The sequence below is a fragment of the Chlorocebus sabaeus genome, chromosome 8, assembly GCF_047675955.1.
Source record: "Chlorocebus sabaeus isolate Y175 chromosome 8, mChlSab1.0.hap1, whole genome shotgun sequence".
In the NCBI taxonomy this organism is placed as follows: Eukaryota; Metazoa; Chordata; class Mammalia; order Primates; family Cercopithecidae; genus Chlorocebus; species Chlorocebus sabaeus.
This window is the reverse complement of record NC_132911.1, coordinates 112,878,736-113,410,292: the sequence shown is the minus strand read 5'-3', so window position 1 is coordinate 113,410,292 and position 531,557 is coordinate 112,878,736. Positions and strand designations below refer to the sequence as shown.

General features: G+C 37.1%; 5 protein-coding genes and 1 pseudogene across 21 annotated transcripts; 2 read left to right on the top strand and 4 right to left on the bottom strand.

Moving 5' to 3' along the window:
- Positions 1 to 51,760: 51,760 nt before the first annotated feature.
- Positions 51,761 to 167,271, top strand: SYBU (syntabulin). 11 transcript variants are annotated; one of them, XM_008001381.3, is made up of 9 exons: positions 91,595 to 93,160; positions 95,818 to 95,937; positions 97,145 to 97,225; positions 98,941 to 99,142; positions 122,539 to 122,736; positions 155,324 to 155,426; positions 161,483 to 161,686; positions 163,457 to 163,606; positions 165,439 to 167,271. In XM_008001381.3, the coding sequence occupies exons 3-9, from the start codon at positions 97,202 to 97,204 to the stop codon at positions 166,544 to 166,546; spliced, it is 1,989 nt and encodes a 662-aa protein (XP_007999572.3). In that variant the 5' UTR covers positions 91,595 to 93,160; positions 95,818 to 95,937; positions 97,145 to 97,201; the 3' UTR covers positions 166,547 to 167,271. The 11 variants fall into 11 exon arrangements, with proteins under 11 accessions (XP_007999567.3, XP_007999566.3, XP_007999573.3 ...); XM_008001379.3 differs by having other exon boundaries at positions 98,938 to 99,142; XM_008001376.3 differs by lacking the exons at positions 91,595 to 93,160; positions 95,818 to 95,937 and adding an exon at positions 51,761 to 52,216.
- Positions 167,272 to 176,696: 9,425 nt separating this feature from the next.
- Positions 176,697 to 201,925, bottom strand: EBAG9 (estrogen receptor binding site associated antigen 9). 6 transcript variants are annotated; one of them, XM_008001362.3, is made up of 8 exons: positions 201,706 to 201,919; positions 191,823 to 191,870; positions 190,591 to 190,688; positions 187,266 to 187,344; positions 186,343 to 186,501; positions 184,629 to 184,736; positions 180,732 to 180,823; positions 176,697 to 177,209 (listed from the first exon to the last, which is right to left on the bottom strand). In XM_008001362.3, exons 1-8 carry the CDS (start codon positions 201,844 to 201,846, stop codon positions 177,089 to 177,091), a joined length of 846 nt encoding a protein of 281 aa, XP_007999553.3. In that variant the 5' UTR covers positions 201,847 to 201,919; the 3' UTR covers positions 176,697 to 177,088. The 6 variants fall into 6 exon arrangements, with proteins under 6 accessions (XP_007999553.3, XP_007999556.2, XP_037856131.2 ...); XM_008001365.3 differs by lacking the exon at positions 201,706 to 201,919 and adding an exon at positions 201,154 to 201,511; XM_038000203.2 differs by lacking the exon at positions 201,706 to 201,919 and adding an exon at positions 200,882 to 201,107.
- A 7,448-nt stretch (positions 201,926 to 209,373) lies between these two features.
- Positions 209,374 to 369,734, bottom strand: PKHD1L1 (PKHD1 like 1). The gene is made up of 78 exons (XM_008001368.3): positions 369,199 to 369,734; positions 367,204 to 367,293; positions 356,533 to 356,677; positions 355,470 to 355,578; positions 354,389 to 354,446; positions 352,893 to 352,986; positions 349,985 to 350,038; positions 349,387 to 349,460; positions 348,086 to 348,128; positions 344,178 to 344,248; positions 342,558 to 342,668; positions 340,156 to 340,245; positions 338,403 to 338,671; positions 337,156 to 337,247; positions 333,718 to 333,877; positions 333,301 to 333,436; positions 331,641 to 331,784; positions 329,891 to 330,048; positions 328,277 to 328,390; positions 325,838 to 325,987; positions 324,713 to 324,837; positions 318,998 to 319,161; positions 317,572 to 317,744; positions 312,834 to 312,981; positions 310,616 to 310,770; positions 307,273 to 307,395; positions 306,697 to 306,802; positions 303,494 to 303,604; positions 302,426 to 302,590; positions 301,332 to 301,453; positions 299,543 to 299,675; positions 298,825 to 299,020; positions 297,063 to 297,205; positions 296,536 to 296,640; positions 295,722 to 295,910; positions 294,801 to 294,971; positions 294,013 to 294,239; positions 292,258 to 293,242; positions 289,544 to 289,792; positions 288,432 to 288,581; positions 286,769 to 286,943; positions 285,617 to 285,773; positions 285,017 to 285,173; positions 283,650 to 283,729; positions 283,051 to 283,180; positions 281,558 to 281,687; positions 278,070 to 278,311; positions 275,673 to 275,809; positions 272,325 to 273,354; positions 270,843 to 271,034; positions 264,497 to 264,648; positions 263,096 to 263,255; positions 262,361 to 262,532; positions 259,885 to 259,973; positions 259,371 to 259,519; positions 257,942 to 258,071; positions 256,395 to 256,513; positions 254,361 to 254,490; positions 252,380 to 252,553; positions 249,201 to 249,304; positions 248,157 to 248,286; positions 247,260 to 247,381; positions 245,502 to 245,592; positions 242,206 to 242,354; positions 242,002 to 242,124; positions 241,329 to 241,440; positions 241,134 to 241,250; positions 235,483 to 235,648; positions 232,096 to 232,328; positions 231,730 to 231,897; positions 229,022 to 229,179; positions 226,428 to 226,563; positions 223,223 to 223,567; positions 219,404 to 219,555; positions 218,851 to 218,997; positions 218,356 to 218,509; positions 214,643 to 214,894; positions 209,374 to 211,559 (listed from the first exon to the last, which is right to left on the bottom strand). The coding sequence occupies exons 1-78, from the start codon at positions 369,269 to 369,271 to the stop codon at positions 211,549 to 211,551; spliced, it is 12,750 nt and encodes a 4,249-aa protein (XP_007999559.3). The 5' UTR covers positions 369,272 to 369,734; the 3' UTR covers positions 209,374 to 211,548.
- On the bottom strand, positions 307,375 to 310,488 carry LOC103237301 (synaptojanin-2-binding protein pseudogene; annotated as a pseudogene).
- Positions 369,735 to 388,579: 18,845 nt separating the features above from the next.
- On the bottom strand, positions 388,580 to 398,170 carry ENY2 (ENY2 transcription and export complex 2 subunit). Of its 2 annotated transcripts, none has more exons than XM_008001361.3 (5): positions 398,077 to 398,170; positions 396,278 to 396,354; positions 393,142 to 393,212; positions 391,938 to 392,012; positions 388,580 to 388,846 (listed from the first exon to the last, which is right to left on the bottom strand). In XM_008001361.3, exons 2-5 carry the CDS (start codon positions 396,343 to 396,345, stop codon positions 388,770 to 388,772), a joined length of 291 nt encoding a protein of 96 aa, XP_007999552.1. In that variant the 5' UTR covers positions 396,346 to 396,354; positions 398,077 to 398,170; the 3' UTR covers positions 388,580 to 388,769. The 2 variants fall into 2 exon arrangements, with proteins under 2 accessions (XP_007999552.1, XP_007999551.1); XM_008001360.3 differs by having other exon boundaries at positions 398,005 to 398,168.
- A 187-nt stretch (positions 398,171 to 398,357) lies between these two features.
- On the top strand, positions 398,358 to 488,205 carry NUDCD1 (NudC domain containing 1). The gene is made up of 10 exons (XM_008001359.3): positions 398,358 to 398,586; positions 410,486 to 410,640; positions 433,961 to 434,146; positions 437,317 to 437,497; positions 440,923 to 441,105; positions 449,695 to 449,899; positions 455,359 to 455,503; positions 459,623 to 459,748; positions 485,098 to 485,257; positions 487,583 to 488,205. The coding sequence occupies exons 1-10, from the start codon at positions 398,469 to 398,471 to the stop codon at positions 487,873 to 487,875; spliced, it is 1,752 nt and encodes a 583-aa protein (XP_007999550.2). The 5' UTR covers positions 398,358 to 398,468; the 3' UTR covers positions 487,876 to 488,205.
- Positions 488,206 to 531,557: the final 43,352 nt, after the last annotated feature.

Below are 531,557 nucleotides of genomic sequence, written 5' to 3'. Positions count from 1 at the left end.
AAGAACATATTGAAGTCATTAGGTAGCTCTACCTCTTTTCAAAATTGATGTATCCCAAATGGAACTGGGGGTACATCAAACAAAATAAACCTCTGCTTAAAGACAAAGAACAAAAATATATTGGGGATAGGAGGTCTCTGAGCTAAGTAACAAAAACAAGAAACCAAAAACTCCCAGGTGTGTGAATCCTCAAAAATTAAGAGAAGGGAGGAATATCCATGTGTCCAGCATCATTACTTACAGATGTTTCAACCAGATGTCCACCATCTGCGAAAAAAAGTCAGACTTAAGCTGGACTTCTGGCTGTGTTAGGTGAGCTCACACAAATCATCTCGTATCTTTGGGCATTGTTTTCCAATTTCAGACTAACTGCAACTGCATCATCCTAGAATGCTTATTTAAAAACGAAGATTAATGGGCTCCATCCCACTTTTACAGAATTAAAATAACAGCATAAGAGCCCCCATAAATCTGAATTTATTACAAACTTTCTTTGATAATTCTTATGAACGCCAAATTTGAGAGCCAACATGTTTGGAATTTTATCACATTTTCCTAAAGATAAAAGAGTTCAAATTAAATAATACTGGTTATTGAGCATCTACCACACAACTTATTTCATGCTAAGTGATAACAGAGATAAGATGTCAAGACCCAACTCTTGCTGTCAGGAGGCTTACAACAGTGGAGGGTGAAGACCTGGGTGACAGACAGGAGATATCACACGTAGAGTCTGCTATGGACTAGGTATTATGTTAAGTACATTGCAAAGAGAACTTCATGTAACATCACAATCATCCTGAAAAATTTTAAGTTGACCCTAGCTCATGCATGTCCTTTCCACTAGAGGAGATGAGGTAATTCAATAACACAGAATAAGATACAAGAGATAGGGGCAATGTAGACAGTTTTGTAAGAGTTCACTCACATACTCTCATCATCCGCAACGATTGTCATGTGTGAGAAATGTGCATTCCCAGAACTCCACCTCCCCAAGAAGCACAAAGACAGAGGGAATCACAGCAGGATTCATCACAGAAAATTTATAGGATGAAACTGGGGACGTCTTTCAAGAGTAAAGAACTTGCAGACAACTCGTATGAAAACATGATGCTGGAGAAATATAGGAAGCTGGTCTCATCAAAGCTTTCTGGTATATTATTTGAACCCCAAAATAAGAGTATCCACAAAAACTAAAAATTAAAAAAAAATTTTAATAAAAGAGGAAAAAGAGTTCTACGGACCCAATTCTCCCCTGCTTTGGGAAGTTTGATTCTTTCAACCTTTACCCAGGCCAGGTCAGGGGCCTTCCAATGTACTCCCATAGTTGCACAGGTTTATCTGATTAAAAACATATACCTATCAGTATCATAGCACTTACCTGTACCATAGCATATCCATGTTTATTTAAACCATCTCCCACTGAACCATAATCTTCTGGAAAGAAATAGCTATGCCTTTAGCTATATTTCCAACATCATTAACCTCATATACTACCAAACACACACATAGTAGATACATGTTTGCTGAGTTTATACATAAACATTACAATTGTATGATTCATTTACATAGTAAATAATTGTATGTAAGTATTTTTATTTGATTTAGAGAACAGAAAAGTCAACCTTTAGAGGAAAACTTTTGAAATGATCTTAGAAGTAGGGGCAGAATTTTAAAAGGTAGAGATGGTAAGGGAGATTGTTTCATACATTCAGAAAAATATAGGAAATGGCATAATGGCAAGAAAGCACGAGACACTCAGTTTGGCAGGAGCAGAAGGACATCAGGGGAAACAAGGTTTTGTTGGGTGCCATATATTGCCAGAGTTCACATTCATGTCACACAGGAAGTGGGTAGCAGTTGAGTAGAGCTGTAATATAATAGGAGGGACACTTACAAAAATACATGTGGTGGCTAAGTGTAGGACAGACTCGAGAGGCAACACACAGCCATAACATGTGGCTACTGCGACAGTGAGCAAAGAAGTAACATATGACAGCAATAGCAATAGGAATGGAGCAAGAGCAAATGGGTGAGAGAGATACTGCAGAGGTCGATTCTAAGAGATTTGGTAGTTGCTTGGGTATAGAAAACAGGGAAGAGTCACGGATAACCAAAGTTTCAAACTGGTACACTAGAAGAACGGGGGCCATCATGGTGAGGGCCCAGATATTCCAGGAAGACACCATTTGAAACTTAATCGAGGGCTTTCAAAGAAAAGTCAGGGTTAAAATTTAAAGCTCTGGATGATGTAGGGTTAAAGCTAAAGATTTGGAAGACATGCTAGTAGAGGCAATAAAGTTGTGAGAATGGATGAGATCTCAAAAGGAGACAGAACACAAAGGTTAAAGGACAATTATTGTAAATACTTACATTTAAAGAGACCAAGGAAAAAGGATACTTACTATCAACTCAACTGTGAAGACTTTTCTAAGATGCAGATCGTGTTAAACACCTCCTTCTTTGTGCCCCGTCGTGTCTTTAGTCTACCTAACACAGGTCCTTTCAAACTGTTTTATTTTTGCTGTTACATGCCGTTCTCTATTATTAAGACTATGAGCTTTTTAATAATTGAGTCATGAACTATGTTCATCTCTATCACCAGCACTAGTCCCTAAACTTAGAGCGACATTGGGATTCCAGTGAATGGAGGGATTGGACGAATGGATGAGGGAGGGAGGGATGGAGGATGGATATATAGTGAAAGAGACAAAGTGGAGGGTGAAAGAGGCGACTCAAAAAGTGCTACAGAGTTAAAGAGAGGATTTTAAAATACACAATGTTCCTCTGCATCTGTAAAATGTAGTAAATCTAAAGCAAAGAGTTCAAAGGTTAAGAGTTTCAAATGCACCTCATGGGATCATTATTTTTGTATGATTCATCCTGCTAGTTCAAAATATATTTAGGATTCCAGAATCCAACCACTTCTCACCATCTGAACTTCTGACATTTTAGTCCAATACATGATCAGCTCTTACCTGTATTATTACAATTTTCTCTTAAATGATTTCCCTGCTTCTACCCTTGGCTTCCTACAGCCTATTTCTCAAAACAGCAGCCATATTTACCTTTTGTAAATAGAAATCAGATCTGGTTGTTCCTCTGCTCAGTTTTTTTCAATGGGTTTCCCATTTTACTCAAAGTGAAGCCAAAGTCCTTAAAATGGCACACATGGCCCTGCATGAGCTGCCTGTTCCCTTCAACTCTCAATCCCATAATCATCTGTCTCCAACCTCATCTTTTCCAGCTTTCCCCACTGTTGTCTCAATGGCAGCCACTCTGGCCTCCTTGCTATTTCTCCAACATTACGAATATGCTTCTGCCTGAGAGCCTTTGCATCTGCAGTTCCCTGAGGCTTGAATGTTATTTCTCAGGATATCCGTGTGAGTCACTCCCTCACCTACTTTGCTCAGCTAACAACTCCCCATGAGGGCTTCTCAGTGAGGTATTCCCTGTCCACCCTATTTAAAATTGTAATCTGCCTCAGGTCTGCCTTTTCTCCACCCTTGTTATTTTCCTCTATAGGAAGTCACTAACTCCATCCGAGTTACTATCTCCACACAAGTTCCCACATCTGCAAATCTTACTCATCCTTCAAAACCCTCCAGGACTTTACCATTCCTCCAGGCCCATCCCAAAAATGGTGGCCCCCAACATTCTCTCACTTTTCTGAAATCGACCAGACTTGATTATGTAGGATGTCATTTATTACTGACACTTAGTTATTTTACATGGTTACTTTAGACAACCATGTTTTCACCTGTCTTTTTTTTCTCCTCAACAAAGCTATAAACTTCTTGAAAGCAAGTGCTATCACATGACTTTTGTGTATACTCTTTGTTAGCACTCAACGTAGTGCTAAACAGATAACATGGTTTGGTTTCAATAAATACTTTAAGGAATGAACAGGCAATGTCAATAATACTAGTTGACATCTGCAGAATTATTACCAAGTGCCAGAAACAGTAACCCAGTAAACAATGTGACATTATCATCATTTTACAGCTGAGAGTTGATAGCTCACCCAAAATCTTGCAGCCTATAAGAGAGGAAGTGTAGGATTTAAACCAAGTCCTGTTGAACTCCACTGTCATCATTCTACTATTTCTCTATCATTGTTTCCAAATTAATACCTTCTATTTATTAAGCACTTACTATGAGCCAGGCACAATGCCAAACACTTTACATATGGTATCTCAGTTTATTCCAGAACAACACTGTGGGGTGGATGTTACCAAACTTACTTTACAAATGAGAAATCTGTCGCTCAGAATGGTTAAGTATCTTGGATAAAAACCTACATCTAGTAAGTGACCATATCAGAGTATTAACTAGTCAACTCAGCTAAAACAATCATACTTATTTGCATATGTCACTTCACAATTCCGACCTACATAGAACTATTGGAATAAACTACTATACCCTGAATTCTCTGAGTTTTATTAGGGCAAATATACCTCTTACCAGTGAGTTTGTGGTCCCAGAAATTGCGTCAGTCGGTAGTCTGTTCTTTGCTTTTAGTCTCCCATCAAGGACTGGTATTTAACTTCTATTAAATACATCGGGGTAAAAGTGAGTCAGCACATCAGCGATAGCCACAGAGGGGATTTTCATAATCTCATTTAGTATGGACAGGTTTAATTTTAAGCTAGAATAAGTGTGTTTCTTCTTTTATTTGTAGGTTTATGGGAATAGCGTGTGTGTGTGTGTGTGTGTGTGTGTGACAGAGAGGGCGAGGGAGGGAGGGAAACACCTCTTCCTTGATGCCTTAATTCTCCAGAGTTTGAAAAAATATGACAACTGGACCTCTCAAAACCCATGGCTTACCAGCAGTGCCCAAGAAGCACCCCCTAAATGATACCGCTAACCTCTGAGAAACTCTATGAAGCCTGCCTCTGAATGATTGAAGGATTTGGGCACAAAATTCTACTTCTGTGCTTAAGAAACCAGAACCTGGTCTTCAAAAGGAGAAGCCTTTGAGAATGGAAACATTTTTTTAAAAGAAAGGAAGATTTACTTGGCAGAGAACAATGACTCCAAGAAGGAGAGGACCAGGAAGCCTAAATCACACTCTCACGCATGAGGCTCAATTACACGGCTGTTATTCAAACTGATGGCGACTCCTCCAGGGAATGGATTAGTAAAATGGTAGCTCATTTTTCAATGCTGTCCACAGCCAAGTTATGTTGTTGATTTTGTTTATTTCTTTAAGAATGACTTCAGCACAGCACCTTAATCATTATCAAATCACCCCTGTGATAATGTCACAGAAACGTGAGGATGGCTGATGGATTTAGACAGGGCTGCAAAGATCATTGAGCCTCTTTTTCTGTCCTGCTCTTCCTCACGCCCACCCTCCCCTGCCACCTGCCCGAGCATGAGAGTGCAGGGCTGAAAGCATAAGGCTTTCTGAGCCTTGAGATCCTCTGAAGATTTATCCCAGCTCAAGAATAAAGCAGTTATGAAAGACCTCTTGAGAGAAAATACTTTGTGCATTTTTAGTATTCAAATTACAAGTATGTATGACGGGTTTTCAGATCCAATTCTGAAGAATCAGATAGAGTTATTTAAAATTATAACTAAAAACACAAATACAGTGTGGAACTGAGAGAAGAGACGGTAGAATAAGAGAAGATAAGCACTTCTAAGAAGTGGGAAGACTGGGGAAAGGAAAGGAGAAACACAAAAACTAGTTATTTTTACTGCTAGAGGCCGCATTTTGTATTTTATGTTGTTCACTCCTGCCATCTAGTGGTTATTATGTAGTAATGCTAAAGCCAGCTCTGAAGTCATCAAACTTAAAGATACATCAGTCACCTGAGTGTTTACCTCCGCGACAAGTCCCCTGAGTTCCTCTCTGGTATGAACATAATTGTGGATGTTCAACATCTGTTAATGTCCATAGCATTTCAGTAAGAAGCCACAGCTACTAACCTGGAAAGAATGTGAAAAGTTCCAAGATATCCCCCCTCACTCACTCAGTATCCCACTTTGGGCAAGTCGTCTCCACGCAAAAACAAAAAAACAAAAAAAAAAACACTGTTCCATTCTGAAATTCCAGCATTGTAACAAGTTTCTTTTTTTTCTAAATACTGGATGACCCAATCTAACTGTTTCTTGCAAGATACTCTTAAAGAGTTAAATATACTAATGAAATAGAACTGTAGTCTCTAAATAGTGATCCAATCATCAAAAATATCCCCTGCCTTTTTAAAAAGCTTGATATAAAGAGAAAATTCAAATGTGTATTATGTAGTCTCTAGTTTTAATGTTGTAAGTTGCTTTTAGACGAATATGGTTCAAAACTTTTTTCCCAAACGCAAGCCTTTTCCATTTCTCTGATTATCGGTATGGGGTAGGAGGTTCCATTGCAAACTCAGCAGCTCAGGCTTGGATGCTGTGCTGGGGGTTCCCAGTAGCACTGTAAAAAAAGGTAGTGCACTGCCAAGTGGCTAAAGAGGTCAAGAACAAAGCCGGCTGTGAGATAAGAAAGTTTTTTAAGAGTTGGAAACCTGCAGTGAGAGGTCTGATCTTGGCAATCATAAAATCAAAGGCAGTGGTTCTACATTTTTTAAGGTGGAAAAAAACACAAGGGAAGATCTGTCTGAGAAGTAATGAGCTGCAAGCATGACTGACTTTCTGGAAGAGAGTTTTGCAATAGCATAAAACATTCCCAGGTCTAGATGTGTGGATGACAAGCACAGAGATGGAAAGTGGCAGGCTGAAACAGAGACGCTCAAGGCATATTTTAAAAAAGATAATTTGGAGGTGAGGGGATGTTTGACCCACACTTTCAAAAAACACAAAGAAATGTTTTTAAATATAGCTCTTTTTTTCCAGTAAGGAGGAAATTATTACTGATTCATTGTCTTTCTGGAGTCTCTGTGAAGGTAGGGAGAAAAATCTGGTATATATAACGAAGCAATCTTGGCGCATGTACGTGACCATCCAGATCTCCACCAGGGCTGTCTTCACTAGTGCTAGGCTGGGCGTTGTGACACTTGGTCCCTTTCATGTGCTCCTTACTTCCTGCTCCTCCGCCTGGAACTCACTGTGTCCAGCCATCTTGGCCTTCTCCATCTCTGTTCTTTCTCATTCCTACCTCAGGACCTTTGTGCTAGTGATTATCTTCCACCCGCACATTATTCTCCCTCCTCACCCTGGCAGTCAGGTCTCAAATATCACCTCCTTTAAAACGTTTTCTCTGCTATCCTCTCTAATGTTGCACCCCACCCAACACCCTAGTTTCTTTCTATCAAATAAACTTTAATTTTTTTCACAAAGATAATTTTTCTGTTCTTATCTTGATTGTTTTTGTTTAATGGTTGATCTTCTGTCTTTCTCCTCTAGAATCTAAGCTCCCTATGAGCAAAGTCTTTCATATCTTGTTTATTGCTTACATCAATCAGGGCCCCAACAGGAAACAGATGAATGATTAGGAGATGCTTAGTAAGGGATTGTTTAGGAGGCCACTGTTGCATGGCTCCTGTCGGCAGTGCAATATTTCGGTGCCACTAGTAGGCCTGAAGACCATGGTAGGTGCATTACCGGGACACCTAACAAGAAAAGAGACCTGCAGTGGAGAGACACAATCAGTCTGTGGTCCCCCTCCAAAGAAAGCTGGGAAAATCAGTGTCTCAACTTCCTTCCCCTTCATCTCTCAGATTGCCCGCTGAGGCTTATACTTCTGTGTTCTTATGCTTAATAGTTATGTGTATAATCCATGAATAGCATACGGACTAGAAATTCAAAACTGAATGACCTTTGGCTTTAGAAAAAACAAGTGATTTTCCCTGAAGATTGCTTTCAGCCACCAGCAAACTAAAGAGACCCACTTCTGCTTCTCAGCAAGGCAGGAAGGAGACAGACTAACCGGTATGCCAAGGACAAATGTTTAGTTGTGAAGTGCATTACAGAGATAATGGAAAGCTTTTAGAGATATCAGATTGTGGGACTTCAAAATTGGAAGAAGTACATACATTAGAGAGCTGTATAGGCAGTTCATTAATACTTTATAAGCCTTTACAGAAGGCTCCACAATTCACAGAGAGCTCCACATATCCTATCTCATTCAAGTCTCAAAGTCTTCAGACAGATAGCAAGTAATGTCTTCATTTTAGAAACAAGGAAAATTTGCCTTAGCAAATGAAGTGTATTGCCCAAGGTCATACAGCTATCAGGGGCAGAACACAAATTCAGAGAAAGGGAAAAGAATCTTTTGGGGAAAAAAATCCTCTAAAAGGTGTGGGAGATGAGTCTGAGGGAATTTGATGAACTAATCTGATAAAGAATTTTGATAAATTGTTACTCTATTGCAACAATTGCCTGTTTCTGTGGGAGCCTTTGCCCCAAGTGTATTAGTAGGTGAAATAAAAATGAAATAACAAGACAACATAACAGAAGAAAAAGTCAAGGATCTGCATAATCCATCTGAATAATACACAGCCTAGGGAGATGACACGTAAATGATCAAAGCACCTCTAAAACTATTGCTCTTCTTCCTACCACCTAAATCTTAGCCTGGGAAGAGAAAGTAAGGTATAAAAAAGGCAATTCCAAATGACAGCAATTCCCATGAAATACAAAGAAAACAGAGCTTTCACTTCTCAAATATTAAATCTCTCCGGATAGTGGAATTCTGAACTAGCAGGAATTGAGTGATGAAATGGACCGCTAATTTTTAACTTCTTGTATTCATTCACCTTCTGTTAACATATTTAATCTCTTTACTCATTATTTTACCCTAAAATCAGAATGTTAGTTTTCATATGCTACTTGTAGAAGAAATGCAAGATATTCTTACTAGGAATAAAAGTGGTTAGCCTTTATAGAAGAGTTTCACCTCTCCTGCCTCCCTCTTGGCAGACATAATAAAGCCAAGGTAAAGTCAGTGCCAGAAAACCTTAACGAGATAGGAGACAAGAATGAAATGTTATCAGAGGTACGGTATTCCTGGAGATTTTTAAAGCAATGGTAATGAGCCATGTTCTTAGTTACAATTAAAGATGGTCTTTAGAGGTACCTCAGTCAGTTTCAGACGTCTTGCGGCAGACCTCCAGGGCCAGATTTAGATTTTAGTGCACCAGGCTTGTGGGTAAACACTTAAATGTTTTTTTGTTTGTTTGTTTTTCGTTGTTTTTTGTTGTTATTTGTTTGTTTTTTTTGAGACTTAGTCTCGCTCCATCACCTAGGCTGGAGTGCAATGGTGCGATATCAGCTCACTGCAACCTCGAACTCCTGGGTTCAAGCGATTCTCCTGCCTCAGCCTCCTTTGTAGCTGGGATTACAGGGTGCCCGCTACGATGCTCGGCTAATTTTTGTATTTTCAGTAGAAATGAGGTTTTGCCATGTTGGCTAGGCTGGTCTCAAATTCCTGACCTCAGGTGATCCACTCACCTCGGCCTCCCAAAGTGCTGGGATTACAGGCGTGAGCCACTGCACCCGGCCAAGACACTTAAATGTTCAGCCATCAGTGAAAACCATTTATGTGGCTAATACTGAATAATGAAAAAATGATGGTACAATTGCAGTTTTGTTACATGGATGTATTGCATGGTGGTGAAGTCCCGGCTTTTAGTGTGCCCATCACCCGAACAGTGAACATTGTACCCAATAGATACTTCTTCAACCCTCAACTTCCTCCTACCCTTCCCCTTTCTGGAATCTCCAGTGTCTAACATTCCCCTCTGTTTTTCAATGTGTTCTCATTGTTTAGCTCCCATTTATAAGTGAGAATGCACCATATTTGACTTTCCAAAACAGTATTATTAAAATGTAGTTTTTAAAGTTGGGGGTTGAATCCTTAAGGACATCGTTTAAAATCTACTTTTCAAAGGATCCAATGAAAGTATTTCCCCATGAGTAATGCAGCCACTAATCTGCATTATTCAATATGCTCTATCGCAATTAATCCGAAATTCTTCAGCAATGGAATAGAACAACCGGAAGAAGAATCCTCTCACTTTATTATTCACAAGCTGTGTTCTGTAGTTGTTATTCATAAACAACTTTCTTCTGAGACCAAAAACAATTAAGTGGACAGAAACTTAATTCTGTAGCATATGCAAGAGAATTAAATAGTCTACCTCATAAGTAAGCAAAACCCTATACTGGCTTGGTTGCTCTAAAAATGGGATTTGGAGTTGAGCGAAGTTTGGTGTTAAAAACCTTCTCTACCAGTTACCAGCCATGTGGTTTTGAAAACTTACTTATTAGTCACCCCCTCAGCCTCAGTTTCTGCACCTGTAAAAAGAGGATAATCATAGCACTTGATTCACTGGGTGACTGAGAGAAGAGAATGAGAGAACATATGTAAAGTGTGTAGTTCAGCGTCTGGCATATCATAGGCCCTCAGAGCACATAAGCTGGGTACTGCTGTCTGCACACTTGGAATAGGAAGCCATGCTTGCACCTTGTGGCTTCTCTAGGACTACAACAAGCAGCCTCATCGTTCCACTCGCAATGCTTTGTTCCCTCTTCTCTCTCACCATTTGCTCTTCCATATCATTGTTTATATCCTACTTTCTCCAAGAGTCTTAAGGTGGAGGGCTACAGGTACCTGGAAAACTCATCTTCTGCTAACCCTGTGTAACCTTTGGAGCTTTGCAAATAGGAGCATAAGAGCAATAGTTATAAACACGTAGAGCCCTAGAGCAGGAATGTGGAAGAAAGACTGAAGCTTCAATAAAACATGAAACCACCAAATTGAGCAGAACACCATGCCCTTACTTCCTAAGGAAGTCCTTCATCACACCTATAGCTTTTGTTATTCAAGTTGTTCCAGCAACTCAACACTATGATTGTTTGTGTGCCTATTTGATGTTCATTCTTATATTTTCTTTGGTTTTTGCCATTCCTCTCTCATTCAACTATAATGCTTTTAAGCCAGTGTATATTATTTTAACAACAACAACAACAAAAAAAAATTAGTGGCCTGAAATAATTGATATGCTTCTGCTATGTTCTGCCAAATTCTCACTTCCCCTACTCGAATAATTATCACCTTGTATTGTTATTGAGTAAGTTATCCATCTGTCTGCCTCCCCATCTTTCAAAGGCCCCCTTCATCTAGTGTATGTGATCCATATCCACTCCTGAGTCACTGTGCCTTATAGCTCTCCTTTACCTACTGCCAGAGCCATATTCACCACTTCAGGGGCTGATTCCTCAGACTAGCTTTTTCCCTCCTCCCCCTCTTCCTCCTCCTCTTTCTTCCTTTCTTCCCCCAAGCATTATCAATTCAAGGCAGTAGAATGGGGCAAAAGAGTTCTAAAAGTTTAGGAAAAGATACCCAGAGTACACTCTGGGGAGTGGAAGGCACATCAGCAGACCTGGAAGAAAGTCACGTGTCACTGCTGTGCTTAGGACACAATCTGAATCCTCAGATTGCTTGGTCCCGGAGAGGCTGTTTGGTAGTGCACAGAGCATGCTTCCTGTGGACAGACTGCTGGACATCTCTCTCCTTACCAGCCTGACTAGTCACTGGTGCAACTTTAGAAAAGTTGCTTAACCTCAGTGCACTTTCTCAACTACCTGGTCTCTACAGTGATAGAGACATTAGACAGCTTTTATAAATGCATTATTGTGCATAAACCCTGGCTCCAATAATCACTAGAGAAGTATTTGCTATTATTATTGCCTGGACCTTCCCAAGCTATCTGCTGCTTACTTCTTCAGCTCCCCCACGCCTTGCTACTTCTCTTTTGTACTCTATGCTATAGCCATGAAGAGCAATTTGAGGTCACCCTAAATGTACCCAAGATTTATCTCTCCCTTGACTCATTGCTTAGATTGTTCCCTCTGTAAAAAAGATATTTGCTCTCCCTGTTCCCTTCACCTAGGTCGTAGTCATTCTCAGGTCTCAACTTCTAAATTACATCTTACATCTTAAAAAAAAAAAAAAAAAAAGCCTTTCTAGATCCTCCAAGCCAGAGTCCCTTCTATGTGCTCACATATCATGATGCACTTAACATGCATAATGTGTAGTTACTTACAAGTGACTTCTTTTCTTTTCTGTATTTGTCTTGGTCATACCAGACTGCAAAGTCTTTGAAAGCAGGAAGCATCTATCATGGTTCTCTTCCTAGTACCAGCACAATGATAGCACTTACTAGATGCTCCATAAATACGTTTTCAATACAAGTTGAAAGCAAAGAAATTAAACAACATGAGAGCAAATTTTACCACTTATACATACTTTTCATATTGGACACAAAGGTTTATAAAACTCTAGTAGTTCAAGCCTTCATATTTTAAACTGTAACATCTTCAAAATGGAGTTATATGATCATTATTTCTGAACATGGTATCAGCTTGGTAAATAGAATAAAAACAAATTTTCCCAGATAAGCAAAAAGCTCTGCACTTCTTTCAGCTATGTACAAGGTATATAGGGCAGACTGCCTCAGGCCTCCCTTCCAGGTGGGATTTGAGATAGCAGAAAGGGACAAAAATGATATATTTTTTAGAGCACCTCGTGCCATTTGGAGATTTATAAATGTTTCTCGATGATGCTAATGATAGTAATGATGAAAATTCTGAAACAGTGAAAATAATGTTTAGTAGAATAAAGGTCCTAGATGTTCCCATTGGTTATAAATTGAGATTTGATAGAAAGATGAAGAAGGAAAATAAAAAACCGAATCCTCTCCTACCTTCTGAAGACTTTATATTACATTAATTATTGCTTTAATGTTTGATCGTCTTTAAAATGTTTATAATTCTCTGCAATTGAGAGAAAGAGAAATATAAATCCCTCAAACACACATCTCTCTACTTTTTTTATTTTTATAGATTTAGGGAGTACAAGTACAGTTTTATTACATAAACATTACGTAGTGGTAAACGCTGGGTTTTTAGTGTAACCATCACCAAAATAGTATACATTGTACCCAATAGATAGTTTCTTATTCCTCACACCCCTCCCACCTTCCTAGCTTCTGGAGTCTCCATGTGTATTATTTCACTCTTTAAGTCCATATGAAGCCATTGTTTATCTCCCACTTGTGAGAATAGGTGATATTTTACTTTCTGTTTCTGAGTTATTTCACTTAAAATAATGGTCTCCAGTTCCATCCAAGTTTCTGCAAAATACATGATTTCATACTTTTTCTGCCTAAGTCGTATTTCATAGGATATATATATATATACACACACACACACACACACACACATATATACACATACACATGGTGGTATATGTGATTATATATATACCACAGCTTCTTTATCCATCAATTATCCATTGATGAACACTTAGGTTGATTCCATGACTGCCATTGTGCATAGCGTTGCTATAAACCTGCAAGTTCAGGTGTCATTTTATGTAATAATTTATTTTCTTTTGGGTAGATACCCAGTAGTGAGGTTGCTGGATCAAATGGTTTCTTTGAGACATCTCCATACTGTTTTCCATTTACATACTACTAACAGCATATAAGCATTCCCTATTCTCTGCATGATTGCCAATATCTGTTGGTTCTTGACTTTTTAGTAATAGTCATTCTGACTGGTGTGAAATGGTATCTCATTGTGGTTTTGATTTGCATTTATCTGATGATTAGTGATGTTGAGCATTTTTTCATGTTTGTTGGCCACTTGTATGTCTTCTTTTGAAAAATGTCTGTTCATGCCCTTTGTTCACTTTTTAATGGGATTATTTGACTTTTTTCTTGTTGAATTTCTTGAATTCTTGGTAGATTCTGGATGTTAGTCTTTTCTCAGATGCATAGTTTGCAAATATTTTCTCCTATTCTGTAGGTTGTCTGTTTACTCTCTTGATTGTTTCTTATGCTGTGTAGAAGTGTTTTAGTTTAATTAAATCTCATTTGTCTATTTTTGGTTTTGCTGCATTTGCTTTTGATGTCTTAGTCATAAATTCTTTGCCTATGCTACTCTCCAGAAGAGTTTTTCTTAGGTTTTCTCGTAGAATTTTTATAGATTAAGGTCTCATGTTTAAGTCTTTAATCCATCTTGGATTAATTTTTGTATATGGTGAGAGATAGGGATCCAGTTTCATTCTTCTGCATACAGTTACACAGTTTTCCCAGCACCCTTTATTGAATAGGGTATCCTTTCTCAGTGTATATTTTTTGTCAACTTTGTTGGCAACAAGTTGGTTACAGGTATATAGCCTTTCTGGATTCTCTATCCTGTTCCATTTGTTTATGTTTCTATTTTTATACCAGTGCCAGGCTGATTTGGTTACTATAGCCTTGTAGTATAATTTGAAGTCAAGTAATGCGATGCCTCCAGCTTTGTCTTTTTGCTTAGGATTGCTTTGACTATTTGGGCTTTTTTTTTTTTTTTTTTTTTATTCCATATGAATTGTTAGATTGTTTTTTCTAATTCTGTGATAAATGATGTTGGTATTTTGATAGGGATTGCAATGAATCTATAGATTACTTTGGGCAGTATGGTCTTTTCAATGACATTGATTCTTCCAATATACGAGCATGGGATATTTCTTCATTTGTTTGTGTCAGCTGTGATTTATTTCATCAGCATTCTGTAGTTCTCCTTGTAGAGATCTTTCACCTCCTTGGCTAAATGTATTCCTAGGTACTTTATTTTTATTTTTAGTAGCTATTGTAAATAGGATTCAGTTTTTGATTTTGTTCTCAGCTTGATTGCTATTGGTGTATAGAAATGTTACTAACTTTTGTACATTGATTTTTGTATCCTAAGACTATACTGAAGTCATTTATCAAATCTAGGAGTCTGTTGCTGGAGTTTTTAACATTTTCTTGGCATAAGATTATATAATCAGCAAACAGAGATAATTTGACATCCTCTTTTCCAATCTGGATGCTCTTTATCTCCTTCTCTTGCCTGATTGCTCTAGCTAGGACTTCCAGCATTATCTGGAATGGAACGGTAGTGGTAAAAGTGGGCATCGTTGTTTTGTTCTAGTTCCTAGGGGAGATGATTTCAACTTTTCCTCATTCAGTATGATGTCAGCTGTGGGTTTGTCTCAAATGACTTTTATTGTTTTGAGGTATGTTAGGTTTATGCTTAGTTTGTTGAGGGTTTTTATCATGAAGTGATGCTTAACTATATCAAATTCATTTTCTACATATATGGATATGATCATATGGTTTTTGCTTTTATTTCTGTTTATGTGGTAAATAACATTTATTGATTTGCATATATTGAACCATTCTTAATATTCTTAAAATAAAACCCACCAGATTGTGGTGTATTATCTTTTTTATATGCTGGTTGATTCAGTTTGCTAGTATTTTGTTGATTTTTGCATCTGCATTCATAAAAGATATCAACCTCTGATTTTCTTGTGTACATCTGTGTGTGTGTGTGTGTGTGTGTGTGTGTGTGCGCGGGTGTGTCCTTGACTGACTTTGGAATTAGGGTGATACTGACTTTGTAGAATGATTCCCTCTGTCTCAGTTTTTTGCCTTGATTTTTCAGTATGATTGGTACAATTTCTTCCTTACACATCTGGTAGTATTCAGCTGTGAACCTATCTGGTCGTGGGCTTTCTTTTGTTGGGGGAGATGGAGTTTTTATACAGATTCAATCTCGCTACCCATTATTGGTCTGTTCAGAATTTCAATTTCTTCCTAGTTCAATCTAGCGAGGTTGTATGTTTCCAAGAATTTATCCATTTTCTCTAGACTTTCTAGCTTGAGTGTAGAGATGTTCATAGTAGTCTCTGGGTGATTTTCTGTATTTCTGTGTTAGCAGTTGGAATATTTCCCTTTTCATTTCTGATTGTGCTTATTTGAATCTTCTCTTTTTTTCTTGGTTAATCTAGCTAGGGGGTCTATCAATTTTGTTTATGTTTTCAAGGAGTCAACTTTTTGTTTCATTGATTCTTTGTATTTTTTGTGTCAATTTCACTTAGTTCTCGTCTGGTCTTTGTTACTTCTCTTCTCCTGGAGTTTTAAGCTTGATTTGTTCTTGTTTTTCTAATTCCTTAAGGTATGACATTAGGCTATTAATTTGTGATCTTTCTATATTCTTGATACAGGCATTTAACACTATAAACTTTCTTCTTAGCACTGCTTTTGCTGCATGTCAGAAATTTTGGTATGCTCTCTCTTTATATTCATTCATTTCAAAAACCTTTCTGATTTCCATCTTAATTTCATCATTGACCCAGAGGTTATTTAGGAGCATGTTGTTTAATTTCCAGGTATTTTCACAGTTTTGAGAGTTCCCCCTTGGTATTGATTTCTAATTATATTTTACTGTTATCCAAAAAATACTTCATCTCATTTTAATTTTTTAAATTTTATTGAGACTTGATTTGTGGCCTAATATATGGTCTATTTTGCAAAATACTTCAAGCACTGATGAAAATAATGTATATTCTTCAGTTTTGGATACAATCTTCCATAAATATCTGTTATGTCCATTTGGTCTAGAATCCAATTGAAGTCTAGTGTTTCCTTGTTGACTGTCTACATCGATAATCTGTTTAGTGCTGTCCCTGAGGTGTTGACATCCCTCGCTATTATTGTGTTGCCATCTATCCCTTTTCTTAGGTCCAGAAGTATTTGCTTAATGAATCTGGGCACTCTGGTGTTGGGTACATACATATTTAGGATTGTTATATCTTCTTGTTGATTCGATCCCTTTATCTTTATATAATGACTGTTCTTTCTTACTGTTGTTAAGTTAAAGTCTGTTTTATCTGATATCAATGTAGTAACACCTGTTCATTTTTTGTTTCTGTTTGTGTAGAACATCTTTTTCCACCTCTTTACCTTGATTGACTCTGTCATAACCAGTTAGGTGTGTTCCTTCTAAGCAGCGTATGGTTGGATCTTGTTTTTAATTCATTTTACACATCTGTATCTTTTCAGTGGAGTATTTAATCCATTTACATTTAGGGTTAATATTAATATATGAGTTTTTGTTTTTGTCATAATATTTATAGTTACCTAGTTGCTTTTTCCTGTCAGTTGTATAATTGTTTTATAATACCTTTGAGTTATAAACTTTTGTACACTTTCATGATGGTGAATATTGACCTTTCATTTTCATGTTTAGAGTTCCTTTGAGCATTTTTGTAGGGCTAGTTTAGTGGTGACAAATTCCCTCAGAGTTTTCTTGTCTGGGAAATAAATTATTTCTCCTTCATTTATGAAACTTAGTTTAGTAGGATGCAAAATTCTCAGCCTAGTTTTTTTTTTTTTTTTTTTTTTTTCAAGACTAAAAGTAGGATCCCAATTTCTTCTGGCCTGTAGAGTTTTTACTGAGAAGTCCACAGTGAGTCTGACAAGATTTCATTTACAGATGATTGGATGCTTTTCTTCTGATGCTTTTAGGATGTTTTCCCTCACATTCACTTTAGATAGTCTGGTGTCTATATGTCCTGGTGATATCCATCTTGTAATGTACCTTCCTGGAGATATCTGAGAATCTTGCATCTACATGTCTAAATCTCTAGACTAGGAAAGTTTTCCTCTGTTATTGCCTCAAATAGGTTTTCCAAACTTTTTATTTTTTTCTTCTGACTTGTAGGTTTGGATGTTTTACATAATCCCATGTTTCTCAGAGGCTTTGGTTTTTTAATTATTTTTTCTTTATTTTTGTCCGGGTTAATTTGTAAAACCTGCCTTCAAGCTCTGAAATTCCTTCCTCTGCTTGGTCTAGTCTATTATTAAAGCTTTCAGCTGTATTTTATAGTTCCTTCCATAAATTTTTCATGTCAGAAGTTCTGTTTGGTTGCTTTTTAAAATCTATCTCTGTAATGAATTTTTCATTCATATCCTGAATTGTTTTTTGATTTCTTTGTTTTGGTTTTCAACTTTCTCTTGGATTTCATAACTTCTTTAAAGTAAATATTTTTAATTCTTTTTCTGGCTTTTCAAAGATTTCATTTTAATTATAATTCTTTGCTGGAGAGTTAGTGTGATCCTTTGGGGGTGTTATAACACTCTGTTTCGTCTTGTTTTGTTTTGAACAAAATTATTTCCCTGATTTCCTCTCATCTGAATAACCTCTCATTATTTTTCTAATTTACTTTCATTGGAATGAAGTTTTTCCCGCTTGAGGTGTGACTATGATATATGTTTTGTAATCATTTGGCTTCAATTCTGGGTGCTTTCAGTGGTAAAGACTCTGTATGAGTTCCTCGGTTATAGAAAGCCTTTGTGCAATGGCTTTCTCAAATGCTGGTTTTAGTAGCAATGTACTGGGCATATGAGCAGGGTCACTGCCCTCTGCAGGGCAGGGAGTGTGGAGGTCTCAAGAAGCTTATCTCATGCCCTAAAGCTGTGCACTACTGTGAGCAACTTTGCATTAGGTTGTGCATTTCAACCTCCAGGCCAGTAAATGGCACTTAGGAGTAAGAGCTGGCTGTTAAGAAGCAGATGGGTATATGCATGATTTTTGTTTACCAAGAGGAATTCTTTTTTGCTACACACAATGGGCTGGTCTGTGGAATACCCAGTGTCCTGAGTTCCTTGCTCAGTCCCAGAGTGGGGGACAAAGCCAAACAGAGCTGGACAGCCAATCTCGGTCTCAGATACTTCAATGATGAGCACAAGCGCTGGCCCTGAGGAGGATGTGGGAAGCTCCTGGTGAAATGCACTGAGGTCTTCACGGAGGGAGGGGGCTGCACCATCTCCACCTCCTAGGCAGGTAGGAACGTATCCCACTTCCCTACCCTGCCCCTTGTCCTGGGGCTCATGACTCAGTTTAAGTAGTCAGTGCCGTGTATCTCCAAGCCACAGTGTAGTTGACAGCTGCAAGAAAAAAAAGGAAAAAATGTCTGTCTTGTGACTTTCTGCCAAAATGGCTTTGAGATGAAACTTCTTCCCTCAGCCCAAAACAGAAAGCTTTGTGGCTTGCCTGTTCTGCTGCAGGAATGCTGCCACTCCATATGGAGACCTCTTGTGACTTCTAACATTATATTTTCTCTCTCTTTCGCAGAAAAATTTCTCAAATGAGCAATCTAGCTGGGATCACCTCTCACTCTTCAGACATCTCTGGCATGGCTTTTATCATCCGTCTAGCATATTAACTATTCTAATGAATATTTTTCAGGCTCCTCTTCCTTAACCTCTTAGCATTACACTTTTCACTCCAGCATCCTCGAAATGGACCTTTCCTTAGCACATGTACACTAGCAAATGGACTCCTTTCCTCAGCACATTCTAATCTGGCTTCCATCATCCCTACTCCACTGTAACTTTCTTGCTAAGATCATCTAAGACCTCCATGTAGCTAAATCCAATGGACATTTCCATTTTTCACTTTTCTTGATACTCTGCACATTTGATACAGCTGACTGCGTCCCTGTTTTTGAAATAGATCCTTTCCTTAAGGATCTATAACCCCTGTGATACCATTCCTCAGTTTTCCCTACTTTTCAATGCTTTCTATCTCTTTTTAACAAGCTCACCTTCCCTTATCTGACCATTAAATGTTAGAGTACTTCAAGACTAATCTAGACCTTCTACGTACTATGTATACTCTCCCTAGGCAATCTCATCTATGCCTATTTACATATAAGTGATTCAAGTTTTCATTCCCTGCTTTCTCTCTCTCAAACTCTGGTTGCTCAAACCCAGCTACCTCCTTGGCTTCATCACTTGAAGTCCAAAATGGAGCTCTACCACCCCATTCCCTAAGACCCTTCCAATAGTCATTATGAGAGGTGACAACGTGCTAGGAGCCTTCTCTTGCTCTCAGCACCTCCTCGGCCTCGGCATCCGCTCTGGTCGCGCTGGAGGAGCCCTTCAGCCCGCCGCTGCACTGTGACAGTCCCTCTCTGGGGGTGACCGAGGCCTGAGAGGGGCTCCCTCTGCTCGCGGGGAGGTGTGGAGGGAGAGGAGCGGGCGGGAACTGGCGCTGCGCCGCCGGCGTGGGTTCCGGGTGGGCACGGGCTCCGGGGCCCTGCACTCCCCGCGGCTGGCTGGTGCCTGCTGGGCTTGATTGGAGGCTGGGTCCCTTGCCTGGACCGCCCTTCCCTCTTCTCCCGGTCTTTGGCCACGATGGCGGGTCTCCACCTCTTTCTCGCCTCCCCGCTTTTCTTCTTGGTTGTCTGGGAGGAGCTCCCTCTGGGCTGCTGGAGTGCCCAAGCTAGGTGCCACAAAGTCCCCAGGCAAGTGCCAGTGAGAGGTGAAGCCGACTGGGCTTCTGGGACAGGTGGGGACTTGGAGAACTTTTCTGTCTTGTTAAAGGCTTTTAAACACACCAATCAGCACTCTGTGTCTAGCTAAAGGTTTGTAAATGCACCAATCAGTACTCTGTGTCTAGCTAATCTGGTGGGGACTTGGAGAACTTTTGTGTCTAGCAAAAGGATTGTAAACGCACCAATCAGCACTCTGTGTCTAGCTAAAGGTTTGTAAACTCACCAATCAGGACTCTGTCAAAATGGACCAATCAGCTCTCTGTAAAATGGACCAATCAACAGGATGTGGGTGGGGCCACATTCCAGATAAAGGAATAAAAGCAGGCCACCTGAGCCAGCAGGGGCAACCCCATGGGGTTGCCTTCCATGCTGTGGAAGATTTGTTTGTTTGCTCTTTCCAATAAATCTTGCTGCAGCTCACTCTTTGTGTCCGTGCCACCTTTATGAGCTGTAACACTCACCACAAAGGTCTGCAGCTTCACTCCTGAAGTCAGTGAGACCACAAACCCATGGGAGGAAGAAACTCCGGACACACCATCTGTAATATTTGTAACACTCACTGCGAGGGTCCACAGCTTCATTCTTGAAGTCAGCGAGACCAGTAACCCACAAATTCTGGACACAATTACTTAAATGAAGTTTGACACTCTCAATTGAATTGCATTTCAAGAAAACAAAAGTCTTCCTTGACAATCTCTTCTTTCATAACTTATCACTTACCAAGTCTTGTAGAGTTTATCACTCAAGTACCTATTAAGTTCATTTACTTTTCTGTGTCACCTCTACTATGATACGAAACATCTGCCATCCAGTACTGGCAAGGCACCTTCTAGTCACAGTCTCATCAATGCTCCTTTCCAATCTGTTCTTCAAACTGTAACAAGGTTAGTGCGCACACACGCACACACGCACACACACACACCCCAGTTTGAAACCATTCAGTCATTCTCCATGATCCACTGTCTGTACTTCATCTCAGCTTGTATTCTCCTGCTTTCTAGTGCTCCAGTCACAGTCCTTTCAGCTCCTTAATGAGGTCGTATTTCCTCATGTCATAGTTTTTGCATATGCTAGTCCCTCCTCCTGAAATGCCCTTTCTACTTCCAGCCCATTTACCCTTCACTCATTTAATTTTTACTTGCCCTTCTGCTCTTAGCTCTCACGTTATTTCCTCAGAAAACCTTATTTAATCATCCATGTGCAGATGGGCCCCACTGTTAGACTCTCTCATATCCTTTTTGTATGGCAATTATCACATTTGCCTTTGTGATTAATTAATACTCATGTTCTCCTTAAGAATGTAAGCACTATGAGTGCAGGGATCACATCTCTCTTGGACATCAAGGTAATCTCAGTCCTCAGTTATTTTACTAAAAAGACGTTCAGTAATATTAGTTGACTTTTGAATAAAAAGGGAGTGTCTTCACATTGTCCTCTCTCTGCTGTTGAGAAGAGAGAACAAATGTCTTAGCATACCTCTTTCTCCACTATTATGACGAAGTAGAATACAAATTAAATACACATCTGCTGCAATAATAACTTCATTTTGATAGTATAAGGACTCTTAATAAAGTTACATTGTAAGTCTAAAAAGAAATGAAGAGACCATCTATTTTCCTGCATAAGATAGAGGCATGCATAATAGAGAAGATATGGTGTGTTGTGTCATAGTCAGAGGATGGGCTTCAGCATGAACACTAGATGCACCCCTAAAGGTAGTTTAGTGAAGCAGGAAGGACTCAAATGACCCTGGCTGCTAAGGTCAAATTCCAGACCGCCACTTACATTTGTATGATCACAGCAGGTTAACCTCTCTAGTCCTCAACTTCCTCATCTATGCATGGAATTAAATTGGGACTGCTTCACTGGGTTGTTGTGAATGTTAAAGGAGAGATCTACGTAAAACACTTAAAACAGGTAACAGTTATTATTTAACATTTTCTGGACCATTCTTGTGTGTATTAGTTCAGATTCATTTATTCCACCAGGAAGTAGAATGGGTTTTTTAAAGATCCTTTTGAGTTTCACCATTTCAATGATTTTAGGCAAACTACGCCATGCCTAATAATAGCTCCTGTGATTTTATTGTTATCTGTTGTCATTTGGATGTTGTAGCTCCTATGATGTTATTGTAATCTGACATCGTTTAGATGTTTGTCCCCTCCAAATCTTGTGTTAAAATGTGATCCCCAGTGTTGAAGGTGGGGCCTGGTGGGAGGTGTTTGAGTCATGCAGGTGGATCCCTCAAGAATGGCTTGGTGCCCTCCCTATGGTAATGGGTGAGTTCTCCCTTGATTAGTTACCATGATAAAAGAGCCTGATAGCTTTTTTGCTCCCTCTTTTGCTTTGTAACACATCTGCTTCCCCTCTTCCTTCTGCCATGAGTAAAAGCTTCCTGAGGCCTCACCAGAGTCCAAGTAAATGTTTGCACCATGCTTGTACAGCCTATAGAACTGTGAACCCAAAAAAAGATAATTTCTTTATAAATTACTCAGCTTCAGATATTCCTTTCTAGCAAGGCAAATGGAATAATACATTATCTCTAGTCTGCAGAGGAGAAAATTGACTCTCTGAGGAACTAAGGGACTTGTTGAACACCAAACAATAAACCAAGCCCCAGAGGTTTTGTGTGCAAGTTGGTGTTCTTGACTCAACATGCACTGCCTCTCTGCTACATTGCTTAATAATTCCACTTCCTTGTGTTTGTACTGAATATCACTTAAAGCACTTCCTGTGCCTCATCTTTCTTTGGTGTTCACAACAACTCTTTAAAAAGAAATATAACAGAAAGGCCATGGAGCAGAATGGATAAAGGGCTGGCCAGACGCTCACAAGTTTTTTTATGATTTATTGGCATTTTTGCTTGGGAAAGTCACTTAATTTCTCTGATCTTGAGTCTCCACACTTGTGACATAGAATAATTGAGTTAGACAATCCTTATTGTTCTCTCTGGATCAAAAATGCAAAAACTCATCAGCCTTCAACCATATTCTCCATCCTTTAAATAATCATTTAAAGGCCATCCTCTTCTGAAGATTGCCTCTCAAGTAATACCACCATTTCTCTCATCAACTAGAACAAGAATTTACCTATACCTATATGGATCTGTTGTAAAGTGATTTCTTTGTGGATGCTGTGGTCTTCAAGCCCAAACTATTTCTATGAATCTAATAATATTAGATATAATTTTGTATATTTCATATAATAATTCCTGTGAGTCTAACAACAACTAATACTGAGTTCTGTACATTCTGTTTGAAAAGATAAGTGGATAATGAGAATAGCATTAGGCCAGGCTCACAATATCTAAAAAATCTGAAAATACCGTTATTATAATATCACATTGTTCCTCCAAAATACATACAAGTATAGTTTGTCACTTTACAACGAAATAAAACACAAAATAAGTCCTAGAAGAAAAAGCTTGCCCTGTAACTTTAAGATTTACCACAAGAGGGCGGGGTTGATTCAGTTCTGGACTTCATCCTTTTCTTTTTGTCTTTCTTAAAGGTGTTGAATACACAGATGTAGTGCAGATGGGACTATAAATCAGTAAAAATAAATAAATAAACAAACAAAATCCCCCAAAAAGAATGATTCTTTTCAAAAGAATCATAAAAATTATCATACACTTTGACTTGTTGAAATGTTTCCATAAATAATAAGCCCTAAAGTAAAAAGGTGTATATGAGAATAATCCTTGTAACACTTTCTAAATTTTCTCTTCAAAGTGGAAACAATCTAGATGTCTAACATTGTAGATTTAAATAAATAAATATTATATAAATCTGGTGGCATATACTGCAACTCTTTTAAATGAATATTTAGAAGATTGGGCAGAAAGAGATTAAAATACACATGATTTATTAAGCAAAACTGCAAAGAATATATAATGTAATCTATTCTGGATTAAAGGTATGTGGAAGTCACAATTGCATATTCAGTGGGACCAGAAAGAGACATAGAAAAACAAAAACAGTACTTTTTAAAGGAAGGTATAGTTATAGGCAATTCCTTATTTACAGTATTTTTGTACAGTGTTGTATACACCATGCATTTTAATCCCTTTGCCTATAACAGGATCAGGGATAAATCAACCACATTTTTAGGGCCTTCTTCAATACATTATCACCTGAGTTGCCAAGTATAGCAGAAACAGCTGGTTTCAACTCAGTCTCTCAGTTTCATTTTTCCCTCCATCTTTATTAACCAAACTGATAATCTAGTCTCAAAGGGCCTTGTATAGTATGCTCATCTTCTGTCTCCTTCCAACTAGGAACGAACATGGATCCTAGTTCTGGAAAATGAGATGTTAACTGGAGGTCACTGGTTGATGTTTTTGGGAAAGCTCTTTTAAAAGCTGGTCTTGAGTGGCTGATTTGGGAAAAGATCTTTTGTCCTTTGGCCAAACTCTCTCTCTTCTGGTCTAGCGTGCAGATGTCATGCCTGTAGGCAGAGCAGACATTTTCCAGGCATGAGGTTGAAAGAGACATGAAAAGAATGGCAGAACAGGAAGATAGAAGGACCCCAGGCCCCTAGTGGTGTCATGAAGCTTGTCATGCTTGCTCTGAACACATGGCCTCTGAGCTTGTTTTGTAAGAAAATTTAATTTATTTGGGTAAATTTTGTTGAGAGTGCTACATGCAGTCAAAAACTTTTTATCTGATGTACCATGAAGGGAAACAACAAAAATATGAAGTTATCCCATATTTTTATAACATGAAGAGTTCCACAATCAGCTTGAAGGGCTGCAGTGGGCATATGTAAAGGATTGGAAGGGTAATTCTAGAGACCACCTTCAAAGAATACATCATATTTATTATATGATGAAGTACATCATATGTATCATTTATATCATTATTTATACCATAGGATGAACTGAGGCTTCCAATTTTAAAACCTTTAAGATCTCAGCACGCCTCTGATTCAAATCTAGTTGTACTCTATTTTTCTTGTTTTTTGTCCAGTGAAAAGAGTATGCCAGTTTTAGAACTCCATTCCTAAGTAAATGGTTGCACAAACACACAATTATTATGTAAAATAATTTTTCATACAGCCTTGTTTTAATAACAAAAATGACAACATTTAAATTTCTAATATGGTAGTAAGAAAATAAATTATGGGTTATATACAAGCATATTATTTAAAAACATAAACATGAGCATTAAAATAACTGAAATTAAATGTGAATCAAGTAGGTGTGGGGTGAATGAGGCAAATGCAAAAACACTAAATCTCACATCTTTTGTAGTAATGTATTAGGAAATTTATTTATATTTGGTGTGTTTATATTCTGACTCTATCTCTCTATATTCATGAGCCTGCATTACTCTTTGTGTTTTTCTACCATCATTTCAGGGAGGTTTTGAGAGAGAGGAGAAGAAAATCCATGTGTTAATCGCTACCTAAAACATCAGCCAAGCTTGGACTTACCCTGTGGGCAACTGAGTCCACTGAGGGATATTAACAAGGGTAACTAGATTTGCATCGTTGGTTTAGTGTCGGTAAGAAAAAATCAGAACACAAGGCTAATTATCTTCAAAGGATTGGTGTTCATTTATTCATCAATTCAGTAAATATTAGTTAAGACCTACAAAAGGCCAGAAATGATGCTTAACATTTTCATACGGGAAATGAAAGACAGTTCTTGCTCTCAGGAAGCCACAGCTTTGTGCCCACTGCAGTCAAATAAACTTACAGTGATATTATGTAAGGTATCAAGAAAGGCTTCTAGAAGAAATGACATTTACGAGTGGCCAGCATAGCAGAGCAGGTGTTATTCTGCAAAAGGAAAGAGGAAAGACTGTGAAAGAGAATGGGGCATGTGTGAAACGTTGGTTATTTAATTGTGCCCAAGGATAAATACATGGGAGGATCAGAGAAAAGGCTAAAAGCTAGCAGAAGTCAAAACTCACCACAATGTCAAACTGAGAAGTCTAAACATAGTCTTGATGGTGATAAAATGAGACTGACATATTTCCAGTAGGGAAATAATATGATCAAATTTCCATTTGATAGTGATTACCACAATCATATTCTTGAGAATAAATTGAAGGTGCTGGTAGGGTGAGATATGATGCTGTTAACAATAACTGGAGGCATATGTAATACTTACTTCACATTTCCATTGCACCAACTAGAGACAATATGTATGTAAAGCATTTTCTATTGTGGTAAGAACAAAGAAGCCATTCAATAATGATCACGGTATACAAACTTTATTCTATTTTGTTCTTATAAAAATTATGTGAAGTATTATTAAGCTTGGATTATTGATGAGGACACCGAGGCTCAGGAAGTTAAGTGACTTATCTAAGGACTCAGAGCTAGCAAGTGGCAGAGTCAGAGCTAGCAAGTGGCAGAGTCTGAAATCAGATACAAATTGGTCTGATCCCCAAATCAGAGCTCTCTGAGCCATCATACCATATTTTTCACTGTCTCTGAACAATTCATTTGAGATTCAGAAGTCCACTTAGCAGAGATACAGATGAAATTCAGACAGATGAGTACAAACTCCATCAAACCTTTCAATTTTATGATTCCATTGTTCTTCAAAACAGAGGCAAACCTACAGAACCGAAGCTAATCCAGACCAAACCTGACAGCAGGGAGTGCAAGCAATGTTGTGGGCACTGCAGGTTCCTGACATGACTTTATTTCCATTCCCATTAACTGGCAGCATGTACCACATTATTTAGGATAATTAACTAAGAGTCTCAAAGGAATATGCCCATTCCCTCTCTCCTGTCTCCCTGATGGACATAAAAATGACTTTAGGAGAAATGACAAAATATCTCTATGAAAATGAACCCTTAAGTCTGAGCTCCCACTGTAAACCCATCTTATTTTTTTTCTCTCCCATTTTCCAACACCTTGATAATGTCATCGTTTTATTATGATTTCTGAGGATAAAGAGCTCTTAGGAACTTGTATTAAGCAATTACCCCAGGGATCGGCAAACACAAGCTCATGATATTTACTTAAAATTCTCAATTCTGTGAATATGTCAAGGTCTTTATAAACAAAACTGACTTTTCGAGGGTTGGCAAATTAGCACCGTGTCCAGAATAATCATTTCTACAAGGAGAACGACATGTCCTTATTTTCCATCCCTGTTCACTGGTGACAAGTGCCATTTCAAGCAATTTGCCAAATAAATTCTGAAGATTGCATGGGAATAATGCCTAGAATGTATTTTTCATGAAGTAAAACATTCTTTATGTGGCATGAATGTTGAAAAAGAAGAGAGCAGGATCTATACTCAAGATCAGTTGTAAATAACTATATTATTCTTGGATGGATTTTGTTTCCAAGTGCTTTGCAAGGCAATAATACGAGAAAAGTTCTTACAATATGGAAACAGGGTAATTGCAGAGACCACCTATGTGAATTCGTATCAGAGGAATTACATACATCAAACTGACTAGGGAACAACTTGAATAGTTCTATGGCAAAAACTTTTCTTGATGGTGAAAAGAAAAACCTGATTTAAAATGTTTAATCTAATAAAGATAGATCTTGCCAGCAATTTCACTCCTGGATATATATCCAAAATAATTGAAAGCAGGGATTCAAACAGATATTTGTCTGCCCATGTTTATAGCAGCATTATTCGCAGTAGCCAAAAGGTGGAAAGGTGGAAACAATCAAGTGTCTATCCACAAATGAATAAATGAGTGCAGGAACCCAATGTGGAATATACATGCAATAGATTATCATTTAGCCATAAAATGGAATAAAAATTTTATGTGTCCACAACATGAGTGGTCCTTGTAACTCTTATTCTTAGTGAAATAAGCCAGACACAGGACAAATATGCATTCCATGTAAGTGGAATCGTATACACTTAGGCAAATTCAGAGTCAGATAATGAAATCGCTGTTATCAGGGCTGAGAGAATGGGGGTGGAGGAGGGAAAGGGGATTATGATTTAATGGCTACAGAGTCTTTGTTGGGGATGATGAAAAGTTGTAGATATACATACTGGTAATGGTTACACAATGTTGTAAATGTATTTAATACCACAGAATTGTACACTGACAAATGGTTGGAATGATAAATATGATGTATAGTCTACCACAATATTTTTTAAAAGAAGTCTTTCAGGTTTCACCCTAAAAATATTTGGAGTTTACATAAGGTGCTCTGAGTTGCTCTAGGACTATAAATTACAACAAAATGAAGTACCGCAAAACCGTTTTTTAAAAAATTAATGGATCCTTAAAGAATTTTCTGGAAGCTATGGAATCTCTCTCGAAGTGAAGGGAGATAACCCATAATCATGTGCAATGTTGTTACAAACAGGGGGACAGGGGACTGTGGCACTCAGAAGCCTCCACATTGACCTCTGATTCAGAGAGCAGCAGTATTGTGAAATTCAAGTCTATGGCCAGTTGCTGAGGATGTCAGAGGGCTCTCACCAAAGGAAGGAGAATCTCACTTGCATATGATCTCCATCTTCAGCTGAAGGCCCAGAGAAACACAAAAATCACAAATTGAATAACAGAGCAAATAAGACAATCATTATCAAGCCAAACACTTATGAACTCATGGATGCAATTTCAGCTTTGTTTAAGCTGAATGCCTTTCTCGCAGCCTGAGATCACAAATGGTGAATGGTAATAAAGCTAACACGAAGGATAAAGAATTAAATAATACGACTTCATCTCATTAAAATACTGAACCTTGTTAATAAGCCATTGCATTCATCTTTGGGACTATTTTTGAGACCAGCCTGCACACAGTTGTATTTTTTTTTTTCTTTTTTAAAGGAAAGCTTAATAACATCCTTTCTGGGTGAAAAGAGGTTTCTGTATTCGGTTGCAATTTGAAAAGGAACAACTAAAATTATACATTTCAGAGTAATGTAAGAAATAAACACCTCTTCATTACTGGGTACAACATTCTATTTTTATACTACTATTTAATGTTTACTGTTCTCTCGGAAATGTTAAAGATTGGCAGCATTTTTGTGCATTTAGTAGAAACTGGTACTTTATAATCCTGGGATGAGAGGTGTAACAAATTTGTAAAGTTTAAAATAATACCTTTTTTTGGCTTTCACCTTATTAAATGTTGAGCTTCCTTGCTGACCCATTCTTAGAAAATAAAATAATAGGAAACATTTGGAAGCAGACTTTCTATTGCACCTCTATCAAATGTACAAATCAGCACCTAGAGATTAGAAAAGAGAGAGAGAGAATAATAGAAAGTAATGTGAATTGCGTATTTAAACTTTTAGGAAAAACAACGGATCCTTTTGAGATTTTTATGAATATAGAATACCACAAAGTCAAATGACACATGTAATTAAATCTAGCCTGGCAATAGTCCTTAACCACTCCCACATCTAAATATAATATTGTGTTTTCTTCTAAGTCACATTCATTCTACCATAGAATCTAGCGAATTAAGCCTGACAGACAGAGTTTTCTGTAACAACATCTGCCCCAGGAGACCCAACATCCCATTTTCATTGCCCTGCTGATTTCATTTTCCTTTATCTCTATTTAATACTTTCTCTCCTGAATTAAGACAAATGCCACTAAATAGATGGACTAAGAAACCCTTTTAAAACTTTTCATCACAGTCTGTTTGTTTGTAATTCAGTCAGTATGTGGTGAACCAAGACTTGCTCCATACGCACATGGTAAAGATTAACACCTTTAAGGTTGATAAATAACTAGAAAGAAATGCGAGTATCCAAAGATCTGTTCAAACTCTTACCAATTTACGTATTTTTATAAGCTATGACTGTGCAATGATCTATAAAAATACAACAGAAACTATCTCTCCTAAAAGTCTGCCTTTTGATAATTTAATAAATGATAAAATTGAGCAGTGCTTTACAAAAGGTAGCATGTGTATAAATGTTGATGTGCAAGATGATTTTGGGTGGAGCACAGGTAGATTTTTGTAGTAGTTATGCTTTTGTGAGGGCTTTTGGTATAAATTTTGGAGTCCAGGTGTTATTTTGTTACATGCATATATTACTGTATAGGGGCGAAGACAGGATTTTTGTACATCTATCACCTGAATAATGTACATTGTACCCACTAAGTGATTTCTCATGTCCTTCTCCCTTCCCACCCCTGCAACCTTCCAAATCTCCATTGTCTATCATTCCACATTCTGTTTTCATTTTAATGGTTTTCTCCTATCTATTGCAAGTAATATGGTATCTCCATTTACAGTAGAGATATGCAATTTTTAGTAGTTACATTTAAATTAAGAATGGTATGTATTAAAAGGAGCATTTATGTAAATAAGACTACAGGAACATTGGTACAGCAAAAATTGGTAACACAGTGCAAAAGAGGAATATTTACTGTGTCATCACATTTTTAAAAAGGAATAATCAATGCACCCAAGCCTGGAAAAATAAATAGAAATTCCTAACAGGTCAAGGAAAGGGGAAAGTCATTCCAGACAAAGGGGGACCACATACAAAAACTCTAACATGAATTGCACCCATGGTGTATATGAGCCCTGTTGGGCTAATGTGGCTGGATAATTACATGGTGGGGGCAAATGATAGACTGTGTGTTGAATTGGCATAAAGGTACTAGATCTCTAAAAACCTTTGCCATGCTGAAATCAATGTAGACAATGTAAAGGACTACGTGCTCACAAACAGGGTGTTCCCAATAAGTCCTGCTCTTGCAAACGAAGCAGGGCGTTGGGGGCCTGTTTATATGTAAACATCTTGAAAATCCAGAAAGTCAGGGAAAGGTCAGAAAAACAACAATGTGTCTTGTGACTTGGCAACATTCCACAAACGACTGTAGAAAATAAAGCGGAACCCGCCATTCGAGGCGGCCGCCATGTTTGTCTTGTCTTGTGTTGTCTTGTGTGTTCATTCCTTTGTTTAGGAAACACGCGGACCCCAACAAGACAATGGAAAGTCATGGAAAGGTTGGAAGCAGGAAGTAACAGGGCTGATTTATGTTGTGAAAAGATAACTCTGTGACAAATTGGAGTGCACAGGAAGGATGAGGAGACCATGGGAGAGAGACTAGTTAGAACTATGTTGCAGAGACATACAGGAAAAGACCAGGAGTTAAGACTACATTAAAAATATTTCTGAATCACAAAAGGGAACATAAACATTATCAAAAGGCAAGTAGCCAAGTGAAAGAGAAAAAGTACTACACATGCACCAATACCCCAGAAAAGGTTAATATGCTTATTACATAAAGAGGTCCTTTGAGTCAATAGAAATGTTATTTAAAGTTTATGATGATGATGATGAAAATTCTGAGTATAATAGGTAATTCACGTTTAAAAATGATAAAGATACAAAAATGTTCAAACATGTTAATAGTCATAAAAATACAACTTAAAAGAGAATAAAATACAGCTTTTGCCCATCAGATTGTTAGAAACAGATGATATTTAGAGTTGGCAAGAATGTGCATGAAAGGACTTTCATATAATGTTCGTGGAAGTATAAATTAATGGCATTACAAATTGATGCAAAGGACATGTCATCATCAGATAAACCATCATCATGATTTGTCTTTAAACTTGAACTAATTTACAACCTTTTAAAATTATATTCACAAAGCAATGTAAGAAGGAAAAAATTGGGGATGTTAATACATTCAGTTTCCATCCTATCCTGACAGAGTGTGCACCACGTCAATGAAAACACTTATCTCCCTGTCCACTCACTTCCCTCCTCTACGAAACATTAAAGAAATCCCCTACCTTAACTGATGTTGTGGAAGTAGTCATGGAAAAGAGGGGAGAAATCTGAGATGTATTTAGAAGATGAAATTTGCAGAATTTAGTGACCTGGAATGTGAGAGATGACAAGAGGGAAGAAGTCATTATGACTTCATTTTTGGCAATTGGATGTGTCATTCTCATAGATCGGAAACACAAAAGAAGACATATTTGGGAATAAATACAATAGTTCATTTTGGGACCTGATGGGTTTGAGGAACCAAAGACATATTCAAATTAAGATATAGAGCAAAGTGCTGAATAAGATGAATATTTGGATCTGGATCTCAGGAGAGGGTCTGGTGTGATGATATATTTTTGGAGCCATTAGGAGATGATGAGAATCATGGATTTGGTAAAAATTACCGGGGAGTATGTAGCATAAAAAGAGAGAATAATAAAGGAGGAACTTTGGCAACACCAGCGTATAAAGGGAGAGCAGAGGAAGGAAGCATACCAAGAAGGAGTTTGAGGGGCAGCCTCGTGGACACACACCCAGGCTCAGACAGAGGGCCTGTCTCCCCCTCCGCCAGCTGGTCTGGATACCCAGGCCTCAGCCCTGCCACAGTAGTGGCCAGATGGTAATCTGAGTCTGTGACTACAAGCCCCTCATCACTACTGGAAAAAGAGGCGTGAGTGAAAGTGAACTGTTGTGTCCTCTTTGTGTTGGAGAATGCATCCTTGATTCCAGAGAAAGCAGCAGCACTGTTTGTAAGGAAGTCTTAGCAGCCACATGGATTTTTAGCCCAGAGACACTTTCTCCTCCAAATGCATATGTAAAGAAGCTGGAAGGAGAATAGTCACCTCTCTTTTCTCATATATTATTGAACAATCTATGCACTTCTGCATACACACAAAAAATAATCGTATTAGTCCAATTGGATTAGTTCAATGCATATCATTTGTAAACCTCCTGGGAAAGGATGGGGAGTATTTTTCTTTGTTTTCAGAAAATCTGATTGAAGCAGATCATACATATGTTTACAAAGGATAAAGAGCCAGATTAATTTAAATAGGTGAAGCTACAGGGAGCATTAGTCACAGACATCATTCATTAACAAAAGCCATCTGAAAAATTAGAATAAACCATTGTCGAGGGGTAGTTGAAATTCATTAAAATATACCCTCATCTACAGTCCTTACATAATAAATCCCAAGGTAAATTTATTTATGAAATCAAATCCTGTGCTACTATCCTTTTATACTAAATCCCAGGGTAGATTTAGTTATAAAATCAAACTCTAGTAGGAGAAAAAATATTAAACATATTTAAAATTAAGGTTAAATTTAGTAAAAATGAAGTATAAAGTAGAATAGGTAACAGAAATAAAATCAAATATTCTATTTTTTTTTCTATTTCTAAAAGTAAAATCTACACTTTTATGTATCTCAATTTTAGTATTTGCTGTTAAATTAAGTAATACCTAAATATAAAAATGTCAATGTTAGAACTGTGTTTATTCATAAATAATCTGGCCTCTTTTAATAGAGTCTAGTAACATCAGAACTATGGAATCTTGTAGTTTCTGGGTCATTGGAAAGGACCCTGAAATCTTTTATTAATAGGGATGTTTGTTGTATTGCTCCTTATTATAACTGCACTTAATTCATGTTTCAAATCTTCATGAAAAGAAAGATTTTTTTTAATCCAGGAACATATTGAATTCCATGTCCAATTATATATTTTTTCTGAGAACACAGATACAGAATATTTTTAACCCAACTTAACCAAAAAGTGCAGTATTGCAAAATCTCAGGAAGGGAAGACAATGGATTTTCATCTGCATTAGATGATATTTAAAATCTCTATGCCCTCTGTGCCTTCCAAATAAACGTGGTTCACAGCATGAAAAAAGGAATCAGAAATGAAATAAAGACTATGGGAAAAAATTGAGGCAGGATGACAGGCTCATTAAAATGTGCAGAAAGCATCCCCGACTCCCTCGAGAAAGCTGTTATCGTGAAATAATCACATTGACGAATACGGAAAGAGTGGACTCCGGCAGGGCCTTATATTGCACCCAAGAAGTTGGTGATTATATCCTGGAAATGTGACCCTGTGAAAGCCTTGCTTCTTTGTTGCTTAATAGAGTTCACAGAAAACGCTTGTGTCCAAAATGAGATTTCTCCTCTATTCACTGTGCAGCCCAGGAGTCTTGACAGGATGAGCAGGGGGCCATTTCTCCTAATCAAGGGGGGATGCAAACCCCTGTGTGTGGAAGATTTTAAGCAATCAAGCTCAACTGTTGCAGGGAAGAGCCACTGCCCTCTGCTCCTTGTCAAGTGGTCATAAAGGAAAGGGTAAGAAAGCTGCTAGAATTTGGTAGAAATAAGGGATAATAGGTCAGAGGGACCTATTTTTCTCAGCAATTATCCCATTTCCATCTCTGAAGCTATGAGAAATACTTCCTTGCTGTCTATGCAGCCAGTCTATATAGAGTATTTAGCTTTTAATTAAAATCTTTGTTAGCATTTCCATTTTCTCACCCTGTTGGTTCAAAAATTGCATAATCTGAAGACACAAGCAAGGCTTTCTAAATTGTTGCACTGATTTGAATGTCTTTTCTCTTGATGCAGCTGAACTGTGAGACAATGGGAATGGCAGTAGGAGTGAAATCAAATAGTACAGAAAGGAGGAAGTCTGAGGGAGGCCTTTAGGAAACTTCTTCAAATCTGGGTTTGCAGACAGGGATGCATTCCCAAGCCCTGATAATTTCTGACTTAAATGTACTTAATTTATATTTTTAAGTAAAAGTGCAAATAGCAAAAAAATGCATACTGTATGATTTATTTAATATTTACTAAACTATGTATTTGTATACATTCATATACATATGAATATAAATGCATTAAAAATATCAGAAAAAAGATATTTTGCTACAAATAACGGCTACTTTTACAGTTGAATCATCTGGAATGGGATTACAGGCAGGAATGAAGAATGACTAACTCTTTAATCCCAAATATTGTTTTCCAACAATATTTTGTTGTTGGAAAAGTTTCCACAAGCATGTATTCATGTGTTGCCTGTATAAGCTAATGAGTACTTTTTAAAAGATGAAAAACTGTGGTTAGTTCATGACTGTACTGGGATTGGCTGTGGAATAAAATTGCAACCTAGACTCAGGGACTTCCAGATACAGATATAATCAAGGGAAATCTAAAATGAATACTCACCAGTGAGGGATGTGTCTCCTCCACAGGGTCTTTAAGGTAAGGCCTATAGTGCTTAAAGACCACTTGTTTTATCAAAATAATCATTTTTCCCCTGGCATCTCCCAAAATGTTCTGGAGGCCATTCTAAAAGAGATCTTCAAGTGTTTTCTAATTCTATATATAATATGCCAACCCTAGCAAGCTGTGAAAATTGTGGCCCAACCTTGACATGCTGATTAAGTCACTAGTAGAATTGCTGTAATTTCCCTGTTGTGTATATACATTCTCTGCATTAGAGATTTAGAAAAAAGGAACTCAGAAATGTCATGTTTCTTATACTAAAACTTTTACAATCCTGTACTAACACAATATGCTGAACAGTTGAGGCCATGTGGGAATTCAGGCACAGCTCACTTCCTAACATAAGACTAAAAACTGCCTAACAAATCTTACTTGGAAATGACAACGGTTGGAAATGGGAACTAAGAAACCAAATGAAAATACTCTTGATTGTGGATTTTCAGCCTGACAAGCTCTGGATTTAGCACTCCCTGGAATCAGTAACTTCCCACGGATCATTTTGTTTGTTAGAGGTAGACCTGCCCTAAGTCCTGCACACAAAAGCTAGCAATGTCCAGGGTGGCACATGTGTCAGGAAATGTTAGTATCTAAAGGCAGGCATGTGGTTATTCACATCATCCTCTCTCCAATTTCAAGGGGTAAGTTCATTCCATGCCACGTGCAGCTTCTAGAACAGAGGGCCAAATTAGCCCAAATGTCTAAAATCCTTTTAGCTGAATCCATTATATTAGTATCTGACAATTATGAACTAAGTCTCATTTAATATGGTTGGATGCTGTCCTTTAAAGGCAATAATTACCAAAAAGAGTTAGCTGTATAAACCCGTTTCCCAGCACATTGGTTGACAAGACACCCCACTGGTTATAATTCGACCATCAGGCAGAGCTTTTTATATTTAATGTTGCAGAGATTATCTTTTGTAAATGGAAAACTGAAAACTCTCACTGTCAATCTTGCCTTGTATTCAGCTACATTTCCATTTCACAGAACATCTTGAATTTAGCTGAGGGAGGTAGTGGTCCCTAAAAATACAGAGCAAGAATAAATCCGAAAGGAAGAGGGAAGACTAGTAAGAACCTTTCTGCTAAATCCATGACACGAAAGTATCCTTTTGGCAATACTCCTTCAAAGAGTGACTTCTAAAACCCTAAGGTGAATTTTTGCTCTGCATCCATGGCAAGAATATTAAGAGGAGTAGGGTTAGGAGGATTTCATCTCCAGGGGAAGAATTGTGTCTGCACTATAGGAAGCGCCTTACATTGCAAAAAAAAGGTGTAGAATTTAAAGCTGTAAGACACTGTTAGAAGTCAGAAAATCTGACCCACTGTGGAAATTTCCATCCAGATGGAAATTCAAACTCCATGTGATTACCCTTAATAATGGCTCACTTGCAGCCTCAAGGAGCAGGTCTTTGCATTGTTGGATAGTTCTTTCCCCATATTCTTCTTAGTCGTGAGGCACAATGTGCAGCCTTTTAATTTCATCCCCACTCTCCTCCCAGAGCAATATATTCCAGCTGATTTTGAACAACAAACCTCTCCCACTAAAATACAAAATCTCAAAAATCTCCCTTAAAAATGTTTGAAATCATGTCATCATTTTGTGAGGATTAATATTTAAAAATTTTTAAATGACTTTTTTCATTTTATATGAAGATACTATTGAGCATTCTATTAGAACATTTATTTTGTTATAATTGTGAATACAGAGCAAACATCCGAAGATAAATTTTTGTTTTCCTCTATTTATCAAGTTCTATTAAATTTGTTTAATCATGTAAGAGAATATATTCAAATTATAGTATATATAGTTTGGTGAAAGAATGGATTGTGAGCTAAAGATTAAATTTTAAATACCTGTTTTAATGTCAAGAATATTACTTACTGGGCACTAGGGATCTGATAATGAACAATATGTAGTGCTAGTCCCAACCCCCAGATTTGGATTCAATTGTTCAGGAACGATGCACTGACATTGGTGTTTTTGAAAATCACCTCAGCGTTCTATAGTACACTAGCTTGACACAACCAGTAGTTGACCCACGTGGAGTATCTGTACTCTGAATGGACTGCAGGTTAAAATTGTTCACACAGAAAATATTTGTAATACCTATACTTGACAAAGAAGCCATATCCAGAATATATAAAGAACTCTCACACACACAAAAAAAGGGGGGAATAAATCTACCCAGCCCCTAAAAGTGCAAAATCTTAGGCACTTCATACAAGCAACAACCAGTAAAAACAAAATAAGACAAAAATGCTCTTTTTCAGTAGTCACCATAGGAATGCAAACTAAAATACTATACTATAATACCACCATACCCCCCCCAGAATGGCTAAAATGAAACCAAGTATTGTCTAGAATGAAGAGCAACTGAACTCTCTCATATGTTGCCGATGATAATATAACTAAGTATAAATTTTTGGGAAGATTGGCAGTATACTAATTAAATCTAAATATATCTATACTCATCATCTATCTCCCTTCTAGGTATGTCTGTAATGGAAATATGTGCATATGTTCACCAAAAGACATGTAGAAGAATATTCATTGTACTTTCATCATAACCCGAAACTGGAAGCAACCCAAATGTCCCTCAGTAGGAGAAAGGATAAATATACTTCGGTATATTCATACAGAGAGGTATGTGATACAGCAATGAGAATGAACAAGTGATAGCTACATCCTAAAACATGAATGGATTGCACAAACTGGATATTGAGCAGAAATAGTGAGACACAGAAAGTATTCTGTATGATTCCATTTTATGAAATTCAAAAACAGGCAAAATGAATCCATTGTGTTGGAAGTCAGAATAGTGGTTAACTTTGGGAGAAGCAGTGACTGAAAGGGACATAAGTGGGACTTCTAGGATGTGGTAATGTTTTGTCTTTGATTTGGGGGCTGGTTGCATGAGTTTCTTCACACTTATGATATTGTATTTTTCTGAATGTAGTCAAACTTCAAAAACATTTTTTAAATTATTCATAACTAAATATAATATTAATCTCTTATTATTAGGGCAGCATTTTATATTTACAAGCTGTTTTTGTACATGCTATCCCATCCAATTATCTCTTTAATTTATTAATTCACTCATTCATATCCAGAAATTTAGTATCTCATATACGCAGGGAATTGTGCTAGGTGACGCAAGCAACTCAAAGGTTAATAAGACATGGTTATTAGTCTCTAAGAGCTTATAGAACTAAAAATTTGCAGACATGTCTGTAGTACAGCTACAATAATTCATTGTTTAAAACAACAATAATTTATTGTGTGTACCAGGCATTGTACCTTACTGTGTACATTACTGGTAGTCTCTCATATTTAATAACTTCAAGTAAAATATATTTTTAATGTCATGTTTACTTCCCCCTTAAAATATTTAATAATATATGAAGGAAAATATAATAAAATTTACTGGAGAAAAGAAAATAAATTTGCCTCCTGAGGGGCAATATAAAATGCAGCATGACAGCCTTCTATCTTCAGTGATTCCATTAACTAGTTCAGGGGATCAGATGATGAAATAAATTGACTTACAGATGCAGGAATATTATATAACTGTAAATTCCATTCCAATATTTGTTTTAATTTGATTATTTCACATCACAGCACCTAAAAAGAACCGTGTACTAGCTAAAGGTTATTTCCCGAAATTCAACGAATTTCAACTTTTCAAATAAAATACCATGCTGAAATAAATATGAGGAAATAAGTGAATTAATGCAGGAATGAAGAAGCAAATACAGCATATTCTCACTTATAAGTGGGAGCTAAACCTTGGGTATTCATAGACATAAAAATGGAAAAATAGACACGGGGGACTACTAGATGGGGGAGGAATGGAAGGGAGCAAGGGTTGAAAACCTAACTCTTGGGTACCATGCTCAGTACCTTGGTGACAATCAATCACACCACAAATCTCAGCATCACGCAATATACTCAGGTAATAAACTTGCACATGCACCCCCAAATCTAAAATAAAAGTTGAAAAAAAATTGGCAGAAGGAGAAATATGAGGAAAGCTATAAAACTTGACTATGAAGATGATAATATAGCGTAAGTATTTCCAAGAAAAGTTTAAGTCTTTCATTTAATAAAATGTGGGTTTTACAAATGCATAAATCTCCCCTGAGTGGATTTCAAAAAATGTGACAATTTGCAAGTTTTATAGCATTTTAAATGACACTTTCAAAAGTATATGAATATATTTTACAAGATAAATCCTGTAAAGTCCATGGAATTTCAGATTCCCAACTCTGTACCTTTTGCTGGATATTTGAGTGGTTCTATTTGCTCTATTGGTAACATTTCATTGATTTTACCCATGTTTGGTCCATTCTTAAAGTAAATATTTTCTACTGTGAGTTTAGTCCAATACCTTGAAACAAAATGGTAGTCTATAAACGTCATATGAAGTCATCTGCTGTAACTACATCATTTACTCGGATTTTATTATGTGATGTTTCAGGCACTGTGCTAGTCACAGATAAAGCCACTGAATCATTGCAGGTACCTTTTATAGGGACAGGGCTACTTGGAGCCATCATGCTTTGGAGGGGCACTCTTAAGGCCTGAGAGGAGAGAACACAAAGTTCCATGCACTGTGCTTAGCACTGGAAGATACAAAACTGAGGGTTTCTGCTTCAGAGAAGCTCACAGTAACTGGAAGTGAGTGGCATAGAAATGCATAAATATGTGTGGGATAAGTATATTATTTTAAAATATTATTAAGAAGATATAATAGAAATCAGAAAGATTTCCAAGAAGCAACACTGGAACTGTTGGTGAAGGCAGACAAGGTCATTCACGGCAGAGAAAACTGCATATGAAAAGTGTAGAGGAAGTTATCCACTCTCTCTTTGGAAGTTCCTGTTTCAGATCATCAACGGGGACCTCAGAAACTGAAACGTGACTGAAAAATATGTCAGATAATATGATTTTAAAAGAATAATGAAACTTGGAGAGCGATTTCATCCACTCATTGATTCACTCAACCAAATAATAATGTTTGAATGTCTTTGATTGTCAAGCCTTGTGCTAGACACTGGGTATACCAGGATAAAAACAAAGTCTGCAACAATCTTATTGTCTAGTACAGGTGACAAAGATAGAATTATTACAATATAATGCACTAAGTCCTATGATACAGTTAACATCAGGGTGCCAAGGAGGGCTTCCTAAAGAAGATGAAATCTTGAAGAATTCATATGAGTTCTCTCACCATTTTGTGAAAGAAGATGTGGCGTGGTTGAAGATTTGGAAGTAATTCAATATGGCTGGAGCATATGTTGTGAGGTGAGGAAGAATGGAAATTTGAGCCTGGTGAGACAGACAAGAAAACTAATGAAAAACCATGTTAAAATGTCTGGATTTTATTCAAAATATAAATTTCTCTGACTTCAAATAATTTCAAGTGCTACATCCAAGAATCTGCAGCAGAAAAAACAAGGTGACGTAGAATGCCAAATAACCCATATGAATTCAGTCTCATGTTTCTCCATGTATGATCAAAGATTCTGGTTAAAAATAAACTGGTTTAGACCCAATCCTGAAAATATAGGAGACCTCTTATTGAAGGAGCAGATATAGCTCCAAATGTTTACATCAAATTTATTTTGTCCGTTGCAGGTATTGTTGTTAATGAATCATCTCAAGAAAGTCTACAAAGATCACATTAAGGGATCTAGACAAATCTAGCTCTATATCATATTAATTTAAAACAATAAATGTAAAACCTACAAATATTTTAAAATCATGGATGAGTAAAATAAAGAATTAACACACTAAACAAGAACAGTATTTTGTTCTCACTACAAATTAGTTAGGGGTGACTATCCCTTAATAACGATGCCCTCTAACTATTTGATTATATGATTCCTGGTTAAAGGAATAGTCATAGTGAAGACTATAAGGAAAAACATTTAAATATTCTGTCCTTTTTTCTAGCCACATTTCCACATATTGAATTTTTTTCATATTCTTAGGATGCTGGACAAAAAAATCTACGACTGAGTGGTTCAAGACACCACACATTTACCATCTGCAGTCTCAACTGGGCTAGGCTCCATGCCCTGACCAGAATATCTTAGCTCCCTTTCTTACTTCCCTCAGCAGCTTTGCCAAACTTTCACTTCTTTACCCCAATTTTTTTATTCATCTGCATCAAATTGCCCTGCTCTTATTCACTGGATGTAGGAATTGAGTATGAGAGGTTACATTTGCTGTCACCTAAAGGTTGTGAGAACAGCAGACAGCCATGGAAAACCACATTTAAGGGGTGACTGGATTGTGGTTTGCCCTTAGAAAAGACTGAAAAAGGAGAGGATAGAAAATTAGAAGGTAACCAGAAGTTTTATTATTACGAAACCAAAGGAATATGAATATTTTAAGAAGGAAGTAGAAAACAGAACCAAAGGCTGCAATGAGATCAAGTGAGTTAAGGGCCAACAGTGTTCACTGAATGTGGCAATGTTGTGATCATGGAAAGTAGTGAATTTATTTTAAATAATTTCAATTGAGTGATGAGAATAGAAAGCAGTGTTTAGTTGGCTAAGCAACAAATAAGAGTAACAAAAGAGGAAAGGCAACATGATACTACTCTTTCAAGAAGGTTGTTGTGAAACAAGGTGATGTAATGACTGATGAGAGGAATGGAGACCTAAAGGAAGGTTATGGATATGGCAATGGTGGTGATTTTGATAAAGCTGGCAAAGGAGATAGCAGAGTTGATGTTGGAGGTAATGGTGGAGGTGGTATAGGTGGAGATGGTAGCAGCAGGGTTGGCTTTGGAGGTGATAAAAGTAGTGGTAACGAGCATGGTGGAGGTGGTGGAGGTACAGTGGTCATGGGGAGGTGATAGTTTAAGTGATGATGAAGGTGGTCAAAGCAATGACAGTTAACGCAAAGGTAAAGGAAACAGTCAAGGTGGAGGTGATAGTGGTAGTGATGGTAGTAATGAAAGTATAAATGAAAATAGTAGTTTAAAATACAGGAAACTCTTGAGTATGTTTATCCACTAAGGTAAAAGAGCCAGTAAGAGAGACAGAACAAAGAGAAAAAGAATAATTGAGTAGGCCCCAGAGGAAAATAGACAAAGAAGTTATAACACAGATAGAAGAACTAAACTGCAAAACTATCTTCCATAGTTAAAATTCCCATACCAAACTACTTGCAGCTCTCCAAATGTATCATGGGGTCCCATGCCTGCCTCTCTGCCTTTGTACATGGTGCTATATCCTCTGCCTACAATACCTTTCTCCCTGTCATGTCACCATATAACTCTTACTCTTTCTTCAAAGTAGAACTCAGAATCCACCTCTTCCAGGAAGTCTTTCTAATTCTCTCTCCCAGTTTAATTAGGATGCCTGTTCTCTGGGCTTTCAGAATACATTGCACATGGTCCATCACAGGACTTTTCATACTATATTGTAATTGTTTCCATCTCCACTGGAATCTAAGATTCATGAAAGTGAATACCGTGCCATGTTTCATTATGTTTTCATTTATTCACTTAACAAAGCTGATGCATCACTATTCCTAATGATAAAAACCTATTGAGCATTTATCGTATGCCAAGCAATGGAGGGAAAATTTCAACCCATGGCCTGTTTTTATAAATAAAGTTTTGCTGGAACACAGTCACACCTACTCATTTTCATATTGTCTATGGCTACTTTCACCCTGCAATGATGAGGTGAGTATTTGTTACAGAAACTGTGTGCTCAGATCCTAAAATGTTTACCATCTGACCCTTTACAGAAAATGTTTGATAATTCACAGTTTAACCAATAAAGGTATAATAATGACTCAAAAAAACCCATGAGCAATTATAACATAATGTGATATATATTTTGGTAGTAGAAAATAAAGTGCTATGGTAGCACATAGGAGAAGAACTTAATCTACACTTTGAAATATCAGATGTGTTTCTTGCATCTAGCACTGTCTAGCATATTACTAGATGCTCTATAAGTGGACCAATTTTTTTCAAATGGAAAAGTGCACTTAGGACATTATCAGGGGAGCCCCCACCCCTGATATTCAACATGGGTTCTTTTTTATTTCCCTAAGCATCAGCTGGTCTGAGAAATAAAGGGAAAGAGTACAAAAGAGAGAAATGTTAAAGCTGGGTGTTCAGGGAAGACATCACATGTCGGCAGGTTCCATGATGCTCCCTGAGCCATAAAACCAGTAAGTTTTTATTAGCGATTTTCAAAAGGGGAGGGAGTGTACAAATAGGGTGTGGGTCACAGAGATCACATGCTTCACAGGGTAATAAAATATCACAAAGCAAATGGAGGCAGGGTGAGATCACAGGACCACAGGACGGGGTGAAATTAAAATTGCTAATGAAGTTTTGGGCACGCATTGTCATTGATGACATCTTATCAGGAGACAGGGTTTGAGAGCAGACAACCTGTCTGACCAAAATTTATTAGGTGGGAATTTCCTCATCCTAATAAGCTGGGGAGCGCTATAGGAGACAGGGGCTTATTTCATCCCTTCGGCTTCTACTGTAAAAGACAGGGCCATTTCAGAGGCCTACCCTCAGGGTCCATTCTCTTTCTCAGGGATGTTCCTTGCTGAGAAAAAGAATCAGTGATATTTCTCCTATTTGCTTTTGAAAGAAGAGAAATATGACTATTCTGCCCGGCTCACTGGCAGTCAGAGTTTAAGGTTGTCTCCCTTGTTCCCTGAACATTGCTGTTATCCTGTTCCTTTTTCAAGGTGCCCAGATTTCATATTGTTCAAACACACATGCTCTACAAACAATTCGTGCAGTTAACACAATCATCACAGGGTCCTGAGGCAACATACATCCTCCTCAGCTTATGAAGATGACAGGATTAAGAGATTAAAGTAAAGACAGGCATAGGAAATCACGAGGGTATTGATTGGGGAAGTGGTAAGTGTCCATGAAATCTTCACAATTTATGTTCAGAGATTACAGTAAAGACAGGCATTAGAAATTATAAAAGTATTAATTTGGGGAACTAATAAATGTCCATGAAATTTTCACAATTATGTTCTTCTGCCATGGCTTCAGCTGGTCCCTCCATTCGGGGTCTCTGAGTTCCCACAACAGGGCATGAAATACTTGACTGAGATGCTAAGGGAGATGACTGAGACACCATTCCAAAAAAACTGTTGGTATTTCTACCACAAAGGAACTAAATTAGGATCTCATTTAGTTATAGCATATAGTTCATTGTAAAGCTAAGTCATCCAGGTATTTTAGGCTTGTGTGCTGTTCCAAATAAATAAGACTCCATCTTGGGTCTCCCAGTGGGAACTCTGGTTCTGGTGCCTGGATCAGAGAGGGCAACTGTAACACTTGTTGACAGCTGGAAGACCTACAAAGTCTTCATATTTTTCTTTAAAATCCTTTGAGAAGCTTTTATTGTGAATTTTTATGTTAAAGTCTATCTTAAAAATATGACCTTGAAACCCCCTTGGTTCGTCTTTATTTTACACATACATCTACCCACTCACCTCCACACACATTTTATGGCCTATATCATCTAAAATATAACATGTGCATCCATATATATACACATCCCATATATCCTTCACACATATAATATACAGTTGATCCTTCAACAACTAGGAAGTTAGGGGTGCCGCCTCCCATGCAGTCGAAAATGTATGCATAAGCTTTGGCTCCCCTAGCCCTAACTACTAATAGCCTACTGTTGGTTAGGAGCCTTATAAATAACATAAACAGTTGATTAACACATATTTTATATGTAGTATGTATTATATACTGTATTTTTACAATGAAGTAAGCTAGAGAAAAGAAAATGTTATTAGTAAAATCATAAAGAAGAGAAAACACATTTCCTATTCATTATGTGGAATATATATCATTACAAAGGTCTTCATCTTCATCATCTTCACACTTAGTTGGCTAAGAAGGAGGAAGAGGAGGGATTGGTCTTGTTGTCTGAGGGGTGGCAGAGGCAGAAGAAAAACACGTATAAGTGGACCTGTACAGTTCAAACCCATGTCATTTGAGGGTCAACTGTAATCTCATATTTTTAAGAATATATATGTGTATATATATGAATATAAATAACTCAAATATAATGCATGCAAACCTCTAGATTTATTCATCAGAGATGGCAGATAGGGTTTCATAGAAGGGTCAATGCCAATTCATTTCAGGGGTTGCCTGTCGTGCTGTGTTGAGAAAGCTTGTGAGGCCGCCTTTGATTGCATAAGAACTAGAACTATCATTCACTATTGATGTTTGCCTCGGATAACAGAGGTGAAATGGTGGACATGAGTCAACATATTTGCCATCTCATTCCTTAAGGATATCACACATTGACAGATTTCTTAAATGTAATGTACTCTTGCCCCAAGCTTACCCCAAGACAGTGATTAGCTCTCTTAAGAACTGAGGCAGGTGAAAAAGTTTGTGATGGTTACCACCTTGATGAAGAGGATAAGAGTAATAATAACTTAGATTTGCAAAGCACTTCATTATTTTCAAAGTATCCTCGTGGGTTTTATCTCATTGAACCTCTGCAACTTTTTCTATTTTGCAGATTACAAAGCTGAAGTCGGTAGGGCTTAATGAAGTCAGTGGGGCTTAGTAACTCATCTGTGATTATGTGAAATTCTTGACAGAGATAAAACACAGAGGTTCTGACACCTAAATGTGACTCCTGTCCTTCAGGGACAGAAGACAGTCTCCCAGGAATTGGAGGTAGCTCACTGCTCTGAGGTAAGAGTGATTAAGTTTCATCACATATTTTTTAACACATTCGTGTAGTTAATATTCATTAATTGTCTACTACATTCATTAAGTGCCTACTGTATGCAAGGAATAATCACAGAAATTACGAGATTGTTTCAAAGTTTTTACAAGATATTTTGGAGAAAAATGTTATAATACAGCAAGAACTTATTAAAACATTAGAAATATTGAAACAAACAGTCAATAACAAATATAACCATTACTTTCCATGGGCCAGGCAATGACAGAGACATAAATAAGAAAAAAACAAAATGCCTAATGCTAAGGAGCTCAAAGAAATATTTTTCTTAATTCTCTGAATTGATTCCCTTAATTCTCAGTCTTTTCAATAATTTGGTGTCCATACAATCACCTGGGAAGTGTGTTGAAATTGAGGATTTGATTTGATGAAGGGTAGGCTCCAAAATTTATCTAATGCACATGGTATTGATCTATGACCCTCACTGTAAAATACATTATGAACCCATTTAAAGAGCCACACTGATTGGATAAAATGTAGGAACTGGTTTACTGGTTCCTGATTTGCTGGTCTCCAGTCTAGTCCTCAATATTCAGTGCCAGTGTGTAAACTGAAAGTATTAGTCTCATAAAACTCAATCATTTGTGATGATGTTCTACAGTGGTAACTTTTATAATTATAAAAATTAAATCATGAAGCACATTTTGGAACCAGGTAGTTAGGAGAGCCACCAAGTTTAACATGATTATACCAAGTTAAAGAAAAACCACAGGTCGGGTGTGGTGGCTCACTACTGTAATCCCAACACTTTGTGAGGCCAAGGCGGGTGGATCACGAGGTCAGGAGATCAAGACCATCCTGGTGAACATGGTGAAACCCCATCTCTACTAAAAATACAAAAGAATTAGCCGGACCTGGTGGTGGGCGCCTGTAGTCCCAGCTACTCGGGAGACTGGGGCAGGAGAATGTTGTCAACCCAAGAGGCAGAGCTTGTAGTGAGCCAAGATCATGCCACTGCACTCCAGCCTGGGTGACAGAGCGAGACTCCACCTCAAATAATAATAATAATAATAATAATAATAATAATAATTTTAGTAAACGTCCTTGAAATATATCTAAGTTAGTTCAAGCTGCTACATCTTTTCCAGCCTAGGCCACAGCGTGAGACTCTAACCCCCACCAAAAAAAAAAAAAAAAGAAAGAAAAGCCACAGCTGGCCTTCCTTTTAGGGTTGCCATTCATCTCTCTGTATCTTTACGTATAATATTTATATCTTCTATATCTATCTTTATGTATATGTGTATAATCACACTGTGAAAAAAAATACATTGTTCCTTTAACATTGTTCAAAACTTTTACCATAACCTTTATAACCATAGATGACCTACCATATAATGCCCTGATGACAGCCCTACACACATATATGCATCATCGAAACACTGGGGGTGGAGGACTGACTTAAGCCTTTCATATCCATAACTTTAAAACTCACTAATTTGCTACTGAGTTTTCCCTTAACAATTGCCTTAATAGCCTTGATTTATGGTGCATTATTATCTTGATTTGTTGTGCAAAAACTTGTTAAAGACATTCATTTCAATTTGATATGAACTTACTCCTTTGCATGAAGACACGACACTGTCTAAATGTATCTACATTGTGACAGAAGCTGTATAGTATGGCCTCATTATTATGAAGCTGTTAAAATAATGTAGCAGAATATCCACTAATAGATAAAATTACATGTAATGTTTGATGGGAAAATCAAGCTGCAAAACAGGGAATAACATTTAAAAATATATGTATGTCATTAGAATGTACACATATGTCATATCTATAAAATTTATATTCATAGAATAATATAGAAAAAAATATAATTATGATTACTGCAGAGAATGTGATAAGTAATTTTTATTTTCTATTTTTTATCTTACATTTTCTATGCTTTCTATATGTATAATCTTGTGACAAAAAATATTCTTTAACATAGTATATTCATTAACTTTCTATTTTACTTAAAAGTTATATGAAAAAGACTGGGCACAGTGGCTCACGCCTGTAACCCCAGCCCTTTGGGAGGTGAAAGTGGGCAGATCACTCGAGGTTAGGAGTGCAAGACTAGCCTGGCCACCATGGCAAAACCCCATCTCTACTAAAAATACAAAAATTAGCCAGGCATAGTGGCGGGCACCTGTAATCCCAGCTACTCAGGAGGCTGAAGCAGGAGAATCGCTTGAGCCCAGGAGGAAGATGTTGCAGTGAGCTGAGACTGGCCACCGCCCTCCAGCCTGGGTGACAGAGTGAGACTTTGCTCCCCGCCCCCAGAAAAAAAGTTATATGGAAAAGATACATATTATTAGTATTTATCTTTGAGTGAGAGATTACAAAGGATTTTTTCTTCTTTATGCTTTTCTGCATTTTAAAACTTTCCACAATGTACTTGTTTTTCTTTACTTTAGAAAATCAAATAGAACTATAAGGCAAACCCAGTGCCAACTGATAGAAATTATTCTCTAAAGGTAGAACATAAAGTCATCTTGAAACCTAGGTGTTCCGGGGCATTACAGGGCCTTTTTGATCATAGACTATACCTTGAGGAAGACAATACCGAAAATCTATAATCTTTGGCTTCATTATTTCTTCTCTAAATTCAAAGATTTTTTTTAACCTGAGAAGAACTTACAGTAATTGCTACCACAGCACTAAATAAAGATTATGGGAGTTATATTTTCCAACACACCATAAAAAATTGCATGATAAGCAAAAATAGACACTCTAGATAATTTTGATGAGAAAATCTAAATTGAGTGATGGTTTGCACACATATCTTAAACACAGACATATGAAGAAGCCATTATCAAGTTCAGCTCAGAAGTTGGGGATATTTGGACACACAACACACTAATAAAAGCATGTTCCTCCAGAGAAGCCATGAGTCCCGTCTCATCAGCGATCACTGAAATGGATTTGAGGCACATTTGTTGGCCTTAACACAAAGAATAGAATTGTGGCCATAAACACCTTCATTTTATGATGGCAGACATATGATCAAAGCCTCAAAACAGGAAAAGATTCACTCTCCTCTGACAAGATCCGTTGCTATGGTGATGGTCTGCTTGGCCATGGCTGAGCGGCTTCAGGTGGCTTCAGTTTTGGAAAACAAACTAGGCCATGTTTGAACCACCTTGCTTACACAGCAACCGGACAAAAGAAAATCGCTTACATTAATTTAAGTGAATTATTTACCTAAAAATTCCATTGCTGTAAAATTTTCTATGTGATGAAGACTGAAATGTTTACCTCCAGCGTGGAAACTTCTGAGCTCCAGGCTTCCACTAACAACTCCATCTCTCATTTTAACTTCTTTAAAACAGTGTTAGTGCCTGAAATGACCTTGTTTTCTCCCACTCCTTTTATCTAACTCTCTCTGTCAGAATATCACTTATTTGAGGGCAAAGATGCTATTTTGTTCATCACTATAGTCCTAGCATCTAAAACTGTGCCTGACATATAATAGTCACTCAATAAATTTTAATTGACTGACACTGCCTGTTCTCATGATACCACTTTTTTATTTTATTTTATTTTGAGACAGGGTCCAGCTCTGTCACCCATGCTGGAGTGCAGTGACACAACCGTAGCTCACTGAAGCCTCACCTTCCTGGGCTCCACTGATCCTCCCGCTTTGGCTTCTGGAGTAGCTGAGACGAAAGGCATGTGCCAAATGCCAGGCTTTTTTTTTTTTTTTTTTTCTTGAGATGGAGTTTTACTCTTGTTGACCAAGCTGGAGTGCAGTGGTGCGATCTTGGCTCACTGCAACCTCCACCTCCCAGGTTCAACCGATTCTCCTGCCTCAGCCTCCCAAGTAGCTGGGAGGGACTACAAGCATGTGCCACCTTGCCCAGCTAATTTTTTGTATTTTTGGTAGAGACGGGGTTTCTCCACGTTGGTCAGGCTGGTCTCGAACTCCCAACCTTAGGTGATCCAACCGCCTCAACCTCCCGAAGGGCTGGAATTACAGACATGAGCCAACATCCCCAGCCCCACTTTCTTATTTTAGAATTTTCAACAATATTCTTAAGAATGTAAGGTGACTGTAGATAATCTACTTTCTGTGGGCATTTGTTTCCTCATTTATAAAACAGGGGAAATTAACTAATCTATACGTTTCTTATCTATACTAAAATTTAATGACTATGTGTTCAAACCTTACTTGAATTATAAAATATTCCTTTTCCACTTCATTCACTGTGTTTCTAATGAGCTCTTTTCTTATTTTCATGTACAATAATGTATGCATAGTTACAGCTCACAAAGCACTTTTGTTTCCATTATTTCCTTTGACACTTACTTCAAACTCCCGACCCATGATGGTACTTGCTATTTCTGTTTTCTGGATAAGGATTATAAGCTCAGAGAGGGCATATGACTTGCTTCAATTCACCGTGCATCTCATTTCACTAAATGTGTCTGTTACAAATAAAAGTTGTTCATGTCAGTCGCAGTGGCTCACACGTGTAATCCCAGCGCTTTGACAGGCTGAGGCAAGTGTATATCAAGGTCAGGAGATCGAGACCATCCTGGTCAACATGGTGAAACCTTGTCTCTATCAAGAATACAAAAATTAGCTGGGTGAGAACAGAAAAAGAAAAAGAAATTGTTGGGATGTGTGGCATTGTGTTATGAATATGTATTTTCAATGCGGGAAGGATTTCCAGGGCTTAGAAAACACTAGAGAGAAGAAATCTTCACGTCTAAGCCTTACAGTGAGAAGTAGAAGAGATGACCAGAAAACGAAAATGAACTGGAACAAAAAATAAAATGCTTAATGCATTTGACATGTGCCAAGTTAAGTAGGCACATGAGACTGTCGTTTCCATTGCATAAACTTGCGCTGCCAAGTTTCCTCACACATGAATGTAAGTAGGTTGGACTTTAAACTAACTGTGTGCTAAGGCTAGTGAATACAGTAAGGAAGGGAGGCAGGGAAAGGAGAAGGGGTAGGATGAGGACAGGGATGCTACTCTCCAGAAGCATCCCTTCCTTCTGTACAGAAAGTTCCCTTCAAGGGTAAAAATTAAGAGTAATCTCAGAGTAAGCAAACAACATCGCAAGAATCTCACCTAGAAGAGTCTTTAGCCAAACTGTGGTAGCGACTCGTTCACCCTTAGCTATGATAGGACGATGCAACTGGTTTCATCACGAAGAGCCTTAGGAAAGTTAGGAGTTCTTGATGAGGCTACCTAGCTGCGACTCTGGCAATTCTGAGGGAAGAAAGCCCCTTTGCAACAGTCTCTTCAGAACCCTTCAGAAAAGCAGGCAGTGGCGTTGATGATTAAGTTTGCATTTGGACTAAGAAATTAGCACACAGTACCCTTTCCAGTCTTGGATTCCCGTCAGCCCTACCTAAAGTCACAACAAATTATATCTCTATTGCACTTGCTATTAAAGAAGTCTGGAGTATTTTTGTTAAACCCAATTGCTGTTATCTCCTGAGAACTAGAAAGTGAACAGCCACGTTTATCCCCAGATCAAAGATCAGGAAACTCAGACAGAGACACACTGTTCAGATGAGGCGCCCAAGGTCACTGGTGAAGTTAGAAAGAGCTTGAAGCTGCAGGTAAGTCTTCGCCCCCCAGTTTTGAGCAGTGCCTCCTTAGCTGTCGCCAGACAGGCAGGCTATGGTAGCGAGAGAAATTTTCCCAGGGAGACTGTCCTAAAGGGCACCTTAGGTTCACGCTGCAGTCAGTGTTCAGGGCTCTTCCTCTCCAGTTTGAGGATAAGGGTACTCCTTAGCAGGGGGGTGAGTAAAGACCTCGAGGGAGACTGGGGTCCGAGGCCCGCAGCCGCCCCCCGGGGATCCGCTCCGGATTGTGCAACGCAAGCCCTCCCAGTCTCCGCTGGGGCTCCCTCATCTGTCAGGAGCCCAGAGCCTCTGCAGCGCGCCACCCACGCTGAGAGCCGCTTCAAGAAACAGATCCTGCAGCATAATCTGCCAGGGCCCTGGCAACAGGAACCAGTCCTTCAGGCAGCGAGCCCCGGGAGCAGAATCCTGGCGCCCCCGGCGCGCGGCCCTCACCGTGCCCACGCCGCTGCGCCCCACCCAGCGGTGCTGGCCTTTTGGTCCCCCGCCTTTCTCTCTATTTCCTCCTCAGCCCCAGCCGCCGCCGGGCTGGCTGCAGAGGCCAAGCGGCCGCCGGCACCAGAGCGCAAGGGATTCCGCGGCACCACGTGTCCGAGCCGGGCTAAGGCGGGCGGAGCGGGCCGGGCCCGGCTCCCCGGGCCTGAGCGCAAACCAGCAGCGACGCGGGGTCCCGTCCGCACCGGCACCCGGCCCAGCCGGGGCCCGGTCTCCCGGGCGCACGTAGGTGCCTCCTCTTGGACAGCGCGATGGGGCCCTTCTGGGCGAGAAAGGGTAAGACTGGGGCGCCTATGCGGGCTCTGCTGTCAGTGCCCGCGGACATGGGAGGGTGACTGATGGGCTTGGGTCCAATGAGGGCAGTGATGGGGCACTCCGGACCCCGGGACCACCCTTTCTAGCGCGGGAGGTATCCAGGGTGCTCGGCGATGCACAGAAGAAGGTCGTGGAAAATGGGGAATCAAGGGCACTCTCAGCTCATAGAGGCCAAGGGAAGGGCATTCCTGTTTGATTGGTTGTTGAGATGGCCAGGCTAGACTCCTCGTTGCAACAAGCAAGATTGGCCAGGCCAATGTATAGGCCGTCGGTTTTGAATCTCCCTTTACTGGTTGTTCTCTGGAGTGGTTTTGGAAATGGTGGCTTTTGATAAGGAAAGTTCATTAAGAATAGGTGTTCTCCAGGAAGCCTTCACTGAGCTCTCCAAAGAGGGAGACAGTCCCAAGTCCCCAGAGGACACTTTTCAAGTTTCTGCTTCCTGGAGAAACTTTCGTAAAGACTATTCCAGGTGAGAAAGGATGATCTATTTTCCATTAATGTGTTCTCGAAGGGCTGCATTGATGAGCTCAAAACCTCCTCATGGTGGGTGGTATCAACAGGTTTGGATTTAAAATAGAGGTAAATTCTACAGTAAAAGAGACCTGTAAGCTTAATTTAGTATGTGGAAAAAGATTCTGAAAGAATCTTTTTAAATGAAAGAAGCTACTGCAGAAAATTGTTGCTTTTATCTTCCCCCGTGTCCGGCAGGTAGTGCTATCAAGGAAAACGAGACTCCACTGCTAGGTTCCTCTTAGGTCCTCTGGCCTTGATCCCAGAGCCTGTGCAGCAGACGCAAAGGGCAGCTGTGACATCTGGATATCTCTTCTCGGGAAAGGGCCACATTTCAACCCTACAGATCAGAATATTCAACTTAAAGTTTCTGCCAGATCAGATTCTTCAATAGGCACATTTTAGGAATGTTTGCCTTTTCTTCCCCACAGGGTGCCCTTGGGGCAAAAGGAGTCAGGTATTCTTTACACCAAGTTTTCTCCACTTGTACATTTGGGAGAGCAGTAGCACCTGTCTCTTAGAGATGAGCCCAAGTGAAATCATTTTTTTTTTATATGCTTCAGATTTTAGAGCAGCAATGTATTATCATAGAGCAGATTTTGGTCACTTACTTTATTTTACAATAGCACTATTTTAATGCAGAATATATTTAAAGTACACTGTTCAATTCATAATGATCTGTACGTATTTAAATAATACTTTATTCACTTGGTTTGTATTTAATAGTCTTTACAGTGATCTCATAATTGAAACTAAATAATTGTATGCATTCTTAAATGTTGATGCACTGAACAAAAAACAAAAAATGAGTCCAAAACTTTATTTTTACAAATGATCTACTGAGCCTTGCAGAGAGTAAATGAGCAATTTAGCCAGTGGCGCACTTAGAACCAGCTGTCTCCTAATAGTCTTTTTTTTTTTTTTTTTTTTTTTGTCATATTGTAGTAAGAGTAGGTAGAAGATAAGTTCAAAAGAGTAATACTGCAAACTAGTGGTTGACAAGGTTTGGAGACGGGATGAGGGTGAGAAGAGTGTGACACTAAAAGGGTAGCATGAAGGAGATCTTTGTGAGGATGGCATAGCTATGTATCTTGATTATTGTGGTTACACAAGTCTACATATAAGATAAAATATCAGGCCTGGCGTGGTGGCTCGCGCCTGTAATCCCAGAACTTTGGGAGGCTGAGAAGGATGGGTTACTTGAGTCCAGTAGTTTGAGACCAGCCTGGGCAACATGGTGGGACCCCATCTCCACTAAAAATACAAAATATAAAAAAAGTAGGTGGATATGGCAGTAGGTGCCTGTAGTTCCAGCTACCCAGGAGGATGCAGCAGGAGGATTGCTGGAGCCCAGGGTGCAGGGAGCTGTGATAGCACCACTGCACTCCAGCCTAGGTAACAGAGCAAGACCTTGTATCAAAAATAAATTAATTAATTAAAGAAAAGAAAAAAATCATAGAGCTGTAAACAGACATTACACCAATGTCAATTTCCTGACTTTGATATGATACTGTAGGTATATGATATAACCATTGGGGAAAACTGGGTGAGGGGTGCATAGGATCTCTCTCTACTATCTTTACAAACTTCCTGTGAGTCTATACAAACTTAAAATGCTTGTGCTACAAACTAACACCTGCACATAACTTTATTGATATTTAAAAGACCATACATACCATGAAGATGTAACTAATCATGTTAGAGTATCAAATAGCATCTTGGCAATAGATATTAATTTCAGTTTAGTTAATTTCTGTTTATTTAAAATTTTGGAAAACAAAGAGAAAGTGTTTTATTTAAATAGTACTTGTGCGAAAATAACAGCTGGTGTTTTTCTTTTCTTCTCTCTCTTTTTTTTAAAAAAATACTGAGGTTTTGAGTCTACAGTTGGTCTTTTCTCTTCTTCTTAGCAGGATGTTTTCTGCGGTTCAGGTGACAGAACCCAGCGATATGACCAAGCAGACATGATAAAGCGGATAGGATAGAAAAAAAAGAACAAAACTGATGTTCATAAAGATCTCTCATTGAGAGAAATTATGAAAGTAAATTAAGTTATTTTAAATATCTGAACAGTCTTTTGTGGATGTTCAGAGCCACTGTCACCAACATTAGGGTGTTTTTTCTTTGGAGTTGGCCACCAATGGCAGAAGTCCCAGAATATCTAAATGTATCCCCAAAGGAAGCAGGGAACTAAAGCTTCCGTGGTCTTGTAGACTGACAGCAGATGCTGGCAAAGGAAAGAAAGGTTCCTGTGTACATACTTCTGACAAAAGAAATATTCTTTTGCATGGGAGAAGGCAGTATTTCCAGAACTTCAGTTTTTCTAGTATACTTCACAATTTTTATCATCTCTGAATATGAATCATACCACTATTTACTTATTCTTACTTAAATTAACATATTATTTTTTACTTGGACTTTATCAAAGGAATAATGCCTACCTATGAAATACCATGTTTCATATGTTAGTTACATTTCTCCTAATGTGTACAAATAAATACATATTACAGCTTTACAAAAGACATCCATGAACCACCTAAAATTATCTGTGTACCACCTAACGTATCAGGAAACACTGTACAATGACACAACCTTGGGAGGTGCTCCAGGGCCTGATGATGAGGGAAAGCCTAGCTATATAGGGTAAGCAGAGAAAATATTAAATTAAAAATTTACCTCTAGATTATTTTTCCTATATGGTCTTGTGAATTGTCAAAATATAGTTAGAATTAGTACTTCTAGTGTTAGAACAATCCATTTAATTATTGGGAAGATCCATTTATCTTTACATTGAAAGTAGATATGAACTCACCAAATTACCTCTACTGTATCTCTACTGTCACCCAACCAAACATTCTGTATAATAATTCCATGTGACACTTTGCCAGAAGCCTCATCAGAGTCCATATGCTCTGCCAATTCCAATCCTATCTATAATAAGAAAAAAAAAATCTAGACTTGGTCCAAGTAATTCTTAGAAGCTGAGGATGATCTCTGTCACTTTTTTCTTTTCTAAGCACCCAGAAACCAACATTTTATTAACTTGTGCCAAAATATTGTCCAATGTTTCATTTCAGTCTCATCAATCAGGTTTTACTGGCTTTCCCTTCTCTCTGGTTTTTGAAAATCAGAACTATATGCTTGGCTTCTATATTTCCAATAACTTAGAATCTAATGTTCAGGGTTCTTCATAGACATTAACAGTGGTACCATAATTCCATTTGTATGAGATGGAATTGTAAAGCCCAGTTCATAACTTGTTAAATGTCTTAAGAGAAGCTAGTGACATGACTTGACCTGAGCTTTATTCTCTTTTGCCAAGTTTTATTTTTTCCTTTTTAGTTTGGAAATAATTTTTACTTGACTGAGAAGCAAAAGAGTCACTAGACAGTTATGTGTTCTCTTATTCATCAGTATTAAATGAACTGTAACAAGTAGTGAGTTTATACTTTTCTTTTGCTTCTTACATAAAACATAAAGTGAATATTTTTCTATTTCTTATTATTTTTGTAAGTCATAGTTCAAAATTAGAGTTCAGTCTTCTTTAAACTGTGAACTGAAGATTTACCGTATCAAATGTTCTTGGGATCAGAACCTTAGATTATTCAGTTTTTTGCATTAATAGTAATGGTATTTATTATCATAATATTTAATTCAGCTTTTAAATTAACCAAACATCTTTATTTTATTTGAAAATGGTGGGATGTGAGAGATTACAAAATAAGAATATTCTGAATGACCTTCTAAGTAAAGATATGCAAGTAGAATACAGAAAGAGAAAGAATTAAGAAATTATATATTTCTCTGAAAAGAAGGAATTAAATATGAATTTAATCTCAGAAGAGTACTTATTTTCTTATTCCCTAAAGAAAACTGTGAACTTTTGATGACCCAACTAAAGACAGTTTCCTGACTTAAAACCTTAAAAATCAATTTAGGTTCAACTTACTAACTGTGAGAGTTTTCTTCCCAAGGACAGAGCTGACATCTTTTGTAGCATAAATGAAGAATGGGTGGAAGGTAATATTAACCGGTTCTCTTCCTTCTTTCTTGATTTAACCTGTACCTGGAGAAACTCAATTCATAATTTCATCAATTTTGTACCATTAATACACACCAAATTAACTTTAAATGGTATGGAATGATAGTCTAAGTGAGTAGGAGCCATTAAACCTGATGACACTTAAATGCATTCATCACATTGATGTATGTGATGTATGTCTTTTAAAGGGCCATTATGTTTTTCTGTGAGAGAAGGGGTTTGAAAGTGTAAACTTTATATTACCTATATGAACATTCTTTAGTATCCATTTGGTTCTTAAAACATATTAAAATGGAAGGTGGCTGTAATAAAGTTATTTTTAAATTTTAATCAAAGGTGAACATTTCCTGTAACTCCCAAGAGTAAGGTTGTCGGGGGTGCTTTGTCCATGGTGCTGAAACGGGCTCTTCCTCAGTGACCTCACTACAGAATTAGGTACAGAAAGAAAAAAAATGGCATTTCTTCCAGTTAATGACTTACAGGAATACAAATACTGTCTTTAAAAATTATCTATTCTTCAGTTTTATAATCAGCATGCAAAGAGAATTTGCAGACATTACTAGTTTGTATATTTGAGTGATGTGCTTGTAGGACGAATTGACAAATATTTGTTCTTACCCTATTTGAAGTACAGCTTGGAAATTTTTATCACTTAACTCCTACAATTTCTTTATTCATTAAATTAATAATATTTAATAGTTGTCAATTTCTATTTGTTTTCTAAAAACTCCTCAGTTTGTAATTTTTAGTCCCATAGTATTGCTTTCTCTCTGACTTTTATTACAGTAGATAGTTTGGGCATTTTTCATATAATTTTAAATAAGAAAAATTATGTCTCTTCAAATAATGAGCCATTGTTTCCATTACCATTTATATGTTTGCAGAATACTTATTATCCACAACAAATTGTCAAGAAATACTTAATGCATATAATTTGGAGGATTATGAAGAATTTTTATACATGGCCTTTGCCCCTGAGAAACCTTAAATATAATAATTACTGCATTTGCATAAAAAATAAAATAATAACAACACAAAGCAGTGTATATTACTAGAATTTAAGATCATTGAGGGACTGGACCTGTTTGATTTTTTATAGATTTATCTCAAGTATGTAACACAGTTCCTAACTCATAGTGAGTGCACAAAAAGTATTTGTTAAATGCTTTAGAACATTAGTGAATGAATACGTGCAAAAAGAGCTACAATTGGTGGCACCAATCAGATGGTGTTGATTTACAGCTACCCACTTAAGAAGGAGTATGCATTGTCTAATTATAATGTTATGGAAATTGATATACATTTATCTGTTTTCCTCCATGCATTAAATTATGAAAAGCAAAAATAAGTCTAACATGTTTTAGGTGTATTAAATGTTAGGTATTTTTTCAGTGTTTTACACATGCCCTTCACTTATTGGTCACTACAATTATTACAATTTCCTTATTACAAATGAGGAAAATTAAGAGACTGTCTTAAGTAACCCAGTCAGTAATTGGCAATTCAGAATAAAACTCAGCCTGTCTAATTCTGAGTTTTTAACTATTACTATGCCAAAACTCCAACCTATCCTTGAGCATTTAAGAGCTTTTATAATTTTCATGCCATCATGTAAATTCTAGCCCTTTAGGAATCTTTCCCTTGATCTTTTTAAGGAAGATCTGTTACCTAAGCAACCTTGCTTTTCTAATTAACAGTAAAGAAGTCACTTTCGTCCCTCTTTATAATAGCAAAAGGAAACTTTATTCATGGGAAAAAGCATAAAATCCCAGAACCAGAGCCATCCTTTGGGTTTATGTAGAAAGCAGAGGAAGAAAAGACAGAGTGGGAAAAGAATAGATAGTCCTCTCTACCCTGTGCCCTAAGTTGGAAAGGTTTTGTAGGGACTCCACAAGTAGAGTGTTCTCCTCTACTTCTTTTTGAAGTGAAATAGCTGTGGCATGAGGTTTAGCCAAAGACTTTTGAAACAATGTTCCAGACAGAGGCTTATTTTTTAGTTTCCAACAAGACCAATATCAAACACCCTGAGCGAGATTGATAATGTTTTATACAATAATATTAAACTTATGTACAGATGTTTAATAAGCCCAGTATATAATTTCCTCACAGTATTTCCCAGTCTGATATTTCCTATCTTTATGTCACATTTTTGAAATCAAAACTTTTAAATCCAGCATCTATTATTTAGCTGTCACCACTAATCATTACTGAAGTTTGTCCAGAAAACTTATCAATCATCTTGAATTTAACTCACTTATGATCACTTTTCATAAAGAAGTACAAAAAGAATAGATTTAGTAGCTTTGCTGTGTTAATCACATAAAATTCTTACCATTCTTAAATTTGCATCTGGACATCCAGCTTGAAACTTAAAAATGAAAGTTAACTAAGCCCAATAGTTCTGAAAACATTCCACATACTGACAATACCTAAACACTTATTTTCCTTGTTGGAAAACACCAAAGACAACCTGATTTTCCTTGCTGAATTAATAATAAAGTTATGCATTAGGTGAAGTGTATTGGTTTATTCTCCCAGTAGTAATGAAGACATGTCTGAAACTGGGTAATTTATAAAGGAAAGAGGTTTAACTGACTCACAATTCTGCATGGCTGGGGAAGCATCAGGAAACTTATAATCATAGTGGAAGAGGAGACAAACATATCCTTCTTCACATGGTGGCAGTAAGGAGAAGGGCAAAGCAAAAGGGGGGAAAGTTCCTTATAAAACCATCAGATCTTGTGAGAACACACTCACTATCATGAGAACGGTATGGAGGTAACTGCCCCCACGATTAAATTATCTCCTACTCGATAACTCCCATGATATGTTGAGATTATGGGAACTACAATTTAAGATAGGATATGAGCAGTTGACACAGACCCAAACCCTATCATTCTTCCCCTGACCCCTCCCGAATCTCATGTCCTCACATTTCAAATCACAATCATGACTTTCCAATAGTCCCCCAAAGTCTTAACTCATTCCAGCATTAACCCAAAAGTCCAAGTCCAAAGTCTCATCTGAAACAAAGCAAGTCCCTTCTGCCTATGAGTCTGCAAAATTAAAAGCAAGATAGTTATTTCCCAGATACAATGGGGGTACAGACATTGGACAAATAGACTCATTCCAAACGTGAGAAATTGGCAAAAACAAAGGGGTTACAGGTCCCATCCAAGTTCAAAATCCAATATGGCAGTCATTAAACCTTAAAGTTCCAAAATGCTCTCCTTTGACTTCATGTCTCACATCCAGGTCATGTTGATGCAAGAGGTGAGCTCCCATGACCTTGGGCAGCTCTGCCCCTGTGGCTTTGCATGAGACAGCCCAGCTCCTGGCTGCTTTCACAGCCTGGTGTTGTCTTTGGCTTTTCCAGGCACACAGTACAAGCTGTCAGTGGATCTACCATTCTGTGATCTGGAGGACAGTGGCCCTCTTCTCACAGTCCTACTAGGCAGTGTCCCCAACCCCACATTTTCCTTCCACACTGCCCTAACAGAGGTTTTCCATGAATGTTCCACCCCAGCAGCAAACCTCCATACATCCTCTGAAATCTATGTGGAGGTTCCCAAACTTCAGTTCTTGACTTCTGTGCACCCACGGGCTCAACACCATATGGAAACTACCAAGGCTTGGGGCTTGCACCTTCTGAAGTCATGCCCAGAGCTGTGCCTTGACCCCTTTTAGCCATGGGTAGAACAGCTGGGATGCAGGACACCATGTCCTGAGGCTGAACACAGCAGGGGGGCCCTGGGCCTGGCCCACGAAACCATTTTTTCCTACTAGGTCTCTGGTTCTGTGATGGGAGGGACTGCTGCAAAGATCTCTGACATGCCCTGGAGACATTTTCCCCATTGTCTTGGTGATTAACATTGGACTCCTTGTTACTTGTGCAAATTTCTGCAGCTGGCTTGAATATCTCCCCAGAAAATGAGTTTTTCTTTTCTATTGCATCATCAGGCTGCAAATTTTCCAAACTTTTATGCTCTGCTTCCTCTTGAATGCTTTGCCACTTAGAAATTTCTTCCACCAGATACCCTAAATCATCACTCTCAAGTACAAAGTTTCACAGATCTCTAGGGCAGGGACAAAAATCCCACCAGTCTCTTCGCTAAAACATAGGAAGAGTGACCTTTATTCTAGGCCCCAACAAGTTTCTCATCTCCATCTGAAACCACCTCAGCCTGTACTTAATTGTCTATATCATTATCAGTATTTTGGCCAAAGCCATTCAACAAGTCTCTAGGAAGCTGCAAACTTTCCCACATCTTCCTGTCTTCTGAATCCTCCAAGTCTCTAGGAAGTTTAAAACTTTCCCACATTTTCTTGTCTTCTTTTAAGTCCTCCAAACTGTTTTAACCTCTGCCTGCTACCAATTTCCAAAGTTACTTTCACATTTTCAGGTATCCTCATAGCAGCACCCCACTCCTGGTACCAATTTACTGTATTAGTCCATTCTCATGCTGCTAATAAAGACATACCTGACACTAGGTAATTTATAAAGGAAAAAGGTTTAATTGACTCACAGTTTCAGATGACTTGGGAAACCTCAGGAAACTTACAATCATGGTGGAAGGGGAAGTAAGCATGTCCTTCTTCACATAGCAGCAGTAAGAAGAAGTGCCAAGCAAAAAGAGGAAAAGCCCCTTATAAAACCATCAGATTTCATGAGAACTCACTCAGTATCACAGGAACAGCATGGAGGTAACAGACACCATGATTCAATTACCTCCCACCAGGCCCCTCCCATGACATGTGTGGTTTATGGGAACTACAATTCAAGATGAGATTTGGGTGGGGACACAGCCAAACCATATGATGAAGTGACTGACATATTATTGATATGCTTTCCAGTCCTGTATATATCAGTAAATATCTGGAGGCTTGTAAATTAAATGATTGCTTGCTCCAAAATAGTTTTTTCCCAGTTATTGAATTATGTGTATTGTTATCCAACTATTGTATATAAAAAGAAGAAAATAAACTTCATAATTTATAAAGGCCCTAGGAGAAGGGATGAGATATCACATAAAACACCTTAAATTTCTTCTTAAAAATTTGAGATTACATAGCAATCCCTGCTTTTCATTCCCTCTGTACAATGAAAAACAATATTAAACATAATTTGAAATTAAATTTTCCCTATACTTTAAAATATATCATGTTAACACATGAATAAACTGCACTGCTAAGTTTTCTTTTACTCTGTATGTCCTTAACTTTTTCACATTATTTATCATCCTATTATACTAAGCTTAATCTATATTTCACTGCCCTAAGTAATTTCTTTCTCCTTTTATACTAACTGCTTTTATGTATTTTAATTAAAATTTTGCACGCCAAGAAGTAAGAGGTGAAAACATTCAGACACACACTCTTGACTTCCTTAATGGACATTCACAAGAAGTGAAACATTTCTTTTCCTAGTGTCTCTAATATATGTTACAAATGAGATCAGGTAACATTAATGTGACCACGAACTTGTAGCTGCTCAAATTTACGCATTCTTCGTGTTGTTTGTTTTACTAGCGCACAAGGGAAATACTATCTTCTGGGACTTTTTTCCCTCCATCAGGATATTTAAGCTGGAAGCTTTGTCAGACTGCATCAGTGTTCCCTGAGTAAGCAGGAATGCAAACTGCAATTTTAGCATTAGCATTCTACTTAGAACAAAGGGAGGTGGCCGGAAGCAGTACACACTAGTGCAGAGCTTTCTGGCTTCCCTTTAAAGAGTAGGCAGAGCCCTTTGACTCTTGGGCTTATTTAAACAAGTCTCCAGTCCTTGACTGCAGAACTGAAGCCTTATATAGTTCTTTCTATTTGGCCGAGCCAGTAATTTTTGATCACTTCTTCTTCCCAAGACGTAAGTTTGCTTGTTGTGGTAAGGGAGGTATATTTGTTTTGCTTAGGGGTTATATTCTTGTCAAAGATTTGTCATAAAAATATTAAGGAAGATGTGGTTAGCTAAATCACATTTTGTAAAATGTTGCTGATATTCCAAATAAGCCTAGTTTTGGAGTTACAAATGATCGGGAGAAAATTTAAGTTTTCAAGACAGCATTTAAATAGCAAAGAATTTGTATTGTCTGACTTATGATTCCTGCAAAGAAATTATAAATCATGTATTATAAAATTATTCCTAATTTGTCATTAGTGTAGAAAGCTGTTTTCCTTTTATCAAACTGTACGATTTCTGTGTACTAATTTCTGTGGGTTCTTCACTCTGAGTCTCTCTGATCTGATTGACCAGGAGAGAGCTGCTAACTAGAGTAGCACGCCGCCATTCCTACACTTGGCAGGTTGAGACAGTAGTTGAGCAAAGGAGTTTAAATTAGTTTCTATTTAGAGTTTATTCCAGATTATATAATAATTTTGTACTGCAGGCTTTGCTCTAGAATGTAAGTGAAAATTAATGCTCTTGATCTAGAATCATTTTAAATTGAATTAATTTGAATGTGATATGCTAGTTGTTTTGTGGTTGTACAAATTGAATACATCTGTAGTATATAAGAGTTTATACATGTTCTCCTGGTTGGGAGTTTTCACAGGTTAGGGTTGAAGTGCCATATCTGCTCTTAAGTAAATGTGTTGTATTATTTATTGCTAAACTATCAAGTGTGTACATTTTCAAAAATAGCTACCATGAAGGTAATGGTTTAGTTTACAACTTGGAGACTCTTGCAGGTGAAACTGGATTTAAATACAGCTATTTTTCTTATTGGCTCCAATACTCTTTGGCATTAAGTGGGTACCAGTTAAACTCCCACCTCAGCAAAAGAGGAAAGATTGTTGTCCAGTGCTCTAAAGGCAGTTTTATCTCTAGCAAGACTTACATTTTTTCAGTTCAGAAATCTATCCTGAAATGGTGGTAGTTACTGTTACTGTCAGAGTCATCTCATTCCTAATAATACAGAGAGCTGTCTTACTTGTGCTGTCCTTAATTCCTCACACCTAGCTGATGTCCCAAACCTCACCTTGTTTGAGGTCACTTAGGTGTAATAGCAAAGCAATTACATAAGAAGAGTGCCATTACTGTACGGACAAACTAAGAGCAATGTTTTCCAGCCTAACCTTAACTGCACATTGGAAGATGTTACAGGAAAGGGGTCCTGATCCAGACTCCATGGGAGAGTTTTTGGATCTTGCACAGGAAAGAATTCAAGACGAATTCATAGAGTAAAATGAAAGTCAATTTATTAGAGAAGTAAAGAAACAAAGGAATGGCTACTCCATAGGCAGAGCAGCAGCATGAGCTACTCATTGGCTATTTTTATGGCTATTTCTTGATTACATGCTAAACAAGGGGTAGATTATTCATGAGTTTTCTGGGAAAGGGGTGTGCAATTCCCAGAACTTAGGGTTCCTACCCGTTTTTAGACCATATAGGATGACTTCCTTATATTGCCATGGCATTCGTAAACTGTTATGGCCCTGATAGGAGTGTGTTTTAGCATGCTAATGAATTATAATTAGCACATAATGAACAGTAAGGATGACCAGAGGTCACTTTCATGGCCATCTTGGTTTTGGTGGGTTTAGACCAGTTTCTTTACCGCATCCTGTTTAATCAGCAAGGTCTTTGTGACCTGTACCTTGTGCCAGCCTCCATCTTGTGACTTAAAATGTCTAACCTCCTGGGAATACAGCCCAATAGGTCTCAGTCCTATTTTACCTGTTCAAGATGGAGTTGCTCTAGTTCAAACACCTCTGACAGAATCACGTGGTGGGCTCCCTGCATCAGTATTTTTTAAAGGTCTTCTGGTAATTCTAAGATTTATCAAGGTTGAGAATCTCTGCCTTAGAAAGAATTGTCTTTCTTCATGATTTTAAACGTTATTTGAAACTGCTCTTGCACCCCATCCCCAGACAGCAATATCAGGTAGTACATTATTTATCTACTTATAAGACAAAGTGAGAAGTGGGGTCTCAAGGTTAACCTAACAATCTTGAGTTATGGGATATAACATAAAATTCATAGGGGTGCAAATGTGATGCTTTATCTAAATGCTAATATACTTGAGGTAAACGCTGGAAAAGTAAACTTTAAAAGGATGTGACTTTTAAAGTTTACTTTTACTTTTTTTTTTACTTTAAATGTTACTTTTCCTTTTTTTTTTTTTTTTTTTTTTTTTTTTTTGAGGTGGAGTTTCACTCTTGTTGCCTAGGCTGGAGTGCAATGTCGTGATCTCGGCTCACCACAACCTCGGCCTCCTGGGTTCAAGAGATTCTCCTGCCTCAGCCTCCCAAATACCTGGGATTACAGGCATGCACCACCATGCCCAGCTAATTTTGTATTTTTAGTAAAGATGGGGTTTTTCCATGTTGTTCAGGCTGGTCTCGAACTCCTGACCTCAGATAATCCACCCACCTTGGCCTGCCAAAGTGCTCAGATTACAGGCGTGAGCCACTGCTCCTGTACTTACTTTCCCATATCTAAATGTAATAAAGTTGTGCTTGAGTTATTCAGCAATGTTTATCACACTTCTGTCTCTGAGACCCATCTTAGTCTGAAGTTTGGAAAACACCTACTCCAGCCAGTTTGCTCAGGTAGAAAAAGTGGCTAGAATACTGCATTTATAGGGTTGCTGAAAGAATTGAAGATATAATGCATGATAAAATCTAGCATAGTGCCTGACATACAGAAGGTATTTAATATGTTAGTTTTCAGCTTCCTCCCTCGGCTTATTAATTTTAACATTAAAGTGTCTCAGGATAACCTTAAGGCAATGAGTAGAGAAAAACTATTACTTCCCATATATTATGATGGTTCATCTGTTGTTTTTTAAAAAGGATTAATTCAAAGCTTTGCCTGGAACATGAGGTATATTTTTTGCAATTTACTTCAAATAATTAAAGAAATTCAAAGTCATTTAAAAATCATGCAGAAAATGTAAAGTTTATTAATTTGTCTAAATGTTAAAGAAAAAAATAACTAAAATATGTCCTTATTTTGGTCATTGGTAAATATACTGCAGAATGCATTTCAAATTATTTGAGTGTGTTCATATTTTTTAATTGAAAAAGTACCACGGGTTGACTTGTATGTATTACTTTTAAAGTACCTTAATTTTTTTTTAGTTTTGTAAAGACTATTGTCACTTATTGGCACAAGTTCTTTAAAGGCCTCTCACAAATCTTAACACACGTGCATAACCCTCGCTTCTATACAATAAACCAACTACAGATTTCTAACTCTTTTTTTCCTGTATCTTCCTTAACACACACACATACACATACACACACACACACACACACACACACACCCTGAAAGCCAGAGAGAGAGAAAAGAGAAATGGAGACTCAGAGACAGAGAGACAAAGAGCGAGCGAGAGATTTTTCCCACAACATGTATTCCAAGATCTTAGCCAACGTAAGTGATCACAACTGACTACTGTGAAAGTAATCAAATAAATACCAAAGTATTTTAACAAATAATAACAAATAACAAAATGACATGTTCTTCATTATGCAGAAAATCCCATTCCCTTTTGGGTGCCATGTCCATAGCTCAATTTATGAAGAAAATATTTAAGTCATTTTTAATCATACAACTTCTGGACATTAGACTATGAATCCAATCCAGAAATTTCTAATACTTTTTCTATTCCAGTTGAATTCTCAATAATTTATATTTGTATACAAAAATCCTGATGCTATACTGTGAAATTGGAGTTAAGCAACTGCTATTTATAATGAAAACCCGGATTCCAAGTTGCTAGACTACAGTTAATTAAATGCACAGCAGCCTTAAAATGACTTACATTTGCTATATTCTTTCCAATAATGATAACCAACTACACGATAACTTAATTTAATAATGACAGTAAGTATTTTCCTTAGATAAGAATGCTTTTGATTTTTGCACATTGATTTTGTATCCTGAGACTTTGCTGAAGTTGCTTATCAGCTTAAGGAGATTTTGGGCTGAGATGATGGGGTTTTCTAAATATACAATCATGTCAACTGCAAACAGAGACAATCTGACTTCCTCTCTTCCTAGTTGAATACACTTTATTTCTTTCTCTTGCCTGATTTCCCTGGCCAAAACGTCCAACACTATGCTGAATAGGAGTGATGAGAGAGGGCATCTTTGTCTTGTGCTGGTTTTCAAATGGAATGCTTCCAGCTTTTCCACATTCAGTATGATATTGGCTGTGGGTTTGTCATAAATAGCTCTTATTATTTTGAGATATGTTCCATCAATACCTAGTTTGTTGTGAGATTTTAGCATGAAGGGGTGTTGAATTTTATCGAAGGTCTTTTCTGCGTCTGTTGAGATAATCATGTGGTTTTTGTTGTGGGCTCTGTTTATGTGGTAGATTACGTTTATTGATTTGCATATGTTAAACCAGCCTTGCATCCCAGGGATGAAACTGACTTGATCATGGTGGATAAGCTTTTCGATGTGCTGCTGGATTCGGTTTGACAGTATTTTATTAAGGATTTTTGCATTGATGTTCATCAGGGCTTTTGGCCCGAAATTTTCTTTTTCGGTTGTGTCTCTGCCAGGTTTTGGTATCAGGATGATGCTGGCCTCATAAAATGAGGTTGGGAGGAGTCCCTCTTTTTCTGTTGTTTGGAATGATTTCAGAAGGAATGGTACCAGCTCCTCTTTGTACCTCTGGTAGAATTCAGCTGTGAATCCTTCTAGTCCTGGGCTTTTTTGTTGTTAGTTTTAGGCTATTAATTACTGCTTCAATTTCAGAACTTGCTATTGGTCTATTCAGGGATTCGAATTCTTCCTGGTTTAGTCTTGGGAGGGTGTATGTGTCCAGGAATTTATCCATTTCTTCTAGATTTTCTAGTTTATTTGTGTAGAGGTGTTTATAGTATTCTCAGATGACGGTCTGTAGTTCTGTGGGATCAGTGGTGATCCCCCTTTATCATTTTTATTGTGTCTATTTGATTTCTCTCTTTTCTTCTTTATTAGACTGGCTAGAGGTCTACCTATTTTGTTAACCTTTTCAAAACACCAGCTCCTGAATTCATTGATTTTTTTGAAGGGTTTTTCTTGTCTCTATCTACTTCAGTTCTGCTCTGATCCTAGTTATTTCTTGCCTTCTCCTAGCTTTTGAATGTGTTTGGTCTTGCTTCTCTGGTTCTTTTCATTGTGATGTTAGGGTGTCAATTTTAGATCTGTCCTGCTTTCTCCTGTGGGCATTTAGTGCTATAAATTTCCCTCTACACACTGTTTTAGCTATGTCCCAGAGATTCTGATACATTGTGTCTTTGTTCTCATTGGTTTCAAAGAACTTATTTATTTCTGCCTTAATTTCCTTACCCAGTAGTCATCCAGGAGCAGGTTGTTCAGTTTTCATGTAGTTGTGCAGTTTTTAGTGAGTTTCCTAATCCTGAGATCTAATTCGATTGCACTGTGGTCTGAGAGACTGTTATGATTTTCATTATTTTGCATTTGCTGAGGAGTGTTTTACTTCCAATTACATGGTCAATTTTAGAATAAGTGTGATGTGGTGCTGAGAAGAATGTATATTCTGTTGATTTGGGGTGGAGAGTTCTGTAGATGTCTATTATGTCTGCTTGGTCCAGAGCTGAGTTCAAGTCCTGAATATCCTTATTAATTTTCTGCCTCGTTGATCTGTATAATATTGAGAGTGGAGTGTTAAAAGTCTCCCACTATTATTGTGTGGGAGTCTAAGTCTCTTTGTAGTTCTCTAAGAACTCGCATTATTTTGCTCATTAGTTGATGCAGTTTCTTCATAGTGTTGATGGTCTTTACAATTTGGTATGTTTTTGTAGTGACTGGTACCGGTTTTTCCTTTCCATATTTAGTGCTTCCTTCAGGAGTTCTTGTAAGGCAGGCCTGGTGGTGACAAGAATGTCAGCATTTGCTTGTCTGTAAATGGTTTTATTTATCCTTTGCTTATGAAGCTTAGTTTGGCTGGATATGAAATTCTGGGTTGAAAAATCTTTTCTTTAAGAATGTTGAATATTGACCCCCACTCTCTTCTGGCTTGTAGGGTTTCTGCAGGGAGATCTGCTGTTAGTCTGATGGGTTTCCCTTTGTAAGTAACCTGACATTTCTCTCTGGCTGCCCTTAACATTTTTTTTTTTTCATTTCAACCTTGGTGAATCTGATGATTATGTGTCTTGGGGTTGCCCTTCTTGAGGAGTATCTTTGTGGTGTTCTCTGTATTTCTTGAATTTGAATGTTGGCCTGTCTTGCTAGGTTGGGGAAGTTCTCCTGGATAATATCCTGAAGAGTGCTTTACAACTTGGTTCCATTCTCTCCATCACTTTCAGATGCACCAATCAAAAGTAGGTTTGATCTTTTCACATAGTACCATATTTCTTGGAGTCGTTGTTCATTCCTTTTCATTCTTTTTTCTCTAATCTTGTCTTCATGCTTTATTTCATTAAGTTGATCTTCAATCTCTGATATCTCTTCTTCTGCTATATCAGTTTGGCTATTTATACTTGTTTATGCTTCACAGAGTTCTTGTACTGTGTTTTTCAGCTCCGTTGGGTCATTCATGTTCTTCTCTAAACTGGTTATTCAAGTTAGCAATTCCTCTAACCCTTTTTCAAGGTTCTTAGCTTCCTTCAGTGGGTTAGAACATACTCCTTTAGCTCGGAGGAGTTTCTCATTACCAACCTTCTGAAGGCTATTTCTGTCAATTCATCAAACATATTCTCCATCCAGTTTTGTTCTCTTGCTGGTGAGGAGTTGTGATCCTTTGGAGAAGAAAAGACGATCTGGTTTTTGGAATTTTCAGCCTTTTTGCACTATTTTTTCTTCATCTTGGTGGATTTATCTACCTTTGGTCTTTGATGTTGGTGACCCTTGGATGGTGTTTTTGTGTGGATGTTCTTTAAGTTGATGTTGATGCTATTTCTTTCTGTTAGTTTTTCTTCTAACAGTCAGGCCTCTCTGTTGCAGGTCTGCTGGAGTTTGCTGGAGGTCCACTCCAGAGTCTGTTTGCCTGGGTATCACCAGCAGAGGCTGCAGAACAGCAAAGATTGCTACCTGTTTCTTCCCCTGGAAGTTTCATCCTAGAGGGGCACCCGCCAAATGCCAGCCAGAGCTCTCCTTTATGAGGTGTCTGTCGGCCCCTGCTGGGACGTGTCTCCCAGTCAGGAGGTATGGGGGTCAGGAACCCACTTGAGGAGGCAGTCTGTCCCTTAGCAGAGCTCGAGTGCTGTGCTGGGAGATCCACTGCTCTCTTCAGAGCCAGCAGGCAGGAATGTTTAAGTCTGCTGAAGCTGTGCCCACAGCCACCCCTTCCCCCAGGTGCTTTGTCCCAGGGAGTTGGGAGTTTCATTTATAAGCCCCTGACTGGGGCTGCTGCCTTTCTTTCAGAGATACTCTTTCCAGAGAGGAGGAATCTAGAGAGGCAGTCTGGCTACAGCAGCTCTGTGGTGCTGTGGTGAGTCCCACCCAGTCCAAACTTCCCAGTGGCTTTGTTTACACTGTGTGGAGAAAACCACCTACTCAAGCCTCAGTAAGGGCAGACGCCCCTCCCCTCACCAAGCTGGAGCATCCTACCTTGACTTCAGACTGCTGTGCTGGCAGCGAGAATTTAAAGCCAGTGGATCTCAGCTTGCTGGGCTCCATGGCGGTGGGATCTGCTGAGCTAGACCACTTGGGTCCCTGGCTTCAGCCCACTTTCCAGGGGAGGTGTTTCTGTCTGGCAGGCATTCCAGGAGCCACTGGGTTTGAAAAAATGACTCCTCCAGTTAGCTTGCTGTCTCCCCCAAACAGCCACCCAGTTTTGTGCTTGAAACCTAGGGCCCTGGTAATGTAGGCATCCAAGGGAATCTCCTAGGCTGTGGGTTGTGAAGACCATGGGAAAAGTGTAGTATCTGCGCCACAATGCACCGGTCCTCACCGCACAGTCCCTCACAGCTTCCATTAGCTAATGGAGGGAGTTCCCCAACCCCTTGTGCTTCCCAGGTGAGGCAATGCCCCACCCTGCTTTAGATTGCCCTCTGTGGGCTGCATCGCTGTCTAACCAGTCCCAGTGAGATGAGCAGGGTACCTCAGTTGGAAATGCAGAAATCACCCACCTTCTGCGTTGATTTCACTGGGAGCTGCAGACCGGAGCTGTTCCTATTCGGCCATTTTGCCAGCCGCCCCCAACTTTTAAATTACATAATGTATTTTGGCTGGGCTTAGTGGCTCACACCTGTAATCCCAGCACTTTGGGAGGCCAAGGCAGGCGGATCACCTGAGGTCGGGATTTCAAAACCAGTCTGAGAAACGTGGAGAAACTCCACCTCTACTAAAAATACAAAATTAGCTGGGCGTGGTGGTACATGGATATAATCCCAGCTACTCAGGAGGCTGAGGCAGGAGAATCGCTTGAAACTGGGAGGCAGAGATTGCGATGAGCTGAGATCCTGCCATTGCACTCCAGCCTGGGCAACAAGAGCGAAACTCTGTCTCAAAAACAAAACAAAAAAATTCATTTTGACTTCATAAATGAGTTTTTCAAAAAGGTTTACACTAATAACTCATTTTTAATTCAAGTAGGGAGAAACACGCCATCCTCATTTTTATAATTAAATATTTATAAAGTACACATAGGCCTAAATCAGTTGCACTTTCTTGCAAGAAGCCTAAATCCAATTTAAATAAATGATGTTAGCCCTACCAAAATTGAATTAGAGATTGATTTATTTTCATATTTCAGAAAATAATATTTCTGAAACACATTGAACAAAACTAGTTTGAAACATTTCAAATGCTTTAATCACTCAAAGTATTTTAGGGTAAGGTGATGTTGGCCTAATTCATATGGCCAAAAACTAAATTGCAGTGGAACGTAGAACCCACAAGAACATTACTATAGGAATATATCTGAGGAGGGCCATCTGCCATCCTCAGTGAGCTTTCCTCCAGCCCCCACCGAAAAAGACTCTTTGAGGTTTAGGCTGAGTGTACTTCTCAGAGGACACATCTGAGAAAATGCCCCATGTGTATATACTCCTTCTATCTCTAATGGCATGAATAATGAATAAGAAGCTTATGAAACATGCACTCAAATAGCCTTCCTCTCTTTTTAAGAAAACACTATGCCACACCTATAGTAAGGGGAAAAAAACTGGAAATGATGAAATAAGATTTGTCTTGAATTTAACGATTTTGACATAAATAATTTTTTTTTTGCATGGAAATTTGAGTTCATTTTTTCTGAAAGAATTATTATGGGGATAGGAAACCAACATTACACATTTGAAATCAGCATTTTCATACCCAATTACTATGCTATAAATTAGAAAGAGCAAGTAACTTCATCTAGAAAATCATAATTTGAGAGATGTTGACTCTGTCTTTTAAAAAGAACCAATTTTTTATCCCTTTAGCACAGAGGAACAATTCTATATTAGGGTTCCCTTTCATGCCCACATAAAGCAAAGTCAGTCTCTCTCTCTCTCCCTCTCTCTCTCTCTCTCTCTCTCTCTCTCCCATTCTAACTCTATTTCTACCTCTCCCTCCCTCCTTCCCTCTTATTTCTTTAGAGAAAACGTTAAATTATACTCCTAGAATTCTATTATAAATGGAAGAAATAAAGGGAGATGGAGAGGGAAGAAAAGAAAGAAAGGTATCAGGATTGTTTGGCAAAAGCTGATATTCTGGCAGAAATAAAGCAAATCCTGTTTAATTTAAAATTTAATTAAAGATCTTATGTAGAAACAATAATGAAAGATAAATTATAGACGTGAATGACCATTTATATCTTCCTTCAGTAGTATTCACAAAAACATAAATTATTACACAATAGCCTTATCAAAATAGTCTCATAGGGAAAACATCACAGTAAAGGTCAGGAGGTATTTAGAAATTCAGAGAGCTAGTATACATGAAAATTATTTGTAAAACTAAAATATATAAGGTAATAGTATTAAAAATTTATTTTTCTAAACTTTTTTTGTAAATATGAAAAGTCTAATTGTTAAAGTTTTAAAGTAGAATTTAAACTGCTTAGTACTCAGTGTGGTATGTGGATACATACACATATACGTTGGAAACAGCTAATAACAGAATAATAAAACAGAAGCTAATTTCTACATCATGAAAATGAATTTATTAGAGTTCTACTCATAATTCTGTTACCATCACTGACCTTTTTTTGTTTGACCTAAGCCTGCTAAAACCTCTGTATTTATACTGAAAATAAATGTGACTCTGACGAGCATTCATGGGTTTTTGAAAGATTAAAGTGCCTCGATTGCTCACACATGTATGGATTTTTTATTTTACATAGGTAGCTAGGATCCAGGTTATGTCAATGTCACTTGAACAAAGACAATTGTAATCAAGGAATAAACATTTATTTAAACTCACAAATAAACGTTCATCGTATGGGAACCATAAAATCAATGAACACATTCTTCTCTATTATGAAATAGTAGCCTCTGGCTGCATCAAATTTTCCTTGGACAGGCTGGGGAAGAGAAGTGGGGAAAGAAAACAATCAACCCAAAGAAGCATTTCATTGGTATAAGTGAATTCACATTTTTCTTACTTGCACTCCAGATATTAAAACATACAGTGTTTGAACCAAACCTGACATAGGATTAAATCAGAAATGACAATAAGATACTTTAGCAGCTAAACTTCAACACGTTGATATGTTTTCTATTATAATACCTCATACATGTAATCTATTAAATCAGATTTTACAAGTATTTGTGGCAGAGACGATAAATATCTTCAAACTCATAGATTAGTTGCTTTTTTTTTTTTTTCTTTTTGAGATGGAGTCTCACTCTGCCGCCCAGTCTGGAGTGCAGTTGCAGGATCTTGGCTCACTGCAAGCTCCACCTCCCGGGTTCTTGCCGTTCTCCTGCCTCAGCCTCCCGAGTAGCTGGGACTACAGGCCCCCGCCACCACGCCCGCGTAATTGTTTGTATTTTTAGTAGAGACGGGTTTTCACTGTGTTAGCCAGGATGGTGTCGATCTCCTGACCTTGTGATCCACCCGCCTCAGCCTCCCAAAGTGCTGGGATTACGAGCTGCCGCGCCTAGCCGATCAGTTGCTTTTTAAAGTAATTCAGTGTCAGAGAAATAAACCTAAATTTTCAGTCTAGTAAAATTTTTGCTGTTTTCCATGTCTCCCCTTTCATAGACACTTAAAAATTTGGCATGTGGATGAATTTCAACCTATTTGTATGTACAATTTAACATGATTGAGTTAAATACTTGTGTTTACTAATTTTCATAAAATATTCATCATACAAATTAAGAGGAATTTTAAGTTATAAGGTATTGAGCTTGAGTTACTAGCCCGATCTTTTTCACTGAGACTCCTTTGAAGGACTGTCAAGTTTGAAAATAAAACATTTGCCATCCATTGTTCACCCTGAGATGCTCTGAAATATGTTTATCTTTGCCAGCAATTATCTGAAATAGCAGGATACTATTTTGCTATTTTTAGTGATACCGTGAATAATATGCTTTCAGGTTTCATTTTTCCTGTTGGAAAATTGTGTGGCAACATCCCCTCAAAATCATTCCTTACCCGCTACTCTCCAAAGCACACATACATACAGACAGACAAAGGTGGAAGAATCATATTACATGTTGGTTTAGGTTTTAAGGAAAGCAATTCATAGTAATATAGTTAAAATATATTTGAAATATTTTAAATTGCCTGTTAAGTTACCTAGCCAGTCCTCCCTCTGGCATCAGAACAGGTCAATTTTTTTTAAATGCCAGATGAAGTTGTTAATGTATAATTAGAATCTTAATGTACAAATAATTGGATCTGAAAACACTAGCAACAAATGGTTCAGCAAGATGTGAGCCGAGGAGACGGCAGATCCACACCTCGCGTTTCACTTTAAATCTCAGGCCTTAACTGGAAATGCCTACACTATTAAAAGTCTCTCTCTTTCTCTCTCTCTTTCCTTTCTCTCTCTCACTCTCTCCCCCCTCCCTCTCTGCCTCTTCTTCCTTACCCGCCTCCCTCCCTTATTCTAAACTTGAATACGTGTGACTTGTGTTTGCTTAATTTCAAGGGAAATATGACAAGACTCTACTTTTTTGCCAAAAAGTCCATTAGCCTCCTCTAATTACAAACCTTGTGGTATCACGCCAGCTCTCACTAAGTGCTGCCCAGGAAGCAGTAAAACATACAGAATGAACTTGACTTCTGTCATTTTAAAATAAGCTAATAAGCTTTAAAATATGGAATATGCTTCTACTTAAACTGTTCAAATTTTTCATATGACAATGAATAGGTTGGGCTAAGGTGTTTTTTTTTTTTTTATCTAGTCTGGTTTTAAAAAACAAAACAAATAATCAACAACAACAACAAAAGCCTGTAATCCCAACACTTTGGGATGCCGAGGTGGAAGGATTGCTTGAGACCAGGAGGTCAAGGCTAAAATGAACTGTGATAGTGTCACTGCACTCTGGGCAACAGAGCAAGACTCTGTCTCAAACAACCACCAACAACAGAACAATAAAAAATAAACAAAAAATGTAAAATTTGCTTTGAAGTATTTTATTTATGCACAGTATTTTATGTGGTAGGAGAGGTTTTAGATACTATTTAAAACACAAATTACTGGGTTTTTTGTTTTGTTTTGGCACTACTGAAAAATACCAAATTGATGGCAGTGGTGTTTTATTGTTCTTGTTTATTTTTAGGGAGTACAGGTTATTATAAAAATAACTTTAGTAGGGGCCAGGTGCAGTGGCACACGTCGGTAATCCCAGCACTTTGGGAGGCCGAGGTGGGCAGATCACGAGGTCAGGAGATCAAGACCATCCTGGCTAACATGGTGAAACTCCGTCTCTACTAAAAATACAAAAGATTAGCCGGGCGTGGTGGCGGGCACCTGTAGTCCCAGCTACTCGGGAGGCTGAGGCAGGAAAATGGCGTGCACCCGGGAGCTGGAGGTTTCAGTAAGCCAAGATGGTGCCACTGCACTCCAGCCTGGGTGACGGAGACTCTGTCTCAAAAATATAAATAATAACAATAATTAATAATTTTAGTAAACATCCTTGAAATATATCTAAGTTAGTTCAAGCTGCTACATCTTTTCACTCTGTTGTATGCAATAATTAATTTTGTACGAAAGTTGGCATTTTATTATGGTATGCCAATTCCATGTAAAAATGAGATGGGATATTTAAATTAGAGGATAAGCTAAAACAAGATCGTTGAGATTGAGAAGGTGGGGTACAAGAGAATCTCATACGAATCTAATACATTTTCCTAAGGCTATACGTTCTTTTAAAAAGTAAATGTAGTATAGTTTATTATTAATACATTAGTAGTCTGAGATTAAAGCTTATACTGTAATTTTAAATATATATTTTCCAGACTTCTTTTTTTTTTTCCTGAAATGGAGTCTCACTCTGTTGCCTAGGCTGGGGTGCAATGGTGTGATCTCCATTCACTGCAACCTCTGCCAACCCCCACCACTGGCATGCAAGTGATCAAGCCTTGGCCTCCCAAATAGCAAGGATTGCAGGCATGCATCACCATGCCTGGCTCATTTTTGTGTTATTAGTAGAGACAGGGTTTCACCATGTTGGCCAGGTTGGTCTCAAACTCCTGACCTCAAGTGATCCCCCCGCTCAGCCTTCCAAATTTCTGGGATTACAGGCATGAGCAGTGGTTCTCAATCGATGATCTTGTCTCCTAGGAGATGTCTGGCAATGTGGAGACATTTTTTATTTGTAATGACCTGGGTCAGGGGTAGGGGGAGCCGCTACTGGCATCTAGTGAGTGAGTGGAGGCTGGAGAAGCTGCTAAACATCCTACAAAGCAAAGGACAGCCCCTACTACAAGAATTATCCAGCCCAATAAGTTAATAGTGTCCAGGTTCAGAAACGCAGGAATAAAGCCATGAACTTTCAAAGAATATGTTGTGTCGTTGGATATTTTCCATTCGTAATCCACATCCACGTTGGTCAAGTAGAGCTCCCTATTCAGAAGCACAGCAGTTGCCATGGTATTCTTCTCCATCTGAAAGCAGCAATTTTCCAGAGCGTCCATATACAGAATGTGCCATATTTACTCAGATTCTAATGTGTATTAAATATGCTTTGGAAACTTAACAAGAAACGTGCAAGCTCTCAGTAAAGAAAAGTTGTAGAAAACAAAAACTGAACAGCAGGCTTCTAGTTTCTCCTCTCCCAAAATGGCCTTAGTGGATTCAAAAATGGGAAGTGTGAATAAAACTGCTTTGTATTTTAAATAGAAGCATTTGGTAAGTATTGGTATAATGCCTTCAGGACATGAAATCTTCACTTGTTACATGATTGCTTATTTAGAAATGTGATGAAGTGTGAAGAGACTGCACCAGCAGGAGGAATCATTTAAATTTTTAAAAATCTAAAAAATAGTTTCTTAGAACGTGTACATGGTTACCAGTCAACTGGAATCTGCAATAGAGCCTTCTTGTTTCAGTGTCACAAATGCAGTGACCATTAACTCATTAATAGACTAAAGAGAGTTTCATGGTCATTCACTTACATTAATTAGCTTATTTGAAGTCGAAAGTGAAGCTTTTCACTTTTACCCTATAATTTGCCTATTTTTAATCCAACCAAAAAAATCGAAACATAAATTTCAGAAACTGGCCAAGCAGGTATGCCTTACCCATTTAATTTTAAATAATTTAAAACTTTTGATCATGGTGAAAGCTATCAGAAAACTACCCAGATCGATTCTGCTTTACCCAGTTGATATATGCTAACTGGTAGACCTTTGCTGTCCAATATGGTAGTACAAGGCACACGGTCATCAAGCACTTGAAATATGGCTAGCCTAAACTGAGATGTGTTGTAAGTGTAACATACAAACGAGGTTGAAGGCTTGGCCGAAAAAAGTCAACTAATTTTAATTTTTATATTGATTACATACTGAAATAATATTTTGAATATGTTAAATAAAATACATTGTTAAATTAATTTTACTTGTTGTTTTTTACTTTTTTGATGTTACTGGTAGGAAGTTTAAAAGTGCATTGTATATTATATTATAGACTTATAATTGGCTCGTTATATTTCTGTTGGACAGCATTGGCCTAGACCATTCAAGTGTTAATTAACCAATAACTTTCCTCATCAAATAAGCATTTTAAAAAGGATATTGATGAAGGGAAATTAGAACATATCATTTGCTAATCACTTCACTGGTGGCATGGATTTCACAGTGTTAAAGCGCCATTTCCCCGTTTATGCCCTATAGGAACCTTCTGCTTCCTCAGAAGGAGGGTTTTATTATCAGAAATGGTTCTTCTGCCCTCCAGGTACCTTCTACTTCCCTAACAGGTTCTTCCAAACCATTCCTCCCCACACCCAGTAGTCTCTTTTCTGTGTTTTCGATCGCAGTGTTCCCTGTTTGGGATGCCTCACCTGCTCATCTTCCTTCAGGCTTCAAGGTCTCACTCAAATTTGTCCTTCTTCAGAATGGTTTTTCCCAGTTGCAGGTGGACTCTCCCTCTTCTAATCTCTTTGGTACTTAATCAATACCTGCTTTTCTCAAAGTGTGTTTCTTCTAACACTGGGACTGCCAGGTGTTACATTTTCTGAGGAAAAAAAAATAGATTTGTGGTTAAATGAGTTAGATAAATACTGAGTTAAATGTAGTCAAATTGGTGTCTTTACTGGAGGATTTCTTAAGGCCGTTAATAGCTTCATCTGGATTGAGCCATGTGGTATAGAGCATTTCCTAGTCTTTCCTTGTTGTTGTTTTTGTTCCATTTATTTATTTGTGTGTTTATTCATTTAAAAACACTCTCATTCTTCTATATATCCCAGGCTCGTTCTTCCCCACCTCATAAAACGACCTACACCCTCCCCCACATAATGGAGCATTTTTGTTTCTCCAAGCATGTTACAGGACTGAGTTTCTGGCAATGCACTTTGAGAAACCACGCCATAGGTCATTAACCAGTACAGACTTCTTTTGTGACATTTTCCCCTCTCAACTGGAGCCATTATATAAATCTTATTCATTTACTTAAACTTTCTAATTTTTTTCTTCTTTCCTAAATATATTGTATGTGATTTATTGAAACCAGAAATTATCATAATTAGCATTGTGCAAAATTAGTCATTACCTATTTATTTAGCTTAATATATCAAATGATCATACCACATTTGTATTAGTCCTGTTAATAGTAATAGCAACACTAATTGGACATACACAGTAAGTGGAACCTATGGTTCTTACTGTTGCACAATACTTTTAAATTTTAACACCGATTTAAATTTTAAATCAGAAGTATAGGACAACCTGCAACCTGTTTAGTACGAAATAGCATCCGAAACAATAAGCAAAGCCAAAAAGTACCATTGACATGTTTTTTGCTGGCAAAAGGAGTAAAATCACTGTAAAATACATGTCAGGGTTGAATAGATTATTAGAAAATGAGCAAATGAAAAAAAAGAGAACTTAACAGTTTAAAAAATGTACTAACGGTAAGGAAAGACTAAAAGAAATAATGAAGTACCACCAGAAATATTTCATTGTGAAACAAAAATTGCCCACTTCTATCAAATATTGGCATGGTTGTATGTTAACTATAATTTATTTTTTCAAAGATATGCACTTATCGACCAGTTTCCAAAGCCTAATTGATTCATTACCATTATACACACTGCACTGACAAACAAAAATTGGAATATTTATGCAAGTAATTAGATAAAAATGAAAGATATTACCTAGGAAATATGATGTGAATTCTGACCCAGAAACTATCTTGTATTGACCCATTATATCTTTTATTGTCCTGATCAAAATCAGCCCTACTGCAGCCTTTATTCTATTGGTATCTATCTATCTATCTATCTATCTATCTATCTATCTATCTATCTATCTGTATTTTTATTAAACTGACCCACACACATGAGAGATGACTGAGAGAACCTATGTTGTATGTCTCTTTGTATTTCTTGTGCTTGATATAATTCACTCAATATTTGTGGAAACTCTGACAGTGGCATTAAACTAAACATCATATTAAAGAAAGAAATAGCTATCTTCTTGATTTCCACCTCAAAAATCAAGAGTATATCTTAGGATCCAGGTTTCTCTTAATGACACATTTAAATATAATTCGTGACTTTGTGACATCATACAATGTCTTAATCAACAGTGTGCATCTACAATTTGTTTACTGTTTGGGGCCAGGTCTTAGGGAGAACAAAAAGAAAGTGAGACAAATACTTTCTTTACCTTCAGGATCTTGATCTGGTTGGGAATACAAGACAAACATGTAATTTGAAAATAAATGGAGAGTGAATGCTAAATTTTGTGGAACCTATACTCGAGTTCAGAAAAGTGGAACAGAAGGCAAGCTGGAATAACCAAGAAAATTTGTAAAAGAAAGCCAATTTTGAAAAGCTATTGAAGCCCAAGGCATGGTTTACATTATATCCTGATAGATACTAGAGAACCCAAGAAAAATTTTGAGGAGAGGGTCTACAGGATAAATCCTATACTAAAATTAGACTGATATAGTCCAATGTAGAAACAGGTTAGAGTCTGGGAGAGTCTGCAGAGAGAAGACCGTGTCAGAGATTCTTGGCTTTAGCCTACGTTGGAAAGATGAGTGGCCAGTGGCCATGGCACGAAAGCAGTGGCCGTGGGACTAGACCAAGAGTAGTTTTTGAGAGGAGCAGACAGGACCTGGTGACTTACTGGAAACAGCAGGTAAAAAAGTATGGATGAGATGGTCAAAAATGACCCCAGGGTTTTGAGAGCTGATGAAAAAGTAACAGTAGCCAATTTGCTCTGTGCAGTGTTTTGTGTGCTTTTACTGGATTTTCTCAAGTTTCAAGATGCATTTATTGATGTAAATAGCAATAGTTCCCCCATTTTATAAGAAAGCTAAAATTCATGGAGGAAATGTAAATTTTCCAAAGTCACAGCTGAGCCGAAATTTTAATTTAGGCAGCCTAGATCCAATGGTCTTAACTTCCATGTTATTCTCCGACTCACTTCCTAAAGGAATAATGGTAACATAGATACATTTGGGATGATGAGCTAATTGGGGGAGAATTTTTTTAAATGACATATAATTTGAAATTAGTTTGGGTTTGGGACAACAGCATCCAGGTGAGATTTGAAGATAAAAGACCTCAGCTTGGACAAGCTGGAGATCTAAATTCCACAGTAAGCATGAGAAAGAAGTTAAAAGCATGAAGGAAAGAGAACCTAACAGAGGTACTGAAGATGTCAATTTTAAATATTTCTTGGAGGTAATAAAGTTGGTAAACATGCATATTGATATTTCATGTTATGTGACCCTAGACCAGTGCTCTACCAACTTTTTTGATCACACATCTCTATAATAACAGAATTGTTGAGCACATACTCTTAATATTTAATATCTGTGACTTATTCTCCATTGTTTCTACTTGATAATGTTGCTAATGAAGAGTTCATACTGGGAAAAGAGGCAGCTCCATAATTTTCTGGTTTGCTTCTTTTTGCACTATTGACATTAACTTCAATCTGTATTTCCTTTGCTGAGCACTTTTTAAAGTCATTTCTCCATTTTGTTGAGTTAAAACTGTTCTGTATGGTCCAGGCACATGCAAACTGTGCTCTGCTACAATACCCTGTGAATGAAAGAGGGGCATCCCTGTCTAAGCCTGCAGAATGGATCTCTCATTCTCATTGCATTTACATAGATGACACTAGGTATCCCCAGTTAGAAGCTAAATGAGATTACAGGTATCATTCTTCATATTAAACCTCATATTTATTTTTTATTTATGAAGTGCAACTCTAGCATTTCTTTTCTATGCCCAATAGTTTCTTTAACTGCTCTCCACCCTGATAGGGAGCTTCTCTGCACTTTGGAGACCACAGACTTCATCTTAAGTTCCTCAGGAGTCAAAAGGCACTCTCTCATGCTCATATTCCAGCATTTGCTGAGTGGGCAAGTGTGATATAACTGTGTTTACACACTGTATGGTGCACACACTTCTGTCCAAAATCTATTCAGCCTTTGCCTTTCCAGATTTGAATCCTTACAATTTTAGACTTCTCAGGAAACATCCTCGCTTCTTTTTGGTCATTTTAGTTTCCCTTGCTCCTTTTAATCACTGTAACCTCAACCTTCTCCTGCTTATCTTATAATTATTGGGTATGATACTGAGAATTTCTTAGTATTTCCAGAGTAAGCCACTATGGATTTGTAGGTGGACAAATTCATGTTTCCAAAATCTTTTTGGATAATACTCAGCGATTCATGTATTTTCCAGCTCTACTCACTGTGGAATAAGGACCTCATTTTTATTTATCATAAGTAAAAAAGGTACCAGAGTCAGAATAAACACCCAATAAATGTTTGCTTAGTGAGAAATAATGTAGACAATAAAGTCAAAGAGAAATGTCAAGAATATTTATTTATCATTATAAAATGAGTAGAAAATAGTATTAATTAATAGATGTGTTTGTTTTTTATTTAGGATATCGCCTTTTACTTCTTTCAGCTCCCATATTTTCTTGTTAGCCACTTTATTCTTTTCCTTAGCCTGAATTAAAGGTTTCCCTATGTTTGGATAGACAGTAATCTGGTAAACAGTTAGGCAGGCTAGCCACACTACACTTGGAAATATATTCTCATGTGAGCTATAGAAAATAAGCCTTAGCTTTGAAAAATGGCCAGTGCGAATATTAAGATATCAGACAACAGTCATGAACTCCAATTTTTATTATTTTAGATAAGACACAATACTAACGTAGTTAAATACGCAGTTCAAAAGTTTAAACTCAACTCTCCAATATGTATAAATAATGAAATAAATGTTGAAATAACTTGTAACTTGTCAACATAGTACTGATGGAAGTTATTGATTAAAACTAGAAATGTAAACAATTTAAAGAACTTATGAGCTGCTGTGAGCCAACTTCCTTCCTAGGTTAACAAGTAAAAGGACTTTTACTTTTGATTTGTAAACAAAAACTATGGTTCTAGTTTTATTTTAAATTTGAAATCAGTGTGGAAAGATGTATTTCTAGATATTTGCTATTAAAATAAATTAAGCTAAATAGACACTGTCAGAAGATGGCTCAAAATTGGAAACATTTTACAGTCATTTCATTAGTGTTATTGGGCTAATTGGCTGCTTGACTCATAAATATTAAGGTTGATAGAAAGGCAAATATTTTTGTTCTTTTCTAGAAACATTTATATTTGCACATAATAAATTTACTTAGGATCTGGCCAGTAAATTTTAAAAACTGCCTTAAGCAACAATTTTACAAAATTATCCACCTCTATTTCTAAAACTAATTAAGAATAGTAAATATATATTTTCCCCTCCTAATGCTCAGTTCATTAAAGTGTACCTACTTACAGAAAACTGCAAAAGACCTATAAGATTTGGGGGGAAAGGCACACAAAAAGACTAAGTGGAAAAACAGTAGTAGAAGGGAACAACTGAATCGTTCTCAGTGTGGGAGAGTTTTAAATGGCAGGCAGAACTGAAGAACTCTTACGAATGTGGTGATGGAGTTGTGGTGAGTAAAATGTATTTTTACTGTGTACAAAACGTACTGTGTACAAAATGTATTTTTTGTACTCTGTGTACAAAAGAAAAACTTCAAATTTGACCAATGTGAAATATAATGCTTTTGTCAATGGCATCATGGGCTTCTCATTAAAAATGAACAATGTAAAACACTGGCTTTGTTTACATTTTTGCCACACTCATTTCTCCTTATAACTTATATTGAACATCCCCAGTTTGTCTTCGTGAATTGAGAAGTTTGTAGAAGAAACTTTAACACCACCAAAGGAAGCAGATGGAATGCATTCATTATAGCAGAAAAAATAGGACAGGCAAAACCCTCCTTTATGTATTTCCTCCTTTATATATATTAGAGCCTCAACTTAAAAGTAAGGTCAGTGAGAAAATCACAAAAGACCTAAATGTGAGAATCCAGAGCCTCCTGAGCATGCTTAATTAGCCTAAAACTTGTCCTACCCATCCTACTCTTAGTTAAGACATTAGATCTGGCATTGTCTTCCAGAAGGACAATGTGATTTGCTACAGTACCTTCAAGAGGATCAAGAAAGGGATCTTGTATGGTGCACTTAGTAGCTTACTGGTGAATGAAGAAGGAACCCACAGGTAGTGTCTTTCACTAGGATCAGACTAATTGGAGGACAGTATTGTGATAAACATTTTAGGGAAAGAGTCCATTTATGCTAATGCTATTCAAACCATGTGCATCACATTTGAGCATCTCCATAAAGAAGATGCATCCCAGTGTTTGAAACTATTGAGTATAAATATATGGCAAACAAATGAACACCCTTAGAAAAATATGGAGTCAAAGCACATGAAATGTTTATTAAACGTTTTGAAGGACTGCTGCAATTAAAACATGTGGATGCTTCCCAGTTGGCTACAGAAGGGGATTGCTCAAAGGTTTCAGATTGAAAAGCCTCACACAGCTCTCTAGGCAAGAAGTTTGGCAGTGGTTCTGAAAAACTACAAAGACAAATTCCCAAATATTTATCATATGATTTGTATTCTGCAGTCATTTCCAGTTTCAGTGGCAACAGTGGAAAGAAAAGGATGAAGTCAGGTTACAGGAATAGAATGCTTAAGAAAGGAGTTGAATATTTAATGTGCATTTCTATGGAAGGCCCAATGCCAGAAGTATATAACTACAGACCTGCTGTCAGCCTTTTTAAATTAAAGCTCTCTAGAACAAACAAATTTCCTTTGGGCAAAAGACTATCAGAAAACCTTGGTGTTAAAGGAGTGTCATATTCTTTCTGATTTAAAAGGAAAGGAAAAAAAAAACTTAGAATTTTCTGCTCAAACCACCTCTGTAAATGATCTTTTGCTATAGTTTTAAATTATGGGACTGTGACTAGTCAATAATAAAGTGCAATAATAGAATCACTGTGGCAAAATAGTGAAGAAATAAGTACATTTTCTACCACTAAGAAAATTTTGTATGTCTACTTAGTTTTCAATGTTTATAAAAACAGCGGTACTCTGTGGAAAAGATTCAAATGATTCAGCCAAGGGAGAAAAAAAGAGATGCTTAATTTTCATTTAACCATATTTCTTAATTAGAAAAAAAAAGATACACCTGTATCTTGTCCTGTATTAATAAATAGGATTCTTTTGTAATGTCTTTATGTGTTTTTATTCTTAGTTTATATTAAAATATAGTTTAAAGCTAGAAATATAACTTCTCTATATTAATATTAAATGAGTCATGGGTTTACCTTAAGTGTCAAAATAATACTTTATTATTTAAAATTAATAATAGTATTTATTATTAGCTCATTGTTCTGCCTTTATTTTCCATGTCCATATAGCAGTTCAAACACTGCTTATTCCAAAATAAGACATCACACCTATCTGTACTGCCAAAGCAAACTACTTAAATGTCTCCCAACATTCACGAGAGTTCTTGGTACACAGCAAGGGTTCAATTAATATTTGTTGTATAAATAACATCACTTATGTATAAAAAGCCTGGAATTCAAGGGGTAGGATTTACAATTAGTAAAAGTGTAAGTCTGTAAAGCAATTCTTAAATGAGCATTAGGAAACTTGCCCAATTATTGTTTGCTTCATTTCCTGGTTTTTAGCTATGAATAATCTTCACATTTTAAGATAATATTTTCAGATATATGTTACATAATCAAAAGGCAAGAATGACAAACAGAAGTTTCTTAATTCTATATCTATTCCCCATGCTCAACATTTCTATTCCTATAGAGGTATTTCTGAATTTAGAACTCTGCGGAGAGGACTGCTGACATTAGTGTAGGCAGAAAAAAATATATGCACAAATTCCAGGTGTTCACTAAGGGAGATATAAGCACATTGGTTTTAACAAACTTACAGTTCTATACTTAGTGTCTCAAGCATTAGGAAATTGGCTACTCTCAAAGTATATTTAAAGCAAGTTTGCAGTATGGAGTTTTCTAATACTCTCTTGCCAAAGTAACCATTTTCAAGTTTACAAATAGGTCTACCTAGATGGTGTATAATTTTTTTTTTTGAGATGGAGTCTCGCTCTGTTGCCCAGTCTGGAGTGCAGTGGCATGATCTCGGCTCACTGCAACCTCCGCTTCCTGGGTTCAAGCAATTCTCCTGCCTCAGGCCTCCAGAGTCGCTGAGATTACAGGCACGTGCCACCACGCCTGGCTAATTTTTTATGTTTTTAGTAGAGATGGGGTTTCCCCGTGTTGGCCAGGCTGGTCTCAAACTCCTGACCTCAAATGATCTGCCCACCTTGGCCTCCGAAAATGCTGGGATTACAGGCATGAGCCACCGCGCCCGGCCTAGATCATATATAAATTCAAAACTACACATTATCCTGAGTCTGTTATAACAAGAAAAATATAGCAATGCAACTATATGAATATGTGAAAATATAAATGACAGTGTCCTTTGTAAAATAAATTCTTAGAATTATTTTCTATTTTAATACAAAAAGTCAAATAAGTGATAGAAGAAAGCAGGAGGAAAAGCTATAACAAGGAATCATGGGGATACTTTTTCAAAGAGTATTCTTTGAATTCTCACTCAGGAGAAATGAGTCCATTAAAATAATGAAGCTAAGATTAATATTTTATAATACATAGGATGAAATGTATGTATTTTCTTTGGCAGAAGCTTTTCAAGTTATGCCAATTTGGAAGTCATTATTTCGCTTGGTCGCTTAAAAATTCTTTTGAATTGCTGTTCAACTCATGTTACAAGCCCAAAAGCAAACACAGCTTCTATGTTCATCATAGCTTTAATGTAACTTTATCTTTCCATTATACAATGCACCCATATAGTTCCCCAAAAAGTATCTTCAAAGCCAAAAATAATTTTATCCTGTTTCACACTCAAGACAGGAGCAAATTCCATGACTGACAAATCAAATTATCCAGTGAATATACTCGAAAGGCAAAAGAAACTAGATGGTGCTGGGAGATGGAGGTTGAAGATTGGTGTGTTCAAGGTAGAGGGAACATTTGTGAAGGTCAAAGGTGGAATGCAAGGATTAAATCATGAGGGATCTTGTAAGCTAAGCATTAGTGGATGAAGTTTATCTTGAGACCGGTAGTGAGTATTGAAAGATTTCATTTGGGGCTAGGGAGATGGGGTGGGGAAGGAATGATCAGACCTGCACTTTAAAGAGAACATTGTGGCCACTGTTCGAAAATGAACTGAACAGGACAAGTCTGGGGGGTAGGTTAGAAATCTAGACAGGAAGAGGTGGTAGATAAATGAACACATTTTAAAGATAATTAGGAAGCAGAACAGATAGGACTTCGGTTCCAATTAGTTGTAATGGTTAAGGGGAGACAGAAAAGTTAAAACTGTCACCCAGGTGTCAGGGTCTTCATGATGATATCATTTATCAACTCAGGGAACACAGAAGTAAAATCAGCTTTTAGAGGAAGTACAATGAATTCAATTTGGAATGTAGTGAGTTTATGGACGCTGTGAGATATAAAATTGAGATATCCAAATACACTATGGGATAATCATGGAATAGAGATATGCACTTATATAATTTCTATAAGATCTGTCTATAAATAGCAATTGAAGCAATTGGAAAGAAAGATAGTACCCCAGGAGGGAAGGATGGATGAAAGAATAAAAGGGTGAGGGCTTGAAAGTGAGCAAAAGCAACATTTAAGAAACTAGCTGAAAAGATACCAAGAAGTAGGGGAAGATCAGGAGGACAATGTTCCAGAAAAAAAGAAAATGCTTTTCAAAAATGTGGGAGTATTTCACTATGCCAAAGCCTGATAAGAAGGCAAGATTAAGATCAAAACTAGCCATCAGATTAAACCAAATGGAAGAATTTGTGACTTTGGGCAAGAGCTATTTGGTAGAGTAGTGGGTACATGAGTGGAGTGAATTGATTCAAGGAGCAGGAAGGTGTGAGACGTATACTGTAGACAAGTAACTTTTTCCGATGTTTGGTGATGAATGGGGTTAAGAAATCAGGTTGTACTAGAAATATATGAGAACTTTGGCACATCATTTATTTCATTGGGAAAGTTTTTGGCATGTTTAAATGCATATATGAAATGTCCAGTAGAAAAAATGGATTATAATTATCAAAAAATAGCTAATATTCATGGAGTGCTTAGTGTGTGCAGGGTGCTCTTCCATGTTCTTTGTGGTTATTAACTCCTCTGATACTCTCAATAATCCTATGAGGGACTAACTGATAGGATAATATGCCTTAAGAGGTGGGAAAGAATGGGATCCAGAGCTCAGGTAAATGACTTTTCCTTGTATAGGAAGAAACACAACTTCCATCCTAAAGAACTAGAAATGGGAAGGGTGGGGTGGAGGCAGGTGAATTTACAGGTTTGGAGGCAGGAGATTGAGAGAGTTCTCTTAATACCTCCTATTTTTGTCTGTCAATCAGGAGAAATGGCCATCTGTACAACACGAGGGCAGGGGTGATAGGCTGGTAGGTTTGAAGTATGGAGGAGATTTAAAATAGACATTGTGGAGAAAAGGAGAGAACACTCACAGGAAGCCCAAAATGATTGCGAGGCAGCACTGAGGCCTACTGCAGGTGAAAAGCAGGAACATGCAGCATCATTCATTCACAGGGTTGTGGGGTCTTCCCACTGTGCTCAGCTTCAGGTCATAGGAGAGGCAGTGCTGTTAAGACTTTTGGGAAACTTATAGGAGTCTTGGCATTGAATCCACCATGGGAGACAGAGAAGACTTTGGAGACAAATCCAAAGGTAGTAGGCAGGCAAAGGGTAGGGAAAGATGGGAGATATGGGTCCATTTGATGGGCACTTATTTATACCCCTTCAAAAGCCAGAGTATAATCATACCTAACTAATCAGGCAGATTGGGATAGATCTCAGTAAGGGGGTATATAGGAGCTCTCTCTAACTTTTCCTTAATTTTTTTGTAAACCTAAAACTGCTCGAAAATAAAAAGTTTATTATTTTAAAAAAAATAACATAGATGCCTAGGAATAGATAATGTAGTGACCATATGAATATCACTTATCATTATTGTTTTGGAAGATTTACCTGACTGTTCGGCTGAAATGGAATTATGTAGTTTATCTTCCTCTGGGTCATTGTGAATTGAGGAAGCACAGAAGAAAGGAGAGCAAGAAATCTATTGTTAAATCCCCACTTTGTACAAGAGACTATGCTGGGCTTATTACGAGTGTTATAGAATGTAATCCTCAAAATAGACCTATGAAGTAGAACCACGCATGTATTTTACTAATAAGAATACCAAGATACAGAGATGTTACCTAGCTTGCCTAAAGTGGTTCAGCAGGTAAACAGAAGAAAGGAGTTTGGAACTATTGTCTATCAAAGCACCTTCTCATTATTTCATACCCACTAAATAATATTCTGTTTATTGGCATCCAGTTTTGTATAGTCATATATTTTGAAAGTTTTCTGAAATAGCCTTGAGATTAACCCTTACTACGTTTCAGGCCGAGACTTTACCTGTCAAAAGAAAATTTCATGAACAAACCCGTAGGTGGCAGTATAACATGGTGTTCTTAAAATGTCAACTATTGCTAATTAACAAAACACCAGGTATTGTCTTGATGCTGTCATAGGTGATCAAGATTTGAGAAAAATCCCTTTCTTCTAGAAGGTTACATCCAGGCAGTAAAGACTCAAGGGGAAGCCCAAAAGCTGTTTTCCTCTGCATCAATCCTTGGGGCTTGGATTGTGGCAGAAGTATCTCAAAGTAGGGGGGGAATAAAGGGAGAGAGAGAAGAAAAAAAAAGAGAAGGAGGAGAAAAAAGAAGAAGAGGAGTAGGAAGAGAGGAGAGGAACAATAAAGAGAAAGGAACTCTGAAGAAACCAGATTATAATAGGATGTATTCAATGCCTCAAAATTCATCTTAAAACTCACCCCAGAACATCTCGGATCCCAGTCTAATTTAGATACTGGCAAGCCCTCTGTGTGTCCAGATCTCATGCAAACACACTGAATAGTTTACCATCTGATGGTCATGCCCATATCCCTATTAGACCTTGGGATACTTGGGGCAGAAATCATTGTTCATCTTTGAATACTCTGGAACCAGTGGCTGAGGCAGTGCATGGCTCAGAATAGGAATGAAGTAAGAAGTGATGGATGAATGAATGAATGAATGAGTGATAGGTGTTAGTGCATTCATCATGTCTTCTACTCTACCTTCTGGAAGAAAAGTCTTGGCAATATATTTTCTAATGAGAAATTCAGTGTCCTTCTTTATATGCCATAAGTCATCGAGAGAAAACTTATTGCTTCCCTTTAATAAAAATTAAGATGAAAGTTTTTAGGATGAGGCGGGTGTGAAACAAGCAAGCAGGAAGCAGCAATGGTGGCTGGAGTTGTTTGATCCTGAGGGACAGAGGATATCTATTAAGCTCTAACCATGTGCCAGATATAAATGCTAGGCTTTGCGTGTGTTCTAGTCTAACCCCTATAACTGCATTATGAACTGTTATTACTGTTATGAAGTTTATTTTCTAGGTGTGAAAATGAGGCACAGAAAAGTAAATTTGCCCAAAGACATTAACTAGTGCAACTGGTTCTTCTTTCCTTTTTAACTAATGTGCATATACTGAATGTTGAGTCCTAGAGGGGTTAAATAACTTGCATGGAGTAGCACTATCAGAGGCAAAAAAAAAAAAAAAAAAAAAAAAAAAGTCTCAACTCCAGGCCCATGAGACTCAAGAATTCATATTCTTTATTAAACTACATTTTCTCATCACAGATCTTTTTCCAGACTTGGGAAACTCATTTCACTTTCCTGTGCTTCCTGAATTAGCTTCACATTATGGCAAGCTAGTAGCTGGGCTTCTGATTAGAAAGGGACACAAGTACTTTTCTACCAGTCTCTGAGTTAAGGTCATTTCTCCAGCCTTAGCTTTGCTAATTCCCCACAAGCAACTTTTTCTGAAGCTTCAGATGGGTCTAGTCTCCATCAGGACCAGATATCTGGGATGTCATCCTGAAACGGCCAGGCTTCCTGCAGCAGCCTCAGCTGTTTGTCAGTAGTGATAAGAAGGCCTGAGATCCCTGTATCTCAGATCAGTCCCTGATAATCAGAGAAAAGGCACAGGGAAGTAGTAACTTCACTCACCATATGTCACTTAGAATTTCATTCTTATTTTAACATGCTGGTTTTGATGAACAGTAGATAAGCCTGAAAGTAAATACATGAAACTGCTAACAGAAGGAATATGGATAATTGATGTTAAGGCAATGAGATAATGAGTATTCTTTTTCTTTTCTAAAATTTTGATAACATGGTTTAGTTTTTTTTTTTTAAGAAAAAAAATAGTTATCATTTCAAAAAGGCATATTTTTTCTCTTGATTAGCAGAAGTAGCTAAAGAGGACACATGGGCGGATGAAACTACATAGGCCAGATTCCCAAATTCTAGGTTTATTTTCCTACAAATTCTTCTGCAGTGGATTAGAGCGGAGCTGGGAGTACACAGCAAAGGCTAGCTTTACTCACAAGGTCACAAGATTTCAGGTGTAAAGAAAAGTGGTTCACAGGAATAACCTAGGAAGTGGGAATAAAGCAGCAATCAAAACTATCCTCAGCTCTACAACTGCACAAGTGACCCCCACACCAACAGCCCAACCATTCCCTGCTGTAGTTGGTTGGCTTCTGGGGGCGCTCGGCTCCATTTGGCAGTAGTGTTCTTGCTCTTTGAGAAGAGACACAATCTTCCTCTTTTGCTCCTGCTCTCATTTTCTTAGCAGAAATAAAGACAAAGTTATTTTTTAAGATGTTTACTAGAAAATGGAAGCAACAAATAAAAAGTCATGGAAATAAAGTATATTACGGAGAACACACTGTTTTTAATGTAACTCAAATCTACCATTGATCTGCTTTCTGGGAACCCAGATTGCAATGTTTTTCCTAAGCCTAGACTGCTATGGATGCTGAGTGAACCTCTCAGAGCCTCCAGCCGGTGTATCTGCTCTGTGCCTGGCATGTCTGAGAAGCATCCTCTCTCTATAGCCACCCTGCTGGGTTCAGGCAACTGTCAGCTGCTTTTCCCACACCTTCTGGTTTCTTGGGGAAGGAAGGTGCTTCTTTATTAGCCCTAGAATTCAACTACTGGATTTAGGCTTTCCTTTTCATGTCTTACAGATAACTTTACCTTTTCTGTACATCTGTGAGACCAACAAATTGTCCAATCATATGAAGCATTTCACTAGGTAAATGTCAAGTCTCAGTTTCCCCTACTTAGAGGGCAACCTTTACACGCATACTTTCTAGAGCCTCTTAGTTTCAGTCATTGTGATTCATTGTCCTAATAAGTATACACCTACTTGTCCAACCATGTGTTCTCATTTTGTTTAATGCAGTCACCATGCCTGTGTTTTTGATGAGTATCCTACCCTATTTTCAAAGATGAACCAAAGGCCACAAACAAAAAGCCATTTTGGGGGAGGCTCTCTCATGTCTGCTACCCCATAAGGCAAGCAGAGGATGAGACCCTTATCATTCTTCAGCGTTCCAAGCCCCCAACCTCTGCCTCTTTCCCTAGACTTGCCCTTAATTTCTGTTCTTCACTGAGAGAACACTCTGACTGAACACTCATTTGTCAGGCAGAGATAATTGACACACTCTGAGCCCAATGAATGAATGTTCAAGCATGCCCTGCCTCAGGTTACCCACTACCCTCTCTGCCCCAAACTCCCTCTAGGCCCCCTTCTGGGGGAGTGATCTTGTGTAGTTCTAGTCATTTCCGCCCTACAACATCAAAGTACCTCAACCATATCATAACAATAACACACATACATTAAGAGGAGGATTGGACTGGGTGCGGTGGCTCACGCCTGTAATCCCAGCACTTTGGGAGGCCGAGGTGGGTGGATCACAAGGTCAGGAGTTGGAGACCACCCTGACCAACATGGTGAAACTCCTCATCTCTACTAAAAATAACAAAAATTAGCTGATGTGGTGGCACGCGCCTGTAGTCCCGGCTACTCAGGAGGCTAAGGCAGGGGAATCACTTGAACCCAGGAGGCGGAGGTTGCAGTAAGCTGAGATCACACTGCACTGCACTCCAGCCTGGGCGACAGAGTGAGACTCCGTTTCCAAAAAAAAAAAAAGGGAGGAGGGTTGATCACTCACTCACACATGCTCTTATGGGAAACAGGCAGCTCTCTCCCTGGTAAGAAAAATATGGGTCTCCACCCCACCCCACCACACACACACAAAAATCCCACGATGCCCCAGAATGCAGTTTCTTTCCTTCATGACGTGTGGTGAAGCACGTCAGCTGCTCCTCGTTGCTGTGCAGATCACCCAACATCAGGTCACCGAGAGAGACGGCAGCACTTGCTCACACAGCTGATAGGATTAGGAGATGGTGCTTTGTCAGCCCTGATTGAGTCCAAGAAAGCCCCCAGCAAACACAGGTGAGATGCGAGGAAGAGTGGATGTGAGGAACCGTGATGTGTCTGGGTTGTTTGGTGCAGGCGTTTTCTTTTCGGCAGTGCATTTTATTGTCTTCTCTGTGAAGTCTGCAGTCTGGGGGATTCCTATTAATAAAAATCTGTGCTTTTTCAGTTATCTGGTCTCAGAGATTGGCCACATGTATCTCACAGGATTTTTATGAGGCTCAGATAAAATTGAATATGTGAAAGAGTTCTGAAAATATAAAGTTGTGTGCATAAGAAAGGTAGGAATCATTTAATTACAAATTTCACTTAAACAATCAAATAACTTATCCTGGATTTGGGGGAATAATTATATAAAGACATTACCTTCCTTCCCAGTCTACAATACACTGTTTCTCCCGTGCTTTGCCAGGCCTGGACAGGTATATTATTTATAATCTTTCAAGGTTCAATCGTGAAGCAACTGATATTTTCCAAAAGCCAGAAATACATTAATTTTTAAAGAAGCCACGAGATGATAAAATAAGATCATAAAATACGTCTTTAAGTAAAAAAATGAAAATTATGCATAAGACTATTTTAAAGCAGGGGAAAGGAGACCATATTCTGTATTAGATTATATCTCTTTGATGGTATAATCCAAATGTTACACGACATTTCTCCTAATGACATGAGAAACACTTGAATGAAATTAAGGCAGCATAGATAATATCATCAGTAAAACTTGCCTTTTAGAACAGTGGGAAAACAGGCTTAGGTTCCAAAAGTACAGAGCTAAGAGGCATCTGAACACTAAATCATCAGCCTTTCCCTCTTCTAGGTTGCTATGGCGACAGCGAGGCTACTGCACAGCCTCTCAGTGCCTGCACTTCTGCAGTAAAAGCTGTCACTGAACACATGTTGGATTTTTTAGGCACACACCCAATCATCAGACACAAATACATTGCGGAGGCAGCTTTATCTGAATCATTTTCAAAACAAGTTGTATCTATGTTCTTTATCCTGCACTGATGGGCCTCTTATGGGGTTATAGAATTCACTTGTTCAGGCACTAATTCATTTGACAGTTATGTATTGAGTGCCTACCGTGTAACAGGAATTGTACTAGGCACTGCCTACAAGCTTCGGTGAAAATAAACAAGTAAATGGGGAATTCTGAGGAGATCATAACAGCTCTCTTGGGGGTAAAAATAAGCGTCCTGGAATCATCAGGGGAGGTTTCCTAGAAGAAGCCATCTAAAATGAAATGGAATGTATCTTTAAGAGTTGAAGAGGATAGGCGACGTAGTGCAAGAAATGTTCCAGACAGAGGCAGGTGCAGCAGTCTCGAGGAAAAAGAGAACACAAAACCTCCACCTCTGAGAACTGAAAGTGCTACAGTTTGAGCAGTATCCATTGTATATAGGAGAAAAGTGGCAAGGACCAAAGGGGCAGGCTAAGGAGGGGAGAGAGTATCTATAAAAGAGAGAAGTGGCAAGAAATAAGATTGGAGAGGTAAACAAGGTGGCCAGATCAGGAAAGCCTTGTGTGCCACATTAAGAAGTTTCAGTATTACCTGGAGGACAATCAGGAAATCATTAATGAGTTTTCATGGAGAAGTATGACTTGATTTAGCTTTTCATAAAGGCTTGTGGAAAAATGGAAATACTGATTGGAGAGAAAGGAATACGAGGCAAGGCTGAAAGCAAGAGACCTTGAGTTAGCAAGAGACCACTATTGCAATAATCTAGGCTGACTGTGGTTTACACTCTACATGAAGATAATAGAGACAAGTGGTGGACAGAAGTAATCAGATTCAGGACGGTTACTACCTGGGTAGCATGGAGATCACTTGGTGGTTTATGCTATGTGTCAGTCAGGTGAGTGACAGAAAAAAGTCCACAATGACAATGAGGTTCTGACTTGGCTAACTCAGTGGAGGGTGTTTCTGCGATTAGGTCCCCAGTGTCAATTCTCAATTCTAAGTAGGGAACTCAGAAGCATCCATTAACTTTAAAAGTTTGTTCTTATCTCACAGTATATGATCCCAGGCTCATAATTTTAGGAATAATAGGTTTTATGAATCATCCTGGACCATCACTTTCCTGAGGTCCATGTTTGAAACAGCTGTGGGTGTAGAAAGTATAAATTAATCACCTCTTCTTCCCAAATAAAGATTCCTAAAATTACCAACCTCACTGCTTGAGAGAACTAAGTAGATTGAAAAGGCATGAAGATTTATGGAGGAAGCTCTCTTTTGGAGTTAGAGGAAGAAGGGAAATTGATTCCACTAATCCTCTGGCTGCAGGCTCTCTCTAGACTCACAACATACATTCTTAGGCTTGAGAGTTGAGGCCTCAGAGAAATGTGGTTTGGAGGATGGACAAAAGGGGACAGTGACCCTCAGTTTTCGAGGAGCACAGTCCTCCCATGTAGGATGCTGGTGCCTAAGGATCAGAGTGTTGACCTGTCGCACTGCTGCTTGGAATATTCTCCAATTCTGAATAAAGGGTATATGCCACTATACATAGTGAATTCCATCACCAGATAAGATTTAAGGGTAGCAACTGTAATAAATCAAGGCCCTTGGCCCAGCTGATGTACCCTATTCTAAGTCCGCAGTTGGACAGATATTCAAGCTTTCTTGAACAAAGTTGTATGCATCACAAATGCTTTTTCTGCCTGTCATGTAAAAGGCATCAACAAATATTGACTGGATCACCTGGACCTGACTTAGCTGCCTTTGGAAAGTTCTGTTCAATCAGCTGGATAGAGCTGTTTATTTTCCTCACCTAATCCTCACAGCTATCCTAGAGGTAGGTATCACTATTATTATCTCTCAACTTAACAAGGGTAAATTTGAAGTTCAGAAGGGTCAAGAACCATAGGCGTAGGCCACGCATGAAAAGGCACATGCATGTAATTCGAGCACTTTGAGAGGCCTAGACGGAAGGATCCCTTGATCCCAGGAATTAGAGGTTCCAGTGAACCCTGATCGCACCAGTGTACTACAGCCTGGGCCACAGAACGAGATCCGTTTCAACAACAATGGGAAAAAAACAAAAAACAAAAAACAAAACAAAACAAAAAAAAAAAACCAACGACAAAACAACAACGAAAACTTTAGGCATAAAGGCACTCAGGCTGAAGGGACTAATTGGAGTGCTGGCTTGAGTCATTTTTCTGAGTTCAATTGCAGTGCTTTTCCCTTAGCAGTGTGCCTGAGCTCCTTCCTGGCGCCGGGCAGCTGCAGGGCAGCGCTGGGGAAAAGGCTGTTCTCCCGCTACATAGCAGCCTGGCTTCCCCAAGCCGGAGGGAGCTGCGCTGACCACTGAAGACCTTTCTGATGCAACCCCCCCAAGTAGAATCCATCGCAGCCTTTGAGATCCCGGAACCCCGAGGCTGTGTCAGTCCTGCCGCACAGGCTTGGCTGGGGTCCGGTATGAGAGGGATCTCCGCCGCTCTCGGGCGAGGCAGTTGAGCGGAGCTGTAGGCTGACTTAAGACCCGGAGGCCAAGAAGGGATTGCCAGGGGAAAACTTTCTCTATTTTGCCTCTCTGTGATGTCGCAGCTTTTCTCAGTCACTCCATCCAACGCCACCCACTTCAAACCTGAGATCAAGTGCAAAAAAAAAAAAAAAAAAAAAGAGGGTGGGGGCTGGAGACGCCACTAGCCGCAGCCTGCCCCCACCTGGCCGAGCTCCTTGGAGAGGGAGGACACGGGCTCTGGCTGGGGGGGGGGGGGGGGGGGGCGGGGAGTGCGTAGCGAAATCGGGCGGATAGGGCGCGCCCAGGCGCGGTCGAGTTGCCCCAAGGCCGCAGGTGAAGGAGCGCGTGGGAGGCGCCCCAGGAGCTGCCTCTAGCTACTGCAGCACCACGTGTCCGGCCCGGGAGGGGCCGGGCGCGCCCTCGGAGCCCAGCGCAATCGGCGGCAGTGGCGGCGGCGGCGCGTTGGAGCCTCACCAGCAGCCGCCGCCCGCAGCCCGCGCCGGCTCAGCGCAGTCTCCTCGCTCCGTGCTCGCAGGTGCCTCCTCCTGGAAGGCGGCAGCGGCGGCGCGAGGAGCCGGCGGGCAGCCGCGCGATGGGGCCCCTCCGCGAGAGCAAGGTAAGGAGCGCTGGGCAGCGCGGGCACTGGAGGGCGGGGAAGGCGGGCACTGAGGGGCGAGAAGCGGGCGGGATGAGAGCTGGAGGGGGGACGTTTAGAGTCTGGGGAAAGATGGGAGAGGTAGTGGTGGGGTCCGGAGAAGGCAGCAGGCATTGCTTAGGAGTGGAGATCCAGGAGATGGGGAGGGAGGTGGTACTGGAGGAACAGATTTTGGAGAATGACATGATTGGAGGGTTAATCCCACCTCCTGAAACTGGGACTATGGGGTGTAGCTTTCAGTTGATGTCCTGTGTGTGTGATGTGAATGAAAGGAATTTGATGCATTCGCGACTGGGAAATGAGGACTTGCGCGTGTCAGTGACCCTGCCTTGGCTCAGGGTCTGCGGTGTGCCCGGCGGAGTGGCTGGCGCGTGGTACCTGCTGGGCGGCAGATGTTCAGGGCGAATCCGAGGCTGGGTGCGGCTGGCGGCCCCGGGTAGAGTGGATGCCTGAGGGCCCTCCGAAGTTCCCCATTGCTGGGCTTTACCCTTCAATTTATGCCATGTGCCGGCCTCCCAGAAGTGTTTATTTTGGCCGTAACCCTTCCTGGTAAACCGGTGGAAGGAACAGCAGGTCATGTTTCGAAACGGTGTTTGTTCCCTAAGCCAAAGAGTCCCTTTTCAGTGGCAGAGGTTGGAGGAAGCAGTGGAATTTTTGCAAAACGCTCCTCCTAGGAATCCATTTCAATAAGGCAGGGTGGTGGTGACCCTGCAAAGCACTGGATTTGAATTTCGTTCTACTTCTGGCATGATGTGCAGAATTGCCTCAGCATCTCTTACCCCATTTAGCCTGCTTCCTCATCTGAAAATAGGGACATTCATTGGTGTCCTCTCTATGTACAGTCTGGTGTGTAAAGATCAAATGAGAAAATGGTTGGAAAAGCACTTCATAAGTTGAAAAACATTGTGAAAATATTAGTTATGCATTTTTAAAACCAAGACATGGCAGGGTACTTCATGCTGCATTTTTAAGGAGAGAGAAAAATCTCTTCTTTTGGATGTCCTGTAAGGAAAACAAAAATTAAAGATGATGTAAAAGGTGGAGCCATCTTCCCGAGTATCGGATTTTGTGTTTGCTTTTCTGTTGACAACAAGCCTTGTGTACCAGGATATTAATGAATAATTAAAATCCTGTCCAGAAGAGGAGGGATTTTAAAGATAATTGTGTGTGAGCTATCAGGAAATAACTGTTCCAGGTATAGGGTTCAACTGTGTGAGGAGACAAGAAAACACAAGTCAGACTGTCACAGCTAATTTACGGAAAGCAAAATGGAAGTCTGAAGGCTTTGAAGTGAGCCAGACTGTGGTGTGATAAAGAGCCTTTGGGAGGCAGAAGCTTGAATGTGATAGAAGAAGTCAGGGTGGGAAGATGAGTCAGGACTGGCACAGGGAAGTAGGATGGCCTTCCAGCTAGTGAGTGGAGGTGTGTATATGTGTGGTGTGTGTGTGTGTGTGTGTATGTGCCACACAGACATGTGCTATTCAGTGGATTAGAAAGGTTAGCCCCGTGGAAGAGTTTTGAAGCTCATTTCAGCAACTGAGATAAGGACTACTCTGTGAAGACTCAATACTCAGAAATGTGTATCTTAGAAACTGATCCTGGAAGGATCCGACAGGAGTTAAGAGAGGGAAACGCGTTTCCTTTTGTTTTCTTTTTTGATGTCCAATTTTGAGAAGGAGCACAGAGTCCAGCATCATGACAAGGAGATTTCTCGAAGCCGAATTCCCCGGTTGATTCTTCGGCCCCATATGCCCCAACAACAGCACAAAGTGTCCCCAGCCTCTGAGTCTCCTTTCTCTGAGGAAGAGAGCAGAGAGTTCAACCCCAGCAGCTCTGGGCGCTCAGCGAGGACGGTTAGCAGCAACAGCTTCTGCTCAGGTACAGTACCCTTGGGAGGCCACGAGAGGCATGAAGCATGTGCACTGCAGGTGCATTGTGAATGGGCCCCTACTGGGTTCCTTATAGTCTAGAACTACACTTCTTCTGCTATTAGGATGAATTGTAGAAGGCGGCACATTTCTGGCTTTTGTGACCTACAAACACAGCAGTTTCATATAGTTCAGTTTATTGGAATCTCACACCTGAATTTTCATATGTTATTCTAGCTTATAATTTCGAATGTAAAATCTAACTTCTTGTTTCTATGACTTTTTTTCTTTTGTTTTATTAACTTTAAGTTCTGGGATACATGTGCAGAACGTGCAGGTTTGTTACATAAGTATACACGCACCATGGTGGTTTGCTGCACCCATCAACCCATCAACCCATCATCTACATTAAGTATTTCTCCTAATGCTTTACCTCTCCTAGCCCCCCACCCACTGACAGGCCCTGGTATATGATGTTCCCCTCCCTGTGTCTGTGTGTTCAGCTCCTACTTATGAGTGAGAACATGTGGTATTTGTTTTTCTGTTCCTGTGTTTAGTTTGCTGAGAATGATGGTTTCCAGCTTCATCTGTGTCCCTGAAAAGGACATTAACTCACTCTGTTTTATGGCTGTATAGTATTCCATGGTGTATATGTGCCACATTTTCTTTATCCAGTCTATCATTGATGGGCATTTGGGTTAGTTCCAAGTCTTTGCTGTTGTGAACAGTGCTGCAATAAACATACACGTGCATGTGTCTTTATAGTGGAATGATTTATAATTCTTTGGGTATATACCCAGTAATGGGATTGCTGGGTCAAATGGTATTTCTGGTTCTAGATCCTTGAGGAATCGCCACACTGTCTTCCACAGTGGTTGAACTAATTTACACTCCCACCAACAGTGTAAAAACATTCCTATTTCTCCACATCCTCTCCAGCATCTGTCGTTTCCTGACCTTTTAATGATTGCCATTCTATGACTGTTTTTGAAAATGCATTCCTTTGTTAAATCTAGAAAAAATATTGGATTGAATTTTATACTAGCAACCTCTAGAAGCCTGTGTACCTCTAATTATAAAATTCCCCAAAGATAAAGCAATTCCTAATAAATGAGGTCAAGATCAAGGAGAGTTATAGACCAAGGCTGGCCTGGCCTTATGGTTTAGTGGGGAAGAGCCCAGGCTTTGTGATCTGTCAAGCCTGAAGGGCTGGAATCCCTGGCCCTTTCACCATCACATACTGTGTGACCTTCAGCAAGTTGCCTAACCTCCTTAAGCCTCAGTTGTTACATCCATAAAATGAGGTTATAATGCTTGCCTTGTAGAGTGGCTGTGAAGTTGAATGAGACCAGGTACCTAAATGTTCACCTAGCACAGTGCCTGGCTTACAGAAGTGCTTAATAAATGATGGTTCTTAATACAATGAACGATGAATGTCTATTTGGGCACATGATTAAGAAAGTTTCCTTAAAGTTGTGAGCATGTTTGGTAAGGGCACAAATCTCTTGATAATTCCTGTAGGTACCACCAGTATCACTTGACAGAGCTTGTTATTCCCATTGAAGTACATGACTTAGAAGGACTTACATTCCTTGAGAACTATTAGGAATTTGGGTAAAATTTAAAGGAGTGACTGTCTTATGACTAGTGAAGAATGTTTCACAGTGGATAATGTTTTCAGACTTATTTAGGGAACATGGAAGTTGAAGATTAACACATGTATGAGAAGAAACACATGAATCAAGATGCTATGATTAATGCTCTAATTTAGCAGGACCTAACATTCCACTGCATTTAGGGCTCGCAGCTACATTTTTCAAGGATTTTATAAATGCAGCTTTGGATTTATTACATACTTTCACAAAGTTATTCTGTCCTCTGCATAAGTTGTATTTTGGAAATTCTGCACTGCCTTTTTTTTTTTTTTTTTTTTTTTTTTTTTTTTTTTTTTTTTTTTTTGGCTAACTCAAATTGTCTGCTTGATTCTGAAAAAAAAAAACTATCAAAATATTATGTTTTAAAACTTATTTCTTTCTATTTGAATCACATGAATCTAGTTTAAGATGGAAACCCACTGCTTTGCTTACTATTCTCCCAAGAAGAAAACAAAAGGATAACTGAGAAGCTATCACAGTTAATATTCCTAGAATCTAGAGTCGTATTTGCAGAATGTAATGCTGTTTCCTTTAACTCTGTTTTGGAGCCCGGAGCTCACTCTGGTGAGTGTGGATGAACTCGGGGCACATCATTTCAAACTGACAGAGCTTTGTGTACATAACTCAGTTCCACATTGATTCCTGGTATTCTCTCCATGTAGTCAATTGCTCTGTGACTGATTGCAGGGTGAGTAGTGTTATCAGAAAAAAAGAAAGGGTTGTTCAAAACAACAACAAAAAGGAAAACCCCAAATATATTTTAGAAAACACGAAGGTAAACTAATATGATTATTGATTTTGGTTATGAATCATTCTTCCGCGGAACCACTTCCTGAATCATCCTCCTTCCTAGGAGACCTGTCTCCGGCTGAGGCTATAATGCTGTACATGAAAATCGAAAGTAGATATTGATTTTTTTGCCATTAACTAGCTGAAAATTGAGTGGCAGAAGCATATAATTGTGGGTGTCTTTGAACAACCTTTCAATCTTGAGCCTTGCACCCTGCCTGCAGATAGGATTTCCTCCATTCCTGGGCCTCTACCTCATCTCTCTTCATCTTCCTGTGTTGTCAGTTCCCCAAGGTTTGAGTCTAATGCCTTTCCCTCCCTTTCCTACAGAACTCTGATAAACCCCACAGAAGCTTTTGAATGCTTGTGCGGGCTAAAATTGACAGCAGCAAGGCCTTTGGGGGCATGTTAATGATGCTTTAGGAGGCTGGTTGGTGGCTGGAAAATAAATGGGTTTGGTACTATGGGGAGTGTTAATGCTGCAGGCAGTGAGATAGAGAATGTAAGACTTGTTCAACCAGCAGGGGTAAATCGCTTGTTTTAATCCAGCCACTCCAACACTGAGGCCAGAATGTGTGTTCATTTGCTTAATCATGGCAATTAAGTCAGAGAGCAAGGTGCATATAAATATTAAAAAATACCATCCTTTACTAGAACAAAACTAAAATAATTTAGAGGGATCTATTGTCATCATAGCTTCGCAACCTTCCGGTAATCCCCCTGTATTAGCTTATCTTCTTTATAAATCACGTTCACTCATGTAAAAGGAGCCATGCATAGTTAGGGGAATTCTTACAATCTGGTAATGAAATTATAGAGGAAGGTGTCACCTCAAACACAATTAAATTTAATTTGAAAATTGCATTTTCAGAACTGCAAACTGGAGACCCTTTCCCCAAATCTATATCAAAAGCATTAATTATGAAGAGCATTATGTGTTCTAAAATTTTTATTTTTTTTAAAAAAAGATAATGTAATGAGCTTCATAAACATTTACTTAATACAAAGAATTATCCTTTATTCTGAGAATCTGGCTTTTCTATCATTTGTAATGAAACGAAACTCATGATAGTGGATGGTAGTTCTACTTTGGCAAAATAAATGACAACTCAATGTTGATGTTTTCTCTACTCCACCCCCAAGTTTTTCTTATAATTTTACTGGCCTGTGAAATGAAAAGAATGGAAATATTTCCAAAGCGATCTGTCTGTTTTCACCCACTTTCAGTTTTCCTTCCGCACTCCACTGCCTCCCTCTTGCTTTCCCATGGGAGCTTTGGCAAGGAACACTTAATGACTTGATATTCTATATGCTAATTTGTATGTTGTCTCTGCCTTATTTCAGAGGGAAGAAGTTGTGTGTGACCTTTTGCAATTCATTTGGGGTGTGTCCCCAAAGAGCTCTTTTTCTTTTTTTTTTTTTTTAATCACTTCTTCTTAGCGGAATTTCTTTGAAGATCTGCATGTGTTTTGTGCATTTCATTAGCACATGAGCGTTTTTGTGCTTGGACATCATTCTAGTCTTCAAACAGTGTTCCTCACAGTTTGTACTCAGTCTTGGTCACTATGACCTTAGTTGGAGACAGTTAAGTTTATACTGTATTAGAGGCCAGGCCCTATTTTGTGTGCACAGCAAGTAGAACATTGTACGTTATTAATAAATATTAATTAATGCTTTATTTTAAAAATACGTAAGGAAGTACAGTTAATAGAAAGTTAATAGAAACAAAACACCTCCTTTCCTGTCCCCTTTAAAAAAAATGTTTTTTGTTTGTTTGTTTAAACCAGTGTTTTGGCATAAAGTTAACCTGTCTTTTCTCCCCCATGTTTCTTGTTTTTAACATAATAAGTGGTAAAGCCCACATCGTTGGTTTGTGTTCTGGGTCTGGCCCATTGAATACAGTCTCTATCCATTTTTCTCCCCCTTTTCTGTAAGTAGTGAATTGTGTCTGTTACTGTACCATGACCCCAGCCACTATTAGAAAAGCCGATGACCTGGGTGAGTGTGTCAGGCACATACATCAGTCACCTGACATGGTTAGCAGCATGCTGTGCATTCCTCTTTGCTTAGTTGAGGCAATAATTACCCCCTTAGAACTGAGAGGCAGATGGATTGCTGGCTTTTAAGCTAGTTCTCCTTGGGGCGCCTTGTAAACATGGCAGGTGGAACAAATTATGCAGATAGAAGACTAGTTGTTTTATGGGAGAACAGTAATTTATCTGAGTTATTTTCATGTTTGTAATGTGCACACACAGATACACAGGCAAGCGTGCAGCTTCACACATTAAAAACATGTACCAGGTCAATTTTTTTTAAGTGGTCAAAATCTGAGATTCTTTGCAGTCTAATCCCAAGTAAGGTGTTTGCAGAAAGTATTTTGTTACTTACCGTAGCTGGGAAGAAATCTTTCTTTGAGTGCCAATGACCTAGAGGTAATTATTGTTGCTGTTTGTGGCACAAGCAATTAAGGCAAATTATAACCTGACTGGTGCCCTGTTGAGGCATGACAATGCCTCCAAAAATTTGCCAGGCCTTGCCAAACAGAAATATTTCTCCTGTGCTTTTGTACAGTTGGGGAAACTTGGCATCAGGATAGAGTCAAGCTTTGAACATAATGATTAGAACTGAGATGAACTGCTTAAAATGAAGTGAGCTGCAATACCAAATTATACTACAGTTGAATGATTGCTACCCTGCTGTGAATTAAAAAAAAAAAAAAGACCCTATCAATTTAGTATCTCTTTAATGAGTATGAGACCTAGGAAATGTTGTATAATAAATATTTCAAATGCTTAGCCGCCTCACCGCAGAAGCATGTAACTAATGAAATAGATTATAAACGAAAGGCATATAGTATTTCTTTGAGAATGTAGTAACTGCAATTTGCCAAGAGCAAAATTTTTGTCATTTAATAAACAATTCTTAGCAGTAGGAATGGTGAAAGGTAACACGTGATGGAACTGGACTATGTCTGAAAGCAAATTAAGGTACTTAACCTGAAAAATCTTTCAGGTTCTAAAACACCTGTCTTTATGAAAATCTTTTCCAATTTTAGAGTATGGTGTTTGCCTACTTTTGAATCCTCAGTGAAACTTGTTTAAAACTCAGATACAATGGCCTTAGCCCAAAACTATTGTCTTGAAATGAAAGGGCTCAGGATTCTGCATTTTACAGGCTTTCCAGGCAACTCTTGTGCACTCTGAAGGCTGAGCCTCACTTCTTTGTGGTCTGTGTGTATTTGGGGATTTGATATGAGGAGTATGAGGGGTATGCCCAAAGTAGCATCGCAAGATCAATAAGGATCAAAGATGGTAGACATGGTGGCCAGCCAGGCTGTTTAAACCAATGAGCATGGGGCAAGGTGGATGTGGAAGGATGCCTCCACAGTCCCCGGAAATTATAGCTTCTGACTCTATATTCGCTGGTCCCATGTCATTAGTCTTAGCCATAATATTATTTATGTCTACATAATAGATTTAACTTGTGTTCAGATGGTAGCAAAGTAAGGGGAAGGAGAAAGAATTTCCTTTTTTATTTTCCTATTAATCTTCTCTCTGAATTCACTATATCTATACTTGTTACTATTTTGCATATTCTTTTGAGATATTGGGATGATTTAGAGGTACACAAAAAGGGGGTATACTGATACCAAGATTGTACCCTGAACACCCAGTAGATACACTGAAGGAGGCGGAAAAAAAAGAAGCCGAGGCCTGGAAGTGATAGGACATTCAGCCTTTCGCAAGTCTTCACCAAAACATGTTTATTCAGTAAGCATCTCTTAAATGCCTGCAAAGGATCAGGAATTGTGCTTAGGCTACAAAAATGAGTGATACACAGGAATTAGAAAAATCAATTGTTTTACTGCCTTAACCCGGACACTGAAATAAATGGGGTGACAAATTATCCCGTCTGGATGGGATTCCCACACTACTGCTTTTACTCACCTGTGTCCCAGTCCCTTTCATTCACACCCACCCCACATACACTCCTACCTTGTAATTTGAGTTTGCTGTTCCATTTATTATTTGCATCGTTCCATGTATTATTTGCACTTCTCACATTTCATAAGCCCAAGGAAGAAAAGAAGTAACATTAGTTAGTATGGTGTAGTAGATAAACATGAGCCTTGGCATCAGCAAACTCGAGTTAAAGGCATGAAATGAGACAGAAGGGCAGGCAGGCCAGCTCATGCAAGACTTCCTATGCCACGCACAGAGCTTCTTCCATGAGCTCAAGGGTCCATACAGGAACTATGCAAGTAATGTAAAGAGTGACGCCACCTGGATAGAAGACGACAGCGAGAACTCTAGAACTGCACATGTGTGCCATCACGAAACATATTATGAATTTTTAAAATTCAGCTTTTAAACTAACTCTGTGGGACAAATAGCATGTGTGCATAGGTGAATATGGATCATGGACTGCCATTTTGCAATTTCTAAAGATCTTGCAGAGCTAGTGGAGGGTTTTCAGCAAGGAAGTGTTAGATCAAATTTATAATTTAGAAAATCTTCCTATTTCTGTGTTGGACAGGGAGGGGGCAGGAGTCTGCCTGCTTTGAAGGACACTGCTGCAGTCTAAGTGAAGAACTGATAAATGACATGTGTGAGATTTGGGACTAGAACAGATGGGCCTTAGTCACCAATTGCAAATGGAAGGTGAAGGGGAAGGATTGTGTCTAAATCTCCACTGGATGAATAATGTGGAAAGCAGGACTGGAGAGAAGGGCAGGGAGTCGAGTTAATTAGCTCAATTTAGGCTTTGTAGAATTTTAGACAAAAGTCTGGAACTCTAAAGAAAATTCTAAGATGGTGACCAGCAGAAGTCAAGGGTTTTGATAATATGACTTTTGGGGAGTGCATGGGGAAGAAAATTAGAGGACCGGGGAAGGACTCTGAGGTATAGCAGGAGGAGGCAGGAAAAGGAAATCAAGACACCTGAGAATGAGCGTTCAGGAATAAAGCACGAGACCCAGGTGTGACGATGTCTCCACTTCCAAAGGAAAAGAGTTTCAAGAATTAAGTAGCCAAGAGGTTCAGATATCACGGCAAGATTAAGTAAAATGTGCATTAAATAGTGCTCAAGGATCAGACCATTAGGTTATCAGTGATCTTCAGCAGAAACAGCTGCAGCGGAAACAGTTGCAGCAAATTGGTGGTGAGCAGGAGATGGAATGTATCAAACTCCCATCAACTGGGACATGAGTGAGAGGTAACAAAGTATAGACAACTTTTTTAAAGGGCTTAACTGGGATGGGGAACAGATAATAGAATAAAAACAAATATTGCATTTACAGTGAAAATCAGGTGTTTATCAAGTGGCAGATATTTGATAATGTTTTTGAACTGAAAAGTAAACAGTAAAGAATAAAACAGAGAGAAAGAAATTGAGGGAGAGAAAAATAATAACGATAGTGGAGAAGTATTAACTAACAAGGCCGAGGTAGACCAAAAAAAAGATACATAAATTAGAAGAAAAGAAGTAACACTGGATGTGACCACAAATAAATATATTTATAGATCAGAGTAAGAAGCTGAGGGATCAATTTCAGTGTCCAGGTTAGGTGCTTTCCACATTATCCGGTTTTAAAATTTCTTGCTTGCATGCTTGCTTGCTTGCTTGCTTCGGCCTCCCAAAGTGCTGGGATTACAGCACCAGCCACCATGCCCAGCCTATTTTTAAAATTTCTTATTTGGTTACCTGACTCCCCAAGACTGTAAACCCTATGAAGGCAGGAACGATATAGTCCCCTGCACTCCTAGCAGTTGCTTAGTAAGCATTTGTTGGAATTTGGTAGAAATTATAATTATGAGAACAGAACAAGTGAATAATTCTCTCATTTATAAAATACATTGAGAGCACGGCACTATCTTAGTAGTTGGGGAAATAAAACAACTAGAAAAGTACTCGGCACTCTATTAAATAGCTTGGTTAGATGAAGAAAACATCCGTGTCCTGAGGAGTTTAGCGTCTCTAAATGTCAAAAAGAGTAAGCTCCACAATAGAACCATGACTCCGGTGTTGTGGGCATCTAGAAGAGAGGTCTCTTGCTAAGAAAACCACAAAATGCCCCACTCAAGAGCTGGCAAATAAGCAAGGTTTTGAAGGTTGTGTAGGAGTTTGAGAAGCAAAGCATAAAATGGTAAAAAGAGAGATCAATGTGGGTAAAAGCAGAGTCTTAAAAGTGCAGGGCATATTGAGGGAGCAGTGAGGAGTACTGTCTTCTCTAATTGTTATTTTTCAGTCACAAAAACCATCAGAAAAATGAGTAGCCCAGATTACAATCTAAAAGGTAATTACAACCAGTTGCAGTGGCTCATGCCTGTAATCCTAGCACTTTGGGAAGCTGAGGCTGGCAGGTCACATGAGGCCAGGAGTTAGAGATCAGCCTGGCCAACCTGGTGAAACTCCATCTCTACAAAAAAAAAAAAAAAAATGCAAAAATTAGCTGGGTGCGGTGGCACACACCTGTAATTCCAGCCACTTGGGACGCTGAGGCATTATAATCACTTCAGCCTGGGAGGCGGAGGCTGCAGTGAGCTAAGATTGTGCCACTGTGCTCCAGCCTGGGTGACAGAGCAAGACTTTGTCTCAAAAAAAAAAAAAAAAAAAAAAAAAACGGAAGAAAGAAAGAAAGATAATTAGTATAGGCCATATTTTCATGTTTCCCAGGAGTCTCATTTGACACTAGTCACCACCCTACCCCACCCTCCAGGTGGTTTTTATTCTGAGAAAGTCCCAGTCTCTTCCCACTGACTAGAGCAGAAAATGCCTCCTAACCTGGTGCCCTGGCCACTGCTGGATACAGTCCTCATGCTCTGAAACTTCCCTGCCAGCTGCTAGGCTTCTCTAGCTCCAGAAGGAGACCTGCTATTTCAAGTTGACTGCTCCCTCTTTTTAGGGAACCCAAACCAAGTTTTCAAATGCACACCTGTGCTATTGTTGAGCTCACACAGCATTCACTCATCACACTAGAAATCATATGCTTCAACTTTTCCCTGCTCAGTGTGGATTTTCTCTGGGCTCTGCCTCTTTACCAGCTGGCTCAGTCTTTATTCTTTTTGTGTGTGGGTGACCAGTCAGATAGGATCACTGTTAGAGACTGACCTAACTCAGAATTCTTAAGACCCTCTGGATCTTAGGCTACCCTTCTATTGATTCTGGAGTGTTTGTGAGGATTATATTTTCTTTAATGCTAATTATATTTTTATTTTTAAATTCAGAAGTAACAAAAACATATTTGTTATAAAATATACAAACACATATATGAGACTGGAGCTAGTCACATTTATATGATGTATTTTGTTTTGCTTTTTGCCAAAGTGAAATCATGCTATATTGATCTGTGATCCTTTCTGTTCATTAAGCAAATATTTATTGAATACTTATTCTGTGCAAGGCAGTTTTCTAGTTGCTGAGCTAGAGCAATGAACACTACTGGCATGGCTCTTCCTGCCCTCAAGGAATGCATATTCCAGGCAGGACCTGCACCTGTCATTGCTTGTCAGCACAAGGAAGACCCCCTCATTCATGGTAATGACAGCATGGCGTGTCACTTTACGGAGGACCATAATTTGTTCAACTATTCTTCTGTGGGTGAACATTTTGTCTATGAGACTAATTTTCATAATTTAGAATTTTGTATTATGAATGTTAGTGTAATTAGACTATATTTTTTCTTTGACTCTGCTTTCTTCCTTTGTTCTTTTTTCTAAAAAAGAAGTAAATTCCATGATATAAATGTTATCTAAAACAATTCTTTTTTTCAAAATAGAAAAAACTCAGATGTAGCAATTACATAAACTGTATGATGAACAGTGCTTTTTATTTATTTATTTTTTCATTTTTATCCCTTACCCTATCTTAACCATTACCATTTTCAGATACTTACTGTGAAGAAAAATGGAAAGGAAAGGAAAAAATACATTGCTACAAGACAGCTCACTTTAATTCAGATGCCTTTAAAGTGGTTTGTAGTTATTTTATTATAAGTTTTTCAAGAAGTTAAGAACTAGCTTCTTGGGACTGGGCACGGTGGCTCACGCCTGTAATCCCAACACTTTCGGAGGCCGAGGCGGGCAGATCATCTGAGGTCAGGAGTTCGAGACCAGCCTGGCCAACATGGCAAAACCCCGACTTTACTAAAATTAACCAGGCGTGGTGGCAGGCACCTGTAATTCCAGCTGTTCAGGAGGCTTAGGCAGGAGAATCGCTTGAACCCTGGAGGGGGAGGTTACAGTGAGCCGAGATCACGTCACTGCACTCCAGTCTGGGCAACAAGAGTGAAACTCTGTCTCAAAAAAAGAAAAGAACTTCTTGGGCTTTGTCTCTCTGTCTCTCTTTCTCTCTTCTTTCCTTCCTACCTTTCTAGTTCTCTTTCTTCTCCCTCTCCTTTATCTTCTCCTACCAAGGAAACTTAAAAAAGAAACAGCCTTTAAAAAGGCATGGCCTAGAAACTGCAAATAAACCCATAATGCTAAGAAGAGGGAAGGTCAGAAGATTTGTAACATGCCTATTTTGGAAAGATCATAACCGTATGAAAGAAAAAATAAGATAAAGTTCTTCTGAAAGACAAATTCACCACCCCCATGCCAGGGCTCAGTTTTCTTCTGTTACCCTCTGTTTCCCAGTTTCAACACCAACTCCTCCCTCACCAGAACATCTAGGTACATTCATTACTCATTCTACATTAAATATTTGGACCAAATATTTTCTCCTCCAGATTCCTTCTTCATGGGCTGCTAGTCCAAATCAAACAAATTGATGCTTGGTAGAAACCAAGTACTCGGCCCATGTTCCAGAGAGAGAGCACACAGTCGTCTGCAGAAATGGAGCTTACCTCACCTGGCCCTGCATCCTCCTTTACTGCCCAGGGCTTCACCAGAGTGACTTTTATGGGAGCACTCGAAGCTCCAAAATAGCTCAGAAATCCTGGGAATGTTTATCCGTGAAGTGATTATTTTGTCTCCAAGAAACAAGGAAGGCACTCAGTAAATAATTACTCCACTCTCCACTTTGCTTTTGTGGATGTAAGTTACATGTCTTAGTGTGAGGTGTTCATTTCAGTCACTCTGACAAGCTAATTTCCATTAGCACATATGCACGCCCCATCTATAAAGAAAAAAGAGCTCCCTTCCTTCTTTACAACTGCCCTTCATTTGCAAAAGACCCCCCATTTCTTTGCAACTGCCATCCTGTTTCTTTGCTCCTCTTCATGGCAAAACCTCTCCAAAATCCTGGCTCCACAATGTGTCCTGGCAAGCACGTGAGTGACCACGTTGGCAAATCTAATATTCCCCTTGTCTGCCCTCATTTTCCTTGACCTCTCAGCAGCACTCAGCATAATTGAACAAGCCCCCCTCCTAGGAAAAGATTTTCCTCCGTGGCTTCTGTGAACCGCTCTGCTGAGCGTTCCTCCTGCCTTTCAAGTCACCTTGTTGGCCTCTTCTCCTGTCCTCCCCAAGGGCTTGTATCCAGGCCTGTGTCTTTCAAAGTCTCACCTGTAGGGTTGTGATGCTCCAGACTTCCCCCCTGGGTCCCAGGCTCACTTATCCAAGTGCCTACTTGATATCTCCAAGGTCATGTTTAATTTGTGTCTCAAATGTAACATAGCAAAATCAGAATTTTTGATTTCACCCCCACACACTAATAAACGCATTTTTCTCCAATTCAGAAATGACTGCCAGGTACCTACTTGTTTAGGAAAAAAACCTAGAAGACATTCTTAATCCTTTCCCATTTTTCATTACTATAAATAAATGCTTTCAATTATTTTTCCAAATTTATCTCAAACATATCTACTTTTCTCAATTTTCACTACTACCACTTGAGTCAAGCCATTGTTACCTCTCATTTCTACTATGGTAGTGGCCTCCAAATGGGTTTATTTGCTTCTCTCCTTTCATTCTTAAAGGAGCCATGCAACATAGTGGTTAACAAAGAGGCTCTGATGTTAGCTTGTCTGGATTCATACTACAACTCTATCACTTACTGATTATAAGCTTGGGCAGGTGGCATAAACACTAGTGCTAGTTTTGTATGACCCCTGCCAATCAGGATGACAACAGTGCCTATCTCGGAGGGATATTAGATTAAGTTAGTTAAGACGTGTTTAAGAACAGTGTTTAGAAGTAAAGTGTTTAGAACAGTGCTTGGTAGTTAATAGGCACTTAGTAAATATTAGCTAGATATATTATCACTGATTCAGTCTGTTCTCCATTATAAGCACAGGCTAAATTTTTGTTATCTCATGCGTAGTGCACACTGCAGTTTCTGTTGCACTTCCGATAAAAGTCAAGATAACTGACCTAAAATTCTTCACTACTTGGGCTGCTGCATCCCTTTGCCCTCATCATCATTCTCTCCCCACCGCTCTTCCTCTTTTTGGTTTCCTTAATGCACCGTATTCCTGCCTATCTCAGAGCTTTTTGTACTTATTCTCTGTACCTGGAATTCTTTTCCTTGTTTTCTCTGCCTTTTGTGTGATTATTTCCTTCTCATTTTTTGGTTTAGGGTCAAATGACCTCTTTAGGAGCCTTGTATAACAATACATGTAATGAAGTAGCTTCCTACCTCCCACCTAGTCTAAATAATATCATCGGGTATACTTCATTAACAGTAAATCCCAAATATCTTTTTTTTTTTTTTTTTTTTTGAGATGGATGTCACTCTGTCTCCCAGGCTGCAGTGCAGTGGCATGACCTCAGCTCACTGCAGCCTTGACCTCCTGGGTTTGAGCAGTCCTTCCACTTCAGTCTCCTGCGCAGCTGGAACTATAGACATGACCAGCTAACTTTTTTTTTTTGTAGATATGAGAGTCTCTGGCTGGGTGCAATGGCTCATGCCTATAATCCCAGGACTTTGAAAGGCCAAGGTGGAAGGATCACTTAAGCCCAGGAGTTGGAGACCAGCCTGGGCAACATAGTGAGATCCCATTTATAAAAAAAGAAAAAGAAAAAGAAAAAATTAGCTGGCTGTTGTCCCAGTTACATGGGAGCCTGAGGTGGGAGAATCACCTGAGCCCAGAAGATGGGGGCTGCAGTGAGCCCTGATCACTACACTCCAGCGTGGGTGACAGAGTGAGACCCTGTCTCAGAAAAAAAAAAAAGAGATGTGGTTTCCCTGCATTTCTCAGGCTGATCTCAAAGTCCTGGGCTCAAGCTTTCCTCCCACCGTGGCCTCCCAAAGTGCTGCGATTACAGGCATGAGTTATCACTACCTCACCTGGCCCCAAAATATCTTTTTATGTATTTTTTTAACTTATTAACTGTTTCTCCTCATCACTAGAATGTGAACTTGTTAAGAACAAGGATCTTAGTGTCTCACTCAGCATTACCTCGCTAATATCTAGAACAATACCTGACACACGTAGGGAATTAATAATTATTTGTAGAAAAAAATAAGTGGATGGATGGATGAGATGTATACACTTCAACATCAGCCACTGGTTAGTGACATGTTGTATAATACTGAAGCAGATTTTAGAGCTCTGTAGATCTCTGAGTTCTCACTACAAAAAGATGCTAAAATTAAGTGAAGGAATAGAAATTCAAGGTTTGCTATTGAAAACCTAGAATTCAAAATTATCAAAATGGCACACATTTTATATGGCTACATGTGTTGAGGCAGGAATACTGGAAACAACTAGAAAGAGTTTCTTGCCTCCAATTTCTGTGGGCTGTTTATTATGGGATGAGTTCTTTCTAACAGCTTCCTTTGTCTGTTTTTAATTTGGGCATTCCCAGAATTGCTGATGTTTCCTCTTGGAACAAACATAAGTTGAAAACTTTAGAAAACAGCTAGCTTACGGTGGTGAGCAAACAGGCACTTTGTCAGACAAACCTGACTTTCAATCCTGAGTCAATTGCCCAGCAGCTCTGGGCCCATGAAATTTTTAACCTCTCTGAGCCTCCATTTTCCAACAGTAACATATTATTAAAATTATATGATAATAATTAATGTGTTTTCCACATGATAGGTACTTAATAAATGTTAGTCTTCTTGCCTTATAAATGCACTGAAAGGTTTGCGATAAGAATTTCACATGGTTTATATTAATCATGAGTTTAAATTGTGACATGTTATCTATCTCCATTAAACTATCTTCAAAAATGCCAGTATCTGGAGCAATAAGCGTAATAAGAGCTATGTTAGTGTCTGACACATGGTAGATATTCAATAAATATTTGTTGAATGGATGAATAAGCAGTCAGTAAATGCTTCCGTTGTTCATGAGAATCAACTAGATTTCCATATAGTTTAAAATGATGTTTCTTTAAACTAGCAATAACTTCCCCCCAAAAAATAATTATGCAACTGAACATCGAACAGAATCAAACCATAAGTGAATGTTTCAAGACATTATGGCACAAAATCATATTTTCCTCCATTGATGTTATTTTTAAGTGTCTTCTGGAATTGTTTAGTTCAACATTTTTGAAAGCCAGTGGGCTCTGAGATCTACATTCAAAAAGGAGCCCGCAGTTTTAGAGATGCTTCTTGGACTTTGAAGAAATATTTTATTAATAGTTGTAATTTTTAGAACTTGGTGTTTTATTCTTACCTGTAATTGGTGTAAGAAGATTATTTTTGAGGCAGGGTCTTACTCGGACACCCAGGCTGGAATGCAGTGGTGCAATTGTGGCTCACTGCAACCTCCTCTGGGACTACAGGTATGCACCACTATGCCCAGCTAATTTTTGTATTTTTTGTAGAGACTAGGTTTCACCATGTTTCCTAGGCTGGTCTCAAACTCCTGGATTCAAGCGATCTGCCAGCCTCAGCTAGAAGATTTTAATAGGGACTTGGTCATCATAATTGCCACCAAATGTGTTTGATGGCACTGGTTTTTAGGCATTTTTGTTTAATTATCAGGGAAGTTTATGATACATACACACTTTGGGCAATCTAATGTTTTGAAATATATAAATGAATTATGCAAAAAGTATTTGTTGCTTTCAAATTTTCATCATAAAAGCATTGCAAAGTAATGTGGTAGACTTCCTTAAAATTACAATATTAATAATAAAGTTAGCATTTAACCCTCATACTACATTCTAAAATGGATTCCAGATAGATTTAATTTAAATGAAAGTGAAACTATAAATATCTAGGAGAAAGTACAGGCAAATATTTAGTTGATCTTTAAGTAATAAAAGAACATTCTAAGCATAAAAGTATTGGAAGAAATCACAAAGAAACGTATGGAGAGATTTGACAGAATAGAGCAAGGTTTGAATGTCAAAAACATTATAAAGTCAAAAGCAAACAATATACAGTGAAATATGACAAAGGGTTGATGCTTTTAATATATAAAGAGTTCTTACAGATTGGTAAGAAAACCTGAACATCCAAACAGAAAAATTATCAAGGATTTGAACAATTCATAGAATAAATTTAAAAGGTCAATGAACATACAAAGACATTGAGCTTCACAAACAATTAAATACATGTAAATTAAGACATCAAAATTTTATTTTTAATTAACTTAAAAAATGAAAAGCAAATAATATTTAATATTGGCAGGTATTTAATAAGTGGAGTATGTTCATACAATAATAGGAATATCAGTTGTCTCAAACTTCTTGGAAGTTTTAGTAATTCCATTAGACATACATTTTGTGAGCTCATCAAAGATTTGACCAAGGATGTATCTATAAAATGTGTAGTAAAGCAATTTTAATAATAGTGAGAAAAATTAAAACAAACTAATACTTCCTACAGGAAGCATTGGTCTTTAAAACTGCTGTGTTTGGCTGGGAGCAGTGACTCACACCTGTAATCCCAGCATTTTGGGAGCCACGGTGGGAGGACCACTTAAGTTCAGGAGTTTGAGACCAGCCTGTCCAACAAAGCAAGATTCTGTTTCTTAAAAAATATATATAAATAAAAATAAGCTGAACACAGTGACCTGAGCCTGTAGTTCCAACTACTAGGGAGGCTGAGGTGGAATAATCGCATGAGCCAGGAGTTGGAGTCTGCAGCGAGATATGATTGTTCCACTGCACTCCAGCCTGGGCAACAGAGTGAGACTCTGTCTGAAAATAAACAAACACATTTTAAAAGTGATGTTTATGTCTATTTTAAATCAGTACTCCTTTAGGATAATGTTTTCCAGAAATCAAATAAAATATTTTGAAACTTTTAGAAAGCATACTCAACAACAGAGAACAGTGCAGTGAACTCTCAAGTGCTTATTACCCACTTATCTGGATCAAATGATAGCAAGATATTCCTGTATTTGTTATGTCTCTCTTTTCTTTGTGGAAGCATTTTAAAGCAAATCTCCAGACATCATGTCATTTCTTGTCTACCAATGTACCTCAGCATGCATAACTTTTTTTTTTTTTTAAAGCACATTTTCTTACATAATCACAGTGCCCTTTTACTTTCTAACATGATTAACATAATTCCTTGGTATGACAGAAAATGATGAAATATCCCAGATTTTCTCAAAAGTGCCTATTTGCTTCCCTGTAGTATCATTTAACCCAGAAGTCAACAAACTTTTTCTATAAAGGGCCAGATAGCAAATATTTTTTATTTCATTGGTTAGATAGCCTCTGTTGCAATTATTCAACTCTCTGCCATTGTAGCCTTGAAAGCCACCATAGACAATATATAAAGGATTGGGCATGGCTGTGTTCCAATAACAATTTATTTACAAAAACAGGCAGTGGACCAAATTTGCCCTGCAGGCTGCAGTTTGCCAATCTCTAATTTAACTCATTATTCTGTTTTCTATATATTTCATAAGGTGAACATTATTAGCTTTAAAGCCTTGATTGGATTTAGGGGCAATTGTGTGTTTGTGTGTGTCAAGAATTCTTCATAGGGAGTGCTGCATGCCTCATCTCACATCCCGTCAAAGGGGTTTTCCCACTGTTGGTGATGGGAAGAAGACTCAATGGGTACATTTGGGTAATGCCTGATCCCTCCACTGTAAACTCTCTATTAGACTTTGTCTAATGGTTTTATCTATTACGGTTGTTGCCTAAATCAATTATTTCATTCGAGGTTGCAGAATAGCAACTTTATATTTCTGTTATTCCATCTGCTTTCATTAGCCAGAATGCTTTTGTAAGGACAAACTTTCCAATAACAATGAACGATTTCAGTTCTACTGAGATACAGTTTATATAGGAACACTTTTTACAATAAAAATATATGCTAATTCTGTCCTTTTAATTGCCAATTTTCAATATAAAGAATTGGTCCTTGGATCATTTCCATTGATTTCCAGGGATTTAGGCATTTTGGGGGTGAAAGGGGCCTTTCTCTGTCTCTGTAATGTGTTTTTTATATGACCATGAACTCAGATTTTTTTATATATCCAGTGATTATCAGTCATTTGAATTTATTGTTCTTTTTGGTACTCAAATTATTTCATTGTTGACCAATGGGGCCTCCTTTGCACTGGTTCTCATTAGTCTTTAATAGCTTCTTTCTTTCTAGCCTAGCAAGTTCCAGGGAGGAATTTTCGATGACAGATAATGAAACTGTCTAAAATATATGTTGAAAATTGGATAAAACAAAAAGCAAACAGAAAATATTTTTCTGGGTAACACAATTATAGGAGAATAGTGTGTCTTTATTTTATTCTTTACTTCTTTATACTCTTCTGTACTTCAAATTTCACACAATGAGAATTACATGTTTTATAATTTAAAAGTTAAGCTAAAATTTTAACAACCTCAACAGATTTAATTTAATTTAGCAAGTACATTTAAAATGAGATTCAAAGTATTTTTAAAGTACTCAGGCACATATTTTTCAGAATTATAAGTAATTGCATAATTATTAACTATATCCTATATTTCAAAGACCTTGTAATGTAAAGAGAGAGGAAATACAGATTTTTAACATCATTTTTTAACAACATCTAGGCTACAAAATTGTAATAGTTGCTGGTTTTTCCCATCTATCTTTATAGAACTTAGCATGTTTTTTATTTTCTTGATGATAATTTGGAAACTATTCCATTCCATAGGCATATATTTTTAACAGTACTTTAGATAGCCCACAACCTCTGAGGTTCCTGGATCTGTATTCTTTCTACTACCCTTAATCCTGTGTGTTCACCAGTTTTAAGCAAATGAACGAGAACAACAACAAAAGAACCACTTTCTAATAAAATCAAGGAGACGTGTAAATTAGTCTCCTTTACTTAGAAGGTGATCATTTAGATGTGGCCTTGAGGAGGGTAATGTTTACCTGAGTTCCACCAGAGGCTATGCGGGACCTGTCTAAGGAGGATTTAAAATAGCAGCCCCTGGAAGGAAATTGCCCCATATTTTCAAATGGATCACACTGTATAAAGCATGTAAAGTGGTCCCATGTTTTTTAAGTAAAGTTATACTTACCTCGAATAATGGAGAAAGAAATGTAAAAACTCAACTCTGTAAGAGGGGTGTGTATGTGTGTGTGTGCGCGTGCACATGCCTGTGATGTAAATTCTTCTCTCTCTAATAGACCAACAGTCTTCTACATCTTCTTCCCTAAAACCTTGGAGCAAAGCTTCCCTATGGCAAAACCATACTAAAATGTTCATAGTTTTGTCAGTCATTCTTCTGGAAATTTGAAACATCCTGCACTTTGGGGGCAGATTATTCAGTATTTCTGCAATTTCCTGCCTACAAAGAGTTTTCTCACATTAGAAATCTTATATCATTCATATAAAGAAATCTATAATTTCTTTATCCTAACATAACTTATAAAAGCTAAAATTGCCGGGCGCGGTGGCTCAAGCCTGTAATCCCAGCACTTTGGGAGGCCGAGACGGGCGGATCACGAGGTCAGGAGTTCGAGACCATCCTGGCTAACACGGTGAAACCCCGTCTCTACTAAAAAAAAATACAAAAAACTAGCCGGGCGAGGTGGCGGGCGCCTGTAGTCCCGGCTACTCGGGAGGCTGAGGCAGGAGAATGGCGTAAAAACCCGGGAGGCGGAGCTTGCAGTGAGCTGAGATCCGGCCACTGCACTCCAGCCTGGGTGATACAGCGAGACTCCGTCTCAAAAAAAAAAAAAAAAAAAAAAAAAAAGCTAAAATTATAAATCTATCTTTATAAATCGATAGATTGTACAGGAAAATTCAGCAGTCAGGTAGCAGCAGGAAACAGAAGACACATTCACATAGTTTAACTGAAACAGGTTTAATAAATAAATCTCTTTAATATGTGCTTGGTCTACATGTAGTTTAGTATGGTAAGATTAGATCTAAACAACTAAAGAACATCAGCTTGGCTTTACTATTCTTAGAATCTCAGAGTAAATATGGCCAGGCACGCTGGCTCACACCTATAATCCCAGCACTTTGAGAGGCTGAGGCAGGCGAATCACTTGAGGCTAGGAGTTCAAGACCAGCCTGGCCAACATGGAGAAACCACATCTCTACTAAAAATACAAAAATTAGCTGAGTGTGGTGGCGCACGCTTGTAATCCCAGCTACTCGGGAGGCTGAGGCAGGAGAATCACTTGAACCCAGAAGGTGGAAGCTGCAGTGAGCCAAGATCACACCACTGCACTCCAGCCTAGTCGACAGAGTGAGACTCTGTCTTAAAAAAACCAGATAGATAGATAGATAGATAGATAGATAGATAGATAGATAGGTGGTAGATAGATACTCAAATTATTTCATTGATTAATGAAGCAGAAGTCATTTAAGTCTTGAAAAAAAATCTCAGATAAATTGGAACTAAGAATAGTTTTCATAGAATTTTGAAAAGGAGTGTTATCTTCATTTGAACTGGTGGTCAGCTTGCAACTGGCCATGAAGAGGAAGAGAGGAGGAGGGAGAGCAGAGAAGGAGCCCTAAACAAGACTTGTAAAGATAACTTCTTCCGTGTTGCACGAAGAAAAATACCTCAGATTACTCCCTAGCACATGAAGCTCTGTGCCTTTGCTGGGGTCTTACTTCACGTAGCTCAAGTGTGCCCTCTGTAGTAGGAAAATTCATGGCCCTGCCCTTTCTGAAACTAGATTCCTTTGTTAGTGTCGGGTACACAAAACAGGCAAATGCCCCAGGCTTCTCGCATAACCCACAGATTTTCTTGGATATGGATTAACTTTATCAGACTTGCCAGTTTACAAGAACTGTGCATTGTGAATGACATGTACCCAGATCCTTTTGGCTTATTTATAAACTCCACCAGGATGGGGCCTGGGTACAGTGCCTGTGGGCTGGCTCAGTGCCAGGACTTTATACATATTCATTTAACCAATGAAAGACCATATCTTATATTCCTATGATTCCCCCCCACATACACCATATGAAGTACAAGAGTAGAAAGTTAAGAGATTTTTTGTAGTAATTTAAATCCTGTAAGATGGATCCAAAGTTCAGGATTTATTTAGGGTTTTTTTCTATTATTATTATTATACTTTAAGTTCTAGGGTACATGTGCATAACGTGCAGGTTTGTTACATATGTATACTTGTGCCATGTTGGTGTGCTGCACCCATCAACTCGTCATTTACATCAGGTATAACTCCCAATGCCATCCCTCCCCCCTACCCCCTCCCCGTGATAGGCCCTGGTGTGTGATGTTCCTTCCCTGCTTCTGGAGATCCTGGCTGTAAATACTGATGACAGGTGAGGTATCACACTCCAGGGTAAAAATTGCTACTACCTCTTCCACACTGCCACCACTCTAAATAATTTCAGTCCTCAAATTTTAACCAGACCCCAGCACTTAATCCTTGAAAGGAATAGCACTGAAAACATGGTGCGCACACATTCTTTCTCATTTAACTGCAGAAAATGTAATAGAACTGAAGGTATAATTTTGACAGCATTTCTCAATGCTGAATATTGTTTAATTTTATCCCTGTGAGTCTGAGAGTTTTCAGGAAAACTGAGTTTTTTAGGGTAGACACTCTGAAGCATAGATTTTTATTTTGTGGGGACATCTCTCTTTCGAAAGAAGTGATTTATGGAACTGATTCATAAGGAAATAATGTTAAAGACAACAGGGAATGTTGAATGATTAGATTTCATTCATTTATCTGCTTTGGGATAGGAATTAAGAGAGGTTCTCCTGAGACATTGTGCAGACCTGTTGTGCCTTGTAAAATTGCTGGAATCTGTGTCTGAGTAATTAACAGCTTTGCACCTTTGAAAAGGAGCTCAAATATCTTTGGGTTGAAGCCTGGGGTGTGTGAGTGTAAGGGAAAGGCAAGGGCAGTGAATGATGAAAGAACTGAGCAACAGCCACCAAGAAGGGTTCTCATCACCCTGTCATTCAGGGCCAGAGTTTCTTCAGGAGTTCAGGAAGAACGCAGCATGTTTAAAAGAGCCCAGAGACTGCAGGCATGAGCAGCACACTAAAAACCATTCACTTCCAGAAACAGACCACAGAGGTCCTGCATCTGCTAATACACCGAAAAGTCAAAACACTATTATCAAGAGAAATAAGTCATTTTATTAGTGCCAAGTTCACTCTGTTCCAGGAATTGGGATATTTTGTAATTGAAAAATGAAATAAAGTCCAAAAAATGAAGTAATGGTAATTCTTTCTTTAGATGGATTCTAGCAATCAGCATGTTTTATTCAGGCCTAATTCTGTTTCTATCTTTATTCAAGCTGTAGAGTTTTAAGATAGCCGTTGGTAGATGGCATGTTATTTTAGCTCCCTTAATATTCACAAGATGTCTGAAAACTTATTAGTACTAAATGTCTTTATTTGTTGTTTTGTCTAATGAGTTACTAAAGTAACTCTGGCGTCAAAACATCTTCATATAATAAAGATTGTTTAGTAATGTAAATTTACCACTAATTGATCAGTTTGAGTAGATGATCTTTTAAGTAATATTGTTTTGACTTTGAGGTCCAATTCAGTTCTGCTCATTAAAATACAAATGAATTAACCAACCATCGTAAGTACTTTAATAAATGTGGAAAGCATTTCTAGGAGTCAGCAGTATGACTTTCCTGTTTCAATAATAAGCATCTACACAGGTCACTTCCTATCGTGCATATTAACTTAATATAATCACCCTGATAATAATCTGTTACTTGAAAGTTAAAGGAATGTTTCTAATCTGAATATCATTTTCATCTTACCAGTTTACTCCAGACAGCAATATATCTGATTTATGTATTTTTGGTTGTGTGTGTATGATAAAACAGGATCACTTCTCTCTGCTTCTTTGAACCCTGAAGTCAGATGACTTATCTTTCAAACTCTGTTAACCAACTGATGGGTCAAGTGATCCCAAACTGGATGTGGTCAATAATATTCAAGTAACTTTACCTTCCAGACATAAACTCTGAAGAGTTCACCCTAAAGATCCTAGTTGTTCTGGTGAACTTCTTATTGCTAAACACTTCCAAAAATCTATGGACACATATGACCCAAAAACACACTATATAAAGTGTTGAAACAGGTATAACTTTATGTTTGACAAAATGAGTGTTACAGAAATATTTGTGTCAAAAAGCTTACAAGGGGGCGGGCGTGGTGGCTCATGCTTGTAATCCCAGCACTTTGGGAGGCTGAGGCAGGTGGAACGCTTGAGGCCAGGAGTTTGAGACCTGCCTGGCCAACATGGTGAAATGCTGTCTGTACTAAAATACACACAAAAAAATACCCAGGCCTGGTGGCATACATCTGTAATCCCAGCTACTTAGGAAGCTGAGGCACAAGAATTGCTTGAACCTGGGATGCGGAGGTTGCAATGAACTGTGATTGCACCACTGCACTTCAGCCTCAGTGACACAGCGAGACTGTCTGGAAAAAAAAAAAAAAAAAAAAGGTTTTGCATGAAAATATGGAGAAATTAAGGAGCATCATGAAGGGAGAGTCCCCACAGCAGTTAACCTGGGCTTCATAAGCAGAGTGGATGTGTGCGAGAGCACGTGTGTGTGTGTGTGTGTGTGTGTGTGTGGTGCACCGCATGGCTTCTCATCGCCATCATTGATTTCCTCCTCATCAATTAACACCTATTGATTCCTGTCTTCTAGATGACACAGGCTGTCCTAGCAGCCAGTCAGTGTCTCCTGTAAAGACACCCTCAGATGCTGGAAACAGCCCCATTGGCTTTTGCCCTGGAAGTGATGAAGACTTCACCAGAAAGAAATGCACGATTGGAATGGTTGGTGAAGGAAGCATTCAGTCCTCTCGATATAAGAAGGAATCAAAGTCAGGCCTTGTGAAACCAGGTCAGTGAACTTACTCGCCATGCTTTCATTAGAACAATGTGATGGGAGAAGTTTCACGTTTGAAACTAGACACCTGTATATCGAGTTGGGGATCACTAATACTGCACCCCACATCCAAAGCATCATTTTGAAAGGAGGCAGGGTAGAAAGTGGACTATTGTCTGAAATGGTTTTTAATAACTGAGTAACTATAGTGACCTACAGTGACATGTGTATTCATTATAAAGAGTTTTTTAATAAAAAGAAACAAAAGTTGAAGAAATATAAGCTAGGTGTTTTAACAAACATTGAAACTATATGAGCAATTCTGGATTCAATTATACTAAGCAATTAGTACTATCATAAGTGACCACAAACTGTGAAGAGAACAGGTTATCTCAATGCAAATCTCTGTAGAGCTGGGCATTATCTTGATGCAAATATGTAGAGCTGGGCATACTTGCTAACTTAGTTATAGTCTTTTCTTTTAGAGATTTAAATATGAATGTGATATGTATATACACACATAAATGTTCAATAATTACAAAATATTAGATGCTATAAGATGAAATGGAGGTCATTACTGCAGTGAATGAAATGCCAGCAGCATCAGAAAAGGTCAATTCTTAGAGTCTACACTATGTAAATGAATACTTTGTGTCTCAGAAATATACATGCAGTAGATAAACAAAGATAGTTCTAGAGAAGCTGAAGTGATAACTTTAAAGTAAAAGGATGTGTTCATCGTCATTGGGAGGTATCCTCTATATTGCATTATTCTCTTCAACGGTCACAGTTATGCTATTCGTATTTACAAGCTGAAAAGACAGATTACTGGCTTGCATGAGTCCTCGTTTCTTACATTTGTCTTCTAAGTTTTTCTTTTTTTTTTTTTTTGGTGCTGATGTTATTGTGCAAGGAGCTACAGATGGTTTATTTTGATGAGGCCAAGGCCTGGCCCTGTGTCCTCTTCCGTAGGATGCTAGCATCTCTTTCTGCTTCTGTTCTTCCTGAGTCGTTGATATACGCAATACATCATAATGAATTATTCTTCATCTTGCTTTTGTCAACCAAATATTAGGTCTTTTTGTCACCAAGGAAAACTTAAAATGTGAAAAAGAAATCCTCTGTTTCCTAGTGGTGCCTGATAAACGTTAGTTGTAATGAACTCGTTAATAGTCTCCCACTTTGGAATAACATGTAAAAGAAAAGGAATGCTATACAATGAAGAAGGAAAGACAGCCTATAAATGAGAAAGATGGGGATGATACAAAGGGTGTTGAGTACCCTTGATATTTAAGAAAGAGACAGTGAGTTAAAGAATGTCATGAAATTTTAGCCAATAAATAAAACAATTACCTTGTGTACCCAAGGGCCAGAACTGTCTCCCTTAGCCCAACTGCCTTTTTGAAAAATTGAGATATGATTCATATGCCATAAAACTCACCCTATAAAGTGTACAATTCCATAGTTTTTAGTCTATTCAAACTGTTGTGCAAACATCACCATTTACTAATTCTAAAAAGTTTGTATCACTCCCAAAAAGAAACCCCAAGTCCATCAGCACCCTGTTCCCCCTTTCCCCAGTCCCTGAAAGGCACTAACCTACTCTCCGCCTCTATTTGCCAATTGTCAACATCTCAAACAAATGGAATTATACAATATGTGGGCTTTTGTACATGGCTTCTTTCCCTTAGAATAATGTTTACAGTGTTCACCCATATAGTGTGCATCAGTACTTCATACGTTTTTATTCTATTTTATTTTATTTTTTGAGACAGAGTCTCACTCTGTTGCCCAGACGAGTGCATTGGCACGATCTCGGCTCACTGCAACCTCCACCTCCCAGGTTCAACGGATTCTCCTGTCTCAGCCTCCCAAGTAGCTGGGACTACCGGCAAGCGCCACCATGCCTGACTAATTTTTTTGTTTTTGTTTTTGGTAGAGATGGGGTTTCCCCATTTTGGTCAGACTGGTCTCAAACTCCTGACCTCAAATGATCTGCCCGCCTCAGCCTCCCAAAGTGCTGGGATTACAGGCATGAGCCTCTGTGCCCAGCCCTCCCGTCATCTTTTGCATTCCCAGAACACAGGCTCTAGTGCACATTACGGACTCAGTCAACATTTGTCCACCTCAACAGCAAAGGTAGGCTATGGGATTCAAAAGATAAAATGATGTAGGAAAGAATGTCAGCTTCACAGATTGAAAAAAAAAAAAAAAGTATGTTTCATCGTGAAGCTATTGTAGGGTTTGAACATAACCTGTAATGATTTTATTTTTGTTATCCTCATCCTACCCCCACCACCTCATTCCCAAAACATTTTATGGTGATGGCAATACAAGGAAACAGTAAAACAGTAGACAAGTATGGCACAGTAAGAACAAACTACGTCTATATGAGAGTTAATATTATCATGGCCCTTCCTTGTTTCAATAATCATAATAATTATATGTTAACAAAATACTTAAAACTCTGTGTATATATACAGAACTCACACTGAACATTTCCCTAATCCTGTAGAAAATACTCATTTGCTAAAGATCAGTCACTCATCTTGATGAGAAGTATTATGACTCTCCATCTTCATGAAGAAATTATAGGGAATAGGCCGGGCGTGGTGGCTCACGCCTGTAATCCCAGTACTTTGGGAGGCCGATGCAGGTAGATCACGAGGTCAGGAGTTCAAGACCAGCTTGGCCAATGTGGTGAAACCCCATCTCTACTAAAAATACAAAAATTAGCCAGGCATGGTGGTGTGCACCTGTAATCCCAGCTACTCAGAAGGCTGAGGCAGGAGAATCGCTTGAACCCTGGAGGCGGAGGTTGCAGTGAGCCGAGATCATGTCATTGCACTCCAGCCTGGGCAACAGAGAGACTCTATCTCAAAAAAAAAAAAAAAAGGAAGGATAAAAGGATGGAAGGAAGGAAAGAAAACAAAAACAGTTTTTCTTAATGCTGTTTTGATTCATGGATCGTTGAGAATCATTAAAACTATGCACCCATACTCCAGAAGAGTGTCCATATGCACAAAATATCACATACCATATCAGGGGGTTCATGGATCTCATTTGTTAGCATTTATGAATCCTAGTTCAATGACCCTTCCCCGAAGCCAAAGCCTCAAACAACCACTTTTGTCAACTTTGTCAACTGCTTCTAATGTAATTGCTCAGCGGCATAAATATCACCCGAGCAGTTTTTAGCTGGTGATCTTTTTATTTATTCATATTTAACCAAGGTAAAGGGGTCCTTAAAGCTTATTTTTTTAGTCACTTAAAATTTCTAATGTCATCACTGAAAAGGTTGCTACAACTTTTTTGAGTGTGACCCAATTCTGCACAGTAAGTTCTTTGACAAAAATCTGCACCATGACCTATAGTTCTCTGAACTTTTAGCAGAAAAACTGTCAGTCTCATAAATATGAAGAGAGGAAATCCTGGAAGCGAGGCCCCTTGATGACTCTGAAATTTATAGAATCCAGAGACATAATCTGTTAAAACACAAGAGGATACTGCTCTCAGGTTAAAATCTCCTGCCTCCTCCATAGCCCCAAGCGACCATCTCCTCTCAGCCAAAACGGATCTTCAACTCTTGATGCATGCTCTACTTTTTAAAAAATAAGTCAACTCATTAATAACAATACCAATTTATTAAAATAGCAAGCAATTAGTGGCTCTTATACAGAGGCTCAGGGACTCTTTAACATTAAGTAACCTAAGCCCATTTAATTTTAGGTCTCTTGCTCTAGATTCTGGAACACTGCTGTTCACCTCAGGAAGGAGTTATTAAAATGCCCCTTTGGTCATTAAGATAAAGAGATAATAATGTTCCCTGACTGTATGATGCAGAAGAAGAAGGGAAATATGTCACAGGACATCGGGGAAGGGCTTGGAAAGGTGAGCCGAGCAAGCCTGTACCTTGCCAACAGGGCCCGGCAGCACGCGCAGCAGGAAAGCCCTTCCTGTTTCCAGGCAGGAACTGGTTCTGGAAACTTCTTGGAGGCGGTGAGCCTTCTGTCATTTTGGCTTCTATCACTTAATGCCTATGCAGATTTAATTAAAAATTGCCACCAAGGAGCAAAAGAAAAACAGTCCTACAGTCCAGTTGGATGGTGGCTTTGTGTTTTCATGTTTCTCTTTTATCTACAACTCTGCAAAACACGCAAGGCTGAATCTGCAGAGCCTAATATTGTGTCTGTCATAAAGTATTAACGCTGTCCAATAAATACTTAAATGAGAAGTACAGTTTATACTTTGTGCAAGAGATTATGTTTTGTGTGGGAGGAGCGTGGGGAAGTTGTGACAAAGAACATCCTCCACAGCATCCCTGCTTTTAGGGAGCTTGTAACTTAAGGCAGAATACTGTATGATAAGTTTGGACTGTGGTACAGATTAAAAGAAGAGGAATGAAGGCTTTACAACTGGTAAACTTTTTAGGAATCTGGGGTGTTCCTTCTCCTGGGTGTTCCTCCCGTATTTAGTTTGCAGTCAGTTTCCTGATGAAACTCTTTTTACCCAGAAATGAAAGACCTACCTAATTGGATTACTTCCTTAGAATATTAAATGACAGTGCTGGGCCTCATTTAAGGCTTGACTTCCTACTTGGGGAATATCTTAAAGCAAGGAAGAAAAAGATCTAATGTCATTGTTTTACAAAGGGAAGTACTAAATCTTTTTGTCCACAAGGTTAATTAGAGAGGTGGGAAAACCATTACATAATTTAAACAAATAAGTAGAAAATGTGAAAGGAGAAAAGCACTGGAGGCGATTAAGGAGACTGGCAAAGAGCAAATGGTTAGAGTCACTAAAATTGAAAACAATCCACATTTAGAAACTGAAATGTTAAAATCTGCATGTGAAAGATGTCACTGTATCTCCTTAGCATTCAAACTAAGTTAGTATCCCCTTGTCATCAGACACTACCCCTGCTATTGAAATTGGAGACCTAGCTAAGCTGAACTCTAATAGCCTTACGACAATAGCAGAGGATTGGTTACTTTAAAAAACCTTATTTCCCACATTCAGAAGCATTTGCTGGAAAACTCAAAAGGCACCAACGAGGTTAGTGATTAATCAACACTGATTCCCTTAATAGAGGCTCATGCACACACAGTGAAGCCGACACGTTTCTGTTCTTATCATGAGCATCACTTTCACTTCAAAGTTAGTTCTGTGAAATAAAACACTAGAGTAGGCCATTCTTGCAATAACTTGAAACAACCTAGAGGGGAGTTGAGAGCATAGATTTACACAGCCTCTCCCCAGATTACCCAACTTGTCCTATCTTGAGGGAAAAAAAAAAAAAAAAAAGTACATTTGTGTTATTGGGTGCAGGTGGAGGAGGACTTTCTAACCGCCAGACTCTAGAGTCCAGCATACTAGGTTCAAATCTTTATACCACTATTTTGTAGCTGTGTGATCTTTAGCTACTTGCTGTCTTCTTGAGCCTCTGTGTTCTGCGTCTGTATAATGGGTTATCGAAAATATTAAATAGATGAAATTAGTGAATATCAAGTGCTCTGTGTTGGACCTGGCAGAAAGTAATTCCTCACTAAATGTTACTGGTGGTCACTTGTAATCTTAAAATAGATGCCACACATTCTGTGCACTTTATGTACAGGAAAACTCCTAAAACTCTCATGCACAATTTGCGTGTACTTGAAACAAAAATCTAGCAGGTTATGTCATCCCAGTTCACATAAAAGGAGAGGAATACTTGCTCTAGGAGGACAGGCAGGAGTATGAATTTACAGCTGATGGCTGACAATGAACAGAGATGGGAAAATATAAGTGAGCAGACAGAGACCACTAAAAAGCTGGGTCGGTCCTTCCTTCCTTCCTTCCTTCCTTCCTTCCTTCCTTCCTTCCTTCCTTCCTTCCTTCCTTCCTTCCTTCCTTCCTTCCTTCCTTCCTTTTTTTAACAGAGTCTTGCTCTGTCATTCAGGCTGGAGTGCAGTGGTGCAGTCTCAGCTCGCTGCAACCTCTGTCTCCCACGTTCAAGCAATTCTCCCACTTCAGCCTCTTGAGTAGCTGGGGTTACAGGTGCCTGCCACCACGCCAGGCTAATTTTTGTATTTTTAGTAGAGACGGGGTTTCACCATGTCGGTCAGGCTGGTCTCAAACTCCAGACCTCAGGTGATCCGCCCGCCTTGGCCTCCGAAAGTGCTGGGATTACAGGCGTGAGCCACCACACTCGGCCTGGGTGGCCTTTTAAGTGTTTTAGGCCATCGATGGCTTTTATTACTTGTAGCACTTAGTGCAGTAATTGATGTAAAAGCAGATTGAATCAATGTGATGGTGGAGCTGGCAAAACACAATGCATATGAAGGCAGAAAAATGTGTCAAGCATTTTAACAGTGTCTCCGTAAAGTGGCAAAAAATTAAAATTTTAATGCTAAAAGGGAAGATTTGGGTTATATGAAGACATTCTGCATACTTTGGCAAGGCATTATTTTTCTAATAGCTCACAAGTTGTAAGCTAAGGTCTTCTAGCAGCAAACCCCACCCTCAAATACAGGCTGTAAGCTATTTCAAATACTATGAGCCTTATGAAAATATTTGGAAGGATATATTAGGTGTAATTGTGGGCTTGAATAACACTCTGAAATTTGATTAGTTTTTTAAAATGAATGGTTATTGAGCACTGTCTGTCCCAAGCAAAATTCCAAGCACTTAACTCATTTCATCCTAATATCGGTGCAAGAAAGGGATATCATTATCCTTCATTTTACAGATAAGAAAACTGGGGCACAAGGAGGTTAAGTAACTTATCCAAGGTCACACAGCTTGTAAATGGATTTTAAACGGGGTAGCCTTGCTCCTAACTCTTAACCGCTGCCACAGTAGTAAAGTCCACCTTCAAAGGAGTAATTTCAATTGCACTAGGAGAGTGTTAAAATTAATAAAGATGTGTTGATATAAAACACAATTTTTAAAAATGTTTGTAGAGCCCTAAAAGTTCCTACTAATTTTTATAAATTAGCTGATACAGTCCATATGTACATTATGTTGACAGTTGCCAGTAACAAAATCAGTGAGCCTCAATGTAACTGCAATGAAGTACAGAAAGGTGAACATACAAGGCCATTTGGATGCAAATCAGTAAAATAAACCATAAAGATATGAATATTAAAAAAATATTAAGGTCTTCAGTGTTTTCTACTTAATCATGAGCTAGTCCTTTCTTCACATGTCAAAATGTTTTATGTACTACCCTGCATATCATGAATATTTTCTTAAACGAAAATCACTGGAGTTTGTCAGCTTAAGCAAGAGCTTTTGTGTTTATGTTGAAATAGATCTCTAAAACTTTCTTTCACCCTGAGAGAAAGAATGTTCCCCTAGGATACAGCAGATCATGCTTTATGGCAGGCCGTTTTATAGTTTATCACATCTCCCCAGCAGGGACCAAACCAGTAAGATAAAGCTTAACTGTGATAAGTGGACTTACGTGTTTATCTTTATGGCAGGGTTACATGTTTTCTCTCATGCCTTTCTCCCATCTGTGTTTTCGATGATGCACCCAAATGATGTAATGGTGCCAAATGGCCCTTTAATGGTTTTTCCCTAAGAATTAGTGAATTATAATCCTCTTCTTTCCAAAGGTAACTGCCATCCAAATCCTGGGTCTACTGGGATTTATTGCATGCACAGTGTTCTTAGCCACTGATTTGGGGGCCTGCCAAATGCTTACTCAGTACTCTAATGTGTTGAGAAGGAAGCGTTATAGGTCTCTCAAAAGTAGTAGAAGCTCCAGCAGACCAGATACCTACCATTCAACATATTTATCAACTGTCAGCATAACAGAAATAAACCTGGAAACTTCTTTTACACACAGACTTCTAAACCAAGCATTGTGAATCATGCAGGTATATGCTTTAGGTTGGGCTTTCCCCACCTCCCTAATTGAGGAGCATTTATTGAAGAGACTGCCTGCAAAGGTATGTGCATGATTAAGGGGATCCGACAAACTATGGTGAAATACTGGGTGCTGGCAACAGCTTGGGGCCATTCCTGCATCCTGAAGGAGCAAGAGGAGGGTAGAGTTACCAACCTAGAGAGAGAACTTCAAGGCCACCTATGAAGGAACTATGGACTCTGGCAGAGGAACACAGCCACCAGCAGAAAAGGAGACAGAGGAATAAATACCTGGACCTCACTGTCTGCTGGTACAATCTGTTGCATGGCATTTTGGTGAACTGTAGGATTATTTACAGAAAGTTACTTGTTGAACAGCATAGTATGTTCACTTGGGCAATTCGATGGGTTAATTTCTTCCACCACCTAAGCCTATATCTTAGAGCAGCCAAGTAAGCTATATGAATGCCGACTGCGGTCAAGTGGGGTAATGCTTCAGCAACACAGCTGCAAAAGGCTTGTATTCCAACCTACACGGACTGGCATGTTTGTAGCACTGCAAGAATGTGATCGCTCTGAAGGAGTCTGAAGGAAAGGGAACCCTCATTTCACCACGTAATCAAGAAGAGATTTCTGTTAAACATAGATTTCACTCCTGGCTGTACATTTACTAGCTTTCATTCATTCATTTGGTGAATATTTATTAAGTGTTTACTCTATGCTGACACCATTGTTCCAGGCATTAAGGATAGAGGAGTGAAAAAAAAAGATGCCTACCTTTAATGTGGGGAGATGGCTGATACTTGCATACGAGCAAGATAAGTTCAGATGGTGACAAGTAAAACGAGGTAACTGGAGAATGGTGGGGGATGGTCAGGGGAGTGTCTGGGGTGGTGACATTTGAGCTGAGACTTTAACCTTATTGTTCCATGCTTAGGGAGGGTTGGGGATGGGGTGGCAGGCGGTGGGCAGAGCGGTGAGTTAGGAAGGGAGAAGAGTGGTAGCAGCTGAAGTCTATATCCTTAGAGTAATGTGAAGACATTGGACGGTTTTAAGAAGGGAGAAATGATTTGATTTACATGTTTGGGATCCCTCTGATGACTCTGTTGAGCTTCGATTGAGGTGAAACTGGAAGCAGGACACTAAATTTGGATGGCTTAGCCTAGGATGGAGGTGGTGGAAATACAGAAAAGTATGGGGAGACTGTGTGTGTGTGTGTGTATATATATATATATAATCCCCTAATTTTCCTAATGAGATTTTTAGGTGTTTTATTAATTTATTATTTTGGAGAGACAGTGTCTTGCTCTGTCCCCCAGGCTGGAGTTCAGTGGTGTGATCATAACTCACTGTAGCCTTGAACTCCATGGCCCATGTCATTTCCAGTTACAGCCAGGACATCATAGTCAAATGAGTACTTACTATGGAAAAGGAGAATAGAGAGGGACATTAGTGTGCAGCTAGCAAGCAGGTTGTCACTAGATAGCATGGGACAGCTGGTTTTTCTGTACATTCATATATGTCTTGTATACATATATGAATATCCTTCCTTATCCAAAGCTATTCAGTCCCTGAATTCAGAGAGCAAAAAAAGGAATATAGGTTTTTGTGATTGCTACAACTTAACCACTGACTGTATTTCTATTTAAAGTGATCATTAAAAGGCTGGAAGAGTCATACCATACAAATAATTACAAAATCTGTTTTTAAATTTCTTTGTCTCTTCCATTTTAAACAATTCTGTCAGTTGGATCTCCAAAGGGAACCAAAACTAGCACTGATTGCAGCCAATTCAGAAGGATATGTCTTTTGCAAATAGCACTTTTTGTTCAAAGAAGGTAATTATGAGAGAGCCCTGTAATAAGAGGCTTTGGAAGGACTCTAATGTAAGGGGATTTCTTAGTTTCTGAGAGGTAATTGCGGGAGGATGGGTTCTTCACCTTATATTTAGACATTAAGGTAGGGTGGACCAGGTCACCTACAGAGCAGCGTGGGTTGGGGGGAGTTTATTTGGTAACATAAGGAAATATTCTCTCTTTTTCTTTAACTGTAATATGAGGGGATAATTAATATGTAGCTTCTTTGCATGATTGTGAAAATCATGAAAGGTGTTAGATATGTAGCAGAATCTATGCATCACCTAATATGCACTACACAATATTGAGAGGTAAACATGCACATCCTCTATCTTTGCAAAAATCGGTGTTGGCATTTGACAGTTAGCTGTGTTTGTAGTGACAATATTTGCCTGGCATATAGTACGTGCTCAATAAATGATCATTTTTATTGTTATAAAATGGGAAATAAAGAAAGTCTATGAATAGCACAACTTTAAGGCATTTGAATGTCCACTCATCATCTCATCTGCATTAGTCCTATTCTGTCACAGATGCCTTCTTAGTAAGAATTATTCTGAAATAATAGAGAGCTTTGGTGGAAGCTTATTAAACATTTTTTCTGAGCAAACTTCTATTTAGAGGGAATCTGCCTTGAATTGTTCCAGAGAGCTCTGTATTCCATTTTCTCTCAGAATAATAAGGCTCCCCTGTTCCTCTCTTCTGGGCAGTGCTGTGAACTGTCGTGCATATTTAAATAGCTGGAATTCATTGGAGTACACCAAGCATTTTTCTCAAAATGTTGTGTTTGCCATAAAATTTAGGGCTCTGTGGGGTTTGATATAATGTCTTGCTTGCCCATTGGGATATTATAATCAATGTGGAAAGATTCTATATGTTTTGCTCCAATATTGTCCAAGGATTCATCTTGACTGTTGTGTAGGCATTTACTTCTATTTGACAATTTGGTATTTCTTCAAATGCTTTGTGTCCATTCATGAGGGCGATGGTTTCATTGGAACACTGCAGTCACCAGGGAGAAGGCCCTGTGCTCTTCCCTGATAGGCTGGCTTTCCCTCTGCCTCCTGTTGCTATGGTGCCAGCAGAGTAACTTCCTTGCCCTGCACATGCAGAAGGCTCAGTCTCCATGGATACCCCACTCTGAGACTGTACTCTACTGAGATATGAGCTGCACACACTGTATTTCTGCAAAAGACATACCCCAGTCTGTGCTGGGAGGTTGTTTGCAGAGGCAATGTTTGCCATGAAAGTCTACGGAGCTTACCTTCTAAGTAAGTAGTATTAGTCACAGTAAGTAAATAATTATATTGGATCACAGAGGCTAGACTGTGTGTGTGTGTGTGTGTGTGTGTGTGTGTGTGTGTGTGTGTGTGTAAGTTAGTTATGGTAGGCCAAAATGGAGCCTAAAACAAGTTTTCATCTTCACCTCTCAGATATTCTGAATGCATGGTCTTATAAAATATACACTTTTAAACTTTTAAAAATATACACGTGTTATTTTAAATACTCTTTGTCATTTATGAGTCTATTTGTGCAATTGTAAGTCAATTTGCTGCCACAATGAAAAAGACTGACCATTGGCAATTACATTTAGAATGCTCTTCTAACCATGAGCATTGCATGTTGCATTTGTAAATGAAAAGCCTGGCCTTACCAGTGGTGTGCTAAGGGAACAGATGAACACAGCCACAATTAACGCTAATTGGCACTGCACATAGTTTGAAATGGGCCTCTGTGTAGGCTGAAACACGACGTATTTATCGTCAAGAGAGAGCCTGCGCATGTGATTAGGAAAGGGAATGCCCGTGTCTGCCTGATTACCATGAAAATTACTGAGAGCGCGTCTCTCTGGCCAGTTTTAATTTACTTTTCTCACATGGCATCCAGTAGAAATTCTGAAACAGTTAATGTTCATGGAATTGGGATGTGGAACATTTTTATTTTTATTAACTGATCTGACCTAACACTTCTTCTTTACTGTACATTCCAAGAGCATAAAGGTTGGGTTTGTAGTGTTGTAAAACACATGAGTCATCTTAAAGTATTTTCATCTGCTGGGCAAATGATTAATGCCTGTGGTGGTCAAATTAATTAGTAGAAACAAAAGAAAGACTATGTTTATGGCAACTCCAACTTTAGTTAGATAACTTTAAAATTGTGTAAAATTAAGATATTTAGATTGTTCACATATATAGCTGACATCTGGCAGCTCTAAACAAAAAGCAAAACATATGCTATATTAGTATAGATAAATTCATCTTTAATCATATAAAAAAGTGAACACAGCATTATGCTAGATTGTTAACTTTGTTTACTTTTTTGTGCTCATGACTACTTAGGCAAAGGACATACTGTGTTCATGTCATCTTTTCCAATGGTTAGTCATGGTTCAAGTTTAATTGCTGAGAACGGTGAAAAGATACCACCCTTTGAGAATGTGAATGTACCAAGGACTACTCTGTCCCTGGCTTTGTCACTGGGGTCAAGCTTTAGGTGATTAACTTAATATTTCATAAATATAATTTCTAACAGTAGATGGAATAGCAGACAAACATGGGTGTGTGAGAAATTCTATAGAGATCATGATTTTGGAACCCTGGAAACCATGTGGATGACAATTTCTCCAAACTTTTACTGCACTAATAGTATAAAGCCCCATATCCCTTTCTCAGTATATCTGCAATGAAGTCCCCCACCCACCTCTAAAACCCAGCATAGTATGGGATTTCTTTTTAACCTCAAAATATCTGACTCTTCCCTCTAAAACTTTTCTTTCATCTATGTAGTGGAGATAGTAAGAGTACCACTCACATAAGGCTGCTTTGAAAATTCAATGAAATAATCAATGGCATGTGATTATAGGAATAGAGTATATATGAATAGAAGCATACAAAAAATAGCTTCTATTGTATTATGAATACTATAAACATTATCACCATTTTTACAACGCCTGGTAGTCAAGGGAGGCATTAGCTAATAGCTTGAACAATTATTTGTTTCAATTTGATTCAGCCTATCAAATTTCTTATCAAATACTAACTAAGAATATACTATGTGCTTAACACTTTGATGGGAATTGTGGGATTTTATGTACATGAGAATGTACCTAACAAAAAGTGAAATATACAGTAGTAGTTTTTTTATCTTTTCAAATGTGTGGCTTTGTTGTTTTGCTAAATATATATATATATATGTGTATGTATGTATATATATGAAATTGTGTTGCTATTAACAAAATGGATACATAAGATATCACAGTAAATGTTTAATATAAAAGAGGCTGAGCCATAGCATAAGTCTAGTTAATATTTATAACTTGAATTTAAAATGTGATGATTAAAATCTAGGTTCAAATATTAAGTTAGCTTTTTTTCCTGAAAGGATTTCCATGACATAGTTTGAAAAAAAGCAATTTCATTTTTCATTAAGTTCAAAGTTTGGGGAATGATGGGAGAGAAGGAGATGGGAAATGATTGATTAATCTGTATAAAAATAGGCCCCATGCTGGGATTTTTCCTTTTGCACTAATTCTGTGTGACATCTGAGCCAAAAAAATACATAAAACCAATGCCATATGTGCTGAGCCTGCTGGTGCTTATTTTAAAACTCATGAAGAGTTGACCCAGATTATATTTTGCAGCTTTATTTTTATTTTAATGCCACTTTAATTTCCACTTCTTCCTGGCATATTCTCTTCTTTCCTTCTGTTTTCCCTGGAAAAAACATGGCATGTGCATCAAGGACTATACCAAGTCATTTGAATGAAGAAAAGGAGCGGGCGGGGTGGGGGGGGCGGGTAGCATTTGTAGGATGTGGTTTAAAATGAGGTCTTGAGAGGCTGGGAACTTGGAATCAACGTATGTTCATACATGCTGAATATGTTTAGCTAAACATAATTTCAGATGCAATATCACTCAGATGGCCTAGCTAGAATAAGCCTTCTATTTTAAAGTTGCAATGGAACAATTAAATCCTTAATGATATCCTCACTAGCATGGTGACCTTTTACTTACATTCTGCTAGTCTGTGAACAAAATAATGCCCCACTTTCTATTCCATTGTTATTAGTCACGCATGCACATGCTTTGATGGTGCACAGTTCGTCAGTTGTTTGTTAGGTACTTGGTGCTTCTGTCATGATATTCGGGTCATATCTGGGGAGCTTTCCGAGGTCTCAGTTGACATTTCTATTTGTTGCATCCTTTTCTGTCAGGAGAGTTTGTGGCACTTTCAGAGGAAGGGATGCTTCCTTGTCTTACATGGTAGCAACATTATTCAGGGAAACTGGATCTTCCTGAGTGTTTGGCTTCTTGTACTCACCTCTGAGGTTGAGATAGGCAGGCTCTGCAAGCCTCTGCCAAAAAGATCTGATTTCTGCAGAGACTACTGGCGGGCCTGACTGTTCTTGAAAGATGAAGGCTATGCCTGTATCTGATACTGGGTTACTGCCTGACATCCAATGCCTTTTCCCTCATCGTTAGAGGAAGAAGTGAAAGATCCAAGCCACGAGCTTAGAAGCACTAGTGCATACAGGGCAATGGTTTAGAATCTGCAGATTGCGCCACAGCCTCCTATACTGCCCAGCTCAGAGAACCAGGGACAGTAAAGTGATTTTTCCCATGCAACACTGGGTCATTCTCAAGTTTTGGATAAGATTCTCCAACTCAGCATTTCCACCCCTCCTTTTCTTCTCAGTCTCAGCTACCATTTAAAACAACTGAACCTGGTAATGCTACTCATTTGTTTTTTTAAACGAATGTTTATCAATGTGCTAGGCAGTGACCCAGGCACTGGGTACAACAGTAAACCAGGGATCCCTGTACCTTGTGATATGTTCAGGAGGAAACACAGTGTCCAGTGGGAGCCCAGAGGACGACCATGTTGCCTAGACTCTGGGGTGTGGGAAGGGTCCCAGGAAATGTAATGCAATATTGACACTTATAAAGGGTAAAATTATATTTTTAAGGCAAAGACACTTAGGGATTTGAAATTTACATGCAATCGTTGTTAATTTAAATACTATGTATGCCCTTAGAGGCAGTGTTTTTTAAAAAATTCTATTGTTATGGTCACCATGTTATATTTAATAACAATTTTTTTAGATGGCTCTTTTCTCTACTAGAATGTGAACCTCTCTAGGAACAAGAACATGTTATCTTTTCTCTTTCCTTCTCTCTTTCTTTATTTCTCTCTGATAATCACTGTATTAACTTTTGCTTTACATTCAGTTTTGCTGCTTCCCTTATTTCTTTATAAATACTACATATAATGTGATGCATAAAGAGAATGTATGTGACATGCGTGAACTGGGTAGAATAATAATAAAGCAAAACTTGTGATTTCACCTTATACTTTAAGAGTTGCCGCCAGGGAAGCTGCCTGCACACTCCTCCCAGATCCTATTCTGTGACTCCCACAAGGGTAACCACTGTACTGAAATGTGCGTTTTAACATTTCCTTGCACTTTAAAAATAATGTTACAACCTTAGATATGTGCCCTTTAAAATATGTTAGGGGTATTTTCAAAACTACTGTTTCCAAAGCCTACTTCTTCCCTTCTTTTTAATGCCATGCAAACACTCTCTGATGGTCCTGAAAAGAATGGCCTTGATTTATTTTTCGTAATACTCTGCTTTGCTCTTCCATTTTATTTTGGTTTTTCACAGAACATTGTGGGCTGGAGAGGGAAGGGGTGGAGAAAGTAGAGAACACTGAGTACACTTGAATTTAAAAGTTAATTTGTGTAGGGGGGTGGGGCAGAGTAGCTGGGCAAGCGAAGGGTTGGCCTGGGAACATGTGCTTTGTGCCAGACGTCACTGACAGTGAGATCCTGGGGAAGGTTCCACTAAAGGAGTCCAAGGAAATGCAGAGCATAATTTGTGTGCAGAGCAAAATTCAATCGTGAGTATGCTTCGTGCATTTCAAGTGCTATAAACCACACCAGGATTTGTAGAAAATGTTTCTGGAAGGATGAGTGGGAATTCAAAAACATTTTGTTCAGAAGCTTGAGAGATAGAATCATTTTCAATTGATAGACAATGGTATGAGGTGAAATGTTGTTGCTTGCTGCTGGAGACAGAGCTCTTTGCCTCTCATCAGCTTCTGCCCCAGCTCGAGAAGGAAGACAAGTAGGAACGAGGCATCCCAAGTGCATTTCCCTTCCTGGGGCAGACGCTGGGCTCTGTGATCCTTGCACAGGTGTCCCAGGGCAGGCGTGCAGGAGCTGTTCCGCCTGCTTTCCACCTGCTTTCCACCTGCTTTCCTCTGACCACATCACCTGATCCAGACACTTCTCTGTTGTGCTGCCAGCACTTATCTTGAAAATATTTTCTCATGACTTCATTATTCTGTTTCTTCCTTTCTCTTTTGAGTTTCTTGAACACACGTCAAAGTTAAAAACAATCCCAACGCCACTAGGCCTTCCATTTCTCCATTTGCTTTTGTTCTCACACTCCCTGCAGATGCCAGAAATTGCCAAAATTTTCCCAACTTATTTGTTTTATTGTATTGACATTTGTGCTTGCAAACGAAGTTTACATTAAAGATTACAGACACCTGTAATCCCAGCACTTTGGGAGGCCAAAGCGGGTGGATCACTTGAGGTCAGGAGTTCAATACCAGCCTGGTGAACATGATGAAACCTGTCTCTACGAAAAATGCAAAAATTAGCCGGGTGTGGTGGCATGCTCCTCTAGTCCCAATTACTCAGGAGGCTGAGGCAGAATGATCACTTGAGCCCGGGAGGCAGAGGTTGTAGAGAGCTGAGTTTGTGCCACTACACTCCAGCCTGAGCAATGGGAGTGAAACCCTGTCTCAAAAAAAAAAAAAAAAAAAAAAAAAAAAAAAAAAAAAAAAAAAGGAAAGAAAATTATACAGAGGGTAAATCTAGCATTGACCTTGTAGTACCTCAATCCATTCTTATCAGATTATCCAATTCTTCACAAATTCTTCAGGCAATATATAAGAGACATTGTTCTTTTCATTTGATTGAGGTATTTCTCATTTTGTTTGCTTTTCCAAACATACGTATCTCCATTCAGTTGTTCATTTATGTGAGAACACTGCAATCAAGCATATGGCATAAGATAAAGGATTTTTAAATGTTTAACTTGACTTTATCCTTTTTCTATTTTTAATCATTTGGTTCACCTGGAATGTCAAACGATTTTGAACCTGTACAGTTAATTTTGTGAACCTAAGAGCTACCTGGAAAGGGTCTCCTTTTTCAGCATTCCTTCTCCCTTACCTTATGACCCATCTCCAAACTGTAACAGTCACCTGAATTCCCCGCCAGCCTCCAGTCTCTCTTTCAGATATTGCTGTCATGTTGTCTTCATAAAGCGTCACTCTTCATGTTACCACCCCAAACAAAACTCGTCATGGTTCTCTCTTGCCTTCAATATGTCATGGTTCCCTCTTGCCATAGCATAGCTTTTACATTTTTCAACTCTCTGGTTAAAACTCACCTTTTTGGCTGCATTTTCTCATTTGATCACTACATTCTAGCCATACAAGGAACTCCATATATATACTAAACATGCCCTGTATTTTTCTTCCCGTGTGTTTTAGTTCATGTGATCTTTTTCACCCAAGGTCAACTCCTGTCCATGCCCCCAACACTACATTATATTCTTCCTGGTGTATCAGGCCCATCTCAAGTGTCATCTCTCCCGTGACGTGTTCCCCTGCCCTCATCCCTTCACCCTAGCTAAGAAGATTTCTTCGTCCTCTGTGTTCTCTGGATGCCCTCCCTCTCTGTGTGCACTCATTGTATTCTGACTTATATCCTAGTTGTTTATCTGTATAGCCTAACTCCTCCTAGGAAACCCTTGAGCATTGGAACTGTGTTTCTCCATGCCTTCCCAATCCAGTGCCTTAACGTAGAAAGTGTTTAACGCATAGTTGAGATGGGCTAGATTGAACATTGTTGTCTTGGTTTCCTGTTCTTAGATCTTTGTGAATACTAATCACAAGGATCAAGCAGAATGATATCAGACAAGCCAGCTCTGTTGCTTACTAGCTCTGTGATTTGGGGTGAGTCTCAGCATCACTCAGAACTTTGGTTTCCTGGTCTTTACTTGTATGTCTTTGGGAGAAAAGATTAAAGGAAGTAGCAGCTGTAGAGTTTTTGACAAAGTAGGCTCTGAGTCCACAGTGGCTAGTGGCATTATTATCTGACGCTGTCATCCGATGCATTTGTTATCCCTTCAAGGTTGTGTGTAATCAGGAGTCTGCTGTCAACACCATACCATCCATGATTTCATTCGTGTCATTAATAAAGCATGTTAAATAGGATATGGACAACATCAGGGCCAGGTGATGTGTTACTAGAGATTTCCTTGGAGGTTGATAGACAGTCCATTTGTCAACATCCTGTGGGTACTGGACTGTGCTATCACCCAGTGCACACATGTCAACCTTGTTCATAAGAGTATCCGAAGTGTTTGCATTAAACATCTGCTGAACTCTAGATATGTGATGTATGTGGCCATGATAACTCTGTCAGAAAAAAAAGGAAGTGCGGATTGTTTTTCACATCTGACCCAGTGAACTCTTGCTGGCTCCTTCTTGCCTTATTAAAGGACTTTCTCTACAATTTTACTGGAGATCAACACCAAACAACAGTTTGTGATTTTCAGAATTTATCTTTTCTCTACATTCATGACCTGCAGACTTTTTGCCCATTTCCAATCTTCTACCTCCCATCCTTTCCAGTTTCTCAAAAGTTAATGATACCATTTCTGCAATCATATATCTAAGTTCTTTTGGTACCTTTCTTTGCTCATTCATTAAATATTCTTCTGAGTCTTCTATAAGCCAGGTTCTGTGCTCTTGGCTCTGGGGATGCAGTGATGAACAAGACAGAGGTTTTTGCAGTTAGCATGGTTTTTGCATGCTGGTAAAACTTGACTGGGTTGAAAACTTGACTTTTAAGTGGTTTGGGCATACAGGCTGGAAGTAGGAGTGGAAGGGAGTATTTTTGCCCTAATTGGAAATAACACCAGTCTGTTAATCCAACCTAAAGGGCAAAATACAAGAAAGAGGAGCTATTCCTAAATGCCAATGGTGGAGAAACTTTTAATGCTGTGAAATAACATTTCAAAACAACAGCATCTGCTCTGTGCTAAACACTGTGTGACACACTGGGGTACAAAAGAACACACCCTCAAGGAGCTGACAAGCATACTGGAAAATATGTTAAAGCAAACAGGCAATGGCAATGCAATGTGATAAATACTTGTTAAATTCTGGGTGGGGTCAGATAAAGGAAGGCCAGCTAATCCCCTTCCTGAAGGAAGTAAAGGTCAAGGCTAGACTGAGACTGAAGAACAGGTAGTAGTTAGCCAGGCCCAGAGGGACAGGAAAATAATCCAGCTAGAGGGAACAGCGTGTGTGAAAACTGGGAATCTAGAGGATATCATGCCTCCTTCAGGAAACTGTGAATGGTTCCATTGGCAGGGGTTGTGGTATGACAGTCTGAAGAGATTATGGAGGGTTTGTAAATCATGCGAAAGAGTTTGGACTTTATGGACACAGGGCGCCATTGAGGAGTTTCAACAAGGGAATTGCCTAATGAGGTTTCTTCTCTGGAGTAGTGTGGAAGACAAACTGCTCAGGGCCAGAAGGAGCAGCTGGGCACCGTGTGATGCTGTTTCAGTAATTCTGGGTGAGAAATGATGATGGCCTTAGGTGGAGCATTCAGGATGGGAAAGAGCAGACAAATGACACAGTTACTAAACAGACAGATTTGAAAACAAGAACCATTTGTTGTAGTGATTTCATAACATTACCGTGCACCTGGGCAATTTGTGAAGATGGATTATGAGACTGACTTAAAGAAAGTTCAATCAGAGGATCTGGAGTATGAGTCAAGAATCTGTATTTTTAACAAAGAGTCTAGGTGATACTGATGCAGGTGGTCCTCAGACTGTACCATAAAAAACCCTACCTATTTGATGTTTCAAGTGGAAACACTTCTTTAAAATATATTTCTATTATGTTAACTTTTTGCTTAAGAATGAGGATTCAATCCTACTATCTTTGTTGAAAGTAGATGAATGACTCAGCCCCACTGTTTACTGTGCAAGGGCAGTCTCCTTGCTAGTATAGTCTGTGTTCACTAATTGTTTGCTCTCTGGTAGGGGATACAGAATAGAGTAGTGATAATTTTGTTGCGACTTTTTATTGCAGATTGTTTGTAAATGTATTTTCAAAGGTTTCAGTGTGCCCCTTGCAAGAGCAAGCAAACACTTTGGGTGGAATTGGGGAGGGGGGTGCAAAATTGCCCCAAATCTTGAAGTTCCATGCAGGTGTACTTTCATGGTGTTTAAGGCATATTTTGAATCTTATTGTGATGTTTCAGATCCCCACATAAGGGCTATGTGACCTTCAGCAAGTTACATGTTGTCTACTTTTCTCACCTGTAAAATAGGAATAATAATTGTACCTCTTTCATATGCTTGATATGAAGATTCAATGAGAATGCCTGTAAGGCACTTTGAACAGTTTGGGAACATAACAAGCCATTTCTAACTATTCCTGAGAGAAACCAGGTCATCTATAACTTATCACTTGTATTTAGAGTTTAGCCACTTAATAAATATCTTTCCTTCTTAAATCACATTACTTAAATAGTCTACAGTGCCCATATGCAAGAATTATTGGAAAAGTTTAGTGTTTAGCAGCACACATACCAAACACATGGATAAGTAGGCTGATGATGATGATGATGAATATTTACTGTGCACTTATAGTAGTTCATATTATGACGTTTAATTCTCACAAAAATTCCCTGTGATAGGCACTCTTTTAGTCCCTTTTTACAGTGAGTAAACTGAGGTATAGAGAGGTTAAGTGATTGCCTGAGGTCACATTGTCGTTAATGAAAGAGCAGATATTTGAGCCCTGGATCTGCTGATGCTAGCACCTGCTCTTAACCACAGCTGTTAAATACATATTGTCAATTACATACAGTATGGTTAGTACCACTCAGTATTATGCTAAGTAAGTTAAGCCGTTCACTCCTTTTGGATGTGAAATATGTAAAAATGGTTCTCAAAATATATACTACAGTGTGTATCTGTATGTTAAATTACAGACAAGCCGGCTGCTCTCACTTTGTCAGAGGCAGCCATTCAGGAAGCTGCTGGGGGATCTCAGGCATAGGCCTGTCTTAGAGCAATGGTCCTCAAACTTTAGTGTCCATATTCCTAGAGGGCTTATTAAAACCTACATTACTGGGTCTCGCCTCTACCCATAAGTTATTTAATCTTACAAAATGTCATCTCTGCTCCTAAATTAGTCGTCTTTCTCATTATTCTGAAACAGTGACTCTCAAAGAGTGGTCCCAAACCAGCAGCATCAGCACCACTGGGGAATGTGTTTCTGACTCACTGAGGATGGTTTAAAATCTATCCCATAATCGCCTGACTCGCTGAACAGACATTTAACTTCACAAAGACATTTTGAAGTGACAAGTCATCAGCTCTAACACATAGATGCTTAGATAAAAATCAAAAGATAGAAATGTTTACTTTGCCTTTAACATTTATAAAGCATAACAGTTACTTCCTCATACAGACTTAAAAAATTTTTTTTGAGATAGGGCCTTACTCTGTCACCCAGGCTGGAGTGCAGTGGCATGTTCATGGCTCACTGCAGCCTCAACCTCCGGGGCTCAACTGATCTTCCCACCTCAGCCTCCTGAGTACCTGGGACTATAAGCGCATACCACCATGCCTGGCTACGTTTTTGTATTTTTTTTTTTCGGAGATGGGATTTTACCATTTTATGCAGGCTGGTCTCGAACCCCTGGGCTCAATTGGTCAGCCTGTCTCAGCCTCCCAAAGTGCTGGGATTACAGACGGGAGCCATTTCACCCAGCTCTAATATAGAGACTTACATGGTGTCTTCCCCTTCTCCAAAACAGCGGGGCTTGCCTTAAAATGAAGATCTTTTCTTCACTTGCAACTTGGAATCAGGCCTTGAAATTAGGAACAAGTTCTGGGCTGCATTAAACACCAGCGCATACTGTCAGGGAAGCTTTCCCCCATCACTCTTCCTCCCCATTTTGGGACAAGAGGTTTCTCCCTCGATGAGGCTGTATGCATAATCCAGCAACTCTGGGTCAGCTTCTCACGTTCATGGGCTTCGTCTCCTTGCCAAGGCTAAGTACAGGGTTGTGAAGTGACCTAAGCCAGACTCAACAGGGCATCAGGTAATTCCTGATCTTCTAGGGCTATTCAGGGTCAGAGCTACCATGAGACAAGGGGTCACCCTAGGCATGTTGGACCCTAAAACTGGAATAAGGTAAAACAGAGATTCTAGTTTTACTTTTCTTCTTCATAACTACTTTTAATTATTCATAACGACAGGAAGAAGGGTATAAGTACCAATCTGTAAGGACAGGTGGTCCACAGAGCATTTCTTCTTGCCTATGGAATATATTACTAAGAGTAGATTTCCTCTTGATTTTTTTTTCTTAGACTCCGGAAATGCAAATACGTGTTTATTGGAATGGAAAATCTAGCTAAACGAGTAACTGGAATAAAGTCAACTCATTTTCTCATTATCAGGAGAATGAAGTATAAATTATGGATAAAAATCACACACTCTAATATTATATAGCAGTCAAATGAATGCACTACAACTATATGGAGAATTTTAGCAACATAATATTGAATGAAAATTGTCCCAAAAGATTTTATATACATCATGATAACCTATTTATTTTAAAAAGTTAAAAACAAATAAAACCAAAATCCTCAAATTCTACCTTTTAAAAATATATAGATGTGATCATTCTTTGTAAAAGTGAACGCAAGGAAATGGTGAACTGGGGATAAGATGAAGGAAGACCACATAGGTGGATGTAAGTTAGTGTCACTGTTCTAGTTTTTGTGATGGGTTGGTGGTTTCTTTATTTATTATATTAAACATAAACAAAACATAAATACATAAACAGAGCAGTCAGTAAATAAACAAACTAATGATAGCCTTGCATGGGCCAATGATGAGAGAATGTCAAAAACTAAGAATTATGATTAATCCAGTTCTTTGCATCTGAAATTCTTTTAAAAAATACATTGAGAGAACAGCTTTCTAGGTCACAGAAAGAATAATGAAATGTCACTCATCTATAGAAAAATAGTTCCATGCTTAGTTTCATACAGCATTCTCTGACCTGCCACTTCCTCACCTCACACATGTCAGCAGGTTCAACCTCTAAATGGAGATCATGAAGGGCACGGATCAGTAGACCATTAAGGGTTGTCAGGGGAACCACTTCAGACAGAATTGTGGCTGTAGGATCCCTAGAATAGGAAAAATATGTGCTTCCTTTTCTTTCATTTTCACCTCTCTGAGTAAGGTAGTATGTTTGCATATTTTCTTAGAAAAGTGAAAGTGAGAATTTTAGAAAATAAAAGATATTTTGTGTCAAATATGTGTCAAATATGAGCAACTCTTAACTTGACCAGTGGCAACCACTGGGACCTGTGTCTAAGGAAGATTTTAAATTCACCTGCCTCCCAGTTGCCTTTATTGCCTCATTGCCTGCTGTTGTTTCTGATTCTTTCTGCATTACCATCTCTGTATGCTGTTCTCTTCACCCCGTGCTGTCTCCATAGCTCTGCATGCTACAGTCCTGAATTGTTGTAAATGGCTTCAAAACCTGGCTAGTTCAGTGTGCCTCCTCCATGAAGTCTTCATGCTTCCAGCAGGAAAGAGTCTTTCCCATTGTTGACCTCTCTTAGCACCTAACTTGTGTCCCTCCTAGGACATTTGCCTCTCTCTGAAGGCAGGACTATGTTCTCAGCCCACATGTGCTAGCAAAGAGCTGGGGAACACACAAATATGAACTAATGTGGAGATAACAGCTCTCACCATGTGTTATCTGTAAGCCACAGACTCTATAAGAAGGTCTGGATCATTAGCTCCCTGTTGCTTAGTGTGCTGCAGGCCTTCCTATGAAATTGGGATATTCAGCAAATACAGCTAAGGAAGACTTACTCATTGATTTATAATCTAAAAGAAAAATTTTTACCATCCTCTGCCAGGACCATCTTCTGTTTCTTTTTTTATTTTCATGCTTGTTTTGAATCCTTTCTTGCCACTCACACCACACAACAGCCTCGCCTCATTCCATGTCCCTGTTCTAAGTTCTTCCAGATTTTGGTCTCACATGGGTTGGGACCTAGATATGGTTCAAAGAAGGTAATCATAAGAAGAAAAATAAAAATAATAGTGAAATGTTAAAGTGTTTACTGAGTGCCAGCACTATTTTTCATGTTTTACATATATTATCTTACATTATTCTTACACAACTCTATGAAATAGATACTATTATTATTCTCCTTTCATAGAAAAAAGTGAAGCCCGGAGAGCTTGTATTTCCCAAGGTCACACAGCTAGTAACTGAAACTACTAAACCGTATTACTTTGAAAAAGGCAAAGAGAAATAACTTCATGGAGACTGAAAATGCAAGTGAGACAGAGAGAGGAGGGTGAAAGCACGTCAAGATATTGGAAGGGGAGCATGGCCGAGTCTGGTGTCGGAACTCTGCTCTGTTTAAATGCAGTGGAGTTGGAGGTCAGTGCTACTGAGAAAATCCAGGGAGTGAGCCACATGTGAAACAGATGCAACCTTCCTGACACTCTGAGTGCCACTGCCAAGGGAAGGAAGGAACCTGTGGGTCGAGAATATGATGTACCCTGGAGGTTGTCACTCAATGGGGACGAAGATGGGGGTTGAATGGTCAAGGCTGTTAGGTCTTAGAGTCAATTAAGAAAAGCCATGTTTAAGTACAGAAATGAGGTTTAAAAAAAACAACAACATTATTTTAGGGCCCCATTGGATGTCTTGGCAATGAGTTGTGAATTATGTCATCTGTTTCCCAGTAAGTGGGTGTTTTATTCCATTTGTGGTCTAGAATTGCAAGCAGACAGCACCACCTCACTGAGATGAAGAAGAGTGGAGGATGAGGTGACTCCCAAAACCTCCTCATCTTTTCCTTCTCCCTTATATTCTGTACTGAGTCATAGACTTAAATCCTATCCCCGTCCTGACCTTCTGTCTTTCCTGGTGTCTCACTCCCCATTTTTCTCTCCCAGCCCTTCATCACCTCCTTCCTCCCCTATGAACGCCTCCTGCAGTGACACCCCTGCTCCGCACCCAGCACCACCATTAGGACTGCTCTTCCTGATTTAGGTTTTCCTGCCAGACAGGAGGGCAGGCATCTCATTTTGGTAAACACTGGATGAATGCTTCTCCTTAAATAGAAGCAGCAGGCTTTCCAGCTAGTTCTTTTAAAGGGGCAGAAATTCAATTCACTTCAGTAAATTTGACAAGAAGTCAAAGATAAGTAACATATTCAAGTCTGGAAAATACTTCAGGGAGGATTTGCTCTGTTTTTACTGGGTCCCCAAGATAATGAGCTAGGATGAAGTTTATGACCACAGTGGATGTAACCTTTCCCAGCCCCGTTGGGTGAAAGGCAGTGGGGGGAGGGCTGCCTGTTGGACATGCCTGCTACTGGAGTGGTTCCTGAGCTGAGTCAGTGTGGGAGATGATGAATGCCTGTGTGTGGTTCCTTTGATGCTGTGAAGCATGTCTGCCATGGAAAATCCAGGTTGGCACTGATGGAATAACCCCAATGCAGCGTATGCTGGATTGTGAAATGTTTTTCTCTGCTGGATGGTGTTTGACATGTTCAACTGCACACTGGTTGGCCCCTCCTCTTTTACAACAGGATTATGAGGACTTTGAACCATGAACCAACTGTTAAGTATCCTAGTAGCTTTGCAAACCAACATTTGTGTACATGAGTTTGGCTGGAACTGGCCCAGTTTCAAACAACCTGTGCCTTATGTACATTCCATCTTTCCCTCCAGTCCTCTGATAATGTATTCACTCCAGGAAAGTGTTCCTGGAGAGCCGTGAGGGTACAGATCATTCTGTAAATTAAATTCTTTTCTCCTGTGCAGTTTGTCCATGAATTTCTTCCTCATCCTTTCGCTGGCCTGTCTTCGTTTCTGCTCACTCATTGTTCACATCACACTGAAGAAAGCTCTTGCAATTTGACAGGACTTGGAGAGAAAGTCCAGGCCCTTTTTTACCTTTGGAGCTCTCTTCCTCACAATATGGTTCATGGACCACCTGCTGCACAATCAGCTATCGTAATTATCAAAAATGCAGATGCCTGGCTCACCCTCCTCCCAGATCTTCTGAACTGGAATTTTTGTGAGAGTTTCCCAGAAATCTGCACTATTATTAAACTTCACAGATAATCTTCATGCACAGTTAGGTTTAGGGATCACTGCATTATTAATAATAATTTTAAAATTTGTATTTATGAGTGTGTCAGGCACTTTCTATGCATTAACTCAATTCATTTTCACAGCAACCCAATGGGATGGGAATCATTATCTTTGCACTTAAAACAGGACCTGACACATGGCAGGTGCTCAATAACTTTTTGCTAAATAAATAATAAATTAACCTTTTAAAATGTATGTGTATACATATATAAGTAAGGCTTAGATAAGTTAAAAAAACTTGGTCAAGATATACAACTAGTGACAGGTGAAGCTGGGCTTTATAGCTACTTCTGGTCAGAAACTTTCACTTCCCCTTGTTTACTGGTTTCTTTACACCCTCTTTGCTTATCGTTTCTCTCATGCGCTCTTCTTGTTCAGCAGATGGGTTGCCTGTATTTCTGCTTAGACAGGTAGCTGAGCCAGCCCAAGGTACAGGAGTGAACTGGGTGGCGTTGCCTCTGACCCTCTTGGCCTCCTTAAGGCCTCCTCCCTTTCTCAGACCTTCCAAGCTACCTAACTCAGGAGACTGGGCCCTGCAAAGATAAGAACTAGAGTAAATCTACTCATATTTCCCTGGGACTTTCTTAAGGCAGAGTTCTAAACCACAAGAGACTCTTGAACTTTTTGGAGGCATCCATGGGGAGTCTCTTTTAGAATCAGGTTTTTTGGAGACACCCTATTGTACATACACACACACACACACACACACACACACACACACCCTATTGTACACACACAGAAAGAGAATTAAAAAACAGAAACATGCTCTTTGCTGAACAATGGCAAAAGGAAAACCATCTTTTGTAAAAAGTAATTTAAAAATGTATGAGTAGAAAAAAGCATTTCCTATTATAGTTTTTTTTAAGAGATAGATGTAATCAAGACCTTTCTTGAGAAGCCTTCTTCTGGCCTTTGGGCCACTGTACCAGTAGTTTCAACTAAAATGGTACTATTGAGGGCTTGCTATATGTCCGGCATTGTTCTCATTTCTTTGCATGTGTCACCTGAATTTCCACAATCTTTTAGCAATACTTAATAACTTCATCCCTATTTTATAGATGAGGATGTTAAGGCAGAGAGAGGGTAAATTCATTCCTCAAGGCACCACAGAGAGCAAGTAGAGGAGCCAAGATTCAAACCCAGGTGTCTCAACTCCAGAACTCTCTTAATACTACATAATATGGTGTGACTACTCTTATTATAAAAAGATTTTCCTTAAAAAATTTACATTTTTAAAGGGAAAAAATGGATTGTTCATATGTCAGTGAACTCTTATATATATTTTATAATATGAATAATGTGCACATGGTTAGAGAAGCCAAATGGCTCAGAAAGATAATAAAATGAAAATAAGAGTCTCTTTATATCCACACTTTCCTGTTCCCAAGAGACACCGCTATTAACAGATCATTTTATGCCTCAAGAAAAATGTTCTGTGCCTATAGCAGGTTACATATTATCTAAAGATTTATTTACAAAAAAAAAAAAAAAAGCAGATTTGCAGTACCCACTTTTCTGCATCTTGTTTTTCTCATCTAATAACAGGTGTTTGATATCTTTTCACTTCGACACACCCAGGATCATGTCACTCCTTTTCACAATGGCGGAGTATTCTGTTAGGCTGTTGCTATACCACCTGATTTAATGGACAACTATTGATGGACAACTAGGTTGCCTTTTTGGGTCCTTATGTGCAGAATAAATTCCTAGCAGTACAGTTTTCCTTTTTATGCATGTAGCGTAGTTCACACTCTTACTCTGTTTTTACAAACCCTTAACAGGGCTGGTATTATCAGACTCTTTTGCCTATCAGATAGATGGAAAAAGTCTCCTTACTTTCATTTATATTTTTAGTGACGTTGAAAGATTATATGGCTTTTCATGTGTATCAGTCATTTCTTTTTCTTTTTCTTTCATCTACCTGTTATGTCCTTGGCCCATTTTTTTTTGTTAGGTTTTTTTAACCCTAATTTTATGAGCTTTTGGTAAATTAAGGAGATTAACTTTTTATCATGTGTTGTAAATATTTTTTCAGTGTATCTATTTGGCTTTGACCTTGCTATTTTCCCATAAGCAGTTTTATAAGTTTGAACTTCTCTTCTTTTGTGTTTAGCTGTTTGTGTGTGTGTGTGTGTGTGTGTATGATTTTAAGTATATGGCAGTTCCATCAATTGAGCATCAATCAGAATGAAGAAAACTATTTTCTGAAACTATGATATAAATGGAAATTACATTTACAATTTTTCAAGAATATTTTTATTCTCAAATTCAGAAAACTTGTATATGTATCTTATCAATGTATTGATCATTTAACTAAATATTCCCTTTCTGAGATAAATACCTATACGGGGTTTAGGAAAGTAATTTTGCAAAAACTAAAACAAAAACCCTGTTTAGGCTGTGAAGCATTTCTTGGATTCCTTGGCTGGGCCCCCCAAGCCTTAGCAGCTAAGAGTCAGTTCTACTGAATGTACTTTAGAGCAGCTTCTTTTAATAGTATCTTTTATAATTGCTTCTGCTGCTCCTTAATAGCTGTGCTTGGCTTCAGTGAAAATGGTTCCTCTCTCCTCCCTGGAGACCTGTAAATTTAAAAATCTGTGTATTTTGGGGGGATGGGTGGAGAAGGAGGATGGGAGAGAAGGGGTGGGAACTAGGTGGGTTTTTTTTATTTTTATTTTTTATTTACTGCCTCTATTTGAGGTGGTCCAACCTGAATTAATTTGATAGCTTTGCAGTGATAAAGGATAAGAGAGGGTTTGGGGTTACTTAAATCAGTGTTTTAGAATGGCTTAATACCGCTTAGTAGATCTCAGGATTGCTCTATACTGTGGTGTTCTGATGTATGAGGACTGCTCCATATCTTGAAAACAGGAAAAATTAATAATGTCCTACGAGACCAGATTACAGGCAGTGCTTTAAAAATAAGTCAGTTTAGCTATCGGTTTGGGCACGTATTCTTTTTGTTTTCATTTTTTCTTCCTTTTCTAATTCCCTGGCGTTAGCATACATGCACAGAACGCTTATTATCCTAACGTTATAAATAAAAGGAATATCTCTCAAAACAGTTCAGCAGTGCTATGAAACAAAAAACTGCCAGAACTTCTGGAGGTCACTGGGCATAGCTTCTTTAGAGTTGGAAAAATGCCTTCTGCAGCAGGATGCTTAGCCACTAAATGTTTGGCATCAGAGCATTATCTTCAAGGTCATCAAATTCATCCTGTCTGTTCAGTCCTGGAATAACAGTCCACTAACCTGGCAGCTGATCGAAAACAATATTGATGAGGAACAAAGACTGTTAATGAGGATGACATTCATTGTTTCCAAGAAACCCATGAAGCAGGCGCTATGAGTATCATCTTTGTTTAACCAATTAGGAAACTGGGACACAGAGAAGTGAAGTAACTTGGCTAAAACTTTCCACCTAATACGGGTTAGGGGCAGGCTTTGAATCCAGGCTGCCTAGCTGAGGTCCTATGTTTTTTCTTTTTGTCTGTCTGTTTGTTTGGTTTTGTTTTGTTTTTTGAGATGGAGTCTTGCTCTGTCACCCAGGCTGGAGTACAGTGGCATCATCTTGGCTCACTGTAACCTCGGACTCCCTGGTTCAAGTGATTCTCCTGCCTCAGCTTCCCAAGTAGCTAGGATTACAGGCGCTCACCACCACACCCAGCTAATTTTTGTATTTTTAGTAGAAACAAGGTTTCGCCAGCCTGGGCAACAGAGCGAGACTCCGTCTCAAAAAAAAAAAAAAAGAAACGAGGTTTCGCCATGTTGGCCAGGCTGGTTTTGATCCCCTGACCTCAGGTGATCCGCCCACCTTGGCCTCCCAAAGTGCTGGGATTGCAAGCGTAAGCCACCATGCCCAGTCGAGGTTCTATGTTTTTAGGTTAGGTACTCTGTGCATGATTTTAATAACCCAAAAGAGCACTGAAAACAATACATTAGTTGCATACACTGTTTAAAGGAAATGAATAAAGAATGCCTCTCCTTCCTTGTATCTTTGTTGCCAGCTAATAGATAAATGGTGGTGCGGTGATTAGGTCTCCAGCTTTTCTCTTAGTTATTTTGCTTAGTATTGAAGGAAGTCTATCAGATGATGTATTACATTTAGCTTTCCTGTGTATCCTTTAAAAAGCGTTCACTGATTTTTACACTGCATTAACCAGTTTGTGTTTTTTAAATTCATAAACTGAAATAGTTGTGAAGTAGTATATTCATTTTTCACTATCGTGCTATTCAAATAGTCCTGAATACAGCTGCAGGGACCCGATTGTGCCTTCTAATCTCTTTCAGATGTACAGAAAGTAAGAGAGGAAAGTGCTGAAACAAAGTGACCTTAGGCCCTGCAAATACATAAAAGTCAATATATTGAGTTCCAGTAGCAATAAAACGTAGAACAAAGTTGTCCTTTTAGTTCACAGAACGTAATTACCACAGATCAGAAGCACCATGGGGTAACAATGGATTTTCCACAATTATCTGTTCCTGTTCTAGAATTTCTGTTTTTAGGCAAGCGGTTCAATTATAATTGATGGACTTTTGTGAAAGGAATGAAAGCTGAGTGTTTCAGAGGAATAATTGCACATTAGAAAATAATATCTTAAACCTGATGGCTGTAACCACAGGATCTATTTTTGAAAATTGCCTACCTTTATCATTGGATAACAAACGTGATAATTTACTAGCAAACAAAGCTGGCTGAGTTAGGCTGTCAGGAATCTCATGTTGCTGGACTCCATTACCAATCATGAATCCTTGAGATTGAACTACTACAGTTTAACCAGTGCATTCCTTAGAGTCAACTGATGAAGTTTGGGAAGCTTCTAGGAGCTCATTACATCATTAGACAAAGTCTGTGCAATCCAGAAGGAATAGCTGGTCTCAGTTCTGATACACTGCCATGCTAATCTTCCCAGAATTCTGCTGGGAGCCAGGAGTCACTGCTGTCATCTGGCTAATGGGTCATTCTCGGTCTCTTTCCTAGAGACCTGGACTTCCTGGAGGCTGGGGTTCCTGAGAGCTCCTGGAAACCAGGGAAAGGATGTTTTTTTTTTCTCTCTACCTTGTGATTACCTACCTTCCTCTCTAGCAAAACTAATAAAGCCCATCAGAGAGCGAAATCTGTTCCCCAGTAGGCCAAAGTCTGGCCACATCTTGTACCTGTGGTTCGTGTTGGCCTGTTAGGGAGATGGTAATGTATAGTTTCTCTAAGAACTTCTCCTGTTCCGCTGCTTCTTCCTACTGCCTTTCTGAGGATAAAGCATAGTATGGGAGAAGTAGTATGAAGATTTGGTCCTGGACAGAATTTATCACCTACAAGCTTCAGGCAAATCAGCTTCAGTTTTCTCAATAGTAAAACAGTGAGATTAATGTCTATTTTACAAAGATGTCAAGAATAAATAATATATAGCATAGAAAGCATTGCGAATAGGGCCTGAGACCTAGTAAACATTCAATAAATAGTCATTATTATGATAATTATTGTTCACTGCTTGTTAGAAAATCAAGGATTTAGGCTATTCATATTTTCTTCAGCCCAGAAATGTGAGCTGGCTCTGGGTTCTAGACCAGAAGAGGCACAAATTGTGTTGTAGGAGTTGAGCAACAAGGTCAGATTAAACTGTATACCTAGACTTATTTTTCAAAAGCACATGGTACTTTACGTTTTTAAAAAATTCTTTTTCTTCTTCTCATTGTTCTAGCTTGCCTCTTCCACATCCCTTCACTTCCCCAGGCAGTGTATGAGAATGTTTCCATTATCAGTCTTTTAGAACTACATATTTTTGTTAGGATTAATTTATATAAATTATTTTACTGCACAGCATGTTTCTATTATAATTACACACCCAACTGTAGTCTGTACTCAAAGTATCATGTGATCTTTGCAAACTAATGAACATCCCTACCTGTAATCCCACTCTGAAGCTAAAATTCCAAGTTTCAGTGGAATTTACAGGTTCTATCACTGTTAAATTTCTGCTTTTCTGTTAAGGATCTATTCCTTAAAGAAAAACCAAAACTGCAGTCAGAGAAAGTCAGTTCTCAGATAGTGCCAGTGCAGGCAGTCTGGGAACCCAGGCTTTGCTCTTTCCTGACTGCCTCTCACTGGTTAACTGTCTCCAAACCTAACGTGCCAAATTGAAGTATGACTCGCTGACTACAGAAACCCAAAGAGAAACTCTCTTGGAAAAACTGCTCTTGGACTGATAAGTATTTACGTTTTCTTTTTCTTTTGCTTGAAGTAGGGTGAGCCCGTTGTTGTGGGGTGAGAGCCTCACACACGGGAGAACAGTGCATTTCTTGACTCGCTTGGGTCACTGTTGACAGTGTCTGCAGGAAGACCGGCCTCTATATGAAACCAGCCTTACTGTGCATCTTAGCTGTATTTATGAAATGATGTCCTTGTGCTGGGCCTTCTCTTGACTGCTTTGAGGAAAACTGTGAGCCTGGAAACTCTGGAATCTGGGCACTTGCCAATAGTGTGCAAATGCAGGGAGCAGGGACCTCGAAGGCAGGGAACTGGCCAGCGTGTTCTCCGGTTTCCTTTCCCTCACGCTTCTCTCTCCCCTGTTGTTTTTCAGGTAGTGAAGCTGATTTTAGCTCCTCGAGCAGCACAGGCAGCATTTCCGCTCCTGAGGTCCATATGTCGACTGCGGGGAGCAAGCGGTCTTCTTCTTCACGCAAGTAGGCACCGTCTCCTGTTCTGTAATTAATACGCTTTACACAGGTGACTCACCTGCACCTATGCGTCCGTAGAACTACCCGGATTACTGTTCGTTCATATTTTATTATTCAGTTAGGCTTTTTGGTTTTTTTTTTTTTTTACAGTGATTTTTAAATTGGTAGTTTTTCCTACCTTGCCTACTGTGGTCACATGGCTCACCTGTGTTTAGCCATCCATGGCTGTCTCCCATCCAACCCTTGACTCTATGCTCACTCCTCTTTCTGTCCCTTCTCTCTTTCCCTCACTCACCTGTGTACTCACCTGCATAGGAAGCTAGTGGTCTCCCATTTCCCTCCCAACCCCCTCTCTGTGAATCTATGAGTCTCTTAGCTGTGAAGCCTCTGACTTCACCCTTTTTTTCCTCTAGCTGGGTTTCCATTTTTAACCTCTGTGAAGGAAGCAGCTACTCCCTGACCACTCCCAACATTTGCCTGGGGAAGGAGTGAAGAAAGTGTAGTAAAGTTCATAGGCATGGTGGCCACCCCATAGAGCACACTAGCTGGGTGTGTGGGCTCTGAAGCCAGGCTGCCTTGGCTCAAATGCCAGCACCAATTCCAGGCTGTGTGGCTCTGAGCAAGTTGTTTAACCGTTCCATGCCTCGTTTGCCTCATCTGTGAAATAGCCCTACCCACCTCAGAGCGTTTATTGTTAGGATTAAACAAGTTAATAAAAGTAAAATGCTGAGTCAGAGCATGGAGCATAGCAAACATCAACCGAAGCTCTCCATTGATATTATTTGAATTGGTGGAGAGGACTATGAAAACACGGGAGCCACTATTCACATTCAATGGGAGGGACTGCAAGCCCCAGGATTCTGTGCTTGCCACCAGTGGCTTTGTTTATTCGTTTAACAATTATTTATTGAGCATCTACTATGAGGAAACAAAACTCCACAAAATTATATTCATTGTAGTAGGACAAGAAGGACAATAAATTGAAAAATAATATAATTATTTTAAAAACACTCAGGGGAAGGAGATAATGTAGTTTGCGATATATTTTAGCTTGGCAGGTCCTAGGATACCTCAGTGATGAACTGAGCTCTGAGCAGAGACTTAAAGGAAGCTATGGAGGGAACCACGGAACATGAGGGGACCTGGCTTCTGACTTTGTCACGTCACTTGATTCTCCTGGGCCATGGTGTCCAAAAGACAGTTGGACTGTGTGATTTTTAAGGTTTCTTCCTGGAGAAAATCTATTTAGTTTCCAAAAGCCTACCTTTCCAGGACTCAACAAGCAAATATTTTCTATTTCTCTTGGGTGAGCCGAAGATTTAGCTGATGTTTATAAGGTGACCTGAGACCCCCCAGGGCACAGCTTTATCATTAAAAATACAGCTGAAGCCAGACAAACCTGTAATGAAAGAGTGAAGTCCACAGTAAAAAAGCACAATTGCTCTATCCCCAGCCCCACCCACCACCCCCATTTTGGCAATAAAGTGCCTCTGGGATTATAGGACATGAATGTAAACATTCTGTGTACATCAGATGTGGCTTGCTCTGAGAACAAGCCATTTATACAACCCGTTCAAGAAATTATGACATACACCTGGAACAAAGTATCAAACAATATAGAAAGGCTAAAAGAAAAAAGGAAGGCCTGTAGATAAAGCCAATTTAAATGTTTCAAAGGAATTTGTGTTTGTGGTTAAATTCCAAGGTTGTGTCAATAATACAGAGTGATTAAGAAAAAATATTCTAGTCTAGAATTCATGCTTTCTTTAAGTGATCAAAATTTGATATGTTGAACATAAAATAGCCAAATATAATTATATGCAAATCAGATGAATGCTTATATTAGTATCTGTTATAGCCAAGCAATAATAGACTTCAAAAGTTTAACAAAAATTAATAGATGGAAAATTGAAAAATGGCAGTGTTCTATCTATTATCCTCAGTTTTTAAAAATCTCGGCCAGGTGCAGTGGCTCGCACCTATAATCCCAGTGCTTTTAGGAGGCCAAGGCGGGTGGATCAATTGAGTTCAGGAGTTCAAGACCAGCCAGGCCAATATGGTGAAACCCTGTCTCTACTAAAAGTACCAAAAAAAAAAAAAAAAAAAAAAAAATTAGCCGGGCATGTAGGTTGGTGCCTGTTATCCCAGCTACTCGGAAGGTTGAGGCAGGAGAATTGCTTGAACCTGAGAGGCAGAGGTTGTAGTGAGCCAAGATAGCACCACTGCACTCTAGTCCTGGGCAACAGAACAAGCCTCTGTTTCAAATAAATAAATAAATAAAGTAAATAAATAAAAGAATCTCACCGAGGCACAGCGTACCATCGGTAGATTTTGGTCATGGACTATTTCAGGCATTTCACGTAAATTTTGTGTTCCGGAGGGCCATGTATGGGTGGGCAGCTCCTCAAGAGTAGCCTGCTATCCCTGCCAAACTCTAGTAGTTTGTGATCCTTTCAATTGGCTGCTTCCCCATGTAGAGAATGAATTTTCTCTGTGGAGAATTAGCTCCCTGAAGGAAGGCTAACAGGAAGATTGGTCAGTCGTTGGGAAATGAGAGGAACAGGTGGAGCTGGTGAGAATATTTTTGACAAGTTATTTTTAAAACAAAATTTTAAAGGCATACAGATGATCTTGTCTCATAGAAGGGCAACTCTGCTGATATTTCTAAAGAATTGCCTTTCTTAACTAAAACACGAATCTGTTTGGAAGATAAAAATGAGATAGAAAAAGAAAACCCTTGGGATTTGGAGTCAGACAGACCTGGGATTGAGGTTAACCTCCATTATTTATCAGGTGTATGACCCCAAGCCTCAGTTTCCTGTTTTGGGATATGGGATAATAATAGCATCTTACCTCGCTGCGTTAAATGAGATGATATATGTGAGTGCTTTACACGATGCCCAGAACTCAGTGAAAGTGTTGGTAAAAGGTGGTTTTTGTCAGTAGGGGTGAAAGTAATAGTAAGAGACGTGGTACTGTTGCTGTTGCTGCTGCTACTGGTGGTGGTGGTTATGGTGGTAATCATGGTGGTAGTGATTATATTAGTCTGCTAGGGCTGCATAACCCAGCACCATAGACTAGATGGCCTAAACAACAGAAATGTATTTACTCACAGTTCTGGAAATGGGAAGTCTGACACCAAGATGTCTGTTGGCTTCTTCTGAGGCTCCTCTCCTTGGCTTGTAGTGGCCATCTTCTCCCTGTGTCTCTACATCATCTTCCTTCTGTTTATGTCTGTTCAAATTCCTTCTTTGTATAAGGACACCGGTTAAACTGGATTAGGGTCCACTCTAACTGCCTCATTTTAACTCAGTCACTTTTTAAAAGCCCCGTTATTCTGTGGTACTGGGATTTAGGGCTTCAACATACCAATTTGCAGGGGGTGACACAGTTCAACCCTAGATCATGGTGATGATCGTGGTGATGATGATGGTGATAACAATGATATTACCTGAGCTCCAGAACCATGGTCAGGGAATCGAAATTCACCTGAGTCACTCGTGAGGTTTCTTCTACACTCCTCTGTCTCTGACCTTTTAGTTACATATTCAGGTTTGTAGAAGGGTTCAAGGTCAGCAGAATTTTCTCTCCTTTTTGTGGACTGTGTTTTTCTTGTCCACCAGACCAAAGGATCTGGGATGGGCTGAAGAGGACAGCATTGGGTTTGCCGGTTCATGGCCATGACAAACATGGAATCTCAGTGTCTCCTTTGAAAATGTTTCCTATCAACGCCTATAATGAGTTTGCACCTATATATGTTAGCATTTGAACTACTAAATGAAGAGAACTGATATTTTTAAGCATGTTGCTTCTTTTTAAAAAGTTAGCTCTTACAAGGTGTCTGATAATTTATTTCCTGATCAATATTCAGAAAGCACCCGAAACAGTGCTAGGGTCACAGAAGGTCCTCAGTGGCAGTTAACTCATAATAAAATTCCCCAGGTCAAAATATGGGACAGCTCTTTACATTCCCGCCTAACATGTAATAGCTAGTCGTCCATATTTCTCATAATCAGATTAAGAAATAGTCTGGTTGATGCCAGACTTAGAATTGAAGCATAGAAAAGAAAATGCACACCAGGGTACATGTTCCTTTCAGCTACTCATGAAGTTCTTTCTACCATGGGCTGCTGAAGTTGGTTTTGTCACAAAGCCATCAGCCCATCTGTTCCATATAAAGTGTCCTCACGAAGAGAAGAGCGGCATTCATTTGGATGATTTCAAAAGGAAAGAACTTTAACTTTAGAACTGGGTTACGTTTTATTTATGTATGGTTTGCAAGTTTGACAGCCAGTTGAAATTATATTTGATTGTAAATAAGTAATCATGGTTTCGAAGCCAAGTATACCCACACGCACCTTTGCATTCACATTTACACACATTTCTCATTAAGATGTCAGTTGGATACAGCTGTAATTAAAATTGCAAAGAAAGGATTGTCAGAAAGCAGTACTACTCTATGAAAGCTCTCTTGTTTTCTCTTTTTTTTTTTTTTTTGCCATCAAGTAATATTCCTGACATAGAATTTTTATCCTGTTTAAGTAATTTCAACATTCTCAAGATGCTTCCTTACACTAGTGGATGTCAAATCTCTATAACAGGATTAACGGTGAAGTTTGAACAAGTTTATCATCTAATAATACTCTACAGTTGAGTCACCCTTAATAGCTTGTGGAATGTACTCACATGCATTCTTTGATTTGATTTTTACATCAATTCTGTGAGGAAGGTAGGAAAGGGGTGTGTGTGTGTGTGTGTGTGTGTGTGTGTGTGTGTTTTGATCCCCATGTTAAGTGGCTTACTTGCCTAAGTTCCTACTAAGTGGCAGTGCCAATGACTCACACCTGGTTTATTTATTTAGCAGTCCTTTAGGGAACACTTACCATGTATCAAAAGTAGGAGGGTAGAAAGAACAGGCTGTTCCTGCCCTCAAGGATGCCCTAGGCTAGCAGGAAGGACAAATAAGTATGCAGTTGTGATGCCATGTGATAAGTCCAATGGTAGAAGTTTGCACAGAGTTTTAGAGAGCATTAAGGAGTGCCCCTACACTGGCCTAGGAAAGGAAGAGTATAGAGAAGGCTCTTTAGAGTAGGTTCCCATCAGTCTCAAAGTAGGAAATATCCTGGTATCCAGGGGCTTAGGGAAGGGAGAAAGAGAACATTCTAAGAGAGGAGATTATGAGTTCAAAAACCTAAGGATGGTCAAGCATGGATCCTTCAGGAAACTGTAAGTCATTTGGAATGCTGTAGTGCAGAGGGAGGAGGAGGATGGGGTTGGGTGGAGTGGTGGGATTAGACCTTGTAAACCATCTTAAGGAGGCTGGCCTTTGTTCTGGGGGCAGTGGGGAACCATGGCAAGGCTTTGAGGAGGACATTGAATCAGACTCCGTTTTGAAAGGCCACTCCAGCCACAAGCCAACCTTCTACTGGAGGGAGCAAAGCAAGAGGCAGGAGAACCAAGATGGGGCTGTTACAGTATTTCAGCAGTAAAATGACAAAGGTTGTCTTAAGTCATTGGGGCTAGAAAGAAATGAAAAAAAAAATTTAAGTGATCAAAATTACCGATGATGCATTTATGCGTGCTCTTTATCTGCCCTGTTTTCTCCTCCTCCTTTATGTGCTACCACCTTCCCCCATCCTCCAAATGAGCCACATTAATTTTCTTACCCTGACGTGAACCAAACGCAAATATTTCTAAACTGAAACAGGTGGACTAGAACAAAAACCACATCTTGAAAACAGCATCCAAAATAAACCTGAGCTAAATCAATATTCTACATTGTGTATGTTCTTAGCAGGCTATTGGGTGTAATCCAAAACAAGCTTTATGGCCAGAAACTATTTGAAAGAACAACAGAGGGAGAGGTTGCTTGTGTTGATGACACAAGGCGAGAAAATACCAGGCAGGTGGGAAGAAGGCCGCTCCGAAGAAAAGTCTACACAAATAATTGTATTGCCCCTTTCAACTCCATAAATTGGATTTCCTTAGATTTAGGGAGTAAGACATTAGCCCTTGGGCATCTGTAGCCCCAAGGATTTTAACATTTTTCATGCTTTTCCCAGTCGAGGTCCTCATGGGCGGAGTAATGGAGCTTCGTCACACAAGCCTGGCAGCAGCCCATCATCCCCGCGGGAAAAGGACCTTCTGTCCATGCTGTGCAGGAATCAGCTGAGCCCTGTCAATATCCATCCCAGTTATGCACCTTCTTCCCCAAGCAGTAGCAATTCAGGCTCCTACAAAGGAAGCGACTGTAGCCCCATCATGAGGTGAGTCCTGCTTAATTCATGCACCTTAGTTTGTCCTACTTGGTAAGATTTTCTTTTAAAAAGAAAATAAGGGTTATACAACTCTTGATCCCTTGCCTGATTCTACAACAAGACACTGCACTTTTCTTTCCGACATTCGGCTGATTCTTCAAGGGCTGGTGCAGAAAGAGCACAAGCCAAAATTTCTAACAAGGTGCAGCAATCTAAGCAGTTCCTGGATAGGGAGAGAAAATACCACAGAGGCAGCAGGAGGCTGAGGCAGAAGAATTGCTTGAACCTGGGAGGCAGAGGTTCCAGTGAACCAAGATCACACCACTGAACTGCAGCCTGGGCAACAGAGCAAGACTCCATCTCAAACAAACAAAAACAACTTAAGATGATTCTGTAGGCACCTGTTGCTACAGGGGTGTGTGAAAGGTGGGGAGGGGTCTAACTCAGTCTGGAGCGATCCAGGGAGGCCTCCCTGAGAAAGTGAAGTGGAATTGAGGTCTGAAGAGCAAGCAAGAAGTTAATTCATATGAGGTTGTAGGGAGTGTGGAGCAGAAAGAAGGAACTGCATTTCCAAAGAGGCCATGACAGGAGGACTGGACGGTGGGCATGGACACAGGTCATCTTGGAGGCAGGCAGGTGCTCAGGGAGTTGGCAGCACGGTGGCTGGGACTGGGTCCAGAGTCAGGGAAGGAGCTGGCCGCCTTCCTCCTTCAGCCTTCTTCCTGCTGGGCATCCCTATTCTCGTCAGTCAGCTCTCTTACAGCAGAGATGCCCAGCTCCCAGCCAGGCCTGAGAGGGGCCAAGATTCCAGCAAGGGCTGTTTTGTAAAACATTGAGCCTCTCTTACAAAACACATTGGGGAGAGTTAAGTGGAGGAAGAAACTTCTCCCCTTCAGAAGAAGCACCTTTCCATTTCCTCCAAACTGGCATACTCACAGCAGGGATTGATTTTAGAACAACTTGCATTCAGCAAATAGCCATCAGGATCTTTAGGCAGTGGCACACTGTGCGGAAAGTTAGGTCATCTTGCTTGCTTCCTTCTCTTCTGCCCAGGCCCATCCCCTGACCCTCGCCCATTGTGCTGCTTCTTACTCTGAACTGACAGCTCAGGCATCTGGACAATGGTGCATTATTTTGTATGAGAACATTCCTAAGCCATAGAAAATTCTCCTCCTCCACTGTCCCTATTCTTTCCATAAGTACAGCAATACCGCCTTCAATATTCAAAGTAATTAACAGTCTTAAGATCTGCAGTTCTATTACAGCTCACTTTCTGAAGTGACGTCAGCCATTATTGAGGCTTAAGACCCCAGCACATAGCTGCCATTCCTTCTCAAGCTGTTAGCTGTGTCTGGGTCAATGTGGGTGGCTATAACAAAGTACCCTAGACATTGGTCCATATCTTTTGAGAACCATGGGCTACATACTGTAGGGTTAGGTCTGAGATCAGGGTGCCAGCAAGGTATGGTTCTGGGGAGGGCTGTCTTCTGGGCTGCAGACTGCTCACCTCTTAGTGTAACCTCACAGGGTGTAAAAAGAAAGCTAGAAAGCTCTCTGGGGTTCCTTTTATAAGAGCACTAATCCCATTTATGAAGGCTCCACCCTTATGAGCTAATTCCCAAAGTCCTCACCACCTAAAACCATCATATTGGGGCAAGAATTTCAACATATGAATTCTGGAGGGACACAAACATTCAGCTGATAACACTCTGTGTTACTCTTCTTTTTATAGAAAAGGAAATGGCAAAAAGTAACATTTCATTACTTGGATTGTTTCAGGCGTTCCGGAAGGTACATGTCTTGCGGTGAAAATCATGGTGTCAGACCCCCAAACCCAGAGCAGTATTTGACTCCTCTGCAGCAGAAAGAGGTTACAGTGAGACACCTCAAAACCAAGCTGAAGGAATCTGAGCGCCGACTCCATGAAAGGTGAATCTGCCTTCCTTGCACAGTGGGGTGTAGGACAGTTTCTTTCTCCATAAAATGAAACATGAACCCAAACTATAGAAAGATAGAAAAGAAAAAATGATTGTATTCAATTTTTGTCAAATTTTTAAATCAGCCTCTGAAAAGAGTCATTTCATAATTCTGTGTGATTTGGCTGTTTCAGGAGTTCAGGGAGACCTGTCGGTTAGAGGGGATCCTTTTTGTTGTTGTTGTTTTGCAGTGTATACAGCTTTGATGTGAAATAATCGGGTGTGTGCATGACTATTTTTAAATGGCAAAAACACGTGAGCAAACAATCCCATACTTCCAGCAGAATGGGTCACACACCATGGACCAATTAAGCCCTGTTTATATCCGTGCACGAATGGATATCTGTGTGCATTGTAATTCCTGCATGCTATTTTTGTGCTGAAGGAAGGGGCTCATTGTTCTTGGCCAAGTGTTAAGGTTGGAAAAAAAAAAAAAAAAAGCCCATGCTTAAGAGATCTTATCTGAGGGAGAATTTGACATCTGGGCAGCAGGCCAGTTTTTCTGCTTGATGGTTTTCCCCTGGAACATTTTGGAACAGACCAGGAAAGCTCTGACCAGGGTAGCTGTGAACTCAGGGTGAGGGTGGCATTTGCATTCTCTAAGAGTCTGGGCTACCTGATCAGCCCAAACCTGCTCTGCTGCTGCCACAAAGAAATAGAGAAAACTCGATGACCTTGGTTGCTAAAACTGTGGGTAGATAAGGGCGCAGACTGTGAGGAAGGGACATTTTTCATTTTCCGAATTAATCTGGTTCATCATCTGTCTGAAATAGACTTGAGACCCAAACTCTCCTCTGAGGTGAGTTAGACCTTAAGTCTGGAAGTGTTTGGTCTGTGATTTGCCCAGTCCGTAGGAGGATTGGAGCACTCAAGGGAGGAAGGAATGGGAATGCAGTAAAACTTGGGAAAATATTCTAGCCTAAACTTAAATGAACAATATTGATGTCTCTTCATATATATGAGGATCCTGACTACCCTATCTTCATATCAACTCATATCCACTGAGAATGTAAGGACTGACTATGAAAAAATTATATGTAAGAAAGAATTTATATGCAAAGATCTTGAAGTAGGGTTGTCCGGTGAAGGATCTAAAAAATAGGATCGCTTCTCCTTAGTGTAGGATGAATTCAATATTATCCCATCTGAGAGGAGATAGAATAAGCAGCTTGTCAACATGTAAAGTCCCTGCCACGTGTAGCATTTTATGATTTCAAAAATGTTTATCATTGGAATATCATCCGAACAATTTAGCAAGGCTAAAACTTATCAGTCTACCTTCTGTCTTTGATAGGTAATTAAAAGTGAACTGGCCTTTTCTTCCACAAACTATAGACATTTGGAAAGAGTAGGCTATGGAGATAGAAACAGGCTAACAGATGCTAAGATGTTCTAATAATAACATTTCAAATATTAAGGATTGAGTAGATGATAAGACTTGTAACAGTGCAATATCTGACTCATAATGGGTACTCAAAAAATTGTGGTAGCTATTTTGATTCTGATTCTGATTACTATTATTACTTTAGCCATTTTACAATTAAAGAGAAAGTTCATGGCTAATCTCTGCCAAAGAGAAAATGTACTGTTTCTTTAAGTTTAGGCTGGAGTGTTTTCTCAAGTTTTCTGTGTTCTCTTGAGTTCCCTGCATTCAAAACTGATTTCACATCTGTATTTCAAGTGGAAGAGTATGAGTTCTTGGCTCTGTGCCAGAACTGCCTGTTGCCCAGTTCAAAGTTATTTGATTTTATTTTTTTATTAACCATGCTTGTCTTGGCACTCTAGGGAAAGTGAAATCGTGGAGCTTAAGTCCCAGCTGGCCCGCATGCGAGAGGACTGGATTGAGGAGGAGTGCCACCGGGTAGAGGCCCAGTTGGCACTCAAAGAAGCCAGGAAAGAGATTAAACAGCTCAAACAGGTCATCGAAACCATGCGGAGCAGCTTGGCTGATAAAGATAAAGGCATTCAGAAATATTTTGTGGACATAAACATCCAAAACAAGAAGTTGGAGTCTCTCCTTCAGAGCATGGAGATGGCACACAGTGGCTCTCTGAGGGACGAACTGTGCCTAGATTTTCCATGTGATTCCCCAGAGAAGAGTTTAACCCTCAACCCCCCTCTTGACACAATGGCAGATGGGTTATCTCTGGAAGAGCAGGTTGCTGGGGAAGGGGTTGACAGGGAGCTACTGGTGGGAGATAGCATAGCCGATGGCACAGATTTGTTTGATGAGATGGTAACAGCCACCACCACAGAATCTGGTGACCTGGAGCTTGTGCATTCCACCCCTGGGGCTAATGTCCTGGAGCTGCTGCCCATGGTCATGGGTCTGGAGGAGGGCAGTGTGGTGGTGGAGCGAGCCGTACAGACCGACGTGGTGCCCTACAGCCCCGCCATCTCGGAGCTCATTCAGAATGTGCTGCAGAAGCTCCAGGACCCCTGTCCCTCGAGCTTGGCGTCCCCTGATGAGTCTGAACCAGACTCGATGGAGAGCTTCCCAGAGTCCCTCTCTGCCTTAGTGGTTGATTTAACTCCAAGAAATCCAAACTCAGCCATCCTTTTGTCTCCCGTGGAGACCCCGTCCGCCAATGTGGATGCAGAAGTCCATGCAAACCGCCTCATGAGAGAGCTGGATTTTGCAGCCTGCGTGGAAGAGAGGTTGGATGGTGTCATCCCACTGGCTCGCGGGGGCGTCGTGAGGCAGTACTGGAGCAGCAGCTTCCTGGTGGATCTCCTGGCTGTGGCTGCCCCCGTGGTCCCCACGGTTCTGTGGGCATTCAGTACTCAGAGGGGGGGAACGGATCCTGTCTATAACATCGGGGCCTTGCTCAGGGGCTGTTGCGTGGTTGCCCTGCATTCGCTCCGCCGCACCGCCTTCCATATCAAAACCTAAATAGAAGTTGTTGTTACTGTGTGCCAATGTGTCCCATGTGGGTTGTGCCAGGTAGAGAAACAGGAGGTCGATCTGTGACGGTTTCTATTCTGTCGTTTTGCTCCTCGGTATTTGATTTGCACTATATTTAGTTGAAGCCTGTTCACTGTTTAAAACCGGAGGTATCTTCAAAGGCATGGAGACCTGGTTCTAGTAAATGTCCCACCAGTGCGGTATAGAAAGCATGCTCATGACCCTGCCGTGTCGTCTGAGGTACCCGTTCTTATCCTAGTGGTTCAGGAAGAGAAAATGCAGTTTGCACTTTCAAGACAGCTTCTCTAAGGCTGGCATGTTATCTCCTTGCTTTGCTTTGTGCCGTTTTAAAATGTGTAATCGTTCCAGCATTCCAATGGTATTGTGCATAGCAGGGGACTGTAACCAAAAATAAACATGTATTTGTGTAATTGGTTTGAAGAAGTCTTGAATAGCTCTTTAGTGTCTTACTTGGGGTTGATAAGAGTTGAGTGTCCGCAATTTTTTACTAAATGTAGCTACAAAGTCTTAAATGGCTTGTTTGTTCTTAAACTGTTAATTGATGAAACTGTGCATAAGTTTACAATGTACTAACTTATTTTGCTTATTATATATAGTGTTTTGTTGGAAATTGTAACCACACACTTCAGCATGATGAAAATAAAGATTAGTGTTTCCATTTAAATAAATGTTTTATCCTCCTATAAAATAATTATCTCTGTGATTTTACTTCTATGTATAAGACAGACAATGAATAGCAGATCTAACATCTTTATCAATAGGGGTCTGTAAAAATTGAATTAAATTAGAAAGAGGGAAAAAGAGTTATTAAATAAAGGTGAAGATTTCCTACCCTTACTTAAAAAGCATCATTTCTGAGTACAAGTAGCTTTGTTTACTTTTAAATTGCCCATACACTAGTTTGTCTACATGTTTATGCAGTAAGTACATCTTGAGTGTTTTCATGAACGTTGGGTTGATTTAAGCATGCTAGGTGTTCAGGAGAGGGAGAATATGGTAGTGACATACAGCTTCCTTCCCCAGAATGATAGGATGAGGGTGGGTGGCTGGGAAGGGATGAGAAGGTATTGGATCTATGTTCATCTAGTGCTTACACCAAAATTTTGAGATTAGTATTTTATACACATAAGAGAGCTAAGCCTCAAAGAGGAAAAATATTCAGGATCTCAGAACTCATCTCTCCAGAAGCCATGATTTCAAGTGTCTGCAAAAGCAAATGCCTTTTCTAATTTGCCACACAAAGGAAAGAGGCTGGAAAATACCCTAAGTCCTCATCCAGAAACTCTTCTTCCATAGCACTTACCACCTTTAAACATACCACCCTTTTACTTGCAATGTCTTGGTTATTACCCATCTTTCCCACTAAGATATTAGCTCCATGAGGGAAAGGATCTGTGTTCTGTTTTGTTCACAGGTGTATGTCAAGAACCTAGAACAAATGAAATAATAAGACTTAGAATTTGATAGCACAACAGGGAACCTATAATCAGTAATAATTTAATTGCATATGTTAAAATAATTAAAAGAGTATAATTGGATTGTTTTTAACACAAAGGATGCTTGAGGGGATGGATACCCCATCTTTCATGAACTGACTATTACATGCACATTGCCTGTCTGTACCAAAATCTCATGAGCCCTATATAGACACCTACTGGGGATGCCCAAAATATTTTTAAAATATTTTAATTTTCTAAAAACAAAATTTAAAAATTTAAAAATAACTTGATACAGTACCTGGTACACAGTGGAAAGTCTAAAAATTGCTGTTGAATGAATTAATTAATCCAGCAAATACCAGGTACTCCGATGCTAACTGGGCACTTTCCAGGATGGGTCTTAAATAGTGAAGGAGACAGAAAAGGTTTCTGTCCTCAGGAAGCTTACATTCTGTGTCTGTGAGGGACACAACATGCCATCAAATAAACAAAAGATTGTTTCAGATAGTGGTAAATGCCTCAAAGGAAATAAGGTGTTTTGACCAAGTGTGGCAGAGGTGAAAATAAGTGACACATCTCTGAAGAAATAACGTTGGTGGGAATGGATGAAAAAGAGTCAATCATGAGAAAATATGGGACAAAATCTTGTTGCAAGAGCAACAAATTCAAAGGCCATCAGATAGAATGGGCTCACCATGTGACAGGAGCATCCTGGAGGTCAGTGTGGCTGGAGCAGAGTGAGAAGGAAGGAGAAAGTTGGAGTAGACAGGAAGCTGCTTCATATGGGGTCACATAAACCATGTTAGAGGTTTCAGTTTATTCAGGGACACAATTTAGAGGTCTATTGTAATGTCCAGATGAGAGATGATGCCAATTTCGAGGTGGAAGTAGATACAGAGATTAAGTTGAATAATTACAGATATAGCTTGAAGATAGAACTAATGTGATTTGCTGATGGATTAAATGTGGAGTAAGGAAAAGAAAAAAAATAGGGGTGACTCAGGTTTTTGGCTCGAGCAATTGGATCAGTGGTGGCCGCATTTGCTCAGAATGGGAAGAGTTCAAGAGAAACAAGTTTGGGAAAATAAAACTGAGATGTCTATTAAAATATCTATGTGGAGGCATCAAGAGTAACTATATATAAACGTGAAAATCAAGGGAGCTGTCAGGAGTAGAGTTGTAACACTGAACCTTTCTGGCATTTGTGTGGTAATTAAAACCATGGGAACAAATGAGGTCATCCAGGAAGAGTGTAGAGAAGGAAAAAAGGTCAAAAATGGATTTTTGAGGTACTTCCACATTTAGGTAGAGGTGGAGGATGAAGAACCAACAAAACAGCCAAAGAAATAACAGCCCAAAATGTAAGAGCAAAACTAGGTGACTAGTAGTATAAAAACCAAGAGAAGAGAGTAATTCAAGAAGAATGGAGCAGCCAATTGTGTTGAAGTCCCACCAAGAGACTGAGTAGTAATATGAGAATAGTTACATAGTCACTGGCTTTGACAGCAAGGTCTTAGTGATTGTGTCAAGATCAGTCCTTGGGCCGGGCGCGGTGGCTCAAGCCTGTAATCCCAGCACTTTGGGAGGCCGAGACGGGCGGGTCACGAGGTCAGGAGATCGAGACCATCCTGGCTAACACAGTGAAACCCCGTCTCTACTAAAAACACAAAAAACTAGCCGGGCGAGGTGGCGGGCGCCTAGGGAGGCTGAGGCAGGAGAATGGCGTAAACCCGGGAGGCGGAGCTTGCAGTGAGCTGAGATCCGGCCACTGCACTCCAGCCCGGGCGACAGAGCAAGACTCCGTCTCAAAAAAAAAAAAAAAAAAAAATCAGTCCTTGGAGAAATGGGGATGGAAGGCCAATTGGAGCAGGTTGAAGAGTGAATGGAAGAGAAAAAGTGGAAAGAAATATGTGCTGCTGACTTTTTTTAAGTTTTACAATGAAGGAGAATAGGAAATTGAGTGGTAGTTAAAAGGAGATATAAGGTCAAAAGTTAATTTTTCAATATTGAGAAGAGACAGAACATGTTTGTATGCTTTTGTGATTGGGTCAATGAAGAGAAACAAATTAATGACATAGGAGGGAATAAAATAATAAAAAATTATAAATTAATTGAGGAAGGAGAGCCCTTGAAAAGAAGGGATAGGATCCAGGGCATGGGAATATGTGCGTGAGGAGAGATGGTTTGTCTCTGATAGGACATTTCTACTGGAATACACACGTGTCTCAAGCACAAACATTTGTATTTACACATCTTGCAGCTCTCGTCAGCAGTAGAAGGGTTTGTTTGAAATGGAAGGGAAACTATTTCTGGAGGTGAATAATCGGAAGTGTCCCAAAATAATGAGCCATGCTGACTCAGGTCCCTTCCTGTAGTCCTGCCCAGATCAATACTTAGATACTGGTATCTTCCTTAAAGTCCCTCCTTGTGCTTATTTTAAGTCATTGCTAAGAGCATTTTTACTTAAAAAAATTATAAGCCTGTTTTGAGTATCTGCTTGTTTCCATATAAACAAATATAACTACACAAACTCAGCACTGTTCTTCATCAATTCAAGTTGGAGGGAAAGGATAGGCTCTGGTTAGAAAGAATTCTCCACAAACCACAAATATTTATTAATTGTCAGATTGGATGCAGCTGATCACCAATAGCAAACAGTTTTATTGTCTTAATGTCCTATATCCTCCTTTACGTAAATCAAAAGATTCAAACAACCCATTGGAGACACTGGACACCCCCTCACCTTCCCTCTCCTCCTTCTTCAGGGTTTCAGCTGTATAGTCTGTGGAAAATTACTGCTTTTATTCAGAACAGTCTCTCACAAATGAGTCCCTTGGAGTAACTAAAAGATGGAACATGTTTGCCTTTTGGAAGCCCAAGGCATTGGCTGGTTTTGTGGATAGGATGATCTGATTCCATAGAAAGAAGTGCCTCGAAGTTGCTTTCAGTAATTAGAGTGCCTGTGATGTACAAACAGGCAGGAAAATGGAAAAAACAAGAACAATCCCACTCTATTGAACAAATTGCTGTCCCATGAAAGCCAATGTTAAACATTTCCTACAGTTACGTGTGCAAACATTCCAATTTATAAGAAAAGATTTTTCCCAAAGGGATATGTTGACCTTTCCAAGTTGAGCTGTTCAGAAAAGAGGGAAAAAAATGCAATGCACTCAGATGCCAAGCGTTTCTGACATTTGTGGCAGAAGAAAAAGGAAGTCTGTGATTTGCATTTATCATTTGCCCTGCCTAAGTAGTGGTTGGGTCTGATATGTCTTCCTCTTGAGGGTTTTTCATTTTGAAAGATTTGGGGTAGTTTCCCATTTCCATTTTGGGTCAGTGAGCACTTGAAAAAATTTTATTTCCTTCCAATCTTGCCAGCAAAATGTGCACAATGAAGCAGTAGCCTAGGAAATTAATAGTTTATAACAAATCTTGAAAGAATGTCATCAGACTCTCAATTGTCCTGAACAAAAACAATCAGAAAGTCCAAATAGAATAAAACAGGCTTGTATCAGGTAATTATTTTAAACCCACTGGATGTACTGCTGTGCACTGATTTTCCCACAATCATAATGATTGTTATAATGGTTACAATAACTTCAAAGAATTTTAAAATTTAAAAAAGGTTTAAGTGCTACTTAGAAGAGCTTTTGTTAGAAGATTGAAATATTTTTAGTAGCATTCAAGTTTGTTAAAAGATGTACAACTTTAACGCGTATTTTAGACATTTAAAAACTCCAATATATAAAACACATACAAATGAGCATACAGGCTGGAAGCCCTGCCACTGACCTCCCCCTACCCCCTGCGCGGGTCCTGGTATTACTTCTGAGAATGACTTGCATGTCATTTCCCTATATACCAGGTTCTTTGAAAACTTTCAGTTCATGTAAGATCTCATATATGAAAACTGTTAATTGAAATACTGCTCTGGTTAATGCTGAAGATGTTTCTCTATTGCCCTAAATAAGGAATGCTTAACAGAATTGTTTTCTAAACCTTTGTTACAAAATTTGTCTGCCAGTGCTCTATTGGTTTAACTATGAAGAGGACCTCATTCTCTCTCCCTCAGATTATAGAAGCCATGTAAGTATCTGGGATTATCATGATACATATAAGATGACGATGCATTATAAAATCAAGTCTGACTCACCTTGTGAATATTAAAAGTAGGTATCATGGCTTCTCTAATTTGATGGTGCAGTTAAGAACCTCCTTCCCCTTCCTCACCATTAAATAGCTCACAGTGTTTGAAATGGTTTGCCAGCCTCACTTTCTACAGTAAACAATAGGTGCTGGCATTTTAAACTGACCTTTAATTTTTCTGAACCAGCACATTATTTCTAGCTTGTTGGTTGTATACAGAAAATGAAAAATGAAAGCAGACAATAATTTTTACATCTCCCACTGGAAGTTGTACATGGACAAGTTTTAAAAATGATCGCCTATGCACTGTCTCACTCTATAAGGGTTCCTTCTAATCAAGACAGATTAGGTAATTACAAGGTTCAGATGCACTGCAGAACCTCACAAAGCAATAAAAGCACTTCTATTTTCACATTTTAAACTTCAATGTGACAAGTTAAATATATCTGTATTCTTATGCACATCTTCACTTAGCACTGCAATAAAATGCTGAGTTAATTTCAGAGGCCACTATATCTGATGATGGTGTTTTCTCCATAAAATAGGTAAGCACTGCGTTTATTCAGGAATAGTCAACAGGTTTGGAAATGGCATTGCTGTATAAGAATTCAAATTAAGGTCTGAATATTTTAACAAATAAAACTAATTATGGGCAGTAGTTAATATCTTATAAAGAGCCAAAATTGCTCCAAGAATTAAGTCAACATACTGATCAGAGTATGTCCTTTGAATTTTCTACACAAGGAAATGTTCTCTTCTGTGCCATTCATTCTCTCAACCAAAACCTAAAGACACTCACTAATAACTGACAAGGTCAGGGACAGTTTGTAGCAGGAAGGCCTCTAGGTACGATACTGGTCTGCACATGCATAGAACCTGTGGTCTTGACCTCATTATAATTATGACCCCATCAAGTGAGCTAATTGGCTTATTTCTGCAGGTGTGTGAATATAAACCACATTTCATTTTGCCTTATCTGACCCAAATGAACTGCAAATACGTAATTATACGGCACTGATATTCAACTACAGTTGTCATTTATATGAAAATAAAAACCAAGCTAATTTTCTTCATATTTATTAAATTACTAGAAAACACAAATTGGTATTATCTTCTATAATTTGTAATGCTATCTTCATTAAGAACTAGGAGAAACTTTAAAAGGCTTTTTGGCAGCTCATAGTTCCATCAAGAGAGGCCTTAGAAATCACAGTCCACCTAGACTATTGATTAACCACTATTATAACCTCCTCTCAAAGGCTGCTATTTTCCATCCCATTAATCAAGTACACAATTTATTTTCTAAGCCTTGGTTTCCTTATATGTGAAATAAGGGTAATATCTCTCTTACAAGATTGCTAAGTCATTGATATAATTAGTCAAAGACTCAGACTTACAATAAATGTTCTCTGTCTTGCTAAATTTCAAGTTCAATTTAAAGATGTGTATAAAATACTGCAAAATTAGGCAACTTCTCCCACTCTTTGCAGGGAAGGCGTTGCCAATACCACTGAATGGTGAGATGTGGGAAGTATACAGGGCCTCATACCAACTTCCAACTATTGAGTGCTTATACTGAACACTTACGTACAGTCTCAATCCTTACAACCACTATTTCCATTTAAAAGACTTGTAAACTCCGGCAATTTGTTTAATGCTGTACTAGCTCTACAGAAGCTCTAAGAACTCTGGGAACCTCTCAGAGCTGGTGTGATCTGATCAATGTACATAAGGAAAGCATCTACCGAAAGACTCCCTGAAAGGAAGTCCCCTGAAAGGGAAGGCTGGGATAATCTTGGACTGGCTGCAGACTTTCAGTGAGCTTCTCTGCAAAAGTTTCCACTGGTGAACAAGCAGTGTCAGCAGGGGGTATGAAAGGATAGAAACAAATGTGTTGTATGAGGGTAAAAGACGGTCAAGGAGGTCCCTAGAATAGAGTGTTTCTTCAAGCTATAGAAGATCGAAGGTGTCTGGTGAAAAAGCATTTTACTAGCTCTCAAAACTTACTCTGGTTATTGAGTATGCCCAATGGTCATAACCAAGAGGGATGGAAGATAAAAAGTAGAAGGCAATGTAAAAAAATCAAAATACAGTTGAGTACAAAAGGAGTGCCTAGCTGTTGCTATAAGCTTGGGATAGTTTTGGTTGCATTAAAGTGAAAGGAATTACACAAAGAAAAGTAAGTCTCTTCATATTGTATTAGGACAGATCAGTTCAAATTTAAAAAAAACTATGTAAATGACAAAAACAAGTGTATTAGCTACTAAATATGCTCTTCATGAACCTACTATCTTCTTCAGCCCTCCAGTTCACTGAGAGGGTATAAGCTCCTTCCCTGGAACAATCTGTAGGCTCTAGTCCACTCCCAACCTCCCAGCATGGATCCATTCAGAACCCTAACTGTCATGTTTGCTTACACACCTAAAGATTTCCTTTGAGCAAGGGGCTTAAGGAGTATGAAAATCATTGTTGATTATTCCAAATCTGAACTTCATAGGATCAAACAAGTTGAGTATGTTAGCTCTGACTGGCTCAAACCATCCTTTAGGAAACATACCATTCTCAACAAAATTCAAGCTTTTTGGAACACTGACTATGGTTAGGTTTACACCATGGTGGTAGCTTGTAGTGTTGGAAGCTCGATCCAGATGCTGGTTTCTCTAGGTACCTTCTGCCCAGTCACCAATCTTCATCAAGAAACAACCTAGAAATAATCACCCAGAGGCGAGTGCATGTCAAAACTGAGAAATTTGGATGCAGAATTTAAAATTTTCAGTTCTAAAATATCAACTCAATTAAACATGCTACAGGAAATGGCTAGAAACTATGAAATTACATTTAAAAAAAAAAAAACACAAGGTAAGTTTCACATGTCTTTGATTACTTATCTCAGTACATGAAATGCACAATTTTGGTAATGGTTAAAATGTCACTAATTCTATCTAAGCCTACCAGTATTTCTTATTACTTCTAATAAGCATCTAAAACTGACAATTCTTTATTGAAATCAATAAAACAAAAAATAGAAACCGTAAATTTAGTAGCTAAAGGAGACAGTATGCTACCATGAATTGTTTATCATATGCATTTAACTCAGTGACTACTTTTGGGACCAAAATATACCCAAGTTAATACAGGAATTTAGTTTACACATCAATAGAGATAAAATAAATTCCAGAATTGTTATCTATTCTTTCAACAAGTAAAATCTATTTCTTCCTAATTAATCATACTAACTATAATTTCTAACATCTTTATTTTTAAATAACCAAAAACCAAAAAGCCAAAAAGCAACAACAACAAAAACCTCAAACATATGAAAATCATGACCAAAGCAAACTTAAATACTTTCCAGCTACTGGGGAAAAGCAATACAAGTAATTGAGCTAAAGGAAGTTATCCTTTATGAACTCCAAATTTAGACAAGCCATGTTGTATTCCCATAACTAAATATAAATACAAAGAAGGAAGAGAATACATTATTAAAACTTTGAGCCCAATTCTATTTAAGTTGGGAGTTTATTAGCAGAAATTCTAATGAATATAACTGGAAATATAATTTGGGGCTATAACAAACTCTGTATCAAAGTTAAATTTCATCTTATTCTATAATCACATTTAGTCTGGAATCTTAGGCTAAGGGCTTAAAAGGTTCTCATTGTATAACGTATGATTTTTCTATAAAATATCGCTTTAAGTAAAATAAATTAGCAAGGTTTGGCCTGTAGAGTATCTATGACATTTTAAAATCTCACAGAGTGTTGATTCTAGGCAGTAACTTAGTAAAAAACTTCAAAAATTCTAAAATGATAGGAAAATCGAGCTGGATACATTTCAGTTGTGATGAAAAGGTTAATGGGATTTTAAACTATCAAGTCTACTTTTCCCCTATAAACACAGTATTTAACTATTTCCTTAAGACTATTTTGGAGCCAATCAACAGCATAAATAAAAGATTATTATTCCTACCTTTATGATTTAATGAATCAATAATGTTATCCTAGCCAATAACACAGGTAACCTACATAATATCGGACATCTAAAGCTAATACAGAAATCATCTACAAGCTTTGAAATATTTGACCTGATGGCTTTATGCATTTGTAAATTAATGGCTTTTGGGATAGAAGAAGAACTAAGGCACTCAAAGATACCACAACATCTTAAAATCTATAGTGAAAGGAAAAAACTACTAATACTAGTTCTTAAAACTCACAAGTTATAATGTAAAACAAATGTCATTTTAGTTGATTTTCAATGTTTATACATGCAGTATAAATTACATGTATGACATTAAAACACCAATCCAAAAGAAAACAATGATGTACAAAATGTTTATGATAAATAAAGTTATTGCATTTAATGTCATTTTCATGAAATGAAAATCATCAAATTCCTTAATGTTGTAACAAACGTAAACAATACCGTTTCAAATTAGAGAGAATGTATGTCAACACCAACTTTTGACAAAAATAAGAAAGCTAAAGCCCTACAATTTATCTAATTTAGGTCAGGTAACCATGGAAACAAAAGAATATTAAAATTATTTATTTTATCATTATGCACATTGAAGGAAATCATAACAGACCTTTTCCACCATAAAATTATATACACCCATTTATTTAGCTAGAAACACTAGCTTGAGAGGTACTGATATATTCCATTTGTGATACTTTCTGTACAGCAAACAAATATCTTATATTTGGAGCACATTGAAGAAAACATTGTCTCAAGTCTTTTTTGAGTCTCAATCACTAAGAGTTCAAGGTACTTTGGGAGAATCCTGGTGTCCTGGATGGCTTGATCAATGTATTAAAATCAAGCAGTGCGTATTCTTAAAATACTCTTAAATCCATACAAATGTTGCTAGAGTTGTGGAGCTGAGATTTCTCCTACTGGCATGATAAAATGTGAAGAACATGTGTTATGAAAGTTTCACACCAATTTTATTTTGTTCCTTCTTCATTAGCCGTTGTGCTTCCTTTTCCATTTTCTTCCTTTGTTGTTCGGCTGCTCTCTTTTCTCTGTCTGCTAGTTTCTGCTGTCTGAAAAGAAATATACTTATATTTTTACTTTTAGAAAATACTACACAGGTAAAATGGCAAATAAATTCTAGAAACAAATAGCAGTGCCTTTTTATCACCACCAAATAAAATGTTGAAAGTCTTGAAATCTTCTCACTACCTTGAAAATTCCAAATATTTTCAAAAACAGGATTTCTCTTAGTTCCTAGAATATGACTTGTGAAGTAGAAGAAATATTATCTCTATTTTACAAATAAGTAAAATGAGGCATAAAGGCTACGTGCAGTCACAGGAAGTCATAGGATTAAGTACAGGGATAAGAACCCACATCTTCTGACACTTCTTATTCAGATTATCTCCATTTCGTAAAACAGTACTTCCATTGAACCACATCTTTTTCTGGGGATACCATTCAGAAAAGCTTGATATTGAGCTTGATAATCTCCTGTTAATATAGTAGTTATAAACAGCCAGTTTTTAAAGAGAATGATGAACACAGCTGAACAGAACACATGCTCCAAAAAGAAAATGGAAACTTAAGATACACCTTCCACCTAGAATCTAGAAATAAATTTCAAGATTAACATGTGATTAACTCTACCAAAGAGAAGAGTGGTGGTTATTTAATCAAATACTGCATGTTCTCACTTATAAGTGGGCGCTAAATTATGAGAACACATGAACATATAGAGAACAATGCATACTGGGACCTACCAGAAGGCAGGAGGTTAGACAGAGGGAGAGGATCAGGAAAAATAATGGATATTAGGTTTAACACCTGGCTGATGAAATAATCTGTATGACAAACCCCCTTGACACGTTTACCTATGTAACAAACCTGCACATCCTGCACATGTACCCCTGAACTTAAAAGTTTTTTTTAAAAAAAAGAGAGATAGGTATTTACTAATTACACTTTGTGAAACACATACCCCTTCCTTACTCTTTCCATAACTCCATTGACCCAGACTCACTCTCTCTATCTTTACTGATTGGTTTATGTAGGGAGTGGAGGTAGGAGTGGGATGATGAAACAGGACAGAGCAGAGTGAACATACGTTGGTCCTGGATCTGAAGGGTTAGGGTGTGAGAAAATCGTTCAAGTATGCAGTGTTGAGGAAGGAAGCTACAGGTCACAATTGGGCATGGAATAGGCAACATTAGGTTATATGCAGAAAAATCCAAAGTGGATTTTCTATGTCTGGGGGAGATCAATACTGACTACAGTGAGTGAAAAGTATGTACAGTTCTCAGTCATAAACAGGAGTAGGCAGAGTTATGGATGACCAAAATTCAAGAAAGTAAAGAAACTATTTTTGGCAACATTTTGACTTTTGCTATCAATTTCTGAAGAACAGTTTTAAAAAATCTATTTTTCATCACTCTGCTCATGTTCAAGAAAAACTAATAATCTGAACTAAAAATGTCAAACCAGAAGAAAAAAGGAAGGTAAGGAAAAAACTATAAAGGGCTGGCTAGGCTATAAACAAGTGAGATAACAAAGTTTTGACCTGGTTACTAGCTAAAATAATATAAGGGCTGAGCACCTCAAATACAAAAATCCAAAATCTGAAATGCTCCAAAATCTGAAATTTTTTGAGGGCTGACCTGATGCTCAAAGGAAATTGTCACTGGAGCATTTCAGATTTTAGATTTTCATATTTGAGATGATGAACCAGTAGTAGAACACAAATATTCTAAGGTCTCAAAAATTTCAAAATCTGAAACACTTCTGGTTCCAAGCATTTTGGAAAGGGATACCCAATCTGTATCAAAATCTAAAATGTAAAAGAGACAATGTAAGAGATAGCTGCAGACGACAATACATTTTACCTATCCAGATTCATGCTGGGAATTGTTAAAGTACCAGAATCATCATTCTTAGCAATACTGATCACAGAACTGGCAGCATTTTATAGTGGCAATAGGAAAAAAGCTCAGAGTTAGAAGATATGGAATGTGGATACACTTTTAAAATGCTCAGTGTCTATTCAGGGGCAGTAACAATGTACGGACGCCTCCATTTCTCTTTGGCTCTACCTATGTACTTGCAGCATGAAGCATGTCTATTACAGATTAACAATCTCACTCTCCCAAGCTGTCCTTAAAGGGTAAAACATTAAGTTTTTAAGTACATTTTTTTCATTTGTCTTGTTCTGCTAGGGGTTAAGAGGCTATAATGAAAAAGAAAAGGTTTTTGTACAATGTTAAGATACTTGTGAACTCATGGCATGAACTCTACAGTGAGATTACTGTATTTAAAAAGGACAGCCCCCTTCCTTTGTCTTTGCAGTTAATGGCACTAATAATTACTAGAATCCCCAAAATGTCTTAAAATACTCAGACATCTGTATTTATTATTTACTTTTAAAAATAACACTGAATTTTAAAGAGACAATTTGTCTTTTTTGATGATCCATGCAATATCCTAAGTGTTACAGTTCACAATTTAAAAAATGTTCCCTTTATAAAAGATAAGCTATACTGACTAAGAACTAAATTTTAAAAACTCTCACATTTTCCTGACTGAATTTTGAAATGTGACATCCCCTAACCAGCAAAAAAACAAACAAACAAAAAAGGACTTGATATATTTCAAAGGAAAAAAACCCAAAAACTTCAAACAAAATTCCCAGTTATTTAGCTGCACCCTCTGCTGGTTGTTCAAAGTAACTGTAATTTATTGACAAAGCCAAGAAAGGAAAATACAAAAATGAAATCCGTTTTTTTGTTGAGAGTCAGATAAAGAATAATTTGTTTGCTATTCCTATGGTAAAAACAATCTAAATTTTAAAATAAAAAAAATTATATTGCTGTATCTTACTATACAATTTTAAAAATGCATAAATTATTTAGATTTATTTAAATATCTGACTTTTAAAAATCAGTAGTCACTAGCTCTCCCTTAAGATAAATTTTCTCTTTACTCTTTGACCTAACGTAGCAGTACTAAGAAATATGTTTGCTGCTCACACACAAAAAAGAACCACCAATAAAAATGAACTTTAGAACTTCCAGAATAGTATTTTTTGTAGAATGGGTAGTTCATCTAACACATAGGGCTTTCACGGACATCATTTAAGATATATGTACAAACGTACAGTGTCACATAAGTTATTTTCATTCAAATGAGCAGTGCTGGGCACTATGCTAGATCATGAGGAAATGGAAGTAAAGTTGTAACTTCTGATCTACAGGAATATCAAGCTTGCAATATGATATGTATCATATGTATATAACCATATATATATATAAAATTTTTTTATATACATGTATACATAACATTTCATCTGCCATTAATAAAGTTATTTTGTTCCTACAGTGCTTAAAATTCTTGGTTTCCGTGAGGTTTTAATCATATAAAATAGTATCTGCAGTCTGAAATTTAAAAAAAAAACAAAAAACAAAAAAACAACTCCATATTATCTAAGGCTCAAATGAAGAAAAACATATTTGGCAGAATAGGCTCCCTTGACTTGAAACACAGGAGGGAAGAAATCTAGTTCTTCTACTCAGGTTGCAATATAAATGCCACTCAAATACCTTAGAACTTCTTCTGCTTGCCAGGCTGCATCTTCTTCTTCTTCCCATGCATTGGTATTTTCTTGCCAGGTATCTAAGTCACCTAATTCAGACTACAATGAAAAGTAAAACAAAATTAAGAGAGTAAAAGTCATCCTTTCTCCACACAGTCGTCAAAAAGAGTATCTTTTAACACGTAACTTAGAACCTGTCATTCTGCTGTGTCTTTTCAGTTTCCTTACCCTGTCCTATACAAGGCACAAATGATTTTGCTTTTGGCTTGCCTAGAACTGATGTATGACTTTCAATGCTCAACAGTCCTAGGCAAGTCCAGCTTGCTTCTTTATTTTATGTTTTATGGGATACTCTCTTAAATTTTCTTCTTTGCTGTACTTTATTTTGAAATGAACAAGAACAGAACATTTCTTTGGTTTCTTTCTCTACTCAGTAAGATGAGGGAGCTGGGGATAGAGTGACAAGAAATTGATTGATCCCAGACTGAATCAGAAATCCTTGACTGGACTAATCTGTGCTGAAAAGAACTGCAAGCTGAAATGTAAAAACTAGCACAGTAATCTTCATTTAAGCATATGTAACTTACCAGAGATTTTTTATTGGCACTTACTACGTCAATCCTAGGCAAAAATGACAAATCATGCAAAGTGTATCTTTATTGAAATACTTCTATGCCATGCTTCCTTTTCCCAGTCTTTCTTACCTGGTATCATCTACTGGTCCCTACCTCTATTTCCCAAGGCAGACCTCCAAAAGTTCACTGTTTTCTTTTAATAACTAATGAAAATGGTCATGCTGGACTGTTTAGGTAGGTCTGGAAGTGACTGTGTGTAAAATAACTGGTACCAATCTGTGAACAGATTTATTTAATATCATATTGTTTTAAATACTTACCCCTAAAAATGAAATAGAATGTTTTGAGCTTTCTTCTTCTGACAATATATGTAATACCATACTCTGTTAAAAATTATTAAAATATTTCTAATTGTTTAATATACATTTCTGAAAGGAGCATTTTTAAAGCTACTGAAAGTGCAAATGACAGCTTTGAAAAGTACCAAGCTATCCTCTTGACTGCAGCAGGTAGAAATCTTGCCTTTTCTTCTCCCCACCTCCTTGTTTTTTTTTTTTTTTTTAGGAATCAGCATTTCACTTTGCTGCCCAGGCTGGAGTGCATGGTGTGATCATGGCTCACAACAGCTTCAAACTCCCGGGCTCCAGGGATCCTCCCACCTCAGTTGCCCTAGTAGCTGGGACTGCAGGCACATGCCACCACACCTGGCTAATTGTTTTTTACTTTTTTTTAGAAATGAGGTCTAGCTATGTTGCTCAGGTTAGTCTTGAACTCCTGACCTCAAGTGATCCTCCTGCTTTAACCTCCCAAATTGCTGGGATTACAAGTATGAGCCACTGCACTCAGCTGCTTTCTTTTCTCTTTACTAATTTGACAAGATTTAAAATTGTATCTTGTTATTTTACTTTGTTTTGTTTGAGACAGGGTCTCACTCTGTCACCTCGGCTGGAGTGCAGTGGTGTGATCACGGCTCACTGCAGCCTCGATCTCTTGGGCTCAAGCAATCCTCTCACCCCAGCCCCTCCCAAGTAGCTGGGACTACAGGCGTGCACCACCACACCCAGCTAACTTTTTTAGTTTGGTAGAGGGGAGATTTCGCCATGTTGCCCAGGCTGGTCTCGAACTCCTGAGCTCCAGTGACCTGCCCACCTTGGCCTCCCAACATGCTGAGATTACAGGCATGTACCACCTCACTGGGCCTACTTTGAGCACTAATAAGATCAAGCTTTTCTTCAAATTAGGTTATGTCTATTTCTTATTTGTAAATTTCCCATTCATATTATCTATTCTTCCACTAAAGTATTTGACTGTTAGAGTAAATAAAATATTTAGATTTTTTTAAAAAGTGAAACTATAGAGACCATTAAAAAGTGTGGTACTGATCCTTTAGTAGAGATGGCCTTAGTAAAAAGAAAAAGGGAGAAAACCATTGATAGATCTGTCTACATAAAAACTAAATACACCTGCCCAACAAAAATACCCAAACCAATTGAACAAACTAAAAAAGTATAAAACGTGACATTTATCTTTAGTATAAAAGAACTCTCACAACAATACGAATGATGAATTCTAGAAAAAAATAAAATACATAGTTTAAAAGAAGAATCTAATTTGTAGAATGAATGGTAAGATATTTTTGGTACAGAAAACAAAGTCCAATAGGTTACCATCCTCTCCTATGCAATGCCCCTTTATTCTGTCTGCTTGGGAGGAAAATACGTGGAAACAGCAGTGGAGACATTCTCCATCTACCCTACTTACCCCTTCTCAACTCTGTAAGTAGTTGTATATTTACAACTTTACAATGAGCTACGATAGTATTATAGTATTATATAGGTGGCAAATATTGCTAATTTGGCGGGTAGGATTAAAGCATTTCACCAATACGGATCAAACATATATGAATAAAGTTTAATTTTGAGATGTATAAAATAAAAAATTAAACATTATAATGCTACATTATTCAGCTAAGTATCTATGGTGTATGTTCATAGCATCATGTAACTGCACAGGAATTATCAAAGTTTGTAATTACATTGATATGTGTGATCATTTATTTAATATCATGTCTCCCTTACTAGAATGCATTTTTCTGAGGCAAAGACCCTTTAATGCCACAGGGTCTGGCTTTAGTAAAAACAATGTTTTTACTCAATGAATTAAAAATATACATATACATGGGTCACCTGGGGAGAGGGGCCTCAGAAGCAACTATGCAGTTTACACAAATAAATAAAATACATAGATTGACAGACAAATGTAGTTTAAAAATACGTCCACAACTTCTTAGACATTCCTTCCTTCAAGAGGTGGAGGCTTGCGTGTGGGCTGGATTTAGTGGCTTCTAAAGAAATAACGTGGAAGTGACAGTGTATCACTTATAAAACCACATCACAAAAAGGCATTGTGGTGTCACCCTCACCCATGAGCAAGTGCTCTCACTCTCTTATCACTTACTGGGAAAATCAGCAGTTACGTCATAAAGAAATTCAAGCAGCTCCTTGGAGAGGTGCACAGCAAGGAACTGAAGCTTTGTGCAAACAAACAGCATTAATTTGTCAGGTGTAGAAGTGAGCTGTCTTTGAAATGAATCCTTCGACCACAGTCAAACCTTCAGATGACTGAAGACCCAACCCAATGACTTGTCTGCAAACTCATGAGAAATTCTGAGTTAGAACCACCCAGTTTAGTCACCTGGATTCCCAATTCACAGAAACTGTGACATTAATATTTGTTATTATTTCAAGTCCCTGAATTTGGAGTTGTTACACAACAATAGATAATATAATTAATCAATCAAAGCATGCTTAAAGCTTAGGTAGGTAGGGGTCTGGACATCTGTGCTTTTAAAAAACTTCCAAAGCTGATTTTGATATGCTCCCAAGGTTGAGAACCTCAGCTGTCTACTTCTTTCAAAAATTTTTCCTTTAAAAAGTTTCATTTAAGTCAAACCATTTAAAATTAAGTCATACTTTGAATGAAAATACACTCTGTGAAGAAAACAATTCACAACTCACTTTAAAATAATCTACCATTAGGGTTAATCTCTCATTTTAAGGGTAATCTCTCTGATGTTTATATTTTTAAATAACATTGTGTCTATCTTTCACGTGTACAGTGAGACCTTGATTTTAGTATCTAATGTAATTTACAATCTCATAAAACGTTAGGATTGGTAAAACCCAGATTAACCTCTCTCGAACTGCTAAACTTGTTTCAAAGTTACAAAAACATAAATACTATGTTAAACTCATTTAGATTTTATTCCTCTGCTTTAAAGAAAACAGAAACAAAACAAAACCTTTACCTAGAACCATTAATATACTTACAGACTGATGAATAAAAGGCAGATCTTGTGTAGCTGCTAATCTACTAGAAAAACCTGTGCTCCCATCTGGGATGCCAAAATTCAATGGTTCTCTCTTCTTAATAACAATCTGAAAGATTAATTGAAAAAGAATTATAGGGATATTTTACAAATCACTACATAAGAACAGACAACCAAAACATTTTGTAATTACTTAAAATATTTCTTTTTAAAATTTACAACGTAAAAACTAAAAAAAGTCTATAAATACCAATTTCCCAGGCAATTGTTGTACAAATCAGTTACATACTAAGAAAAATTGTATTTCACTTTTAAAAATTAATACAGTCTCATTTTCTTTCTTCCTCTCCTACTTTCCCCAGACCCCAAAATATAATCAATCACTTTTAGTTACTGTATTAAATAAGAACAGGTATTATATCCTGCCAATAGTATAAACAACTCTCCCAGCATGTGAGATACCTATGAATACATTAACTCATTCAGGCCAATAGCATCAAAATACACTTATATGATATGTTGGCAGCCTTATTCAAAGCATTTCCACTCTAATTAATTTAATAAGGCACTATAGTGTAATATACTAGCTTCCTACTGAGAGCAGCAGTATACTTCCACAATACAAGGTATTCCTCTACTAAGAAATTCACTTAAAGAATCCTTTAAAAATACACAATTTAATGTGTTTTAGCATTGAGAAATTTGGACAACTCAACAAAAAAGAATGTAAATGTTATCAACCTAGACAATGTAAATATAAATGTATAGCTGAAATCAGTTGAGGGAAAGAAGGTGAGGAACAACTGCATTATAAATTGTGAAATAATGTCCTAATTTTTATAAAGTGTGTGTAAAAATATATATACATATATATGATAACATTTTCTATGTTTGAACAGGAAAGTGAGCTTTAAGTGTGTTTTTCTGATATAGCAGATTGGGAAATAAATAAATCTTCATTTACCATAATATTAATGTTATGGACAATGTCTGTTACTGGTAAACAAGAAATGGAAATATAATCATATTATAGATAGATATGGTGACAAACACTTGAAGAAATCCAAACAGAAAATGATTGAGTGGCTGCTTCTTGGAAGTAGAACTGGCTAAGAAGAGTGATAGGTCAGAAGTCTAACTTTTCATTATAAGTTCTTCTACATTTTTTGATTTAAAAAAAGTACATGTAGTATTTTGATAAATGAAAAGGAAAATACTCAAGCATTCTGATTTTTCCAGTAATTCCCTGTATCTCTAAATGATCTTCCATATTCAATTCAAAAGAGATTAAATAATGTATAGATGACTAATACAAACTCACAATTATTCTTAAGTTCTTAGAGTCCTCCATCAGTTTTATAATGGTTACAAACAATAAAATCCACTTATCAGTTTGTAGATATTACTAAAGTATGAACTTGTTAGAACTCTCATCCAATTCACCTTAGTCTCCATGGCAGAGATTGGAGTCTAGAATCTGACATATAGTAGGATTTCGATACATGTATAAATATAATTTTAAAAGATTTGGGGTACAACTTACTAGAACTATGTCCAGGTCATTTGAACATATAAAATTCTTACTTAACACGACAGAAAACAAACAATAAATAGTTAGAAATAGGCTTTCTAAGAAATGTGAATTGTATAATCTAATTTTAACTATAGGAATCTAAAAAGTAGTTTAATCTCCAAAAGCATAAATCTTAACATACTTTCTGAGTTTTCCTAATAGTTGGTGTCATGTCCTTAAAATAGTCAGGTTCCAGTTGTTCCAAAGAATTTTGTTGTGTTGCCACACTCCCATTCCCTCCTTCGATCTTTACACTGGTGGGTGCATCTTCATCCCAGGAAGTCCACTCTTCAACATCTGTCTAAATTTAATTGATCAACAGTATTAGCCACAAAGGGGCAACTTAATGAACATTTCATTGATGATTTATTAGAAAAATGGACTTTTCAAAAACACTGGTTTTCACACATTTCTGACCCACAGGAAAATATACATTTTATATCGCAGATCAAAACTTGATCAAAAGTTGAAAAAATACAAGACATTCTGATATATTATGTTTTATTTTATTCTATTATGTCTATTAAAAACAAAAAACAAAGTAAAACAAAAGCAAATGCTCTGAAAACTGAACTGACATTAAAACTACAACCCATGGAAGGACTGGACATTTTCATCTAAGCCTAACCAGACTGATCATCTGATAAAAAATACCAAGCTTCTCCACATGATTTAAATAAGACAAAGTCTCAAAGCATAGTATTCAAAATGTTCATGAAACAACCCAGAATTATTCAGCACATAAAAATCAATAAATCTTAATTTGCAATGTAAGTTAATCAACAGATACCAACACCAAAATGATATGTTGGAATTCTCTAAGGCTTTACAATAGCTATTATAAAAATGCTCCAACAAGCAATAGCAAACACTTGAAACCAATGAAAACAACATAGAAAATGTCAACAAAGAAACAAGATAAAATGAAGAACTAAATAGAATTTTCAGACCAGATAAATTTAACAACACAACAAAATCAAAGTAATTTCTATTCATATATTGTTCTAGGACACTTACTCAATTTTTCAAAAACAAAACAAAACAAAAGAACAAAGAAAAACCTACCTGCTTAGGAACTGATGAATAATCAACTGTAGTTGGCAAAGTTATTTGGTCTCCACTTAATTTCCGTCCTCTGCCAGATCTGAAACAAAAATGAAATAATTTATTTCAAGAACTACCAAAACAAGCAAAGTAAAAGCACTATGTATCTGGTAATTTAAGGCTTATAAAACAAGATCTTTCTCAATTTTATGATTATTGATTTTAATAATTAACAGTTACTCATTAATTTATGGTAAAAAAGTCATAAACCAGACATCTTGTGAATGTTTTTTAAATCTTGGACAGAAACAGAACAACGCAACTGCTTTTTGGCTTAAGACTCCAAATTATAAACAAATTCAAGAGGAATATAAAGTCAAAAACAAAAATGCAAGATGGTTTCAGAGCATGCTCCTTGGAGTGCTATGGGTTCTGTGGGTGAAGTTCTGGGCCACCTCTGCTGTTTTAAACAGGGTGGCTTGGCTTTTATGTTTTATACATGGGGTTTCTTGATAAGATTAACTATTAAGAATTAAATCACTGGTTTGAACCAAACGGTAATTTAGTTTTAAGGATTAGTAGGAGAAGTACCACATTAAACAGGACGTACTATAACTCAGTTGTTAAGAACATGTGCTGTGGGATCTGTAAACCACAGTTTTCAATGTTACTTCTATTATGTCTAGTTAGAATTATCTACTTCTCAGCCTCAACAGCCTCATCTATAAAATGCAGGTATTCAAACCCACTTTTGCAGCATTGTTTGGATTTAATTAACTGACATATTTAAAATCCCTAGACAGTGTGTGCCTGCTACATCGCAAAACATACAAAAAATGGCAGGTAATAGAGATGATGAGTCACTTACTTTACTTCAAATAATCTATAAAGCATCGATAAGAACTAATTGATAAAGTCAGCTATTTTTATTACAGATTCAAAGCTATATTTGTTTAAAGGCTGAATAGAAAAGTAATATAAACAAGTAATATGAAATTTATGACATAAGCCTGTTTTTCCTTTCAGTAGAGATGGGGTTCTGCTGTGTTGCCCAGGCTGGTCTTGAACTCCTGGCCTCAAGCTATCCTCCCACCTCGGCCTCCCAAGGCACTGGGATTACAGACATGAGCTACCATGCCTGGCCAAGCCTGGTATTTTAAAATACATGGTCTAAGGTTCCTTCAGACACCAAAGAGAAACTTATCCTAACATATGGTCAGTTTTCTTTAAAATAGAACATACAATCAATTCTAAATATGTATATATTTACAATAGGAATGTCCTTAATATTTTTACATCAAGAAAATTTCTTATCCTAAAAGTAATCTAATGAAAATTTTAAAAAATAATAGTGCAAAAATAAAACATCTATATTTCATCAGCACTGTTAACACAATGCTTCTTATTTTAACTTCCTGTCTTCTGGCAATTAATACCCATTTTTAATGTTGCTTTACCTGGTGAATTTCTGGCCATTCTCTTCCTCATTCTCTGGTCATTTAAACACTTAGGTCACTCCTTTTTCTACTTCCCAAATCCTACCCTCTTGGGTGATTTCAAGTCAACCACCTAAATTTTCCATTTCTTTCTTGACTTCTGCTCGAGTGATTATCTCTGGATGATCATTTCACCCACTTGGTCTCTTGCAATACCCTGGACTTTTTTTTTTTTTTAAATCTCAGACCACTCTACTTGCAGCAATAAATTCAATGGCACTTAAGTCTCAGAGTTTTAGCAGCTATCAAATGGTCATTTAGCCAGAGACTGCAGTTCCTATCCTTCCTTGCAGCTAGGGGGCCATATGACTAAGCTCTGGAAAGCAGGCAGTGCAAAAATTGTTGTGTGGAACCTCTAAATAATGTCTCTCTCTCTCTCTATATATATATAAAGAGCTGATTGCTATCCATTTCCTCTTTTACTATACCCTCCTCTTAATGTGTAACTTTTTCACAGTACCCTTAGGCCACAGAAACACCTAACAATTCTACCAAATAAGATAGTTACACCCAGGCCAGGCGCGGTGGCTCAAGCCTGTAATCCCAGCACTTTGGGAGGCCGAGACGGGTGGATCACGAGGTCAGGAGATCGAGACCATCCTGGCAAACACAGTGAAACCCCATCTCTACTAAAAAAAAAAAAAAAATACAAAAAACTAGCCGGGCGAGGTGGTGGACGCCTGTAGTCCCAGCTATAGGGAGGCTGAGGCAGGAGAATGGCGTGAACCCAGGAGGCGGAGCTTGCAGTGAGCTGAGATCCGGCCATTGCACTCCAGCCTGGGCGACAGAGCGAGACTCCGTCTCAAAAAAAAAAAAAAAAAAAAGATAGTTACACCCAAAAATCTTAATACTTAAGTATGTCCTAACTGCTTAGTAGCCATTGTAAAAAATACACATTTAAAGAAAACTTCATATTTCTATTTTATTCTTAAATAACCACAATCACTGTACTTATTAATGAAATGTGTGTGCCTGTTGAACACTCCACAGCTTCTTATGCCTTAGAATAAGACTGGAGACCATCATTCTTGTTTTCAGTTCTACATTAATTTTGGTGCAGTACTTGCTTTTAATTACAACCTAAAATCCTGGCTTTGCAACGAGATGTCACCAAAAATATAAGTAAACAAAAACTATCTCAAACATTAAAGAATACCATCATAAAAAAATACTGCAGGATTTAATGTTGCAAATATGAACTACTTTGAGTTGAGGTATTCAACAGATGCTATCACTACGTTTCACTGGAAAATTTAAAATATTCTATGGCATCCCTGTGAATTTCATGTAAAGCCCTGAGGTGCCTCAGCACACATTTTAGAAATCATAGCTCTTGGGTATGATCCTGTGACAAAACAGAAGGAACTGAAGTCTACAGATGATGTCCTAAAGCAAATGACTTACCTGCCCTTGACTAGCATATTCTGGAATGTTACTTAAATAGACAAAATAATTTTTTTAAATGTAAAAACAACACTACTGTAGTATAGGCAGAAATACCTATTCCGAATTTCACCTAACGACTTTAAAACATTCCTATAATGAAACAAATCCATCAAAGTTCTGTGATGATTATAACAATGCAAGTTGGTCTGTCTATTCCTAAATAGTATTAAGCATATTATTTTAGTGGAAAGTGTAAGAATTTGAACGAACAAAACAACTGAACCTCTATTTTCTAGATCTGAAGTAGAGAAAAAGTATTTAAAAATGACTAGGAATTAATGAATAAATACTGCAATCAAGATATTCAGCTTAAATATAACCTGTCCCGTCCACAAAATTTTAAGTTTTGAAGGCATCCAAAACCAGCGAGGAGATAAACAGGTCAGTTTGAACATAAAACTTACCTGCATATTAATCTCTTTAGGAATGAGAATACTGTTGCTAGGCAGGTACAAAATTTAAATAACCGAAACTGGGTGATGGCCATGGTGGGACTCAAAACCTGTGGAAGAGGCACAAAACAAAAAATGCAGTAAATCGATTTCAAAAGTCATACTCCTGTCCTGAAGAGACCTATTATGCACTAAGAAAAATTTAAGATAGTTTTTACTTTTCTCTAGAAACTATAACACAGTAAATTTTAAAATTATAATTTAAATCATATTAACAATTCAAAAACCAGATATTTGAGTTTTCAGTGGTTGTAAGGATAAAATCCCTCATTTTGAGTTTTTGAAAATATTTTACCTAAATCTATTAATACAAAAATTTACAATTCAAAAAATCAAAAGTATAAAATAGTACATATTAAATCTCTGTGTACCTTTTGAAGTTTGAACCACATGAATACTATTTAAAATATTTTAAATATTTTTAACTTGCAGATGAATATGTTTCCTTATATCCATTTTATAGATGAGGAAACTGAATTAAGAGAGGTCACATAACTTGATCAAAGTCACATAGCTAGTAAGTTGAAAGTTACCATGGAGCTCATTTAGTCCAGTGGTTCACAAATCTGGGAATCTGTTAAAGAAATGCCAATACCTAGGACTACCTCTAGTAAGTCCATTAAATCATATATTCTGAGGCGTAAGGGCTGGTCACAACCAATAAGACAAGAAGGGAGATTAAAAACTACTCAACTGAAAAGGCAGCAGGAAACAAGGAAAAGAGAACAAATAACATATGGGACAAGTCAAAAACAAGTATGATGACAGACGTAAATCTAACCATATCAATAACCTCATTAAATGCAAATTGTGTAGCATTTCATTTGAAAGGCAGAGATTGTTAGATTGGATAAGAAAGGAAGACCGCCCCCCTCCATGCTGCCAATGAGAAACGCATTTTAAATAAAAAGACACAAATAGGTTAAAAGTAAAAGGATAGGAGAAAATATACTATGCTAGCACTAAGAAGCTGAAGCGACTCTTTCAACGCTAGACAGATTATAGCAAAAAGAACATTACCAGATATAAAAGTGCTCATTTCACAGTGATAAAGGGGTCAATTAATAAAAAGTACATAACAATCTAAAACATGTGTCCTTAATAATAGAATTTCGCCAATATAATGAACAAGACAGATGACATTAGATTCTGCAGATATTAAAAGGATACTGAAGAACTATTACCTTTGTTCCTGTATTTACTTGACAACTGAGATGAAATGGACAACTTCTCTGAAAGACACAAATTACTAAAGCATAAGAACAACCTGAAAATCTGTGTATCTATTAAAGAAATTAAATTTGTAGTTATAAAAGTTTCCCAGGCACAGATGGCTTCACTGGTAAATTCTACAAAACATTTAGGAAGGAATAATACCCATTCTATATAAACTGCCAAAAAACTGAAGAAGGAATATTTTCCCAACTCATTATTTGAGGCCAGTATTATACTGATACTAATCCAAAGATATTACCAGAAAAGAAAACTATTAATATTCTATGAATCTAGACACAAATCTCCTTAGCCAAATGTTAGTAAATTAAATCCAACAATATATAAATGGATACGACAGTGTGAAAAATTGGTGCTTAGTTTGGAAACGTTGGATTGGTTTAACATTTAAAAATCAAATGTCATTCACTGTATTAGCAAACTAAAAACGAACAACCATATAAACATCCCAAGAGACAGAAAAAGCCTTTGACAAAACTCAACATCCATTCCTGTTAAAAAAAAAAAAAATGCTGCAAAGTATAAGGGAACTTTCTCAACTTGATCAAGAACGTCTATGAAAAAACTACAGTAATATAAGACTTAACGGTAAAAAAAATTCGATAGTTTCTCCCTATGATCATGAACAACACAAGCATGTCTGCTTTTTCTACTTTCAGTCAACATCATAGTGGAAGTTCTGGCCAATGTAATCCAGCAAAAAAGAAGAAAAAAGAAAAAAATAGAAAAGAAATAAAAAGCATCCAGAATGGAAAGGAAGAAATAAAAGTGTGCTACTCTACATGGAAAATTCAATGGGATCTACAATTAATTGTATTTCTACACGTTAACAACAATCAGTAAGAAATTGAAATGTTAAAAAAACATTTACATAGGCATAAAAAATATGATACTTGAGGACAAATCTAATTAAGGACTTGATTACTGAAAACTATCAAATATTGCTGAGACATTTAAAAGGCCTATATTAATTTAAAAAGACTTTTTCAGAGATAGAAGACTTTTATTAAGATATCAACATTTCCCGAAATGAGTTCTAGATTCCATGCAATCTCAACCAAAATCTTGGCACGTTTTTTCTGTAAAACTTGACAAGCTAATTTCTAAAATCCATATGGAAATGCAAAGAACATATATAGTAGCCAAAACAACACTGAAAAAGAACAAAGTAAAACTGCTAGCACTATCTGGTTTCAAGACTTGTTATAAAGCTTCAGTAATAAAAAATGAATAGTATTAGAATCAAAATACATGAATAGATCAATGAAAAGTACAGGAATAGACCCACATACATACAAACAACTGAAATTTGATAAAGATGCAAAGGTTAATTCAGAGAGAAAAGAATAGGTATTAAGAAAAAAAAAAGTACTGGTTAAACTGGATACCCACATGGAAAAAATCAAAACAAAAACCTTCAATATATATCTGGCACCAGTTACAAGTAATTAAAAATACATCAGAGACCTAAATGTAGTCTGAAACTACAAAATTTCCAAGGAAAAAAAAAAAACACAAAACTTGGTAACCCTGGGTCAGGCAAAGATTTTTAGGTAGTGCACAAAAGCACAATCCATAAAATAAAAGATTGGCAAACTGGACTTTATCAAAATTAAAACCTACAATTCAAAAACACTATTAATGGAACAAAAAGACAAGTCACAGACTGAGAGAAAAATCCTTGCAAAGCATATGTCTGATAACGGACTTAAACTCAGAATATATAAGAACCTCTCAAAATTCAAAAATAATTTTAAAAAAACTCAATGTAAAAATGAGCAAAAGGTCTACCTTGGCGTTTCATCAAAAAATATATACCTGGCTGGGCGCCGTGCCTCACGTCCGTAATCCCGGCACTTTGGGAGGCCAAGGTGGGCAGATCACAAGGTCAGGAGAACAAGAACATCCTGGCGAACACAGTGAAACCCTGTCTCTACTAAAAATACAAAAAATTAGCCAGGTGTGGTGGTGGGCACCTGTAGTCCCAGCTACTCTGTAGACTGAGGCAGCAGAATGGCACGAGCCCAGGAGGCGGAACTTGAAGTGAGCGGAGATCGTGCTACTGCTCCAGCCTGGGCGACAGAGCGAGACTCTGTCTCAAAAAAAAAAAAAAAAAGAAAAAAAAAAGAAATGAAAAAGAACATATACAATGGTAAATAAGTACATTAAATGATGGTCAACATCTTTAATCATCAGAAAAATGAAAATTAAAGCCACAGTGAGAAATTATTACATACCTACTGGGATGATCCACACTAAAAATAATGACCATAGCAAGTACTGGCAAGGATTTGGAACAACTGGCACTCTCATACTTTAATAGTGGGAAAGTACAACGTACAACCACTTTGAAAAACAGTTTGGCGGTTTCTTACAAAGTTTGACAGACATCTACCATATGACCCAGCCATTCTACTCCTAGTAATTTACCCAAGATAAAGAAAAGCATATAGACATATAGACTTGTATTTGAAGGGTGAGGCAGGAGAATAGCTTGAATGCGGGACGCGGAAGTTGCAGTGAGCCAAGATTGAGCCACTGCACTTCAGCCTGGTGACAGAGCAGGACTCCATCTCAAAAAAACAAAAAACAAACAAACAAAAAAAACTGAAATAAATAAATAAATAAAGACTTATATTTGAATAGCAGCTTTTTTACTTAATAGCTCCAAACTGGAAACAACACAAATGTATATCAACAGGTGACTGGATAAACAAATTGTAGTATATAAATACAACAGACTACTACTACTCAACAATAAATAGAAATGAACTATTGTTACAAGTAATAGCATGACTATATCTCAAAATAATTTTACGGTATGAAGAGTCAGACCACCAAAAAAGTATACACTGTATGATTCCATACACAGCATTTTTTAAGCTCTAGAACAGGGGTGGTTCAATCTTTTGGCTTCCCTGGGCCACATTGGAAGAAGAATTGTCCTGGGCCACACACAAAATATACTAACACTAACCAGAGCTGATAAGCCTAAAAAAATTGCAAAAACAGCTCATAATGTTTTAGGAAAGTTTACTAATTCGCACTGGGCTGCATTCAAAGCCATCCCGGGCTGCATGAGGCCCACAGGCAGCAGATTGGACAAGCTTGCTCGAGAAATTATAAACAAATATAGAGTGACAGAAAATATCAGCAGTGCCTTGTAATGGGGCAGGGAGGAGTGGGAAGGAAGGATCACTGAGGGACATGAGGAAACTTTTGCAGGTAATGGATATATTTACTGCTTCATTTGTGGTGGTTTCATAGGTGAGTGTATATATATTCATCAAAACTAATCAAATTGTATACTTTAATTATATACAGATTATTGTATTTCAATTAGAGCTCATAAGAGCTGTTAAAACAATCTACACCAAGACATTTTTGAACAATATTATGTCACTTAAATTAGAACACTGTTCATATTCTGATTAGAATATTATTTTTAAAAGTCATCAACACCATAATTATCTTGTATCAATTATTTGTTACTTTCTAGAAAGCCAACTTCCATTAGGAAACTAGGACAATTAGTGAAAAGAAACATTATGTCAGAACTTCTCTAAAAACAGAAATCTGATTTCACAATAGCGTTGCAATATACTGTAATAACTTACTTTATATTTCATGAAAAGCATTCTTCTTAGTGATTAACATGTAGTAACTCATTTAATGCTCACAACCACCATGGGAAGGACTTGAAGCAAGTACTATTTTGTCCCTACTTCAGATAAGAAAACTAAGGCACAGAGGGGTTAAGCAAGCTGCCAAAGACACAGAACTGATAAGTTATAGAACTGGAATTTGAACCCAAAGAGTCTGGCTGCAATGCTTCAGTCCTTAAAGATTACACTCATACTGCCTCCCTATGATTAAATAACAAGATATATGTCTTTATGAAAGAGATGATACAGGAATTGAAAACTACAGCCACAGCAATGATAGGAATAAAGATTCTAAAAATGGCAAAACTATGCCGGGTGCAGTGGCTCACGTCTGTAGTCCCAGCGCTTTGGAAGGCTGAGGCGGGCAGATCAAGAGGTCAGGAGATCAAGACCAGCCTGGCCAATATGGTGAAATCCCGCCTCTACTAATAATACAAAAATTAGCCAGGTGTGGTGGCACATGCCTGTAGTCCCAGCTACTCAGGAGGCTGAGGCAGGAGAATCGCTTGAACCTGAGAGGTGAAGGTTGTGGTGAGCAGAGATCATACCACTGCACTCCAGCCTGGGCAACAGAATGAGACTCCATTTCAAAAAAAAAAAAAAAAAAAACGTAAAACTGGTATTATTTTGGTAGCCTTTTTTTTTGGGGGGTGTGGGGGGGAAGACACAGTCTTGATCTGCCGCCCAGGCTGGAGTGCCGTGCCATGGTGCAATCTGAGTTCACCGCAACTTCTGCTTCCCGGGTTCAAGCAATTCTCCTGTCTCAGCCTTCCGAGTAGCTGGGGCCACAGGTGCCTGCCACCACACCAGGGTAATTTTTGTATTTTTAGTAGAGACGGGGTTTCACCATGTTGGCCAGGCTAATCTCGAACTCTTGACCTCAAGTGATCCACCTCCTTGGCCTCCCAAAGTGCTGGAATTACAGGTGTGGGCCACTACGCCCGGCCTGTATCCTTTTTAAACATGGTTCTTAATTTTCAAATTTTTCTTATACATTTTAGTCACCTATACTACATATGTATTGCGTATTATGTATTTATATATACATATATCTATATATGTGTATATATGTATATGTATCTATGTGTATACACACATATGTTATATATACATATATATACTATATATCATATATATTGCGTATATATGTATTTACCCTAATAATCACTATTTAATTTTTAAAATTTCTTAAGATGAGTTTTGGCACAAGTTAAAGTTGAATACTTAAGTAACTATGACAATGTCCCGACTAAGAGCCTCAAAATATATACAAAAGAGGGAAAAAAAAATCTGTTAATCCATGAGAGACAGTCATTTTTCCAATGTTGAGAGGTAGAATAGACCACGTTAAATCAAGTCACAAGAAATACACAGGCAAACATACATATGTGCGTGCATATGTGCACACACTTACAGGAATGACGCTACTGATAATGGAATCTCATGTCTTAGCTTTTCCTTGCCTTGTCTTTGTCAAAGGAGGAGAATTACTAAGTATTCAGAATCATGATTCCTGTCATTGGAACAGCTGGAGAATGTATCATCCAGCTTCTTAAATTTTCTGAATAAGGAAACTAAGATACACTGAAGTTAACGGTTCTGCTCAAGGTGAAACAACCAGCTAATAACAAAACCACAACTAAAACAGACTGGCCTCTCAATCCAATAGTAACACCTTTAGAAACAATCACAACACTTGATTAATACAATTATTTAGAGTGCTGATTTCTTAAAACAAACAGAAAAAACATACAATAATGTGATATTTTTTTCCAAAACAAAAAAGCATAAGCAGTATATTTGGACTTCAGTTCTACACATACTTACTTAAAAGGGGATAAAACCTAACTTAAGTAATAATTATCATGTGACCACATTAAAGGGACAGCTATATACTCCTTTTAAAAACTGAAATACTGATTAGTTTTTTAATTACCTTACATGAGCGTAAGATAAGCAATAACATTTAGAAACATAAGGAGTAAAATCATCCTGGATAAATATACCATCCCGGTACTATAACACACTTTTTTTGTTTGTTTGTTTGTTTTTGAGATAGAGTCTTGCTGTGCCTCCCAGGCTGGAGTGTGGCAGTATGATCTTGGCTCACTGCAACCTCTGTCTCCCGGGTTCAAGCTATTCTCGAGCCTCAGTCACTCCCAAATCTGGGACTACTGGCACATGCCACCACACCCGCTATTTTTCTGTTTTTTAGTAGAGACAGGGTTTCGCTGTGTTGGCTAGGCTGGTCTCAAACTCCTGGCCTCAAATGATCTGCCTGCCTCAGCCTTCCGAAGTGCTGGGATTACAGGTGTAAGCTACCGTGCCTAGCCCATGCTTTTTAAAAATGCATTTCATGGGCATTCAAGACTCCTAAAGTCTTGAAAAAACCATGTAATGCAGTTTTTTACCTAATAAAACATTACATTGAATGGGTTAAAAATTATATAGTAAAAAAATAATGGTTATCTCTGATAGGGCATACTGAAGCATTAGAGAGCTAAGATCTAATATCTCAATCTGAGTAGTAATACCACATCCTTGACTGTATGTGCTCTTTGTATGCTATACCTCAATACAAAAGTTCCAAACACACACATAAAAAATAAGAGCAAAACAAAATCAGAAAGTCAGAAAAACATACTTAACTCACATAGTATCTGATTTTGATTGCTCTGTAGAGCCATCACTGCTAGTTCCTTCTAAGGAAAGGCAAAATATGCACTAGTCTTTTCTATTTCTAGGATCAGAAGGGGCTTATAGACAATTAAGGTACAAAGACAGGGCTCCAAAATGTTACCTTAGCAATGCTCATGTACTTTTGTACACATGGAGGCTGTCTCTCCATATGAGCTGAACGATTTACTGAATGCTTAACCTGGAAGTGGCCTACTAATTGACAGTATGAAAAGACAGTGACTGTAAAAAAAAAAAAAAGAACCAGAATATTAAAAAAATTTTACTCCAGTAATTTAAATACTTCTGTCAAAAACATCCCAACTAGTGGTTTACTCAGGTTCAAATCATGCAACAATGCTGACTCCTCCTTTCTCTCTCCTTATACCTAATTCCCAAAAAGACTCTATTCAATTTCCCAGTACTGCCCATATTCTTTCTTATTTCCACTGTAATCTCTCTAGCATAAGCCTTTATTACCTCTTACCGGACTACTGTAAAGTCTTCTTAATTTTGGTATTTTATTCTTTCCAAGAAACAACATTTTTTATTTTGTATTATGGTTATTTCTATACCTTACTTTGCCCTGTACAACCCTTCTCTAGAGTATTTTATTTATTTGGTACCTTCAGTTACCATTTGCAAAGTAGAGTTGAAAAAAAGTTTGATTGCTTCATTACGAGTAGAATGATCTGAAAAATTACGATGGTGAATGATCGCTTCATTTAAAGCTGATTTGTCAAGAACAAAACTCTCAACCAAAAGAAAACTTTCTCAAATGAAAATTAGCCTAAATTTTCTGAAAAATTATAAGAAAAAAAGCCAGAAAAGAGACTATAGAACATGTGGTACTTGGCAGGGAAGGAAATAGAATCAAGGAGATACTCTATCAGTAGGTTGTGAAGAAAGAAGATGATATTTACCATTTGGGACTGTCAGTTTTAGGATATATATGAATAAAAGTTGAGAATAAATTTCATATAGAGCCCTGGTAACCACAGCCATCACCTTTCCAAATATTGTTAGTGTCATTGTTTAATAAATATTCGCCAACTTGAATGACATCAATGCAAATTGGAGGTAAAATTTAAAGGCTGATTTTTTTTTCCCAACAAAAAATAGAAACTGGGTTTTTTAGTGATTACAGAATAGAATTCTCTCCCTAGCAATCAAGAATATCCTCATTCTGTGGAAAATTTTCTTTTGTGATTAATTAAAGAGAACTGATACTCACTGACTGTCTACTATGGACCAAGTACTATCGAAATGTTAACTCACTTGACTCAAAAAGCCATCTTATGAGATAGATATTACTCTCCTTGTTTCATAGAATTAAACACAGAGTTAGCACATCCACTGACTCCATTCAAACCTTGGTCTGTTTAATTCAAAAGTCAAGAACATCTCATGAACAATGAGCATTCCTAATAATTCAGTGATACTACCACTTCCAAGATAAATTTTCCAACCAGTTGCACTAAAATAGGGAAAATGCGATCAAGTCACACTTTGATTTTATCAGTTACACTGACTGGCAGGCAGGAATATCCTTTGAGACCTGTATTTACCTAATGTCCCGATTCATCTAAATGAATATATATTAGCACTTACTATGTTTCAGTCGCTACTTTGGATTTGGAGGCTGGGAAATACTACCAACTCTCCACATGGAAACTCTGCGTTCACTCCCAATTGTCATGAGCTTGCCCATAAACTTGTTCCTGAGGAACCCAAGAAACTAAAGAAGCAGGGCGTCCATCAATCAGTCTTGCTCATTCTAGTATTTATAGGTTTGTCAAAGTTGGGCACATAGTAGGTACTCAAATATTTGCTGAATGGAAGGAAATTAACATTCCTTGAGCACTTGAACGTTCAAGACAATGTTCGATCACCTCACTGGAATCCTCAGGACAACCAAAAGAGGTAGGTTTTTCACTACTCCCGTTTAATAAATGAGGCTGACAGACTTAGATTCACTCATCCAGGATTTAAAGAGACTGACCTGAAAGCCCAAGGCTCTCCCCACATCATATCCTACTTAAGAAACCTTTTAATTGTGTGCACACTGCCTCAGTGCGATTTTTGAAATGCCCTCTGGATCACCAAGTTGATAAGTATCTTAGGCTACTTTACACTTTGGCTGCTTTGAAACACTTTCTAGAACGGAACAATGTTAATATAATCTAATCTTAACATTAAATTTCCTTAAAAATTACAAAGACAAAAATTTGAGGTGTATCAGAACGAGATTCAAAACTATGAGGCAATGTATCCTCATTAAGGCTTTTTGAAGAGATGACATCTCTAGAAAATCAACAGGAATGAGAGCTCTGCCATGTTAACTGAAAAAAATTTTCCTACAATTAAAAAAAAAGAATGCTACATTAGAAACCGATAGATCAAATGTATTATATCTTTTCTTGTTGAAATTCTCGGTAAACTGCTAGACGTCCTTTCAAGGAGCCTCAATATATCACGATTCATAAAACAAGCCAAAATCTATGTCGGTACACACTAAACAAGTGCTGTATTTCTAAAACTCTATTTCCGAATCTTGTCATACCAAAATTTGAAAAACCATATGACCTAGTACAGTCCAGAATATCCTCAAACTATAACTCTCCGAAGTGGGTTAGAAAATATCACAAAGCTCACAAAATAAAATTTACCTGAACTCACTTAAATTTGATAAATAAAGGTTTGAGCAGCGGCCCGTAAGAGAAGGGGAAACAGAAGCGGAGTGTGAGGGCTAAAATCGAACATTCTTTGCCATGGCTGGCAACCCAGAGTCAGGCCCTCAAATATGTGACACCACTGGGGCGGTTCCGAAGGCGGAGTAAGGTCTCCTGAATAACTCAAAAGGAAAGAGTTTCATAACTTAAGTGGTGGTTTCATTTCAGATTACCCACGTGTAATTGGCTGATGAAAAAAAAAATCATACCCACTGCACAGATGAGAAAAAACAGGAGCGTTTTCAGGTTATACAAGCCGACGCCTGGCGCCCGGCGTGACGTGAAACGCTCTAAGTTGCTGCAGCTGGATACCAGGTGAACTGGGATTTAAATTGTGGAAAAATCGGCCTGGAGAGGTACAAGGCCTGTAGACGGAGGGCTGTAAGGTCACGGTCACGGAAATTTTCCTGAGGAAGGCGGCTTTGGAGGCTGGGTGCTTTCCGGGCCGGTACCCCGCAGGCCAGTCTCCCACGCGTGAGCCGAGCATGGCGAATGCTGCACGCCCGGGTCCCGCTCCCAGTCGCAGTTTCTTCACCCCAGAGGTCACCCTGACCCGGAAACAGTACCCCAGAAGCAGCGGTCAGGCTTCGGGGGAGGTCGGGTGGAAGGGCGAAAAGGAAGGTGGGAGGGCAGGAAGTGCGCGAAGAGGCGGAGGGCCCACGGCGAAGGCCAGACGATGCCCCAGAGGCTAGGGCTGGGGTCGGGATGGGGGTTGGGAGAGGAAAGCCCCTCCCAAGCACGCGCGAACCGCACACACTCACCTGCCCCTCCCCCTCCCCGCCCGCCCGGCGGAGGCTCCGAGCTGCCGCGGGCCGCGCGCGCGCACACAAGGCGCGCTCACGCGCGCTGCCTGTCTCTTCCTCGAGCTCGCGCTCCGCCCGTTCACTCCCAGCCCCGCTCATTCAAAGCCGGGCGCGCGCTCCCTAGCAGCCTGCGTTGCCTCCGCGCAGCCTCCATGGCCGCCCGCTCCTCGGGAAACCCGCCCCCAGCCCCTCCTCTAGCCCCACCCCCAGCCCTCCTTGAAGGCGGATCTCGGCTGTCTCCAGGCCCTGGCTTCCGCACTCCGCCTCAGGTTCTGGCTGGCCCAATAGGTGAGAGGCTACGGGTCTGACGTCAGGATTGGGAGCCAATGAGCGCCGGGAGCGGGGCAAGCGGCGACAGGCACGCCAGGTTCGGTGAGGGGTAGCTTTTTGAGACCATTGCGGGCTGCTTTGACTGTTTATTCTCGGAGCGCCTGATTGTGCCAGATGTCTCTACTTTCCTTCTATGCAGAGTGCCTCCCCTCCAGTCGAGCCCCTTTCTGCTCAACCCACAGAAGCCCTCTATCAGATGCGACCAAGGAAGATACATTTCAATAAATGCGGGATCTCCCTCTGTCTCAGGAATATTTGGGTGCGGCTAGACAGACCCCCTCCTCTCAGTCATTCCACCACCTCAAAGATGCGGAATGCTGAGTTTAATTCAGGACGTAGCCTCCTCCCAGTATTTTTTAATTGAATTTTGTTTAACTAGAAATTAAGAAGTGGCACTTCACCGCGTCCATGCATTTGTTCCTCACATGCACCCTGGACTTGCCCTTTTTTCAACCTGAGATGTTCTTTCCTTCAGTGCTTCTCTTTTTGCAGCCTGATTCTTCTTTTTATCTTGTATGCTATGAAAAGGATCGAGTCCTTGGTTATTATGTGCAGGGGACCCTCAGAATACTATGCTCCACAGTTGCAAAGTGACTGGTGAGGGAGAAGTGAATAGGGTCTAAGGCCAAAATCAGTTTATGCAAATTGTTCCTCAACAAGCCTTTATCTTTATATGCCTTTAATTTTTCTTTTTCTTTTTTACTACAACTGCCTTTGTTCTCCCACCCTGACCCAGCCACCACTTACCAACTTAACTTTGTAATAGTTTACCACAACCGTCCTCCTCCCAATTTGCACCACGTTTTTTATTAATAATTTCATTTCCAAGAAGGGAAAGATGTGTTTATGACTCATGCTCTGGAATGGTTCTGTGTAACGTTGGAAAAAATTATTTAATCTCTTCACCTCAATTTCCTCATCAGTAAAATGGCCATAATAGTGAAGCATTACTTCATGCTGTAGTAATGCTTGCAAAGCTCTCTTAGCACAGAGCCTGGCACATAGCAAACATTAATAGATAATAGTCGTTACTGCGGCTACTACTACTACTGCACTACTATTGCACTACTACAGTATCATTCCCGATAACTGCATTTCCCAAAGGCCATGCAGCCCCTGGCAGTCCGTTAAACACCTGCTTTAGCTTTAATCTCTAGCATTCTAATGCCTAAATTTCAATATAAAATTTTTTTTTTTAATTAAAAAAATCCAATTATCTAGCTGGGCACAGTAGCACATGCCTGTAATACCAGCACTTTGGGAGGCCCAGGCAGGAGAAACGCTTGAGCCCAGGAGTTTAAGACCAGCCTAGGCAACGGGCGAAACTCCCTTTCTACAAATAATTTAAAAATTCGCCAGCTTTGGTGGCACGTGCCTGTAGTCCCAGCTACTCAGAAGGCTGAGGTGGGAAGGATCACCTGAGCCCAGGAGGTCGAGACTACAGTGAGCCATGATTGGGACACTGCACTCCAGCCTGGGAGACAGAGCAAGACCCTGTCTCAAAAAAATAAATAAATAAATAAAATAAATCCAAAATAACCTATATTCGGATATAAACATGTTTTAATTTTTTTTTTTGTAAAAGAGTTGATTGCTTTAGATGATTTATTATGCCCTAGGATATTTTCTTCTTTTTCCTGATTCTTCAGTTTTCTTTGTTAAATTTGCCTTTCCAAATGAAACAAAACGAAAGGTATATACTTTTCCAGAAACACCTAGTTACTGAGTACTTGTTTCCCAACACAATAGCAAAACAAACAGAAAACAAAACTCGCTAAAGACTGCAAATTTAAAATTTACTTTAGTAATAACTATAAAATAATATTTAAAATCATCTTGTTAAATAGTTAAGTCCATAATTGGGATCACAAGTCAATAATTTGGATTTGGGTTTAGCGACCACCTCTTGGGAACAGGCAACTTTAAGTCCTGTCCTCTCCCCAAAGCTTGTGTGGAGTGGGAATAGGGAACCACCAAATGTCAAATGGGAGGAACGTAAGGGATAGAACCTGGTATATGAATTTCTTTTACTCAATGGAATATAGTTAATTCTGCCTGCTCTGAGTCCAACCATTTTGCTCACTCTAAAGCTTCTAATCAGCCTCTGCCCAATTACCAGCTTGATTTATTCACACTATCAACCTCCAGCCAACCACTTACTCTCCCCTTTCAAAGCCTACATAGGCTTTGTTCTGAGTTCTCCAGCTGGGGCTAACTCTGGCCTTGTCACCTGACCTGGCCCAGGAGGTAGGAGCAGACTGCAAACACAGCCCTCTGTTCCAGATCTTTCCCAACCCAGTTCCCTGGCTTTTCACCAAAGGGTGGGTTTTTTTCCCTCAAACACAATTTTAGACCTGCTGTTCTGACTTGAACTTTAATGGCTTTTTATTAATGAGCAGCTGCTCACAGTTGAATACAGATCATAAAGTCACATTCATTTCTTGATCAAGTAAAACAAAGCTTTGCCATTCATAGAGTGACAGCTTTGAGCAGATACATTTAAAGCATAGGATTTTCTGATGAGAATTTTAATGAATTGTTTTATTAATCTTCTCACTGGGGAATTTTACTTGCTTTCAAAATAATAAACTTAAATTATGACTTCTTTTTTAATATTCAAAATCACCATATAACTAGTTAGGGTCAATTGCCTAATAGAGAAATCAAACAGTCTGAAGCAGCATTTTTCTTTCTTTTCTATTAAATGAAAATTAACCTTCTATGAAGCATTTAAATAAATTTTTCCTCATAATTGTTATTACAATTAGCAGTGACTTTTATTGCTAAATATAGGAAGACTCAAGATTTAGTAACAATTTAGAGTTAACCAGGTTTCTTCAGAAGGGGCTTGGATAGAAATCGAGAAAAATAATTCATATATTTTAGTAGAAATACATTCAAATGAAAAGAGGTGAATTCTCATTTTGTGTTCAGTAGTGAGGTTCAGCAACATCATACTTCTGGCTAATGTCCACATTGTTATTAGATTTATAACAGAATTCAGCTATATTATGAATTAAGTAGAGTTGATCTGAACAGGATCTGGGAGTCTAAGACCTTTTGTTATTTCTAACAGTAAATGTATTGAAATTCATACAACCAACAAAGAACAGTAGTTTGTAACATAATCTATCTTGTACATGGATTGAGAAAGTAGAAATAAAACAACACGAAACAATGGGAGACTCATTCATTGAGCTACAGCATGACGGACGTCGTGACTTTGACCTTGAACAAGTTTAAGCCTCAGTTTTCTCATCTGCAAAATTACGTTAGTAATTCCTGCTTTACAGATTTTTTTTGCAAATTAAATATCATACCATATGTGGAAATGTGTTGGAAATACAGCAATACAGTTGGTGAAAGCTTTAAAGCAAACAGATTTATTATCTTCAAGATCAGGACAATCCCCTTTAGCTCACAACATGGAATAGTGCTTCCAGGGAATAGAGGTGAATTTTATGTCATCAGCAATCAGAAGTAGACATGTTTGCTAGCAATATATTAACAAAAGGAAACAGGGAGGGAAAGCCAGAATTCAACCCTCCATACCCCCACTTCTACCTTCTTTATTCCCTTTGTTTTAAAGGCATAGGATGAAAGAGCAGCTGTCAGAACTAGGACACCTACAACCCTTCCCTTTCTCTCCAGGCTTTTATATACCACTCATGGGATATTTATCTCATAACAAGATCTGTTGCCAAGTTTTGTCTATTCTTTCTTCTCAGTGTCCATAATTTCAGCACATCTGGATATCAAAATGATCTGCTAACTTAGTCTTTTGTATTTTACTATTTTCCTTCCTCTAAGTCACTTTGGTACTTTGCTATCTGATTAATATAAATATTGTTAAGGCACAGCCTTCTTCATAGTAACTGACCTTATTAAATTTTCCAGTGTCCGTCAATTCAAATTCACTTAGGAGGATATGTGTCTTGATTGTTGCTTTTTAAACTCTTAATTTTGAATTGTTTGTTTGGGGATCTCTAACCACCTATGGCCCTTTAAGACATGCCAGAATTCTCGTTAAAGGAGTTAGTCTGTGTATACTGTACATTTCATACAGTGAAAATTAACTTAAATCTATATTTCATACTGTAGTTCTTATTTGAAATTAAATCCTTTAAGGATTATTTTCACTTGAAAATTGAACTCATAATCATACTAGAAATTTTTGATGTGAAGAACTTAATAAATTAATTTTTTCTTCCTAAGAATTTATAGAATTTATATATATAAAGGATCATCTGCCTAAATGCATAAATTACTGTAACGAAAAACCAAAGGAAAATACTCTTGCCATGTAGCCAGGCACAGTCATAAATATCTTGCACAAAAGGAATTAGTTTTTTTTGCTCATAGGCACAGAGCCCATTACCATAGCAACCATAATTACTCAGTCTATAACTGGGTGTGAATTTTATACACTGCTACTTCAAACATTAAGGCTGTAAGTCAGGATAAAGTGCAGTTTCTGTAATATTTTGAAAAGACTTCTTAATCTCGAAAAGCTAGGATAGGAAAAGTTTCATTATGCTACCTAATCATTGGTTTATTAGAAAGTTTATTTAACACCATGGGCAAAGTGTGTGCTAAGCACTTCAGAGAAGTTGAAAGAATACATAGTCCTTAACCTAAAAAAAACTTATCTAATAAAGTCAGCATTCATGGGTGAACAGCGTTCTTAGAACAGTTTTTCCATGACCATCTTCCTAATTTCAGAATGATGGAATTATAACAACTACAGTACTGTATTAGGACTTGCAAGTAAGGCAATAAGAGGTTTGTAGCTGTACCTACTATGTCCCCTATGGCACACTTTTCCTATTTTGTCTTACAGTGTGTCTGTAGCTACTCTGGGGAGGGGAAATTGGGGGAATAAATTTTAATATTTCTTTCACTGGAGACTGAACACTCCTTGCAGTTACTACCATCATGGGGAAGCTGAAAATGCCCACTGATGAGCTTAGAAAAAGGTCAAGACCCTCCCACTGTTTCAGTAGTTCCCCAACCCAACACATAATGGATTCAGATTAAAGGTATTTTTTTTGTTGTTTGTTTTATTTGTTTTTGTTTTGTTTTGTTTTGTTTTTTGAGGCGGAGTCTCGGTCTGTGGCCCAGGCTGGAGTACAGTGGCACGATCTCGACTCACTACAAGCTCTGTCTCCCAGGTTCACTCCATTTTCCTGCCTCAGCCTACTGGGTAGCTGGGACTACAGGTGCCTGCCACCACGCCGGCTAACTTTTTGTATTTTTAGTAGAGATGGGGTTTCACCGTGTTAGCCACGATAGTCTCGATCTCCTGACCTCGTGATCTGCCTGCCTTGGCCTCCCAAAGTGTTGGGATTACAGGCGTGAGCCACTGCGCCCGGCCTCAGATTAAAGTTTAAGCATTTCCATTTGGGAGGGTATAGGTAGTAACTCAAAGATGCATGGGGTATTATAACCCTGGCATTGTCCACCTTTCCCATTAGGAAGGATTAACTCTCTGTTCCCTTGTTCCTTTCAAATTTTGCCATCTCAGATATCTGATGAAAGCGGGAGATGTATCTTTTAGGATTAGGATAACCACCAAATAACAATGAAACCCTGAAGGAGCCAGGGCTGGTATAGGGCACCACAATGTCAGGAGCCCAGACTCCTTTCAGCTGAGCTCTCTGGGTTCTGGAAGAGGTATAAAAATATTCTTCACACAAGGACATTGTAAAAGCCATAACATTGTCCACCATCTTAGTCTTTTCTTACCTAAAGGTTTAATTCAATCCACTGGAATTTTTTTTTTTTTTTTTTTTTTTGGGTCAAGATTTTTCTGTAGATTTTTAGTAAGAAGATTTTCTAACACAAGTTATGGAGCAGTAAAAAGCACTGGCCTTTATCCTCCAGGTCTCAGGAGCCATCTTGCTCCATGTAGCAGGAAAAACAGGAAAGGATGAAGAAAGGGCAAAGGGATGCATAATAGCTGTTTTAGCAGTTTCTAGAATATGCCACAAGATAATGTCTGTTTTTGTAACCCACTGCACAGAAGTTGATCGCTCTCACTGCAAGTGAAGCTGGGAAATTGCCTTTGTTCTAGGTGGCCCTGTGCCCAGCCAATAATTCTAATACTTAGCACTCACAGGGTGCTTATTACATGCCAGGCACTGTTACAGGGTAATAAGAAGCCCAGTGGTTTACTGGGCCAGGGATTGACATGATATAGGCCACATTATGGAAATAAAAACAAGAGTGTGTCATTTTACCGCCTGTAGGCACTGTGTTACATGTCATATATGTGATACCATCAGTCTTCAAATACCACACTTTCCACATTTTGTAGTTGAAGAAACTGAGAATAAGGGAAACTAAGAGCTTGCCTGAGGGCATAGAAGTGGTAAAGTATAAACCAAGAATTTGAACAGGAATTTGGATTAAGAACTCTTCCCAATGAAGCACTTACCCATGCTTGAGGAAAAGTGGGAAGCAATTAAATGTTGGAATTTGGGCTCTGGAGTTAAATTGTCTGTGTTTGAATCCCAGCTTTACCATTAGTAGCTCTGTGAACTTGGGAATTTAACCTAACCTTTCAACATTTCAAGTTTCCTCATTTGGAGAAGGGAATAAGGTTATCCTCATAGGATTGCTGTAAGGAGAGAGTCCATGTAGAACACACAGCATAGTGTCTGGCATGTAGTGAACATGTGATAAACCTTTATTATTGATTATTGTTATTATTAGTGCTAGGGGTATTTTAAATAGCACTTTTGGGGATAAATGAATAAAAGGTAAAAACAGATGGACCATCTAGAAGTCATTGCAATGATCAGAAGGTGATGGAATTTAGGAAAGAGTAGAGAGTAGTACAAGATATAAACATTTCTCTTACCATGAGAAATACAGGAAGCTATTCTTATTAACTTCTTATTCTCTGTTTCTTACTTTGACCAAAATTGGAACAACATATTTACTTCACCAACATTTCAGGTCTTAGATAGAGGAGCATTCACACACCAAAGGATTTTTATTACTTGTTCAAGAGCTAGATAGCCACTTCTTACAATAAAAAATATTTTAAGAATTTAAACATTAATTTCTAAGACAGGAATGTTCAGAGAAATATTATTTAAATGCAAAAAAATTTAAAAGCAAAAATAAAGGTTGCTTAGCATATGAATAAGGGATATGGGAAGCCATATTGCCCATAGATTCCAATAATTCAAACATTTTTAAAAGTAGTAATTAAATTGTAATTTATCTGGAATAAGCAATTATGTATTATGATTATTCTAGAAAGTTCTTAAAAAGCAGACAGCCAGAAACTTAAGCAGTTAAATCAGGAACTTTTTAACAAAGTCTGTGGCTAAGAAACAATTTTTAGAAATTCCTTTTACTGCCATATAACTTGTATTAGAAAATTTCCTTATTAAAAACTGACAGAAAAAATCTTGACAAAAAAACTCCAATGGGCTGAATTAAACCTTTAGGTAAGAAAAGAATACAGATGGTGGACAATTTTATGGCTTTTACAATGTTCTGGTGTGAAGAATATTTTTGAATCTCTTCCAGAACCCAAATGTAGGAATTTGTTCCATAGATGCTGGAATTGCAGTTTTTGGAATTTAGTTTTCTAACAGAAAGGAAGTATCATGGAATGAACGGTAAACTGGATTTGCTTTAGGAAGACTGATTTTTAAGTCTTAGCATGAAATGGCCCATGTTGGGTATCTTTCCCCCTCCCTATTCCCAGGAACAGAGGTTTTTCACTCCACCAGGGTTGGAACTGAGGGGAGTATAAAAGTGCTCTGTTACCTGGTGCTGTACAATCAAGTATCAATGCTCTCTGGACATGGCAAATGTTCCTCATGAAGGGGCTTTCATGTATTACTTTGAGGACTACCTTGTCAGGGATCACTTACCTGCAATTCCTTTAAAGTTGTGACTATTTCCTTTGCAGCTGTTCCTGTGAACTTTTTCCATAGCCCCTAGGCCTTCAGTGGTCTTCTCCCAATTTTCTTCGACTGCCCTTCTAGGTAGCTCTCCTGAACAAGGCTTAAGGCCTCCATATTGCTAGCAACCTCATGCTTTCTCTCTCTCTCTCCCTCTCTCTCTGTCTCTGTCTCTCTGTCTCTCTCTCCCTGAGACAGTGATCCATGTTGTATTGAAATGGTCTGTTTCCATTCTTTCCCCAAATATCCTGAAAACTCTTCGAGGGAAGGCATAGCATGTTATTTCTTGTAGCCTTCCTACTTACTAGAACACCAAATAGATACTGCTCAAATGAATGGAATGCCACATTTATACCAAGATATTTGATTTTACCACCTAGTAAGTGTTTATATGTTTTCTGCTAAGTAAGATTAACAATGATCTGAAGTGAATGTACTAGGAAATGGTATACAAGAGATAAAGGTATGGGCTTTGTTGAATTCTCTCAGCTGTCCCAAATGTTTGCTGAGTGTCACTTGCTGGAAGGCTCTGGATATGGCTTCAATGTCTTTATTAGGAGTTCTGTCAAACTAAGTATTCCCTTTAGAATTTTCTGAGTAAAGAATTGCTATTTTCAATAGTATTAGAGAGTTCGGTTAACTAAGCTACATTAGTCTGTAGCTTTTTTGCATTCTCTAATTTATCTTCTTGAAAATAAGTCTATTCTGTTCTGTTGTTGACTTCCCCACACTTTATGCTTCATTCATCTAGGAAATAGTGAATAAGCATCCACCAGTTAAGGGAACCCCCCAACCCTCAACTGGTGCCTGGGGTTGAGGGGAGTCATGCTCTTAGTAGTGGCAGTTTTGAGTGGGAAGGAGGGGTAGGCAGAGAAGAAGTTTGGACTTATTCCAAAAGATCATTCCAAGGACAAGAAAACTTTTCTTAGAATATTGGCCAGAGTTTGGCAGATCCAGAAATACAGGACAGTCTAGGATTCCTGGGATTACTGTGAATCTGAAAGACAGCAACTCAGTGTGAAAAATCTGAGATGAGATTGTCATCTCAGATTGTGTGAAAACAATCTTGTCTCTCTAAAATCATTAGAAACTAGAATGGCTTAGATTGTTGGAAATCAAAGCCTTATAAATGGATAGAGAAAATAAGAACCGCCCCCCCCCCCGCAAGTATTAAAAAGAATACTTAAAATGCTTCCAATCTGATGTAAAGAGCTTCTTAAATCCGAACTTGACAAGCTCTTTCCATTATTTAAAGGATTCTAGGATTTGTTGGTACAATAACTTAGAGGTGTCATATCTACTTCCAAATAACAGATTTCTGGAAGTTTATTGAAATGAAATAAGAACATACCAATATAAAGAATCAAAACAAATTTATATTTTGAAGAAATCTGATTTTAGTGTTTAAAGCTAATTAGTACATTGTATATATTATAAAAGTATTTTTAGCATATTTTCATGAAAATGCTATAGACTTTTGTCTGTTGTCCAAAAAAATAGCTAATAATTCTTATATTTTTGTTTTCAGCCTATTCTTCAGAACAGTCCTTTAGTAGCTTCCTGAAAAATGAAAACAATACAAAACAATTTTTAAGTAGTAATAGCATATAGTATAATTTAAAATATATTTCATTAATTTTAACTTTTCTCATTTTTATGGTATAGTTAGCAGTATTTCCAAGTTTACCCATTTAATGTTAGAATCAGTAATTTTTTTGTAGAAATTTATAGATTGTGGTGCTTATACAAGATTTTTTTATTTTTCACATTCAAAAATGCACATTTAAAATATAAGATCTTTAATTTAGTGAAACTTCATGATCCTCTTAAAAGTAATATATTATTAGTTCAGAATGCAAAGTTATAAAAGAACCTAGCATTTTAATCCATTAATAGTGTTTAAATTATCTTATATTCTAATTGAAAAATGGTAGTTTATTTAGTAGCAAAGGAGAAGCCATTGATTAATCATCTTATTTGGAAAAGTTCCTGGAAAAAACTCAGGAGCTACATCGTTTACTAATTATTTGAGAACAGAATTATATTAATTTGGTAAAGTACCAAAGTTGTCAGGAGTAAGCAGGATGAGAGTCAATAAAGATTTTTGCACGTAATGAGGCAATGCAAAATTCACAAATATATATTGAGCAATACTTAGCTAATTAGATCTTATATTTTAATGCTTCTGAGAAAAAATAAAATGAATTAAAGAAATGCTTGTCATTCTATTATAAAATAAACAATTGATCTTACTTTTATTACTATTCTGGAGACAAGAAAACTGGCATAAAAGTAATGTAAAACCCCCTGTCTATACTCAGCTATAAGAGGCCAGGATAAGGTCTCTGCAAACCATGTTTCTTCTTTGACCACTGGACTCCAATTAATTTTTTCCATTAGGAGAGAAGAAAGGATTTCCTTCTTCTTGTTTTCTGGCTGTTCCTGAGACCCCAGTAGTTTGTTTCAGGCTGCAGTTTGTTTTGTCACTTCCAGACTCAGCCTTGCTATGTCCCCTGATCCTTTATATTTAAATTTAAAATCTAGTCTTGGCTTTTATTGCTCAATATGCTTTAGTATTATTCTAAATTGTTACCTCACCTCAAATTCTTCCTCAACTTTGTTATACAGTATCTCTTATGTGATTTTTTTCACTAAACTGTCAGAAACTATCCCTCATTAAATGAACTGAAAACTGATTAATATATTCCAATAAAAACTCTTTACAATTTGCCTACAATACCACTACTCAACATCTCCCCTCAAGTCAGAGGTAAAGACTCAACTTTCACTTTCAAGATTTAAAATCAATTAAACCACATTTTTAGTACTCATAATATGTAAGGCATACAGTCCTGTAAGTGCTCACAATTTGGTGAGGAAGATATATTTGAATATAAGCTTAATACAAGTACATTACAGAAAGGACTATAATAATGATACAAACACAAAGTGCAATTGGAGACCAAGGGAGAGGAGAATTAAATGTAGAGTGGGAAGGAAGAAGGGAAACCTGCTGGATGAGGTGGAATTTGAGCAAGACCTAGAAGGATGCTGTGAGAGGTAACCTTGGTGATTAGAGGCTGGCAGCCAAGGTATAGATACAGGGTATATGTGGGATGGAGAGAATTCTTTCTAGAAATGGTTTGGTAAAAGGAGGCAGTCTCCAAAACTGTTTCAAGGTCTTTGACGTTGATTCTGTTTTTTGCATGTAGTGAGGAATAGTTGAGGATTTGAGATTACTGTTAGCTTTACGTGACCTTAAATCTGACAGCAATATGGAGGATAGGCAAAAATGACAAAGCATTAACTGAGAAGGGGTAGCTGGAAAAGTATGTTTGTAAGGAAATGATGAGGAATTCTGTGGTAAACATGTATAACTGAAGATGTTTTATTCTACTGTCATTTTTTCCTTGCTCCTATCATGTCCCTGTTCTTGAGTGCCTTTTCCCTCCCTCTCCAAATCTTATACATTTTATACAGTCCCAACTTTCATGTGTTCCTAATGCAATGACATTTGCAATCATCTCTAATCAAATAGAGACCTCTCCCCTTTATTAATCTCTCTAATATTCAGTGTCTCTGTCTGCCTGTCATTTCTGGTACTAGCACCTTTATTATCCTTAGTGAAACTACAGGATTTAGTTCTCAGTACCTTACCCCATGTGACCCAGGCCAAGCTAATTAGAACGCTGTGGCCACAGTGATTGGTTCAGGAATGGGCATGTGACCCAAGGCAGGTCAATGACATAGCTTTGGGGCTTTTCTCTGGAACCGTTGGGAAAGAGGTTAGCTCTTTCTTTATTGGTTGATGGGCTGGTAGAAGATGTTGGTGGGTACCTTTGTAATGAGGATTGGGGGTGGTGAGGAGTCAGCCTGGAAGTGAAGCCAACACCAAAGAGAGTGGAGCCAAGAGAATAAGAGACAGAAGTTCTAGAAGATACCATTTGAGTCCTTAGATCCAACTGTTTCAGAAACTTCTGGACTTCTCAGTTAAGTGATCACTTTACTAGCTAGATCATTTCAAGCTAAGAATCTGTATCTTGCAACTCAAAAAGAGTTCTGACATGACCTGCACTTTTGTTTCACCACATTATTTATTTATTTATTTATTTAAGTACGTATTTATTTACGTACATATTTATTTATTTCATTTATTTATTTTGACAGAGTCTTGCTCTGTCATGCAGGCTGGAGTACAGTGGCGGGATCTCAGTTCACTGCAGCCTCCACCTTCCAGGCTCAAGAGATTCTCCTGCCTCAGCCTCCCAAGCAGCTGGGATTACAGTTGCACACCACCATGCCCAGCTAATGTTTTTATATTTTTAGTAGAGATGGAGTTTTGCCATGTTGGCCAGACTGATCTCCAACTCCTGACCTCAGGTGATCCACCTGCTTCAGCCGCCCAAAATGCTGGGATTACAAGTGTGAGCCACTGTGCCCAGCCTTGTTTCACCACATTCTTATGGACCAACATGTAGTGAATAACATTTTCCATAGGTTGTCTTGTCTCTGCCATTGAGGCTGTTACTTTCTCTTTGTGTACACAGTGATATCATGCACAAGAGCTGGGCACACAGCCTTTATCCAGTAAACACTGGTACTTCAATATGTGGAGAAATACTGTATTAATGGACTGTACTTACTTAAAGTTATCTTCAAAGTTGAAACTGCAGCCATAAATATTTCCAAGAGCCACATTCTTCCAATCAGACAGCTAATTACTACAGTGATTATCTGGGCATATGTACCCACAGTTGATGCTTTGCTGTTGCTGCTGCTGCCACTGCTGCTGCTGCCACTGCTGCTGCTAGAGACAGACTCTGCCAGCAGACTGAAAGTTCTGGATTCTACCCAAACAACATTATCCAGTATAAATTCAATCTTATAATTTTTTCCTGGAAAAAAAAAAGCATCATAGTGTTTGATTTCCTTTAATGTTTTACTTGTTTTCATACAGTTCCCATTTGATTTTCATTGATTGAAAAACACTATATAGATCCTGATGAACTATTTTTGAAAGTTGAGTCAAATAAATTAGTTTAAGTACAGACAAGTATAGACAGGGTCTCAGAGTTAGAAGAGTTCTATCTGTCCATTAACTGAACAACAGGGAAGCTGGGTAGATTTTCTTTCTGCGGCAGCAGTACCTGCTTCTTAGAGCCCCTTCCTAGTGCCCAGGACTGGACAAAGACTGTTAGAAAAGAAATGAGGGACAATAGGGAAGAGAGGTGAGGGTGCTGAATCTCAGTTTCATCCCTTTGTACTTGACCTAGGAGTAGAGAAGCATCAGTCTCAGTTGGGGGCGGTGGGGATGGATACTGAACATTTTATTTTGAAAAATTTCAAAAAAGAAAAGAGTTGAAGGAATAATATAGCAAACAACCATATGCCCTCCATTCAGATTCAAATTCAAAAAACTTTTACCGTGTTTCACATTTGTTTGAAGTTAGATGCTATTTTTGTATTACAAGGCTGTGACCCTTTTTCCTTACTCCGGGTAGACGTTTTAGAAACATTGTTACTTGTGTTTAGAATGTAAAAAAGTTAAAGAGCTCATCCAATATTATTTAATCTCCAGGTTAAATCTTCCCACAGTTTTGAATAGGAGATAACCAATATATTTTTCCTTGCTATAATTTCTTTTGGGTCTGTTGCTATCATTTATAGTAGTCATCACGCAGAATAGCATTTCTAATACTTGTACAGCCCTGTAAGTTTTTACTCATCTGTTTTCTCTGTTATTTGTTTTTAAAAAGTCACTTCTGTTTTCATTCTTTATTTAGGAAGAGAATATAATTAGATCTTGATCACATCTGTGGTTTTATGAACAATTGCAATTCATTATATAACTTTCAGGATATATGGGCACTGTACTATAGAATTTTCTGTCACTGACAATTCCTGACAATGGTGTATTAAAATTTTTTTCTTTTTGCATTAAAAAATTTGAATTTTTGTGGCAGGTGAGTTTTTTTAAATTAATTTTCTTGATGCACAAATAATTTAGGGTAGTCCTTTTATTTTGTTTTTCTCCTCTGGAAGTACTGTGAAGAAGCCCAAGCTAGCTTTATGGAAAGACCACATAGAGGAGAACTGAAGAACCCAGCTGAAATCCAGAATCAGGCCCATAGAGATATGACCTCAATTAAGCCATCTTAGCCAGCTCTAGTTAACAGAAAATCCCAGCTGAAGCCCCAGATGTTGGAGCAGTGATGAGCCATCCTGGCCCAAATTTCTGACACACACAATTGTGAACAAATGAAATGGTGTTATTAGATTTGGGGCTGGTTTGTTACATAGCAATAGAAACTGAAATAAGCACTAAACATTACACAGGATGCTAAACAAATATGTCCCAGTGTCTATTAGTAATACTGTCTTTATCTAGGTTGGTTAAAGATGCAGATTCTTTTTCTCCCACCCATTTCTCACATCACCATTTTCTGTATTAGAAACCACAACCCATATCTCCTCTACCCAAGCACGCTGCTTTGCTCTTTATGGAGCTATATGTAGAAGAGGGGTGCTGTGCTGTCAGGCCACAGTCTGATCAGCAAGGGGATTTCCTTCAGTGCAGTGACTGTGGGGCTTACCTGTTAGAGAGAGTCAGTGAAAGATATTTTGTTAATTTTCTCACTAATGCTTTGTTGTTGTTATAATTTTACTGTGGTTAATCTACAAACTGGCTAACTGATTTAAAAATAATGAAGAGATCCCTATACTTGGCTTTCCCTATTGTACATAACCAGGGAACTGAGATGCCACACTTGATGAAGAAAAAAGGAGAGAGAGAGAGAGGAAGAGGGGAGGGGAGAAGGAGAGGGTAAGAGAGACGACAGAGGGGGAGGGAGGGAAGGATGGAAGGAAGGAGAGAGGGAGGAAGGAAGGAAGGGAGGGAGGGAGGGAGGGAGGGAGGGAAGAAAGGGAAGGAAGGAAAAGGAAACACATAGGTGAAGAGCCCTGGTACTTCTCCATGGCAAGTAAGACAGATACTCCCAAGGGAAGCTTTGAATTCTGGAAAAAACTTAATGTATGAAAGAAAAATGCTTAAATTATTGTTTTGTTGCCACAGTAAAATGCCAAAACCTATTTTAGTGCCTTAATGCCCCAGTGATCCTGGGTACTTTTGGAACACTGTAGTTTGAAGACCTTGGTCACAAGGTTGGTTCGTTGCCACTGGGCACTTATTGGGTCCACCCTCATGAGGAGGTGAACAAACTTCTTTTCAGGTAGGGTTCTTGCCAGCTGCCTCATTTCCCATAAAAAAAAATTCCATTTGGGCTGATAGTTAAAATAATTTAGCTCTGCTCTTAACCAGAAAGCAGTGGGATACGAGGTACTTGTCTAGGAGCACACCATTAAACTAATTGTCATTTAATTATTAGCAAACATTAGGCTGAGATATTGCTGCCCAGTAGGAAGACTGAACATATCTGGTGTACGGCACTAACAAATCATGGAGAAACAAAAATTCAGGGAAAAAAAGTGGGGCGGGGGTGCCACTACATAGCCTTTTCAGAAGTTAAGGCCCCTGACTGTCTTAAATAGGTCCTGGGTTGGGAGAAATAGAACAATGGAGGCCTTTCTCAAATGTAAGCAGTTTATCCATTTCATTCTTTTAGATACTCTACATTCTATCACCAAGAGAGATCTGTTTGGGGATATATCATTTGGGCCCTGGTAGAATGGTTTTTACCAGTCAGAGTTGTGTCGTCAACCTGTATGAAGATAGTATAAAAAACGTTAATTGTGGCAGTCATGGCTGTATTTCCTGCACCGATGTTCAAGATATTACTTAATAGAAATTAATTGTGCACACTTTCTGAAAAATCACAGGGGACATTTGTTCTGTTCTCAGAGAATATTATAATTCTCCACAGCAACTGGTCTGTTTATTTGATGGGTACTGTAAATTATGATAATGCTCATTTTCTCTTTTGCTTTGGCTTTAAGACCACAGCCAACTTTCTAGCCCAACTCTGAACTCCTCCTTTAAGACATTAAAGTTATATGAGCCTACCTTATCCTTTCTTTTATTGAATTTGAAAATCCATATGTTAATTTTTCTTACTGTAAATGTAATACATCTTTAGTGAGCAAATTTAGAAAAGTATACAAATGGATAAATGATGATATAATTTTGATTTCCTTAATTTTTTATTTTAATTTCTATTTTTTTACATATTAAATCTACTCTTAAGCTAGACTAAATATTTTCTGAAACAAGGCAAAATATAGCATTCTGATATCTATAGTTTATTCACCAGAGTGTTACCGAATGTTTTGTTCATTAAAAGACCATTATAATTGTCTCTGCTTAGGTTATATATGTGAGGATCCAAACTAGTGCACCCACCTGTTCTAAGGGGAGTAAGGTCTGTGTAGTTGGCCCAACAGCTGCTAAACGGAATTGTTGTATTTCCACTAAGGCCATTGACTTGGTTATTATTGTAGTCCTTGAGTATGGCCCTCAAAGTTAGTGCAGTAATTCCAACTGATACACAGTTACCCTAAAAAAAAAAAAAAGTAGAGAATTATAACAATTGTTCTGTTTCCATGCTTTTAAAAATATATGCAAAACTTTATTTTCAAAAATGCCTCTTTATAAATTGAAAAGCTGCAGAAGCTCCTTGTTCCACACACAGAGTTCATAAATCTGAGCAGCAGAAGTTCATTTAACATCAACATTTTTAAGACAGTACAAGATGGCACCCTTGGATATTAGTCCAGCTTCTAAAGGGGCTGGGCAATCCTCAGGCTGCCAGCACACCAGGATGAGTGAAACTGGCTCATCCTTCAGAATTTGTAGCTTAATTCCTTCACTTAAGTAAAATTTTGAGTTATGACTTACGTCAGAATCTGTTGCCTTTACTGAAGGCTGCTGAGGAAACGGCTGTCCCGGCTGTGCTGCCACCGGCTGAGTGATCACTAAGAGTGAGGACACGAAGGCCACATGATGAACAGGAAACGCAGACCTTTCAACTGGCTGGGCAGTTACCTATGAATCCACAAGGGATGAATTGGATTCTACATGATAAACCATACTCAGCAGCAAACTCATTTTAGCCAGGCTGAGTGTAATATATTCATTATTTATTTTAAAATATGCTCATTATGTAAAATTAATATAATTACAATATTTCCTCCATTAAATTTATGAAGCATTGTTATAAATATGCAAAGCAAAGCAAATTTGGAACCAATACACAACTTTTGGAAGATACGCTCCTTTGTTCAAACAACTTTATTATCATTTTAGCGAGCCTATGAAAAGTCAACAATAAATAAGAAACACATGCTTTCTAAATTATTGTTTTGAAATAGAAACAGACAGTTAAAATAAGAAATAAGTAATTATATTTTAAGTCCCCAAAAATGCATTTTTTCTAGTTGCATTTTCTTACCTTAATCCAGCCAGAGTCACTTGGTCTGGGGAGAGGATTAGTAATAGTCATGGATGAAATGTTAAATCCAAGGATACTACTGATTTTTCCTGAAATTACAGCTTGTCCAAGAGAACTAGCAATTTCCTGGAGTTCAGATAATTGCATCTGACCTGTAGGGAAACAGTATGGTGACATTTGGATCATAAAAGAATAGAACTGTGAAAACACGTGAGAGTTTTTCACTTCAGCTTTCTTTGCATTGCTCCATTGCATTATAGAATTCCAAGGCTTTCTGATCTTCCCTGAGCAAAACACAACAGTCATATTAATGAGGGCAGGAAAAGGAAGAGCTCAGGAGAATATACTTTAAGTTGGAATTAAAGGAAAAACAAAGGTAGATAAAACAGATACAAGAAAAACGAATGAAAACATAGTGGGAGAATATATGTCTCTTAATTTAATACTTTCTCATACCAATCTTTCTTTACCAATGAAGCATTATCATGCATTTCTATTATCATATGTCATTTTAAAAGATAAAGTGTTAATTTTGGAATGGAAGGATTGTTAGAATCTATCATATTATGTGTATGCATTCATATATTAGTTGCTAAAGTTATTAAATTACTAACCAATTGTTACTGGCTTTGGACATTTGACAATTCTCAGTTACTTTTAACACTACATATAGTTTCTGTTCCCCTTTTCCAGCATGGCAGGTCTGGGGTTTCCTCTTAAACCTTCTGCCCCCATAGTGCTCCTTACCTTATAAAGTGGTACCTTAATGCACCATATTCCTTTTTTCAGAAGCCTGCTAGTTTTGCTTAATCCTTGCTGCTTCACCTCTCCACCACACCACATCTAATCCATTACCAATTTCTAAATCTCTCTGTCCCTGCTGTTAAAGTCCTAATTAAAGCCACATCAGCAGGGTTACTAAAACTACCTTTAATCTGACTCTCTGGAGTCAGACTGATCTTTTAAGAAACAACTGTAAAACAGGATAACGTTTTGGTGTATTGCAGGCCTTGCTAACCCCTTGTTCCTAGGTATCCTGTACCTTCTATATCCAGAGTCATGCCTTGAGGAATCAAATCACTGAGTTTCTTCTGTTAAAGTTAAGCCATAAAGCTTAGAGTACTCAGGAAGAAGGAGGTAACATCTTGGGCCAGCAGGTCTGACATGACACTATGAACCCCACAGTCCTAAGCCATTTCATTCCTTGTCAGTTTAAAATGACTCTTTTGGATGATGCAGACTCTTTTGGAAAAAGGCTCAGTCTTTCAGATTCCTCCCTCTCCTCAAACTCCCTCCAGAAACAGCCTTCTCCAAGGAGGCCTTCCAAGTCTGAGGGCTTGTGTATCTAGCTGTAGCAGTACAGAACTACTTCAGGTCCATGCACTACTACTACTACTTTGTCTTCACTGGTTTTTGGCATGGAATGGCAGGTCTGATCCGGTGTGCACTGTTAACAGGTTCTCGCTGACCATTTGACATGTGAGGGCATTCATTTCTGCTGATTGCCATCTAGAAACCAAAGACCTTAACTTGAAGGCCTCTTATTCCTGACTCCAGAATTCTGTCTGCTCACAAGTGCCTTTAATACATAGGTAACCCCTTTCTAGGACATCTGGGAATTTCTGGATATCCTGATACTATATAAAAGCTATAAGAAGCCAGGAGTACAATTACATGAACATCTTTCTTGCCATTTCTCAACATTTTGTTGCGATTCACCACGTTGTAGGGTTCTCCTTGAGACTTGAAACACTATCCCAGTCTATGTCTGGAAAGCATGCCATTAGCTTGTCCCTCCCACCATCCCTAACTTCTACATTCTTCAATGGTCTTATACCAGTCTGGATACATCTAACAAGCTAAAACAGATTTAAAGGTATGGACGTAGTAGGGATTGTATGTGGGGAAATGTATGTCACATGTAAGAAATAAATGCCAGTTCCTTTGGATATCTAGTGGCTAGTATGATAAATTTTGGACCTCACAACACGTAAGGGCTCACCAGGGATTTCTAAGAGTAGGTGAGTAATCTGTATATGTGCCATCGACCCTCTACAGATCCTAAAGTAACAGGCAAAGTCATGCTGAGTCCAAACCCTGAGCCTGTAAGTCCAAGTGAATACAGAACTGACGAAGGAAAGTTAACTATGACTCTGGGCAGAGAACATCGTGGGAGATCTGGTTGCAACACAAGCCTATGCTTCCTACGCTCTTCTAACCAAGAGTTTATAAACACCTCCCTCCATGCAGGCAAGCCTTCCCACAGGCTTCTCCCCCAATGGAAGAAACTTCCGCCTGCTTAGCTGGTAGAATTCCAGAGTGATAATATGGTAGGTGCATAGAGTCAATGCCTAGAAGCAAACCTTTTGGGAAAATCAGTGACGATCCCTAGTGGCATAAAATGAGAACTTCACCCAGTACCCAGGTTTACACAGAGCCTAGGAGTTTAATGATAAAGTGACTGAAGACAGGTAGATAGGGTAGATCCCAACCTTGTGGGGCTGCAGTTTATACACATCTGGAAGATCTCTTTAGGAAAAGGAATGCAGAAAAATCATACCTTTATAGCTTTCATAATAACATTCAATGATTTGACCACATTATGAGGACCTCTCCTAAGGTATTGAAAGTGAAAGCCCCTCCCAGGACTTGTATCAGTAAGGGGACTTGAAGCGTAAGCTTCATAAGCTGGATGGTAGATCTTCCTCTGACAGATACCTGCCTCCCCTATTCTTGGGGAGGGGTACACCTAGGTCAGAGTACTTGTGCTTGACCACTGAAGACAAAGGCATGGCTGCAGGTTAGCAGTGGGGGATGTTATTGCATGCCAGAAGACCAGGAAAGTTCAGTAGTACCTCAAGAGATGCATATGTAGAGCAGAGAAGTTGACCCACTCTGCAGCAGAGGCTGTGAAGACAAGATGATAACATGAGGATGGAGGCCAGGACAGCCCCTTGGTATTCAGACCCCAACTTGAAAGGAGCAGATGGATAGAGAAAATTTGGAGAGCTGAGCATTTACCCAAGTGCCCAAACTGAGTAACCCTAAGGAAATGATTTAAGCCAGCAGAGATTTCTCTGATGGGACAGTTGAGCTTATTTTTTATCTCTGATAAAAACTAGAAAGTGAGGGACACAAAGAGGGGATGATGGCTCATGAGGATGATTTGCTCAGTCACAGGAAATAAAGACAGATTATGTACTTGCACATCTGCCCTTGTTAGGGTGAACCTGTGACTTTACCAGGACATCTAACTCACAGCTCCACTGCTCAGAATATCCAAGAATATCTATTCTTTTTCTTAAGAAAACATCCACAGTCCTTCCTTTGACTTCCAAAGCTCTCCACATCTAGCACCTGTCTAGCCCTCGGCTACACCTCCAGCAGCTTGTCCTTCCTGGCTCCTTCCACTCCAGACCAATTGTACCTGTTTCCTCTCTTCAAATGCACCAAACTCTCACCAACAGTTTCCATAGCCTGAACACTCTTTTTCCTCTGTCTTTTCATTGACTATCTTCATCCTTAATCTCTCATCTATAAGGTCACTTGCTTAAGTAGGTCTTCCCAGATCTTTTTATATTAGATCAAATTCTTTTGTTGAATTTATTAATCATCACAATAACAAAACAGAGATTCAAATTCCTTCCAATTCTAAGAGTTTGGTAGTACAGGAAAAAGGGTCTCTAGGCACGTAGGAGGGTTCAGGATGTGGGGTTGATGGGACTTCCTGAGGCCTGGCTCGCCAGGCCCTGATCAGGTTATTTATGGATGTGGATTTGGTAATTGCATTCCTCCATCTCAAACAACTGTTATTCATACCTGTGGTGCCATTGCTTAAAAACTGAATAGGAGAGTCTCCAATCTCTATTTCAATTATGAATCCCATGGATCTCTTCCTTCTCAGACTCTTCCCTCTTATCATTTTGCTGATACGGATTTTGTCCCTTGGTATCTTTAGGAACAAGGCAAGATTTCTAACCAGATTGTGAGAGGTATAAAAGTCATCTTCTGTTGCAGCAGGTAATTGGAAAGAAACAAATATCACTGTGGCAGTGTGAATTTCAACAGGTATAGTTCCTTTAACCAAAAGATAAAGCAGCTGGTAGGTTCTATCAAAGTAGTTTTCACCAAGGACAGTGGAATCCAGGTTAGGAATAAATTGGTCTATGAAGGAAAAAAGTCAGAACAGCACAGCTAAGTATTATATATTATTACAATCAACATGCATTACTTAATGTTTATTTGAATTTAGAAAATCCCCCCAAAATTCAACTTTATCATTCTTTCATAAGAAAGCATACCTTTTAAAAACAAAAACACTTATAGAACTGACTTGTGAAATTAAAGCCACTCCTTTAAAAAATGCCACAAATAATCATTACACATTGTTTGTTTTAAAAAATAATTAGCTATATAGACACAGTATAAATGAGAAACAAATTGAGTTATGATCCCAGGAGCCTATACTGTACTTGAAACACTATTCACATGCTCATGATTTTAAAGACTTGACTGAAGGCATTTGGTAATTTAAAAATATAAATTTAACTTTACTAGTTATCTAATTTATGCAGTGCTATATGCCAACTCTTAAAAGAGCATTTACAATTCAGTGTTTCTATTTTAACTAAGGACAAAACTGTGTAATATAAATGAAGTATATGTTAAAACATCTCAGAAGAACCTTATACCAACTAAACAGACTTACATTTCAGCCTGAAAAAGTTTGGTGAATGCAAAACAAACTCTGCTAGGGAACTGAATTTTACAAAAGTGATTGAGATCATTATAATGAATGAATAAATATGTATGATTTTATGGCAGAGTATCAACAATGTCTAAGAGCTAATAAACCCACTAACACATGTTGAGCCCAGACAAACGCTGAATTGTGTAATAGTGGTGGTATGAGATATGTAGCTTCTTACATTTCATTGTGAGGCTTACTGGGAAAAAGAAATTAAAATTTTAGGAAGAAGAAGGAATTTCACAGTAATAAAAGAAGCAGAGACAAAGATAATAAAACATTTGGGTAACCCCCAAAGTATGTATAGGTTCATAACACAGGGATATTATTTTGCATTCCAAGTGCCAAAGCAAAACGCTCACTTAAAAGCAATGCTGTTTCAGAAAAACACCACTACCACTACCATAAAACACACATTTATCTGTAAGAGGGCAGTGGTGGAATTGTTTTCCAGCTCTTCAGCACCTACATTATCAATTCTTTACATTATATTCTGTCTATGGAGAACAAAATAATATCCCTGTGTTATGGATCTATACGTATTTTGGGGTTTTGGAAATGTTTTATTAATTTATATCTCTGCTTTTTTTCATTATTGTGAAATTCCATCCTCTTTCTAAAATTTTAATTTCTTTTTCCTAATAAGCCTCACAATGAAATGTGGTAAGAAGCTAAATGTTTTATTCCACTATTAATTATATAATTCAGCATATGTCTGGGCTCAATATATGTTAGTGGAACTCTCTGCCTAAGAAGATAGTTCCTATTTTCCTGACTCTGAATGATATTGTGCTTGGTACCATATGTGTTATTTGAAAAGAGTGAAAATTTTATTAAAATTAAGCTATAAATGCCATTTCATTCACGACACAACTATTTATATATAAAAAGTAGTAACGCTGACTCTCTTAATTTAAAAGAAGGCAATATAGCATAATGGTTAAGTGCATGGGTTTTAGAGCTAGACTGTTTTTGAGTCCTTGTTGTGCACCATACCAGCTTAAGACTGCTATGGACTGAATTGTGCCCCCATATTTCACATGTTGAAGCCCCAACCTTCAAGGTGATGATATTTGGAGATGAGAGCCTTTGGGAGGAAAGAGGGTTTAGATGAGATTGTGAAGGGGGAGACCTCATGATGGAATTAGTGCCCTTCTAAAAGGAGACACCAAAGAGCTTGCTCCAATCACAGTCTCTCAGTCATGTCAGGACACAGCAAGAAAGTGGCCATCTGCAAGCCAAGCAAAGAGCCCTCAGCAGAACATGACCATCATGGCACCCTGATCTCAGACTTTCAGACATCCAGAGAAAATAAATTTCTGTCGTTTGAGCCACTCAATCTGTGGTATTTTGTTATGGCAGACTGAACTAAGACTACTATCTTGGCAAATTACTTCCTGTGTCTCAATTAGTCATCTGTGCCTACCTCAAAGAGTTACTATGATGTAGTAACAATGAGTTAGGCATAAAGCATGTAGAGCTGTGCCTGAAATATATTAATGTCTCTGGAAACATTAGCAATTCATGTTATTAATAGGAATATGACTTCTTCTATAAAAGCAAACAGATTACCCATTCATATTTTCAAGTCTAGCTCATATTATGATCTACCACACACATCTATATAATGGTTAGCTAAGATTATGGATCACATCAAAAGATGAGGATGAATAGCCCGTGTGGAATGGAATGTATGCTATTGGCCTCATTAGAATCCTGTTTAACAAAAAGACTTACATAAGCAGATATAAATCCTGGTTTTACAAATATTGGTCAATAAATAAGTTTAGCCTCTTCCATATGTTTCATTTAACAAAAGTTTATTTTATCATATTTACTTCAAAACCTTTAGTTAATGTTATATTAGCTTTTTTGGCAATAATTCTTATGATTGACAATTAATTTAGGCTCTAACCTCTATGAAATAGAAGTAAAGCCAAGATAAGGTGAAAATTTTAAGCAAAATCTCTTCTGAACATAGGAAGGACTGAATTCAATGTATGCGAAATGAAAACATTCTTAGGAAGCAAAAGAATGCCCATGATAAACAAAAACTCATACCTGCATGTGCACAGATAAATAAGTTTCATTAGGAGTGATCTTTCAAGACACTCATGTTACAAATGAACACATTTTAGTATTTGGTGGACTGTGGCTAAAAACTTGTTTTCTTCTGCATTATCAATAGATAAAGAATTAAAAATACTAATAATCAGACATTTAAAATGTTACAAATAAGTACATATTCCATATGTACTGTATTTTTTGAGAAGATACCTTTGTACAGATGGTTATTAAGTTCACAGTGTTTCTGCTGGGCATTCCATAGTGTATTTTTTGGACAGACCAATGAGTTGTTCACATAGACATCCAAACGTTGAAGTGTGGAAAAGAAAATTCCTACTAGAACAGCCTATTAAAGAAAAAAAAGTTTTGCCTTAAGAAAGCAATAAAACAGAATATTTGTAATTTAGCACTTAAACCATGCTTCAATATTGTATATTTTCTGCAAACTATTAAAACTAAGTTTGGCCGGGCGCGGTGGCTCCCAGCACTTTGGGAGGCCGAGGCGGGCGGATCACAAAGTCAGGAGACTGAGACCATCCTGGCTAACACGGTGAAATCCCATCTCTACTAAAAATACAAAAAAATTAGCTGGGCGAGGTGGCGGGCGCCTGTAGTCCCAGCTACTCCGGAGGCTGAGGCGGGAGAATGGCGTGAACCCGGGAGGCAGAGCTTGCAGTGAGCCGAGATCGCGCCACTGCACTCCAGCCTGGGTGACAGAGCGAGACTCTGTCTGAAAAAACAAAACAAAACAAACAAAAACCTAACTTTTATGGATTTGGGATAAGTGATGAAGTAAAATTTTAAAATGGGCTTACATTCAACCTTTCATACAGATAGTACAACTTAACCCTTAATTGACCATTCTCAATAGAAAAGTACTTTTCTATTGAGATAGAAGATTAAAAAGGTAAATTATTAGATGACTATCTCTAAGTTTTAAAAAAGGGTCATTTAAAAGACAACAAAGGACAATACAGACTTTCAATATCAGGAGCAGGGAAAGGGGGACTTAGCTGTACTCTGTATAATGCAGCCACACAAAATTAGGTACTTCATGTTGGAAAAAAAAAATGCTTATCTCTGAGAAAAATTTGGTAGAAAGACTAATAAATGTCAAAATAACTATCCTCTCTGATTCAATTTTATTCATTTTTCATGTTTATATTGCTTACATTTCATGCTATCAGCTATGATCATAAAGAGACTGGCTTTTCCAAGAGCAGGGAAGGATTAATATGGAGTTTAATAAGCTATACATAATTCTGGAATCTTCTTTTGATATTGTCTTCAGAGGCTCAGAATATTAACAGTCACATTTTTAGAGTTAAAATATTCTCTTCTGATTTTTTTAAAAAGAAAATTTTGAGTTCCTATTTCAGCCATGCAGTATTCTAAGTGCTGGCAAGAGCCACTGGCTTCTTTGAGCTTATATTCAAGAGTGATGAGAGACAAAAAATAGAAGTAATAAAAGGTAAAGTAGGAAACATGGTAGATAGTGATGAATCCTGTGGAGAAAAGAAAAATGTAAATCAGGGTGCGTGTAACTTGGGAGAGCCAAGGAAGAAGGCATGATCTTGGAGGCCTATTGAGAAAGTGGAATCTGAGGCGACAGGAACTCTAGCCGCTTAGGGTACAGTGTTTTAGGCTAAGGCAACATGAGAAACATAGGCCTAGGGGGTAGCATGTTTGGTGTCCCTAGGAACAACAAGGAGCTCAGTGGGGCTGGAGGAGTAGAAGAAGCCAGAGAGCTCAGGGATGAGAGAGATTCCCATAGGGCCTCACAGGTCATGGTGAGGATTCTAACTCTTGGACAGAGACCAATAGGGAAATTGTTACAGGGTTTGAGGCATGGGAGAGACGTGATCTGACATATTTTCAAGTTATCTGGCTACTAAGTTGGGGACAGACTATAGAAGGGCAAAGGTGGAGGTAGAAAGAGGAATTGGGAGGCAATTACCATGATGCAGGAAAGGCTCAAACTGGATAGTAGCAGTGGAGGTGGTGAGAAGTGGACAGATTCTGGTATTTTGAAGAGAGACTCAAAACAACTTGCAGATGGATTGGATGAAGAATGTGAGCAAAAGAGAGGAGTCAAGAGTGCTTCCAAGGTTTTATCTGGTGCGAAGGGATGGAACTGCTGTCTCCTGGGAAGGGGCAGGTGCCTCCTTCCCTTATTCTTTTCTCTGCTTCACCTTATCAGCATTCTTTCTTCACATTAAACACCCTGGGACTTTAAAGTCTCATATTCTTAGAAAAGAAAATCTGAATTATGACACTACTGGTTAAACTCATACTCTTTTCATACTAATTAAATATAAATTTAATGATCCTGTCCGAGTTCAGTTTCTAGCAAAGACTTGACATTATTGAAGATATTAAAAATAACATGCTGCAGTCTCTGAAGTAAATTCCAAAGGTGTATTTCTGACATATATAAGTAATAGCAGCATTGAAGAATAAGTATATAATTCCAAGTGATCAGTTTTGAATGTACATTATTTTTATGTAAAAATTTAGGTTTGCTTGTTAATCATGCAAATCATAGGCATCACTGTCATGCCTCATGTATGGAGCACCAAATCAAGTGCATATGGCAAGGGGATGATGGTGATGCTTATTACTTGTACCTTCAGGCTAATGAAAACTGTCTAGACTAATAATAATTTCAGTGGTACCCTGATGCATCCTTGGAAATGGGCTGTAAGGCTGACAATGCTAGAACAAGGGAGGAGATACAAGTCTTAGCAGATAGAAATAACATGCAAATAATCAACAGCAATTACCCTTAAGACATCTTGCCCTACCTTATTATGGTCAACATTAAGCAACATCAGTCGAAGATTCTGAGGACTGGTGCCTGTGAAGTAAACTTCATAAGATGTGTTCAGAGCCACAATGCTGTGAAACAGGGACAGCCTTCTCTGGCATGCATATCCAGCACACCAGCCATGATCCTGTGGGCCTAAATCCATGCAAAATGAAAGTGCATATTCCTATATAATGCATTTTATTAGTATAAAATCTGAAGAGTAATTGTATTTAAAATAAATTGCCATGGTCAAGTTCAAATGCAAGTTCAGCATTTATACCTATTACCCATCCACCGTTACCCAGCCAGCTAAGCTATTTCTCAAACCTTGGCTTAAAAAGGAAGGCAGAGAAGAGACTTCTTCCTATCACCCTTACTTTTACACTGCCCAGGGTAAGAAGGGTGGTAATAAGAATTTGTATTGGAAGGTCACTGAGAGAAATAGAAGATTTGCATGTATCTCTACTTTAATGACAATATTCAAGCCTAGGCCACATGGTGAGGAAGAAAATGCTTGATCCTTTCTCCTCCCTACCAAATAAAAGCTTGAGTGGGAATTGAACTTTCTCAGGCTCTTTGTTAGGAAATGTGCTATAACAGAGTTAGTTTGTTAACAATAGGCTCTTTACCTGGAAAACAGGGACGTCTGAATGCCTGAACCATTGATTCATTAATTTGTTCTTTCACTCATGCACTTGTTTTTTAAAAACAGTTAATTTATAAATTCAGCAGACACATTCATCTAATCAAGTCATTAATCTTCCTCCATTTTAATTTTAATTTAAGAAATTTTTGTTGACAGTTGTTTCTACAGGTACCATTAGAGTGTTGACATCATTAATTAACTGAAGCCACCTAAGAAATAACACTCTATCAAACCCTCTAGAAAGCCAAGAAATAGTGAATGCTTTTCTACCTGAATCCAAACATTTTCTGAGCAGGTTTAAAATGACTTTCATAACAAACTTCTGTATTTCACTTAGTTTTAAAGTGGCTGAGATTATACATATATAAAACATTGAGTGAAATATAGAATGAATTTTATTGATGTATTTATTGATTAGGTTTTCTTTATTTCCTAGCTTACTTGGAAGTATTATCAATATTTATAACTACACTTCAATCAAATTTTAAATCAATATAAACTTCTAAAGCTCCTGTAGAGCCTAACCTTTTCCTTAGCATACAAAATATAAATCCTACTTTTAAATATACTTTCTTTGTGAGTTTTGAAAACATAAAGAAATATCTATGTATAACATAAAAATTTTAAGTGGCAAAAGTCATATTTTTAAAATAAATAAAAGTTAATATTAATATTCAAAAGGAAACTTGAGTGATTTTCTGTAACTTTTATCTTGGGGAATTTTTTTCCCCATCTAGTATAGCACATCCCAAGCTTCAGTGATTCTTCTAACACCTTCATGATTTTTCTGTGCTGCTATCATTTACATAAGACTTCTTTAAATTGATAGTCACTTTTTAAAATTTAAATTCATATTGAAGAAATATGTCTTGTCATTATTGTAAATGGAAAACTTGTATTGCTTGCCAGAAAAGGGAAATGTAAAAATAAGACAATGAAATCTTTTTCCACCATATAAAACAGAGCTATTTGGAAATATCTCTTCTATTACTACATTATTCATTGACAGTTCTAAAGTTGTTCTCATGATCTCTGCTTCATAAAATCCGAAAAGCAGCATCTAAAATTGGGTTGACTGCAGGTCACAGAAACCAGGCATAGCACACATTGGGGTGAGAGAAGTGAGGAAAGCCCTAGAATCATGAAACTTTGGAATACTTCTGATTTAGTTCATTCTGTTCTTATAAACAAGTTTTTAAAGCATTCATATTTTATTGATTTCTAGAATATTTTATTACATGTTGTGACACCACAAGGGCACAGAAATCTATCTAATCCAAACTATATACACTTTCAGCACATAAAAGATCCTAATCTAAGCCTGTTTAGGGACTAAGTTTTGAGTCCCTGGTGTCATTTCAAGAATATATGATGAATCCTTGTCTGTGTTTTCACTACCTTAAGAAGTTCATCTTACTCATTCAAAAAACCTTGGTCTCCTGAGCATAGAGACCATTACCTTCCTTCTCTGCTACAGCCTCCTAAGACCAGAATGGAAGAAACCTGATGCTATCAAGACCAGCTTGACCAACTGGTCTTGATAATCAAAGGATTTAGAGATGAAAAAACATGTTGATGGCAAGGTAAGTCTTCCAAAGATTCATGAGAATAAAACATAGGCAGGCTGAGAATACTGCTTGTCAGGTATTCCAAATAACACATTATCAATTTTTAATATACACTAGGCAAATTGTATTTTTTGGACATACTTGGACCATTTTTTTCCTTCAAAATACTTATACCACCTTATCAATAAAGTATGAAGATCACTCCAGAAATAACTTTCCCCCTTCTTCTTGCTCTCCTCTCCATCCCTCTTCCCCTCCTTCTTCTTTTTATTTTAATGGCCAATTTTAAATAACTGTCCTCGCTTTCCTGGATGAGGTACTGCAAGATCAAGTCTCTTCCCTGCGCATTGCTCATTCTTACAAATGGAAGGCAAACAAGGCCTTATGTTTGCTAGTTGTGTGGGGTAAATAATTTATGAGATGGCTTCATGCATTTAATAACAAACAAATGTTTTGAGTAACTCTAGTTTATGCATATTGAATACCTACCATTAATGAGATCAACATAACCATTGCCCATTATAGCCACTGGGGAAAGTCTTCGAGTTTCTGTGTCAGGATCCAGACTTTCAATAACCATCATCGCATATTCCATCCCAAAGCACTGATAGCTCTGCCACTCTGGAATGTACTTACAGGTTGAATCTCTAATAATTCCTAGAAACATATTATATATATTTTAGCAATAATACAGAATCTCTTTGTAAGAAAATCCTCGTAACATCTTTTTCTTGTTATGCCAGTTTAAGAAGCAGAAAATATAAGTTATTGGTTGAGTAGATAAGTCTTTAAAAATAAAACATATATTTTGTTTCATGGGTTTAAGGCCTAACAACAGAATAAGATCCAACAAACCTTTATGAGGTGCTTTCTCTGTGACAGGAATTCTACTTCCATTCAAGAATGTGAGCATCGCCTTAGGAATTCTGTAGTCTCCAATTCCTACTTGACTGTTTCCATCCCATTCATATTCTGCTTGAGGTATCACAGAACCAGCACTCCCCAGAAAGGAGCCATCTATGTCTCTAAGAAAAGATTTCCTCTTGGCATCACAAACCATGTCTATACAATCAGATGGATTGACTTTACTGTGGAGAAAAGTTGAATTATTCAGTTCATTGTTTCTAGAGAGCACTATGAATATACTTGAATATTTGCTAACAGGGTATCCGAAAAAATTAATGTATTAAATCTTATTTCAGAGAGGCTTCAAAGTGGGACCAAGTAGCCTATGTAATTAGCATTGGAATGAGGTCTGCTTTTCCATTGTGTTGATTTGGTCTATGATTATGAATTCATTAACATTTCAAAACAACAAATCATACCTGTGGGATATAAAATCAGAATTCCACTTTTCTATTCTATATATTGTTGAATGATAGATTTCTTATTTGTGCATTGTTCACAATATACTAACATTTCTCCAGAGAGTAGGTGAATGATAACTGTTTTACAAGACATATAAAATCCCTGTGTTGGCAGGGAAGTCTTTATTATTATTTCCTTTCCTTCTTGTCTTTAAAAATTATGAAAGTATTGCTTACTATAAAATAATCTAAAGATTTATTAAAAGCTCAATCCCTATCACCTTTTCCCATTCTAAGCTTTTAGACTCATCACCAATTGCAGATTAGTATATATTCTTGTAGACCTTTGTTAATGGATATATGGATATATTTGGATTGTGTTTATTATGCTACATATTTTAGTAACCATTCTATAGATAACAATAAGAGGTAAGATAAACTCATCGTGCAGTTCAAACGTAGATGGTATTTTGCCTCATCTTGAGTTACCTGGAGTGTTGATTGTTACCTGATTATAATCATAAAACAGCAGCTTAACGTGTAAGGTACTATACATTCAAATGGTATACATACAATATACTCATAGAATACCATGATATATACCATGGGCAGAGTTATAGTAACAAAATAATAGTGAACAGCTCAGATCTATTGAGTAGTATCTAGAATAGCTCTCCCTTTTTGCTATGAGAAACACGTGAAGTTTTTAATACAATTATTCCTTACATAATATACAAGTTTTAGAGAAGGATTTTAATAAATATTTTTGTAGTTCATGTGTTCTTTGTATTCCAGTATGTGCAATGTGTTTTTTGTAAGCAAGTCTGTGAGTAGAGTGCCCAGTGGCAGTCTTTTATGTTGTGGCTTTGGGCTCTTAGTTTAGGTTCCCAAGAAATAAAGCCTGAGATGTGGGTGTTTGTTCAAGTAGATTGCCAAAAGAATCCTCTCAAAAGGGGAAGAGAAGTGGTTTATCCAATAGCTTTAATCTGATGCCATGAAAACCTCTGGCACATAAACTGCACAGCAGAGTTGTTGCCACCTTAAGACAAAGCAGCCAGCCTTGTACTCCTGAATTAGTCAGTCATTTTACAGGGACTGCAGGGTGGTGGGAGGGAGCGCTTTGGATTCCTGTGGCTAGTTCTATTTGGCTAAGAGCAAAGTTCTGAAAAGCCATGGGTTGTTATTGGCCAACACTGAGAACATCTGGGGGTTGGGTACACTGCCCAGTAAAGATCTGAGAGAGCACTGACGGCATCGCCTACAAGCACAGAACTCAGAAAAATCACATTTGAAAATGTGGTATTTTCTTCAGGACTTAGATTCTAAAATTATATGTTGAAACTGAAAGATTCAGTGACAAGTAAGTAAGAGATAATAACTGCCTACTGAGGAGGGGCTCTATGGACCCCCCAAACACTGAAGTTCAACAATAATTAAATAAATAAGTGTTGGGTTGTCAGCAAAGCAAAATCAGATGAAGTCAAACAATTTATGAAATATTACATTTATCTGAAGAGGTGCCTACTTCCTTTTATTGATACAGGGTCTCACTCTGTTGCCCAAGCTGGAGTGCAGTGGTGTGATCAGAGCTGAGTGCAGCCTCAACCTCCTGGGCTCAAGCAATCCTCCTGCCTCAGCCTCCTGAGTAACTAGGACCACAGGTGCACACTACCACACCCAGCTAATTTTTATTTTTTAAATTTTGTAGAGGTGAGATCTCCTATGTTGCCCAGGCTGGTATCAAACTCCTGGGCTCAAACAGTCTTCCTGCCTCAGCCTCCCAGAATTCTGAGAATATAGGCACTAGCCACCATGACTGGCTGAGATGTCTATTTAAATACAGAAAATAATTCCTTTTCTCTTCCCCTAAGCTGAAAATGGTCAAAGATCAGTAATAATTTTTTTTCTTCCTCCAGTATTGCCTTATATCTAAATTCCTGGTCTGTACTTCTTACAAAAAGTAGAAATTATTAGATATATTATTCTATGACTTAGAATCTAAATGATCACTTCTGGAAATGTCCTGATACCAACTGACCTTTGTGATCAGAAAATCACTGTTCTAAGTTTATGTGTATTTATAATCACAGTGATTATAATGGCTGACATTTAATTTCCAAGCACATTTTGGGGTGCCTGTGATAGGATATTTTGGAAGCAATGGGTAATCAAAAAGGGTAAGAAAAAGGGAAGAAATAATAAGAGATATCTCTTGTTCATTAATGACTGTTAACTTGAGGAACAAACAAAAACAATGTGTGTGTGGCTCTTGCCTGTAATCCCAGTGCTTTGGGAGGCCAAAGTAGAAGGAACCCTTGAGGCCAGGAGTTCAAGACCATCCTAGGAAACATAGAAAGACCCTGTTTCTACAAAAAACAAACAAACAAAAACTTAATTAAATAAGCCAGGCATAGTGGCATGTGCTTGTAGTCTCAGCTGCTTGGGAGGCTAAGGTGGAAGTATTGCTTGAACTCAAGAGTTTGAGTCTGCAGTGAGCCATGATAGCATCGATAGCCATGATAGGTATTTTCCAGGATGTCCTCAAACTCCTTGGCTCAAGCAATCTTCCTGCTTCAAACCCCTGAGTAGCTGGAACTACAGGCACATTATGCCTGCTCTTAAATGGAAAGATATTAAAGTAGAACACACTTCAGACCCCATCTATAGCTTTCATATTTAACAATGGTGATGTTATTGATGATTCACACACACACGCAAAGCAATGGGAGAAAACATATATGTTAAAGCCCAGTTTTAAAACTCAACTGAGAACATTTAGATTTACATTATTAAATGGTCTTAATTTTCATAACGCTTCTTAAAGTTTCATAAAAACTGGTAGTTATTTTAATATGCCAACTTAGATCTTGAGCAGGAGGAAGTGAGAATGAAAAACTGTAAAGATAGAAAAACCACAATTTTTATGTATTTTTACCTTATATCAGGCCTATGTATATATATTTTTGATTGTTCAGTAGTGTCAACCAGTTTTATATTCTTCACATGGATTGGATGCTGTAAATCTTCATTTAAAGGGTTAGTAATGAATATAACATTAGTTTCCCCTGAACAAACATTCTTAAATCCAACAAATGTGGAACCTAAAACATAAATAATAGATAAGTGATTATTTTCTCTAAAGAAAGTGATAAAATCAGATTTATTTAATGCACATTAGCCAAACACATCTTTTGTCACTACTTTAAACATGGAGCTCTTGCCTGATATGGTAAATAAGTCTACCACTATTTGTGGGAGCCTGTTTCCTACCGATATTCCTATCACTAGGTAATGATCGCCCATATTTTCTCTGGGCTTGGCCATGTAACTTGGTTTGGCCAATGGGACAATAGCAATCGCAGCATAAACAGAGATCTGGAGAGTGCTTGCATATTGGAGCTTGCTCTTTCTTAGTGTTCCAGAGAATTCTATGACTTCCAGCATATGAGTAAGCCTGGGATACATGTGGCTCTATCACTCCTATCACCCCAGCTAATGGCCAGCACCAACTGTCAGCAAGCACCAACCACCAGACATGGAAGTAAGGCTATCCTAGACTAACCAGCCCATAGCCATCCTGTAAACTGACGGCACCTAATGGACAAGACCAGGTGAGACCAGCAGAAAAACCATCCAGCTGAACAAAGCCCAAATTGACAATCCACAGAATCATGAGCTAAATGGTTGTTTAAAGTCTCTAAATTTGGGGGGTTATCCAGCTAAGATAAATGAACCACTATTTTTCCCTTGGCTTCTTTGTATATATTACATGGCTAAAAGATAAAATTGATTGAATCCAAAAACTTAATCTCCATTGTACTTAAAATCCAATAACTCTAAACAGAAAAGCAAAAGGTGACCTCTAAAATTCTTAAATCAGTTATGTTTTATCTATGCCTCTTCTTAATTATATTTCCTCCTAAGAAGAGTCTATATACAGGAATACAAACCTGTAGATGAGTATTAATAAAATATCACAGTAGCAGATGCTGTTTGTGCCCTGCCCAGATCTCCTTTACTGGGTCAGTGCACCCAACACCTAGTTTCTCCTGTAAGTATCGGCTGCAAACCACTCGTAGCTGCAGTCTTCTGTTTTTGTTTTTTGAAATAGAGTCTCACTCTGTCCCCCAGGCTGGAGTCCAGTGGTGTGATCATGGCTCATTGCAACCTCCACCTCCTGGGTTCAGGCGATTCTGCCTCAGCCCCCCAAGTAGCTGGGATTACAGGTGCCTGCCACCATGCCTGGTTAATTTTTGTATTTTTTCAGTAGAGAGGGTTCCACCCTGTTGGCCAGGCTGGCCTCAAACTCCTGACCTCAAGTGATCCACTCACCTTGGCCTCCCAAAGTGCTGGAATTAGAGGCGTGAGCCACCGCACCTGGCCAGCTGCTGTCTTCTCTAAAGAATTGCCCTTAGCCACTTGATAGTTCCCTCAACTGAGAGATTATGTACTCCCTTCCATTACCACAAGTAGCTATGCCTGACTGATAAGACATATGGAAGAACTTTTGCCTCAATGTGGGAAAAGCATTTGGCACAATTTACACTCCACAGCTCTCTGAAGTATCAGGTAGAAGAAGCTGGACTTCAGTTGAGGTCATATCCTTGCTTAGCTCCTTCCTCTGCCCTATTCTAATACTTCTCTCACTCCCTTTCTCTTCAGAGCATACCTTCAATAATCCACTTGCATAAGAATTCCATTTCTGCTTCTACTTTATTGATGATTTGAAGAAAGAAAATGAAACTATAATGGTCATTCACAAATTCAAAGCAAATCTCAGGATATAAGTGTAAGATTAGCAGAACCTTACAACTTAAGAGATGGTTGGGTTCTGAGCCCTACCAAATCCCCTACATCAAAGGCCCTGACAGAAACAAAGTGGGATGCTAAGTTAGATGGAGATATATGGGAAGAGCTACTTGGACCTTGAAGTCTCAGAATGTGCTGAATGCTCTGTATGTGTATAAATGGTATACTCCTTCTTATTAGAGAGTAACTTCCTGCTCTACTTGCTTAAAATCATCAGGGACCTCAACAGAGACTTACAAGACAAATCTTATCTTCCACAGGACCTGTTCCAAGGGAATTATACACTAGTATGACCAGTTTTAATATGTTGTTGGAATGACTTTTAAAAGCTTGGAAATAGTGATGGCACACATTAAGTAGAAATGCCCAAATTTCCATGACATGTTGTGAGAAAAATGCAGGTCGAAGGCTCAAAAATGGGAATATTGAAATGGATGTATTATATAATTCCAATGCATTTCAGCCCAGCTCAGAGGTGGCCTTGAATGAGTGTGGGGTGGTGTGGTGTGGGAAGATCTTTCCAATGAAGAGAAATTTGGGTGGTACACAGGATCATCTACTTTTTGTGGAGAGAGAATTTATCAAAGGTAAGGATAAATATGGACTCCTGGGTAGTGATGAGTGGCTTAGCTCATTGGTAAGGGGCCTGGAAGAAAGTAGACTGGATGTTCAGGAAAAAAATTTGTGGCTATATCTGTCAAAATGGGTACAAAAGGCATGCTATTGCCTACCAATAAGCATTCAATACAGAAGAGTACCTGAAAAACCAAATGGGCAGGATGATTTGTCCAACAAATGTCAGTTAATCTCTGTCCTCAGCCACCCAAGCCCTTACAAATCAGCTTATGAATTGAGTAGCCTTTTTGGTGGAGATGGAGGCTATGCATGGCTCCAACAGCATGGCCTTCTTCCTTCCAAGGTTGGTGGAGCTACTTCCACTACTTATTGTCTGACCCAAATTGCCCGGCACAGAAATTAAAATGAAGTCTTTAGTATACTACCATTCCTCAGGAAATCAAACATTTACTTAAAGTTGGTGACACTGGATTTATTCCACCCTGGAAAGGGTAACAATTCATGCTGAGTAGTACTGACATGTATTCCTGGTGTGAGTTTTTTTTCTTATAGGGCTTCAGTTAGCACCACCATACTAGGATTCACAAAGTGATCTAATGGCATGAGCTCCTGCATAACATCACCCTAGACCAAAGATCTCACGTTCAACAAAATAGGTACGGGGTGAGCATAAGACAATGGGATCACAATGGAAGAATTGCTGCAATCATACAATACAGTATCTGGAGAATCACTCCAACAGACTGATGGAATAGACTCTTGAAGGCACAGCTGAGCTGTCAGCTTTGGAAATAACAACCCGCAAAACATGTGTTATTAACCTAAAACAAAAGACATTATATGGTGGTAATATAAAAAATATAGAATACGTGGGTGCTGGTACCAAAGGCAAGAAGTAGGAGTAACTTTTTTCACCATTATCCCTGGAAGTTCACTTGGGAAACTTGTGTTTCCAATCCTAAAATTTTAGGTTCTATCAGTCTGGAGGTCTTAGTTCCCAGATGAGACGTGTTTTCAGCAGGACATACAGTAAGTAACTCAAAAAAATAAAGCTATACCTACCTCATGGTTACTTCAGGCTTCTCATCAGACAAAGAAGGCTTTACCATCTGGCAGAAGTAACTGACCCTGATCGCCATGCAGAGGTAGGCCTATTCTATAGAATGACGGCAGTATGCACTCACATGATCCACCAGGGTATATGCCCACTATTAGTTGTAAAATGGCAAGTACAGAAGTCATGGCTTCATAAAGGCACAGAAACCAGGGACTTTTTTTTTTTTCAGACAGAGTTCACTCTGTTGCCCAGGCTGGAGTATAGTGGTGTGATCTCGGCTCACTGTAACCTCGGCCTCCCAGGTTTGAGCGGTTCTCCTGCCTTAGCCTTCCGAGTAGCTGGGATTACAGGCACCCGCCATTATGCCCAACGAATTTTTTTGTATTTTTAGTAGAGTTGGGGTTTCACCATGTTGGCCAGGCTGGTCTTGAACTCCTGACCTCATGATTCATCTGCCTTGGCCTTCCAAAGTACTGGGATTATAGGCATGAGCCACCATGGACCAGGGGCCTATTTATAACAGGGATAAGGGTCTGAGCCATTCTACCAAGCAAGCCATCTTGACAAGCAGAAGTGTTAGCCAGGGAAGACAGAAATTTAGAAAGGGCAATGGATGAGAGAAATAATGAGTATCATTTATGGTTTAGGGACCAGCTGTGGCAGTGTGACCACCAACCCACTTCTTAAAGTTTTTCCCAGAAATTGTGACCATGCAGAATTTGGGAGAAATCAGTCCTGGTAGAATAACTTAATATAACTAACAATGAAAAAAGCAAGTAGATCCCAGGGATCCCAAGAGAGGACTGAAGTGGATAAAGGCTGGTACACCCATCTCTCATCTCTTTGAATAATTGGCTGTTAACAACTGTCCTTTTTCCCAGACAATTAGCTTAGCCAAAAAGGAACCACATACCTGGGAAATTAAGGTCCTCCCCATAGGGGCAGCTGTAACCAAAAACTAACATGGGGATACAAATGACTACTGTCCCCCACCCACCTCGCCAAATGTGAGATCAACTCCGTGGCAATTTTAACTTACATTCCAGAGTTTCCCAGTGGCATCAAGTGAAGCTACCCTACAGCTCATGTCACATCCTTGCTTAGCAACTTCCCTTGCCCTGTTCTCTTCCTTCCCTTTCTACTAGGCATTCAAGAAGCCACTAATATAAAAGTCCTCATCTAAGGCTGTTTCTAGGGAATCTAAGTCAACTAACTTTCATATGTTATTTTAAAAGACTATATCTTATGAAAGAATAATAGTTATTTGTGTTCTTTCCATAAACTTCAATTTTAAGGCTTCATTTCATAAGGGCAGTTTCATTGTCACATGATATTTATAATATTCTGGAGCATATTGTTTATTAAAAGCCATATATGTTCAATTACAACCTATGTAGCATGTTATACAATTTCCTCCAAGGGCATCATCATTGCAATTAACACTTAAAAATGTTGCCCATTGGTTTCACATTTCTGGGATCTAAAGTTGTGAGGAAGAATCTGTGAAAACTTAGATGTCTAACGTATTGAACTACTTTCTTCAAAGAGACACTGGTTAAAATTATCCTGGAAGGGAGACTTGCTCCATTACAATAGGAAATGCACAGTGTTATTTAATAGGCCAAATGAAAATAATTGATGTGTTTACTACATTAATTTCTATATAATTATTTTACATTTCTAAGCAGCCATCCTGGTTCAGTGAAAGAGCAGTGGAGTTTGAATCAGAAGATTTTGATGCTAATCCTAGCTGTGCCAATAGCTGTGGGAATTCGGCCAGGCACTAAAGTTCTATGAGCTTAAGGTTCTTAAATTTTAAAAGGAGATGATAATATATAATCCTACTCACATGAAAAGGCTTTTAAAATTATACTAATTAATTAATATTAAATCACAATATGGTGTTTTGTTGTTGTTGTTGTTTTAGAAGGAAAATTTAACATCAATTCTTCAACATACAGTATAAGAATCCTTCCAAGGAACCATTCTCGAAATTGACTCTGATGTCTGATTTGTCATATTGAGCAGATTGCTATAAAAATTCACTTAAATCATTTTTACTGACAATGAAACATTATTAGTTACCCTCTACATATTCTTTACAGAAATTCATTGAGAAGATTTATAAAAGATTGTATACTTGCCTGAGATGTCCAAAAGGCCACTGATGGCATTGTAACTCATGATCCCTGCATGGGGCTTTCGGGGTGCCATGTTATGAGCTGAAGCAAAGGTAGGCCAACAAATCCCACTTCTCCCACCTTTTACCAAAAAAAAAGTTAATGAAAATTGAATATGCACTCATATGAACACCAACGTTAAAGTTTCAAATTTTTCACCTGATGGAGATCTAGGACTCCGATGAGCAGCAGTGAGTTCAATATTGGGATCATCATTAGTTAGGACATCAGAGCAATTAAACCCAGGGCTACTTCCAACAATTAATGAGCTCTGTTTGGAAATAAGCCAACCAATATAGCATTAATAATAGCTCTTACTAAAATAAAACATGATAATGAATAATACTGAATTCTACTGTAGTAAATAAAACACAAAGTATAAATTCAAAAAGTGGATCATTCATTAAACAAAGATGAAAAAGGTGTGATTGCAACCCCAACTGGAAAAACACTGAGAATAGGAGAGGGAAGACAGACATGTAAATAATTATATATAAGGACATACTGTGTTTCTGTGATAAACACATCCAGGGAACAGAAGTAACAAAAAAGTGGAGGAAGTATCATTACCACCTAAACTGGCTCAGAAAAAACTTCATAGAGGAAGTGAAAATTACTATTGCAAGATTAGCAGGTGATAAACAAGAAGAGGGAAGGGAGGAGGAGGGATAAGAATGAACAGTTTTTTAAGCAGAGGGCAGTGGGAACAAAGGCAGGGAGGTGTGGGTGAGACAGATAGAAGTTAAGGAGATTATTCTTATTAGTCCTTCAGTAATTCTACCCTTCTCTGAGTTATTTTTTTCCCCATGGTGTGGCTGTATTAATTTCTTACCTTAATTTGTACTTTTTTACTGGAAATTTTGTGTGATATAGCAGCTGGCATGTAAATCATTGGAAAAATGGCCATTCCATTGTCAACCAGGGTCACATTATAAATGTGCACACTCTCTGTGGTCTGCAACAGAATTTACAGGTTACATAATACTAAGGACAATCATAAAAAAAATTAAACATCACCATCTTTAATCATAATTACCTGAAAATAAATTCCATAATCCCAGCATGTCCAAATGGTAAATCCTTGTATAAGAGAACATCCAGGAAGGCCATCTTGGTTCATATAGATACCATATAAACCCCCATGGGCTTCATTGTCAAACCACTTTTCCATGGGATTAAACTGGCCTTGGAAGGAAATATAGAACCAGAGAATGAACGCTACAGTTCATGTCACATAGTTTTAATAAGTAGTATCGGTTAAAGTTAACAAAATTCTTTTCAAAATTGCATATATAATTCTGATATCAGGTTTAATATGATCAAATATTTTTATGGCTCTGCCATTTATGGTTCACTCTATTTAGTGTTTTTCTTTAAATGTTCTCAAGATAGAGTCTCACTATGTTGCTCAAACTGGTCTCAAACTCAAGCCATCTTCCTGCCTTGGCCTCCTGAGTAGCTGGGACTACAGGCATGCCCCACCTCGCCTGGCTTATTCTAATTAGTATTTAATTTTGTCTAACTAGTCTCTTCACTGTTATTTAAAATAACTGTATACTCATTTACAAAATTTAGTGTTAACACCCTTACATTATTTTGTCTGATTAAAGTAAACATTAATTTAATTAGAAAGAGAATGGGATTTAGATACAAATAAGCCTAAACTTGAAACACAATGGTACAGCTTACTGTCTGTGAAATGCTCCCCCTAAACATCTTTCCATTGCTATGTCCTTCTGGCCATCCCATTTTCAAGTCAAATGTCACTTCCTTAAAAGACCTTCCCTAAATACCTGATTCAAAATAACACCTCAGTCACTTTACATTGCAATTAAAATTCCTTTCACTTGATATTTTTATTATTAATTATTTGTGAATTATCCATCGCTTCTCTCCTAGTAATATGTAAGCTTCATAAGAGAAGACATTGCACCTAGCTCATTCACCGTCATTTCTTGGAGCCTAGAAGGTTGTACAGAGATAGGTGGTCTTTAAATATTTTAACAATTGGTGTAGGCATTATCTTGGGAAAGTTGTTTTAGGACCTTAGTTTCCTCATATGTAAAAAGTTTTAATGATTAATTCAGAATTGTTTCAAAATAAAATGAAATCACCCACATAAAGTGCATAGCAAATACTCTCAATAAATGGCAACTATACTCATTATTAATATATAGAACAAAGGGGATTTTAATGAAAGTTTTACTTATGTCCAAATCAGTTCAATAACCTTAATAACTGCCTCCCCAAACAGTCATGAATTGGAGGACTGTCTATAAAGAGCAGCACCATCTCCTAAATTGTACTTAATACCAGCTCTCCTGTTCAGGTTCCCTGGTATCTGTTTCCTTTTATCTTCTATTGATTTTCCCTTCTTCCTAGTCCTTTGGGTTTTACATTTTATTTATGATCTTCCTGGTTTTGATAATTTTCCTGCATAAGAAGATTTTCACATTTCTCTCCCTTAGAGTCACACAATAATAGATGCATGGACAGATAGGGTTTCACCCCTGAACCTGGTGTATTTCACTATCCTGAGCTTCCCAGACTCTTGCCTGGGGGATGGATTGAATAAATTGATGTACCATTACAGGAATGTAAATGCTTCATTCCTCTGTGATGTTTCATATCTCAGTTGCTGTAACTCTAAAATCTCCTTATAAATAGTCTCAATTATTTAGGAATATCAACATAGTCAGTGAAAAATGCATTACATAGCATTATACATACTAGTAAATACTCATATTCAAAGATCACATTTTGATGTTGAAAAATCCATAAGGATAACTTTGTTGAAGTTGTAAAGAAATTATATATTTTAAAATTTTAAGTCAAAGAAAAGCCACTTCAAGTGGTTGGGAACTAAAATATTTAACAAGAGCATATATCAAGGAATCAGTTAAGTATGTTGACAAAGTAGTTTTTATTCCTTCAAAATGTATTTTGCACAAGAATAAAACCCACTTAAGTCTAAAAATGTTTGAATTGACAGAAAAAAAAATGCTGATTCAAAGAATCTTAAAAATAAACACACTTTTAACTAGTATATTTTTTAAAAGATGAATTTTATGCTATATAAATCATGCCAAATAAAGCTGTTATAAAGTAACTATACTGAGATTTTTTTTTTTAATTAATTCTGGAAGGGACCTACATTTCCCAGAGAAAGTCCCATTTTCTTCAACTTCCTTTAAATTTCTTGAGGGGTAAAGTCTGCAGATTTATTATGTATTTTACTTTTTTGATCTCATAATAATTTATTTACATGGTTGAAAATATAGAGGTTATTGAAAAAGTATACAATTATAAGTACTGAGTTCCCTTGTTCTCAATTACTTTCTATGATTTTTATACTTTTCTTATGTAAATACAAATACCACATACATTCTGATTCCTTCCCTTTCTTCCACAAAACATATTTTATATGTATTATACCTAAAATAGTATTATATAAACTATTTTGCACTCTCCAGTTAGCACTTAAGAATATTCTAGAGAGTTCTTCATATCAATACATTGAACTCTTCTGCCGTCTTTCTTCGAGTAGTCTAGTGTTCCATCGTCTGGCTTTATATAACTATTCTACCATTGGGGGACACAAATGGCTTTCGGTTTTCTGCTAGTACAGACAAGCTGTGATGAATAACCTTGTTCATAAATAATTTTCTAAGTTTGTAAAGGCAACTGTTAGCTAGATTCATAGAAGTGGAAATGCTGAGTCAAAGGTAAATGCATGTGTTATTTTGGTAGATGTTGTCATGTTACCCTAAGCAGAGATGATACTCTTTTGTCCTTCAACCAGCAAGGTGTAAATGTTTTGCTTTCCCTACAGCCTTGTCAAAAGAGTAGATGCTCAGTTAGTTCTTAATTTTTACTAATCTAATATAGAGAAATCTATATTTGAGAAGTGTCTGTTCATGTTCATTGACTTTTTGATGCATGTGGGTTTAACATATGAATAGTGAACATTTATTCTATCAAAGTAGAAGTTAAAATAATGGTGTATGTCAACATGTATCTCTATAATGAGTGCTGTTTTTGTAAAAATGGTGGTGGGATGAGGTACTTACTGTCCCAATGCCGACCAAATCAACAACTCAAGTTGCTGTTGGAGTTTTGGGATCATAAACTTGGGAAAATAAAGTTTTCCTTAGAAACCTATTTATTTTTTTAGATCCAATGTTATCTTGAAATAATTTATCTTGTTGAGTTATTTCAGTGACCAGAAGGAAAAGATACTATATATTGAATTAACAAACAATAATTATTTATTTTAACAATTTTGGACAAGTTATTTCCTAGTTTTAGCGATTCCTGGTTTAAAAGACTTACCTGGGCAAGGTTCACCATCAATGCGGTATCCTGCTCTTCCAAATCCAGCAACTACATTATTCTGTAAAACTGTATTGGTCCCTCTATTTATCTAGTGCAATGATTTAAAAGAAAATACTGTGCATCAGGCTAGTAAACATTTATATAAATTGAGAGTACGTATATGACAATATACTTATGCAAACCTTTAATTATGACTACATTTTCAGGAGGAAAAATTTAATTTATTATTTACCCCATTCAAACTTAATTACAAGTGATGTACTGAAATTACACTAGGTTCTTGGTGTAAAACCGTCATTAAGTACTATAGCCTGGACTTCATTTAAAAACTACATTAAAGAGATCATTTCTTATTTCAGTCACAAAATCCACTGAATGTGGTTTAAAATTTACAAGGCACAGAACAAGTTCCAGTATTATAACAAGGTAACAAGAATGTTAATACTTTGTTCAGGAATTTGTGATCACTGGAAAAGTGATAAATATATATTTATATATTATATTTATATATGTTTAATATAAATATATATTCATATAAAATTATGTGTGTGTATATATATTTTTTGAGACAGGGTCTCGCTATGTTGCCCAGGTAGGTCTCAAACTCCTAAGCTTAAGCAATAACCTCCCAAGTAGCTAGGATTACAGGTGCAAGCTCTTTTTACAGGCTCTTTTTAGTTATGTTTTGTTACCAATTTGATTAATTTATTTTAAAAAAGACAACTGAGGCAATGACAGTGGATCATAAGATTCAGTGGAGACATTGACTAGTTTACATAACGTTTGCTATAATCACAAAGTAGGTTAGCATGAGTGTTAGGTAATTACTAAACAATTTTATTTTATAAGCCAAGTCAAAGTAGAAAAAAATGGAAGCATACAGCACACATATCATTCTTGCCTATGGTGTCAGCAAAACAGTCAAAAGTTGCAATCATATTAAACACATTTATTTTTAAATATTTTGATAAAAATAGAGTCACATGAATTCATAAATGTCAATTAAGTACCCTTTCTTTCAAAAGACACAAATAGCCTTAAAGATTTGGAATTGACATTTAATATGTATAAACAGATAAAAAGAGATTATTTTTTACCTCATAAATGTGTACTAAATTTCAGTTTTCAGATTTTACCTTAAGGTATTAATAGTTGTGCAAAAAAAAAAAAAAAAAAAAAAAAACTCAATCCTTATCCCATCTTTCAAAGGTAACTATTTTTAATTTCTTTCGATTCTATGCCATAGGTAAAGGCAGGAGGAAGCTATCTCCTCCACTTTCTCTTTTCTTGTTTGTAATCTTACTCTATATCTAAACAAACACTTACAGTAATTGAAGAAACTTCATGGGAAACAAGAAGGTTCCAATTAGTAATATCAGATAAGTATAATAACCTTGCATGTAGAATCATGACCATTTTAGATGAGAAAAGGATTTTAGAGATTTCATTGTCTATTTTCATTTTTAGGGAGGAAACTAAATTCAGAATTAAGTAGTAATATGCCAAAAGCACTCAGTCGAGTACTAGCAGCAAAGAGGCCCCGTACTGGAACTTGAAATAATGTTGGAGAAGAAAGGAGGCAAGAGAACTATTTAAACCAATAGACATCAACAGAAAAAAATACACCAATGGCTACCGAAACTTACATCATCTTTTTAAAAGTGCATTCACTCCTTTAGTTAGCTCATTTTATTATATTTTTTCAATCACTGATATCATTACAAGTTAGTATAATTATAAGTTTGTTCTCATTACCTCAATTGCTGCATGCCAGAGAGTTGAACTTAAATCTTTTCTGTTCTGATAGGTTCCTGGCCAAACCGAAAGTACAATCAAATTCCCTCGGATTTGGTTGGCATTCCCCCATATTCTTATACCTGTTAAAAAAAGAAAAAAAGAAAAAAAGGAAAGAAAATCCCCAAAATACATAAGTCAATTTGAAATGACTATTATGAGTAATGTCTTTTGGTTTTCCATAAAATTATTTTTCTACTTTGAGCCTGACAAGTGATCCTCTTAGATTTTTGAAAGATTCCTCTGAACTCTTTGATAATGAACTCTCCCTCTTTAATAGACTACCTGAATTAGAATCTTCTGGGGTGCTTGTTAAATATGTGGGTTCACAGGGTCCATCTCAGATTTTATTTAACAAACCCACAGCTTTTATATAAATTAAATAAGTTTATTATACTTTATACTGACAAAAATCAATATAATATGTCTAAAGTTGTATATAAACTTTATTTGTAATAATATTTGTGATTTATATGTGAGGAGTATTACATTTAAATAATTAGTGATTAGATAACTCATATAAGAATGTGGTCTGGTAAAAATTCTTCCATGTTATGGGGCTATAGTGTCTAATATGATAGCCATAGCCCCATGTGGCTATTTAAATGTATATTAAGTGCAATTAAATTATGTACCATTAAAATGAAAAGTTCATTTCCTCAGTCACAATTCAGCTCCTAGCCATAATTCAAGTGCTCAATAGACACATGTGATTTAGTAATTACTATTATTAGACAGCATAAATATAGACCATTTCCATCCTCACAGAAAGATCAGTTGGGCAGTATGGCTCTAGAGTTTACAGATAAGAAAGCCTCCACAGGACATGTAATTTGGACCAAAATATTAATATATTACCTTCTCCCACTGTAAAGTAAATTATGTTGTCATCTATGTCCAATCCATCTGTCCCAAATACACCAATTGCTGGAGAGAAGCCATGGTGAAAAGCACAGCCTCGAATATAGGATGAACCGTGTTCTTGAATCTATAAAACATTGGGATACAGAGAACATTTAAAAAAAAAAATTACAATATATTTAAAGAAAAAAATTGAAGTAAATGATTTTCAGTAAATCTTGATCAATCATCAATACTCAATTCACTTTCTCTTAAAGATGATTTCTCCATAAATCTTTAATATATTCATATATAAAATATGCAAATTTCCATGTATCTGAATTTATTATTAGATATATTAAATATATATGCTTACTTTAAATGCAGATTCAAAATTCTTAAGTGCTTTTCTATGCATTTATATTCCTATTATCACTTATAAAATGCTAAGGTGCTAAAATTTACTTTTTTAAGAATAGTTCATGATGACAGGGATTTTTTTTTATTACAAAAAATACTTTAGGCAAGGAGTTACTATTCAAATGTCTATAGGAACCATTCAGTGATCAGGTTAGGGGTTTCAATTTAAACCTAAAAGATTATTTATTTGTTTCTACTAAGAGATATGCTGTCTCTCATTTTTCTTAAATCACCAGCCCTCTAGGAATATTTATTTTCCCACTGTTGATGGAAGCATAGATCAGACATGCATTTCATTTGAGAAGTTTGAGCAATACTCTCTTTGTTTAATAGAAACCATTTGGAAAAATGTTTTTGGTCATTGCAAAATAAAGTGGATATATAAACCACTATTATAGATCTTCAATTTTTTCACCCTCTATACTACTTTTCCTATGATTTTTACTGGCCTTAAATAAGTACACAATATGGATGGAATCAAATCCTACTTATATAGGTCTAAAAAGTTAATGGGCCAAGAAAGTTTTATTATATTAGATTATAATTTTAGCTAATATAAGATGTGGCTATTTAGAAGTCACATGAAAATAAAAATAGTTTACGTATTTTTAATATACACAAAATTAAAAATAAAGCACAAACCTGTCCTAGGTTAAGAAACGTTACAGCATATCTTGGATCTGTGCTATCCCTGAAGCCTTCTTGACCACTGTGATAAAATTCCACATTACTTATTCTTGCATTTCCTAAGGTAGGGAAAGATTTAAAATTTGTTTTTCTTAAAACAGTTGGAATAAAACATTTTTGAAAAGCTACACAAAGTTCAAATTTTTCATGAAAAAATCATTAGTTATTCTTTGCTCCTTTAATCCAGAAGAAGTAGTATTTCTCAGACCTCTTTTCATTGTACTCACAAATAGCCCTTTTCAACATTTTTTTTTCTTAATAGCCTGCACTCTCCCACAAAATTTTAATAACGCATATATACCATATATCTGTTAGTGTACAGTGGCCTTTTGGAGGACCACAAACCATTGTAATACCTATGTTTTTTGCCCCCACCCCCAGAACTAAGTTTTTCCTCCTGGGTGGGGGGTGATATTTTCGAATTGAGAATGTATGGCATAAGGCATAAGATATTATTTACCTGGCATTTCCCTTTTGGTGCCATAAAGAGCTTTTAAGGGCATTATCTTTTATAATCTCTTTCAGAATATGTGTTGCCAATTATCTGCCGGTCAGCTTATCATAAGTACCATCGAGATGACAAAGGGTAATTTTACAGACTACTAATAACAGCAATAACAATCCATGAGAGATTGCTCTGTGTCAAGTGCTGCACTAAATGCATAACAGACAATATGGGGTTTAATTCTCACAAAGCACCCTGTGAGTTAGGAACTTTTATATCTCTATCATCTAGTTAAAAAAAAAAAATGAGGCCCAGGAATTCATGGCTGGAAAATAACCAAAGAGAATATTATTTGTTCAAAAAATGATACTTAATAGGGTGTGTTGGAGAAAAGTTATTTTGTACTAGAAGAGAAAGCCTACCTTGAAATCCATGAGCCAATTCTTATATACATGGTTGAAAAGATATGAGAAATTGAGATAACGATAGAGAAGACATGATTACTATAAACCACCTGGGCTTACAAAAGCCACAGATACGTTATCTTTACTCACATCACAAAACAATATATGGGAGCAAGGAAAGACTGTCAGGGTTCTTCACCGAATTTGAAGTGAGAAAGACACAGATTAATATTCAAGATCAAAGCAACTATACCCCTTTATTCATCTGTTTCTTCATCTTTAAAAGAGGGATAATATTTATGCCATAACATTATGAGGATTAAATGAGATAGTACGTGTTTAATGCCTAGCACAGTGCCCGTGATCTTGTGTCATGATCATCATTACCATCACCATCATTAGCAGCAGCAGCAGCACCATCATCATCAGTTACACTTCCTCTGGCAGATTATGAACAACAAGTAGGGGCTGTAGTGAGATTGCTGTTTCCTCAATATAAAGATTTTCTAGAATAGATCCATTGCAAAATGAAATAGGCAGTGTTTTGAACAAGTGAGTACCTGCAGCAACAGTTCAAATCAAGAATGGATGCTCTAGTCCTAGGACCCAGATTGTGGGATCCAAATAACATCTTCCAATAAAAAGAACCGGAATTACTTGGAGGAACAATTGAGTTCCAGTCTTAGAAAAAAATTACAGTATGTGCTTCCCATATCAGAAAGTAAAGAGGCTTAGAAAACTAACTCATGTCAAGAAGACAGGCATCAACATGAAAAGGTTCTGAAGGTCAATAATGGAGCATTCTGAGTATTAATCAGATTAACAGTCACAATGGATTTGAACAGGTCAAATATGTTTTGACCCAGGAGCACATAATGATACTAACAACAAACCAAAAACTCCCTGTCACCTTTGGAGGATGCTTGGGAACAAACATATTATTTTGAAACCTAGTCAATATGAGGAAAAATCAAGCATTTTTTCCTGTATTGCCTATACAAAGTATTTTTCAGTGCAGTCAAATGGTTGTTTAGAGGAGATTTTCTTCATTATAAATGAGGAGGAAATTTTAAATCTTAATGATTTAATGAATCTAGGCAATGTTAATTAGTAGCTATTAGCATTGTAAGAAGAGAAACAATCATACATTATGTACTTATACACTACCAACTGTACCTTTTCCTTTTTTTTTTTTTTTTTTTTTGGCAATTGGGTCTCTCTATGTTGCCTAGGCTGATTTCAAACTCCTGGCCTCAAGCAGTCCTCCCACCTTGGCCTCCCAAAGTGCTGGGATTACAGGCCTGAGACACGCTGTCTGGCATAATTCTTGCCTAAAAATTGAGCCTGAAGCCTCTAGTTTTATATCACCTAGGCATAGGAAATACAGGGAGACGAGAACAAGGTAAATTTCAGGAATGCAATCACTAAATTCCAGACTGTTGGAAACTCCACAGAATTAGAGGACCAACTTCTTTTATAGATAAAATGCAAGGAGAGAGGAATGAATCAGAGATTTAAGATTCATAACCAGTTGAAATGTGGATCTTATTTAGATCCTTATTTGAAACAAGAGGATGGATGGATGGAAGGAAGGAAGGAAGGAAGGAAGGAAGGAAGGAAGGAAGGAAGGAAGGAAGGAAGGGAGGGAGGGAGGGAGGGAGGGAGGAAGGAAGGGAAGGAGGATACTGGGGAAATTTGAACTATCATTTGATAAGAAATTATTAAGAAATTAACATTTTTAGGTCTGATATTTGTTGATGTTTACTACAATGTCTTACAGTTACACACTAAAATACTTCTAGATGATATAATGTGTGGTTGCTTCAATACGATCCAGGAGCATGTAGAAAGTGGATGGAGGTGTAGGTGAAACAAGATTGGCCAAAGCTGATCATCGTTGAAGCTGGTGATTAGTACGCTGGGATTCATTATATTGTTTTCTCTATTTTTGGTGTATGCTTGAAATTTTCGTTAAACCAAAACAAAAGCAACAAATGATCTGCGGTACTTATTATAAAATTATCTCTGTTAGGTGAAAGACTGGTCTAGCTGTTACTGAAGGTCATTGTTAATTTGATAATTCATTTTGTCTGTGAAGATAAAAGTAAAAGCAGTAATTTAAGAGAATTTACTTGGAAGGTAACACCTGGGCTACATAATCACTTTTTATGTTTTATTTTCCCACATAATCTTATTTAAAAAGTGAGAATTATGTAAGAGCTGACTAAATATAGATGAGATCATGTTATAGCTCATTTAGAAAAATAAACTGAATTTATACTAACCTTTAAATGTCATCATATTTTCAGTGAATGAGCCAACCAGTATGCGTGCTCCAAAAGAGTCCTCGGACCAACCTGGGTAATCTTCACCAACTATTTTGATGTTCCTACTCAGTATCCCAACATCAGCTGCTAACATGTAGCTCTCACCAGTTCCAGGGACATGGTATTTTTCAGCTGCAGCATAAAGGCAGCTAGATTATTGCCAGTGCTGAGAAATATCTGTCTTTACTAGTTCCTTTGCAGTTCATATGCTAAACAGCTTTCTAATAAGCCAAAATTCAACATGAATGCATGAATTATTAGATTTACATGTTTAAACATATACAGATGGCAGTCTGATATTATGATATTCGTATTTATAAAATGAAATATAACCAAAAATATTTCCTCTATTTACATCAAAATTATTATTATCATCAGCAAGTATAAAGTTACTACTTAACAAATCTTGAAGGTAGTATATAATCACTTCAAATTACACATGAAAACCCTGTTGTATGGCAAATTGAGAAGTGTATTGTAATTTTAATAGGTGAGGAAATGTAGAGAAGTAAAAGAATTTGTCCAAAGCTAGGAGGAGAATCAACAACGCATGGCAATTAACACTCCCGCCACCTAAACCTTGGTTTGTTCCACTTTCTCTGTGGCATATTTTATATCAACCACAAGATTCTTCATCAATAGGTAGTAGCATATCCAATACCATCTGTACATTTACATCTTAACAATTTGTAAAACATAACCTAGATTACATGCCACATTTTACAAAATGTTATTCAAAACTTTAAGACAAGCAGGTGCATTTCAAACAGAGAATAATGCTTGATATTTTAAATGAAAGAATCTATAATGTCAAACTTCAAAAACCAACTGTTTTACAACTAATTACAATGAAACATTTTTCAAATAAAACTTTTCCTTAGATTTAAAGAAAATATATGATATAGAATTATAGACACATGCACTTCTATCAAAGTACTGCTTTAAGAAGTTCTTTTCAGTTTCTTTTTCACGCAAGTCAAACGTCTGCTAGTCTATCATGCTGTCTTGCATCTGGAGTTCATGTGAGCATCAGGGGCATCTGAAAGGATTTTCTAACTTTACACTACTGTCTGCTCCCACTTCCTGAGATTTGGATGAAGGTACCATGCCAAATGGGGAAAGGCTGGAGTGCTGGGAAGGCCCTGCTCCTGTAAGTGGAAAACTCATCTTCAGATCATGCTTATTCCTTCTTTCCTCAACAATTATAGTTTTATCTTTCCATTGTTACTTGTCTAAATGCATTTACCACTAAAGACTATATCCATGAAACAGTTTAGGACAACAAGGCTTTTGGATAAAGAATTCTCAAATTTCAGTGTGAACAAGAATAACCTAGAAGCTGGCTTTAAACAGAAAGTGTTGAACCTTGCCCTATAAAATGTCATACACTAGGTCTTTGCTGAATATTTGCTGAATGGATGAAAGCACACAGCGGGGACTATCGGTAACCAACAGAGAAAGAGCAGCGCTCACTGGGTATCATTGCCAATCTGAATAAAATGCTCCTTTAACATATTTGTGACATGTTGTTTTTGTTTGTTTGTTTGTTTGTTTGTTTTTTGAGATGGAGTCTCGCTGTATCGCCCAGGCTGGAGTGCAGTGGCCGGATCTCAGCTCACTGCAAGCTCCGCCTCCCGGGTTTTTACGCCATTCTCCTGCCTCAGCCTCCCGAGTAGCCGGGACTACAGGCGCCCGCCACCTCGCCCGGCTAGTTTTTTGTATTTTTTACTAGAGACGGGGTTTCACCATGTTAGCCAGGATGGTCTCGAACTCCTGACCTCGTGATCCGCCCGTCTTGGCCTCCCAAAGTGCTGGGATTACAGGCTTGAGCCACCGCGCCCGGCCTGTGACATGTTTTATCAAAGAATTATAATTACAGAGAAAATGTGAATCTTTCAATACAATTATATATCTATTTGATTAAAAAGCATCCACTTACCCAAGTGAGTATAGGAAAGGCTATCATTAAGAATGAGAATTTTATGATCATGCAGGATTTTAACGATACTTCTTGTTTCTGTCTGGTGGAAATCATAGCTTGTGGTTGTTATTACAATCTCTTCTCCCTCCTTAGAAAAATTCAAGTGCCAAATTTGAGAACAATTTTAAAAATAGGTTTATATTTCTTGATATCATTATTAAATAATTCAAATTTAATTTATATCTCATTGGCAATTATGGTATTATCAGAAAGAATAAACAGTACATTAAAGTCTCTAAAATATATATGCTTGTGTTTGATATTAAGAATTATAAATTTTGAATTATCTGAGCATTTTCTTAACTTTAACTCAGCCGTTTAGTAAAATCACAGCAATATACCTTTCTAAAAAAGTAAAGACATCAAAGCAAACATACTCACATTTTTTATTAAGAACTGATCAGGACAATATTATTAAGAGTTGAAGTTTTTTCCCTAGTTTTTTGTTTGTTTGTTTAGCACAATTAACTCTCACTTGTTATTTCTGAAAGGCAGAAAAGCCTGAGGAAAGTTAAAGGGCAAGGCTAAGTCCTAGAACTTTGTATATTGAGCTCCTCCTTATCATCCAAATCTCTTCTCAGATGTACCCTTGACAAAGACCGTCTCTGAAATATTCAATGTTATCTGCTACTCTTTGCCATGGCAGTCTCTATCACACTACTTGTTTTATTTCCTTCATCATGCACATTATCTGAAATTAATAGATATTTATTTGTTCATTTAGTATCTGACTCTCCCACTCCAAAGGAAGTTCTGTTATAGCTTGGACAAATTTCTTCACCACTAAATCCCCAATGCCTAGAAAAACGTGTGACACTTGGTTAAATATTACTCTGATACAAAATTTGCAGACAGTATTAATTGGATAAATAATAATGATATCAAAATCACTTAATTACTCTCTTTAAAAAGTAATCACACCAGAACTATCGCAAATAAAAACATATTGCAAATAAATCATAATACTTCTCAATAAACCCTCTTTCTATTTACCCATTATAAACTACACTAAGAGAGCAAACCCAAATGTTTTGATGATTTGCATTGATTTGCTCAAACTAAGGCTCCCTTTGTTCTGTGAGTCTAAAGCTTGTTCTCACCAGAAAGGAAATGGCTGAGATCTGAGAGTCTAGAGATGAAATCCATTCATTTCTCTAATTTTTTGGCATTAAAAACTGTATTTTAAAACATGTGGACTCTATGGCTTGTGCATGGTTTATGAGCACAGTAGAGATGAGAATTGCTACCATTTATACTTTATTAAAAGATCTCATTTAACACAGGCAGTATATGGATATCATTGGGTGTCAGAATTTGTTTTCTTTTCAAATTCTTAACATGTAAAATAATAAATTAGAAGTGAAGAGGTAACCAAGATAATAAAATATATTTTAAATAATTCAATTTTCTGTTTTGCAAGAATTTATAACAAATAATTTTATCCAAAAACGTTCATATTCTTCTTTTATGACTAATATACATTACTATAAAATATGACTAATATGACTAATATATTATGTATACATTTTAATGACTAAGTCATTTTAAGTTTATCCAAAAATATTCATATTTTTCTTATATGACATATATTAATATAAAATATGACTAATTTATATGCATTTTTATGACTTATATATCATATATTAGCTTCTATATACATAATATATAAGTCATATATGACTAATCTACAGTCATATATGTCATAAAATGTATAGACATAATATATAGTCATAAAATATATATAAATACAATATACATACATATGTATATATGCACACAGACATAATGTTCTCTATGTATTTTAAAGGACCATTGAAGCCACAATTTTTAAATGCCTCCTATCAGGTCAATTTTTGCAAGCTTATTGCAAAATACCCATTTTTCATCTGGCTAATCACATGAGAAAATGAATGCCCATGAGAGTAGAATAGACATTTTTTCAGCTGACCCACTGTATATATTCATGTTCCATTACATAATTATTTTCTCTACCTGCCAATCCACAGCATCCATCAGACACAGGACGTTGGAACCTGCATCTGCAGTTTCTGAGAGCTTAGTTTTATATATTGAACGTGGAATTCCATGAAGATCTAGCTCACCAAACACCCCTAAAGAAGAAAAGCACACTCCTATTTATTCACCACACAGTACTGAGTTAGGTGCTAGTATAAAATGAAAATGTTCATTGATATATTTTATTATGTGATTAAACATTTTAGAATGAAAGGAATGAATTGGTGCTCTCTGCTTGGAGCCATGTAAGAAGACTGTGAACCTTTAACCCACTTCTGGAACTCTGGCTCATAGACATTAAAGCCAGTATACAAGAGCACATGAATGAAGATGCTTACCACAGTAATATTTAGAAACATGAGGAAACTGGAATTAATCCAAATATACATCAAAAGGAAAAGGATGGAATAAAGTTTAATATACTAATACTGTAGAATAATAGGCTATAAAAAAGAGTTTTATCTGTACATTTTGATCAGGAAAGATTTTCATAATATGTTCACTGAGAAAAGAAAATTGCATAATAATATACTTAGTTTGACCATGTTTTATGAAAGGAACAATACTATCACCACAAATCAGTATATGTAATATGAATATAGGCATCCTAGATAAAAACATAGGAAGACACACAAAAAATTTTAACTAATGCTAGTGTCCTTAAAAGAGAATTAGAAAGATGTATATTCTTTACAGATATGTTTTCTTGATATTATTCTATGTTGTTTAATATATTACTTTTGAAATTAAAACATGTAATTTTTTTTAAAGATTGAATTTGTCTGCTTCAGGACATTTGTGAATGGTGAGCTAATTCAATCTCAAGCAATATTTAGCCGCTTATTTACTTGGTGTCAGTTTTAGAAATTGTACAGTAAAACAATGGTAGCACATGCTTATATGTGTCTCCTAAATAAATATGCAGTACCATTCATATAAACAGTTCTTAATTGTGACCAGGTTAAACTCTTTCAAGCCATTTGCTTTCCGAGCTCAAATAAGAATATCCACAGTACACCAATGCAACTGGGAAATTAAATCTCAGCAATAGCTGTGATTGGGTAATTGATTGCAGAGTCAACTGATCCACAGATTATTTATTAATACTATAAATGGAATAATGTGTAGGAAAGTTACCTTTTAAGGTAAAAAAATGTGAAACATAGTTTTGCTTACATAAAGAAAACTGTATGAAGAAAACCAGATTGGAAAAATAATATACACACAAAGAGATTTGTTAATATTAGTTTTGTAATAAATTACATTTTGGTTTAAAATATGCACATTTATATCTGTTTCTACCTAGTGAAATGTGATGTGATTTAATTCTAAAAATCTCTGCCACTTCTATAACCTTTTGTAAATAAAAATAAATTTCTGTAAAAGCTTCTGACACTTTTATATCAGAAGTACTTATTATGATAAAGTATTTATCATTGTGAACTGATAGGTATTTAGTGCCATATATTTTAAAGTAGATTCTCAAAACAGATGTGACACTTCTGGTATCTGTAGACACACACCTAAGACCTTTGCCCCTTGATTTGGTCCTTCTGGAAGAGCCCAGTCTGGGGTAGTATGATTTCCTCTAAGAACAATCTTTAAGTCTCCTTTAAAAGGGTTATCTTCCCAGCCACCGATTAATCTACCTCCCTGAAATGAAGCAGAAAATTGTTAATACTTAAAAATTGACCAGGAAAAAAAAATCCACCCATAAAAAAGAAATTTAGAAGTCACTGGAAGTCTCCCCTAGTAAAAAGGAATGAGTTTTGTTATATAAAGAACAGCATTATAACTGGAAGTGACTTTAATTTCACTTTTGGATAGGCAGTTTAAATGATTTTTCAAAGGTCAAATTCAATATCTACTTATGGACAGAAGCAGACCTAAAACTGAGATTTCATAAGACTTAAACTAGTGGTGTTTGAACAGACCATAATGTATTTGAACGTAATATCCCATATGTAAGATATACTCTTCACGCTTACACCCAAGCTATGCCATTTATGAATCGTCATTGTTAATACTAACAGCTATCATTAAATGCTTGCTGTTTCCAACACGCATAATGTGTAAGGCTTCACATATATTATATCATTTAACCTTTCTTTACACCAAATTCATGAATTAGTATTATTATCCTTATTTCACAGGTGAGAAAACTAATGATGAAAGAGGTCAAATAACTTACCCATGGTTACCCAACTAAAAAACAATGAGGTAAAGATTCAGTTGTAACTTTAATTTACCTTAAAGCCATTCATCTAATCAAAATATGATGCACTTTTAAAATATTAATAACCAAGTTTCTGGACTTTATTCCTTCTCTCAAAGAAATAATAATAATTCTAACTACTTATTATTTTAATGATGCTTAATAGCTTTTTGGCTAAGCTATTCTTTTTCATAAACAATATTACAAGACTGACAGAACAATCGAGCTGATTAAGCTGGTACAGGTTCAAGACCATCCAGGGTTTACAAGGAATGTGGGGATTGTTCTGAATAACTGTAACATTTTGATTTATTTTCTCTTGCTTTCATAATTCCATTTATATCTCTTTGGTTTTTTTTTTTTAATACTGTTTTTTTCTTTAAAAAACAAAAGGCTTAAATTCTTTTAATTTTTTCAAAACTCCTAGGACTCTTTGTTGGAACAAGCTGTTGGTTTAGCCTGACCTCATAATGACATAGATATTCTATGCAGAATTGAAACTGGGCTAACTGCAAACTCAAGAATCCGATAATAACTACTCCTAAGAAATGTTTAGTTCGTAATTTAAAGGAGAACAGAAATATACTGGACTTACCTGAGACTCACATTTAATGGGCTAGAGCCAGTTGTACTTTTTATTCACACCAATTGAATATGCTTCCTTCTTATTATTTGAGTAAATATACATCTTAGAATTAGATTAATAAAGATATAAACTATAAGGCCTTCATTCTTACCTGCAGTGATATGTAGGTAGCATTCAAAACAACTTCTCTGTAAGAAGATTCTGCAGCTCCTACATTATATTTATCTTCCAGTTCTAGAACCCCCCAAATAATGAGTCTTTCCATTGATGGCATATCTATGTCAGCTACAATCCATGTTCCTATAAAACAATACTTTAAGAAATATAACATAGTCCATAAACTACAACCTATAGCAAAACATTGACAAGCTTATCAGTGAGTCCTGGTTTTGAGTAAGTTTATTAAATGTCTTTTCATATAATACCTGATTCCTATCTCTCCCAGAAATTCTACTCTTGTTAATTAATGGTCAGGTTTAAATCCACAGAAACCCCAGAAGGCTAGGTTTAGTATCCAGGATGCATTAATAGAGTCCACTTCTTCACACTTGCTCTTTCACCAAAGTGTGCTGATAAAAGTGGAAACCTAACTGTGACATCTACCCTGCCATAGTGTTAATATTACATAAAACAAACATTTTATTCATTTGTGTTTATGTATTTACCTTCAGGTATAATCACATTTGCCCCTGGGTGAGGTACAGTATAATTATTTTCTTGTGATGATTGCCAAAAAGAATCATTTGACCATAAACTGAAAAGAGAAGAGAAATACTTCTGTGAATTACGACTTGTTGTGATATACCCTAATTTTGTCTAAAACGTAAATGATTCCATTTCCCCATAAGATTTTACATGGTGGAGAAGAAAAAAGAAATGCATGCTTTGTCCTTTTAAAGACCTTTGACACATGGGCTATTTCATGGGGAGTAGGGGTAGAGGATATCGTTCGCTAGATTCTGTGAAAAAAGGTGTAGAAGAATGGTCTCTGAATTGACAAGGATGCACCAATGCCATTAAGCCCCTGGCCTGGGATGGGGGTGGCAGATCTGTATCCAAAGTGAAGGCTAGATTAAATTGAAATAATTTGTAAAGTGCATGGGAGGACAGACAGCCTTCAGTTTTCATCACTATGCCTTCTAGAAAATACCTTTTAATGCAAATTTTTATGAAGTATATTATTATAAAATTGGTGATATTTTCCCACTGGAAAACATTCACAATCATAGCCCTTCATTCTTATCCATACCATCACTCACTATCAATAATCATGTTATGTATTCCCCTTCTTCTTATTTCTCATTGTTACGATCAACAAAGCCCACTTAAAGTAAGCATTAAGTTATATAGCTTGAGCCTTCTGTTTTAATCCTCAGGTAGCACTTCTGGGTCAAGATACTGTTTTGTTTTGTATTATTCATAGCTAGTTGAATAATACAAATTAATCAATCCAATTATAACTATTTCCAGTAGGGAAAATTCATACTGTGGGAAGAAAGAAAAACTATACCATGGCATATATACATAGTTTATCATAATTTACCTTTATCACATTCTGGCCTAGAGCAATCTAAATCTGTTATAGTAGTCATAATAAATGTTAATTAAATATTTAATAATTATATCTACCTTAGAATGCATAAGGGCCTCGATGATTCTCTCTCCGTTCTTGGACATGCCACACCCTTTCTATGTCAGGGCACCTGTACAAGTTGCTCCCTAGGTCTCTCCCACCCTTCACTCAGCAAGCTCTTCTTCATCCTTTGGGTTGCAGTTGGAATAACCCCTCCTTAAGGGTGTTCCTAACCACCCCACCCAAAATAACCATCCCTGCCATATTGCTCTCTGTCCAAGCCCCATATCCATTCTTTTTATAACATTTATCGCAACTCACACTTACATACTTTATCTTCTGTTTACCTTTTTGTTTGTTTATTTACTTGTTTTGTCATCTCTTTGGATTGAATATGAGTATAATGAGATCAGAGATCACATCTATGTTGTTTATAATTGAATCAAAAATGCCTGGCACATAGTGGATACTCAGTAATTTTTTTAGTGGTTTAATGAATATACAAACGAATTCAATTTTTGTTCTTTTGTACAATAACTGCTACAGTATCTATTTATTTTGAAATGTAATTCATCTAATAATTATCATTGAGTTGTGCTTGTTACACAGTAGTGGGCTATTCAGTGCCCACTAAATGTTAGCTTTTAGCATCATCATGATTTTTTATCAGTAGTATTGTCCATAAGGGATGCAAATATACATCAAATCAGGATGATGCCTTTCAGGGTCTTAAAGACTAATACTGAATGTACTAGTACCATCATGTCCAGTAATTACTCTAATACAAGGTAGAAAGTGATGCTTCACATGAGAAATAAAGGTAAAGAGCTATATAAGTTACAAAGATAGAAATATTGTTTTTAACTAGAAGAATTAAAATATATTTGAAAGAAAATTAACTAAGTTCTATTATGAAATTTGACCACGGTGGTTATTCTAGAGACAGCACCTGCTAAGAAAGCATTGGATTCTCAAGGAGACTTAGTTTCTGGTGCTGTACTGGATATGCATCAGTGAGCTCTGTGATCTCAGGTAATGCTGTACTGGATATGCATCAGTGAGCTCTGTGATCTCAGGTAATGCTGTACTGGATATGCATCAGTGAGCTCTGTGATCTCAGGTAATGCTGTACTGGATATGCATCAGTGAGCTCTGTGATCTCAGGTAATGCTGTACTGGATATGCATCAGTGAGCTCTGTGATCTCAGGTAATGCTGTACTGGATATGCATCAGTGAGCTCTGTGATCTCAGGTAATGCACCTATGTTCACTGGGTGTCAGCTTTCTCATCTATATAATAAGGGAATTGGGCCAGGTCTAATAATCTAAATCTAACATTCTGCAACTGTGAGGTTACCAGTAACTTTCACACGTAATTTTTGTAAGACTTTTTCATTTTCTTACGAAGGTTTTTGTAAGGCTCAAGCAAAGCAATGAGTGTGAAAGTACTTTGTAACCTACAAGACATTGTGCAGAAGTAAAGCATTATTGTTTCACCCAGGAGTGACATGTGAAAAGGATTATGTTAAGAGATATTGGAGGGTATCAACTACAAAAGGCCTATATACTTATATGTGGCTGGTCGCTTCTTGGGAATTGGTTTTCTTGATGGGGGATGTACAGGAAAGCAATCCTGGAGAATACAACAGTAAGCTTGGAAATTAATAACAACGTCTTTCACATCAGGGTCCAGGTTCCCAGAAATGGGCTGACTCTGATGAAGGTCATTTCTTCCTGACACTGAAAGTGAAGTAAAAAGTAAAAATGGGTTAAATGAACATAGTGACCAAAGTACTTGAATGTAAACAAAATTATGGCATTCTGGAAAATGTTCTTTAGGTAGTAACTTGAATTATAATTCATATGTATGGAAGAGATGTGGAGAAATTATGATGATGTACATATTATAAAGACATACATAGTCAAATATTTTGATAAAAATGAATGCTTTAGAATTTAATTAAAATTTATTCTTACATATTTTAATTTTCCAAATAATTAAATAATAAAAATGGAAACAAAATATATACCAGCTTCCATTGTATTCAGTCTCTCTAAGTCCATGAAATAAAACTGTTAATGTGTAAGCATGCTGGTGTCACCTTCAACATAAAATGAAAGTTCTTAATTCAACTCAAATCCTTTTCAAGAATAATTTTTTTCTCCAGTTTTTCCATTCAGCAAACATTTATTGAATCCTATATATATTAAGCACTGTACAACACATTTGCTTATTAAGCAATTTTTCTCATCCTTTAGACAAAGCATCAGATAAAATATCACTTCTGCCTAATGACACATACCCAAATAATATAGAGTACTAGTGTTTGCTTCAAGGTGCCAGTCTCCATTCTTGCTAGTATTCCAATTCAATGGATCTGAGGAACCATTCCTCATATCAATAATATTAAACATATCTGGATTTTGAGTGAAGTTATGTGATATAATTACATAGTCTTCTTCCTATAAAAGTTTGTAGAAAAATGTGACTTGTATGTTAATATTCTTCATATGACACATTAATTTTAATGACATATAGTTAGCCCCTATATTATGTTAAGATTTAAAAGTTTTGGCTTTAGTTTGTTTTTTGTCTTGAATTTCTATTTTGTTTATTAACATTTTACATGTCTATGACAATAATGCTAGTTCTGTCACTAAGGCAATGAAAGGATCTCTCTCTCTCCTGTGTGTATGCGTATATATACACATATACATTAAGTATACACATGTATAGTGTATATATACGCATACACACATATATATGTGATGTGTGTATGTATGCATACATTTAGAAAATATTTTATTTTAAAAATTGACAGACAAAATTGTAGACAATATTTTATTTCTATAATGTTTAAAAATATTTAAAACAATGCTGCACAGATGTGTAGTATAAGTGGAAGAACATGTGTAAGATGGAAAACATCCAATTCAGGATACTGGCTACCATTAGAGGTAGAGAATGGAAAATGAGATGACAGTAAATAATACAGAGAGCTTCCACTTTATCTACCATTTTTTAAACATAAATTAGAAAGTAAATATTCACAGAATGTTAGATTTAGATAGAGTTAGGTAGTAGCTTTTTGTTTGTTTGTTTGTTTTTGGTTTTTTTTGAGATGGAGTCTCCCTCTATTGCCCAGGCTGGAGTACAGTGGGGTGATCTTGGTTTACTGAAACCTCTGCCTCCTGGGTTCAAGCGATTCTTCTGCCCCAGTCTCCACAAGTAGCTGGGACTACAGGTGCCCATCACCACACCTGGCAATTTTTTTTTGTTTGTTTTTTGTATTTTTAATAGAGACAAGGTTTCACCATGTTGGTCAGGCTGGTCTTGAACTCTTGACCTCAGGTATGGTTGATCTATTTCATGATATAAAAAATAAAGTTCTTAACTGCTGATCCCTGAGATATCATAAACACTCAGTAAAGGTAAGTTATTATCATGGTAATAATGACAGGGGAATAAGCTTAGTACTACAGCAATGTGGCAGAAAGATTGCTTACTTCTGATTCTCAAATGAATTTTTTTTTTGGCTTACTTCTTAGATTCAGAGTGGTTCGTGAAGAATGTGCAGGATTTCAACAGGTCAATTTGTGATAAAAGGTCCCTCTGGCCTGACAATGTGTGTGAGTAAGTATGAGGATGTAGGCTGTGTTTGGGTAATACGCAGTTATAATCACTAGAAGATAAATATTTTTACCTTAAATCCATAGAATGTTGATGTATATGAAATGTTGGTTGTGTGATCCACACCTTTAAAATACCAGTTAATGTGTTTTGCATTTGGAATCAGAGCCATCCATCCAGACATATGAGTCAGTCGTTTCTTCTGAAATGGAATAATGCTTGTGCCTATAGGAGAACATAGAACAAGCAAATAATAGTAATCTCTACCTCTAATAAACTCCTCCTTTTATAAACAAGAGCAAATGTTGGTTTAGTTTAGTTGGTTTAGCAAATATTGGTTTAGTCTATGAAAGTCTTTAAAAAGATTAATATGGCATTTCATTACTTATGTTCTAAATGTCTTCGTTTAACTGAAGAACTGAAATGATTAATATTACATTCAACTGGTAAGTAAAATGCTTTCAAACTTGGAATTTTGAGTTTGAGATGGAACCTCTATTCCTTAGGGAAAGATACACTTGAAACATTGTGAAATTACAACTGCTAGAACAAAAGTGCCTAAATATATTAATATAATTATTTAAAGATTATTGATCTAAACATAATTTTATTTTTATTCTTTAAGAACTTATTCAAATCCTTGATGTAGAATATATAAAAACATAAGCTCTGATTCTTTATTAGTTTCCTATATCTGTTGAGCTAATTAAAATCTGTACAACACATATTAATTTTTAGTAGTAAATAGTTTTGTTTGAGTTTAATGGAGTTTTGATTTAGAGTTCTTAAAGAACAAAGCTACAACTAGACCTATAAATTAACACTGATGAAGATATATACATTTTAGGAATACGAACTTTGAACCTGAACTACCTGTTATGGGAAAAACTGTATAATTTAGTAGTGCTTTGGTCACAAGAGAGTGCCTGATAACTTTAATAGAAGGTTTGAAAAGTTCTCTTACAATACAAAGGAAAGGTCTTTCATTAATTGCCCCTATTTTTCTCCCCCTTCCTTTACTTTTCATCTCAGATTGGATTGTATATTAAATTAACAACCTCTTATTTTAAAAATTTAGAAAGAAGAAGCTAGAAGCAAGATTATAAAATAATATGTCATTCATTTACTTTTCAAAGTAAAGCCAAACAAAATTCCAATGTCATGAGAGAACAAATTCATGAATTTCTATGCTTTATGGGTTAGTATTAATTTTAAAAGATTCATGAGCAGAGGCACCAAAAACTTTCATTACCAAAACATTCTGAAAGGATGAAAAGAACTATGGCTATAGTTGGATTAGTCATATTGGATTATAGTGGATTATTGTCCAGCAAATATCCACTCCTCTCTTCACCTTGAGGGCAAAGAAGACTTCCCTGCTTTGTTGATCTTGGCCAATGGGACATTAGTGGAACTGACACTAGCAAATGCTTGAAAAGTGCTTGCTCAGTGAGGCTTGACTTCTTGAGCCTCTATCTTCACTAAGAGAAGAGCCTCCCCCAAGTAAGTGCTCTCCCTTTGCTTAACACCTGGAACGAGTACATGTGGAGTTACCTGAGCTCAGCCCTTGGCGAGGAGCAAAGTCTCATACTGAAGCAGAGCCTCCCAGCAGAGCCCAGCCTAGATCAATCAACCTAGCCTCTGGACACCTGAGAATAAACGATTGTAGGCTTAAGCTATTGAGTTTTGAGATAGTCTGTTGTGAATGGTTAACATAGAAGAGCTGATTAAAATCATCCAAAATCTCTAGAATTTGCTCTTGGATTTGCAGAACTAAATTCCACTGATGTTTTCTTTCTTTTTTCTTTCTTTTTTTTTTCTTGAGATGGAGTCTTGATCTGTCACCCAGGCTAGAGTCCAGTGGTATGATCTCGGCTCACTGCAATCTCCACCTCCTGGATTCAAGCAATTCTCCTGCCTCAGTCTCCCGAGTAGCTGGGATTATAGGCATGCACCACCACACCTGGCTAATTTTTCTGGTATTTTTAGTAGAGACAGGGTTCCACTATGTTGGCCAGGCTAGTTTTGAACTCCTGACCTCAAGTAATCTGCCCACCCTGGCCTCCCAAAGTGCTAGTATTACAGGCATGAGCCACTGCACCCAGCCTCCAGTGAAGTTTTCTGATGCTTGGGATTGCATTTTAACCTGACATTTCTTAATAATTCAGTTTTTAAGTGAAACAAATTTCCATTTTTGTAAATTGTGTTTTTCCTAATTTTTTAAGCTGCACTCATTTCAAGTATGTCTGTTTTAAGTGTCTTGGACTGAAATATAAACTCTTTGAAGTTGATATTTTCTAAAAATAGGATCATTAAGAGTTAGCGTCTCAAGTTAATTTGCCATCTGGTATAACTTTATACATATATTTACATGAAGATACACCATCATGCATGAGATGCTTTGATAAAGATATATAAGGACATATATAAAGTTATAGCAACCCCTTACTTCCCACTAACCTAGTGTACTTTTAAACTTTTGTTTCACTTAGCATACGTATACAATCAGGACAAGTTATCTTTTTCTGTTTTTAAATTTTAGAAGTAAATAATTTTATTTGACTTTAATGGAGACCAAAGTAGCCAAGTGTACTTTACTATACAGTTGATTTTTTTTTTTTCACATACAGAAGTAAAATGCCTGGTATAGTGTTTTCTCTAATTCACAATCTGGTCTGAGTATTGCAACTAATTCCATTTAATTCAACACTTGCTGAGTAGTTACTATTTGCAATGTTCTGTGTTGAGCCTTGTAGTGTCAGAAAGATAAGTTTGTAGATCTTGACTTCTAGGTAGTACAATTTAGTAACTAAATAAAAAATCTTAATTCTTGAAGGGAATAGACCAAAGGGTGCAGAGAAACTTGACAAGAAAGCTATAATCTTATAAATTCAGAAATAACCAGATTTCCTGAATCAAAAAATCAGAATATGAACAAATAAGCAAACAAAAGTTCCTTTCTAAAATCCTCACCACCACTAAAAATGACCATAAAAAGAAAGCTTAGAGATTTGAAAGCTTAGATATTTGAATATTAGTGCTTAAAAATTACTAAAGGAATATATACTTTATTATGTTGTATATTTAAAATAATTTACTTAGGAAGGTTGCACATCTCTGCGTTTCTGTAAAAGTGTATCTTAAATCATGTTTTAATAAAATACTAATGTTCAGTTTACTCACAGGTATGCCATAAAGTATGTAAAAGGATGATTAAATAAGAAACTATTCTATGATACAGCAATGGGAAATACTAAAACATCACTTCATTAGATAAAATAACTTCATTTGCTTTTGATGTTTTGGTTACCTTTTATTTCAGTTTTTATTTGGAAGAAACGTTCATAGATATTTTGTTTAAAATACTTTATTGTACCACAGACTTTAAAAGTTTAAGTAACATCATTCCATTCTGGACATCTGTTTATCAGAAGAAAAGCAATGGTTTCTGGGTTTATATTATTAAGGCACTGTGACAGTGGGTATAGCTATTACTCAGATAGCAGGTACATGATCCTTTTAATTCACAGGGGGAAAAAAAACTAGAAAAAATGTTTTAAAATTAAATGTAATAATTTATATCATCATAATGAATGATGGAAGTGGCACTGCACACTTATGTTTTCTCCTGTAGATCACTTTTCACCCTTTTCTAACCTGCTCCTTTGCCTTCTGGCTTCTGGTTGGCTTTGGACAGTAGGAAACACAGTAAAGAGAAGAGAGGGAAGGAGAAAGGTGAAAGAGAGGTATTTATTGCCCTGACTCTCACCCTTAGGGAATGTAGGGGGATTTTGGTGGGCTCTTGTATCTCTCAACCAAGGGGCACAGCTTCTTTCAGGCAGCCTTCTTCATACAGCTCTGTTTCTGGGTCCATGTAACTGTTCCTTCCCTTCATCTTTTCAGGGCCAGCAATGGCAATAGCATTTGCCCCTTACTAGCCCTTTGAAGAGTTCTATTGTAGCTGTTCTCTCAGTGCCAGAAGTGCTGGTAGGGGATGGTGCCACGGGATTGTGTCTTTTGATCCCAGTAGGAATAACGGAATCTAAAAGTGGCAGGAGTCAGTGCTTAACCATTAGATATAAAGGTAGATTTAATTAGCACAATAGTCACTGGGCAGAGGATTAATCAGAGTGTTCTGACCTGCAGGAAGCTGTGATAACTGATTGATTGATCTTGAGATTCCAAAGATTAAATAGAGAGTAGCACATTAAGGTGATATTTGGTGTGCATATAGGAAGAAAACCATAGAGGTCTTAGATGGCAGAAGTCTAACTCAAATTACCTAGGTAGAAATTCACTGCTTCTGACCTATTTTCTAGATTCAAGCCAATTCACAGACCAAAAGCCTCACCACTGAGTGAAAGAGATCTGTGACCAATTATACTAAGGAAAGAAAAATAACCAGACCTTCCATATTATTAGATCCTAGCTCTAAACTGATGCTAATAATCCTCAAAGTCACCAATGCCAACATGCTAACATGGCCCACCAGCCAGAGTAGGGGCTTATCAAGGGCAAGTGATGGATGAGTCTTCACTTAGTCTCACAGTGAGTTCAGTAGGGTCATGGGTACATGTTATGGTTATTTCTCCAGTTCCAGAATGTACAGTGGAAACAGATATATAAAATCTGGTTTGAGTATTTGCAATCTGGTCTGAGTATTGCAACTAATTCCATTTAATTCAACACTTGCCGAGTACTTAGTATTTACAATGTTCTGTGATGAGTCTTGTGGTGTCAGAAAGATAAGTTTCTAGATCTTACCCTCTAGGTATTCACAGTTTAGTAACTAAATAAAAACTCTTAATTCTTAAAGGGCACAGAGAGACTTGACAAGAAAGCTATTATGTCATAAATTCAGAAATACCTGCCTTCCTGAATCATATATAAAATCTAAAAGACTGCATTCATTTGAAATGAGGACAGAAGTTGAAATTCTTCTAAGAAATATCTTAATAAGAGAAGCTGACAACATGGAGCGTAATAACAAAATTCCAGCATGTCCTGATGGGTTTGACATAAGTAATTTTAGCAGCTATCATGTGGCTGGTATAATTATGCTAAACATTTTCAAATCTTAATTGGTTTATATTGAGATACATGGTTTAAAATTTTTAAATGGCAAGTCTCTGCTTTGTAAATATCATTAAATGGGAAAAATCAACAATACTGATAGCATTTTAAAGTAACATGAAAGTATTTGCAATACTGATGGGAAATGGTAAATATTGACACTATAAGAGAAAAATAAGTGCACTTGGATTCTGTTATTAAACTCTTTTTCTATACTTATGATTCCTTATTATGTGTTTACACCTTGATGATTACAGTTTTCCATATTGCTGTCAAGAAATTGCATCATTTAGATTTACCCAGAAAATGTAAAAAAAAAAAAAACTATATTTGATGATGGTATTAAGATTTTGTTTAGCAAATCTTTGATTCATCAATGCTTTTTCCATTTTTCAGAATCTACAGTCTCTCAGAACAGTGTATATTGTGAGAGTGGATTCATTATAAATAGATATTTTAACTAATAATTTCTAGAGAGATGATGGATGGAATGATAAAGAGATAGAGATACAGATCTGAGCCAGTCAGGGTGGGTTAGGTCAGGTAGAGTGACACTAGACACAGTTAGTAACTGGAAGAATTCCCAAACTGGTTCCCCAACTAACAGAGCAGGGTCAAATATAGTAGTAGGAACTATGTGGATACTCTATACTCTAGGAACCATTTTTGCCACCCTCTTAATTAAATAAAAGCAAGTTTAAGTCCTTGAGTAGCTGGTGGGGTGGGGGTAGTGGGGAAATGCAGAGATTAGTGCCATGATTGAAGAATTAAGAAATGTGAGATTCAGGATTTTCACCACATCCCTATTTAGTTAGCTTGCTTGTTTGGCTGGTGCAAATGCCAGATGGATTATGAACAATGACAGTAAATTAATGCAACATAGTCATGTAATGATGTCAAGCATATCTGGTATTACAGGTATTGTACCTTTACTGGAACAAATCAGTAAATCCACAATCCCTGGCACCTGGTAGGCAGCTATTAACCTAGAAAATGCTCCCCCATCCCATCTCAATCAGCAAGGACAATCAAAAACATCTGCCTTGAGTGGCAGAAACACTGCTACATTTTTACTTGCTCCAAGGTTTATGCCAACGTTCCTTCTCTCTATCATAATATTGTCTGGAGGTTTCTTGATAAGCAGAATACTGTGCTAGCCTCTGCATTTATAAAATGCTTCTCAAACACCTACTTTGAGAGTATTATTTGTTTCCTGCTTGGACTCTAATATAAATATTATACTTTCTGCAGTGTTTGAACAACCAAGTAAAAATGCAAGAAGATGATGACAAAAGTTTAGGAAGATATATTTAAATTAGTTGTTTAAACTAATATATTCTACTTACCGAAAGAGTCTGAAAGAACCACATCCTTTTCAAGCAGAGATACTGGAGAAGGCTGGTTGAACGCTAAACGGTGAAAGCTGACTGAAGCATCACAGACTGATCCAGGGAACCCAATGCTCCACTCAGCTTCCTGAGTACAATGAGAAGGGTCTAGCAATGAGCTGTGTGGAATGACGGTATGTCCTTTGTGCCCTGGGAAACAAACAAACAAAATGTTTTTTATTTCACATTAAGAAACATAAAAAAGGTCTACAATATACAGAATTGTGACCCATAGTACCACTAATACAATCTAAAGGTCTGGGTAATTTTTTGTTTGTTTGTTTGCATGGGGCAAGAGGATCTCATATAGAAGCATTGCCGTGCCTCTTTGGTTAGGAATGTTATTGTGGATTTAGCTGAAACACAGGGTGTGAAGCACCCATGAGAGTTAAAGTTGGAAATGGGAATTGGGATGAGTAGCCTATTCAAGGACACGGAGGATTTAAATCCAGGTGTTATGACTATAAAGCCTTTACTTGAAACTGGTAGACTACCAATTAATGTTCAAAACCTAAACTGAATTAAGTAAATCAATAAACATTACACAAAGCTTTATATACCAAAGGCATCCAAACATTCTCCCTTTTAAAGTCACAATTAACGACTGTGGATGAAAACTTAAGTTTTACATTTGAATTTTGAGATGAATCTTCTTTCATCCTTCAGAGTCTTTCAAAAGTAAATCATTACTGTCTATAGGTTTACCTGTCGATTGACTCACAGAGTATGAGGCACATAGCCTTGCTATCTTATTTAGACAGATTTTTATCATTTACAATTTGAAAAATGCTAAATTCTAGAAATCATGAATATTTATGAAATATTAAAATGTGACCTACTCTGAACTTGAAATGCTGAAAAAAATTTAACCTACAATGTATATGGAATTTTGTTCTCTTTTGGTATTCTTTGAATAAATTAAAAATTTAGGATTTAGATTGGATAAAAAGGGTTCACAGCAGGTTTGTGACTTATTTCTTCTCTTAAAAGTATTTTCACAAGGATAGATCCAGTCTGTCTACATTACTTTTGTAAATAAACCTGAAATTTATATGTTTCTGGAGCATGACTGGCTGGAGAATTAGTGTAGTGATGTAAGCAGTTTCTTTTCTGTGCAATTTAACGGAGTATAAAATGGAGGCATTCTAAAAGTGAAATGGTTTCCTTTGTGATCAATGTTTCCATGAATATTGCCCCAAATTTTCTGTTAATTAAAATCAATGTGCCAATGCAGGAGAAAAAGGACATATTTGGAGGCTGCCTCTGACAGCTCGGGGCTCTTCCATTAAAGAATGTCTCATCTTGCCTCTGTCGTTTAAATTATTAGTAAAGTTTGGTATTAGGTAAGATCTGTAATGCACCTAAGTCTGCTTTAACAATTTAACTCTGTGCTAATGTATTTCCAATGGATTTTTATCACGAATTAAAAAGTAACATTACCTGTAAGTGAGCCATCAACATCAATCAATACCATTTCATGTTCCCAGCGAAAGCCGGCCTTGTTTGGTGTGAGAAAATACTGGATGTCAACAAACTTTGCACTCCAACCCCCACATCTGTCATTACAAACTCCAGAGATGGATGTCACTCCCAAAGCTACACAGTTGGGACGGTCAAAGTTCATAAAGTGCACAGAAGATACAGTCAAGCCTTCACTAAATGGGAGAACCAGGCCTTTTGTTGTGCAAAATGCAGACCCCATTCCCAGTTCATCAAGATGGCCAACTATTTTGGCATTTTTAATCACTGCTCCATTGGTTTCTCCCCACCCTCCAACATAAGGAGCCAGGATCCTCTTAGTCTCGATTCCAGCCTCATAGTTATTCACCATCACAAAGTTATGGAACTGAAGGGCACCTCCATTGACCCATTCGGCTCCTTTTTGACAATTCCAAGTAGTAAGTGAGTTAAATATTGCAGGCACAGGCACTGTAGACGTACAAGATCCCGTCTGCATGGGGAAATATTCCTCAAAGATCCACATTCCAAACCAACCTTGAGAATGGACGGTATTGTTAAAAAATTTGCCAAGGGGAACTCTTTTTTGACAAATGTGTCTGTCATAGGACGGCCCATCAGGGTGGTTGTTCATCCGGTACCAAAAGCCAAAGTGAGTGCCGCCAGCAACAGCATTGTGTCGTATGGTATTGTTTGGGTTGGTGACCCAAAACGCAGCCGGGGTCACATCATCATTCAGTAGACTGGTACTTTGCTGTACAAATAGTGCCAAGTTATACTGGAGGATATTGCCATGTTCAATACCGTCTTCTATAAAAAATGCTCCTCCCTTAATATCATATATAATATTCCTCTCAACCAGAAGATGGTGTGTGTTATGGATAGTAACAGCTCTGTTATAGGCCTGGTGAATTGCACAGCCTCTTACGTAAGATTTAAACTGTAAATCTCCAAGCAGGTGCCAATGTATTGGATATCGCCCCAACCGGAAAGCCTGGCCAGCATGGAATACCTGTTAAGCCCAGAAGCCACAGTTATTTAGTAATAGCTCAGATGTTGAGCTTGTATTTTCTTGTTTCAAAAAAATCTCAAATTTTATGTTATTATTAATACATTTATTTCTTCCAAAGTTTTCATGTTTATTATTTGAAAATGTCATTGAACCCCCAACCCACCATGTTTTATACAATGTATAAAACCACACTTACTACAAAATGAATGAAAGAACATAAAAAGCCATCTTTGACTCTTCTGCTTTTTACCTTGGTATATTAGTAAACTTCTGTGTTTCAGAAAATAAAACATCTTGAAAGACTTCTTTTTCTCTTTTACTTTGCTTCTTATGCAATAATAAGAAACATTTTTTGAATGTTTTATGTGTGCCAGATGTTGTGCTCCTCTGCATGCATGATCCTAGTCTTTGCCATAATCCCCTAAAGTAGGCACTTACCATTGACTTCATTTTACAGATTAATAAATGGAAGTTTAGAAAGGCTCAGTATCTTGTTTATGGTTACAAAGTTCCATTTAAACCCAAGTTGGTCTAACTCTAGAGCTGGTGCTCTTAATCACCGGGCTGTGCATTCTTTCAAATGGTCTATGATTTAATAATTTAATACAGAGGATACCAGTGTGTCTGTGCGCGTGTGTACGTGCATGTGTGCATGTGTGTGAGCATGCACAGGTGTGTCATATAATCTCATGGGGTAACAAAATAAAACATTAGGTCCACTATTTTTGTTGTCCATCTAAAACTAAAAATTGGCCATTATTAATATTTGATATTCAGATCAACCTAGCAATCTCACTTAGTCCATATCTCAGATGTCACATGTAACATATCTCAGGAGGAGGGAAGTTTACAAAATGGAGGTGCTGACTATGTCACCATCAATCCAGTCACAGTGTGTCCAGTTTAACGGATTTATGGATTTTATTATCCCTTCCTCCCTCCCTTCCTTCCTTCTACTGAATACATGATAAGAACTATGCCAAACCCTGATTATACAGCCTGAATATAAATAAGATACATGGGAGTTTCTAATGTCATAGCAATAATATGCATATTTAAGTATTTGTTTAATTTATAATCAACTGAGAATCTACTATATGCCATGCATTGTTCCAGGGAATAAGCAGAGAACCATAAAGATAACATCTGTAAAATAATAGAGCTTATGTTCTAGAGGAAGAGATTGAAAATAAATAAAAATAGATATCGTGTTAGGAGTTATGTATAAATAAAGTAAATAGGAGTTTGGTGGCAATTTTAAATAAAAGTGGTGAGGAAAGTCCTCTCTGGAGTGATTACACTCGTCAAAAGATCTGACTGAAATAGTGTATAAGCCATGCAAGTATTTGGTGGAGGAGGATTCCAAGCAGAATGAAAAGCAAGTACAGGCTGGGTGTGGTGGCTCACGCCTGTAATCCCAACACTTTGGGAGGCCAAGGCAGGCAGATCACAAGGTCAGGAGATCGAGACCATTCTGGCCAACATGGTGAAACCCTGTCTCTACTAAAACTACAAAAATTAGCTGGGTGTAGTGGTGCACACCTGTAGTCCCAGCTACTTGGGAGGCTGAGGCAGGAGAATCACTTGAACCCGGGAGGTGGAGGTTGCAGTGAGCCGAGATCGTGCCACTGTACTCCAGCCTGGCAACAGAGTGAGACTCCGTCTCAAAAATAAATAAATAGATAAATAATGAAAAGCAAGTATGAAGGACCTGAGATAGGAATGTGCTTGACATGATCACATAAGGAGTCCTCTATTACAAGCATGGCACAAGCAAGGCATAGGGTCATAGAAGATAAATCAGAGGGCGTCTCTGGGTCAGATCACATGGTTCCTATGGGATGGACTTAGACCTGTTGTTTTACGTATACTATGAAACCACTGAAGGATTTTGAAGAGGGGTGTAACAAGATATGATTTATGGTTTTAAAATTTTACTTTGACTGAAGTGTGGAGACTCTATTAGAGCAAGGTGAGAGCAGGAAGACCAGGTAGGAGAAAATCACCGCAGTCCAGGTGGGAGGAGATAGTGGCTCAGGCTCAGGGTCAGGTGGAGGTATGGAAAGAGACTGGATTCTGGATACAGCATTTTGTGGGTAGAGAAGATAGAATTGCTGATGAATTTGATTTGGGGTGTGAGAAAATTTGAGAAACAAAATTTTGGTATGATCAAATGGGTATATTAAAATTGTTTACTTACGTATCTGTCTCCCCTATCAGATTCTAAGTAGCATTGACAAACAGCAGGAGCTCAATACATATTTCTTGTATGAATAACCTTGAGTAAACCACTGTGATTTAGTAATAATGCCTCTCACCTCTACATATTCTATTCTCCCAGTTACCATGTTAGCACCGGGTACAGGAGCATGAAACATAATACAGCCTCCAAATTGGTCACTTCCTATTTCTTCTCCAAACTTTCCTTGGAGACAGGTCTGTGTAGCAAATTCTCCTTTAAAACAGTTTTTAAAGCATCATTAAAAAACATGTCAGAATCCTCCTATATTGAGGCTTTGAATCCTCAATTTCAATTTCTCATAACTAATTGTATCATTTGATTCACTTATAATCTCAACCTCATCCTAGAACACAGTTATTTGTATTCACATCATTTCCTCTTTCAGATAGCAAGATAGGTAAGTACCTTGTCTTGTTCAACTTTGTATTCCCTAAAGTACTTACACAGTATTTTTCAGAGAAGATACTAAACAAATATTTGAATGATCAAGGGAATATTGATCAGTTTTATTATTTCTGAAGCCTTCCCCAAGATTTGAGGATTAACATAATCAATGCAATTTTACATTTGTAGAACATGAGAATATGCATTATGTCACTTACTTTTTACAACCAGAGTAAATAGAACAGAAAGCGTTCTTAATTTAAACAGGATGAAACTGGGTTTCATGTACATTGTGAGACTTGATGCAGATGAACTGGAATGAGAACGTGGCTCACTTGACATCAAATCCCGTGAGCTTTGTCTTATACTTCCTTTTTTAAAAAAAGGCTATTATTTAAGTTGCATCAGTTATTATTCAACTACTAATAGTATTGTAATGATATCAGTGATTACTTAAAATATTTAAAAGGGAACTTGTAAGATGCATTATGCTTCCTGCTATAGATATGAGTGAGAGCTGTGATAAACATCATTAAAATTTACCAATATCCATTTCCCTTCTATTTCTGGGTATATGGGGTTTGCACTAACTCGCTCTCTTCAAGTTAGACATAGCCATGGAATCAGTTCTGACCAATGACCCTGGAGTATAAGAAACACCTATCACTTTGAGACCAAAGCAATTAGTTGCTAGTGCTTTACTCTTCAGCAATCTCGTCTCCTGCCTCAGATCACAGAAGCCCATGCTGAGATAGATCCTTCATAAGCCTGGATCCCAAGGCAATTATAATGAGAAGAGCCCACCTGTTGACCCATATGGGACACATGTAGTATGAATAAGAAATAGACTTTTATTTATTTATTTATTTTGAGATGGAGTCTCGCTCTGTCGCCCAGGCTGGAGGGCAGTGGCACGATCTCGGCTCGCTGCGAACTCCACCTCCCGGGTTCACGCCATTCTCCTGCCCCAGCCTCCCGAGTAGCTGGGACTACAGGGGCCCGCTGCAACACCCGGCCAATTTTTTTGTATTTTTTAGTAGAGACGGGGTTTCACCGTGTTAGCCAGGATGGTCACGATCTCCTGACCTCGTGATCCGCCCTCCTGGGCCTCCCAAAGTGCTGGGATTACAGGCGTGAGCCACCGCGCCCGGCCGAGAAATAGACTTTTATATTTTAAATCACTGACATTTTGGGCTTGTTGATAAATAGAGCATAACCTAGTCCAGTGGTTCTTAACTGAGGCCAATTTTGCCCCCAGGGAACATTTTTGCAAAGTCTGCAAATGCTTTTGGGTGTCACAGTTGTTGGAGGAGGCTACTAGAATTTAGTTGGTAGAGGCCAAGTGTGCTGTTAAACATTCTGTGATGCACAGGACGATGCCCCACAGCAAAGAATTATCTGGGCCAAAGTACCAACAGTGCTGACTTTGAAAAACTCTGACTTAGCCTACCCCCACTGGCTCAGATCTATATATCTATAGATTCCCCCCCCCATCATTCCATCTATCCATTTGTCTGTCTATGCATCATCAGTCTAGGAATTAATTAAAGTATCTTTCTACAGTAAATCTACTCTCACACTGTTCTGATAAACTGCAAATTCTGGAAAATTGAAAAAGTCCTGATGAATCAAAGATTTGCTAAACAGAATCTTTGTATCACTATCAAATATAGTTCTCCATGTTTTCTGAGTAAATCTAAATAATGCAGTTTCTTGCTGGCAATATGTAAAACTAATCATCAAGGTCTAATCTAAACATAATAATGAATCATAAGTATAGGAAGAGAATTTATCAACAGAAACCAAGTGCACTTATTTCTCCCATTATAGTGTCAGCATTAACCGCTTTTCTTCAATATATTCAAATATCTTCATGTTACTCACAAATACTATCAGCATTTTCAAATTTCCACATTTAATTATATTTACAAGATATTTAAAGGTATCTTATAATAAGATTAATATCATTAAATTATATTTAATGATATTTACAATGAAATACATTGAAATAATGTATTTCAACATATACCAATTAAATTTTAGAACTATATGGCATGATTACACCAACCATGAGAGCTGCTAAAATTACCTGTGTCAAATCCATCAGGACATGCTGGAATTTTGTTATTCCACTCAACATTATCAGATCCTCTTATTAAAATATTTCTTGTAAGAATTCCAACTTCTGCTCTTGCTTCAAACAGAGTTCCATCAGGGAGTGTGACCGTAATTCCTAAGTGTGTGTAATTTAGTGGATTACTTAGTGTTATGTTTATGCCATCAGCAGATACAGACGCAATGGTCCTTTTTTCATTCTCTCCTTGACTATGTCTGTAAAAATTTTAACAAAACATTTTAAAAATTAATATTAATTGACATAACATATTGTTTTGGTATATTTGCTTTATTCATTTTAAATGCTTCTTTGAAAAAATAGGAAACTATTTTTATGTCATATAATATTCTGAACAGAAATTAGAATAAAATATTTTATTCTTGTTTTATTAACTAAGTTTTACCAATATTTTCAATTCAATTAAATATTTTTCAGGTTCTACATTCGTTCCTAGAACTGGATTAGCTTATTAAAAGTATTTGGAAAACTATTCATTTATAATTTGGAGGATCATACTCAGTGGTTCTCAATTGAGGATGATTTTATTCCTCCCAGGGGACATTTAGCAATGCCTGAAGACATTTTTGGTTATTACAATTGGGGGCTGCTACTGGCATCTAGTAGGTAGAGGCAGGGGTGTTTCTAAGCAGCCCATGATACACAGGATTTCCCCAACATAACAAAAGTGATCTGGTCCAAACTGTCAGTCATGCACAAGTTGAGAACCTTTACAAAGGGGAGTCACTGAAGGTTCCTGAACAGGGAAAAGAAATGATTGAGTTGAAGTTTAGGAGGTCTCATTTTTACCATTCCTCCAAATATACCCCAAATTCCAGTCACAGCAGAAAGAATTTGCCAATTCTATAATGTATACATTCATGTATTTAGTCATCCAACAAACATTTATTGAGGGTCTAACCTGCATTTTAGGCATGGAACTAAGCACTGGGAATGCCAAGTAAAAAGTTTCCCTGATTTTAAGGAGACAAGTGTGTCAGTGCTTGATTGTATAATATATTATCTACTAAAGTGTGATTGCTGCTGTTAACAAAGGTAAGCCTAAGGGAGTTACCTCTGTGTTTTTCCAACATTTTCTTTTGACCCTTCTCTCCCTTGGCAAATCATTTCCCTCCTTTAAATGGCAGTTCAAATGACAGTGCCATATGTGAAATAGATTCAAAGCAGCTCTCTCAACGTTCCCAACCCTACTTCTGCATTCTCAATACACTCTGCATAACGCTCTGTTAGTGCTCAGAGCAACCACGCTGCAGTCGTATGGGATGTCTATCTTTCTGTCCCTTCCGCTGACTTGTCTGCTCTTCTAGGCATGAGACCCATTGAAATCATTTTATATGCTGAGCACTTGGTAGAGCACCTGTCACAACCCAATGACAGGTTTTGATTGATTTAACAAATTAATGCAGAATGAATTCGTGGGGGTAACAAAGTGAAATGGAGCCCAAATAGGAAGGTGATGTAATATTCCAGGTGTGAGAGGCTGAGAACCTAAATCAAACAGAGAGCAGAGAAAGCTGATGAGGGACATGCCAAGGGCAGACCAAAAGAACTTGGTGATGCAAAGGAAATAATGAATGATGATAATTACAAGGTCACTGAAAAAGATTTGTGAAGAAGAAAACTAGAATGCAGGGGTTTAAAGAAAGAAAACAAAGGATAGTAAGGATAAAATAGAAGAAATGAGCATATAATATATAAGCAGTTTACAACTCTAAAATAAAGGATTAAAAAAAAGAAAGATGCTACAGGAGACAGGAGAACAAAGCTGTTTATCAAGATAATGGGTGGATGGGGACAAGAATCATTGCAAAAGATGCAGGGAAGGAATTGTAGGGGAGGGGCAGGGAGAGGTGGAGATTAAGGATGCTTAGAGATATGGGTGAACAAGTGGTACAAGATCTCACAGGTGGTATGCAAAAAGGCTTTAGATTAGCCTCTCTTGAATTTTCCTGAATTTGGATGATACAATGATTTCTTTAGAAAAGAAGTTCTGAAAAGCATTTTCATATATTGTATGTACCTAAACACATCTTTCCTTCCTTTGTTGTAATATAACAACACTAAGTGTAACAAGCACTTAGTTTGAGCCAAGTTCTGCTTTTACTGCTTTACACTTATTAACTAATGTAATCCTTACTAGTAACATTCCAATTTTACTGAAGCACAGAAAGGTAAAATAATATAACTACAGAACTAGTAAGTGGTATTGCTGGGAGCTAGACACAGACAAACTGACTTTTGAAGGCATTTTCTTAACCACTGACTTTTGAGGGCATTTTCTTAACCACTGCCTTTGCAAACTATCAAATAGGATTTATCAATGACACAGTGAACAATTAGATTTGGTGGGAAACTCCTTAATTCTTGTTTCTGAAAATTAAATAGCCCCATTCTAAACCCTAAAGCTACCCTTTCATTTCATACAAAAAACCATAAATGAAGATTTTCTATTCTGTTAGTAAACCCTGTCATTTTCCTGCTTTTTTATTTTGCCTTTATATAATTAAAATTTATTCTAAGGGCAGAACAAAATGAGCACTAAAGCTAAGTATATATTTAACTCTTCCTAATAACTGCAAGTCTATTTTTAATATGGAATACGGCAAACTCAAAATGCCATCTTGAATTTTAAATTTAAGCTGAATCATGGCCTTAATAAAATTTAGCTGTTTCTTATCATAAATCACTGTTTGTTTCCTAATAATCACAACCATATTCAATTTTACTATTATCTATAATTTGAACAATAAAGCAAAAATAATGCTTCTCTTGCCCCTACCGCCATGATACTTGGTGGTATGATGTTAATTTCTTTCTTTTATGTCTTATTTGCTAAAATATGTAATTAAACAGAAATTAAAGGTCATAGTTTCAGTTTTAAAATAACAGGCACCTAAAAGGTTATGTGAATCATCACTTTTCATATAATGATTTCTTCTCTTTTATTTAGTCATTACTGACAATTTTGCTCCATGGGAGCCACTGCTAAGGCTGTAAGATAAGAGAGTTCACTGGCTGCTTTCAAACATGTTCTTTAGTGACTCACACTAAGAAGCTCATTTACATTTTTGCATTCATTAAGGTATGTATTTAAAACTCTAAGATATTTCCAAATGACTTTTAGTAGTCAAACGCTTCTTTTTTCCAAATAGATTCTTACATGGGAGCCAAACCATGTAAAACATACATTTTACTAGGACATAGTTATTTCATAAGTTCAAATTTATATTTTTTCTTATTGTAAATCTATCAATTATAATGCAATACAAATGTGATCAACTGAATGTTAACACTTGGCAAATCTGTATTTGGCTGTTCATGTTTCTTTATTAGAGTTTTCAAGTTTAAACCAAATAGTCATGCACCATCTGAATTGTCCCTCTTTATACAGTGTAAAAATTTCTTTTCTAAATACATATCGTTAAGCCCAGAAGACATCATACCTGTGTCCTGTGCTTGCAATTACAATGTTATCTCCTGGCTTCCATGTTACTGCTTCTTGTAAAATTAAAATTCTTTCCCCTGCCTTTGCAGTATGAGCCAAGCGAGTCCAGATCACAGGAACAGGCACACCTAGAATCAACGTACACACTGTTTCTTTACATGTGTTTGATTGGTTATTGAGAACTTTATGCATTTTAATCTTTTCCTAAATTGAATCAATGTTGGAAAGTTTCATTTTGCCTTAGCATTTCATACATTTCTCCAAGAAGAAATATGTAGAACGCTTGCTTTATAAAAGTAACAATTGTGTTTGTAATAACATGCATATGACTAAAAAACTATTCTTCTGCAATGATATACCCTATTTATAACCATCTTTTTTTTTTTTTTTTTTTTTTTACAGGGACACAATGTAAATGGGTGTGATAATATTGACAAAAAGCTAGAAGTCTATTGTCTTTGTCATTATTGATAGGAATTTGTTAAACTAATAATCTAGAGTCAAATGTAGACTTTTCTAAGAAATTACGTAGTATACATAGTGAGCCCCATGTAGGACTTTTATGATAATAAGGTATCATGTTTATGGTATTCTAAATTCATAAAAGGGATAGATTATTGCAATGTAGAAGACTTCAATATAAAAAAGATTCACACCATGCTTTCTTTAAATAGTATGTTGCCCTGGTACCTCAAACATGATCAAAATCATTTTTGGTTGCTGACAGTGTTCTAGGATATGGTTATAGAAATTTACAACTATAAATCTCCTGTTATATTTCAGAGAGACCCCATTTTCAGATACAAATATAAGAAATTACATTCTTCTGCTTCTAGACTTAGTCTTTTTATATAGATAAATAAATAAAGTAAACAGGCAATCACAGACAGGTACTACAGTTACTGTAAAATGAAATGAGAAGAGCCTGGAGGCCTATGGAAAGGGGGAAGAGGAGGAATGTGGAAAAGGCCCAGAAAGACTTTCCCAAGTGTGACCTTGGTTGAGACAGAGACAGTCTCCCTCTGTCACCCAGCCTGGAGTGCAGTGGTGCGATCTTGGCTTACTGCAGCCACCGCCTCCTGGGTTCAAGTGATTCTCCTGCTTCAGCCTCCTAAGTAGCTGGACTTACAGGTATGCACCACCATGTCTGGTTAAATTTTGTATTTTTAGTAGAGACAGGGTTTTGCCATGTTGGCCAGGCTGGTATGGAACTCCTGGCCTTAGGTGATCCACCTGCTTTGGCCTCCCCAAGTGCTGGGATTACAGTTATGAGCCACCACGCTTGACCTGGTTCTGAGTCTTGATGTCTGGACTAGCCTTGCTTGGATGTGGGAAAGAAGGAAGGGGTAAAGAGGGGATATCTAAAGACATGAGAAGCCTAACACACTTTCACTTTGCCACAGGATAAATTATAATTATCACAGGATAATTATCCCTGGTGTCCTGGTGAGTCTTTCTCTACCAACTCCCTTAGCCACTTGGCCACAGTACCGTGCAGATCCAGGATTCCCTCCCGCACAGCCAGTGTTTTGGCACCATAGACAGGAAGCTCAGGAGATCGCAGGTGCCCATGCAAGGTAATGACAGCCTTGTGTTGGAATGGGGATGTCTCTGTCCCAATCTGCAAAAGATGTCACAAATGCTATTCAGAAAATTAAAACCCCAAATCCACAATTCTAATCACATAAAAGTAGTTCTTTTCTATCTTCTCTTCTCTTTTGAGAATTAATTGCTCAGTTGTTCATATCTTTCTTTGGAAAGATAAAACTTTAATTTTCTAGTGAGCCAAATACACTATGCCAGACCTTTGAAAGGTATACTGATTGACTTTAGCCACATCTAAGAGTTAATTCTTTCCTGTTCTATTTTAAATTCTGCTCTATGGGAATATACTACTATCTTCCCATTAAAACCACAATATTCTAGGAAACTTTTATCCCTACATAAAGGATTTTATACCAAAAACAGAGACCTAAACAAAGATAAACTTAGGGGAGGTTGGTATAATTAACTATCCATTTTACACATAGTATTTAAAAAATGAATGGAGAAAGGTTAAAAATGAACATGTATTATGTTCTTTTGAATACCTGAAGAATGCCTCCATCTGTAATTAGAATATTTTCTGCCTGGAGTTCAATGTCAGCTTCATCAAATATTAGAGTTCCACCTATGAATCATAGAATTTTAAAATACACCACAAGGAAAAGTCTTGTTAAAAGTTACCTATTAAATTATTCATTACAATTTAACATAATAATTATTAAATTATACATTAAATTAAACTCTAATTCCTCATTCAAGTTCTGCTATTGTTATGCATGTAACTTCACTTCAGTTCTTTGGCAACATAAAAGCATAAAAACTCCAGACAAGACAGTGGGAGTTTACAGAAAATCAAATTCCAGGGAAGATTACTTTCCCTCGAACATTGGGAAAGTAGCTTATTTTAGATGCTACTAAATAGCTCAGCTATGCAAATTCATTCTACAAAGACAGCACCTCAAAATATAAATTAATAATGAAAACATTTAAAGAAAAGCATGTTTACAAAAACCGTTATAATGTCAACATTAGCTCTGAACTTTTACCCATTAATTTGCACTGTCAACAGCTATAGCCTGATTAGCATTATTAAAGATCATACCAAGATACATTTTTATGAGACTAGTGTAAATTTGTAAGTAGTAAAATGTTATTTGTCCAAAGGTCCAATATTTAATAACTTCAAAAACCTGAAACTTTTCTGTTTTCCCCGAAGTTAAAAATAGTACAATAACAATGCAGGAGTCTTCCGGTGGCTCAGCTGTCATGGCAAAGTTTGTACACTAAATCCTCAAGCAGTCTACTCTTCCCAATTAATGATTCTTTTACATGCAATTATCACAGTCATGGTTATTTAGTTTTCTACAGTAAAAAACAAAATACAGCAGCAGAGACAACCCCAGGCAACAACTGAAACAGGTTCATAGGCAAAGGTGAAAATCACAACCTATCTTCCAAAGGGAGTCAAGGGGATCATGTAGGATAGACTTGAACAAATCTCTATGACTTTGTAACTCTTGGGACCCACTACATCAGTGTTTTTCAAAGTGGAAAATGCCTTTTTTGTTGTGATCTAGTGAAAGTGGGCGGGCATGCTCACACCTCCCCACTTTGTTATTGAACCAAAAGTTTCATAAAACAACATTTACTTTTAAAAGGTACTGACTCATATGCATGCAATCCATTCTGATGCTTTCTATCCTATTTAATTTTTAAAATGCTGGCTGCCACACATTAAATAATATCATAACCACAAATGGATTGCAATACTCAATTTAGAAAGCCCAGGACTACACTGTGTACTAAAAATATGATGCAACTATGGATGTTCTTAATTGTGGACTTTGATTAAATCAGTTTCACAGAAATATTTCTCAGGCAGAGTCTGATGAACAGATATTCAGAAATTTACCCTGAATAAGCAACATTTTCAAAATAGGGGTGCTTTGATCCAGCAGAATGGTCTGTCCTTTTGTAATAACAACAAGAGACCCTTCTTCTGGGGGAGATTGCCCCCCCCATGAGAAATTGGAGGACCAAGCATCAATATAAAGAAAGTCAGCATTATCCTGTAATAGAACATAGGAGACCTTAAAATTTAGGGATTTTACCAGAGTTTTTCATTCGATTTTTCAAAAAGCTTTTTATTACAATATAAATATATTTATATTGCATAGTAAATATATATAACATATACAAACAATAAGCATTTTATTAATAAAATCTAACCTACTTAAAATGTGTTATAATTGCCTCTTGGTTTATTTCACAATAATGATCAAGTTTAAAAAATCTATTACCAATTACCCCACAACTCAGAAAAATAAAAAATCTAAAATAATAAAAATTTTAGGAAAAGCAACAAAAAACATAAGCTACTTTAAATTTATTATAGTCGCAGCTCAGTTATTTTTTTGGAGATATTAAAGTAAAACAACCATTACCAATTAGCCCACCTCCCATAATGCTAGTTTTCTGTTGCTGTGATTGCTATACCCAACAGCACTATTACCAGTTTGGCCATGCCGACACCTCTGATGTGGACACGAACTGGAGCCCACCCTGAGGGAGTATGGGCATCTGTCATGCAGATGATGTGTGTCTTGTTGGAATACTCAACATCACATTTGGCTTCAGCTATAGTGATATGAACATCCTCTACATTTTCACTGTAACAAAAGAGGGAACACATAACATGTATGTTTTTCTCAAACTTCTAGATCACGCTGTCAAACCCTTTTATTACTACGTATTATTGCAAAAAATAATAATAATGATAAAGAAACCTGATTCTATCAGCCACCAAAGTGCAGATTGATCCTTTTTTTCAATACTAAGATTTCAAAATATTTATTGAAAAAAAAAGTAAACAAAGAGGTTAAGAGTCCAGAAAATAGGACTGTAAATAGCCGGTGTTCCAGTGTTGGGGAAAAAAAAGCAGTGATTTTTGTTGTTGTTCAGTGGTTCTATGTTGATCTCCCAACAGGTACTTTTAAAAGAGATTTTCAAGGATCACTTGTCCATGTGACATTTTTATCATGTTTTTGGACTTTAGAACTTAACCTCCAGGGAAAAATGCAAGTCAAAGGTAATCACAACTGCTTGAGGAGTTACAATGAGCTTCTGTGGTGTATGTGATCTGGTGTTTTGACTTCAGCCTTCCCCATCTGAATAATGATGGCAACGCAGTGCACAAACTTGAGCCAAATAATGAGTATGTTTAAGAAAAAGAAACTTGACCAATTACAGTGGAATAGACCTGCTGTATGGAAAGGTGTTTCTTTGACCCAATGAAGCAGATCATGGCTGGAGATAAGATGGTGGGGAAAGCATAACAAGAAGGGGATTTATATTTGTGATGCTACATACTAGGATTGGGGGCAAGTTGTCTAACCTGTTTAATCTGTCTTCTAACCATAAAATGAGGTAAAAACATCTCAGGAAGTAAGGCAGGACGTCTCTGTGGGTAGGCAAGTGGTTGCCACAAAATAAATACTCAGTAAATGTTAGCAATTAGTACTATTTTTGCCTTAAGCATAAGTTACGAGCATATAGGTACACATTACATGACTGTATTTCCGCACTGTCCAGGCATAGGAGAAAGCAGGTGTAATGGCTCGAGTCTGGAAATGCACAACGATGCATGTGTGTGTGGAGACAGTACCTGAATCCTGATCCCATGACTGTCAGTCTGGTGCCACCTGCTGTACTGCCTCTCCTGGGAGACACTGCAGTGATGAGTGGAGTCAGTGACACTGCGTATGTAAACGGAGTCATTGACTGTGACAAATCTTTCCCATTAACCACACTGACTTCACAGGCTTGCTCAGCTCCTGTGCCTATGAGAGGAGGATCAGACTGAATGCAGTTCTGCCATCAGACTCTGATTCATTTCCAAAACCTCCAAACATTTTCAATAACATCTTCCTTTTCACACAATCATCTTCCTTTTCCAATATACATGGGCTGCATATGAATAATAGTGGCCTCTAGCAATAGCCAAAAACATTACAAAGTTCATGCTCACTATCAACAGAAGAAAAAGCCCTTGGATCCTCCCAGGGAGACTCTTGCGTAGAACATTCTACAAACCTGCCTGCTTAGTTTTCCAATTCTAGAGAATCTAACTTTGCAAATTAGAACAGGAAGGAGGGAAGAACTGCTTAAAGATACACACACTGATAACAGCAAGGAGTGACAGCTGAAGGCAAGGTCAGAAACAAGGACTACAGAAACCTGATGCAAAAACATAACAAGAAGATGCAGAGCCAGTGTTAAGACAAACAACCTAAAACCTTGACAAGTCTCGAAGCATTGCTACATATATATATATATTTAATCAGGATTCAAACTCTGGTGTCAAAATGATAAATAAGCTCAGTCATAAAAATATTGCATTTTTCAATATTCTTTGTTAAGGAAGTCAGAGAAAGAAGTAATAATATTTAGAAAAGCTTTAAAAATTTTGTTAATGTTTTAAAAAATGTGTTCACATAAAATATATCCTTTATTCTTCTAGAATATTAACACTGTTTAAATATCTTCTTAAATTTTGTGAAGTAATAACTAAGATTTGTTGTCTAAACTACCAAATATTTAATCTTCACAACAATCCATTGAATTAGAATTAATAATATCTCCATTTCATACGTGGAGAAACTGAAGCAGTGAGAAGTTAAGTTACTTGGTTAGGGTTACACAGTAAGTAACAAAATTGAGATTCAGGGACTCCTCAGAGACCAGGCTCTTAACCATTAACTAAAAATGAACAAGTAAGCATGAGAATAATAGCGAATTACATATGGTTCTAGACATCATTCCATCCACTTTATGTACATTAACTTATTAAACCTGACAAAAATCCAGTAGACTACTGTGATTCATCTCACTTTATAGTTGAAAAAACTGAGGCATAGAGAGGTTAAATAACTTATGCAATGACACAGGTAGGGTTTGAGTTTAGCAATGCACCACTGGCAGTGACACTCATAGCCATTAACGGAACTCCTATCTTTAATGGAAGCCTAATATTCTAATGGGAACTAAAAATGTGTTCTCCATTTGGTATGCTCAATAGATTAAGAACCATCAGTTTATACCATAAACTGGAAAACTGCAATTTATTATAAACAATTCCATCTGCAATTTATGAATCTCAAAAGACATGTAAATCTAGAAAATGTCCTGAAGAAATTGCTTAGACTCAGGACAGTAATAAAGTGATTTAATTACTCCAAGGCACCCAGTAACTTGAAAAAAGAAATTAACTGATCTTTATAAAATTAACTAGTTCTCAAAGACTTCCATTATTTTTTCTGACAACTTACCATTATTAGATGGAATTTCACATAATAATGTTGTGTAATCAGATCTAAGCCTGTCAATTGCACATTCTGAGCCACAAACTAATATAATTGAATTTTGTGGATTAAATCCAGTGCCTGTCACAGTCATGGTTTGACCCCCACCAAAACTCCCTAGTGAAGACAAATAAAAAGGAAAAACAAAGCTAATTAAAATAAAACCTCTTCTGTGTACATATTTTTTACCTTTATTTTAAATGTTAAAAGTAAGTTACATTAAATGAAGATTTTCTTAGAACTGAAATTATAGTGCATTATTCTATGAATGCAACTGAATCTCTTTTGATTGTAGTGTTTTAAAATCCTCACTGAGTAAATGTCATATTTGGTAATTTATTTGAACTATTTCTAGGAACTAAAATTTTACTTAAAAGAGATGTCACAAAGGATTTCAGAGTAGGCAAAACATAGACTATGCAATTACAATTGTAATTATAAGTAGATTGGTTTATTTATACTTTCTTAAGGCTTTTAACCAAAAAAATTTTTTAAATAAAAAAGATACTAATTTATGTAGAAATAATTACATACCAGTGATGTCTAAACATCATTTAAGAAACATTTTCACATATAACTATCATTTTAAGTAGGATTAAGTTTTAAATAAATTAATCATACATCACTAAGAAATATAAGGTATTATATTTTAAAGTTTAGTATTTTGAAATAAGTAATTATACACTTAACATGCTTATTTATTTGCAACATAAAGAAAAATATTTGTATTGTGCCATAAGAACTAGAAATTTTCACGGTGAAACCCCGTCTCTACCAAATATACAAAAAAAAAAAAAAAATAGCCGGGCGTGGTGGTGTTTCGCCTGCAGTCCCAGCTACTCAGGAGACTGAGGGAGGAGAATGGCATGAATCTGGGAGGCCGAGCTTGCAGTGAGCCAAGATCGCACCACTGCACTCCAACCTGGGAGACTGAGTGAGACTCCATCTCAAAAAAAAAAAAGAACACATAAAACTAGAAATTTTATGTGTTTGAAGAACATATTATTTTCTAAATAAGGTTTCTAAATAAGTATTTTCTGAAACAAAATATCTGCAGTTTCCTGCATACTTATGACTACCTTGGCTTGGATTAATATTTTGAATATTAAGCGGGTACTCAAATACAACTGTGGACACGGCTGAGCCTTTTGTCTTATGATGCATCATAACAGGAAATGTGCCCCCAGCATGATCTCCCACGATGCACTGCAACACACTATCATTGGCCGTGGTTACATTACACTGAATGTTATTTATCATCACTGAGATTTCCAAGATCTCAGTGCCAAAGTTGGATCCAGTGATCTCAATTTCAGTTCCTGGTGGACCTAAAAAAAAAAAAAAAAGCACACTATATAAATATATCTAACTATTAATATACACTCATTTAAAGATATACCTCTTTACTTTTATAAATAAAAGAATACCTAGTGTTTTAAAACTAATATAAATATTAACAATACATGCTGTGTCATACAATACATTTTGACTACAATATACCCTACAGTCTACTGTATATTAATTATAAGTGATTTATCTTAATGTTTATTATTTTTCCAGCCTTTCTGTCCATTCTATTGAGTTGTAAGTTACTAATTCACGCTAATAGAGAAGAGAGGAGGAGAGAAGAGCAGGTCTAGAGTTAGGAAGTATGAATGTCTGAGCAGCGTGGGTTAGAGCATATTTTAAGGATGAGGCTTACTATCTTTATTTTTGGTACCTTCCTTCCTGACATTAGCAACTCTTTTGAGGAGAGACTACATTTTTCTTAATTCAAACGTTTTTGATAGGTATGACTTGGTAAACAAATTACGATATGTAAATGGTGTAAGATAGTAAATACAGAAAAAAGGAATTAATTTAAAATTTGTAGGTGAATGTTGATGTTAATGCCTTGAATGAGTGCACATAGAACAAATAATTAGATTCTGACTGTTCTCTTGCTTCCCTCTTTTGACAAATGTACATCAAGGGCATTAAACATATGGAATTTTTCAAAGGGTGTTCAAATGAATATTCGCATAGCTAAATTTTAAATGAAAATTAGTCAACATAACTTTTTACAAACACAGTGCCCTCAAGTAGTAGTGTGATTTTAATTCAAGTGATAAGAATAAAGAATTACCATATAATTGACCATAGTGAGGATTGCTTAAATATAAATAATTATTTTATTTTAAACATGACAGATACTAAAGAGATATTTCATGTTAGGAATAATTTTGTTTGTTTGTTTCTTTGTTTGTTTTGGAGATGGAATCTCGCTCTGTCGCCCAGGCTAGAGCACAGTGGTGCAATCTCAGCTCATTGCAACTTCTGCCTCCCGGATTCAAGCGATTCTCCTGCCTCAGCCTCCAGAGTAGCTGGGACTCCAGGCACATGCCACCACGCACGGCTAATTTTTTGTATTTTAGTAGAGACGAGGTTTCACTATGTTGCCCAGGCTGATCTCGAACTCCTGAGCTCAGGCAATCCACCCACCTCGGCCTCCCAAAGTGCTTATAGGCATGAGCCACCGTGCCTGGCCGAAATACTTTTAAGATACAATCTAAAGAAAGTTGTATGGGTCTTAACATTTAATTTTGCTTGATATTTTGCCTTTCAAATGCAACAGTGTTGTTCTCAGTGTTGTCTGTCTCTTCAGCAAATAAAAACAGTTCAGTTTTCACACGTCTTCAAGTCTCCTATACCTTTGAATGCATTGTTTTGAAAAAAAATATCATTCAAAGACAGAGATAGGAAGAGACACAGTCCATAGAAATAAGAAACATATGCCATTATTTGCAATGATTACAACCACATGGGAAAGAAATATGCCATTGCTATTGTTCACGTCTTTCAAAATGAGCAAATTTGACATATTAAAGATTTCGACAGCAAACTCTTTGAAGGCAGAAAATACTACTTACACAAACCTGATACATTTCTCTTGTGATGTAACCTAAAAATGACTTTTCTAAAAGGCTAACATTTAATGAGTTCTTCATTAAATGTACTATTCTAAGTTACATTATATGAATAAACTTCTTTAACTTTATAATGTATGCACCTGCATAAATAAAGAAATTGATGTTTAAAAAAACTTGTCCAAAATTTCATCGCTAGAAACTAAAGGAACCAAAATTTGAGCCATTTGAGAGCCAAGCTCTCGACTATTACACTACAGCTTCCTCTCCAGAATTCAGTGCATATATAATAAGCATTCTAATAGCTCAAAGATGATCAGAAACAGCATAGCATAATGACAAAGGACCAAGATGATATATCAACCTATTGTTAAATTAGAAAAATGAGTCATGCTAAGTAATTAAGAAAATCTTATTTTATAACATTTTCTCCACTGAATGTGCCAATTATCTCCTTAAAAAGAATTCTGGTGTGCTAATAAGTTAATACTCATTTGTAGTTTCATGGAAATAAGGTACTCTGAAACACTCTCAATATAAGTAAGATTGCAACTTTTGAATTTTAACTGGAGTTTCTAGTTCAAATCAACATCAATAACATAAATGAATTAGCAGTTTTGGTCTATCTTCACTTATTTTTAGGTCAAGTTAACGGGAATTTTGTTCCTCAATAGAAGTTGAAATTTGTCTAAAATTGTTATCCCATAAATGTGTGAAAAATAATTATACAAGACAGACTACACAGAACTTGAATCCCATGTATTAGGTGTAAGTGGGATCATTTATAAACGCATCTTAATAGTTATTTACAAATATCATTCCAATTCTATACTAATAAATATTATCAATACAATAATATCAAGATAATAAGGCAGATATTGGAGTACCTCTGCTTGGGATAATTCCTCTGAGAAATGGAGTATCCTCCAGGGCATATGTAAAAAGCAAAGGTGGATAAGCAATTGTATTAACAAAGATTTTAACACCGACCATTCCAGTGGTCCCAGCGGGAGTACGGCAGTTGACTTCATTGGGGTTGATGGAAATAATTTGACAAGGGTCATCCCCAATAGTGACTGTAGTGTTGCCTGGATAGAAGCCATTTCCTGTGATCACCAATGTAGTTCCACCACCAATGCTTCCAGAAGTTGGTGATAGAGATGCTACTGGGGGGCTGCTGACAGTCAGGTTTCCCAGAGCCAAGCCTTTACTTCCCACCACAACACTAAGAGAATGATGTCCAACTGGGAGAGGAGTCACAAGAGCAGTGATGTTGTTTTCATTAACCTCTATTGCTCTGAACTGTTGATTTCCAATGAAAACAGCAACGTCCTCCAAAACAGTCCCCAAACCTTCTCCTTCAATAAGAACTTTTACAGACCCTATGACAGAGTTTGGGAAGACTCCTGTTATATAAGGAGTGATGCTTTCTAAATATGAAAAGGTGCAGTTTCCCTGGCACTGGGCAGGCACTCCATGTATTAGAAGATCTACATCCACAAGCTGTTGGGCAGCAGGGGATGTTTCACATTCAATGGATGTATAATCCACTGATACAACTTTACATGGGAAATGACCCATAAGGACTTTTACACCTGCAGAAGAAACTGCAAATCCAGAGCCTTTTATGGTCACTCTTGTCATTCCTGTAGTTGATCCTGCATTTGGCAACACCAGGTCAATGTTTGGCAAAAGCACAAATCGCCTATCAAATTCATTGGACAATGTATTGATAGCAGTGCCCAAGTTGTAGACAGTCAAAGTGACAATTTCCCTGATACCAACATCCATTGAGTTTTGAGGGTCAATATGACATGTAATTGAATCCTCACTACTTTCTTCTACGACACAGGGGTAGCTACCAATTGTAACCTGTAAGTGAAATGAATGCAAAATAAAACAAGTCAATACATATCTCCAGAATAAATAAATGTTGTATTAGCAACAACTATAAATTTAAAAAGCTAATCATGTGCAAATAAATATGTTTTATTCATAAATTTAATTGGGGAGGGGCTGATTAAGGCATCTCTTGGATTAAATTATGATTTGTACATAAATGTGCATTGCTACATTATTCATAATAATCAAAAGGTGAAAACAACCCAAATGTCCATCAACTGATGAATGGATAAATAAAAGATTGTTTAACATACAACAGAATATTATTAGGTCAAAAAAAGAAATGAAGTACTGATACGTGGCACAACTTGGGTGAATCTTGAAAACATTATGCTGAGTGAAAAATAAATAAACTTGGTCACAATGAACCGCATATTGTATGATTCTATTTACAAGAAATGTCCAGAACAGCCAAATCTATAAAGACAGAAAGTAGATTAGAGATTTCCCTGGGCTGGGATTGATGGAGGGGTTATGTGTGATATCTAAGGGATTTAGGGTTTGTTTGTTTGTTTGTTTGTTTGTTTCAGTAATGAAAATGTTCTAAAATTGATTGTGTGATGAATGTCAACTCTGTGCCTATGCTAAAAGTTTATGAATTGTACACTTTAAATGGGTGAATTGTATGGTATGTGATAAATCTCAATAAAGCTGGTAAAAATTAAATAACAAGGTTATCGTCAAAATACTTTCATTGGGAACATGTAATAGAAGTACAAAGGAGGTATTTATATTCTTACCTTATTAGCACATGTGAGATTACTAAAGCCATGTCCAATAATTGTTATTAGTTCATTTACTGTTCCAGTGGATGGCGTAATGTTGCTTATAGATGGTGAAAAACAATTTGAAACCTCAAATAGCAATCTTTTTGAATTTTTAACCCTGGTACTGTCCAGGCCGCACAGGGGTTCTGTTGCTAAGCAGCCTGCCACAGAGCTTCCCAAGTGCCAATTCTCAGGTCCTCCTTTAGACAAAAGAACTGCCTGTAAGTCATGAATAACATTCTAGAACGATAACTGTTTTTGAACTGTGTTACTTTTTATTTTGATGATGATGGTTTAAATTCTGGTAAATCTTTTTTTGAAAAACAAAATGACAAATGGGTCTTAGGTAGTACAAAAGTATTAAAGACCTGATCAAAGATGTCACAGTAAAGAGAGAAAACTGAATATAAAATTGATTTATTTTTCAGTTTGTCCAAGGCCAGACCCCATGGGGAAAATAATAACATCATCTTACATTTTAATATATGTCCAGGCACATACATAGTGTCAGAACTTTTTTACATTACATCTCACTTGAGGCACACAAGGATTCTGGGGGAGAGACTGGTGGGAAGACATTAACACAATCCTTATTTTAGAGGATAAATTCCAGCCTCAGAGAAGCCCAAACCCATTCAAGGTCACATGGCTAGTAAGATAGAAGCACAGTTAGACCCAGTCATCTGCTACCTGCTCCAGAAATATCACACACACACCCTGGGTCACCTGTGTAACAGAGTTTCCATCTTTAACCATCTTACCATGAGCATATGTGGCTTCAGAGCTACCCACAAACAGGTGCAGGGGAATGTGCCTGGTTTCAGCTGGTAACACATTAATGACTCCTTGGAGAAAAATGGAGTGAGCCTCATCAACATACCCGCTGCTATAATAATGGATTCCAGGTGAAGTAAATTGGTAAGAAAATGAACCTGCCATAAAATGAGATTGTATATAATAAATATAAGCAATTAATGCATCTTTGAAAAGGGACTGAAAACGACTTGAAATGATCATTTAAATGCACATGCAGATGACAGTTTCTTATTTTTCAAGTGTATGAAATGTCAACAGAATGTAGTAAGAAAACTCACTATTAAAAGCTATCTTGTGTAATGAAATTACATTCCAAACAAGATCCAGCATTGATTTTCTAGAAAACCATGACAAGTCTAGCATAACATACCAAAATTTAAAGAAAAATTCAACATGAAATGAAAGAATTTCTTTTCATGAGTTAAAAGTTCAAAATCTTACAAGTACAAAACAAAACAGGCAATCTAAAAGGCACATTTTACACTGAGCTGTCCTATAAGAAACACTGATTTTAAATTGATTTCAGTCAGTCAAAGTTCATCACTTGCTACCAGATTGGTTTGATTTAAACATATATTCCTATTTTATTGCATTTTGCTTTTACAATATGTTTTTCAATTGATTGATTATCACAGAATCAATATAAAATATTTCTAATATCAGAACTCACTTGAGTATGTATAAAATAACTTGCTTACACTTGCTGCTAACATTTTTACTACAGCAATAAAATGCCAACTAACTTACCTTATGCATTTGTGTATATTACTTATGTAAAAATACTGTATTAAATCTACCAAAAAATGTCATTTTATTAGATCTAGGAAGAAGTGGCATGATGTGAAACCCAATAAGCAGAAACATACCTGATGTAGATTTTTGTCTTCCATTTGTGAATCCTTTGCCATCATAAATTACACTTCCAGGACTGGAGACAGAAAAAACCCTATATCCTATCCCTCTAAGAAATGGATGTGTTTGCCAATGCCATGCCACTGTGTCCCCCACAGACACATTTAGGACTGATGGTGACCAGGCATAACCTAATCCATGTACTGGGAACAAGAATTGAGTCATATTTTAAAAGAAAAAGAATATCTTAATAATTATCTTTGACAACATTGCAATTTATGTACAGTCAGTAGTGAAAACATTTTAATCAACACTAAAACTTAATTACTTACATAATTTAAGCACTTAACAAAAACAAATAGAAGTACTGGAAAGCAAGGTAAAAAGAAGATAAGGAAAAATTAAGTCACAAAACTCCAAAAGTGATGATCAACAGACAATTTGAAAAAAAAAAAATTAGAAGTCAATAAATAATTTGCTTAGAAAGCTTACAGAGAATATTTTTAAAGCTATGATCAGTTTTATTTGGAATATTCATTTGGAAATCCATGACTGATAATAAACTACAATTTGGGAGTTTCTGTACTACAGCAAAACCAAATGGCAATTCCTGAAGTTGGAAACTGTAAAGTACAGCCTTCTAGACTCAAGTCTACCGCTAATTCACTCTATATATGACCCTCTATGTCAAGCAGTTACTGCCGACAAATTATAAAAGAAATAACAGTACTCAGTCTCTCAATAATTTGAAATACAAAATAAATAAAAATCAAATTAATTTCAGGTTTAAGTGCTTCCATTTTTTCATAGTATATAAATGGCTGATACCTGAATCTTTCCCATTGTTAGTAATCCTGAATATATTCCCAGTTGAATGAAGAATACATTTTATGACATTTTCTGATGATGATGTAACATTGCAAGGGATGGACCCTAGAAAGAATAAATACTGGATATTTTTAAAAAGCAAACATTTCGTCAAATTTTTTTGTGAATTATAGAGATGAAGTATAATTCATCGACAGCCAAGACCCTAAAAAAAACTCTGCCTTATATAGTAGGATCTTCGGTACTTCTTTTCTGATAGTAATCATGTGTGAGTACTCATTATCTGCAGAACAACTCCTCCACTCTATATGTTGCATACACATTAAATACACAGTAATTATTTATTGAAATCAAAAGTAGTTATTCAGTTTATCTCTATCACTTTAACCAAATACACTTAACCTTTTTTTATACTACTAGCAAAATCAAACTGTGATTTAGAATATTCATATAATAACTCAGCACCTATAGTATATCCTTTAAGCTGAGAAAAATGATAATCACCTTCCTATGAAAGAAGCTCTTACCTAACAGCACGGTATTGTCAGCTGGTATTGTGCTGAATCCAAAACCCCTTATGGTGATTTCAGTTCCACCAAACAAGGAGCCTCTTTGTGGAAACATGCTGGTCACTTCCAAAACATACTGTATTGAAGAATTTAATTTGTCTCTGAGAAAAAAAAATGGATACATTTTTCAATGAGCTTTCTTCTGGTTTAACTCGCTAAACCCTTGCTAGGATATGATTTCTTTAGAAAGAGGAAATAATTGGATATTTAATTATACATTAGTTTTTCAAGAAAGACAATCTGGCAATTATCATAATCTTGATTTGGTTGGATAGTATATTCAGTATTTTCCCCTAACTATGAAAATTACATTTCTGAACATTCTAATGGCAGAAGAATTTGAGATGGAAGATCCTACAATATTATGGAAAAATATGCTTATGAGAACTGAGGTCACAAGAAATACATTAGATTTTTAAAAATATTTTATATTTTCATTACAGTAAAACAAAAAGGTAGCTCTGCTTTAAAAATAGTAATTAAATCTCACACGTTTGAGTAATCAAAGTTTTGTAAAATTAATTTGAAGTTATTATTCCATGTTTGTTGAAAACTTGTCAGGGTCTCCCTTCCCACTACTTCAGGGAGAGAGTTTTTAATTTATTTTGCTTGGTTACAGACAATGCGTCTGCTAGGAGGCCTTCAAAATGTAAATGCTTTTCTGATATGACATATTTGACTTCCACATTCCAACTTCCCTCGTAACTTAAGAGAGGCAGAAAAATTCACGTGAGTCACTGTGTTAACTTTTAACTTCCACAGCATAACCGTGGTATTTCTTGAATCTGAATACACAATTTTGTGTGGTGTCAATTTCACCCATTATATCGTCAAGCTAAAGCACAAGCCAATACAGAACCCATGTAAGCTCTGCCCTGTGAAACCAAGAGGAGATGGATGTAGTGCTGAGGTTTATGTTTAATGTTGCTCATTTTCATTTACTTCTTGCAAGATTTTGCTGCAGTCATCTCCTTCTACTCTGACATTAGCTTTATTGGCCTTTTTGTATCCATAAAATTTCAGTATCTTCCTTTTCTAAGTATTCTAAACCAATAACTTCCCCACACTAGAACTAAAATTTTATCAGTTAACAAACAGTCTCAGGGAAAAAGAAATACTAAGTCCTTACAGAATATTGAGTTGGAGAAAGACTCTCTGCATCCTCTCCTTCAAATGGCCACCACCTACCCATTTCTTGGTTTAATTGTTACCTTTACAGAGAACCTTTCCCTAATGCTCAGGATAAGTCAGCTCTCTCTATTATAGACTCTTACTGCACCTAGTACCTCTAACGCATAGTATTTTTCACATTTACAATAAACTCTCGGTGTAATCTTCTGTTTGAAATCTCTCTCTCCAAGAAAATTGTGAGCACCATTAATGCAGGGGAGATGCCCCTCTAATCCAGTGTAAATCCAGCCAGCAGCACTGAGCCCCTAGAAGCTACTTGATACGCATTTCCTGAATGAATCAAAGTCATGTGACATATACATAAGGCTAGTTGTACAGAGAATTTTACAACCTGATCTGAATGGTATTGGTCTCAAAACTAGGTGTCATACTACAGTTCTATGAGATATTCTCAGCATATTTTGCAAAAGAAGATGTAGAAAGGTAAAGAGAGCAACCCCTAAAGGTTAACGCCTACTTCTTTTCCTATCCCAGTTCCACTAGCCCCATGTGTTCCACAACTCCATCAAGTTTGTGTTCATTATCATACCTTATTGATGCAAAACCCCAGTTTCTGACTTCTACGTGGATATCTTGTTTTCCAGGAGACAACTTGGGCAAAAGGCATCTAATATCTGTGAAGTTCCAGTGAAGAATCTGGCAGGTTTTTCCTCCAACATACACCGCCATGTTTTGTGTGAGTTCATTTCCAAAATTATAGCCCTTAATTGTTAAATTAACTTCTCCTAGTATTTTAAAATTTTAAAAATAATGCAAAAAGTTCAACTTGCTATCCAGTGTGAAATGTGCATATTAAATAAATCAATTCATCTCTCATCTTTCATTGGATTTAGGAAATCCTAGCACTTAGAGAGGCAAAAGGAAAAACAATGAAAGAGTTGGTAGCAGCCACAAAGGGATGAAATGTACATTCAATTGCTCAAAAGGAAAAAAGATGACAAAGTCTTTTTTAAAAAAATATTACCCTTTTTCTCCTTATTGCATATTTTCGATATAAAATAATAAATAGATTAATCTATGGTAAAACATACACACACATAAAACTATGACTGGTTTCATTTTAAGAAGCAAAACTGCACAAGAAACTATGCTTCAAAAGCCTTTCTAGAAATGTTTTTTATACATATGACAATACGTATACATACATACATGCATATATATGATAATACGTATACATACATACGTGCACACAAATTTTTATACATATGACAATAAGATATGACTGATCTTATTGAAGAATTTCTTACCTAGTATTGTTCGTACTTTTGGACTAAAATCAGTTATAATTGGTGTCTGTAAACAATTGTAACTAAAAGCATCCCCTGCTGTGACTTGAAATCCATTGGTAGTAACTGAAATATCAACTATACCCTCAGTTTTCTAAAATAAGAAGAAAACAATTAGAAAATATTAATTGTTGAGATACAGAAATACAAGGGCTGAAAAGAAATAGATTATTGAAAATAAACTTCTGAAGATGTTTTATTTCAAAGCCTTCATATATTTTCATATATTTAGAAAGTTGTGGTGTCAAATATAAGTTACATGCTTGAGTTCTCAAAATAAAGTTATATGACATGGTAGTTTCATGGGTTTTATGATCCATTCAAACGCATCTATATTATTGGATTTCTGATGGCTCCACAATATTGTTGAGATGTTCTGGAGAATTGATTGTTTGATAAAGCATTAAATAGTAAAGTTTGACTTTTTGCTTTTAAAATAGACAGGTATAGTTCTTATTTCTCTTCTCTGACAAATCACATCATTATATCTTTTGAAGACCTTGTTCCAGAGTTCAAGACTAAGCACTTGGACCCCCTAAGAAAACTATTTGATGCTTTTGCAGATATAGCATCTATGCAATTCCCAATTAGGAAAAACATTTTTTCACATCTAGTATTTATTTAATCCACACTCAGTGTTTAACTGACTGACATATCGTAAACAAAGTAAGTTTTAGTTTATCATATCCCCTCAATTCTCATCTCCATCATTTAGCCCAAAAAACAAATTTATTTTTCCTGCAGATTGCAAATACAAAATACCCCCATTTGTTCTGCTACATTTTTTTTAAAAGTCAGTGACAGTATTCATTACGTTTTGATATTTAATAAGGAAACCAGAGTCTTAGTTTAAATTTTAAAACTATGCTTTAAAAATAAAGAACAATTTGATTGATTTTAGGATACAATATTCCACAGAGAACTTCAATTTTTTTATGAAACTGAAAATTTAATACATTTAAACTAAAACTTTAACACATTTAAAAATGTATTACTGGCTGGGAGGAGTGGCTCACACCTGTAATCCCAGCACTTTGGGAGGCTGAGGAGGGGGTGGAACACGAAGTCAAGAGATTGAGACCATCCTGGCCAATATGGTGAAACCCCATCTCTACTAAAAATACAAAAATTAGCTGGGCGTGGTGGTGTGTGCCTGTAGTCCCAGATACTGGGGAGGCTGAGGCAGGAGAATCGCTCTAACCCAGCAGGCAGAGGTTGCAGTGAGCCGAGATCGTGCCATTGCACTACAGCCTGGTGACAGAGCGAAACTCTGTCTAAAAAAAAAGTATTATTTTTTGAAAACTATTAATTTCTAGATTTACTTTCCTGAAATCTTTAGAGTACTAATTTTTTTCATCCTTAAATTTATGTGGTAAACTCTCATTCATCCTCAAATTCTGATGAGACATCAACTTTTCTGTGAAACTGTTTCTGATACCCTCCCTCCACTGTGTTTTATGTTTACTTTGTTACTACTTCTATTAATTCAAATGAAATACATTGTTTAATATTAGCTTATGTGTCTCTTTTCTTCATGATTTTAAGTATGTTGAATGTGGAGATAATATTTTATCTTTTAATCTTAGTGGAAAGATGTGGAAGAAAGAAGTTTTAAGGAGCATAACAGAAACCCTGCAGTTTCTATGTTAAATACACCACTTGTTTCACCACTCCACTCCCCAAACTGAGATGTCTCCTCATTTATAATATTTCAGACTTAGGAAAAAATGAGCGAAACCAGAGGTCTTACTTTTGGTGTCCTGCAGGTTATCCTATTCAAATCCCCTTCAATCACATTGCAGGTTTCATTTCCAACTAATACCTTTGAATTTTCATTAAAGCCAAATCCAGATAAAGTCAGTAGTGTACCACCTTCATAAGAAAAGCAAACAAAAACAACAACAAAACCAGTTCAACTATAACAAAAAGAAATGTTAATAACAGCTAACTCATTAGAGAATTGTCTAATTATCCAAGAGATGGACTGGCCAATAGATCAAGGACCAGACTTGAGATGAGCACAATCACCATGACACACCTGAGCCTGGGTGCTGATGCTCGGAACCATAAAGGAGCTGGGCTAAGTGATTTAATGAAATAACATAGATTTGCAACACACATTTGCTTTGGGGCATTGGCAGCAGCATCTGCTATTTTTCACAGTGCCTTCATCCTACAAAAATGTATGCTGCTTCTATTCACTCAACCATTCTGTGGGTGGAAGAGGAGAGTGAATTAAGACTCTCACCAAATCTCAAATTTTAATATTTCTAAGTAAAAGGAAAACTAAACTTTAAAAATAAGCGATGAAATAATGTAAAATAAAAGCATACCAAAAGGATCAAAACCAAAGCACAAAACCGTAAACTATGCCTGGTGAAAAAAACAAACGTACAAAGGAAATGAAGCAGGACAGGAAAAACGTGTTATGTTCTTTCCATCCTCTGTGTTAGCCCTCCTTTCCCCAGTTTGTTCCCAGAACTTTTTCTGGGTCAAGGAGCTCCACTGAGACTGTGGTTACAAATGAAGCAGCTGGTAAGCAGAATAATAACTAATAAATCTTATCTTGACATAATTGATGTGCTTGTTATAGAAACATGTAATAATTGATGATATTAATTCAATAACCTAAGATGTAAGTATAAGCAGCACCCCGACTTGTGCTTTGTAAGAAACAAAAGAATTAGTCGGCCATTTAATCACTGGGCCTTCTCAAAGGAGACTCTCCTTTGTTCTATAGGAGGAAGCTTTGGGCTCCTCTCCCTTCACCCCATACTAGAAAGAGCACATTGAACTGATGGAAATGCATGCAATTTTCTCTCTGTTTAAACCATTAACCATTACCTGCTATGCTTCCAGAATCAGGCCAGATATGTGAGATCTGACTCTGATAAACAAAGTAGAACTGTTCACCCCCTACATTCTGTGCTAGTCCAACATCAGCTACGGACACAGCAACTGGGGCATGTCCAGCACTTCCATTCAGAATCTGGCACTTGATCTCTTTTTCTTGTGAAAAAAAAAAAGATGAAGAAAATGGTAAATCAAATGGTTTTATGAGATAAAAGTTATGCTTGCAAATACTAACATTGGCCTTCATTTTTAGATCTCAAGAAGTGTATCCAAAGAAAACGAATCATGTATTAATGGGTGGGGGAATCTTAAGAGGAATAATCCTTGCAAACTACCTGAGGCTATGAATCAGACACTCCTAGAAAATAGGTAAACCAAGAATGAAAGCAAAGTAAACAATCTACTTCTGATGCTACTGTACCCAAAACAGGCTATTGTCATAATTTTTTAAAAAGCTAGTTTATTAAGCTTTTATATTAATAATTCTAAAATTCTTGGTCAGATATATTATGTCCAAAATTGTGCAAAATACCAGGTTTTATCAGGAAAGATGATCAAAAACTAAATGAAGGGCAGGTGCGGGGGCTCATGACTGTAATGCCAGCACTTTAGAAGGCTGAAACAGGTGGATCACATGAAGTCAGGAGTTCGAGACCAGCTTGGCCACGTGCTCTTCCTGCATGGCATTGTCAAAACGTGGGCAGACAGGACCATGGAACACTAGAGAAGCATTTCATACATTTTTGCATCCCAGAGACACACTGATGCAAAAAAGATTTCATGTAACCTCCAAATGAAGGGGAAAAAAGGATAAAATTAAACTATTATAGGATAAAGACACTGTACAACAGTGAAATAGTCTGTGGTCATAATCAAAGATTTAAAAGATAAGGCATTATATAGATCAGGTTGCCAATTTCATAACCCCATAGGGATCATGATAATTGTAATAATGGATCATGATAATTGTACATGATCAAATAATTGTAATACTGCTCTTTGATTCCACTTTATCTTAGATAAGAACAATTAGACTTAATAGTTTTTATAAGGACCTACCATCCACAGAAAGAAGAGAACAACCTACTGGTCCAACTGAGACTGATACAGCTGAACTAGGAGAAAATCCAGAACCCACTATGGTTAGAATTGTGCCTTCTTCATAGGACCCTAAAAATGATCAATTTAAATAACAATATTAATATCTGTTATTATGAAATCAGACATTTCTCAGATAAAAATAAGCCTATCTTCAAAAGATATAAACAGCAAGCCTAATAGGCAAACAGGGAGAAAAATCCACATTTATTTATCAATGGTTTTTTATTTCCATTATTTCCATTGAATTATTCTACGTATGTTCATATTTTGAATCTGTGTGTTGACAGAGACTAGTGGAAAGAATTATCTGACTGAAAATATGGCATAAGATAAAGAAACAAATTATTCTCATAATAAAGAAATTAAGTAGACATCTCTATATTGTAACTTAGTATATGACAGACTTGCCATTGCAAATTTATGAGGAAAGTATAAATCACACAATTAGTGGTATGGACACTTCCCATTTGAAAAGAAAATAAGATTCCTCTGTCCTCTGTTTAGGGTGATATACATCCCAAAATGCCTGGGACAGTTCTGGTTTACACCTGTGTTCCAGCGTCTTAAACTTAAGATTTTTCCATTCCCTCTTAAAAGTGTCCAGGTTTGATCAACAAATTATAGATAGATTAGATAGATAGATATTACATATCTATCTTTAACAAATCATATATGTAATACATACATGATCACCCTACTTATGTAACACCATGCACAATATAGATTCTACATAGATTTAAATAGCTAAGAACAAAAAATAAAACTCAAATTTTTAGAAGTAAATATAATCAAATATCTTGATGACTTTGAGGTAGAGATGGATTTCTTAAATATGATACATGAAGCCATGGGGTTGACCATAATGGAATAAATAAATAAACTAGAATAAATAAGTGACTTAAATGTTTTCATAAACAAGAACTAAACCAAAGCACAGACAATATACTGAGAGATGCCGTGTGCAAAGGATTGGTAAACATAAAATATAGTAAATGGTTACAAGTAAATCTTAAAAGAGAATTCAATGAAAAAGGGAAAAACGATGCTAAACACTTTGCAGAAAAAATAATCTGAATGTCCAAGAAACATATGAGAAGATGCTCATGTGCATTACTAATAAAGGAATAGAATAAACGTTTTAAAAGTGATAACTTTTACCCATTGGAATAGTTAAAATTAGGAAGTCGATCACTTCCAATATCGGCAAAGATACAGGGGTTAATGTTGCTATTATATTTGCTGGTAGTATAGCCACTTGGAAGAGCAATTTGGTCATCTAGTAAACTGAATACTCATCCAACCAGTTGTTATCCAATAATACTATGTCTCAGTATATATCTTAAAGGAGCTTTAACACATATGCAATAGGAGGTTTGTACAAGAAAGTTCAGTATAGTCTTATTGGTAAAAGTGAAAACTTGTAAACAATCTAAATGTCCATCAATAGAGGAACTAGGTAAGTTGGTGCACTCATGAAATACTTTAACGTGATGGGTTAGGTGTACATAAAACCACATAAATATATCTCAAAATGAATTCTGAATGACAAAAGAAATATGCAAAATAATATTTACATTGTAATATTTCATTTGTAAGCTTATGAAACTGGTAAAATGACCATATATGTGTGTGTGCTATATACAAAAGGTATTTAAAGTGTCATGGAAGAAAACATACACAGTAATTAATCACTGTGATTGCCCCTCAAGAATTATGTAGGGGACTAGGTCTAGGGATGGTGCTTAAAGAGAAATTTAGCTGTTCCTGTAATATTTCTTTCTTAAATTGTTGATCGGAAGTAAATATGACAAAATTTTAACAGCTGTTAATTTTCAGTGAAGAGTATGTGTATTTTTGTAGTTTTCTTTATGCTTATATTTTCACAATTTTAAAAATGATCCAAATGTGGCAAAAGGCAATTCAGATTCCTATATTGGGTAAGAAATCATTTTTCAGGAAGTGCACGTAAAAGTGGGAAATCAACCATCCTGGCCAACGTGGTAAAACTCTGTCTCTACTAAAAATACAAAAATTATCCAGGCATGGTAGTGGGCACCTGCTGTCCCAGCTAGTAGGGAGGCTGAGCAGGAGAATAGCATGAAACCGGAAGGTGGAGGTTGCAGTGAGGCAAGATCGCACCACTGCACTCCAGCCTGGTGACAGAGCAAGACTCAGCCTCAAAAAAAAAAAAAAAAAAAAAAAAAAAAAAAAAAAAAAAAAAAAAAAAAAAAAAAAAAATTGGAAATTCATTATAAAATGCAAGAGTGGATATAAACATAAGTATACCAAAGGACTATAACCAAATTAAAGTTCATTAAATCCTTATTCTTGAGAGTTTTAACCCAATGTAATCTGAATTATCCCAAAGTTAGTATCATCACTATTTTAAAAAGTCTGAAAAATATATTCTTTCAACATAAAAATGCAATATTTTTAAAATTTTAATAATTTTTGGGAGATACCACTACAAAATTAGTTGGTGAGTTTTCCTACTATCCATAAAGATTAAATATGTAACTATAGCATCTGTGTTTATTGTTCTGATTGAAAAAAAGCCATCCCTTACTATCCTTATTCCTGCTGTTTTATTTCAGTCCTTAGTTGCTCAGACACAAAGCATAATCACATTTTTGAGGCAATAACATATTATGAAGAAATGGTATAATGTGTTCCTTAGATTGAGTTCCTGGCAATAATTTTTACATCTCTTATTCTCAAATCTAGGACACGATCATGTCTTGTTACTAGCCTTTTAATACTAACTCTCCTAGAGGAAGTGGTCTCATAGAATAAAAGACTCCACTTAATACCCTAGCTAGTACAGTTGAACAAAAGTGCCTCAGTGTCCAAGTGAAATTTTAAAGACTGAGTCTAACTGGTGAAACTAGAGAAGTTTAAGATTAGCAAATCCTCTACTTCAAAGGCAAGATTTCAGCTTCAAAAGAAATAGTTTTTTTTCAAAAATAAATAATTAGTGCCCTTTCCATAGCTTTTTTGTCTAATAGGATTTTTAATTTTCACAATGTAGAACTGTTTGCTTGCTTTAGCTAACAGTATAACAGTGACACTACTATAAACATAGTTTTAGAAGTCATTATCAGAGTTTACATTTTGCTGGTTATCTTTCACACCCTAGTATAGGTTAAAAATCAGGAACTTACCTTGAGAAGGGCTTGTCGCCAAGACTAGGGGAGTAATGTCGGAATCCCATGTAAACCCACAGTCACCTGAACATTTAGCTGGAATTCCATTGACATAGACTTCAACCTTCAAATAAAGAAACAAGAAGTCAGAGAACGGAGGCAAAGAGGCAGCAGTAGAATATGAATAGGTTTTTAACAAAAGTGATGGAATTTTGTTGATTTGCTTGTTTGTTTACTGAAATTAGTCTATATTTTTTCTACTTTGATATTTCATTCAGTTTTGCCCTTGGGAAAGTCACCTAATCTCTTTACACTTTAATTTCTTCATCTTTACAGCACTGCTGTAAAGATAGAATGGAAGACTCTATTTTCAAATTCTGGCATAGTAGAGCTAAAAAATCTACTATTTTATCATAAGGAAGATAATTTTCCCAAAAGTCATAAAATAATATTATCAAGTTGATCAATGTAAGCACAACTGTTCCCATGAAATACAGAAGTCAATCCCCCTGTTTTACCAGGTCTTTAATATATTATAAACTAGTTATACTGTTAAAATTACATCACGCGTCATGAGAAAAGTTTCAAAAATACCTGTGGCTGTTGACTGGGTGTACGAAGTAGGTCTCCAAGTATGTGTCGTCTGAATAAGCCACCTTCCTTTATCCTTGTGACTGTCATATTAGCCTTTTCTCCAATAATGTTGGAATCATTAATCTACTTTTACACACAATTATTTTATTAGAAAGGTTGTAACAAATATGACCACACTAGTTTTTCATTTTTAATTTCAGAATAGGCAAAGGTGAATAAAAGTCAAAGGATGTAAAATAAAATTCAAAATCATTGTAGTCACTTTTTTTTAAAGACGACTCTTCAAAAATGAACATAACCTATACAAGAAAAAAAATTAAGACCATTGCATTATCATATATTGCATCAATTACAACTTGAATTAAAACTAAAATTAACTTGAATTTTTTTTTTTAGCTTTCCTCACCTTTAATTCTCCATAGGTATCACTATTATACTATAATATTTACATATGTATGTGTATATATGTATTTGCTTTTTTAAAAAAGTAAAAATGCTCTTCTCACTCTCCTTTGTCTGATATAGGCACCCAGGTATGTAATTAGAAATGAAATAAAGGCCACAATAATTTCCCAAGGAAGATCATTAAAAAGAAAAATCCTTTCTTCCTCTAATGTCACACAGCTGGTCTTTATGGCATGCCAGCTAAGAAAAATGATATTGCCTATGGTGACATGAAGACTTAATCTTTCTCTCTTTGGGTTGTAGCTGAATTTCTATCGAAAGTCCTAGTAAAATATATAACTCATTTGTTCTAAGCAAATCTTTTCTTCAGTTTTCCTTCAAACAATACCTTTACTTTCCCATTAGAATACGAAGAATTGGAGATTCTGAACAGCAAGGTGTGGGGTGGGTATCAGTCACTTCAAATCTGGCTATGCACAGAGTGAAAGACACAGCAGAATAGCAGGGATGGAGGGTGAGTGAAATGTGTCTTCATTGGGAGTACTGAAAGAGAGCAAGTTTTTCAAAGTTGTTGCCGGTATCTCATGAAAACCCAGGCTGCTACCATGGTGAGGGCAAACACTGGCACCAGCACCATAAATATGGGAATACCACTTGGGTCCCCTTCACCTCGATGTCCTATAGGTCCATTCTGCACCTGTAACCTATGCTGCACTCTCAGAGACACAGCATAACCTGCATTACGAAAGATGTCTACAGCATCCTGGTGCAGCAGGTTCTTTAGGTCTTGGCCATTTACCGAAAGGATCTTATCACGCTCCTGGAGCCGCCCATCCAGGGTCGCAGCCCCATTTTCTTTGATGCGGCTGACATAGATGCCACTGTCATTGGAGACATACTGCTGATCTGTCCCGCCTACGATGTTGAAGCCCAGCCCTGAGGGTCCTCTGGTAAGATTGATCTCTTCCTCAGCGACCAAATAAACCAGTCTTCCGTTCATGTTTTACAGCTCCTAACTTGAATTTTTATAATTAAAAATAAATCTAAAGAAAATGAATCTACTAAACTTGATTTTCTCAAAATGTCCTATGCTTTTTCTGAATATGATAACTGATAAATTATTGTTAAATAATTGAAAAACTGAGTCATCTTTCTATCCGAGAGTCAACTTTTCCTTGTATCATTTTTTTTTTACCTTTACCCTGGTTTTTCACCCAGTTTTGGAATTATTTGTTCTTCCAATGGTAAAAATAAAGCCAAGTAAAATCAGTATATACAATTTGTTCTTTACAAAATTCCTCTGCAAATTTGGCAACCTTCTGATGTATTCAGGGACTAGCAAAGAGATAGGAGTCTCCATGCTGGGCCATGTGTGAGCCAAATGATATGGAATAGAAATAATGAATAAGCAGAAGAGACTGATCAGAAAAGATGGAAGAGAGTAGATGCACAGACACCAGCAGAGACACCAAGGGCAGTCAGTCACTAGACCTATCTTCATTGTGGAATTTTCTAATCTCAGTTCCCAGCCATGGATTTTTCTAAAATAATCCTCACATTCTTATAACTATTACTATTTTGCACAACCATACAGACTTGTTTTCTATGCTTACACAGTTGTTTTTGCCCCCACTGCCTTATCTTCTCCACTTCCTCTCCTTCCCCCAAATGATTTCGTAAGTAGAGTTCTGCATTTTTTCCACTTTATGTCATGAATTTCTTTCCAGGTGAATATATGTGGGTCTACACATGGCTGCATAGTGTTCAATGTGAAAGTTACATCATTTAAACAATCCTTCTCCTATTGATGGGGATTTAGGTTTCTAGGTTTTTACTTTTACAAATAGTGCTTCAGTGACTACCTTTGCGCCTATATCATTTCACATTTACCTTATTATTTCAGTAGGATAGAGTTATATAAGTGATAGTGATGAATCAGAAGGTCTCTGTATTAAGATACTACTAAGTTATCTTCACAAAAGGTTGTCCTTATTTTCGTTCTTACCAACATTGCATAGAAGAAACTATTTCCTTGCACTCTCATCATCACTAGAAAGCACGTTTTTTTTTTTTTTTTGAGACTGAGTTTTGCTCTTGTTGCCCAGGCTGGAGTGCAATGGCAGTGGCACAATCTCGGCTCACTGCAATCTCCGCTTCCCGGGTTCAAGCGATTCTCCTGCCTCAGCCTCCCAAGCAGCTGAGATTACAGGCGTGTACTGCCACGTCCAGCTAATTTTGTATTTTTAGTAGAAACAGGATTTTACCATGTTGGTCAGGCTCATCTCAAACTCCTGTGATCCACCTGCCTCAGCCTCCCAAAATGCTGGGATTACAGGCATGAGCCACTGTGCTCAGCTGAAAGCATCACCTTTTTAGTGTTTGACAATCTGAGTCCCTAGACTCCTCTCCTTCACATACTCTGGGCCTGACTCCTTTCCCCTATTCTCTTCCTCCCTCTAACTAAACAAAGGTAATTAGATGACAGCCAAAGGCTCCTTTATGAACTTGGAAAGATCATCTTTATAACCACAGAAGTATCCAAGGCCCCAAAATACAGCTCTCATGGTAGAATGATAGCGAGGCTGATTCTCTCTGGGACCCCCTTAGCATACATCTGGATTCAGTTTGGTTTAGTTCTGAGACCAGCCCTGACTGTGCTCCACCTGCCCCTGTCAAGGGGATTCTAACACACACATTCCTGGACTTTTTTCTAAATGGGATATGGAGTAAAGTACCAACAGCCATTCTCCATGAAAGATAACACTGGGTCAACTTAATTTAGAAAAAACCTTCTCCTTAATTTCCTTTTAAAGAAATTTTAGTTTATGGTTTGCATTTTTATAATATACATAGCCTCCAGCTCTTTTTGGAATAAAACAGGGTACAGATAAGCAAACAGCACATAGAAGAAAAAAGAAGCCAGGCTAAATGAGGGAACCTGTAGAAGATTCTGCTTTCCACAGGTGCTTCTCCACTTGATGTTCCATGCGTAGCCAGCACAGGTTCCATCTCGTGTAACTGAGACTCTTCCCAATGCCTCCAGACTCTGGAGCACAAACTGCAGATCTGCAGCTGACACAGCAGCGGGAAGGCCTGCACTCACAGAGGGGTGGCAAACAGCAGAAGTCACAATTCACAAATCGGCCAGATGTGGTGGCTCACGCCTGTAATCTCAGCAATTTGGGAGGTCGAGGCAGGCGGGTCACCTGAGGTCAGGAGTTTGAGACCAGCCTGGCCAACATGGTAAAACCTCGTCTTTACTGAAAATACAAAAATTAACTGGGCATGGTGGTGTGTGCCTATAATCCCAGCTACTTGGGAGGCTGAGGCAGGAGAATCCCTTGAACCCAGGAAGCGGAGGTTGTAGTGTCCAGGATCATGCCACTGCACTCCAGCCTTGGTGACAGTGAGACTCCACCTCAAAAAGATAATAGTAATAAAATAAAATAAATTCACAAACCAATTTCATCTTTTTTTTTTTTTTTGAGACGAAGTCTTGCTCTGTCACCCAGGCTGGGGTGCAGTGGCAGGATCTCAGCTCACTGTAAGCTCCGCCTCCCGGGTTTATGCCATTCTCCTGCCTCAGCCTCCCAAGTAGCTGGGACTACAGGCGCCCGCCACCTCGCCTGGCTAGTTTTTTTTTTTTGTATTTTTTAGTAGAGATGGGGTTTCACCGTGTTAGCCAGGATGGTCTCGATCTCCTGACCTCGTGATCCACCCATCTCGGCCTCCCAAAGTGCTGGGATTACAGGCTTGAGCCACCGCGCCCGGCCCCAATTTCATCTTTAAAGTACATGAAATGTGTACTATGTATTATCACTTGTAGACTCTATGTCCCCTTCCAATATAGTAAAAATAAAATTTGCATTCTATTTATGCCAAGAATTTATATATTTCCTGGAAATAAAATATATACAATTTTATCCATTTCAAAATAATAATAGACAATTATTTTTAAAAATTACATGAGTAATGTACCTCAAACTCTGGCCTTGGATTGAATGTTTTTAATATCAATTCACAAATATCAAATATCAGTTGATGTTTTCATATCAATTCATTTTGATATTAAAAATAAAATAATTTTAATGTCAGAGGATGCTGAGTGTTAAAATGATCTTTTAATATAAAAATCTATTTTGATTAAATTAATAACAATATTAATTTGTATGTCTTTGAAAATACGAATAACTTGTAAGTCATGAATATAAAAGAGAAATAAACATTTGAGAATGTCACTGGTATAATGGATAAAGCAGTGACGAAAACATAAAAATGTCATTTGCCCTGAATAGTTTAGCTTCATATTACTGACATACTCTCAATTATGTAAATTATAAGAGAAATACTACTAAAGAGGAGTATGTCAAAATGTTTATTATAGTTGTCTAGGTTAGCCCTGTCCAGCTGATAAATAATGTGAACCACATATATAATTGTATATTTTCTGGTAGCTATATTTTAGAAAGAAAACAAAACCAGGTAAAATATTTTAATAGTAATAAATTGCATATAATCTCTTATATTCAAATGTTATATTTTGACATGTGACACTAGTCACATTTTAAGTGCTCAGTAGCCACATATGACTCATGGCTATCATACTGATTAGTACAGACTTAGATAATTAAATTATAGATGTCTTTTAAAATCATATTCTAATTCTCAATTTTTATATTTTAATATTATTGTTATTGTTTGTGGCTATCACAGTAAGTAATGAATGCTTATTTTTTTAAATGCATGTATTATAGAAAGTTTTGACTTATGAAAGTGATAATTTCAACTGCCTTTAAAAAATGGCTATAAAAATTGTTATAAATTTTTGCAGACTTTTAAAAATATTATTTGTAAATGAAAACAACAAAAATAAATGATGTTAGTTTTGGATGGGTGAATATTTCCTAATCTATTAAAAAGAAGGATTTGAAACAACATTGTGATTGGCTATTAATTGACCCTTATATGGCATATATTAATATATATGCATGTGTGACTTTAATATATCACATATTTACTTATGTCTCAAATAAATAATTAATGTATTTGCATGTATCAATAAGTAGTAATTCTCAAGTGAAACAACATTTAACACTTTATAACATTATACATATATGTGAGTGTATACACCAATATTTTAAACTTTTTTCATATACCTTTGAGAATATGTCCATAAGCTTGAATGTCAAAGCTGCCACTTAGAGGTGGAGATGCAGCTTGAATTCTTTGAATATGAATTTTTGACTCGCCTGGCCAATTATTTCCTCTGTAGACAAACTCGTTCTCTGTCTCATGTGTGATTATCTAATTTCCAAAATAAATATTGATAAAATGATTAAACTTAACAATGGCTTACATGATTTCTATTTAATCATGGTACAATCCTGTGACATGACATAAATGAGCCTCATGTATTCAGGATTCTTCAGAACATTAAGGAGTGTCACATAAATCAACACAGGCCATACCTATACAGCTGCAATAATGAGGCCAAAGTCAACTCAGTCATCTGTGCAGCAATCAGCTGGAACTGCAGTAATACCTCATTAATTCAGAATGCACCCTCCATCACTCAAGGAACAAATATTTATTGAGCAGGCACTCTGTTCAAGGTACAGTGCTAATCACGGCAGAGAGGCAAAGGAGCATGAGATGTGGTCTTGGCTATTAAAAAACTAAAACAATTTTTCAAAAAATGCTACATGGAGTCTTGAAAAGTTAACCAACAATTTAAGAAAGTTTATGATCTATACAGTGGTTGACCCAGGCTAACAAAAATACTTGCTTAATGTTCAGTGCTCATCAATTGACAAAAGCAGCACATGCTATAGAAATTCACCGATTGTAACCCTAATAGTGAAAATTATATTCTCCTGTTTTTGATCCCTTATAGTTATCTGTTACTACTGTAAAATTTAAAATGATAAGCCTTCTAACCCAAAGAATGAATAAACATTAGTGCTAAAAGACATAAGCAAGAATGTTCCTAGCAGCTATATTCATAATAGCCCCAAGCTGGAAATAATGCAAAAGTTGTTCAATAGAAGGGATAAATTATGGTATACTTATACTATGGAAAAATGTACAGCAACCAAAAAGAATGAAACTACAGTATATGCAACGTGAATCTCACAAAATTAAATGAAAGAAGCTGGATTCAAAGCAGTACACACTGTATGATTCTACTGATATGAAGTTTAAGAACAATCGAAAATAATTAACGGTAGTAGATGTCAAAAGAGTGGTTATTGGGATGAGGAGTGAGTTTAAGAAAGAAGAGAGGTTCAAGGAATGTACTTGGGGAGCTAATGATTATCTTGATCTGGGTGTGATTACATAAGTGTATCACTTTGTAAAAATGTGTTGAATTCAGCAAGGTTATATGATACAAGATAAACACAGAAAAATCAATTACATTTCTATACACAAATAATGAGCATATGGAAATCGAATTTAAAAACACAAGACCATTTACAACTGCTTGAAGAAAATAAAACATGTATATAAATCTCACAAAATATGTACTAGACCTGAACTGAAAAATTGCAAAATGCTGATAAATGCAATAAATGAAGACCTAAATATGCTAGTGAAGCACAAAGACAAATAAATGGAGAGACATACTGTGTTCATGGATTGGAAAACTCGCTATCACAATGGTGTCAATTCTTTCCAAAACAGTCTATAGATTTAATGTAATTATTGTCAAAATACCAGCAAGATTTTTTTGTAGACATAAATAATCTTATTTTAAAATTTATATGGGAAGGCACAGGACCTAGAATAGCTAAAACAATTTTGCACAAGAAAAGTAAAGTGAGAAGAATCATGCTACTCAATGTTAAGCCTAACTATTCAGATACAATAGTCAAGAATGTATGGCGTTGGTGGAAGGACTGACACATAGACCAATGGAAAGAATAGAAAACTTGGAAATATACCCACACAAATATGATTTTTGACAACGGTTCCAATGTAATTAAATGGAAGAAAGATCGCCTTTTCAATAAACGGTGCTGAAACAATTGAAGGCATAGGCAAACAAATGAACTTCAACCAAAAATCACATCTTATATATAAAAATTAACATAAAATGGATCATGCCCTTAAATATAAAATGTAAATCTATAGAATTTTTAGACAAAAATAGAAAAATCCTCAGGACCTAGAGCTAAGTAAGTTCTTAGACTTGAAACCAAAAGTACCACTCAAAAAAGTAAAAACAAATGAGAAATTTTGCCTCATAAAATTTTTCAAACTTTGTTCTGTCAAAGACCTTATGAAGAAGATGAAAAGGCGAGGTACAGTCTGGGAGAAAATATTTGCAAACCACATATCTGACAAAAGAATTACACCCAGACATTTCACAGTAGAAGATATGTAGGTGGCAAATAAGTTCATAAAAATATGTTCAACATCATTAGTCATTAGGGAATATTAATTAAAATGAAAATGAGCCATCACTACACACCCTACCAGAATGCCTAAAAGTAAAAATAGTGACATCACCAAACACTGGCAAGATTATGCAGAAACTGGATCATACACTGCTGGTGGGAATCTAAAATGGTACAACTACTTCATTAAAAAGTATGGTAGTTTCTTTAGAAACTATGCACGTTCTTATCATACGACCCTATAATTGCACTGTTGGGAATTTAACCCAGAAAAAATGGAAACTTATGTCTCACAAAAGCCTATAGATTAATGTTCATAGCAGTTTAATTCATAATAGCCAAAACCAAGAAACAACTCAAATGGCCTTCAACGGGTGAGTAAACAAACTGGTATATCCATAACAGTAAATACACTCAGCAATCAAAATGAATAAATTAATAAACACAATTTGAATGATCTCAAGGGAATTATGCTGAGTAAAAAAAAGCCAGTAACCAAAAGCTATATATTTGTATGATTATATGACATCTGATTCCATTTTTGTAGCATTCTTGAAATGACAAAATCATTGAGAGAATGAATTTGTAGTTGCCATATATAAGTGAGTGCAGGAGGAAGGGAATGAGGGAGATGGCTGTGACAGCATGGCTACAAAAAGGCACCACAAGAGATGCTCGTAATAGAACTGTTCTGGTGGTGGTCAGATGAATCTACACCTGTGATAAAATTGTATAAGAACTACACAAACACACACACACACAATCCTGGAAAAATCTGAATAAGGTCAGTGGATTTTATCAGGTCAATTTCCTGGTTATGATATTGTGCTATATTATACAAAAAGTTATCATTGGGGGAAAATTGGTAAAGGATATTAAAAATAGTTCTGTGTTATTTCTTACAAGTGCATGTGAATCTACAAGTATGTCAAAGTTAAAGTTCTTAAAACAATTTATTGATCTATACATTTAACATATGTACATATTATTACATGTACCTGTCACTTGAATTTTCTTAAAAGGCCAAAAAAATCTAAGTCCCTTATTCTTCAATGTAACCTTTGATAAATACTTAAAGATAGAGGTTACAACTACCAATTAGTTTACTGAGAAATCTTGAAAAATGGGAGAATTTTGACACAGATGCTTTGAGACTACAAAGCCCTGAATTAGTTATTATATTTTCTAATAGAGCTAAGAGTAAAGCACTGGAAAGCTTAGATGCTAATCTTGAAGATATTAAGAGTAAATCATTGGTCCAGGATGGGATAAAGGCAACAGTTTTGGAGTTTTTATAATTTTTCAGTGATTTCAATCATAAAATTGTTTACTTTGTAAAAAGTTTTCTGCGAGGCTGTAATCCAATTACAATGGTTAATGATTATTTAATCTTTAATCTTGAGCTTATACTTGTTTTTGGTTTGTGGTAGGAAATTGTATTAACTCATTGAATATTTTTATAGAAATTAAAGTCTTAAATTTTTCATTATATTTGTAATATTTAATATTATTTATTATAAATGTAAAAAATTGTTCAGGTCCTTCTGAAATTATGAAAAACCACTTCTTTCTTCCCTTGCATAAATTTTCATACAAGCAAAAATAAATGGTGTTTATAACAGAAAACAATTTAAAAGCATAATGCAGAATCTCAACTTTCCTTTTAATAATATCTGTTTAAGGAACTTTATTGGAAGAGACCATAACTTCTTCTTTTAAGTCCACAGAGAAAACTCTACTTAAATCTGACTTTGTTTTTTAAGGATTTTTTTCCTGTTTTCCTTTCCATTGACATATTTCTTTTTTTTTTTTTTTTTTGTAATTTTTTTTTAAATTTATTTATTATTATTAAACTTCAAGTTGTAGGGTACATGTGCACAACGTGCAGGTTTGCTACATATGTATACTTGTGCCATGTTGGTGTGCTGCACCCATCAACTCGTCATTTACATCAGGTATAACTCCCAATGCAATCCCTCCCCCCTCCCCGCTCCCCATGATAGGCCCCGGTGTGTGATGTTCCCCGTCCCGAGTCCAAGTGATCTCATTGTTCAGTTCCCACCTACGAGTGAGAACATGCGGTGTTTGGTTTTCTGTTCTTGTGATAGTTTGCTAAGAATGATGGTTTCCAGCTGCATCCATGTCCCTACAAAGGACACAAACTCATCCTTTTTTATGGCTGCATAGTATTCCATGGTGTATATGTGCCACATTTTCTTAATCCAATCTGTCACTGATGGACATTTGGGTTGATTCCAAGTCTTTGCTATTGTGAATAGTGCTGCATTATGCTGCTATAAGGACACATCCATTGACATATTTCTTTAAGAATTTTTTTAATACTTAAAGTCAATCTTCATGTTCCAGATCTTCATATAACCTTAGAATAGTTAGTTGTCTTTTCCTATTAAAAGATATTCCATCTGTATGTTGGCTATTTTAAAAAATTAAAAATAAAATTCACTACATAAAAAGTAATGCAAAATTCTAGGCTTACCTGCCCAAAGCTCACAGCCATCATGGGTATATTGTAACTGCAGTTGTATGAAGTCATGGTGACAGAATATTGGATTGTCATAGTTGGCCCATTTGTTTTGGTCCGATTCACCTGAAAGTGCTCTAAGAATATTCCTTTATTTGCTAATGCAGGAAGTCTTCTCTTGGGCATTTCTAAAGAATATAAATAAAAATATTAGGTTGGAGTAAAAGTAATTGTGGTTTTTGCCATTTAAAAGTCAACCTAATAGAGAGGAGATAAAATTGTATTGCTTCTGTTGCTAAAAATAAAGTCATCAAATAATAACAACATTGTCATGATATAAAGTATTTAAAATCAAATATTAGAAAGAAGACCTGAAGGCAAGTAGTTTGTGAAGCTTTCTGAACTTTCAGTTTTATACTGTAAAGTTTATGTCTTTTGACATATGAACCCTATCAAGTAAAAACCAAACATTTAAAAGCGACCAATCCCTGGGTTTCCTCCAGCCTTCTTTGGAGGAAAGAAGTTAGCTTTGTTCTGTTCTAGGTGGTGCTCACTAGGATGTGTGCTTCATGAGAGCAGGACAAGGACTGTCTTCTTCATTGCTGTTTTTTAGTACTTGACACAATACCTGACGCATAGTAGGTGCTAAGTGAATATTGTTTAATCAACGACAACATTTATCCCAGCACAATCCATCTGTCTTACACATTTTCTACCAATTACAATGTAGGTCTGGTGACAGCAGATTCAAAAGGAGTGACAATAAAGTAGTAGCATTTACATTTTTTAAAAAAATCAGTTAACTCACCGCCTTGCACTTGAAAGCAATTCCAAAGAAAAGGATTGTAATGTTCCTCTCAAAAATGGGAAAGTCACTTTTAAGGTGACTGGAGTTAGGTTAATTTTTTAAAAGATGGTAGAGTTTAATTTTTATTATTATTGCATCTAACAAATGTCATGTCTATTAACATGACTGGAAACACAATGCTAACACCATTGAAATGAAGGTTTCATTTGTAGTATTATTAATTATCACTCTTAAGTCTGTGGAAAGTTTCAAGTCAATCTTAGTAGACAGATGTCAATCTCAATAGTTGCATTTTGGGAATAGATCTCTCTCATGGTAGTTGGTTTCTCAAAAATAAAACAAAGCAAAATGAAAATGTTGGACATGGTATATTTATCCATAAACAAAATCCTGGACTAGAAAGCAAATTCTTGCGATTGTGAGAAAGCTTTCATTAAGGATTCGTTTATCCTTGGAATAACCACCTTGCACTATTCATTACAAAATAAAACCATAATAGTATTGAGATAAAAGAATGACTCATTAATATTTAGAGATTAGTGTTTCTATGCATACTACAGAATATAAAATTAATTTCCTTGGTAAGATTTTACTATATTTAGATTACGGTAGAGATAAAATGATACAACATACCATCCAATGTTGAGATTGTAGATGTTTGTCCAATGTACACTACATCCACATAGAAGGACTGTGATTCTGATGCTTTCTGTAAACTAATCCTTTGAAGAAAAACATTTGTCCCCGTATACTTTGTTCTTATGAGATCCAGAATGTCTATGCAAGTGTAAGTCCAGCTGAAATATGGTTGATTAATTTGTTGTATAGATCAGTGGTAATGTTTAAGCAAATATACTTTAAAAAGCATTAAAATTTTATAGAATAAAATATTTTTTTTCCCCACAAGAAGACCATCAAGGGAGCTTTATTAGCGCAGACAAGCAGCCATAACAAGGCACAGCAGGCAGAAACTTACAGTGGCAGTAAAAGATTTAGCATTGTATACAAATATAGGCTTTCTTTTATTTGTAGCCTTGTCAGTAGCCATAGGAATGTAAAATAACATTGTGTAACAACAAGTAAGGAAACTAAGAAGCACAGGCATTGGTGTAGAGCACATTGACAAAACAAGACACAAGAATGGAGTCAACAATTTTAGTGAACAATACCAGGCATAGAACAGTAAGTTCAGTCCACTGCTAAGAAGCAAAACTGGAACTTGATAACACTTCCAGGAAAGTTCCCTGGAGTAACACTGTTCATTGTTCTAAGTGCTAGACGGGTGTTATTTGTAGATATAAATGGTTGCACAGTATCTTTTAAATGTAAAACTCAGATTCAGATTTTCCATTAAATCATAACTGCATTGGAATCTCATAAATTAGAGTTAAGCATTAAAGCTATAAGAGTCTGTAACACAGATATAAATATTTCCATTCAAATAATCAAATATAGTTTAATAATAATCTTTCATCAGCTACCACTGTAGTTGTTACTGACTAGTTTGTTTGGGCACCTTATAGTCCCATTTTCTTCAGGGTTCATAAACTCATCATGGGATCCACCTCTAGCTCATCAAAGATTAGACTACACATATCAGTTTTAGAAAGTTGTACGCAGATGACATTAAGTTAAAGTGCTCTTTAAATTAAAAAAGTATTTAGAGCCTCAAAGTAGAATTGTACAACTAACTATACAATTCTAAAATTTTTAAAACCACAACTTAGAAAATTTGGCATACTGAACAGGACCTTTTATAAGGGAAAAGGAGACTGCAAATGATATCAAAACTGAACTGCACACTGTGCCTTTGTGATTAGATAATTCCATTTTTTTGAAGAGAAAGGCAGACTGTTTTTAGATTTTAAAACTTGATTTACAACAAACCACTTTTTGGAAGGTTGTAGAACAATTTTGGGAAGTGGGTAATGGCACTTTTAACACCAACAGTGTACTGAAAACAACAAATACTAATACATCTACTTGATCCAGGTGGACTGTCTGACCTATATTAAAGCAGATCTAGAAATATTTGTTAGAGGCTGGGTGTGGTGGCTCACGCCTGTAATCCTAGCCCTTTGGGGGGCCAAACTGGGTGGATCACGAGGTCAGGAGTTCGAGACCAACATGGTGAAACCCTGTCTCTAACTAAAAATACAAAAAAATTAGCTGGGTGTGGTGGCACACGCCTGTAATCCCAGCTACTCAGGAGGTTGAGGCAGGAGAATTGCTTGAACCTGGAAGGTGGAGGTTGCAGTGAGCCAAGATCACACCACTGCACTCCAACCTTGGCAACAGAGTAAGACTCTGTTTCAAAAACAAAAAAACAAAAGAAAGAGAGAAATACCTGTTAGAAGCAGATAAATTTATTTTGTCTCAACTGGTAATAGTTTGATCAAGGGAATCTGGTTATTTTTAACTATCATAATATTCTTGTTTAAAGGTCTTGTAACATTTAGCGTAAAGAAAATCCATGAACTCCATCAAATGTAATGCATCTTGAAATTACTGCCTAGCAGATCAGTTTTTTAATTTAAAAAAAAAATCTTATTTTTTGTGGATACATAGTAGTTGTATATATTTGTGGGGTACATGAGATGTTCTGATACAGCCATACAATGCATAATAATCACATCATGTAAAATGGGGTATCTATCCCTTCGAGCCTTTATCCTTTGTGTCATAAACAATCAAATTATACTTCTAGTTGTTTTTAAATGTACTATTATATTATTATTGACTTTAGTCACCCTGTTGTGCTATCAAATACTAGGTCTTATTCATTCTTTCTAGCTATTTTTTTGTACTCATTAACCATCCCCACCTCCCCTCAGCCATCCCAAATTATAAGCTAAAAGGAGAGACCTATTTAATGATATGGTAAGTGATGACTTGATTGATACAGAAGAACAAGGATTCATAAAATGTTCCAAAATCCTGAGGCAGTGGAGAAGTGCATAGCATAAGGGCAATGGGCATCAAAAGTAAAATTGCGATTTCACTGTTCAATTCAAACACTCCTTCCCATTGTAGCAAAATGTACCTTCAGATGTCCCTTTGAGAAGGATTTCTGCTTCATAAAGATGGACTATAGCAAATTGGACATGAAACAGTGGTATATAATCATTCTGTTTATGGACTTTTCATGCTCCTTGCCACCTAACAGAGGCAGGGCTGGCTCAACTCCTGGCATTGCATCTGCCTATGTTACTGCCAACAAAGGATGTCCTCTTCTGAGTCAATAAATTCCTCTGTGGAACGGCAGAATTCTCCCAACTCATTTCATTCATTCCAGGAGCTAGCTTCAGTCCCATTTTATACATCGGATTGAACTATGTAATGGCCTCAAAGGCATATATTTGTTTTCAATACTAATGTATCTCTCTCAACACAGATCAATGAAAGTATATCCAGTGTTCATGGATTGGAAGAATTAATATTGTTAAAATTAATATTGTTAATTATTATTAAAATCATATAGTTCTGTGCAAACATCATGCATAGCATGTATAGATTTCAGGCATTATTCTCTCTCTCTTCTTTGAAGTCCACTTCAAGTTCTACCAAACTTCAGTATCTAATGAACTTTGTGTAAACAAGAATTTTTCTTTCTTTACATTCTATGGAAACATGTGTAGATATTATACTTGGGACAAGACATCAATCATTATCTTATTAATGCTTATTTCAAGAACCTAAGGAATATATGAAGCAGGGCTTTTGTGTTTCCTGAAGAATTCTTTGAAAAGCTTAATGCCCTTATTAAAGTTTTTCCCTCTGACAAACACCTGTTGGACTGTAGATTCCTACCTCATGGCTAAAGATATACTGACACCTGTAGTTAAGCTTGGTCTACAGATGCCATCACTTTATCCATTGATTGACCAGAGTATCTGAAGGGAATTAGGTCCATATGCTCAGGATCTGATGCCAGAGATACATACTTCAAATATGATGCTGATGTTTTATATTAAAAACGAAAGACTATGACTTCCTACACACACACACACACACACACACACACACACACACACACAGCTTTTTTCTTTTTCTTTTTTTTTTTTCAAGACAAGGTCTCATTCTGTCACCCAGGCTGGAGGGCAGTGGCACAATCTTGGCTCACTACAGCCTGGATCTCCCAGACTCAAGCAATCCTCCACTGCAGCCTCCTGAGTACCTGGGACCACAGGTGTGCACCACCACGTATAGCTAATTTTTGTATTTTTTGTAGAGATGGGGTTTTGCCATGTTTCCCAGCCCTCTCCTTTTTTTTTTTAACATAAGGTCATTCCAGTTCCACAGGAAGGATAACTCTGATATGCTCCCACCCACCTACCTGGTCCCATCTTTTGTCACCTTTCTGCCACTGTCCCAGTGAACACAACTGATTTCCTCCTGATAGAGTCTGGGGACCTTGCTTTGCTGGAGCACCTCTAGGTCTTCGCCCTGGCTGTCTCCCACTTTACACATCTTATCCTCTAAGATATAGTTTTTAAAACCTTTAACAAACAAGGTTTCCCTTCCAGTCTAACATATGTCAGCAATTTTTAGAGTATATGAATTTCTAAAGTTATGAATTGGAAACTGGCTGATGCATTTTGAAAATAGTGTTGGGGGCCAGGCATGGTGTCTCATGCCTGTAATCCCAGCACTTTGGGAGGCCTAGGCAGGAAGATTGCTTGAGCCTAGGAGTTCAAGACCAGCTGTGGCAACATGGCAAGATCCACGCTCTACAAAAACAAAAAATTAGCTGGGTGTGGTGGTGCACACCTATCGTCCCAGCTACTTGAGAGGCAGACTGGTGTGGGAGGATCACTTGAGCCCAGAAGATGAAGGCTGCAATGAGTTGTGATGATCCCACAGTACTCCAGCCAGGGTGACAGAACCAGACCCTGCCTCAAAAAAAAAAATAGTGTTAGGATTATGTAGAAAACAGGACAATTGAAATTGCAGATTTGAGCAGCAGCTTTTGCATCAAGAAACATTCCCCCATCAAGACTGCCGTTTCTTCCCATCTAACTACTCGACTCTCCATTAACATCTTGCCTGTTTTTATTTATTGTCTTTGTTTTATTTATGGTAAACATTTGGTTCTATTTCCAACTTTGGATGATTTTCTCACTCCCTCTGTCTGGGTGTCATGAGGAGATGCTGGTTCTCCCTCACACTTGTTCCACACATGGCAGTTCTGAGTTACAGAGTTCTATTCTATGATGGGAAGAAAAATAGTGCTCTTCATATCTTATTATAATAGAATAATGTTCTCCATATCTTATAAAATGATGGAAACTTACATGACATGTATTAAAGTATCATATCAACTCTATATAGACCCATATAAAATAAAGATTGTGATATAGCTATAACAGAAAAAAGCAAATAAAAAAATCTTTTCAAGATATGGAGATCCTATTATGGTTATTTTATGAGATAAATTTTATATCAAAATAAACTTCAAAAATTATAGAGAGGAAATGTTCTATGTCTTCAGTGGAGTAATGGTTACATGGCTGTATACACGTGCTAAAACTCACTAAATCATGCACTTAAAAAGAGTGAATTTTACTTTATGTACATTATACTTTAATAAACAACAACAATTTATGGGGAGTACTTTATAAAATAGAAAGATGTGTGTCTCTGTGTATGTCTTCATTATTACTTCTATTGTAAATGAAATTTTTGCATGTACCACATATGAAAATGCAGTCACAACTGACATAAATTTCAGAAGATATAAAAATTAATAAAACCCCAAAAATAATTATATAGAACTAAATTGTGTTTAAGGGCATGACAGCTGTAGTCATTAAATAGCTTTCTCTAGGTTCATTTTGTTTCTTCCTTTATGTTTCTCTATTTGCATTTCTGTGTGTCTAACTTTTGGTATAGCAAGCATTATTTCAAAATATCTCTATTCCCTTTTTTTTCAGTGATCAAACTATAACGACTATATTGTGATAAGTCTGTCTCTACCAGCAGCAACTAGGGACATTATTAGATTTAGTAATATATAATTTAAAATTTAATTTAATATACATAATTTAATATATAATATAAAATTCTAAAGTTTACCATTGTTTTGTCTTTTTATGGTTATGGGTGATTATGACATGACCAGTTGTTATTTTCATAATCTATAGATTTCTTTAAAACACGACTATTTCTGCTGGATGTTCACGTGTAGAATAGGAAAACTGCAGTTACATCCATTGTGCGTGTGAGTTGCCATCATCTCCCCAAACAGACCAAAACAAAAACATAAAACCCCAAGAAATGGATTTGTCTTATCTTTGTAGTTTATATACCATGGTATAACTTAATTTTCAAATTCATAATGTAACTTACTTGTTTCCATGAGCAAAGACGTATGTAAATTGTATATCGGTGCTTCTAGTAATCTTGCTATTGTCTTGGTACTGAAATTTTAGACCAATATAATTTGCCAGGAATCCTTTGTATGCTAAACATAACTACATAAAAATATGAAAATCATTGATAACAATATGTTACCATTACATTGTTTTGTAACAATTCAAATAAATTCAAAGTCAATAAATATTTATTGAGCATTTTCTACATAAAATGTACCAGAAGACAGAGAAAGAAATGATTAATTTCAGCCAGTTAGCTGCGGAAGAATTGGGAAAGATTTTATAGACAAAGTGATGTTGAGGTGACCTTACAATTAATAATAATTATCTATTATTTTTAGGTATAGTGTCCTTTAAAACTGCAAACAATTCACTCTCTGTGGAGATGAGTTATGTGCTAACTCTAAGCTACTCAGCAAATTTAAAAGTCCAATGCACATAGGAAAGAAGAGAGGTAAACATTCAGGCAAATTAAATGGGATGTAAATATCGTTGAACATTTAGAGATAGAGATGAGTGTCACTCATAAAATAGTAATTAAATACCAATTTTAATGGTCCCCAAGTCCTTAACATGCCAAATATATTAAGAACTTTGAATTTTAGGATAGATGCCACAATTTGAGAATTTTAAAATAAGAGAAAGGGTGAATCTATGATTAACAGTGTCAAATGCCGTCATTAAAACTGCCATCTCCTGTGCTCCTAATTTGGTTTCACTTCTCTCTGACTGGATACCCAAGATCACCCTACGATGGCTAGCCATTTTTCTTTCTTCTTAATTAATGAAGAAAAATGAAGAGGCTTATACATTTTTAATTATTTTAGTATTTAAAATTGTGTGCAAATAATTTTTTCTGAATTAAAAGAGAAATATAATACATGATATGTGGTGCTATATACATATATATATAGTATATGTTTATTATTTTGAAAATCCTCAGAAGAAACCACAAGTACCCAGAATTTACACTACAGTGCCCGTTACAATATGACATACATTCATATGGCAAGTATTTTTGCTTGTCTTAAAATTTCATGAAATTTTATTACCAAGGTATTTTCCAGATTCAATTAGCATATCATTTTGTTGAGCTTACCTGATTATAAGGAAACAATAAAATGTCCCCATATGGTCGTCTGTTTGGTTTAACATCTGCTGAGTCAAAAAGGACAGCTGGGTTTTTCAGGGAATAACGACCACAGTAAGCATCAGTTTCAGCTGTCTTCTGCCCTCTGTTAATATGTTCCTACCGAAACAATAATATTTCAAATGAAAACATGATTTATTGTTCTGGTTTTCCCCCAACGTATGCACCCAAACCATTCAAGGTTTAACCCAGATACCATTGTTTCCCCGATTACTTTAACTTGAGATGTTTTCTTCCTTGTCTGAAATCTAAAGTTCTCATTTGGATCCATAATTATATAATCCCTTATACCAGTATTTGACTAGTTCCCAAGTTCGACTTTTTTCCTTACATTATGAGCCCTTTACGGGTATTTATTCATTTTTTCCATGAGTGTTTATGCAGTGTTTACTGTGTGTCAGGTTTCTGCTTGTTTGTGTGTTTGCTGTTTAATCTTTAGGATTTAAATGGTGAAGAACCCCATCCCTGTAAATAGAGACCATCCGTCTAAGACAAAGAAGCCAATGATGATCAAACTAAGACTCAAGGGAGGCATCTAACTCACATAAAAGCATCAAGAAAGATGACTCAGGGGAAGTGACAATGAGTTAAGTCTTTAAAGATAAATAGCAGTTGTTGGAATGGAAAAAAAGGTGTCAAAGGCACTGTGCAAATGGTAAAAAGAAAGTAGGGGCTTCAGAGACAGGCCAAAATTGTACAAAAAAGCAGAGGTGTGAGAGAACATGGTGCTGGGAACGCAAACTGTTAAGGTTAGGTGCAGCATGGAAATGCACGTAAGGGTAATGATGAGAGATGAAGTAGGAAAGGAGTAAAAGGTAAATTACAGGTGCCATCCTCATGGCTGCTAGTACTACACTCAAAATAGAACATAAATACACATATGTTTATTAAACGAAGCTGAAAAGGTCGTCTATTAAATGGAAAGATTTTTTCTCACTAATCTGCTCATGAAAAGTATCATGAGAGATATTTTTAAGCATTTATATTTATATCCAGGGTATTGATCTGAATTAAAAAACTAGAGTATACATTTTTTATTCTTACAGTTTTCACTTGGAAATAGCAAATAGCTGACTTCCTGAAGACTTGAAAATGAGAATTAGAAAGCACATATTCAATTTTCTTCCTTTATATTAAAGAAAATATCTCATTAAGAAGGAAATAATGACTGGACCGTGTACTAATTAACCAGAGTGTTATGTCAAAAAGCAAGAGAAGCAATTATATAAAACTACATAATACATAAAAACATATAATGCCCCACCATATATTATAATCTCTGAAGTCAATGAGGAGAAAGGATATACTGTGCATCCATGTTAAGAAAACACAAACCAAGTCTGGGCGCGGTGGCTCACACCTGTAATCCCAGCACTTTGGGAGGCCGATCACGAGGTCAAGACCATCCTGGCCAACATGGTGAAACCCCATCTCTACTAAAAATACAAAAATTAACCAGGCGTGGTGGCAGGTGCTTGTAGTCCCAGCTACTTGGGAGACTGAGGCAGGAGAACTGCTTGAACTCAGGAGGCGGAGGTTGCAGTGAGCTGAGATTGCACCAACACACTCCAACCTGGTGACAGAGTGAGATTCAATCTCAAAAAACAAAAAAAAAAAACAAAAAAAAAAACAAAAAAAAAAAAGAGAGAGTGAAAAGAAAAAGAAAACACAAGCAAAATGACATGATTTGGATCTGTGTCCCCACCAAATTGCATGTTGAAGTGTAATCCCCAAAGCTTGAGGTGGGGCCTGTTTGTAGGTGACTTGATCATGGGTGTGGATTTCTCATGAATGGCTTAGCACCATCCCATCTGTGCTGTTCTCATGACAGTGAGTGAGTTCTCACAATGTCTGGTTGTTTAAAAGTGTGTGGCACCGCCCCACTCTCTTCTCTTGCCCTTGACCAAGCCAATTCACCTGCCTGTTCCCCCTTTGCCTTCACCATGATTGAGAGTTTCCCAAGGCCTTCCAAGAAGCTGAGCAGATGCCAGCATCATGCTTCCTGTACAGCCTACAGAACTGTGAGCCAATTAAACCTCTTTTCTTTCTAAATTACCCAGTCTTAGGTATTTCTTTATAGCAATGCAACAATGGCCTAATACACAAAATAAACAAAAACACTGCAAATCTTACCTTTGCTCAGCTTTCCTACTTTCTAGTAAGAAAATTCACGAGTAGTAAAAATTTTTTGACAAACGAATCATAGAAGGCACTACCAATAGCACCTACCAACAGCCCTTACAATAAATGTATAACAAAGTCATTTTTGCAATTTGATTGTGAATGACAAAGTTATTAATGCTACTTCAAAAAAAGAAATTATAAAATTTCTAACCATTATATAAATTATCATTTGGTTAGTTTCACAGTTCATTAAATATTTCATACCAGGTTAAAATCAGTTTCATAGTCTCTGAAGTATTTCACAACAAATCCTTCTTCAAAATTTGCAATTTGTGGTGGACACTTAGTGCTAACCATTTCTTCCACTGCTCCCTGAAACTAAATTAACAATATAAACATTAGTAACTTCTTTTCCTGAAAAGTTGGAACACTAGTAATCCTACTCCTGATTCTACTAATTAGTTCTAATAGAACATTTTCATAATTCCCATACTTTAGTCGTGATTGTGAATTAACTTTCTAAATAATTTTAAGTGTGATAATTTTAGTGGCCAATGAGTTTTCAAGACTTTTATTCTAGAATAACAATAGTTACACAGAATTGGCTAATATTAGCATACTTAGTTATTACATAAGGCAGACATATTTGTTTAGTAGCTTTTTAAAGAGAGCAATGAAGCAAACCTAAATTAATTAGTACCCAATTAGATAGATTCCAAATAAATAATTTTTCCAACTAACTCAAAATTAACTGGGAAAAAAAAAAAAAAGATACACTCCAATAGATTCTGGCCAACATGGTGGAACCCTGTCTCTTTTAAAAATACAAAAATCAGCTGGGCATGGTGGTGCGCGCCTGTAGTCCCAGCTACTCAGGAGACTGAGGCAGGAGAATCACTTGAACCTGGGAGGCGGAGGGTTGCAGTGAGTGGAGATCACACCACTGCATTCCAGCCTGGTGACAAAGCGAGATTCTGTCTCAAAAAAAAAAAAAAAAAGATTAGATGCATATACTGTAAGCTTGTATTTATAATTATTCAAAAAATAATAAATTACTGAAGATTATGCAGAAATTAGTACATATTCACAAGTCTCCTATAATTTCCATATCAATTTCTCCAGCAAAGCACAGAAATAATTGTCACTTAGAATTAAGGGCTTGAGACAATATATACTCTTTAATCTGCAAACAAATGTTAACTTAAATTCATTGTCCAGATAAGTTGTCAAAATGTTGTAACTCATGAGCATTCTTTCTTTTTGAACAGCTGCCCCCTATAGAGATACATTGGACCCTGTTGGCACAGACCTAAGAACTCCCCTTTCCTTCTCTTATCTTTGGAATATTTCCTCCCTTCTCTCCTCACTATGGGTAGGCTCCAACTTATCATGCCAAATAGAAGAATGTATTACTCCTCCTTAAAGTGTTCTTTATAAAAGGTTGACATTTAAATGGTGTTTTGTTTAATAAAATAATAGGATATTTAAAGTAACCAATACTTTATAGCTAAGCTTTTATTGCACTACGTCTCTCAAGGAATTTCTGATTTTACAGGATAACAAATTGGGTTTTGAGTGAAGAACAATGCCGGTGTGGTTAGAGGGACTCAGAGCTTCTACACATAGGCAGGGCAATGTTTTGGAACCTTTGAGATATGCCTTGTCCGGAAAAAGGGGTGGCTGCACTAGGTTGACTCTTAGTCTCCTTTCAGATAAAAGTGTTCACAGTATATAAATTGTGGTGAGTTGATCAGGGGATAAATAATTTGCAGTGATTTTTTTCAAGTAATATATCTTTCCCATCTGTCTACAAATGGCCCATGAATAATGTGAGAGGGTGCAGGGAAAATGCGTGGTAGAAACATTCCTACAGCGTACTTCAGCCTCTGATGACCATGGAGTGAGTGGCTTAGAAGCAATCCCATCCCAATTCAGTGTGAATGTCTCCAAGTTGGGTTTTCCTTTGGTTTGTTCTGTAATATCCAGTGTGACGTTATTCCCTTCAACTACTTCATAACCAAGCAGATCAAAATCTCCTGAAATTAAGTGCCAAACAGAATTTGTAGAAGTTAACTAATAAAATGCCTATATATAAAACTATATACACTTATATATATATTAAATAGACACTCAAATGTAGCCAAATTGGTTTTATTTGGTGCTCCATTATCACAAAACAAGGAAGAATGGGGACGATGTAGATCCTTAAATTTGAGCAGATTTATCCATAGCATAAATGGCAAAACAAAGTGCTATATATTCAAGGCACTGTTTCTATGTAAAAGGAAGTATTGTAAGATAAACAGACAGATGTATTAGGACCATGAGATAAAGATCAATAAGCAGTAGGATATTCCAAAAATTCTTTTAGTTTTGTGCTAGTACCATTATTTTAGTGCAAATGCTCAGCTGAAATATTGCTGTTTTCTTTAGACATGAATAGGGCACGAAGATGAATTCCAGGAAACAATCTCTGACCTGTGAGGTTTGTTCATACCATGCCACTTAGTATGATAATCATTGACTTTGCCACTTTGAGAGGAATAAGGCCTGTCCTCAAATGTCTCTGTTCTTTGAAAGGATGCTCTACCAGTGGAATCTCACTGATCTTTTTGACCCTTTTTGTTGGGGAAAGTCTTAAAATCTGCCCAGTTAGGATTTGGGTACCATATTTCTTAAGGTCTCTGCTGAAGTCTTAAAATTTCTCTCTGATATATAAAAATACATCAAAAAGGATATTCATATGTTTATTCATAAGTATTTTGACAATCTAACTTTTGTATACTTTTTAAAACTTAAATTCATGTAAAATCAAATTCTTTATCCTCCACTCAACAATCAAATAAACAATTTCATAAAATGAGACACAAATATTGAAGTAACGTTTTACTTATATGAATTGAAAAATAATGATTACCTAAAGAAAAGTAAACACACACACATACATAAACACACATTCAGAGACCCACTTTCTGGGCTAAATATACCAAATAGCCAGGTTAGTTATGAGGTCTGACTTGAAGGCAGAATGTCTATGTCAATATTTCCAGAAGTGTTTTGTGTAAAACAGTAACAGGAAATTAATAGCTACTACTTGAAAAAAAAGATGGAGAGAAAAAATAAGTTTGCATTAAACACAGGTGAATTGACTTTTTTCTTTTTCCTTTTTTTTTTTTTTTTAAATACTGCAGGACTCCTCGGAGATTTTAATATTACAACGAGCTCTGCCAGTCTTGAAGGAAGACCCATGGTATACAGTGTCTCCCATGTGAATTTGACCACAAAATCCTTTCAGTAGGCAAGATTTGACCAGATGAGTGTCTCCTGGACAATATTGACTTGCCTAAATTTTATTTTCAGAAAGAATATTTTCGCTAGTTTTTACTAATTTATAAAGTAGGCTATTATATGGAAATTGCATCTGTAGTATGTATAGTGCATTTCTCATGCATTGGAGTTGTACATTCCTTGAAATACAACTAAAATTTAAATTACCATAGAAAAAAATAACCATTTAATTTCTGCTGACATTAAACCAAGTCTTTTTCTCTGTCATCTTATGGAACTTTTAGAGTGGCACAGGATATACATTTGTTTCCTACAAGTACAAAATTAAATACATGCTTACCTCTAGTTGATATGAATGTTACCGTGTAGATATTGCTCTGGGGATTCTGTGTTCTTGTTACTTGAACTGTGTCTGGTTTTATAGACCAGAGGTCATTCAAGGCTGATTGCAGTATGAATTCAGAAGCATCAGCAGGTAGGAAGACTTTGGATTGGATTAAAACAAACAAACAAACAAACAGAAAAGTTGAAATCTGAGCTACCGCAGCCAACACTGATGTCTTGTATTTACATTTTTAAAGCACCTACACTCTGTACCATGTAAGTTATCACTTAGAGAAATTGTATTTTGAAATTGATTCAAGTTCAGTAATATTGAGTATTTAATTTGTGATCTCTTTGAGGACAGGGCTGACATTTTATTGTTCTAATATTCCTACAGTAATAATCATTGGATTTGGCAAAGAATAAACAATCATCAATATTTACTGGTTAAAAAAATTAACAGTAGTAGCGAAAGTTACATTTTAGGATTTGTTATAAAATATAAAAATGCGGCCGGGCGCAGTGACTCATGCCTGTAATCCCAACACTTTGGGAGGCTGAGGCGGGCGAATTACAAGGTCAGGAGATCAAGACCATCCTGGCTAACTCGGTGAAATCCTGTCTCTACTAAAAATACAAAAAATTAGCCAGACGTCGCGGTTGGTGCCTGTAGTCCCCGCTACTCGGGAGGCTGAGGCAGGAGAATGGCGTGAACCCGGGAGGCGGAGCTTGCAGTGAGCAGAGATCGCGCCACTGCACTCCAGCCTGGGCTACAGAGCAAGACTCTGTCTCAAAAAAAAAAAAAAAAAAAAAAAAGAAATGCAATGTTGTTTTTGTTTTTTAGCTGATAAAAATTGGTGTTCCATAGGCCTATCGTTTAATTTAAAAAATTGAAAGACGTGTTTGCTTCTGTGCAATGATGAATTTAATTCCTTTTAAAATTTTAATTTTTATTTTAAGTTCTGGGGTAAATGTGCAGGATGTGCAGGTTTGTTACATAGGTAAACGTATGTCATGGTGATTTGCTGCACCTATCAGCCTATCATCACTTAGGATTAAGCCCAGCATGAATTAGCTGTTTTCCCTAACCTAATGCCCTCCCGGCACCGACCCCACCCCCCAGCAGGCCCCACTGTGTGTTGTTCCCCTCCCTGTGTCCACGTGTTCTCATTGTTCAACTCCCACTCATAAGTGAGAACATGCAGTGTTTGGTTTTCTGTTCCTGAGTTAGTTTGCTGAGGGAATGGCTTTAAGCTCCATCCATGTCCCTGAAAAGGACATGATCTCGTTCCTTTTTATGGCTGCACAGTATTCTATGGTGTACCACATTTTCTTTATCCAGTCTATCATTGATGGGCATTTGGGTTAACTATTCACAATTCCCATTTTCTTAACTTACACCTGTGAGTAACAGATATATAAATTCCATATGCATTTAGATATATAGTTATCATTATTATTAGAAAATGATGGTATATGCCAGAAAGTTATTTGTATGGATGTTGTTTTCTATCCCAGTCTGAAGGCTTTTTACCATAATATATTTTTCTGCTTCTTTGTCTAGCCTATCATCAAAACTATATTTTCTAGACAGGATAATTTGACTGGAGCAAATACTTTATGGCTACATCTATGCATGAACAGAAACAGTATCTCCCTTATTATTTATAACTTACCAGTTTTTTCCATATTATAGATTAATCTGTATTGGTAAGGTGAACATGAATTAGCTTCCACACAGGGGCTGGTTACCTTGATCTTCTGAACTTCATTAATTGCGTTAGTTGTTTCCCAGTTTTCTAATGTTATAACCTATTTTCCAATTAAAAAATATTTTTAATATATGAAAATTATATATACTTTAAAAGCATCATAACTCATCTATTCAATGTCACTTTATTGCTCTATTTTACTACAAATGACAAGTAACAGCCTTTTCGGCTTATAATACAGATACTCAAAGTCATAATTCAATAATTGTCCATGACTGCTTTCACCTAAAACAGTATCTTACCTAGTAAAATTAATAACCAAATTGAGATCCTGCCTTCGGACATTTACTTTCTGTAAGTGGAACTATAATCATAGCAAACCTGTACTTCCTGGATGATTGTCGACTGGGATTTGATAACTTGTTCTTCATTCACTGCATCTCCTGTTTGTTGCTCAGTATAAACATTTTGATACTGGTACAGTCCGACATCAACAAATGCACTTAATGTGTACTCCTGCAGCAAGATTTCAATATAATATCTGGAAAATAGAGTAACTAATGAATATAACTTTTTTCCACAACACTTGCCATGGTATTATTTTAATGAATAAAATATCAACATTATTTTAAAAGCCTGCCTGTTAAATAACTTATATTGTATTATCTCATATTTTAAATATTCAAATGTTAAAATTTTCATAGCAGTCTGTTAAAATAAAATGAATTATGTAAGGTATCTGCATTAGTAGAAAGTTGTTCTCATTCATAAGTAATTAATTCAGCTTAGTCAATAAATATTTATTGAAGACAATACTATTTCCTATACTCAAGATCCTGAAAAATAACCCTGTCCCTGGCATATAGCAGAGACAACATGCAGAGGTTAAATATCGTAATGTGTTCAAGAAAATGTCAGGCTTAGACATAGCATATATTTTATACCTGAGGGGTTATATTTGTCAGGAATAAAAGTTCCTACTTTCATGTTCCTTAAATTTGGCTCCATTTGTAACTTGGGGAATAAAATATTGCCTCAGGAAACTTTTACTGGTCAGATTTACTATGGACCTCCAACTAGCTGGATGGGATTTTCACTTTATATTTTGAATTCCTGATTCTTGATGTCTCCTGCCCCTCATCCTACTGGGTACCCAAGGTAATGCCTTCACTGAGCAGCTGTTACAGGAGAGTGCAAAACTACCGCTTCTCCTCTAAATCTCTAGCAATGTCACCATTGCTCACATCTTTGGAGAGGGCAGCTGGGAGCTTCCCTAAACTGTCTCACATCACTCAACATACATACTTATATAGGGAGAATCAGTATCCACAGTTCATGAAAGAGCCTGAATGAGGGAAATTTATCATGTTTCATATGTGCAGAATGATGGGGTTCTGGATCATCGCCAATGGAACTGATATTTGGGGATTATATCAGGCTCTTGACTTCCATAAGAACCTGCTCATCAGTTCTGCTGACTTGAGATGATCAATAGTAATTAAAGAGCAGAATTCAAAGAAGAACCATTAAAATTTTGCATCCTTACTAATGGCTCAAAACTATTAATTAGGTACTTTCTTTGTGCTAGACAATAAACTAAGCACTTTGCAGACATCATTATATTTAATCGTCACAAAAGTTTCATAAAATAGGTATTATTCCTTTCTCCATATGAATAACAAACGCTAATGGAATTTTAAGGATTCAAAATTTTTTTAAACTAGTAACTGAGGGAGAATTCCAAACAGAATAAGGTGACCAAAAAGATATGCACTAGAGGAAACTATATTTGTGGTATTTGAGTAGAATGATTTAGCAATATGAGCTACCTTTGGAAAGGCTTGAAAAACCACTTTATAATAAACCAGCTAGAGTGGCCTCAATTTCAGATTTCACAGCAATCATTGTAAGCACAGTATGTAAATTCCAAGCTGGTTTTGCAGGAGCACAGACACCAGGCAGCAGATGTATTAGGAGTTGCTTTCACTCAAACTCTGTGCTCCTGCCAAGCTGGCAGACTGAAGTCATTTTCCAAGAACAAGCCAAAGTCTGAAAATGTACTGACACTTAATTGCAGTAGGGATTAATCAGGCACTCCATTTATCCTGACCTGGCCCAGTAGTTTTCATGGTTGTAGAAGAAAATGTTTAATATATAAAGAAGTGAAAGTAGAAGATGGAGGAAAAAAGGAATAGAACTTCTTCCCCATGTCAGTATTACCAAGACCTCAGCGAGAACATTCAGTGTGAGAACATTAATTTGCCCCCCAGGTTCCGTTGATCCCAACCCTCCCTGTCCAGTTCCATAAGATCCTCATGATGCTGCCTCTGAGCATAACTTCATCAATATCTGAAAGGGTGATGAGGTAAATTCATAAAGAAAAAAGCATTCCTCCCATCAAGAAGGGAAGTCTATTTCTGCATCCTTGAGTCTAGGCTTGGTCACTTGCTTTGGGCAATGGGATATTAGCAAATGTGACAACGACAGAGTATTGCAGAGTGTGTGTGCATTAGGACTCCCTTCTTTACTGCTGGGATCACATCCACAATGTGACAAACTTGGGCTTGTCTCCTGGATGATGAGAGACCACGTGCAATGGGATGCCCCAGATATCTAAAACTCAACCACGCCTGCTGAGGCTCCAGACATGTGAGCGAGGCATTCTAGGTTACCAATCCCCATCTAAACTAGTCAGGACTAAAAGAACAGCTCAGTCAACTATAAAATTGTGAAAAATAATACACACTTGTTGTTTGAAGTTGCTACAGTCTGAAGGGTTTGTTATACAGTAAAGTCTAACAGATCCAAATGATGAATATGATCTCAATGCATCTTTTGATGTTCTTCATGTTAACTCCATTCCACCACCTTCTCCATTTTGAGTGTATCATGTCTTTTATCTTCCTGTTTCCTAGGAATTCTGAATGGCTTTTTGAATGGGATTATCTGGTATTTGGATGATAATCCCACTCATTGGTTCCTTGGACTTGACCTTTCAACACTAAGCGATATGCTCTGTCAGTTCTGGCAGTGTATTTTAATATTCTCAAATTTCCAGTACCTGGCTCAGGGCCTGGAATAAACCAGTTAATAACAAATACACATTAATAGTGGCAACAATCTATGTAGTTTAGTGATTTTTCCCTAGCAATACTGAAGAGCTCAGCTGCAGGAACACAGAAATTAGATGGATGGATTGACTGAGAGGTCCAAGTAAAGAACTAAGAACAGGATCAAGTAATTTCACAAAAGTGTAAGTTTGCAACAGGGTTATTCTAGACTTCAAATTTCCCTGGTTAGCTGAATGCCAGTATTCTTGAAAATAAAGAAACACATTTGAATAAAATTATAGCGAATGACCAATTATAAATAAAGCCAATAAACTAATATCCACTTCCACCAATAAAAATAAATTGAAAATATTTAAAAATATAGGCCGGGCGCGGTGGCTCATGCCTGTAATCCCAGCACTTTGGGAGGCCAAGGCGGGCAGATCACAAGGTCAGGAGATCGAGACCATCCTGGTTAACACGGTGAAACACAGTCTCTACTAAAAGTACAAAAAAATTAGCGGGTCGCGGTGGCGGGCGCCTGTGGTCCCAGCTACTCAGGAGGCTGAGGCAGGAGAATGGCATGAACCCGGGAGGCGGAGCTTCCAGTGAGCTGAGATCAGGCCACAGCTCTCCAGCCTGGGCGACAGAGGGAGATTCCGTCTCAAAAATAAATAAATAAATAAAATAAAATATATATATATTTAAAAATATAAACATAAAGTTTGTAAATACCACACAGTAACTTAACGACAAGAAAAAACCTTACTCTTTTCCTTTCTGCAGATGAATATCCTCTGATCTTTGTGTTGGACTGGAAAAATAACTGTTGGCATTAGCAGAATGATATGCAATCCTCACCTAATCCCAGAGAGATGGAGAATGTATTAATAGACCTTTTCAACTTTACTTATTTATTTATTTATCATTTATTATTTCAGTCTTAGAAATTTCATAAGTAGAAAAATGTAAAACTACTTTATATTTTTCTTTTAAGATCTATTATCTACTATGCTATACTTTTTTAAATTATCAAAGCTCACTTCATTCCTTCTACCCTTCAGTAACATCAACAGTACTGCACCGAGTATGCTACACAGATCATAGCTTTTCCATAACTAGAACTGCAGTGGAAACTAAGAAGATACATACCAGGAGAAAGGCAGTTACTGACAAATAAAATATTCTTTTGCTCTGTGGAGAACTTTGAGAGATTTAATCCAAAGTAGATTGCCAAAGATTGCTAAATGGTTCTGCACACTAGAGTGAGAGGACTTTGGGCTTCCCATTATGAATGATTATACCATCTTTGGAGTACACATGCTTTGGAGTACAAACTATGATAAAAATTAGAATTCATAAATTACAGGTAGCAATTTAAAGTTACACAACCAGTTTGGGAAGCAATTTTGCCACATAAGTTGAGTCATAAAATGTTAAATTGATTTGATCTATTAGTTTCATATTTGTGAAATTGTCCTAACAAAATAATCCCAAATACAGAAAAGTTTAATGAACATAGATGTTCAATAGAGTAGTATTATTTGTGGTCATAAAACACCAGAAGTAAATAAAAACTTATCAGTAAGGAGATGGTTATCTAAGCTTGGTAAACCCATGTAATAACACTACTTAATCATTAAAAATAGTGATTATATAAATTGTTTAATAAAATTAGTATTTAATACTAGTATGTGAAAAACCACATAAAAAATTAAATGTATAATTCTATTTATGAAAAAAACAAAATAGAGAAATGACTTTTATCTCATGACCAAGTAAATGTAGACTAATAAAATATTTTCAGATATGGGAAATTTTCTTGTAGGCTATAGGTTTTCTATCATCTTATATCTTGTATCATATCCAGGATAATAGCCAAGAGCCAAACCACATGACATCATTTCTCATACATTTTTAATATATTCATTTGTTTTGATTTAAAGTAAGTAAGATACATATAAACATCATCATAATGTTTTTATAGTATCAAATAGTATTCTGAGGTTTCCCTACCTTATCTTCTGGAAGTCCAGTCTGGCTAATATAAATAGCATAACGGTCATCACCTTTGATGTAGAATCTATAAACATCAGAATCTGGAGCCACCAAAAATCCACTAAAGCGTGCAACAAATGTGTCTTGTTCCATAGGCCAAATATAGGAAGCTGAATCTACCCAACTGGCACCCATGTACCCGGGGGTTTTTTCATCGTATTCCAGTATCTCTTCCAGATGTATTGGATGACTATTATTCCATACCTCAAGCTTCAGGCCTCTCCCTCCTAAGTGTAATGAAATAAAACAAGTTTTTCATCAGGATCATAATGCAATGTCTCAGTGGCTTTCTATTTGGGTGTGGGTTACAGACTCTGTCTATCAATTCATATTTTTAGCATGTGTGCAAACAAAACAATTACATATTCCCCTACACTTACCTGTAGCCAGGGGGCAGTCTGCAATTTGTTCACTATTACTTCACTTATTTGAGCCTCAGTTTCCACATGTGTAAAATGGGAGTAATAATGATATTTGCATAGTTGCTATAGGAATTCTGTATAATACATATGTAAAACATCTGGCATTTAAAAAGTGCTTTATGTAAGATAATATATAGTAATTTTTACTTATGATATAGCTGATGTTGCAAAACTTCAAGATTCATGCCATTTTAATACAAAACCTTTGCCTTGACTATTCTAACAAAAAATAGCTTACAAAGCCATTAATAAAGAAGAGAAAATATTGGCTTTCACGTTTCTCTCAATATTTGTTTTACTTTAAAAAAAAATTACTTCTACTCTGGGATTTCTTCTCCTTCTTCGACAGAATCAAAAACAGGATACTCTCAATAAACTGTACCTATACTTGCCACAATAAACCCTGTCTCTCTTTTTCTTTTCCTTCAACTGCAACAATAATTAGGCTTATTTCTTTCTTTAACAGTCTTAAGCTTGTCTGTATATGGAAAATAATGGCTACTCTTCTTCAGCTGAATTTGGTTGAAGACAAGCTTGAGCACTTCAAACTTTTACAGCAGCAGTGTTTAGTGATGTATACAATTTTCTTTAAAGTCATCAATTATAAATTATCAAAATTATTTTATTAAACTGTTCATTTTTTCATAATATTCAAACCAAAAAAATTTAAGAGGTTGGTAAACCATTTAATTGGCTTCAAATGTGAAACAATGACACGATTATAAACAACTTTCACTGTGCAAGCAAGATATGAGACACACACCACACGCGGACACATGTACAGCATTTCAATGTTATTAGTGTAGATACAAAAGCAATTTCACTGGGTCACAAGGTGAAAGTCTGAAAAGAATCTAGAGTAACATTTCCCTCATCTCCTGTTTTCACTCCCACATTTTTCTAGACAAGTGAATATTTAACTTCCCCTATTTATCTTTTTTAATCAGAAAAAAGCATTTAAAAATTTCTGTGTAGACTGTACCAAGTATTAGTTATCATAATTTAATTAGAAATAAAAGCATAATTAAGCTCTGTCAGTAGAGATGTGCTGTTTTCAGTGGGGTGTCTTGATAATTTAGGCTGGGTTTTTCTCCACAGGTGCAGCTTTGTGGCAGCTATTTTAATAGAAATATTTTCTAATCCAGAAAATGTAAATTTTAAAACTTGGAGGAAATTTCTTACAATTCTTCCTACAAATTCTAAACTCTAAAAAGTTTAAATAATATTTTTACTAATATATTATTTTTATGTAAATATAGAAATGGCCATTTTCCCTGATGGTAACTTACCTGGATAAACAGCTTTGAGAATATGAGGTTTGGGGGGTGTCTTGCAACATATACTCTTTTCCGTGACATTCAAAGTATCACAAGGTTCACCTACAGAGAAGCAAGATACAAAACCGTTACTACTGAAACTTCAGAATGCAATCACATCAGTGTATATTTAAGCACTTTTGCAATTAAAACAAAGTTGCATAAATAAGAGGCAAATTGGGGCTCTTTATTTCCTTTACATATTCTCTATTAAAGCTCTTCATGCAATAATTGTCATACTTCCACAAAGCAACATTTTTTCTGGTGGAACATCACAAGCCTGAGATAGAAAATTTCATAATTTCTGAGATAAAAAATTTGATAATACTATGTCTTTGCACAAGGTATCACTTCCGAATCCAAAGTAAAAACTTATATTTTGTTCCTTGGAGATAAGCTGCTGAATAAACCCGTGTCATTCAGAATTTGCAAAAGTAGATGACCCCAGACCTCTTGAGTAGGAAAAATGCTGGTTTAGTCCAAGTTCTTCAGATGAAAAAAAAAGGGGGGTAATAACTGTTAAATGGCATTTTCACAGATAAACTGAAACTAAAACAGGAAAAAGGCTTAAAAGATAGCTATTATAACTTTTACATCAGCACAATTAGACTTGCGAGAAGAGTCTATGTTTTAAACCTCCATGTGTTCCTCACAATGCCTCACATATGGTCAGCCTCAGAAAGTATTCACTGAAATGGCAATTGCAGCCCATGAAATGTGAGAACAACAGAAATGGAGAGAGATATTTTTGCCAAGTTGTGTTTGATAGCCTGGAAAATTTAAATTTTGACACTACTTTTCACTATTTTATTTGTTTGTGTGTTTTTTGAGGCAGGGTCTTGCTCTGTCACCCAGGTTGGAGTGCAGTTGCATGACCATAGCTCACTGTAGCCTCCACCTCCTGGGCTCAAGCAGTCCTCCCATCTCAGCCTCTCAAGTAGCTGTAACTACAGGCATGCACCACTACGCCAGCCTTTTTTTTTTTTTTTTTTTTCCGTAAAGACAGGTCACCCTGAGTTGCCTAGTCAGGTATCAAACTCCTGAGCTCAGGTAATTTTCCTGCCTCAGCCTGCCAAACTGCTGGTATTACAGGCATGAGCCACTGCACCCGGCCCCTTTCATTATTTTGAATGTTTTATGGATGCAAGAAATTTGAACCAGAAAACAGTAAATAGGAACAGTATATTAAACCAATCACCCATTTTATTGGAAGCAAAGGAAAGACATATAAACATCACATTTTCAATAGATTATTGAGTATTCAAAATCTGGAATCTGGTTGCCATATTAATGATAATGAAGGATGATAGAAAACTAACATGTTCTCTTTTCGTATCAACAGCTTCATAGTCGTATGCAAAATAAACATACGATCAGATTATAAAACATATTATGTAAATTAAAAGTGCATTATGGCCTGGGTTTTAATGTTTAAAACATAAAATCTGGTCAGATTAATACATATATGAATTTTAAATATTTATGGCCCAGGTTTTAATATGTATGCCAATGACCAGCAAGGATTCATGCAGACACGAAAGAAGACTGTATAAATATTACATGAGGTTGCTTAATATCCATTTCTCTTTTTTCTGAAATCACATTTTGGCTGGCTTGCAGGCAGATTCTGTAAAAGGTAGAAAGTACTTGAGCAAGAGGACTGTAGAAATGCATATGCCTTGTTCCATGGGCAGGCATCCTGTCCCCTGACTAGCAGTAGAAGTGATGTCATTATGGATGAATGGGAAGATTCCCAAGATCACATTCACTCCTTTTGAGCTGCATAGCTGCCTACCTCTGAACAGATTTGGACAGGACACATAAAAGTGAAGCATAACCACAGAACCAAGTCCTACATGCATTTGTAAATAGACAACTCATTGAAATTACTGTTCTTTTCAACACCAATATCATCAGTGATTACTGATGTCCAGATGAGGCACAGTATATGAGAAGAATATGAGGAGAACAACCCAAAATATTACTTTAAATTTCCTCACAATTAGCTAACTCGCTGAGAAATAACAACCATTCAAAAAGGGCATTTAAGAGCTTCTAAATTAAGGGTAGGTGTGTCCTTAAACTGTGGCGAGGAATTCATGGATGGCAGCTGCAATGCTGCTTCACAAAGCCTGTTGGTGCCAACCCTAGAGCTCAGGTGCTATTCACATGAGATTTCAGGGAGTGGCCCTTGCTGGAAAATTGCGATGGAAAGAGTATCAAACCCCAGAACCAAATGACTGTGTGAAAATACTCAGATTCCAATTGAAGGCATGAGTTGAGAAAAGACTGTTATGAGTATTATGAATTATTAAAGAACAGGCAGAATTGGTGGTAAAAAGGTAATATATCAAAAAAAAAAAAATGAGAAATACCTCCAACTAGAACTCTGATGGGGAAATCTGTTTGATCAAAGAACTGCCCACTTATTGTCAGCGTGGTGCCACCTCGAATGCTTCCTTGTGAAGGAAAAATCATAGTGACCTCTGGGGTAAAAGCACATTAAATAAAATACCATAAATATTACACATAAACGCAAATGCCTGATTTTTTAAAACTTCCAAATTACCTAGCCATAGCACCTTTGTTACCAACTGCATAAATTAGGTGTTTCATTACTTTCTCTGTTGCAATCCTGCAAAAAAGACAATAAACATGGCATTGACGGAGACTCACATTCCATGAGAAGCAGGCTTTGGTGGTGACTGGTATTAAAGCAACATTGATAATACGAGCATTAAAGAAGTAAGGAAAACCTGAGCTGAGCAGGAAGGCAGGTAGAACCACTCTTCTTCCATACGCTCTTGAAGAATGAACCTTTCCTATGTTCGTGGACCAACCTCTTATAATTTTCTCTTCTAGTAATACATTTAACTATGATTGAACTTCTTGTGGCTTTGTATATATAAGTTGTAGTTATATTGTAAAATAGTCCAGTACATGACATATGGCGGATTCTTACTAAAATTTATCCTTATTAACTCTATCAAATACCTATGTATTCTTACATATGAATTTCACACTAAATAAGCTTCTAGGAAAAGCCAAGATACATCACATTTGATTGATTCCAAGACCCACCTTTTTTAACATCTTTGAAATCTAAATGTATCTTTCCATTACTCCTGACCTGGAGTGGAGTACAATTCTTTCAGGATGATTTGTGTTTGTTCTGATACTCTCCAAGGGATACTATCAACCTGAGACCTCTTTAAATTAAATTATGATCTTCTTGAGGATTCTTTTGGACCACACTGAGAGCATAAATCTGAGACAGTTTCAGTGGTCTCCAAGTTACCAAAGTCAGACTTTAGATTTTTTGACTTTACAATGGTGCAAAAATAATGAATTTGGTAGAAACCACATAGTACTTAGAATTTTGAATTTTGATCTTTTCCCAGGCTAGTGATATGCAGTAAATACGCTCTCCTGATGCTGAGCAGCACAGCCAGCAGCAGCCCCCAGTCAGTCACGCAATGATGAGGGTAAACAACCTGTACCTGCAGAGCACTGTGTTGTCAGACGATGTAGCCAATGTGAGTGTTCTGAGAACATTTAAGGAAAGCTAAGCTAAGCTAATACACATTCAGCATATTAAATGCATTTTCAATTTAACAATATTTTCAACTTATGAAGGGGTTATCCCATTGTAAATTGAGAGGCATCTATACTGGTTTTTAGTTAAGATTGACAGTGGAGATTTTTTTCCCTCCCTCCACCAATAGCCAAAGTTGAAACATGCAAATATCCCTGCTGTCTGTGTTAGTGTAATGAGTTTCTTTTTCAATCAATCTTACACTAAGAATATTGTCTGCTGTGGGGGAGGTCCTTCTTAATGTTGGAGCTTCCTGTTAGACTCCCCATCTTAGGCATTTTTCCTTTCCTAGCAGTACGTCAAATAATATCATACACCTTACACTCATTGCCTTTGGTTTGGTCAAATCAATTATACACTGTCTTCCCCCCAACAACAGAGTGAAAGAAGAGTCACATACCTGCATATGTTTGAAACATTGAAATTTTATTGAGAGAAGAAACAAAATATGCCATTTTCTGTGGAAAACTCCTGTTAAAAAAAGGTTAAATTTTCTGCTTTAAATGATCTTTAATTTAGGAACTTTTTTTTTAACTTCAGTGATAGTGATTATGTGATAATCTGCAAAAGAGCAGGATGAAACTTTTGCAAGAAGATAAGAATTTTCTTTATTTTGATTTGGTTGTTGGTGACATACATATATACATTTGGTACTGAATTGCAATCTATATCTCAATAAAGTTGATTTCTTTTTCTTTTTTCTTTTTCTTTTTTTTTGATGGAGTCTCACTCTGTTGCCAGGATGGAGTGCAGTGGTGCACTCCCGGCTCATTGCAACCTCTGCCTCCCTGGTTCAAGGGATTCTCCTGCCTCAGCCTCCCAAATAGCTGGGACTACAGGTGCATGCCACCATGCCCAGCTAATTGTGTTGTATTTTTAGTAGAGTTGGGGTTTCACCATGTTGGCCAGGATGGTCTCGATCCCTTGACCTCATGATCCGTCCTCCTTGGCCTCCCAAAGTGCTGGGATTACAGGTGTGAGCCCCTGCGCCTGGCCTTAAAGTTTATTTTAAGAAATTATATTGACATAAAAAAGCATACAGGAGGATTATCCTTTATAAAGGCTGGGATCTTCTGCTGACCATGCCAGTCTGTCTTCTTTTAGAACCTCTTTTTTGTTCTAAGATGAGGGATCACGCTAAGACCTTTCAATTGATTATGCCGTTTGATCTTTACATCAACCACATGAGGTAGGTGAATTTCAGAGAATTAAGTTAAGATCACACAGTAAGTAAGTGGCAGACACAGAACTGGACCTAGGCAGTTTGAGTCCAGAGCTGTGGCTCCTCCTCACCTGTGTATTACACAGTACTCCTCCTCCGCCCACTAATCTGTGTGACACTGCAAGTGGATGACAGCAAATTAGCAATAACTGACCAGGTTAAAACTGTCCTTAATAAACACAGTGCCTATTATTCATAGATACACACTTATACTTCTATAAACCTAAAGAATTAAGAAGGAAAATAATTCTGGAAATTAAATGCTGTTACTTTAACTATGTTCAAGACATTTTCCATTAGAAAAGTTAAGAAATTCAAATATTAAGACTCATGTCTCATTCATCATAGTTATACTGAATTAGAATCTAAAAGAATAATGTAAATCTTGTCATTGAGACCAACAATTAACGCTCCTATAAATCTAACCCAGGCATTACCATGTTTATTTGCAAGACTAAAGAGTCTCTGGAAATATTTTATGCTAGATTAGTTACTTAAGAAGTTCATGCTAGATTTCATATTTTTATGTCAGAAGCCTTTTGGCTGATTTCCCAAAGATCTGAAACCTTGCTAGCTCCAACGATGTTGTGTCTGGTCAGATCCTGCATCTCAAAAATTAACTCTGCTTCTTAAGTTAGTGGGGAAATTGCCTCCTGAAATAAAATTTGAATGTAATTTATTTTGGATGACACTGAGGTTGTTTTCACTAATTCATTGATAATGACTAGGCATTTCTCAATTAAGGCAGCGTCGTCTGAACCTTATCAGTTTGGAACAGCTGTTGTTTGAACTTGGGGTAATAGAGAAGAGAAGGTTGGCTATTAAAAGACATACAGAATAGATATCACAGAAAGGCCTTTAATTGGTTCATTTGATATTCAACAATGCTCATGAAATTTGTGAAATATCAGCTTTATAAGTTAATGAATGATTTAGCATTCAAAAAATACCATGTAATCTTAAAACTAGGCTTTAAAATCATAAAAGTCATATTTCTAACAGTTATCTTAAATTCATAAGAATATTTTATACAGAAACACAAATTTCCTCAATTCTAAGGCATTTGTACAAAGGAACAGCCATTGGCTTTAAAATTGGGTAGGGGGTGGAATTACAAATTGAGTCCATAGAATCAACAATTTAATGCAGTATTTTTGCTTCTATTATATGTGAATTTGCTGGCATTTCTAAATTGAAAGTTTCTGGGCATATTAATGCAGCATATTGATTTATGGGTTCTTATCAATCACATTCAACCTTGATCACTCAAATCTTCTATTTTTGGATAATTATTTCTCTGAGAGACATATGATGGATTTGGCAATTAATGCTTTTCAAACAGACTCAGAACTAATAATTCATTTTTCTTTCACCTTGGGAAGGTTGCTACTAAGAGCATTTAAAAAAATCATGTATAGTTCAAAAAATCATTTAAAACTCAATAATTATTGTCCCTAATATGGTTTTCTAATATGTTCAACAAAATCCTGTTGCCCTGTCTTATCAAGTCGTATGTAAGTAGGTCATCCCTGAAGAGAATAATTGTTAAGTTATGGGACCCTAAGTCATGTGTCCCATGTAAATCACAAAGTTGTATTATAGCATTGTTTATATATCTTCCACTCTGATTTACTCTTAGTTTTGGTCTAGCCTATATTGGTCTATAATAAAGTGTCCAGTCAGGCATTATTTTGTTATAATGACACCTATTGCCTCTAGATGTCTAGAAGTAGATGGTCTCTAAATACAATGCTAGTGCACTTGAGTTCACTAACCAATTGCAGTTCCATACATGAAGGGACAAAATCTCATCCTTCACTTGTAGTCTGTGAGTGCTGCCAGGAATAATATCTACTTTGATTGTAATATTGCCATTTTTTCAGACCTCTGATCATTGTTCAGAGACAAAAAATAAATTAACAGATCTTTCCTATTATTGATCTACTATAGCTATATTAGGATTGAGTGTTAATGCAGTTTATTTGGATTTCTGTCAACTCACTTTCTCAACAGGAGACACTGTGACATTTTGGGCAGGTTTGGCACATCATGATACTGCCCACTAAAGGCCATTAACATACCCAGTTACTGTGACAGTCAGGGGATTCTCCACACATTTGCAAATGCTCCCAAGAGTAGGGAAATCCTGCTACGGTATGGAATCCTGGATCAGGATCGTAAGTAGTGATGAAATGTGGTACTGGTTGCTGAATCACTCCATCAGTCATGGCAAAGCACTGGAATAAAATGCTCAGGTCCTAGAGTTAGATGGCATGAGTTTGCACACTAATGCTGCTTCCTACTAGCTGAATATCACTAGGCAAATTATTTAATGTTTCTAAGTCTCACTTTCCCAGTGGGTAACATAGGGTGGATGATAACACTTAATTTATCCTTGGGAGCTTCTTTAGAAGGATTAAACTTGATAATGTATGTAAAGTGCTTAACACCATGCCTGCTGCTAAATGTTCACTATTATTATCTATAATATGGGGTTTCAACATGTATTGAGATTTGCATACTCTGATATTTCTATAAAAGCATGATGATCTTTCTTACTGAAATTAGAATGTAGAACATCTGGAAATGAGTCCTAGTTTTATTAAAAGTCATAAATATGAGTTATTAATATTGCTGTTAAGATGCACAATTGAAAGATATAACTACCATCTTTCACAACTCCTTATGTCTTGATAACTTAAAAGAAAATATTTATCAGGTAATATTAACCATGAGGTTTTGTTTATTCTCCCATTAGTTTAAATTTGAATTTAATTGCTTTAGTTATTTAAAAAGTTACAGTTAAATCAGAAAAGCTGCAGTACATAAAATAATACTTTTCCATAACACAAGTGAAGATTTTTATGTTATTTTAGTTAATGCTAGATTTCCCTACAACAGAAAGGTTATGTATGAAGCCTAAATTATGAGGGAAAAGAAATCACAGACTCTTTAAATATTAATTTGGGGAAATAAAGTAGTTAAGTTTTTAAACCTCTGCATCTATGGCACAAAGTAAATATACATTTTATCTTATTTACTCAGTTGAATAAATTATAAAAATTATTATTTACAAAATAGCCTACCTTCCATAATCATTATCTAAGATGAAACTGACATTGTGATGACCTGGAATTAATGAAAATACACAATCAAATTCCCAATCACAGAAGAACAATAACTCTATATTACAAAGCTGATGTAAAAGCAGAGAAAAAGTACAAAATCAAAATTGTACTTATCCAATTTTCTATTCATCATCAAAGAAACAAAACTTGAACTGTCTTAAAGCAGCCACTATATAAAAATATACATAATAAGGTGTCTTGAAGTTATAACTAGAAACACCTAGCAAAATACGATCATGATGAAAAATAATAGAAGAACAGATATGTAACCATATTGCCCTGAAATTAATTTATTTAACAGCTATTTAACCATTCAGATACTGTACTAGAGGTTGAGAGAGCAGATGTAGGGTGAGCACACAGCTTGCCCTTCTTCTAACAGAACATAATGTCTAGTGGAGGGAACAGTTAGCCAAGAGCAATGACACAGAGAACTAAAAATTTTGATAAGGCTATTAAAAAAAAAAAGTAGAATGAGCTTTGAGAATGTAAGACAGGTGATGACCTAGGCCTTTTTGAGAACATGACATTTTATCTGAAATGTTTAGGATAGGAAGATTGCAAAGGGCCTGAGACAGAAAGGAGGGAAGCCCATTCAAGATTTAAAAGAGGGCCAGGTGCATTGGCTCACCCCTGTAATCCCAGCACTTTGGGAGGCTGAGGCGGGAGGAGCACCTGAAATCAGGAGTTCGAGACCAGCCTGGCCAATATGGCGAAACCCCATCTCTACTAAAAATATAAAAATTAGCCAGGCGTGGTGTTGCGTGCCTGTAATGCCTGCCACTAGGGAGGTTGAGGCACAATAATTGCTTGAAGATGGGAGGCGGAGGTTGCAGTGAGCTGAGATTGCAGCACTGCACCCCAGACTGGGCAACAGAGCGAGACTCTGTAACACACACACACACACACACACACACACACACACACACACACAATCTATGTGTCTGGAGGACGTAGGTCAAGAAGAAAAGAACACAGCAAAATTAAGGCAACAGGCAAAACAGCCAAATTAGACATGGAATGCTGAAGGGAGAAAGAAGAAAAAAAGAAACCCAAAGAAGTTTGCCTTATATATAAACCATAAGAAAAGACTAATTCATACATGCTGGCATGAAAGTGAAAAGAAGCCAAGGAAAAGAGAAAATACCTAAAAAAAAAACTGATCCAAAAGGCAGAGGAGGGAGGTCTAGGAGAATACAAAACAGGGAAATAGAATAAGGCATCTGTAAGCATTATGAAGAAAGATGACCAACACTTGCCAATAAAAGTTCCAGTTGTCTTACAAACCATGGAACCCATATCTCCATTTGGATGATCCAGTTTTAGACCATACCTAATAAAAAAAAGTTAATGTCAAAGTTTATATTGACACTAAAATTTTAGAATATTGTATTTCTCTTAAAAATAACTCATTAATTTCAGAATATGAATCAGGACAGAAATTGTTGCAACAACAAAAATTTCTGTAAAATAAAACCATTTCCTAGACTTCATTGGAGATATTTGAAGAAAATTTTATATAACAAAAAATTTTTATAATTTTGGCTATGCCCTTTAATATTCCTTTAAAAGAGTTTGAGATACTGCCAAATGAAATAATTCCTGGATAAAGATATTGTTCAAAACATCTTTTCTCATAAAAATCTAAATAGTTCATATTATACTATCTTGGAGACTGAGTAGGATATAAGGTAGCACCTAACTGTAAAAATGATTGCTAATTTGTTGTGGGATATTATAATTTATACTGTATTATAAAGCATTTAGCTATGCAGTATTGGTAGCTATTACTATTTAAATTTAGTTTGCTTATATCTGCTATTTGTTTTTATAAAGAAAATAATTTGAATTACTCACAAATTATCAGATTGTGGTATGAGAAGTTCACAGGGCATTCCTCCAATGTAAACTCTGTACAAATATTTTAATTAGAAAAGATCAAGTTAAGTTTAACAAGTTGTTTCAAAAATGCGCTCCTCCCATCAACCTCACTGACTCCCTTAATTTTGTTTTTTCTCAATCACTTATTATTATCCACCACTCATTCACTCAATAAAACATCTACTGAACCTCTATTATGTGGCAGTCCCTGCTGTAGGTACTGGGACACATCGGTGAATGAAACAAAGATCCCTTTGTGGAACTGACATTTTAACTGGGAAAGACGAATAAAACATTATAATCATAACATATTTAATGTGTTAGAGGTGTTAAGTACTACAAGAAAAGACAACATAGAAACAGATAATAAACTCATCCATCTGAAGTTAAATCATCTCAAATAAAAAGAATTTTGTAGTAGGTTTTATACTATAGGAATTAAGGTAAACAGCACAGCCATCACAAAGTTAACAGGAGAAAGAGGATGTGTAACAGCATCAGTGACACATGAATGAAAATAAGAAGCTGAGCAGAGCCAGAGTTCAGCTGCAGGGAAAGCATCTGCCTCTGTATTTCCCCAGGTGATCGGGTCTGACCTATTACCTTGGGGCTGATAGTACCTGATGCTGTTGGAGGCTGGCAGGTGACTGACTGGTATTGGATTCTTTGCAACACCAGAATAAACCATCAGCTTTTGTGACAGCAAATCCCAGACTCAAAATAAGACCAGATACAAACTTGAACTATAAAAAGTAAGGATTTTTGTTTGCAGAAAATTTTGAATTTTTTAATATACTTTTATGCATAAGTCCATTCATTTGATCATTACATTAGGATTGTATAAGCAGTTAAACTGAATTGTTGTGCCCATTACACATATTCATGGATTTAAATTCTCCTTCTAATCTCCTGCCTCATTCTAGCTAAATAATAAATTTAGCAGCTAACACTTGGAATAGGTTCCTACGATGTTTAATCCTTACAAACATCTTATGAGTTAGTAACTATTATCCTTCAATTTTGCACATGAAAAAACTGAAACAGAAAGCTTAAGCAGCTTGCCCAAGCCTGCAGACAATGAGGGGTAGAGCAGGGATTCAAACTCAGTTTGGCTGCAGTCAGTGTTTTTAACCACAGTTGGTAATCCACACAGTGGTCTGGGTATGCGTACCTAGAGGAAAACCACCCTATTTGGTCTTAAATACATATTTTTTAGAATTCTTTTTACCTAATTTTTTAGATCAAAAGCTCCTTAGTAAGCACTAATCCCTCTTCCCATTTGCATGTCCTCTATAATTTCTACCTGGTCTGAATTTGGAGATTTAGTTGAATGAACAAGATTTGTGAGAAGTAGGTCTCCTGAATTCCTGCCCAGAACACAGCCTATTGCTCTCAACTCCCCCCCTACTAACAGAATCCAGGCATAATAAATTGCCTCGGGAGCCCTGGTATCATAATTAACATGGTAGAAATGAGATAAATTCAGCTCCAAGACTTTCTTGCCCACACATTAATAGATGTGTGGAAAAAAAAATCTGAATTTACATATAATAGCTCAGAATTTCCAGAGTATAAGGATTAGGTAGCCTGACCTCTAAGGTCCCCTTTCACTGCAATTCTGTGATTTCATGGAATAATTTCCATCCAAACCCTTATATTAAGCATAAATAAATTCCAGTTTCAGTGGAGGAAAAAAGGAAACTCTTTTTGAAAGTTAAACTTTCTATTTCCTGGCCTCATTATGGGAAAGGATGACTTAGAAAACCCTAAGAATTAGAATAAAAACCATTCATAACACTCAGCTATGAGAAGCAGACAAAATTTTTACTTCTATTAATCAGTATATATAAAATGTTAAATATCTCTACTTGGAAGTTCTTTTATTACATATAAGGAATTAGTATGAACATTTTCAGAAATTATAGATGCATACAAATGTGATTTAATTAAAGGTTCTATTCTATACAATGCCAGATAAATCTTTATTTCACTTATTAAAATCTTTTAAATTGCTTGTTCTACAAAATTATATGTTTGTATGTATGTGTGTGTATACCTCACCTTTATAGCATTCAAAAAATTCTCTAATTGTTGAGTTGCTATCTGAATTGTTTAACTTACCCGTTTACCTGTTTTATGCATGAGTTCGATAAACATAAAATCTTGAAAGCCATAATTGTGAGTCTATACTTTTTTCTATAGGAAATAAATAGGACTTTCAGTCTTTAAAGGCAGGATGGAAATAACACCATCTACGCTACAGGAAGAAACTCTAGTGACAATGCTAGTTTTCAGTCCAAAATGTGGACAATTTTTTTTTTTGACATTAGCTAACTAGCCAAAGTTACTGTCTAGTTCACAGTTGGCAAATGGAAAAAACAGGATTCAAAGCTTGGCCTGTTAATGAGTTATTGACAATATTTGGTTTCAGCACTTGCCTGTACATCATGAAGCAGTAGAAAAGGTGTCAAATACTGTGTTACGAGACTTGTGTTCTACTCCTGACCCTGACTAAGCTATGTGACCTCTAGGCCTCAGGTGTTTTTATACACAAAATGAGGCAGTTAGATTAAGTAATAAAGGTCTCTAGTAATAAATTTGTATGACTATAACTCAATTACTATTGGACTTGTCTGTGTGTTCCTTCTATTAATAAATCCATCACAAAACAATAAGAAATTACATCAGACTGATAAAGAAAGATATATTGACCATTGCTTTCATGTCAATGAATCTTCCAACAGTCTGTTTTACTTTCTATAATATGGCTGAAAAAACACTGGTTAGTTCTACCACATTGTAATGGGATTTAATATCATTGGCCCATTATTTCTGGAATATTATATCTCATTTATAAGAGTATATTTCCACATCAAAAGATTACCTCAAAATCCTAACATTTTTCCCATTTGAGCTTAGTGCAATATTACTTCCATAGACGTCAGTGAAGATTCTTCCTTGGATTGTTATTAGTGTACCTGAAAACAAACAAAAACCCCAAAAAGGTTCTGTGTAAGAAAATCTATCCACATACTTAATACAAAAACATAAATTTTCCCAATAAAACCAGGACCCAGACACTTATACTCCATGTTTGCCACTATTGTTTAGCATTGTTCTGAAAGTTCTACAAACACAATAAAACACGAATGAGTATCTATAAATACTTATAGATTAGAGAAGTATAGCATAGAAGACAGGATGATATTCTATAAGTACTGCTTGGGTCAATGGGTGATTATTTGAGGAAAAAAAAAGGATCTCTGTACTGAAAAGTAAGAGAAATCTTAGATGAAATAAAAATGAAATATAAAAAATAAAACCATAACAATTCTTGAAAATTAGGTGAAAATTTATATAATATTTATATAGTTCGGATAGTAGGATCTCCCATCATTTAAAAATGAAGAAAAAAAACAAAGGTTAAGATCTATAGATGTGATAATAAAAATCAAAATTTGTCTGGATGACAGAAAAATCATTAATACATTTTAAAAGTAAATGACAAATTCAAAATATATTTCTTGCATATAACATATAAATGGTTAATGTCCTTAAAATATAAAGAATCCTTGTAACTTAATAAGAAAATAAGAAAAATGGTGAATAACTTTAAATTAAGCCAAAGAGATAAACAGTTAATGTGTAAAAGAAGGAATACAACTGGTCAATAGGGAAAAAATAAGTTTAATTACATAAATCAAAGAACTGGAAAAAAATTAAATCTACTGTATCTTTTATGTAAATTCTTCAAAAATAGTACCTAGAATTGTCAAGGTTACACATTCTCTGTCATTGGCATTGGGATTATAAACTGGAATAATATAGTAATTATAACCCTGGAAACCAGTTGAATGTACAAGTGGTGGGGGGGTGGGGGTGGATAAATACATTATAGTAGATGAAGACGTAGCCATTGAAAATCATTTTTAAAAAAATATTGGTAGTTCTTTCTTTCTTTCTTTTTTTTTTTCAGATAGGGTCTTGCTCTGTCATGTAAGCTCAATCATGTCTCACTGCAGCCTCACACTCCTGGGCTCAAGTGATCCTCTCGCCTCAGCCTCCCGAGTAGCTGGGACTAAAGGTGCATGCCACCAAGCCTGTCTAATTTATTTATTTTTATTTTTTAGAGACAGGGTCTCATGATGTTGCCCAGGCTGGTCTCAAACTCTTGGGCTCAAGGAATTCTTGCATTTTGGCCTCCCCAAATGCTGAGATTGCAGGCATGAGCCACTGCGCCTGGCAGATAGTTATTTTTATAATGAAAAAAAAAATACTATTTAAAAATTGCAGGTATTATACTAATTTTATACACTGAAAAATAAACACATTTATTTTTGCCATAAAACTAAAAGTTATTTCAGATATCATATAACAGACCTGGCATTCCAGATAAAGGTGTGATGCTTCTTATTGTTGGGGTTCTAAAACTTTTTGCCTATAAAAAGAATAATGTCAATATGCAAACTTATCTCTGTTTTGTTTCTAGTTTTGTGAAATAATTTCTTACATTATTAAATTTCAACAATATTTTTAATGTAACTGTCTTATAGCAAAGAAGATAAAAATAAGATGAACCTAAGAGTTAATTTAGGGGATAGGATCATCATGGTTTTGCTTCTTAATAGCTGTGGGGCTGAAAGCGAAGGGAGGGAGAAACCAAGAATGGTAACAGGTTTCTAGCCTGAGATAGTGAGAAATAATCAGAGAAAAAGTAGATTTAAGGAGGAATACAAAACTGCAGTTGGAGATATGCTGAATTTAGGTTGCTTTAAAGCCATTTAGGTGTGACATACCAGAAAACAAACCACAGTTCCACGTCTGGGGATAGAGAAGAAAGCCAGAGATATCTGGGAATCATATCTGGTAATATATTTTGGAATCCGAGAAGCTTCTTGAAGACAGATGTCATTATTGTTTTCTTCAGTATTTCATCTTATATTAGAACATTGTAGTACTCAGTAATTGACAACTTAAAACTAATATAATTTATTAAAAATATATAGGATAATGCTTAGAAGAGAATGTATTACTGCTACTACTTCTATTTAGGGCAGTTAAATTTTGAGAGGCTCTTACACCGCATGCAGGTATATTTTATCTCATTACATTAGAAATTATGTAGAAAGGAAAGGTAGTTACTTTGATGAAAATAGGAAAAGGGAAAATCACACTAAGAGTAGAAGTAGAGATAAAGGGGAAAATATGAATAAGAAAACATGTTGAACGTATGAAAGTTTAATTTAATAATAAAAGTAAAAGAGGGGAAACAAATCAGAAATAGCAGACATTCAATTACTATGGAAGACAATTTAAATTGAGGGAAATTATCCTTTGTTACATGCTAATGTATTTTTAAATGTGGAAATAGATAATCTGTAAAACCATAAAGTAAAAATTCAGCTCTGCAAGAAGGAAAGCAAGATCAACTATATAAACTGAAGAGAAGATTCCTACATACGTTGAAGGTACATGCCCAGCTGTTGATGTGACCTTTGCAGGTGTTATTTTCTGTAACAGGAACCCCGTCCACGCTGACTCTAACAGCGTAGGAATCTTCTGGCATTGCCCTATAAGGAAAATGAAGAATATATGAGACATGCAATACCTCTCTTATTTAGTGTACAGTATTAATGAAAAATACTGCCCCAGACTGCATGCCATTTTTGACAGAAAGTGTCCAACATCATAACTGATATCTAGTAAAGTTCCATTCTATATTATGGAAAAATTATCTCCATCTTGAACTCTTCATTGCAAACTCTAACCTCATGAACTTCAGGCAAATGCCTATTCTGACTATGCACGTTGGTGGTTATTAAAAAGGACAACAAATGTAATAACAAATTCAATAATAAACATTTAAAATAGTAACATATCACCTTGGTATAATCAGTTATTCCATGCTTTGCTTCTTAAAAAGTACTAGTTAATCAAGCTTCCCCTAAGTAAGCTTTTCCTGGTGAAGAAGAGTCATCAAACCTAACATAAATGAAATCCTCTAGAATATGTGCTATCTGTTTCTAAGGTCAATATTGAAAGTTGCAATCTTAAGTGATTTTTCCTAAGTTGCTAATAACATACATTAATTTGGGCTGATAGTAAAGAACTTGAAAATGCCACTTGAAATGTCACAATGCAAAATGATTATCTTTAATCTTAATGACTATGTGAATATTTTGAACAAAATTAATCAAATGCAACAGAAAAAGCATAATTTTGATATTTTAAGGCACATCACTACAATTAAATAGTAGTCATTTATCTTCTAAAAAAGCTCGACAGCAAGGTAGTAGCTCTAATAACATGGGAGAAGATATAGAATATGTTTTTATCATGCCAATTATAATTGAATATAATAAAGGCATAAAATAGTCTAACCACAAAATGAAAAATAATAACCTATAATCAGAAAAATATGACTTATAATAGCCAGGGTAATAAAACTATTATAATACTAACATTCATAACTATAACTTCTGACATGATGAAAACGATTTTATTAAAGATACTTTAAAACAGACCTAGTATAGCATGTAATTTGAGTTGAATGACTTGCGTCTTTTTCTACATCACAAGTAATTGACTGGAAAGAAGAAACTAATTGCACACTGTTTCCCAACTCAGCATTATCAACTCCATAGTTAAACTGGTTTGCTTGAGAAAAACCTGGAAAAGTAAGAAGATTTAATTATTATTAATGGTATTCTATCTTCAGAGACCTAACAGTTGTCACCTGGTATCAAATCATACAGTAAATGATTTCATAAACAGTACTGAAGTAAGCAGTGAACCTATTTCATATTTATCCTTAGGATTGTAATCTTCTTTGGAAGCACAAAATTTAGCCTTTATTTCATTTTCTCATAAACGTAATGCTGGAGGATAGATAGAGTCATCTCTTAGCATTCATGGGGATTTGTTCCAGCATCCCCTTGGATAACAAAATTCACAAATGTTCAAGGGCTGTAGTCAGCTCTGCAGGACAAGCATCCAGATTCCACATCTGGTGAATACTGTACTTCCCATTCACAGTTGGTTCGATTTGTGGATGACAGGCCCGAGGTTACAGAGAGCCTACTCTGAGCCTACATAGCACCAGATTCTATATCTGGGAGTGGTAAGTACCATGAAAAGGGCAGGCTAAAAGGACTAAAAAAAGTAGAGGAGGAGAACACTATTTTATAAAGGATGAGGTCTTTGTTTTAAGTTTCTACAGAGCAAAATCTGAGGTGAGGATTTGCCAGCACATAATTTATTTGGGCAATGAGCTATTAGGTACGAGAGAGAGCAAAATGTGAGGAAAGAAAAGCTGGGCACTGCTGAGGACAACTGGAGCTCAATATTGCTGGGAATTTCTAAGGAACATATGGCATGTTTTTCCAAATCAAAAAATCGTTGGCAAGAAGCATTTCTTCATCAAATCTGGTCCCCATTGGTAGAGGCTTCTCCCTGGGGGAAATAACTTTTTTTGCACTTTCACACTGCACATAGGTATATGTATATGAGTTCCAAAGTCTGGAGTTACTGCATTAGGCAATGTCCTTGAATAACTGACAAAGACATGGTGTTAGAACTCAGACAAGAAGCATAAGTTGAGTCAAAGTACATAAGGAACTATTTGCCACAGCTCTAACTAGAATTAGAGTTAAGAAAGAGAGGATGTAAAGCTGAGTATAAAAGGCATCTGATACGGTCTATCCACTATATCACACATAGCTACTCATGGCCTACATATTAAGCACAATCCATCACCAAGTCTTCGAGATGGTAGCCAGCTGAGATCTCTACTAAGATTTAATACAAGAGTGTTAGAGGTAGCCAGCTGAGATCTCTGCTAAGATTTAATACAAGAGTGTTAGAGGTAGTCAGCTGAGATCTCTGCTAAGATTTAATACAAGAGGGGCAAGCTTGTATTAAGGTTAGAGGGAAAAGCTACAGGCTATACTACTATATAACTACTCCTAAAACTATAATTTTCACCATGTCTCCTTGCTATCAGCCATTGTAGATTTCCCTCACCTGCAGCCAGCACTGTAGCTAATAGGGTGACACTAATGTTCATCCTGGAGAAATAGGAGCCCCTAGTTGCCTTGCCCTTGTAAGGTGGTGGTTGCTGCAATTGGCTGTTCTCAGTAATCACTGGACATGAAGCCAAGAAATATCCCTATGAATACCCTGAATTCCAGACCTACTCCTCCTTAACTACATTAAGTTAAAGCAACTTCTTTATGATAATTAGAACTGATTAGCTCTGGTCATATACCAAATAGGTTTGATGAATTCAAACTGAGTAGGCAATGGTGGTAGTTTCAGTTCAGTGGAATCCATATTGTGACCCATGATGGGAGCATTCTCTACCTGGAAACTAAGACCACAGATCCAGCAGAATGTAAAGCTGCAAAGACAGAAAGCACAAATTCAATTTCTGGATAACAGGGAGTGACGGTGAAGGGAAGCAGCCCTTTATTTCCAGCTCTGTGCATCTGTCTATTACAAAACAACAGCGTATGTCTATCACTGGTTCAATGCATGTTGTGGAGGATACCATCCCACCCAACAGGATGTTTTTCCCCAAGTTGGCATCTTGGCCACAGCTTTAACAGGCTGTCCCATCATTCTACTAAGCCAGATTTCATGGTCATGTGCCCAGTATCACAAAATTTTCACTATAAAATACATTTCTTGTTCTGAGGCAATATTTTATAGAATTCTATGGCAGTATATCAGGTTCTGTAAGCTCTCAGAAGATGGTGCTGACAGAGAACTGTGGAAAGAGGAAGCAAAGCCCACAGTTGGAGTGTCAGTTCCAGTTACAATCAATCTCTGCTCTTTCCATGGGAGAAGGGAAGTGCTGTAATCAACTTGTCACTGAGAAGCTGGGTGGACTTTTTGAGGAGTGGTACCCTATTGAGAGCTCAGTGTTGGTCTCTGCTGCTGGCAGTTCAGTTATTCAGCAATAGCAGTAGGTTGTTTAGCCTGGGTGAAAGGGAGTCCATGCTCTTGGTCCATGCAAGGCCTACACCCCATGATCATTCTTCATGGGCCCACTGCACTAGCACTGCGGTGGCCATGGAGAGAAGCTCCTGGATGAATCATCCAATCCATCTGTTTATTCCATCTCCTCTGTGGGGGATGTTCTCTTGTGGGAGTTAACTTGAGACACATAGATCTGCATGCTTTATGCTCAGTATTATGAGTCCCTTCATATGCCTCTTTCTAAGACATTCTAATTTCTGATCTTCAATCCTGTTCCCTTCAGTTCCTAACCAACTAGTGAAGTCCTCTTCGACTGCCCAGGAGCCCATGTACATTCTTACCATAAATCACTTTTCCTGCCTACAAACTTACCAACTGTGTCCACTGATCATGGTTCTGCCTATCAGGGAGGCTGATGGTGAAAAGTGACTTAAGAGTCTTAGGGCCACTTTGCAGCATTTATGACTGAAGTCAGAGGTGATACCATGAAGATGTGAAGTGGAACACAGGATGTATGTATTATAGACAGTCATGGAAGTTTTTCAGAGGGAGCAAGTCATGAGGTTATCTATGGGAAGTGCATTTTTGGTAGAAGGAACAGGATGTGCCAAGGCCCTGTGGTGGGACCATGTGTGTGGATTCAGATAATAGCAAGTGTGGCTGAAGAATTATGAGTGAAGAGAAATGACAGAAGAGGAGACCAGAAATGAAGGTGCTTAGGCTATTTTTAAGGTGCGGAATAATTGCAGGCTTTGAAACAGAGGAGTGACATCATGTGACTTACAGTGTCTAAGATTCACTAGCTCCTGTTCTGAGAATAGAATAGGGGCAGCAGTGAAGATGGTGTCTCAGTGAACAATGGGATAAATAATGGGATAAATGGCATGAGTTCAAGAGACGATCAGAAGACAGTAAAGTGAAAAGGACAAATATTGCTAACATTTTTCGGAGTTTAATTACAAACAGGGGCAGATAAATGAGTTGGTAGCTGGAGAGGGGTGTGGAGCAAGGGGAAGGCTGATGATTTTTCTTTTACTTTTTTTCAGGTGGGTAGAATAACAGTATATTTGCAGGCTGATAGGATATCTAACAGAAAGAGACAAAAGGATAATGTGAAACAGAGACAAAAATTACTTTAATCTTTCTATAAATATATGAAAATTCAAAACTACATTTGGAAGCAGTTAAATATAGATTAAGCTTTGTATGCCACATAAGAATATTTTATATTTTTGAAACAATATTCACTTTTGGAATAAACCCAAGAAATAAAACCTTTAGTGTTCTATTAATTAAATCCTATAATTAAATGTTCTTTAATTAAATGTTAAAAAGGTACTTATACTGCTCTATTTCACAGAGTAAATTACACACATCTATGGAATTTTATATATTATACTGCTTTGGAATAAAGTTAAATGAGGAAATAAACAGTTTTTGCCCAGATTACTTCACTATCTAAAATTCCTAAATTCTGAATTCTAACAGTATGTAAATTTTTAAGTATTATTTTTCCCTATCACAGGTTCTTAACAGTAAAACTCTACTTTAGGCAAATTAAGCAGTAGTATTATATTTGAAACTATGAAAATTTTTCTTTTGCACTAGCAAATTTGTATCCATGTCATTGTAAATTTATAAGCTATTTAAATTTCAGAATGTAATTATCTACATATCATATCATCCAATAATACAATAATAAACTTATCATCAGTAAACAAAAAAATGGTAAACCCAGAGATGTAGATTTCACTCTTTAAATGTCATGTATAATACTATTTATAATATGACAAACAGCGCTATAATATATTCCATTTATAATACTAATGTTATAAAAAGATAAATATTTGTTACCTTACAGTGTTAGCAGTTTTCAAAATGTTTCAACAAAACAATCATTACTACAATATGTGCTCATCTTCAACAACCTTTAATAGTTGACGTGGCAGAATTGGGGTTGCCAGAAGATATCTGTGGTACAACTGCTTTTTAAATTATTGGGCATTTTCAGTGTTCCCCAAAGGTCTGCTAGACAACATGAATACTTCTGGTTTCTTGTAGGACTGGAAGCAGGACTTCATTGTGCCTGATGTTCATCAGATACCAAAGCCTCTCACCGCCAGTTCTGGTAAAGCTATGTAGCAGGAGCCCATGATGTTTAATTGAAAGGGCCCAGGCTTTGGACCTTGACCTTCTGGCCTGGAATCCCAGCTCTAACACTCCCTTGCCATTATGACCTTGGACAAGATATAACCCCTCTTAGCCTAGTCTTCTCATCCGAAAAGTGGCCATAATCTATCTTAATGGATTGTTAGGAATAATAAAGGATCATTTATAGACCATGTTTAACATGGTACCTGGCTTAATAAGATATCTGCTAAGATCTCAATAGATACATGCTCCTATTATTTATCACCAAAATCCTGAGATTTAGGTTAATCATTAATATCCCTTTTTAAATATAACACAGAGGCCAGGTGTGGTGGCTCATGCCTGTAATCCCAGCACTTTGGGAAGCCAAGGCGAGCAGATCACCTGAGGTCAGGAATTTGAGACCAGCCTGGCCAACACAGTGAAACCCTGTCTCTACTAAAAATATAAAAATTAGCCAGATGCAGTGGTGCCCCCCTGTAATTCCAGCTACTCGGGAGGCTGAAGCAGGAGAATCACTTGAACTTGGGAGGCAGAGTTTGCAGTGAGCCAAGATCACGCCATTGCACTCCAGCCTGGGTGACAGAGCGAGACTCCGTCTCAAAAAAATAAAAAAATAATAAAATAAAATAACAGAATCAGTAAGTGGGTAGCCGGGATTCAAACCCAGGCTGTAGACTTCCTCCAGCCCTTATGTTCTTAGCTCCTAGGCTGTTCGTTCTTTGATATGTTGGAAAAGTAAGCAGAAACTCAATAAAGTGTAGAGAGCCTAATAAATATCATTTTATTCCTCTAAGCTTAACCAAATAACTCATCCAGCATAAGCTGAAGTACAATATAAATACCAAAGTCACATGTGAGAGGCATTTGCATTGGCTTTGCAATTTCGAATCTAGAAAGGTAGTTAAAATGGAACTGTGAAAAGACATGAAAACACTGCAAAGCAAGTTACATGTAAACCCACTCTTAGCTTTTGGCAACTTTTCTCATCTTTGGTGTTCGCATTCAGTTTGGAACACACAGAAGAGCTCCTGGCAACCAACTAAAGAATGGAAAGTTTTATTTGTGGTGTATATATATATTCCTATCAGGTACATGTCACATCAATGATAAGTAACGTGTATCTGTTCTTCAGCATTCTCAAGACAACTACCATTCTGAAAAATAATGCCAACAAAAGATGATATCATTTTCAGCTTAGGAGTTACTATAGTGTTAAATATATACAGCATATGTGAAGAAGTCCTAGGAGTAAAATCTATGGGAAAATAATGAACCAAATCAACAATAATTCATAAATATTATTATTAATATTGCTTTAAAAAGTAGATAAATATTTCTGACTTTTAAACTAATTCCAAAGAGTTAAAAAGAAATACAAAGGAGTCTTCTTTCTTAAAATTTTAACTTAAAAGTATAATTCTAGGCCAGGTGTGGTGGTTCACACCTGTAATCCCAGTACTTTGGGAGGCCGAGGCCAGTGTATCACCTGAAGTCAGGAGTTTGAGACCAACCTGGCCAACATGGTGAAACCCCATCTCTACTATAAAAAAATTAGCCAGGAGTGGTGGCAGGCCCCTGCTACTTGGAAGGCTGAGACAGGAGAGTTGCTTGAACCCAGGAGGCAGAGGTTGCAGTAAGTTGAAATCGTGCCATCGCACTCCAGCCTGGGCAACAAGAGCAAAACTCCACCTCAAAAAAAAAAAAAAAAAAACAATTATAATTCTAAACAAATGATTGAGGATAAAAACACCACCTCTGGAAGTACTCCAAGTCACAAAGATTACAGGAAAGGCTGAGTGTACCCTGGAAATGGAAAAGGATGAGGCTTCGGATGGAAATTCCTGACATGTTGATGTATTTTTTTTAATTTTGCAGAAAAACTGGAGACAGGAATTGCCAGGCACGCAAACCTGGGTCTCCTGATAGCAGCAATCCAAAAGGCACGCCTGGGCTGCTATCGCAGAAAATGTCAGTGTTATGAAAGCCAGCACTTGTCATGAAGAATGCAGGCTGTTTTGTTTTCTCTAGTTAAAAAACGTAGTGTTGAAAATGTATTAACCTACTTAAAAGTTGTAGCATTCAAAACAATGGGAAAGAAAGTGAGATAGATGGAAGACAACTCCTGAAGAATTAAACCAGACCTATAACATAAATGCAAATAATAATACAAACAAAAATAGCTCTAATGTATGGAGTTTATACTATATAATGGGTACCTTAGATGTATCATTCTTTTCAATATTCATAACAGTCCGAAGAGGTAGGAATTAATAGTCCCTTTTACTGATGAGTAAGCTGATGTTTAGCCAAGTAACTTGCTCCAGTCACATGATATGAAATGGCAAAGGTGAATTGAAAGCCAGTCCTACTGAACCAAAGTCCGTATGCTTTCTGTAACATTATTAAAAGTATGTAATTCAACACTTCAACAAAAATGTGTGTGCCAGAAACTGTAATGGAAATAGCTAGAAAAAGGAGCCAAAAGTAAAATGTTATTCCTCCCCTCTTACTGATTTTTTAAAATAAAAACAAACATGATAAATATCAAAGAAGACAATTGAGAAATACAAGGTATGACTATAAAGTAACAAAGCCAATATAATTACAAACACTCCAGAACTTATCAAAATTATAATGCTCTTAATCAAGTTAGTCATCTCAGAAGGAGGTATAGTAATTTCTAGAATCGTGCCATTGTTCAAAATACTTTGTCTTGGGCATCATAAGAGTAAAATTATGTATCTATATCTCCTGAAGCATAGTCTTGTGGGGTTTTGTTTTTAAAGCAGGGTTTCACTCCATTACCCAGGCTGTAGTGCAGTGGTACAATCATAGCTCATTGCAGCCTTAAACTCCTGGCCTCAAGGAATCCTCTCGCCTTAGCCTCCCAAGTAGCTAGGACTACAGGCATGCAGGCCATCATGCCGGACTAACGTTTTAAATGTTTCGTTTGTAGAGACAGGGTCTTGCTATGTTCCCCAGGCTGATTGCCCAGGCTAGTCTCAAATTTCTGGCCTCAAGTGATCCTCCTGCCTTAGCTTCCCAAAGCACTGGGATTACAGGCATGGACCAATGTGCCCAACACAATCACAGCCTTTTAAACAAAGTAATGCTGTGGCAAATGTTCACAAGTCAATATCATACTATATTTGGAAATAGCCAAAAGTCATTTGGATATACAAAAATGTTAACAGTAGATCTTTCTACTGGGTAGAATTTCAGAGAACTCACTTTCTAAGTCAAGTACTTCTATAATATTTTACTGTTTTATAATGACTTTTACAAAAATAAAACATTTTAAAAAGTAGTATGAAGCCAGTAGTTAGATAGTCATCTAGAATTTACAATTCCATTTAGAAATTGTTCTTGTGTAATTGATAAATTAGCAAGGCATGCGATTCTAAAAACAGAGAATCTATCAGACACAACCCTGGTGATTTTCATGAATATAATCCCTCCAAATAAACTTCAAGTTCATTCATGTAGCTATAAAAGCTCTGGCGCATTTTGCAAATTCATTATCATTTTGTAGATATCATTCTGTATATATTATGGGCACCCAAAAGCCTATATTAAATAGCATTTATTAATTTATTTTAAACCACTTTATTGAGCTATGATTGACATATAAAAGCTATATATGTTTAATGTATACAACTTTCTGAGTTTGGATATAAGTATATACCCATAAAACCATAACCACGCTGGGTACGGTGGCTCACGCCTGTAATCCCAGCACTTTGGGAGGCTGAGGTGGGTGGATCATGAAGTCAGGAGTTTGAGACCAGCCTGACCAACATAGTGAAACCCCATCTCTACTAAAAATACAAAAAATTAGCCGGATGTGGTGGCAGGCACCTGTAATTCCAGCTACTCAGGAGGCTGAGGCAGGAGAATTGCTTGAACTCAGGAGGCGGAGGTTGTGGTGAGCCAAGATTGTGCCACTGTACTCCAGCCTGGGTGACAAGAGTGAAACTCCGTCTCAAAAAAAAAAAAAAAAAAAAAAAAAAAAGTCACAACCACAGGCAAGGTCGTAAACAGACCGCTTGCCTCCAAAAGTTTCCTCCTGCCCTATTTATTTAAAAATTTTTTTTGATAAGAATATGTTACAAGATTTCCCCTCCTAGCAAACATTTAGGTTTACAATGTAGTATTGTAAACTATATGCTCTACGCTGTACAGTAGATCTCTAGAATTTATTCATTTTGCATAACTGAAATTTTGTACCCTTTGACCAATACCCCTCCTCCACTTCCTCTTCTCCCAGTTCCCAATGACCACTATTCTATTCTTTGCCTCTATAAGGCAGTATTTAGACTGAGCCTCTGAGAAAGAAATATGAGAACACAGTTTTAGTCATCTATAATATGTAGTTAAGACAGGGGACTGTAAGACAAATCGGGAGGTGTAAGTATCTGCAATACCAAACACATTCAGAAACTGGTACTGATGAGAAAAGCAGAAATTTACCAAATGACCCTCTGGGCTTTACAATTAAGAGTCCTCAGCCTAGTTGCCTCAGAACGTCCACACAAGAGAAAACATTACATTTTAGCTAGATATAAAAGGATACCTTTCTAAAGAATAGAATGTTTTGGTTTTTTTTTTTTATGTCAGACTAGGGATGATCTGGGTCTATGGGCTTAAATTCAAGCCATAGTTCCTAGATCAGAAAATGTTCAGGTCTGGAAACAGAAGAAAATGGCTGAGTGTTTTGTTTTTTCTTCTTCTTTGAGATGGAGTCTCCCTCTGTCACCAGGCTGAAGTGCGATCTCAGCTCACAGCAACCTCTGCCTCCTGGGTTCAAGCGATTCTCCTGCCTCAGCCTCCTGGGTAGCTGCGACTACAGGCGTGCACCACCACGCCCAGCTAATTTTTGTATTTTTAGTAGAGACTGGGTTTCACCGTGTTGGCCACAATGGTCTCGGTCTCCTGACCTCGTGATCCGCCCACCTCGGCCTCCGAAAGTGCTGCAATTACAGGTGTGAGCCACCGCTCCCAGCCCTTCTTCTTTCTTAATGTGAGCATTTCTCTCGTGGCATTTTAATTTCTGTTTAAAACCCAATAACTTTCAAGCATACCATCTTATCAGCAATTTACAATATAAGAAACATATGGTTAAAGCCATCTTTAAAATAATCTTTAACAATTACATTGTTCATGGGTCTTAACTCTAAAAAGTAACATTTTAATCCAAAATATATTGTTTATAATGTGGAAGCATAAACCATTTTAAGCATATCATTGAGAGACTGAATTCTGCAGAAATCAGAAACATTAAAAGACATTACATTATATGACAAAATAATTAAATATCTTTGTTAACTATAAAAACTTTTTGTTTCTTGAAGACCAAATAATAGATTTTGCTAATATTTTTAAATGTTTCTTATTGCTAAAAAATTCCTAAGTATCTGAATACTGGTATCATTTATATTGCAAAGATCTTATGGCTGAAAGAAACACATATTTCTATTTAACCCTTGGAAAAGCTGTGCATTAAATATATTTACTGATTGCCTTCTATGTTTCATCCTAAGACCAGGCAAGAAGAAGGGGAACCACATATGATACTCAAACCTTTATGAAGCCTGAGGTTAGGTGGCAGGAGAAGGAATCTAAAGTTTTGTTTTCTATTGCCTTTCCTCTTTCATTAACATACTATTTCTCTATTATACTCTCTTATCAATATTCTACCCAACACCCACAAATGTTTTATTTAATCTTAAAATAAATTAAATGTCATTAGACCCATGAAGAATAAAGCAAATAATTGCTGACTTGGGTTAATTGTATTCCTTTTAGTTCAGTCATTAATCCAGATCCTGATGTTAAGCAAGCCAGTATAATAAGAATTCAGATGATCAAGTTGATAAAGACTCTTGTGGATTTCACTAGCTATCAAAGAGGATAGAATTTTACCACTCTGGCCAAGTGAAGAAACAACTCCAGTGGTGTCTGTTTGTTTGTTTGTTTAACCATAAAACTGTAAATATGAAATAGTCTTGAAAATACCTCAACCTTGGCAAAAAAAAAAAAAAAAAAAAAAAAGGCAACCATACCTTCTCCTCTTATAGTCAGCCTTGTTGCTCCATTTATGCTGCCATATTTAGGTATTATTTCTGTGACTTTGGGGATTATTTGAGAGCCATCTGAAAAATATTAAAATATAGTAGACGTAAAATCACCAAGTTCTTCATTTCAGTCATCAACATTTGTAACACATACCACAAGGTTGCAAGGAAAACATCGTGAAGTTTACAGGACTGAAAGCAAAATTCACCCAGGTTTTATTTTTGGCTCTGCCAATGACTTGACAGAGTCATTAACTTAGTTAACACCCACTGGCTTTGTGCAAAGCACTATCTTAGGTGCTACCAAGAGCAAAACTAACACGTGATCATTTTCATCACTTACCTATCATATTCTAAAACACGTATTAAATCTTTAATTTCATGTAGTGTTCTGCTAACTGCAGATCTATAACTATGCTTAACAGCTCACGTAACAGCAGACACCAAGAAGATATAGGTCATTATAAGAGCACAGAAGAAATGCAATGCTAGGTAGGTGGAAAGACTAGACCAGGTACAAAGAGAAATGTTGGTTTTGAGAAGAAATTGTTTTCCGTGACAGAGTGTGGCTTCAGGAAAGATAATTTCTAGGATCCTTCTAGTCTGCTGATGATAGTGAGTTCTTAATATAAAGGTCACTAATTCATTCAACAAACTGTGTTAGCTTCCTAGAAATACGGAAATGTGTAACAGTCCTAACTTTCCAAGGGCTTAGGTTAGACAGTACCAACAGACAGAGGAGAGCATAGAGGCTATGGGTGACTCAAGGAGCATTTCACCCACACTGCTTGTGTCGCACTGGCTTCTACAAAGAATACATGCCCCTTCCACATTTTTGAGGGCAAATATGAATTAGACTGGGCCCGTCGTCAGAAAGATAAAGATAGTTCTAGATAGAGGGAACTGCCTCGGCAAACAGGGTTATGTGAGCTGCTTCTTTGGAGTACTGTAAATAATTCTTTAAAACAACTCAAAGCTACACAGTGGATAGAGGTGTTTATTTTCTGCTTACACTGTACAGATCCAGTAGTTACTGGAATCCCAAAAGAAATGTTCACAGTAGGTAGAAACATTTAAGTGATGATACAAAGAAAGGCCACAGAAATTATTAATTTCTCGAGATGGATGTATACAAAAAGGCTAAGGGAATTATGATTGGCTTGTTCGGTTCTGTCTTAAAAAGATTTAGAGTGGACTTCACCTATAGTAGCAAAAGCTCTCCAACATAAAGGAGACCAGTTCCAAGGCCCCAGACCCAGTGACTCTGTACTTCGGGTCTGTTTTTGCCAAGAGCTCCAAGGTGTTCTTGCTCCCACACATTCATATCTCAGGGTAGCCCACAGCCAAGAGTAGGAAACTCCAGCGGGGCAGCTGGATCCTATCTCCAGACAGTGCTGCTGCTCGCCTATCTCAGGTTCATCCTCCTGTTATCTCCGCAGACAACTCCAATTTCTTATCTTATCAGTCTCTTCCCAGAGCTTTTCTGGGTATTACTTTGAAGACACGGGGCAGCTGCCCCTAGAAATGACTGACACCTGCCACGAAGGCCCATCCCCGTCCTACTGGGGGTTGTTGCCCTTACTTTTGTGAGGAAAGCGACCCAAGAAGAATGGAGAAAAAGGGACTCAGGTTGCCTCTTCCCAGTCCCCACTCCCCCGCCAAATTTCAGTCTCCTTTCACGTGTGTCACTTTGGGGGTGCAGGTGGGACATTTCATCATTCTAGTAGCAGCATTGATGAGTTAAAGGCAATCTCTCGCAATCTCTTTCTCTGTGTCCTTGTCTCTGTCTCTCTCTCTCTCTGCGTGTGTCTGTGTTTGCTAGGCCTGCCATCCAGCTCCCCTGGTCCCCAGGATCGTCATGCAACCGCACGCACAGCCTCAGCCGGGTGCCAGGTGGTCCCGCCTCTCCCAGGACCCCGGGAGCACGGGTAGTGTCTACGCGGGCTTCTCCTGCTTGCCTCCCTAGCTTGCCCAAAGGGTTACCTGTGCTGGGATCCGCGGCACACAGGAGCAGTCGCCAGAGGCCCCAAATCCCCAGGAGCCACAGGTGTCCCATTGAAAAGCCAGTTCCGCGGAGCTGGTGCCCTCCACTCGCAGCTGGCGCTAGTGCTGGAGCTGGACTCTGGGGACTGCGACTCGCTGGCGCGTCCGCTTTGCCCCGGGAGCGCTGGGGAACTGGGCCGCCCTCCCATGGCCCGCCCCGCCCCTGCTGTCGGGCTGCGCCTCTGGGATTGACGCGCGCGCGGACACACACACACACACACACACACACACACACACACCCCTTAGAACCTTCGCGGGAGAACCAGTCCGGCCCGGAGCCAGTCCATGATAATCAAACCTCCACACTCAAACCCGGGTGCTGCCTTCCCAAGGCTGTTCCCATAGGTGGAACGGCCTTACTCCTTTTTGGTGAAAGATCTCCTTCTCTATTTTCTTTTTGGTTTTTTCTTTTTCCTTTCTTTCCCTGCATACTTTCATCTGCGTGTCTGCCTTAGTCATTAATCCTCCCCAGATGGGCCTATAAATCCACCTAATACACAAACCCCACGCGTTTTTACCCCTTCACATTCATATGAGATTGTGCTATCTCTTTAATTGACAATCATAATAATTGTTGATTTCTCAGCCTATCCCAAACACGGTGCCTAGTGCTTTATAGACAGTAGTTCCAATAGCGGACTATTACCATCACGCCCATTTTTCTAAGCAGTAGACTGAGGCACAGAAATGTTAGGTGACTTGCCCAGGGACATACAGCTAAGTGCAGAGTGAGGACTCAAGCAGAGAGACTCCAGAGCCAGTTCTCTTATCCCCTCCACTGCCCTCAGTTCTGTAGACTGAAGGCCAGGGCTTACTGTTGGCTTGGAGGGAGGTCCAGCACTGCTGACCTGTTTCTGGAATGCCAGATAGCAGACGAATGAAACGCAGGTGTCTCTGACCTCCCTGGAGAAGGCAGTTTATTATTCCCCACTGAATGCTCCCCTGGGGGCTCATTCCAAATCCTCTCACTGTTGTTAATATCCTAACCTCAGGATCTCTTAATTGCCCACCTCTCCCTACTCTTTAAAAGGTCAGAAGGGGCTGGACACAGTGGCTCACACCTGTAATTCCACCACTTTGGGAGGCCGAGGTGGGAGGATCACTTGAGGTCAAGAGTTCGAGACCAGACTGGCTGACATGGTGAAACCTCATCTCTACTAAAAATACAAAAATTAGCCAGATGGTGTGGCGCATGCCTTGTAATCCCAGCTACTTGGGAAGTTGAGGTAGGAGAATTGCTTGAACCCAGGAGGCAGAGGTTGCAGTGAGCCGAAATTGCACCCTTGAACTACAGCCTGGGTGACATAGTGAGACTCTGTCTCAAAAACAAACAACAAAAAAAGGTGAGAAGCTCCACCCACCTAGTTTGCAGTTTCTACATTTAAAAATGTTATGTGTTTTTAAAGATATTAAAAGATTATTACCCAAATAGCAATACATAAGCTTCTATTGGATCCTGGTTTGTAATAATAATGATAATGATAAAACTATGAAGGACGTTTGCAAAACAAATTAGGGAAAGTGAATACGGATTAAGTAACAAGTATTGAAAGATATTACAGAAGTGTTCATTAGGTATAATAGTGGTATCATACTTTAGTCAAAGAGTGGTTTCAAGTGATGGAATCGCATGATGAGGTATTTGGGGTTGTAGTGTCTTTATGTCTGGAATGTGCTTCAAAATAGTTTTGTTGAAAAAAAAAGCTGGTAAATTTTAAACAATCTTTGAATTTAAGTGTAGGTATGATCCTTTGCACTTTTTTTATTAGTTTAAAAATTTTTATAAGTAGAAATTTTAAAATTTTCTTTCTCTTTCTTTCTTTCCTTCCTGCTTTCATTCATTCTTTCTTTCCCTCCCTCCCTCTCTCCCTCCCTCCCTCCCTTCCTTCCCTCCTTCCTTTCTTTTTGTTCCTCTCTTTCGGGAAGAAGTATTTTTCTTCCATGACATGGTCAATCCCCTCTTTGAACTCTTGGTGAAAACTGATTATTATTCCAACAATATCCCCCTTATCTCACTTCTAATTAATTCACTCTCCCCGTTCTCCTCTTTTCCTAGAAAGATACACAGTATTTATTACTAAAAAACTAAACACAAACCAAAAATCCTTTCTTCTCTTCTTAATTGAGGCAAACTGTCTAGTTTACTTGTTATTAAACTTCTTGAAAAAGCTGCCTATTTTAGTAAACTCCTTGTTCAAGGTCACTGTCCACCTACTCATTCATCTATTGTACAAGGACATCTGTGTTCCAGGGTCTGTTCTAAGTACTTACTGGGGGATGGAGGAAAGGTAGAGGTTGGGAGTAAGGTTGACAGATAAAATACAGGCCACCCAGGTAAATTTGAATTTAAGATAAGTTACACATTATTTTTTTCCAGTTTTAAGTATGTCCAAGCAAGATTTAGGACATATGTATACTAAAAATTGTTCAGAGTTTATCTGAAATCCAAATTTAACTCAGTTTTCCATGTTTTTGTTTACTACATCTGACAACTCTAATTGGGAAGGAAGAGAGAAGAAATAGAAGAAAGAATCCTAAAATAAGTAAAGTTAGGCCCTTATTCTTGAGGAGTTTATATCTGTCCAGTGGGGTTAAGAAAATAATTTTCAACCTGGGCAACAAGTCGAGACCCCCATCTCTAAAAAAATTAAAAATAAATAAATGATTTTTTAAAATTAGTCATGCATGGTGGTGCATGCCTGTAGTCCCAGAAACTCAAGAGGCTGAGGTAAGCAGATCACTTGAGTCTGAGAGGTCGAGGCTGCACTGAGCCATTATGGCACCATTGCACTTCAGCTTGGGAGAGAAAGATTGACTTTGTGTCAAAAAAAAAAAAAAAAGAAAGAAAGAAAGAAAGAAAGAAAGAAAGAAAGAAAGAAAGAAAGAAAGAAAGAAAGAAAGAAAGAAAGAAAAAAAGAACCGAAAAATAAAAGTAAATAATTTTGTTATCTAGTTATATTCGTCTCATAAATTTTTGGAATCTCTCTCCAAGTCATCAGCTACTGAAAATTGTGCCTATAAAGGTAAAGTATGTAACAGTATATACTTCACCACGGTAACAGTCCATGGCCTGGGGGTCGGGAATCCTTACCATATTATATACTGGAGTTGTAATTTTTAACGAGAAACCATTAAATTAGACAGACTTTCCTCTAGATAGAATTCATATAATTTATAACAAAGAGGAAAACTTGTCTAAATATTGAGTGTATCAATAAAGCACTTCAGATTTTTTATGTTGACTTCCGTTTTGCCAAACTTTTAAAAGATTTTTTTCACCAAATTTTTAGATAGTATATCAACCAGCAAATGGCATGCAGCATTCAAAATATAATATGGCTACTTTTATTGTGTCCTATTTTATTTTTTGACTTAACACATACTAATTGCATGGTTCATTATACTAGTTTCTTTCAGATAGCTTCACTTTCTTTCACATTTAGTCTTCTTAGAATAAGTTAAGTATATATAAAATATGTATTAGGTATACATATTATATACATACATATGTATTCAATATTATATGAATAAGTAATTTTTTTCTATATATATTACCATTAGTCACTCATATTAAACAATCATATTAAAGCTGATAAATACTGCTATTAAACCACAGTCATCCAAGTTGGCAAATTTAGCAAATTAGTCATTCAGCAAAATGATCATTGGACTAATTAGCTTCAGGAAAGTTGATTTCTGGTAAATTAGCCTTCTTTCTTGTCTTATAATGTCTAAAAAAAAAAAGCCCCATGATTTGCATATATAAATTTTTAATAAACTTTTGTTGAATGAACATCTTTAATTGATTTTTCCCTTTAAGTAGTGCTTATTTATATGACAAATAAATGCCCTAAAAAAGATCACACCAGTGAGAATTTTGATCTTGAATTATTAAAATAATTGGATGGGATAGTGTCCCAATAAATAATTGTAACTAGATGGAAATTCATATAACCAAAAGGTCAACTTGGAACCAGAAAAAGCAGTTATAGAGTTGATGTAATTTATTATTTAAATAGTGTTCATTTTTACAATCTTCAAACCTGTCTTGCAACACAGACTCATCCTGGACATAAGAAAACATGAAAGTAGAATCCTAATCATTAAACCCCGTGTTTCTTTTGTAGGTGTTCAAAAATCTAGCTCTAACAAAACCCTGCCTAAAGGGCCAGGATAGTGGGTGTGACCTGCGCCATCTCATAGGGCCCATACTTGGTTTAATACTTTGCTGTCATCTTGATATCCTTAATATTTTTTGAACAAGGGACTTCCCCTTTTCATTTTGCATGAGACCTCACAAATTATGTAGCCTGTTCTACTGGCTCATGGTGAAAAAAGAGACTGTTTTTAAACATATTGGTCCCTTGACTTAAAAACAATAAGAAAATGATAAGGGATTGATAGAAACTCTTGCAGAACTAGAGGGAATAAGGAATTTAACTGTGAATGTATCACTCAATTCAGGGCCTAATTTCAAAACTAGACCTATTAGTGAAAGATGGTGAACAAAATGAGGTACTTGGAAAACACTAGTTTGCCTTTAACATATATTCAGAATTCTAGGCATTAAGAAAATGGCAGTGATTAAGAAAACTCCCTGTCCTTGTGGAGTTTACATTCTTGGTGGAGATAGACAATAAACACAAAAATTAGTGAAATATATAGCATGTTCAAAACTAATAGATGCTAGACAGAAAATACTAACGCAAGGAAGACAACAAACAATGTAACCTTGTTGCTTAATGCCAGGAAGGAGATGGAAGGTTTTTAATTGCTTAAGTGTGCAAATACCGGACAGTTCAAATAAAAATCATTAACTCTCCATTGACAAATTTGCATGGAGCTACATGGCCCAGGTAATGTCGAACATATTTGACTTTTGAGACAATTACTGGAGCGTGTTAAAGTCATTCATTACTGCTAACGTGTTGTGCAGTAACAAAGGTTTTACAAAGTTTGGTACCTTCTGTAAGTGTCAATATTTCTTTCATTTACTTTTTTATTTCCTTCAAATTCCTTTTTGTATTTGGTGTGTCGTAAAACGGGTATTTGTGATTACTCCTTCATGAATATAGTGTGTATTTTAAAAATAACTGTGAGAAAATTGTGAATATCAGAAATGAGAATGATTATTTGTAGTAAGGCACAGACACAAAAAGTCATGAAATTCCACGCTCGAAACTATTCACCCTCCTAGAAGGGCATGGCTTCTGGACTCCTGCTGAAACCTTGTATCTACTTGAGGGGTAAAGTAATAAAAAGTGTTAAAAAAAATGAACAAATTGAAAAAAAAAACTTGTCTTATTTCACTTGTCTTACAAATTTCTTGAATATCCTATAATTTGCTTAATTGACAGCCAAATTACTTGTTTCTATGACATTTATCAAATTGCTTAAAAGCCTTAAGGCTTGTAATATAGAGTTTCAAAATGTCACTTAAATCGAATGTTTTATTTTATCATTATTTCTTATACTTTTTACAGAACCTATTTCAGTTTACATTGAAGAGAAGAATGATGAAGACTGGGTTACGGTTTCACTTGCATAAATGTGGTGGGACACCAAGGCCACAGTGTCCTTATTTATAAAATGTCTTGCCAATAGTAGATTTTTGTTATTCAAGAACAATCTCAAGGTGTAAAAGCTAGGACACTTTGAAAACATGAATTCTCCATTTAGTAAAATTCTTTTACTTAAGATCCTGTAAAGTTGGAGAGACTTCAGTTCAGTCATGTGCACTGGAGATGCTCAAGCTGGTTTTTGCCCAGAAATAGAGGAGAAATCTAGAAGAGGTGCTTGATACAGTGTGTTGATACATTCTAGAATTATTGAAATACCTTAATATTAAAATGAGCCATCATAGGATTGATGCTCTCACCATTGCCCTTCAGTACTGCATCTGACAAAATTCTGATTTTGTGAGTCTCTTTTGGAGGCTAACAAGGCTGGCGACATTTTGGGAAAGGTAAAAAATTCTTTTATTGTTCTGCTTTGTTTTATATTCTTTTTCCAAATAAAGCATTGATTGGAAAAATTAAAGCATTATATACTCTTTACTTAATTGGTTCTAACAATGCTTTTCAATACATCTGGTATTGTTACCTTAGTAATAATGAAAGCACCTCATGCTGTCATTACTTGTTTTTTACCCAGACATGCAGTAGGAATAAAGCCTCTTTTACAATCCTGAGAGAAGCTTTGTCACCAAACATAAAAGTCATTGACATTACTTAAAGTACCCTCTGAATTATTGCATGTTTTAAAAAATGATCAAGAAATAGGGCAACCAAAATATAAAGTACATTTTATCAAATAGAAGTTCACTAATTTCCAAGGGTGCAGGAGTTATTTATTTATTACGTGTGTGTGTGTGTGTGTGTGTGGTGAGAACACTTGAAATCTTTCTTATTGATTTCCAAGTATACAATATGTTGTTATGAACTGTAGTCACCATGTTGTACAATAGATCTCTTGAAATTATTCCTCTGGTCTAACTGAAATGTCATATCTATTGACCAACAACTCCCAAAGCCCCTCATCTCCAACTTCTGGTAACCAACATTCTACTCTCTGTTTCCATGAGTTCGACCTTTTTGCATTCCACATATAAGTGATATCATGCAATATTTCTCTTTCTGTGCCTGGCTTATTTCACTTAACATAATGTCCTCCACGTTCATCCCTATTGTTGCAAATCACGGTTTTTTTTACTATTTTTAATGGCTGAAAAAGTATTCCCTTGTGTATACATACCATATTTTCTTCATTCATTTACTGATGTACACTTACATTAATTCCATATCTTGGCTATTGTGAATAATGCTGCAATGCACATGGGAGTTCAGATGTATCTTAGAAATCCTTATTTCAATTCCTTTGAATACTTACCCAGAAGTAGGATTTCTGGATCATATGATAGTTCCATTTTTAATTTTTTGAGGAACTTCCATACCATTTTCCTTAATGGTTGTACTGAATTACGTTGCTACTAACAGTGCACCAGGATTCCTTTTACTCCAGATTCTTGTTAATGGTTGTTATCTTTTGTCTTTATTATAGCCATTCTCACAAGTGTGAGGTAATATGTGATTGTGGTTTTATTTGCATTTCCCTGATGATTAGTGATGTTTTTACTGCAGCTCAGACTCTGAGTTCTTGGCTCTCAAGTAAGTAGAAATGAACAACAGGCCAAACAGAAATTTTTCTTAGGGAAGGTTTTAATAGGCTTCCAGCTCACACAAACCAAGGGAGAAATGTACAGAAAACGGATCTCAGTGCCAGCTCCCCAAAGGGCTTGGCTCTTGTCATTTTAAGGGAGCTAAGGTGAGAAAAGGAGCTATGTGTAGGCATATAGAGGCAGGAAACTTTTAGCACCTGCGCAGTTTGATAACATATTTCTTCATGTGTCGTATGTCTCATTGGCATGTCAAATCCCCACCCTTGGGTGTGATTTTCAGTATTATAATGAGATTATAACAAGGAAAAACTTCATGAAAGGTCAATGCTGGAATTCATTCATCTTGTCTTTGGTTGGCTGAATCTGGTCTGTTTATTATTGGGAATGCCAGAGTCTCCCTTCAGTAACCTTGGAAGACATCGCTCAAAGCTATAAATGGTCAGTTTCTTCTTTTTATGGTTAGCAGCCAGGACAGCTAAGTTAGGAGGAGGAAGCTTTCTACTCCCTGACTTGGGTCAGCTTGTTAAGGGAGGCAAGAAGGTAGGGAAGGGAAATGCCTGTACATTTGAGGTCTATGGAGTGGCGGTGAGGGGATCTTGGTTACTATGTCTCTTAACTGCCAGGACCAAGTTTCTTTCCTCTACTGGCTCAATGTTGACCACCTTGCTGTATACCTGTTGGCCATTTGTATGTCTTCTTTGTGGAAATGTCCACTTAAGTCTTTTGTTATTTTTAATCTGGTTATTTGTTTTCTTACTGTTGAGTTACAAGAGTTCCATATATATTTTGGATATTAACCCCTTATCAGATATACGGTTTGCAAATATATTCTTCAACTTAATAGACAGTCTCTCCACTCTGTTGATGTTTCCTTTGCTGTGAAGAAGCTTTTAATCTTGATGTTAGCCCATTTGTTTATTTTTTTTTCTGTTGCCTGTGCTTTTAGAATTATATCCAAAAAAAAAGTATTGCCCACACCAATGTCTTGAAGTTTTTCCCCAATATTTTTTTCTAGTCGTTTTATGGTTTCAGATCTTACATTTAAATCCTTATTTTAGTCGATTTTGGTTTATGGTATGAGATGAAGGCCTAATTGGATTCTCCTGCTTGTGGATATCCAGTTTTCCCAGCCCTATTTTTGGAAGACACTGCCCTTTCTCATCATGTTTTGGCATTTTTGTTGAAAATCTATTGACCATAAATATGTGAATTCATTTTGGGGGTGAAGGGTAAGATTTAAGAGCTTGTTTAAGGACAACTACCTAATTTTTCTTAAAGAAAAGAAATTCTGCATTCAGAATACTTCAAAAAAAAAAAAACTATTGATGCATGGGTTGGCTTATCTGGCAATTATTTTTAGCCACATGGATGGGCTAAAATTTTCAAGTTCATTAGGCTTTCTACTTTAAATAATATTATACTCTTTCCAGAATATGTAGCTTATTTGGAAGATCAAAATAGAAACTGACATCCTTGCCAAACTCTGAAATGTTTTACCCCTAGCTAACTATCCATTTCTTTGAAAAGAGACATCTATAAATATCTGGAAACTGTTTAGTACCCTTTTGGAAGTTACTTCTATCTTAATTGTATTAAAGTTGAACCATGGATCCAGAATCCTTTCCTTTCTGATACAAACTGTATTGAAAGCATTGTCCTAGTCTATAATCTTTGCTCTTAGGCTCAAAAACATTATAGGTAGTATTTAACTCAAAAAATCTTTGCGGATTCTAATATCTTTTGAGGCAAGCTTATCTTGGCCTTGTAAAATGAGCTTAAAAACCTTTAATTTAATGCTATGATCTAAATGTTTGTATCCTCCCTAAATTTATGTGTTGAAAGTGATGGTATACCAAAGTTATGCTGTTAGGAGGTGGGGGCTCTTGAAAGGTGATTAGGTCATGGAAAGCTCTCATGAATGGGATTAGTGTCCTTATGAAATAGGCCCAGGGGAACTCATTCACGCCTGCCACTATGTGAGGATGCAGTGGAAAGACTCTTTCTATGAACCAGAAGATGGCATTCATCAGACACTAAATCACTGGCACCTTGATCACCAACTTCCCAGCCTTCAGAACTGTAAGAAACAAATTCCTGTTTGTAAGTAATAAATTTCTGTTATTTATAAACCACCCAGTCTGTGCTATTTTGTTATAGCAGCCCAAATGAACTAAAACATCCTTTTTGCTACACACACACACACACACACACCTTAACTAATCAAGAGTTTCAATACTTATAAACCTTAAAACAAAAAATTTGAAATTGAAAACATATCCTGCATAACAATAACAAGCATGTTGTCCTGTCAATCACAACCCCACAGTGTAATGTTCTTATCCAAGTTAAGAAACAACTTTACCCTGATTTTTAAAAATAAGGTAAAATTTTAAAGTTACTTGTATATATATAAAATATATTGTCTTATTTTTGTGTTGATAAAAATGGATATCATGCATTTACTTTGAAATATTTGATAACTATAATTTTAATATAATTTGTTTCTTATATAATTCTACAAATTTTATTTTGTGTACTTAAACTTAATATTCTGAGAAAGAGTTCATAGCCTTCACTTGACTTCCAAAGGGACTCAGAAAAGGCTAGGAATGCCTGATTTAGGCAGAGGGTAAAGACACAAAAGAAAATGGGTCACTAGATTAGGATTTTGGAAACTCCAACAGTTAGAGGTCTAGCAGAAGAGAGGTTAGCAAATAAGACTGAGAAACAGCAGCCATGGGTGAGAGGGAAAGTAGAACACTGTTGCAGTACAGAAATTAAGAGGAGAACACACCTGAAGATGTAGAATCATCACTTATTATGAATGCTTTTGGGAGGTTGAAGAGGGTGGTAATCACTCTGGACATAGATTCAGTGAAACGTTGATTTCCATAAGCCCAAATTGAGTGAGTTGAGAGGGAGGTGAAGAAGTAGAGAAAATCCAACTAAAAGTTTTGCTTACAATGGGAGCAGAGGAATAGGGCTGTTCCTAGAGGGAGATATGTGATCAAGACATGGTTTTTACAAAAGATTGTAGTTACCAGGCCAAGTGACTATGCTGCTATGGCTGATGTGGCAGAGGGGTAAAATACCAGTGGAAAAGAGGGAGGGACAACTGTAAGAGAGAGATCATTGAGAAGAAGAGAGGTGCTGGAATACAGGGGACAAGTGGAGGCAAGGTTAAATGTATGGGTCCAGATTCAGGAAGGCTGGTAAATTTGGTGATGGGAGATGCCATGTTCTTGTGTGATTGCTGCTGTTTCCTTGATAAGCATGAGGCTGGGGAGAAGTGCGAAACAGGCATTTTGGTGAGTTGGAAAGTGTATACCCTAGGAAAGCGTACTGGAGTTCCTGGGCAGGAAAAAAGTGTTCATTTGAGTTTGTGACCATTATTTCTTTTCAAACCATGTTCATGGCTTAGACTACCTAATGCTGTTAAACTGTCCATACTACTCAAAGGAATATACATATTCCATGCAATCCCACTAAAATGTCAATAATATTTTTCACAGAAACAGAAAAAAGCAATACTTAAATTCAAAAGGTACCACAGAAGACCTGAGAAGCCAAAGCAATCTTGACCAAAAAGAACAAAGCAGAGAAGTCATAACTTTTCCTGGTTTCAAATAATTTTATAAAGCTATAACAAATAGAGTAATCAAAAAAGCATCATACTTCGGGAGGCTAAGGTGGAAGGAGCACTTGAGCCCAGGAGTTCGAGATCAGCCTGAGCAACATATTGAGACCTGAGATCCCAACTCTACAAAAAAAGTTTTTTTGTAAATTATCCAGGTGTAGTGCCACATGCCTGTAGTCCCAGCTGCTTGTGAGGCTGAGGTGGGAGGATCACTTGAGCCTGAGAGGTTGAGGCTGCAGTAAACCATGGTCATGTCACTGCACTCCAGCCTGGGTGACAGAGCTAGATCCTGTCTCAAAAAAAAAAAAAAAAAAAAAAAAAAGTGTCATTCTGGCATAAAAAGACGTGAGCCAATGGAACAGAATAGAGACCCCAAAATAAACCCATGCATGTACAGTCAACTAAGTTTTGACAAAAATTCCAAGAATATAAAATGGGAAATAACAGTCTTTTCAATAAATTATGTTAGCCAAACTGGATGTGCACATGAAAAAGGAAAAAAAAAACTGTTTAATCCATATATCATAAGTACCAAGAAATCAACTCAAAAATTGATTAAACACTCAAAGACATGAACCAGTAAAACTGGAAGAAAACAGGGAAAAGGCTTCTTGACATTGGTCTTGGCAATGAGTTTTTGGATATGATGCCAAAACACAGGCAAAAATAAACAAGCAAGATTACATCAAATTAAAAAGTTTTCTTGCAGCAAAGAAAGCAATCCCGAGTGAAATGGCAATCTATAGAATGAAAGAATATGTTTTTGCCAGGTGCGGTGGCTCACGCCTGTAATCCCAGCCCTTTGGGAGGCTGAGGCAGGCGGATCATGAGGTCAAGAGATCGAGACCATCCTGGCTAACACAGTGAAACCCCGTCTTTACTAAAAACACAAAAAAGTAGCCAGGCGTGGTGGCGGGGGCCTGTAGTCCTAGCTACTCAGGAGGCTGAGGCTGGAGAATGGCGTGAACCCGGGAGGTGGAGCTTGCAGTCCACTGCACTCAGCCTGGGTGACAGAGCGAGACTATGTCTCAAAAAAAAAAAGTTTTCAAACCATGTATTTGATAAGAGATTAATATCCACAATACTAGGAACTCCTACAACTCATAACAAAAAACAAACAACAACTGAACAATGAGATCACTTGGACTCGGGAAGGGGAACATCACACACCGGGGCCTATCATGGAGGGGGGGGGGGGGGGAGGGATTGCACTGGGAGTTATACCTGATGTAAATGACGAGTTGATGGGTGCAGCACACCAACATGGCACAAGTATACATATGTAGCAAACCTGCACGTTGTGCACATGTACCCTACAACTTGAAGTTTAATAATAATAAATAAATTAAAAAAAAAAAAAAACAAAACAAAAAAACAAACAACAAACGAATCCAATTAAAAAATAGACAAAGGACCCAATAAATATTTCTCTAAAGAAGAAGACATACAGTGGCTAAAAGCTATGTGATGAGGTGCTCAACATCACCAATCAGGGATATGCAAATCAAAATCACCATTTCACCTCACAACTTTTAGAATGACTATTATCAAACAGTTGAAAGATAAATGTTGGCAAGAATGTGGAGAAAAGGAAACCCTGATACATTGTTGGTTTATATGTAAATTAGTACAGCCATGATGAAAAACTGTATAAAGATTCTTCAAAATGTTAAAAAATAGAACCATCATATAATCCAGCAATTCCGCCTCTGGGTATAAATTCAAAGGAATTGAAATCAGAATTTTATTTTTTTGAGACAGTCTCATCTGTCACCCATGCTTGAGTGTAGTGATACAATCATGGCTCACTGCAGTCTTGACCTCATGAGCTCAAGCAATCCTTCCACCTCAGCCTCCCAAGTAGTTGGGACTATAGGCGTGTGACACCACACCCAGCTAGTTTTTGAATTTCTTGTAGAGATGGGATTTTGTTATATTGCCTAGGCTAGTCTAGAACTCCTGGGCTCAAGCGTTCTGCCTACCTTCGCCTCCCAAAGTGCTGGGATTACAGGCATGAGCCCCTGCACCCAGCCAGGATCTTCAATATGTGTCTGCCCCTCCTGTCCATTAAAGCATCATTCACTGTAATCAAGATATGGAATTACCCTAAGTGTCCATCGATGGATAAATGAATAAAGAAAATGTAATACACACCACCACATTCATCTATCCACCCTCCTCCACATGAGAATTATTCAGTCTGAGAAACGAGAGAAATCATGCCATTTGTGAAAACGTGAATGGACCTAAAGGATACAATGTTTAAGTGAAAAAAGTCAAACACAGAAAGACAAATACTGTATGATCTCACCTATATGTGGAATCCAAATAGTCAAACTGATAGAAGCAGACAGTAGAGTGATTGTCAGGGGCTGGGGTGATGGGGAACAAGAAGATGATGGTTAAAGCATACAAAGTTTCAGTTATGTAAATTCTAGAGATCTATTATGCAGCACAGTGCCTGTAGCTAACAATACCATATTGTATACTTAAAATTTTCTAAACAGATAGATCTTATGTTAAATGTTCTTACTACATACAAGCGCGCGCACACACACACACACAAACAATAACGAAGGGTAGGGGGAGGAAAGTCTGGGAGATGCTGCATATGTCTATGACCTTGATGGTAGTGATGGTTTCACAGGTATATACTTATCCCCAAACTCATTGAGACATATTCATTAAATAAGTATAGCTTTTTACATGTCAATCATACCTCAATAAAGTGGTTTTTGAAAACATAGAAAATAAAGGCAAGTTACATATACAATATAAAACATTTATCCAAAGATATAAAAGGAATGCTGACATATAGTATTATTGTTCCATACATATTAAATGTACCCAAACCAGAAAACATTTTTATGTAATATTTTATTCATTTTTAAAATGAAGCAAAAAATCACACTTGTATTTTGAAGAATTTTAAACTTATTTACAATAAGTAGGTATATAAACTTCTATTGGATTCACATTTTAAATCTTTATCTCCATATATATAATTTTTTTCTGTTCATTTTTCTATTCATAGTCTATTCATTTAGTACCAGTTTTTGCTATTAAAACATTTGAGAGTTAGTTACAATGTGGCACTTCATCCTTAAATACTTCAAGATGGAACAGGATCATTCTTCACAAATACAAGTGTAAGACTCAAGAAATTTAACACTGAAACTACAGTCCATGCTTACAGTTTTCCAAATGTCCAAATAACATTTTAGATAGTTGCGTTTTGTTTATTTAACAAGGATAACACATTGTTTTAAACTTTAATATATCTTTCTTTTAATCTAGCACAGACCCTGCCTTTGCTTTTGCTTCTCTCTCTCTCTTTTTTTTTTTAGTGTTTCATTCCTTCATGACATTGACTTCTTTTTGAGAAATCCATGCCAATTGTTTTTTCACAATGTAGTGATTTTTATTTTAAAATGAGACTTATCGGAAGGGTTGTGTAATTTTCTTCAACAAAGTTCAGATAAACATGTGTATGCATGGACTAGGCTTTCAGTGTAGCGAGGTTTAGACAGGACTGTGTGTGGTTAGAAAACAGAGAGAAGTTAAGGTTAATAGTGAGGAGGTTCTAACGATAAACCGATCAATTTTAAGCTTAATAATGACCAAATTTAAGCTGGTAAGGAGGGAAGTGAGAGCATGCGGGAAGCAATGATAATGATAAAGGGGCGGTTCAATGGAGGTCTCAAAAAGTCTTTATAAAATGAAATAATTAGATCAAAAACACAGGAAATGCAACTAATCAGCAAATATGTCTGTTCTATTTTACTAAATTTGTCTACCTGGAAGTCCAATTTTTATGTAGGAGGTGAAATATGGGTGATAGACTCCACATACAAAATTATTTTATGAGTACCATTACTAGAAGAATAGTACAGCATATACACAAATCCACGTGTGTGCGTATGTGTGTATATACACATGGATTTGTAAAGTTCTTTACTATAACTTTGACTTTAGGTCACACCTTTGAAAGAAGCACCCATAATTCTTTTACTTGATTATATTGCCAGTATCCCTAGCAAATCTGAGATACATTGTTGAAAGGCAATTGTCACATGAACTCCCAAATGAGTCATGAAATTATTAACCACCTTACTGATAGAACTGAGAAGAGAACCAGAGCACTCACTCACATACTGTCAGTAACTCAGCCCAACTGAATGCTCCTCAAATCAGACAACATATATCATTACTTAAATTACCTGCATATCAGGCAGGTATGGTTTAATAAACATTTCTATTTCCAGCATTCTACTCTGTGGCTCTTAGCCCAGCAAAAGCCCAAGTTTGATATACGTAGCTGTCTAGGAGGGATAAATTATCAAGGGTGTGCCCTCAACAAAATATTTTAAGGTAAAAAGTTACATGGCAACTGAAAGCCATTTTTTATCATTTGATTCTAGTGATCCCAGGCACAAAGGCGAGGCATTAATGGATGTGATAAGCACTGACACAAACTCCTGTACTCAAAATTACTTAATGAACAACACAGCATCAGGACTGCAGGTTCTACATGCCTTTGTTTATTGACGTTTTTTACCATTGTAATCAAAAGTCAACATTCATTCAGTGGCCACAGGGTTTTGGCATAATATAAGGCTCTATTCATTGTGTGTGTGTGTGTGTGTGTGTGTGTGTTTTGATAAAGTGATACAGATTTAAAAAGGAAAATATGAATATTATTACCTTTAAAAAAGGCTATGAGAAAGGTACAGCAAGGAAAATAAACACTGAAAATTATTTTTCTTTCATTTTCATTAAGAATTTACTGTATTTATTATTATTATTGATAAAGTAAGTGAAATAGACGATTTCAGTAGCAGTGTATGCTATTTAAATCATCTTCTTGCTTGAATTGCTGAATTGACTTCAGAAAACGATCCCAGCTAAACAATATCTACATCACACAGTAGCTTCATCTTAATTTATACAAGAATCACATTCTGAAGTCCTCACATTAAGTTTTAATTCAGTAACACTTTCATCTTGAAAAAGCTGGCTGGCTGGACTGAATTGGAAGCGGATCTGTTTGAAAGAATACACAATTCAGTTAGAGCCCCAGGGAGGACCAAAATACTGGCTTCAAGTGCCCTCTTGTGGCTGATGACAGTATAATCAAATATAATTTGAAGCCTGGAATAAACTGGAACATGCCAAATTTTTCTCTTTTGCACACTTACTTATCAGAAATTTATTAGACATTGCAAATTCAAAGATAAATAAGATGCAGTCCATGTCATAGAGAACTTCATAACAGAACAAAGGCAAAAATGACTAAGTGCTCTACTATAGTGATATTTATTCTATTTCAATCAAGTTATTGTTCATCTTCATTTTTGTAGATATTCTTGTTAATATTAGGCATTCTTAAAAAATAAAAGTAGCTATTTTCCACACAAGTGTAATTCATGTACTGTATCTCTGAACAACTAGAAAACACATTGTAAATAATCTTATATTTTTAAATTATTTATAAAATAACTTGAATCCGTATTACTTTTTGTTTATTCTATTAATAATATTTGTTTTATTATTTGCATTCCTTTCAGGTAAGCACTATCAGACATTATGCAGATAAGGAAACTGAGGCAGAAGGGTCAGTCTTACCTGGTAATTCAGTACCAGAGATGAGACTAGAACCTGCTTATTAATTGCACCCATTAGTTTCCTTGGCAGATACATCCAATGACTTTTGTGTGATTTCTAATGGTAAACATGAGGGGTTTTATGAAGTCATTGAGTAACATGAGTCATTTACAAGATGGGTTTTACACACACACACACACACACACACACACACACACACACACAGAGGATCATTTCCAACATCAGCTACTGAACAGCTGTCATAGCTCTCTTCAGTTGGATGGAGCTTTTGATCAAGTTATGAAAAGTCCCATATCCAATTACCAGTCCCCAGTATCACTATTTCCTGGTTTGGCACTGCTCAACCAAATGATACACTTATAATGCCAAAGCAAAGTGATTACATAAATAATTTAGTTGGGTCTTCTTTAATCCTATACGAGAAGCTTACAGTAATCCTAATTAGTATTTTACTCACCTGGTACAGTCATTTAACAATAATCCTATTGAATTTCCAACACTGAGCATGAAAGGGTGCAAGAATTTAAAGAATATATTCCTAGCTTACAGAAATCAATCATGTGAGTCAAGATGTTCACAAAGTTGGTTTATTTGAAAGATATAAGTGATTCTAGATACAAACTAGAGAACATTTGTAAGATGTCAAAGAAGCCTATAGGTGGTGGGGTAGCGGTGGGGAGTTCTTAGCACTATCATTTTAAAGCTATGCTCCTTAGTATTCTAAATTGCTGTGATGTTCTCAATTCAGTTATTTTTAAATCTCATTTTAAAATATTTTCATGTTTTCATTTTTATATATTTTTGAGGTAATAAAATAGCATCTCTATGAGCAAATTTGGTTTATTTCCATATACAGTACTATGAAATAAGAACTATCCTCTATTTCTCACCTTTCCTGTGTACTATTTGATTGTTTTCATTGTGATGACAGGTAGCAGAATGATGAGCATCCCTATCACTTACTTTAGAACATTGTTTTACAAGAGATGAAGTGAAACAAAAAACTCATTTGGGTAGGTTTTGAGATTGTGTGCTTGTCTCAGGCTCAAAACTTTACATAATTAAACCCAGTTGGTTCAAAGACTACACTTTAAATTCATCAGAAAGATGAAATTGTGTTTGGAACAGTGAACCAAAGATCAAGTTGAATCCTTTTCTCAGCTATACCCAATTTATACCTTTTCTCATACTCCCATACTGTTCATTCACTTGTTTGTTCCTTCATTTGTTCCCTTGCCCATTCATCCACAAATAAGCATCATACAGTCAGAGAAGCCATTTCCTTCTCCCCAGGAGAGGCCTGCAAAAGTTCAAGAACTACTGTGTTGAAGAGGAATTACGCATAGCTGCTTCCTATAAAAAACAAACAAAAAAACCCAAAAAAAACCCCAGTGGTGGGGTGGGTTCTAAGTCAGATAGAGGACTGTCTGAATGTTTTAGCAACTAAAGCTGAACTTTGAAGGGCAAACAGGATGAGAAACAAATGAGAAAGCGGGCTTCTAGGTTGACGGATTTTCAAAGGTACTTAGGGATGAAACAACTTTATAGTGGGGATTCTTTAGTGCAAGATGTCAGATCAAGAAGGGCCTAGGTGTTAATGCTGAATGAGTTTCATTCTACATTGAGAAATTCCAAGCAGGGGAATAAAATAACCAGACTTGAATTTTACTAAGGCCACGTAGGCAACAGGGTGGAACAGATCCTGGAGGGGGCACAAATCAACTACGGCAAAGAAATACTAAGTCTACTGCAATAATCTGGACTTGAACTAAGACAATTACGAGGGCATGCAGTGGATCATTTAGAGCCTTGCTATACTCAAAAGTGGTTCTCAATCAGCAGCATGAGCACCAGTTGGGTACTAGGCAGAAATACAGAATCTTAAGTCATGCCCCTCATCTTCAGAATCAGCATTTTGGTAAGCTCCTCAGATAATCTATATAGGGAGGAGGTACCATCCAGAAATACGGAATATAGCATGGGCAGTTATTGCGGGAAAAAGTCATTATTTTAGGTAAGGTCAGTTTGAAGTGAGGATATCCTAAAAAGCTGATCCATAGCAGTTGGGTCTCTGGTCTGGAGTCTAGGATGAAGTTTGGTTTGGAGACACAAATTTATCAACCTGTATTTGAAGTCACGGTCTGACGCAAGTTTCCTAGGATTTGCCCAGGAAAAGTATATCCAGGTAGTGAGGCAGAGGGCCCTGGAGGGAGCCCTAGGAAACACCATTATCTACAAGTCCCAGACAGCAAAAGGTACTCCACAAGAAACAGAAGGAACTTCCAGTGGTAGAAAAAGCAATGTGAGGAGTGGGAAGAGAGTTCCAAGTGGCAGGATGGTCAACATTCGCATTTTCCAGCAGAAGTCACATAAGAATAGACAAGAGTCCATTGGATTTGGCAATCCTGATGTCAGGGTAAAGCTAATGGGTGCAGATTACTTCCCATTAAGTTCTTTCTTGACCTTAGTATGTGGGGATGCAATTTAAAGATTCTGCATTCAAAGTTCGGATGAGTAGAGTATGTGGAAGGAGCTTGATATGGAGTCAACTTGCAAATGTTCTCTTCCATTAGATGGTAAATTCTTTGAAGCATAAGGAAGGCACATAAAGATGAGTACGACCCAGTCCTAACCCTCAGAGTTTATAAACAATATGAATAAGACAACTGTAGTACAAGATGGGGCATTACAATTTATAAAATATTATGGGGACTCAAAAGAGGAATACACCATATGCAGTCAGAAAAGGTTGCTTACTTCTCAGCTGTTAACATAGAGAACTGTACATACTAAATACACTACATTAATTGCTCTTGCTCTCAACAAATTTGGTGAATTAGTAATAAAGACAAAGTCCCATTCATTTCAAAATCCAAGCAAACTTCAAACTCATTCATGAGATATTTATTAAAATAACACATTTAGGGAAAAAAATCAATACAATGTATACATCATTACTGAAAACTGTATACCATCATACAAAAAAGGATTTTATTTTGGGAAATTGTTTTCTAATTTATGGCAAGTTTTACTTTCAGAAATAAAACCACAACAACACAATCTAATTCAATCTTAAAGGCTGGCATGCTGAGCAAGGAATGTTCTTATTCTTTGTAGGAGCTCCTTCTTTACACTGTCAGGTACCAGGGCTGAAAAACAAAAATAAAAAAAATAAGAGTAAGAAGGTTCCAATTAATACATGTCACTTTAAGATCTGACATTTTGCTCAGGGTAAACAACATAAGAATTTCATAAATAACCCTCATGGTCAATTAAAAAAGTAGGTAAAGTTATCTGACAAAGAAAAGTGTCTTCTTGCAATTCATTATTTTAAATGAACTATCCAATGCCTAAATGCACTGCATGTTGATGAAAGAAAACAGGAGAAAATTCTTTTAAACTAGGAGTAAAGAAGACCATTTTTAAATACAGAGGCTATAACAGATGGATGAATTTGATTAAAACACAGTAACAACTTATGCTTAATGAAAAATCACCATAAGCAAGGCCAAAAGATAAAAACTGAGGAAATGTTCTTACAGAAAAGGGCTGATCTTTCTACTATACAGTTGTTTCACACCAACAAGGAAAAGTTTAAAAGGCTAACAGAAACGTGAGCAAAAGAGATGAAGAAAAGGAGAGTTCTTGAACACAAAAGTGTCTGAATCTCAGAAGAGAAAGGAAATTAAAACCACATTCATATAGCATATTTTACCAATCACAGGAAAAAATACAAAGGTCAATAATATACTGTGTTGGTTGGGTACGATGGCTTATGCCTGTAATCCCAGCAGTCTGGAAGGTTGAGGCAGGAGGACTGCCTGAGTACAGGGGTTCAAGACCAGCCTGGGCAACATGACAAAACCTGTCTCCACAAAAAATAAAATTAGTGGAGCATGGTGGTGTGTGTCTGTGGTCTCGGCTACTTGGGAGGCTGAGGCAGAAGGATCACTTAAGCCTGGGAGGTCAGGGCTAGTAAGCCATGATCATGCCATTGCACACCATCCTGGGTGACAGAGCAAGATCCTATCTCACACACACACACACAAAAAAAAAGGGGGGTATATATATTTTTACATATATAAAAACATACATATATTTAAGTATATATACACATAAAATATACAAACATATAAGTATATACATAAGTAAAAAAAAAATATATATGTATACATACACACTGTGTTGGCAATACTGTGTTGGCAAGACTAAGGGAGCACTCATATTAGCTGGAGTATAAACTGGTATATGTTTTAGAAGGTAATCTGTATTTTACTGAAATAATACATTTATATACACTCCAAGCTAGTAAAAATCCAAAAAATTACAACTGTTATACGCTATACTTTTGACCCATTTGACTATTATCTATTCAAAATATTAAACCATAAATGCAAAAGCAAAAAGGGGGGGGGGCAGTTAACTACAACTTCTAATGTATTTACTTGTGTTCCAGGGAAATGGAAAACTTCAGATACAGTTCAGTATCTCCATAAAAAAAGTACACAAATCAAATAAGGCAGATATTCTTCTTTATAAACGATTAAGCCAACCCACAAATCCAGACTACATAATTAATTCAAGTCCACTGGAAATGTAATCAATATGTATACTAAAAATAATTTTACTAAAAATTACGGTGATTGAGGACAGGATCAGTTAGTTGCCTTGAAATAAGATGGGACTATAAAGGAATACCATGAGGGAGGTTTTGGTGGTGAGGGAACTATTTATTCTGTATCCTGACTGGTAGCTACATGAACCTATACATATGTATAAAGTTCACAGAACTGTGCACTATAAAAACGGCAATTTTACTGTATTAAAAAATATGTCTACTTTTAACAATACTAAGAAGACTAAGAACATAAATTAAAACATCTATTTTTACTTCTCTTTTCTTTATTTGCTCATTATCTAGCAGGGGAGCTACAAGACATTGAAACAGCCAAGGTTTAAGTATTAAAGGAGAAGCAAAGGGTAGTTTCTAACTTGTATAGCTGCTTCCTAAATAATGTTAACAGACTAAGTGTAAGTCACAGAAGAAAACAAAAAAAAAATGAATTTAGAGAAATTTAAAAATATAAATTCATAAGGGGAACAATAATTATTTTTTTTTATTTTTTTTTTTGAGACGGAGTCTCGCTCTGTCGCCCAGGCTGGAGTGCAGTGGCCGGATCTCAGCTCACTCCAAGTTCCGCCTCCCGGGTTTACGCCATTCTCCTGCCTCAGCTTCCCGAGTAGCTGGGACTACAGGCGCCTGCCACCTCGCCTGGCTAGTTTTTTGTATTTTTTTAGTAGAGACGGGGTTTCACCGTGTTAGCCAGGATAGTCTCGATCTCCTGACCTCGTGATCCGCCCGTCTCGGCATCCCAAAGTGCTGGGATTACAGGATTGAGCCACTGCACCCGGCCAATTATTTTCAGTAATTATTTTTTCCTTTCCCTGAGACATACTTGAAGAAAAAGTCATGTTTTCCAGTTGTAAACAGGCCTAAAGAGATGGCTGAAAAGAACCATGGGATTCTGTAGCTTATTCCCAGCAGAGTTCAAAAATTCATGTTCTGTAATAATAATTTTCAAACTTATTTACTTTTTACACTTAAATTCTTTTCACAATTTCTGTGTGACAAAACAACTTGGACCATCTAATTTACCTTCCAGTTACAACTCCTTTATCAAAGTAAATGAAAATAATGTAGTTATATCTAAGGTAACAACGATGTAGCTCCTGACATTTACTACACAGCATCAGTTTTAATATAATATTTCCTATCTTAACTTTGCCTTCCGTAAACAAGGCATTAAAGGGTGAACTTAAGAAGACAGACCTTCGTTAATTTTTAATAAGGAGATAGAGGAGCGATGACTCAGGGGTTGGAATAAGACTTTGAATTATTAAATATTTAAGTAGAGTCATGCCACATCTGATAAAGTTTATAAATCCTAGCTTCATGTAATATTTGATGCTACAGAATCCCGTATTTTAAAAATTATTTGTTTAAACAACTGTATCAACTTGCACTGGTGCACCATCCTAGAGTGCAAGAACACTGAAACCTAGTATCTCATTTGTTACTCCCAGACTATGCTAGGAGGCAGGTAGGCAATTTTAACTCTTTACAAGAGGCAATGTAGGTAGCGCTTTTCCTTAAAAACAGAAAGAAAATCTGAATCAGCAAGAGATTTAAAAAAATCACGTCTGCAGCATGTTTCCTTTAAAACACTCTGTATTCCTTACCTCTGCCTTTTGGAGTGATTTCAGCCACCAAGTCATCAACAGTAACGTGTTCTAGTCCTTTTTCTTTAATTACCTCTTATGCAAAAGCAAAAAACAAATCATATCATTTAAAATCATTATCTGTAAGAAAGATTTTCATAGAGGAAGGGTTAAGATCATGTTTTTAGAGTGTAGACTGGTTCTTTTAAAAAAAGGACACTGAAAATTTAGTTCAACCTTACAAACATATCAAGTACTCTTTAGATTTAAAAGATAAAAGTCTGTTCATAAGTCTGGGCTAAATAACCTGCAACTTAATATGTAATTGTGACACTTAAAATAAATTTAAACTGTAATATTCAAATCTAACATCTGTAAAATGCTGAAAACTTGTAAGTGTTATAATTAATATTTACTAGATCTCTACAAGGTGCATTACAACATTTAATATTCACAATGATCTAATGGGCTAGGCATTTTCCCACTTCACAGGTGAGGCAACTGAGGCTTAAAGATTAAATAAGTCATCCAGCCCTGAGTTGAAATCCAGCTCTATTCTTCCAGTGATGAAAATCTGTATGACCTTAAAGTCTACGCTTTTACTAATTTGTCGCATTGCCTTCTTACAGTTAACATATAAATAGTTTATTATTTTTATTTGTAGAAACTATTACAATACAATGGGGATTCTTTAAAAATATCCAATTCCATTATATCAAAAGCTGAGACAGAAGGGAGGCTCCCCTTAATGACATGTGTAATCTATCAAATGGTATCATCAATACCCAGTAATTTAATAAGCTTCCCTTCTACTTTTTTAAAAGTGCATTCTAAGAGGTTTCATAGATGAATTTTTCAAATTTTCACTGTTAAAGACAGGAGAGAGATAATTTCTACAAGTCTGCCAACCCTAAAGTGTTCCATTTGTTAAGTTAAAACACAAGAAACAATAAGTTGCTGAAAGACATGAGATTCCATATTCTGATACTAGAGAAAATCTTAAGTGCTCATGTTTCACTTGTTTTAACAGAAACAGATAAAATTTCTAAAAATTGGGAATTAGGTCTACATATGCCACCGAGAAGAGGAAACCATTACAGGATTAAATTCCGTATTTGTTTAAAATCATGCTTGAGTACTCAATATACCTTAAAATACGCAACCCCCAAACCAATCCTGATCAGAAAAAATGGGATTAGTTTATCTTCCAAATGAAACTGATTACCTTTACAGTGTGCCTTCAACTGATCCTTCCAGCCACATTCAATTAATTTAGCTCTCAGCAACTCTTTGAGGCTGTTGAAAAAGAAGTATTTTCAAACTGAACAATGTATAACATCTTAGACAGCAATGCATAAAACAAAGCTTCAGTGTTCAACTAAAAATTCCCTGCCTTCCAGTTACAAAACTTTAACTGTGGCCTAATCTTGGGTCTATTGCTAAACAGTTCTTTGATCTTATGCAAGTACTTAAATTCTGGGCCTTTCATTTCATCTGGGTCTCATTTAATGAGTAAAATTAAATGAAGTGGAGGGGCTAAAATACTTTTCAAGAAGCTCTATTCTTTGGCCACATTACATACTTTCTACTGTACTCTACCAACAGGAATATCATGAGTCTTGTACAACATCTAGAGAGTATTAACTGAACTTGGAGCAGCTGCACCTCTAAAATCTTCAAATTCCAAAATCCATTATTTAACCTCAACTTCTTAACCTTTAGCTCTCCTATTTCCCCCATTACCTTTAACTTCACAGGCTACCCCCTTCTTCGATCTCTATCAGGCCCTTCTAAACTACAAAACGACAATGGTATTTCATTGACTGTAAGACTGTTGTTCCCCCCACATTTTAATGATTCAGTAATTGGCATGCCCCTCATAATTTAATTGGCAGTGTTTTCTTTTTCTCAATGGCAAAAATGTGGCAGTGTATATGCAACTAATGGCATCACAGATGCAATAAAATATTTTCTTATTCTTTTGCCATACCCACTTTTACAAATCTTCAATCCTCAACCTAAATCATTTAACTTCTCAGCTTAAAAATGTCACATCCCAAACAAATTCTCTTTCCCTGCAAACCACTTTCACTATCCCTAGACATCCACTATGTGACATTCTCATCTTGATATTTAATTAGGTCTTTCAACCTAACAGGGCCAAAATCCAACTTTTGATTCTCTACCACTTCATCCTGCTTGTTCTTCTTCTGAGAATGGTAATTCCATTCTTCTGGTTTCTCAGACTAGGAATCTCTGTAGTATCCTTCTGCTCAGCTGCCTTGTTGACACTACACATCCTATCTATGAGCAAATCCTATTGGGTTCAATTTAAAACATACACCTAGAATTCACCTTTCTCACTATCTCTGCCATTACTACCCTAATTCAAGCCATCATCTCTTCTCTAGAATATTACTATAGCATTCTAGGTTGTCTCCCTGCTTCTTCCCTTGTACACTTAGTTCTCCTGCTGCTCAAAAACCTTCAGTGCCTTCCCAATATACTCAGAATAAAACTCTGAGACTTTATTACAGCCTACATGATCCTTCATGATCTGCCTTCTCCTCAGCTATGCCACTGACTTTATCTCCACTCTCCCTCACCCAATTTACTCAGTCTCCCTAGCATCCCTGTGCTCCTCAAAAATGAAAGGCAAGCTCCTATCTCAGGAACTTAAAAGTCCCTGCTCTCCCTCATATCCTTCTGATTTCTTTTTTCTTCTTTTTTTTGAGACAGAGTTTCACTCTTGTGGCCCAGGCTGGAGTGAAGTGGCACGATCTCAGCTCACTGCAACCTCTGCCTCCAAGTTCAAGCGATTCGTCTGCCTCAGCCTCCCGAGTAGCTGGGACTACAGCCTACCATCATGCAAGGCTAATTTTTGTATTTTTAGTAGAGATGGGATTTCACCATGTTAGCCAGGATGGTCTCAATCTCCTGACCTTGTGATCCACCAGCCTTGGCTTCCCAAAGTGCTGGGATTATAGGCGTGAGCCACCGCACCGGCCTCCTTCTGATTTCTTCTTTGTTTTTTTCTATCTAAAATATTATACCTCTTTATTTTCTGTTTTATTGTTCCTCTAGTGCTCATCACCATCTGACATACTACACATTCTTATGTCTCCTCCCATTAGAATTCAAGCTCCATGAAAACACAGAATCCATTTCTGTCCACTACTGTTACCTCCAACACCTTAACAGGACATGGCACATGATAGAAACTCAGTAACTTGAAGCTGCATGAATGAAAAAACAAATAAAAAAACAACACACAATCTGTACTCCTTAAAAGCAGTACTATCCTCTAAAGCTACCCAAGGCAGTTATAGATGCCTCTTTCCTCATTTTGAGGGTTGCTCTTTCTACACTTTATTAAAATTCTAAGATCTCCTTCCCATTTTTGGAGTTTTCCATTTTCAACCCTATATAATCTTCTACCTCATTTTTCTGTCATGTATCTTGTCGTCCAAGTTCCATACCAACAGAGTAAGATCCCTAAAGAGTAAACATGATCTAGTTATTCCCTTTCTTAAAACCTTTTAATGACTCCCATGATCCAAAAATAAAGTCAGCAACAGATGTACTTCTTATTATTGTGTGAGCTCTTACCTGACCACCGTAATGCCCAGGTCGAGTTGAAAGAGTCCCACTCTTCCTTATACATATTTGTCTTATTCACTTTATAACCCTGGCTCTGGGAGCCTTTCTTGATTCCTCAGCCCCTTCTTTGTACTTCTAAACCTGTTCATTCTGCAAATATTTACTTGGCCAATTATGAACCACACAAAAAATTAGATAATGGGTATACAATGTTTTTGGTGTTAACTTAGATTATACTGGAGGATACAACTAAGCCAAGTAGATTGTTAGAATACAGTGTTGATTAAATGCTATCATGGAACAAGGTATTTGGGACTTAAAAACATTCCTTGAAGACACAATATATAAATGAGACCTGATAGATGAGCTAGAATTAGCTCAAAAGGAAGAGAAGGAAGAGTGTTTTAGAGAGTGGAAAGAGCCCTTGCTGCTCCAAGGTTGAGAGTCTGGTAAATGAAGCTGGTTCCACAACGTTGTCTCCCTGTTAAAACCCAGGTAACATTATGTCTCCAATTGTAATTCAGGTACTTTTTCTTCTCTGTCAAATTAAGAGCCATTTCTTACTCATCTTTCTACATCAACATTTCCCTCCAAATCCTGCAATACTTAACACACCTAAATTATTTTTTCCAGATATTCGGAATAGAAACTTTTTATAATGTCAACTGTAATTCTTTCCAGTGACGTTTTATTTCTTGTTTAGATTCTTGTAACTATTAAAGATGGTAAAATGTAATTTACTAACACAATCTATTACTTACCGTTCTCTTTCTCCAGTTTCTATCAACTTTTGGTTAATCGCTGCTCTCATCTGCGCATCTTTGTTCATCTTGCTAACCTGGACATCAACATGTATTTTCAGACATAGAACATTTACAAAGCATTTTCTTCTAAATCCTCTAGGCAGGCATCCTAACATATTTGCCATTCTATCAACTGAAGGGGTGATACATTTCAAGTGTGTGAACAATATCATTACTCTTCATTAAACACTTATGTGCTTGGCACTGGGCTAATGCTGTGGGGGGTTGCTTTTTTTTAAACATCACATTTAATTCCCAGAACGTATTGTTACATATTTATATTAATAACATAATCTGTATTTTACTGATGAGGAAACTGAGGCACAGAGATAGAAAGTGGAAAGGCAGATTTTGAACTCAAGTACTTTGACCCTAGGAGCTCCAAAACTGAACATAACTGCTGAACACTTCTGCACAGACTGCATCCAAAAATTGGGAGAAGTCATATAAACTAAATATCAAAAAAGATTAAACACTATTAGTAAAAAAATAAAATTGCCAGGCCGGGAGCGGTGGCTCACGCCTGTAATCCCAGCACTTTGGGAGGCCCAGGCAGGTGGATCACGAGGTCAGGAGTTCAAGACCAGCCTGACCAAGACGGTGAAACCCCGTCTATACTAAAAACAGAAAAATTAGCCGGGCTTGGTGGCAGGCGTCTGTAATCCCAGCTACTCAGGAGGCTGAGGCAGGAGAATCGCTTGAACTCGGGAGGCAGAGGTTGCAGTGAGTCGAGATCGCGCCGCTGCACTCTAGTCTGGGTGACAGGGCAAGACTCCATCTCAAAAAAAAAAAAAAAAATAATAATAATAATAAATTAAAAAAAATAAAATGACTAGATAAGGCTCTAAGTGCTTTGCTTTACTCTTCATTAGGATGAACTCACAATTACAAGTGGTAAACGTAAGTGTGTGGATGTGTTTACACACACATTGCTGGTAGGATAAGGAGAAAACAAATCTCAAACTAATTCTTAACTTACAAAGTCCTCAATTTTCAGTAAAAAGAGACAACCCAAACCAAAATGATGTTAAAAGGAGAGGAAAGTTAGGTTTTGAAAGCATTCAAGCCACTTAAAAGTTTAAATAAAACTTCGCGTAAACTAACGTTTTCCCACCTAATCTGTCACTAACTTGAGATTACTTTTGTTGTCTTCCATCTGGCCTATTGAAAATTCAGACTGGCAATGAGTTTTCAGAGTTGATTTTTTTTTCTTTTTTGAGAGGAACAAGGAAAAGGAGAAGTTGAGTAAGAACTAGGAAATGCTTGCTTTTGTAATTGGAGGTTAACATTTTCAAAATAACTACAAGGTCTAGTCAGTACCATTCCTGGAATATTGAACTTGATCTCCCCTTGGCCCCTAAAATACGGATAGTGACCTTGGACAAGTCACTTAATTCTTAAAGGCCTCAGTTTCCTCACTAGTAAAACACGGGCGCTAGGGTATCCCTCCCAGTTCAGACATTCTTAGGGAAAATAGAACAGGGCGGAGACAGCGGGAGAGGCGGGAGGGGAGGAGCCAGAAAACAAAGCGAGGACTGGCTTCAGGCCAACTCCGGTAGCACGCCCTGTCGGAGAGCCCTACAGGCCCGCGAGCGCGGGTCGGGGACGCTAACTAAAGACAGTACATCGAAAGGAGCCTGGGCTGGGCCCGGGTCCCGGCCCTGAGGACCACAGGCATAGCTCACCACCATCACCGCGGGCGAGGGCCGTCCCTTCCCAGCGACGAAATGACCCTTGCGCTGACGACCGTTACCTACCACACTCTTCGGCTGCCCGGACTTAGACCCTCAGTAGCTCGGGCACCTAAGCACACAGAAAGCTAGAACACGCATTTCCGGGGCGGGGTCTCGCCACCCTGCCTATAATGTGAGAATTTAACCAGCGCGGGCCGCCTCCTGGTCGCTAGGGCCTCTGGGTAAGATAGTTCAGACCTTGCCGTCGCGCGGGTGGTAAGTACCAGGAGAACTACAGAGCCCAGCATGCAACAACTTCAACTTTTTCACGGACACTACATTTCCCAGAAGGCAGTTCGCACCGCAGTGTTTTCTGGGATGGGAACCACGCTGCTTCCCAGTCTCTGTGCGAGGCGTGAAGCGCGGACCTTTCAACAAGGGCTTTATTAATTCTCACGCTGCGACCCTGGAAAGCGATGGAGGTGGCGGCTAATTGCTCCCTACGAGTGAAGAGACCTCTGTTGGATCCCCGCTTCGAGGGTTACAAGCTCTCTCTTGAGCCGCTGCCTTGTTACCAGCTGGAGCTTGACGCAGGTGGGAAGCGGCGGCGCCTTTAAGTACTCAGTTCCTTTCCCCTTTCGGCTGCCTCTGGCCCGACCCTTCCCGCAATTTCTTTCTTTCTGACTGGCAAGCGAAGCCACCGTGGCCTTCCTCACGGCCGGTCCGGCTTGGGTGGACTCACGGAGGCCGCTGCTTCTGGGGAATGATGCCCATCCCAGAACCTGGTGGGAGCCGCCTTTGCGCGGTCTTTGGCAACGGGACCCTGGGCCCCCTCCGCTCAGCAGCCCAGTCTCTGAGGACTGAGAGCTGAGGGCTGAGGGCTGGCGTGCGGTTGCTGCCCGGGGCCTTGGCCGCTGTGTGTTCACAGCCTGGCTCCTGTTTCGGGGGACGCTGAGAACGTTCCTTCCTCCTGGAGCTTCCCTTGTGAACGTGTGCCTTGAGAAACCACACCTCCTTGGAGGACCCACAGCTCCTGTTTCCTCTCACCCAGAGCCGTTTCTTAGAAGGGAAACGACATTCCAGTCACAGCATTTTTAATTACTCAGTTCCTGGCACATTAAGAACTCTGTGGTAGAGAACAGCTCTAGAAGATAGTGAGGAAAAGTCGATTTACTCCCACGCTGCTACTCCTTGTTTTATCTGTAGCCTGGTAGAATATCCTTACTCTTGTTTTTACAACTTAACGGTGTTTTCGTTATGATAGAACCCAGAGATTTGCATTTTAAAATACACACCCCTGCTGATTCTGATTTATGTTTTCAGAGGTCACGCTTTGAGAAGTAGTGATCTAGAGTTAATTATAATAACAAACATTTAAGTGTAAAACAAGTTTTTGCTAATTGATTTATTAAATTCAGCAATATTTAGTGAGTGCATGTTTTGTGTTACGTGCTGATGATGTGAACATGAGCAAGACACCTTCCATAAGAGGACTATTAACTCGTTAGGAAGAAAATTGTAAACAGATAATTGTAAAACAATACGGGAACGCAGTGATAGGGATATGTACAAAATACAATGATAGTACCTGAACATCTTTCCTAAACTAGCTTGGAGATCTGGGAAGGCTTCTTGGAGGAGTTAATATCTAAGTTGAGCTTTGAAGGGTAGGTAAGAGTTGACTAGGATGAGAGAGGATAAGCTTGATTTTTCTTTTTATTTGCTTCCTTTTCCTCTTTGCCACCGTGTTTCTTCCAGTCACCCCATGTGTCAGTAGATGGTATCACCATGTTTAGTTAGCTAGTGCATTGGAAAGTGAAGCCAAAACTCAGTGTCTCAAAACAAGAAGCCGTTATTATTGCTCAGAAGTCAACGGGTCTGTCAACTGAGTGGTTCTTCTAGTCCTAGTTGGGCTCATTGATGCATCTTTGTTCAGTAATGGATCTGCTAGGAAGCTCTGCTCATTTGGCTGGATTTCCTCATATGTTTGGAGGGTGGGGGTAGGGTCTCAGACTATAGGCTGGTTTAAGATTCTTTCAGATGGTCTCTTCTTGACTCTTCTCCTTGTGATCTCTTATCCTTTAGCCGACTAGCCCAGCTTGGTTCCAAGAGACACTTGTGCTGGAGTCATTTGGGGTTTCTCTCTTTTAGCCACTGTCTACTTGGTAGCAAGTCTGGTCAATTCCACATTTTGATATCTCCAGGCCTCCACCCTAGTCCACATCAGAGTTATCTCTTACCTGAACTGTAGTAGCCTCCTGACTAGCCTTCCTGCCTTCACTTTTGGGTTTCGTCATTGCGTTCTCCATAAGACAGTATTTATTGGCCTTTTAAATTCTATCTTGATTTGTTGTCTGTTTCCTCCACTAGACTATGAGTTCCTTGAAAACAGTGATGTTTTCCTTTTGCTCACTACCCTATATCTAGTGCTTGGCACATAGTGGGTACTCAATAAATTGAGTATATGAAGAAGAGAAGAAATTGTTGAGGGCATTCCATTCATGGGAGTGTATGAGGAAAGGAAAATAATTAATAGATTGAATGCTGGATATCCTTGCACTCTTACATTGCTGGAGCAAAACGTCTGGGAAAGTGAGAGGAGATAGATCAGTGACTGCCCTGTTTGCCTTTTTATTTCCGGTCATTCAGTGTTTCCCTGACATCTTTGTATTGAGCCATTATAATATAAAACTCAGCTGCCATAGTTCTGTCAACTTTTCTGTTTACTAGGTGGAGACGTTTCTTAAAAACTATCATGTACTCACCCATCTTTTCATAAACAAAAGGATATTTTAACACCAAAAAAGCAGGAAGCAAAATCTCACAATAAACAGTTCATTGAATACTTTAACTTTAGAAAAAACTCACAAAGTTGTCCTTATTCTATACGCATTTCATCAGCGTTAATCTTAGATTCTGTGTTTGGGATGTACAACTGGAGGATATCAGGTGCCATTTGAAGATTTTTTTTTTTTTTTTTTTTTTTGAGGCTGAGTTTTGCTCTGTTGTCCAGGCGGGACTGCAGTGGTGTGATCTCGGCTCACTGCAACCTCTGCCTCCCAGGTTCAGGCGATTCTCCTGCCTCACCCTCCCGAGTAGTTGGGATTACAGGCTCCTGCCACCATGCCCAGCTAATTTTTTTGTTTGTTTTGTTTTGTTTTGTTTTTTGAGATGGAGTCTCACTCTGTCGCCCAGGCTGGAGTGCAGTGGCACAATCTCAGCTCACTTTAAACTCTGCTTTCTGGGTTCAAGCAGTCCTTTGCCTCAGCCTCTGGAGTAGCTGGGATTACAAGTGCCTGCCACCAAGCCCAGCTAATTTTTGTATTTTTAGTAGAGACGGAGTTTTACCGTCTTGGCCAAGCTGGTCTTGAACTCCTGACCTCGCAATCCACCTACCTCGGCCTCCCAAAGTGCTGGGATTACAGGCCTGAGCCACTGCTCCTGACTGATTTTTTTTTCTCTTTGAAGTTCCGGGGTACATGTGCAGGATGTGCAGGTTTGGTACAGAGGTAAGTGGTGTGCTGCACCTAATACCATCACCTAGGTATTAAGCCTAGCATGCATTAGCTATTTTTCCTAATGCTCTCCCTCCCCCTACCACATCCTCTGACAGGCCCCAGTGTATGTTGTTACCCTCCCTGTGTCCATGTGATCTGATTGTTCAGCTCTCACTTACAAGTGAGAACATGTGGTGTTTTGTTTTCTGTTCCTTCATTAGTTTGCTGAGGACAGTGGCTTCCAGCTCCATCCATGTCCCTGTGTAGGATATGATTGTTTTCCTTTTTATGGCTGCATAGTATTCCATGGTATATGTGTACCATATTTTAAGTAAAAGGGACTTTTACTTAAGATTTGGGAGTTGAGAAGCTTACCTCAGACTCTGTGGAGATTGAGTTTGGAAGATGAGAGTACTGCAGACAGCAAATAGCAGGCTTTTGCAATAGCTCACATGGTGAGTTTTCCGTTAAGAATTACTTGAGGATGATGAAAAAGAGATTATTTATTTTAAAAACTGTCATTTCTAGAGATAGTGAAGCATAATTGAGGAGCTCCTGATAATTTGATTTCTTTTATTCTAACTGAAGGAGTTCACTTTAGTTCCGCAAACCTTTGATGGGCACCTTGGCTACAACAAACACTGCATTTAAGATGTAAAGATAACATGGTCTCTGGTGTCAAGAACTTGATGCAATGAAGCTTATTCTCTTGTCTTAAATAATGTTATCAAGTTGTAGCAAAATTTCCTTTGCTACGTAAGCAGTAAATGTCACTTTCTGTTTCAAAGAACTAAACAAAAACTTATTTTTAATCAAATTGTAATTGCCTTTTGATCTGGCAATTCCCTTCCTAGGCATTTATAAGCATCCTTTTCCTAGAACCTTCATTTAGTACGTGTCTTTTTATATGTTTTTATATGTTTCCCACCTATATTTCATCTAGCTAATTCGTATTTCATTCTTTCATGTTGGCTTACATATTACTTCCTCAGGGATTCCTTTCTTGACTAGTTAGAATCTGCACTATAGAATCTGTACTATATGTTGTCATAGTAACCAGTACTTCATAGACTTTATCATACTTCATAGCATCCAGTATGTTTTCTTTGCTAAGATTATTGATTTTGTATTGAAGGGTCCTGTGCCCATCATTTTCGATGCTTTATCTCCAGGGTTGGAGCATACCTGGTTAGTAGGAGATAAATTTGTCTTACAGATTAAACAACTTTATGAAGACATAATTGACAATAAACTACAAATTTAAAGTGTACAACTTAACAAGTTGTGATATATGTATACACCCGTGAAATCATCACCACAATCAAGATACTAAATTTAGCTGTCATCCCCAAAGTTTCCTCGTACCCTTCTGTAAACATCTCTCTGCTCCTTCTGCATTCTAGATTGACAGTTTTTCTTTCAGTGCTTTAAAGTTAATAGCCTCAGTCTTCTTGCTTGTATTGTTTCTGATGAGAAATCTCACATTACCCTATCTTTGTTGCTGTATACATAACATGCCTGTTTTCTTCTGTTTTAAGATTTTTCTCTTTTACATTGGTTTTTAGCAGTTTGATAATATTGTGGCCAGCTGTGGTTTTCTTTATGATTCTTACATTTGGGGTTTGTTGGGCTATAAACTGTGAACATACAGTTTTTGTCAAGATCAATGGCAATATTTTGGCCATTATTTCTTCCAATTTTTTTCCCCCTGTTCTCTCCTTTGAAGACTCCAGTTACACATTTTTAGATCACAGAAGTTGGCCTCAGCTCATGAATGCCCGTTTCATTTTTTCTTTATACTTTTTTTCTGTTTTATTGCCAATAATTTCCATTTTCATGCCTTTAGCTTATCTTTTTTTTTTTTTTTTTTTTTTTTTTTACAATATTAATCTCTTGTTAATCCCATCTGGTATATTTTTCATTGTGGACATTGCAATATTCACATCTAGAAGTTTGACTTAAATCTTTTGCATCTTTTTTGCTTCTACTTATTTATTTTGAACATACATGGAGTACACTTGGTAGTAATTGTTTTTACATCTTGTTCTGTGAATTGTAGCTTCCATGTCAGTTTTATATTGGCTTTTATTGATTGGTAATTCTTTTCATTATGGATTTTGTTTTCTTTCCTCTTTGCATACCTGGTAATGTTTGATTGGATGCCAGACATTGTGAATTTTACCTTGTTAGATGCAGGTTATTTTTGTATTTTTATAATGTTCTTGAGATTTTTTTTTCTGGGATGTAGTTGAGTTACTTGGAAACAGATTAATTCCATTGGCTCTTGCTTTTATGATTTGTTAGTCCGGTCAGGAGCAGTGCTCAGTCTAGAGTTATTTCCCACTACCGAGGCAAGACTTTCCTGTGTACAGAAATTAAGGGTTTTCTCCATTCTGCTTATTGGGAACAGTTATGGTTCCTAGCCTTGTGTGAGTGCCCAGGATTTCTCATCAACCCTTTCAGATGGTTCTTTCTCTAGCCTGGGGTAGTCGCCTCAAACACATGCCATTAGTACTCTTGAGTACTTGAGGCAGACTCTCAGATCTCTGGGCTTCTCTCTGCATCTGTCTTTTCTCTACTACACTGTCTCATGAACTATAGCTGCCTTGATCTCCCCAGGCAGCCCAGTTTCTTCAGCTCAGGGAGGTTGAAATCAACTCTACATACAAGTACTCTGTCCTTTTTCTTTCTTCAGAGAAGTGGGAGGAAAAGCTAGTGAAGATTTACTCTACAGTTAAAGGGAGGGAAAAGCCATGTAACCATTGTATTTATGTAAGGTTGACTATACATCACTTTCCCTTCTTTGTGCTGTGGTCTGGAAACTCCTCAAGGCAGTAAACTAGGTTGGTGGTAGGGCTAACCTCCTAAGTCTCCGTTGTTGCTTGATGTCTTATGTCTTGAAAACTGTTGTTTCATTTAACTTTCTCTGGTTTATTTCATCTTATTGGATGTTTCTGGTGGAAAGATAAATCTGGTTCCTATTCTTCCATCTTGGCTGCGAACAAAAGTTGTCCAATGTATGTTTTTAAGTGAAAAAAGGATTTCTGTAGAATGATAGAGCTAGAAACGATTGAAAAGGGCTAATGAAGATAGTGACAAAATGGATGTATAGATGGCCTTTTAAAGAACTTCGAGAAGAACAGGGTAGGGGAGAGCTCTGCTTTAGTGGCCAGACAGAGAAAAGGAAGCCTTTTTTATTTGTTTATTTTGCGAGTGGGGAAGTTTCAGCATATGTAAGTGGAGGGGAAACACCAGTGGAGAGGAGATAACTTCTGGCAGGAGGAAATTGAATCATAAACACCTGTGTGGGAATTAGCCTTGGATGGGAGAAAAGGAACAGGGAAATCAATGTTTAATCTTATGTGCCATGCATTGATACCTTGCATATTTCAATTGAAGCTTGTCAATGCTCTTGTGCAATTAGTATTACTAGCCTTTATTATAGATAAGGAAATGGGCAATAAGATGAGCTAACTTAACCAAGCTGTTCATCAGTGGCAAAGCTGACCCTAAAGCTCATGCTTTTTCTAATGATCTTTGTGGTCACTCTGGCCTTTTTCTTTCTTCAGAGCAAGGGGAAGAAAAACTGGTGAAGATTTGCACTACAGTTATAGTAAAGGGAGGGAAAAGCCACGTAACCATTGTATTTGTGTAGAGTTGACTATGAAACTCCTCTCTACCTTTATGGAGGAAAAGATGGGGAAGATAGCCACATGAATGTGTTACCAGAGAAGTATTGCATAAAATAATTTTATGGGAGCAGTGCTGTTAACTCTGGTCCTCCCGTGTTCTTTAAGTCTCGCTTTGAAATTTGTGGACTTGTACTTTTACTTTTTTACACCTTCATAAACAAATAGCAAGCTCAGTAACTAGGTGAAAAGAAGACTTATTGAATTGATTCTAGAAGATAAGTGGTCCATGAAGTGACCTTTGTAAGTTAATGTTCTTTGCCTCTCTCTTCTCCCTTTTTAAAAATTATTGTACTTTGCCTATGTAAATATTAGACTGCATCATATTTAATTGGTGTCAAAGAGTTGAATATTGGCAGTATCATGTGGTTCAAGTAATAGAGTATTTTGAGAAGCCAAGAAACAGTAATGAATATCATTGTTAGCACCATTAGTGCAGGAGACAGGTCTGTTTTATTCAGGAGACAGGTCTATTTTATTCACCTGTGTGTGCCCAATGCCAACCACAATGCCTGGTACATGTAGTAGATAGTCAATAAATAATTTATGAATGAAAAACTATAGGTCTTTGAGGTCCCATGAGTCTTTGTGGTTTTCATGTGAAAAACTAGGTTTTGAGGTTCGGTAAGGATTTGGGCAAATGTTAAGGGAGACTCTCTTCTTGTGAGGCCTTAAGTTCTTTTTAGAAGACTAATCCATATTGGATTTTTCAGCAAAGCTCTTTTATTTTCAATGCAAGATATCATTAAATAATAAAATATTTACTACACTGGCTTCTCTGTAAAAAGTTCCTCTTCTTCAACCCTTGCAAAGATCTATGCAGAGATTAAAGCCTCGCTGCGCCCTACTTCTTTTTTTTGGGAGAACTCTGCAAAAGACCTCTGCCAGTAGCTAAGAACTGTCACATTCTGGAGACTGCTTTTCTACTTTCAGTTGCTCTGCGTCCAACTTTTATAAACAAGATAATTGATGTGGTCATCATCATGTGATAACTTTTCCTTTCTCATTTAGGGCCGGAGAGGTGTCCTTTTTCTGTGCCCTACAGGGCTTTTACAAAATAGCATGTCATGTGGCCTAGACTCATATCTGTGTCTTAATAACTTATATAAATTATCTTGTTGGAATGAAACAATCATGAAGTGTTGTAATAAGGCAAATGTTTAAGAAGCCTCCAGGTGGTTCAGGATTGCCTAGAGGTCTTTGCACAGATATGAAGAAAATGTATTTGTTGTATCATTGTCTAATATTACTGCTTCAGGCCCTTTTGTTACCATGCACATTTCCTGCAGTATCTAGTTTCATCCACACAGTGGTGCTAGAAAACCAAGAAATGATGATTGTTTTCCTCCTAATCAGTAGAATACATATTTCTAACTGTTTCTTGTAAATAAGTTGTGTTATATGTTTCCTCAACCTCTATCAAATCTATCATAATTAGGATTTTTACCTGTGAAATGTTTCCATCATCTCTCAACCAGATTGCAGTAGCTTTCTAGTGGATCTTCCTGGATTTATCCTGCTTTATTCCAATTTGTTTTCCGTATTATAGTTTTAAGTACTTCTTTATAAACTCAAATCTGAACTTTACTCTCCTGCTTAAAAACTGTTAATGAATTCTTTTAAATTTGTCAACAAAAATAAATACAGGCCGTTCATAATCCAGTTCTTGCCGAGTTTTCGTTTATTGCAACCTTTCCTGTACAAGTGCCCTTGTTGCTCTGCATTTCAGCCAGTGTGGCCTTCTTTGAACAGTGTGGACTTCTTTGTGTTCTTTGAACCCAAGTTTTTCTTCCTACTTTTTACAGATTTTCCTTCTGTCTGGAATAAGTAGAGTTGTGGGTGTGCATGTATATACATGTATTTTTTATCTTAAAAATATGTTAAATTGATACATAATTATGGGATTTTTTGTTATATTTTGATACATGCATACAGTGTGTAATGATCAAATCAGTATTTAGGGTGTTCATCACCTTCAGTATTTACCATTTCTTTGTGTTGGGGACATTTGAAATCTTCTAGCTATTTTGGTACTCGCTGTTTTAAAATATACAATATATTGCTGTTAACCGTAGTCACCCAACTGAGCTGTCAAACGTGAGAACTTAATCCTTTTAATTGTATGTTCGTACCCATTAAGCAACCTCCCTTCATCCCGCCACCCCTATCTTTCCCAATCTCTGGTAACTATCTTTCTACTCTCCCCGTCCATGAAATCCACTTTTTTAGCTGCATATATGATGCCTTTCTGTACCTGGTTTATTTTATTTATTTATTTATTTTTGAGATGAAGTCTTGCTGTGTCCCAGGCTGGAGTGCAGTGGCGTGATCTCGGCTCAGTGCAATCTCCGCCTCCTAGGTTCAAGCGATTCTCATGCCTCAGCCTCCCCAGTAGTTGGAATTACAGGCATGCACTGTCACACCCAGCTAATATGGTTTTCATATTTTAGTAGAGACGGGGTTTCACCATGTTGGCCAGGATGGTCTCGATCTCCTGACCTCGTGATCCACCTGCCTTGGCCTGCCAAAGTGCTGGGATTACAGACCTGAACCACGGTACTCAGCCCTGTGCCTGGTTTATTTCATTTAACTTAATGACTTCCAGTTCTATCTGTGTTGCTGCAAATGACAGGATTTCATTATTTTTTATGGCTGAATGGTATCTCAGTGTGTGTATATAGTACATTTTCTTTCTCTCTTCATCCTTTGATGACCACTTAGGTTTCCTCCATGTCTTGGCTTTTGTAAATAGTGCTGAAGTAATCATGAAAGTGCGGATATTCCTTTGATATACTATCTTTTGTTTTGATAAGTGTTCATTTGTGGGAGTGCCGATTGTGGTATAGTAGTTATAGTTTTAGTTTTTTGAGAAATCTCTTTACTGTTTTCCATAATGGCTGTACTAATTTATATTCCCACTGACAGATTATACATTCCCTTTTCTCTGTGTCCTTGCCAGCATTTGTTACTTTTTTTTGTATTTTTTTGAAAATAGCCATTCTAACTAGAGGAAGATGATATCTCATTGTGATTTTGATTTGCATTTCCTCAATAATTAGTGATGTTGAGCATTTTTGCATATACCTGTTGGCTATATATTTATATATTGTCTTGAGAAATGTGTATTAAGATCTTTGCCCTCTTTATACTGGGAATTTTTTTTTTTTTTTTTTTTTTTTTTGCTTCAACAGCAAAAAAAGTTTTTCATTGCTTATGACTGAATAGTTTGCAAATATTTTCTCCCATTCTATAGGTTGTCTCTTCGCTAGGTTGTTTGTTTCTTTTGCTGTGCGAAGGTTTTTGTTTTGTTTTATTTTTTGGTTAAGTATAATCCCATTTGTCTTTTTGTTTTTCTTGCCTATGCTTTTGAGGTCTTAACCATAAAATTTTTGCATAGACCTATATCCTGAAGCATTTCTTCTCTGTTTTCTTTTGGTATTTTTATAGTTTTTGAGTTGATTTTTGCATATGGTGAGATTTTATTTTTATTTTAATTTTATTCTTCTGCTATGGATATCCAGTTTTCACACCATTTATTGAAGAAAGTATCCGTTTCCCAGTATGTGTTTTCACATCATGTATTGAAGAAGGTATCCTTTTCCTAGTGTGTGTTCTTTGCACCTTTGTCAAAAATCAGTTGGCTATAAGTACATGGATTTATTTCTGAATTCTCTATTCTGTTCCAGTGACCTGTATGTATGTTTTTATACCAGCACTATGCTGTTTTGGTTATTATTGTTTGTAGTATATTTTGAAATCAGTTAGTATGATGCCTCCAAATTTGTTCTTTTTGCTCAGTATTACCTTGGCTATTTGGGGTCTTTTGTGGTTCCATACAAATTTTAGGATTGCTTTTTTCCTTCCTGTGAAGAATGTTATTGGTATTTTGATAGGGATTGCATTGAATGTATAGATTGCTTCGAGTAGTATGGTCATTTTAACAGTACTAATTTTTCTGATCCATGAGCATGAGATGTCTGTTTGTGTCCTTTTCAATTTCTTTCATCAATGTTTTGTAGTTTTCTTATAGAAGTCTTTCACCTTCTTGGTTAAAATACTTTTCCTTAAGTTAATTCTTTCTTATCTTTTATATCTTGGCTCAAACCTTGGAAAGCTTTCATTAATCTCCCCAAGTAGAACTCTTACATTATGTGTTCTCATGTTACCCAGTGATTATTCTTTATCACAATTTAATTATATAAAATTTATTTCATAAAAAATGTATACAATTTATATGATTATTTGACTAATGCCCATTTCCTCACGGTATCATAAGTGCTAATTGGCAAGATTCCATTCTTGGCTCATCACTGTGTCATCGATGCCTATTGAAATTTTATTTGTTTATTTTTAAATTTTTATTAGTTGCTGTATAAATGAATATAAGTCAGGCAGGACTCAAAGTGGTATTGGAAGTAGGAACCGGTGAGCATTTGGGGGAAGAAGAAAACAGTTGCAATCAGAATACAGTAAAATGAGTTTTATATTAGGGAAGAAGAAAACAGTTGTAATCAGAATACAGTAAAATGAGTTTTATATTAGGGTAGGATATTGGCCCAGCATAATCTATTTATATGTTTCCTGTTGAGGCAGAAATTAAATCCAGATCAGGAGCAGTTCTGAGCCATAAAAGTTTCCATCTTCATGAAAGGGCAGGAGGAGTGAGAGGAAGAGATCACATTTGCTAGATTTAAACTTAGGGAAGCAGCTAATGCTTAAGTGAAGAAATCCCTGTTCTCTAAGCAGGAGATCTTGTATCTAGTCCAACTGTGATACTGTTTTGCTCTGTACCCTTGGAAAAGATGTAGTATAACGTTGGAGAAGTCATTATTTGTGTTTACATTTATTTATATAACTGTTTAATGAGATTTTAAAAGTTAATTTCTTAAGGTGTATTAAAATGAATGAGATAATAATATATAAAAACATTTTTAAAGTATATAAACATTTCATAAATTGGGCTTAACATTTTCCTGGAAATGGGAGATTCTTCATTTTAGAATGTCTATTCTTTTTATTCATAATTATTAGAGGTGCCTAAAAGAGGGTCATGACATAAAATGCCCTACTTCCGGTGGCCACTGTATTGTAAGTCTTGTAAGGACATGGGACCGTATCAGTTTTACTTACTATTTATCCTGTGTACACAGTACCCAGAAATTATCTTTGAAAGAATCATATACTGAATTGTCCTGAAGGCCTTTGTGACTGGCATTCTGTGGTTTCTTTGCCTTCTAGGCATTGTACAGAAAGAAACTATCTGAGGCAAAACTCTTGATGTTTATGTTTGCTTTCCTTGTATTTCAGCTGTGGCAGAGGTAAAACTTCGAGATGATCAATATACACTGGAACACATGCATGCTTTTGGAATGTATAATTACCTGCACTGTGATTCATGGTATCAAGACAGTGTCTACTATATTGATACCCTTGGAAGAATTATGAATTTAACAGTAATGCTGGTAAGAGAAACATGTATGTAATAATAAATATATGTATGTAATATCAAGCAAATTTGATAATTAAGTTTCCCTTTTGAATCTAATATCCAGAGAAGTGAGGTGCACATACTTGTAGTATATGGAATCCTATCGATGTAATACTCCATTTCTTATTTCAATTTTAATTTTTCTCTTTGATCTTGTTATTTACACTTACCTCCACTCTCACCATTGGGCAACAACTCTCATGTATTTTATATATTATTAATACTGATGTAACTGTGTGAGGTATTGTCCCCAACTATAATGGTGAATTTGCTTTTATTTTAGTTTTTACTTTATGTTTTTTTAAACTATCTTAATTTGTACAAACATTTAGCATTGTTTCGTTTATACTGAATTGATTCTTTTAGCATTATAAAGTGTCTCTGTTTATCTCTAGGTTCTGTGAATAATTTTTGTCTTGAAATCTTCTTTGGTATTAATACAGTTATTTCTGGCTTTTTGTAAATTAGTATTTTTATCCTTTTTCTGTTTATCAGTGCTCTTGTTTTTAAAGTATGTGTCATAAAGAGCATTTGGTTGGCTCTTATTTTTTCCATATGACAATCTCTCTCTTAATTGGAGGGCTTACATTTATCCTTAATTTAATCTAGTTCCTGATATTCTTGGGTTGATATTACCATCTTGCTCTTCTCATTATGCCCTGTTTGTTCTTTGTTCCTTGGTGTCTCTGTTCCTACTTTTTTGCGGGAGGAATTAATCACAGTTTTTCTTTTTTAAAAAATGTCTTTAGAACTCGATTTAATTTCCTCCTTTGGCTTTTTATTTAAACCTGTTTGTATTATTTTTTAAGTGGTTGATACAGAGATTATAGTGTTTTCCTTGACTTACCACAGTCTGCCTCTAACTAGTATTCTTTTACTTTAGAAACAATATGAAAACCTTACAACAATGTAATTCCTTTCACTTACCCTCTCACTGTTTGAGCTAATTTTATCGTATGTTTTACACCTTCGTATGTTGGAAACTCCACAATACATTGTTAATATATTTGCTTCAAACAGCCAATAATCTGTTAATAGCTTCCTAAGTACTCTGTTCCGTCTAACCCTCCTGTGCATTGCATCTACAGAGTAGTCTATCTAATTTGCGTGTTTATTACTATTACTTGCTGAAATTCTTTTAATATTTCCTTCATGGCAAAATCCATGTTTTTAATATGTAATTTAAAAATAGGCAATGTGTTCATGTAATTTAAAAAACAAAAAAGTTTTAAAAGGTATTTAGTGGAGCCTCCTTGATCCCATCTTTTATCTATCCTGTCTCCAGTGTCCATTATATTCCCTGCAATTTCTTTACTGGTTTTGTGTGTCTTTCCAGAGGTGTTAGGTTGTTTGTTGTTGTTTTTTGCAAGTATAAACACAAAATGATATATATGCTTAAAATAAACTTTTCATCTTTGCATATACGTTTATATGCCAAGTTTTCTCCAACCTTGCTTTACAGCACTTTGTATACTGCATTCTAGCCATACTAAATTCTTGCAATTCCTGAGACATGCGCTGTATCCTATTTCTTCTGGTCCTTTTCTCATCGATTAACTATCTGGAGCATACTTTTAATTCAGTGTCAGTCTACTTTGCAATCTTTACTTAAGTCCCAGGTAACCATTTTGTCATCTAGCATGCTTGGCCTGACATCTTACCTCTATTCCCCCAGGAATATTCACACCGTTGGCTCTCAAATCTACATGTGCTATGAATTTCATCTAGTCTAGAGGTTGATATGCTTTTTGGCACAAGGCAAGCTAATTTAGGCTTTGTGGGCCAGACAGTCTCTTGTTGCTCGCTTTTGCTGTTGTAGTGTGACATCAACCATAAATGTTTATACGCAAATGAATGTGGCCATGTTCCAATTAACTAACCTTTATTAACAAAAACAAAATGGGCAGGAATTGGCTTGTGGATTGTAGTTTACCAACTCTTGGACGAGGCCATGTGTTCTAGCACCCAGCAGAAGACTTGATCAATATATTTGTTGAATGGATAATAGCTGTGTAAAGTTCGTTATTACTGTTGGGAGTTGGCTTTGCATTCTGAATAGGATCTTCCTCCTGTTACTTCTAATCCAAGTATTTGTATGAGTTCTGTATTGGCAATGCAGTGTTTATCTCAAAATGTTCGGAAAGGAGTTAGACATTTCCTGGTAATGATAAATGTTTTCCTCCAGATGATTCCTAAAACAGATAGTATAAAATTCTGATTGTTTCTTGTTGGATCAGAGGAGATGCAGTCTGGCCTCTTACTCTCTTAGGTATCAGTTACTTTTTCTTGCTAGCCCCATGTTCTACCAAGAATTACTTGGCCTAATGTGTATAAGCCAACTAAAGTGATAGGACATGCATGTTTATGAGTGGCTATGCTCTGATCTCTCTGATCAAATAGATTTTAATGATCAAATAGATTTTGATGTAGAGTTCTGTGTGTATGTGCATGAAAGTTTTTCCTTAATCCTTTTTGTGTTGATGAATAGGGCATTTGTTCATAGCATTTGCTGTACCATAAAGTTTGCCAATAACATTTATTCTACCAATTTTCTGACTCAGGAAGTCGGATGACATTATGGTAGATCTGCAAGTGTTAATTTTTGTAGTACCATCCATATTCATAATTTATTTTACTTTTTACTTTTCCATAGGTATCTTGTGGCACATGTGATGTAGCTCTAATACTTATTGTTAGGGAGGTAGGGTAGTTAGTTGAAAAGGAAGTAGACATTTAAGACAGACTTACCAAATGAGTTCATTTTAACATGTTTATTGAAAATCTGCTCCGTGTAGGACACTAATGTATAGGTTGGTGCAAAAATAATAGTTTTGCCATTACTTTTAATATGTTCAAGTACTTATATGTATAGCTATACATATAAGTTCAGGTAACTTGTATGTTATACTTTTTAGGTGCTAATATGAGTGTACAGGTAACTATTACATGGTAATATGTAGCTGACAAAAAGGGTACAGCAGTCTCCATATATCCTTGGCTTCAGTTTCCTAGTAGAAAATAAGCATAATGATAAGGTTTTTTAGAAGTTAAAGCAAGATGTGTGAAAATGCTTTGAAAAGTGGAAGGCATTATGCAAATATGAAGAGATATTACTGGCATATGCCTTGGGGTATCACTTTATGGGAGACAAACACTGGCTGGGTTTTTTGCACATATTCCTTCTTTGAGAGCAGTAGAACTGTATGATAAGAATAAATAATAATGTCAGGTAACTTCTATTGAGTAGAGATTATTACATATCAGAAACAATTCTAAATACTTTCACATACTGTTTAATCCACAGAACCGTGGATCCTGTGGATCCTATCTCATAGAATAATATCCTCATATTATCCTGATATACAAGATACTATTATTATCTTATAGTTGAGGAAACTGAGGCATAGGGATATTTCTAAGAGTCTGGATTTAAACTCATTTATTCCAGAATGCCACAGTGCTCTACCGGTTCTCGTTATTTCTTGTTAATAGAGACAGATATTATGTGTTAATAGACACAGAGTTTCACCATGTTGCCCAGGCTGGTTTTGAACCCCTAGATTCTACAGAGCCTGCCTCAGTCTCCCAAAGTGCTAGAGGATTACAGGCATGAGCAACAGCTCCTGGCCTCTGTTACCATTTTCAGTGCTAGTTCTCTAATCACCTGTTCAGTTTTTTGTGCAGTAATGGGTTTATTCAAAGTGTGTTTGTAGGGTAATTTTGTAATATGTATTTTATAATTTATTATTTTATCAAGCACCTCAGACGGTTTTGCTTGCGGTCCAGGGATGACCAGGTGTTAAGAAATTCTGTACCTGGGATACAGAAGAGTACTGCAATTATTTCTTATTATTTTTCTCATCAGCACAAATGAAATCAACCTACTCTTGAGTTTCTGTCAGGTGCAGGCCTGTAGAGAATGTTGACCACTGCCTAGACTATTGTCTTATAGCAGAAAACATCTCTTCCAGTATCCATTTTATTGTTTAATACATTGTTTTGTTTTCTTTTATTTTCATCAAAGGCACACATGCACAAATCCTAGACAGGCTCCTTTTCTGTGACTGATGTACAAATGACCACCTTTGTTAAACCTGAACTGTTGTAGTCAAATGAATGCTGTGGGACCCAAGACTTGAAAACCATGAGTTGCTTGGTCTTCAGACTGTCTGGAGCCAGCAGGTGGCAGCAGGTCTACATACTGGTTTATAAAGACGGAATACACTACTTACAAGAAAATTTAACTTGTAGGTTTACAGTCGTTAATTTTAGAGAATGTCCCTTGGGAGGAAGTGTGCCAAGGAAGTAGAAAAGGCCTTGGGAAAGCAAAAACATGTTTAAAATTTGGTTTTTTAATGTATCATTATTTTATATGATATTATGACTCATTTTAAAGTAATGTGTTTCGTTTCTTATTATTTAGGAAATTATGTCATAATTCGTTTTCTATTTACCTGAAAAGCTAATTTGTTTCTGCTACTAAAAGAGTGTCATCTTATATTGCCTCTTTAATTTGTACTTAAAGGTCTAAGGGGCAGTTACTGGATTTCATTTGTAAGAATATACGTGTGAGGCTACATCTTGGAGTGACAGGTTACAACCATTTGTTAGAGGAACTCAGTCGTATGTCAGTATGTTCATCTCTAGGCCTGAATGTCAGCTTGTTTTCACAGTTGAGTTAATTATTATGGGACTGCTTACTTACCTGTGTGGAGACAAAGGCAAAGTGTCCCCTTTATTCTTAGAAGGTTTGCTGAAAATCTCTTGACAAAAGGCAGATTAATATGAGAAAAAGGCATATAAATATATTTTAACATGTGTACATGGCGGAATCCAGGAAAATGACTACCCTGTAATCCAGTGGGGTACAAATGCTTATATACCATTATTCATACCCTTCTTGTGCTTGATCAGTAGGGGACATGGGGGAAATGTGGGATAGCAAATGATTTTTAGGAAGAAATGAATGAATGGGCCTAATGATCAGATGATGATTAGTTAATACTTTTCTTTGGAAATTGAATGGGATGGAGAGCAGACAATGGTTTGTGACTAAGTTCATCTGAGCTGTAGGTGGGGTGTTTAATTTTCAGCCTCTTCCTCTGTGATAGAAGTTTTAATCTTCTCTGGTTAATGAAATTTCAGGGAAAGCAATTGTGTTTCTCTTTGGCAGGTCCAGTTTATAGGTAGATGAAGGAACTTCAGAGAATAACTTAATCCTGTGCTTGGGAGAGACAGGAAGAGAAGGGAGGCCAGAAAGACCTTGAGGCTGCTTCATGTTGAAGTGCCATTATTTCAGAGTAACATTTTCTGAGCTGCAGTACCTGATTAAAGAAAAAATAATAATAAAGAGTGGGGTCAATTCTTAGAATTGTGCATTTAATACAAAAAAAGAGAAAAGGAAAAAGGAACTTTTTATATTCTTTCTTCCAAATAAAGTTAATGGTTATTAATGATGAAAAGACTTTCTCCAGAAAAAGATCACTTCCTTTTAAAAGGGCAAAGTTTTAAATGTCATTGTCTCATAATACTACTAAATGGTATCCAATAATACTAGTAAATGGTATCCCCACTTGCTTATTTCTTTAAACTTGAGTAGCCCTTTCTATAAATCTATATTTATTAGAAAAATACTTTGTTCGTTCAAAGAACTACTTGTAGCTGCAACTAAGAGGGCCCCAAAATCTGTTTAAAGATTTTTTTTATAAATATAGTTTTTGTATTATTTGTTTACTGTTTACAGTGACATTTATATATAATATATGGGCATTATAATTTTTAATTTACATCTATATTGACTCAGGAATCTGCATTAAAAATACTGTGTAGAGGCCTGAAGAAAAACTGAATATAGTAGTTACATTCAAGGTTGGTTTCGGGGGTTGGGGATGGGTATACTAGAAATTGCATTGAGAGCTGAAGTATTAATTTATTTAGAAAATCTTGAGAAGTGGTTTATTCTTAAGCAAATGTGGAGTAGGGGAAAGAAAACCAACTTTTGGAGGAGGGTTTATCAGGATTTTAATCTTGGCCCTGTCATTTTCTAGCAGTGGAGCTCCAGACAAATTATTTAATCTTTTTGAAACTCTCTTCTAAGTGTGGTTAATAATTTTAACTTCATAGAGTTTGGTGATAAATACATGATGTGTTAAAAAGTCAAAGCACTTATTTAATACAATCTTGTACATTATAGTGATTCAGTAAGTATTCTGTTCATCACTGAAATTTTAATCCTGCATCAGCTGTGAAATGTTGCCTCAGAATCATTTTCAGGGTTAGCCCTTGAATGTAGTTATGTTAACTTTTTGTGAGGAAAAAGAAAATGATTATGTGAGACCTGGACATTATAGATGTAAGCCTATAAAGTGTTGTTATGAGGGCATGTAGTGAAATTGTCAATAGAGGTTATTCAGATATAAGTAAATACTGTATTTTAGGATTTACAGAAAAAGGTATTTTATTGCTTATAGTCCAGTTAAAATTAAACTGTACTTTGAAAATTAGATCTAAACAATCAAACATTTAGGTTACTTTTACTTTAACTGCCATTAATGCAGGTAAGAGAGCCACTATGTGTTTCCTTTTGTGTGTTAATTTTCACATTTAGATACTCAAGTATCTTAATCATTCTGTTGGATATTGTACCCATTTATCTGATTGATAATTAGACTTTTAGCAACCTCCGTCATGTATAACCACATATTTTAAAGAAAATGGCTTAAAATGCTCATAATTGTGTATGAAATGAAGAATAGTAATTTAACAAGTTTATCTCAACATTCTTCCCAGTAATGGTTTATTAGATTAAATGCAGTGTGGGGCATGTAGTAGAGACAACTAGAAACCTTTACTTTGAAATATCTGTTTTGAGGAAAGCACCCCATTTTATCTTACTAATACCTTTAAAATTATGTCTATCACCCACAAGTTGCTTGGTCTTAAAAAAGTAATGTATTTGGAGCAGAAGGGGAAAATTTTCTCATACTCCTGATCTCCCCAACCACTACACTTGCAGTCTTATTTTCCTAATGGTAAACTAGTTCTTAACAGGTCAGCGTGTGTCTGTCTATATTTTGTGCTGTTGTATCATAATGTTTGTTTTGGCATATATGGATTCATATTGTATGTATTCTGCATCTTTTAAAAAAAATTCAGTATCTAGGAGATCTTTTTATGTCAGTATTATTAATCCGCCTCAGTATATTTAACAGTTACTTGGTATTCTGTAGGGTGGATGTTCCATAGTTAACCATTCCTGCCAATGCTCTCCAGACAAAGATACCAGGCAAGCATCTGTGGTTGAATGAGTTGGATTTGTTACTTTTGCAGTAAGGGAGAATACATACCATGGGAACCACAGACTGTTCAGTAAAAGGATTTAGAAACAGGATACTGTTATAAGGTTGGTCTTCTCTGTTGGGTGATTTTGGAGGAAGGGTTAAAGGAAGTGAGGCTTTATTCTGGATTGAGTACTGTCAGGAAACTGGTTGTTTATGTAATGAGTATCTTAATAAGTCTTATCTAGAAGGAGAGAAGACTAGACTGAGGCTCAGACCATAATTAGTAAGGAAGCTTCAGCTGCTTATATTGGCCTGGTCATATTTGTAGCCTTGACAGTGTTCCTGTTGTATCTGTGTTCAGATAGCACTGTGAAGTGCTGCTATTTTTGTCCTGCTCCATCACAGTCATTCAGAGGCCTTATCTGATGTTTACGTTTTGTGAAACTATTCCTGTTCAACAGAACACTTGTTAGTGCCAGTCCAGCTCATAACAAAACAAAGGCCTGGCTGATACTGCTAGGCCTTTTCCGTAATGTCAGGGGCTGCTTTCTTCTTACCTACTTTATTGATAAACAACTAGGTTGTTTTTCCTAGTTTTTATTGGCACAGTTTTTCCTTTTCGTTATTAAAATAAACATTTTTGTTACATGGATCTTCATGTACATATGCAGGTATTCTTATTGAGTAAATTCCTGTAAGAGGAATCATGTCAAAAGGCATATAAAACATAAAACAATAAAAACATAGCAGTACCTCATAGCTTTACATTATCTTCAAAAAGCCTATAGTTAGTTTTACTCCCACTGACATGGCACTTTAGCCAAGAATAGTCATTACTAGTGTAAGATTGTTTTCTCTGGTCAATGAGGTAATCATATTCTATTAATCCATTATTTTATAATAGTGATTTGGGTTTTTTTGTTTGTTTGTTTTTGTTTTTGTTTTTGTTTTTTTTGATGGTGTCTCGCTCTGTTGCCTGGGCTAGAGTGCAGTGCTGTGATTTCAGCTCACTACAAACTCTGTCTCTGGGTTCAAGCAATTCTCCTGCCTCAGCCTCCCGAGTAGCTGGGATTACAGGTGCCTGCCACCACACCTGTCTAATTTTTGTATTTTTAGTAGAGATGGGCTTTCACCATGTTGGCCAGGCTGGTCTTGAACTCCTGCCTCAGGTGATTCACCTGCCTTGGCGCCAAAAAATGCTGAGATTATAGGCATGAGCCACCATGCCTAGCCTACTTCTTTTAAACTGTAGTTTTCCTGTTCAAATACTTTCCCCATGTAACATTTTTTCATTTTTGCTTTTTAATTTTTTTATTTCCCTAGGTGGTTGGGGGAACAACAGATGGTGTTTGGTTACATGAGTAAGTTCTTTAATGGTGATTTGTGAGATTTTGGTTCAGCCATCACCTGAGCAGTATACACTATACCCTATTTGTAGTCCTATTTGTAGTTGAATTTTATCCCTCACCCCTTTCCACTCTTTTCCCAAGTCCTCAAAGTCCATTGTGTCATTCTTATGCTTTTGCATCCTCATAGCTTAGCTCCCACTTACGAGTGAGAACATACAATGTTTGGTTTTCCATTCCTGAGTTACTTCACTTAGAATAATAGTCTCCAGTCTCATCCAGGTAACTGTGAATGCCATTAATTCATTCCTTTTTATGACTGAGCAGTATTCTGTCATATATATACACCACAGTTTCTTTATCCACTCGTTGATTGATGGGCATTTGGGTTGGTTCCACTTTTTTGGAGTTGCAAATTGTGCTGCTATAAACATGCGTGCGCAAGTATCTTTTTTGTATAATGATTTCTTTTCTTCTGGGTAGATACCCAGTAGTGGGATTGCTGGATCAAACAGAGGTTCTGCTTTTAGTTCTTTAAGGAATCCTTATACTGTTTTCCATAGTGGTTGTACTAGTTTACATTCCCACTAGCAGCACAGAAGTGTTCCCTGTTCACAGCATCTACACCAACATCTACTATTTTTGATATTTTGATTATGGCCATTCTTGCAGGACTAAGGTGGTATCACATTGTAGTTTTGATTTGCAGTTCCCTGATCATTAGTGATGTTGAGTGTTTTTTCATATGCTTTTTGGCCATTTGTGTATCTTCTTTTAAGAACTGTCTATTCATGGCTGGGTGTGGTGGCTCACGCCTATAATCTCAGCACTTTGGGATTACAAGGAGGCCGAGGTGGGCGGATCACAAGGTCAGGAGATTGAGACCATCCTGGCCAACATGGTGAAACCCCATCTTTACTAAAATATAAAAAATTAGCCGGGCATGGTAGTGCACGCCTGTAGTCCCAGCTACTCGGGAGGCTGAGGCAGGGGAATCACTTGAACCCAGGAGGCAGAGGTTTCAGTGAGTCAAGATCGCACCACTGCACTCCAGCCTGGCAACAGAGCGAGACTCCATCTCAAAAAAAAAAAAAAGAAGAATTGTCTATTCACGTCCTTAGCCTACTTTTTGATAGGATTGTTGGTTTTTTTCCTTGCTGATTTGTTGGAGTTCGTTGTAGATTCTGGATATTAGTCCTTTATTGGATGTATAGATTGTGAAGATTTTCTCCTACTCTGTAGGTTGTCTGTTTATTCTGCTGACTGTTCCTTTTGCTGTGCAAAAGCTCTTATAGTTTAATTAAGTCCCAGCTATTTATCTTTGTTTTTAATCTCATTTGTTTTTGGGTTCTTGGTCATGAAATCCTGGCCTTAGCCAATATCTGGAAGGGTTTTTCCAATGTTATCTTCTAGAATTTGTATAGTTTCAGGTCTTAGATTTCAGTCCTTAATCCATCTTGAGTTGATTTTTGTGTAAGGTGAGAGATGAAGATCCCGTTGCATTCTCCTACATGTGGCTGGCCAGTTATCCCAGCACTGTTTGTTGAAAAGGGTATCATTTCCCCACTATATATTTTTGTTTGCTTCATTGAAGATTAGTTGGCTATAAGTATTTGGGTTTGTTTATGGATTCTCTTTTTTTCCGTTGGTCTGTGTGCCTATTTTTATACCAGTACCATGATGTTTTGGTGACATGGCCTTATAGTATAGGTTGAAATCAGGTAATGTGATGCCTCCAGATTTGTTCTTTTAACTTAGTCTTGCTTGGGTTATGTGGGCTGTTCTTTGGTTACATATGTTGTTGTTGTTGTTTTTTTCCTAATTCTGTGAAGAATGATGGTGGTATTTTGATGGGTATTGCCTTGAATTTGTAGATTGTTTTTGGCAGTATGGTCATTTTCACAGTATTGATTCTACCCATCCATGAGTGTGGGATGTGTGTCCATTTGTTTGTGTAATCTGTGACTTCTTTCAGCAGTGTTTTGTTGTTTTCCTTGTATAGGTCTTTCATCTCCTTTGTTTAGGTATATTCCTACGTGTTGTTTTTTTGTTTTTGTTTTTTGCAGCTATTGTAAAAGGGGTTCAGTTCTGGATCTGGTTCTCAGCTTGGTGGCTATTGGTATACAGAAGAGGTACTGAATTGTGTACATTAAGTTTGTATCCGAAAACTTTTGCTGAATTCTTTTATCAGTTCTAGGAGCTTTCTGGAGGAGTCCTTTAGGATTTTCTAGGTAAACAGATATCATCAGCAAACAGCGGCATTTTGACTTTCTCTTTACTGATTCGGATGCCCTTTATTTCTTTCTCTTGTCTGATTGCTCCGGCCAGGACTTCCAGTACTATTTGAAGAGGAGTAGTAAGAGTGGGCATGCTTGTCTTGTTCCAATTTTCAGAGGGAATGCTTTCAACTTTGCCCTATTCAGTGTTATGTTGGCTGTGAGTTTGTCATAGATGGCTTTTATTACATTGAGGTATGTCCCTTGTATCCCGATTTTGCTGAGAGTTAATCATAAAGCGATGCTGGATTTTGTTGAATGCTTTCTCTGCGTCTATTGAGATGATCATGTGATTTTTGTTTTTAATTCTGTTTATGCAGTGTATCACATTTATTGACTTGTGTATGTTAAACCATCTCTGGTATGAAACCCTCTTGATCATGGTGGTTATGTTTTTGATATGTTGTTGGATTCGGTTAGCTAGTATTTTGTTAAAGATTTTAGCATCTGTGTTCATCAAGGATATCTGTCTGTAGTTTTTTTTTTGGTTATGTCCTTTCCTGATTTTGGTATTAGGGTGATACTGGCTTCATAGAATGATTTAGGGAGGCTTCCCTCTTTCTCTGTCTTGTGGAATAGTGTCAATAGGATTGGTACCATTTCTTTGAACATCTGGTAGAATTCTGCTGTGAATCTGTCTGGTCCTGGACTTGGTTTTTTTTTTTTTTTTTTATGGAGTCTCGCTCTGTCACCCAGGCTGGAGTGCAGTGGCGCTATCTCGGCTGGTTACAAGCTCCATCTCCTGGGTTCACGCCATTCTCCTGCCTCAGTCTTCCGAGTAGCTGGGACTATGGGTGCCAGCCACCACACCCAGCTACTTTTTTTTTATTTTTAGTAGAGACGGGGTTTCACCTTGTTAGCCAGGATATTCTCAATCTCCTGATCTCGTGATCTGCCCACCTTGGCCTCCCAAAGTGCTGGGATTACAGGCGTGAGCCACCGCGCCCAGCCTGGTCCTGGACGTTTTTTTATTGGTAATTTTTAAATTGTAACATCTCCCATTTTGTTTCTTATTGATCTTATTTGGATTTTCTCTCTTCATTTCTTGATTAATCTTGCTAATGGTCTATCCATTTTATTTATCTTTTCAAGGAACTAACTTTTGTTTCCTTTATCTTCTGTATTTTTTTGTTTGTTTCAATTTCATTTAGTTTTGTTCTGATCTTGGTTATTTCCTTTCTTCTGCTGGTTTTGGGTTTGGTTTGTTCTTGTTTTTCTAGTTCCTTGAGGTGTGACCTGAGACTGTCTATTTGTGCTCTTTCAGACTTTCTGATATAGGTGTTCAGGGCTATGAACTTTCCACTTAGTACTGCCTTTGCTGTGTCCCAGAGGTTTTGATAGGTTGTGTCACTGTTGTCTTCAGTTCAAATAATTTTTTAATTTCCATCCTGATTTCATTTTTTGACCCAATGATAATTCAGGAGCAAGTTTTTTTAATTTCCATGTATTTACATGGTTTTGAATAGAATGTATATTCTGTGGTAGTTGGATGAAATGTTCTGTATATATCTGTTAAGTCCATTTGTTCCAGGGTATAGTTTAAATCCATTGTTTCTTTGTTGACCTTCTGTCTTGACCTGTGTAGGGCTATTAGAGGAGTATTGAAGTCCCCCACTATTATTGCGTTGCTGTCTCTCTCATTTCTTAGATCTATTAGTAATTGTTTTATAAATTTGGGAGCTCCAATGTTAGGTCATTATATGTCTAGGATTGTGATAGTTTCCTATTGGACAAGGCCTTTTATCATTGTATAATGTCCCTCTTTGCCTTTTTTAACTGCTGTTGCTTTAAAGTTTGTTTTGTCTGATATAAGAATAGCTCCTCCTGCTTGTTTTTGGTGCTATTTGCATTAAATGTCTTTTTCCACCCTTTTACCTTAAGTTTATGTGAATCTTTATGTGTTAGGTGAGTCTCTTGAAGGCAGCAAATGGTTGGTGAATTCTTATCCATTCTACAATTCTGTATCTTTTAAGTGGAGCATTTAGACCATTTACATTCAATGTTACTATTGAGATGTAAGGTACCATTCTAGTCATCATGCTCTTTGTTGCCTGTATACATGTTTTTGTTTTTTAATTGTATTTTTTTATAGGTCCTGAGTGATTTATGCTTAAAACAGGTTCTGTTTTGTTGTGTTTCTAGGATTTGTTTCAAGATATAGAGCTCCTTCTAGCAGTTATATAGTGGTGGCTGTCACACGCATCCATGTAAAGAGACCACCAAACAGGCTTTGTGTGAGCAGCAAGGCTGTTTATTTTACCCGGGTGCAGGCGGGCTGAGTCCGAAAAAGGAGTCAGCAAAGGGTGGTGGGATTATCATTAGGTCTTACAAGTTTGGGATAGGCATACAAAGTATATTCTTAAGGGCGGAGAGAATATTACAAAGTACCTATTTAAGTGCGGGGACGGGAAGAATATTACAAAATGCCTTCTTAAGGGCAGGGGAGAATATATCCTATCAGTTAGGGTGGGGCAGGAACAAATCACAATGGTGGAGTGTCATCAGTTAAGGCTATTTTCACTTCTTTTGTGGATCTTCAGTTGTTTCAGGCCATCTGGATGTATATGTGCAGGTCACAGGGGATATGATGACTTAGCTTGGGCTCAGAGGCCTGACATTCCTGTCTTTTTATATTAATTTAAAAAACCAAAACATAATAGTGGCAAAGTGTTGGGGTGGTGAAAATTTTTGGGGGGTGATATGGAGAGATAATGGGTGATGTTTCTCAGGGCTGCTTCGAGCAGGATTAGGGGCAGTGTGGCAACATAGAGTGGGAGAGATTAAACCAAAGAAAGATTTTCCTGGGGTAAGGGGTGATACTGTGGGGTTGTTAGAAGGAGCATTTGTCGTATAGAATGATTGGTGACGGCCTGGATGTGGTTTTGTAGGAATTGAGAAACTAAATGGAAGACACAAGCTCTGAATAAAAGAAGGAGGAAAACAGGTATTAAAGGACTAAGAATTGGGAGGACCCAGGACATCCAATTAGAGAGTGTCTGGTGGGGGGTTCAGTGTAATTATTTTCTTGGTTGGCGAGGTTTTGGGCTTGATCCTTGAGTCTTTTTTTATGTTGTCATGTACCAGGCCAGATTGATTTAAGTGATGAACACTCTTCATTAAAAAATTGTGCAGAGTCCCCTCTTCTTAGCAGTGAGTAAATAGAGGCCTCCGCGATTTTGGAGGAAAGAGAAATGCAAAGCCAGCAATTGTTTGTTAAAGTAGAAACTGCGAGGAGAGAGTGGGTGAGATTGATAGTGTGCTGGAGATAGCTGGGGAGAGGTAGACGGTGGCATAAGAACGGGAAGAAGCATAAGAGTGAGTATAAAAGTAAAGAATAGGACTTCATCAGGGTGAAAGTATTGGAATGTACCCTGTCAGCAAAGATCATCCATCCACTTCAAGAGGGAGTTAAGAGTGGTAGATTGGGGATAGTACCAGAAGATGTCCACTATGATGGTTTGGAAGAAAAGTGTAAACTGGCAGTGTAAACAAGGGCGGGGCATTTATGAGTAGTTGAGAATGGTGAATAGGAGTATGACTGGACAGAAGATAGTAGGGATGACAAGTTTTTGGGGTGCAGTCCAAGTAGTGAGAGTGACTGCGTAAAGCCGTAAAGCCGTAAAGCCCTGTTGCAAAAAGTCGGGTAAGGACGAGTAGACCTAATAGAATGAAGGGATGTATTAGGCTCATAAGGGTTATTACTGTTCTTCAGAAATGTGAGTGAGTTTAAGGGAAGTAGGGGAGAGTACTTGCAACTTCCAGGAGGAAGAGGAGAAATCAGGCTGACTGTCTGATGGGCACGGTTTTACTCTGGAACAATCCCTGAGGAGTAGTAGAATAGCAGATGGAACACTGAGAAGTGATTTCCTTGAGGATAGATTTCCACAATGGAAAGGAAATGAGAGGTTCTAAGAGACAGGCTGGTGGCTGGTAACCTACATGGAAGAGGTTATGAAATGACGACAGAATAGAATGGGCCTGTGAGGCTGGAAGGCGATACTTTCCTTGGTCCAAGACCCATTTGCCTTGTGTGGGAAGAGATTGATAGGTGAAGTTTCAGTGGGGGAGTAGGTGGGAGTGACCGATTAGAAGGAGAAAAACTGGCGCTGAGGGACAGAAGTTGGAAGCTGGCTGCTTTAGCTACCTTATCAGCATAAGTGTTGCCCTGAGTGATGGGATTTGATGCCTTTTGATGTCCCTTGTAGTGAATGACTCCAGCTTCCTTTGGAAGTAAAGCGGCCTTGAGAAGAGTTTTTATTAAAGAGGAATTAATGATGGAAGGACCCTTGCATAGAGAGGAAACCTCTTTCAGTCCATATAACAGCATGGTGGTACAGGGTATGGAAGGCATATTTAGAGTCAGTATAAATATTGACATGTAGTCCCTTTGCAAGAGTGAGGGCCCGAGTTAAGGCAGTGAGTTAGAATTGCTGAGAGGTAGTGGAGTGGGGCAGAGCGGTAGCCTCAAGGATAGATGTGGAAGATACTATAGCATAGCCTGCCTTTGCTGGTGAGTGGCAATTAGGCCTGGTGGAACTGTCATCAATAAACCAAGTGTGATCAGAGTGAGGAACAGAAAAGAAGGAAATATGGGGACATAGAGTGAATGCCAGGTGGATCAGAGAGATACAGTCGTGGAGGTCAGGTGTGGTATCAGGAATAATGTGGGGGCTAGCCCAGAACAGTAAGGTCAAGTTGTTTGGAAAGAAAGGCTACATGGTACGGCCCTGGCTCTCATGTAAGCATTCCGACCACACAGCCCTGCACTTCAGCTGTGTGTAATGAAAAAGGTTGGGATGAGTTAGGGAGAGCTAGTGTCAGAGCAGCTTTTAGGGCTGTTTTTTAAGGAATGGAAAGGGGAGTGGGGAAAGGATTTAGGATTTATGGAGTCAGCTAGGTTTGTCTAGAACAGAATAACGGGTTGTGGAGGGAGGTATTGAGGATAGGAGAGTATATGGGTTTGGCACCACAGGGTGGATAGGCAAGACAATTAGGTTGATAAGGTGCAGATCCTGAACTAACCTGTAAGACTTGTCTGGTTTTTGGACAGGTAAAGTGGGGGAATTGTAAGGAGAGTTTATAGGCTTTAAAAGGCCATGCTGTAGCAGGCGAGTGATAACAGGCTTTAATCCTTTTAAAGTGTGCTGTAGGATGGGATATTGGCATTGAGCGGGGTAAGGGTGATTAGGTTTTAATGGTATGGTAAGGGGTGCGTGATCAGTTGCCAAGGAGGGAGTAGAGGTGTCCTATACTTGTGGATTGAGGTGGGGAGATACAAGGGGAGGATGTGAAGGAGGCTTTGAACTAGGGGAAAAGGCAGCAATGAGGTGTGGCTGTAGCCTAGGAATAGTCAGGGAAGCAGATAATTTACTTAAAATGTCTCGACCTAATAAGGGAGCTGAGCAGGTGGGGCTAACTAAAAAGGAGTGCATAAAAGAATGTTGTCCAAGTTGGCATGAGAGTTGGGGAGTTTTAAGGGGTTTAGAAGCCTGGCCATCAATACCTACAACAGTTATGGAGGTAATTTATGCCCTTGAAAAGAAGGTAATGTGGAGTGGGTAGCCTCTGTATTGATTAAGGAGGGAACGGACTTACCCTCCAGTGTAAGAGTTACCCAAAGCATCTGTGATGGTCCTGTAGGCTTCCAAGGTGATCGGGCAGTGTCAGTCTTCAGCCGCTAAACCAAGAAGATCTGGGAAGCCGTCAGTCAGAGAGCCTTGGTCAAGAGTTCCAGGGGCTCTGGGAGTGGCTGCTGGGCAAGTTAGACAGTCCAATTTCCAGTGGGGTCCTGCACAGATGGGACACGGTTTAGGAGGAATCCCAGGCTGCAGGCATTCCTTGGCCCAGTGGCCAGATTTCCAGCACTTGAAGCAAGATCCTTGGGGAGGGAATCCTGGAGGAATGCCTGGCCCCTGCAGTTTAGGCGTTTTGAAATTCTTGTGTGCTAGAGATGTGGCTGGGGTTTCTTTCACAGCGGAGGCAAGTAATTGCAACTCTTCTCTATTATTGTACACATTGAAGGTGAGGTCAGTTAAGTCCTGTTTTGGGGTTGATGGCCAGAATCTAATTTTAATGTAGGGAGTGGGTTGGGTAATAAAATGCCTATTGAGAATAAGATAGCCATCTCGCCCCACTGGGCCTAGGGCGGTAAAGCGCCTAAGGGTTGTTGCCAAATGGGCCATGGACTGGACTGGATTTTCATATTTGATGAAAACGAGCCTAAAAGCTAACTGATTTGGGAGAGTTCTGATAAAGAAAGAGGAGCATTATTAACCTTGGCTATGCCTTCAGCTCCAGCCACCTCTCTAAGAGGAAATTGTTGAGCAGGTGGGAGAGGGCTAGTCACAGAGGGAAACTGTAAGCCAGACTGGGTGTGAGGAAGGGAGGTAGTAGGAGGGTTATAGGGTCAGGGAGCAGAGGCTGAAGAAGAGTTGGGACCTGGCTCGGCCTGGCGAGGGGCAGCCTGGGAAGGAGGGGAGAGGTCAGATGGCTCTGTAGAAAAGAAGGATTCACAGGACTCAGCTTGGGGTGGAGACTGAAGGAACAGACAGGAGAGAAAGAAGAAAGATTTGGGGCGAGTCTCATTGGGAGCAGAGATTAGAAAGGGACCGATGTGTAAAAGAATGCCTGGACGTCAGGCACCTCAGACCATTTGTCCATTTTATGACGAGAATAATCTAGATCTTGTAGGATGGAGGAATCAAAAGTGCCGTTTTCTGGCTATTTAGAATCATTGTCAAGTTTGTACTGGGGCCAAGTGGTGTTGCAGAAGAAAATAAGACGCTTAGGTTTTAGGTCAGGTGTGAGTTGAAGAGGTTTTAAGTTTTTGAGAACACAGGCTAAGGGAGAAGAAGGAGGAAGGAGGGTGGAAGGTTGCCCATAGTGAAGGAGGCAAGCCCAGAGAAAAGAGAAGGTAGAGCCTCGGAGTAGGGAGGTGGGGGTGAGCAGCCCTGGCCTGCAATGTGGGTGAGCAGCCAAAGCAGGCATCCCTGCAATTGACTTGCCACCAAGGGAATGTGGGTGAATGACCAAGGCAGGCGTCCCCGCAGTGATCAGACACCAATGGAGTGTGGGTGAATGATCAGGCAGGCGTCCCGCAGTGATTAAACACGAAGGGAAGGCTGTCTTCCTGAGTCTGTGACCGGCGCCAGAGTTTTGGGTCCATGGATAAAATGTGTCTCCTTTGTCTCTACTAGAGAGGAAAAAGAGCTGGAATTGGAAGGACGGGGAGATTGAAGGGTAGCAAAAGAGGGAGATTGACGGGTAGCAAGAGAGACTGGAGAAGAGAGTGAAAAGACCGCTTACCTGATTTGAAATTGGTGAGATATTCCTTGGGCTGATTGGTCTGGGGACCCGAGGTCGTAGGTGGATCTCCTCTCGGAGTGAGGGCGAGGACAGGGGACTGGTCTCCCAAAGGAGTCCTCCTGTCCTGGGTCTTCGGCACCAAATGTCACGCACATCTCTGTAAAGAGACTACCAAACAGGCTTTGTGTGAGCAACAAAGCTGTTTATTTCACCTGGGTGCAGGCGGGCTGAGTCCGAAAAAGGAGTCAGCAAAGGGTGGTGGGATTATCATTAGTTCTTATAGGTTTGGGATAGGCATAGGAAGTACATTCTTAAGGGCAGAGAGAATATTACAAAATACCTTCTTAAGGGCGGGGGAGAATATTACAACGTACCTTCTTAAGGGCGGGGGAGAATATTACAAAGTACCTTCTTAAGGGCCAGGGAGAATATCAGTTAGGGTGGGGCAGGAACAAATCACAATGGTGGAATGTCATCAGTTAGGACTATTTTCACTTCTTTTGTGGATCTTCAGTTGCTTCAGGCCATCTGGATGTATACATGCAGGTCATAGGGGATATGATGGCTTAGCTTGGGCTCAGAGGCCTGACAGTGGCTTGGTAGTGGTGAATTCTCTCAGCATTTGTTTGTCTGAAAAAGACTGTATCTTTCCTTCACATATGAAGCTTTGTTTCACTGGATACACAATTCTTGCCTGTTAATTGTTTTGTTTGAGAAGACTGAAGATAGTGCGCTAATGCTTTCTAGCTTGTAGGGCTTCTACTGACAAATCTGTTAATCTGACAGGTTTTTCTTTATAGGTTACTTGGTTCTTTTGTCTCACAGCTCTTTAGATTCTTTCCTTCGTCTTAACTTTAGATAGCTTGAAGACAGTGTGCCTAGGCAATGATCTTTTTGCAGTGAATTTCCCAGATACTCTTTGTGCTTCTTGTATTTGGATGTCTAGGTATCTAGCAAGGCCGGGGAAGTTTTCCTTGATTATTCCCGCAAATGTGTTTACCTAACTTTCAGATTTCTCTTCTTTCACAGGAATGCCGATTATTCTTAGGTTTGGTCATTTAACATAATCCCAGACTTCTTGGAGGCGTTGTTCATATTTTCTTATTATTTTTCCTTTGTCCTTGTTGGATTGGGTTAATTCAAAGACCTTGTCTTCGAGCTCTGAATTTCTCTCTTCTACTTGTTTGATTCTATAGCTGAGACTTTTCCAGAGCATTTTGGATTTCTTTAAGTGTATCCATTGTTTCCTAAAGTTTTGATTGTTTTTTATTTATGCTATTTCATCTAATATTTCCCCTTTCACTTCTTGTATCATTTTTTTTATTTCCTTACGTTGGGCTTTGCCTTTCTCTGGTGCCTCCCTGATTAGCTTAATAACTGACCTCCTGAATTCTTTTTCAGGTAAATCAGGGATTTATTCTGGGTTTGGATTCATTGCTGGTGACCTACTGTGATTTTCGGGGGGTGTTAGGTGTTAAAGAACCTTGTTTTGTCATATAACCAGACTTGATTTTCTGGTTCCTTCTCCTTTCGGTAGCCTCTGTCAGAAGGAAAGTCAAGGGCTCAAGGCTGTTGTCAGATTCTTTTGTCCCATGGGGTGTTCCCTTGATGTAGTAGTCTCCCCCTTTTCCTATGGATGTGTCCTCCTGAGAGCTGAGCTGGAGTGATGGTTATCTCTCTTCTGGCTCTAGCCATCCAGCAAGTCTACCAGGCTCCAGGCTGGTACTGGGGTTGTCCGCATGGAGTCCTGTGTTGTGTACCATTTGTGGGTCTCTCAGCCATGGATACCAGCACCTGTCCCTGTGGAGGTGTCAGCAGGGTGAAATGGACTCTGAGAGTTCTTAGGTTTGGTGATTTAATGCACTATTTTTTTGCTGGTTGACTCCCTGTCAGGAGGTGGTACTTTCCAGAGAGCATCAGCTGTGGTAGTATGGGGAGGAACAAACAGTGGATGGGGACTGTAGAACTCCCAAGAATATATGCCTTTTGTCTAGAGATCCCAAGGTGGGTAGGGAAGGACCATTGGGTGGGGGCAGGGCTAGGTGTGTCTGAGCTCAGGCCCTTCTTGGGCATGTCCAGGAAGAGCTGTGGGGAAAGGGGGTGAGGTTTCCAGGTCAATGGAGTTACGCTCCTAGGAGGATTATGGCTGCCTCTGCTGAGTCATGCAGATTGTCAGGGAAGTGGGGGAAAGCAGGCAGTCATAGGCCTCACCAAACTCCCATGCAATCCGAGGGGCCTGTCTCACTCCCACCATGCCCCCGCCAACAACACCAAGTCTGTTTCCAGGCAGTGGACAAGCAGGGCTGAGAACTTGCTCCAGGCTACCCATTTCCCAGCTGCTAAAGCAAATATGGCTTTCCTTCTTCACCCGCCTGTGGAGTCTGCCCACCAGATTCACGCCCTTCCCTGAATTCTGGGAAGCAGACTTTTCCAGGAGACTTCTCCATCAGTTCAAAATGTTACAAAATTCAGCTGACGATTCCTTTTCCCTGTGGCCTTTCCCCGGTGCCTCTGGCCACCCTCCCGAAGGACCCCTGTGAGGACAGGCAGAAATGGTTTATTAGGGAACCCAGCAAGCTCACAGGGCTTTCCCTGCTGCTTTCTCTACCCCTGTATTTTGCTCGGCTCTCTCAGTTGACTCAGTTCCAGGTAAGGTCAGAATTTTCTCCCGTAACCTAGACCTTCAGGTTCCATAGTGGGGGTGTGTGTTTGAGGGATCTCTCTTTCCCACTTCCACAGTTTGGGTACTAACAGTATTTAGGGTGTCTCCTGGGTCCTGCAGGAGCAATGAGCAATCCACTTCCTTCAGAGGGTCTGTGGGTTCTCTCGGCTTTCCTGATTTATTCCTGCAGTCATTCTGTAGCAAAACATCATGATGTGAGGCTCCACAGGTTGCTCTGTCCATCAGAGTTGGAGCTGTTATCTAGTCCTGCCTCCTGTCTGCCATGATCTGCCCATCCCCCTAAACATTTTAAATAATCATATGTTTCTTGTTAAGTTTTAAGGGCTCTTTTTGTGTTATACATATTAGCCCTGAATTATATTTATCTCCCATTCTTCTACATGCCTTTTATTTACGTGTAGAAAGACTTTTTCCATCCTGAGATTATAAAAACAGTATTATTTTCCTTTTCCTTTACCACATTTAGACACTTGATCTACTGGAATATGGCGTATTTTCATTTATGGTATGAGGGAGAGAATAAGTTTAATTTTTCCCAGAAGTTCTCTGGTGTCCCAGTAGCATTTGTGGACTAGTCTATTTTCTTTTTTTTTCACTAACTGGAAATACCACATCATCCTCTAAATGATATGACCTACAGTAAAATTTATCTTAATTGACCTCCACTTAACATACTGAATGGGTTAATTGATAGTCTCTATTCTCTCTGTAAAACATACTGATGGAAGATCACAGTAAGCTTAATGTTTACTACTAATAGGCTACTTAGTACTATACTGGTATGATTCTGTTTCTTGCTTGTGGTTTTAGATCACTGATACTCAGATTTGATCATTCTGCAAACTTAATGTGAACTCTGCTTGCCATTGTGTATTAATTTAATTTATGTAAAGCAGTAAAATATGAAAGGAAGGAAAAGTGGTGTTTTGGAGAAAGCTAAATTAGGTGCTTTAGAAAGAAAAAATGAGTCACCAAAAATTTTGTGGCTACTAAGGACATTGTATACAGTTTATTTAAATATTATAACATATATAGATCTAAGTTCTAGGAGCAGGGAATGAAATATGGATATAAAGGATTACTTTTCTCCTATAGAAAACTTATAGAGTTCAGCAACAAAAACAAATGGTTGAATTTGAGTGCAGTTTGGTATATGAGAGGAAGTTTATTTTCTGAATTATAGACCTTTAAAAATGTATTCTCTTGTGAAACATTTTAATGATGTAACTGTTGTAGTCCATTTGTGCTACTGTAACGAAATACCTGAGAATTGGTAATTTATAAAAACAGAAATTTATTTCTCTGACTTCTGGAAGCTGAGAATTCCAAGATCCAGGTTCTGGCAGGTTTGGTATTGGGTAAGGGTTCAGTCTCTGCTTCCAAGATGATGCCTTGAACATTGCATTCTCCAGAAAGGAGGCATAATATGCCCTCACATGACAGAAGGCAGAGGGGGAAAAAGAGACAAACTCCCTCTTTCGGTTCCTTCTCTAAGGTTACTTATTCCCAGTCACCAGTGTGGAGCCCTAGTGACTAGAGGACCTAACTTCTAGTAACATCACTTTGGTGATTAGGTTTTAACTCAGCTTTTAGGGAGGATACAACATTCAAACCCTAGCAGCAACTCATAGGTTTATATTATAAGTACATAGACCCAATTGAAATTTGTTAACAAAAACCTAGATTCGTAGTAGGCTAAATGTAGTGTTTTCATACTGCAGACTCTTGTCTCTTTTGAACATGATGTGGTATTTCTAACTAGTAAGTTAAAAATACTGATCTTTAACTCTAAAATAAAGAGAATGAAAACTAGATTACTGCATTGTATTAGTTTTCTGTCATTATACGACAACTTCAAAACTTAGTGACTTGAAACAATAACCATTTATCATATCAGTTTCTATGGTCAGAAATCAGGGAGTAGTTCAGGTGGGTGATCTGGCTCATGATTTTTTCATGAGTTTATAGCCAAAATGATAGCCAGGGCTGCAGTCATCCGAAGCCTTGACTAGGGCTAAAGCATACATTTTTGAAATGATTAACTCATGGAATGCTGATTGTTGGCAAGAGCCGTCACGTCCTCCCCATATGGGTCTGTCCATGGGCCTGCCTTAAGCGTATTCATAGCATGGTAGCTAGCCTCCCTCAGAATGTGCGATCCGAGAGAGAGTGAGGTAGAAAATGTAGTCTTTTATGACTAGTTCTTGAAGTCACATACCATCTGTCACATCTATGTATTTTTGTTAAAAGTGAATCAGTAGGACAGCTCACACTCAAAGGAAAAGGAATTAGACTCCAACTCTTAAAAAGGAGAGAAACCACCACACTGCAGACATTTATTTTGTGTGTGTGTGGATCAGTGAAGAGGAAGAGATTAATGTATAATGTTTGGTCTTCTTTTTAGGACACTGCCTTAGGAAAACCACGAGAGGTGTTTCGACTTCCTACGGATTTGACAGCATGTGACAACCGTCTTTGTGCGTCTATCCATTTCACATCTTCTACCTGGGTTACCTTGTCAGATGGAACTGGAAGATTGTATGTCATTGGAACAAGTGAACGTGGAAATAGCGCTTCTGAAAAATGGGAGGTGAGGGTTTGTTTGAGACTTATGCAAAGTCCAGAAAGTATATGTAAATTACACCCGACTTATTTTAAAATGACACTTTTCAAGGATGGTTTACATGTGATCTGTTGTTTGATATATAATGTTTTGGATCTCTTTTTAACTAAATTATAAAATGTATATTTTTCACAAACTGTTACATTAACCATTCCTATTTTGATCTGGAGTCAGTGCAATTGTCAAGAATTGCATTCATTTTTCAGCAGATATTTTATACGCGTAGAGTACTTCACTAAGCGCTGACATTGCCTCTTCCTTTTTGAAGAAGAATTGACCAAAAGCTTATGTTAGGATGTTTTTCTCCTCTACCATTATGTTAGATTTTCTGGGATGTTTACATTGGTCAAATAGTGGTCAAATTACCAGAATATTCTGTATTTAGAAAAATATGTGATATAAATATATAGTTACATGCCAATTTCCAAGACAACATTTTTACTTTAATTTAAAAAGTTAGATATAAATCTAAAGGGTAGGTTGGGGTTTTAATAGTAATAATAATAATAGTAATAATAGTAATAAATAAGGAATTAATTTCTCTAGAACTACAGTTTTTGAAAGTAGAAGAAAATGATGCCAAGCAGATAATCAAAAGATTTAGTTTACTGCTTCAGCTCCTTTGAGTTATGCTAATAAGTGTATTGTAATATTGCTACTGTCTGAATCTCAGCAGGTAGCCTTTAGTTCTGGGTAAAGAGATGCGAGCTTAATATATTTATATCTTATAAAATAATTTCATCTGACCAACAGATGCCTGCAAAGACCAGGCTTTAATTACTTGAAAAAAACCAGGGAGGTCTTAGAACCAAATAGTTTACCTACCTTACTAAGTTATACTAAAGGTTATACTACCAAATTATAGTATGTTCAAAATACACAGTAAATAACCAGAACAGCAGTAGCCTATTTACCAGAGCCTGTTACATTCACAGTTTCAAATATTCATTGGATACTGTGACAATTTCTGTTTTGGCCTTTAGTAACAACTTTAATTTTTCTGAAAAACAGAAGTAATGTGGTATGTAGCACAGCTACCTGAAACAGTTGGAAGGTATTTTGAGAATAATGGACAGGAGAGAGAGAGTGGGAATTTATATGGTATTGAGCTGTATGGATTCTGTAGATTTTGAACAAGACAAACCTACTTGGCTCACTTTCATCTTAAAAATAATACCACACATTATTTTATATGAACTTATACTTCTTTTGGTTTTGTTTTGTGTATCCCCTTGGCATGTATTAGGCCTTCAATAATATCTTTTAAATAAATTAAAAACTTAAATATACCTGTGGCTTCTTTAGTGTATACTGCCCTAATGAAATAAGCTCCCTTAGCAGATGTTTTCAGCTGATAATAGTTTTGACTAAGTACTGGTAGGAGAGGGAGGAGACTTGGGCATTAATGGAGGTGGGAGGGATACTGTGTTATATTATTGGTCACTTTTAAGAAACAATTTAGGAGGGTTTTAGAACTTTAGGGTAATTAGTGTAAAAGAGAAGAAGCTGAAAGTGGAAGTGATTATGGAGCATGGTAAGGGGAAAGGGGACCAAGGGTGGTAGTGGCGATTACTGAAGTTTAAAAAGAGAAATTAAAGGAGATAGCTTGCTTTCCAAATGTATTGCCTCTAATACCATGGAAGCGCTGTGTATCTGCGGTATCACAATTTAGATGCTGAGCTTGTTCAGAAAACTAGAAACATCAGCCTAACAATTTTTAAAAGTATGCCATCTACTCTTTTGGTTTCATTCCAGAAAGAAAAAAAGAAACCATAAACTAGCTACTTGTTCCTGCCAAAACTTGTCATTTTCTGTTCTTCCCTTTTGTTTCCACTGTTCCCCAAACAAAAGCAAAACCCAATCAACCAATAAAAACCTGCCTTCATCTGTCATCTCTGTTTTGAGTATTTAAGGATTTTTTTTTTTTAAGTTTTTGCTTTTTCAGTTTATGGAAATCTTAAGAACGGATTCTGAAGGCCCACTACTTGAATGATTTTGGCAGATGTTCAAATACATAGGGAAGTTGATGACATTAAAGCACACTTTTCTTTGTAAGTTTTCAAGTAGGAGTAGATAAGTTTTCAAGTAGGAGTAGATTCCAGGTATAGGGTTTTTTGTTTTTGTTTTTGTTTTTAAGCAACCTTTTTTTCAGTTAGGCTTTTTCTCAACTGTCCATATTTTATTTGGAAATCTTGTTTAGGAAGCAGCCTATGGCCGGGCGCGGTGGCTCAAACCTGTAATCCCAGCACTTTGGGAGGCCGAGACGGGTGGATCACGAGGTCAGGAGATCGAGACCATCCTGGCTAACCCGGTGAAACCCCATCTCTACTAAAAAATACAAAAAAAAACCTAGCCGGGCGTGGTGGCGGGCGCCTGTAGTCCCAGCTACTCGGGAGGCTGAGGCAGGAGAATGGCGTAAACCCGGGAGGTGGAGCTTGCAGTGAGCTGAGATCCGGCTACTGCACTCCAGCCTGGGCGACAGAGCGAGACTCCGTCTCAAAAAAAAAAAAAAAAGGAAGCAGCCTTAAAACGTTCTTTATTTTGTATTTACTCTTAAAAATATAATAGTAGTTGAGATCTTGTGTTTGTGGTATAAGAAGGAATTTGATAAGATTTTGTGTGTTTCTGTATGATGCTTAGGTAAGATTTTGTGTGTTTTTATATGATGCTTTTTTGCTTTTCAAAAAACACTTTAGGATTATATTTTAAATAGAGTTTATTAACTTATTCTTAAATGCTAATAGGCTTTTCTGTTTTTGAGAAAAAACATGTTTTGGTGATTTATTCTTCAATGTTTTTTACTCTTGCCTTTGTAAACTTCTAGAGAATAAACAAACAGGAAAAAGGCGTATACACATGCACATTCATATGCAGTATCTGGAAACTGAGAGGAAGCAAGGTAGCCAAGACTAATGATCAGTTTTTTCTTACACAGATAAATATTTTCTTAAAAGTTCTGTCCTCAGGGAACATTATCTAAACTCGCAGTCTTTATGTAAAGGCCTTTCTCTTTTTAAATTTCTTGTAATAGTGTCCAAAGTAACTGTTGAATCACCAGAATCTTATGTATTCCGTCTGTGCTATCTGTGTTCATGTAATTATGTACACATTTTTGTGTGTCTAATTTTGTTTTGTAGATTATGTTTAATGAAGAACTTGGGGATCCTTTTATCATAATTCACAGTATCTCATTGCTAAATGCTGAAGAACATTCTATAGCTACCCTACTTCTTCGAGTAGAGAAAGAAGAATTGGATATGAAAGGAAGTGGTTTCTATGTTTCTCTGGAGTGGGTCACTATCAGTAAGAAAAATAAAGGTAAAACAAAATCTGAATCTCTCTCTACTGGTTGCCATTATTTAGTAGATTTTGAAACGCAAAACTGTCCCTGTAAATGCTGTTTGCTTTTTCTTGGGCATTGTGTTACAATTCTGGCACCTGCCACCACTGGTGGAATGAATATGTATAGGTAGTTTTTTCCTCAGGTATATTTTATAGAAAAAAAATGCAGTGTGCTTCCACAGCCAATTATGCGTTTTATATAAAAGAAGACATTGTTATATAAGTTTTGAATAATTTAACAGGTGTATTTTTAATATATACAAAAATATATGCATATATATGTGTGATGCACAAAAATTTATACCTAAAACTAAATGTAAGTTAATAAATTATAGTATAATTTAAATGTAAATAAATATAAATACTTACTTGGAAATGAATGTCTTTATTTCATTAAATTACAAGTATGATTTCTTTTAAATCTAATTGAACTTCATTATTTGTTTCTACATTTAAGAAAACTGTTACTGTGCTCCCATGTTTAGAATAGTCCTGAACCTTGGTCTGTTTGAAGCTGTCTGTCAAGCTTCTAACTTGACTTTAAAAATTACAATCTCATGAATTAATTAGGATTTTTTTTAGTGGTATTGAGAAAGCTCTTTGCCTTTGCTTAGTTCCTACTGACTCATTGAGTGTTTTCTTTTTAATTGTAGTTGAGTACTGAGAGTGCTTGTTTCCATAATGACTCTATGCTCTTTTTCTCAGTAGTTTTTATTAGCTGACTCATTTATGAGTAAGTTAATATAAATTAAATTATCACTCATCACTATAGAAAAATATTTCTTCACCTTAGCTACTAGTTTGCAATTCAATAAAGACATTAGCAGTTGTTTTGTAAGAGGGTTTTGCCTTTTATTCTAAAACAAACAGCTGTCTGTCTGTCTGTCTGTCTATCTATCTATCTAATAGATATCTCAAAATAGTTTATAAATAAACTGAATAAGTCTCCTAGATTTATTCTTTGAAGTATTCAATATAATTTATTAGTTCTTTTTGGTGTTGTAGTTTTATCTCTAGAGGAACACAGTAACTTTAAACTTTAAATTAGATACTAGAAAACTTTTTTGAAGTCCCAGTTGGTAACCATAAGATCTATGTCACAGCTATCCGAGTATACCGACACAGTGCAAAAGCAGCCATAGACAATATATAAATGAATGAGTATAGCTGTGTTCCAATCATACTTTATGGACATTGAAATTTGAATTTTATGTTTTTTTGACATATATTTAAATATTCTTTAAATATTACCATTTTAACAATTTAAAAATATAAAACTCATGCTTAGCTCACAGGCCATACAAAAATAGACCTAGATTCAGCTTTGACTCAAGGGTCCTAGTTTGCAGAACCCCTGCTTTAGATAATGGAAACCTTAATTTTTTTAAGGTACATAATTCAAAATCTTACAGGAGACACTGTCATGCATATTCCTCCTCCTTTCTCCAAGACACTTGCTTCTGTAACATCTTTTTCTCAGTCTGTGGTAACTCATCAAATTGCCTCAGAACATAGCAGTACTCTGCTCCAGCTCTATCTTCTCCATCCCCTTTGTCTTCATTTCTTTGCCTCAACTGGACAGATACATTGAGACTAACCTTTTTTCTCCCAAGATTGTAGTTGTAGAATCATTAATTCTCTTTATTGTTCCCTTTATCTTTCTTTTATATCTTCTTCCTTCTCTCCCAGACTATTACTAATATGATTTTTTTCTTTTTCTTTTTAATTAACAGAACTGTGTTTTTGTAAACTATTTTGAATGAAACATTTCATAAATTATATTTATGGTCACATAAGTTTGAAAATGTGGGCATAAAATAACTCCATTGCACATTAAGCATATTAAAGTTTCTAAAAATTGTGAGTAAAAAAAATTTAGGCTAGATGCAGAGGCTCATACCTGTTATCTCAGCACTTTGGGAGGTCAGAGCAGGCGGATCACTTGAGCCCAGGAGTTTGAGACCAGTCTGGGCAACGTAGTGAGGCCCTGTCTGTACAAAAATTACAAAAACATTAGCTCGGCATGGTGGTGTGCACCTATAATCCCAGCTACTCTGGATGCTGAGGTGGGAGGATTGCTTGAGCCTGGGAGTTTGAGGCTACAGTGAGCTGTGATCTTGCCACTGCATTTTAGCTTGGGCAACAGAGCAAGGCCCTGTCTCAAACAAACAAAAAAATTTATGCTTAATTTTAACCTAGCATTTCTCCACATATTTAACCATGGAATCCAGTTTTTTAGAATTCCTATTCCTTTCTGTTCCATGCATGTTGGGAAAGGCCACCCTAGAAATATGTAACGTCTGTGTTTGGATCTTTAAAGTCAAGTAGGACTTTTGGCCCTACATGTATCTATAGGGGAAGTGTAGGAGTTTTGTTCATTCAGTAAATTACAAGCCTGTCCTTAAATATGTGTGAATTGAATGTGTGAATGTAGGTGAGGATTTTGAGTAAAAACAATGAGATATTTTAGAACAGATGGTATTATTATGTAAAAACTCATAATAATATGACATTGAGTTGTGATTTTTGACTACTCAGTATGAAGCCTACAAGTACAACCCACTTTAAAGAATAACAGTATAGGTAAAAGTATGGAGTCAGCTAAAATATTTGAGTACTTTTTAAAGCAAAAAATTACTGTCTTTATAGGAAAATAAATTCAATTTGTCAGAAACTTTTGGAATACAGTTGTTTATATCTTAAAAGTAGCACTAATTTATGTTTAATTATAAGCATATATATAAATGTCTTGAGTGGGTTATAAAAATTATTTCTGCTATAAATTTATTTCATTGTTAAAATACCCCTTATCAGGAGTTAGAGCAGGCAGAAAAATAGTCCACACTGCATGTTTCCCCTTGTCCTCAATTTGTGACTTTTCAGAAGATGCGTATCACATACCTGCTGAGAAGGCAGACAGGCTTTAGTCAAGGAGAGGTAGGTCATACAGAAGCTGTTATTCCAAGTAAGCCAGTCATGTTGGAGTTCTGGGGCACTGCTGTCTAATAGAGATTTCTCCAAGATGGACATGTCTTATATGTGTACCATTCACTGCAGTAACTACTAGCCATGTGTAGCTGTTGAGCAATTAAAATGTGGCTACTGTGACTGAGGAATTTAAATTTTACTTAATTTTAAGTAGCCACTTGTGGCCAGTGACTACCACATTGGACAGGACAATCAGGAATAAATTTCACCAGACCCAGCATTTTAAAATAGGGACTTATTTACAGAAAATTAGGTTGTAAATTGTTTACCTTAGGAAAAGACTCTTAATAGTATACCTTTTAATAGTACATTAAAAGTATTTAATTATAATTAAAATCAATATTTAAGTATCAGAATATTTTGATAATAGTTTTTATTTGTAATGTTTTGTTCTAAAATACTTTTTCTTACAGATAAGAAAAAATATGAAATTATTAAGCGTGATATTCTCTGTGGAAAGTCAGTGCCACATTATGCTGCTATTGAGCCCGATGGAAATGGTCTAATGATTGTATCTTACAAGTCTTTCACATTTGTTCAGGCTGGTCAAGATCTTGAAGAAAATATGGATGAAGACATGTCAGAGAAAATCAAAGGTAATTTTTATTCTTAAAAGTGCTTGTTTGTATTTGCATAAACATATATTTGTCTTTTGTTTTCCCAGTTAATAGTTCTACATGGGCAAGATAAATGCATAATTTTTTCTTTATTTTCTCATATATTTTCCAAAAGTCTTTTGTAAGGTATACTACCGTAATAGTGTGAATGAACTGGTTTAATTTGATCATTTTGTTATTACCAAAATGTTTTTTTAAAAAATCATTTATTAGCTTTCTTGATTAGATGCTTAATAAATAGTTATCAAATAAATAAATAATGTCTATTTGCTATTAGTGTTGATGGTATTAATAGTGTAATATTGAAGATACTAATTTTTAAAAATAAATTAAGCTAACCTACCTGTTCTTACCTTTTATACTAAACTGAAAGTAAGTTCCTTGAGGGCAGAATCACATAATTTTATCAATGTTGAATGAATGCATGAAGGTTATGTTTTAGCATGAAAAGACTGGCCAGACACAGTGGCTCCCGTCTGTAATCCCAGCACTTTGGGAGGCCTAGGCGAGCGGATCACAAGGTCGGGAGATCGAGACCATTCTGGCTAACACGATGAAACCCCATCTCTACTAAAAATACAAAAAAAAAATTTGGGCACGGTCCCAGGCAACTGTAGTGCCAGCTACTTGGGAGGCTGAGGCAGGAGAATTGCTTGAACCCAGGAAGCAGATGTTGCCGTGAGCCGAGATTGTGCCACTGCACTCCAGCTTGGGCGACAGTGAGACTCTGTCTCAAAAAAAAAAAAAAACAGGATAAGACTAACAAGAAATTTCAGAAGAAATTTATATTTGTAAATAAAGAACAGACATTCTTTTAAAACTATTCAAGAGAACATTCCTCTGTAATAATTACTGTTCATATTTCTGATGTTCATAGCCAGAGAATAGTATATTTTGCTTAACAGAGATTTTTACAATATTTAATAATTATACATATTTTTCTTTGAATCTACCTTTTTTGTTAAACAAGTTAATTATTTTAAAAATTGGTTTTACCTTTTTATTTTTAAGTGAAATCACGTTGATTAAGAAAGTAAGGAAATAAAAGAATGGCTACTCCATAAGCAGAGCAACCTAGGTTTACTATTTTTGGATGCCTTAAAAAATGAATTATTTGAAAAAATTTGAAAATATTAATGTAGTGTATAATTGAAAAATATTTTCCACAGAGTTTATAAATATATGCACCTCTGAATACAAATCTTGAACTTAGTAGGCCTTCAGACTTTTAACACGTTCGTTTCCTCATATGGGATTCGTTTTTTGTTAGATTATCTCTTAAGATCCTTTCCTGAATAAATGTTACTATTTTGTCTAATTAGGATGCTAACCTCATCTAAAGCTTAGCCAGAATAGCTATTTATTTCTCTAGATCATGCGTCTTTAGAATTCCTTTGGTAAGCAATTGTGAGGGACTAGAATGAATGCCTTAATCTTTGGAGCCATTCTGCCCAGATAACTTGGAACCATGTAGTTCCAAGAGAGATTGAAAGCCTAAGTGGGACACATTGTGTGTTTAAATTACTACCATAGGTATTGTTTTTCTTGATAACATCTCATGCTATATCTTGACTTCCCCCCAAATTCATTGTTTATTTTGTCATAGGATTTTCACAGTAATAAAGGAAAAGTGTTGTAATTTTTTAAAATTATGGGTAGTTTGGTCATTGATTGGCATGTGTAATACTTTCTGAATATTAATATATATACTGGTTTCCTTTCTGTTAACTTCAGGAAGACTGGTATTATCTATTGGCTGTTTGGCATTTTAATAATATGTTTTTAAAGACCTAAAACACAATCTCTAAAGGCATAGAAAGGTAGTCAAAGAAACCGATAATTAAGAAAATTATTTCGGTGTTTGTATACATTCAACAATGTATACAGTGGGGAAGTGATTAAAAAATTGTAACTTTCCCTTTAGTCTACATCCATGGCCTTTAATTAATTAATACATTTTTAAAATTTCAACTTTTATTTTAGATTCAGGGACTACATGTGAATGTTGTTTTACCTGAGTGTATTTACATGGTGCTGAGATTTGGGGTACGATTGATCCTGTCACCCAGGTACTGAGCATAGTACCCAACAGTTATTTTTTCAACCCTTTCTAGCCCCTCTAGTAGTCCGTAGTGTGTGTTGTTGCCATCTTTATGTCCATGAGTACCCAGTGTTTAGCTCACACTTATAAGTGAGATCATGTGGTGTTTGATTTTCTGTTCCTGCACTAATCTGCATAGGATTATGGCAACTTGCTATATTCATGTTTCTGCAAAGGACATGATTTTGTTCTTTTACCTGGCTGTGTAGTATTCCATAGTGTATATGTGCCACATTGTTTTTTTCAGTCTGCTGTTGATGGCCACCTATGTTGATTCCATGTCTTTACTGTGGTGAATAGTGCTGTGATGAACTACTAGCCCATGTGTCTTTTTGGCAAAAAAATTACTTATTTTTATATATATACACACACACACACACACACACACACACACACACACACCCAGTGTTGAGATTACAGGGTTGAACTGTAGTTCTGTTTTAAGTTCTTTGAGAGATCTTCAAACTGCTTTCCACAGGGGCTGAATTAATTGACATTCCCACCAATAGTGTATCAGCATTCTCTTTTATCCACAGCCTTATCAGCATGTGTTGTTTTTTGACTGTTTATTAATAACCATTCTGACTGGTGTGAGATGATACTATCCTTGTAGTTTTGATAGTGCTGATGATTAGTGATGAGTATTTTTGCATGTTGGCCATTTGTATGTCTTGTTTTGCGAAGTGCTGTTCATGTCTTTTGCCTATTTTTTAATGGAGTTATTTGTTCTTTGCTTGTTCAGTTGTTTAAGTTCCTTATAGAGCCTTGATATTAGACTTTTGTTGGGTGCATAGTTGCAAATATTTTTTCTGATTCTATAATTTGTTTACTCATAGTTTCTTTTTCTGTGGAGGAAGTCTTTCATTTAATGAGGTACCATTTGTCAGTTTTTTTGCTGTTGAAATTACTTTTGAGTACTTAGTCATAATTCATTTTCAAGGCCAGTGTCCACAATGGTGTTTCCTAGGTTTTCTTCTAAGATTCTTACAGTCTGAGGTCTTACATTTAAATCTTCAGTTCATCTTGAGTTAATTTTTGTATATGGTGAGAGGTAGGGAACCAGTTTCATTTTTCTGCGTATGGCTAGCCAGCTATCCCAGCACCCTTATTGAATAGGGACTCCTTTCCCTATTGCTTGTTTTTGCTGCCTTTATCCAAGATTATCAGATGAGTATAGGTGTGTGGCTTTATTTCTTGGTCCACTGGTCTGTGTATCTGTTTTTGTACCCTTTTTGGTTATTGTAGCCCTGTAGTATACTCCGAGGTCAGTTAGTGTGATGCCTCTGGATTTGTTCTTTTTGCTTAGGTTGGCTTTGGCTATTTGGGCTCTTTTTTGGATACATATGAATTTTAGAATAGTTTTTTCTAGTTCTGTGAAATAATACTGGCAGTTTGATAGGAATAGCATTTAATCTGTAGACTGTTTTGAGCAGTATGGACATTTTAATGATATTGATTCTTCCAACCCATTAACTTGGAATGTTTTTCCAGTTATCTGTGTCATCTGTTATTTCTTTCAGCAGTGCTTTGTAATTCTCCTTGCAGAGATCTTTCACCTCCTTGTTAGATGAATTCCTAGGTATTTTATTATTATTATTATTATTATTATTATTGGTAGCTACAGTAAATGGGATTGTGTTCTTGATTTGGCTCTCAGCTTGAACATTATTGGTTTGTAGAAATGCTACTGGTTTTCATACATTGATTTTGTATTCTGAAACTTTACTGAAGCCATTTGTCAGTTCCAGGAGGCTTTTGGTGGAATCTTTAGGATTTTCTAGGTATAGAATTATATCATCTGCAAAGTTTGACTTTTCCTAATTGGATACCTTTTATTTATTTCTTTTGCCTGATTGCTCTGGTTAGTACTTCCAGGACTATGTTGAATAAGAGCTGTTGAGAGTAGGCATCCTTGTTTTGTTTCAGTTATCAAGAGGAATGCTTCGTTTTCGCCTCTTCAGTATGATGTTGGCTGTGAGTTTGTCGTAGATGGCTCTTGTTATTTTGAAGTATGTTCCTTTGATGCCTAGTTTCTTGAGGATTTGTAAAATGAAGGGATGTGGAATTTTATTGAACACTTATTCTTCATCTATTGAGGTGTTCTATGATTTTCGTTTTTAATTCTGTTTATGTAGTGAATCACATTTATTGATTTGCATATGTTAAACTAACTTTGCATCCCCAGGAAGGAAGCCTACTTGATCATAGTCAATTAAGTTTTTGATGTGCTGTTGGATTCAGCTTGCTAGTATTTTGATGAACATTTTTGCATCTGTGTTCATCAGGGATATTGACCTGTAATTTTTATTTGTGTGTGTGTCTTTGCCTGGTTTTGGTATCAAGGTGATGCTGCCTTCATAGAGTGAGTTGGGGAGGAGTTCCTCCTCCTCGATTTTTTTGGAATAGTTTCAGTAGAATTGGTACCGGCTTTTCCATGTATGTCTAATAGAATGTGGATGTGAATCCATCTGCCCAGGGCTTTCTTTGGTTGATAGATTTTTTATGACTGATTGAATTTTGGAACTTGATATTGGTCTCCTCAAGGTTTCAGTTTCTTTCTGATTCAGTCTTGGGAGATTGTTTTCTAGGAATTTATCCATTTTCTCTGAATTTTCTAGTTTGGGTAATACAGGGGTTCATAATAGTCTCTGGATTTGACTGTGTTTATTTGCGTCTTCTCTTTGTTAATCTAGCTAACAGCCTATTGATCTTGTTTATCCTTTCAAAAAAAAAACTTTTGGTCTCATGGATTCTTTGTTTGGATATTTGGGTCTCAATTTCATTCCGTTCTGCTTTGATTTTAGTTATTTCTTTTGCTAGTTTTGGTGTTAATTTGGTTTTTTTCTTGTTCTTCTGGGTGTGATATTAGATCATTAATTTGAGATTTTTCTAACTTTTTGAGGTAGATACATAGCACTTTCCTCTTAACACTGCTTTTGCTGCATCCCAGATAATTTCCATGATATTGTGTGATTTTAGAGAGATCATCTTGGTATTGATTTCTATTTTTATTCCACTCTGATCTTAAAGTATGATTGGTATGATTTCATTTTTTATAATTTATTGAGACTTGCTTTATGGCTGAGCATGTGAGTGATCTTGGAGTATGTTCTGTGTGCAGATGAGTAGGATTTATATTCTGTGGTTGATGGGTGGGGTCTTCTGTAGATGTCTGTTAGATCAAGTGTCAAATTTAAGTCCATAATTTTTCTTTAGTTTTCTACCTTGATGATCTGTGGGATGCTGTGAGTGGTATGTTGAAGTTCCCCACTATTGTCTTGTGGCTAAGTCTCCATAGGTCTAGAAGTACTTGTTTTATGTATCTGGGTGCTCCAATGTTGAGCACCCGGATATTTGGGATAGTTCAGTCTTCTCATTGAATTAAACCCTTTATTATTATGTAATGCCCTTTATCTTTTTTTTACCTTTGTTGGTTTAAAGTATGTTTTATCTGATGTAAGAACTGCGACCCCTGCCCTTTTTGTTTGCCATTTACATAGCAGGTTTTTCTCCAGCCCTTTACTTTGAACCTGTGAGTGTCATTATGTGTCTGATGAGTCTCTTGTAGAATGCAGATGGGCCTTGTTTTTTTTTTTTTTTTTTTTTTTTTAAACTCCAACTTTCCACTCTGTGCCTTTCAGGCGGGATGTTTTGATCATTTACATTTAACGTTAATATTCTTATGTGAAGTTTTGATTCTATCATGAAGTTGTTACTGGTTGCTTCATAGTTTCTATCGTGCAGTTGCTTTACAGGGACTGTGACTCTGTCCTTGTGTTGTTGTGGTAGCAGATATTGTTCTTCTGTTTCCCTGTTTAGAACTTCCTTAAAGATCTCTTGTTAAGGCTGGTGTAGTGGTAACTAATTCTCTTAGTGCTTGCTTGCCAGGAAAAGATTTTGTTTCTCTTTTCACTCATGAAGCTTAGTTTAGTGGATATGAAATTCTTGGTTGGAATTTCTTTAAAAATTCTGCAAATAGGCCCTCAATCTCTCCTAGCTTGTGAGGTTTCTGCTGAGAAGTCTGCTGTTAGCCTAATGGGGTTCCCTTGTTTGTAATCTCTTTTCTCTAGGTGACTTTAAGGTTTTTTCTTTAGTGTTGACCCTGGACAGTCTCGTGCTATATGCCTTGGTGATCTTCATTTTGTATAGTATTTCTCAGGTGTTCTCTTGATTTCTTACACCTGGATGTCTACCTCTCTAGCAGGATTAGGGAAATTTTCTGAATTATTCCCTCAAATATGTTTTTCAGTTTGTTTAGTGTTTCTTCTCTGGAATGCCAGTAGTTCATAGGTTTGGTTACTTTATATAATTTCATATTTCTAAGAGACTTTGTTCATTTTTTAAAATTCTTTTTTTCTTTATTTTTGTCTAGCTAGCTAGTTTGAAAGACTGGCCTTCAGGTTCTGAAATTCTTTCTTCTGCTTGGTCCAATCTGTTGATAAAGCTTTCAATTGTATTTGGAAATTCCATAAGTGAGTTTTTCAATTCCAGAAGTTTGTATTGATTTATTTTAAAGATGTTTATCTCTTCCTTCATTTCTTGGATTGCTTTAGAAGTTTCTTTGTATTGATTTTCAACCTTGTCTTAGATCTTGTTGGGCTTCCTTGCAATCCATACTTTGAATTCTTTGTCTCTTATTTCTGAGTTTCTATTTTGGTTAAGGACCATTTCTAGAGAGCTAGTGATATTTTGTGTTGTGTCACTACATTCAGATTTTTTTTATGGTGCCACAATTCTTGCACAGGTTTCTTTTTCTTTTTTTTTTTTTTGAATTGTTTTGTATTATACTTTAAGTTCTGGGATACATGTGCAGAACGTGCAGGTTTGTTATATAGGTATACACCTGCCATGGTAATTTGCTGCACTCATCAACCCGTCATCGACATTAGGTATTTCTCGTAATGCTATCCCTCCCCTAGCCCCCCACACGCCGACAACACTGGTGTGTGATGTTCCCCTCCCTGTGTCCATGTGTTCTCATTGTTCAATTCCCACTTATGAGTGAGAACATGCGGTATTTGGTTTTCTGGTTTCTTATCTAGAGATCCTGGCACTTCTAATTTTTATAATATTTCTGTGCAGGTAAGATTCTTTTTTCTTTCTTTCCTTATTTTATATATATATATATATATATATATATATATATATATATAGAGGTTTTTTTCCTTTCTTTCTCTTTCCTTCTCTTGGGGTGTGACTGTAGAGAATGCTGAGTAGGGTCTTTGGGCTTTCCTTCCATAGCCCTATGCACTTCTGTTGGCAGGTTGTATATTGGGCTATGCAGTTTAACCTACAAACCGGTAGATGGTGCTTATTAGTAACAGCCAATTGCAGCCAGTGCAGCTGGGTATATACTTAATCCTTGTTTACTGGGAGAACTCTCTGTTGCCTCAGGGAATGGGCTGTTTCTTGGATTGCACAGTTGTCTGAGCTCCCTGCTCAGCCCTGGGGATTGGGTGCCAAGATGGGCAGGATGAGACTGGGCAGATCTGCCTACAGATCCCCCTGTGGCAGGTGTGGGCACCAGCGCTGAGGGAGAATCTACCTGGCAGCCAGTAAATGCCCACAGGCGTGCCTAAGAAACACCCCCAGCCCCACGTTCTCTGGACAGGGTTCGGGAAATGGCATGAACTCCTAATTTAGGAGAGCTACAGGTGCCTGGAGCTCTGCCTGGGCAGGGAGCAGAGAGGGCCCCTCTGTATGAAAATCTCTGCACAGGAAATGTAGGTTAACTCAGGCTGTTGAAACAGGCAAACAGGTGCTTTGAATGCCTGAAGGTCTGCCTGAGTGTGAAGCAGAGAGGGCCCCCCTACACCAGATCTACGCATAGGAAACGTGGGGCAGTTCAGGCTGCCAGTCTGGGCAAGGAGGTGCTTTGAATGCCTGGAGGTCTGCTTAGATGTGGAGTGGAGAGGGCCCTGCTGCACTGTGATGTATGCACAGGAAGGGTTGGGGTAGTATGGCCTTTAATTTATACTAAAAGTGCATGCGATTTTGCACATCCTTCCATTCCCATGATCTGGCAGAAGCTATCCATTGAGATATTATTATGTAACCACTTTGCTAGCTTTTCTGGGTAACGTATTTTGTGTTCTTTTGAACTAAGAAATCACTGTGTGTGTGTGCGTGTGTGTGTGTGTGTGTGTGTGTGTGTTTAAGGGAAGGAGTGAAAGAGGGATGAAGGGAGGGAGAGAGAAGAAATGAGGATAAAGGATTGCTTTCATTAGTATTTTATGAGTGCTTTATCTCCTCAAGCATTAGGTGAGTCTGGAAGGGGAAATTTTCATGTGAATTACTACAAATCTGTGAGTGAAAATTCCTCAAAGAGATCTGTGCATGTTTGTTTATAATTACATTTTGTGAGATAATCACTAGTAAATATACTAAAATTCTTTTAGATAGGTTTTTTGTGTGTGTATGTTTTCTCTAATTTCTTATTACATGATGCATTTTTCTTTTCCCAATAGAACCTCTGTATTACTGGCAACAGACTGAAGATGATTTGACAGTAACGATAAGGCTTCCAGAAGACAGTACTAAGGAGGACATTCAAGTACAGTTTTTGCCTGATCACATCAACATTGTACTGAAGGATCACCAGTTTTTAGAAGGAAAACTCTATTCATCCATTGATCATGAAAGCAGTACATGGATAATTAAAGAGAGTAATAGGTATTTTTATAATTTTAATATTCTATTACCTTTTTTTCTTTTTACTCTTTCCACAGTGGATACATCAGAGATTAATACAATAGTTCTCTCTGTATTACTGGTTACTTTTCTTAAGATACATTAAAAATAGAATTACTGTGTCAAAGAGCATGTTTCTAGTTGAAATTAAAGATAATAGCATAATTATCACTTGGAGAATATGGTAGTGCTTTGTTTTACCAGCTCTGGATACAATAATAATCATAGTTGAAAATGGCTATTTATTTTAAATTGCACTTTTTCAAACTTTTTAATAGAAATAATTTTTTTAACTTTAATTTGCTGGCTTGATAATATATTTCCATTCTTTAAAATTTAAAATATACAAAAGGATATAGAGTGAGAAGTCTACCTCCAACACAAGCCTGTGGGTCACCCATCCTCCCACTCACAATCATTGTTGTTACATTTTGCATACATTCAAGCACCAGACATACATTTTTCTTTTCTTTAAGGAAAACTACTTTTGGCGGCTAGCTGCAGTGGCTCATGCCTCTAATCTCAACGTTTGGGATGCTGAGGTAGGAGGATTGCTTGAGGCCAGGAGTTTGTGACCAGAGTAGGCAAAAAGAGAAAATCCTGTCTCTAACAACAGCAAAAAAGTTTTTAACGCATACTTTACACAATTATACATCTTGGTTTTGTTCACTTGCAATGATAAATCTTAGGGATCTTTCCATAATGAATATATAAAAATTATTAAATTCTCTTTTATGACATGGTATTTTATTCTATCAACTGCACCATCATTTTAGACAATGAATCCTCTATTGTGTTAATTTAGGTTGTTTTCAATAATGTCTGTGTGTATACATATTATTTCACATGTGTAGAAGTATATATGAAGGATAAATTTCTAAAAGCGGAATAATTAATATTTCTTTGTAAATTGTAATTTTTTCTTATGTAAATTCTCCATTTACATTTCTTTTGTGAATTGTGTGTTCAGTACACAAAGCCATAAAAGAAATACGTAAGTGGTCAGGCACAGTGGCTCATGCCTGTAATCCCAGCACTTTAGGAGGCTGAGGCGGGTGGATTGCCTGAGGTCAGGAGTTCGAGACCAGCCTGACTAACATGGTGAAACCCCGTCTCTACTAAAAACACAAAAATTAGCTGGGCGTGGTGGCGGGTGCCTGTAATCCCAACTACTTCAGGGGCTGAGACAGGAGAATTGCTTGAACCCGGGAGGCGGAGGTTACCGAGACCGGGCCATTGCTCTCCATCCTGGGCAATAAGAGAGAAACTCCGTCTCAAAAAAAAAGAAATACATAAGTTAAACTTCATCAAAACAGGCATTTTCTGCATGGCAAAATTAAAAATTTTTGTTCTTCTAAAGATACCATTAAGAAAACTAAAAGGTAAGCCATGGACTGGGAAAAAATATTCACAGTACTCATCTTAAACAAAGGGTTTTCATTCTTAGTGTATAAGGAAGCCTTACAAATTCATAATAAAAAGAAGCCATTTTTTTTAAATAGTCAAATTATTTGAATAGACCTGTCACAATAGAAGATATGTGAACAGCTTGAACAGCTAGTAAGCCCATCAAAAGGTAATTATCATTAGACATTAGGAAAATTAAAACTAGAGTGAGACACCAATACGTGACTAAAACTTTGAAGACTGACAGTATCAAACGTTGGCAAGGATGTGGGGCACCAGCAACTCATTCGTGTCTGGTGCAAGTGTAAAATAATAATACAATCACTTTGGCAGACTGTTTAGTAGTTTCTTATCAAGTTAAACATATGCTGATTTTTAATCTAACAATTCTACTCCTTGATGTTTAACCAAAATAAATGAATGTATATAATTTTTTGTTTTTTCTGAGACAGGGTGTCACCCTGTTGCCCAGGTTGGAGTGCAGTGGCACAGTCACTTAGCTAATTTTTGTGATTTTTTGTAGAGATGGGGTTTTGCCATGTTGTTCAGACTGGTCTCAAACTCCTGACCTCAAGGGATCTGCCTGCCTCGACCTCCCAAAGTGCTAGGATTGCAGGTGTGAGCCACCATGCCCAGCTGAAAATATATATTAAAAAACAAAACAAAGCCAAAACAAATTTGCAAACATATATTCAGAGCAGGCACACTTACAAAAGCCAGAAACTGGAAACATCTCTAGTGTTACTGAAAAGGTGAATGGATAAGTACGTGTGGTATATTCATACAATGAAATGCTACTCTGTCATAAAGTGCTAGCAATAAATAAAAAGCAATATGAATGAATTAAAAACATGTGAGTGAAAGAAGCCTAAGACAAAAAATCGTACTGTATGATTCCACATATGGAGTTCTAGAACTGGCAAAACTAATCTATGGTGATACAAATCAAAACACTTGTTATCTATAGGGTGTAGGGAGATTGACTGGAGAAAGGTCACAGGAACTGCCTGTATGGTGGAAATAATTCAGTATCCTCATTGGATTACAAAGGTGTATGCATTTGTCAAACTCAGTAAATTCTACACTTAAAATCTGTAAATTTTATTTATAAATTATACCTCAATTAAGGGAGCAAAACTATCTTTTTTAAAAAGATAAAGTTAAGTGTCTTATAAAACTATAATCCTTTGCCCCCCACTACTGTGCCATTTTGCAAATCTATTATTCCAGGCAATTTATTCCCCAATTATTTGGATTAATAAAATTATTTTCTTTTAATTTAAATCAAGTCTTAGTAATTATTAAATTCAGTGATGGATTAATGAATAGAGTTAGGCAGTTAATTTTTTAAATCGTCAGATTTGGTCAGAAATGAGAAATGGTTGATTTAAAATATGACCTAAATCTTGTGCTTTAAGTTGATGTTACATAGAGGATAACTTAGATGTTTTTACACAAAGTATAGTTCTTAATTAGTAGTATATGATCCATGTGAATCTGATACAAGTCTCAATCATGAGCATCTAAGACAAATATATCTAGCTCATAGAAAGTTTGGAGTTGTAAAAGCAGCTATCTTACATTTCATTAATGAAGACATTTGGTGATTTTGTTACACTTTTTAACACATCAAAAATAATTGCTTGAAAGGTTCTTTTAAAAGTATTTTGTATCTCCACATACTCTATTTAATTATGTTTATGTGTATGTGAGTCACATTTACAAATTGGCAAACCAACTAGAACGTATTGTTAAATGTAAGTCATCACGCGGTAACCCAGCAAAGGTCTAGGGGAATAGCTTGACTTCATGTAACTAGTTCAGCATTCAGTGCATCAACATAGATCAGTGTTATTTTTCCATTAAATTTGAGGTGTTTGATTATTATTTTGTGTTTAAAAAAGATGATTACAACGTGGTGTAGGTGGTATCGTTGGTTTAATAACACACGATTTTCTGTACTTGAGTAAATTATTCATACCTCTCATTTTCAAAAGTTACTGTTGTCTCACTTTTTAACTACTCTGTAATTTATTATGTTTGACGTTGTGTGGGCTTTTTTTGCTTGGATGGTAGCATACAATACTAGTTTTAAAACGTATAAATGCAGTCTTACAAGAAGGGTACACTGATTAGCTGTGCAAATTAGTGATGGTTTGGAAATTATAACAGATTGTATCAACTCTTTCAGACCTCTAGGTAGCAACTAGTTCACTGGGTAAATGTTCTTTAATAATTATTTATATATATTTTTTCACTACTGCAGAATAGTGCAGTAGTGAATAACATGGACCTAGAGCCAGACAGCTTAAATAGCTTGTGACCTTGGCAAGTTGCTTAACCTCAATACTTTTTTTTCTTACTTGTAAAATGGTGATGATAAAAATATTTCCAGTACTTTATTTGGTGGTTGTAACCAGTGAGTTAAAACATGTAAAGTGCTTAAGACAGCACCTGACATATAGGTAAGTATAAGCTATTGTCACTATTACTATCATCATCATCATCATCATCATCATCATTATCAAGATTACCTTTATCCTGAGAAAATGTAACTAAATCTCGGGACCGGGCACGGTGGCTCACACCTGTAATCCCAGCACTTTGGGAGACCAAGGCAGGCAGCTCTCTTGAGGCCAGGAGTTCAAGACCAGCCTGGTCAACATGGCAAAACCCTGTCTCTACTAAAAATACAAAAATTAGCCAGGTGGGCATGATGGCGTGTCCTGTAATCCCAGCTACTTACTTGGGAGGCTGAGGCACAAGAGTCACTTGAACCCGGGAGTCGGGGGTTGCAGTAAGAGAGATTGTGCCACTGCACTCCAGCCCGGGCAAGAGAGTGAGACTCTGTCTCAAAAAAAAGAAAAAAATGTAACTAAATTTGGGCTTTTATTGTGGTAGTAATTTTCAGTGCTAATGATAAGTACTCATATTATTATTTTGTATAGTCTCTTAAAATAGGTAGTTTCAGAAAAATGTTAAATACTGTAATTCATAAGGCAGTGATTATAACAGTCTTGAAAAAGAACAGCAGGTAAGTTTGCATGTCCTATTTGATAATTATAATAGTTATTATTGTATTCTTGCAATTGTGTTCCAGGGCATGATCTAATATAGTACACGTGTATGAAAGATGGCACATGGAAAAGGTTGCTTTGTTGTGGAATAGCTATCACCACTCCCCTTTTCTGTTATAGCAGTGGGTGTTCCCAAAGCATCTTACTTGGGTTTTCCTTCCTATTCCAGAGGAACATGGGCCAACTTACCTCTCCTCCTATGTCCATAGTCTGCCTTGACTCTGCTCTCTTTCCCTTTCCTGCTGCATCAGTCCTTGATCTCAGGGTTCCCTGACAGGCCATTTTTAGTACATTTGGAATTATTTAATTGTTTACATGTACAGAATTAGATTTGAAATAAGTTAATAGAGAACACATTAACATCTTTTTCCCCTGTACTACCAAAGTTAATTTTTTTCCTTATTTCTACTTTTCAATTATTTAGCATCTGTATTTTAAAATTAAGATTTGCATTCATTTAATCTGCTTGATCTTTAGGTTAATAATCATATATTATGGTTCTTAGTTTGTGAAAATAAAGTTAATTATTGGCTCCAGACACAAAGAAGTATCCTTTAGCTACAGGCCTTTTCCTCTTTGCTTACATGCCCACATCCCCGACCATTCCCCAGATGTCTTACAGATCCATGCTTCTTGTATTTCTATTAAGTTCAGGAACGTACTGCACACCAGTACTTTCTGGATGACCTCACTCTTTCCAGCCAGTTCTCTCTTCAGGCCATTTGATGTACCATTTCCAGTAGTACTTTCTTTGTTTATTAAATCTGGACTATTCGCCATTGGATTATAGGTTTTCCATCACATGCAAAATTTAAATGAGCAAGATTTTTGGTAAACCATCGTGTGGACACCGGAGGGTTCTTTCTACAGAAGATAGAAACAAATAGTATTTGTTACTGATTGTATAATTTGTATAATTGCTTAATGTAACTTTACTTTTCTCATTTAAACTTCTAGCTTGGAGATTTCCTTGATTAAGAAGAATGAAGGACTGACCTGGCCAGAGCTAGTAGTTGGAGATAAACAAGGGGAACTTATAAGAGATTCAGCCCAGTGTGCTGCAATTGCTGAACGTTTGATGCATTTGACCTCTGAAGAACTGGTAAGTAGTTGGAATACTAGTGTAACTTTCCAAGGGTCCAAAAATATGTCGTGTGAAGATTATGCCATGCTTTTCAAACATTATTTTGCTTTTCCTAATGTAAAAGATACATATCAGATACTACTGATCTGGGTGATGTTTGAATATGGCTTAAGTTCTAATATTTATTTCTTACACTGTGTAAATACATACATGTATGTGTGGTCATACTATATAGTTTGCCTGCATCTGTGTATGTGTGTGTATGTGTTGTGCACGCTCTCTCTCTCTCTACATGTATTCTTTAGAAGAATCAACTGACCAGTGCTGGTAGGACAAAAATTATGTTAAAATTTATTTACCAAGAATCTACTTATCACTAAAATTTTTGAGGTGATTTTAGAATTTTGCAAGGATATATGTATCATATATGGTAATTTTTTCTTTGTAATGTGATTAATTGTGATGATTACAGTGACCCCACAGTACTTAATCATGAGGTTGAATATGTTCCCACTCTGATGACATGTATGATCATGTTAAGAATGTGAACAAATACAGCAGTACATCAGAATTTTAAATTGTATGTTCATTTTCTAACAATGATATCAGCATATGAAAGATGTCTGGTTTATTGCCATCTTGAATTATAGAGATGAGGAAGACTGTACAAAGTATTGTTTATACTATAATGTTAATCGCATCCTAAGATAGAAAAAAAGGATTAGAATATTGAAAGTGAATGTCTCTATCAAAAGGAAACATGGCCAGATAGAGAAACCAAGTTTCATGTTTGCCAGTAGTAATTGAAAATTTCAGGAATCACTGAAACTCATATGTAGGACTTCAAAACTTTGATTTCATAGCCCTGTGTACAACAAACCATACAGGCTGCATTGCCTTATATTCACGCATTAAGCAAGTATTATTGTGTTAGGCTCTGGGAATATAATAGCAGTGACAGTATTGGAGATGTGTTTTGAGACTGTAGATAATTGCAGTTAACTACTTTTTAAACTTGATGGTTTCAATTGAATATTAGTGTTTATGAGAAAGTTATTTATGCCTGAACACCAGTGTGTGTTACATTTTGAAAAGACAAACATACAATTTTATCTGCAGCTGAAGGCAGTTTTGTTTTTCAAATATTCATACTTGCCTTACTGCAGTGGTTAGAATGTCTGCTCCACAGCTATATAGAACTCTCAAATGGTTAAAGCAGACATTCTTGCCTTATTTGTGATCTTGGGGAAAATAATTGACTATTTTATCATTAAGAAGGATAGATTCTTTGTATTACATTGAAAAAACTTTCTTCTGTTTGTAGTGTGCTGAGAGTTTTTATCATGAATGATTATAGAATTTTCTGCATTGGTGGGATAAGCCCTTGTTGGTCAGGTTTTTTGTTTTGTGTTGTGTTGTTTTTTACCGTCCTTTTCCAGTTTGGATATCTGGGTTATAACTTTGTAAAATGATTAGGGAAGTGTTCTATTTGTAGAAGAGAATGTATAGAACTAGTGTTATGTCTTAAAATGTTTGGTAGAATTTGTCAGTAAAACAATCTGGACCTTGAGTGCTTTTTTGGAAGGCACTTAACTATGGTGCCTTAGTTTTTAATGTTTTTAATTTCTTTTAACAGATATAGATCTGATGTGAGCATCTGTTTCCATTGCCTTTGTTTTTCAGTTTTCCATTTCTTAATTTCCATGTTACATGTATTATGTTCTTCCTTTTGTTTACTAGGAATTTATATTGCTTTTTTGTTTTCTATTTTTGAAGGTGATAGCCTAGTTGATTTTTGAATTTTCTGTTCCAATGAAAGCACTTAATGTTGTACACGTTCTTCTAAGCACTACTGTAACTGCATTCTCTAAATTTTTAGCCTACCTTAATTCCATAGGGATTGATTTGATTCGATGCTGGGCTTCAGTCTTTTACATGGCTGATTTATTCCATGTTTATTCTTACACCTAAGGCAAAACTTTTCATTTATCTCAACTGAAAGCCTAGGATGTTTACCAGGGCTTCTCCTACTATGTGGACTCTGAAGTCTAATTTTTGACTCCCGAGCACTTTAATACCCCAAACTCAGCTTTTTAGCCCGTTATTTGCTGCTTTCCACTTGTCTTTTTCAACTCAGTTTAAAAATCAGTAAATGGTCTTTGGAAAGCAACATAGCATTTGCTATATTGAAGTTTGACCCTTTTCTCTGCAATTTCCTTTTCTCTCTAATCTTGTCCTGTGAAGCACTGGTGATCTTGATAGTCCTGAACTTTTAATTTTTTCTGCTTCTAAAGTATGGATAATTGGAAGGTGAAGGGAAGGAGAAATCTATAGGGTACTTTCTCTATTCTGTTGGATATAGATATGTCCTTGAGACACTGTGCAGAATGGCATCAACTAACCAGGAGATTGCTGGTGGTGCCGTTACAACCAGTCACAGCAACCATAATTGTTCCCATTGATACTTAGACTACAGGCAACAGCCACAACTAGGCGGTTCCATATTCCAGCTGGGACATGGACACATGTTGAGGATGTAGATCTTCTAGAACTTCCATCCATTTAGTTTCAGATTCTCTCAGTTCATTTCATTAAATGTTTAATAACATGAGAATTAACATAACTCTGTATCTTAGCAAACTAGATGTTTACACATTTGGTCAGTTGTAGAATTGTATTTCTGCTATATGCAGATATTGTATAATTTATTGCTTAATTATTGTGATCCTGTTACTCTGTGAGGTATATAAGACCAGACAGTGACCCTTGCATTGAAGCAAGGGAACATTTAAAAATTGCTTTCATGAATTTATTTATGTCTAGTTTAGGCTTATTAACAATATTTCAGTGTTTCTGTTTGGGTAGATATTTGTGTGTGTGTGTGTGTGTGTATTTTAGTGGTTCTAGAGGTTACATCTTTGACTTATCACCAACTGTCTTTAAAAACTGTATCACTTCATCTATAATTTAAGAAATTTATATTTTCTTCTCTTCTGTTCTTTGTATTATTGTCTTACATTTTATATTCCATTAAAATTAATAATACATTGCTATTTTAGCTATAGTCAGTAATTCTCTTTTAAAAGAGATTAAAAGTGTGAAAAAAAGGTTTTTCATTTACTCTTATATTTGCCTTTTCATCTATTCTATATTCCTTTGTGTTGATTGACATTTTCATCTGATGTTATTTTTTTCTGGCTGGAGAGCTTCTTTTAGCATTTTTTTCTAGTGTGGATTTGCTGGTGATAAATTCTCTCAGCTTTTTTCTGCAAAAATATTTCTCTTTTCTTCCCTTTTCTAAAGTTATTTTTGTTATGTATATAATTCAGCGTTGACAGGTTTGTTTTTTGTTTTTTTGGTTTTTTTTTATCTTACACCTTCAAATATACACCATTGTATTCTGGCCTACGTAGTTTCTGATGAGAAGTCAGCTGTCTTTTACATCTTTATTCGTCTGTAAATAATGTATCTTTTCCTCCCCTGTCTGCTTTTAGGAATTTGTTTATTACTGCTTTTCAGAAATTTACTTACAATGTGACTTACTGTGGTTTTTGATTTTTTAAAAAAATATTTGTTGTGCTTGGAGTTCTTTGACATTCTAAAGTGTTGGCCATTACTTATTCACAATTTTTTCCCCATTCTTCTTGCCCTCCTCCAATTACCCATATGCTAGACCATTTGATATTGTTCCACAGATCACTGAGTTTCTCTGTTTTTATGTTTTGTCTTTGTGCTTCATTTTGTAGTCACTATTGCTATTTTTCAAGCTCACTGGTCTTTTGTCCTGCAGTGTCTAATCAGCTGTCTGTCATATCTGTTTTGTTTTTCATTTCAGATTTGTGTTTTTATATCTAGAAGTTCAGTATGGTTCTTTTCTTTCATCTCTCACTTTCTCATGTTTATGTTTTCCTTTACATCTTTGAGTATATGGAGCATGTTTATAATACATGTTTTCATATCCTTTTCTGCTGACTTCGTCATTCTATTATTTCTGTTTGTGTGATTATGATTTTATTGGTCATGGGTTTGCAATTCATTTTTAATTACTGCTGTAACCTTAACATTTTTAAAGATGAAGAAACCCATTCCCTTGCTTATTTGTTTTACTTATTTACTTATTTTATTTTCTGGACTAAGAATCCAAATCCAGATAAAGAAAAACCACCTTGCAATGCTCAAGAGTTAGAAGAATGTGATATTTTCTTTGAAGAGAGCTCCAGTTTGTGCAGATTTGATGGCAGTACATTAAAAACTACTCATGTGGTAAGTTACTGTTATTAATATTTTTATAAAATTTTGTCAGTAGTTAACTCAGATGATGATTGGCCTGTATATGTTTTTCAAAGATACTTGATTAGCAGTTATTGGCTTTGATAAGTCTCATCACTCTGTCAAGTAGCATCTTTTCATACACTCAGTAAAACAGTGTTGTATAGTTTTGGTACCACTTTATATTGATATCTTTCAATTTGCACTTTTCTGGATGGGTTTTTCATATATAATTGTGACCCTATAATGTATAATAACTTCACATTTTTTTTTTTTTTTCATTCAACATTATGAACTTAAGCGTTTCCTCATGTTATTTAAATGTCTGGTTTAATGGTTGGATTATACTATGATGTTGGTCATGTCTGCATGTAGTGATTCTACCCATTACAATAAGTAATAGCTTTTTAAAAATACATTATGATGATGCTATTTTTTAAAAATCTCTGTTATATGAAGCCTTTTCTATTTCCAGGGAAATTTATCTAATAACAAGTTACAGAATTCAAATTAATGAATCATAAGCCTCTGACAAATTGATTACTACTTATATTTTTATTAGTAAAGATTGCAGTTATTGCCTGATTCACTGCATCTTCACCTTCACTTTTTTGTTTGATCATTACTAATTGGTGTGCAGAATAAACTTGTGCCAATTTTTTTTTTTAACTGTCAACTATTTCATGTAATAACTATTTCTTTTGTGAAGAAGTTTTTATTTGTCTTAGTGTTTCTTACCAATTTGTATGATGTGTTTTAAATTTGAATAATGCTTCTATATCAAGTGAGTTAATTTTTTTCTTCTTTTTCTATTTTGGAATATTTTTATTCAACTCATTAATTCATCTGGAATTTGTTTTTCCTTTTCTCTCTTGTGTGCCATATATATATTTCACACCCTGGCCCCCCCTAAAAAAAATTTACACTGTGTTTACAAGCTTTGACAGATTTGTATTAAGATACTGAAGAAGACTGCCTGGAGTGACTTGATGCAGTAGATGTAGATTTTTTTTTTTTTTTTAATTTAGAACCTTATTAGACCTTCCTTCTTAGGGGAATCCTTAACCATTAGTTATTACTACTAAGTGTGTGTTTCATGGAGTTGTTTCTGTGAGCAGGGTGTCTCAGCCAATTGGTGGCTAACTTAGAGCCGTGCATATAGAAATTAGTGTTATTAGTGAAACCAGAAGGAAATTTGGGAGACTCATTCCAAGCAAAAGCAACAGAGGAGATTGAGAGCAACTTGGTCTTTTGTTTCTGTTTTTAGACTTGTTAGTCTTTGATACAGGTTTCAAAGGCTCTGTTTTCAAGAAAACCCTGAAAAATTTCTGCCAAGTTTGCCCTGATGTTTGTTTGTTATGTAGAGGTTTGGGGGAAAGTGTATTCTACCAGAATTCATGTAACCGAAGTTAAAAGTGTCATGGGAAGCTGGTTTACCAGGTCTGAGTTCTGGCCCAACATCTTACTGACTGAAAGGAAATATAACTGTTCTTCTCACTCGCTGTCCCTTCCTGGTATTTTTGGATACTTACCAGCTTTCTTTAATGGCTGAATGTTAATCAGTACTCAAAGAAGTTGTAAAATGAGCATTTCTAGTTATACCTATGTGGATAAACGAGGTGGAATGGCATAGGACCAATGGCTAGGCAGAAGTACCATTTGAAGCTGTATCAAAATTAAATATTTGCTTTTACAATTAATTTCTATCTCTGAACTGCTCTCTTCCTTACCACGCTTTAACACTAGTAAGTTCTAAAAAGCACATGGATGACATTTTACCAGTGCAAATGTTCTGATTCATGATAGTTGCTTAATATATTTCTTTAGAATTATCTTTTAGTGACAGTCTTTAAATTTAAAAAAATTGTTTTAGGTCCATTTTGGATCTCAAGAAATGACTGTCTTTCATTTTCTCCCTTCCTCCTCAATTAATCTTCTAATTGAAGAGTAAGCAGTATTCTTAGTCAGATTATTATATCCAGGCTGGGTACTGGTCAAAACCCCAGATTATCAGAGCTGTTTCAAGTTTTTAGGAGTTTTACTTCCTAGCTGTTGTTTAGTTTTGACATAATCTTATAGATGATTCCCTGAATTATGATAAATAAGAGCCATCACATAGCTACTCTTCTCTTTGTTACCTTGGGTTAAATTTTAGAGAACCAGTTTCAGGCGTGACTGATAGAAGCCTCTTGAATCTGACTAACTGGAGATTATTTGTTCTAATAATGAAGAATCTGGTTGTTGTTCTTAACGTTATACTTTTAGGTGCTATAACTCTTAGATACTGTTTTCTGCCAAACTTTTACAGGGAAGGCAGCTGTATCTTAGGTGTCATAAAATGCTGTGGTTTAAACTTAGCTTCCCTGAAAATTTCAGTTCATCTTAGTACTCCTAAATAGTGTTGATCAGTAGTTTAATGATGGTCACTGAGATACTCCCAGTTAATTATACCTTTCTTCATTTCTTATGTTTGAGTATATTAATTAAAACCAAGGAATGGCAAAATAAAAGCATTATTACTGATACATTACAATACAAAAGCTTAGTGGCTCTACGTACTAAGTCCTAGAATTTAGCAGATTTACCTATAGTCACAGGCAATGTTAAATCAGCTCTGGCTGCCCCTAGAGGGACAGTTGAAAACTCTTATTTCCTGAGGCCTCTAGCTCCTTATATGAAAAAGTGATAGAACTGAGAAGAATATACCGATTTTTCTTACATTTACTGATCAAATGTGACTTCACTCCTCAGGAATTTATAAAAGCTAGAATGTTATAGCAGTGGATCTTCTCAGTGTCGTAGATCAAGAGTGGGGAAGAAGTCTAATATATAATAAATAGGGACAATCTTTCCAACTTCAAAGAAATTCCATATTTCATCTTCTTCATTTTACGGATTTATTAAGACAAACTGAGATAGATGGAGTTTATATGGGATCAAAGAGAGAGTCAGTAGTGGAAACTAGATCTCTTGGGCTGCCAGTATGCTTTCCATAATTTTCCCTAAACCAACAGGATCATAAATTTCTCTTTGGAGATCCCAAGCTACTACAGTTCGTCCTTCCTTCTGAATAAATACAGTTAGTCTTACTTCTGTGTTCCTAAGGAATGTGAACAATAGATTTCTGTGGTAAGCAGTTTCTATCCTCAGAAACTTAATAAACAAACAATCCTTCATTGTACTGTAGATTTTATTTGATGAGACATTTCCAGCATACTTTTTTAACTAATCACATTTCAAAGTTTAATTGCTGGTTTAACTTCAATTAGTGTATAATTAAACTAAAGATTCTTATCTTTGTTTCAGTTGGATTTGAAACCAAACTTTCTTTTTATAATTATAAGCCCTTTATGGTAGAACAATTTTTATTCCTTTGGGTATACACACAATAATGGGATTGCTGGGTCAAATGATAATTCTGCTCTGAGTTCTTTGAGAAATCTCCAAACTACTTTCCACAATAGCTAACTAATTTACATTCCCATTAGCAGTATATAAGCATTCTCTTTTCTCCCCCATGTCACCAGCATCTGTTTTTTTTTTTTTTTTTTTTTTTTTACTTTTTAATAATGGCCATTCTGACTCATGTGAGATCCTAAACACTGAATACATATGGACACACAAATGAAAACAACAGACACCAGAGCCTACTTGAGGGTGGAGGGAGGAGGATGAGGATTGAAAAACTACCTGTCGGGAACTATGCTTATTACCTGGTTGGCGAAATAATCTGTACACCAAACCCCCATGACACACAATTTACCTATGTAGCAAACTTGCACATGTACCCCGAACATAAAAGTTAAAAATTATAAGCATTTTGATTTTTATATTATTAATTTTTATATAGACAAAAATGCAGTGAAGTAAAAATACATAAACATATATGTAGAATGGATACTCATGCAATGCTTGAAATTTGAAATTACCTTACATGGGAAGGTTAGTATATTCCCTAAGAGTTTTAGAAAATAATGCTATAATAAAAAGGTCAGAACTCTATGTTTTAAATGACAAATATCCCAAAATATGTTTCCTTTAAAGACATGGACATTAGGGTTAGAATTGCCATTAGGAAAATAAAATGTTAAATAAATAAATGAAGCAGCACAATAAAAGAAATATTAAATATCAGAACTGAATATTTAATATTTCTCTGAAATATTAAATTGGTCACTAAAGTGTAAAGTGCAAATCAGAATTCAGATAGAATTGAAGATGAATTATTTTTACTTCTATCTAAGAACTGTCAAAATGTTAGCCTCTGGCCATATGGTGACTATTGAGCAATTGAAATGTGGCTAGTCTGAATTGAAATGTGCTATAAATGTAAAATACACAACCAAATTTTGAAAATATGAAATACATAAAATATTACTAGTTAATTTTTATGTTGAAATGATAATCATTTGGATATGTTTGGTTAAATAAAATACATTATTCAAGTTAATTTATCCAGTTTCTTTTTATGCTTAAATATGGCTCCTAGAAAATTTAAAATTATGTATGTGGCTCCCATTTTATTTCTGTTGGACAACACTGATCTGTAGTAATCACATTATATAGACTTGAATGACCAGAAGGTGATAGGATATTTTTAAGTATTAGATAATGGTGAATTTCTTAGATCAGATGATATTCATCTATTGCTTAAGACAGGGGTCCCAACCACCCAGGCCACGGACCTTACGGGTCCCTGGCCTATTAGGAACCTGGTCACACAGCAGGAGGTGAGCAGTGGATGAGCTCCGCATCCTGTCAGATCAGCAGCAGCCTTAGATTCTCATAGTGGTGCTATTGTGAACTGTGCATGCGAAGGATCTAGGTTATGCAGTCCTTATGAGACTAATGCCCGATGATCTGAGGTTTCATCCTGGAACCTCCACACACCCCCGCCTTTGTCCGTGAAAAAATTGTCTTCATGAAACGAGTCCCTGGTGCCAAAAAAGTTGGGGACCACTGGCTTAAGATATAAAATTGAAGCACCTGAAAGAATATTTGTAACTTTTAAATAAACTCATCAAGACAGGAAGAAAAAGAGTTACAAACAGAAAATAATTAAGTTAATGTCATTATGAAAGGAAGTAGGAAAAGCAAGTGCTGTATATTATTAATCCTTTCAAGAGGATATTAAGGATAGAATCAGAAGTTATTAGAGCATTTATAATAGTGTAAATAGTTATAATAGTTTAAAAAACATTTAAAAAGTACCTAAACCAGTGGTTTTTGGTCTCAGGACCCCTTTACATTCTTTTTTTCCCCTCCATATTTTATTAAACTATTTGGAAATGGAAATTTTAAATTATTATAAAAAGCAGAATTATCCGTTACAAAAAAAGTCATTCAAAGTAATGAATAATCAAGTAATTTCATGTAAACGGCATTTTTATGAAACAAAATTGTTTAATTACAAACAGTTCATTTGTAATTAAAATTAGTATGTTAGAGGATTTGACATTTATTTTTTTTATTTTATTTATTTATTTTTTTTTGAGACGGAGTCTCGCTTTTGTCACCCAGGCTAGAGTGCAGTGGCCGGATCTCAGCTTACTGCAATCTCCGCCTCCCAGGTTCACGCCATTCTCCTGCCTCAGCCTCCCACGTAGCTGGGACTACAGGCGCCCGCCCCCTCACCCGTCTAGTTTTTTGTATTTTTTAGTAGAGATGGCGTTTCGCCATGTTAGCCAGGATGGTCTCGATCTCCTGACCTCGTGATCCGCCCGTCTCGGCCTCCCAAAGTGCTGGGATTACAGGCTTGAGCCACCGCACCCAGCCTGACGTTTATTTTTAATCGGGTTAAACTTTGTCCTTGCAGTTATGTTTGACTGATTAGTTAGTATTCTTAGCAAGCCTTTTAACCACCCAGTGGGATTACTTTGCCTGCCTTTACCTCCTTCAGCTTTTTGGTGTACTTAGTTTTTATAGTTGGATTATATTTATCAAAATGTATCATATTAAAAATTAAGAAATTTTAAAAATATTCATTTAAAAATAATAACCTATTGTTAACATAAATAATATTTTCTAATGAAAATTAGGACATTTTCCAGAATAATAAAAAAAAGGAATGTCATTGTTTTACATTTTTGCAGATCTCTCTAATGTCTGCATTAATATAGTTGAATCTTTATATCTGCTTCTGCATTCAGTCTCTTGCGATATACTGCGGTTGAAATATATTCAGATTCCTATAGATATATAATTGCAAAGAGAGGGGTATTTAATTAACATTTGTAGTTAATGGTGAGTTGTTTCCTTTGATATTACACCAAAATTTGACGTGCCCATTTCTTAAATATTAGTTGCAATGTAAACTTTTCATGCTCTGTTACTTTAAAATCAGTTGGTTTTTGAGACACTTTGAATGGATGTTTTACGCATGATGACAATTTGGAAATATTGCTTCTCTGGGTTATGCAGACTTTCCAAATGCTGATCTATTTCATTATTCGATATAAACCGATACACACATAAGTGTTTGTTAATATACCACTAATCTCACTAGAAGAGTGTTTTAAGGATTGGCAGGCTGTCATCCTCATGGTGATAAATATGAGTTCTTCAAAATTCTAAGTTTTGTTCAAAAGCTGAAATTTTATCATTGGCAACAAATACTTTTGGGTGTTCTCCTTGAAGTGATAGACTTCAGTCATTTACTTTGGGGAAATGTTTGCCAAATCTCAATTCAGAATAGCCATAGTTTGTCAACTGTTGTTTCAGGTGAAAATACTGTTCCATGAAAAAATGGCCATTTCAGTGTTTGCAACTCAAACGATTCACGAGTGCTTTTCCTTGAGACAACCATGGTACTTTAGTATGCAGCAGAGCTGCTTTATGTGTGCTTCCCATTTAATCATGCAGAATACTAAAAAGACATGTACTCAAGAGTCAAGATTTAATAAAATTAATCATTTTTCTTTCTCAAGGACATTTTAAAGTGAAACTGGCCTTTTCTTTACAGCGAGTACATGGCAGTGAAGAATGTAGCAACTTCAGGTAATTACTAGTATCTGGTGCTATTATTTGCAATAATTTATGCTATCACTCCAGCAATTTTACCTACTTTTTCTTTTGTACCATCCATACAAATTTAAAAATAGGGAGAAAGCAATTTACATCCTAGTATTATTATGAAAATAGTTTTAAGTCTATGGTCCCCCTGAAGGTATCTCCCAGCACCCCCCTCCCCAACCCAATAGGGTTCTTCTGCATATCATACTTTGAAAGTAGCTTGTCTAAAACAGAGATTGTGTGTATATACCATTCACCCAATAACAGCACTAATTCTTAGAAAGTTACTTAAGAACTGTGAAGGTTCTGAGATTTTACCACATTTACAGGCTAACAAGTTAACCTGCCAGTTTAATGGATGCTGGTAGGAGACAGGAAATTACTAGATTGGAGACTTTATTACTTTGCACAGTAAACAGCATAAGCATTAGCATATTTGCACCAATTTCTTAAGTCTAAAATTCCCAAATTCCCACTGGACAGAACAGATGAGTCCAGATGGATTCCCATACATCAGTAGGTTGTATTACAGGAGAGAAAAACTTGAGCTTAGGGAACTTGAGTCTACTACAATGATCAGTTAGCATGTCTACCTGCTTATTGTCATAAACATTTTGCCTATAGTACTGGAGGGAGACACTCTATCTTCTAAGGCTATTCATTATGCAAACATCCGTGTGTGAACAAAGTTCTTTGAAAAGGAATTTGGAGGAAAGAGACTATTCCAGCGAACAATTTGCAGACTGAGGAGATGTAGTCTTAGGCAGCTTTCAGTGTAAAATGAAGGTGTGTTCTAGAGAACAAAGAGAGGTTCAGTGTTTCTTTTCTTTGAGACAGAGTCTCACTCTGTCCCCCGGGCTGGAGTGCATTGGCATGATCTCGGCTCACTGCAACCTTTGCCTCCCGTGTTCAAGCGATTCTCCTGCCTTAGCCTCCCGAGTAGCTGGGATTACAGGCGCCCATCACTATGCCCAGCTAAGTTTTTGTATTTTTAGTAGGGACAAGGTTTCACCATGTTTGCTAGGCTGGTCCCAAACTCTTGACCTCGTGATTCGCCCACCTTGGCCTCCCAAAATCCTGGGATTACAGGCATGAGCCACCGCACCTGGCCGGGTTCAGGTTTTATAGCAAAAGTTCCTGCCCAGGTTCCCAAGCAGATCTGTTTATGCAAATGAATGAATGGCAGCTTAGTTCTAATCCGTCAGCACAGCTGAGCCCCTTGGTCAATATAGCTGAGCCATGATTGATTGATTTACTTTGGAAAAATGTTTGCCAAATACCCAATTCTGAATAACCATAGTTTGAGCTGAATAACCACAGCTGAGCCCTGATTGACTGGGACAGGTGAACTCTGATTGGTTGGTTTTCAAGCATAAAACCAGAAGTCTGTCAAATGTTTCTTTCTAATAGTGAATGATGGGTGAGGGGATTCTGGCTGCAGTTTATTTTGGCACCAACAATAGGAACTGGTTTGGCTTGGTTGTAGAAAAGGAGGTCTTGTCATACTTTTACAAAGTCTTTCTGAGAACACAATAGGTGACCGCTTCCTCACCCAGCCATGGCTGCCTGCTTCTGTTTTAACTTTGAGCACTTCAGCCATGGGAGTCCATTTGTCTATCAACTGGGGGCATTAACATTTGGAAAGGTAGTAGAGAGTAAAGAGCAGTCAGTATGTCTGCTTTCAAAACATACAGAAGTTAAAGAGACATGCAGAATTAACTTACAACAATACGAAGTAAAACCACAGATAAAGATATTTGAATTTTCTTTTTCTTGGTAGATTCCTTTAGCCCATAGAGAGTGGCGGAAGTGAGTAGTCTATTTTCTTGCCGTTATATTTTGATAACTGAAAGAAGTTTTTACTGTAAAGATACTTGTGGCAACAGTAATTGCTGTTCATAACACCATATAATGCAGTGTTCCATACCTGTGTATGTATGTGCACTATTATAGATGTGTATGTATAGGTATATATTATACTTCTTTATGGTATGTACTAGCCCTCACTCATATATAGTGAGGCCCTATGAGTCCTGAGGGCCTATGAGTCCTATTTGAAGAAAATTTACATTTAGAAAAATAATTAAACCATGTAAATTATGTTGGTATGAAGGCATCATTTTAATAAAATTTAAGTAGAAGTCTTTTATAAAAAATACATATTGCTTAAATAGCATTAATGTAAATCAAAATAAACAATCCATGTTTTTGTGTTTTATATTTTCTAGATCTCATCTCCTAACTACTTCTCCTTATGCCTTTTTCCTCTTGCCCAAGAGAGCTGTCCTAAATGTCTAATATTTCATTGTTAATATTTATTACTGATATGTTTAACAGTCATTGTTAATTACATTGGGTATTCTTTTGTGACTTTTTTTCTTTAAGTTTGTGAGGGTCAACCACATTGTCATGTATAGCTGAGTTTCATTTGTTTTGACCCTTACATAGTTTTCATCATGTATATATATGTAATGTATTCATTCTAGTGTGGATTTTTCATTTTCTTGATCTAGCAGTGCTAATGTTAACCTTTTTGAAACTTTCACCTTGTCCTTGTGTAATTTTTAGGTCTATAACAATACTGTAGGTTCAATTTATAGCCTACTGTTTAAAAATTAATATTGCCATAAGCATTTTACCTATTGGTCCATATTTTTGAAATACTAATATGCTGCATGCTGTCACATAGGCTTATACCACAATTTAATCAATTATCTAATGAATTTCTGTCTCCCCTAGATTTTAAAAAATATAAATATAATCATTTAAAATACCCCTCTCCGTGTATTTTTTTCATTATCTTAGAGTCTTGGGCTTGGATTCAAGTGCTTTACAAATATTGCAGAAGTTACCTGTCACCACTTTTAATGTAACCATGCCAACATTGAGCAAATAAATGTATACGGTGCTTACATTCAATTTTGGAAACTATTGGTAATCAAGACAGTCTCTACTTTTAAAACATACAGTCAAGTGGGGAACAAGCATGTAAATAAGTATTTATAACAATAATTATAGTGTACGAAAGTGAGGAAAGAGAGTTGTATCAAACAAATATTGCAGTTTATGTGATATCCCAGAGATGATGGTTCTTTTGAAGAATCAGCACTAATTTGGCATTGCTGGAGTATAGAGTCTCAAAGAGATGTGTGTGTGTGTGTGTGTGTGTGTGTGTGTGTGTGTGTGTGTAGAAATACTACTTAATACTATTTCCAACTTAATGGTTATGAATTGATATCTGAGATATGTGAATTATACATTGAGTTTCTTTGACTCATATTGCAGTTGATTTCTTTATGCTTGTTTTAAATTCTGTTTGCTCCTGTTGTACCCAGTATCTATTTTTTAGCTGTTTGAATAACATATGGGCCAGGCACAGTGGCTCATGCCAATAATCCCAGACTTTAGGGGGCCAAGACTGGAGGATCACTTGAGGCCAGGAGGTCAGAACCAGCCTGAGCAACATAGCGAGACCCCACCCCCACCTCTTGTCTACAAAAAAAATTTGCCAGGCGTGGTGGTGCAAACATTTAGTCCCAGCTACTCGGGGGCCTGAGGCCCGAAGATCTCTTGAGCCCAGGAGTTGGAGGTTCCAGTGAGCTATCATGGTGCCTGCACTCCAGCCTAGGCAACCTATAACAGTGAGACCTTCTCTCGAATAAAAGAAAAAATAGCATATGATTTGATTTTGGGTCATAATTGTTGTGAACATTTCACTTTGACTGTTTTTGGTTAATATTGCTTACTTTTTCTCACTTTAATGACAGCCTTAAGTGTTTATATGTTTGAGTAATGTTTATATATTTGCCTTCTTGCACTTAGATTATTGCCCTCATAAAAATCTGATAAATATTCATACTGTTTTTTGTTGTTTGTATTGTGTCCTAATCTTTTATGTGACTCTTTGAGGTTTACTTTTCAGTATATGGAAAAATCTTTTGAATAGTAAACTATTAAAAGTATGAATTAGCAAGTACTTGATTTGCCCAGAAGAAACTTATTAAATAAGGTAAATTTGTGTTGCCCCTATTTTCGAGAAAGTGAAACTTATGAAAATCTTTAAAAAAAAAAAAAAGATGGTGATATTTAGTTTATATCAAAACAGAAATTAAAGTACATTATGCTTTAATTAAAGTACTACTACCAAATCAGTGAGAAGGTACTGTCTTCTGGAAAAGAGTTAGCAATAACCAGGGCACTATTCAGGCAGCTGTCAGCCATCTTCCCAGTACTCAACCTGCCTTTCCAGCTCCTCATTAATAGGCCATGAAGTGAAGGACATTTATTGCCTCATTAACCAGATAATCCCATAGACACATCTTTAATGTTGTTACTCAACCTATAAGACTCTCATTTTTCTCCTCCAGAGAGCCCTTTCTCTGTCAGCATTCCATCTTCTTCCCCAGAATGACAGTGGGTCTGAGATTTTTAGCCTATTTGCAAGCTAACAAGTTAGCCTATCACAGTTTCATAGATGCTGGTAAAAAGACATGAGACTCCTGTGTCAGGCACAAAGGATAGTTTATCACTGACAGCCGTATCATTAACCCAGAGTATCAGCATTTGGACCACTTCCCTGATCCTCAATTTCCACGGGGAAATATGGAGATGACCAGTAAGCCTTCCTGTACTTTGCTTAGAGGAGACATTATTCTACTGAACTTTAAACAAATCTGCTTTTTACTTTAGAAAGAGATACTATATCTTCCTAGGTTATTTGCATTATTTGCTTTACAGACATCCTTGAAATAGTAGTCCAGAATATATTTCGTGCCTCTGCTTCAAAGATATGCAGAAAATGTATTTAGGATAATTGTCTCCCAGCACCTTAAAGTTCAGGTATCACAGTAATGCTGACCTCATAATGAGTGTAGTTTTATTGGAGAATTTTAGTTTCTTTCAGGATTGTAAGAGTATAATGAATAATGTTGTTAATTATTGGTTGCCAGTTATTATTATCTATGATGGACTTGTTTACAGAAGTCTTCAATTCCTTTTTTGCCTTTCATTCTCCTCTGAAAAGATGTAATTGTAGTTACAAATCTTGTATTTTTTGATTTTTAAAATTCTGTACAGTGTCAAGCCCTCAGTGCACTAGAATTCAGTTCTTTCCTTGGGATAGCAATGAAATGCTTTCTTAACTGATACTTGTTTTTTCCTTAGAATCTGTGTTCATACATATTGAGCCTTTCTCCAGGAATATACTCTTCCTAGAAGCTTTTGTTTTAGCTAGGATATTTAATTATTTTCCTTCTAGAATCTTAAAGGGCAAAGCCAATTTTTACCAGCTGTCATAAATTACTATCCCAGTTGGAAGAATTTTTATCAACATACAACTTTTCTTTCTTCCCCAACCTATTCCTAGGGAGACTGCCCGTCACACACTAGATGAGATGAAGTCTCTATGTTCCTGTCTGGAGGGATTGATAGATAGTTGATAATAAATACAGTTTGTTTATTATTATTATCATTTGCTATACATTTTGTGGATTTGGCAGTAATATAAATAGTAAACCTGACACATGAATACAGTTACCTCATTTGTGACAAGAGTGACATAGCAGTGCAGTGGGAAAAGAATGGTCTTTTCAACAAATGGCACTGCATCTGTTTGATATCTGTAAGGGAAAAAAAGTATTTTGACTTTTACATCACACCATATGCAAAAATCAGTTACACATGGGCTGCATACGAAATAATAAACTATGATAATAAACATGAAATAATAAACTAATAAAGCTTTTAGAGGGAAACACAAAGTCATCTTTGTGGCCTTGGAGTAGGCAAAGATTACTTGATTAGGACATGTAAAAACACTAACTCCAAAAAAAGAAAGTGAGCAATTGGATCAAATTTAACATCTGTTTTTCAAAAATATGTCATTGTGAGAGTAAAACAGAAGCTACAGAGAGGGGAATGAATTTGTAATACATGTGTTTGACGAATGATTCATTATCTGCAAGACCCAGTGGGCCAGTTACCTGTTTTTATAAATAAAGTTTTATTAGAACTCAGTCATAGACATGTATTTATATGCTCTCTATAGCTACTTATAGACTACAACAATAGAGTTTAATAATTTTAACAAAGACTATGACCTTTAAGCCTGAAATATTTACTGTCTGACCCGTTAAGTTTGCTGATTCCTTCTGTAGATAGTATATACTATACTGGCTTGATTACTGTAGTGTTACAGGGAGTTTCCTTTCAGATGGTATTAGTCTTGATTTTTGTTTTCCTAAATAGGTTTAATTCTTGTAAAAACTTTACAATCAGCTTTTTAATTTGCACAAAAATGTCTATGGGGCTTTTAATTGGAATTGTGTTGGATCTGCAGGTCAACTTAAGGAGAATTGATACTTTAATGATAATTGAATCTTCTGATCCATAAACATTGTCTCTTCATTTATTTAGATTTTCCTTAATGTGTCCTCACAGCCTTTTGAAGTTTTCAGTGTGATATTTAATCCCAATATTTTGTATTTTGGGATTTTAATATAATGAGTATTTTTTAAATTTCCAGTTTATTTTATGTATTATGTAGCAACAGTGTTACTTGACTTTATATTATGACTTCAATAAATTATCTTTTTCCAGTTACTTTTTTGTAGATACTCCAAGATTTCAACGTACAGGGTAATATCTGCAAATAAAGACAGTATAACTTCTTATTTTCCAACATGCATACCTTTTATTTCTTTTTCTTACCGTATTGTACTAGCTAGGATATTAGATGCAATGCAGATGTCATTGGTGAGAATAGGAATTCTTGTCCTGTTCATAATCTTAGGAAGAAAGATTGAGTAGTTTATCATTAAATATGACATTAGTTCTGGAGTTGTTATTTAAGTAGGAGTCATGTTTCATCTTAGTTTGCTGAGTTTTATTTTTTGTCATGAAGTGGGGTTGAATTTTTAAGTGCTTAGTTATGGTGTGTCTTTAATCTCCTGTAATTTGGAATAGCAAGTTAACCAACATTTTTTAGTTTATTTTGTACCTTTTTTATAGATTATCTTTGAATTGGATTGTATATCCTCATCAGGTTCAGATGTTGCATTTGTTTTGTCAGGAATACTACGTAAAAGATGTTTCCCTTTATAGTGTATCACATTAGGAGGAATTTGGTGTCATTTTTTTTCCTACTCTTATGGTAGAATATGTGATTATGTGGTGTCTACCAGGTTTCTATACTCTAAAGTTATCTTTCATTTTGAATTAATAAGTACTTTGTAGGAAGATCAAAGTAATCTTTTTAAAGGATTTAGTAGATTATGTAATTTCTCTATTCTTGTTCTCTCTATAGTAGGCTTCCTATGTGTTACATTTAGGATAATTTTCAGTATCCTTACCATGGTCTACAAAGAGCCTTCCAAGTTTCTGCAACTCATTGTATGTGATACTTGTTTAATTGAGACTCAACACATGCACACACATCTGCTGCAAAAGTTTCACAAAACGGTACTATCCTTATTGTATGAGATGTACTCTAATATTCTTCTGTGGTATTTTAATGAAATCAAATAGAAAATCCAGTTCTTGATCTTCCAACTTGATTTTGCTACCAGTATGGAGACATAGTTTAAAAGAACACTGCCATCCAGTCCTGATTATCTTATTTTTCACCATTTTTTTCTAGTTTGCTTTTCTGGATTGTGTTTTGCTTTGTGTTTTGAGACAAGTGTCACCAAGGCTGAAGTGCATGCTCACTGCAGCCTAGACCTCCCAGACTCAAGCAGTCCTCCTACTTCCAGCCTCCTGAGTAGCTGGGACCGCAGGCACATCCCACCACGCCTAGCTCATTTTTGGATTTTTTGTAGATATGGGGTCTCACTGTGTTGCCCAAGCTGGTGTCAAACTCCTGAACTTTCAAGTGATCTTTCCACTTCAACTTCCCAAGTGCTGGGATAACAGGTGTGAGTCACAGCATCCGGCAACTAGTTCACTTTTCTTTAGCTACACTGGCCATTATGCTATTCCTCAAACCTACTGAAACATGCTTTTCTCTTAGAATCTTTGCATTTATTATTATCTCTGCCTGAAATGTTCTACCTTTTCTCACTGTTTCCTTTATTCCTCTTGTTCTCTTTATTTACCTCTGCTTACATTGTCTTCTGTCCCCTATTAAAACACAACCACATTATCTTCTCACCTGCTTTTTTTCTCTTTTTTTCTCTATGGAACTTTCTATTTTCTTATATGTATCTGTGTATTTCTTTTATCTGGTAACATTTATATGTATCCTCCACTGGAGTAGTCAGTAAAATGTTATGATACATCATAGTTGAGACCTAATTTGATAATTTTCAAAAAAAAATGAAAAATACCGGTTTTAAAAAATATTTCTAAGTAATAGTTATTGTGGCTTTTTAAAGTAGAAATTTAAGTGCATTTCCACCAATTGTATTTTATACCACTTAGCTAAGATCTGACGTCTTCCTATGCTTCAGTCTCTAGTCAAGGTAAAGAGATACTTAAGTATATAGGTAATTTAATGGGTGTTCAAACAAAAAAATGCAACCCAGGATTTTATAAGACTTCTTTTCCTTATTTTTTTAGACATCAATTTTATACACAAAACACACAGAAAACTTATCTACACAGCTTAACTGACGAAACTAGACTATAAGCATATTTATAGTATGTGAGTTACCACATCTGAACTAGTGCCTACCCAGGGACGCACACTCTGGTGGTTAATAGTCGCTTTAAAATGGACTTTGTGAGAACATGCAGGTGGTGGTGAAGAACGAGTTTGGAAATACATCTGAATTTAAATTCTAGCTACCAGTTGTTAGCTTCTTGACTTAAATCTCTGAACTTCTCAAGTTTGAGTTTCCTCTTCTGTTAAATGGGATCATATTCTTAATTCTCAGGTAACGAAGATTAAATAAGGTAGTAAATACAGATCAGCTAAATACTTCATGCATAGTAAGAACACAGTAAATAATTCTAACAATTTATTCTATGTACAGAATATGAATTTGAAATTAAAGTTTCAATCTGGTATCCTAATATACACTTTATTTCTGAGTAGATAAAACATTTTTATTAATATTATTTTTTAATTTAATTTGGTATTAGAAGTGATTAAAAGTCGTCTAAATGTCTTCACTTTGACATTTAATCTTCAGAAGTCTTTAATTGCTAAGTGTTCTACAAAGAGAATAATAAGACAATGAATTGACTATTTGAAATACATGTCAAATTTTCCCTAGAGAATATTTTACTCTAATTGTAGTCTTCATTCAAAGACTACAAAGGCAATTCAAAGGTAAATATGACCTTTTCTATAGTAAACGTAAGAGAAGAAATGTGGAAGTATATTTTATTGCCCAAAGGATTTATGGAGTTCAGAGCTGTTTTTCTTTTTCATGCAGTGAGATATTTAGTTGGTATTAATAAGAAATGAATTTTCCAAATGAGTAAATTGCCTAAATAAGTTATTTTTTTCCGTTCAAATACCAAAAATATTTGAAGCCTTCTTTTTCCCCTTGAAATCTTACTAAAATGTATTATTTGCCCAACATCTTACATAAAGCATTCTGAAGAGAAAGTAACATTTTGTTGATGGTTACGTATCAGCAGGATGAACATTAATTACCACACTGTGTATTTCTAGGTAATTACCATTAGAGGTATTTGAATTAAATGGGAGTCTTTACCTACTTCATTTAAAAAAATGTCTTTTGTGTTTGTTTCCACTGCTCATAAGCTATTGGCTGCTTCATCTCACCTCTGGCAGTGCATGTACCCAAAGCAACCACCGTTTTCTTTCTTGTTCGCTGTCCTGTTTTGCTCTTGGCTACCAAGTTGTAAACTCGATGGAATTTTGTTCACAGTCAGAATATATAGTTCTCTAGTGAAAAATGGGTTTTGTTTTACCTGTTCTTGACTCAGGAACCTTCTGAACATCTTGTACTTTTTTCTTCCAGGTAATGGCCCATGCTAGATAATGGATAATGTTTTACTTCCCCTGTTTTATCCACTTCAAATTATGATGCAATATCTTTTTGTTCTTCATATTTTTTTTCTTTTTCTCATATTGGTATTTTCTGTGTCTGTAGGATTATACAGTAAGTATACTTTGTGCTTTTTATCACACTTCATTTTAATTCACTTAATTCACTTAGCAAAACTAGTTATTTTAGTCTCTTTACTTTTTAATCTTAACTGTACTTTGCTTTTGTTTTGGAAGAATTCCTGTTACCTAAACTTGTAGAGGTTGCAGGCAACAGAGGAAACCTTTGGTTATCTCAAGTCACAATGTGAGCATGTATGGAGCCTATGAGGAACAGTGGAAACAATCTCTTCAGATCTCATGGATAGCTAAGGTCATTTAGGAAACAAATGCACTGGCAAGTCAGGCCTAAAGGAAATGTGAAACGTTGTTTAGAAAATAGCACAAGTTCTGATGACCAGGCGATCTACTTGCCTCTTGATAATCAACTTGTTCTCTAAGTCAGTTCTGTGCCATTATGATCACATTGCCATCTTCTGCATTTGCTTCTACTGAGCATACTTCTACTTATTGATCACTCCCTTTCTACATCTTATCATGGTTTCTGCTTACTGTACTCCCTAGCTATGTCGTCTGCCTGTCTTCTTAGCTTGAATTGTTTATTTTTTGGTATTTAAACTTCCTGATCAAGAGGACTTTATTGTTTTGGGTAACCACCATCCAGTATGAGAAAACGCTTCATCATAACCATTTTATAAATCAGTGGATTAAAGATGGTTAACTGTGGATTAGATACCAACCCTTGATTCTGTTAGCAGAAACCAGGGAAGTGGGTTCCTATAGTACATGGGTTGGCTACTTGTATATTTGGAACCTCTTAGACATTGAATTGTCACCAGTCTGTTGATTATAAGTTGAAATCCTAGGCCTTTTAGGCAAGTTAATAAATAGTGATCAAGGAAATTCCTGCTTTTGCCTAGAATGTAGAAAGTTGGAAAGATTGTCATGTCCATTGTAATAAAATAATGCTGGATTATCTTTGAAATCGTAACTTTTTAAAGACTCATCAGAAGGCTGAGCTTACAGGGCAGCCAACAGCTTAAAATCTAAGGAAAAGTAAGTGCCGTCAAAGAGGGATGAGATAGGGACACTGGTTCACCTGAACATTGGAGGGAGACAGGAGGACTGCCATTTAAGTGGGTAAGAAGGATTCAACTAACAGATTGCCAGAGACGTGGTGTGACCCGTAACAGTCACCTGGCATTCACATACATAAGGGATGTTGCTCACACTTACAGGATCTTCTTTATGGACCTTGACCAGGTGCTAACAAAAAAGACTGGAACAGGGAAGGGCATTAGAGAAAGCTATCTTGCTGGTTCACAATTGGATTAGAGGGGAGTGTTCTCTGCTGTGGGAAAAGTATGAAGTCTTGCCTGCACTGTTTTTTGTAAGTATCAGCAGCCTAAGCTGCTGAGGGAAGAGCATCAAATCTTAGCTTGCCAAGAGTTCAGAAGAAGACCCATTGCAGCTAGAGGAAAAGATAAAAACCTCAAAACACCATCTCTATGCCTTGAGGAGGGGCAGAAAATCATCCTGGTTATTAGAAGTCTCCAACCACTGGGGGAGGGCAGTATCACTGAAAAAGCTCAAACCCTGAAACTGAGGTCACAGAGTACTGAGGCTGAACCAGTCCTTGACTCCCCAACCCACATCCCCCTCACCATCAGGCTAGGAAGCACATCAAGCAACAAGTAACCGCAGCCTACCACTAGAGAGGGACTAAGAGCATAGACTGTCTCTGAGGTGAACATGCACAGTGAAGGCCTAAAGCTTGGGATGGAACAATACCATTGAGGAAAGTACTCAAGCAAAACTGAGTAACCTATGAATTATAGTGGAACTCAAAAAGAAAGTTAAAACATATTTTGTATTGAATGAAGATGAAACGTGATGACACACGTGGAGTACAGCTAAAGCTTAGGGGGATATTTACAGCATTACATGTTATACTAGAAAAGAAAAAAGTGTCCCAATTTAGTAGTTTAAGCTTTCACATTAAGAAACTAGGAAAAGAAGAGCAAACTAAATCTAAAGCAAGCAGAAGGAAGGACACTGTAAGGATAAAAGTGGGAACCAGTGAAATTGAAAGCAGGAAATAATAGAGAAAACTAATAAACTAAAAGCTAGTCCTCTGAAAAGATCAAGATTGATAAGTCTCTAGCCAGACTGAGGAAAATGAAAACACAAAGTATCAATGTCAGGAATAGCACTTAGAATGTCAATAGAGATCCTAAAGACACTAAAGTGTAACCCATGAAGTCTTACGAACAACTGCATTTCCGTGTATTTGACAATTTAAGGAACAAATTTTTTAAACTGCAAAATTACTGAAGTTCACTTAAGAAATAGTTGAGACCTAGCCGGGTGCGGTGGCTCATGCCTGTAATCCCAGGGGAGGCCGAAGTGGGTGGATCACAAGATCTGGGGTTCAAGACCAGCCTGGCCAAGATGGTGAAACCCCGTCTCTACTACAAATACAAAAATTAGCCAGGCATGGTGGTGGGCACCTGTAATCCCAGCTACTTAGGAGGCTGAGGCAGAGAATTGCTTGAACCTGGGAGGCGGAGGTTGCAGTGAACTGAGATTGTGCCACTGCACTCCAGCCTGGGCGACACAGCAAGACTCCATCTCAAAAAAAAAAAAAAAATGAAAGAGGTGAGACCTTATTAGTCATATCTGTTGAAGATTAAATTTATTTTTAAAAACTTTCCAACAAAGAAATCTCCAGCCCCAGATGGCTTCCCTGGTTTATTTTACCAAATGAAGAAACAATACCAATTCTCTACAAACTTCTAGAAAGTTAGAAAGGAACACTTTCCAACTTATTTTATGAGGCTAGCATTACCCTGATACCAAAGACATTAAAAGATGTGAAAACAGGAAGAAAAAAAAACTAATATCCTCCATGAATACAGACACAAAAATTCTTAATAAATCCACCAATAAGTAAAAAGGAAAGTTACATTATGACCAGGTAGGGTTTATTCTGGGAACTCAAAGCTGATTTTGTTATTCAAATATCATCAATCAGTATAATTCACCATATCAACAGACTGAAGAAAAATATTTGATCATCCCAGTAGTTGCAGAAAAAGAATATGAAAAAAAAAATTGTTCGTTTATGATAAAAATGCTCTGCAAACTAGAAATTGAAAGAAACTGCCTCATCAGAAACCCAGGAGTTAACACCATACTTCGTGATAAAAGACTGAAGGCTTCTGTAACAACTGGGAACAGGCCAAGATGTCTGCTCGCAGTACTCCTGTTAAACATCATGCTAGGAGTCCCAGGCAGGCAATGAGGCAGGAAATAGTAGTGAAAGGCATAAACAGTTATCAAGAGATTCTGATACCACCATGAAAAAAATGAAACCAAACACCTTTTAGGCATTGTCTTAAAATAATGCTCATGTTCAGTTTCTTTATCCACTCTTAGCTTGGACTCTTTGAACGGAAATGTAAACTTGTTTTCCTTTTGTGGCATCTGTCCAACTTAAGAAGTAGCAAACATCTGGCAGTGGCATAATCTTTATTTAGCTGTATGAAATACTCAGTTTTGAAGTAAAAACTAGGGAGGCTAGAATTTATTAAGTCAAGTGAGTATCACATAGTCTCTTACTACATACAGAAAGAAGTAAAGAATTCAACAATTCTTGCCAGGCACCAGTGGCTCACACCTGTAATACTAGCACTTTGGGAGGCTGAGGCAGGAGGAGTGCTTGAGTTGAGTTCAGGACCAACCTGGGCAACATAGTGAGACCTCTCATCTCTCCAAAAAAAAAAAAAAAAAAAAATTTAAAAATTACCTGGGCATGGTGGTGTGTGCCTATAGTCCCAGCTACTCAGGAGGCTGGGGCTGGAGGATTGCTTGAGCCCAGGGGGTCAAGGCTACTGTGAGCCATGAATGTGCCACTGGACACCAGCCTGGGTGACAGAGTGAGACCCCATCTCAAAACAAAAAAAAAACAAAACAATTCTTTACATATCTCATTTTTTAATGGGATTCTTGTGTCTCACTGTAAATTATATGTAGTTACTGCCATCAAAAAATTGACTAGTTCGTTTACTTTGGATTTTAAACTTTAAGGTACTTGGTTTTGAGTATATGTTAAAAATCCAAATCTTATTTGAACCATGACTTTGTCCCTTTTCAGGTTCAGATCCATTTACTGAGGAATATATGCATTATAGGAAGATACAAAATTGAAAGCAATAAGCATACATTTGTAACCACTGATAAAAATAGAGTTTATATGACAAAATGACGAGTAGAACAATGAATTCTGTATTTCTCATTTTTGAAATGGTGCAAGAGTATAGAAATTTGTCTCCAATATGCTGGGATTAAGTCGGAATAACTGTATGTTATTTTTATAGCTGTTTACACATTTCTGAGACATAAAATTGTATAAGAACTGTGAGCTACAGGAATATTGCTTGAAAACTGCTATGCTTTCCTGTTAGTGTTACTCATCTCATTCTTAAAATTTGAAATGCCATTAATATACAAAACAAAATATTTTAAGAATGCTGGAAGGGTAATAATTAACATTAATACTTATTAAGGGCTTTCCTAGACAGGTAATAATCAACGTGAACACTTATTAAGTTCTTTCTAAGTGCCAAGCTTTGAAATATACTGTTTACTCATCATAACAATTGTGAAGTGAGTATTATTATTACCGTATTTATAGGGTGAATAAAATGGTTTAAATATCCTACCCAAAGTGATAGCTATCATCCTCAAAGAGCATATAAGTGAAATGAAGAGACAGACTCTATGGGAAAGGTATAAATAACTAGTTGCAATACATGATTTCTTTTTATTAGCATTAGGGAAAACTTCTTGGAGGAGAAGATGCCATTCACATATGGCATAACGTATATAATGGACAGGATATGCAACGGGTTAAAAAAAAAACATGAATAAAGGAATGGGGAAATAGAGGAGACAGTTTTGTAAATTGTGATCCAGTTTTCCTAAATGTTATGTTTTAAGGAAAGTAATAGTGAATATTGAAAAGTATGCTGGGGTCAGTTGTTGAAAAGCTTTCAAAATGCCATTTAAGGCAATTTGGACTTTTTTTTTTTCCGAACATTGGAAAGGTATAGGGGGAATTTGTTGAGAAACTAAGATTTCTGGAAGTGAGAACTAAAAGGCACAGAGAACTATGTACTTAAAATCTAGAAGCTCTTGACCCTAATTACCCTCTGTTAGGTTAAGAACCTAATTATGAGATTTTTGCCTTACAGAATCTTCAGCCAGTTATTCTAACTGTAAAATAGATAAGTCCCAAATCTAAAGATAGTCTTGGTGAAGATATTACAAAAATAATCACTTTTTACATAACATTCATTAAAAAAAAATTTCTCTACAATATGAAGAAAAAAAGGCAGACTTCTAGTTCTCAAGAAGAATTAGCGTTGTGAGATGGGTGATATGTTAGGTTGCTGATGTTGCTGCAACAAATTGCTACAAGTTTAGTGCTTGAAAACAACACAGATTTATTCTCTTACAGTTTGGGAGGTCAGAAGTCCTAAAATGATTTGTAGGGACTACATTCATTCTGGAGGCTCTAGGGGAGAATCCATTTCCTTGCCTTTTCTAACTTCTGGAGGCTGCCTCCATTACTTGGCTTATGGCCCCATCCTCCATCTTCAAAACCAGCAGTATATCATCTTATAATCTCTGTGTATCCCCTTGATTTTGTTGTTATCTCACCTTCTTTGTCTGTGGCCCTCCTCCCTCCCTAAGAACGCTTTTTAATACATTGAGCCCACCCACATATTCCAGGATAATCTCTCCATCCCAGGACCTTGAACTTAATCACATCTACAAAGTCCCTTTTGCCATAGGTAACTTATTCACAGGTTCCAAGGGGTTTAGATGTGGACATCTTTGGAGGACATTATTCAGTCTGCCACAGGTGGTATGCAAAAATATTCATCTAATATGATTAGTAATTTGATAATAGTAACATATATGATGCTGGGGTTCTCGGAATTAAAGCAGCTCATATAACCATGAGAGTGGGAGAATTCTGGGAGCAACTAATGGTTGAATTGAGTCTTAGAGGATAAGTGGGAATCTTATCAGGTTAAAAAATACAAGGAGTCCAAACAGAATGCCATGTCAAAGGTATGGCAAAGACAAACTGCATGAAATTGCTAGTTTCATAATTAACAACACTTGACACAATCGTCATAATGGAAATATGTGTAAAGTACGTGGCTGCTGAAGTGAAGAAACAGATATCTAAGTCAGAGTGAGGGACTCATAATAAGGCACCTACCTTCATTCTCATCCTCTTATTTTTCATGATTGATCTCCCGTGGTGGTCACCTTTCACTTGTTGGCTCAGGGTCCTCTGTTCTTTTCTCACTGCTGTCTCTTCAAGTATGGATGGACCAGAGATCATTCAGTTATATCAATCCTCATAATATTCAGTACATTCTTAAGGCACTTGGCTCATGAAAGTAGATGTGTTTTTGTGAAAATATTATTTTGACTTTTATTTTAGCTGTTGTTTTTCTTCTGTGAAAGCCCTTGGTTAAAAAAAAAATAGACTATCAGAGTTGGGGTGCAGGGAAGAGAGCTGAAGCAGTGTAAGGTCCATTAAACCTTATAATAATAAAAGCCCAGTTAGGTAGTGGTGACTGAAAATAAACCTCTTCTATCCATTGATCATCAGGAGTAAGGAGAGAAAAGAAATAGTCTGTGGTCTGTGTGTGCTGGCCTTCTCCCCTTGTTTTGTAGAGAGCTAGCACTGGCTCTACTCAAAAGCCCTATTTCCCTGGCGTTGCTGGGGGAGCAGAAGGTAGGTTGCTCTGACACTGTATTCTCCTGTGACCAGTAGCTTGTGTTGTCACAGCTTTACCAATAATAGGTCCTCTTGCTGGAGAGCCACTTCACAGCTTTCCCTATTGAATTCAGGTCAGGTCTCCACTTCTTACTTTAGCCCAACATTTTACTGTTCTCCAGTATGCTCACAAACTCATAGAATCAATTCAGTATTTATTAAATACTGCACGTATTTTATATTTTCTACATTTGATGTGATTTTCGTTGATATTCTGTTTCATATTTTCAACTCTGATAATAACATTTCTCATAAAGAAGACTATCCTTACAACATATCTTCATTTAGAAAAAGTATTTCTATAAATGAAATTCAGTAAGTTTCAGTTTGATAATTTTGTATTAAAATGAATTTCTGTAGGCATCAATATTGCAATAACAATTATTGATGTGTTACAATAACAAATGTTGACATTATTGACATATTGACATTGATACCTTAATTAAGCAATATGTTAAAGTAAATAATTTATAAACAGATGTGAGTGTGAATTCCAGCATTGTGGTATTTCTCTTTAGCCTAGGACAAGTTACTCAAGCTCTCCAAGCCTGTTCTTTCATCCCTTAAATGAAGATAATAATAGCCTTGTGTGTTGTTGAGAAGATTAATATTTATAAAATGCCTGGCATGTAGAGTGTGCTCATAAATTCTGGTAGTGTCATTATTCCTAGTGATTATTACAAGTAAGCATTAGTAAACTTCATGTGTATATTCTATGGTTTAAAAATAGTCTGCTTATAAAATTGGTGCTTTATATCAGCAGTCCCCAACCTTTTTGGCACCAGGGACCAGTTTTGTGGAAGACAGTTTTTCCATGGGCCTATGGGAGCTTGGTAGGTGGTTTCAGGATGAAACTGTTCCACCTCAGATCATCAGGTATTAGTTAGATTCTCATAGGGAGCACACAGCCTAGATCCCTTGCATGTGCATTTCACAATAGTGTTCACGCTGCTATGAGAATCTGATTCTGCTGCAGATCTGACAGGAGGTGGTGCTCAGGCTGTAATGCTCCCTTGCCGGCTGCTCATCTCCTGCTGTGTGGCCCAGTTCCTAAAAGGCCACTGACTGGTACCAGTCTGCGGCTCAGTGACTGGGGACCCCTGCTTTATATCATGTTTTAAACTATTTATTAACAGGTAAGAGGTAGTATATCGCATGGTGATTAAGAACATATTAGACTCTGGATCCAAATTTCAGCTCTATGACTTATTGCCAGGCTGATCATCGACAAGTTACCTAAATGCCTTGTGCATCACTTTCCTCAGCTTTAAAATGAACGTAACAGTAGCAAATTTATCTCAGGGATATTATGAGGAGTCAATCAGATTAAGTATATAAAAAGTATGAAGCAGTTGCTGAAACTTAATGCTGGCTGTCAGCCTCTGCCATTGTTATTGTTGTATTATTAATGTGTTGTTGGGTAAAAAAGTTTTTTTTTAAATCACTTTGTAGGTGAATCTTGGAAGCAACCAGTACCTTTTCTCTGTCATAGTGGATCCTAAAGAAATGCCCTGCTTCTGTTTACGCCATGATGTTGATGCCCTACTCTGGCAACCACACTCCAGCAAACAAGATGATATGTGGGAGCACATCGCAACTTTCAATGCTTTAGGTATAAAGCAAACTCTTTGACATTTTCCATGAAATCAAAACTACAGTCATCATTCATTTAAACTTCATTCCTTTTTTTTTCTTTTTAATTTGAGCTGTCCTGATTACATTTAGATTGATTTGTGCTATGATTTGTTTTCTTGTACTAGCGGATGAGTGTTAGCACTGTTGGAACATTTAGACTAATCTGTTTTTATGCTTATACAGAAGATCAAGACAGAATAGAAATGAAAGTGGTTATCTAACCATTTGAATTATTCTAATAAGTCATTTGCTTTTTCTAATTCTGTAAGCCATATAATACTGGAGTCTGAACAAGGAGCTTGATAATACCCTACATGGAACTTATATTCAAGTTTCTTCAGAGTAATCTTCAAAAACATCATAGAATTCCCCTAAGGTATAATGCACATTAGGAGACATCTTTTGTCAAAATTAAGACAAAAGAGAGCCATTATAATGAAAACACTTATGGAAAGCGGTGATAAGCAGAAATTAAATTTATTTGGTAGGATAAAAGGAAAAAAATCGGTTTTAAAATTAGGGCTTGAAAATGTTTAAACTACTTAATTGTAGATGTATGCAATCATTGATTTTTTGTCAAAATGCATTAGTATTGTGTGACAGAAATTTTTTATGTGAATTAGCCACAGTTATTGCTTTATTGAAAGGTTATTTTAAACTGGCAGCAAGAAGTGAAAGTATGTATTTTGATGGCTATATATGCACAACCCTAATAGTAGAAGAAATTTATTAATTATCCCTTATAGTTAATAATATAGGCTGCTAAACTGGTTCAGACACCAAATGGATTTTTATGACCTGAAGTACAAAGTTTGGTTGACTAATTTAACCATATAATTTTTAACCTCCCTACTATAATGCTATTTTTTAATTATCTATACTTTAGTCAGAAGAAAGCTCTATCATATTATCTTTAGATGCTCAGATCTTCTATTTGTATCCCCAGATCCCCTATTATAGAGGAAGTCTATGCTTAATTCTAAGTTAAATCAACGTTACATTAGATATGTACTCTTGAAATATATACATTATTCTGTCAAGGTTAGCCTGGATAGCTACTTCAAACTATTTAAATAGGTATCTAAATCTTCACTTTTCCCACTTCAAACCCTGCTTAATTAAAAACAATATTGATCTGCATGTGCTCAGTAGTTCCTTTGCTTATTCATTGTTTGATGAGATCTCAATTTTAATTAGTGTTTTTTTTTTTTTTTCTTTTTTTTTGAGACGGAGTCTCGCTCTGTCGCCCAGGCTGGAGTGCAGTGGCGCGATCTGCGCTCACTGCAAGCTTCGCCGCCGGGTTCACGCCATTCTCCTGCCTCATCCTCCCGAGTAGCTGGGACTAGAGGTGCGTGCCACCACGCCCGGCTAATTTTTTTTTGTATTTTTAGTAGAGACAGGGTTTCACCATGTTAGCCAGGATGGTCTTGATCTCTTGACCTCATGATCCGCCCGCCTCGGCCTCCCAAAGTGTTGGAATTACAGGCATGAGCCACTGTGCCTGGCCTATATTTTTATTTTACATGATCTTAAATATCTAACATGTACTAACCATGTCACAATCTGAAAATCATAATTTATATTTCGGAACATAAATGTTGTTTTAATCCAAAAAGATACTTTTTAAATGTGTACATGAATTAAGATAAGATTAAGGATTTTTTCAGTTTAGAGACTTGAAATTATTTTTTAGGTTATAGTGGTCAACATTCTACTTCTGGGGCTGAAAGTACAACAAAATCCGGTTACAGTGTTGGTATTGTTGTGTAAAAATATCACTAACATTTTAGGGATAATAAGAGAATGCATCACGAATACTAGTACATTCAGGGATACATTATGAACAGAAACCTAAAATAACTTTGTGATGGTATCCTATACACATTTTCCAATTTATTTAAGAGGAAAAAAATGATTCTGTGATGCCATATCTGTAATTCATGAAGCTAAATATTAAATTGGCACTTAAAGATATTTGTCATGTAGTTAGTGTTTTAGATTTTAGAATTTTAGTGTTTGAATTATTCATGGAAATTAAATGAAACTATATTATGCTTTTCTTGAAGAGAGAAAGCTATATCTGTTTTGTTCCTTAAGAATTAAAGTTGTATTTTTGTACCATTTGGGAGAGACTGATTGTGGCTAATCATTAATGATTCAGAATTATATACCTTATGGTATATATTTTACTTGGGCATTTTAATTTGTAATAAACTTTGCAAAATATTAAATGTTAAATCATGATTTTTCCCCTTCTGTTTAATATGTAGTTTTTCTTTTGTTTGTCTCATATTCTTGGCAGGCTATGTCCAAGCATCAAAGAGAGACAAAAAATTTTTTGCCTGTGCTCCAAATTACTCCTATGCAGCCCTTTGTGAGTGCCTTCGTCGAGTATTCATCTATCGTCAGCCTGCTCCCATGTCCACTGTACTTTACAACAGAAAGGAAGGCAGGCAAGTAGGACAGGTTGCTAAGCAGCAAGTAGCAAGCCTGGAAACCAATGATCCTATTTTAGGATTTCAAGCAACAAATGAGAGATTATTTGTTCTTACTACCAGAAACCTCTTTTTAATAAAAGTCAATACAGAGAATTAATTATTCTAACATATTGGCTTCTTTGTACTGGAAAAGTTTTCAGTGGTACCTGGAGGTCTGGACAATATACTATAACCTCTTAAGTTTTAATGTGCTAAATATATCTTGTATGATTTTTTATTTTTTAAATAACATTGGAAATATATTCAAGAGATTGTGATTCTCTAGAGCTATAGAATGAAACTGCAGATTTAGAGAACATTGGTTTCTGTAAAAAAAAGAAAATAAAGATAGTACTAGCAAGTATACTTTTTAAAATAGGCTAGAACCTCATGTTTTATATGAAAGATGTACAATTCAGTGTTTAAAAATAAAAATATTTATTGTGTACTCTGTTCATTGATAAGTTGCTATAGTCTGTACCTATAAAATGTACAGGATAATAGTTAAATGTTGAGTATTGTACATATGTATTTAAATGGATTGAATAGCTGAGTCTACATGGAGGGAGAAATGTTAGAGGACAGCAGGCCTAATATTTTTTAAGTTTACTGAGAGACTTCAATTATTATTTTCAAATTAAGTACAGCTTTATGTAACTTTCAGCCAATTGCTCTGCCACAGACATAGACAGAGAGAGATAAGATTTCACATTATCCATCACTGCGAAACAAACCACACCAAAACTCAGTGGTTTAAAACAAGGACATTTATTATTTTTCACAATTCAGTGAGTTGGCTGTCTCTGCTCTACGGGGCCTCTCAGCCTCCAGAAGGCTAGATGGGTGTTCTTTCCATAGTAGAGAAAACATCCTAAGAGAGCAAGCTCCAATATGCAAGAGCTTATTGATCCTGTACATCTATCATATTTACTAATGTTCCGTTGGACAAAGCAAATCACATGGCCAAGTCTAGAATCAGTATGAGGGGACTACACAAGCTGGCAGATAGCGGGTGGTATGATTCATTGAGGGCCACTGATGGAACAATCTACCACACAAGGACAAATTATAATTTGTCCTTGTAGCTCTCTTTATTTTTCTAACAATTTAAACAAAATAATCCTGTTTATATGTTATACTTTTTTGCCACAAATTTTGTTTTTTCAAACTTATCTTTCCAGGTTTGTTTTAGTATGTATGTACCGGGAAAGTTTTATTATTTTTTATAACATTTCAAGATATGTATCTTATATAAACCTCAAGTTGGATTTTATATTTTAATAAGGAAGTTAAGACCTTAATTTAAGAGGCAGAAGATTAAGATAAGAAATATAAGATAGAAAATATTTTTGCTAACATATCTTTTGCCTGTCTGGGCAAGTATTTGACTCAACTAAATTTTAATGAATGAATGTTTGAGAGACGGAGAGGAGGAAAAGAGATGAGGATTACATACATGTTCTAAACCCTTTGTCAGAATGCAGTTTCCTAGAGAGTATTGGGGTGCTAGGTAAAAAGTTAAGAAAGGTCCTGAGGACTGGTATTGACAATTGGAGTCCTAATAGTACTCTATTAGTATTAGGAAAGAGAGACTAGGTACCAAACGTCATGAGATCATAGACATAGAAAACTGTATAGTAACCAAAAACCAAACAGTAATATTTCCAGAACTTTTTAGTATTGTTGTAAAACTTCATGAAACAAAAGACATTTAAACAGTGAATTATTAAAAATCTTTATTTTGGGAAAGTAGATCTACATTTTCGCTAAAATTTTCCCCAAAGATAATAAATATCTTCTTAGGGAATGTAAGAAAAATGTATAATAAAAATGTGGTGCTTAATTAACCATGACTATGTATATATTGCAAATATTAGTAATCAGTATTCTTTGTGCATGTGATTTTTTTGCATGATTAATGTTGAATTGAAAGCTCTCAGGATAATTAATCCTAAATGTTGTTGCATGTTGACGTATTTTAAAAGATGAATAGGCCTAGAGCAGTGATTTCAAGCTATTTTCTTGAAATGTTTCAGGGATTCCATAAACATTTAACTCAGCTTAAACAATGTTCTAAGATACATATACTTAGAACATTGAGGTATATACTACAAGTGCTAAGAATGTAGTACCTTATATTTTTGTTGATTTTTATCATGTTATAAATAGGAATTTATAAAATGTGTATGATAGTAATAAAGTAGTATTTTGTTTTGCATATAAGAGTCATTTAACAATATTTGCTCTTTTAACACATTTAAGCATCAACTATTCACCTTAGCATGATTTTTTCAGTATTAAGGATAATGTATTACTAAGGATAAGAAGACAATTTACATTCTAATTATTTTCAGGTAAAATTTCTTTTTAGAAAAAAAAAGAGGAGAGGGTAGCATGGAGTGGTTGCTTTCCTGCTAAGGAAGTCTGACCAAAGCTGGAACCTTGGAGACTACCCACAAGAGTCAGGTAGAGTAGTTGCCAATGGGAAGAGTTAGAAAAAAGAATCAAAGTGTCAAGAAATTAGGAATGGTTAACAGTGTTAAAAAAAAAATACTCTTAAAGTACATTCATCACATTTCTACATAAAAGGGAAATGACTGTACAGAACAAGTTAAACCATCATTACACAGGAATTTCAGACATTTTGTGTTATTAACTATAGAAAAGAACAAATGGTAAGTTTATGTATGGCAAGTCATACAAGAAGGCAAAACTTTTACTCATCACTTATTATTACTGGAAGAATATTCTAGTTACTTCTTAGTAGTAAGTGTGTCTTACTGAACTAATAGGTGAGCTGGTAAAAAAAAAAAAATTGGCCTAATGATGGAAGTATAGAAGTAATAAAGCAAAGAGAAGGAAGGCCTTCTAGAATTGGTAAGAAAGAATAAATGCACAAAAAGAGCCCAAAGTAAAAGGTACCCAACCGGATATCAAGATATATCATGAAGCAGTAAAAAGAGGTGGCGTCATTGCATTAGTAAACAAAATAGACAAACATTTAATCATCCTATACTTACAAGAAGAAAGTATCTATATTCTCAAGGTTGAGAAGGCTTCTTAAGATCCAGAAGGCAAAAATATAAGAGAAAGGATCGATGAATTTGATCATTACAAAATATGAAATTTCTTTATGACCTACTTTTGGTAAAAGATAAAGCAACAGACTGAGAAAAGATATGTGACTCATGCATAATACATGAATATTAAAATCTAGAACAAAGGACTATCATTTAATAAAAAAGCAAACAAATTATACAAAAGGAAAGCAGACAAAAGATATGAACAGTTAATTCACAGAAAAGAAAATAAAGATGGTCAGTAAAGCTACAGTAATCAAGACAATGTGGTATTGGCACCAATTCTGACAAATAGATCCATAGATCAGAATAAAGAGTCCAGTTAGAGACTCAGACACATATGGTCAGTTAATTTTAGTCAGAGATATTTCAATGAAGAGGTAATACAAAATGCAGAGATAATTTGATGGAGAAAAGATATCTTTTCAACAAGTGGCGCAAAAACAGTTGAGTATTCATTTTTGCCTTTATGATAGCCTAAATAGTGGCCACCCAAAGATATCCAGTTTCAATCCCTGGAACATAAAAATAGAACCTTATGAAGACAAAGAGTCTTTGCAGAAGTGATTATAATGAGGATCTTTACATGGAAAAATTTTCCTGAATTATCGGGGGTGGACCCTAAATCTAATTGCAGTGTCCCTTATAAGAGAGAGGCAGAGTGCGGTTACAAGCACAAAGAGGAGAAGCTTATGTGAAGATGGAGTGTAAAAGGCCACAAGCCGAGGAATGCTAGAGCATGCTGGCAGCCACTAGAAGCTGGAAGAAGCAAGAAATAGGTTCTCCCTCAGAGCCTCTGGATGGGGAATGGCCCTGCTGACACCTTGAGTTTGGTCTTCTGGCCTCAGAACTGTGACAGAATGCATTACCACCAAATTTGTGGTAATTTCATTACAGCAGCTATAGGAAACTAACACAGCCTTGTATCAGAATTTACTTAAAATGGATCATGGACCTAAATGTAAAACCTGAAACTGTGAAACTTCTAGCAGATAACATAAAGGAAAAATTTTGTAAGGCTAGGTTAGGCAAAGATTTCTTGCATGTGACACCAAAAGAGAAAACTGATAAATCATACTTCATCAAAATTAAGAAATTATGTTCTTAGAAAGGCAGTGTTGTGACAATGAAAAGCCACAGACTTGGAGAAAACATTTACAAATCACTATTTGATAAAGGACTAGTATCCAGAATGTATAAAGAACCCTCAGAACTCAATAATATAATAATCAAATACATAAATTTTTTATTGGGCCAAAATATTGAACAGATACATCACACAAGATGAATGGCAAGTAAGCATGTGAAAAGGCAGTCCACGTTATTAGTCACTGGGAATGTGCAGATTGAAAGCACAATGTGATATCACTACATAGCTATTGAAATCCTTTATTTGAAGACTGACCATACCAGATGTTGGCAAACATACGGAACAAATGGAGCTCTCAAACACTGCTGTTTGGAATATAAAATGGTAGAATCACTTTTGAAAAGAGTTTAGTGGTTTTCTAAAATGTTAAACATGCATCTTCCATGTGACCCAGCCATTCCAGTTACCTATTCTTTTACCTAAGAAAAGTGGAAGTATATGTCTATTCAAAGATTTGAACAGAGCAACAGCATTCATAGCAGTCAAACCTCAGAATAAGTCAAATATCCGTCAACAGATGAAGGGCTAAATACATTGTGCTATGTCCATGCAATGGATTATTACTCAGCAATAAAAAGTATCAATATACCCAACATAGATGAATTGCAAAGTAATTATGCTGAGTGAAGCCAAAGTACATACTGTATGCTTCAACTCAAAATTCTAGAAAGTGCAAACACATAGAAAATAGGTTAGTGATTGCCTGAGTGGGAGAGATTTGAAAGATTATAAATGGGCAGAGAAACATTTTAGGTAAAGAGATATCTTTATTATGTTAATTATCATAGTTCGTGAGTGTATACACAAGTTAAATTTTATTAAAAAGTATACCTTAAGCATTCTGTTTTGCACATCAGCTCCTCAATAATGCTTTTTAAATTTTTTTAAAGATTATTGAATCTTACCAAAATTTTCTTATTGATTTAATTTCTGCTTTTTAATTTTTTTTCTTGTATTGCAATGGCATTTTAGTGCGTGTTTCCTATATTACGGGGATCAGCATCCCTTCCCTTTTATCTTGGAAGTATACCCATTCCCCTTATTTTGGAAGTATACCGTAATTTCTTTCTAAGCCCATATATTTGTGTGTTACTGACTCCGTCCTTGGCATCGTGTATAGAGAACATTATTAAGGCTAAACCAATCAGTACTTTTGAGAATGCAGAATCCCTGGTCACGGTGACTGGTTCATAAATGGGCAGTTGAGCCATTTAGAAACAGTGATTTACAGTGAGAATTTGCGGTGATTTCTGGGACAAAGCCTTACCACTGGATGTAAGAATAAAAGAATATAAACAAAACCACATTTGTCACTGCAATAAGGTGAGAACTTCTCAAAATAGGGAGCCAGCAAAGGATGGCACTAAGAGACTGAGAAAATGGACCTTGATAATGTCATCTAGTCCTACCAAGCAATTCTGAAAACCAGCCGTTCTTAGAATTTTGGATAATGGGAGTCATTAAGTTTTCTTTTTCCCTAAGTCAGTTTAGGTCAGATTTTCTGTTACTTGTACTCAGAAGAGGCCTGATTCTATGATGGAAAATTCGTTTAATGTATGACTATACTCTTCACATTGAGACTTTATTCTAGATTTTTATATCATAGTCTGTGGATGAGAATTACTGATATTTTAATCCACATAGGGGTTCAATAGATACGTTACAAACGATTTTTAAATGGGGGAATTTTTTTCGCTTTAAAATAGTTTAGCAACTCCTCAAAAATGTATGTTAATGAAAGGAAATTTAGAATCTGTTTCTTTGGTACCAGGGAGGGAAGATAAAATTAAATGTATGCGATCTTTCAATCCTGAAGCTGTGTTTTCTGACTTCAGTATTTTCCATGCACCCAGTCTACAAATTTTTTACTCCAAACAGGAAAAAAAAAATCTGTAACATATTACATTTTTAAGCCATTTAAATTTTTTCTACTTCTTCAACTGACGTTTTTTTAAGTGTTTGAGATTCACTTTTAATGCTTGCCAGAATATCCAGTATGAATCTCTTAATGCAGGAAAAAATGATATCAGGTAAATATTGAAGAAGATTAAACATACTCTTGACATTGGAATATTGTTCTCATATCTGCCGTCTGTTTTTCACAAAGAAAATATAGTTTGACCTACAAAGTTAGTACAGTCACTGAAATTTATGGAATGAAGAACTCTCAGAAAACTATTCTAAAGTCCTTTACTAAGTAGTAAATAAACATTCTGTGTTTTTCTTTTATCTGCAAATATATGCTTACTTAGAGGAAAAAGAGAAGGATGAAGATTATCTTAGTGGAGGCAGAAGGTAATATAAGCATAAAGCATACCCCTACGTAGGTTGATATAATAGGAAGTTAATTAGTGGTGCCTCAGGAACCCAGCTGAAATCAGGTGTGAGGAAAAATAACTGAGATTTCAGACAGTATGGAAAGCTGCTTTGTAAGAGTCTGGCAGTTTTTCGAAAGGTTGACAGTTAACGATATAACCCAGCAATTCCTCACCTAGGTATATACCTAAGAGTAATAAAAACCTGTACACATATGTTTATAGTAACATTATTCATAGTAACCAAAAAGTATAAACAACCCAAACAGCCATCAACTGACCAATGAATAAAATGTGGCATATCTGTACAGTGGAATATTATATAGCAATAAATGAATGAAGTACTGACACATACTACAACATGGATAAACCTTGAGAACATTATGCTAAGTGAAAGAAGCCAATCATAATAGGCTACAGATGGTAGGATTCCATTTATATGAAAAGGCAGATCTCGCTGGGCATGGTGGCTCACACCTATAATCCTAGCACTTGGGTAGGCTGAGGAGGGCAGATCATTAGAGACCAGCCTGGGCAGCATGGCAAAAACCCCACTTCTACCACAAAAATAACAAATATTAGCCAGGTATGGTGGCACATAACTGAGGTGGGAGGATCACCTGACCCCAGGAGGTCGAGGCTGAAGTGAGCTGTGATTGCACCACTGCACTCCAGCCTGGGTATCAAAGTGAGACGTTGTCTTTAAAAAAAAAAAAAAAAAAAAAAAACAGATCTGTAGAGACAAAGTAGATTAGTGTTTGCCAAAGGCTTAGGGGCTACAGTGGGGGAGGAATGGAAAGTGACTGCTAATGGGTATAGGGCTTATTTTGGGAGTGACAAAAATTGATTGTGGTGATGACTGCACAACTCTGGTTATATTAAAAACCCTTGGATTATATACTTCAGTAGGTAACTTGTTTAGCTTGTGGCTTCTGTTTCAAGGAAGCCGTGTGGAAACAACAAAAGCATGAGATAAGAGCTAAAATAAAAAGATTGAGGTCATCTTCCATGCTAAATATGAATGGGTTTCTAAAAATGTATTAGTATTTTTGCCTTCAACTTTGTTGAAACATCATATTTTTAAAGAAATTTGAATTTTATGGTAGGGAAATTATCCCTACAGTTTTATTAGGGAAACCAGATAAAGTGGTGATTCTCTCTCTTGCCAAAAAAGTATTTCAGAGGAAATACTTTTCCTATAATATTAGGAGGAGTTATTTGGACAAAACATTTTCTTGATTTTTGTTTTTGTTATTCTGATATTTACGTGTCATTTAAGACTGTGAGTCTGTAGGAAATGATTTTAAGCTATCAGCATTTTTGTTCTTGATGACATGCACAGTCTATGAAAACCACAGAAAACACTCTACATATCTTGTTTAGGAGTGCATTCACCAAAATTGCAGTGATCCTAGAAAAATGTATCTACTGACTTCAGGACCCCTATGAGATATGTGCCATCTAAGGGGTTTTAGTGTTGGAGTACATTTTGATATTTAAAGTTTTTCTGAACATGTTATAGTTTAAATTAGCACCTCTGAGTTTATCATTTATACATGTTCCATAATGAATAATTTAAACCAATAATAAGAATTACGAGTGCTTAAATGTCCACAGTCTAGTTGAAAATCGTTGCAGTGTGCCTGGGAGAAATATCACAAATTATACTTAAGGATATGAGGCCTATTAGGGCATTGGAACAGGGGGAAAGCATTAGCGAGAATGCATGTACTCGAGTTTCTCATGATCTAGAACTTACAATTTTCTTTGTCTTTCTCTTCTTTGCTCCCTCTCTCTTCCTCCCCTTCATCCTTTGTACTCTCGTCTCTCCCCCTCCTCCTTTTTCTCTCTCTTCTCCACTTATCGCTGGCAACTACTGCCTTGGCAGAGTTTTCCCCGTTCCTTAACCCGGACACTCATCTGCCATATACCTACCAGGAAAGATCTAAGATACCATCACTAACAGAAAAATAGTGTAACGAGAATGCATTTGACTGCTGGTATTTTCAGATCACCTCCTTACTACATAAAGGGCAAAATATACCTGTTTATACTTGTGTTAGCATAGAGAATTGTTAGCAGGGAGAATTCTTTGTTACCAACATCACATGGCAAAACGACTGTAAAAAACTAATACTCCTGTAACTGAGGGTGAAGGTCTTAGATAATGAGAGATGCTTGACATGTGAGCAAAATATGGGGAAGCAGTTTGAAAGAGGAGATTGGGCATCAAAAGGGCCAGATCTCATAGTTACCTAGTCGGCTTTATTACCGATATTACGGTATGTGTGGGAGGAAACTGTATTCAGATTATTCTTGTTGTGCATAATTATGGATGTATTATACATACACATACATATGTGTATATACATCCATAATTATGCACATAATATATGTGTATGTGTGTGCATATATATGTATATACATTCATAATTATGCACAACAAAAATCTGCAGTTCAGACCTCCTGGGTTCCTTGTATATGTAACTATATAACTATAGTTATATATCACTCTATATAACTATATATAGAGAGATATACACACACGTGTATATATATATAATCTGGAACTGAGTCATGTTGAGTATTATAGCTATTATTTGTGGAAAAATAACCAAAATTTCTTCAAAGACAGTGACTGTTCCTTCCTTGATTACATATTTCTTTTTTTAGCTGAAGAATTGGTTTGTTAGATTTCAGTATGCACATTTTACACATCTTGAAGAGAAAAAAAGACTTCAGATTTTGTAAACAGGAAAAGCAGAATGTTACATGGTCAAAGGAGAGCTCAAAGTGTTTTAAGCTCCTTGTATAAAACACATCAGAAAGTAAAATAATAAAATACAGGCAGTGCTTCCTTGTATTGCATTTCACAGGTATTGCATTTTTTGCAAATTGAAGGTTTGTGGCAACCTTGCGTCAAGCAAGTCCTTTGGAACCATTTTTTCAATAGCATGTACTCACTTTGTGTCTCTATGTCGTATTTTGGTAATTCTCATGATATTTCAAACTTCATTATATGTTATAGTGACTAGTGATTGGTGATCTTTGATGTTTCTCTCTCTTTTTTTTTTTTTTTTTTTTTTTTTGAGACGTAGTTTCTCTCTTGTTGCCCAGGCTGGAGTGCAATTGCACGATCTTGGCTCACTCCTACCTCTGCCTCCTGGGTTCAAGCAATTCTCCTGCCTCAGCCTCCCGAGTAGCAGGGATTACAGGCATGCGACACCACACCTGGCTACTTTTGTGTTTTTAGTAGAGACGGAGTTTCTCCATTTTGGTCAGGCTGGTCTTGAACTCCTGACCTCAGATGATCCACCCACCTCGGCCTCGCAAAGTGCTGGGGTTATAGGCATGAGCCACCACGCCCAGCCCAGTCTTTGATGTTTCTATTCTAATTGTTTTGGGACATCATGAACTGCACCCATATGAGACAGTGAATTTAAACTATAAAGGCTGGGTATGTTCCGACTGCTCCACCAACTGGCCCTTCTCCGTGATCACTCTTTCTTTCTTTCTCTCTTTTCTTTCATTCTTTTTTTTTGAGGAGTGGGGGTGCCCTGGACCGGGAGACAGGGTCTTGCTGTCACCCAGGCTGGAGTGCAGTGGTGTAGTGGTACAATCACAGCTTCATGGCTCACTGCAGTCTCAACCTCTAGGGCTCAATCTATCCCTCCCACCTCAGCCTCCTGAGTATCTAGGACTACAGGCACATGCCACCACTCCTGGCTAATTTTTTTATTTTTTGTAGAGACAGGTTTCGTGATGTTGCCCAGGCTGGTCTTGAACTCTTGGGCTCAAGTGATCTGCCTGCCTCAGCCTCCCAAAGTGCTGGGATTACAGGCATGAGCCACCATGCCCAGCTTATGATCACTACTTCTTAACAACTGTATGCTCCTGTGTAACTTCGCTAGTGCAGAGAAGGATCAAAATGTAAACACAAATCTTCAAGGAATTTGTTTTCTAAAATGAACATGATTTAGGGAGTCAGACTTCCCCCAATCTGACTATGTAAAATGGGGACAATGCTGCATTCCTCATAGTTGTTACGAGGGTTATATGTTACATAGCGTGCCCAATTTTTAGTACATGGTGATTTCCTCAGAGGAGTTTATAATGTCTTAAAGAATATACAAGTGTTAGATCAATGAATTGTAACAGCATGATACTGGGTGTTAAATGAGTTTTTTGCCCTGTAATTGACCATTAAAGCTTACAGAAAGAAGTTTGCTAAGCACCCTACCCTGTGGCCTTGGGTAACTACCCGATATTGAAGGCACCAGGGCTTGCTGAGAGGCCATCGTTCAGTGGAACCTACAGTGATGGTAACATCACTTAATACCCCTAGTCCCTCCAGATGATTTTAGAGGACTGAGATAAATTTGCCATTTGGTGAAGGTGAGAGGAAGTGCCTGAATATTTTTCTTCTGCCAAGAGATGCTGAGAGATTCTTAGAAAGTTTGGGGATGTTAAGAAGGGTTGACTGCATTTATTTCCCAGTTGGATGTCTGCTTAGCCGTCAGGCTTTCCCACCTACCCAGTGGAGCAGGGTAAAGGGCAGTGTGGACAGATGGTTTGGTAGTGGGACAACAATGAGGAAGTGGGGTAAGGAACCTGGAATGAGTTCCTTTTGCCTGAGAGGTATGGGGATGGTTCTCTTCATGCCCACAGGTACCAGTGTTGGGGATAAAGACAGTAGATGATACTGGAGCCAGAGGCTCTCCAAGGGCCACCACAGTGTGTAAGAATAAAGCACTGCATCTGAGGGGAGCTGCAGGTTGCTTCCCTATTGGAGTAAGCTACTCTTTGTGGTTGAGTCTCCCAAAGGTAACTGTCAAAGGCAGAAAGCACAATTCTGAAAGTTTCAGGGATGAGGCGGGGGCAGGATGAAGCAGCTAGATAATCAAGGGTTAGTGATGACAGCAGTAAACTGTGACAATGGTTGAGCACCTAGCTACTGCGTAGGCTACTGCATAGGTTCAAGTCCCAGCTTTGTCATTTACTAACCATAAGATTGGGTGACTTTGTAGCTTCTCTTTGTTTCCTCATCTGTAAAAGGGAGGTAATAATTGTGCCTGCTCTATAGAATTATCGTAAGAACTAAATGAGTTCATACGTGGAACAATGTTTGGCACATAGGTAGCACTCAAATGATACCTTATTAATCAAATTATAATTATAAATCTTGAAAAAGATTTATAATACTTGGACATGCATGTACAAGAAGAGTAATTTAGGGTCTTTGAGATTCTGAGCTTTAGGATAGGGAATGGCTTGTTCACCTTTATATCTACAGGGACTGTCATATGGTAGATGCTCAATAAATGAACAGATGATAAAGTAATGTTGGAGAATATATCAATTCCAGGCAGAAGGAGTATCGTTGGAAAAATAAAGCACAGAAGCAGGAAATTTTAAGCAGGTATATGAAATAGCGTTTACATTTGGCTTGAGCAGGGTTTCTCACACTCAGCCCTATTGACATTTTTAACTGGATAATTCTTGGCTATCAGAGGTTGTCCTAGGCATTGTATGACCTTTAGCAGCATCCCGGGCTCTACCTACAAGATACCAGTAGCATACTTCCTCAGTTGTGACCAGGAAATGTCTTCAGACATTGCCAAATGTTCCCTGGGAGGCAAAATCATCCACAGTTGAGAACCCATTGTGATAGAGTATTGGCTTTATGAGGGAGGAGTAGGACAAAATAAGGTTGGAACATTAGATTGAGGCTGTATTGAGTACAGCCTTAAACAAGGTAAAGATCTCAGAGTTTATTTTGAAGACAACAGGGAACTGTGGAAAGTTTTGGGCTAAAGAGTAGTGAAATTAAAGTGGTGCTTAAAAGTGTTCATCTGTAAAAGTATGTAGACAAAAGAAACATAGTAATAGTCTTTACAGTCAAAAAGAGGACAAATAGACAATAGTAGTAAATAAGCAAAAAGAAGGAAGAAAATATAGTACAGATTTATCTTTTATCATACATTCGGGATTAGGAACAAGTTATAGAAGGGGAACATTTTCTTTAATTTGCGACATTTTGTGTTGAAAATTCCAGCCTTTCAAATTTCTTTGAAAATTTTCTGCAAGGTCAGAACAGAGAATTCTCCTTTCAAAAACAAAAAACCCTTGAGATCTTGAAACATAAAATAGACAATACCATCTTAAATTTACACGTTTATCTAAATGACAGGTTGAAATCTTTGCCTTAATGTGCAAAGAGCCACAGACATTTCAAAATTCTATTTCCTAGTAACAATTACAGCTAATACATAGATAGTAGCTACTATATACCAGCCACTGTTCTAGCACTTATTAACTGTTTTTTCAAACCAACCCTATTTTACAGAAGAGGAAACTGGGACATAGAGAAGTTAAGTGATCTGTCTGAATTACATAGTAAATGGCAGAACCTGGATTTGAACCAAAGCAGCTGAACTCTCAGCCACTTTTAAAACCTGCTTTGTTGGGAGGCCAAGGCGGGTAGATCACAAGGTCAGGAGATCAAGACCATCCTGGCTAACACGGTGAAACCCTGTCTCTACGAAAAATACAAAAATTACCCCGGGTGGTGGCAGGCGCCTGTAGTCCCAGCTACTCTGGAGGCTGAGGCAGGAGAATGGCATGAACCTGGGAGGTGGAGCTTAAAATGAGCCGAGAAGATCGCACCACTGCACTCCAGCCTGGGAGACAGAGCAAGACTCCCATCTCGAAAGAAAAAAAACGAAAAAACCTGCTTTGCACACACAGGTAGTAAAGTTTACATACTTTTTGGTAATTGTGGTGATGACTTAAATATGTGTCCCAAGTCTCTAGAATTTTAGGCAAATGGAATTTGGGGCACAAATGTATTTCTCAATGATTGCTTTTCTTTTGCTGTTTGGTTAACTTTTTCTGCAATTGTCAGTATTTAGTATCTTCAGAGACAGAGGTTTTAAGAAAATAAGTAAAACTATTCAAATCAATGGGAAAACTTTTGTATGATTTTAGAAGCTGGTGATTTTCACCTGTGCTTTGTAGGGTGGATCAAGATAATCTTTACTGTGATTTTCATGGCACTGTTTTTGAATTCCTTCCAAATGAATACTTTTGAATGGTTTCCCCTGACTGACAGCGTGACTCATCCCAGCTGTGTGATAATTCCTAATTAGGCCTAAAAGAGTTATTATAACTTGGTACAAAGAGAAGGAAAACTGCCATTCAGCTGTTCATGAGCAATCTTCCTTTAGACTACGCCTCTTTCATTTTTTTTAGTCTCTTTTTTCCAAATCTTGGTTGTTGGTTTTTTTTTGTTTGTTTTTTTTTTTTGAGATGGAGTCTCGCTCTGTCCCCCAGGCTCTGGAGTGCAGTGGTGCGGGGTGTGTGTGTGTGTGTGTGTGTGTGTGTGTGTGTGTGTGTGTTTTAACCTCCCTTGATGTGTTTTTCTTAAGGTATCATTTTGACTTTGGTTGAATCCCAGGCTAAAAGTACTTGTTTACTTACCCAAATATCTTGTTTTACAAAGATAGCAGTGGGCTAAGCTCTCTGATCTACCTGGTGTCCATCATGAGTCATTAACAAAGCAGGAAAGTTTGTTGACCTATTTGCTGAGTCTGCCTACTATGGAGACAGTTGCGAAGACAATTTTTTTTTTTTTTTTTTTTTTTTTACATGAGTGAACTTCTCCAGTAGGAGTTTAACCAGTGTTTTCCATTGCATTTCTGCTAGGACTTTGGAATCATGATTCATAAGAATTGACTCAGTGTAGAGTTAGAGAAAGGAATAGTGCAAGCCATCTGTCCCCTACCAAATGTGCTCACTTTGGTGTTAACAATTTTTGATCCTAGGTCTGGCAGCAGTCTAAAGGCAAGTGATGCAAACTTTTCAAACTTACGTGGAATTAGAAACTCCAGTAGTCCATGACACACACCAAATACCATGGATTGGGTTAGATATGTGACTTTTAACAAATGAGATAATTCAACACTGCCATACACATTTAAGGTTGCTTGAAGAGAAGCTTCTGGCAATTGTCTTCTCAATTTTCTTCAAGAATTGTATTTGAAAAACCACATTAAAAAATAAAAACTATTATGTATTGATGCCATTTTTTTCTGTTTTCACCCAGACGAAGTTAATAAGTGCTATCTAAAGATAGCATCAGTGCCAAAAGACAGCATTGTCTACATTGTACTCCATATCTGGTTTTGTACATTCTAGACTCCAGAATGTTAATCTCAGTAGTAATCCTGGAGAGATTCTTTAACTTGGTATATTTATTGATATCTTAGTTTCCGAATATAACAAATTACTAAAATAATAATATACCACAAACTTGATGACTTTAAACAACACAAACTTAATATCTTAGATTCTGGAGGTCAGAAGTCCAAAATCGGCCTCACTGGGCTAAAATCAAGGTATTGGCAGGATAGCATTCCTTTGGGAGGCTCTAGAAGAGGATTTGTTTCCTTGCCTTTTGCAGCTTCTAGAAGTTGCTTATATGGGTCACGGCACTCTTCCATCTTCAAAGTTAGCTGGTCAGATTTTTCTCATGCTGCATCTTTATTCTGACACTGATTCTTCTGCCTCCCTCATCTACTTTTCAGGACCATTTTGATTACACTGACATTGGGCCCACACAGATAATACAGGGTAATCTCTGTATCTTAAAGTTATCAGATTAGTAACCTTAATTCCATCTCCAACCTTAATGTTTCTTTGTCATGTAATATAACATATTCATAGGTTCTGGAGATAAGGATGTCAACATCTTTGTTGGAGGCATTATTCTGTCTATTACTGCTGTCTGATTGCCTGCTATCTAGAATATATGGATTCCTAAAGTAGTGTTATAGAATGGAGCTTTTAAATACATCTTAATTCCATTGTTTATTTTTGTATCCAAGTATATGTATCTTAAAAGCAATCGCTACCTTAAATTCTGTTTGAAATAAGACAATGTATAAAAAATGTATATTTGCTACAATTATGACAAAAAGTCAAATATGAAATGATCATACAAATGGATAGTAAAAACCTAAAGATCACCCTCAAAATAAATAGAAAGATAGCAAATTAAGCATCTTTCAAAATAATTTCTGGAAGACAGAAGTTGGAAGTCAGTTGATGATGAAACAAGTAAAGAAAAAAAGAGCTGTAATACACTAGGAGAGGACCACTGAAGAGATAGGAGCCAATTTACCAAAATGGAACTCCAGGGAAACTCTGGGCTCAGATTCAGTCAGGTAGGAAAGCTAATGAGGCTGAAATCAGAGGGATTGATTAAATAATTCGATATGGGCCAACTGTACCTGTATATGGGTGCCCATTTTTTCCTCTACCCTATTCATGGATCACAAGAAGATGGCATTTCTCCAAGGCATGACTTGTGTTGCCTTTATTATTAATTTAAAAACAAAAACAAAAACAAAAAAGACTATCTGGAGACAACTAAGGCTTCCAAAGATTTTGATGCTTCCAAGAAAAATATTTCTCGTTCCAGACTTTGGGCAGATGTGTAGCTTCACAATAGGTTCTCTGTTGGCTTATAATGAAGGAGATTATACCAGTGGCTATACCCTGAATTTCCTCACTGGAGTTCCCGGTCCAATTTTTTTATGCCGGAGGGAGACCTGGTCAGAAGAAAGACCAGGATACCCCATACCACAGAAAATTAACAGTGGCAGCTTCCCATTTATTTTAAACAAAAATGAATAACTTGGGGTAGTGAAGGTGGTGGTGAGGATTAGCCAACCAATTACAGAAAAGAATTTCCCAGAATTGAAGAAGAGTCTTCAGGCTAAAAAGACCCACCTATAGTCCAGCATAAATAAGTACAGAAAGATTATATTAGTCCATTTTGCGTTACTGTAAAGGAATACTGGAAACTGGGTAATGTGTAAAGAAAAGAGGTTTATTTGGCTCACAGTTCTGCAGGGTGTACAGGCGTGGCATCAGCATCTGCTCATCTTCTGATGAAGAAGCTTTTACTCGTGACAGAAGATGAAGGGGGAGCAGACTTGTCACATGGCAAGAGAGGGAGCAAGAGAAAGGAGGAGGTGCTGGCCTCCTTCAAACAAACAGCTTTGGTGTGAATTACCAGAGTAAGGACTCACTCATAATCATGGGGACAGCACCAAGCCATTCATAAGAGATCCACCCTTATGGCCCAGACACCTCCCACTAGGCCAACGTCCAACATTGGAGGTCACCTTTGAAGGGGACACACATCCAAACTATGTCAAAGACCACACCTAGATAGTGTCAAACTTTCACAATATCAAGATTAAATACTGATTCTAAAAAGTTCAAAGACAAAAAGTCATTAAGAATCATATTGACAAATTTTTTCAAATGGAGAGTGGAAAATAATGGCATAGTAAATTCAAAATTCTGTCTTAAAGTTATTTCCAATCTAGAAATTTCTGTTCCAACAAATTATTAATTTAATATGGGGGCAGAATACATATATTTTCCAGCATGTAAATTTTCAGAAAGTTGAATATTTTCATTACAATGATATAGTCCAACAAAATGAGAAAATGAACCAAGAGAGGGACACACATGAAATACTGAAAACAGTAAGCCCAAACAAAAAGTAAAAAGGGTCTCATGCGGATTGTGGTATAGTGGATTAAAGAGCAACCAGTCCAGTTAGGAACAGAAGTACAGAAGGCTCTAAGAGGGAGAGTTTTAGGATAGAGGAAGACTTTATAGAATAAAATCAATATTTGAGCTTATAAAAAACTCAGAGTATGCTAAATAAAATTAGTGCAAAGGAATAAATTTCAGATAGAATCCCTGAGAAAAAGAAATTATTGGAGAAGAACGGCATGGTTCAATACTATGAACTATGGTTCAGTACATGCTTGGTGGCACCTAGCATGAAGTTGAGCATGTTAACCTTAGTTTTCCCTTTGAGTGGCATTAGATCAAGCTATTGTACTCACAGAGGAAGAAATGCAATCCCAACAAACTACTTGGGTTTTTAATGAAAAAAATGTTGATATAATCATAAATATGAGAGAGAACAAGCTATGGGGGAATGGGAGAAAATGAAAAGACCATGTGGTATGTGGCATGGCTGTATTGTAGGACTCCACTAAATCTTCAGTGTAGCCTGCTAAACTCTGTGTGCTTGAATGAGTGAATTTTATGTAGGCTATCCACAGACAGGGTTGTCCAGTTGTGTGGTCTGTTCATCACGTAATACGGGTAATATGTAAAGAGGCTGGGTCCCAGTCACTAGAGTGGCAAGGATAACACAAACTTCCCAAGAGTTAGCTAATGTCTTTGGCGGAAGAGATGGAAAGTGAGGAGGAGTGCAGCTTTGATTTCTATAGGCAATGGATTTGGAGAAGGAGGGTTTAAAGATGTTTCCCCTATATTTGAATCACCAGCATTACACCTGCATGTCAAACTAAGGACTTGGGTTATAAGTGACAGAAGCACTTGTTAAAAGGATCAGAGCTGCATGAACTGTGGACCATCTGGGACCTCGACGTTTCAACCACAACTTAAGCACCATTGTTACTGGGTCCTCTCTCCTTCTTAGTATATCACCTTTATTCTCTCCTGCTGCTCGCTGGATGTCTCCATCTGCTGGTAATGTGACTAGCAACAGTCTACAGTGCTACTTTGTAACAGCTTCATAATCTGCTTAAATCTGAAAAATCCCAGTGACAGCCCTCAGATGCATTTGCTTTGTATGCCCACCTTTGCAGTCATTGTGCCTTAAGGAGCAAGGCTCTCCAATGACTCAGCTGTCGAATGGGGGTTAGGCCTGTTACCAGATGACAGGAGACCAAACAAAGCCCATCGGAGAATTCTGAACCTAGCTTGTCTCCACAACACAAACAAGCAAGCAGTACAAACTCCAAAGCTAACACAAATACAAAGAGTACCAAAAAAATCATAAATCAGGAATTTAAAAAACTCTCACTTGGCTCCAGGGACAATAACCAAAACCATGGACTGAGGTTTTATTAACCTATCAGCCTATGGAGATCAGAATGTGTGGATATCTATTCTACAAGCACCAAAGAATAAGAATTTTGTTACTTAACCTTTTAAACCCACACATATTAGTCACAGATTAACAGCTTTCTAACAGCAAATCCAATACACTTCCTTAGTCAGTCCAGCATTCTTGAGGTAGCCTTTATCTCTTTGCAAGGCAACTCACCTTCCTTCCTTTACCCTTACCCACCACCTCTTATTAGCCTTCATAAAAACTGTTTCTCCTGTGCCCTTCTACTTGTCTTCAGGCTCTGCTTTTCATTGGCAGTAGCTTATCACATAAACTCATCTCTGCTAATGTGTTACATCTCCCAGGTAACAGAGCTCATTGTTGACTACCAAGGATAAATCTCCTTTATATCCAGACTCTGTCCCCCTGAGCCCAATTACTTTCCTCTGAAATACCAGTGTATTTTTCATTAAAATGCTTGCAAATCCTCAGGTTATTAGGTTTATGGCAGCCCCATTAAGCAGAACAATAATGATTTATGTAAGAAGTTAGACCAGAATCTTTGTTTTGTTTAATAAAAAGGTTCACAGCCTGCAGCCAGATGCTGAGCTCTTGCAAACTTGCATCTTTCTGTCACATAGACCATCTTTCTATTTTGTTTCCCAAGAGAATGCTAGTCCTGCTTAGAGTTGCTTTTCCAAACTTATAAACCAGAAAGCCTAGCTGTGATGTTCAAGCCTCTGCTGAGGAAGCAGCAGGGGCTTTAGATCAGGATAGAACTTGGTAAAACTTCTAGATCTGCCCCTTATGGACTTTGTGACCTTGCACAAGTCACTTAACTAACTCCATGAGCTTAAGTTTCCTCAGGTATATAATGGGTGATAAGACTTTACTGAGTGTTGCACAAATTCATTAAGATGCTGAGTAAACCACTCTGCTAGACTATAGTATCTCCAACCTCACATCCATGCATTTTCTCTGTTCTGTGTTGCAAGTAATGAGACCCCTTGCAGGCTGCATTTCCCAGGTTTCCAGCTCCTAGCTGGGTTCCATCAATTAATGATACTGGTGGGGGATTAAGGGTGTAGCGGAAGGATAAGCCAAGAAATCCCCACAATCCCCAGTCTTCTCCAACTTAGGTGGCATATCTTGCAGCAGTCTATCTCCTTTGTGGCCCCAGTTACTGCTGGCCAGGCGCACCATGATGTCAACTTCTGCACGTAACCCTGGCCTCTTAGTTAGCTAAAGATGGGGTTCTTTGTCCCACAGCCATGAAAATTCAGGCTCACAGACAATTTGAATAGTGAGTAAACAGGATTTTATTGGGTAAAAAGGAAGAAAAGGGGGAAACAGGGACTCTCACAAGGCCAGAGTCCCAACTAGAGTACTTCCCACCCGACCGTTTGAATCCCAGGTTCCACAGGAAGAAGAGGGACCAGGTTCCTTCCTGCTGCAAACATTGTGAACTTCCTGAGGCTCTACTCCAGTATACAGGCTGGTCAGAGTTTCTGTGGGGACCCCTCCCACGTGGCTGTCTCATTCCTCCATCTAAAGAAGTACATCTAACTGCCATTATAAATAAGGACTAAGACCAATCGTAACTGCTTCCTGCAGATAGGGCGCTGCTTTGGGGAAACAGCAGTCAGATCTATCTCCCTCAGAGGCTTATTTAAGGGTTCCCAGCAGAAGGGACCATCATCCCAGGCTCTGGTTGTATGACTGTTTGGAGTTTGATGGCCTGAAGGCAAGAACAGACAAACCAGGTTATTAGAAAACATGTATCAAAATGAAATAAGGGGAGGGGTAAGGACAGCTCAAAAATTCCGACGCCCTTTACCAGTTTGCACAGGGAGAAGGAGGCCAAAAGCCCCAATGGCAATAAAAACCTTACCCTGGTCGGGCGCAGTGGCTCACGCCTGTAATCCCAGCACTTTGGGAGGCCGAGGCACGTGGATCACAAGGTCAGGAGATCGAGACCATCCTGGCGAACACGGTGAAACCCCGTCTCTACTAAAAATGCAAAAAATTAGCCAGGCGTGGCGGCGGGCGCCTGTAGTACCAGCTGCTTGGGAGGCTGAGGCAGGAGAATGGCGTGAACCCGGGAGGTGGAGCTTTCAGGGAGCCGAGATCGCGCCACTGCACTCCAGCCTGGGCGACTGAGCAAGACTCCGTCTCAACAACAACAACAACAAAAAAATGCAAAAAAAAAAAAAAATTAGCTGGGCGTGGCAGCGGGCACCTGTAGTCCCAGCTACTCCGGAGGCTGAGGCAGAATGGCGTGAACCCGGGAGGCGGAGCTTGCAGTGAGCCGAGATCCACCACTGGACTCCAGCCTAGGCGGGACAGAGTGAGACGCTCTCTCAAAAAACGAAACGAAAAAAAACCTTACCCTTTTGCTGGCATGTTGGGCTTCTGGGTTCCCTTCCCCTGAGCCGGGTCCTAAGCCATCCAGTTTAAGGTTTGGGAAATCTGAGGGGAGTGTACCATAGTATGGAGACACAATTACCTATCAGTGAAGAGAGGATAGAGGAGGAGAAAGGAAAAAAAGGCGGGTTTTTTTGGTTTGTTTTTTTGTTTGTTGTTGTTGTTTTTTAAAGGAGTCCAAGAGTTCAGGATGCTTTCGAAGGGAATACAGACTGAAGATGAATGGCAACCTATCTAGAAAGAAGAGAGCAGGCATCCCTGGTTCCCTTCTCTTCCTAGCAGATACTCAGGGTATGTTAGGGAGAGAGGGAAGAGCGTCCTCTTTTCTTCTTCCATGCTTGCATCCCCGAGTCCTGGTGACCTTGGCAGGTCTTGCCATGAGTGCCAAAGCAGCTTGCACCCATGAAGCAGTGAGGGACTAGAGAACAGGCATTATCATTCTCTCCTGTGCCTACAGGTGACCCCTGTGCCTTCCCCATTCTGTTCTGTCAGTAGCCTTGGAGTTCCCTAGACTTCATTTATGGTATGGATATTAACATGGCCTTTATCCATGAAACAGGAAGTATAGGATTGGCTTAATCTGCAGGAATCAGCCACGCTCACCTGAACTGTGCCTCTTAACCTTTGTTGTCATTTATCTCTGGATCCCTCAGATCCAGTTTTCATTCCTAGGCCTTTGACCCAAAGCTTAGAATTGAGTCTGGGACAAAAATGTGTCTCAGGAGGCATTGGATGGACTCCTTATCATAAGCCAATGCTAATGTGAAACTGTGGAACTGAGTCCTCTTCCAATGAGAGAGGAAAGGATATCTTGTGACACACCCAGATAACTGGTGCTACAGTTATGCTTGCTTGCGAAGACTTAGTTATGCATGGGGCTTGGCTTTGGTTAGCTCCCTTGGTCTTACTTTCCCAAAAAAGGAAACCTCTGAGTGATGAGAATTCTGTTCATTCCCATCACCTGGCAGGATTTGCAGGATAATTGCTCAGAACTAGGATATTGATCAGGATTTCTACATTATCCATCCCCTCTTGTTATTTTTTTTTTATTTATTTTCTTTTTTTGAGATGGAGTCTTACTCTGTTACCCAGGCTGGAGAGTAGTGGCAAGATCTTGTGGCAAGCTCTGTCTCCCGGGTTCACGCCATTCTCCTGCCTCAGCCTCCTGAGTAGCTGGGACTACAGGCGCGTGCCACCACATCCAGCTAATTTTTTGTGTGCCTTAGTCTTACATTTGACCTGATTATTTGCATAAAATGCAGCAAGAATAATTATTTCTACATAGGCCTTTTGGATTGGTTTGATGGAACTCTGTCCCACAAAGGATCTCAGATAAGACCTTTTAAAGCTGAGCCTAGTCATGGGTTTGCATCATCAAATACCTGTGAGTTGGGTGATTCTCTCCTCTTAAGGTCCCAAGGTAAACTTGGAGCTCCTAGACCTGTTAGAAACTGACATTCTTTACTGACCACGGATCAGGAATCCTGTTCAGGGAATCTGTAAACAAGGGTAGGAGGCCAGTTTTCCCCACTGAGCTTTTTATTGGCTCTGCAAGTCAAGATTGACTCCTTAAAAGGAAGCATACCCTTCCAATCAGAGCCTTGGTAAAATATCCAGTTTTTCCTATTGCATTCTGTTGCAAGAGAAAAATTGATTCTTACTGCACTAATGCAAACAACTATATTGCCATAAATTAAGAATACTCAGATAGCTTCTAAATTCTGGAGGAGCCAGGCCAAGAGAAACAAACATGCTCCAAATTTTGATCATAGGAATATATCTTGCTTAATTATTAAAAACCATAAATAGTTCAAAATAAGTTTCCTTGATTCTGAAAGACAAAACAAGGATCAGCAATATTCCAAGCAAAAGTCAAAGTTTGCTCTGGCTTTCTAAGTTCAGTCCATTTAGTTAACTCTTGTTTTGCTTGATATTCATAAGCATTTCAGCTCTTCATGAGTCCTGTACATTTTCCTTTATTCCAATGTCACAATCTCCAAAGTTATCAGAAACCTGATTGTCTCAAATACAATCAGAAATTGTAATTGAGAGCACCTGTTACAGTTCTATAGCTTATTATAAACAGTCTTTTAAAAAGGATTAAAACAAGACAACAATTGTCTGTGAATACCAAAATGGTCAGGGTAGTTATAGTTAGAAACATGATTGACAAAGAAGTTTGGTTATCTCCATGGTTTACAATAACTTAACCTTAATTGTGATTGATAGCATATACATTAGGTATTAGAATTTTTAAAATTCCATGCAATTTTGGAACATGTATTAGCATTATTCACAAAAATATAACCTAAATTGAACATTTTGGCAATCCCGTGTACCCAAACATGTCAAATAATCCTGTTTACATCTCTTTGCTGGACACTTCAGGGGCCCTCTGAAATATTCAAAAAACCAGGTGCCAGAGAAGACAATTTTGAAACTGAAGTTTGATTTGGGGAAGGCTGTTAAATATGTTTAAAGCATTTGATATTATGAAATAGAACGTCAGATTACCATAAGTTATTTATTTTGCCAAAAAGATGGCTCAGAAATTTTAAAGAAGCAAAATCCTTTTAGAACTCCTTTGAATTTAGTTAATATGTTCACATTAGTTAATATGTTTAGTTAATATGTTCACAGAGAACCTCTTCCACAGGATTAATTTCCACAATGCTTCCACCACTTGTTTGTAATTTCAGCTTTTTCTTAATTTAAAACAATCCTTTAACCCCAGGCAAAAATTTACATTTCCATGCCTTCTTATAACTTATTACTAAAAGAAAAACACATATTGTACTGTTCTTACACACCTTGCATGTAAATCTTGTTCTAGTAGTTTCAATTAACTCCTAGCAATTTTTAACTTTAAGGTAAAATTTGGTAAGTTGCTTTGTGTGCTAAGTGCAGCCAAGGTTTGCCATCTTAGTCAAGGCCTTACCAGTTGTGAAGCCAACAAGTCAACTAGTTCTCAAAACCCACAAGTCAGTTTGTAACCTCAAAACACTTAGCAAATCTTGCATCTGACCTGCATTTTACTAACAGTCTGTAGGGCTGTTTTTATTTCTTAAAGATTAAAGTCACATGAACTGAAAGGTACCACAGATTTTATCTTTCCTTTAAAAAATACTAGATCCAAGTGCATGTCTTTCTTTAGGCCAAATTAATTAGAGCTCCTTCAACAGATATTACACACAGTACGCACACAGACAGGCGGAAGAAAACCCAGTCGCTGGAGCCCTTTAAGAGACAGGGCTAGGAATCTGGCTAGAAGGCCAAATAAGAACAGCTCTGGTCTGCAGCTCCCAGCGAGATCAACAGAGAAGGCAGGTGATTTCTGCATTTCCAACTGCGGTACCCAGTTCATCTCACTGGTACTGGTTAGACAGGGTACAGCCCATGGAGGGAGAGCTGAAGCAGGGTGAGGTGTCACCTCACCTGGGAAGCTCAAGGGGTCAGGAATTCCCTCCCGTAGTCAAGGGAAGCCCTGAGGGATTGTGCCTTCAGGAACAGTGTACTCCAGCCCAGATACTACACTTTTCCCACAGTCTTCGCAACCCACAGACCAGGAGATTCCCTCCGGTGCCTATACCGCCAGGGCCCTGGGTTTCCAGCACAAAACTGGGCGGCCATTTGGGCTGACACCCAGCTTGCTGCAGGAGTTTTTTTTTCATACCCCAGTGGCAGCTGGAATGCCAATAAGACAGAACCATTCACTCCCCTGGAAAGGGGGCTGAAGCCAGGGAGCCAAGTAGTCTAGCTTGGTGGATCCCACCCCCACAGAGACCGGCAAGCTAAGATCCACTGGCTTGAAATTCTTGCGACCAGCACAGCAGTCTGAAGTCACCCTGGGATGCTCGAGCTTGGTAGGGGGAAGGGCGTCCACCATTACTGAGGCTTGAGTAGGCCATTTTCCCCTCACAGTGTAAACAAAGCCACCATGAAGTTCCAAATGGGTGGAACCCACTGCAGCTTGGCAAAGCCACTGTAGCCAGACTGCTTCTCTAGATTCCTCTTCTCTGGAAAGGGCATCTCTGAAAGAAAGGCAGCAGCCCCAGTCAGGAGCTTATAGATAAAACTCCCATCTCCCTGGAACAGAGCACGTGGGGAAGGGGCAGCTGTGGGCACAACTTCAGCAGACTTAAGCGTTTCTGCCTGCCAGCTCTGAAGACAGCATTGAATCTCCCAGTACAGTGCTCGAGCTCTGCTAAGGGACAGACTGCCTCCTCAAGTGGACTGACCCCTGTGCCTCCTGACTGGGAAACAACTGCCAGCAGGGGTCGACAGACACCTCACACAGGAGAGCTCCAGCTGGCATCTGGTGGGTGCTCCTCTGGAATAAGGCTTCCAGAGGAAGGAAAAGGCAGCAATCTTTGCTGTTCTGCAACCTTCGCTGGTGATACCCAGGCAAACAGGGTCTGGAGTTGACCTCCAGCAAACTCCAGCAGACCTGCAGCAGAGGGGCCTGACTGTTGGAAGGAAAACTAACAAACAGAAAGAAATCGCATCAACATCAATACAAAGGACATCCACACCAAAACCCCATTCAAAGGTCACCAGCATCAAAGATCAAAGGTATATAAATTCACCTTATGATGAGGAAAAAAAAAACACAAAAAGCCTGAAAATTCCAAAACCAGAATGCCTCTTTTCCTCCAAAAGATCACAACTTCTCACCAGCAAGGGAACAAAACTGGACAGAGAATGAGTTTGGTTAATTGACAGAAGTAGGCTTCAGAAAGTGGGTAATAACAAACTCCTTCAAGCTAAAGTAGCATGTTCTAACCCAATGCAAGAAAGCTAAGAACCTTGAAAAAAGTTAGACGGATTGCTAACTAGAATAACCAGTTTTGAGAAGAACATAAATGACCTGATGGAGCTGAAAAACGCAACCTGAGAACTTCCTTAAGCATACACAAGTATCAATAGCTGAATTGAACAAGCAGAAGAAAGGATATCAGAGACCAAAGATCAACTTAATGAAATAAAGCATAAAGACAAGATTAGAGAAAAAAGAGTGAAAAGGAATGAACAAAGCCTCCAAGAAATGTGGGACTATGTGAAAAGACGAAACCTACGTTTGATTGGTGTACTTGAAAGTGACGGGGAGAATGTAACCAAGCTGGAAAACATACTTCAGGATATTATCCAGGAAAACTTCCCCAATGTAGCAAGACAGGCCAACATTCAAATTCAGGAAATACAGAGAACCCCACAAACATACTCCTTGAAAAGAGCAACCCCAACACATAATCGTCAGATTCACCAAGGTTGAAATGAAGAAAAAAATGTTAAGGGCAGCCAGAGAGAAAGGTCAGGTTACCCACAAAGGGAAGTCCATCAGACTAACAGCGGATTTCTCTGCAGAAACCCTACAAGGCAGAAGAGAGTGGGGGCCAATATTCAACATTCTTAAATAAAAGATTTTTTCAACCCAGAATTTCATATCCAGCCAAACTAAGCTTCATAAGCAAAGGAAAAATACAATCCTTTACAGACAAGCAAATGCTAGAGATTTTGTCACTACCAGGCTTGCCTTACAAGAGCTTCTGAAGGGAGCATTAAACATGGAAAAGAACAATTGGTACCAACCACTGCAAAACATACCAAAATGTAAAGACCATCGACACTATGAAGAAACCGCATCAAGTAATGGGCAAAATAACTAGCTAGCATCAAATGACAGGGTCAAATTCACACATAACAATATTAACCTTAAATGTAAATGGACTAAATTCCTCAATTAAAAGACACAGACTGGCAAAGTGGATAAAAATAAAGACCCATCAATGTGCTGTATTCAGGAGTCCCATCTCACAAGAAAAGACACATAGAGGCTCAAAATAAAGGGATGGAGGAGTATTTACCAAGCAAATGGAAGGCAAAAAAAAAAAGAAAGAAAGAAAAAAAGAAAGAAAAGAAAGAAAGAAAGAAAGAAAGAAAGAAAGAAAGAAAGAAAGAAAGAAAGAGAGAGCAGGCGTAGCAATCCTAGTCTCTGATAAAATAGACTTAAACCAACAAAGATCAAAAAAGACAAAGAAGGGCATTACATAATGGTAAAGGGATCGATGCAACAAGAAGAGCTAACTATCCTCAATATATATGCACCCAATACAGGAACACACAGAATCATAAAGCAGGTTCTTGCAGACCTACAAAGAGACTTATACTCCCACACAATAATAGTGGGAGACTTTAACACCCCACTGTCAATATTAGATCAATGAAACAGAAAATTAACAAAAAATTAACGAAGATATTCCACACTTGAACTCAACTCTGGACCAAGTGGACCTAATAGACATCTACACAACTCTCCACCCCAAATCAACAGAATATACATTCTTCTCAGCACCACATCACACTTATTCTAAAATTGACCACATAATTGGAAGTAAAACACCCCCCAGCAAATTCAAAAGAACGGAAATCATAACAAACAGTCTCTCAGACCACAGTGCAATCAACTTAGAACCCTGGATTAAGAAACTCACTCAAAACTGCACAACTACATGGAAACTGAACAACCTGCTCCTGAATGAATACTGGGTAAATAACAAAATTAAGGCAGAAATAAATAAATTCTTTGAAACCTATAAGAACAATGACACAAGGTAGCAGAATCTCTGGGACACAGCTAAAGCAGTGTTTAGAGGAAAAATTATAGCACTAAATGCCCACAGGAGAAAGCAGGAAAGATCTAAAATCAACACGCTAACATCACAAGAAAACTAGAGAAGCAAGAGTAAACAAATTCAAAAGCTAGCAGAAGACAAGAAATAACTAAGATCAGAACAGAACCAAAAGAGATAGAGACACAAAAAACCTTCCAAAAAAAAACAATGAATCCAGGAGCTGGTTTTTTGAAAAGATCCAAAAGATAGATAGACTGCTAGCCAAACTAAAAAAGAAGAAAAGAGAGAAGAATCAAATACATATAATAAAATTGATAAAGAGGATATCACCACTGATCCCACAGAAATACCAAGTACCATCAGAGAATACTATAAACACCTCTGTGCAAACAAACTAGAAAACCTAGAAGAAATGGATAAATTCCTGGACACATACACCCTCCCAAGACTAAACCAGGAAGAAGTCAAATCTCTGAATAAACCAATAATGAATTCTGAAATTGAGGCAGTAATAGTCGGCTTCATCCCTGGGATGCAAGCCTGGTTCAACATACACAAATCAATAAACGTAATCCATCACATAAACAGAAACAATGACAAAAACCACATGATAGTCTCAATAGATGCAGAAAAGACCTTTGATAAAATTCAACACCTCTTAATGCTAAAAACTCTCAATAAAACTAGGTATTGATGGAATATATCTCAAAATAATAAGACCTATTTATGACAGACCCACAGCCAATATCATACTGAATGGGCAAAAGCTGGAAGCATTCCCTTTGAAAACCAGCACAAGGCAAGGATGTCCTCTCTCACCACTCTCATTCAACATAATATTGGAAGTTCTGACCAGGGCAATCAGGCAAGAGAAAGAAATAAAGAGTATTCATATAGGAAGAGAGGAAGTCAAGTTGTCACTGTCTGCAGATGACATGATTGTATATTTAGAAAACCCCATTGTCTCAGCCCAAAATCTCCTTAAGCTGATAAGCAACTTCAGCAAAGTCTCAGGATACAAAATCAATGTGCAAAACTCACAAGCATTCCTATACACCAATAACAGACAAACAGAGAACCAAATCATGAGTGAACGCCCATTCGCAATTGCTACAAAGAGAATAAAATACCTAGGAATACAATTTACAAGAGATGTGAAGGACCTCTTCAAGGAGAACTACAAACCACTGCTCAACGAAATAAGAAAGGACACAAACAAATGGAAAATCATTTCATACTCATAGATAGGAAGAATCACTATCATGAAAATGGCCATACTGCCCAAAGTAATTTATAGATTCAGTGCTATACCCATCAAGCTACCGTTGTCTTTCTTCACAGAATTAGAAAAAAACTACTTAAATTTCATATGGAACCAAAAAAGAGCCCGTATAGCCAAGACAATCCTAAGCAAAAAGAACAAAGCTGGAGGCATCATGCTACCTGACTTCAAACTATACTAAAAGGCTACAGTAACCAAAACAGCATGGTACTGACACCAAAACAGATATATAGACCAATGGAACAGAATAGAGCCATCAGAAATAATACCACACATCTACAACCATCTGATCTTTGACAAACCTGACAAAAACAGTCAATGGGGAAAGGATTCCCCATTTAATAAGTGGTATTGGGAAAACTAGATAGCCATATGCCAAAAGCTGAAACTAGAACCCTTCCTTACACCTTATACAAAAATTAACTCAAGATGGATTAAAGACTTAAATGCAAGACCTAAAATCATAAAACCTTAGAAGAAAACCTAGGCAATACCATTCAGGACATAGGCATGGGCAAAGACTTCATGACTGAAACACCAAAAGCAATGGCAACAAAAGCCAAAATTGACAGATGGGATCTAATTAAGCTAAAGAGCTTCTGCACAGCAAAAGATACTCTCATCAGAGTGAACAACCAACCTACAGAATGGGAGAAAATTTTTGCGATCTATCCATCTTACAAAGAGCTAATATCCAGAATCTACAAAGAACTTAAACAAATTTGCAAGAAAAAAACCTCACCAAAAAGTGTGCAAAGTATATGAACAGACACTTCTCAAAAGAAGACACTTATGTGGCCAACAAACATATGAAAAAAAGCTCATCATCACTGGTCATTAGAGAAATGCAAATCAAAACCACAATGAGATACCATCTCATGCCAGTTAGAATGTCAATCATTAAAAAGTCAGGAAACAACAGATGCTGGAGAGGATGTGGAGAAATAGGAATGCTTTTACATTGTTGGTGGGAGTGTAAATTAGTTCAACCATTGTGGAAGACAGTGTGGTGATTCTTCAGGGATCTAGAACAAGAGATAACATTTGACCCAGCAATCCCATTACTGAGTATATACCCAAAGGATTATAAATCATTCTATTATAAAGACACAGGCACATGTATGTTTACTGCCGCACTGTTCACAATAGCAAAGACTTGGAACCAGCCCAAATGCCCATCAATGATAGACTGGTTAAAGAAAATGTGGTACATATACACCATGGAATACTATGCATCCATGAAAAATGATGCGGGACATGGATGAAGCTGGAAACCATCATTCTCAGCAAACTAATACAAGAACAGAAAACCAAACACTGAAGTAGGAATTAAACAATAAGAACACATGGACACAGGGAGGGGAACATCACACACTGGGGCCTTTCAGCAGGTGAGGAATTAGGGGAGGAATAACATTAGGAGAAATGCCTAATTTAGATGACGTTTTGATGAGTGCAGCAAACCACCGTGGCACATGTATACCTATGTAACAAACCTGCACGTTCTGCACATGTATCCCAGAACTTACAGTATTTTTTTTAAAAAAACAGTACAGCTTTATGAAGCTAAAGCAGCACTTAGAAGAGAATCTGTAGTGTTCAGTGCTTCTATTCAAAAAGAAGAATGGTGTAAAATAAAAGAATGAAGCTTCCACCTTAAGCTAGCAAGAGTTGAGGGAATTGAACCCAAAGGAAACAGAAAGAAGAAAATAATAAGAAAATCATCAAAGTCAAAATGGGTCATTGGAAAGATCGATAAAATTAATAAACCCTTGCTGCTTCTCAAAAAAATGAAAAAAAGAGAGACAGGGCTAGGAAAAATATGCAAATATCCCACCTGCGAGGGCTCATCCCCTAAGGCAAGACTGCTAAACAAATCCTTGCCAAGCAGTTACTAGTGATGCCCTAAGGATGTAAAACAAGATAGAGGCTTGATTTTACAACCAAAACTGCAGAAAATATAAACAGTGATAGTTGAGGGGCCCAGCCTAGTGAAAAAGTCTTCTAAAAGAAAAAAAAAAAAAAAAAAAAAAAACTTTAAAAGTTAACTTGCTGATGGTGTAGAGAAGGAAAAAGAAAAGAAACAGTTTTAAAATGCCTGGGGAAGAACCCCTTATTCTTATGCAAGTGGTTCCTCCACCAGGGAGACAAGTTTAATTGAGTTGTGTCAGAGCTGGCCTCCCTGGAGCAAAGAGGAGGAAACTCCATGGGGCTGTGGCAGAAAATACCAGTACCAGCCAGCAGCCTGCAGCCCCTTGGGCTGAAGACCTAGCAGAGTCTTACTCTATATTACTAAACAAAATATAATATATAACCAATCTCATTCAATTTTCCTGATTATCCATTGTCACTTTACTGGTAGGAGCATCATAGCAATGAATGGGATAGAAACATATCAGAATGTGTCATTGTCATCTCTACAAAACATTGCTTCACTTGCTCTCATTTAAGGGCATCAACGATCACCGAAGCTCCTGGGATAGCTGCGGCAGAATCTATGTGGATCTGTCTAATTTTCTTACCCCCACATCTAACCCATTTTAGAAGGTTCTCTTTAAAAGGTTTTTAGTTCCTGAACTCACAGCTGTGATCTCAGACTAAGATTTCTCAACTTCAGTACCACTCATATTTTGGACTGGAGAATTATTTGTGGTGGAGGCTGTACTGTGCATTGTAGGGTTTTTAGCAGCATCCTTGGCCTTTACCCTCTAGGTATCAGTAGCATTCCTCAGGTACTGATAATAAACAAATGTCTCCAGATATTGCCAAATGTCCCCTCAGGGGACAAAATTTCTCCTAGTTAGGAGTCACTGTTTTAGGTTAGAGTCTGGAGACTATTGTAATAGCCATTTATCAGATACCTCTTTTATCTCCCTGTTGTTTCTATGATTGAGTTTAATCTCTGTAACACAGCATATTAAGATCTTGACAGCATATTAAGCCTTTTGCAAACTAGGTCCAACTTCTCTGCAGCTTACTCTCCTGCTCTTATGTACCAGGTACCCTATCTTCAAATCACACAGAAAAGTGTACTCTTCCAATACTCCCGCAGAAGTGGTTCCTTCAGCAGGTATGCATGGGATGCTCTTCACTTGACAAATTTCTGCCCATCCCTAAATGGTCAGATGAATTGTACCTCTGTTACCATTTCCTGATGTTCCTGGGAATAACTACTGTCTCTATTAATTGAGCTCTAAAATTATTCCTAAATGACCCTATCTAGGTCACATTTGATGGGTCACGAGCTTGGATACAACCTGAGATTCTTCCCTTATAGTTTTGGACTTTGGAACAGATCACATCACATCAGTTATTCTCCAGTGACTGAAGTTGGACCCTATAAATCTTGGGAGTTTTTGTTAGAAAACTGATTATAAGCAGATTTAAGAAAATAACATAAATATATGTGAAGGAAAGACAATATCAAGATTCCTAATGAATTTCATTCCCTAAACCCAGTACCTTCCTCATAGTGGTGAGATCCCTGAACATCCTTATAATAAATTTTTCTTTTTGCCTTTGCTAGGTTGAGTTCAATTGCTGGTTTTCGCTAGTAAGTATCCTAGTTACGGCACTGTTAGGGCCACTCCGTCACAGAAGAAAAGAAAGAAGAGGCTGTTTGTTACTGGTCTCAAAACAAACAAGATCAAAAGGCAAGACAGTGACTAAATAAGGTCTATTCTTTGTCTCACCAGGCATATTCAAGCAGAAAAGAAAATTTGGAATTTTCGAAGTCTCTTATGAAACCAGGAGGCTTAAGAAAGAGTTTTAAATTTCTCCATTACTCATCATATGACATCTCTGTGTTTTTAAATCAATCTTGAAGGATTTTGTGAAATTTTAAACATTTACCATCAGTGGTTCTCAGCTTCTATCTTTCCCTCACACTCCATCTATTTCTCTAAATAAACCTGGCTTATTTCCTCCAAGTTGTAACAAAGTTGTTTGACAGAGATTTATATTTTCTAAGCTCTTTCTACCTTTACTAATAATTTGGCAACTGTAAAATAATGAAGTTACTTGCATCTTTGGTAGTGATAAAAATGAGTGGGTCAGAATGTGTGTGCTTTCCATTTAAAAGCTAAACTAAAGAAATAGGACGTGCCAAAAACAATTAAAACTGCTGGAGATGAGATAACACAGTGTACCTCTTGACACTGATCTGTGGGGTGTCAAATGAAACACTGGATTGGAAAACAATTTTGCAGGTACTTAATCTATCTACAGTTGGCTCTTGATAACTCTGTTCTTTATTACCCACATATCAGGGAGTGCATTGTTTACCTTTTATTCCCAAGGCCCAGTACAGTGCCAGTCTATTTGTAGATGTTCAGTAAATGTCTGTTGAATAAAGTAGGGCGGAGTTGGGGTCCCCTTGCAGCTTAGAGCAGAGGCCCTGAGGAGCTGATGATCAGAACTTTGAAGATGGCACTTCCCAGTTGTGGCTGCCACGGATGTCTCTGAGGGGGCATAATGAGGTCAATTCTGGTATTGCCAAAAGATGCTGGAAATGAGAGCAACTGCTACCACTGAAGCAATACTGACAGGAATGGGAACAAAGTACAGAAGTCCTTCTCTGTTGGTCCAGTTTCCCTCTAGCACAATGTTTCTCAGCTAAGGTGATTTTGCTCTCCAGGGAACACTGGCAATGCCTGGAGACTTTTTGGTTTTCACAACGTGGGTGGAAAATGTTGTTGGCATCTGATGGTAGAGGCCAGGGATCCTGCTTAGCATCCTACCACTGCACAAGATAGCTCTCATCCACACACAGTTATACAGCCCAAAATGTCAGTAGTGCTGCCACTGAGAAACCTTGCTTTCACAGAAACTGAAAGACAGATGACAAGGCAGTCCTGGAAGTCCCACAGTATCAGAGTGGAGCACAAAAGAACAAATTTGGAGCTCAGATACAATATATAATGACTGGCACAAGCATCTATCAGGGAAAAGCTCGTTCCTGAATACAGAGAGGGTGTGAATGTCCGCGGACCTCTTGATCCAATCTCTGCCTTTTATAGACAAGAAGACAGGTTCAAGGAAATGAAATGACCATGGTAAGAAAATTCCTTTCTTAGAGAACATACAGTTAAAGATAGTGAACGATCATTTGTATTTGTCTCAGCTGCTAGTTTTTTGTTTTTGTTTTTGTTTTCTATCAGGGAAACAAATGAACACATGAAGAGCATGAACATAATCCTCCCTTTGAATGAGTTAAATGTATAGAAATGTATATTAAATGTTTTTGCCTTGGTCTTTTTAGGACTATTTGAGGTATAGAAAAGAGATCTGTTAAAAATATAGAGTCAGGTTATTTGGTGAGAGTTGCTATTCCTAAGTTTTTTAAGTGTTCGTAAAAAATGTAAAATTGTCTATAAAAAAAGCACAGAACAAATTTAATGAAACTTTCTTACTGAAAAGTGTGATAAGCCAAACTTAAGGCACTTAAATTGGCAGTAACTTAAATCACATTAACCCTTTCTTTTGAAATTTATTTATACCTTATTATACTTTATGACTTTTCACTACAAACCAATTGCAATGTATAGGCATTTTGAGAGGACAGAAAATAGAAAAGGAAATATGTACCTTTAGGTGATGCATTACTTAATCTTTATATTGGAGAAAGAATTTTCATAGCCTTGGCATATTACCAAAATACTAAGATAGTATGAAGCAATAGAACAACTTCAGTAGGAAATCAAACATAAAATAGGAATTATTCTAAAGCCTGTTAACTATAAGAAAACCACTATGCATTTTATATTGATATTAAATAATGATACGGGGTTAAATGATGGCAGGAAAAACTATTCTTTTTCAAAAAAAATCTAAATTATCTCAATTATAATTGTTTTTTCATAGTTTCATTGGTTAGATGTAAAATAATTTAAAGCTGAGAAAATTATTTTTTATATAAAAACATATACCTCATTTTGTCTATTTTTTTCCTACCAAGTAAAGCTTCCAGAAGAAATAACAGATAATTGCTATTTCTATTTCTTGTTTTCCATTTTCCTCTTCATACATTGTTCCTTGGTTTCTCTCTCCAACCCACTGAAAGGCCTCTCACTAAGATGACGGATTATATCCCAGTTCCCAGTCCAATAGTTATTTTTCCGTCCTCTACCCACCATGATATTTGACACTGTTGAAAACTCACTCCTTGAAGCTCTTTTCTGTCTTCTTTTCTGATTACCTCCTAGTTCTTTCTCTATCTCTCTATTTCTTGATCTCCTTTGTTGGAATATTTTCCTCTTCCTCCCTCCCCCTTTTCTAAAATAGAAACAATTTACATACCATAAAATTCACAGTTTTCAAAGTGTATAGTTTAATGGATTTTAGTGTGTTCACAAGGTTGTGAAACCATCATCACTATCTAATCCAGAACATTGTCATCACCCTAAAAGGAAACCCTATAACCATTAGTAGTCCTACACCTTTTCCCTCCTCCCTACATCCCCTACTGCTCTACTTTCTGTCTCTTTAAACTTGCCTATTAAGGACATTTCATTTAAATAAGTTCGTACACTATGTGACCTTTTATACCTAGGTTCTTTCACCAGTTTTCAGGGTCTGTGTTGTAACGTGTCAATATTTTGTTTTACGGAGAAATGAACAGATCTTCAAAGACCACTGACGCACTACCAAGCATTTCAATATATAGGTAACCAGGGTCCCAGAAGAAGAGAGAAAGAAAGGAGCTTAAAAATATTTGAGGAAATCATAGGTGAAACCTTTCCAAATTTGGTAGAAAGCATCAGCTTACAGATCCAAGAAGTTCCATGAAATTCTAGCAGAATAAATAGAAAGAATATATGTTGGTGTATTAGAGTCAAACTGATGAAAGCCAAAGATTAAAAGAAGTCTTGGAAGTAACCACAAAAGGGTGACATTTTACAGACAAGGAAACAATAATATCATTAATGCCTGGGAACCAATCATTTTTTGTCTTGTGAAACTAACCTTCAATAATCAACATAAAATACAGAAATTTTCAAGTAAACAACTCAGTTAGGAACCAGCAGATCTGTACTACAAGAAATACTGAAGAAAGTTTATCAGGTAGAAAGAAAATAACTCCAGATAATAATTCAAATATATGAGAAGAAATGAAAAATACTGGAAATGATAAGCTGGTGGTGAAATGTAATTATATATATATATTTAGCTTTTCTTCCCAATTTTTTCAAGGACTTATAACATTAAAATTTTTTTTTGCTTTTTTTGTTTTCTTTTTGTTTTGACATAATTTAAAACAAACATTATAAAGCAAACAACACTGTACTGTTGGTTTTGTAACACACATGCACACACATCTGTATCTATATCCACTGATACATATGTATAACAACAGTACTAAAGATAGGGGTATGTGAAATTATAATTGTTGTAAGTTTCCTGTGTTTCACCTGAAATAATTAAATATTAACTCTAAGTAGATTGGGATAAGTTAAAGATGCACATAATCCATAGAGCAACTAAAAATGAATGCAAAAAACATAGCTAGTTGTGATGGTTAATATTGAGTGTCAACTTGATTGGATTGAAGGATGCAAAATATTGTTCCTGGCTGTGTCTCTGAGGGTGTTGCCAAAGGAGATTAATATTTGAGTCAGTGAGTGGACTGGGAAAGGCAGACCCACCTTCAACCTAGGTGGGCACAATCTAATCAGCTGCCAACGTGGCCAGAATAAAAGCAGGCAGAAGAACATGGAAAGACTAGACTGGCTAAGTCTTTTGGCCTTCATCTTTCTCTCATGTTGGGTGCTTCCCGCCCTCGAACATCAGACTCCAGGTTCTTCAGCTTTTGTACTCTTGGACTTACACCAGTGATTTGCCACGGACTCTCAGGCCTTTGGCCACAGACTGAAGGCTGCACTATTGGCTTCCCTACTTTTGGGGTTTTGGGACTCCGACTGGCATCCTTGCAGTTGGCCTATTGTGGAACTTCACCTTGTGATCGTGTGAGTCAATTCTCCTAATAAACTCCCTTTCATATATATACATCTGTTAGTTCTGTCCCTCTGGAGAACCTTGACTAATATACCAGTAAACTAATAGAAAAATTAACATGGAATACATCTATAAAATTTTTATAGGAACACAAAATAGATCAATGGCTGGCTATGGTGAAAGTGGAGGGAGAGAATGATTGCAAAGAGGCATGAGAAAACATTTGCAGTTGTTAGAAATGTTCTGCATCTTGATTCTAGTGCTGGTTTCACAGGCATATATATTTATCAGAATTCATAGTTTTTTTATAATGAACATTTTATTTCTGAATAAATCTGAATTTACAGAAGAGTTGCAGCATACAGAGAGCTCCTGTAAACCATTCACCCAGTTTCCTCTGGTGTTAACATCTTACATAACCATTTGGTATATTTGTTAAAAGTAAGACAGTAACATTGATATATTACTAAAACTACGGACTTTTTTGGGTTTCATCAGTTTTCCGTGGTATTAGTTTTCTATTGCTTTTGCAACAAACTATATCAAATTTGGGGGCTTAATATGATATAAATTTATTATCCTATAATTCTGTAGGTCAAAAGTCTGGCAGGCTTAGCTGCTTTCCTGTCACAGGGCTAAAATCCAGATAGCAACAAGGTGTGTTCCTTTCTGGAGGTTCTGGGGATATATCCACTTCGAAGCTCATTCAAGTTGCTGTCAGAATTCAGTTGTAAATAATGTAGTTATAGGACTGAGGTCCCTTTTTTCTTGCTGGCTGTTTACCGGGCATTGGGCACCGTTCTCAGTTTCTAGAGGGCCTCCTGCATTCCTTGGTGAAAGCTGCCTTTCTCCATATTCAAAGACAGCACTGGCTGTTTGAATCCTCCTCACAATTCAAATCTCTCTGATTTTCCCTTATTTCTCACCTCCTCTGCCTCTTCTTCAAAAAATTTTATACTTTAAATAGGTGCAGTTTAGCTTTTATAAATTAGACCCTGATAAGGTTAATTTAAAATATATCTCAGTGAAGACTATAAAATTTGTAAAACCAAATATGGTATTTTAAGAACAAAATATTAAGATAAAATAACCAATTTTAAAAATCAACAACTTGAAGCGTATTTTACGGAGTTAAAATCTTAATTGTCTTATTTATGGTTAGTCTTTTTTCTTTTTAAAATTTGTTATATTAAAATGCTTATTTATAAGGGAATTTTTTGGGTGATAGAAATATTTTGTACCATGACTGTGGTGGTGAACTTAAAAGTCTATGCATTTGTCAAACCCTATAAAAACTGCACCATAAAAAGTGAATTTTATTATATGTATACTTAAAATCAACAAAAGATCTGTATGTAGGAGGAACTTAAAAGGAAACACAGACTAAAAAATAAACCTATTTTTTTTCATTATAAAAGATTTGTTTTGGGGAAAAAAAGAGCAAAGAAACCTAGCTGAGTTATAAATGAATGTAACCATACTGAGAGAGATGGAATAGTAAAGAACTAACCTACTTTGCAAAACAGAATTTCAGCGGGATAAAAACAGAAAGAATTGTCCACAAATGCATGGGTTGGCAATTCACAAGCTATGTATATAGTAAGGTTTAATTAATAAGTAAATATAGCTTAGATATCAAGAGCCAGATTTCCCACTGTCAGAGAAAGAAGTTACAAATAAGGAAAGGGAGAAGGATAGAATTCTTTGAAATCTGAGGTATTGGTACAAACTGATTGTTTTTTAAATGTATGTATTGAGATAGATAAAGAAAGAAATTTGCTATGTATGTGCGTGTGTGTGTGTGTGTGTGTGTGTGTATTCTCTGTTCACTAAGTGAGCCTAGAACAAATGGCAGCCCAGTAAGAATGAGTACACCAAGATAATGGTTCTATTGGAGCATGATGTACCATTCTCCAATAAGAACCAGGACTTCTTAAAGAAGCGCTTGATTCCAGGTCTGGGACATCAAAAATACAAGATGAGCCTGGAACATCTTATAGTACCTGAAAGTTTTTACAGATTCAAAAAGGATCAGGAATGGGTCATATTGGGAAAGCTCTGGAGCCAATCAGAAAGATCTCCCAATGGCCAAGGCTGGAACAATTTGAGCAACAACAGCAACAACAACAAGAAAAATAGTTATTAGATTATAATTTAAAGAATAAAAGAAAAATACATGAGTCCATACTGATATAAATACATTGTATGAACAAATTATAAAGGAAGAAGGCACAGCTCTTCCTTACAGAAGAATTCCAATTAATAAATGTAGGCAGAATGAGGAAAATAGAAAGTCACCAGGAAAATACCACAATAATAACTGTTGCAGGCAAGAACCATCAATCAATGCTGAAATTTGTGATCTAATGTTTGAGGAGAAATGGAATGTTTGCACAGTCTCAAAATATCACCCCCCATGATATTAATTACAGACGAAAAAATAAAGGTACATCCATTCTGTGGTAGTCTTACCAAAAATGTACAAGCTCAATCTTATCTGGAGAAAACATCGGAAAACCCCAATTTAAGAGATATTGTACAAAATAACTGATTAGTACCTTTCAAAAGTATCAAGTTCATAATAAGCAAGGAAAGACTGAGGAACTGGCACAGATTTTATGGTTATATGGTTCTGAGACAGCCAGGTGGGAGGGGGTTCCCTGGAGAAACTCCAAATAGCCTGCCCGCTGCAGTGGAGCCTCAGGAAGTTCCAGCACTCTGCAATGGGGGAGGAGCCTGGCCTCTCTTCTTCCTGTGTGGAACCTCAGATTCTAAAGGCCTGACAGGAAGTGCTCTAGCAGGGGCACTGGCCTAGCGAGAGTCCATTTCCCCCTTTTCTTCCTTTTCACTCAATAAAACCCTGCTTTACTCACCCTTCAGACTGCCTGCAAGCCTAAATTTTCATGGTCATGAGACGGACGAGGACCTCATCTTTAGCTGAACTAAGGAAAAGTCCTGCCACAGTTCTTTATATTAAAGTCTTTTACCCACTTAGAATTTATTGAAGTATTGACAAAACCACAGTCATAGCAGGAGATTTTAACCTATCTCTTTCAATAACTGATAGAGCCAATAAAATTTTTGTAAGAATTGCTTCTTGGAGCATTTTTATAATCACTGCTTTGACTTTTTTTTTTTTCAGACAGTTCCAACATCTGTGGCTTGGAATTGGCATCGACATCAAAATATTGACTGTATTTTTCCCAAGTGAGGTAATAGAGAGTAGAACTCTTTTGCAGATGGAACCAACACTTCTTGATGATTATGTTTGCATTTTATCAGAGGTGTTGAACTGAAGGTAGAGATGGTGAAGAGTGAAGTCTTAGGAAGCATCAACAAATTTATATGGCCTCTGGCTTGGGTATCTGGGTGAATTTTGGTAGCATCTAGTGAAATTGGAGCAAAAGAGAAGGTGAGAATATGAGGGATTTGTTTGTTTGTATGCTCATAGGACAAATACACAGATGTATCCAGCAGGCAGTTGGATATTGAAGTCTGAACTCACAGAAGGGGCAGATCTAGAAATACAACTTGTACGTTAGTATTAGTATTGCATAAGTGGTGTTTGAAGCAGTAAAATATGGTTTAGAACAGTTGACTATAGAAAACAGAATGAGCAAAAGTATTTTAAAGAGCAGACAGAAGTAGGAGACTCAGGGAATAATTAAAGAGAATATACATCAAAAGTCTAGGAAGTAAAGAGTGTCAAAGAACAAAATTTCAACAAATTGAGTTGAAAGATCTAATTAGCTTTTATTAGCCATTCTGACCCTTTTCAAAGTTAAGTTTGATTACATAGCACCTAGTATGAATGACTCCATTCTGGTTTGGTCTGATCTGTTGGGGCCTAGTACAAGAACTCAGTCCAAAACAATGACCTCAAATAAGTTCTATTTTAAAAGCATTTCAAGAAACATAAATCCACATGATCAGAAACAGGAGAACAAAGTAAGATAAAGACTGAAAAGGGTATTGGTCACTGGTCACGTTTACCAGTTTCTGTGTCTTGGTGAAGGTGGACAAAGATCAATGCAGGAATGGGGGAATAGCAAAGAACTGGATTAAAAAGTGGGGACCACTGTTTTTAAATTATGGCTAAGGAAGGAAGGAATGAGTGAGGCATATGGTGAAGAAATATGTGGAAGAAAACCATGTGATTCCGAGACTTTGTCAAAATACCTTTTTTAAGTAATCATTTGTATTTGATTCATCTCATATGACTGAAACTTCATCTTGGAAAATAAGAATTAACTCAGACTATTTTAGCAACTAAAGTCCAAGTAGTACAAAGCCACAAATAGATCTTGAAGAAGTCCAAATTCCCAGAGCTGCTGCTTGAAAGTAAAACTTGCCCATTAATTTCAACCTGCTGTTGCCATGCAAAAGGAGCCAGAGGTAGCTAAGGCTTTGTAAATTAAATTACCTTTTGAATGTCTTCTACACACTGTGGGATATGGGTACAAACTACCTCCTTGTCTGAGCTCATTACGGAAACTAGGCTGCTTCCCTCACTTTCTGCCATGTCTCTGATGGCCATCATATGCTTAGAACACTAAATAGACCTTCTGCTAAGCAGAGGCTTCCTTTTTCCCACCACCTGTTAATAATAGCAATTATACATTATTCTTGCTTTCCTCATTTCTTTCTACTTCTGTTCTCAGTGTTGTTTATAATGTGGATTTGATTAGTTTCCTTGACCCTACTAGAGGGAAGCTGATTGGCTAAGGATACTTTGATCATCAAAAACAGAATTACTGCAGCACAACTCCAGATCTGTAAGAAACTGTTTTCCAACTCAGAGACTTTTGTGCGATAATTTTTCTGGTTTTAGAAAAATCATAGTATCATCAGACAATTTTTTTTTTTTTGCTTTGCAGAGTGATAAATTCAACCTATGAAAGTGAAAAAGAAAATGTCTATTTTCTATGTCCCATTCTTTTGTTGTTTCAGCAAAAAGTTTACTTACCTCTTGACTCAGCAAGGTTGTAGGTGAGAGTGTCTCCAATACTGATTATGACCCCAAAGCCAACAACTCTCTTTGAGGGAACCAAGAGTGAAACACGCTGAACCTGGACTCTGAGTTTTACCTGATAACACCACTAGAGATGTCATAATTAGATAGGAAGGTGAGCATGATGGCTCCAGTATTGTCTCCCTCTGTACCCCCCAATAGCTTAAAAGGGAACTAGGGTAACAATTCAAAAGTTAAAAAACAAAACGGATGAGAAAGTAAAAGGATTTAGGTTATTTGATCTGTATAACAGTAATATAATGGGAAAAATGACTGAGAATTATAACCAACTCTCCCCAAAGTAAAGTAAAAGTCATATTAACTGTAAGTTGACTAGTGGAGACCCCAAAGAAAGCCTGTGTAATCACTTAACTTTCATTTGTTTAACATTATGTTGGATAAATTCTTGTCTCTTGAAAAATTATCCTTTTTGGAGAAGCAAATGAGCTAGACCACTAAAGGATCCTACTTACTTCCAATCTTTGATGTAGATTTTATGCGAACTTTGAGTTCATAGAAACAGCACTTTAAATATTGACTGCATTTCCAATAAACCATAAAGAATTTGGGTGAATAAACTGGGAGAAAAAATGAAGACTTGGGGTAAACTATCTTGGACAATTTTGAAGAGGTCTGTTGCAAGATGATACATTTTAAAAATTGTTCACACTCAATTTTTTCAGTTACTTGTAATGAATGGGTGTTGATTTTGTGGGATAGGCAATATATTCATGTCTTCACAAAGTAGTTCAAAAAAAATTTCTAGAAAAAGCTATAAACTTTGGCAATACTGAGTCCACATTCCTACCTGGCAACATTCAGCTGGAGCAGGCTGAGGAGCAGGCTCTCGTGGTTGCTTCATGCATGTATGTGGTCCTGGTAGATATTTGAGTTTGAGCTTCTGGTTCACTTCCTTCCCTTCTATGCCTACCCCTGCGTTTATTCTCAGCAGTTTCAATAACCTCTGAGTGACCCATCCAGCATCTTGGCCCACTTTTCTTGACCTTCTCCCAAAACGATCTTTGCTTCCATTTTAGTTTCACAATTCTGTGTTGCCCCTTAATACCTTATCCCCAGTAAATGCACCACCTTCAAATTCTTCAAGTAGTCCTCTCTCATTCTCCAGCTGCCTCACTGTATTACCCCTACTGAAACTCTTAATTTACACCATCTAGACTTTTAATTTTTTAATCCTATCATTTTTCTCCCATCTAACTACTCTTACTATCACTGCTGCCTACCCAGCTTACATTTTATGACCAATCATTAGAATTTCTCATTTGAAAGTCATCTGCCGAAAATTCAGCCAACCACTGCTTGAACTCAGCTCTCCACCTTCTCTATGCTTATATCAGAATAGCTGAATGCTATTTGAGAAATTATACAACTGGACCAAATTAGCCATACTTTAAATTCATTTAAAACTCAAATATATTCTCAATGTAGCATCAAAACTTCATATTTCCCTAATTTTTTTCCAATTTTTACTCTCCCTTCAAACCTTCGCTAGCTTCTTCCTTACCTATTTACCTTACCTCAGACTCTAGAATGAGACCCCAGGATAGCAGGGATTATGTATGGTTCAGCACTATTGTTTAGGCTAGGGGCACCTAGTATGATGCCTGGCACATAGTAAGAACTTAATAAATATTTGCTGAATGATTATTTCAAGGTGAATATTTTCCCACTAACAAGTCTACCAGCCTGCCTATACACATCCCCATTTTGCCCCACCTTCCTTATTGTTCAGTGGTTGTATCCCTATTCACATTTATGTGTTCGCAATTCAGGCTTTCCACATTATTTTGAAGTACTTAATAAAATATTGAATTCACAAATCCATCCATGTTATCACAAGATAGTTCAACATTACATTTGTCCAATAATACTAATAGACAAGCCTTATATAGAATATTTTATTATGATGATTATAATCCTGACTAACAATTATTGAACACCACATTATTGCTAAGTACTGTTCCAAGGGCTTTCATGTATTAACACAC

Coding starts and splice junctions, on each gene's coding strand:
- SYBU (XM_008001375.3), top strand. CDS start 97,202: ATGGGGCCCCTCCGCGAGAGCAAG. Junction 99,143..122,538: donor CAGCAACAGCTTCTGCTCAG/GTACAGTACCCT, acceptor CCTGTCTTCTAG/ATGACACAGGCTGTCCTAGC. Junction 161,687..163,456: donor GACTGTAGCCCCATCATGAG/GTGAGTCCTGCT, acceptor GGATTGTTTCAG/GCGTTCCGGAAGGTACATGT.
- EBAG9 (XM_008001362.3), bottom strand. CDS start 201,846: ATGAGCGGGGCTGGGAGTGAACGGGCGGAGCGCGAGCTCGAGGAAGAG. Junction 191,871..201,705: donor GCGGGGAGGGGGAGGGGCAG/GTGAGTGTGTGC, acceptor TGTGTCTTTCAG/AGAAGTTGTCCATTTCATCT. Junction 177,210..180,731: donor CAAGCAGAAGAAGTTCTAAG/GTATTTGAGTGG, acceptor ATTTCTTTTCAG/ACAGCAGAAACTAGCAGACA.
- PKHD1L1 (XM_008001368.3), bottom strand. CDS start 369,271: ATGGGACACCTGTGGCTCCTGGGGATTTGGGGCCTCTGGCGACTGCTC. Junction 259,974..262,360: donor AAGCGACCAGCCACATATAA/GTATATAGGCCT, acceptor TTCTCTTTTCAG/TTTATGGTCAAATGATTCTT. Junction 241,251..241,328: donor GAGTCCTAGATCTCCATCAG/GTGAAAAATTTG, acceptor TTTTGGTAAAAG/GTGGGAGAAGTGGGATTTGT.
- ENY2 (XM_008001360.3), bottom strand. Junction 392,013..393,141: donor GTTGAAGGCACACTGTAAAG/GTAATCAGTTTC, acceptor CTTTTGCATAAG/AGGTAATTAAAGAAAAAGGA. Junction 388,847..391,937: donor AATCACTCCAAAAGGCAGAG/GTAAGGAATACA, acceptor TTTGTTTTTCAG/CCCTGGTACCTGACAGTGTA.
- NUDCD1 (XM_008001359.3), top strand. CDS start 398,469: ATGGAGGTGGCGGCTAATTGCTCCCTACGAGTGAAGAGACCTCTGTTG. Junction 410,641..433,960: donor TGAATTTAACAGTAATGCTG/GTAAGAGAAACA, acceptor TCTTCTTTTTAG/GACACTGCCTTAGGAAAACC. Junction 437,498..440,922: donor TATCAGTAAGAAAAATAAAG/GTAAAACAAAAT, acceptor TTTTTCTTACAG/ATAAGAAAAAATATGAAATT.